Source organism: Marmota monax, unplaced genomic scaffold (genome assembly GCF_021218885.2).
Source record: "Marmota monax isolate L192 unplaced genomic scaffold, Marmota_monax_Labrador192_F-V1.1 WCK01_AAM20220418_F8-fsc00045, whole genome shotgun sequence".
NCBI classification, from domain to species: Eukaryota; Metazoa; Chordata; class Mammalia; order Rodentia; family Sciuridae; genus Marmota; species Marmota monax.
In genome coordinates this window covers 1066723-1643438 of record NW_026692132.1, presented here as the reverse complement: position 1 = coordinate 1643438, position 576716 = coordinate 1066723, and the positions used below count along the sequence as shown (strand labels likewise).

At 42.5% G+C, this 576716-nt stretch overlaps 4 protein-coding genes across 23 annotated transcripts; 3 read left to right on the top strand and 1 right to left on the bottom strand.

Moving 5' to 3' along the window:
* Positions 1–112870: 112870 nt before the first annotated feature.
* Positions 112871–407612, top strand: Ncam1 (neural cell adhesion molecule 1). 18 transcript variants are annotated; one of them, XM_058586222.1, is made up of 21 exons: positions 112871–113190; positions 341772–341846; positions 343965–344183; positions 345202–345345; positions 345717–345854; positions 346941–347058; positions 347496–347665; positions 353885–354027; positions 360246–360275; positions 364394–364544; positions 364910–365094; positions 365477–365573; positions 365894–366064; positions 367722–367853; positions 368978–368992; positions 387252–387376; positions 390517–390697; positions 400173–400380; positions 401413–401529; positions 402440–403252; positions 404367–407612. In XM_058586222.1, the coding sequence occupies exons 1-21, from the start codon at positions 113139–113141 to the stop codon at positions 404485–404487; spliced, it is 3405 nt and encodes a 1134-aa protein (XP_058442205.1). In that variant the 5' UTR covers positions 112871–113138; the 3' UTR covers positions 404488–407612. The 18 variants fall into 18 exon arrangements, with proteins under 18 accessions (XP_058442205.1, XP_058442214.1, XP_058442207.1 ...); XM_058586224.1 differs by having other exon boundaries at positions 112872–113190; positions 390520–390697; XM_058586231.1 differs by lacking the exon at positions 360246–360275.
* Positions 407613–428821: 21209 nt separating this feature from the next.
* On the top strand, positions 428822–475788 carry Ttc12 (tetratricopeptide repeat domain 12). Of its 2 annotated transcripts, none has more exons than XM_046465433.2 (22): positions 428822–428896; positions 430352–430424; positions 438062–438225; positions 438789–438810; positions 439424–439501; positions 440695–440816; positions 445261–445320; positions 450050–450121; positions 454628–454688; positions 455174–455362; positions 456471–456540; positions 457296–457384; positions 459903–460071; positions 466178–466270; positions 467571–467631; positions 468330–468467; positions 468951–469049; positions 469498–469566; positions 471546–471647; positions 472822–472921; positions 473716–473941; positions 475615–475788. In XM_046465433.2, the coding sequence occupies exons 2-22, from the start codon at positions 430367–430369 to the stop codon at positions 475688–475690; spliced, it is 2118 nt and encodes a 705-aa protein (XP_046321389.1). In that variant the 5' UTR covers positions 428822–428896; positions 430352–430366; the 3' UTR covers positions 475691–475788. The 2 variants fall into 2 exon arrangements, with proteins under 2 accessions (XP_046321389.1, XP_046321395.1); XM_046465439.2 differs by lacking the exon at positions 428822–428896 and adding an exon at positions 428956–429225.
* Positions 475789–496784: 20996 nt separating this feature from the next.
* Ankk1 (ankyrin repeat and kinase domain containing 1) lies at positions 496785–506924 on the top strand. The gene is given in 10 exon segments (XM_046466891.1): positions 496785–496969; positions 498012–498036; positions 502021–502113; positions 502116–502183; positions 502424–502473; positions 503102–503170; positions 503173–503256; positions 503867–503985; positions 504659–504695; positions 505618–506924. Coding segments are annotated over 10 exon segments (2037 nt in total).
* Positions 506925–515797: 8873 nt separating this feature from the next.
* Drd2 (dopamine receptor D2) lies at positions 515798–576339 on the bottom strand. 2 transcript variants are annotated; one of them, XM_046467048.2, is made up of 8 exons: positions 576169–576338; positions 528907–529222; positions 524149–524258; positions 523006–523142; positions 521638–521828; positions 520609–520695; positions 518765–519092; positions 515798–517104 (listed from the first exon to the last, which is right to left on the bottom strand). In XM_046467048.2, the coding sequence occupies exons 2-8, from the start codon at positions 529189–529191 to the stop codon at positions 516911–516913; spliced, it is 1332 nt and encodes a 443-aa protein (XP_046323004.1). In that variant the 5' UTR covers positions 529192–529222; positions 576169–576338; the 3' UTR covers positions 515798–516910. The 2 variants fall into 2 exon arrangements, with proteins under 2 accessions (XP_046323004.1, XP_058442198.1); XM_058586215.1 differs by lacking the exon at positions 520609–520695 and having other exon boundaries at positions 576169–576339.
* Between the last annotated feature and the right edge of the window lie 377 nt (positions 576340–576716).

Below are 576716 nucleotides of genomic sequence, written 5' to 3'. Positions count from 1 at the left end.
ACTATACCTACCAGCCCCCAAAAGCCAAAGGAGTGTTAGGAGTTTCCCTGGTATCTTAATTCCTTTGATTTTTTTCTATATTTTTTACATTTGAATAATAGTAACAAAATTTCTCACTTATTGAGTGTTTGTTATATGCTAGAGTGGTGTTTACAAAAATTATAATGTGTAATATTTTGGGAATCAGAATTTCTTATTGTCTTCCTTACAAGGAAACTGAGATTCAATGAATCTAAGTAATTGGACGAAAGTCAAATATCTAGGGAGTGGGAAAGCCAGATTTGAACTATAATATTTCCAAATTAAATGTCCTTAACCTCTATGCTAGACTAGACTCCTTCCTATTTCACAAGTGGGGTAAAACATATTGGAATTGTCACACCAAGAGATGATAGAAGCAGAGACTATAAATGTATTAGGAAGACATTTTTTAAGTTACAGAATTGCTAATGACCAGTACTACCAAGGAGACCCACATATCTGTCCACACACAAGCTGAAAGACCGTGTGCATCAATATCATGAACAATAGCAGCATCCGGCAAGGCATATATAGGCATATAATAAACTTTTATTGAGGGAAGAAAGAAGGGCATGTATCCAGGAGGATAACTATATCTTTTAACAATATGTCCCTGGAGATGTCTATTTCCAGTAGACAGACTTCTGGACTGGGCAAAACCAACATGGTAACTTCAAATTTCCATTGAGGAGAACATTCAAGGTAGAGTGGGGAGACAGAAAAATAAGCAATGACCTTCAAACGCCATGGAAATACAGAAATGGAGATATGAATAGGTATGAAAGCTTCTCGAGGGTATTTAACCCAGCCAGGCTCATCCATGCAGTGGTTGTGGGATGGAACTTCACGTTCCATCTAGGAGGGACAGTGTGAGCACAGGCATGAACATGAGCAAAGGCAGAGGGTATGTGCAGGCAGCTAGGTGTCCCTGAGAATGAAGTATGGCAAGCCGGGTGGGAGGTGAGTGCCGGGGAGTTGGCAGGGGTGGATCTTGAAGGACCTTTTATGCCATGTTAAGCAGCTTGGACTTTATCCAAGTGATTAAAGCAGAGAATAACAGGGTCAGATTCATGTTTTAAAAATAGATTTTCCTGCTCTAAGGAGGATTGATTTAAGGAGGAAAGGCCTAGGGGCAGGGAGACCTATAGGGAATCCAGGCAAGAAATGATGAGGGCCTGAACTGGGACAGAAGTTCTGGGGACGAATGAAAGGAAGAGTTTTGAAAACTATTTAGTAGGTTAAATTGGCAAGATGAGTAATTGACAGTGAACACGGGTGAGGAAAAGGTGTGACAGCTAGGTTTCTGAAGGTTCTGGCGTGGAGTCTGCATGGGCGAGGAAGCCAGTCGCTAAGAGGGGGGAGTAAGGAGGGCATGTTCAAGGAAGAAAAAGACAAGCGCTATTCCATGTGTTGAGGAGCCTGAGACTGGTGGGATGAGATGTCTGGAAGAAAGTTCAGGGGAGAAGCTGGGCTTGAGGTTTCAGATTTGGGAATGACCTGTCAAAAACTTAACGGGTGAGCTCACCACTGTGCAGTAAATAAAGTGAAAGCTCAGGACTGGATTCCAAAGGATATGAGCCTTCCAAGAAGAGAGTGAGGGAAAGGAGCAAAGTGATAATTGCAGAACAGCCAGTGAATCAGAGGCTCACAAACCAAGAGGGATGATGGGGATGGTTTTACAAATGCTGGAGAGACCAACTGGTCCATTGCAGTGGAAAGACCCAGTAAGATGACATCTAAAATGTATTTCTTGGATTCTGCAATTCACCAGTCTCAGAAAATTGTAGAGACTGGTATCCAATAATCAGTGAAGTAGGGGCAAAGGTTAGTATATTAACTAGAGAATAGAGTTCTTCAGAGCCAAAGGAACAGAGGACCATTATCACCTCCCATTAACATTAATGGCTGTGAGGTGCAAGCCATTTGGAAAGTCACAAGTGGCAAATATGAAAATTCTGGTGGCCAGGTGAAAGCTGGGTAAGATGGCAGATGCCTGTAATCCCAGCAGCTTGGGAGGCTGAGGCAGGAGGATCACAAGTTCAAAGCCAGCCTTAGTAAAATGGAGGCACTAAGCAACTCAGTGAGACTCTGTCTCTAAATAAAAAGAGGACTAGGGATGTGGCTCAGTGCCTGAGTGCCTCTGAGCTCAATCCCCACTACCTCCCCCCAACCCTCCCCAAAAGAGTTGTGTGAACAGAAATCAGATTATAAGGGAAATGTGCTGTTGCTCAGAATGCAGAGGCTCCCTGAACTGGCTGGTAATTTGAGAGAGAAAAGTATGAGACAAAAATGAATGAAGGGCATAGGGGGAAGTAGGGACAAGGAGAGGCCTTTCATTTTGGTTGTTTAAACCTTTGTTTCGCTCTGTTTTCTGGTAGGATACCTTGGACATCTTATAGGATGGGAAAAGTGGAGGACAGCAACTGATGAAGCAGGAGCCCAGAAGAGACAAGAGAAGTGAGCCTGAACTCAGCAAAGGAGGTTTAGCCTCACAAGTTGAAGACTTCTTTTAGAGGAAGTGAGCTCACAACAATAGAGATAGGCAAGTCCCAAAGTAGAGAAGAGCCCAGAGAGTGTGGCCTCAGACTTAGTAAAGGAGGTGGAGTCCCCTCCTCTTTAGGGTAGGTGTGTGAATCTGGAGAGCTCAGGTTGGCAGAATGCCCTGGGGGATGCAACTGGGAGCCGAAGAGACACGGTAAAGCATTCGCTAAGCCAGGATAGGGACTCTCTTAAGCTAGTAATAGCATCAAAGGCTATAGAAAGTCAACTGAAATAGGAAATGAGACTTAGTGATTAAGAGACATGGATCAAAATCCCCACACAAAAGAGAAAGTGCAAAAGGTCTATTTGCAAATAATATGAAGAATTTAACTCTTTCCACAGATATCTGACCCTCCTCCCACCTCAAAAACAGTTCAAGGTCTACTGGTGGTGGTAAATTGAGGCCATTTGAGGGAGGAGACTAGAGGAGTCAAATGCTCTGCCCTTCAAACACAAGTCATCCTTGATTGACACTTCTAGCCCCAATACTGAAAAAACCTTGAGCCCCATTGCCCCTAACCCACCCAATCAATTCATTAAACATAGGTGAGCACCTTTAAGGTGTCAGCACTGGCCTCCTTACATTTAGAGATGATGGAGAGAAGAAAACGAATGAAGTGCCCTTTTAGCTTTTCAGTCTGGGGTAGGGACTGGTCATCTAGTGCTCAATCCCCTCCCAGCAGCTAGTTACACCTATAGGCAGCCAACAAACACTAAACCTTCCTCAGGCAATCAGGAACCTGGGAGGGGCTTGTGTTCTCTAGAACTACCTGTAGGACCATCCCATACAAAATGGCCCTTCATTTTACTGGCTGCTTAAAATATCCGAAGATACATTCTATGAAGTAAACGAATCAGCTAATAATAAGGAAATAGCCCTGGCAGGCAGAGATGCTACTAAAAATAAATCAGTGAGTACAACCCAAAGGGTGGCTATGGGGAGACTCAGCCCCACAACCATGGTAAGAGCCCTCTCTAGAAGCTTCCATGTGCCTTGTACACAGGCAAAGAGACTTCCAATTGTTCTGATCACCCAAACCATGTATGTCATTGGTTTTTCTTGTTGTCCAAGAATTTTCACAATTGTCTCACGAAAGAGTGGATCAGATATAAATGTAAATGCAAAACTATGTACGGATTTGTCAGCACTGATATTTAATCACCACATCAGCTTATATTCAAAATGCCTACCGAGGAGGGAGTCTGTCTATGTTAACTTTGGAGGGCTGACTGCATCTTAGCCCCAGTTTTGCCTTCTCTTGCACCTCCAAAGAACAGCTACTATATACTCATTATACCTTGTCTGTCTAAATCCTGCCCTTCCCTCAGAGCCCCCCTTCTTCATGAAGACCCCAAGGACTACATGGCTTTAGCTCACATCAGTGTTATTGGCCAAGCTGCTATAACATGCATATGATTAGTATCTATTTGTATATTGCATATTGTTTATTTTATTTCATTTAAGTGAATTTTAAATCTCAAAACCAATTCAATTTCTGAAAGGCATAAATTATCCCCCCCACGCCTCCAATGATTAGGACTTAATGTTTCTTCTGTGTCACTCATTCATTCAATGTTTTTTGAGCACCAGCTATTTGGGGTCCTGGGAATACAATAACAAACAAAAAAAATCATACTTTTAAGATGCAAATGTGAGTCAAAGACAAGAAAATATACTATCTCAAATAAAATGTGTTAGCTACCAAGATAAGGAAATGCTACTAGGTGCTTGGACACATTGAGAGGTGTCCTCTGGCCAGTCTCAGTCGGTGGGCCAGCAGGAGGGAATGGTGGTGAGCTTCATGTAAGACAGTGGTGACCAGACTGAATTCTAGAAGTGGGATAAGAATTGTCCAAGTCAATGTGTGTGGTGGTGGGTGGGATAGGGATTCCTATGGAAAGGAGAATTTTTAGTGTTTGAAAATCCTGGGTTCCACATGTGGTTCTGAACAAGTAAGCTGTAAGGAGAGTGATGGGCAAGACTTTGAGGAACTCGCCATCTGGTCCAAGAGATGAGACAGACCATGAGCAGGCTGAACGAGCACCTAACCTTGTAAGGGGTTGGGGGCTAGGAGAGGTTTCTCTAGGTGGTGACAGCTCAGGGTAATGTCAAAATGAGTAGAGTTTAACCAGGAAAGAAGACAAGGAAGGACATTCCAGGCAGAGGGAAATACACATTCAAGATCCTAGATTCTCCACAGCCATAGCAGATATCTTATTATCAGCATTATTCTGTTTCTTTCCTCCTCCTCCTCCTCCTCCTCCTCCTCCTCCTCCTCCTCCTCCCTCCTGATACTTTAGAATCCATGGCCCTTCTCTGGCTCTGCTTACCTCAGCTCCATAGTCAAGCCACACTCAGTTATTTTTTTCCCCAACTGGAGAAAGGAAGCAAAATCAGGAAAAAGGAGAAACAAGATTCTCGATTCTCCCTGGAAGGCATGTTGGACACTGAGAGTGGGGTGAGATATCCAGCAGCTATGGAATTTTATTCTCAGATAAAGACTCTTTCTCCAGTATGAGCCTCTGTGGCTTGGTAAGTCATTTTCTGGTATTAGCAGCAGGTACCCACTTAAATCCTGACCTATGAGCTTCTTGAGAAAAAGGACCATGGTTTTTACTTGTATATCCTCAATACCTTGCATAATACCTTGTTATACAGACACCCAATAAGTTCTGAATGACTGATTGACTCTCTGAGTTCCCAGTTCCTAGTGTATTCTATCCGTTACTGAGTATTAGCTTGGATGCCTTTCATCTAAACCAAATACCCCCAAGAGATCTGTTCCCCAAATATTCTTGCTTCTTTCAATCTAAGCCAGCCTCTTGGTAAGTCATGGGTAGAGCCAAATGCTTAATCTTGTTTCTAATGTATTTTGCCAACCAAGATTGCCTGAGTCAGGTAGGACTCAGAGAATGATCATTATTATATGGTTTCCTATTTTTCATCTTCACCAGCATCTATTTATATAACTTTTCTCCCTTCTGATAATTTGAGAGCTGCATATTTTAAATTTTTAGTGATTATCCTTAATTTCAATACCATGTTTAATTACACATTCTTCAACATATCTAATTATTTAATATTTTTACTCTTTACTTAAACATGTTGAGAACAGTAAAATTCATAACTTACTGAACAGCACTTCTCCCTGCTTCTTGCTCTTTAAACCTAGAGCAGGAATAGGCAAAGAAGCATTCCCAGGTCAAATCTGGTTCACTACTAGTTTTATTGAATACACATTAAATTATAAAGGTTTATTGAAACACAGCCATGTCCACTTATTTATGTATTGTCTTGTCTACTTTCAGCCTACAATGGCAGAGTTGAGTAGTTGTGACAGAAACTACAAGTTGAGTATCCCATTTTCAAAATGCTAGGAACCAAAGTATTTTAGATTTCAGATATTGGCATATTTTTAGGTTCATAATAATATATTTGGGAGATTGGGCCAATTCTAAACATGAGATTCATTTGTCTTTTCTTTCTTTCTGTTTTTTTTCCCTGTGATTCAACTGCAGCCCCTCACATCTTATAAGCCTAGCTTTGAGGTAGTTTGTAGTAGTTAGCCTTCTGTCGCTGTAACAGAATACTGATGATAATTAACTTATAAAGAGAAAATCTTTATTTTGGCTCAGTTTTGGAGGTTTTGGTCCATGATCACTTGGTTCCATTGCTTTGGGACTGTGTCAAGGCAGCCCATCATAGTAAGAGCACATGGCCGAGAAAGACCACTCATTTCATGGCCAGGAAGCCAAAGAAGAAGAGAAGGAGGTCAGGGTTCACAATCCCCTTTGAGGGTACACCCTCAATAACGTAATGACCTCCCACTAGGAACCATTCCATTAGAATCTACTACTTTCCAACAGTGTTATCCTAGGGACCAAGTCTTTAATACATAGATCTTGGGGATACATTAAAGATTCAAATGAATTGTGCAGCTATAAACATTGAAGTGGCTGCGTCGCTGTAGTATGCTGTTTTTAAGTCCTTTGGTATAGACGGAGGAGAGGGATGGCTGGGTCAAATGGTGATTTTGATCCAAGTTTTCTAAGGAATCTCCATACCGCTTTCCAGATTAGTTGCACCAATTTGCATTCCCAGCAGCAATGGATGAGTGTGCCTTTCCCCTCACATCCTCGCCAACACTTATTGTTGTTTGTATTCTTGATAACTGCCATTCTGACTGATGTTTAAATTATTAAACGAGAATAAAATTATGTCATTTGCAGGTAAGTGGATGGTGTTGGAGAATACTGTGCTAAGTGAAGTAAGACAATCCCCTCCCCCAAAAAAATCAAAGGCCAAATATTCTCTCTGATAAGTGGATGCTGATCCATTATGGGTATGGGGGGGGGGCGGGGGGAGAATGAAAGAATTTTGATTGGGCCAAGGGGAGGGAGGGAGGGGAGGGGACATGGCAATAGGAAAGATGGTGGAATGAGAGGAAAATCATTACCCTAGGTACATGTCTGATTACACATGTGGTACAACTCTACATGATGTACAACCAGCAAAATGAAAGGTTGTGCTGCATTTGTGTACAATGAATCAAGATGCATTCTGCTGTCATATATACCTAATTAGAATAAATAAATAAATAAATAAATAAAGGATTCAACTGTTAGTAGAACTTTATGCAATATTTTTTAGCATGCTTGTATTTTGACTACAAGGTGCACAAATTTCCACTTGTGGTAGTCATCATGGTGACACTCAAAAAGTTTCAGATTTCAGAATTATTTGGATTTCAGATTTTCAAATGAGAGATGATCAGTTTATTGATGACTATGAACCCTTCATATTTTTTATCTGGTCCTTTACAGAAAAAGGTTACAGACCCCTGATCTAGAGGTTTAATTTTTCCCCTTTTCAGTACCAAACAGGGTGTTAACCATTAGCTACTAACAAAACAGCTAATAGTTGTTAAATTTATTGCTGTATTATTTCTATGCTCACTGTCATTTCTAGTATTCCAGATGCTAGAATTCTCTCTGAATTTTTCTCCTTTTTTCCTTTAATGATTTCTGCATATGACTATGATATTCTCCTGCTTTTTAACTCAGAGAATGACAGTTTAGTAGGATACAAAATATAAGTTAATGGTTAATTTTCCTGAGCACCTTAAAGATATTATTCCTTTATTTTCCTTCCTCTGTTAATTCTTATGGGATAATCTCTGTCAGTTTTTGTTCTGGTACAACAGGATCTTGTTTACTTTAATATTTCTCTTAATCTTTCCTGTTTTGTAGCTTAACTACAAGTCCAAGTATTTATCTTGGTACTCAAGTTGCATTTTCAATTGGAGAATTCATGTCCTTCAATTTTTTCTTCAAATATTGCTTCTCTGTCATTATCTCCATTCTTCATTTATAATGTTCCTAACAAGGTTTTTCAGAGTTTTCCATTCTATTTTAATTTCTGCTTGCTTTATTTCACAATTTTTGTTGGTTTTCAATGGATATTGTTTCTTTGATTTCTGTGAAGTTTCTAAAACACGTTTTAAAAAACCTTTATTAGAGAGAGCCAGATAATTAGTTTCATTTGGAAATAATTTATGTACTGATTGCTTGTTTTATTTGGCTATTTTTTATTATTCAATTTATTTATTTTTTCTTACCCCCGATGGTTTTTGTTTTGTTTTGTTTTGTGGTTCTGGAGATGGAACCCAGGCTCTTGCATATGCTAGGCAAGTGCTGTATCACTGAGCCAAATCTCCAGCCCATTATTAGATTTCTTCTCTGGTTTAGAATTTTGGTTTACAGAGATCATTTTTAGTGGCAGGGTTTTGTGTACTTTTCATTCTCTCCTTCCCTATCTATTATTTCATGTTTGTCTCCACTTGATGTTTTGGCACTAAAGTATAGAACCAAAGCTGAGTGGTAGTGTGGCAGGATCTGTGGTGATACGAAAGATCTTGCCAATCCAGACAGGAAGTAGTAAGTGGCTTGACAAAGTACTTGCTTAAAGGCTATGTCCATCTGCTTCCGACTCCCTGAATCCACAGCTTCCTATTGAACAGTGCCTCTTAAACCATGTTCCTAAAGCAACAGCAGTAGTTTCTGGAAACTTGTTATGAATGTAATTATTGCACTTGGGCCTACTGAATCAGACACTGGGGATGGGGCCCAGTGATCTATGTTTTCACAAGTCCTTCTGGTGATTCTGATGTACACTCAAGTTTGAGAACTGCTGCAATCAGACCCAAGCTACTGGCCAGTGGTTGCTATTTCAGCCTCCTTGCATGAAGGGGACATTGTGCAGGTCAGCTGCATACTTTAAAAGGGAACCTATTCTGGTCTGTCTCATCAGTGTCTCATTTCAGGATAATAATCAGCACCAACCTGCCTATATTGTCTTCTAGTTCTGGTCCACAGAAATTTTTATCTTATTTTTGAATCAACCGACTTCTTGTTGGCTTCCTCTTTTTATAATTTATATGGTATTATTCTGTTGAAAGCAAAGGGAGTGTGCCAAAAGTTGAATTTACAGAAATAGCCATAAGGTCCAAAGCATAATCCACAGTCACCTCTTTATTGTTGCATTAGTCATAACACCACATTCATCATACACTGTCAATTGTATGACCAAAATTAAATACCACACACATTTCACCATGTTTTGTGACCTAGGGCAAGCAGCTCTGCTCTTGTGCACCTTGATTAATTCACCTGTAAAAGGAGAATGGTGATGACTACCTGAGAATTAAGTCTGATAACATGTGAATAATCTAGCATAGTGTCTGGCTCATAATCGGTTCTCAAGGTTGTTAATCATCTCTCTTTATGAATCTAAAACTTGTGCTAAGCTTAATTTTAACATTTTTAAGATTTAGACAACGGCTTTCCAGTTCACTTACCAATTTGCTGCTTATCAAAACTCCTTTCATCACAATCCCCACTCAACAGAACATAATGACATTCTAAAACAGAAATATTAAGAGGTTCTTCCCCAGCGGTAAAGAATGGGTCATCCCCTCAGTCAAGGGCTGCAGGATGGGAGCCACTGGCAGTACTACATTATGTAGCCTCACAGGTGATGCATGCTTATGGTCAGAGTCCCCAAATCAAACCCCCCTCCACATGAATCTACCAGTTAGGCAAAGGCTAGTGATCATAATAATGATAAAGTTAATGCGTGCAGGCACTGTTCTAGGCACTTGACATGTGGGTTTGTTCTTTTGCTTTTTGGTACCAGGGATTTAACCCAGGGGAACTTTTCAACTGAGCCATGTCCCCAATTTTATTTTATTTATTTATTTATTTTTGAGACAGAGTCTCACTAAGTTGCTGAGGGCCTTGTTAAGTTGCCTGGCCAGCCTTGAACTTGCGATCCTCCTGCCTCATCCTCCCATGTGGATGGGATTACAGGCATGAGCCACTGCATCTGGCTGACGTGTGTTTTTTCATTTACTTTTCACAAGAGCCTGTAAGGTAGCTGCTAATATGGTCACCATTTTATAGATGAGGAAATTAGTCACTTGTCCAAGATCACCCTGGTAAAAACTTGCAGAACCAAAATTTGAACCAGGCAGTGTGACCAAGCTGTTAACCTACAGGGGAATCCAAAGAACCGAGGAATAACATCTTCCTTGGTCAGTCATCTGGGCCTAAGTCTCTTTGTTTTGCAGCTCTGATCATTCACAGCCATCAGATCCCATTTTCATTCAGCTTCAGCGATTAGATTCTACCAGAGTTCTGTTTCCATCAAAAAATGGTAGCAGTTCTCCATGATACAGGAAAGAACAGTTCCCTAAGGCGCAATCAGTGGATCCTCAAGACATTTCCCCGGTGCAAATGTGCAGCTGTCTTGATAAATATCTCTCAAAGCCACTGGCTGCCTGTCCAAGAGTATTTTAGGCCTCTTTGTTCCTTTCTCTCTGTAGTGGGTCTGTCTCTGCCTAGTCTTTTCTTCAACCAATTCTGTTTGCATCACTCTCTCTCTCCCTCTCTCTAGCAAAACTGCTTTCACAATGCAGTGACAACTTCCCACCTGCAATGGAACCTATTTTGAAAGAGATGTGCATTTACAGACAAAGTATCTTTTACTTTCCCCAGTTCTTGATTTCCTCCCCTGCAGGCAGTTTTGCTCCGGAGGAATTTTCTGCCTACAATGCTGACAAGGGTAGTTGAGACGTTTCCACCCAACGGGCAGCTGTCTGCTTTGTAGGTTCAGGATTTAGGAAAGCAAGGAAACCGCCAGAGCTGCCCTGGGTCACCTGCATCTCAGGCACCACACCAGATATTAGAGTCTCCAGCTGGGATGATTCCATCTTGCATTGACAAAAAAATTGCTGTGATTTTGATCTATAAACAGTTCAGAGAATGGGTTAAGGAAGAAAAAGAAGAAGCTTTGATTCTAGTGTTTAGAGAAGTTTCAGGCTTCCACACTTGGGAAGAGGCAGGAAAAAATGAAGGAGATCACTCTTCACTCAGCTGATAAATGAAGGCAGCTGATACCCACTGCTAGCTGTAACATCATCCTCTTCTTTTCCAAAGTGTCGATTCATTAAAGCTAATGAGGCTCCTATGCTAAACTGAATGCTGATCAGATTCTGAGCATGCACCTGTCACAACACCAGCTCTCAGTCCCCACCGTGCCGCAGAAAGGTGAGTGGCAGAGGCTCTAGAGCCTCTATGGCAACAGAGAACCTGATCGTGGACTTGACAAGAGCTGGCACCTGCTTTGCATACAATTAAGTGCTGTCCAGTTCAAGTTGAAATGCACAGACAGACTTCCCTCACTCTCTTTCCACCCCAGGCCTTCTTCCTGGTGGGCAGTATTGTCATGTCTACTGAGGAACCACCTGTGAGCACCTTTCCTCTGAGGCACAAATGTGCAGTCACTTGCACTTTCTGTCTGCTCACCAAGTGGGAGGAAGAAGCGTTGCTAGGGAAGAATGGAGTAGGGAGATGATAATTTCTATTTCTTTATCCTCAGTAGAGTATAAATTTTAATCATGACCATGTTTGGAAAAAAGGCATGAGGACAGGTGCAAGGTGAGAAAAGGGCAGGGAGGGAGAAGTGTTGGATGCTCCCTTGTATGGCAGTTTTTCTCCTTCATTCCATTAAGTGTTTATTGAGCACCTACAATGGCCAGGAAATGCTCCGGGCACAGCAGACACGTTGCCAACAATATAGCAGTGTCCTCCTTCTCTTAGAGCTTTTTCTCCTGGGCAAGATAGGTAATTTGAGAAATAAGTTCATATTAAATGAATTACAGAAACGTATTCAGAGTGACTGGGATTGGGCAGTGCATGCAGAGCTGCATCACTTTGGGTGGTCAGGGATAGTTTTTCTGAGAGATGATATTGTAGTCAAGGCTTTTCAACAAGAAGGATGGGTCTGGAGGAGAATTCATGGAGCAGGGGCAAGCCTTTGGGAGAAATGCTCCCCTCCTTTTCAGACCAAGAACTGAAGGGAGGCCACCATGACTGGGGTATAGTGATCAAAGAGGAGGGTACGCAAGAGGCAGGAGTCAGAACAGGTAGGTTTCATTGGCCATGGTATTTATTTTATTTTATTTATTTCTCGTGTGTTATACATGTGAGGATGAGATTTTCTAGCATTCCTGGACATATGCGTATAATATATCTTTCTCTTTGGATGTTCTTAGGTCTACTCTAATACATCACAGTATGGATAAAGCCTACACCTTTCACCTCTGTCCTTTTCTACTGCCATCTGAGTCAGCTCAGCTTCGATCCAGACATAGATCTGACAAACGCCAGGAGAGTGAAGTCCCCTCAACCTCTTGGGTGACTGATGGCAGGCAACACGCTCCAGCACCTGCCTCCGGCTTGAGAGAGAAGTCTCAGCAGCCAGCTCTATGATGAACTGTAGATTCTGAGCCCTGCGTCTCCAGCTCATCTCCCCAGACTTCACACAGACTTTTCTCATAAGGCTTGGGTGTCACCAACCCAAGGTGAAAAGGACACCTAAGGCCCTCTGAAAGTGGTGTCTCCCTGAACTTGTTGGATCAGCAGATATCAAATAAGAAGTTCATGGGGCCACGTCTCTCTGGCTTTGACCATGGCCTGTCCCTTTTCCTCTTCCTCCCACCTCTTCTAATAGCCTAGCTTCATCTGTGACCATACCCTCTCCTTCAACCAGCGCCCAGAAGATTTTGATTCTGTCTCCATAACAACTTGGGTCTCCAACCTTTTTTTTTTTTTTTTTCCCACTCCAGTAGTAATTATCCAGGCCTGGGCTTGACACTTTCCTATTTTCTTAGAGATAAAGATGGCCCTCCCCACCACCAGCCATTAGCCCTTTACACCTGTGCTCCTTCATGCTAACAGACTGCTCTTCCTCAGTCATGGGTCTTCAGTTGCCTGTGGGCTTAGGAAGCCTGGGAAGATATCTCAGGTCTATGCTGCAGGACACAGCTGCAATTCCTTGGCTTGGTTTTCAAATTTGACCCACCACTCACTTGTATTTTCACTTATTCCCACTGTCAGGCCGAGGCTCTTCCTACTTACTCTTTAAGGTCTAGCAGAGTGTGGGTCCTTTGAATTTTGGGTGCCCTAGGAGTAGAACCAGACCCTCTGCATGAAGTGGTGGCTGGGAACCTGTGGTGAAGTTAGACTCGACTCACCCATGGACTTGCTGTGTGACATAGACAAGGAACTGAGCCTCCATAGCTTAGTGTTTCCTTCTCTGTAAAATGGCAAATGATAATTTTCTACTCAGAGGGTGATAATGGAAATTAAAATAAAATTATCCATGTACACCTTGCACATGGTATATGTTTAATAAAAATATTTTTGGTCAACAAATACTCAGTTCCTACTGAGTATTTGAATAAGACAGACAGCATTCCTCAACAAACTTACTGCAGACAAGTAAACCAGTGGTGTGCAGGCACGTATGTGTAAGTCCTGCAATTCTGGAGGCTGAGGCAGGAGGATTGTGGGTTCAAAGCCAGCCGCAGCAACTTATTGAGGCCCTAAGCAACTTAGGGAGACCCTATCTCTAAATAAAATATTTAAAAGAGCTGGGGATGTGGCTAAATGGTTAGATGCCCTGAGATCAATCCCTGGTACTGAAAAAAAAAAAAAAGAAAAGAAATGTCTAAACAAATACTCAATTGGATAAGTTTAAGTACTGACAAGAAAAAATGAAATTAGTCTATATGATAGGTAATGCCTTTAGCTCTTGGGAAAGAAACACTTTATCCTTTGTGGAATAACACTTGAGTTAGTTTTTATCACCTCTATCATACTTCTTTTTAAAATAATTTTAATTGTCCAGGTTGGCGGCACATGCCTGTAATCCCAGTGACTCTGGAGGCTGAGGCAGGAGGATCATGAGTTCAAAACCAGCCTCAGCAACTTAGTGAGACACTTAGCAATTTAGCAAGACCCTGTCTATAAATGAAATATAAAAAGGACCCCTCTTGGCTATGACAGTTTCTCAAACAAATTCCATCCCAGGTACAAAAAAAAATGTTTTTTTTATAATTGTGCAAATTTATAGGGTACAGTGTGATAATCTGATGTATGTATATAATTGTAATGATAAATTGGGATACCTAACATTTTAATTTTCTTAAATTTTTTTTACAACATCTTTCATACCAGGTAATAGTTGTTCATATTTGTGAGGTATCATGTGCTATTTCAGTACCTACATATAATACGTACTGATCAAATTAGGATAATTAATGTTTCCATCTCTTTATTTTTACTGTGTGTTTGGAGATTTTAAACTCCTCCCTTCTAGTTATTCATAAAAAATATGATTGTTTGTTGCAAACAGCAGTTGTCTTGCTATGCTGCAGAACACTAGAACTTTCAACATGATCTGTGTTTTATATTCTTTATCTGCCTTCCCACTGTCCATACACCCATGAGTGAGACTTAAATAATCACTATGATACATTCAGATTGACTTTTTTAAAAATATCCACATGAGAGAAAGCACACAAGTATTGTTATTTTTATGGATAAAAAAAGATATCATTCTTTTTAGGAAGGAATAATATTTTTTGCTTTTTGAGGAACCCCTATACCATTCTCCATTCTCCAGAGTGGCTGTGTTAGTTTTTCATCACTTGACAAAAATACTCGACAAGAACAACTTAGAAGAGGAAAAGTTTATTTGGGCTTGTTGTTTTAGTTTCAGTTCGTGATCAGCCAACCCCATTGCTCAAAGGAAGCAGAACATCATGGCAGCAGGGCATGGTGGAGGAAAGCTGTGCAGCTCATGGTGGGTCAAGAAGCAGAGAGAGAGGGGAAGGGACCACAGAGCATGCTTCCAGTGACCCACCTCCTCCAGCCATGCCCCACCCACCTACAGTCACCACCTGTTTTTTTTAGTCCATTCAAACTAGGAGGAACTTGTTAGGTTACAGCTCTCACAATCCAAACATTTCACCTCTGAACATTCCTGCATTAACACAGGAGCTTTTGGGGGACATTTCATATCCAAACCCTAACAGTGGCTGTTACAAATGATCATAATCAAGACAGCATGGTATTGGCATAAAAAAAGGCAATGTGTTGATGTGGGGCAAATCACCTGCCTGCCTTTGTATTGGAGGTTGTAGAGAGTTCTAGTTGTTCACCTCAGAGCCATTATTCTTCTTTCGTCTGGATGAAAAAGACCCAAATTTTACTGGGAATCTCAGATGAGCACACTTCCTGGCTTGTTGTGTAGACAGGAAAGTCCATGTAATGCAGAAATATGTGGGAGAAAGTTCTAGTTTTTAAGAATTCCAGGAAAGCGCCCTAAAAGAAGAGGAGCAGACACAGCTGTGGTGCCCTTTCACATTTTGGCTTTCTTTTATTCCTACCCAGGACACAGATAGGATGCTAAAGGCTCAGTAGCCAACTTGTGCCCACTTGGCAACAAGCTTATTCTGTTCTGCATGATCATATAGAAAGATTCTGTGTTCCTACAGACATCATACCAGCCTTAGGCTCACTCCTTATATTTTGGAGAAAAATAAAACCCCAGTTTGTCATTTAAAGCAATTCCAAACACCCAGCTCTTTATGCATCAACTGGTTCTCTCAATAACTGGGGCTGCCCAAGGACAGGTCACACTATGCCATAGTTATTTTTGTGGCTTCGCCTTGCCTAACGTGTTGCTTTTCCTGCAGTGTGTATTTAAGAAATGCTCGTTGAATCTTCAGCAATAGGTACTTATGCAGTACCTCTCTGTGCCTGAATGTTCCCATCTTTCAACAAATGATCCCTACCCACACCATACTGGTTGGATGTGTAGGTTAAATAAACTTTTCTCTTTGTTGAAAGTTCCACAGGTAAATTATTATTATTTTTTTTTTTTTTTTTTTTTGCTTTTTATTTTTTTTTTATTTTATTTTTTTTTAATTTTTTTTTATTGGTTGTTCAAAACATTATAAAGCTCTTCACATATCATATTTCATACATTAGATTCAAGTTGGTTATGAACTCCCAATTTTACCCCAAATACAGATTGCAGAATCACATCGGTTACACATCCACATTTTTACATAATGCCCTATTAGTAACTGTTGTATTCTGCTACCTTTCCTATCCTCTACCATCCCCCCTCCCTCCCCTCCCATCTTCTCTCTCTGCCCCATCCACTGTAATTCATATCTCTCCTTGTTTATTTTCCCATTCCCCTCACAACCTCTTATATGTAATTTTGTATAACAATGAGGGTCTCCCTCCATTACCATGCAATTTCCCTTTTCTCTCCCTTTCCATCCCACCTCATGTATCTGTTTAATGTTAATCTTTTCTTCCTGCTCTTCCTCCCTGCTCTGTTCTTAGTTGCTCTCATTATATCAAAGAAGACATTTGGTATTTGTTTTTTAGGGATTGGCTAGCTTCACTAAGCATAATCTGCTCTAGTGCCATCCATTTCCCTGCAAATTCTATGATTTTGTCATTTTTTAGTGCTGCGTAATACTCCATGGTGTATAAATGCCACATTTTTTTTATCCATTCATCTATTGAAGGGCATCTGGGTTGGTTCCACAGTCTAGCAATTGTGAATTGTGCTGCTATGAACATCGATGTAGCAGTATCCCTGTAGTATGCTCTTTTAAGGTCTTCAGGGAAAAGTCCAAGAAGGGCAATAGCTGGGTCAAATGGTGGTTCCATTCCCAGCTTTCCCAGGAGTCTCCATACTGTTTTCCAGATTGGCCGCACCAGTTTGCAGTCCCACCAGCAATGTACAAGTGTACCCTTTTCCCCACATCCTCACCAGCACTTGTTGTTGTTTGACTTCATAATGGCTGCCAATCTTACTGGAGTGAGATGGTATCTTAGGGTGGTTTTGATTTGCATTTCTCTGACTGCTAGAGATGGTGAGCATTTTTTCATGTACTTGTTGATTGATTGTATGTCCTCCTCTGAGAAGTGTCTGTTCAGGTCTTTGGCCCATTTGTTGATTGGGTTATTTGTTTTCTTATTGTTTAATTTTTTGAGTTCTTTGTATACTCTGGATATTAGGGCTCTATCTGAAGTGTGAGGAGTAAAAATTTGTTCCCATGATGTAGGCTCCCTATTTACCTCTTTTATTGTTTCTCTTGCTGAGAGAAAACTTTTCAGTTTAAGTAAGTCCCATTTGTTGATTTTTGTTATCAACTTTTGTGCTATGGGTGTCCTATTAAGGAATTTGGAGCCCGACCCTACAATATGTAGATCGGAGCCAACTTTTTCTTCTATCAGACGCAGAGTCTCTGATTTGATATCTAGCTCCTTGATCCACTTTGAGTTAACTTTTCCACAGGTAAATTAAATACTCAATAGTAAAAATCAAACAAACAAAAAGCAATTGTTAATGTTCCTAGTCTAAAACCTGCTCTTCTCTCCCCAAAGATTTCAGCTTTTTTCTTTCATCCATTTCTTCCCATCCTTGCCACTGGGCCTGCTGGTACACTGTGTCTATTATTGTCTTCATCTTCATCTCACCTTTCTACTAGCTTGTCTTTATATTGCTAAATCATATTTAACTGCAAATAACAAAAATTACAACTACTGCAGCATTAAAATGTAGGGTCTATATGATCTGGTTAATAAGAATCCTGGAAGTAGGTAATCCAGGGCTTATGCAGCCATTTGACAATGCCCCCCAGGGACCCAGGGGATCTCTCTCTCTAGAGAATACTCAGTTCTGCCACCCCAGTGTGTAGATGGATTGCTAGTGGCATCATGGCCACAAGACAGCCTTCCCACCCCTAGACAGAAAAATCGTGTAGTACAGGGTTTCCCCTATTCTCAGGACCCAACTTCCCTAATTACTGGCATTTTACATTGTTACTGTGCATTTGCTACAATAAATGAGCCAATATTAACACATTATTATTAATCAAAGTCCATAGTTCAGTCCGATTTCCTCAGTTTACACCCAATGTACTTCTTCTGTCCCAGGATCACATCTCTTTAGGCCCCTCCTGGCTGTAACAGTTCCTCAAACTTTCCCTTAACAGTTTTAGGGAATGCTAGTTGGACAGTTTGAAGGATGTCCTTGCACTGGGCTTTGTTGAAATTTTCCCCACCACATTGGGATGACAGGTTTAGGGAGGAGACCAGGGAGGTAACCTGCTGCTTTCCTCAAGAGTACATTCTGGCCACGTGACTGATCACAGTGATGTAGCCCCCGCTGCTGAAGGTGTGTGCTCATCCAATCCTCTACACTGATGTGATGCTTTCTCCCTCCTTTCCACACTGTACTCTTCAGAAGGAAGTCACCATGTGTAGCACACAACTGCAGATGGGGGAGACACATTCCTGCTCCTTTAAGGTGAAGTATCCACCTAAATTGATTTGGAATTCTGTGCAGAAGACTCGTCTTTTCTCCCTCATTTATGTAAGTGTGTATGTATGTACTTATCAAATCATTTATTTATGTCAGGATAGATTCATGAATATTTATTTTATGCCTTGGGTAATGATCCAATATTTCTTTATTTTCTTGTTCAAATTCTTCCAGCTTTGGCCATTGGGAACTCTTCCAGTTGGCTCCTATGTTCTTTTGGATACGTTCCCATCATTGAGGGTGGGGGTGTGTGTATGTGAGCACTGCCTTACTTTCTGAAACTATGTGACACGTCCAGCTCATCTTGAATACCTTCTAACACAGTCCTCGAATAGGCCATTTCTCTAAGAAACCCTAGTTCCTTTTAATGGAGAATAACATTAGAAGCCAAGATCTGGGCACTAGATGTGCTCACTGTGGGCAGTTGTCTTTAATTACAGTCTTAAGACTTCCTTCCCCATCTCTCAAATGAATAATTATTTTGCTCCTCTTCCCACCTCCAGTTTCTTTCTCACTATGTCTGCCCACACAGAACTGAGAGCAACAGGAATGCTAGACTCTCAAAAGTTAGGAGTGAATATGAAAAACAAGAGACATGCTTCTGTAAAGACACAGAAATACTTTGGTTGGAAGGGGCTGGATTCAGATTCTGAGAGTAAGAGTAGTACTTAGCCCAGACTTTCCTGTTTCTGAACCCCTAAGTGGTAAAGTGATCCGTCCAGCCAGAAACGTGACACTGATTAGTGGCGGCACCATAATTAGACTAACTCTCTAGAACTTTCTCTGTTGCTCTCTTCCCTAAAACATGATGCGGTGAATTCCGTGGCTTCCTTCACCCCCTTGGCTAGTGCATAACTGGCCATTGCCTCAGTGTGATTCTTATCAAGGACAAATTGTAAGTTTGCTGAGGACAGAACTGGATGTTGACACTCTGTTGTAAATTCTCAGGACTGCATGACAGGAAACAGATGATGTGAGATACCACATTAGCCATGCAGAGAGAAACTTTGTCCTCACTCAAGTTGGAAGGCACATGTGTCTTGCTGGTAATGAGGCACCAACCAACATAGGTGTCTTACCTCAGGGGTCCCCTGGGGTGCCAGCTACCTCTGCTACTCATACTGGAGGGAGAACACCGATTTGGGATGTGAGGCTGTTTGGATGGTGTTGTTTTTCTGATGTAACCCCTGTTGGTTTCCCTACCTCCCTTTTCTCTGCCGCCTTCCCTCCCTCTGGGGAGCAATTTGTGTGTCTCTGGCTCCTTTTAGGCGGGGACAGAGTACTAATTAGCTGTCTGATTCATCTCAGGCCACCTGTCCCAGGGCACTTGGCTGTAAGACCAGACTGGGCGTGGCCAAAGCTCTTCAGAGCAGGGTAAAGTCCCAGAGGTCTGGACAGTCCCAGTGTGACGTGGGCCATGCATCGTGCAGCATGATGAATGAGAAGGAATATTCTGCTCCCGCAAGGCTTGTTCCCCATGCCACAGAGGCAATTGCAGAGAAAGCCGTTCTTGCAGCCTCTGGGAGCTTTTCATTCATTTCTCCCCTCCAAGTGGAATCTACTCCCAGAGGATGCCCAGCCAGCTGACAGGTCTGAGGAGTGGCCACCCTTTCTTCCTTCTCACTGTCACATTTACTGACAAGACTCACTCCCATTCCAGTCCCTGGGGAGAAATCCCAGCAAAGCATCTTGAAAGAATCACCTCTGCTGGTGATGGAGACTTCCTCCCCTCTCTTTCTTCTCCCAGCACCCCAAATCAGGCAACAGCGCCAGCTCCCTGCATGAAACTGGTTCCACTGAGGTCCTGACAACCTCACTGAACAGCATACATTGTCCCCTCCTGGCTTCTCCCTCAGTCACTCTGCAGCTCCCCTTGGCCTCCAGGACACCTGCTTTCCTCCTACCTCACTACTTATTCCTTCTCAGCCTCCTTTGCTCCTGGCCACGAATGTCAGACACCTTCAATTCCTCTTGCTCGGGAAATGAGATTCATCTAGCACCAGGGTTCAATACTGTCTGTAGGCTGAAGACTCCTGAATCTATCTACCATGTCCAAATTCAAATGCCTCTGAGTGTCTCTGCTTGGAGAGCAAGCCACAGTCTGGCATCCCCTAATAAAATTTGTACTATGGCACTAACCATTTTTTAAGCTATTTCAAACATGATCAGGCCCTACGTGGCTTTCTGCTCTTCATAGTATTGGTTTTGCTAACTTTTCACACTGAGGTGAATTATATAATGATAATAACAATGATAAACAGAATAAGAAGAGCAACAAACAATGTTTATTGATTTCTTACTATGTGCCAGGCACCACACCAAACATTCTCTACACATTGTCCCATGTAACTCTCATACAATCCCCTGAGGAAGAGACTTTTATCCCTTTTTTATAGCTAGAGTGTTCAGGCTTTGGGAGATGAAGCCATGTGTTTCAGTCACACCCCCAGAAACAGCAGAGGCAGAATTATAACACTATTTTGCTTGACTCCAGAGCCCCAAATTTCAAAAAACTCACTTTAATAACAGATTCTTCTTGTTAAGTCAGACCACAGGCACAGCCAATTTTGTGCCAATGCTGCTTCAGGACCTCATAGGTGCTGCCTTCCACGTCCTTCGGCCTTCAACTCTCAGTGTGGAATTCCCCATGCACGTCTTATGTATTATAGATGCCAGACATTCTAATAGAATAATGTTTGCTCCTGACTGACTGAGCATGATTTGTGCTGAGAAGGGATAGAGAAGAATCGGGAAAAAGCTTGGGTCCTGAGGGTGCTGAACCCTCATCCACCAGTGAATTGCCAGGAAACTGCTGTCCAGGTCTGCAGCACCAAAGCCACCAAATGTCATCAGATGTCAAAAATCCTTTAAGCTGAGTTAGTGGTGAGACTAGAGAGAGAAGAGGGCTTGGGCTGAGATGGATATCTCATTGATAGGTCTCTCTGGAGAAAGTCTGTCTTTTCTCTTTCTTGGGTATGATTAGAGATTTTATTCAGGCCATATATGAGAACTTCCAGTCCATAAAATGTTATCTTGGTGCATCTCTGGGGAAATGAAAGGGCTTGGCCATTGTGGCAGAAGAAAGGCAGCAAGAATCTTACCCACAGGAAAAGGAGTAGAAGCTGATCTTACATGAAGAGGGAGTAACAGCAATGTCAAGGCAGGTGCGAAAATAGACTGCAGTCCCACAAAATGAACTGTAGTCTCTGGGTAAAGAAGACATAGAGTATGTAATGTTTTTTTGAAAAAAAAATCTACTGAATATCATTAATTGTTTTGTTTTATCCATGTTTTTTTTTTTTTTTTTTTTTTTTTTTTTTTTTTTTTTTTTGTGGGTTGTTCAAAACATTACAAATTTCTTGACATATCATATTCCACACTTTGATTCTAGTGGCTTATGAACTCCCACCTTCACCCCATACACAGATTGCAGATTCACATCAGTTACACATCCATTGATTTACAAATTGCCATACTAGTGTCTGTTGTGCTCCGCTGCCTTTCCCATCATCCACCCTCCCCCCTCCCCACCTCTCCCCTCCCCTCCCCTCCTCTCTCTCTACCCCCTCCACTGTATAACCCTGAGGGTCTCCTTCCATTACCGTGCAATTTACCTTCTCTCTCCCTTTCCCTCCCACCTCTCATCCCTGTTAAATGTTAATCTTCTTCTCCTGTTCTTCGTCCCTACTCTGTTCTTAGTTACTTTCCTTATATCAAAGAAGACATTTGGCATTTGTTTTTTAGGGATTGGCTAGCTTCACTTAGCATAATCTGCTCTAATGCCATCCATTTCCCTGTAAATTCTATGATTTTGTCATTTTTTAATGCAGAGTAATACTCCATTGTGTATAAATGCCACATTTTTTTTATCCATTCGTCTATTGAAGGGCATCTAGGTTGGTTCCACAGTCTTGCTATTGTGAACTGTGCTGCTATGAACATCGATGTAGCAGTGTCCCTGTAGCATGCTCTTTTTAGGTCTTTAGGGAATAGACCAAGAAGGGGAATAGCTGGGTCAAATGGTGGCTCCATTCCCAGCTTTCCAAGAAATCTCCATACTGCTTTCCAAATTGGCTGCACCAATCTGCAGTCCCACCAGCAATGTACAAGTGTACCCTTTTCCCCACATCCTCGCCAGCACTTGTTGTTGTTTGACTTCCTAATGACTGCCAATCTTACTGGAGTGAGATGGTATCTTAGGGTGGTTTTGATTTGCATTTCTCTGACAGCTAGAGATGTTGAGCATTTTTTCATGTACTTGTTGATTGACTATGTCCTCCTCTGTGAAGTGTCTGTTCAGGTCCTTGGCCCATTTGTTGATTGGGTTGTTTGTTCTCTTATTGTCTAATTTTTTGAGTTCTTTGTATACTCTTGATATTAGGGCTCTATCTGAAGTGTGAGGAGTAAAGATTTGTTCCCAGGATGTAGGGTCCCTATTTACCTCTCTTATTGTTTCTTTTGCTGAGAAAAAACTTCTTAGTTTGAGTAAGTCCCATTTGTTGATTCTAGTTATTAACTTTTGTGCTATGGGTGTCCTATTGAGGAATTTGGAGCCCGACCCCACCGACTGTAGATCGTAGCCAACTTTTTCTTCTATCAGACGGCGCGTCTCTGATTTGATATCAAGTTCCTTGATCCATTTTGAATTCACTTTTGTGCATGGCGAGAGAAAGGGATTCAGTTTCATTTTGTTGCATATGGATTTCCAGTTTTCCCAGCACCATTTGTTGAAGATGCTATCCTTCCTCCATTGCATGCTTTTAGCCCCTTTATCAAATATAAGATAGTTGTAGTTTTGTGGATTGGTTTCTGTGTCCTCTATTCTGTACCATTGGTCCACACGCCTGTTTTGGTACCAGTACCATGCTGTTTTTGTTACTATTGCTCTGTAGTATAGTTTGAAGTCTGGTATCGCTATACCGCCTGATTCACACTTCTTGCTTAGCATTGTTTTTGCTATTCTGGGTCTTTTATTTTTCCATATGAATTTCATGATTGCTTTCTCTATTTCTACAAGAAATACCATTGGGATTTTGATTGGCATTGCATTAAACCTATAGAGAACTTTTGGTAATATCGCCATTTTGATGATGTTAGTTCTGCCTATCCATGAACAGGGTATATTTTTCCATCTTCTAAGATCTTCTTCTATTTCTCTCTTTAGGGTTCTGTAGTTTTCATTGTATAAGTCTTTCACCTCTTTTGTTAGGTTGATTCCCAAGTATTTTATTTTTTTGAAGATATTTTGAATGGAGTGGTTGTCCTCATTTCCATTTCAGAGGATTTGTCGCTGATATACAGGAATGCCTTTGATTTATGCGTGTTGATTTTAAATCCTGCCACTTTGCTGAATTCATTTATTAGCTCTAATAGTTTCTTTGTAGAGCCTTTTGGGTCTGCTAGATATAGAATCATATCATCTGCAAATAGTGATAATTTAATTTCTTCTTTTCCTATTTTTATGCCTTTAATTTCTTTCGTCTGTCTAATTGCTCTGGCCAGTGTTTCGAGAACTATGTTGAAGAGAAGTGGAGAGAGAGGGCATCCCTGTCTTGTTCCAGATTTTAGAGGGAATGCCTTCAGTTTTTCTCCATTCAGAATAATGCTAGCCTGAGGCTTAGCATAGATTGCTTTTACAATATTGAGGTATGTTCCTGTTATCCCTAGTTTTTCTAGAGTTTTGAACATAAAGGGATGCTGTACTTTGTCAAATGCTTTTTCCGCATCTATCGAGATGATCATATGGTTCTTATTTTTAAGTCTATTGATGTGGTGAATAACATTTATTGATTTCCGTATATTGAACCAGCCTTGCATCCCAGGGATGAATCCTACTTGATCATGGTGTACAATTTTTGTTATATGTTTTTGTATCCGATTCGCCAGAATTTTATTGAGGATTTTTGCATCTAGGTTCATTAGAGATATTGGTCTGTAGTTTTCTTTCTTTGAAGTGTCTTTGTCTGGTTTAGGTATCAGGGTGATGTTGGCCTCATAGAATGAATTTGGAAGTTCTCCCTCCTTTTCTATTTCCTGAAGTAGCTTGAAAAGTATTGGTATTAGTTCTTCTTTAAAGGTTTTGTAAAATTCTGCTGTATACCCATCGGGACCTGGGCTTTTCTTAGTTGGTAGTCTTTTGATGGTTTCTTCTATCTCCTCAATTGATATTGGTCTGTTTAGGTTTTCTATATCCTCCTGACTCAATCTGGGCAGATCATATGACTTAAGAAATTTATCTATGCCTTCACTATCTTCTAATTTATTGGAGTATAAGGATTCAAAATAGTTTTTGATTATCTTCTGTATTTCTGAAGTGTCTGTTGTGATATTGCCTTTTTCATCCCGTATGCTAGTAATTTGAGTTCTCTCTCTTCTTCTCTTCACTAGCATCGCTAAGGGTCTGTCGATTTTGTTTATTTTTTCAAAGAACCAACTTTTAGTTTTGTCAATTTTTTCAATTGTTTCTTTTGTTTCGATTTCATTAATTTCAGCTCTGATTTTAATTATTTCTTGCCTTCTACTTCTTTTGCTGTTGTTTTGCTCTTCTTTTTCTAGGATTTTGAGATGAAGTATGAGATCATTTATTTGTTGGTTTTTTCTTTTTTTAAGGAATGAACTCCAAGCAATGAATTTTCCTCTTAGAACTGCTTTCAATGTGTCCCATAGATTCCGATATGTTGTGTCTGTGTTTTCATTTATCTCTAAGAATTTTTTAATTTCCTCCTTGATGTCTTCTATAACCCATTGATCATTCAGTAACCTATTGTTCATTCTCCAAGTGATGTATGCTTTTTCCTTCCTTCTTTTATCGTTGATTTTCAGTTTCATTCCATTATGATCAGATAGGATGCATGGTAATATCTCTACTCCTTTATATTGTCTAAGAGTTGCCCTGTGACATAATATATGATCTATTTTTGAGAAGGATCCATGTGCTGCTGAGAAAAAAGTGTAACTGCTTGATGTTGGGTGGTATACTCTATATATGTCAATTAGGTCTAGGTTATTAATAGTGTTATTGAGTTCTATAGTTTCCTTATTCAACTTTTGTTTGGAAGATCTGTCCAGTGGCGAGAGAGGTGTGTTGAAGTCTCCCATGATTATGGTGTGGTGGTCTATTAGACTCTTGAACTTGAGAAGAGTTTGTTTGACGAACATAGCTGCACCATTGTTTGGGGCATAAATATTTATGATTGTTATGTCTTGTTGGTGTATGGTTCCCTTAAGCAGTATGTAGTGTCCCTCTTTATCTCTTTTGATTAACTTTGGCTTGAAATCTATTTTATTTGATATGAGTATGGACACGCCTGCTTGTTTCCGAAGTCCATATGAGTGATATGATTTTTCCCAACCTTTCACCTTCAGCCTATGTATGTCTTTTCCTATCAAATGCGTCTCCTGTAGGCAGCATATTGTTGGGTCTTGTTTTGTGATCCATTCTACTAGCCTGTGTCTCTTAATTGGTGAGTTTAAGCCATTAACATTTAGGGTTATTATTGAGATATGGGTTGTTCTTCCAGCCATATTTGTTTATTTCTGTTACTAAACATTGTTTGTTTTCCTCTTTGATTGTTCCCCCCCCCTTTACTGTCCTACGTCCCACTGTTGGTTTTCATTGTTATTTTCCATTTCCTCTTCCTGTAATACTTTGGCTAGGATGTTTTGAAGAGATGGTTTTCTAGCTGCAAATTCTTTAAACTTTTGTTTATCGTGGAAGGTTTTAATTTCATTCTCCATCCTGAAGCTTAATTTCGCTGGATACACAATTCTTGGTTGGAACCCATTATCTTTCAGTGTTTGAAATATGTTATTCCAGGATCTTCTAGCTTTCAGAGTCTGTGTTGAAAGATCAGCTGTTATCCTGATTGGCTTGCCCCTAAATGTAATCTGCTTCCTTTCTCTTGTAGCTTTTAAAATTCTCTCCTTATTCTGTATGTTGGTCATCTTCATTATAATGTGTCTAGGTGTGGATCTCTTATGATTTTGCACATTCGGCGTCCTGTAGGCTTCTAGGATTTGGGATTCTGTCTCATTCTTCAAGTCTGGGAAGTTTTCTTGTATTATTTCATTGAATAGACTGCTCATTCCTTTGGTTTGGAGCTCTGTACCTTCCTGTATCCCAATGACTCTTAAGTTTGGTCTCTTGATGTTATCCCATATTTCTTGGATGTTCTGCTCATGGTTTCTTAACAGTCTTGCTGAGCTGTCTATGTTCTTTTCCAGTTGAAATACTTTGTCTTCATTGTCTGATGTTCTATCTTCTAAGTGTTCTACTCTGTTGGTAGTATTCTCCATTGAGTTTTTAAGTTGGTTTATTGCTTCCTGCATTTCTAGGATTTCTGATTGCTTGTTTTTTATAACCTCTATCTCCCTGTATAGTTGATCCTTTGCTTCCTGGATTTGTTTGCGTAATTCGTTGTCGAAGTGATCTTTCATTGTCTGATTTTGCTGTTTAATGTCTTCCTTGATACTCCAGATCATCTGAAGCATGTATATCCTGAATTCTTTATCTGACATTCCATCTGCTGCAGCTGTTACCTCTTCTAAAGTTGCGTTGACCTGCATTGCTTGTGGTCCTTTCTTTCCTTGTCTTTTCATACTGCTTGCGTATCTTTCCTCCAGGTGCGGGCGGCGGCTCTGCTCTCTCCTTATTCCAATTGGGGTGTCGTGGCTACCACGCCGGCAGGTCACTGGGCCTGTTCTGGGAGCTGGTGGCGGCTCTGTTCTGCCCCTACTCCAATTGGGGTGACGTGTCTGTCGTACCAGCAGGCCACTGGGTCTGTCCTGCTGGTCGGTCGCAGATCTGCCCACCTTTCGGGCACGAGTGGAGGCTCTGCTTTGCCCCTACTCCAATTGGGGTGTCGTGACTACCCCGCCTGCAGGATGCTGGGTCTGTTCCTGGCAAGGGAGGCGACTCTGCTCTGTCACTACTCCAATTAGGGTGGTGTTTGTACCCCGCCGGCAGGCTCCTGGGCCTGATCCGCCGGTCTGTTGTAGGTCTGCCTACCTTGAAGGCGCGGGCGGCGGATCTGCCCTGCCCCTCCTACCACGCCTGCGGACCCCTGGGCCTGATCTGCAGGTTGATCACTGGTCTGCTCACCCTGCGGGCACGGGTGGCGGTTCCGCTCCACCCCCACTCCAATTGGGGTCACGTGACCACCACACCGGCAGGGCCTGATCCGGGCGTGGGATAAGGATCTGCTCTGCCCCTACTCGAGTTGGGGTGACGTGTGTACCACACTGGCAGGCCACTGGGCCTGACCCGCCAGGCTGTCACAGGTCTGTTTACCTTGCAAGCGCGAAGGGCGGCTCTGCCCTGCCCCTCCTACCACGCCCATGTACTACTGGGTCGTGGGTCTGCCCACCTGGCGGGTGTGGGTGGCGGCTCCGCTCCGCCCCCTCTCCAATTGGGGTCACGCGGTCACCACGCTGGCGAGCCGCTGGGCCTGCTCCGGGGGCTGGCGGCGGCCCGGCTCCTTCCCTCTGGCTCGAGGACAAATTGAGGAGACTCGGGTGACTGAGCCTCACCCCCCTTACCAGGAGACCAACTGCTTATGTCACCGCTGGTATTGATGAAGATCTCTCCTCCACCGCTTTCTGCTGACATCAGATCTCTGCCATGTTGGTATCCTATGCGAATGGCAGCATTTCGTTCCCCTTGCCAGGCAACCCAAGCAATGGGTGAGTCCTGACCTGCCCTCAGCAGGACCCGGACCGAGACACAGTTTCCGCGGGCTCCTAGCCCCGGTCCAGGGAAGTTCCGGGAGCCGGAACTCGGCCGCTCCGTGCTCGGTGTAAGCTCCTATAAGTGTAGGCTCCAAGAAGCAGCCCCCGCGGGCTCAGTTCCGGGAGCTGGAATTCGGCCGCTTGGTGTTTGGTGTATGCTCTGATAGTAGCAGGGTCCAAGAAGCAGCCTCCGCGGGCTCCGCAGCCCTGAGCCAGGGCGGTTCCGGGACGGTTCCGGGAGCCGGAACTCGGCCGCTCTGTGCTCGGTGTAAGCTCCTATAAGTGTAAGCTCCAAGAAGCAGTCCCCGCGGGCTCAGTTCCGGGAGCTGGAATTCGGCTTCTTGGTGTTTCGTGTTTGCTCTGATATTAGCAGGGTCCAAGAAGCAGCCTCCGCAGGCTCCGCAGCCCGGAGCCAGGGCGGTTCCGGGACGGTTCCGGGAGCCGGGACTCGGCCGCCCCGCGCTCCGTGTTCACTCCGATAAGATCAGATTTTAAGAAGCCCCCAGGCGCTGAACCCTAGCAATCTGTCTGCAAGCCGCAGGCGAATTGCAGCCTGAAATTACCTGTTCTATGGCTGAATGAGCTGCGGTCAGTCAAAAACAGGTGTGGTGACGTCAGTTTACCAACATGGTGGCTGCTGGCCTCCTCTGTGGTCTGACCGGTGTGGAGAACCGAGATGGACCGCTTCCTTCCCCGTCTCGAACCCAGAATTCAGCCCTGAGTGCGGTGCTTGCGCGTCTGGCAGAAACTGCAGCGCTGTAACCCTGCGTCTCTATCCCAGCGCGCCTTGCAGACTCTAGCCGCGGGGCGATTTGCTGAATAAGCAGTTTTACCCTCCGTGCGACAAACCTCTCGCGTTTGAGTCCCCGTAGCCGATCCTCATGCGATGGAAATCCTTCCTCCAGGTTCCGGCGCACCCCACTATTGCTGGAAATTCCTAACAAGATATCCTTTAGCCGTCCTGACTTGTCATACTCCCACACAGTGAAGCAGCACACGGGGGTAATGCACTCCCCTCGCCGCCATCTTCCCTCTTTTTATCCATGTTTTTAATGATGCATTATAGTTGTACACAATGGTGAGATTTGTTATTACATATTCATACAGGTGTATGATATAATAATATCATTTGGCCAGTATTACTCCCCCAAAATCCCTCCCAACCCCCCCTTCCCGCCTCCCTCCTCGTGGTCCCTTTATTCTACTCTACTGATCCCCTTTCAATTTTCATGAGATCCCTGCCCTACTTTTCTTTTCTTATTTCCTCTCTAGCTTCTAGATATGAAAGAAAACATAAGACCCTTGACCTTCTGATTTTGGCTTATTTGGCTTAACATGATATTCTCAAGATCTATCCATTTTCCTGCAAATGACATAATTTTTAAAAATGATTACTTTTTTAAGAAGTGATTCTGGTTCCTGAAAGGATAAGTTTCAGCTATGGAGTTAATTTTTATAAATTTTAACAATGATAAATGAGGCATTATAGGACTTACCTTAGTCTCTAGCATCAAGGTAAATTAGAACAAGACTGTTATTTGATAAATCTCAATCATAGAGGAAGATGCCTGGTTTCTTACAGAAGCAAAACCCAGTCCTAGGAACCATCCTGTGGGACCTAGAGAAGGAAAGGAGGACAGGGAGACATCTTACTTTGAAATGGCAGATGGTTTGGTCCTAAGCAAAATGTGATTCATTAGGTTTTATGTATCTTTGGTGAACAGAGTAGGGAAGGTAGGACCAATTATCAAATTGCCTGTTTAATTATTTTTTGAAACTCTTTCTTCCTAGGTCCTGCATGATCGCAACATAGCCTATCACTTGCACACAAGTGTGACATGAAATCCCCTCAGAGCAGAAGCTCCCGGATAATGGTCAGTCTGTGACACCTGCTGAAGGTGTTGAGGTCCCAGTATGTTCTCAGACTTCTTAAGGAGCTGAAACAGAGGCGCCAACACACCAGGACATGGTGCACAAAGAAACCTCATGCTGTCCATGCTCTCCAGGTGGAGGAACCTGATGGCTTCCCTACTGGGTTTTGACTCAGATCTTTCCAAGTTCTCTTGGTTTCTGCTTTTACCAGCTTTCTTATTCCATGTTCTGCTTTCATAAAAGGCCCCTACAGCTCCCACCTCTGGCCAGGGTGTTCTAGTATATGTGCCCATTGCTGGGACTCAGCCGATCATAAGCATCTTCCATAGTGACATCTCTAGGGAATACCAACCTTCTCCCTTGTCCTACCCTTTTCCTTGACTGAGCATCTTCAGACACTTGGTTCCTTTCTGTCAAGGGAAGAGTCATCCAGGGGCTGTGGACTAAGCCCCACACCCCTACAGGGTCCCCAGGCTCCCTGTGAGACTTAACTCACGGAGCAGTTCTCCTATTTGCTCCTGCTGAGGCTCTGCACAGGCCAGCTGCTCCTCTCGGCAGCCACAGCTCTCCTTGGCACTCTCAAATAAAGCCAGATGCATGAAGCCATGTCCAACTCCAAGGGCCCCAGAGGGGGACCTGCACATATCACTGAGTGAATTGCCTAGATTTACAAGGCAGAGTAAGAATGAGAGTGGCACATGGGCCTTCTGACATTCCACCCCCTTCCCTTTGCCCTACACCAGCAATTCTCAGGCTCATTTGTGAGGGATGTCACAAGTAATTTGTTACCCAAAGTAAGTACCAACATCTGCAAATTGCTTACTTTATCATAAATTTCCTTTGAGAATCAGAATAACAAAATCATTTCAAGCAGGCCCTTTGGAGTCCAACAAGGGTCTGAATTTTGGCTCCACTGCTGGTTGTTTTGGTGACCTTGGTCAAGTTTCTCATCTCTTTAAACCTCAGTCTACTTGTTTGTAAAATGGAGTAATCATAACAACTCCCTGCTAAGGTATTCAGATTAAGTAGACAAGATGCCAAGTGCTTAGCACAACATCTGGCAAAGAAGATAACAACAAATGTTGGCTAAAATTATTATTTATACTTAGATTTGTATTTGTATATGGAAATAAATTCAAGAATCTGCTTGTAATAACAGTACCCCCCCCTCCCCCCCGTTTTTATTCTGAGAAGCTTTCTTACAGCCGGAAGAGAAAAAGGTGGAATTGCAGGCTACACATAAGGAATAATATGTAATAATAGCCTATTTTATTTTTTGTCACATCTATAAGTGAGTTATCATCACTGATGTACCAATCATATCTGTGGTGGTTACGACTTACTATAATCCTGCATTTTCCCACAAAACAAATATAAGTATGTGTGAGTGTGTGTGTGTGTGTGTGTGTGTCTTGTTTCCTCCTGGTTTCAGCTACACTCAGCATATTCAAGGAGGAGCCTTGCCTGTCAAGGATATCGGGGCAGACGGAAACTGACAACAGCAGTACCCATGTGGCCTCTGTGGGTCTCCAGAAGACCTGAGCTATGAAGTCCTAAAGGAGACTCTGGACGTGGAACAGGCTCTGAGCACCAGCCAGCCCCGGGGCCTGCTCTCCCTGCCTGCTGCACCAGAGCTCCCCTGGCTGTGGCCGCCTCCCTGATGAATATGGAGGAGCCTCCTCAGCTCTGACTGCAGCCAGGCTTGGTTTCTCTCCACCACTCCCCTGCTCTCTGATCAGATGTCATTCTTTTTATTATTATTATTCCCTCTGTGTTGACAAGTGATTTAAACACTTCACAGGAGTAAGGAAAAGGGGTGGGGGTTGGTGGGGGATCTTTTCTTTGAATCCAGGGTGTTCGCGTTTCAGATTAGCAAATAAATAACTATGGATATATAATTAAAACTAATAGGTTAATAAAAGACATTTAGACCTTTCTAGGAAAAAATAGTGAAAGCCAATGACTGTCTCCTTTTGAGGCAAACTGGGAGTATAATAAATAACCCTGCAGAGAGTTACTCTATTCCTTGCTGCAGAGCTACTCTAGTGGCTGAGTGACAGGGCCAGACATCTTCCACAGACCAGAAGATGACTCTGGAAGCAGAGCCAGGTCTTCCTCTGGGGAGGCAGGACAGCTACTGCAGAATCAGAGTCATCCCTGACCCTCCTTGTGTCTCTGAGTTTCAGCTCTTGCTCTGAGCACACATTAATATTCTTCCTCTCCCTCTCTCTTTCTTTCTCTCTCTCCCCGCTCCCCACCCTGCTTTTCTGCTCAGCTGTGACTATAACTCAGCCTGAGCCAATTTCTCCATTCTCCAGACAATGGGATTTCAGAGTGTCTGTGCCATGACAACTTCTCTGGCAGCAGTATTGGGGTCTGGAGACAGGGAGTGGTGTGAGAGGGAAAGACAGGCAGATAAGTCATGTTCTCTCCTGGAGACTGACCCTCTCTAGCAGGAGAGGCTCTGGCCTGGAGGAGTAGCCCCAATCAGAACTCTTAACTTTTCCCTGCATGGAGTCGAGGCCATGTGGGATGCATGGGGTGGGGTATATGCACAGTGTTTAATCAGACTGGCTGAGGCAGGGCCCAACAAGCTACACAAGACAGAGGGAAACTTGGCTATGATCAGGCTCATTCTTTTTCTGGAAAAAGTGAAGCTTGAGGCATGCACCAGAGCACTGCTGGCTTTAAGTCCTGTTGAGATGGACCATGGAATAGCCCTGATATGGTTGAATTATGTCCCCCCCAAAAGGATGGGGTGAACACAATATCTCGACATGTGACCTTATTTGGAAATAGAGTCCTTACAGATGTTAAGATGAGATGAGGCTATATTGGAGAAGGATGAACCCCTAATCCAATATGACTACTGTCCTTAGAAGAAGAAGGGACAGACTCTGAGATGATGACCACATAACTGTGGAGGCAGGGACTGGAAGAGAAATGTTACCACAAACCAGGAATGCCTGGAGCTCCTGGAAGCTGGAAGACACAAGGAAGGATCCTCCTCTGGAAACTCCAAGGGAGCATGGTCCTTCTGACACCTTAATTCCAGACTTCGGGCTCCAGAATTCTAGGAGAATAAATTTCTGATATATTTAGCCACAGGCTTGTCATAATTTATATGGCAGCTGTAGGAAACTAATAAAAACTATCAGTAGCCACCTTAATCACTAGTAAAGTCTTAATTTTACTAGGAACAAAAATCTCAAATCAAATACTTGGAATAAAATAAGCAGATCTCAGGGGTGATTGTTCAAGCCATTACACTATGGAAGGCTCAGGAGCCAGATCCCTACCCCACCTTCATGAGACATCTCATTGTCCATTTTATTAGTCAGTAGAAGCACAAATCTGACCCCTGCATGAGGGAGGCTATCTCAACAGTTTGGAAGAGACCAGATTAAGTCTTTCTTCTCTCACTATCCCTTTTCTATCACTAACAGTAGAGATAGCAATCATTACTGGAGGGCTTCCCATGTACCAGGCATTGGCTCAAGCACTTTATAAGGATTTTCTCAAATGTGGCTGCCCTTAAGTAAGTTCTGAGGCATGCACCAACCCAACACACCAACACAGAGGAAAATAAGGGTGGAAACCTTTCAAAGTCTTACAAAGGGCCCTGGAATTCATCCTCAGGCATCATTACCTCCCATCACATTTATCCATTTACTCATCCTAGTTCCCATTTTCTACAAAGTAGTTTTTTGCTTATGTTTTTTTTAAGTTGATGCTATTTTCACAAAACTGAAATGAACATACAGAAAAGCTACCTGGCATGAGGAGAGGTCCAGAAAGAACTAAAGAAGTATCAGGAATCCAAGGCATGGTCATACCAGCTCAACTGTTGAAGCTCTATTACAAAATAAATGATGTAAGGACCACTCTCCAGGGACCCCCTATGTAATCAGGGGGACAAAAAGCAGGAATGTCCCTGTAAGAAAACAACAGACAGATGGCCTCACCCTCCCAGCCTCTATAAGAGCAAGCAGCAGCAGAGAGGAGAGGACCCAGGTAGGATGGAAAGCACATCTTGGCTGGTCACCACCCTCACCCTCACCTAGCACAGCTGAGCATGTCACCCACAGGAGCAACTCAGGGAGCAGCCAAGCCTGCTCTGGGAGTGAGCAGGACTAACATTCACTGGAAACTGGGTCAGAAAAGGAGGGTGATGTTGATTTTCCAGTCTGCAGAGTTAAACTTTAGGAATGGCCTCCCTCCTACAAATACACTCCCCCTCATTTACAGTGGTAATACCAGAATACCACTTTCTCATCTAAGGAGTCTGTAAGCCCCCACTTAGGCATCCCTGTGCTATTGGCCAAGCCACTGCTAAGGTTTTTCTTTACCTGAAAAAAATGAAAATTTAAAGAAAAAAAAGTAAATTACAATAAGATTTTGAGGACAAATGAAAAATGTCTATGAAAGTAACATTAAAACGATATGCAGAGGGCTGGGGTTGTGGCTCAGTGGTAGAGCACTTGCCTAGCATGTGTGAGGTATTGTTTCAATTTTCAGCACCATGTATAAATAAATAAATATAGGTCCATTGACAGCTAAAAAAAAAACTTTTTTAAAAACTATATGCAGAATACTTGAACTGTTAGCAGTTTTGATATTTAAATAATAATAATAATTAGTTGTTATTATTATTATTATTATCTCATAAACTTCCAAACATTGCTGGGGCAGTTGAAATAGTAGGGAACATTTCTAGGCTGCTAAGGGTGGAAGAGACACTATATCTGTCAATCCTTCCTGACCTGACAGTTCAGCCTGTAATCTACATTTTTAACTTGCAGAAAAAGGAAAATACAGACATAACCCCAGGAGAGAAAACAAAGAAAGCGGGGGAGCAAAGACTGGGCCTAGAATTTAGGTGATTTGATTTTCTGTCTTCAGTTAAAGGTGTTAAGTCCAGAGAGAAAGAATATCAATAGTTGTTTTGTTTGGCCAACAGAGAAAGATTGTGTTAGACCCCTGCTGACCCACATCTAATCCCCTTCCCTGCAGGACCAGAGCAGGGCTGTTTGCTCAGAGTTGTGAGCAGTTTCTGCACCTTGAGGCTGCAGCAAACAGACTAGATAGAACTAACTCAGCAACAACCAACCCTGCTCACCCAGCCAGAAAGCTAAAAGGAAGTGCCTAAAGGGAAGAAATTCCTTCGCCTCTCTTACTGCTTGGTCACCCAATCACAGGAGCTGCTTCAGACAGACAGCCAATGATGTAGCTTGGCAGGACAGGGACCAATCAATCATCTCCTTTCTCCATCTAGGCCATTGCTTCTCAAACCTCCTCCCTCTGTGGGCTGTTTACCAAGGCTGCCAGTCGCCTGGGAAAGCTGGAGAGGAAGGGAGCTTAGAGCCCCAAGTCAGATCAGCCTACAGAGCAGAAGGACTGGGGCAGAGATACTGATGGAAAATACCCAGGGCAGAGCCCATCTCAATTCATCAAACCCATTAATATTTACTAACTGGCCACCCTCTCTGTACCAGGCATTGGGAATAAAAGCACAATCCCTATCCTTAAAGAGCTCAGAGTCCAGTGGGGAGAAACAGGAGAGTAAACAAACACAGAACTTCCATCAGGGGGTGATGAGAGCCAGGCAGGAACAAGACTCTATGTGAGCAGGTAATGTGGGCACTGCTTATGGGGACAGGTATCAGGAAATCTTCCAAGAGGTGTACAGTCACACTCAGGAGCTTATCATCATCTGAAAAGACCCTGTGCCAGCTTGAGACCCTCCCCACACCATACCCACCTGTGTTCTGCTGCTAGGGCGGCTACAACAAAGCACCACACGCTGGCTATCTTAAACAACAGAAATGTATTGTCTCAAACTTTTGGAACCAAAGTCTGAGATCAAGGTGTGAGTAGGGTTGATTTCTTCTGTGGCCTCTCTCTTAGGCTCATAGATAGATACCTTCTCAATGTATGTTTGTCCAAATTTCTTATAAGGACCCCAGACATACTGGACTAGGGGCCACCCTAATGACCTCATTTTACCTTCTTAAAGAGCCTATCTCTAAATACATTATGAAGACTAGGGTTAGACTTTCATCAAATAAATTTTGAGGGAGACACAATTCAGCCCATAACACCATTATTTTCCATAACTATTGTGAAGTTCCTATTTAGCCACTTCATCCCCCAAAGAACACAGTGACCAGGGACTTTTTGTCCTCTAAATCTTCTGTATTAAGTGCCTGTTGACTCAGACTTGGACCAGCTCCTGTCAGAGGAGAGGGATGTTGAGAGAGGAGGTTTGATGCAGTGGCCTAGATGGGGAAGGGAAATGATTGGTCCCTGTCCTGTCAAGCCACATCGCTGGCTGTCTGTCTGAAGAAGCTGCTGTGATTGGCTCAAAAAGCTTCATGTCAACTTAGCATCTTAGAACGGTCTCTTTTCACTATTCAACAGCCCTGTTCACTGGCCTCATGCCCAAGGTATTTGATAAGTCATTTTATCTGTGATAAGTGCTAGTATTTCTTTTAGGTCTGGCAGGGAGAAAGCAAGTGAAATAGCCATCCATCAACCAGGGCCCACAAGGCCACCCTAGGGAAGGTACTAGGTGCCCTGAGTCTACTGACATGGGTATGAGGAGAGATTCTGCAATCTTTTAGATCATAGGGCAACACAGCAGGACGCCAGGCAGTTTCACTGAAGGTAGGGGAGTCACCTGGTTGGGTGTTTCACAACTCAATATAATAAAGATCATGTAACATCCTCTAGGAGCACTGTGCTAGGAAACAGTGAAGATGAATAGGCCAAAGTCAGGTCCACAAGAAGCTCACAATTTTGAGAAGATTGTACACACAAACCTACATAGGGCTAGGGGTGCGTTACAGCCACAAGGCTCTACAAGGGGCTGATGCCTAAACAGAATTTGGAGAGATTAATGGAATAAATGGAAGCCAATGGGAGGATAACAGGATGGGCCAGGAGGGGTATTGAATGGACAAGAGTACAGATACGTGAAGCATCAGATGCATGGGAAGATCTGCAAGCAGGTCAGTGCTACTAGAGCCTGAAGTGTGAGCAAGAGAATGGCAGGGAGTTGGAGCAGGGGTATGGGGACAAAAAAGATGGCCCTTGGCCAGCTCATGGACCATGCTAAGTGGCATGGACATTCTCACTGAGTTTTCAGGCTGCTTTTGTAAGAGCACTGGGCTCTTCAGTGATACTTAGGATAAGGATCAAGACTGATCAGACAGGACATTCATCAAAGTCTTTGACTCTTACCTCTCATATACTGGAGTTCCATTTGAAACAAAATGTTCTAAAGCTTACGAAATCAACATCTTCCATTGCTAAGGGTAGTCCTGGGATAGTTTTAAGCAGAAAATTACATAGTGGTAGTATAAGATCTAAAACTGAGGAGTGCGTGTCTAGAGGCAGGAATCCCAGTTGGGACATGACTGCAATACTTCAAGAAGAAAAATAGAAAGGAGTTGAGAGATTGAAGGGAGGATTAAAAGGTGAAACTGATGGGACTGGCTGACTAACGATGAACACAGAGAATGAGAGAGATATCTAGAACGAATACAGAATTTATGGCCCAGGTGACTGGGTGCCTGGAACTGGGAATAGAGGGAAGAAGCACATTAGGTTAGACAGTTGAGGAGTAGGGTTGTTCGTGTGGAATCTAATGTGCCTGAGTAAAGGAAGATGTTCATTTTGTGGACTAGAATACTTCCCAATATAGCCCAAGCTCCTAAATACAGTTCCTTGAACATTATATGAAGATAGATGCTAGTAAATATACCCTTTTATTTTAAAATGTATATATCAAGCCTTCAAGGTTCTGTACACTCTCTTTTGGATGGAATTTCTCAATATGGTCTCCTTGTACTTCTAGAAAGATGTAAAATCAGGCTGGCATGCCCTGTCCACAAATTCTCTGCACCCCCACACTTGTATCCCTTTGAAACCTCAGAAATAGATTATGGACATAATTGGTCTATCCCACATGGGATGCGCATAAAATACAGTAACAGGCATGATATAGGATGTGCCCACCAACCCTCCATGTCTGCTGACAACCTCCCCCCATGCCCTCCATCTAATGTGATTCTCCTCTCCAGACCCAGGACTAGTTCCATTTTCTCCATGAATCCTTCTCTGCTTTGCTCCTATATGGAAGATAAACACAGTTTTTGGTTTTTTTTTGTATTTGTTTGTTTTTGAGAACCTTTCTGTGAGTGCTTTAGGGGAAACTTCACTCTCTAGCACTCCTCCTTGTCTAAATGTTATTTTCCCAAAGACCAAGCATCCCGGTCCCACAACATTGGGCGCTATCGCTCATGTTTCTCAAGGAGTGCTGACCCAAGAAAGTCCCCCATCACTACAACAGGTATTCTCAAGAGAGTCAGGAACCCTGTTCAGGAACAATGGCATCTTTCTTACTGAAAAGCTCTGGACCCAAACAGGCTACCAGAAGCCACAGTGGGATCTGTTTCTAACCAATTTAGTGTTTCTTTGCCACATCTTTATGTTTCTGGGTTTCCATCACACACACTGAGCTTGCTTTCCCCTGCCTTATTTTTAGTCCTCCCCTCTCCCGGATGGATTCTAATTCTACAGCCCTAGGCAAATGCTTAGCAACAAAGCCCAGGATCCCAGGGCCACTTTCCAGTTCTCTAAGCAGCACTTTTTTCCTACAGAGTCCTCCCTCTTCAGTGAGTAGCGAACATGGAGCATTACTCCTTAGTTCTGCAACAGTGGTTCTTTTCCATTTCTTCCTAGTTTCTCTGCATTTGAGAGTACCCAGGAAACCCCCAGATAACTCCAGCATGGATAGCCACCTCTTTTGGGGCAATCGGGATGTTCAGTCATATTTTTCCCCAAGCACCATCTTGCATCAGATCAATAGTGATTCTTTCCACCCCTCCCAGATATAGAAAGATTTATATAGCCCACATGGCATACTTGCAAAATACACACGAGGCCTGATAAATTACACAGTATTTATTATGCTACTAAAATGATACCCTTTGCTTAATTAAAGTAGCCATATGCTGCAGTGCAAATCATTCTCATTCATTCAAATCCCAAAGTATGTTTAAAAAGAAAACCAAAGAGGACAGCTCGTAGTAGTTAGGAAGAATACAAACAGATTACAGTTTTGAGGCCATAGCTACACTAGGAAGAGGCTTGATGTTTCACCCTGAAGCACACCAAACATATCTATTCATCCATCCATCCATCCATCCATCCATTCATTCATTTAACAAATTTTTTGAAAATCCTATGTTGTGATAGGCATCTTATTGGTGAGAAGCATAATACCTAGTTATTTACATCAAGAAGGACACAGGCTAGATGACAGACCATGAGCAAACAGGATGTAAATGTGGTCACAGTGAGCAGGTCCTGGTAGCATGTTAGAGACTTGTCTATACTAAGACTAGTGTCAGGAGGACTTCTCAGAGGAGGTGCTATCTGGGTTATAATCTTAAAGGACAATTAGGTCTGGAAAGCATTCCAGGTGGTGGTGGTGGTGGTTTGTCCATTACCTTGTTTATTTGCTTTTGAATACTGGATCACAAATGTGGGATGATCTTTTTCACTTGTTTGTTAAGATGAATATTTTCTGTTTTCCCTTTACCACTACAACCTGGTGGTAGGCTCTACGAGGATACATGCCTGTCCATCTTGTTCAATATTCTTACCCAAGCACATATGATTAAATAGTGAGAACTTAAGAGGGGCTCAAAAAATTTATTGAATAAATGAATGAATACTGACTAATAAATAGCATGTGCAAAAGTCCAGAGCTCCATGCTATATAGGAAGGTGAAAGGTCATCATGACATATCCCAACACCTCTTCTGTCCTCACCCCTCTACCCTCTGTCAAGCCCCCCTAGCCCCTGCCACATGCTCAGCCCACCCACCCTTCCCACAGGAACTGGCATCTTCCCACTGGCCTTAGTAAATAAGCACATTTTTGTCCTGGGAGAGCAGCTGTGTTTCTCCATGACCTCAGAGCTAATGGCCAGTGACTCCTTGGCCATCTGCAGGGAACCGTGGAGAGCACACTCAGCCATGACCACCTGACAGCCTCCTGTTGCCCAGAGCCATCACAGAGGCCCATACTTGCACTTGCTGTTGGGAACCACACTGAAGCCAGATTTGGAAAAAAACTTGATTTAACTCTACCTCACATGGTCCTAGGCAATGTACTGAACATCTTTGAGTCCCTTCTACATCTTTAAAAAGGAGATAAAAATGCCCATTTCATAAAACTTTCAGGAATTCAATTGGTCAATGTATGCAAAGTAGTCAGCATACAGTAAATATTTAATCATGGAATTATTATTGGATGATGATACCTAGACTTTTCCAGTTCTAAATCTTTGCTTCTTGCCACCAACACTCACAAATGAGCAATTTAAAAAAAAAATTATTTGTTTTAATTAGTTATATATGACAGTATAGTGCATTTATGCACTTGATATATCATACATTGATGGGATATAATTTCTCATTTTTCCGAGTATACATGTTGTAGAATCACATTAGTCATGCAGTCACATATATACATAAAGTAATAATGTCTGTTTTATTCTACTATCCTTCCTATCCCCAAATACCCTGCCTTACTCTCCCTTCACTTCCCTCTACCAAATCTAAGGTGACTCCATTCTTCTCTAGTGCCCCCCACCATTGTAAATTAGCATTCTCATATTACAGAAGATGTTCAGCATTTGAGATTGGTTTATTTTGGTTAGCATGATATTCTCCATCCTCATCCATTTACTGGCAAATGCCATAATTTCATTCTTCTTTAAAGCTGATTAATATTCCATTGAATATATATATATATATATATATATATATATATATATATATATATATATATCACATTTTCTTTATCCATTCATCTACTAAAGGACACCTAGGTTGGTTCCAGAGTTTACTATTATAAATTGAGCTGCTATAAACATTGACATGCTGTGTTACTGTAGTATGCTGAGTTTAAGTCCTTTGGGTATAAACTGAGGAGTGGGTCAAATGGTGGTTCCATTCCAAGTTTTCTGAGGAATCGCCATACTGCTTTCCAGAGTAGTTGCATCAATTTGCAGTCCCACCAGCGATGTATGAGTGTACCTTATTCCCTACATCCTCACCAACATTTATTATTGCCTATATTCTTGAGGTTTGCCATTCTGACTGGAATGAGATGAAATCTTAGTATAGTTTCTATTTGCATTTCTTTAATTGCTAGAGATGTTAAACACTTTTTCATATATTTGTTGATAGATTGTATTTCTTCTTCTGTGAAGTGTTTGTTCAGTTCCTTAGCCCACAAATGAGCAATTTTATCCCCATTATTTTATGAAATCACAGCAATTCTATAAGACAGATACTCTTATCTTTATGTGCGCTGAATTGATGAGGCACCTGAGTCTTAGAGAGATGAGAAATTTTTTCAAAGCTCATGTTGGCAAAGCTGGAGCTGAAACCCAAGTCTATCTGAATCTAGGACCCTCTCTCTAATTCACTGCATTGTGAACTAACTTACTGCCTCCCTCCCATCTGTAGGCTCTCCTTGGAGGCATGGGGTATAATGAAAAAAATGTACCTGCTCAGGGTAATTTGCTCCAGGGGCCAATGCATATTGCTAAGGAGAAGAGGATGGGCACACGTGGCCATGATGCCAGGCTCATTGTGTGCTCCATCATACCCTCCCACTCAGGCCATGTTGGTCTCTAGCGCTTTTCATAGGTAGGGAGAATATCAAAGGCTTGGCCACCTTGGCCTGGATGGCCAGCTGAATCAAGGCCCTTTCTGTCAACTTGGATTATTCCCAGGTCCTTGTCATGATAAAGGGGAGATGGAGGAAAGTGTCTATTTATCCTGAACATAATCTGCATTTGAATGTGAAATGTATGTGAAATCCATAAAATGGATTTTAGGAGACTGTATTTTTCAAACATTACCATGGCGATAGTATTAATTCTAGTATTCTTCAAGAAACTTGCCATCCCAAGAAGAAGAGGCATTTTTATCTCTTGATAAAAGGTATCTTGAACCTGGATGAACTATTGGTTTTAACTATGTAGAAAATTCTAGAGTCCATGCCTTTACTATTATGGGAGCAATACTTGGAAAACTTTTTAACAAAGCAATGAGACTTACTGGGGAGAATGGAAATAAGGCTGAAAGAGGGACAGTTCTATGAGGGCTCTGAATGTCATCATTTGGTCACTCACTTACCACCTGGTGTCTTTTGCCACATCCAAGTACCACCTGTACTATAACAATAGGCTTTCTGTGTCCATGGGCTCCACATCTGAGATTCAACCAACCACAGATTGAAACATTTTTTTTATTGTATCTGTACTCAACATGTACAAACATTTTTCATGTCATTATTCCTTAAACAATACAACTATTGACATAGCATTTACATTCTATTAGGTATTGCAAGTAATCTAGAGATGATTTAAAGTATAAGAGAGGATATGCCTAGGCTATATGCAAATACTATGCCATATAAAGGAATTTGAGCATCCTTGGCTTTTGCTCTACAAGGAGGGATCCTGGAACAAATTCCCCATGGATACTGAGCAAGCACTATATTTATATAGTGATTTTTTTAAACATTGAATTTAAAACCACTTACTCTTATAGCAGCCTCATTCTAAGAAATAATCATAAAAGTCATAAATTTTATGTCCCATTTATATAAAAACAAAAATATGTATATAAAAAAATTTTTCAAGATTTTTGTCCTCAAGACCCCCCCCCCAAAAAAAAAAAAAACATAACCTCCTGAACCACTTGGACTTTGGTACCCTGTTTCAGAGTCAGCATAGCAAGCTATCGAGAGCCACCCAACATTCTGAATGCAGACAAGATCTGAGGAAAGTTTGAGGGAAAAATGATCGTTCCATTGGTACATATCAACAAACTCATCCCAAAGACCTGTCAGTGAAGGGCATTGGGAAGGCACAGGTAAAGAGGTAATGATTCACTTTTCTGGGGTATACCTGGGCTCTAAAACATGGAGCTGTATGATGGCATAAGAGGCATAGAAAAATTATGGTGCATCTTCTGTAGTAGAAATTTAAAACCATTGGTAAGTAATTCAAAATATTACAGTTGTATTATAGATATGTTAAGTTTAGTTAGCAAAGATCACAGGAACATTTCATCAAAAACAGGCAAAGTTTTGGAAATTCCATCCAGGATGTAGAATTCGTCCCATGCCCGGAGCAGAAGATCTCAGAGTCCTTCTCCTCCAGCCCATGGTTCTCTATTCTAGTCATACCTAAGGATCATCCAAGCAACTTCAAATATCACCGAGTGTCTTGACAACAGAATGCTAGCCCTGTGTAATTCATAAAGGAGAGAGGGGGTCTGGTTCATAATTCTGGACTCCAGGAAGTTCAGGATCATGGTTCCAGCATCAGCTCAGCTTCCGAAGAGGACCTCATGCTGCTCCAACTCATGTCAAAAAACAGACTCACAAGCAGAAACAGGTGAGAGAAAAGACAAGAGGCTGCCTCTCTCTATCACAACTTACTCTTAACAAGGAGAACCCCACGCCTTTCAAGAAAAGAATTAATCCCTCTTAATAATCTCATCACCTTATAATGGTCCCACCACCTTTCAAGGCTGTTATGAATCAAATTTCAATATGCATTTTGATGGTGGCAAATCACATCCAAATCATAGCAACTGGGTTCAGACTCTACCCAAGAGTTTATCTAGACTACAACCTCTGAGGATGAAGACTAGGAGCCAACAGTTTTGAAGTCTCCACAGTTGATTCCAATGAACATTCAGTATTGAGAACTACTATTTTAGGGGTACTTTGATGGAAAAGTACAAGGAACCCTGAAAGAGAGTATTAAGGAGTTGGAGGTAGTAAGCACAGTATCAAAGGGATGGAGGCTGTTCCACAGTCTAAGGAAGAGTCCACATATTTTCCTTCCTACATGCTGGAATCTCTGCAAATTTATGCTTAGCACACCTACAGCAGAGATATACAGTGGCTAATGCACCTCACTAGTAAGTGCATACACAAGAGCAATGTGAAGCAGCCTTTATCTCTCAAACCTTCAAATCTTGTTTACAAAATCAAGTCAATTCATGTTGCAACTCTGAGGGCAGAGAGAAACTCAAGAACTAGAACCAGGTACTGTAGCACACACTTGTAATCCTAGGAACTCAGGAGGCTGAGACAGAAAGATTTCAAGTTTGGGGCCAGCTTCAATACCTTAGCAAGGCTATAAGCAACCTAGATAGACCCTGTCTCAAAATAAAAAATAAAAAGGGCTGAGGATGTGGCTCAGTGGTTAAGTGCCCTTGGGTTCAATCTCCAGAACAACAACAAAAGAACTAGGCATCTAATATTTAGTTTTATATAAAATTAGGTCAACTTCTAACAAATAAGACATATCGCATTTGGGGTTCTATTTCTACTAATTAATAGGAAAGAAATCACAGAGATAGGAAATATGTTCATTTACCCAGATGTACATACACATATTCCTACATGCACATGTGAGCACATGCGAGTGTGTATGTGTACATACACACACATACATACCAATCAAGTTGGCCTAAGAAATTATAAAAGTTAGCTACCTCAAACTGCCTTGAGGGATCTGTAAACCTTTTGTTACTACTACCTTGAATTCCTCTTCCCCAGAGCCTGAAGGCCAGGGCTCCTATGGCCCCCCACTGGGAGCAGGCCCTCTGTCCTAGATTGGAGGGGCATTTGGCAAGGGACAAAAAGAAATCGCAGTCCAGCTCCCAGGGCAGTACTTTCCTTGCTTCATAGTTCTTGCTCCCTGAACAAGAGGCCACTCAGAAATCAGAATTGTGAAACAAGGTGGCACTGTCCCCTGGACTTGGGCTTTCCAGGCTCGGGTGAGAGCAAGAGATGAGAAGGCTCCCAGGGCCACTGAGGGCTGCAGAGAAGCTGGCACCTGGGGAAGAAACATTTCCCAAGCAGCTGGCCATCCAAATTGATGCAGAGACATGCCCTGCTGTCCTCCTCATGCTCTGAGAGCACCTTCTCTGGAGCTAGCCCTTGCTTCAAAGAATCGTCTCTTTCCACATGGCACTCAACCTAGCCTGTCCTGCTTTACAGCACCTGGAGTAAGTCAAGCTAATCCTGAGGAGTCCGAGAAGGGATCTTAGAGTAGAGCTGCTGCAGCCCCACCCTGAGGTGCCAGCTTCACCTCCCCACAGATCCACTCTCCAGAAAGGAATATCCGACCTGCCTGTCCACAAGGACCACAGGTAGGCATGAAATGCATCTAGGCTCTGAGTATGCCACAGTGAGGCTCCTTACCTTCAGATCCAGCCCCCCACTCAGAATTGGTGGCCTCAGTTACTGAGGACCTTTTGAGAGGATCAGTAATTGTAATCCCAATTCTCACCAAATTTGCCACTGAACATCAGCAAAAGTCCAAGGCTTTGATCTCCAACTTGAACCTAGGTCAAATGGCTTCACCAGCCCCATAGATGTCCTCCATGCAACACATACATCATTGTCATTTGAGTGGATGGTTTCCTGGGGCTCATCATCTCTTCTTCTTCTTTTTTCTAAATAGTGTTCCTCTCATCCCCACCCACCCTTTTCAGTTAAGGTGATTTTTATCTGCATGTTACAAAATATTCTCTTGGAACCAACCAACTTAGAGAAAAAGGAGTTATTGACCCAAGAGACTGAGGAAGGGAAGTATTCAGGCTGGGATCCATTTAGAGGCTCCAGCTCTATTCTCTGCCACTTCCTTTCATGTGTCTCCTCTCTGTGTGTTGACTGTCAGTCTTTACAGTTGCAAAGTGGTTTTAGCAGCCTTGTATATCACAAATATAAGCCCAATACCGAGAAGAGAGAGAGAGATAGTTTCTTCATCTGGAGAATAGGAGAAAACAGAGAGCTCCTTCATTAAGAGGATGCCACTCTTCTGGCAAACTCCAGCCAAACTCCTTTGGAAACCGATGCAGGCTGGCCTCTTCTTATATAACCTTACCCATATGGCTCAAAATAAGTTAATCAGAGAACTATGTCCCATTGGCCACAATGATTGGTCTGTGAATGGGCATATAATTGAAGTTAGGCTAATTTTCTAACTGAAGCTGGGGTCAGAAGACACCTCCCTCTGGTTGTGATACTATATATTAACCTTGGTCTGGCATCCAACAGCCAGACCAAGGAGAAGCCATTTGAGAGAAGGATGCTGGTAATTAGAGAAACCAAATCAAGAGGTGGAGAGAGAGCATCTGATGGAATGGGCTGCCAAAGGTCACTTTCATCTCTGCTCTTCCATTGTTTTGCTGATATCAGACAACAGTTCCCTTCTGAAGCTCCCCCCTTACATCCTGCATGCCCAAGGCTCAGTTTATAAATGGTAAGGGGAAGATCTGGGGATCACTTTCCCTGAGTCACATGGTAGGGGGGGCACAGGATTCTTAACAAATCTGGGATTCTATTACAAAGAAGAATCAGGAAGGGATTGCATGTTGGGTGAGCAAAACATTAGTAACTAAAGGAGCCCCAGCATCAATAGATTATCTGAATTCAGACATTTATCTCTGAGCAATGAAAGGAAGAATTCTGAATGAAGACATCACATCCACTAATTTCCAAAGACAGACAAGTTGGTCATTTCTTTGCAATATACAAGCTGAATGGGGTCATTTACTACTCAGATGTCCTTTGGGGTCCAACGTATCTGAACCAGTGACATCCAAGCAAGCATGTACAGAAAGCCCAGGTGGCAGCCATACTGCCCAGAGCTACCTCATCTTCCTTGTTAAAATGGGGCAGAATTTATCCCAAACCTCTACACCTCCTATGGATCACAAACAGGAAAGGGCAAAGGGTACCCATCTGCAGAGGTTCATCAAAGAAGGCTGTATTTACAGCAGCCTCTGTTTTCTCTTGTTCTGTTTTTATTCATTTATTTAACAAGCACCTTAGGCGCCTCTACCATATTCTTCTAAGAATATTTTGCCTCTACTTTTGTATCTCTCTGCACCTTCGTTTCTCTACTCCTTTGTTAACCTATGGTTCTTTTCTACAGTATTTTCTCCTCTCAATTCCTTTCTCTCCCTTTGATGAATTCCCCCATGTGCTCTGTGTTGTATCTTCCCAATTTACTTGATAAAATTCTTCTGCCCGAGAACCTTGGAACTTCCTCCTAGACAGAGAAGGAAACAAATGCAACAGAAAAGAGAAAGAAACAAGGTGTTATCCTTAGATGCAAGATCCTTGAGAACTGGAAAATTCTGTAATTGGACCCTTGGACAGAGGCTGACTCTGAAGGGACAAGATCAACTGCTGAAGTCCCAAGCTCTCCAGCTGGGAGAAGGGTCTTCCAGAGAAAGTCTATTTCCAGGAACCAGCCATTGATCTGCAAGGAGGCAGAAGATGGTAAAGTGCTGGGGCAGATTGTTACTGTACTGTATGAGAACCAAAAACAACTGATGGAACCACACTAATTTTCCAAAGCTTTAATCAAACTGGAACTATGTCCATGCACCTTGTTTCATTTTTTTAAAGGACTAAATCAAAAACATAGTTTGTCCTTTGCAAGAAAAATCCTCATGAGCCAGTTTAAAGTAGGAAGGAGTTTATATGTCTTCTAAAACTCCACAAAAGTGCTCCAAGTCCAATAGTCATTTCCTAATTACCAAATCCAAGAGCTTCTTTTGAGTCCTCATCCTCCTTGCTTCTATGAAACCTCTTCCCTCCTTCCCTTCTGGCCTCCCTCTCTTTTTCTTTCTTCCTTTCTTTTATTTATTCATTTCTTTCTATTGTTCCTTTCTTCCTTGTCTATTTTCCTCCCCTATGGCCCTCCCTCCCTTTCTGTTTTTGTGAATAGTTTCTTTCTGCATTCTGATCTCCTTGAAATGTCCTCTACCATTGGCTGTCTTTCTGGCTCCCCTATCTCCTCAGTCTGTTTTGCCTCTTGGTCTCCCTGCTGGCTTTTCCTCAACAGCTTTGGTCTCTTAACTATTTCAGTCCTTCCACTTCCTCTTCTACCCTGTTTGCTTCTCATACAACTTCTCCCATATGTTCTCATCACACCATAGTTTTATACCACCCGACGCAGACTCTCTTACAACTTCAAAACACACAATTTTGACTGCCTAAAAGACTTCCTAACAAACATTTCAAACCCGAGTTGTTCCAAACATAACTCATTGCCTTCCTTCCCTAAGCCTTTGCTCACTCTGGCCTCCTCTAACCCTGTAAAGTCTTCTTGTTCAGTCCATCTGGAAAACTTGGAGTCCTCCTGGAGGACTTGGAGTCCATAACCTTCTTCCCCTTCCTCCATGCCTGATCAGCCACTGAGTCCTGTCTCTTCTAAACTCTAATGGAGTCTCACATTTTCATTCTTTTCTCCAATCTAGTATCACTGCCTGTATCCAGTGCAAGGCATCACTCTCTACTCTTAATTATAGTAATAGTTTTTGATTGCCCTTCTTCAAGTCCTGTCTCTACCCAGACCATCCTTAAATAGTACAGGATTATTTTTCTAAAACACAGATCTGATTATGTTACCATTAAGAGCCTCCTGCTCAGATAAAGTTCCATGCCTCTTGCATTCATGCCTTGTGTCCTAGCTCCCATCCCACCAGTCCCCTCCATGTATGTTTTAACAGTTTCTTGAAACAACACCTTCTATTACCTATCCATTTCTCCACCCATGATTTTCCCTTTTCGTGGCATTTCTCTATCCACCAAACATCATCTCATGCTCTGTCTACATGGCCACTACATTCTTTATCTGCCTAACATCTAAAAAATTTAATATCAGTGAGTGAATGAACGGAAGCTTGAAAAAAAAATATTTCTCCTTTAAGACTGACTCTATCATCACTATCCCTGGAAAGACTGCCTGTCTTGCCTTGGTTGGATTAGAGTCCCTCTTATTTGTTTCCATAGTAACATCTATGTTCCTTCTTGTACTTTGTTTCAAAATGTTTTGATGTATTTAATATCTTTTTCCACCATATTCTGAGCTCCTTGAGGACAGGGATAGTGACTTGGTTTCTATGCAACCCCAAAGGCAGACAAAAAATAAAAGTCCTTAAATAAATGTTTGTTGAAATAAAAGGAGATGAACCAAACTAGTGCTTCAAAATATTCTAGAAACGGAATCTTCCCCAGACTGTGTTGTTCAACTCAAGATGCATGGTTTTGGAGTCAAAGTATGTGTGAGATGGCAGGAGGGCGAGCATCTGACTTCAGTGGGGCAGGGCTGAGTTGCTGTTCCCTCTGAGAGAGCAAAGAACAAAAGGGATCCCACTTTGTCGTTCTTAATAACGCGTGGGCAGCCATCAGGGCTTAACAGCAGTAGTTAGAGCAAGTCTTCTTATGTTCTGTGTGCAAACTGGGGAAAATAAGCAAACACAACAGCAGAAACCAATGCAATTGCTCTGTTTTCTATTTAACGGCGCCAGCAAGCAGTCCATTGATGCTAATTGCTTGGGGGGTAGGGGGCCTTCCTGGTACCCAGGGAAAGGTGAAATAGTTTCATAAGAAAAACCTGAGCTACAAGCTTACATGCCAATATTTATACCCTTTCCAGGATAGGCAACAGAGACTTGAAGAGATAGGAAAAGCAGTCCTGTGCCAACCAAGGAAGTTGTCGACCCAGGGTGAGGCAAGAAGAGCAGCCTTTTACCAGGAAAATCCTGTGCCTTGCTGCTGCTCAAAAATATCTGACTTACAAATGCTTATTTGACTCCCATGAAAGGAGGCTGAATTCCCACAGGGCAATCTGGTGTCAGAAAACCCCAACTCATAGGAATACTAGGAAAAGAAGAAGAAGAAGAAGGAGAGGGAAGTAGAGAGTGAGGAGGAAGAAGAGGAGGCAAAGAGGAGGGAGAGGGTAGGGGAGAAGGGATGGCTTTCCTATTTGTTTGCCTTTTAACCTCACCTGGTTGAATTACCAAGAAGGTACACACCAGCTCTGCACAGATTTCTAATGCTGCCAAATAGAAGTGGGGAGAGCCTGTGACATCGGGGAGCAAGCAGTGATATGGAGGTGGGAGGAGAAGATCTGTACTGAGATCCTTTGGGGAGTCTGGGGTCTCACTCAAGAAAATGGCAGGTGTGAAAAGAATAAACTCTGAAAGTGGCACCTGGGAGATTCTCATGTGTTTTCTAGAATTGTTTTGGAGTCATGCACTGGAGGTCTTTTCACTAGCAATGAAGAGGCTTTCAAAGTTGAGCATTCAAAACCCCAAGCAGCAGGTCTTTTCTTTCTCTCATTTATTACATGCACTTCCTTTGGACCACTACTGGAATAATGAGTAATATAGTAGCTATCCATTGGGACGATTATGAGCTTGTTTTTCTCTACAAAGCTTGGCCATAATGTTTACTCTTTCCCTTAGAGTACACCCACACAATGAGCAGATAGGCCATGTGAGGACAGAGAGCTCATGAGATTGCTAGGGTGAGAAAACGGGGCCTAGAGTAGGGGGACCCGAGAGTTAAACGGCACCATGGCAGAAGCCACTGCTGCCACCTGTACATCAAGGTGTCTACCAGCTCTGTTAGCAGAATAAAACCCATCAATCCTGACGTCAACAAACCAGAAATCTCAAACAACCATGTTAATGGGTTTATTAAAAAGATATAAGCCAAGAGGTAAGAAAGCCAACACTGGGGAATCATCCAGAAGACAATCAGTAAACCATCTGAATTTCCTTGTAGAATCTAAGGACACCAAAATGTTTAAAATCAAAGACAGAGTAAATACCAGTATAGAGTTGTATTTTAATTGTTTTAGAACTTGCTTATGTAGCACAATGGTATCTACAAGCTAGTCCAGATAAGCCAAGAACCTCAAATAGAGGGATATTGCTTCCTCCATTGCGCTTGCTGCCTCACACTCCAGATTCCTCCCACTGCATCTTTCTGAGAACCAATCCTCCCTCCATGCAGAGGTTGCCATAGAAACTACCCAGCTAGGGCAATAGTGTCCATCCCCTGGAGGCAGTTGATTAAATGGTGGCAGATAACCAGGCCCAAAATGGACCTGTCAGAGCCCTTTCCTGGATTTCTTCTTCTTTTCTTTCTTTCTTTCTTTTCTTTTTTTTTTTTTTGTTTAACAGCTTTATTGAGGTGTAACTGGTATACAAAAAAAAAAAAAACTGCACACATTTAATATATACAATTTGATGAGTTTGAACATATACATATACCCAAGATATCATCACCACAATGCCAGTTATAAATGTATCCATCACCTCCAAAAGCTTCTTTTGTGTCCCTCTGTTGTGTTTATTTTGGTTTGGCTTTGTGTAGGGTGAGGGTGTGTGTATGTGTGTGTGTGTGTGTGTGTGTGTGATAACACCATAACATGAGATCTACCCTCCTAACAAATTTTGAAGTGAGAAGATATAGTATCTCTATCAGCATATGTTGTAGAGCAGATCTCTAGATCTTATTCATCTTGTATAACTGAAACTTTATACACATTAAATAGCAACTCCCCATTTGCTCCCAATCTCTGCAAACCACCATTTTACTCTATTCTTCTTTGAGTTTGAATATTTTAGAGACCTCATGTAAGTGGTGCATGCAGAATTGGCTTTTCTGTGTCTGGTTTATTTCACTAAGTGTAATGTCCTTCAGGTTCATCCATGCTTTTGTACACGGCACATTTTTAAGGTTGAATAATAATGCTTTGTATATAAAGTGCCACACTTTATCACTTCACGCATCAATAGATTGTTTCTATATCAATAGACTGTTTCTATACCCTGCCTATTATGAAGAATCTGATAAAGGCTTAATATCCAAAATATACAAGGAACTTCTATAGCTCATTAATAAGAAACAAATAATCCAATTTAAAATTGAATAGACAATTTTCCAAAGAAAACATACAAATGGCCAACATGGAGGAAATACAAATGAAAACCACAATGAGATATCATCTCACACCCATTAGGATGACTATTCTAAAAATTAAAAAAAGAAAAGAAAACAACTGTTTGTGAGACTGTGAAGATATTGGAATCCTTATACACTATTGATAGAATTTAAAATGACATAACCACCATGAAAAACAGTATAGAGGTTTCTCAAAAAATTAAAAGTACTTGCCTCCCATGTACAAGGTCCCAGGTTCAATCTCCAGCACCACACACACACACACACACACCAAAAAAAGTAGGAAAACCATGTGATCTAGCAACTCTACTTCTGGGTATTTATCCAAAAGAATCAAAATAAATGACTCAAAGAGATCCCTGCATTCCCAAGTCCACTGCAGCATGGTTCACAGTGACCTTCCTTGGGTTTCTATAGCTGAAACTGGGGAAGAGGAGCCAGTCTTTCTCCTAGTGCAAAGTCAAGAGAATGTGAGCTCCTATATCACTTCCCAAGACATGGAGCTTGAAAAGACAAAAGATTGTATTCCAAGATACTGAGAAGACTCACTTTACCTAAGAAAAGCCAGCTTTATTTCTTGAGGGAAGAATAAAACTCATGAAGTGTTCCAATGGCATGTGACCCAAGTGCATCCCAGCACCCTGCACTGTATGAAATGTTTATTCAAGGGACATCAGTGTGTAGGCACTTTCCCTGGATGAGGCACCCTGCCAACCACTCTGTTCCAAGGAGTGTGGCTGTTGATAAGAGCAGATTTGTCAACATCAGTGATCAATGTGATAATTATAGTCAGTAAAGCTAACCAACATTGTTTAATGGGCATTTGCTCTTGTGACCCTTGGTTTGGCGGCTTCTACCCCATGGAACAACTTACAAAGGAGGCTGAGGAGAATCTTAGGGGCTTCACTTCTAAGTCCTTTCTATAGGAACGGGTACGCATATGCATGACAAGGCCTAGGGGACACCAGAGACATGAGCAGTGATAAAGTACACTAGTGAACATTGGACTTTCCAGCATTTGTAAGGTTGGTTTTATGGTAGACTTGGTATAAAATGTCCCCCAGTCCCCCAAATATTTCTTTCTCTGAGTTTTTGCCCTTGGCAATGTGACTTTGTAGATCTTCCCATAAAGAAGTGGACTGTATCTCCCTACAGTTACTTCTGGGCTGGCTGACTTGTTTTGGCCCTGAGATTAGGACACAGTAATGTCAAGCCTAAGCCTAGGCCTCATTCATGCTTCCACTTTCTCTCTTAGAACTTTAATTCTGCATGGAAACAAAGCCAGGCTACTCTTCTGGAGGATAAAAGACTATGAGGAGAAAAGAAACTTTGTCCCAGTTACAGCCATCTCAAGATTGACTAAGAGCCAACCCCTCACCCCCAAGTATGAGAAAGTATCTAAATTCCCAGATCTGTCTGCCTAACCCACAGATGTGTAAGTGTGGTGAGTCATGTCGACACCTCTAGGTGCATAAGTGAGCCCAAATGAGACCAGACCAGTGCACAGACCTCAGTGCTCTGTACACTCATCAACTGTAATAAATACTTAATAGTTTAAGAGACAGAGTTTAGGGGTTTTGTTACACAGCAATAACTAACTAAGACATCATTTTTTAAAATGTTAGTTAAATAACTAGCTCCATAATGGTGCTTGTTGAACTTAAGTCACAGAAAAGGGGAAGCGGTCTCAACTTCCACAGTAGATGTCACAACTGCACTCATGGATAAGAAGTAAATTCACATCTCCACAGCAGGCCACTGCCCATTCTTCCTCCACTGGGGCCCTTGTCCTGCTCTCCTTTATATAAGTCCTCTAATCACTTCATACCTTGAAGCCTCCTTTCCATCTATATTCTTAGGTATAGGGACCTAAGTAATGTTCTTTCTTCTCTTTGCAGGGGAAAAAAAAGACATATGCAATATGTTATAAGACAATTTCTGTTGCAGTTAGGTAACACAAAGTAGTAATAAAAAGTTTCACTACTAATAAGAGTGAGCTGAAATCCCTGGATAAAGGAGGTGACTTTGAATATCTCCATACAGAGTCTAGCCCTGGGTGTTCTCTCAATTCATGCTAGGTAACGGCAGTCTGAAATCAAGCAACTGAGCACTAACCTACCTATTATGTACTCAGTGGTATACCAGGTGCCATGGGGGAAGGCACAAGAAGTTAACACAAATAGGTATAGTCAACGCGATCAGGAGTTAGGGAGACATCTCTGCCACATTCATTATTAGTTGGGGTCATGCTATCATGTGAGCCAATTTCTGTTTCCAAAATAGTCTATTGACTTCAAAATCTTTCTAAACCACATTGTGGAACAAATAGATGACCTCTCACAACATCATCTGATTTTATAAGCCCACATCTCCATGAAATAGGGACACTGTTTCTAGCTCCCTTAGGTATGTGAAAAGGTAAAATTAAAATTCACTGATTTAAGAAATGGATTTTGTTTCATGAAAAAACACAAACCCTGTCCCTGCACATTCAGAGCAGTATTCCCAAGGGGATTCTCCCTGTGCATTCATTCAATTTTATTTGCTTATCTGTGGTTCAGTTTTCATGGGTTTTATTTACTTTTTTGCAAGTTTCAAAACCTCTCTGAGATATACCTTAATGAAAAGTAGCAAACTACTTATAAGGTTTATAAGATGTTCAGGTCATGAGAATTAGAAGTCATTATCTGTTGTGAAGGCAGCAAATGGTTGTCTGAATGCAGTTGATTTTCGTGATACATATTATAATGGAACAAATTACTAATGAAGTGCTAAATTACTAGAAACATCCTCGTTACTTATTAAACACTTCAGTTAATTAGGATGGGGAAAATAAAGGGTTGAAGCACATTGTAATGCCTCCTTTGAGGCCAGGTGAGAAGTGAACAGATGTGAAAACCTGCAGCCAGCCCAGGCCAAGGACATTGTCTCAGACATGGGGCTTGCAGTAACCCAGAAGAGATGGGCTGGGGAGGAGCTGCCAACCTTCCAAGTTCCAAACAGACCCAAGAGTGTGAACAGATGTCTTTTTGTGTCTAAAATGGGTGGCACTGGCAATCCAGTAACACCAGCTTGTTTTTACTTAGCATAGAAAAAAAAATGCAACTGGAAATGACCTAAAATGGGGTTGGAGAAAAACAATAATGATACACAATACAGGGAGGTATTTAACGTTGTCTGTTTTGGAAATTCCCATTTTTTAGAGATAGCTGAGAAGTACAGATGTTAATAAGTCTTCCCTACTCTCAACCTCCCCCTCCAATTTCCCCCACTTTGTAATCTTGTTCTGATAACTGCATTCCAGTATTGTTATCTGAGCCCAGCTCCTCTCTATTGGTTATATTCTGGCTTATAAAAGTTTAGCAACCAAACTCATGCTGCCCCACCCAGGGGAGGAAAGTCACATTTCAGGCTCCAGCCATCATGTGGTAAGCATGACACAAACCCAGAGTCAGATCCCAGCTGCTCTAGCCCAGGAACTGGCGGTGACAAGCTGTGTGACTGGGGATCCACTTTGCCTCTTTGGACCTCAGTTTGCTTGTTCGCATTCTAAGCATATCTACACAGGATCAGAAATGCAAAAGATAAAAGAGCAAAGCTCATTGCCCTTAAGGAGCTTCTTTTACTGGAGAAACAGTTTTGTAAATAAGTAAATAAATACAAAGTTATAAATAATTATTTTGAAAAGGCATAACCGAGATGTTATGAAAACAATGAGAAAAGAGCATTAACTGTGTCTAGAGGAGCCAGAAAACACTGTACCAGGAGATGTCTGAGCAATCTTCAAGGATGAGTTGGGCTCGCCTGGAAGTCGAGGGCCTCCAAGGAAGAGGAGAGAAGACATACAAAGATGAAGGGGTGAGGACTGCATGGAAGGTGCTGGAACTGAGCATTATTTGGAATGACAGTAAGAGGGTACAGTTGGCCCACAGTAAGGCTGAGAAGTAGACAGGAGCCAAGGAGTAATGGGCCTTTTCTGTTAGGTAGGTCAAGGAGGTTGGGTTGATCCTATAGACAGTGAAGAACCATCAAGGACATGTTAGTCACCTTTTTGTTGCTGTGGCCAAAATACTTGACAGAACAATTTAGAGGAGGGGAGATTTATTTCAGTCACAGTTTCAGAGGTTTCAATCCATGGTTACCTGGGTCCATTGCTTTGGGCCTGAAGTGAGGTAAAACATCATGGCGGAGGGATATGGCTGAGGAAAGCTTCTCAGCCCATGGTAGCCCAAAGCAGAGAGAGAAAGAGGGGATGAGGCTAGGGACAAGTCATAATCCCCAAGAGTATACACCAAGTAACCTACATCATCCAACCACGCCCAGCTACTACAGTTTCCACCACTCCCAGTAGTTCATTTAGCTATCAATGGATTAATCCACTGATAGTCAGTGCCCTCATGATCCAATCAATTCCCTAAATCCCTGCCTGTGAGCACTGCTGCATTGGAGACCAAGCCTTCAACACATGAGCCCTTGGGGGACATGGAGATCCAAACCATAACAGGTCTTTTAAACAGGAGAGTTACCAGACCAGTACATTCAGGATCATTCTTAGATGTGAAGGAATCATGGGACAAGAGGCAGGTAAAAGCCAGAGGTGAAGGAGAAGGGTGTTACCATCGGACAGAACAGAGACAGAAGAAGGCAGTGGCAGTGCAGAAACAGAGTCAGAAGACTCATAGAATGAGTAATTGGAAGAACATGGTGATTAATTTGAGGTGGAGTGTGTGGGAGAAGCAGATGTCAGGTTACCTCATAAAGATTCTGTTTTGGATATATTGATGGAGACACAAGGACTCTTAAGACTGAATAGGGGGAAGATGACACCCGATTTCTGTTTTGGACCAGTCGTGTTTGCAGTGCCCAAGAGGCCATAAGATGAAGTAGGCGGGTAGGCAATAAGAAGCTGAGAAGTCTGAATTAGTGGTTTTGCTCTGAGGGCCACACACAGGGGTAATGGTTGAGGTCACAAGAACTGATGAGGTCACCATGCAGAATACACAGAGTGAAGAGACAGCAAGCAGCAGCTCAGAGCCATGTGGAAGAAATTGTATTTAAAGACCTAGTAAAAGAAGAACCAGGAAGAAACTGTGTGGGGACTGTCAAGGAAGTAGAGAAACCAGAGGAAGGGGTCCCAGAGGTCTGGGGGATCCCTAAGGGAGCAGTGAGAAGTATCGCGTGGAAATATTCAAGTGCTAACTGGGAAAGCCTTCACTAGTTTTTGGCAACTGGAGGGTTATTGATGATTTCATAATGAGCAATTTCTAGGAATGATATGTACAAGATGGATTACAGAACGACAAGGTGGTGTTGGTGAGCGTGGTCTATTTTTCAGTGTATTTGCAATGAAGGGAAGGAGAGGGCTTGGGCATGCTAGAGAATAACACAAAATAGCAGGATATTTTTAATTTAAGGCGGAAGAGATTTTAAGCCCATGCACACAAGGAGATGAGACCAGGTGATCACCAAGATTCCTTCCAATGCTCTTGTCCTTGGATTCTTTTTTTTTTTTTTAATTGGTTGTTCAAAACGTTACAAAGCTCTTGACATATCATATTTCATACATTAGATTCAAGTTGGTTATGAACTCCCAATTTTATCCCAAATACTAAGGACTACATAAGAGCAGAGGGGAACTCTTCTGCTGATGGTAGATTCCCAGTATGATAAGAAATATAAACTGGAAAATGCCAGATTTATTCAACACTGTCACCTGTCTTTCTGCCCCTTTCTCCTTCCCCTTCCAGGATTCTCTGACGGGCTCTGAGGACAGGCAGTCCTAGGGGAGAGCTGACTAGGGCTCCAGGGCAAGGAGACTACCCAGGCTTACAGGGCAGGTCTCACCCCATTGGCCTCTGCTTCCAGCCCATACAGACTGAGGCTCCTTGGCCCTCCAGCACTCAGAGCCCTGCCTGGTATTCATTCCAAGGTCCTGACAGCCTGCAGGCAAATCAGGAGCAGGGCCAAGAGAAAAGCAGGAAGCAGAAGAGCAGACAAGGGAAGGGAAAAGAGCAGGCTCCTTCCCCCTCCCGGAGTGTGCAGGCGATCTTACATTAGTTATCTCCATGGCTTTTTTCCTTGTGTTTGGTTTAATATCCTCAAGGGAATACCAGGCTGAACATGACAACAGAAGACTCGAGCACTCAATCTATTTTAATCCTTTAACAACATATTTCTGAAATAATTTTTAGAAGGTGTTTAGACTTTCAGGAGGAAGAATCTTATCTTCAGTGAATTACTATTTATTGAGGCTTTAATACATATTTGTTTATGGGTTTTTATTTTTTATTTTTTTTCTGGCAGGCTGCTTTTTTGTGGCTCATTAAAGTGAAGATTATCTTTGGGGGAAGAAAAGCGCCAAGTCTGTGGGTAAAGAAGTGTTAGAAACATAAGTAAAAACTTCCACATGATGGGTTTTAACCTCACCTGCTGAGGTGGGTTTTGCTACTTAATGACATATTTGGGGAATGGATTGTAACACCAAAGGTCATCCATAAATAGAGCTCAGAGGAAGGGAATGAAAATCACAAATTAGATTCACTTGCTCTGCTAGATAGGGACACTTCCAATCTTCATGCGATTTGTGACACGGAGAATCAAGCAATGGTTCTGGAATCTGCCTTCTGGGGAGGAGAGGAGGGGGAGGCTCGGTCAGTTTTGTGTTTGCTTGTTTTCTCTGTCCAGTCATGTGAAGAAAGTTGGCTGGGAGGTTTTCTTCTTGATTATTGTTGTCTATGACACAATCACTACATTATACTGGAGCCTTTTGAAAAGCCGGTGTACAGCTCAATTGCCCCCTTCCCATTGTGCCTGAATGGAACACGGTGTAGCCCTAGGGAAGCCCAGGATTCTCTGCAGCAGCATGGGAGAGGGGCTGCTGTCTTCAGAATTTTCAGAGAATATGCCAAAACTTGCAAAGGCAACAGAAAATTCCCAGGGGCCTTTGTACTCTTTTTATGAAAAGAATTAAACTCAGCTCTTGAAAATTCAGCTTTCAAAAGTCACATAAATGGTGATTATAACCTGGGAGATAGAGGCCTGGGAAGTTTGTCCTCCTCTGTGTCTCTGGCCCTATAATGAAGAAGGTAAGGATGGTAGCCCTAAAACAGAGCTCCTCTCAGTCCAAATCTTTTTATTTTTTAGTTGTAGGTGGACACAATACCTTTATTTGTTTGTTTATTTTTATGTGGTGTTGGGAATCAAACCCAGTGCCTCACGCATGCTAGGTAAGCACTCTACTACTGAGCTACAACCCCAGACCTCAGTCTAAATCTTAATACTGTGGACAGAACACAAGCTTCCAAGCCAGAAAGATCTGGATTTCAACCTTACCCGTGACACTGGCTAGCTGTTTAACAGAATTTCACCAGCCCAAACTACTCCTCTGTAAAATGGGTGATAGTAGGGCGTGGCTCACAGAGCAGTGAATAGATAACATAAACAAGTCAAATGAATTCTTAGTAATGAATATTTGTCAAGTGTCTGTTGTGCACCAGGCACTGTCCTGGATACAGAGGATACTGCAGGGAGTAATCTTCACATAGAGAACTTTTACATTCAAAGTGTTGAGCATGGAGCCTGGCCAACTGACAGGTCTGAGACCTGTATCATACTAATTGTTTGCTTGAAGAAAGCCACACCTCAGTCCATTATACATCTCAGAAATCATTACACTCAACCATGGAAATTTATTGAAAGCAGCATAGAACTAAATCATGACTGTAAGGCCTTGTAGCAGTCTCTCACCTTTTCTCCTCCTTTGCAACTGACAGCGGCTGGAACCTAGAGCCATCTGCTGCATGCAGCATGAGTTGCATTGTTGGGCACCCAAGTTGCAGACAATGCCACTCTTGGGCATAATGAATCCAGGGGTTTGGGACTAAATTGTTAAAGGGAGTGGGAAAGAAGTATCCCCAACCATTGCTCAAACAAATTAGGCTCACTCTCCTCAGAACTGTTGAGTCAGGTTTAATATGTGGAATATCCACCTCTGTAACCACCCTATGTAACCTATACATAACAAACATGTATTTATGTTCCCAACCACTGTGCTAGATCTAGGGACACAACAGTCATATAAGTCCAGTTGCCTTTTGATAAGTTTTTGGTCAAGAACCAAGGTCTTAGCAAACTTCCTCTGTAAAGGGCCAGGTATGAATGCATTAAGCTTTGTGAGCCATAGTTTCCATTTGCAGTTACTCAGTTCTGCTTTTGCTGGGAGTGAGGGACAGCAACAGATAATATGCAAATGATTGCTCATAGCTGTCTTCAAATAAATGTTTCTTTACAAAAACAGGTGGCAGGCCAGATTTGGTCCATGGGCTGTAATTTGCTGATCCTTGCCCTCAAGAGAAAGGTAGATATGTAAATAGACAGCACCCTCGAAATGTAAAAAATGAGCTGGGCCGGCGGTGCACAACTGTAGTTGCAGCAGCTCAGGAGGCTGAAGCAGGAAGATAGTAGGTTCGAAGACAGCCTCAACAACTTGGTGGGATTGTAAGCAACCTAATGAGACTTGGTCTCAAAAAACAAAAAGGGCTGGGGATGTGGCTAGAGGGTAAGTAGCCCTGGGTTCAATCCCTGGTTCCAAAAGAGAGAGGGAACTGCGGGAAGTAAGTAAGTAAGTAAGTAAGTTAGTTAGTGGTCATCCTTGCAATGTAGTGAGAACTTTTCTCAAAATAAAATAAAATAGGCTGGAAATCTAACTCAATGGTAGAGCTCCTTAAGTTCAATCCTTAGTACTGCGAGAAAAGAAATGTAAAAAAATGCTTCAATAGGGCTAAGCAGGGGATGAGTACTGATACTGATATTGTCCAAATGTATGTTCCCCCTAAAATTCATTTGTTGGAAGGTGTCTAGGGCATGAGTGGGGTCTGTGCCCTTAAAAAAGAAACTTGAGGGAGGCTGTCTTCCCCTTCTCACCTTCTGCCTTGTGAGGACTCAGCAAGAAGAAGCCATCTAGAAAACAGGGCAGGCTCTCCCCAAACACCAAATATTCTGGTGCCTTAGTCTTGGACTTCCTAGCCTCCAAGGGAAGACTCTAAGTTTGTAAATTTAATTACAATCTAAGGTATTTTGTTATAGCAGCCCAAATGGACTAAGATAGGTAACTAAGATGGACTAAGATAGGTAACCTGGCCTGGGACTTTAGATAAGGTATCCTGTTTAGGAGCTTATACCTGCTACTGAGGGTGGGCACTGGTAATTTCTTTGCCCTTTTTGAAAGAGCAGATCCTCTAAGGACCACTACATTCCAGTTCAGGAGGCTACTGCAAAGGTCCAGGGAGGAGAATAGGAAGATCTGAACTGGAACAGTGATTTTTTGGAATGGAAGGGAGGGGAAGATTTGAGAACCATAAAGCAGGTAAAGTGTACAGGTCATGGCAACAGAAGATGGGGCAGGAGGGAAATGAATGTGCCAAGGATGATTCCCGTATTTCTGACTAGAGTGGTTGGGCAATTATCCACCAAGGTAGGAAATTCAGAAGGAGCAGAATTTGAAGTAAAATAATAAGAATAATGAGGAGGAGGAGGAAGAAGATGTTTTATTTCCTTGCAGGAAATTAAAGTCTAATAAGATCCATCAGATGGTTAAACATACCTGAGCCTTGACTATCGACAGCCACTCCTAACTGGGTTCCCTAGCTGTGGTCTTGCCCCCCCGTCAAATCTGTTCTCACTCAGCTACTTCACTCTCCATCTCAACACCAACCTGATCATGTTCTTATCAGACAGCCTTTTTGTTCTCCATCTGTTTTAGTCAGCTTTTTTGCTGCTGTGACTAAAAGATCTGACCAGAAGAATTTTAGGGGAAAAAAAAGTTTATTTGAGGCTCACAGTTTCAGAGGTCTTAGTCCATAGAAGGCCGGCTCGATTCCTTGGGGCTCAAGGTGAGGCTGAACATTATGGCAGAAGAGTATGGCGGAGGGAAGCAGCTCACATCGCGATCTGCAAGCAGAGAGAGAGAGACTCCACTAGCCAGATACAAAATATACACCCCATAGCCACGCCCCCAAGGAACCACTTCCTCCAGCCACACCCCCCCTGCCTCCAGTTACCACTCAGTTAATCTCATCAGGGATGGATTCACTGATTAGGTTAATGCTGCAGTCTGGCTGGGCACAAAATCACGAGCCACTCAAGCAGGAACAAACTTTATTTTTTGAAACTGCCGCCAATGTCCAGTACGCGCCTGGGAAGATTTTTCGATCCACCCCCGGAACCGCCAGAGAGAGCTCCTCCCCCGGAACTCCCTCCTACTGTACTTCCCCAACCAATGGGAACTCTCCAGGAGTCCCGTAGCAGGCCTAGGTGAACAGCAGGAGTCCAATATCTATATGAATGCAAATCTTAACATAATCATATCATCTCAATGGCTAGCTGGCGTCACCTTTCAACCAAAAATGCCATGCATCATATACTTGGCTCTTAGCAGGTTAAGGCTATGACCTTCTTGCATTGTCTTATGTGAGCTTTTGGGGACATCTCACATCCAAACCATAACACCATCCTTAATAGGATAAAGTTTCAATTCCTTAGCTTGGCATGGAAGATTCTTCCAAGCTGGCCCCTGCCCATCTCTTCAGCTTCATCTGTCACCACTGCCTATCTCCCACCAGTTCCTCCAAAAGTAGTCAGGGCCCAGCCCAGGCCAGGTATTTGAAGGTCCAGTGCAAATCAGGACTACTAAGTCAGTGTCCCTGGGGACTGGGCCTTCCCAACCTGGGCAGCAGAATTAATTCTTGTGGGAGAGGAGGGTAAGAAAGGCTGGATTTGATCAGTGCATGCTATACATGTGGATGGAAATATCACACTGAGCCTCATTAATATATACCATTGCTATAGGTTGATAAAAAATTTTAAAAATAAAGAAATGCTTATTGTTAGTAGTAGCAATAGGATCTCCATTTCAGCCCAGGGGTCCTTAGCAAGACTGCCAACTTCAGCCTGGCAGTTCATCAAACCGGTTATCACTGTCAGGCTATATCTACAACATGCTCTGAATCTTGAACTTTTCCAGAATGTTCAGTGGAAAGGAGAACAGCATCTGTAAGGATGCCTCCTGTCCCATTCTGCTCTGCCATTAGCCATGCCTGGTGATAACTCCAGGCACCTGGGAAATAAAAGCTAGTTCCTCCTCCCACAAACTCTAGGGACCCCATTAAACACAAACTGCCTGGAATCCAATTCACGGCTACTGTAAAAGGAAAAGGGATCGATTTTCCTTGGCTGGGGAGCAGGGGCTGGTGGTTGTACTGAAGTTTACACCCATCAGACATCCCTTCTGAAGCAGATGTGCTTTCTGGGAGGCTCCTGGCATTCAGGGCTGATGTTTAGGTTGTCAAATCAGTGGTGAGCAGAGCAGTATCCTCCTCAAAGATTATAGGTCAAAGAAACAAAAAGAAAAGATTTTGGAAAAGAATTTGCAGGAAGGATGATCACTGACAGGAGACTTGTTCTAGTTGAACAAACACACAGCTGAAGAAAAAAAAAAATTCCTCTGGCGGCCTGTGGAATGTTTCAGCCTTTATTCTGCACGCAGGGAGGATTTGCCTGCTTACCTGGTGCATTGAGTTACCAGCGGTATGTGAGAAGAGTGATTTCAGACCATCTTTCATGGTTCGATAAACTGCAAATCTTTCTCTTGTGGAGTTATGATTTCAAAAAACCTCTGCCTTCCCCATTTGTTCAACACTCAATGACTTTGAGTAATGAGAGCGGTGTCCCCAAGATGAAAGCTGTCAGCCATGCCCCAGCCTGGCACTTTGCCTGGCCCTTCTTCCCCAGTGTGTTCCTCTCCTAAGTGTCTTTGAGCCAGACCTGCAAGGCACCACAGGCCCACATGTCCAGCCCCAGGGGGAACCCACCAGGATCAAAACAGCCCTTCCCCTTTACTCCCAGGCTCAGTTTTGTCCCTTTATAGACAGTTGTGACTTGCTGAAGCTGTATAGGACATTTGATGGGACACTTGCTTTTTTGCATAAGTTGGAATTTTAGAATTCACACACCTAGATTTTTTTCTTCTTGAGGGAGCAAGTAAACATGGTTAAATTCTGTAAATTGCCAGAACAAATAGGTATTGAGGAGTTTGATTGCAGCCTCTGATGTACTGTGGATACCTAACCATTTTAAGGACAGTGAGAAGAAACTAGAATTAGACTCTCAGGCATTTGTCTTCACAACTAATTCAAATCCTATTCTACTCTGTGATGATAGTTCTTCCTCATTATTTCTTCAGTGGCCTTTTCTTGTGCTCTCCTGAGTGTGCAGAGAATTCCAGGCAGTGGGAGCAGGATTTTTGCTGCAGTACGCTGCTAGTGCCATTGCTCGCATCATTAATTGTCGTTGATAGTGAAAACATGGGTTTGGACAATTGGTAAAAAGTAATTATTTACCATCTGTTGTAGGCTCTCACGTGTAATTACTTAACATTGAAAGTAATCATATAGGAAAGGTAATGAGAACAGACAGGTGAACGGTGGACGTTACCAAAAAGGAGATTTCATCCTAGTTACAGCCAATACTGCCTTTCTCTTCTTTCTCTCTTTTCCTTCTTGGCTCCTTTTTCTTTTTTTTCTTTCTCTTTCTATCATCTGTGATTTTCCTTCTCTTTCCTCCCTCCCTCCCTCCTTCCTTCCTTTCTTGATTTCTATCTTCCTTCTTTCCTTCTGCTTCTTTCCTTCCTCCTTGTTCTCCTCTTCTTCCTTCTCCTCAGCCCTCCTTCTTTCCCGACAAAGAGATCAAGTGCACCAGGCGCCCATTGTCAACACCAGCTCCCACCTGGGTGAGCCTTGCTGGGTGCTGTGCTCTTCCCCTGGTCTAGGCTGTCTTGTCGAGACATCCCATTCTTGTCTAGTTGGGCCTGTGTCGTATAATGTCGTAATGATTTGTTTATATGTCTCTTGTACATCCCATTTACACATCTGCTCACTACTTGGCTCACAAGTTCCTGCAGCAAATGGATCTTGTCTCTCCGGGGCTCACTGCCCGTTGTGTAACAGACACTCAGTAATTTTTTTTTTTTTTTTTAACGAATGCATGAATTTCACTCTTAAAGTCAAATAATTTAAAACCCAAATTATGATAATAGTTAAGATTATCATCAATGTGGATGGGAAATTTCATAAGTATAGGAAAGTTTATAAATAAAGGAAAGTTCCTTGTCCTTGGATCATCATAAACCAGATCCTGTGGGTATGATTCCCATTGTCATTTAGGCCCCTTTATTGTAAACAAAAGGCTCCAAGACTAGTTCTCAGTCTCTTGTAAGAGGGCGTCTTGACAAGCCTAATTTCCCTTTACCTGTATTACTAGGTGATGGCCATATAGGGAAAAGAAACCCTCCCAAAACATAATCATCAATTCTTCCATTCATTCGGAGCTTGCTACTTGGGTGCAAACCTCGAACGGTACTAATAAACACATACTTTGGATGTCTGTGTTTCCAATGACTCAGTCTACTAAGGGAAATATCTTTTTAAAGCATGTGAATAATGACACAGCTGCTTAACTTCAACACCTAATAAAGGCACATGGTACTAGGAGAACACAGAGGACTCCCACCCTGGTTAGCTGTATACTAAGCAAGCAGAGCTGCCAAATGGATTTCAGGGTGTCCAGGCTGGACTTGAGAAGCTGAAGGGGGAACCTAGATTATCTGTTTGTAGGTTCTCTGTCAAGGGTATTAGGGCCAGATGGTAGAGAGGCACAGTTGCACACAAGTTCCCTGGACTCCAGGGGACAGAAAGCACAGCTAAGTTGGGCATAGTGCCTGGGATATGTCCTTTACCCCTTATATTCAGAGTATCCGATGATGTGTGGCATGGTCACTAGGGACTAGTGAGGCTTCCAGAAGGTTATGTATGGTCAGCAGACCATCGTGAGCCTCCCGAGCCATTTTGGCCCTCTCTTCTACTTCTCCTCTACCTTCCCTTCCTTAGAAAGGTGCTGGTAATAAGTGTCAGTGTCCCAGACCATAAGTTAACCTGAGTGCTTGATCTTTCCAGTTTTGCTACGCTTCAAATCAAGAAAAGCATTGAGATTTACAACCTCAGCCTTGTGGCACTGCCAGGCCTTTCTTTAGAAGCTGCTTTATATTCCCTCTTGAGTTTAGCATGCCATGTTTTCCTTTGCATATTAAAGGAAGAAAATCGAGGTGATGGACTCGTTCCCTTACTACCAGAGTCAGCTGCCAAGTTTCTGTGGCTGACTTTATCGCCTCCTACAAACATTAGATCGCCAGCATGGTCTTCACAGGGAGAATGTAAAACAAAACAAAACAAAAAAATGTGTTTCCCTCACTTGCTTTCCTAGTGAATCACCTGGGAGGTAACCAGGAAGAAATAAAGTGAAACTCCCACACAAGTGGGTCCGAAGTACTGTAGATTTGATAAGATGTTAATGCTGTGCTAAACGGAGAGGACAAATTGTGTTTTATATTTTACTGCAGCTGGAGACTTTATGCTTAATAGGTTTTTTAATATAGTTTGACCTAGTACTGTCAAGAGAAAAACTATATTTTGTTCCTACCTTACATGCAGGACATGATTTCTGCAGATAAATAATTTGCAATGCAGTTTCTATTACTCAGACGGTGTTTCACACATCTGTTTTATGTTTCATTAATGGTACAACAAATGAAACCATCAACCATTCTGTTTCTCTATATTAATTCAACGTATAAGAAAGATGGGTGATGACTATAGACAGTAAGGCCGATTACTGTGTCAGGGAAATCTACTAGTTTACTTATGGATCTGCAAAGGCTGCCAAAGCACAAATCACCACACTGGCAAATGGCGATCCAATTTACTGTTTAAATCAAGGCCGAGCGCCACAGTCTAATCCACAGTGGAGCAGTTTAGAACCCATTAAGTACTAATTTAACTTAATCTCCAGTACCAAACTGATGGTGAATAAGTCAATTGGAATGGGATGTTCCAGTGGGATAAGGGCACTGTAAAGAAGGTGGTGGACAGGACTTCCCAATCTTCTTTAAAAGGAGGCAATCTTGAGTTGGGCCAAAGAGACTACATTGTTTTCGAGAGTGATTAATACAAGAGGTGTGTGTTACACTATTTACATCTTCCATATTATACCAGTATTATAAAAGTCTTGGATAAGAAGTTCAGTTGGCTTGGGGTATAAAGGAAGGTATAAAGGTTGAGCCAAGAACTTAATTATGAATTTAGTGTGAGCTTGACCATTATCCTCCATATGTAGCAAAGGTGCCTCCAAGGTGCTCTAAAGCATATTTCCTTTGCAACCAAGTTCCAGTAATAATAATGTCTTTGTATTAGGAAGGACACATCCCAGCATGTGGTTCTCTTCTAACCAAAGCATCCACTTGTGGAGGAGTTGGCTAAAACCATGGAATGGGAGTGCCTTGGCTTGGATTGAAGGGATACAGTTCTGCAGAGAACATCTCAAATCCACCCACTTCACTGGTCCTTTTCTCTCCAGCCCCTTGAAAAGTGTCTATTATGATGCTTGCTGCTGATCTCTAACATTCTGAAGGTCTTTATCTGTGGTATTTGCCACCCACTGATATCTAGAGTACTCTTTTATCTTAGAATATGTTATAAGGTCCTTTTGTAATGGAGAAAAGTAAGAATTGGGATTTTTACCTTCTTCCTGCATGCAAAAAATCCATGGCCACGAAGCATGGTATGTGGATGAGGGATGTTGAGAGGACATGGGTGAGTTGAGTGACAACACTGGTGGCAAGATAACAAGAGAAACTAATCCAGATGGGGTGACAAGAGTTGACCTGTCGGAGATATGTATCATAATATAGCAAGGAGCACCAACAGTGGCATCTAATCTAACCAGTCCTGGGGGATTGTGACTGGGAAATGTTTCAAAAAAAATTGATAATTGGCCAAGTAAGAATTAGAAAGGGTGGGAGAGTATCCAGAGGCACAGATGGTGGCCTTACAGAAGCAGTGTGTTAGGGCCAGGGGTACTGGAGTCTAAAGTTCAGTTAGGACCCAGCAAAAGTTGAGGCTGAAGGAGTCCATTTATGTAACACCTTCTATGCCACAGTAAGAAGGCTGCACCTTCTTCAACAGATGTTGGAGTGTATTGAATGGGTTACAGGTTACATTGGGGAGTGGCAGGGCCCATGTGTTTTTGTGTGGGGGGGGGGTTGCAGGGTTTGTTTTGGGTTTTTGGAACCAGGGATTGAACCCAAGGGCACTTAACCACTGAGCCACATCCCCAGCCCTCCTCCCCCACCCTTTTTTTCTTTTTTCTTTTGAAACAGGGTTTTGCTAAATTGCTTAGGGCCTCAGTAAGTTGCTGAGGCTCGCTTTGAATTCGTGATCCTCCTGCCTCAGCCTCTCAAGCCTCTGGAATTACAGGAGTGTGTCACTGTGCCTGATGCCAGTGTACTTTGCTATGGAAAGGATGACACAGAAGGAATAAGCCATGAGACAAAGCGAGTGAGAAGGTATCTGCAGTAGTCTGGGCAGGGGGAGATGAGGGCTCAGGCTAGGGTTATAGGGTTGAGACTGAGCACATAGAATCATGAATCATTTAGGAGGGTTGGGGGTCTCCAAAAGTCCAGGAAGAAAAGTACTTGAGACAGGAAGGAGACATAGGCATAGGGAACTCCCTTTTATAACAAGTCACTGAGAGGACAGAGCTGAGGTTTCAGGGATGACATTAGTCAAGGCGTAGATTAGATCAGCAACAAAGAGGAACTGGAGCCCCTGTGGGAGGCCCTTCCCCACCTCAGCCAGCTCTGTCTTCACTCACTACTGCTGTGAGTGGGTTGGTCTGACCTGGAGAGGAACTGGTGGCCTGAGGGTTGGGAAGTCAGCAGGCCTCTCAGCGGAAAAGGAGTGAGGGCAGAGACTAGAGAAACAGGGTAGGGCAGCAAAACCCAGAAAGTGGCTGCAGATTGCCTGTTGCTTCTACCCTCCAAGAGAGACCCCTACAAAATTGCTACAGTGCATTGCATCTGCCCAGAGCCCCATTTACCTGCGACACTCAAGTTAGGGTCCACACACCCTAACTGCCCACCACAGATATCCTGGGCAAAGAGGGATCACATATGAAGCCAGCAAGTAGCCCAGACCTGATTACTGCTACCCCCAAGTTTCCCAGGGTCATTCACTTATTCTTTCACTCAATAAACACTTTTTGTAGCCCATGAAGTGTCAGTACTGCCGTCAGGCATTATGAGGTGAAGGGGGTTCCATAAAGAAGACTCAGATGTGGTTCCTACCCTTAAGAATACTATAGTGTCATGGGGGAGACAAGATAGGCACAGAAATAGCCATAGAGCCCAGTCCAGGTCCATTGGGGAAACGGAGACACATGTCATAGACATTCCTAAGAGGGAGAGATGAATTTCTTGCTGTGGACATTCCAAAGGTCCTGCAGAGAGGATGGCCTTGAACTGGGCCTGGAGATGTAGTGGGAAATGACCATCCTGGTAGAAGAAATATGTAGAAAAGTTTCAGGAACAGGAAGGCCCAGGAGACATCGAACAGATTGGCATATTTTATAGGAAGGTAGCGAATGAAGACAAAGGGAGTAGGCTGAGTGGGGGGCCCGAAGGACTTGAAATGCCGGAGTTTGGACAAAACTCTGTCAGCCACAGCAAGCCCATGGGTCATTTTGAGCAAGGAACACTATTTTCAGGAGGAATCCTCAGGAAGCTGATTTCTTGCTCCTGACTAGCCCTAAACCTTGAGAAATGTCCCACTCCTTCATTTCCCCCTGCCGCTCTAAATGCCAATACTCCTTTTAAGCTTGCAAAAACCCAATTTTGCTGGGAATGTAGTGAGCTATTGACTGATTTAAGTTTCTCCTTTTTTTTCCCCCACAGAAAATGCCTCTTGTGCCTCTCTGATAAGTCTGAAAGGACACAGGCTCTGCAGGTGCCAAGGCTAAGCCATATTTGGGTTAGGAGAGGATGTGTGAAAATTAGAGCTTAATAATTTAGATGAAGGACTGTTGTGTAACATGCACAAGGAAATATTCATCCCCTTCATGCAGCTTATAGAAATACAACAAAATTTCCTCAGGGACAACCCGAAATGTTGGAGAAATGTTAATGGTACCTTCTGATCTCAGGATGTACTCCTGGGTCTTAAAATAGAACACCCTGAAGGTGACAGTGTTCCTTTGAGAAGGGGCAAAAGGAAAGAACACGAGGCAGGATTCCTCCCACCTGACAGCAAAGGTCAACTTCCAATGGGAGAGAGGCCAGCTGTGGATCTCAGAGCAGATGAGAAGAAGATAAGGACTGCTATTCCTCAAAGATTAGGTCAGGGAAAAAAAGATTATGACTGCAATTTTTCTTATTATTTATTGAATAGGAATTACTATCATTCAGCATTTGGAGTTTCTTATCTTTGTTGCAGATAAGACTCCATTTTAAAAAATTTTTCTTCTATTTATTCTGTCCTTTCTCTGTACTTAGTTGCCTTTGCTTGTAAACTGCACCAGATACCCCAGGGCTTAGTGGTCTATAGGTACAAAAGATGTCCCATTAATCCTAATAGTATAAGAACCCTGTTCACAGAAGCCTACAGCAATAGGGAATGGCATAGATGTCAATGTCAATCTATCCCAGTCCCTGTATTGTCTGAATGTCTACTCTTTCCTATCTTGCACCCCAGCTATAAAAACATTAAACATCAAATACATGAAAAGCTGTTTTTCTAAATTACACACACGTTCATACACACATGCCAACTTCTTCCATATCTTAGTCCATTTTGTGCTGCTATAACAGACTACCTGGGACTAAGTCATTTATACTGAGAAGAAATGTATTGGTCTCATTATAAATGAAACACTGTCTCATGCATTCTGGAAGATGGGAAGTCCAGTATTGAGGCATCAGCATCTAAAGAGGCCCACATCACTGAATCCCAGGGCAAATGTGTGTGTTTATTGGGAGGTGAGAGGAGTACACAACTATGACCCAAATATACCAGTCAAGCTCCACTGCCCAGCACATATAAGATCTAATTTCCAACACATGAACTATTGAGGAATACTTTCGAACAATACTATTCTGTCTTCTCAAAAAAGCACAAAAACTTGTGTACATATTAGCTCATGGAGACAATTAAGGCCTACAATCCTCCGAGCTTCACAGCCAGCCCACTTTAAATTCTACCCAGGATTAGGCCCTCCTGCTATATATTGAACAGATCCTCCCTGCCCCACCTTGTCATGATGCTGGTTTTACATAGTCATTTGTAGCTTAAAATCAGTTTTTACAATTGGCACTCCTCTGGTGTCAACTGTTGAAATCTGTTTGCCAAAACACTGTCTCATGCAAGGCTCCAATTTGTTGCTGAATTGCTGCTCTTTGTCGTGAAAGGACAGTTTACCATTTTGGGCCAAGAATTGGGTTTATAAGTATTTATATAGCAATTTGTAGAATAGCATTTTAAGATGACTTCAGCATAGAGTTGTCAGGACAATATTTGCCTCCAGCAGAAGGATGAAATGGAACAAGCATGAGCTTTACTGTCAGACGTGGGTTTGAATTCCACCTTTGTCATTTATTATCTGTGAGAATTTAACTCCTGTGTCCCAGTTGCACAATATCATCCATAAAATATTGTCATGAGGATTAAAATAGACAACATATGGAAGACTCATGGCTAAAGGGACTCAGTAAATAGTGGCTGCCATTATTTATATTATTATTCAAATAAATTGCATGGCTTAAGGCTACAGAAGAGAAACATTTAAACAATTGGGGGTAAAGCAGTAATGGTCTAGGTAAAGCACTCACACAAGCTCTCTCTGCTTCTATACTCACAGCAGACATCATTAATCAATAACCATAGTCTCCCACTAGGCTACTCTTGGCCTCAGAATCCTCAATGCAGTGTTACAAGCAGCCACTACGGCTATTTAGTTAGTAAACAAAAATGCTGGAGGCCTAGTTACATTTGAATGTCAGATAAACAATGGTTTTTCAGCATAAGTATGTTCCATGTAATAGTTGGGACATACTTATACTTTAAAAAATTGTACTAAAATTATGGTACTAAGAATTTTTCATTATGTATCTGAAATTCAAATGCAACTGAGAATTTTATATTTTACTTTAGTGATCCTTGTATGCAACTGGGAATCTTTTAGAAAGCCTGTTTACATCTAAGTTGTAATTGACTTGCCATACCTGACCTCTATATAAATCACAGTTTTGAGCTACCCAATTATTAAAACTCAGTTCTAACAAGTGTTAAGAGATAAAGATTACCTTTTAGCTTATGTAACTGGGAATCGCATCAGGCACCAATGGATTCAAGAGCTCAAACAATGGGTTCAGTCTCTATCCCTCTCTGTACCCCTTAGGCCTGCTTCCTTGAGGGCCTTTTCAACCCAGTTCTCTCCTGCTGCCAGAAAAGAAGCCTCCCTCAAGGGCAGATTTATCCATCCCCAGTTTAATAACCAGGGACTTTCTCCCAACAGCTATACATCAATCCAGGGCAAGTCTGGTTGACATAACTGCAATCTTTTTTTTTTTTTTCCTGTACCAGAGATTGACCTCAGAGGCACTTAATCACTGAGCCACATCCCCCACACTTTTTAACATTTTTTAATTTGGAGACAAGTTCTTGCTAAGTTGCTGAGGGTCTTGCTGAATTGCTGGGGTTGGCTTTGAACTTGCAGTCCTCCTGCCTCAGCCTTCCAAGCTTGGGATTACAGGCTTGCATCCCCATGCCCAGCCCCTAACTTCAACCTTATGCCTGCCTCTAATCCTTTAACAGTTGCCAACAGGATAAGCCTACCTGGATTATGAGCCTATACCTATGAATTAAGAAATCTTCACAGGAGGTCCACCAGGATCATTTGGCTTCTTCTTCTTCTTCTTCTTTTTTTTCCTACCTAAGAAAGCAGGGTACCAGGCAGGAAAACAAAATAAAACAGAGGTTCATTTTCATTCTGTGCCGTCTAATTCAAGGATTAGAAAAATACTTCAATATAGAGAATGTCAAAATTTGCTATTATATATAATACACTATATAAAACCCAAGGTACTAGAGTACTTGTGAAGGCAAAAAAATAGTGACCTGTCACAACCAAATATCTTGTCATAAGAAAGATGCAAAGGGAGACAGAGAGAAAGAGAGAGAGGGGGAGAGTTCTGTGAATGATTGGCAGAGACAGTAAGAATTGCTGGTAAATGCTCTTAAATGCTCCTCAGGGGAGCATTTTTGACTCAGTATTGGTTTTCAAAACAGTTTTGAAGCACGGAAAAATTCCATGTTTTCCTTGTACGTTTGAAGCATCTGCCAGTCAGAACCCAAAGGGTTGATGGCGAAAATCCTGGAAGAGTTAGTCCCTTTCCAGTGCTCATAGCTGTATGGTGCAGAGTAGAAGCAATGACTATGCAATGAGATAGTTGAAGATTGGACTCCAGCTCTGCCACTTGCTTGCTCATGAACTTAGACACCTTACCTAGTAATTCGGGTCCAGCACTCCTGCATTAGCTGAGTAGTTATTGGGACAAGGGCCCATCCCCAGGATAGTCAGGGTTACCTGGGGCAACAAAGTCCATAAGCAAATGAAGCCCCCAGAGCTGGAAGTTGCGAGCAGAGCAGAAAATAAAACCTGAACAGGCCACCCACATCAGAAAGTAAGCTCACTTTTATCCTCACCCCCATTGCTGTGTGGAATCCTAGAACCCTGTGGGACATATTCCATGCACAATAACTGTAACAAAAGATAAGTGGTTTAAGAAGGGCATATCCAAAATGCTATGCAAAAACAGAGATGGGGAGGTGGATATAGTAAGACCCGAAGACCTTGAAGATGTGTTCACCAAAACAAGGTGAGTTCCAAGTGTGTTTTTGGAGGACAGATGGACCAAATGGAAAAGAAGTAGCAGCCCAAACAGACACAGAGGCGTGAGGATGCCTGGAAGCCAACTTCTTTGACTCTCACACTCTCAGGTTCACTTCCTTCCTACTCTTCTGTTCTGTTTTGAAAGGGACAGATATAGAAACAATTTAATGTATTGATTTAAAAAAAAATAGGAAGCAAAACAGACACCATTTCTTCTTCCAGTGGCATAAATCTCATAATATCGTTGTGGATCCCAGGGGAACCGTTTGGGAGCTTTGGGAGTTGAGATGTGTGGGTAGTGCAGACCAAAGGGATAGATGGAAGCAGAGGGAAGGAATGAGAAAATCTGAAAAAAACGAGAGGAAACTGGGATGCAAAGTCTCATATGCTGTGCAAAGCGTGTGAACTTGATATGATAAAGGAACCACACAAGGTTGTCAAGTGGTGTTGTTAAAGGTCAAGTTACTTTCATAATATGAATAACGTAGCCATGGGAGACAGCTTCTAAAATGGCTCCCAATGAACACCGCTTTCTGTCATTCACGAGTTGGAATGACCCTTTTCCCCTTAAATGTGATTTGTCTCTAAGGAATACACTATAACAAAGATAATGGAATGCCTCCTCTGAGATCAGTTATGGACCAACTGTGTCCTCCGTGTTACTAGCCCTCTCTTGCCTGCTTGCCTACTTACTCTGATGGCAGCCAGCTGCCATCGGAGCCACACCATGGAGAGACCCACATGTCAAGGAACAGCAGACGAACTCCAGCCAGCAACGGGGGCAAACAGGCTTTCATCCAGCAGCCCACAGGAAACTGAATCTTATCAACACATGAGTGAGCTTGGAAGCCGACACACCCTCAGCCAAGCCTTCAGATGAGAAGGCCCCCAGCCAGCACCTCCATTACAGCCTCATCAGAGACCATGAGGCGGAGAGGCAGGTGACTAAGTTATACCCAGATCCCTGGCCCACAGACCCTGTGAGATAATGAGTGTTTGTTGTCTTACGCTGCTATGCTTTGGGATAATTGGTCCCACAGCCATGTACAACTAATACAATAGCTAACACGTCTTTAGCTCACCCTCCTGCTGGGCACTTTGTCAAGCACCGCATATGCGTTAATAATCTCATCCAATGTTCAGGCGGAGCTGTGTGAGGTAGAATCATGATCTCATTTTATAGAGGAGCATCCTGAGGCTTGGCCAAGTTAGGGAACTCTTCCAAGCCCACATAAGTGGCTAATTGAAGATTCTAGTTTTCATTTCTCCTGCCTCAAAATGCGGGTTCTGAATTACTCCATTTCACTCATTTGCAGGAGAGGGCTGAGCGGGTGGGGACCATGAAGAAGCTGAGGAGGTGAGAGAGGCATGGGCTTCTAAAGTACCCCTGAGAAGTCTGCAGAAAATTGGAGGAGAGTCACTAAGAGCTGATAATTTTATTTCAACTTTAAAGGCTATTAAACACAACATACTGTAATGGAATTAGTGACCTTATTAAAACATTTACTCACACATTACTACTTGATAAAATTATGAGTTAATAAATCTCTTTACACCTTTACAAACGATACAACAAACCATTCATCTGAAGGAAAATCATCTGTTTCCATTGACTCTCTGGTTCATTTCAGGAGGTGCTGGAGTCTTTAAAAAAACCAATCAGAGACTTGGGGTAGGAAAGGAGATCCCAAAGACTCGTAGTTCATGGAATCCAGGACACTGCCAGATGCCCCTCATTCCAGCCCCATCTACCCACCCATATCTCTGGCCCACCCTTCATCTGTTCATCTGGCAGAATATTGGAATGCCCTCCTTAGCCAAAAATATTTACACAGTTGCCTGGGAAGAATAGTAGCCTTGATAGGAGGGCAGAAATGGGAGAGGGTAGAAGCAAAGGAAAACTGTCTGCCCTCCAGTCTTGCTGGTCTTCTTTTGGAGAGGACCTGCAAGCCTGGCACAGGAGGGAGAAATCAAGCACCTGGCAGCAGGTGCAGGGGATAGGACAGAGGAAAGAAGGGGTGGGTGTGCCCAAGAAGGCTTCCTGGCCCACAGATTCACATCTTTTCTTCAATGAGGGGTTATGTTATGTTACCACTGCTTCAATCCATTCGTAGTCTTTCCCACACTGTCATCCATCCCTCTTCATCCTTTGACCTAGTTGTCCTTCTTTTCTCTCTATCACCAGCAAAATGGCTACAAGACCATTTCACAGAGACATCCCAGAGTCAGTGGTGCACTGCAAATAGGAGGTTTAAGGAGTTGGTAGAGTGGGATAATGAGAGAGAGGGAGGCATTGGTTAAAACAAAACTCATCAAAGTGCTATACCAATATATGGGAATGTCAAATTTTTAGTGAAAATTGTATCCGACACTTGAGAATACATTTAGTCATCCTCATCAGCAGTCGCCTTCGTGTATAAACATAATGCAATACTACAGGAACACAGAATATGACACAAATTGCTTGAATAAAAAAGTGGCCAAGAATTTCACATTTGTTAAAATAATTAGTCGTGATTACGTTTTTCTTAGCTGAAAACTTCAACTTCTGTTCCTAATATTAAAACTGAAGTCAGATCAGGCAGAGGTGTGGCACCCCTTCATGCTCCTTCCTCTCCACCTCCTCTTAAAGCCAACACCCCCACAGCACTAATACACAGTAGAAATCAACCTTCTGCAGAGCTAGAACTGGCTGCACACCCACTGTACATCAGGTGGCAAAGTAAGACGGTTAAATACATTCTTCCATTGAGTCCTCACAATAACTCCAAGATGATGTCTACATTTCACAAAGAAAACTGAGGCTCAATGAAATTAGATAATTTACCCAGCTAGGAAGTAGTGAAACAGGAAGTGAATTCAGGCTCCCTGACTCCAGCATCTATTCTATTAACCCGAGAGTGGTTCTGCCCTGAGATCTCCTTACTTTTCATTTCTGGGCTGGACCCTTATGTTCTGTCTTACAGGAGCTAGTGGCAGAAGATGGAGCCACACACAACAGGCTACAATTTAGTAGGGATCATTCACCATTGTCTCTCCAAAGCCCAGCTCTGCACCTGGCACTAGGTAAACTACATTTTAGTTGCAATGAATTTCAAACATCTGAATTTATTTTTATTGCTCACAAATACTTCACCAAATTTCTGTTTTATAAATCATAATCTGTAAACATGTAAATATGTTAATTGTCCCTTGAACAGTGCAAAATTAAATGGCCATGTGGAGGCAATATTAGTTGTTGGCCTTATTTTTAAATTGGGTTCCCCCCAGAAAGCAGGTGCTGTATTTTGTTAAATGATTCCAGAAAACAGAAGTGAGAAACTGGGGAGAGACAAACAAGGGAGGAGGGAAAACTGACAGAGGGAATTCTAGAGTTGGGAGCTAGGTACCAAGTGCCTAGAATTGCCCATGAGGAAGACAGAAAAGGAGGGCATTTGCCTGGGGGTTCCAGCCCCACCCCCTGGGGGGAATTACTGTACCTCCACCTCCAGGATGCACATTGTGAATGTCAAGTGGATTTCTAAAGGAATTTCAGGGGTATGGAAATTAAGATGTAAGGATGCCACTAAGGTGAGATGCTAGCAGATGGCACCTGTGGGAAGCAGGTTGCTGAAGCACTGGCTAGGGAAGGAGGCAGGTTGAGAGCATATATGGCTGGACCACCTAAGTGCCCATGCAGGCTGGGCCTGTTGGAGGGGAGACACCCTGGGTTAGATGGTGGACATCTAGGGTCTAGCCTCCCTCTAATTAGAGATCCATTCAAATTAAAACCCCTCCTTTTAAAAATGCAAATAACAGAGAGATCCAAGTTTAATTCCACTGATCATTCAAGCCTACTGTGAAAACATAAATGGGATTGACTTTTTAAAACCCGAAGAGCCCTGCTAGGAAGCAAGAGTTTGGATGGAAGATGATGGGAGAGGGATAAAGAAAGGTAACGTGTGGCTGTAAATGTGAAGCAGGGTCCTTTGTAGGTTCCAACACTGGTTACACAATTTAAAGCTTGTGTAATGTATCAGTGAAACCAGAAGCCACATCACAGAACCAACAATTCTAGGGCAGTCTTAAACCTGCGTTCTTGACCTCTTACAGTAAGTGTAAAAACACACTCAAAAGCAGTGGCAGATGACGATTCTTATAAATTTAGGAATGTTTTAGAATCCTCAGCTGTGTTTGCAATGAGGACTTTTTGTTTCTTGGAAAGCACTGGGCTGTGCTTGTAATTTGGAGTTTATCAAAAACAGTTCCTTGTGTTTTACTAACTTGTTCAAAGTGTGTGTGGTGTGCGAGGTAGGAAAGGAGAAGAAGCAACAGGATCCTTGGCTGATGCTTATCAGAAAGGAATATGCTGGTAGAGGGAACTGTGACCACACACAGAGCAGGCCCAGCGGCCTGCTGAGGGGCAGAGCCACCCCCCACCCCCCGCGCCTGCCAGGTGACCACCGACAGAAAAGGCCCAGTGGCCCGCGGCGGGACAGAGCTTCCAATCATTCCTGCAAGGTAGGCGGGCCTGCGACCCACCGGCAGAAGAGGAGCAGCGGCCTGCTGAGAGGCAGAGCCGCCCCCTCCCCCTGCACCGGCAAGGTAGAGGGAATTGTGACCACCCACAGAACAGGCCCAGCGGCCTGCTGAGGGGCAGAGCCGCCCCCCACCCCCCGCGCCTGTCAGGTAGGCGGAACTGTGACCACTGACAGAAAAGGCCCAGTGGCCCGCAGAGTGGCAGAGCTTCCAATCACTCCTGCAAGGTAGGCGGGCCTGCGACCCACCGGCAGAAGAGGAGTACCGGCCTGCTGAGAGGCAGAGCCGCCCCCTCCCCCTGCACCGGCAAGGTAGAGGGAACTGTGACCACGCACAGAGCAGGCCCAGCGGCCTGCTGAGGGGCAGAGCCACCCTCCACCCCCCGCGCCTGCCAGGTAGGGGAACTGTGACCACGGACAGAAAAGGCCCAGTGGCCCGCGGCGGGACAGAGCGGGACACTCCCCCCCGCGCCTGCAAGGTAGACGGAACTGTGACCACCATCAGAACAGGCCAGACCTGCAACTGAGAGACAGAACAGGCCCAGTGGCCTGAGGAAGGGTAAAGCCGCCCCCCCCCCGCGCCTGCAAGGTAGGCGGACCTGCGACCCACTGGCAGTACAGCCCCAGAGGCCTGCAGAGGGGCAGTGCCGCTGCCTGCGCCTGCAAAGTAGACAGAACTGTGACCACCGACAGAACAAGCCTAGCGGCCCGCAGAGGGACAGAGCCGCCGCCCGCACCTGGGAGGGAGACTTTGCAACTATACAAGACCAATATAAATATATAGGGGGAAAATTCAATAGCACAACAGTTTCACCAAGTAGAAAGGAACGCGAACAGTATGAAGAGACAAGGAAAGAAAGGACCACAAGCATTGCAGGTCAACTCAACGTTAGAAGAGGTAATAGCTGCAGCAGATGGAATGTCAGATAAAGAATTCAGGATATACATGCTTCAGATGATCTGGAGTCTCAAGGAAGACATCAGACAGCAAAATCAGACAATGAAAGATCACTTCAACAATGAATTACATAAACAAATCCAAGAAGCAAAAGATCAACTATACAAGGAAATAGAGGTTATAAAAAACAAACAAACAGAAATCCTAGAAATGCAGGAAGCAATAAGCCAATTTAAAAACTCAATTGAGAATACTACCAGCAGAGTAGAACACTTAGAAGACAGAACATCAGACAATGAAGATAAAGTATTTCAACTTGAAAAGAACATAGACAGCTCAGCAAGACTGTTAAGAAACCATGAGCAGAACATCCAAGAAATATGGGATAACATCAAGAGACCAAATTTAAGAGTCATTGGGATACAGGAAGGGACAGAGTTTCAAACCAAAGGAATGAACAATCTATTCAATGAAATAATACGAGAAAACTTCCCAGACTTGAAGAATGAGACAGAACCCCAAATCCTAGAAGCCTACAGGACGCCGAATGTGCAAAATCATAAGAGACCCACACCTAGACACATTATAATGAAGATGCCCAACATACAGAATAAGGAGAGAATTTTAAAAGCTACAAGAGAAAGGAAGCAGATCACATTTAGGGGTAAGCCAATCAGGATAACAGCTGATCTTTCAACACAGACTCTGAAAGCTAGAAGATCCTGGAATAACATATTTCAAACACTGAAAGAAAATGGGTTCCAACCAAGAATTGTGTATCCAGCGAAATTAAGCTTCAGGATGGAAGACGAAATTAAAACCTTCCACGATAAACAAAAGTTAAAAGAATTTGCAGCTAGAAAACCATCTCTTCAAAACATCCTTGGCAAAACATTACAGGAAGAGGAAATGGAAAATAACAATGAAAACCAACAGTGGGAGGTAGGACACTAAAGGGGGGAAAATAATCAAAGAGGAAAACAAACCATGTTTAGTAACATAAATAAACAAATATGGCTGGAAGAACAACCCATATCTCAATAATAACCCTAAATGTTAATGGCTTAAACTCACCAATCAAGAGACACAGGCTAGTAGAATGGATCACAAAACAAGACCCAACAATATGATGCCTACAGGAGACGCATTTGATAGGAAAAGACATACATAGGCTGAAGGTGAAAGGTTGGGAAAAATCATATCACTCATATGGACTTCGGAAACAAGCAGGAGTATCCATACTCATATCAAATAAAATAGATTTCAAGCCAAAGTTAATCAAAAGGGATAAAGAGGGACACTACATACTGCTCAAGGGAACCATACACCAACAAGACATAACAATCATAAATATATATGCCCCAAACAATGGTGCAGCTATGTTCATCAAACAAACTCTTCTCAAGTTCAAGAGTCTAATAGACCACCATACAATAATCATGGGAGACTTCAACACACCTCTATCACCACTGGACAGATCTTCCAAACAAAAGTTGAATAAGGAAACTATAGAACTCAATAACACAATTAATAACCTAGACTTAATTGACATATATAGAATATACCACCCAACATCAAGCAGTTACACTTTTTTCTCAGCAGCACATGGATCCTTCTCAAAAATAGATCATATATTATGTCACAGGGAAACTCTTAGATAATATAAAGGAGTAGAGATAATACCATGCATCTTATCTGATCATAATGGAATGGAACTGAAAATCAACGATAAAAGAAGGAAGGGAAAAGAATACATCACTTGGAGAATGAACAATAGGTTACTGAATGATCAATGGGTTATAGAAGACATCAAGGAAGAAATTAAAAAATTCTTAGAGATTAATGAAAACACAGACACAACATATCGGAATCTATGGGACACATTGAAAGCAGTTCTAAGAGGAAAATTCATTGCTTGGAGTTCATTCCTTAAAAAAAGAAAAAACCAACAAATAAATGATCTCATACTTCATCTCAAAATCCTAGAAAAAGAAGAGCAAAACAACAGCAAAAGAAGTAGAAGGCAAGAAATAATTAAAATCAGAGCTGAAATTAATGAAATCGAAACAAAAGAAACAATTGAAAAAATTGACAAAACTAAAAGTTGGTTCTTTGAAAAAATAAACAAAATCGACAGACCCTTAGCCATGCTAGTGAAGAGAAGAAGAGAGAGCACTCAAATTACTAACATACGGGATGAAAGAGGCAATATCACAACAGACACTTCAGAAATACAGAAGATAATCAAAAATTATTTTGAATCCTTATACTCCAATACATTAGAAGATAGTGAAGGCATAGATAAATTTCTTAAGTCATATGATCTGCCCAGATTGAGTCAGGAGGATATAGACAACCTAAACAGACCAATATCAATTGAGGAAATGGAAGAAACCATCAAAAGACTACCAACTAAGAAAAGCCCAGGACCGGATGCGTATACAGCAGAGTTTTACAAAACCTTTAAAGAGGAACTAATACCAATACTTTTCAAGCTACTTCGGGAAATAGAAAAAGAGGGAGAACTTCCAAATTCATTCTACGAGGCCAACATCACCCTGATACCTAAACCAGACAAAGACACTTCAAAGAAAGAAAACTACAGACCTATATCTCTAATAAACCTAGATGCAAAAATCCTCAATAAAATTCTGGCCACTCGGATACAAAAACTTATCAAAAAAATTGTGCACCATGATCAAGTAGGATTCATCCCTGGGATGCAAGGCTGGTTCAATATACGGAAATCAATAAATGTTATTCACCACATCAATAGACTTAAAAATAAGAATCATATGATCATCTCGATAGATGCGGAAAAAGCATTTGACAAAGTACAGCATCCCTTTATGTTCAAAACTCTAGAAAAACTAGGGATAACAGGAACATACCTCAATATTGTAAAAGCAATCTATGCTAAGCCTCAGGCTAGCATCATTCTGAATGGAGAAAAACTGAAGGCATTCCCTCTAAAATCTGGAACAAGACAGGGATGCCCTCTCTCTCCACTTCTGTTCAACATAGTTCTCGAAACACTGGCCAGAGCAATTAGACAGACGAAAGAAATTAAAGGCATCAAAATAGGAAAAGAAGAACTTAAATTATCACTATTTGCAGATGACATGATTCTATACCTAGCAGACCCAAAAGGGTCTACAAAGAAACTATTAGAGCTAATAAATGAATTCAGCAAAGTGGCAGGATATAAAATCAACACGCATAAATCAAAGGCATTCCTGTATATCAGCGACAAATCCTCTGAAATGGAAATGAGGACAACCACTCCATTCACAATATCCTCAAAAAAATAAAATACTTGGGAATCAACCTAACAAAAGAGGTGAAAGACTTATACAATGAAAACTACAGAACCCTAAAGAGAGAAATAGAAGAAGATCTTAGAAGATGGAAAAATATACCCTGTTCATGGATAGGCAGAACTAACATCATCAAAATGGCGATATTACCAAAAGTTCTCTATAGGTTTAATGCAATGCCAATCAAAATCCCAACGGCATTTCTTGTAGAAATAGAGAAAGCAATCATGAAATTCATATGGAAAAACAAAAGACCCAGAATAGCAAAAACAATGCTAAGCAGGAAGTGTGAATCAGGCGGTATAGCGATACCAGACTTCAAACTATACTACAGAGCAATAGTAACAAAAACAGCATGGTACTGGTACCAAAACAGGCGGGTGGACCAATGGTACAGAATAGAGGACACAGAAACCAATCCACAAAACTACAACTACCTTATATTTGATAAAGGGGCTAAAAGCATGCAATGGAGGAAGGATAGCATCTTCAACAAATGGTGCTGGGAAAACTGGAAATCCATATGCAACAAAATGAAACTGAATCCCTTTCTCTCGCCATGCACAAAAGTTAATTCAAAATGGATCAAGGAGCTTGATATCAAATCAGAGACACGCCGTCTGATAGAAGAAAAAGTTGGCTACGATCTACATACTGTGGGGTCGGGCTCCAAATTCCTCAATAGGACACCCATAGCACAAAAGTTAATAACTAGAATCAACAAATGGGACTTACTCAAACTAAAAAGTTTTTTCTCAGCAAAAGATACAATAAGAGAGGTAAATAGAGAGCCTACATCCTGGGAACAAATCTTTACTCCTCACACTTCAGATAGAGCCCTAATATCCAGAGTATACAAAGAACTCAAAAAATTAGACAATAAGAGAACAAACAACCCAATCAACAAATGGGCCAAGGACCTGAACAGACACTTCTCAGAGGAGGACATACAATCAATCAACAAGTACATGAAAAAATGCTCACCATCTCTAGCAGTCAGAGAAATGCAAATCAAAACCACCCTAAGATACCATCTCACTCCAGTTAGATTGGCAGCCATTATGAAGTCAAACAACAACAAGTGCTGGCGAGGATGTGGGGAAAAGGGTACACTTGTACATTGCTGGTGGGACTGCAAATTGGTGCAGCCAATTTGGAAAGCAGTATGGAGATTTCTTGGAAAGCTGGGAATGGAGCCACCATTTGACCCAGCTATTCCCCTTCTCGGTCTATTCCCTAAAGACCTAAAAAGAGCATGCTACAGGGACACTGCTACATCGATGTTCATAGCAGCACAATTCACAATAGCTAGACTGTGGAACCAACCTAGATGCCCTTCAATGGATGAATGGATAAAAAAAATGTGGCATTTATACACAATGGAGTATTACTCTGCATTAAAAAATGACAAAATCATAGAATTTACAGGGAAATGGATGGCATTAGAGCAGATTATGCTAAGTGAAGCTAGCCAATCCCTAAAAAACAAATGCCAAATGTCTTCTTTGATATAAGGAGAGTAACTAAGAACAGAGTAGGGTCGAAGAGCATGAGAAGAAGATTAACATTAAACAGGGATGAGAGGTGGGAGGGAAAGGGAGAGAGAAGGGAAAATGCATGGAAATGGAAGGAGACCCTCAGAGTTATACAAAAGTACATACAAGAGGAAGTGAGGGGAAGGGGAAAAATAATATAAGGGGGACAAACGAATGTCAGTAGAGGGAGCAGAGAGAGAAGAGGGGAGGGGAGGGGAGGGGAGGGGAGGGGAGGGGGGATAGTAGAGGATAGGAAAGGCAGCAGAACACAACAGACACTAGTATGGCAATATGTAAATCAATGGATGTGTAACTGATGTGATGCTGCAATCTGTATATGGGGTAAAAATGGGAGCTCATAACCCACTTGAATCAAATTGTGAAATATGATATATCAAGAACTATGTAATGTTTTGAACAGCCAACAATAAAAAATTAAAAAAAAAAAAAAGAAATTAACAGTCTAGTTTGGATCAGAAGTGATCCAATCAGCTGTGGACCACAGCTGCTATATTTGGGATCTAATGCACTCCCAAGGGCCATGTGGCAAAAGATGGATCGATCTCTAGAAAGCTATTAGGACTTGGTAGGCCCTCAAGAGGTGAAAGCTAGTGGGAGGACTTGAGGTCACTGAGGGCATGCTCTTGAAGGGATAATAGGTTCCCAGCCTCTTCTTCCTCTTTCTTTTTTCATTTCCCAGCCATGAAGAGAGTTGGTTTGTTCCACCTATGGAGCCTGCTCTTGCTATTCTCCTGCTATGGAGCCAACTAAAACAATGGGGCCAAACAATCGTGGGCTGAAAGTCCTAAAACTGTGAATCAAAATAAACCTTTTCTCTTTATAAAAAAAAAAAAAGAAAGGAATATGCTGAAAAAGCCCTAATCACTGGCTGTGTTGGGGGGGATAACTGCTCCCCATTAATAATAATCACGGTAGCAAACGCTAACAGTTTTTGCTATTATCTGGCACTCTGCTGGTGCCAGAACTACACTAAGCACTTCATACATAACTAGTTACAAACTAGGTACTATCCTTAAGCATATTTTACAGATAAGGAAACTGAGGTGCAAAGACATCAAGGAACTTGTCCAAAGTTACACGGTGAATAAATGGTGGGTCTGTGACTCAAAGTCAGGCTGCCAGCTCCAGACTCCATCTCTTCAACACATGGAGGTATTTTCAGAAGATCTGTTTGAACCCTTCATGGCTGATAAAAATGAAAGACTATAAGGCAAACACCTGTGCACACATTAAGTCATGGCTACCTGGGATAGGACTGGTGCTGGGGCAAAGCCATGGTGCTCTGGGCATTTTGTTTTTCCAATGGGAGCCTGACAGGGAAGAATGCTGGGTTACAGTCAAGCAAGAATACCTCTGTGACAAATATCTAGGAGTGACACTGCTGAATGCCAGGCATTTCACATATTCTGGATTGGTTAACTATTACCAGTTTGCTTTCCAGAAAGGCAGCCTTGTATGATGCTCTTTTCCTAGGCCTCAAAAATCTTTCCCTAGACTTTAGACATAATTCTGCCTCCCCTTATTCTATGTTTCCTTGCTCCTTCATAAACTTGTTCTGTTTGTCTGTTTACTTGTATTTTGATGGTCCCTCCCTCTAAAATGTCAGCGCTCTGAGGCCAGAGACCTTATTCTCTCATCTGTCTCAGAATCCAGAACAGTACCTGGCACATGATATATACTCAACAAACATTTGCAGAACAAGCAAATAAATGAGTGTGTAATGGAAAAATAACAGTTAAAATGTGCCGTGACAATCCCAGTACTATGAGTACCACAGCACCCTGTCTTTGTTCTGAGAGCTCCTTAAACTCATGGAAGAATTTTCATGTCAGATGAAATAACAACTGGAAAAGATAAGAATTGTCAGCAATCCACATCTAGACAGTGGATTTGGGAGTGAATGTACTTAAGAGGTATGTAAAGTTGTGAAAAAAAAAATGGGAGACATAATCCAGGCTTGTCTGTAGGAACAAGAAGGCTCTTTTGGGGCCACATTTCCTTCTATGAAGCGGTCCTTGCTGTTTCCAATATCAACCATGATACCTTCTATTATTTAAGTCCATTTTCCTTGCCCATTTCTTAGCTTTGTACATTCTCCCCATCACTTCCAATCCACCAGCAGGTGACATTTCCACCTGCTTAGGACAAGTTTCTCTTGCGGATGGTAACTTGGATCTGACCGGCATTTAGCAGTAATAATTGTGCAGAAGAAGGGAACCTAGTTGGGATATTCATGTCATTATTCTTAAATGTCACCTCCCTTGTCCAAATAACTGCAACTTCCAGAGCTATTTTTTAAGCCTCATTTTAATAGCATGACACATCTGGGGTCACATCTCTCTATGTCAAACCCTGAAAAGAAGTTAGCACCCTCTCACCTCAGCTTCCAAGCCTTTGTTTTATTAGTTAGTTCAAAGTCTCCATCTCTGCTCCAAAGTGCCTTCTGGGAGCTGTGGTTGCAGCTGCCCTGTGTAAAGTCCCCACGTGGGCCCTGGATGCTATGTCCACACCCTCAAGTTGATTTCTTTAGCAGAACAACTAAGCCAACATGAAACAAGTAGGCTTTTTCTGATTTCTGGGACAGCTGCCTTACTTAGATTGAATTATATTTAAATAACTTAGGTTTTAAGAGGATCAAATGGGGAATGTTTTCTGAATGGGTTCAAAATGAACTTCCTTGAATCCCTGCTCTGAAACCCTGTTTGCTTGAAGATTTACCTAACAGCTCATCAGTTAACCAGTAAGTTCTAGCCTAGATTTGGCCTCCTTTCAAAATGATTTCACAAGCCCACAGACCCTCACTAGATTTGGGAGGAAAGTCAGGACCCATTTGTTCTTTACTGCATTTTTAAAGTATGCCATTAATGAATTTCAAATAGCAATTACAAAAGGAATTTGGCCCAAGTGTTCCTGTTTCTGTGCATTTTTTTTTTCTTTTCTATTCCCCAGGGGAAAGCTAGACTTCTCTCCAAACCCCAAGGTGTCATTTAAGTTACCATCAAAGAAACAGTGTTCCCTGGGAATGATTCCACTTTTGATCTTTTTCATATGTGTTTAAAGAGGTGCCTGGGTCCTGAAAACCCAACACCTGGCACAAGGAAACACTTAACCAACTCACCATGACCATGCTCAGACATTGCTAGCTTCAAAAAAAGAAGTGTAAGTCACTGCTTTGTTCCAATTTCTGAACATTGGGGAATAAAAATAAAGATAATGATAATGATAAAAGATCTAAAGTGAATTGCGGGCTAGATAAGTGACAGGTTCTATACTATGCTTCATATCATCTCACTGAATAGTCTAACTTCCTTAGTGTGACTCGGCTGAAGCCTGGAGACTTTGTATCCCACAAATTCCCACAGCAGGATATTGGTGGCCAGGATGTGAAGTGGAGTCTGATTCCAAAGCCAGTTCTCTGCCACTCTCTTCCTTTAGCATCCCTGACAAGTCCTTACAAAGGAGACAAGTTTTCTTCCAATCCACCACTGTCCTTCAATGTGTGGGACAACTCTTTGCTCCTCCTAGGAGCTGAGATGTGGGAATGCCAGGCACAGCATAAGGAAAAAACAACCAACAAATAAAACCAATCAGTGCTCTTCCTGGCTGTAAGTGTATTTTTTTTTTCAAATCTTTTAAGTTCCTAAAGAACACTGCAGTGGCTGTAATAAAATGTGTAGAGAGCTAATAATATTGACTCATGCAGAAGTAATCATTTTTATATGAGATGGCATCCAGGGATGAATTTAGTAAATAAAATAACCTCCCTTTTATAAAAGCAGATTTAAGGAAATAATTGCTTGCCAATTGGTAAGCAAAGGGAAAATTTTAAAAATGTCTGTTTCTATTGCAACTGTGTTCTAAGTGCATGACAACTTCCTTCACATGTGAGGAATGAAGCAGAGGACAAAGCAGAAAACCTCATTTTTTCTGCTCACATTTCTTTATTCACTGTAAGTGTTGCTAGGCCATCTACTATGTGCCTGGCATTGTGCCCTAGATCTAAGTTGGGGAACAACACAGCAGGGTCCCTGCTTATGATCCTCCTGGTGTGACTTCACTGTCATAACTCCCAGGCATATTAGCATGAAACTTGTTTCTCTATTATTTAATAACATTTTTCTCAAGCTCTTCTGGAACAATCTGGCCAGTTCCAGAAAAAATTCCACTCCCTCTGGATGAGAATGCATTCTCTTTAGGGTGAAGAATCAGTTCAGGTTTTGCTCCCTCCCTTTTTGACTTTCCAAGGGGGGTATTTAAATGACCCATAGGTCATTTCCAGGGGCTTCTAGGAAAAAATGGGATCCTATCCATGACAGTGCTTTCTTCACTCTGGCCTCTGCTAGGTTGAAACTCACTACATTTGGCCTTCATTCTCAGGTTTAGGACCTCCCTCCTTGGTCTCTGCTGTTACAATGACCTTGGGGCTCTGGGCACAACCACTTTGAGTCAGTCATCCTTGTCCCAAATCCAGGCTGTTTTGATTCAGCCCATGTTCTCTGAGCCATCCTCTCCCCAGGATGGATCTGAGAACTTTTCTCTGCTTTCTCCATTCACTCTGAGAGCCACAGTCCCTTCAGAGGCTTCCCCGAGGCCTACCTACCTGTACCCCACAGCCGGCCCCACTATTCCCTGTGAGCCTTTCCACAGGCTTTCTGCTACTCTGGATTTCCCCTGGGAAATCAGGGTTCCTTTCTGCTTTGGGCTCCTCACCTGCTGACCAAGGCATTGATCACTCACCCTGAGGCTGAGAACAGGAACCCCTTTTCTTTCCTTGATTTTTCCCTCCCAATACCCCAAAACTCCCCTTCAGCCCAGAAAACTTTTAACCTCCTCCTGGGTAGTAAGAAAAATCAACTCTTACATCATCAGAAATCCTTTAAAGAAATATTGTTTGTATATATGCTAGTTTCTTTAGGACTTAAATTCTCAAAACCTATTTTGCAAATAGATGAAATGAACTTTGTGGACACTACAGACCTCTTCTCAAAAGATACTGTTGAGACAATGAACATACAAACCTCAAAGGACTTGTTTCAAAATTTTTAAAAACTTCTACAGTTCAACAATACAAACATTTCAATTTTTAAAATGATCAAAAGGCTTGAACCTACACCGCATTCAAGACATTATAGGAATGACTAATAAACATATGAAAGGATTCTGAACATCTGTGGTTGTCAGGGATATGTAAGTTAAAATCACCATGAGATACCACTTCACATTTATTAGAATGGTTAAAATTTACAAGACTGATAGAGCGAGAGAGTCAAGGAAGTAGAGAACCCGGAATTCATACACTACTAGCGAGTGGAGGTAGAGGTAGAAGTTCTTGTCAAATGTTTTGGCATTTTCTTATAAATTAAAATACACCTATCCTATGACATTAACCAAAGAGAAATGAAAACATATATCACAAAAGTCCTCATACCAGAGTGTTCATAGCAGCTTTATCAACAATAGCTAGAGCCTGGAAAGTTCTATCATCTGTCAGCAGAATGGATAAACAAATGTGCTACATCCAAACAATGGATTGCTGCTCAGCAATAAAAACAAAAACAAACAACAACAACAACAACAACAAAACTACTCCTATGTGTACTAATGTGGGCAAAACTCAAAAAATTATGTTGAATGTAATTAGCCAGACATAAAAATACAATCCCATGGGTATAAAGTCCCAGAGCAGATAAACCAGACAACTCTGATAGAACGAAATTAGGAAAGTGGTTATCCCTGGTTGTAAGGGGTAAAGGGAGTCCTGACTACTCAGGGCCCTGAGGGAACCTACAAGAGCAGGAAATGCTCTCCGTCTTCAGCAGGATGGGTGCCACCCACTTGCACTCATTTTTTAAAACCTAAAATTTGTACATTTTGTTGCATATAATTCCTCTGCCAACTCACACAAAAAGGGAAAATTCTTTTCTCCCACAATCTTAATTTTTACAAATCAAAGCTTTGATTTTTTTTTTCAAGACTTCATGTGTCTCTCCTGAAGTGATTGCTTCAAAACAGCTGTGTGTTGAGGGGTCTGGGGGACTAGTCAGGCTGCGGTTAGGTGTCCATGCGAGCAAGGTAGTGGTGGCACACCACCAATGTGACAGGACAGGGTTGGCACACAGCCTAGCGGGAGAGACAGATAATAAGCAAACAACCAAGTTGTGTATAATTATAACTTCCAAGTGCTATGACTAAGTAAGGAGCAATAATAGAGAATAATTTTAGAGGGAAGATGACTTGAGCAATGTGGTCACTGGAGGCTTCTCTGATGATGTGGTATTGAAACTAAAAAAAATAAAGAGTAGCTAATCAGATGAAGTACTGGGGCCGAGTGTCCTGGGTAGAAAAGGTGACACAGACAACATCCCTCAACAGAGGAGAGCTCAGTGTGGGCAAAGAACCTGCAGGAGATGGTTCCTGTGTGTTGATTCAGAAAACAGTGGAACTAGACACATTAGGAAAAGAACCCATGTAAGCTTTCCTGGTGCCTGTGGAGACTTTATTCTTGGTTCTAAATGTAATACAAAGTTATTTAAAATTTTAAGCAGGCGAGTTTCAACTTAAGTTTTTTTTTTTTTTTTTTAAGAAAATAGCTTCACTAAAATATGAGTGATACATAATAAACTGCACATATTAAAACTATAAACTTTGAAACATTTTGACACATGTATAAAACTGTGAAACCATCAACAGAATCAAGATAGTGAATACGTCCAACATTCCCCACATTCTCCTCTGTAATTATTTCCTACTACCCTGCCTTGTCCCTAACCACATCCCCAGGCAACCACTGATCTACTTTCACTATCAATCAGTTTCATTTTCTGGAATTTGGTGTAAAAGTAATTATACATAATGTTCTCATTTCATATGGCTTCTTTTACTCAGCATAGTTATTTTGAGATTAATTCATGTCAGTGAGCTTATCAATGGATTATTCCTTTTCATTGCTGAATAGTATCCCCTTGTCTGAATAGACCACAATTTGTTCATCATTTACCTTTTGATAGACATTTGAGGGTTTTTTTTTTTTTTTTGATTTGGGGAAAGGCAATAATAAAGAATAATTGTTTCCAATTTTTAGCTATTACAAACAAAACCATCATGAACATTTTTGTACAAATCTTAATACAGACATACATCTTCACTTTTCTTGGGTATATAGGAGTGGAAGATCTGGATCAAATGGTAAATTTATACTTAACATTTTAAAATCCAGAAAACTCCCTCCTCAAATGGCTACCATTTTACATCTATGCCATTAGTGAAGGAGAGTGACAATTACTCCACATTCTGACCAAAATTTGAAATGTTAACTTTTTATAATTTTAAATATTCTATTGTAGTATGAAGTCTTATTTAATAGTGTTTTTAATTTGCATGTTTTCAATGCAGATCAATTCTAATAAGGTGGGTCATCTTTTCATGTTTGTCATCTGTGTATCTTCTTTGATAAAATCATCTGTACAAATCTTTGCTGTCGTGTTGACTTTTTAATTGAGTTTTGAGAGTTTATATGTTATGAGAATAAGTTGTTTATCAGATATATAAATTGCAAATATTTTCTCTTGGTTTGTTTTCTTTCACTTAATGGTATTTTGGAAAAGAAAATGTTTTTAATTTGGTGAAGTCAAATTTACCAATTTATTCTTTCTTGGGTCATGCTTTTGATGTATAAGAAGCCTTTGCATACCACTTGGTCAGGCAGATTTTCTTTTACATTTCCTTCTAGAAATTATATAGATTTAGTTTATACCTTTAGATATATTATCTGTTTTTAACGATTTACATAAGGTGTTAGATGTAAGATGTGAATTAGTCAGTTTTCCATTGCTATGACAGTTTTCCATTGCTATGATCAACTTAAAAGAATAAAATGTTTATTTTGTCTCACCTTTTCAGTTCATGGTCGGCTGGCTATGTTGCTGTCAGACAGAACATCATGGCATGGAATTCACAGTGGAGCAAAGCTGATCATCTCCCAACTATTAGAAAAAAAAAGGGAAAGAGAGGAGAGGATAGAGCCCCAATATTCTCTTCAAAGACGTGTCCTCAGTGACCTAATTTCTTGCCACAGGCTCCAACTCCATCCCCTCCCAATAATGTCATAGATTGGTGACCAAGTTTTCAAACTATAGGCTTTAGGAGGACATTTAAGATGCAAACCATAACAAGGTGTCACTTTTTTTTTTTTTGGTTTTTAAGTATCCAATTTTTCTAGTACCATTTTTAAAAATCTTATCCTTTCTCCATAGAATTGTCAAAAACTAGTAGATCACATATGCGTAGGCTTATTTCTGAACTCTCCATTCTGTTCCCTTCATCTCTTTGTCTAATTTTACAGCAAAGCTACCCTGACATTAATTGCTGTGGGTTAATAGTAGGACTTGAAATATTCTTATAGTAATGGCAATGTAATTTCTCTCTTCTTTCACTTTTAACCTATTTGGGTTTTTATATTTTGAGTGTGTTTCTTGTAGGCAGAGTATAGTTCTTGATTTTTATACTATCTGATAATCTCTGCCTTCTAATTGGTATATTTAGACCATTTGCACTTACTATTTTGTTTACAGATCTTTGGGTTTAAACTATCATCTTCATATCTGATTTTTATTTGTCCTATTTATTTTTAAATACTTTTTCTCTCTTTTCCTTCCTTTTAAGGAAGTTGATTATTTTCATGATTATATTTTATCTCCTTTGTTGGATTATTGGCTGTAATTCTGTTGTGTTACTGTAGTGCTTGCTTTAGGGTTAATAACATAAATCTATACTTAATTAACATCTAGCACGAGTGAGATTAGATCACTTTATGTGTATCAGAATATCCTGACATCTGTATTTTTCTAGTTCTCTTCTCCTTACTTATATGCTAATTTTGTTATACATGTTATAAGTTATAATCTCATGGTACAATTTTATTATTTTTGTTTTAAATATCCAGTTATTCTGAGAAGAGATTTAAATAATTAAATAATATATATTTTTTCATTTACCCAACTTACCTATCTTGTGGTCTGCACTCCTTGGTGTAGATTCAAATTTCCTCTAGTCTCACTTCCTCCTGAAGGATATCCTTAATTTATTTATTAATTTTTTTTTGTATTGCAGAGACATTGGTGGTAAATTCCTGATCCTATGTGATCTCTAATCACTTTTTTCCTATTATTCTTCTCTGGTGTCTTTCCAGCCTTGGCATGAACTGACCAGTGCTTGTTTGAAGACTAACGGGGACATTCTGCAGATCACCAAAGTTGTCTCTTCTCCCATACACTTTTCTCTTCTCCCATAATTGGTCTTAAGAACTCCAGCTGGGTTGGGATTGTGGCTCAGTGGCAGAGCACTTGCCTTGCACATATGAGGCACTGGGTTTGATCTTCAGCACCACATAAAAATAAATAAATAAATAAACGTATTGTGTCCATCTACAACTAAAAAATATATTTAAAAAAAGAACTCCAGCTGCTTTCACTTTCCTTGACTCCCAATTCTTGTCTCATCAACTCAGGAAACCCTTGTACCATGAAGTAGAAAGAAGCAAGAAGCTGGAACAACTGTAGGGCTCATTTCTGTTGCTTCCTCTGTCTCAAGGGTCAGTGTCTTTAATTGCCTAATATCTTTAAATTGTTGTTTCATATATTGTTGTCTAGTTTTTAATTATTTCAGGTGGGAGAACAAACCCAGTCACTGTTGTTACATCTTAGCTGAAAGCGTATAAATTTGTATTTTTAAAGACTTTGATCTGTGAAGAATAAATGGGAAGGTAAGTGAATGTCTCTGAAAGTCAATTGTTCTTGAATTTTTTTAATCAGTAAAATATGGTCATATAGCTAAAATCTATTTCCTAGTGTTATTTTAAAGATTAAATGAGGTAATATGTACAGTGTGCAAAGAGAATCCATTCCACTCTTTCCCCCAGTATACAGATGATAAACAATTTGAAAATATTCATTTTCTATCTCCAGGTACAAACACATATTAAATGTTTGCTGTTGAAAATTCGGTCCCCTTGTCAGATGGCAAAATAATCTAGCTGACAATGGCATCAAGATGTCCAGTTAAACAGAACTAGTTTAAAAACAATGGCAGCAGATGTATACCTACTACCCTAGTAAATTCTTACAGGAGAGTCCTACAATGGATGAGGGAGACCCAGAGAATGGTGAAGGAACTAAGGGGATAAAACTGAGAGGGAACTTTTACAGTTTGCTTTGAGGCTTGAAGGGTATTTGTGGGACAATAAAATGAAGTTGGAACCGCCTCTGATGAACATGTTAGCAGGAATCATGCATGCTTTTTATTTCAGAGCACACAAAAGTCTCTAGAACAAAACTTCCCTAAAAGGAACACATTTCAAGACAGCTGTTAATTGTCCAAACAGGGAGAAAAGATAAAAAAGATCTGATTTTAAAAATCAGAGGCTTGATTTTTATAGTTCTTGAACATATGAGCACAAGTGAATTATCTTCCTTTTTGTATGTGAGAATTAACTCTCACCCCTCAGCCCTCCTGAATAAATGACTTGAAACAATCCACCTTCATGTCCAACTATACTGATGGACATGCTTGCTCTGATCTTAGGTTGTATAACGTCCAATACTGGCAGTCTTGAGCCAACTCTAAGATAAGTGCTTATTATTTTAACAGTTTATCAAGTAATTTCCAAGAGGCTCCCTTATGCTGTTTATGTTGGAAAGTTGTTTTTTGCCTAAGATTATATTTACTCTGAGTAGTGGATGCGGTGAGAGTCCATGCTGATCCAATGCAGTTTACTCCAAATTTCATGTATATGAAAGCTCATTTTTGGGGACATTTTCATTTTTTAAGAAAAATGGCTGATTAGCAAATCCCACAGTGAGGTAAGTCCCCAGCTCAGCCCTTCAAATGTTTACTAGTTACTTTTTGGCTGCTGGAATATTTACCATAACAAGCAAAACCTTAATCAAATCAGCAAAGGTTTTCAATTACAATGTTCATCTTTCCTCATTCTAAATTCATGGCAATGATCTCGGTCAGCATTGATGTCTGGATGCAAAGAACAAGGAAAGGGAATAAAACCTTCTCTTTTTTTTCAGTGAAAGAGGAAGTTACAAATAATGATGAGTTTTTTGCTTTTGAATTCAATAGCTCAGCTAACAAAAATGAACATAGTGTTGTCTCTCAAACCAAAGTGATTTAATTCCCTGAAAATAGTCAATCATATCTGCTGAACTGGTCCCTCTCCCTGCATATTTTCTATTTCGATCCTCACTTTGTTCATGAAACAGCAATGATGATTTAGAGTGGCATGTTGTTGCTATGGAATCTTATTTCTCTCTGCTTTTAGTCTATTGAGGACGTGTGAGCTCTTAAATGTCTTTGCATGAGTTATGGCTCAAACTCACTGATGCACTGATGGGCTGGGCAGCTGTTCAAACCCAAACTCAAACCAGGGATGGTTACAGAGTCAAAGGTTGGGGTGAGAGCTGTGCAGCACATAAAATAAAAACCAGGCAAATGTTTCAGTCATGGCCTGTAACTTTATCTTGAAGGATTTTGATGATTCAAGCACTGCTGCTGTGGTTTGGGATGGTTTTAGCCTCAGCATCCACAGTTCTTACTTATTCCATGTATGAGATTCTGAGATATTTCTCCTGTCTAATTTTCATAAAGAGAAGGGTTCTGCATTGAGGAAAGTTTGTCTCCTTTTGACCTGGCAGCATATATCTCTATACCTTAAAAGAAAGATTCAGCTCAGTTGCCCTGCTATCAAACATTGGCTGTTACCCCACAAAGGAATTTCAGAGCCAATTCACTGGAATGCTCTCTCTGCAAGGACAGAGACATTATTTGCTTTATTTACTGCTTTCTAGCCAGGTCTTTAACTTAGGTGATAATAGGTGATCTATACATATGTGTTTAAAGGGTTGAATAGAATAATAGAAACTTATTACTGGAAAGGAGCTGAGTCCCTCTGATTCTACTTCCTAACCACTTCAGGTATCTCGTCTACAGAATGATGACTACTGGTCTCACACCTTCTGGAATTCTTGCCCTCATGAGACACCCAGCCCCCACTGTATAGAAAGCATTTTGTCCCATCTGCAGAGATCTTTCATTGTTTGAAAGTTTCATCTTACATGGAATCTCCGTCATCTCCTTTGTTTTCCTTTCTTAACGCTTACTCTTTCCTCTAGCATTTCTTTTTTCCTTTCTTTTATCTTCTGACAATGCTTCAGTAGCAAGAGGTGGGTCTCACAAGCCCCATGGAGCCCAATTGGCAGAGTACGCATGGCTGAATGGTGTAACACATAAAACCAGGAAGGTGCTCTCTTACAGAATAGCTCATTTTTAGGACACTGTTCAGACCTACAATTTTAAAGATTTCATGATACTAATAGAGTAATTAGGCTTCATTATAGTGTAGGAGGTTACTGGACCTTAGGGGGAAAAAATATCTCCATTTTAATTTGGCCTGACACAAGGTTTTGAAGAACTAAGATTCTCAAGGAATTATATGTTAATTTTTGATCAGGTCAAATTCTTGGAATTGAAACCTTAATCAGTCATACAGCTCTTTTTTAATAGAGTACCTACTCTGTGCCATCACTTAATTTTCCTATACTGTATTAAGGCTTTATTACTAAACTCTAAAGATTTATTGAGTGGTAGTGCCCTGCAAATGTTATCCCATTGAATTCCCACAATGAACCTATGAAAGAAGGTTTGGATAGTATGCTAACTAATATAAGAGGAGATATAGGTTCAGCAAAGATGAATAACCAATGCTAAGGTCACCAGCAGAATGTCATAGGGTCAGGCTTCAACGTCAGATCTGTCCAGCAACAAAGTGCTCTTGATCTCTAGGCCATCTGTTTCCAATGAGAAATCATTTTCTGCTGGTTCAGTTTGTTTTTGCATACCTCACAGTGCCTTTCCCCAGTCAGGGCTCAATAAATAGATGATGAATAAATGAACACACTTTATGGGTATTGACCTTGGATCAGAGGACGATCCATAGCTTGGAGATTTGTGCCTCAGGTTTCTTGTTGTGTTGGTCCTGTTGTTGTTGTTGTTGTTTCTGTGACCAAAATACCAGACAAGGACAACTTAGAGGAGGAAAAGTTTATTTGGGCTCATGCTTTCAGAGGTTGAGTTCATGGTGAGCTGACTCCACTGCTCTGTGCCCAAGGTGAAGCAGCATGGTGAAGGGGCATGGTGGAAGAGTGGTGCTCCCCTCACGGCAGTCAGGAAGCAGAGAGAGAAAGAGCAGGAGTTACAGGGAAGATGAACCCTTCCTGGGCATGCCCTCAGGGTCCTACCTCCTTCAGCTACCTACACCCTACCTGCCTACACTTATCACACAGTCAGCCCATTCAAACTAGGAATGGACTAAGTAGGTTACAGCTCACATAATCTAATCATTGCACCTCTGAATATTCCTGCATTTTGAGGGGTTTGATATCCAAACCATGACACATGTCTATGACATGAGGAAATCGGGCTGAATCATCTCTAAGTTTCCTCCTGGTCTTAAGAAGGTATGCTGGTAGTCTGGGAATGAGGATGAATTGGAGCTTAATAGCCACAGACAAGAGGGAAGAGCATGATATGGGTGGCAATATGAGCCAATACAGCATTCCTTTGAACAGAATGTTCCCTCTGCCCAAAATACCCTTTCCCCACTTGCTTGCTTGGCAAATGTCCAATGAGCAGCTCAGCTGGCCTCCCCTCTGTGAAACTGTCCTTGACCTCTCCCTCTGAACTCTCCCTGCACATAATTATTTCCTCTTAGGGCCCCCAAGTACACTATGCACAATGTGTGATTATTTGGTTCTGGGCCTGTCTTCCCATCCTGGCACCCAAGACTATAAGAAGCTCCATAACGGCAAGAATGGCATCATAATCCTCCTCAGAGACTTTCTTAGAGCCTGGCATGTAAAGCAAGCCTTCAATAAATGTTTTCACAGTGGTGGAATGAATTATTAGGGCATGCATAGAGGAGTAGAAGGGGGAAAATTTGACCTTAATGGAGAACTTATGCCAGAAAAACGTAAGAAATTAAGTTCGTTAGTAAGATAGGATAAGGGTTGCAGTCCAGAAAGGGGCATTTAGGCCCGGGCCACAGACGATGCAGAACAATAGTACTGTTCTTAGGTGGGGAAGTAACAGTGAGAAGAAAAGTATCAAAAAAATTAGGGTAAACATGATTCTCATTTATAAAATGAATAAAGGTAATGAACTTGCTGCTTTCCTGTACATGCGGTTAATAAATCCACACCCCAATTGCTATATCTGACATTTACATGTATAAAAAAAAATCACAGAATAGTCTGATTTAAAAATGTTTTTCTTATTTTAGGTAAATGAACTTTTAATAAGTTATAAACAGGGTAAACAAATCTATTAACTAGGATAAAGCAAATTTGAAAAAGTCTAGCTGGTTTTTCCTAGCATATGTAGGACCCAGAGCAGTGCCTTACCCATATCAAGTATTTATTTAGTATTTGTTGAATGTCAAATTGGTATTGCATTGTGGCTGACTTCACTCTGGTTATTCACATGAGCAGAGGAAAACAGTAGTCCCCAGATCTAGAAAAACAAAACAAAACAAACAAACAAACAAAAACATCGATTTTGTTGTAGAAGATTACAAGCTTAAAAAGTCAATTAAAGGTTGAAAGGCTTTGGTGTTTATGTTTGGAATATACAGCATATAAGTTTTTTTATCAATATGCTTATCTTTTTAATTCTCTGAAATGAAAAATAATATTAAAATATGTGCATTGTAAAAACACATGTCAAATGACTATGGTAGATAGTATGCTCAGAAATGCATTCCATCACCAGCCAGACAACCCACACCCAGTGGAAGAAAATGAACCTGTGACTTTTCTTTTTTTTTTCTTTTTTTTTTAATTTTTTTATTGTTGGCTGTTCAAAACATTACATAGTTCTTGATATATCATATTTCACAATTTGATTCAAGTGGGTTATGAGCTCCCATTTTTACCCCATATACCGATTGCAGAATCACATCAGTTACACATCCATTGATTTACATATTGCCATACTAGTGTCTGTTGTATTCTGCTGCCTTTCCTATCCTCTACTATCCCCCCTCCCCTCCCCTCCCCTCCCCTCTTCTCTCTCTGCCCCCTCTACTGACATTCGTTTGTCCCCCTTATATTATTTTTCCCCTGTGACTTTTCTTTAAAAGCCCAACAGGCCCCCTTTTTCCTGATGCATTGTGGCAAAGCTGTGCTGGAAAATAGTCTAATTGGTTAGAGCTCATGGATGGAGGAGTCTAGCCCTGTTTTCCCAGATGATAGGCCCTATTACCATGTTGTTGCATTATTTTACAATCTTGGGATTTAAACTCATAGACTGTTTTAGAATAAAGAATATTCTTCCTAACATGAAGAAGAGTTGAAAGATTGTGTGTGTGTGTGTGTGTTAAGTGGGGAGGTCTAGGACAAACCTTCTGGTGTCTGATTTTGAATAATTAAGCCTCTGAGTAACTAAGCACAATGCTATTAGACAAACAATATGTACGGTTACCTGATACAGGGCATAAGGACCTCATTGGGGCCATCTCTGCCTCCACATTTATGCCTAGGAAATGTGCAGTCCTAGATTCTTATAAGGATTTCCATAATTGTATAGCCCTGCTGATGCCTTACTTTTATCTATTTGTGGGCCTATGCAGTTCTCCCAAACTCGTTTTCCTTATTCATATTTATTGTTTTTAAATGTGTAGCTAATTACTAGGATATTATTTCAGACATAAATGGAAATCCCTCTCAGTCTCCTGTATTCTCATCTGTACTGAATATGCAAGGGAAAGAATGGAGGAAAGGTGACAGGCTCTTTCCTTATACTCAGAAAACTTGTCATAATGTAAATTTTAGCTAGAAATTGGCTGTTATATACTAGGTCTTTGAACCAAGTCCTGGTTATTAAAATTCTAAAAGATCTCATGATAGCAAGGTCTCCCTTTTTGTGTATATCCTTATAGGTGCTTGTAAATTTGGTGGATAAATCTGAATCATGTTGAAAGGATCCCATTCCTCACTGATGCTCATGTATATTTCAAAGATAACTTATATTCATTCCTGATTTTGATCTTCCATTGGTAGTGGCTCCTAACTCCCTGGATTTATGTTTCTCTGCCCCCAGCCTCTTTGAAAGTAGTTAATCTTCCCCCCAGTTGTGAGTATAGTGTAGTAGAAAAGAACATAGGCTTTGACGCCTGTGACATTTATTGGGCTGCTCATTAAATATTTCTGATTCTCCCTTCAGGGCACAATTGGTTTTTTCCCTCCCTGCTCCCTTGCAGGAAGAGATGTTCATATGGCTTGTTTTAGTCAAGGAAATTAAAGTGTAAGCTATGTAGCCACTTCCAGGTGGAAAGTTGATGGGCTTACATGTGATTTGCCTTGTTGCTTTCTCCTTTTCTTCTGCTCTATAATCAGAAAGCTTGGAGATGAGACAGAGTCATCCTCATCTGGAATCTCTCTAGTCAGGACAATATAGAACAAAACCCTCAAGTGACTGGATGCAGTGCTGCATGCCTGTAATCCCAGTGGCTTGGGAAGCTGAGGCAGGAGAATCCCGAGTTCAAAGCCAGACTCAGCAAAGATGAGGTGCTAAGCAATTCATTGAGAGTCTCTCCAAATAAAATACAATATAGGGCTGGGGTTGTGGCTTAGTGGTTGAGTGCCCTTGAGTTCAATTGCTGGTATCAAAAAAAACCCCTAAACCTCAATTCACATAAAATAATTTATTATTTTTAAGCCACTGAAACATGAGGATTAGCTGTTATTCCTGCGCAAACCTAGCTTGTTTTGACTGATACAGGGCTACGCATTCCTGGGCTCTGATACTTGAATAACATGTAATTTATCTGGACACCTCAGCGAGTCTTGTGTAGATTAAAGAAAAGTTGGTGAATAGAGTTATTTGCATATATCAATATTCATTTCCTGTCATTCTTCTCCTTTACTTATAAGGAGAAAGAGGGTATCTTATATAACACTTGATTGTGCCTAGAATGAGCCTTGGAATGTAGAAGGTGTTTAAATAAATAAATGGAAATATTTAGATGGTACACTTAGGGAGTAACTTATTTAAAAGACCCTTTAGGCTGGATGCAGAGGCTCAAACCTGTAATCCAAGGTAGGTGGGAAGCTGAGGCAGGAGGATCTCAAGTCTGAGGCAAGCCTGGGTGACTTATCAAGACCTCATGTCAAAATAAAAAATAAAAAGGGCTGGGAATGTAGCTTAGTGGTAGAGTATACCTGGGCTCAATCCCCAGTACCAAAAAAAAAAAAAAGACCCTTTGGGAATTACTTTGCAATATGACCCAGTTGTGTTTTCTATAAGGTATTCCAAGGCATTGTTGGTCAAGGAGACAGCTTGAATGAAGAAAGCAACACAGTGTGCATTGGGATTTTAACTCTTGCTCAGCCAGTAGCCAACCTGAGTGACGCTGAACTGAATGGGCAATTTGTAGTATCCTGAGCTGAGGTGGCATGACCTCACTGGTCTCCACATCAGCCAGACCCTGGAGTGTTGGGTCTGTTCTGAACATCACATTTAAGAAGGATATTAACAAATTGGAATATACACAAGTGGCTGGTGAGGGGGGGCAGGTGCAGAAGGAAGAGCAAGATGCTGAGAAGTTGGGAAGCTGCTGCTTAAGGCTCCACACTTCCTAATGCTGTTGGAAAGTTAATTAAAATAGAAACTATTTGTATTCTCAGTACTTTATGGACAAAGTGAACAAAATGTGGCCAGTGGATGAGCCAGAGTCTATGTCCTGACCTTTTAATAAGAAGAATAACTCCCCATTTACTTGTTTACAAATCACAGGGGAAAGAAAGCAACCTGAAATTGGTAAGCAAATGGAAAGGCATTAAAATGGGGGGTTGTCACCCCATTTTATCATGAGCTGCATTAACAAAGGCAGAAAGGGACTGAGCATTAGACATGAGGAAGAGAAGGCCACAAAAGGAAGAGACGGGGAGTGATGAGCAGGGAGCCAGGACAGATCCCTTCTGCAAAGATCTGGGGGCTCCTATTCCAGAGCTTAGAGGAGGAGCCTAATTCCAAAAGAAGAGGTGGTGGGCATAGTGCCAGGGCACCTGAGCTTCACAGACAATAAATAGAATGGAATTGATATGAAAACAGAAATTCTTGAGTTAAAGGATAGGAGACTCAGAACCAGAAGAGGTTAGTTTCAGAGATTAGTCTGAGATATTGAGACCCCAGACTTTCTGTAAAATGTCTTATGATAAAATTTGGCTTAACTTACTAGATCTGTAGTTGTCACCCCTGTAGATTTTTTTCCCTGAGCAACACTCTAGAAAGGTGGCTTTTTTTTTTTTCAGATCCAAGGCAAGTAGGTCAGGAAGAAGTCATTGACGACATTTTATCCTTCATTCTACAATAAGCATTGAACACATATTATATGCTGGTTAGCATGCTAGGTGGTAATCATTCAGAAATCATAGTCAAAGCCTCTGTCCTGAAGAATGTCACTGACTAGCGGAGGTAACAGAGTTGGAAACAGACAGTTATGGCTTAGATGTGAGGTGTCTCCCAAAATCTCACATGTGAGATAACAGAAGAAGGTTTGGAGTAAAAATGATTGGGTTATGAGAGCCTTAACTTAATCAGTGAATTGATCCTTGATGCGATTTACTGAGGGAGGTGGGGTGTGGTGAAGGAAGTGGTTCATTGGGGGCATGGCTATGGGATATCTATTTTGTATCTAGAAAGTGGAGTCTCTCTGCTTTCTGATCACTGTGTGAGCTGCTTCCCTCTGCCACACTCCTCTTCCATGAGGTTCAGTCTCACCTTAAGCCCTGAGGAATGGAGCCATACTTCTATGGACTGAGAACTATGAAACTGTGAGCCCCCAAATCAACTTTTTCTCCTCTACAATTGGGTATTTTAGTCACAGTGGTGGAAAAGCTGACTAAAATGTAGACTATTAGACTAGAGTGTGTAATGCAAGTGGATTGATGGAGGTAAAATTCTAGAAGCTTCTGGGAAGAGCAACTAAAAGGAAGGAGGTGAGAAGGAAGAGGTGGGAAGGGTTGTAAAGAAATGACTTCATTCATTATCAAGTCTTAGAAGATGGGTGGACATCAACCAGGCCAACAGAAGTCTGCCCATGAGGATGGCATGTGAAGTCACTCCAGTCCATAATGGGGCACAGGAAGAGGCAAGAGGTGAGACTGGGGATTGGGCAGTCCCAATCATGGTGGACTTTCCTGGGCACATACTGCATTCTGAGGGAAATGATGAGCCTTTAAAGGGTTTTATGTAAGAAAGTGACACTTTTTATAGCCATTCTCTTTAAGAAGATGGCTCAGGGGATGGGGGAGGTGGATTTGAAGATCAGAGAATGGAGGTGAGAAAACGAGTCGGGAGGCTGTGGCATCAATTCATGGGGAAGATGATGAAGGCCTGAACAGTTTTCACGGCACTGAGGAGAGATCCTGGGCCCAAGTCCCAAAACAAAGTAACCTTGAGCCCTTTGTTGGTTTGTTTATGGATCTCATTCTTCCAACAAACATTAGAGTGACATTTATGGTGGGGCACTGAGGGGGCAGTGAGGAGCAGCGGGGGCCAGCGGTCTGGTGTTTGTCACATTTTTCCTTCTCAGAGGCTCTCTGAGTGGAATCTTTCCTCTTGATTGCTCCTTTGCTGATGTAAGAATAGATAGTTGTTGGGATTGGAACCTCCCATGCTCATTCCACAGATCTTGCTGATGCAACAGGGAATTTCTCCTCTGGAGTGTGGCTGGAATGAGAGCCATGTCTCCTGGGAGCTCCCAGGAGCTCTCAGACTCTGTGAAAATCGTGGCACCCAAGGGATAAAGGAACAAGGATAAAAATGAGTGCCAGTCTTTGGAAAAGAAAGGATGGGGGTTCATTTGACCCAAACTGACTTTAATTCAGAACTCTTTAGAATCTGTAATAGTGTGGAGCCAGCAACATTATTGTCTTAGACAGTGTTTCTTAGGGATGGCGCTGTAAGAATTCCAAGGCAAATACAGTACAATGGCTGCATCAAAGAGATTTGATTCTTTTTGTAAAAAAACTGGTGATGTTGATGTCAGTGGGTAAATGGAATGAATGACTGTTATCCATAATGAATGTCTGCCATCTTGCTTGCTCCTTTTCTTAATTCTTCTCTCATTCTCTAAGATGCTTGTGCTTAGGAGAGAGGGTGGCACACGCTCTCAATGGGTTTCTGGCCCCAAAGATTCAGATCAACCTGGAGAGATCTATAAGGCCCTTTTCTCTGGTGCTGGGCTTGATGACAGTTGTTTTTGGGTGTGTGACTAAGGAAAGCAGTACAACCACACAAAGGAATGGGGCTGAGATAAATGGACAGGATTACATTGGGGAAGCAAAGGTAGCAGAGAGAGGAAGGAAAATATTTTTTTCCTTCTTATTCTAAGTACAAATCGACTAATTTTTCTAAAAAGTTAGTTGCCCACAACTACTATGATGATCATTCAGAAAGTGTGAGTCCTTAAAATAAGACCAAGCTTCAACTTGTGCATAGCTGATCAACCAGTGCTATACTACTGTCCCCTGATCTCACCACTAATGTCTTTCTATTATCACAGAAGCTCAAAGAAGAAATGATTAGGGAGCCTAGTATTATTATTGTTGCAGCTAACATTTATTAGGCACCCATTTTGAGCCTGAAGTGTTTTTTTTCCCTGTTAAGTTTCCTAACCTAAGGACCCTCCTATTCCCCACTCTTCTTCTCTGTCTGTCCTTCACTCGGTTTCTGGGCAGCACTCAACAGAGCAACACAAACTTCCTTTGCAGAACTTCCCCTTCTCTCCATCCTGAGATACTGCTCTCTCCCAGTTGGTCTCCTGCCTCTCTATCATCACATCTCATTTTTTTGTTGTTGTTGTTCTATCCACATTTTTGGCCAGGTGATCTCATCCTTCCCCCTCAATTTATTCTGTTAATGCTGATGACTCTGAAACACGAATCTCCTGTTAAGACCTCTCCTCAGAATTCCAGGCTCTTTTATCTGACCTGTCACTTGATATCTCTACTTGGATATCTCCCAGGGAGACCCTCCTTATCCAAAATTGAACTATCAATTCTCCTTCAACCAAATCCTTCTTCTGTCTTCCGCATCTTCTCCTTCTCTCTCTTCTTTTGGTCTACTAGCAAGCTTGGTCAATTGGTCACTTCTCTTGCCACCACTTTCCAAGTCTCCCTCATCTCTTTTCTGAATTTCTGCAATGGTTTCTGACTAGCCTCCCTATACCCATTCCTGCTTCTCTAGGAGCTATTGTTCTCCATTCAGCAACTGGAGTGGTTATTAAAATCCCTAAGACAACTCATGTCCCTCTGATGCTGAAAATACCCCAGTGGCTTTCCTTGAACTTTGAACAAAATAAGAACTCTTTACTTTAGCCAACTTCAAGGTGGCTTAAGTGCACTGCTCCGGCCTTATCCTGCCCCTCCCCCACTGGCTCTTTCCATCCAGGTCTCTGGCATTCTATTAGTTTCTATAACCAGGTCTTGCTGAAGGCAAGGGTCCTTTCACATTTCTGGAATGCATCTCGACTTGCTCTCTGCATGGTTGGTTACTTCACATTCTGTAAACTGCAGCTCATCTATCACCTCCTTAGAAAGCCTTCCCTGATCCAAAGGAGACCACTACTGCCACTCATCATCAAGCAATGCTTTTTGTTTCTTACATCCATCTCGTTATAATATAACATTTTAGTTTCTTTGTTTTTTTGTCTTCTTAACAACCCTGCAAAAATGTATTTTCTGTTCATTTTTTTTATTCCTAACTACTAACACAGTGCCTTGAATGTGATAGGTGTTCAACATAGATCCGTGGAATGGAAGAATGACAGGCTTGTGCTATGCCTCCTATGTACATTATTTTTAATGTTCACAAGGAGTCTGAGAGAGAGAGATTACCCTAATCCTACTGTATGGATAAGAAAAGTGAAGTTTACTGCTGTGGGTAATTTTACCAAATCCACAGAAACAATAGATGGAAAAGCTGGGGTTTGACCTTGGGCTGGCAAAGTCTAGGAGCTGACCACATGTGGCAAGCTATGTAAGAGAGAGAAAGTTTTTGTGTCTTTACCATAAGCTTAGCTATACTTTGTGATTTATAATATCTTCATATCTTTATATGGAGATCCTGGCTCCTTTCTCCAGTCTTTTAAATCATCTGTTCCAAAGATTTTATTTTTTTAAGGATAAAACAAAAAGTTAAGGAACTTGGAGTTTAAATTCAATCAGGACCAAGGAAGCATTTAAATCCATATTTTCTCTGTTAGCTTACTGTGACTTCCCATGGTCTGAGTCTCATGATTTGATCCTGTTTCATCCCTTCATATTGACATAGAAAAGAATAGAATTTCCAAATTGGCAGTTTGTGATAGTTCCCCATGACTCAGTTTCCCACAGCTCTATATAATATACTCACCTTTAAGATGTCAGCCTTGCTCCCATATTAGCCCAAATAACAACTTTGGACAGTTTGGAAAAGAGTATGCCTTAATCTCTATCAAAATCCCAATGATGATTTTTATAGAAATAGGGAAATCCATCTTAAAATTCATATGGAATCTGAATGAATAGTCAAATACATTTTTAAAAGTTGGAGACCTCACATTTTCTGATTTAAAAACTTACTACAAAAACAGCAATCAAAGCAGTGTGATACTAGCACAAAAGCACACATATAGACCAATGAAATAGAACAGAGTCCAGAAATAAACACTAGCATACGTGGTCAAATGAATTTTTCAAGGGTGACAAGGCCATTTGATAGGAAAAGGACAGTCATTTTAACAAATGGCATAGGGAAAAGCAGACAGACACACACACACACACAAACAAGTGAAGTTGAACCCTTACCTATACCATACACAAATATTAACTTGAAATGGATCAAAGACCTAAATGTAAGAATTAAAACTATAAACTCTTAGAAGAAAACCTAGGAGAAAAGCTATAGGACATGAATTTGCAATAGTTTCTCGTACATGGCACCAAAAGCACAGGTAACAACAACAACAACAACAGCAGAAACAGATTAGTTGGACTTCATCCAAATGTGAAATTTTTGTATCTAAGTGGATACTGTTAACAAAGTGAAAAATTAAATGAGAAAATATTTGCAAATCATATTCTGATAAGAGATTGATATTTAGTGTATATGAAGAACTCCTACAGCTTAACAACAAAACAAGCAACCTGATTAAAAATGGACAAAACATTTGAATGTCTTTTTCTTAGAAGAAGGTACAGAAATGGCCAAAAATCACATGAAAAGATGCTCAGAATCACTAGACATTATGGAAAAGCAATGATTAGGGAAAAATCAAAACCACAATGAGATACCACTCCATACCCATTAGGATGACTATCCTATAAGAAAAAAGAAAAAGAGGAGAAGGAAAAGCAAGAGAAGGAGGAGGAGAAAGAAAATAACCAGAGTTGGCAAGGATATAGAGAAATTAGAAACAGAGGGGATGTAAAATGGTGTGCAATCTCTGTGGAAAATGGCATGGAAATTCCTCAAAAAAATTAAATATAGAATCTCCACGTCATCCACCAATTACATATCCATGCATATATCAAGCAGACACCCAAACAGATATTAATACACATATTTCACAGCAGCCTTATTCACAATAGCCAAGATGTTGAAGCAATCAACTGTCAATAGGACAGATGAATGTATAAAGAGAACATGGTATTTTGACACATGCTACAGCATAGATGAACCTTGAAAATGTGTTGCTAGGTGAAATAAGCCAATCACAGAAATACAAATGCTGTGTGATTCTTTTTACATAAAGTACCTAGAAGAGTCAAGTTCATAGAGATAGAAAGTAGGATAATGGTTGTCAGGAGTTGGGGTGGGAGAATTGAGAGTTAGTGTTTCATGTGCACAGAGTTTCATTTAGGGAAGAAAGTTCTGGAAATGAATGGTGATGATAGTTGCACAACGATGTACATACGCTTAATGCCAAGAACTATACATATTAAAATGGCAAGTTTTATGTTATGGACATAGTATGTTTTACCATAACAACAACAAAAAAAAGACAGGAAAATAATTTTCCCAAATTTGATTTTTGATTTAGAGCTAAACTCTTGTAGTAGCCTAAGCTAGGCTAAGCTGCTCAGATTCTCCTTTGAAAGGGTCTTTCTCCAGATGGTGGGGCTACACTCAGCTCTCAGTCTTCACTTGCAAGTTGCCCTAGACTGGAGACAGCTTCCTCTTCCAAGGTCAGATCATAATTCTGGGGTGGCTTGAATTTGGTGACTGGTCAATGTGAGCATATTGCAACTAGTTTCAGTGTTCTCCCAAGACTGAGGCCTTGTTGGGCCTTCCTGTGGCTCTCTTTATCTTTCTTTCCAATCTGTTTTTTTCCCCAACAACACTGTTGTTGATCCTGAAAGCACTCCCTAATAAACTTCTTGTACCAAAAAAAAAAAAAGAAAAAGAAAAAAAATCCTTTCTTCCTTGATGCTTTACTTCCATTGATGCCAGAAAAATTGTCATAACAACTCTATTAATATATGAAGAGTGGGATTTGAAAGGCATCCTTTGAAGTTGTGCAGTGCACAACTTGCCACAGAGAAGCAGTGGTTCTGGGTCAACTGTTTCATTCCCCTGCTTTTGGGAGTTCCTAGTATCTTTCAGCTGAATTGACTGTTGAGTGTCCAGGAGTCCTTCGTCAAGACCTGAATCAGCTTTGAATAGGGAGGGAAGCATGTCACTTCAGCCCTACCATGTAGTAAAGCTTAGAAGTAATTTCTGGTATCAACCAGATCCAGAATATAAGAAGCTAGGAATAAGCTCTGAGGACTCCCTAGAGACTTTTACTCTTTAGGTTTGGAGTTTGATTATACCTCCTGGGCCTGATGCTTTCCTGGCTCATGCTCAGTGCTTTGGACACAACACTTTCCAGCTTCTTATAGTCCCAAGTCATCTGCATTGGTCTTAAGCTGCTCTGCTTCCCACAATGCATTTCGCCCATGTCAATAGTGAAATAGAATTCTTAGGTTAGCTGTGAGTTCTGGGATCATACCTGGGGTCCCCCTTAAAAAAAGCAATAGGAGAGAAGCCTTAAATAGGGGCACTTTACTCTAGACCAAGTTCATTTTTCAAAGCCGAGTTAGTGCATAAGATAATGGAGAGTGACCAGGAGTTGATAACAATATTTAATTTATTTTATAGCCTGATAACAAAGTTATTATACTGAAAGAGAAGAAAATCCCCTTTCAAGTCCCCTTCCTTCTTTGCCATTATCCATACTCCTTTATCATCCATTGCTAGGGAGAGTGGTCTACATCCCTGGCTCAGTGACGTCTCCCTTTCCCACTACTCCATGAATGCTCTTGGAGACCACTAAGGACTTGCTAACAATTATATCCAGGAAACTCTTTTAAACCTTCATCTTTCTGGACCATTTCAAGACTTTCTTCTCCTTTAGGTTTTGTGTCACTGTCGTGATGTTTCAATTCCTTTTCTTTCTGATTGCTTTTCTACTATCTCTTTGGTAATTCCTTCTGCCCATATCTTAAACTCTGATGTTTTGTCTTCTATACATCTGTACTTGGATATCCCTCAGACACCTCAAACTTGGTGTTTCTACATCTGACATAACTGTTCCTTTGCCCATTGCCTAGTCTGAATCTCCTCTCCCAGCTACTCCCTGTTTCTATCACCAGCCGTTGTTCAACTGCCCACATTGGAGACTCTGGAGTCATCATTTTTTCTAGATCTTTGTCAAATATCCTCATATTGCTTCCCTGTACAAAATGATAATCCTTCCTCACCCCGGAAGTCCCTACCCCTACCCCTCCTTATTGGTATTTACTGCCATTTATATACTAGATGTCTAATGATTTCTGTCTTCTCCATAAGTATAGAAGGTGAAGAAGGTTAAGACTTGCTTTTGTCCCTCGTGTTTATAGACACTCAGTTGATACTCAAAACATATTTGTCAAGTACATAAAAGGAACGTGGATTTCTTCCTCTGCCTCAGACTCCGATGGAAAGTTCTAAAGTTCTGTTTTGTTCTTGGAGTGTTTCTCAAGTCTGTGATCCTCTTTGCTTCCTTTCCCACTGCCCCACTGCCTTCAATTAGGACGTTCCACACCACCCTGGCCTCCTTGCTGTGGCTGTCTTTTTAGACCATACTCTGATTTACTAACAAACCTCCCTCTCTAACACAGTCTGGGTGTCTTTTTCCTGTTTCCACCCCATGGATGTTTTGCACAGTAGATGCTCATTGATGTGTGTGTGCCTGACAGCTTGGGACTCTCTCTGGGGAGAGAGGTCTGGGGAGGGCAGCAGTTTTGTCCCATTTTAAACTGAGGTTCAGGGAAGAATTGAAATGCAATGCGGTGCAGAGCTGAGGAACTGGAGACAAGTGAGACACTCTGTTAAAAGAACATGGGAGAGATACTCAGTGTGGACTGGAGTAACTGGGGCAGAATTCTAGAATGAGTCATTACAACAGAGATCAACAGCTACATGGGGCAGGGAGGGGCTGGAGAGAGAGAGGGGAAAAAAAAACTCAGTCATGCTGAAGTGAGATAGGATTTCCACACTTGTCTACATTGAAAAGCTAAAAATAGGGACATTTGGGAAGAAAAATAGCGAGGAATCTTTTAATTTTACTGACAAGGGCTAAAAGGAGGGAGGTTTGCAGGAAAGAGTGTGTCTCTCACTATTGGTGGTAATATTAGAAAAAAATTGTTCTGGGTCCTCCAACCTTCTTATTCCTTTAAGCTCTGGCCTATTCACTTTATCTTTCTCTACTATTAGAACCTCTTCTTTAGGAAAAAGTCTGATTTGGTCATATACATATATTTATAAAATTTCATGGGGTAATTTTGCATATTAGCACACTCGCGGACACACACACATATGAAGAGAGAGAGTCAAATTTCTGTTGCTGTGTCAAACACGTTAGACATAAACTTATAAAAAGGAAATTTTTATTTTGGCGCACAGCTTCAGAGTTTTCAGTGCATGGTTGCTTGGCCCTGCTGCTTTTGGGCCTGTGGCAAAGTTGTATATGGTGGTTGTGGGGAGCATGGCGGGGAAACAGCTTATCTCCTCACCTCTGGGAAGTAGAGGAGAGAGAAGAGGGACCAAGTTCCAATTTCTCCTCCAAGGGAACACCCAATGGCTCCCTTCTAGTAGGCTCCACAACCTAAAGTTTCCACCATCTACCAATATGGCCACCCTAGGGACCAAGTCTTTAGCATACGTGCCTTTGGGGGACAATCCAGATACAAACAATAGCATATATGGTTCACTACACCAAGCCACAGTGGTTGTTCAACAAATATTTATTGAAAGGTGTTCAAAAAAGCATTATTTATATTATCAAAATCTGGGAACAATATAAATAGCCAGTGTTGGGGGAACAACTGAAGAATCACCCTTAGGAAGAAATATTAGTTTTAAAAATATTTAGAAAATCTTTTTAATAACTCCATGGAAATGCTTATAATGAAACATTAAGGAAAACAGGCAGACTCCACAGACTCCAAATTGCAACTCTAGTATACCCATTATAAAAATTACATGGATGGATAGAAGATTTATAAAATTTGTGGGTATCTCTGAAATCTGTGGGCCTTGAGATTATTTTCAGAGCCTTCTTTCTACTTTTCTGTATTTTTGAATTGTTTATAATTGATGGAAGATGAATATTACAAGAGTAAATGGGAAGGATTGGTTTAAGGGAGAAAGCACTTTTTAAAAGTCTCTCCAGATCACAGTGTGTTGATGTGGCCTGCTTGGTAGAGGACAGGAGGAGAGGGGGAGGAGATTGGGCCTCTCCAGAGATGAAGGGTGGCGGCTCAGCCAGCAGAAGATGGGTTTCTAAAATGTGCAACAGCAATAGGGAGCCTGCTCTTTAAACAAAATGGCAGTGCTTGGTGATGCTGGCCCATGACATCTTCCTGGATCAGAGGGTTTCACTGGGCAGAGCTACAGGGCAATCCCACTTCTGGACATCCTCCTCTTACATGAAAGCCTTGCTCAGGTGCTGAGACCTGTTTCTTTTCACCTTCACCCCTTCTTTTTAAAACACAGCTGAAGGATTAATTGAAGTCTTTGTGTTTGTATCTCAGTAATATTCTACATTAATATCCTTAAGAATCGATGTTGTGTCCTGATGAAGGAAAATATTATTTAAGGTTGCTCCTATAATACCTACATAAAAGGTATAGGTCATAATACCTACATAAAAGTCTTGTCTGTTTTAAAAATAAGACCACAGATTTAAGTATTGGTAAACAAGAAAAAGGTTTTCTTCAGATTATTTCTAGAAATTTCTTTTAAACATCTGCATTTTCTTCTACTTAAGTTGCTTTCCACCTCCTTCCCCTGGGAGCTGCTGCCTGGTCTTGTGTTGCCTCTCTGTGGAAGAGCAAACTTCAAAGCCAGGATAAAACAAACAAACAATACAAAAAAAAAAAATCCAGCAAGAGTAACCACCATCCCTCTTCAAATTTCTAATTTTCTGCACTTGGGGGAAAAAAAGTAGTCCTGTGTCGCAAGGCTCTTAGGATCTAAATGGAGGGATTCCACAACTTTGAAAAATCTAACCAAATCATCCAAGATTTTGTTTTTGTTTTTACTAGTTATTAAAATATCCAAAATCTTGATTAAGAAAGACATGGTGGCAGGAGGGACCGTGAAAGCTTGAGGGGAAAGTGTGAAAAGAAGAAATCCCAGTTCTGCCAGGGAGACTGCATGTGAAAGAGCCCGGCTCCCTCGGTAGCTCCAGGCCGCGTTTTGCAGGCGGCTGCATCTGCCTCCCCTGTCTCTTTTACCTCCTTGATGTTCGGCACTATTTGTGGCCGGCGTGGTGGAAGGACACAGTGAGGTTCTCACCCCCGCCCCCCGCCCCCCGCTCCCCGCTCCCATCCCCAGTTCCATCAAAGCGAACCCGGGCCAGCGCAAGGATCTCCGAGTTGCGAGTGTGCTGAGGCTGGGACTGTCACTCATTCTCCGATCAGCGCGTGAACGCAGCTCGGCAGCCGCTGGCAGGAAACAATTCTGCAAAAATAATCATACTCAGCCTGGCAATTGTCTGCCCCTAGGTCTGTTGCTCTGCCGCCGTCCACACTCGCTGCAAGGGGGGGCCACAGAATTTATCGCGGCAAGAACATCACTCCCAGCCAGCAGATTACAATGCTGCAAACTAAGGATCTCATCTGGACTTTGTTTTTCCTGGGAACTGCAGGTACATTTTTTTGTTGTTAATTCTCAATCTGATTTGCTAATTGTCCCTTCCACCTACGCCTCCCACGAGGAACACTGTTATTTTGGGTGGCTTTATGTGGAACGCTAAGACGGGTCATTTTCGTTGGGCTGAGAAAGGAGTGCGTCGCCCTTGCTGCCCAGCCGAACCCCGCGCCCTCCCGGGTTGCGCTGGACCGGGGCTGCTTCCCCGCGCCGCGAGCGCTCCGTGCCCCTCCTGCGCGCCCGTCCTTCCCACTTTGTGTGCGGGCGGCGATAGGAGAGGGCTGGTCGGCTCCCGGGGACGCTGCGGCCGCGCTGGCGATGGGCAGCGCTCCTTCCCTGAAGGCGGGCAGCGGGGCGGGGGATGCCGCGGTTCGGGTGGTGCCTCCGTACAGCCTCGCATTCCGCGAGGAAGGGGCTTGTCAGCCCCGGCTCCAGGGAGAGTGAACAATAAGGCCGGGACAGTCACCCCTAATCGTTATTTCCCCGGGTGTAATAAAGTGGGACTCGCTGTCTTCGCCCCACCTCCCTGGGCCGAATAACGGTTTGTAAAATGGGGCGAAATGGGCAGAATCGCAGGGCTGTGTGGCCGTTGTTGCACCCCCGTCCATATGACGTTAGTTTTTCATTTGCCAAATTGCTGGTTAGTTGCAAAGCCTGCCCTCGGCCGGGAGCACGGAGGGATGGGAGGGTCGAGCGCCGCGTTTTGACAGGAGGAAGTGCAGAGGGGCGGAGGGCGAGGAGGGCGTGATCTGGACTGCCTGATGTGTGTGTGCGCGCGTGTGCCTTTACACGCACCGCGAACCCAGTTTTGCACGGTGCCAGAGAAGAATGGCAGGTAGCCGCCCGAAACACCTCGCCCCAGTCTCCTTTCTATGGGCGAGGTTCCTGATCCTGGCAAAGTGCGAACAATAGGGAGCTGGGAGGAAGACTGTAGGGACGTTGCCGCGGGTAGCAGGGGCTGTGCCGCCGCCCAGAGAACCTAAGCAGCCGGGAGGGAGGCGCATTTCATTTTGACTATTTCCATCTCGGCCTCCTTGCAAAATTCTTCTGTGCGTACCCACCCCCCCGTCCAGCTGCTCCCCCACCCCACCCAAGGATTTGCGCTTTGGCGCTGACATACGGGAGGGGACCAAGAAAAGGAGCTGGGGCCGCAGAGGGTTGGGTGGGTTGGGCGGACAGTCGGTGAGGAACGTGTGCTGGAAAGCGCCGGAGGAAAGCCGGGAGGCGGGGGTAGTGCTTCGCAAACACCGCTGCCAGGTGCCGCTGTACCTGCCCTGGAGGGCAGAGCCCCGGTGGAGAAGCGCGCGGGGCGGGCCGGGGAGCACCCAGCGTCCCCCGCCGCAGGCGGCACCGGAGCAGCGGCGGCCGCCGCCTCCAGCCAACTCGGGTCCCTCCCATGGCGACCAATCAGAGCTAGGCTGGCTGGGCGGGAAGCCGCGAGAGGCTTTTATTGCGGCGCGGGTGGCGGCCTGAACTGCCAGGACCGTCTCCGGTGTTCCAGCCTAACGGTTTCGCTAGCCCCCGGCCGGGAGAGACCCCGCCCTGAGGCCGTGCCCCGCCTGCCCGACAATTTCTGAGGAAATAAAATGGAGACTGGGTGGTCACCGGGCGGTCTCAGTCCCGTACGCCGGTGCGCACCCACTCTCGCCTCTTTTACGCCGACTTGGAACATCCTCGCGCTCCCTCCAGCTCACACCCTCTCGCGGTGGTGTCCTGGCCCCAGCGCGACGCCTGGGAGGTCCGCAGGGAGCCGACTAGGAGCTGTGGCCAGGCTCACCAACGCGCGTGCGCTGACCCACTAGTCGCGGGCCGGGGGCTAGACTGGAGGCGAGGCTAGGGACAGGGCAGGGCAGGGCGGGGCGGGGCGGGGCGGAGCAGGGCGGGGCCGAGCCTTGGCTAGGAGCTTGGGCTGGGTCCCTGTGGCCACCGGGCTGGGGCCTCCGGGGGCTTGCCCTACTCGTTTGCGCCGGTGGGTCTCTATGACCAGACCTCTCCAGGTGGGGTGGGGTGTAGATGGGGAGGTGTATGTTTTTGAGATCTCCTCGCCTCTGGGTGGGAACGTGACAATGGAGACCTGATCTTCATTGCGCCTTTTGGGGGATCGCCGGACCATCGTCTTCATCATCGAGATGGGTGTAACCCTCAGTATTTAGATCCCATGGGAGTTACAGGCGGCTAGCTATACGCCCAGGGAATCCACCTCGGGATGTTGGTGGATGCTCAGGCAAGGGTGGCATTCTAACCAATGTTCCCTGAAATGAAAACGTTCTCTTTCCTGGACCATGCGGATGGGAAGAAGGCAGAATGTAAAAAACGTAGGGGGCTGCTTAACAAAAGAAACAAGTTGAATGGTTAGTTTTACGAAGAGAAATGATTTTCCATTGGAGTATTGTTTCTACCATAGTTTTAAAAAATCCAGAAAATTCAAGTCAAAGAGTCAGGGTGAAAACGAAAACAATATAACACACACATGCACACACGCACACACGCACACAAGTATATTCTTTTTCTTATTTGTCCTCAAATGCTGTAGCATCTCCAGAGACAATGGTGATTGTCCATGCATATGACAATTTAGATACAAGGTGTACTAACCTCAGTACATCAAATGAGTCAGGTCACTGTTTCTCATGTTTGATGTCTTCTGCTTGGGAATAAAGTGAAAGGATGTGGAATTATATAGTAAATTTTGTGTCTATTCTAGCAGCACTTTTGGGTGTTGTGTGGAAAAATTGTTTGCTTGAATAACCTGGAATGGCTGAGTCACATGATTACTTGGTAATTTTACAATATGCCAGTTTAACCTGCAAAAGTCAAGGAATGGATAGGACTTTAAAAGAAAAAAAAAACAACAAGATAGCACCAGAGTAAGAACAAAGAGCACCTTTGCTACATTATGAAAGGTGATGTACATATAAAATACATTTAATATCCTTTGTTAAATGAATTAAGATGAATTTCAGCAAAGTTTGCTGGGAGTAGTTACTGAGAGTTGCATTTTTTAATAGATTTAATGTGTTTCTTTGAACAGAACTTAACTGACAATGACAAAACTGTAACAATTCTATCCAAAATCCAAAAAAAAAATCCCTAAACATTATATTCTTAAGATAAATATTGGCATGTTTTAAAATATTGAAATTAGTTTGGAATCCATTTAAAACACAGCAGAGTTAAAAAATGGGGAATAAAAAAAGACATTGTAGAGGGGTGGCCTGTCATTTACTCAAGTTTTATTTACTGTTCCCACTACAAAGAAGATACTACAGAATTCTGGCTAAGGTTTCATTAATGTACTTTTTTTTTTCTTTTTGTTTTCTGAAGATTGAACCCAGGGGCATTTTACCAGTGAGCTAAGTCCCCAGCCCCCTTTTTATTTTTATTTTTTGAGATGGTTACTGCTTAGGGTATCATCAAATTGCTTTGGACCTTCCTTGCTAAGTTGCTGAGGCTGGCCTTGAACTTGTGATTCTCCTGCCTAAGCCTCCCAAATTGCTGGGATTATAGGTGTGCACCACTGTGCCTAGCAGTTTTCGTTAGTCTAATACTTTTGGTACTCCCTTCCTCTCTCCTCAATTGATTGCACTTGATGACTATTTTTTCTGAATACCTTTACTGGGACTTACAAAAAAAATAACATTGGAATAGAACAAAATGACACGACCTATCTTTCTTGCAGTGATAGAACTTCCTCCATTTGTTCTTATGCCAATTAATTAGCCTTGGAGTTTGTTGATTTAATTGGTAACTAGTTCCTTGAGCTTGATAGTTCAAGGATTAAGGGAGTAATTGACACACACACAAAGAAAGCTCATATAAAAAAAAAAAACATGGTGTGGTGTGTTATTTGCAAGGGATGTGGGTGTTTACCTCAGGCAAAAAGCAAGCAGAGGAAGCAGTAAGTCACAGGGAGCCCCCACATCCCAAGAGTTTGCATAGCTTTTCTCTTTGGAACCCTTTGTATCATTAATTAAATTCCTTAGATAGATAGCATGTAATTTAATGTAAAGAGTCTGTATCTGTATTTTTCTGGTCATAGGGAACAATTCTTAATATGTAGGTCTGGGGTTGTGGCTCAATGGTAGAGTGCTGGCCTAGCACACGTGAGGCTCTAGGTTTGATCCTTAGCACCACATAAAAATGAAATAAAGATATTGTGTCCACCTACAACTAAAAAATAAAATATAAATAAATAGCACCATTTTGTCATTTAAAAACTGATCTTTAGACATGACAGAGGATTTTGTTAGCCCCAGAACTCTGTTTCTTAAATTCTAGACAGCATTTTGTAAACTTCACATTGCTTGAAATATGGACTTTGGGATTTCTGGTGCAACCACTTAATTTTTTAAGACAGTCAAACCTCTCTTTAGTATTAGTTTGATGAATTCCCCATATTTACATCATCAGTGTTAAAGACTGTGGCCACTCTCCAGGCTGAAAGTAGCTTCAATGCCACTGGCAGACCTCCAAAGGTATTTTACAATCCTTCCTGACTTCCTGTAAAATGAGTGATTGACTACCTGTTGCTAAAGAACAGTTAGAACTTCCCCTGATGATCTTGGGTTTGTGGTGATGGAGACCAGAACCAATTGGCAGGGAGGGGAGGGCAGGGGCTGCACCTGTCCCCATCTGTCTACTGGGAACAGAGGAGACAAAAACATTTAAAAGGGGCTCTCCTGTGCTTTTGAAAGATGAAATTTTAGAAGTTTCATGGTGTCAAGATAAATATTTTAGTGTAAGTTCTATAAATAATAATTCTTCAAATTAGCAAATATATAGACTAAGGAATGCCTGGAACTTTTAGAAGAAGAAATAGCTGCAATTTACAAATCAAGTTTTGCTTATCTTAAAACTGGGTAACAAATTAAATAAGATTGGAAACACTGGTCAGTTGGCTGTATAAAATAATAGTTGTTTGAGCTTTGAAGCAAAAAGACTAAAATTGAGATATACCTTTGGTTAAAAGGAAGAATTCTGAGTAAAATTCAGCTGAGAATTGTATATGTTTCTTAACTTTTTCAACAGGTCTGTCAGCAATATTGTAAGAGGCAGCCTCTTAGGGAGGGTGAAATGACCAAAGGCCTCTTTGCTTAATGATTCATTTTCTGGAAGGGTCCAGGCTTTTTAATATTTAAACCATTTTAGTAAAATTGTTTTCAATAATCTGAGTAGATATATTTACTACTGTAGGACATTGGAATGTGAAGGTCATAGTCCTGTCACCCTTGGCCCCTTATGTTATTGATTCCTGGTGCCAAACCTTCAAACCATTTGCTGATGTAAAGGGATGTAAATTATCTGGCGTTGGCAGTGGTGCCATTATGCCTTTCATTTCATGTTGTTGAAATACCGTCCCTCGCTGCAGATGCTCATTAGGAACATTACCTTTTGATGTTGGTCTGGGTGCCAAATGGCAGCCTTTCAGGCAGTCTCAATACATTATACTTAAAACACTCTTAGGCCACTGAGTTAACTGATTTTCAGTTAGGTGGACACACTTTCCCTGCCTGCAGTATTAATTTAGCTTCTGAGCAATCAGAAACTAAAAAAGCCCTGCCCCAAAGAATCTCTCTCTATATATGTGTTTTTGCAAAAGAGAAAGTTTTAATGAACCCTATATGTATCCTTTTCCTTCCACATACATGTAATACTTTCTTGCATTCAAAGATTGCATGGCAGATGTGGCTCAGAAGCCTTCTGTATAACCTGTGTTTCACTATGTACTCTGAGTATTTTTGATTTGTAGCCACAAACACAGCAACATCTGGGTTCCCCTTTTTCTGTTGTGTGTCATTCCTGAGATAATGCATAAAAAGCCTTTTGTTACATATCAGTCTCTTCTTTTGGTATCTGATTACCTCATCATTTAGGAATATTCATAGTAATGTCACACTGTTCGAGATTGTGTTACAACATTAGATATTCTCTTAAATAGTTGATCACATATGTTTATTGAGTGCCAGCTTTTAATCATCAGCTCTGTGGGGAGTTACAAAGGAGTGAGATGACATAATTTCTGCTGTCAGGGAACCCTGGGAATAGACAAGCCTGGAGATTAGGAGAGGCATACAATCCTAGAATGAAGCCCCAGCTCTACCCCTCATCCTGGACAAGTTATTCTCCAAGTTTCAGTTTCCTCTTCTGTGCAATGGGAAGATCAGTAATGCCTGCTTGGGAATATTTTTGAGCTCACAAGACTTCAATGCATGTAAGCTATTGTTTATTAGAGAGGAAGAAGGATATATATGGACCAAGAAAATATTTAGACATAGTGCTCTTATTTTAGAATGATTTTAAAAAGGGTATTATGAGACATGATTTATTCAGTGATTAGTACCACATTAAAAAAAAATGATTACTAAATGTGCCTGCACTGTCATGTTGGCTGTAAATACTTTACAGGGAAAAGTGGTTTGATTATAAGATTGAGAGCTAGTAGTAAAAGGATAGATCTAAGTTTATAGGGCCTGAAGTGCATACAATTTTGAGGACCCTCTTTAAGGAAAACACGAAACTCTCTTGCTTGGACAAAAGCATAGAAAACACAGGATCACAAGAGCACATTGCCAGGTTTCCTTCTCAAGAGCCTTGGAAGGAGCCTGCACAATTCAGGACCCTGAGGAGGCCTAGCTCTGCTATAGCCACTGTGCTTTGGTCTTAGATCAACTTGCTTTGAGTTCACATGACTTCAATGCATGTAAGCTATTGTTTATTAGAGAGGAAGAATACCCTTTTAAAAATCATAATAGCCTCTTAAAAATCATTCTAAAATAAAAGCACTATGTCTAAATATTTTTCTTGATCCATATACATATGGCAAATTGTTCCAGTTTGTTAAGCCTGTGCCTCATAATAATTGTGTAATGCTTGGGAGATCATAATCGTATATGGAAATCAAAGTTACTTTTTAAAAGAAGCTTTTTGACCTTTGTTTTTCAGAAAATCTTAAGTGAGATCTGAGGTGTTCTGCTGTGTCTCACTGCTGATATTTTGCAAATGACTAACTGGAATAAAATAGAATAATTGCTATTATTATTCAAATGAGTCAGACACAGTGCCCCACTGGTTGGGCAGGAAGTGGTTTTGCCAACTAAAGGCATGAGATATTAGAGAGGAGAATGAATATTTTGGTTCAGGTATTAGCATCCATCATCCATGTTTTCATGGAACTTTCAGTGGGGAGAAAGACAAACATTCAATAAGTAACATACACATTTATAATTACATGGTCTCAAATCTAAGGAAGGGAACAGTGTGTCCTGAGAGTTTGTGAGGGGGAAATCTACTTTTGATTGGGTTGGGGAGGGAGGGGAGGAGGCGGCATTTAAACCACTGTGTCAAATAGGAAGGACAGATGGTATTCCTGTTTTAAGTCACAATTGACTACTTAATTCAACAAACATTGAATGACAGCAGGCATTCCTAAATTCTTTCATTCAAAAAACCTTCCTGAAGTCTTGAGAAAGTTGAATAGTTTCAAGAATAGTGCTGGTTTTCAGATTATAAAGTCCATGCCTCTAGAGCTTTCCAGGTGGGGAGAGAGACATACTTACAGAGACATGGTTTAAATGCTATTGGATCACAAGGAAGGAAGCAGTTAATTCTACTTGGGACTCCGGTGAGCTGGGTCTGGGGGATGCCTTCACTAGATGGAGCAGGAAGAAGGGGTGATTCATGCAGTGACAACAGCCAGAGCAGAATGTGTGCAGTTTGGTTTGGGGGACAGGATGGGGGTTCTTAGAGAGAAATGATCTGAGATTAGGAGAAGATTCTATTAGGCCCAATATTGTTAGGTCTTGAAGTGGATACAGGCTGAGAAAGGTGAAGTGACACTAGTAGGTGGGGCTGGGACCATAACTGACATTAGTTGGCTATCTTTCATCCTTTTCTAAAGTCAGGGCAACTTGAATAACATCTAGCATCGAAAACATGCCAACAAATGCTTGTTCCTGTGGCCTCTGACCTAACTTGAGTCTGATCTAAACAAGGATGTGACCTGCTGGAGGAATGACACATCCAAGGCTTTGGAGTCCGACAGGTCTGGACTAACCATACAGACATTTGGAAAGCTGGTGAGCTCCTGGGTCAGCTTTCCCTTCTGTGGCCCCCACGTTCCATTGTGGGTTTTGGTGAACTTGAATGAAATCACATATGTAAAGCAGGTAAACAGGTACTCCATAGGTATCTAGTTAAAAAATTCATCTTGAACAAAGATTTTATTTGAAATACTTGTTATAAAGTATACTGTGAATATGATGTGTGAAGTTCTGAGCTTCAGACTGAGGGGTAAACAAAGTAAATTTAAGAACACTGTACTGGTCTTGCAAAACCTTTCAGATGGGAGAAAACATTGTTTCAACAGCTAAGAAATCATGAAAGGTTCTATACCAATAAGGGCCTAAATGAAGAGCAGACAACAATTGTGAGACATGATTATCGAGGCAGAAATTACATGATGCATGACCTTGGTTGGTTTTAATGTCTGAAAAAGGTGTAGAGGAGAGAAATCTTGATCTGGACCTTCAGGCTAAGGAAGACCTGTTTGCCCATAGAAAGAGATGGGTCTGGCTAAAGAATTTCTATCAATTAAATGCTGGTATTGGGGGAAGATTATATTAAAATCATAAATGCTAGGCAAAAGAGAGTGTTGCTGGTAGAGATGTTGAGAAATCACTTTTGAAAATGTTTAAGGGAATAGTTAGTGGTAGCCATTGAACATGTGCTGTGCTACTCTGTCAGGTTAACTGGGAATTAGTAGAGATGGGAATAGGAGCAGTTGGTAGAGATCATTGCTGGGGAATTTTGGCTTTATGAAGCATTCATTATAGTGGCTGGACAGAATAAAGGGTCCGTGAAAAAGGTCTTTTGTTGTATGAAAGATGAAGAAGAGAATGGAGACTTAGAGGCGGAGGCAAAGAAAAGCCAGGTAGAGCTGGCTCAGGGGCCAGCGAGGTCCAAAGAGAATACTTTGCTTTATGTAATAAGAAGACTTGTATGTGGGGAAGGGAAATCGTTGGGCTTAGATGTAAAAGATCTGGGTTTAAAATTTGGCTCTTGTTAGGATTTGGATGTGAGGTGCCCCCTAGAAGCTCATGTACAAGACAATGCAAGAAGGTTTGGAGGAGAAATGATTGGGTTACAGCCTAGCCCTAATCAGTGAATTAATCCCTAGTGGGATTAATTGAGTGGTGAATGGAGGCAGGTGGCTGGAGGAAGTGGTTCATTTGGGTAATGGCCATGGGGTATATATTTGAATCTGGCTAGTGGGGGGGTCTCTCTCTCTTTGCTGCTTGATCTTTACGTAGGTCGACCTATTTCCCTTTGCCACACTCTTCCACCATGACCAGGATGTTCTGCCTCACCTGGAGCCCTAAGGAATGGAGTCAGCCTTCTATGGACTTCTGAAATCTGAGCCCTCAAATAAAGTTTTCCCTCCTCTATAATTGTTCTGGACAGGTCTTTTTGTCATAGCAGTAAAAAAGCTGACTAAAACAGCTCTGCTACTAACTACCTAAATAAACTTATAGAACTTGCAGTAATTTCCTGATTTGAATAGAAGAATGAGATTAGAAAATGTGAGAAATGAATCACAAATGAAAATGTTACAACTCTACCCTTTATCAATAGACATGTACCTGAAGAGTTTGATAAAAATCTAATTTTATATACCAGAAGAGCTTGTTAGAAAGAAACCCAACTGTGATTTGTTTTACAAAGGAGATAATTTTGCAAAGAAACAGTTGTAATGACTTTGGAGAAGGATAAAATGGGCACAGCTGAGATGTTAGAGATGACAAATTAACAAGCAAGAGTGTATGATAGATCCAAAATGGTAGATGACTGAGAAAAGATTTTTTTTTTTTAAGTTGCAAACTTACGGGATTGAAATAATCATGGTTCTATCAATATCCCGGGAAAATTAAGGGAAAAAAAACAGGTTTTAGAAGAAGTTTGGGCATTGGGCATCCTAATATCTTAATTGATGGATTAGTATTTTCCAAACTGTGGGTGGTAAAATCTCTTTACCTGGACTCCATAAAGTTTAAAAAAGAAGAAAGGCATGGAGAGATGAGGGAGGAATGGAATGGAATGGAATGGAACGGAATAGAAAATAAGGTATATCTTACATAGTGAGGGTAAATATGTATTTAGTTCAGGTGTGTGCACGTGTATGTGCAATACGTGACTGGTCTAGAGACTTTCTTCTTTGTCACAGAAGAAAGAGTATAGGCCAGGTAAGAAGATGAAGTAATCTGTTGTAGAGAGAGTGCGTTAGAAGATATAGGGTAGAGACTTAATAGATTTGAGGGAAGGTGAGAAGAAATGATAGTAAATAAACCTCTCAAGCAACCTAGCAGCCTGTTAGCTGCCAGATATAATACTGGGGAATGGTATTGGCTAAATTATGTTTTTATATGATGTGCATGTGTGAATTAGTAATGGTGAATTCCACTACTATGTGAAATTGCAATGCAACAATCAAAAAAGAAGAAGAAGGAGAAGGAGAGAAGAAGGAGAAGGAGAAGAAGGGGAGGAAAAAGAAAGCAAGCAAAACCAATACCAACAATAACAAAATTCAAAAGAATACTCTAAATTTGAAACCTTGACCTCAGAGAGCTTACTGTGCGTTTGGAAAGAAAAAGAGAGCTAGGAATATCGTGTCAACATCTTCAGCAAAATAGGTGGCACCTAAAACTTCTTTGGCAGACTGAAGATTGCCTGGGAAGCAAGAGTGGCTGGAGAACTCCCCACATCTAAATGAGAGCTGGAGAATTTGAAGGAAGGATTCAGATCTGCAAAGAGGAGGGGAGGGTGTGTTGCCAGAGGTGACTGGAGGAAGTCCAGCTAGTGGATCAAGAAGACAATTCTACATTTTTATATTCTTTCACTGGAGAGAAAGCACCATGAATTGTAATTCATACCCAGAAATACTTGTGTTGCAGTTTTTATGTAGCTTCAATATGGCATCTACAATTCAGCAGCTAATACTAAACGAATGGAGGGCACAGAACTTAGTGGTGTGAACACCAAGATTAGAAAACTGTAGTAATGTGAAATGGAAAAAAAAATCTGGGAACAAATACTATATTTAGGTATAACCCCAGTTTTGCTTAGAAACACTTTTCACTTATCCTTCATCAAGATGGGAAGACAATAGGTTACATTTTATGTTGCATGAGTTTCCTATAATGAGAATAAATTGCTTTATATTCAGTTGTACAACAAATAGTGCAGTAAAAAGAGATCAGTAGTACTTCCGTGGTAAAGAGTACAGGGAAGGTGAGCATCAGTGGAAACTCTCCATTAGTTTCAGAGGAGCACAGTGACCTTAAACAGATTTCATTTGTGTTGTGAAATTCAAGTTCTTCAGAGTCAAAGGCTGAGGAAGAGTTGATCCAGGACAAAAAAGGAAGGACAGAAGAGGTTGCTGCATGGGCTGAAATGCTGAGGGCTATCTGGACTTATTTAACTGTGCACCAAGAGAAGAGCCAGAGAGGGGCAAAGTGGCCAGCGGCCTTCAAGGACAACTGGAGGAATTCGTGTGTTAGGAACTTAATAAAGTTAGGATTTTTTTCTGCAGCGATTTCATCTATCATGCAAGAGGGTAATTTTTAGATACAGTTTTCTCTTCTTGCACCAATGCCTCATGATATTCAGACTTTATTTCTATAACTTTAGAAAATCTTTCTGTGTATAACAGTCTTTGGATGCTTATGCTTGTCACAGATTGAATGTATTGTTTTTATGAGGTCAGCAAAGGAGTGGAAAGGGTTCTGATTGACTACTTTTTCTAGTGTTCTTTTATACATATTTCGTTTGGGGGTGTCCACTGTTTGCACGAGGTGCTGCCAATCACTAGTTAAGCTGAAATTGCTCTGTGACAATTGGATTTAGGATGCAACCTGGAAGCCATAAAGATATTATGCCATGGGCACAAGAAGATGTATATCCAATGATTTTGAATTATCTTTCTTAATTTAGTATCTCCTTTTGGCATTACAGGGGCAGTGCATATTGTAGGGTGTATTCTAGGGGCCGTTGGTATCAAAAACCTGCATTCTGGACCATGGCTCCTTTGATTTCCATGTCCTTGAGCCAATTATTTAATCTCTCCAACACTCAGTTTGTTTATCTGTGAAACAGGGATAATAATACCCATTTAATAGAGTTATTGTGAGGTCAAAATGAAGTAATTTATACAATTAACTGACACATAGAGAACTCAGTACTCTTTTCCCATTTCTTTTTTTTTTTTTGTTAAAGTTCACAGTGAAGGGATATACAATTACTGTTGGATTTAAGTATTGACTATAATCAGAATCACATTTCCCCATTTATTTTTCATTTTCTATGAGTTCGGGATCATAATGAGTTACAGTTGAATTAGAAATGTATGGTTGATTGCTTAGTTTTTACCTCCTGTGAAAGCAAAGTCTAGTAGATCTTGATCTTTGAGAAAAGTAGAATTTTAAAAATCAAATTGGGGCTGGGCGTGGTGGTCACACCTGTAATCCCAGGATTATGGAAACTGAGGCAGGAGGATACCAAGTTCAAGGCCAGCCTCAGTGATTTAGTGAGGCCCTAGTCAACTTAGCTAGACCCTGCCTTAAAATAAAAAAATAAAAAGGACTGAGGATGTAGCTCAGTGGTAAAATACCTCTAATTTCAATCTCTAGTACCAAAAAAGAAATTAAATTGGTTTATATAGATTTTACTTTCTTTTTGCATGGGGTTAACATTAAACTTGTCCATTAGCTGCAATGGTGGAGCCACAAAATTTAGGATATTTAAATACAGGTTTGTTGCTAAAGTTCTTATTGGTGATACTTCATTAATCTGAAAATCATTTATCTGGTAACTTTTAATTTGTTGGAACATTAAGAATCAAGAAGTAGGAAAACAAACCTCTGAATAACCAAAAGAGATATCCTAATGTCCGTGCATTGAATTGTATGCACTTGACTCATGTAGAAGCCCTTAAACCTTTATTCAAAAGGAGTCCCTCTAGACTTAATTTCTTATTTTCTGCCACACTTATAAAGACCCTTAGATTTGGATTAGAATCGAGATAACATGCCTGCCAGGTACAGGTACACTGCCAGTAAGGAGGCATAGTAACTTGAATAAAGAAAGGATGGGAAAACTACGAAGAGCAGATTCCAGATTACTAAAAACATTTCAGTCATAGCCATTAGTGTTTGGTTAAGAATGAGGCAGTTTTATGTCACAAAATGCTGAAGGAATGCCTATAGCAGAGTGCAGTATAAATTGTAGGTGTCCACCATTAAGTCTCCTTTGGAAGAACCAACTGTGGCTCATTTCAAGGAGCAGGTAACAGTGACATGGATTCAATTGTTACACATCTGTCTTCTGTGTTCAGTGGTGTGAGGTATCAAAGGAGGAGTGGTATCAATTGATATCAGGGAGTTTCCTCATAGGTGGAGAGATGGAGCAAACACAAACCTAGGTACTGCTGTCTGCACCAACTGCAAGTTGGAGTAAGGAGAGGTAATGCAATTAGTGCTGCTCACTCACCACACATTATAATCCCAGAAGATTTCGGACAAATGGGGTTTTATATTTCATCTTCTAGAGTCATCTTGTTGTCTACAGTTTCTAAGTTTGGTTGGTAGTCCTTAGCTATTTACTTGCCCCTAAGAGCAGGAGAGCCAATTTCTTTCTTCTAAGTTACAGTAAGTATATCTTGAGATTAAAAGTCCTAACTACTCAAGTAATTGGAGTTAGTTGTTATTCTTCCCTTCTTTATTGAATTTGATTTTTATTTTAGCAAAATGATATATCTACGTTGCCTAAAAACTAAGACTCTTAATAAAAATCATTAGTCCCCTGCCCAAACTCTTCTGTCCTTCTTTAACCCTTCTTACTCCTCCACCTCTGATTTTGACTCCTCTGAAGCAACCACTTTCTACTCATTTAGTTGTTCTACATTTTACCTCCATATTTATACTTTATTAATTCTTCATTTTTAGGTATTATTTATTGCCTTTTTTCCCTTATGAAGACAGTGCTTTTATATAACTTCTAAGACCCTCCTACATTTTTTAACCCCTGGCTTCCTAATATAACTATTTTTGGTTAAACCAATATTTAATGTTTATGTTATTATGACCACGTAAATGTTATTCACAGCTGAGCCATCAGCGATTCTATGATTTCACTCCCTTTCCTGTACAACTTTCTGTCTTTCCTGGGGTTTGTAATGGCCTCCATTTTCGTTTGCTTATTTTTCTACATACTGCCACTGATTATCTTCAGGTTTTCAGACTGAAGTATAAATTTCCCCTTAAAATTTTCAAACATGATTGTTTCCTTTTTTCTCCTGGGGATACGTATTCTGGACCTTACGCTTCTTCTTCACTTCATCTACACTGTTGGCTTTGTAGGCTTGTTATAGCTAACTTATATTTGCCTGGCGTATATTTCTCTAGATTGGAAATTATTTTTCCAAAGAATTTTGAAGGCATTGCTGCTCCATACTTTATAGCTTTCTGTTGCAGTGGCCAAGTCCAGTGCCATCCTAATTCCTGATACTCCTGACACTTGTTTAATGACTCCACTGGAATATTTTAAGATATTCTGTCTACGGTGTTCTGAAACTTCTCAGTAATGTGCTTTCATGTCTGTCTGTTTTTATTTATTGGAGTGGATTCTCTGTGGAACATTTTAGTTTGAAAATGTATGTCCTTCAAGTGTTGAGTAACATATATTACTTATTGGGTATTTTTCTACCTTCGTTTTATCCTGTTCTTTCTGGCATTGTCTTTCAGAAGTTGGAGTGACCATCTCATTTTTTTCTTCCCTTCTCATCATATTGTTCATTTCTTTGTTTCCTTCCCCCTGCTTTCTGAGACATGTTCTTAGATTTTTTCTTTTTTTTTTCTGTTGAATTTTCTATTTTGCTAACATTTGAAAATTCTACGGATGCTTTTTTTGTCCTCTGAATGTCTCGTGTAGTAGCCTCATTTCTTTCTTGATGCACTATCTTTTATGTTGCTGAGGATCTTAGAAATTTCCTTTGCTTCTTGTGTTGTCTCTTTCCCCCTCTGAGTTCCTCTTTATTATGTTTTAGTAACTCCTTTCCTGTTTCATACTGTATCATTTTTTTTTTTTAGAAATTTTTGACATTTATTTTTTAGTTTTAGGCGGACACAACATCTTTGTTTGTATGTGGTCCTGAGGATCGAACCCGGGCCACACGCATGCCAGGCGAGCGCGCTACCGCTTGAGCCACATCCCAGCCCCATACTGTATCGTTTTATTGCTCAAATTCTAATGATCCTTGACTGCCTATTAGTGATTAGAGTGAGACTCTGCAAAGTTATAGAAGATCTTTGTGAGTGCGCTTCAACTAGGGTGATTGTGCAGAGTATCTGGAATATTAAGTGGAAAGTGTCCACATCTACTCATTTGTACTTACATTTTCACTTGAGTGGGTCAATTTAAGACAATTCAATATTTTGCAACCTGCAGGGCGTGAAGTTTGACTCTTTTCTCTGAGTGGGAGAAATAAATTGGGTATTTTTTTTTTTCAGTAGTCAGGATTTCATTTACTTCCCCATATTTTCAGCAGAACACATTTGCCTGCCTTCCATATTGCCTGTTGTTTCCTCTGGGTCAAATTCTGTAGTTATTAAAATTCCAGTCTTCTGGGATGGAGGGGAATGGGAAAAGAGGTGATACCTGGCCGTTACCTTCTTATAGCTTGCACTTGTGTGTGTGTGTGTGTGTGTACACTTGTGTGCTTGAAGTTATGGCAAGAGAGGGTGCATTAGCTTTAATTTCAGAGCTAACTGAGAACCCTTTGACAACCTGTCTCTTTCAGGGTTCATAATTGCTACAAGCCAAAGCAGACTTTTTGAAATCTTTTATCTCACACGTTTTAGTATAGAATTGTTGAGATTGAAAGAATCATGCAGAGTTCTTAAAGGAAGAGGTAAAAATACTCTAGGGGTGCATCAAAGGCAAAGATATAACAAGAGGAATGTCAAGGCAACTTCAAGGCATTGACAGTTCAAAGAGTTAAGGCCAGTCATAGATTTTTGAGGAACCTTTTCTGAACTTAAGAGTGCTCAGAAGATTCCAGGGTGGCCTGGGATTCCACACTTTTTGGATATAAAGTCAGGCTTGGCAGTGATGTGAACCAGAAGAAGAGCAATTTCGTGAGCATATTTGCAAATGGCAGTGTCCCAAATTTGTTGGGCAGCAGAAACATTTGCTTAATCCGGTATTCATGGAATACCTCCTGTGTTCCATCTAGTTGGTCTAGGAATTGGAATATCTTTTTTGGGGAAGAAGGTATTGGGGATTGAACTCAGGGGCACTCAACCACTGAGACACATCCCAGCCCTATTTCATATTTTATTTAGAGACAGGGTCTCAGTTGCTTAAAGCCTTACTGTTGCTGTGGCTGGCTTTGAGCTTGCATTTCTCCTGCCTCAGCCTCCTGAGCTGCTGGGATTACAGGTGTATGCCATTGCACCTGGCAAAAGGTGAATATTTTAAAGCAATATCATCCGTAGGTTTGTGAATAATTCTACAGCACATTCTGAACTGTTTTTTTGTTACTTTTGTAATATGTATTCTAGTGGAATGATACCCAAGACAACCTTGAAAAAAATTTAAAAAAGATAACAAAAAATTATTTATTCCTTTCTTCAGATATGTTTTCCTTTGGTGTATGTAGCTTAAAGTTACTCAAAGCATGTTTAAAATTCAAAATTTTCATCAAAGAAAACATCTGTCATAATGAAGCAAGAAGAGACATTATGTGATCTTCTTTGAAGATAAGACATTGAAAAGTAAATCAGTTAACTGCCCTAGATTACAATTTGAGGTCATGTTGAGCTAAATTGGTTTTGGAGTCAGAATTCAAATTGTTGGTCAGACTCAATTAAGATAACTGTACATGAAGGCAGTCTATGTGATAAAAAGATTGGGTTTTTTTGTTTGTATTTCTTTGTAACTAAGTTACATTCTAAGCATTATTTCTTAAGAGATAAACATTTCACATAGTAATTGACTGAGCTTGTTAAGAGTAGTTTTGTATATAAATCAGAAACCTGCATAATCAGTTATTGTTTGATTTTCTATAGATGTTTAGAATAGGTCCTTTTGAAGTCACTGGGAGGTAAATTAATATATTATGTGTTTGCTGTCCTGTGCAATATTAAGAGAATAGCTGTCACAAACAAACCTAAGACATTTAAATTATTTTATATACCCATAGTAATAAATGTATATTTGGAGCTATTTTAAGAAAACAAATTATAAATATGCATAATTATTTTAACAATTGATATATGTGTTCCTAAATAATAAATTATTTGTTTGTGATAAGACTCCATAATTTTAAACCCACTTAACTAGCACAACATGAGAGATTTAAAGTGATGACTTCATTATTAATTTAGTCTTCACTTTCATCTTTTTATTTTGATAGACTAAAACAAAGTAGTATTTTTATTTTTTATTCTAGGTTTCTTTATTTATCATTTAAATATACAAAGAAAGAAAATGACTTAAACTTACAGATGAATTTAGTGGTATTATGCATCTGATGCTATCTGGAGAATCCAGGTACTTTGATTTGTACTAGATGGACGCTGGAACTTCATGAAAGATTTGCTGATGCCCTTGAAATGATGCTAATATCTGTCCTAGAGAAAAGTTAATGGAATACAGATGTTATTGACTGGTAATCATTTGTCCCTTATATGTATATATGTAACATATATTTATGTGTGTGTGTGTGTAAACAGTTTTTTAGGGGGGCATATTGGGGATTGAACTCAGGGGCATTTGGCCACTGAGCCACATCCCCAGGCCAATTTTGAATTTTTTTTTTTTAGAGAAAGGGTCTCCCTGAGTTGTTTAGTACCTCGCTTTTGCTGAGGCTGTCTTTGAACTTGAGCTCCTCCTGCCTCAGCTTCACCAGCTACTGGGATTATAGGCATGCATCACCATGCCTGACTATATATAATATTTTGACTGAAATGCATTTTGAAGTATGTCATCCATATTCATATACAATCTTAGAACTATATCTACAGAGGTTTTGAAAAAAGGACATAAAAATCCAATTTACATTTTGATGTTTAATGCATTGATTTTAAAAAATCCATATCCAAGGCAAAACATTTGAATTGCTGATGATTTTTTTCCCTAAAACATTTAGTGGAAATGTGAGACAATTGTATGATTGGAATTTCTTAATGAGACTTTGTAAGTGGAGACAAGCCAAAAGCTAAAATAATGAGAAATGTGAAATTTTTGTTAACGACAGTCTAACAATCCTACCTGATAGGTTTGTGTTTCTTTTGAAACTTTAGTAGAAATCATCCAGGAAATATGTGATTAGAAATGCTCTTAATGTATGTAATATCTTTTCTTTGTAGCATTGTTTTCTTGAACATATTTTAATTTTCTACCAAAACAACATTGAATTTAATAATACTTTGGAAGTCACAAGTTTGATAAAGGTATAAAGTTAGATGAATTATTAATAAAGTGTAATTTTTTAGCCTTAATTTGGAATTTATAACCAATCTTAAAAATCACACATTTTCCAAAGATCACTTATTATTAAAAATGAATAGGAATTCTTAAAAAGAAAGTGTAACTGAACCTTGTTCCACACAATTGAGTTTCCTAGATTTGGGGAAAAAAGATTAACATATTGGACTCAATCAGTGACCATCAATTTAAATATGGATAAAAGGTTCAAAAATCTAAATTGTCATTGTTTACAAAATATTGGTAAATTAGAGCTAAAGCGCTTGGTGCTATTGTGTAATCTTCTGTTTAAAAATAAACAGTGGAAATAATTGTAGAAACCTCTGGGTTTAGAAAAGCTTGTTGGTGGTTCTTCACATCCTACTAAAAAAGCAGGCTGTCTTTGCATATTAATCACTCTGTGAAAGGAAGCTTGCCTTATTTGCATTGTGTATGCACTAAGAAGTCCAATAGTATGCCTGAGAAAAAAATGGGGGGATTGTAATTGTTGTTCTCAAAAGGGTTTTTATTCCATTCAAGTGGAAAAGCTGAATGCTGGAGAATTAGTGCAGTGTTTTGTGGAAGAAGAGTCCCTTTTGGCCACTGCATTTTGTGTGATGCAGTCCCACTGTGTAAGGAGCCTGAATGTTGGGGTGCAGAGGAGAGTGACTCATCCTTCTGTGATGCAATCTATGTTTTGGTAGATCTCTAGACTTTTGTAAGCATTTTCTCCTTGTTATGCTTGGGAAAAGAGTTAGAATGAAAATCTGACAATATATGCAATATTGGAAATCTCAGGACAGGAATCAAACATGAACCAAAATATCTGAAAGCTATGTAGCTTTTGTTTGAGGGCAGCGGAGCAGAGGTGGAGATAAACAATGTAAAATTAAGTAGATTATGTACAAGTATCATTTTTTTTTAAGAAAATGTGTGATTTGGTTAATGCCTTGCAGATATAATTTGCCCCAAATTGATTTTAAATGATATATTTGAAATTATCTTAATAATGATGGCATCCTTCTCACTTCATTGTGTTCTTAAGACTCATTGGTTGAATGTAAACATTGAGAATAAACAGCAGAAATGTTCTTAATGTTATTGAAGATTTCTTTTAACAAGATCTCAGAAGATGAGCTACTTTTAACGAGTTTCTTTTTCATGATAAAGTGTACCTTCTAAAACTTTCTCCTGGTCTTCCCATTGGAGCTAGTTCTCCTGGTACAGCCATCTTAGTCAAAGTAGCTTCCAGAAGCTCAGCACGTGCCTTAGTTATTTAGGAGTTGGTTTAATCTACTTCACACATTTTTAGCATCTTTTAAAACATTATGCATAGAATATGGCATTTTTCAATTAGATTTAAATTTTACAAGGGGGCAAATGTGCTATTATCAGTGTACACATATTTTGACAAAAAATTGTGTATAATCATAGAGACAGAGTCCATCATACTAAATGATTTTTGTTAAGTACAGTGTTTGCACACAAGTTTCACTCAAAACCACTTGGCTTAGGTATATTTGACTATCAGTGAAGATACTTGTTATCATCCTCTACAATATTGTATGGATTGGTAATTTGACAGTTGAACACAGATCCCTTGATGATACCATTTCTATTTTATTTGAATTGCTTTCTATAATATTCATTTCTATGGAAATTGTGTTTAATTTGGGTTTATATAGAGTATTCCTTAAACTTTTAGTGTGTTTTTGTATTGCTCTTCTGAAAAACAGAAGTTACCAAGAAGTAGTTTATAGAGGTAGTACCACACAAATTTTGACTGGTAGAAGACAAGGAACAATAACAACATGATTTATATCATTCAAAGAAATTATGGTAGGTTTCATAATGTTTCCTTTCAAAATGAATACATTTTGAAAAATTTTATGTCTGTAAAATTTTCCTACAGACATAGAAATAAATTAAAATAAATTTATTTATAGATCTAATTAATTTTATTCTGGACTCGTGAATTGGGGAAACATATTCTACAAAATAAGACTAAACCTCCCCCTGAGCGATTGCAGAACAGTGAGTGGATTTTATAAAGTGGGGAGCAAGAAAACAGAACAATAGAAAAAAAGCTGACTGGTTAACATAAGGTTTGTTCAATTACTTTTTGAGGAGTGTTAAAGTAGAGGGGACTGTATTATTACCCTGACTCAGGTAGACTGAAATCTGTCTTTAGGAGGAACTAGCTGGTTTGGGGATCTATTTCCTTCCTGAAAGTTTTAGTTTGATTATGTGGATTTAGCATGAATTACTTCATTTTGGTTTGGTTTGATCTATTGGGTTCTAGTGCAGGAGATGAGTTCAAAACAGTGTCCTCTCATAATTTTTGTTTTAACAGACATAACTGTTAGAGTTCATAGTTAATGATTTAAATGTGAATGTTTTAATAAAAATGTGGAATGGGGCTAGGAGTATAGCTCAATGGTAGAGTGAGTGCATGGGCGCTGGGTTCAGTCTTTCAGGTACCACCCCAATATGTAATGTGTTATACTTTTTTAGTATTGTTTACATTTGTAAATATGAAAAATATGTACCAATAAAAAGCTGGTATCAAAAGCCATGGTGTCATCTTTATACTCAGAGAAAGCATTTTACAAAATGCAACACAACTTTATAATAAAAACACTCATTAAGCCAGGAATAGAAAGGGCTTTCTAAACTTCATAAAGGACATATATTAAAAATCCAGAGCTAACAAATAAATAACCAATAAGCACCAAAGGGTCAAAAGATGCTCAATGTCATCAGGAGATGTAGGTCAAAGCTTCATTGAGATACTGCACAGTAGCTAGGATAGCAGTACTCAAAAAGAGACAGTAACAGTATTATTAGGGATGCTATGGAAAACTTAGACACCTCAGTAAGCTGCTGGTGGGAAAAAAAATGGTACAGCACCTCTGAAAAAGAGCCTGGCAGTTCTTAAACAGAATTACCACATAAACTAGTGATATCACTCTTCCAAGAGAAATAAAGGCACATATATGTCTGAAAATGTGTACACGAATGTTCATGCAGCATTATTAATGATTTTCAAGAAGTTAAAACAACCCAAATATCCATTAACTAATGAATGGACAAAAATAAACTGTGGTTTAGCTATAAAATGGAATATTTTGGGGAAGTGAAAAGGAATGAAATAAATGATACATACCACAACATGATGATCCTGGTTGTTCATATTCATCCATCATTCTTACTAACTTTTGAAGTCATATGCATTATATCTTTTTGAGGATAGTTATAATAATTTTATTCTGACTTTTTTGAGAAATCTATTGAATATGAGCATGTTAGGAGTACCCCTGGTACAAAGAAAAATACCTAACATCTGGAATCATCTATCTTCTAGGAGAGGAGAGACATTCATATCTTCTCTCTATGTCTTTTGACTGAAGTATACTGTCCTTCATTTTGTGGAGCTGTTACTCAGGATAGCAGAATATAGAGAATCACCCCTTACTATAGCTTGTAACTTAACTGTCCCTGGAAGATGCTTGTGGCAAAGGTTTAATCCCTAGCTTGGTGCTACTGGGAGTGGATGGGAACTTTAAGAGGTGGGGCCTAGTGGGAGGTCTTTGGGTCATTGGGACACACCTTCAAAGGCATTGTGGGACTCTGGTTCTTTCCTTATTCTCTTTTGCTTCCTGACCATGAAATAAGCAGTTTTAGTCTGCCACATGCTCTCACCTGATGTGCGGAAACCCTGCTCTCCCAGAGGCCTAAAAGCAATGGATCTGCCTAATCATGGACTGGAATTCCCCAAATTGCAATTCAGAATAAACCTTTTGTTTTTCTAAGTCGATTATCTCAGGTATTTGTTATAGTGATATCACACCCCCTCCCATTACTTAATAGTTTTATGATAGAACTACAGAACTATCTTATACTGACTGCATGCATTAGTTTTCAGAATTTCCCCCTTGCCTCTGCCAATTTGATATTAAATTTTATCATTCATTTCTTGTGCATAGAGAAAAATGGAATGATGTATTTTTTAGGGTCTTACAATCTTTCATTCATGAATCACAAAAGAAAAACATTCATTCATTTTTAGACCTGTCTGTCCTAAATTGTTACACAATACATACAGTTGCATTTTATAACCAGTCTAAGATGGATTTAAGATATTTTTCTTGGCATGTGAGACTTATTCAGTGATCTTAAATAAAATATTGATTAGATAGTGCTGTGGTGATTAATATGAAAATGGTTAAATGATGTTTAAATGGCATCTGCTCTGCTTGGCAAACACAGCATTGCATTGCTCTTGTGGAACACTGTAGGGATCTGGGGTGGGGCAGCTCTATCACTAAAATCTTCCCTAGTGGTCTTGAGCTAACTGCAAGTGCTCTTGAGTGCACCAGAATGCTTTGTGAAAGGATGTATTGTGCTTCTACCATTCCCAGAATCATTTGAGGAGCCACAAGGAGGAGGTAGTTAACCCCTGAGGATTTAAGGAATTTGAATAATCTGAAAGTTCATCTTATTTAACTTACTTCTTTAAAGCAAAATTTGCAAGCATCTCACATAAGCATCTGTCTTTAAAAATAAGACATCAAATGGAGGTTAAAGATCAAAACTTCCTTGTATTGTAATGAAATTAGCTGACTCCCATCAACTGACTCTCATCTTTTAGAGTGAGCTTAATATTTATTGAAGGAAACAGTCAGGTTTTTATGTGTCTTTTCAGACATACTTAATAGCACAAGTAGCTCCAAGCCTATAATATGATTTCCCTCCCAAGAGTTTCATAACTTATTTTGTTTGGAACTTGATACACATTTTTTTATTAAATGGTATAAGTGGTGGATTGACCATAATGCAAATCTTCAGTTCTTCTACAGTCTCTAGCAGAATGTCTTGCAAATAGGTTCTCTGCAAGTTTCCTACAGACTCAATTTTTATGCATTCTTGTATTCTGTGAGTTTTTATACTTTTGACTGATAGGGAGATTTAAAGGAGGAACAGATTTTGTTCAGTTGAGTTGTAAAAAGGATTCTAGCTGGGAATGTGTGTGCACAGACTTAGAGGCAGTGAATAAGCAAGAACTGAGAAGCAGTGGTCTTGCTTATCAAGTGGGGAAGTTACTAGGCCATTGGAAGCTCTACAACCTTGATGAGAGCATATTTTGGAGTGTTGGATTCATTGCCCTTGTCTTGGAAGTTGGGACAGATTACAGCCTGGACCGGTAGCTGGGAGGAGGGAGGAGCTGCTGCTGCAGAGGCTGTGTGAGGTGATGAGGTTGACTTTGAATTCTGATTGTGAGAATTAAAAGAAGGCATTATGCAAGAGTCCTACAAAGGGAAGATTGATGGACTTTGTGTGACTGATTTGGATAGAGGGGAGGGAAGAATGGAGATGATTTACTTTTCAGTCTTGGGTCAAGGGAAGAATGAATGTCACTGGGGAAGGGGAAGAGGGAGAACTTCTTATTTTTCCAGAAAGTCATAGTTTGGCCCAGGGCAAGATAACCTTGAGGTTGCAGTGAATCGTCTAGAAAGAAAAGCCAAGTAGACAGCTGGAAATAGACTCTTAGAGTTCTTATGAGGGATCAGGTTGGAGCCAGACCTGTAGCTATTTAAACAGAAGATGGCTCTCAGAGGATAAGTCTATTTAAAGCAGCAGAGAGGACCAAAGACAGAGCCTTGCCAAAACTCACTTTCTGAAAATGGGCATATTTTATATGGGATAGTTATTTAAAATGGCTACTGAGTTGTTAAAGAAATCACTCTTTTGTGTATTTCCAAAGAATTAAAACCATAGAGCTGCCATTTTCTTATCATACTCTTGCCTTGAAGTCTCAATCTCTCTTTACATTCATGCACTTTGGCTCTGTTTTAATGAAGACTTTGGCAGTCCATACCAATTTCTTGTTGGAATTTTTATATTTTGGTGCTGGTGGTTAATGACATAGATGATAGATGGGAAAATATATGCCACTAATTGATTTCAAATACTCAGGCATAAACAAAATTTATATTCTGGGATACTGGAAGAATTTATTAAATAAGATTCTTAGAGAGCTACAGAAAATGACCTTGAGAAATCATGGAATGAATAAGAGTCCTATTCTTTTTCCAAATGGAATGAGGATGGATTCTTCCCTGGGAAAGATTGAGAAGTTTTAATGCTCATCCCAAATAAGTTTTAAGAATGGAATATTAAGCTGGTGATAGGAGAATCCAGAGAAGAGAGCCAGGATCTAATGTAGGTTCACTAAGAACAAGTTATATCAGATGATATTTCTCTCTTTGCCAGGATTTCTACATTGAAATGGGGTTTATATTGGTTTATTATGACAGTTGAATGGAGAAATAGAAGCCTGATGCAAGTAATTAGTTGAATGACCATACCTGTTTTCTTCAGCTTTTTCGATGCTGTGACTAAAGGATCTGACTAGCACAACTGTAAGGGAGGAAAAGTTTATTTGAGGGCTCACTGTTTCAGAGGTTTTAGTCCAGAGAAGGCTGGCTCCATTCCTTGGGGTTTGAGGTGAGGCTAAACATCATGGTGAGAGAGGCAAAGTCTTTAGCATTTCCTTAGTGGCATTAATGTCTTTAACAATTGCAACTTCCTTAGCCCCAGTTTTATTCTCACCTTTCAAGTCCAAGTTTTTCAAATCTTTCTCCTCTGCTTTCTGCTCCTGAATATCACAATAAATTTGGCTAAAAGCCTCCAGCAACATCCATGCCACCACCCGAGTGCTATGCTGCCTAGACATTTCTTCGGCTAGATTAAGAAGTTCATCACTTTTAAAATCAGCTTCACCTAAAGTCTCAGGACATGAGCAAAATGCAGAAAACTTCTCAGCCAGAACATAACACAAATGTCTTCTACTTCAAATTCCAATGGAGTCCTTCTTTTCTGAACCCTGGTGAGCCCTCTCTTCACTGTCCACGGTCTGTTTGGCTTTTTGGTCTTCTGAGCTCCCACCAGGATCAGCCAGTAAGCTCCACTTACAACAAACCAAAGCATTTCCAGCTTGCACTGATACACATCTCAAAATTCCTCCCATCAATTCCAAAAAGCTCAAAAAGCTTCTGAACCACATGGTCAGGCTAGTCACAGCAACAACACCACTTCTCAGTACCAATTTCTGTTTTAGTTAGCCTTGTTGTTGCTATGATTAAAAGATGTGACCAGAACAACAACTATATTATTTGAGGGCTCACAGTTTCAGAGATCTTAGTCCAGAGAAGGCAGGCTCCATTCCTCCAGACTCAAGGTGAGGCTGAACCTCATGGCAGGAGAGAGTGGCTGAGGAAAGCAGCTCACATCCTGGTGATCAAGAAACAGAGAGAGAGACTCCAGTTTCAGATAGAAACTGTATACCCCACAACCACACCCCCAATTAACCACTTCCTACAGCCACACCCCATCTGCCTCTAGTTACCACTCAGTTATTCCCATCAGGGATTAATTCATTCATTGGGTTAAGACTCTCACAATCCAATCATTTCTCCTCTGAACCTTCTTGCATTGTCTCACATGTAAACTTTTGGGGGACACTCCATATCCAAATTATAACAATACCCATTCATTCCCATAATTTGGAGTTTTTTTTTTTTCACTTTGCAGGATTTATGTGTATGTGTTTTTATTGAACCTTTCTCCCAATTTATGGGCTTCCTTTTCATCTTGCTGATTGTTTTCCTTAGTTGGTGTAGTTCCATTTGTTTATTTTTGCTTTTGTTGTCTGTGCTTTTTATTTTTTATACAAAACAATCACTGTCAAGACCAGTATCAAGGAACTTTCCCCCTGTGTTTTCTTCCAGGAGTTTTAGGATTTCAGGTGTTACACTTTGGTTTTTAATCCACCTTGAGTTTATTTTTGCACATGGTGTCAGATGAAGATCTATTTCATCTTTGTGCGTGTGGACATCTAGCTTTTGAACAACATTTCATTAAAGATTCTTTGTCCCATTGTGTCTGATTGGTGCCCCTGTTGAAAATTGGTATACCATTTGGGTACAATTCTGAGCTCTTTATTCTGTTCTGTTTGTCTGAATCTCTTTTTATGCCAGCATTATACTGTTTTGATTACTATAGTTTGTAGTAGGTTTTGAAGTTAGATAGTTATGTTGCCTCCAGCTATGTTCTTTTAGGCTCAGAATTATTAGGTTAATCTGTTTGGGATTTTTAATGTAGTTACATACGAATTTTAGAATTGTTTTTCTATTTCTGTGGAAAATGTCATGGAAATTTTAATGAGGATTGCATTGAACTTGTAGATCACCTTGAGTAGCTTGAACATTTTGACAATATTAGTTCTTTCATCTATGAACATGAAGTATCTTCATTTTTGTGTGTGTCTTCTTCAGTTTCTTTCATCACTGTTTTATAGTTCTCTGTGCACAGACATTTCATGCCTTTGGTTAAATTTATTCCTAAATGTTTAAGTTTTTTTTTTAGTACTACTAAAAATGGGATTGTTTCCTGAGTTGTCTTTCAGATAGTTCATTGCTAGTGTATAAAAATGCTATTTATCATGTAAAGAAGTCTAGCTTCTTCCCTTCCAGTTTGGATGCCTCTTATTTCTTTTTCTTATCCAATTGCTATGGCTAGGACTTGCAGGATTATGCTGAACAGAATGTTGAGAGTGGGCATCCTTGTCTTATTCCTGATTTAAGAGAAAAAGGTTTCATATTTTCACTGTTGAGTATAATGATAGTTATGGGATAACATGTATGGCCTTTGTTTTGTTGAGGAGATTCCTTCTGTACCTAATATGTTGAGAGCTTTTATTATGAAAGGATGTTTATTTTGTCAGATGGTTTTTCTGTATGTAAGTAGATGATCATATGAGTTTTGTTCTCCATTGTATTAATGTGGTATATAAATTATTGATTTGCATATTTTAAATCAACCTTCAATTCCAGGGACACATTCCCCTTGATCTTGGTGAATGAGCCTTTAAATGTGTTGTTGAATTAAGTCTGCTAGTACTTTGTGGAGAATTTTTTCATCTTTATTCATCCGGGATAATGGCCTATAATTTTCTTTTCTTTCACTGTTCTTCTCTGGGTTTGGTATCAGGTTAATGTTGACCTCTTAAAATGAATTTGGAAGTATTTTCTCTTCTTCAGTTTTTTGGAAGAGTTCAAGAAGTGGTATTGGTCTTACTTTAAGTATTTGGTAGAATTTAACCCTGAAACTAACTATCAGGTGTTGGACTCTTCTTTGATGGGAGATCTTTAGTTACTGATTCAGTTCCTTATTTGTTATTGGAATGTTCAGATTTTCTATTTCATTATAAGTTAAGCTTAGTAGGTTTTGTGTTTCTAGGAATTTATCCATTTCTTTAGGTTATCCAGATGACATATAATTGTTCATAGTAGTCTCTTCTAATTCTTTATATTTCTGTGATATCACTTGTAATGTCTCTGCTTTCATTTCTGATTTTGAGTCTTTTTTTTTCTTAGACTAAATGTTTTCCAATTTTTATTTTTTTAAAAATACCAATTTTTAGTTTTATTGATCATTTTTAATGCTTTTATGGTTTTTATTTTATGTATTTCTGCTCTGCTTTTTAATTATTTCCTTCCCTTTACTGACTTTGGACTTAGTTTTTTTCATTTTCTTTTGTGTTGCTTGAGGTGTAACATTATTTTTTATTTGAGCTATTTCTTCATTTTTAATGTAAATGTTTATTACTATAAACTCCTCTTTTAGAATTGCTTTTTCTGCATCCCTATATTTTGGTATATTGTGTTTCTGTTTTTGTTTGTTTTCAGACATTTAAAAAATTACTTTGATTTTTATTTTACCCATTGTTTGTCAAATAACATTTTGAATATTTTCCTAAATATTTTTTGATTTTTCAAATTTCTTCCTATTGTTGATTTTTAGTTTCATGTTATTATAGTCAGAGAGAACTTTGATATGATTTCAGTCATCTTAAATTTGTGAAGATTTGTTTTTTGTCATAACATGATCTATCCTAGAGAGTGTTCCATGTGTGCTTGAGGGAAATGTGTATTCTGTTGCTGTTGGATGGAATATTCCATGTTTGTGAAGTTCAGTTGGTCTAAAATATAGTTTATATTGTCCTTTCTTATTGATTTTCTGTCTGAATGATCTATGCCTTGTTGAAATTTCCTACTATTATTATGTTGCTGTTTATCTCTCCCTTTAGTTCTGCTAATATTTGCTTTGAATATTTAGGTGCTCTGATGTTGTGTGCATATATATTTACAATTGTTATAATGTCTTGATGAACTGACCTCTTTATTATTACTTACTGACCTTCTTTATCTCTTTTTACAGTTTCTGATTTAAAGTGTATTTTGTCTGACATGAGTATAGCAACCCCTACTCTATTGATTTCTAATTGTACACAATATCTTTTTCATTCTTCTACTTCCAATTTTTGTAACCATAGAGCTGAAGTGATTCTCTTGTAGACAGTATGTAATTTGGTCTTTGGAAAATTATTATTCAACCATTCTGTGCCTTTTGATTTGAAAGTTTAACCCACTTACATTCAAGATAAGTATTGATAAATAAGAACCTTACTACTCCTATTTTATTATCTTACATTGTTTTGTGCATCCTTTATTCCTTCTCTTCCTGGTGATTTGATAATTTTCTCTAGTGGAGTCCTTTGGTTCCTTTCTCATTATGTTTTATGTGTCTACCATAGGTTTCTGCTTTGTGGTTACCATGAGACTCATATGGTAACTGTAATTGGCTATTTCAAGCTCATAAAGCAACTTACATTTGATCACTTCCAGAAACTTTACTCTCCCCATCCTGCCTTTTAAGTTTTTGATGTTACAATTGACATCTTCCAATATTAAGTATCCTGGCTGTAGCTGTAGCTATTTTTAGCACTTTTGTCTTTTAACCTTTATATTATAGATAGACATGATTTACATACCACTATTATAGTATTAGCATTTTCTGAAATTGACTGTGTATTTACTGTTACTGAGTTTCTTACTCTCACCTGTTTTGTGTTGTTAATATATATCCTCCCCTTTCAACTCCAAGAATCCCCTTTAGCATTTCTTATGATGCAGGTCTAGTGCTGATGTACTCATCTTCTATTTGTTTTGGGAATGTCTTTATCCCTCCTTCATTTCTGGTTATTGATTTTTTAGCTGGAGGCTCTTTCTTTTTTCCCCCAGCACTTTTAATACATTGTCTTACCCACTCTTGTTTTGTAATGTCTCTATTGAGAAGCCTACTACTACCTTCGAGGGAGCCCCCTAATATGTGATGAGTCTCTTATCTCTTGCTTCTTTTCATGATTTGGCTTTAGGATATTTTGGGCTCTATGAATCCTGGTGTCCATATCCCTACCAAGGGTTTGGAGGTTTTCATATATGGTATTGCTTCAAATAAACTTTCCTCCCTTCTCTGTCTCTCTTTTTTATCTGCATCTCCTTTAACTTGAATGTTTATATTCTTGATCTTGTCCTGTAGGTTCTTCTGCTTTCTTCTTGTTTTTCATTCTTTTTTTTTTTCCTTTTTGTTCCTCTAATTGGCCAATTTCAAATGACCTGTCTTTGGGTTTGCTAATTCCCTCTTCTGTCTTCTCAATTCTACTCTTGAAGTTTTCTGTTGAATTATTTCAGACCTGTCTTTGCCATTTTCAGCCTCACGTTACCTGCTTGATTTTTTAAAAAGTAGTTTCTGTTTTTTAATTAAACATCAGTTTTTGCTCATGCATTATTTTCCTAATTTCATTTAGTTGACTACTTGTATTTTGTTGCATCTCATTGAGCTTCGTAAGGTGATTATTTTGAATTATCTTTCAAGAAATCTGTAGGTGTCTGTTTCTTTGGGGTTGGTTGCTATAGCTTTTAAAATCCCCTTTGGGGGCATCATATTTGCCTAATTCTGTGCCATCTAGGTAGCCTTGTGTAGGTGTCTGTGCATTTGATGGAGCAAGCACTTCTTCCAATCTTTACAGACTGGTTTCAGCAGGTTAATGATTCTGTTAGATCTAACAGGCTGATGAAATTGCCTCTAGGTCACAGTTGCTGTATCCTCAATGGCGTCAGTAGTTGATAGGCCTGTTCCTAAAGGATCTAGCAGGCATGGATTCTCTGTAGTCACTAGGTGAAGTGGACTGTCTCCAGGACCTTAGTCCATAGGAAGCTACAGACACTAGACTTGTTGCTAGCTTTGCAGATAGGTGTGACTTCCTTTGGGTCCCTGGGAAGGCTCTTGCTGGGTTACTGGGCGAGTCCCTGGGCATGTACAACTCCCCTCATAAATGGCTGAGAGGGACTGAAACAGAGTCAGAGAGATGCTGTGAGGTCTACAGTGGAGACCTCTGTGGCAGGCCTGTCCAGAGGACTCAGGACAGTGGGCATGTCCCCCTTTGTGTTTTCTGCCATTGGAAGACTAATCTATGTCCACTGCTGAGAGGGACTGGAGCCAAGTCTCAGAGCTCTTTCTGGTCCACAGCCAGGACCAAGGTCAGCAGGTTTGTCATCTTTACCCAGGGCACAAGTGGGCGTGACTCCTCCTAGTTTCTAGGGTGGATTGCTTTGATAATAGGATCAAGGCAAACAGGGCTGTAGCTAAGCAACAGGGAGATGTATGAGCTGATGCAGGGTCTGGAGCCAGGGTCATGGTCCACTGGTCTGTCACTTGGGCACAGTGTCTTCTCAAAAGAACCTCCTAGGTCTTGGGCTGTAGTGGGGTTTCACATCCTCATACTGGGTCCCAAAGCTCCCACAAAGGCACCTTGGTTTGTGCACAGCTGTGGGATTACTGGGCTGTAGGGGGATACTGTCAGGGACATCCTATTTAGCCATTTTACTGATGTCCTCCTGTGTTTTCTTACTCAACTTTTGAATCAGCATTTTAGATGAAAATTTCACATAGGTGACACAGATTGGGAGCGAGAGTTAATATGATAGGTGATAAAATCAGGATGCCATATCTCAGTGCACTGGATTAATGAGCTCAGTTTTACATGATGAAATTTCACAGGAATAAAAGCAAAATTCACACTTAGAGCCTGCAGTGTGTTTCATAATTCTCTTCTCTCTTCCTTACTCTCTTTGCACAGCCATTAGCAGAGTTAATCATTCCTTTCTCTGCATCCTGTTAGCACTGTGAGCTTAATCCTTTCAGAGCTGCTTTTCACATTGAGCTGTTTTCGCCAACTGGTCGGTCGCTGTCCACCCTGCATGGTCAACATTGTCCACATGAAGTTGTTGATAGAACTTTAGAACTGGTCAGACTCTTACCATGGCAGATGTTAATGGTTATGAACAGGTTACATCCACTAATCAATCCATTGCTATTAAAGTTTCACAACAGTAAAAAGTAAGCAAAACAAAACAAAAAATGACTGGAGTGGGCAGATGCAGAGATTATGGAATTATCCAAGCCATTTTATAGATGAAGGGATGAGGTGAAGCAGGGGGTTACCCTGTGTGCTGGGATAGACACAGGACTCCTGACTTAGTTTTATTCTCAGTCTGTGTGTTTTTGTATTTTTATTTATGTGAAAAATATATTTTGGCAATAATTTTAGACACACTTTGTACTGTCATCAATTAGTAATTGTGCATGGTAAGAGATTTTATGATTAGCAATATAGTCTGTAAAAGCTGATACAGTAATTTAAGATTCCATTACTTTTAATGGTGAGTAATGCAATTGTTCACATGTTTGTTTCCTTGTTTATGTAAGTTTTAAAGGAGAAATATTCATTTTAGTTAACTTTTATTAAGTCTTTAGGGCATTGAATATATTTCTTAATGTTGAAGCATTTTTTTTTATTGGAAATTGTTATTTCGAAGTCCTCTTGGGAGGACTAGGGAGAGGGAGCCCTGGAGAGAGTGGGGAGAGGGGCTGTAGGGAGGATTCATTATTGAGTTCGTACTTTGCAACTATTTCCTAAAGGCTTCTTTGCTTAAAGAAGGTACCAGTTCCCTGATTACTACCTCCCATCTGTAGAAGGAGCCAGTTTTATGTCTTCTAATCATTTCTGTAAGTGATTGTCTCCAGATTGCTAAATAATGCATTTTTTTTTGTTTTAAACATATTTAATGTTTTGAAAGGTAACTCACTGACATGGTTGAAAAATTTAAAATATAAAAATATATATGGTGCACACAGAAAAAACTTTCTACCCTTTCATCTTCTAGGAAATTCTTTATATTGATACATCAGCAAATACAAAAATATTTTTCCCACTCCTTATGTAAACGTATACTGCTGTTACTTTATCAATTTGAATGATTATTTATTGGCTTTCCATTAGGATAAAAGACATGTCTGTGTGTCTGTTCCTGTATATCTCTACTTCACTGAACTCTTTTTTCTCTCAAAAGAGGGGCCATAACTAGACCATAATTCTTTGTAGGTTAAATTCTTAACTTTAAGCAGCCTGACAATGGTTTGCTTTTCGCCATTAAATGTGGATGGCATCTCTTGATTCCAACCTTTTTAAGATGACATTGATAGTGTCCTTTTCCTTCCTTCAGCTATCCCCTTTATCTTGCTTCTTCCAATTTGTAACACCTGTCTCTTTATTTGTATTTTTACCATTAGTCATAACAACTGCATTCTGTTCTTTACCCGTAATTAAGCTGTGGGTGATTTCTTTTTAATTTTTTATCTGACAAGTATGTATGTATGTATTAAGGAAATGACACAAATTATTTGCAAATTGGATAAATCCAAGTCACAATGTATCCCTTTATTGCTCTTTTTCCCTCCTCCCCTTTGGATGTTGCATGGTTCATCCAGTTTGGACAAATTCCTAGTTCACAAATGTGTCCCTTAAGCTCAATGTCTAAGCTTTTGCCCAACTGTTCTTTCCACCTACAAGCTTAAATTTTAAAAATTGAAAAAAAAATAAGTTTTTCATTATGATGATCAAATAAATATTGCCAGATATTATATTTTCTTTTTTATACTGATTTTTTTTTTTTGGTACCAAGTGTTGAACCCAGGGGCCCTTAACCCTTTTTATGTTTTATTTTGAGATAGGGTCTTGCTAAGTTGCTTAGATCCTTGATAAATTACTGAGGTTGGCTTTGAACTTGAGATCCTCCTGTCTCAGCCTCCTGAACTGCTGGGTTTATAAGTGTGCACCCCAGTGCCCAGCTATTACTGATTTTTAAAAGATTCTACTAGCCGCCTTCTTCTTTTTTTTCCTTTTTTCTTGTATTGTCTGTTTTTATCACCTTCTTAAGTTTATCTGTGTCTCCAGGACTCAAAGGTACTATCCAGTCTGCAGAGAAATTTTGTGCAGGGAAATCCTTAATTCCCTTTCTGCCTGCAGCTTTCCTCCAGGATGACTGACCTTGGATCAGTTGTACAGCTATCCCCGCAGGATGACCCCTCATTACTTTTCCTGGTTGAATCCAGTTTGGGGAATTTAATGTCTCTTTCTTCTTGGATTGCCATGTAACTTTGAGCAAATATTCAAGTATTTCCTAAGAAGGGGAGTGAAAGGTAAACGTTATGCATACTTAGTTCATGCATTTCTAATAATGTCTTTGTTCTGTTCATGCATGTCCAGTAATGTCTTTATCCTGTCCTGTTGATTACAGGGATGACTAGATATGACTTCTAGACTGAAAGTAATTTCCCCATCATAACTGGCAGGCTCTTCTCATTATCTTTTACCCTCCATAATTCTGATGCAAAGTCTGATGCCCATCTGACTTTTCATTTTCTGTAGATGATTTCATTCTTCTCTCTGGAAGCAAGCTTATAGGATCTTCTCTTCACCCTCTGCACCTTTCAAAATTCACATTCCTGGTTTTTTTTTTTTTTTGGTGGCTGCTTTCAACCAGAAGACTTATATCCTTCATTTTGATAAATATTTTTTTATTAATCTGATTACCTGATAATTTAGCCTTCAGCTGTGGGCTGATGGGGGTGAGAAGGAAGCAGCCTGGTCTATAAGTTTTAATTAGTCTTCATTAACTGCTACACTCTGTTGGTGGCTCTGTGTCTTGCCTGGAGTACCTGGTGTTTCTGCATCCTGAGCCTGTCTGGGTTCCTGCAGGACAGGTCAGCTTCTTCCTTTCTGCTGGGCTTCCTTTACCTGGCCTCTTCAGGCACTATTACCTAGAAATCTGTTTTAATCCTTTTGTATTGATGGTTCTCTTTCCAGTCTCTGCTCTTAGGATTTTATGCTGTCTTTGTCCCTTTATTACAACTGTAATGGGATTTTGTGTGGGAAAAGAAAGAAACTCATTTCTTCTGTCATCCCGAAGTTGGAGGGGCTCAATCACTTCTTGGGCTTGAGAGGGTGCTCCGGCAGCCCTGCCTGTGACTGGAGGGTGGCTCCTGTCTCATTCACCTATTTAGTAGCCTGGAGCTTGATGGTACATTCAACAGGAATGCCTGTTGAATTTCAGTAACTGTGAAAACAGAATTGTTGTATTTAGGAATGATAAAGTAATCTCTTTACATTCAATTTTGATCTGACCTTTATTAATGGAATGAATGTTAAATTGTTGCCTACTTCATCTCTGCTCCTGGAATACATAGGAATTAAAAGGACTTATGAAAAATAACTAGGTTTCATGGTGGACTTGATACCCATCCACCTTACTTTGGATTAAAAGAATTACAGCTTCGGTGACTTTATTTTCCATATCATAGCTGTCTGAGGAGTTCCTCTAAGTGTACTTTTTTTAATTGCCTAGTTTTTCCTTGTAATTAGAAAGCTGCTAGAACTCACTACACTATTTTAATATAAGCTAAGCTGAATTTTAACTAACATAAGGATCTTGTGGTGGCATAAACTAATGTTTACAACAGCATTTTATATAGTGTAAAGTGCTATACATGTTTGAGTTTTTGTTGATATTACAAAGTGGTAACGATCAGAATTGGTTTTTAAGCAGCTTTACTATTTTTAGCTGGGATTAAGGCACTAATTAGCATGCTGCTGTCATCCGGTTTTGCACTTTAAATGGAGAAGGAATTATTTTGTAATAATGGAGCTGTAAACCTCAAATGGCAATTGTAGAGATAAAGCAGCTCTGGATAGTATATAATTATTTTCAGATGTATCTGGCTAATGTAGCTTTAGGGAACTATAGAGGACTGAAATCTTGTCAGATTTTAGGCCATATCTGAAATATAAATGTATTATGGTCCCGCTGTAAAAGCCTGCTGACCCATATCTGGTTCTGTTTGACTGGTTCTGTTGAAGACATCAATCAGCCCTGCCTGACTGGGTGGGAGTGTGATGGAGCCTGACAACCAGAAGGGCTGAGACATTGAGTTATCCTTGAACATGAGAATCTCGCTCTTTGTGCAGGCAGAAGCTGTCTTCTGAAGACCCTTCCCCTCTCTACTCTTTTTTTTTTTTTTTAAGGTCTCATTATACACTGAATCTGTTTGGTAGAAACAAAAGGAATGTAATTAAATTAAATCTGTTTATAACTTTAAATTTGTTTCTGGTCTTTATCTGTGTATTTGTACCCTTTGCCTAGGTGTGGGCAGTGTGCACAACATGATGTTCTGCTTTCCCTACTTAGCATTGTTTTACATGTCATTTGTAAAACTGTGTGCGCACATATGTACTTTTTTGTGGTAGGAACACTTAACACAGGATCTTCAGTGTACAACATTAACTGCAGGCACAGTGTTGCATAATAGATCACTGTGATTCCACCCTCTTCATATCATATGCACTGTTAACAATGACTGAGTACTGATAACCTGAATGTGCCATAATGTACTTTACCCTTCTTTCACTGATAAAAATTGACTTGTTTCTATTTATTATCATAACAGTACTAATGTAGGCATCTTTAGGTAAAATATTTACTTTTGGATTGTTTTCTAGACTATATCCTCAAATAGAACTATCAGGTATAAGGTTCTGTGACTCTGGTTTATGCAGTCCTGCTGGCTTCAGGAATAATAGGGCTGAGTGTTGCTTTAGCCCACGTTTCTTTTTGTGGAAGTCTGGGCATGTTCACCTGTAGCGATTTACCCTTGTGTTTACTGATGGAATGGAGAGCCCATGGTTTGATACTCAGATCTGAATCCGTTAGTTGTATCAGGAAAGTTTGAATATGAGAGAGATCATTGTCTTTGACATAAAAGATCCTCCCTTCCCCATATAGCCTGCTCTTCACATGGTGCTTTTCTAGGGAATAGGTTCCTCCATCTGAAATACAGACATTGTTAGTCCAGTTGTTGGCAGCAAATCCTGTGGCCAGGGTTACCTGTTCAGCTTTCCTCCCAAGAACAGGATCCAGAAGAGGTGCTTGGTGGGGAGTGTGCATGAGAAGCTTGGGTAGGATGTCAGAATGAGAGGTGGGTGCATGAGCGAGGATGAAGGAGGCACTGTTTATAGCTTTCCTGGCTTCCTCCCATTTATGCAAAAGTTAATCCAAAAAAAAGGGTAATTACCCTATTGGGGAGCAAGTATAGAAGAGCACTACCTGAATCCCAGAAATGGTTATTTTGAGAAAATAACTCCACAGAATTAAAAGGCTATTCTATTACCACCAAACTCAAACATAAAAACTAATGGTAATTAAATAGAAGGAACATTAATTAATTACATAGTGTATTAATTCACCACAAGATAGATTTATTTGTGTTGTCATGGCCTTTGTTTCTAGAGGGTGAATTTTCAAAAGAAAGGTTAATGAGACCATGTAAAATGTCATGAAGAATGCTTTTGCATTCTTTGGTAAAATTGTTGCTGGGACATTTCCCATTAATTTTAGTTTTCCTTTTCTAAAGATCCAAATGATAAGTGTTCAGAATTCAGAGCTAGGAAAAGGTTGATTTTTCCCCCCTGAAACGTATAACTTATTTTATTAAGTTGTAAGATATATGCAATTATATGTAAGCTTCTCTCTCTTCTGTCTCCTCTCTCCCTCCCTCCTGCCTGCCCCCCTTTTCTCTTTCTCCTGGTTGAAGGATAAATGGCAAGCAAATGAATGAGTCAAAAGGGAGTTAAGACATAAAGGAATTATTTAGGGCTGCTCGTTCCTGGAATGTCTCTCATAAGAACTATAATTAAATTAAGTAATAAAGAAGTTATCCCCATCAAAGATTATTTTCAAGTCTCAGGGCATATATTTTGGTGGTAGCTAATTGATGATTCCATTTCAGATAGTACAGCATTGCGGATCTTTGTGTCTATTCTTATGAAGGCCCCCGAATACAATATTTTGTGTGTGTGTGTGTGTGTGTGTGCAACTAAGATGCTGCTTCTTTCTAGATCTTTTCCAGTGTTCTGCTAAGAGGTGGGCTGGCCTGCCTAACCTCACAGGGTAAGAAGTGCCAGTTCTGGTGCTCAACAGAGGGCAAACCTGGGGTTAGATTTCAGGTTCAAGTCCTGGAGGCCCTGAATGTTAGAGTTGGAAAGGACTCAGAGAAGAGACCGGAGGCCGAGAGAGGAGACATGCTTCTGCTGCCCTACACAGCCTCTGAGAGGCACAGCTAGAGCTCAGCCTTCACATTCCACATCCAGACTCCGTTCCATCATAAAGCATCTACATTGCAGGGTACTTCTCCCAGCCTCCCTGATTTGCCAAGGCACAGCCTGTAGATCAGAGACCCTGCATGAGGTGCTGTGTCAGGGCCTTTAGAACATTAGACCCTGAAGATTGATGGTGGAAAAATGGGAGTTCCTACTCAGATGGTTTGACTTTTATATCCTTTCATTATTAATAGCAAAAAATTTAACCTTTAGGTTCTGCTAATAAATGATGGTGTATCCCATTTAGGAAAAAAGGGGGAAAATCCTGGGTACAAGTATAGTACCAGATCTCTAATGCTATGAATACATTTGCTCCACCTCCTCCCCCAAGCCCAACTCTGGCCCCATCTGTTCTTCCTGCACTCACTGTGATTTAAAATAGCGGCACTTACTACTTTCCAAACACGCTCCACACTAAGATGCTTTTATTTACTCCCAGCTCAAGTTATCACATTTATCAAAAGCTCAAAACAAGTATCTCCTCTTGCAGTTGATTCTGAATGCCTTTTAAACACACAAAATTTAATTGCATGCGCCCCATCTCTACTCTGCTTTCTCCTCCAGGACTTCACTTTCCAGAAAATGATCTCCCTGCCAAGTCAGTATCTTTTGAACATTTGGATTCTGCCAAATAAACGAAGTAACATGTTTTTGAAAAGAAGTTAAGTATTCTTCTCTGTACTTCAGTGACACATGATCATCACTTTTGTTCCTAGCGGACTGAACCAAAAATAAAAACAAAAACAAACCGTCTGTATTTCAGATCCTAATTGAACTACTGTTGAGGTTCTGTATATTTAACTCCTTCAAAGGGGGGATTTATGGTGGGCCATAAGGTTGGTATGAACCAGGTATTCAAAATGGAAGAGGGGAATAAAAATATAATGTAATTAATGTTATAGGCCTCTTTCTGATGTTTTATTATTATTACATTGGGTTTGTAATTACATCAAAAAGAATCAGTCTAAAACAGTGTAACTCTTCCAAGTGGAAAAACATTGCTACAAATAAAATTTAAGGTCTCTTTATTTTGTAGCTATGCAAGTGGCTCATGTTGGCAATTTTTATTCTATTGTTCCATTGTTCAAAAATGTGGCCAAAATGGAACAGACAGATTAACAAAAGGGTCATGTTTTCTGGAATATTTGCAATATCTGTACACTGTACATTTCTAGAAAATACTGGGGGAAAAACTATTAAAAATATAATCTTATTTTCTCTTTTTTTAACTGTCTGGCTACTTGCTTTCAAATTATGGAGACTTTGAGTCTGTTTACATTTCATATTTAGCAGACAGAGTTTTCTTTTTAAAACAAAAAAATTAGGAGAAAGTGGATAATGCAGATAACCCCAATTAAGAGGAAGCCAGGTCCCATGTGGATAGTGCCTGATTCGTTATAAATTGCAGCTTTAGAATTTAGAAAATTGTGTTATAAATCATGATGTCATTTCCAGGTAATCACGTTCAGGCAATGCCTCCCCTGAGAGAGCCTGCCTGTCACAACAGCTGCATCACCCACCAGGCTTAGGAGAGGTTTGGGCAGATCAGAATTGCAGTGGGACTCTTCTGTTGATCATGCACTTCTTTGTCGTCACCTCTGTCAGGAAGAAGTCAAGGGAGTTTGTTTACGTTTAAACCAAATCACCAGTTTACCCATTAAGAAAATTTATTTAAATTACAACACTGTTTGTCATTATTGCAATTGGCTATCTTGGTATGCTTTCTGTTGTAAAGTAAATTCAAAATCTCAAGTTCCATATAAAGAAGAAGCATCGTCACACAAAGGAGTCTGCACATTGGCACAGTTGCTCTGTCCTGACATTCTGCAGTGAACTAATTAGCTGAGACCTAGTATATTTTACTTTATTTTTTAAATGTCATAGCACTCTCTGCACAATGATTTGCTTATTCGTACAGCCAATATTCTTTGAGTGTCTGCTGTGTGCCAGGCACTTTGCTAGGTCTTGGGAATAAAGTGATGAGTAAAAAAGAAATAGCCCTTGATCTCCTGGAACTGATGGTTTCATGGAAAGCTGGGCATTAAACATATAATCACACTAATGATAAGACTACAGTTAGGATAAATATGATGAGTGGAAGGGATACAGAGCTCAGTACCTAAAGTGGAATAATATTGCTCTTTTTCAAGGCTCTGACACATAAAAAGCACAGTGAATGGTGGGAGTGATGGTTGGAAATATTATTTTTATGAAATCATCCCAATCTAAAGCGTGATCAAGCAGGGACAGACAGTGCAGACAAGTGGGCACAGGCTGGGGGATGAGGTCATGAAGTGGGGTGAACTCCAGCTGAGGAGGGATGAGGCGTGACTGCATGAGTTAAATGCCACCCTCCTGTGTCAGGATGGCACCTTCTATGGTGCAGAGTGACTTTGCCCTGAGGGATCTTTGAGTGTTCCATGGTGAGAGATGAATGGCTGATGGGTCACAATTGCTGCAAGAATGTTGTCTTCTAGAGTTACCTTCCCAAAACTGCTTTTTTGTTAAGCTCTTCACAGTGTTAGAGGACAACACTGCAGAACTCCCTGTACACACCCACACACCCATGCCTTTGTATACATGTGTATGTGTATATGTGTGCAGTTGTTTCTTTATAAGATCTAGGCACTTAGTTCATAATTACAAGAAAGGAGTCTTCCCAGGTCTCCACCCTGAAGTCAGAAATCAGGCTGCCTCAGGTCCAAAACTAGAAAGGCAGGTTCACCCAGAGGTGAGAAACTTTGAGAGCCCTCTGGTTGCTTTCTAGAGAGGCTATGCTGTATGTGAAAATGTGCTTTTTTGGTGTAGCAGGGGGAGAAGAGGAAACAGCATCCCAGATGTGCTCCTGGTCTGGAGTGGCAACTTCATTTACCATAGTGCACATCTACCCCACACAAACACCCCAAAAGCAGGCATGTGGACTCCTGGCTGACCAACAGCAATCTTTCCTGGAGCATAGACATTGTGCTGGGAATGCTCACTCCAGTTCAGGAAAGAGTTGGATGTAAGAGAACTGAATTATCTCCTCAACTGACATGGAATGGCAGGTACAGAATTCAGATATGTTTTCCTTACTAATAAAAGTCGTAGATTATTGGAGATTCAGCTAAGTGATTTTCATCTAGAACCTCCTATAATTCTTTCTTAAGTTTATTTTTTATTGGTGCATTATAATTATACATAATAGTGGAATTCATTATGCCACATTTGTTCATGCATGTTGCATAATTTTATTGATCTCATAATTAGTGCATTACAATCATCTATATATATGTATGTATATATGTACATCTATATGATTCATTGTGGGATACTTGTACATGGACATAACAGAATTTGGTAGATTTTGTTCCCTAGTACTTCCCCATACCCCCATCCTCCCTCTCCATCTCCTTCTCTACTCTATTAGTCTCCCTTCTGTTTTTGTAAGATCCCCCTTTAAGTTTTCTGTCTCCCTCTAGCTTTTGCATATGAGAAAAAACTTCTGACTCTTGATTTCCTGGATCCCTTATTTCACTCAGCATAGAACCTCATGTACTTCCCACATGAGGTAGGCCTAGTTATGACCATTTTATAGATGGGATAGTTGAAAACAACACATCCAATAAATAGCCCAACAAGGTCCCAAACTTTGAGTTTCGGTTGTGAAGCTGGGTTCCTTAACTAAACGCTCTTGTCCTATCTGTTCTCTTGTTGTAGAGCCACACAGATATCCACTTACCTGTCTCATTTGTAACTATAGCCTCAGAGGCTGGTATGGTGCCTGGCCCTGTTCTGGTGGATTAATACTCATGGGGTTACAAGCACATCAGCCTAAGCAAAAAACAGAGTTCGTTGGCTCATATTGATAGAAATCCAATGGTAAGGTACAGTATTTCAGACATGGCGGGAGGCTACAGGCAGATGATGTCATCAAGGCTGCATTTTCTTCTGTCTTTTGACTGTGCTTCCCTATGTTGGCTTCTTTCCCAGAAAGACTCTCCATGGGGAGGCAATTAGAGCAACCAGCAATTCTAGACTACTGAGCCCAGAAATAAGAGGTTGGGTTGCCTCCTTCAAGCTGTTGTAACCAAAGCCCTAGGGGTGACTCTGATTAGCTTGGTTTAGGTCAAATGCCCACTTCTGAAATAATTACTAGGCTAGAGCAATGATGTCCCTAATCCTAGTGTCAGAGGGTGGAAGAGGATTCAGCCCCACCTGAATCCCATGGACTGATAGTGGGGGAGCAGTGGTTCCCTAAAAGATACTGGGCAGGAAGAAGTCTATGTCCATTGCAAAAACTATTATATAAATGTTTGTAGAGTGAAGGAAGGAATTAATAACTGCTCTGTTCTGGAGAACCTTCACAGAGTTCTAAAAACCTCACATAAGATATTAGGGATTAAAGGATATATTAAGCCTGCAGCGCATTTGTGTTGATGAAAATAGGAACAAATGTATAACCCTGTCAGATAAGGTGGAATCTGTTTTGCAGAGGAAGACAGTTAAGTCAGTGCTTCTATTTAGAGGAATGAGGACTTGAAGGGGTGTCCATCAAGTCATTTTAGTTTTGTGCTCCTCTTCTACACCCCTCAGGTACTGGGATAATGGAAAGAGGAAGGGACTGTTAAAGGGAATGCATTTTCCATGCAATGTCCCAACTGAGTTTCCTGCGGTAGAGAAGAGTAAATATAGACACCTGTGGGCTCCTGAGAGGGGAGAGTCAAGTAGAATTTCTTGGAGGTTATATTTTTTATCTTTAAGGTTCATGCAAATTTTGGATTATGCTTTGGGATATTTACATGATCCTTGTAATAAATTAATATTTAAAGGTATTTACCGCTGAGAAAAAAGCAAAGCCAAACTGCAAATACTTCTTGATGGTCTTAGTGGAAAAGGAAGATGCTGTTTAATAGAATCTTATCAATTTTGGAAAATTGGGTTGAATTGAGGAGAGCCAATACTACAGATTAGTTTCATGGTCCAAGTGCTCCCTTTGGTCTTTATATCATTGCTTAGATGAGAAGCTTAGAGTATTACTATAGTAGCTGGGGAGAGGAGTGCTAGTCTTCTATTGAGGGTATCTCCTATCTTGGGAAGTGGCCTCTGGTCCACTGACCTCTGTCAGAGAAATAAGTCCAAAGGATTCTCTGTGTCAGATGAGTTCTGATGATGGTGCTTTCAGTTTTATCACTAATACTTTAATTTTCATCACACATAAATAAATTGAATATCCCAAACAATTCCTAATCTTAGTCCTTGTCATCAGAACTTTTCATCCAACTCGCAAACTTCATTTTTACTGTAACTGGATTATGTGCCAAAAAAAATTTTCAATTTTGTTTTTGTTGTTCTTTGTTACCTTTCAGCAGTTGCTTGAGTGTAAGTGTTCTAAAGTTGGCAACTCTGTGAGCCATTATATCCATAAGATGAACAAAGGATTAATTCAGTATGGAGGTTCCTCAAAAGACTAGACATGGAACTACCATATGACCAGCTAGACTACTCCTCAGTATTTATCCTGAAGAATTAAGAGTCAGCATACTACAGTGATACAGGAATACCCATGTTTATAGCAGCACAATTCACAGCAGCCAAACTATGGAGCCAGCCTAGGTGTTCATCAATGGATAAATGACAAAGAAAATGTGATACATGCACACACACACACACACACAGACACACACACACACACCATGGAATTTTGTTCAGCCATAAAGAATAATGAAATTATGTCATTTACAAGAAAATGGATGGAACTAGAGACCATTATGTTAAATGAAATAAGCTAAACTCAGAAGGTCAAGGGTTGTTGTGTTTTCTCTCATATGTGCAAGCAAGAGAGGAAAAAGGAAGAGGTAGGCAGGGAGGAGGGAAGTGGGGATATCGTGAAAATCAAAGGGAGATCAGTAGAGGAAAGGGACCAGAAAGTGGAAGGTGGGGAGGGAGGAGGGAAGTCTTAGTGAGTGATATTGACCAAATTATAATGTTATTGTTATGTGCATGTATGAATATGTAACAACAAATCCCATCATTATATACAAGTATAAGGTACCAACAAAAAAACATGGGAAAAAAGAATGGATTCATTCAGCTTACCCAGATTTTTTTTTTTGAAACTATTTATTTTGTGATACTGGGCATTGAACTCAGGGCCTTACACATGCTAAGCAAGTATTGTACCCCTTATCTCCATCACAAACCCATTTTTTTTTAACGAATACTTTTTCTCCCATGAGGAAGAATAAACATTAAACCCCATGTTAAAAATTTTTGATTAGGGCTGGGGTTGTGGCTCAGTGGCAGAGTGCTTGCCTCGTACATGTGAGGTACTGGGTTCAAACCTCAGCACCACATAAAAATAAATAAACATAGAGATACTGTGTCCATCTATAATTAAAAGATATTTAAAAAACAAACACAAATTCTGACTAGTGCCTTTTGCTAAGCCAATATAGAAGTCATTTACCTGAGTACCACAGGTTTGCTGTAGAAGAGAAATACTCAGTTTAAAATGCACATAGATTATTTCTGACTGACCTAGGGTCTCTTGATTCAATCTCCCCTGCATGGAGCCGGGAGTAGCTGCTGGGTGGGGATGGAGACTGGAGTGTGCTTGCTGACCTGACAGGCTTTGAGACAGGGTGTCTGCCTTCAATTTCTCCCTGTCACCTCATCTTCCCATTTCTGAGTATTTTCTTACTCTGTTCTTACTCTGCCATTTTGAAAATGGAAGTTAGGTATCTTTCTAGCACATGACAAGGTGTCCTTTACAGTGTCATTCAGGAGGGATGCCCTTCAAATTGGTTATTGTATTCTCTTTTTTCCCTGAACCTGTTTTGACCACTTTAGGGCTTCAATATTTTTTCTCTCAATATGTAAGCTTTCTTTCTATAAAGATCCTATAACTAGTCTTGAAGACAGCTTTGAGCATTCTTTTTATTTGCTTATTTTATGGAGCTGTATGTCGTATTGCTCCTAGCCAGTACTTGTCTCTTTTTGGTTTCAAAAGATGCTGGCAGTGTTTCTTCCAACTTTGCCTGATTGGTTTTTCAAAATGTCATTCTAAGACAAAAAAACTCTGTACCTTTTGCACATATTTTTACATAGAGTCACATCCACCGGAATCTCACTTGCAATTTAAAAAAAAAAAAAAAAAAAAAAAACAGCCTCTGCTCTTTGATTGACTGTTGTTATTCACCATAGGATACATTAATTATGGTCAAGGTAATCCTGCCACAGTCAACTCATTGTGGGAACTCTCTGGGACAATGAGTGTTATGTCTGTCTCAGTCCTCAATGCTTTTAGATTATAATTAATTTCAATCATTCTCTTGCACATGTGCATGCTTTTAAAACCTCAGCCTCTCATTTCCTGTTTTGGTTAACATTCCCAATTATAATATAACATTTATATCATTGGATTTTAAACAGGTAAATAAGTAATTGTTCTGAGAGTCCATTTACCATGATTTTGGTTATTTTTGTGCTATGGTGAATTAGATGTGAGAGTAGTTGTATGCCACTAAACAGAACTTTTGATCAACATCATGTATGCAAAAAATTGAACCAGTGGGCTTTTATGTAATCAAAAGTGAAACAAGAGAAGTAGACAAAATGCTTGATAAGGTTATAAGACAAACATAATTTTTAAAAATTGGCCCTTGGGGTCTGCAGGAGTTCTGAATGGTCCCAGATTCCAGCTGTGGAACAACATTGGCATTGGCCATTTCTTGCACAATATAATCATACTAAATAGTGCACCATTTTCACTTTAAGGGGACTATAGCCATGATATTTAGAGGGTGATGCATTTTCCAGTCTCTTATGACTTTTATGAAAAAACAAAAAGATACAAAACAAATTAGCTGCTCTGAAAGCAGATATTCTGCTAATCTCAATGAGCATGACAGTTTCCATTACAGAAATCCAATGCTTGCTCCCCACACCTCCCTAGTCTCAGAGTAGGACTCTCTGCCTTCATCAAGGCCACTTTCCAAATAATTGTATTTTAGGTTAGGGACTAAAAGGTGGTGCAAATGAAGGGAGCAGGGAATGTAAGACCTATCTGTCTTCTCAAATCATTATCAAATAGTCTAGAAGCATCATGCCAGCATAAGGAATAGACCTGAGTAAGCAAAACAGTGCAAATAAAGTTGTAGAATCTTAAAGCTGTAGGACCCATTCCTGCTTAGCAATTAGCTGATGAAATCCAGGTTAAGGACTTATATAGGGTCACAGAGCCCATGCCCATGTTTCCATTTGCACAATTCTGAAAACAGATGATACTTCTTTGAATGTGTGGTGATGTCTTATAGTTGCTCCCAGCTGTGCAATGGTTGCGACCTAGCTGTAATTGCCTGTGCATGCATGTGAGTATCTGAAGTATCAGCAGCACAGTTTGCAGAATGGGTATTTGCAGCTTGGAAAAAAAAAAACACAAGAGAAAATAATGGAGTTTTTAAATGAAGTACTGCATTATCAGTTCTGTTTATGGCACAAGGTAGTATTATGTGGGAAACCATGAGCTGGGGTTGTTTTGAGTCAGAATGTAATATAAGTTGGTGTTTTGGTTTGGATTTAAGGTATCCCCCAAAGCTCCTGTTAATGCAGAAGCTTCAGAGGTAAATGATTAGACTATGAAAGCTGTAACCTAATCAGTCTATTCTAGTTTGAATGGAGTGACTGCTTGGTAACTGTAGGCAGGTGGGATGTGGCTGGAGGAGTTGGGTCACTAGGGCAGTGCCCTGGGATGGTGCATCTTCTATAAGGCCCCTTTTCTTCCCTCTTTCTGCTTCCTGCTCCACCATGAGCTGAGCAGCTTTCCTCCCCTGGGCCTTACCCCAGGATGTGCTCCCTCACTTGAGCCCAGAACTATGGAGTCAGCTGTTCACGGACTGAGACCTCTGAAACCATGAGCTTCTAATAAACTTTCCTTCTTCTAAGTTGTTTTTGATGGATGTTTCAGTCACAGTGATGAAAAAACTTACTAAAACAGTTGGATTCCAAATGTGAAGAAAGGTTACAAATTCTTAACTAATTTGTTGTTCTGATACTTTGTTTTGTACTTAAGCCCAAAGGTGATATATGGTAAAAATCTGTTTGTAAGAGCACTCCTTTAATAGGTGTAAATAAACATTTGAAATGATAAGGCGTTGTGTCAACGTCAATGACAGCTTTTATCTTTTCCTTAGTATGTAAAATGATGGTGCCTCTTGCAATGTATATAGATTTCAAGTCTGTGAATTATGACAATTAAGAGATGCAGAAATTCCTTCTTCATTTTTTTATTCCAGTATGCTCCACCACTGTGGATTCTGCAGGTAAATAATGACATTTTTCAATGGAGAATCAGTGATTTATCCTGCAAACCAGGCTGTTTACATTAAAATGCTCTAATACTGGCTTTAAGAATAATCATGGATGTGGAGTAATTTCCATGTGGCCATTTCTATGGCTTCTGTCCCTATAAGCAGAGGGATTTCTTCAGAGTACACTCAAAGGCACTGCAGTGGGGTGGGGATTGTGGCCATGATAAATTGAGCTAGGGAGTTTTAAGGCAGGATGAACAATGACACACTTTAGCAGTTGAAAAATTTTACTGGTTCACACATATAATTTTACTTTCTACAAAACTCTCCCCATAAGTTAGTTGTAATCTCTCTCCCTAAATGATTGTTTTGGCCAGTTAATATTGGAGGACTCTTTCCAAAAATTATGATTTTTTTTTTTTATTTTGAAGTATTCAAAGTGAAGCCAGTCTTCCTGGTAATAGTTCCATGAGGACACCAATTGTCTGTTGAAGTAATGCAACTTAAAGCCTTTGTCTGGAGACAACCCCTCTCTCTGTGTTCTGCATTGTGATCTTACATCAGTAGGTTAAAAGTCAACCTGGAAGGGAACCAGGGCATGCCCCTCTTTTATACACTGAAACCTCTGAAACTATAAGCCGAAATAAACCTTTTCTCCTTTAAGTTGTTTTTCTCAGGTATTTTGTCACAGCAGCTGAAAGTTGAATAACACAGGTAGTCTTTTTTAAGGAAAAGAATTTTACAAAGAACATTATTGTACTTTTCTGATCTATTGGTAGATTCTCCTCACTGACCTTCCTGATGATCTGGTTGGTTTTAGACACTGCTGGGTATTACTGGGTCCTGTACACAATGCCAGAGACTCAGGAAAGGTCCCCAGGAACTACACACTGTCCTGTGTTGTTTTGACAGACTGTTCTGAGGCCATCACAGTGGAAGAGCACAGGCTTTGGCTGTTCATGAAAATGTTTAGCCTGAGAAACTGAGCCTTGAACTTTATAAAGGAGGAAGCTCTTTGATGTTGTTTGGTATGAGAGTCATCCTGATTTGTTTTTTCCTTGTAAAATATGACATTCTCATTGCAAGACTACATCCATCGACTTATCAAAAATTGTCACAAACTGAACCTGCTTAGATCTGTCAGACTAGATCTTGACATTTGTGGAGGCAGGAAGTCTTCATTGGGTTCGTTTAATTGGAAGGTCTTAAATTCCCACTGTGTGTGAGAGTAAGCACAACCAGACATGGAAGAATAACAGGAGTCTCCATGAGTGTGTAATTGAGGGTAATGTAATGTTTATTTTCCTCTGAATTCCATTATCAGAATAGAAAGAACTTTTCAAAGACCATGTATCTAGGTTTCAAGGTTGAAAATGAGATTAGGATCCTAAAGATGTTGAGGTTGTGGAAGATGAAAAGATGAACCCTGACCTAGAAGATTGCTTTATTTGTGATCATTCAAAAGGGGCTACAGCAGTGCTTAACTTGTGTATCTGTGAAAATGGCATAGGAATAAAATCAACAAAAGCAGAAGGGAACAAGATGACTTCCCTTAAAGTACAATGAAGCTCTTGCTTACACACAGAATCTGCTGTCTCCGGGGTGAACTGAGGCCAGAATACAGGCTAAGCCATGGATACTTTCTTTGACTTAGGAAATTGAACGACTTTTTGAACTAAAATTGAACTATTAATTCATTTAGAAATGGAAGGAAAAATCACCTAATGAACCAAGGTCATATTTTCTGACAGTATGAAACTGGAATAAAACTGTAATATTAAAGCCTTCTCAGCTTCGATCCTGAACTAAATTAGTTTTCTATTTGATTCATGTCTCTGACTGTGATATGCTAATTATAGACCCTTCTTATATATTTATTAAAATAGGATCTCAACTGAGCAATTCATTCTGATTGGGTTTTAAAAAATAACTCTGAACTCAAAAGAATTGAAATGCATTTCCTCCTAAATCTTCTATAAATCAAACTTTTCTTTTTTAGGCAGATCGGTTTTCAATAAGGTACATATGAATTAGTGAGGCTTGATTCTAATTGCTTCATTTTCCTTATTCTGATGAATAACAGGATCATATAGCCTTTCAATCCAATAGCTGATAATAAAACCATCTTACCTATTATTTATGAGTCATATTCTATTCTCAGGAGTGCATTTGCCTAATGAACAAACATCAGCTATACACCTGAAAGAATAATTGTTCTTATGGAAATAATTACTGATTTATAATTAATGACTTTTCTGAGGTGGAAAGATCTGTTCTTTCTTATTTGTTTTGTGATACACCAAAATTACTTTTTCCAGTTAAACTGGAAAAGCTATTTGGTGAGAATATCAAATATTTAATTGTAGAGTAAGTTACTTAAAATATTAATTTAATTAAATTCTAGTAATATACATAGCAAGTGCATGGTACCAGCTGTAAGAAGGGTTTTAGTCAGATGATGATAAAGTTATTAGATGTCATATGAACACTTGAAATAGTAACTATTACAGAATGCTGGAAGAGGGGGGAAATCAGATGATCTGGATTCATGATGGGTATAGGCCTTAATTTGGGCCTTCAATTTGGGGGAGTGTTACAGTTTGGATCTGTAATGTACCCCAAGGCTCATATGTTGTAAAGCTTGGTCCCCAGCTGGTGGTGCTATTGGGAGGTGGAGGAAACTTCAGGCGGTGGGGCCTCCTTGGAAGAATTTGGTCCCTGGGAACATGTCCTGTAAGGATATATTTTGTCCCTGGCTCCTTCTTGGCTCTCTTTTGCCCTGCTTCCTGCCTGCCATGAGTGAGTAACTGTTCCATCAAGCCCATTCTGTCATGGTGCTCTGCCTCCATGGGCCCATAACAATGGAGTCAACTGACTGAGGATTGGAACCTCTGAAACTGTGAGCCAAAATAAATATTTTCTCCTTTAAGTTTTTTTTCCCCCTCAGGTATTTCGTCATAGCAGCAAAAAGTTGAATAACACAGGTAGTCTTTTTTTAAGGGGTTAGGGGAGGTGTGGAAAAATAGGCTGGTAGTAGTGGTACTATATCTAGCAAGGGCAATGGTAAAAAATATTGACTGTGTTATGGGAATTTTCAGCAATTTACCTGGGTCTACCAAACAACTGGCCTGTACTCATCAAAACCATCAATGTTTTAAAGACAAGGACAGGCTGAAGAACTGATTCAGATAGAAGGAGACTATGACAATGAAATGAAGTATGTGATTCTGGATTGGTGCTTGGCTTGGGGAAAAAATTTTACAAAGAACATTATTGGGAAAATTTATGAAATTTGAATATAGATTGTACTTGAGATACTAATATTTTATCAGTGTTAAATTTCCTGAACTTCATTAATATATTGTGATTATGCATTAGATCCATATAGCATCTATAACAAAATACAGCAAACTGGGGGCTTTAAAACAATAGAATTATACTGTCTTAGGGTACTGGGGGTCAGAAGTCTGAAATCAAGGACTCAGTGGGGCCAAGCTTCCTCTGAAAGTTCCATAGAAGGTTCTCCTTGCTTGCTTGCTCTCAGCTCCTGTGATTGCTGATGATCCTTGCTGTACCTTGGTTTGCATCTGCATCATTCCTTTCTCTGCCTCTGTTATCAGTGACCTTCTCCCTGAGTGCCTGTGTCCTACTAATCCAGCATGACAGCATCTTAACTAATCCCACCTGTAGGACCCTATTCCTAAATATGGTAACATTCTGAGTGCCAGGGGAACAAAATTTTTCGGAGGGGGAGACGCTATTCAACCCAGTGCAGATTAAATATGAAAATGTCTCAGTGTTTAAGAGATAGATGCTGAAGTATTTAGGGGTAAGGATCATGATGTAGGCAACATATTCTGAAATGGTATTGAAATAAAATTGTGAAATTATGTGTATATTTATGGAGGCAACAAAACATATGTTGAATAATGTGAATGATCTATGAATTTCAGTGAAGGATGTATGGGCTTATAATTTTGGCAATATTTTGTATCTGCATCGTTCCTTTCAAAACCATCAGTGTTTTAAAGGACAAGGACAGTATTTCAGAATAAAAGTATTTTTTAAAAAGCAAAAGGAAAATACCTACAAAAAACATACATACACATATTTTCCCCTGGATATTGTCATGTCTGAGATGGTGCTAGAAACTGCTAAATCTGTTGCTGAGCATCTTAAGGAAGCTGCTGACATTGAGAAGGACAGAGCCAAGGGATGGATTTTTGACATAAGCATCCTCAACGAGTCCTGGGATCTGTACTATCTCTGTTCTTATGGGAGACTGTATGTGTATGTACATATACACGTGCACACACACACGCACACACATGCACACCATCTCTCTCTCTCTCTCTCTCTCTCTCTCTCTCTTTTTCCCCCTCTCTATATGTATACATAAATGCCTTAAGCAGGTTTGAGTTGGGATTTTAGTTTCTTGCAGCTGAAAAACCTCTTGCCTCAAATGATACACTATTGTAAGTCTGTGTATTATGTTAGTCAGGTTAGTGTCAATATTAACTGGGTTAATATCAGTATATATCATTTCTTTGAAATGAGAAAAAATGCACCTTGATATTTCCATATTTATAAAGTAGATTAAACTTTCCTCTATTCAAATTCCAAGGCAGTTTTCAAGTTTGCATTTTGCCCGAGGTTTTGATTCATAATAGCTGACCTAATTGTCCCTTTGAATGTCCCAGATTACACATTTCTTAGACACTAGTAAAATGTCTAGATTTCCCCTTATGACTTTTTAGTCATGAAAGAAGTAACTCTCAACAAGAATGTGGGTTTCTTTTTTGAAAGTTCTGGTTTTGTGACTTTAAGTATTAATAATATTGCATATAAATGGTACGCTAAGCAGGCCTGAGGAACATGTCTAAAATGTTTTGGTTTTAGTTGATAATAAGTTTTAGACAGTAAAATGCAACATATTTTGCACTTCTTAAAATAAATAAAATGGAGTCATGTAAAATATAATATGGTGCAGCTTTTTCATAAGAGAAACAACCTAGCTCAGGGCAAGCCATTAGATGGAAATAGCATTCTCTCCAAGCAGATGGGCTGGCTCCACCTAATCCTGCAGAGGACCAAGGGGACTTGTTTGTGCACGGAGTTTGGGTCTAATGGTGGGAGAGCCAGCTTGTAAAGTTATTCTCGTGGGGCTCATTCTCTTCTGCCCAGCATCACCCCTGACATGAACAAAACAGCCACGTGGCTCCTTTATTTAAGATGAATGTATGCTGCCATAAAGAAGGTTTTTATTGGACATTGTGACGTGATGCTGAAAGAATGTAATGAAATACAAAACTGTATGTTCTAAAGAGGGTCATAGAAGTAGTTTGGGCTCCATTTTCTGACATCCACCATATTATGAAATGTTTTGAGGAATCAGTTATTGTAGTAAAAGGCTGGGTCTCCATAGTATTAGAAATGTCTGCTGGATTTCTGTGAGCATCTCTTGGTTGGAAGGATAGATACACTTTCAGGTAAGCACACATCTGGAGGAGTTAAGGGACACAGAGCTGGTGGAAATCTGAGAGTGGGAACCAGAGCACCAGGCCTAGCAGAGCTGGTGGCTGGAAGGGTTATTCTGGACCCAGTGCTGCTGGTCTGGGGTTCTAGAGCAGGTGCTTCTGAATGTGCCCTCCAAAGCTTCAGGTGAGCATAGTCTAGTGACATCTGTCTGCCAGAGCCACTGCCAGCTGGTGTCCTGCTTCTGCTCACTGTTGTGTCACCTTCCAGGCCACACCTCCTCACAGTTTCTCATTTCTTTTAATGTTCCCCATGTACTTCTGGCTCATTAAGGTCCCTCTAGCAACTTTCTTTCATCCTTAAAGTTTTTCTTCTTGCACCTCTCCCTTTCATTCTTTCAGTGTTTTCTAGTTAAGATCCCTAAAGATTATGGCCCAGTTCGTTTTTGTATCCCTGGCGGTGGTCATTGCAGCTGCCATCCCTGCTCTAGGTAGCAGCGGGCAAGCAGAGTAGGGCATAGAAGACATGATTGACAAGTGCTGCAACTAAACATTGCAAAAATCTTTTGTTGTGATCCTCTGATGTCATGGGAACTTTAAGACAGCTGATTTTGGTGACTCTTAATGTATGATGGTGATTCCTAATAGATCTAGACAGGTAACTGGGAGCAAACATTACCCTTAAACTCTAAGTGTTGGAGTCAATGCCTTTACTTTAGGCTTTCTGTCATAGGAGTGTATGCAGAAGAACATTTTCCTTTGGGATAGAGGTGGTAGAATGAGGGAGCTTTGAATCAGGAGCCTGAAGTTATTGGGCATTGAGCTGGCTTCCCATGAGAAAAGCCAGATCAGGATGATGGTGGCATGCCAAGTTTTAAATACTTGATTTAAATTGATTGGAATCTGATAACATCTTTACCTGGAAAAACCCAAGAAAACGTCCATAAATGGTTCACTTTATTAAGCACATTTGTGGTTTTATTTAGGAGGTCAAGTTCATGCAAACAGTAATAGTAATTCTTGGGCCTTTACCATGATAAATCAGACACTGAGCTTACACACTCTTCCTTACACATGTAATCCTCACTACAACCTTTTGAGGCAGTTGTGCTGATTACTTTACAGCTGAGGAAATTAGGCTTTGGAGAGGCTAAGCTACTTTCTCAGGGTCACAGAGGTGGTGTGAATTTGAATTTGGGCCCCTGCTTGTAGACACAAGGGACTTTCTCTGCTGGAGCTGCCCCCATTGCTACTTTCAATAACTCAAGAACTTTTACTTAGTAATGACAATGACATCCAGCCTTTGGGATTCTCTCCAGTGATTTAGGACAGACCTGTATATGATCTTGCAGAATTTGTTGGGAAGAGCTTCCAAGACTGAAGTGAAGGACACTTGGGGACAGACACTTGGGGTGTGTATATTGCTTGTTGAATGGCTACCTCCTGTGAACTTTTGCCAGTGCTTCCTGGTAGCCCTCAGATTTGCAGGCAGCAATCAGTACTCAGCCAGAGGAGGGAGATCATGAGCAGGCTGGAAATGTCCCTTTCACTGGTCCGGAGGGCATGTGATAGTGACAGAAGGAGCAGATAAGCTGTCCAATTTCATAAGGAACTTAGGGAAAACCAATCAGAAAGAAGATGGGGACATGTGTGCAAACAAGCATTTCTAAATGATAAATTATTTCGGCATGAACCAGGCAAATCCTTGGGGCCTGGATTTTGTTGCTTGGATTTCACTGATGAATATTTGTGGCAATGAATCATTGTATTAAAGGAATCTGTTAGGTCTAAGAACAGACCTAGCACTGTTTCCTTCCAATATGGAGCATTAAGTTTGGTCAGCCTGTTTTAGTGACCCATGAATCAGAGGATCTCGATTTGTTACCCTGTTTGCATCTCCCGCAGTCTGCATGGAGGGAGAATAGATGGCTCCATCTCATCTCAGAGGAACTGAGAGGTTCTTACTACAGCTCCAGAGGGCTTTCTTTCTGTCCCTTGGAGCCGGAAAGGGAATGAGGCAGACTGGGAGAAAAAGCAATTATAATAACATATAATAATACCCTTGAATAGAAATGTGATTGTGTTTAGATATATAGGGAGTTTTTGTTTTTTAAAGCAGACATAAAGTTATCATGTTTTTCACCCCTCTAGACTTTATTTTTAAGATTTCTTTTCTCTTAAACCTTTAAATAAGAACAAAACAGAAATTGAGTCTGTTACCTTGACTCCTGGAAAAAAATAATGGTTAGTATTCCCAATGTGTCACAGCCAGCTTATTTAGCAAGTAGGTAATTCCCAGGACTGAGGTGACTTCATCAATGAATCTGACGAACAAACAAAAGCATCCTTCACTTGCGTCTAGAAAAATAAAATAATTATGATACTTTTATGTTGATAGTAAAATCATCCACTGATTTGTGTGTGTGTGTGTGTGTGTGTGTGTGTATGTATCCCCCAAAGCTTTGAACCTGAAGGGGAGAAGAAATATACACAAAGTAAATATGAGGCTTTTTTCCTTTTGATTTGTGACAATGACATACTATATATGTTGTATCTGTATCAGGTGTTTTTCTCTTATCATATTGTACTAGCAATATCTCCTCCTTGAAAATTTTCCAATATTACAAAAATTGAATAGACAGTGGTCTTGGCAAATCTAATGCAAGTGATAGTGTCAAATATAGGTTAAACAGGATTCCTTTGATTTCTCCCAACATACAAGCATTAAAGTATGGAAGTAAAAAAGAAAAAGAGAAAGAAGCCAATATACTCTCAATTTGTCCATTTGCTGCCATTTGTACAAGTTATACTTGAAATAAATTTCCACTGGGTAAAGCATATCTAAATATTCCTGACACTTAGACCTTTTCTTTTTTATGCTGTCCCACTGGCCTGAGTTAGCCAAGCTTATGGAGTGCTATGACATGTTCTGTCTCTAGAAATTAAAATTTTTTTTGAATTGTAGTAAAAAAACACATAGTAAAATTTACCATCTTCATCATTTTGAGTGTGCAATTTAGTACAGTGATAATGCTTCATATTCTCTATCTTTTATGTTTTTTAAAAATCTCTTTTTCTGTGATAAAGAAGTGGGGGAATAAAACGGGACTTGGAAAGTACCTGCATTTCCAAGAGAGTTCATTTCTCAACATATAACCTCTTGAACCATGTAGATGAATCCATTTAGGCAACTTTTGCTTTGGGACAATATTGCTCACGTGTGCTGCGCGATACCAATTCTGCTTCTGATAATTCCCAAGTTGAGGGTCTTAGATAAGGCTACATTCATAGAATTGACAGTTTGCGTAATGCTTGTCATGAAGGTGTAGGCCATGGCCATTCAACACTCAACATGCCTAAGTCAGCCACTACAAAATAAGCTTGGGATATTTGGTTCTGTTAGTGATCGATCCATATAGATAATGGCCCCGGATTGAGTCAGCCATTCAAAATACTGCTTTGGTTGTGTTCAGTTTTTACAATTTTAAGCAGTTTGAATCAGTCTTAGATATCTTATCTTAAAAGATCTGTTTTCATAGAGTCCTTATAAAATTGTTCAGTAGTCTAGTTTTACTGGACTATTATTTTTGGTAGAGCATTTTCACTGTTAAAATTACTATCTTTCCAATGTGGAAGCTTTTCCTTCCACTTTTTATAGGGAGTAGAAGGAAGAGCTTCCACAGATTTATGCAGTGAACAAAGGTAAGAGAATAAGTTTCTAATCTTTTTTTGTGTGCATGGTGCTGGGGATTAACCCCAGGGCCTTGCACATACCAGACACACACCCTGCTACTGAGTGTGGCAGACATACACACTCCCAGCCATGAAGTTTCTAACTTTCAGGAGCAGTAGAAGTTGTTCTTCTCCCTTTCCCATGTTCTGGCCCTGGATTAGAGGAACCTCCATGTGGAATGCCCCTGGATGAAATGTGATATTTTGTCATGGTTAGGGAGAAGTGACACGTCATGTGCCATTATACTGACAGCTGTGCCCTATTTGGTAGGCTGTGGTCCCTACCAAGAACAAACCCTAGCCCAGTTGTGCTGACAAATCTCACAGATATTTTGAGACTCCACTCTACTTTCTACGGTTCTTGGAGGAATTTTTAGTTCTAACAGTTGCCTGATTTCAATAGTTGGTGATGACATTTGTGCAGAGTCTTTCTTCCTCTTTGAAGACTTACTCATTTCCACTTTTATCCTTATTTACTGGAGGTACTGTCTCCTGAATAATTTCTTATTTCTTTCTCCCTTGGCTCCTTTTCTTTGTCCATCTTTAAATGCTGGTATTATCTTAGCCATTGTCTCTTCTTTACACTCTCATTGGGCCATCTCCACCACTCCTGTGGCATCAAATACTAATAACGTGTGTTTATGTGCATGCGTGCATATGTGTGTACCTGCAATAGACAATATCCCTCGAGTTGTGGGCCCCATTTAGTCAACTCTCCTTTAGGGATAACAATCTAAAGTTGCTACAGACACCTAAAATTACGTATGTGCACACTGTTGGGTAGGAATGTGATAGTATAACCATCATGGAAAAGAGTGGAGATTCCTCAAAAAAACTGAACATAGAATTCCATGTGATTTAGCAGTCCCATTCCTGGGTGTATATCCAAGGGAAATGAAATAATTGCATTAAAAAGACATCTGCATGCCCATATTTACTGCAGCACCATTCACAGTAGTCAAGATATGGAATCAGCCAAAATGTCTATTGACAGATGAAGAGTTTAAAAAATGTGGTTTATAACACATGAAATTTATTCAGTCATAAAAAAGGATGAAATCCTTTGATTTGTGGCAACATGAAGGGAACTAGAGGACATTATGTTAAGTGAGATAAACCAGACACAGGAAGATAAATATCACATTTCTCACTCATCTATGGAAGTTTGAAAAATGGATTTTATAGATGTAGAGAGTAGACAGAGTAGAGCAGAGGTCATCAGAAGTGGATAATGAGAGAGTCGATGAGGGACACGAAATCCAGTTAGAGGGGAGGAAGTAGTTCTAATGTTTGGTAACAGAGTAGGGCAACTATAATTCACAACAATTACTGATCCTTTTCAAAATAACAACAGAAGGGTTTGAAGGTTCCCAACACATAGAAATGATAATATTTGAGAAGATCTGAATGCTAATTACCCTGATTTATATATATATATATATATATATATATATATATATATATATATATATATATATATATATACTGAATTATAATACTTTACACCATAAATGTGTACAAATATTATATGTCAAAAAATAAATATATATCTGTATGCAAAAAAACAAGCAAAAATGTCTTAACTCATTTCATATGGAACATATAAAATATGTGTGTGGCACATAGGAGTAAACTATAGTAAATATGAGGTGTTTATATGCAGTTTGAGGAAAACTATAACTCATTACATTTTCATGATATTAATAAAACACAAATAATTTTTAATATTGAAGTTTTGTAAGACCACAAATAAAATATCTGAATTTTAATAAAAACTTGTGAAAAAATGTTTTGATGTTCAATATAGATCTCATCTATTTCCCTCCCTTTAACAAAACTCTATCATGTAAGTTCTTGTCTTGTGTTCTTGATCTCTGTGGAGGCAGAAATATGGAAGCCACCCTGGACTCTCCTACCTCTATTTTCTGTTTGGACATCATGTCTGTTTGGACATCATGGCTAACATTCCTCCTGATATTTCTAGAATTGTTTAATACCACAATATGACACCAGAGGCTCTCTACTACTGAGCTACATACATTCATCCAGACCATTCTACTTTTTTTTAAAATTTGTTCTTTTTAGATATGAACATAGGAAAGTTATGTCTGTTTCATTCTGCTGTCTTTCCTATTCTCATTCTTCCTCCCTTCCCTTCATTCCCCTTTCTACTTTTTATTTTTAGACAGGGTCTTGCCAAGTTACCAAGGCTGACCTTGAACTTGAGATCCTCTGCCTTAACCTCCTGAGTTTCTTGGATTACAGGGGTGCAAAACCACACCTGGCTTGTTTAGTAATTTCTTAATTTGTGGGTCCTACTAGTCAGCAACTGCTAGTTTGTAAGATAAGAAACTTATAGTAATAATAGCAATAATAATGGTACAGTTGAGTATGTATCACATGCCAGTTACTATGATAAGTGCTGTATACATATTTGAGTGTATGAGCTGACTAAATGAATCAGACCATCATTTCAAATGATTATACGTTAGTATGCTATGGTTCATTCTCAATCCAAATTCACAGAATACTCTTATGGGGTATGAAGTGAATAGCCATGGTTGTTAGGATGGCCTATGGAAATGTCTGGCTGGGAGTCCAGGAAGTTAACCATGAATAAAGAAGACTTATTAATGTGCCTGAGGAGATGTTTGGTAGGAAATGGAATTAAGCTATATGATCTTTTGGCTTTTCATTTGGACTTAAGTCTTATAGCAGTTGGTACAGGAAAGTAGTCTTAATATAAACTGGAGTATGTTTTTATCCTTTCTAAACCTCAAGAGACAACCAGCTTTAGGAATTCCTGTGAATTTTTTCTCTGCTTCAGAATTGAGGAAAAGTCTTCCTATTTACATATCATATCAATTAAGGCCCTGAAAATCTCTCTTTTATGCAAAATGCAATTGATAAAGTCATAGTGATTTTCTAATTGTCACGACACTAAATGAATTGGCTTATGCAGGCTTACACAAATTGTCATGGTTATAGTATTGTAAGAACTCTTTGTGGCTTTTAAAAACCTGCTGTAGACTATTTGACTCTGCTTGGCTAGCCTTCCGGATAATAATGCCATTTACTAGACTGTATTAAACCCCCAACATAACAGAGATAGAGAATTAAACTGAGCCACAGCTGCAGCACTGGTTGTTTCTGGCTGTAGGGGGAGATGAGAAGCCTGATAATGTATTGAACAGAATCAGCTCATCGCTGAAATGCTCAAAGTAATCTGTAAAAAAAAAATGTAGTAGGAATTGTATAGTCAATCCAGTGAAATTAACAGACATTCATGAAAGTAGGTCTGGTGTTAGTACATCAAGTCTAAACTTGAATTTAAAACATGCACCAGAACTAAGCATATGTTGGAAGGAATTGGCTTATGCCAACAGGCCTCTGAGTCATTTTGCTTAGGATAAGGCTTCAGTGCACACATGGGCTTGGGGCAGCCAGTATAATTCTCCGGTTCATGGTGTACAGTTCTCAGAGGTACATATTTTGCTAGCTTAGGAGACTAGTGAAGAGAATAGAAGATTTCTGAGCATTATCAGAGTTGATGAGCTCTCTAGGTTGTTCTTTCCATTCTGGATAGGGTAAGTTCTTCTGAGACTGCATAGATAACCTCCAGTACCATCTCAGATAAAGCTGTGTGTGCCATTTAAGCTTATGGGATAAAGCATGTAACCAATGACCTCATATAAACCTACATGATAGAATTTAAAGATCCTATTTTCAGAACTGAGAATAAGTGAGTTTGAGAATAGAATTTGGTAGAGAGATTGACAAGGAAAAACAAGTAGAATGCCATGTCAATTAGGAATAGGTTTGTACATATGTGACCAAAAGCCTAAAACAACCATGGCTTCAACAAGGTAGTTTATTTCTTTATCAGATAAAATAAACCCAATAGTAGGTAAGTAGTCTAGGGTAGGTAGGAAGGTTTCACTATTCTGTCAGGGACCCAAAAATCTTATTATTATTTTTTTAACTCCTAATACTACTAGCCTTCTACCTCATGACCCAATATGGCTGTCAGAACTCCATTCATAGCATCACGTCTATATTTTAGCCAGTTGGAAGTAGAAAGTAACAAAAAGGATAATCTTGGCTTCCTTGTGAGGAAGCTTCTTGGCTATTACCTGTCTCTTTGGCAGAAACTTGGTCATCTGACCATATCCAGTACAGTAGAAGCCAGAGAATGCAGGCAAAAGTTGAGTGGCAGTGTACCTCACTAAATGTGCAGCTCTTATTACCACAGAAAGCAGATGAACAATTATAGGAGAAGTGCATCAGGCTCTGGTGCAACTGCTAGATACTATGCTACACAAAGACTAAAGCTGTAAAAACCATTGACGTGGGTCATCTTTCTCACCATGGAGGAAATCAGAATATTTGCTGAAGAAATTCTTATTAGAAAAGAAATATTCAGTGGTTGATTGAAATTGGACATTTGAACATTGATTCCCTCTTAAGAGTAGCCTGACGTTTCTTGTGCAAGCAACTAGGAATGATGTGGCTCAGGAACAGAGAAACGGAAGTGATTAAACGCCAACTTCGTGACTTTTATAGCAGTTCATTCAGCTGTCTACCCACAAAGCACTTCCCAAGGAAGTTACAGCCAAGAACTCACTTGGCCGGGCTTGTCCATTTTTCATTCATTTCAATGACCATCTCCAGGAAAAAAAACATTCCGAAAGAAGAAAATCCATTGAAGGACTTGGGGAGTATGAACAGAGTTTTCCTTTAATAGAAATTTGTAAAAAGAAATAGCTTAAAACCATCTATGTGTGATTTGGAATTTTAGGATTCTGCTTTCTCTCCGAGTCTGAGTTTGTGCATTTAAGTCAAAACAAGCAAACACACACACACACACACACACACACGTATGTATATATGTAGTCAAGGTCAAATTGATAATCTCACAGACTTAGAACCGTATTTTCTTGTTTTAGTGGCCTTGAATGAAAACAAAATTGGAGATTGTGTGTGTATGTGTGTGTGTGTGTGTTTGTGTGTGTGTTTTACTAGGGATTGAACCCAAGGCCTCACTCTTGCTAGGCAAACACTCTATCACTGAGCTACATCCCTTACTCCTTCTAATTTTTGTTCTGAGACAGTGTCTTTCTAAGTTTCCCAGGCTGGCTTTGAACTTGAGATTCTTCTGTCTCAGTTTCCTGTGTGGCTGGGATTACAGACTTAAATCAACTTGCCCTGTTTGGAGGAAATTCTTTTAAAAGAGCCTTCCCTGCAACAGGAAAGGACTGTTAGCATTCAGTAGATTGCATATTTCTCCTCCAATGGGGATCAGTTCATGTTTATTGCAAGGGACAAGACTGTAGTCTGATCATAGGCCAAAAAAGTGTTTTGTAAACCTCAAACCCAATTTGAAATAACTTCTTGGGCAGATCCCTTGGGCAGTCACTTTCATGTACTGAAGAGTCTGGGCCAGTTCTTCTTCACCAGAGGTGCCCTTTGTCACTTCAGGCATCCATCATTTAGCTTAAGGTAGGTGCAGGGGAGAGGCCAGAACCTTACCTTGGGGAGTCGTCCAAGTCAACAGCCTCTGTCTCTTACAGAGGTATGGCTGGCCCAAGGACCAGTGTGGACACTTCTTGGGGCACCTAGATGACATCCTTAAGTCAGGGCAACTTGTCATCCACTCTTCAGCTTTGAATTTTAGCTGGAACTTGGCACAAACAGGCAAATTCCCATTCTATAGCCATTCATACATGTGGTAAATTTCCTCCCCTAGATATTTTTTGACCCTGTAGTTTTCCTTCTCACCTCTTTTTGTAGTCTCTTCTTAGTTCATCGTTGGCTTCATCCTGTGGTTGTTGAAGAGGTCTACTTGTTAATCTGTATTATCCTCAAAGTCTTGGGTCTGGAAAAGGTTACTATGAGTGGAAGAGTCCCAAGCTTACATATCCTCTAGACATAGTCTAGCCGACGGTTTTTTAAACGTCAACATGTTTTGACAAGTGGTTTGCAAAAATAATATAACAATATATGCATTTGTTTTACCTCATTATGCTTTGTATTTTCAACAATAAAACTGGGATTATAAAACTACAGTCTTATGGTGTGGCGAAAAAAGGAAACAATTGGTGCCTGGGGTTATGTGCTACTTGTGTTTTGCTTAATGGCTACTGGAGAGAATCTGAAATTATTTACTTCTACTTTTTGCCTAAAAATGCACTGCATTGTGAAGGTTATCTTGGAGCTCTTCATGAGCTGCTTTCTAAACAAATGTAAATGAGCTGCTGCTAGGTGGAAGGTGCTTTTAAGAACTGGGAATGGAGCCACCATTTGACCCAGCTATTCCCCTTCTTGGTCTATTCCCTAAAGACCTAAAAAGAGCATGCTACAGGGACACCGCTACATCGATGTTCATAGCAGCACAGTTCACAATAGCAAGACTGTGGAACCAACCTAGATGCCCTTCAATAGACGAATGGATAAAAAAAATGTGGCATTTATACACAATGGAGTATTACTCTGCATTAAAAAATGACAAAATCATAGAATTTACAGGGAAATGGATGGCATTAGAGCAGATTATGCTAAGTGAAGCTAGCCAATCCCTAAAAAACAAATGCCAAATGTCTTCAAATACTCTGTTCTTCTGGATCATCCGTCCATTTGCCATGCATAGACCATTAGGGAAAACTGTTGGAACCAATCTTAAAATAATTTAGAATCTCACTGGAGATAAATGGCCAACATCTTCCAGATTGTTTCATCATTGGTTTCGGGGAAAGCTGTCCTGATTGAAAATGGCTTTGTCATTTAAATGTTTGACAGTTTACTATGCAGATCACTGGAATTAAATGCTTTGCCCAACTAACAGATTCATTTAGATATTTAGATATTTCCCCAAACATTTTTCATCAGGATTTGTTAAGAACATTGAATTGTACTAGACGTTTTAAGAGATAGAAAATAAATGGAAGCAAGCTCTTGCCCATGTGTTGGGTTAGAGTTTGTTAGTTATTATATATAACTTGAGAACAGCTATAACAACAGCTGTATGTATTTATCCCTCTCTTCCACATTATTTGCTGAGCATCTACATATGTGTTATTGCCGGGTTTCTGTTCTCGAGACTAAAAGGCTCAGGGGTCACTCCAGTTAAATTGGGCTAATTGGGCTGCGCAAAATAACCACACAAGAGACCCAAATACCTTTTTCTTTGGGGTCGCTGTGACGGCTCCTCTGACCTTAAGGGTCCACAGGAAGAGAGAGAGCGAGAGCATGTGCTGACCTCTTTTATTGAGGAGAAGCTATTCAAATGAGACAAGGAGTCAGGTTTCAGGGGGCTGAGTCTATCTTCATGATGTCCACTGTCAGCAGGTTGACTGATATCTAGGTAGGCCACATCCAAGGGCACAGTAAGAGAAGGGGACACACACAAGGCACTTCCATGGAAAATTCTATCCTAAACAGGGCAAGGGGTTATATTACAAAGGAACAGGTGAGCATAGCTTCACTCATGGGGCTGTAGCAAGACACACCCATGCACGAGACACCAACCCTCAGACCCAAGAAAGGTAGGGAAATCTCTGCCACATTTCTGTGACTGAGCAACTCAGTACCCAGCCGGGGAGTGTGACCCAGTCACGTGCAAGGTTGGTCTCCCACATGTTATACACCCTTAAAAGTGATGGGACGACAGTGGCAAACTGTAAGTTAGACTGTGTTCTCAAAGAGCTGTCATTCAGATTGGAGAAGAATGAGGTGGAAAGGTACATGAGCGAATGAATCAAGAAATGAATGAATAAATGAATAGGTCTATGAAGAAAATAAAATGCTCTATCCTATAAGGAATAAGTGAGCAGAGGGTTAAGGGTCAGAGAAGGCCCTTTCTGATAATGGAAAGGAGACAAGGATAATAGAAAAGAGCCAGCAATGAGAAGAGAGGGGGAGACGGAGAATGAGTGAGTTGTAGATTAGGATGGGTTGGCTGCTCCTTTAGGGCAACTTTTGTGAGTAGTTCTGTAGCTGTGCCCACACTGCGCGTCTGGTACAGTCTGCATATATTTCCGAGTGGGCCGCCCTCATCAGTTAATGCTTAGTGAACCGTCAGCAAATATTTATGGAGAGCCTGCTGTGCTCAAGAACCCTTATTAGGTGCAGAGCTCTGAATTATGAGCTACAAGGACTTTCAAAAGATAGTATTCTATGCTTTCATGGAAATATTTCAAAAGAATTACAAATTAATTTGAGAAACTCCAGAGCCACCTTAGAGGAGCACTATAATTCCAGGTAGAGAATACAAAGCCACGAGATTAAACCAGATGGGTAGTCATTTTCTTTCTCATTACTCCACTAATAGGAATTGTGAAATGGTCAAAGGCACATGTCTACAGCCTACTGAGACCACAGTGGACCTAGAAAGAAGATAACTTAGGAGTTAATAATGATTTTTATTGACTATTTTGTTCTCCATTTTTCTTGAAACAACTGATGTCTCTGACCTATATAGAGAGGTGCCTACTTTCTTGAGTGCCTTGTGACAATGTAGTTGTGATCATAGAGGGGGACCTGTGGCAACAGGCTTCCTTTCGTGGTAGTGGCACCCTTGAGGATGCAGATGGGTAATAATCAATATGTTATTTTGGAAAAATAAGAAATGAACAGATTTTGTGTAAAGTTTCAACAGTGACCTCGAAAGATGCTGGACACTTTGAAGGTGCTTGTGTGAATGAACACTTTGTATAGGAGAGAGCACAGCTCGGCACCCAGCCAGACAAATGAATAAATGCCTTATCATCTTGTAGCCTGTGTTTACTCATCTTTAAGGTCATCATAGTCATGACGATAACTAGCATTTATTAAGCACCTGATAGGCACTTAGCTTTCAATGTAGCCATGCTAAGTCCCATTTGTATAACTGGAAAAACAGGCTCAGAGTGAGTAGGCAACTTACCCTCATCACTTGTTCAGTAGAGGGCAGAGCTGGTCTCATCTCCACATGGCTCAGCCTCTAAGCCTTGCAGACTTCTTAGAAAGATGAGCACTAATGACTGCCAAATGCTGTCAAGGCTGAAGGGAGCGGCACCCCTGATGGTGTTTTCCTTTTACACCTGTGTACCGAGGTCATCTGGAGATCCTGCATGAACACAGGGAACAATTTGGTATGGCGGAATTTAATTTGGTGCCATACCAAATTAAATATTAAAATTATTGACAGCCTCTTCCACTTTTACTTTACACACACACACACACACACACACCCAATGGAAATGTGTGTTTGTTTTCCAAATGAAGAAAACAAATTTGCAGTCTTAAAGATTATATAAAACATGTCAATGCAACACGTAGGAGGAAATAACTAAAAGGTAACTGAGTAGAACTAGAGGTGTAGGAGTTTAAAATATTCATGTCTCATCTAATAGACATCATCAACAACAACGATGCTTTACAAGCACAGTACCATTCTGACTCCAGGAGTTCCCTTGTAGGAGTGGGAGCTGCTGCTCAATATCACGTTAATTTTGGTCTGCATCATGACCTTGAAGAAGATATCATGGATTTTAATTCTCATAATCATTGTCCCATCTCCAACAAGGACTTGCTGAATGATAAATCAATGGTGTAGGTAAGTCACTGGCATAAAAGTTGATCTCAAACAACTGCTTTTGGCATTTAATTGTTATTGTGGTGAATTTTCACTGTGGTGTAAAAGTTGTCTCACCCCAGACTGTTGAATCTAGGAAATTATTAGACAAGACCTTCTAGATAACCCAACACCTGAATCATATGACTTCAGAGAGCTAACTTTTCTAGGAGCGACTTGAATTTCTTTAATAAGATTACATTTCAATGTAAAGTCATTTGTCTGGTACTTTTGACATTCCTGGTCTTGATACTAATGTAGTTTACCAGAAACTGACTACATAGATTTATGTAGAGTAGAATGGGAGGCCCCTTTCAGTATTGGACTCAGAGGACATGAATCACATGGGTGTGAAAGGCAATTTCCCATAGTGAATAGATGCATCATTTATTCCTAAATCACCAGGAGATGGGGCTTTAATTTGTACCAAACCAAATCTATGAATTAATGTTTCCTACAAAGTTGTCTACAGATAACTTGGATTTCTTGTCAACTCATGTCTACATTTTTCATTTGCTATAGATTATAGTATTCTAATATTGCCTAATAAATCTAGCAAGTGTATATCACATTTTAAGCAATTCACTGTCAACGCTTTATGCTATCTGAGGGTGATGTTTCTTCTCAAAATTATTTGGGCAGTTACTCAAACTGGCCATTTTAGTGTACTTTATGCAAAACTATTAAGAGAAATAAAATAGCATAATAATTGCTTATATTATTTACTTTAAATCAACTTATTTTTTCCTGTCTACTCAGCAACATGTAATATAGTTTCTTTAGCTAATATCTAAAATTATCACTATAGTTCAGAAAATGATACTTCTTAAATATTACTGGCAAACACAAGTTCTAAGCATTATGAGGTGAACTCTTTTTTTTTCTTTTTTCCACATTTTTTTAATTGGTGTGTTTTAGTTGTATATGGATTTGTTGTTACATATTTGTACATGCACATAATACATAATATCAAAATATAATTTGGCCAATATCATTCCTCAATTCTTCTCCCTCCCTCTCGACTTCCCACTCCCTGGTCCCTCTCCTTTGTGATCTCCCTTTGATTTTCATGAGATACTCACCCCCACGTTTCTTGTTTCTTTTCCTTTTTGCTCTCTAGCTTCTACGTGTGAGAAAATATGGGACCCTTGACCTTCTGAACTTGGCTTATTTAGCTTAACATGGTAGTCTCAAGTTCCATCCATTTTCCTGCAAATGACACAATTTCATTTTTCTTTATGGCTAAATAAAACTCCATTGTGTATATATACGACATTTCTTACTCATTCTTCCATTGATGGAAAGCTAGGCTCAATCCATAGTTTGGCTATTGTGAATTGTGCTGCTATGAACATGGGTATGCATGTATCATTGTAGTAAGATGACATTAATTCTTTAGGATAAGTACTGACGAGTGGTATGTCTGGGTTATATGGTGGTTCCATGCCCAATCTTTTGAGGAAATGAGGTGAACTCTTAATCCTAGTGAGTTGAGACATGAGCAGACCTGATGTTGCCCCTTAAGCATAGAAATCCTGAGTGTACCTTTTCTGTGACTAAGGTAAATAAAAAAGGCAGTGTTTTGAGGGTATGAAAAATAAAACTTGTGCCTGTGACAGTAATCACAAGATTGGTTGATAATTAATAACTCCAGGTGCTTGGAACTTATTTGGGGATGTGCTTCAATAAAATGAGGGAGAAAATCAAGAAAGAAGGTGCAGTATTCAGGGAGATGTGTCTGTCTCCAGAGGGTGAACGGAAGTCTTAGGGCAATAGCAGGATGAAAGAGGACCCATTTCAGGTGAGAGTGGAATTCAGGACTCCTGAAAAGTGGTCTGAGGGGAGAAGGGGCCTTTGGTTTATAGAATAGCAGATGCGATTGAAAAACATTAAATTGTAACAGGTGAATAAAGTAAGGTAAAAGATGACAACTAGATCTCTAAAAGCTATGTAAAAACCTATAGCAGAAATGAAATTAATTTTAAAAATTAGTTTAACAATTAAATTTTTAATAATTTTATCATTTAAAAAATAATAATTGTAGTAATCAATTTAAAGTAGTACTTTACTTTGAACAGTACAGCTCTTATGTACTCATAATAGTGTGAGATTTACTAATTTATACAAAAAAAGAATATACCGACGAGATGAGGGTGGTATAAGAAAATGAATCTTTGCCTGTTGTGGCATAAAGTTAAAAGATACTCTCAGAAACTGATAAATTAAGAAATATCCATTTCTTGTTACAGGTGTGGAGATAACTCCAGAAGAGAATTAAACTTGATGATAGGGAATAGGAATGAGACTAACAAGGGACAGGTTAGGGCTCTGCTGCTTTCTAACATACGGCTTCCTGCTGACCTTTTTGATTATTTAAGTACTTTGCATGTATTGATTTAGTGGAACAGTTCATTAAAAACAATGTTGTGGTTTTTAAAATGTCGGATAAACTGAACTGGTGATGCTGATGGAGGAAAAACTTTGCCCACCTTATTAAGGATGTTTGACTCTAGCCTGACTTTCCTGTGGGAAAATTACATGCACTATCTCATGTAATTCTCACAGTGACTCAGGTATTGTAGGAAATATGGGCTGGGGATCCAAAGAGGCTAGCTTTGCAGGTTACTAGCAGGTTACACAGCATGCAGCTGTGTGCCTCACGGACTGGTGTGATTATCTTTATCTGACACTTGTAGGCTCAGAAGCTCTATGACCTTAGGTACATTCTTTAAACTTTCTGTACCTCAATTTCTTACACTGATAGGAGAAGTACCTGACAGAATCTCTTAGTGGAGGCTGTAGCACCATGCCCGGATGGTAAGCTCTTTTAAGTAAACTGTGTGGTGTCAGTCATAATATGACCAGGTGCTTGACTTAATTTCCATCTTCTCTATAAAATGAAAATAATAATTCCAGATTACCCAAGTATACAGTGTTGGGATGTACATCCGAAGTATGCATTGGGAGTTCTCTCACATCTGTGCTCTGAGAAACAAGGAAGGAAGAACATCATGCACAGACCCTCTGAAACATGGTCCCTTCCTGATTAAAATGGTGTCTTTCATTGATGGTTAATACTGAATATCTTATAAGTAAATATAAGGCATTTTGTTCTTTTGTTTGGTTTTTGAGGAAGTTATCAGTCTCACTGGAGGCCAGAGAGATCTGCAGCTATTTGGTTAAGCATTAAATTCAGTTGTACATTGGGTATGTCACTAGGTTTCCAGATCTTGTTAAGGTACAAGGAAATCCCTTTATCCTTTGTTATACAAAGTGGTACTTGAACTCTTGCAATGCATTTTCCACTTGATATTGCAAAAGAGAAAGTTTAGCTAATCCTTATTCAACTAGGGATTTGAGGTACGAAGTAAGAGCAAATGAAATAATTTTATTGGCCCCATTGTGCAGCTGAAATTTGTGAAAAACCTCACCTAGACTTCTAAGGAAGTCATAGCTAGCATTTTTATGCCTCCTTTGCATGAAGCACTTTGACATGCACTGTCTCATGTAATTCTCTTAATCTGCTGTAACAGTCAGTCCTTGTGTGTTTCAATAGTTGGGTCCTGTCAAGTCACCAACACTGACTGAGTCAAGACCACCTCGTCACTCTGGGGAATAACAGTGTTAGATTCCTGTGAACCCTTAGTCACAATATTTATGTCAACTGATCTAACATAATCTTGTTTTATGTGTGTTTCCATTGAAAGACACCTTATTTAACATATTTGTTGATTCATTAATGTTGACCAGCTGGTGACCAACAGCATGACTAATTGGTGACTGAATTAAACTTGTCTAATATGTGTTTTCTTGATAAGGCACATCACAGATTTCTAACACTTAGGAACACTAGAAAGTACTTCAGTACTACCTCGGGGGCCATTTTAGACAGCAGAGTCACTAACAGAAAGCACAGAAATGGGGGTGGGGGGAAAGTAGTATCAAATATATGGTAAAAGGGATGCTTTTAAGGCAGACTTCTTCCTTGTTGACTTTAGCTAGGAACAAGGGCTTTGAGTAGTGCTGTGCATGTGACCAAGTCAGCATCGCAAGTGTTGACTTAGGGTTAAAATGAATTTTAGAGACTAGGCTAATTCATAGATATAGAATCTGCCAATAATGCCTGTATTATCATATTTTATTGTAATAAATTAAAAACCAAATCTTAACCTAAGTGACTTGCCTAACTTCCTTGAAAGTAATAGATGCAAACACTAGTTTCTATACTTTCTGCATTTACTTGGTCCTGGTAGGAATGCAGGAGCGCAGCAGACTCCCTAGTCCTACCTCATTCAGGGATTAACTGCTTTGTCCCCTGCATCTTGTCAGTCTCCCCATAAGAGGGAGAGTGTAGAGGGCCTTTCGGGAAGTTTTAGAGACAAGACCTGGATGTGGTTTACCTCCCTTCCATCCACATTCCTTTGGACCCCCTTAACCACAAGGGAGGCTGGGAAATATTCTTTTCCTACCTGCCAAAGCAGGAAAAGGAGCTGAGTTTGGTGACTATAATAGCATTTTCTTCCTTGCAGGAGGACATGACATTTTTATGCCATTTATGTATCCCTTATGTCATTTTTCTGTATCCATTTAAAAGGTATGAGAAACTTACACAGCTTCTACCTGTTGGGATTCGGTGGAAGAAAACAGGGAAAGTTGAGGTTTTGTTCTCTGTGCAGTAAAAGCTTGCTGTGTGTCAGGGAAAAAGAGCTGGTTATTTTCTTATACTTAGCTGGGTATTTCAACAGAGTGTTTTCCAAAATTAAAAGAGTTTTCCAAATGAAACGACTTGATTTAAAATTAAAATAGATACAGAGATTCATTTCTTTCCCCTTCAGTAAATTTTCTGCAGGCAGGTTTTTGCCTCCCGTAATTGAAGGCAACCATAATAACGAATTTGATTGCGTGGCTTTTTACTATTACTTCTGAGGTAATTGCCAGATTGGCACACACAGTAATTTGTATGTGAGAGGTGATCAGATGTGAACATTTCCATTCAATCATCTCCCCGGAATTCAGACACATCACTGCTTCTGGCTTCAGAATTAGGACCAGTAATTGTAGCTCTGGGATGAGCGGCGCATCTGAAATAGTCTGTTTCATGTGTGATCAGTAACATTCTCGAACTTGCTTTGGGAGGCAGAGCTGAGAAGATTCCTGCCCTACTCTCAGTACCTACTGTAGCAGCAGTAATAGTAACACTAATCACGGTCATAGTCATGGTGTTAGTAATACTAGTAGTAAGAGTATAGTGTGTTCTTGTGGTAGCAGCAGAAGCAGCAGCAGTTGTTATTTTGGAAATTTAGCAGAAAATGTGCAGATGGAGGTGGGGACGGGAGGGCCCCCAGCTTCAGGATGTTTCAAAGATGGCTGAGAGATTAGGATGAAAATTTAGAAGCTTCTCACTTTTGATTTCAACTCTAAATTTGGTACTGTTTAAATTTACCCTTCAGTAGTAGGGGACACATATTTTTCCACACATATTACTCTGTGAAGAGAACAGTGGTTATTCTCTGGATAATGGAAAAGCGCATGTGAATTAAAGGCGACCAAGCCATATGACTATGTGTCTATTCTCCCTTCAGGAGCTGTCTTGATAAAGGGATATGTTTTCCCAGCTTCCTCACGCATCTTGAGAAAGTATGTACTCTGAGAGATCACCACTTTTGTTATTAGCCCTGTAATTTTTTTTAAAAAATTCATGGAATATTAACTACTTAAGATGCCATCCACACTTACCCAGGTTAAAGAATGATCATGATACATTTGACATTTGTAACTTCCTTCTTTCCATTATGAATATGTGTCCTTTGGCCTCTCCTTGTCTCATGGCAGAATCCTCTAGTTTCTAATTGATGAAGATGGAGAAATGGGCTTGTGTTCAATCTGTCCCTGAAATATAATTAGGAAACATGTCTTTGTATTCTTTTTTTTTTTTGTTATTTGAGGGTTTTATCATTATAAAAAGTGCTTCAATCCTCCTGCTTGTACTTAGTTAATGTGCATTTATTGAACATCCTGTGTGTTCACAGCATGTTTTTTCAAATTTTAATTTGTTATATATGACAGCAGAATGCATTTCAATTCATAGTACACATATATAGCACAATTTTTCATATCTCTGATTGTACACAACGTAGTCACACCATTCGTGTCTTCATACATGTACTTAGAGTAATGATGTCCATCTGATTCCTCTGCCTTTTTTACCCCCAAGCCCCCTCCCTTCCCCCTTCTAGAGTTCTTCTATTTCTCCCATGCTTCCCCGCAATCCCCATTATGAATCAGCATTCTTATATCAGAGAAAACATTCTGCATTTGGTTTTTTGAGATTGGCTTACTTCACTTAGCATTATATTCTCCAACTGCATCCATTTACCTGCAAATGCCATGATTTTATTTTCTTTTAATGCTGAGTAATATTCTATTATGTTCACAGCATTGTAACAAGCACTCCTAGTAGGTATTCCAGAAATGGCTCTAAGAAATCAATCCTACGTACATGGTAGGAATAGTTAAGAAGTCTTTTCCTATGGTGGTCCTAGTGTCTCTTATTGTTTTAGACATATTTTGTTGGATATCACTGAACACTCATAGATAGAAAAACTCCTGAAAGTTATAATTTGATTTTGATTAAGTTCTGACTTGCAATTTATTCTGATATCTTTTAGATTTGGCCTAGTTCCTTTGAGGCTTGGGCCTTAGGGCTCTCCTGATTTACATGATGGATAAGCTGTCTTTTATTGTGTGCTATTGACAAGAAAGGAGAATTAACCTCAAAACCAAGGTGATAATCAGACTCCAGTGTAACTCACGCATGTGTTGGGGGTGGGGGGCAGTTTCTTCTGCTGTCTGTTTGCCCAGCTGTGGGCAGGTAACATCATGTGGGTAGCTGGACGAGGAAATCCATCTCTTAGGGATACGACCTAGAGACACAATAGAATTTTCTTTTCCACATTCACTTATGCTTGAAGGCCTGGGGTCTGGTTGTGCAGCTCAGTGGTTGAACATGTGTTTAGTATGTGTGACCCTGGGTTCAATCCCTAGCACAACAAACCAAAGCAAAACAACCCCCAAAGCCTAAAATCCTAAAGGCCTTGTTGTAGCCTAGTGTTCAAGATGTAAAACACATTAATGGACCAGCTGGGGGGAGTCTCAGTACTCACCATGACACTTCAGCTTTATTAAGAATGGAAGTCACTTAATAGTTGTAAGAACTAAGCATCCAGCCGAATTCCAAAAGTAAGATAATTTATGTGTACATATGAATTGCTTGTGAGGTTTTGAGATTCTTTCTTTTCTCCTTCTTGCTCATCTTTTTATTGGCTCTGGTTTCTGTAGACCTGGAAGATGTATGATTGGGTGGTGGTTGCAATCTGTTCACATCTTATGGTGTATGGTGGGAGAGATGATGAAGATAAAATATTGTTTTAATATTCTTTTTTCCTTAGTTGTCAGCAGCTTTAGGGATTTGCAAATAGCTTGTGGTTTATAAATATTAAATAAGGGATTCATTATTGGAAAGCATTGATGGGACTAGCCAAACCCAGGACCCAAGTGATTTAAGCCATCGTGATGCCATTTATGAAGAGAAATTCAGGGCTGAAAAATAGTTTCTGTTTTCTTTAACCATTTAAGAATGCACAGGAAATATTCTGTTATAAGGAAAACGTGTAGGGCCCATGCTAAGAACACCTTGTTGATAATCTTCAATTTCAGGATTCTCCAACCATTTTTATAGTAGAGAAAGCAATGTTAACAATACCACATTTACCTTGGGGTGGTGGTGGTCAGACTTTTTCATTCTCTGAGTTTGCAGAGACAAGAATATGAAACAGTGAGACATGATGAAGATAATCTAATAATATAACTACCAAGGAAATTATACTCTTTACTGTGTAAGAGACTTGGAAACACCCTTAGACCTTCCAGTGGGCATACATCTTGTCTAAGTGCTCAGTCCCCGGGGATGCTTTAGTTTAAAGCCCCTGCACTTCAGTTTGGGAGTCCTCATCTGCCTGGCGTCTACTGCTTCTTGCTTTCTATTCTCCAGCACCTTTCCCTTCTCCTCCCAGCTCAACTGAAGAGCCACCGCTCTCCCTATCCAAGGCTAACTTTGTCTGCCCTCCTTCCTTGTCAGGGCAGCCTCTCATTGTTCTCAGCCAGTCCAACCTGGCAGCTTTCCCTCTGTCTTGCTCATCTGGCTCTATACTCTGCATCTGATGCCCTGAAGCACCACCTTGCACTTCCTCCCCCTTGGCCTCTGCCTGCTTCTTCCTTCTTCCCTTTATCCTTCGCCATCCACCTCTGTCCTCTTTGCTTTAGAGCTGACCTCCCTCCATGGATCCCTTCAGGGTCTCTCAGTCTTCCTGATGTTTTAAGGTTCATCTTTCTTGCCTGCTCACGTTATTTGGAACTTTTAACCACTTATTTCTTCTGGAACCCACTTCCCTTAGGGCTTTGGCTATAATCACAGCCCTCGCTGTCCTTACCACCCTTCTACTTGTTAAGTATCCCCCTAAGCCCTACAAACCTTGGTAGGAAATCGAAACTATACAGAGAGGCCCAGATTTCAGGATCTTTTTGCAGTGTCTCTGTGTACCCCAAGGGTACTTGCATCTAAGATTTTAATAATTGCATCTAAGGTTTTAATAATTTACCCAAAGCCAATTAATGAATAAGCAGTAGAGACCAAACTAGAACCTTGCTGACTCCCAGCCCAGAGTGTTTTAAGATGCTTTGTCAGGACCACATTTCTGGTTTCTATGACTCTTGTCTTCCTCCCAACTATAAATACGGGCTTCATACTATTCTTGCCTTTCCCATGTGCTTTTTCCTTTCCTCCTTTCATGTACTCATGCTTTTACCATCTAATTAATATGACTCCAGGTCTACCTTTATCTTGACCCCACTTCTCATTTGTATATCTCAGTTGTTATCAGGTACCCAGGGCCAAACCAATGCCTTAGAGTCACAACCACTCTCAACAACATTCATGAAGCATCTTGTGATCTCCAAATTGCTCTCCCAAACATTTTGTTTAATTGTCATCTTAATTTGGAGAGGACAGTATTATCAGACCCTGAATTTAAAAATGAGGCAGTTGAAGCTCAGAACAGTTATGTGAATTACTCAGAGTGATACGGGGAGGAAAAGAAGAGCGCTGGCCTTGTGAATTCGAAATCCTTTGCTCACACATGGCTGCCCACGGTGTGCCTCCTCTTATCCTAAGGCTGCATTCTCTATTGCCTTCCTCTCTTCTCCCACAACAGTAATAAAATAGAGAAACCAAAATGCAAACCTATAGTAGCTTCATGCTTGTGCTGGTAGGAAACTTCTCAGCCACAGGGAGCCTGTCTTGGTCATCTCTGAGTCCCTTGCCAGCCCAGTGTCTGTTACAGGGAAGGATTTTATTTAGCAAGTGCTATGGGTTTGGGTTGAATGGTTCAGAGTTCGGTTCTCCCCTCACTCAACCAAATTTAAAACCTTGCAATTGCCTGACCTTGCTCGTTCTGTTCTAACAGTACATTGAACACGTGAATCCTGGGTATCTTTCCTTTACCAATGCCTCAGTTATTTCTACACTGCACTCTATTTCTGCATCAAACACACATGCTCTTTTTGACCTAGCCCTGCAGTGTCTCTGTGGCTTCCTCCCTGGTCCCCAGCCTGCTAGCCTCTGGCTCCTCTAGTGCCAGATAAATTCCCCTAAAACACAGCTCTCTTCCTAGACTCACACGTTTTTTTCTTAGAGTGTGTGGGAATTTTAGAGACTGTCTGGCCCAGCCCACCTCCAAGAAAAGAAAATAGTCAAACATGGTCCAGAGACAGACTCACCCCTGCCAGTGTGGGCACCAGTCACGACTCGGGGCTTCCTGACCTCCACCAGGTCTCCGGGCTCTGCATCACTCCCATCTTGCCATTCCCTCCATGTGAGATCTTCGCTGGTCCTCCTGGGCCTGCCCAGCAGCCCACATTCTTCTTCTCCATGACCCGGTTTCAGTAAGCTGTTCCAATGTTCAAATGATCTTTCCCTAATCCCTCAATCTATGATCTAGCCAAAGTCTGCTGCTTGCCATTCTCTCAACATGCCTCCTGTTTTCCTGCCTCCTTGTCCTTTTGAGGTAATTCTTCTGTACAGAATCCCTTCATTGCCCTTCACTTCTGCTAAAATCTCTCTGTCCTCCTCTAATTGAAAATGAAGGGTCGTCTGTCTAATTGCTCTGGCCAGTGTTTCGAGAACTATATTGAATAGAAGTGGTGAGAGAGGGCATCCCTGGCTTGTTCCAGATTTTAGAGGGAATGCCTTCAGTTTTTCTCCATTTAGGATGATGCTAGCCTGAGGCTTAGCATAGATAGCTTTTACTATGTCGAGGTAAGTTCCTGTTATCCCTAGATTTTCTAATGTTTTGAACATAAAGGGATGCTGTACTTTGTCGAATGCTTTTTCTGCGTCTATCGAGATGATCATATGGTTCTTATCTTTAAGTCTATTGATGTGGTGTATAACATTTATTGATTTCCATATATTGAACCATCCTTGCATCCCAGGGATGAATCCTACTTGATCATGGTGCACAATTTTTTTGATATGTTTTTGTATCTGATTCGCCAGAATTTTATTGAGGATTTTTGCATCTAGGTTCATTAGAGATATTGGTCTGTAGTTTTCTTTCTTTGAAGTGTCTTTGTCTGGTTTAGGTATCAGGGTGATGTTGGCCTCGTAGAATGAATTTGGCAGAGCTCCCTCTTTTTCTGTTTCCTGAAATAACTTGAAAAGTATTGGTAATAATTCTTCTTTAAAGGTTTTGTAAAACTCCGCTGTATATCCATCTGGTCCTGGGCTTTTCTTGGTTGGTAGTCTTTTGATTGCTTCTTCTATTTCATCCATTGTTATAGGTCTGTTTAGGGAAAAGAAGAACTTAAATTATCACTATTTGCAGTTGACATGATTCTATACTTAGAAGACCCAAAAGGGTCTACAAAAAAACTACTAGAACTAATAAATGAATTCAGCAAAGTGGCAGGATATAAAATCAACACGCATAAATCAAAGGCATTTCTGTATATCAGCGACAAAACTTCTGAAACAGAAATGAGGAAAAACACTTCATTCACAATATCCTCAAAAAAAAAATACTTGGGAATCAACCTAACAAAAGAGGTGAAAGATCTATACAATGAAAACTACAGAACCATAAAAAGAGAAGTAGAAGAAGATCTTAGAAGATGGAAAAATATACCCTGTTCATGGATAGGCAGAACTAACATCATCAAAATGGCGATATTACCAAAAGTTCTCTATAGGTTTAATGCAATGCCAATCAAAATCCCAACGGCATTTCTTGTAGAAATAGATAAAGCAATCATGAAATTCATATGGAAAAATAAAAGACCCAGAATAGCAAAAGCAATTCTAAGCAGGAAGTGTGAATCAGGCGGTATAGCGATACCAGATCTCAAACTATATTACAGAGCAATAGTAACAAAAACAGCATGGTACTGGTACCAAAACAGGCGGGTGGACCAATGGTACAGAATAGAGGACACAGAGACTAATCCACAAAGCTACAACTATCTTATATTTGATAAAGGAGCTAAAAGCATGCAATGGAGGAAGGATAGCATCTTCAACAAATGGTGCTGGGAAAACTGGAAATTCATATGCAACAAAATGAAACTGAATCCTCTCCTCTCGCCATGCACAAAAGTTAAATCAAAGTGGATCAAGGAGCTAGATATCAAATCAGAGACTCTGCGTCTGATAGAAGAAAAAGTTGGCTCCGATCTACATATTGTGGGGTCGGGCTCCAAATTCCTTAATAGGACACCCATAGCACAAGAGTTAATAACAAAAATCAACAAATGGGACTTACTTAAACTGAAAAGTTTTTTCTCAGCAAGAGAAACAATAAGAGAGGTAAATAGGGAGCCTACATCATGGGAACAAATTTTTACTCCTCACACTTCAGATAGAGCCCTAATATCCAGAGTATACAAAGAACTCAAAAAATTAGACAATAAGATAACAAATAACCCAGTCAACAAATGGGCCAAGGACCTGAACAGACACTTCTCAGAGGAGGACATACAATCAATCAACAAGTACATGAAAAAATGCTCACCATCTCTAGCAGTCAGAGAAATGCAAATCAAAACCACCCTAAGATACCATCTCACTCCAGTAAGATTGGCAGCCATTATGAAGTCAAACAACAACAAGTGCTGGCGAGGATGTGGCGAAAAGGGTACTCTTGTACATTGCTGGTGGGACTGCAAACTGGTGCGGCCAATTTGGAAAGCAGTATGGAGATTTCTGGGAAAGCTGGGAATGGAACCACCATTTGATCCAGCTATTGCCCTTCTCGGACTATTCCCTGAAGACCTTAAAAGAGCGTACTACAGGGATACTGCCACATCGATGTTCATAGCAGCACAATTCACAATTGCTAGACTGTGGAACCAACCCAGATGCCCTTCAATAGATGAATGGATAAAAAAAAATGTGGCATTTATACACCATGGAGCATTACACAGCACTAAAAAATGACAAAATCATGGAATTTGCAGGGAAATGGATGGCACTAGAGCAGATTATGCTTAGTGAAGCTAGCCAATCCCTAAAAAACAAATACCAAATGTCTTCTTTGATATAATGAGAGCAACTAAGAACAGAGCAGGGAGGAAGAGCAGGAAGAAAAGATTAACATTAAACAGAGACATGAGATGGGAGGGAAAGGGAGAGAAAAGGGAAATTGTATGGAAGTGGAAGGAGACCCTCATTGTTATACAAAATTACATATAAGAGGTTGTGAGGGGAATGGGAAAATAAACAAGGAGAGAAATGAATTACAGTAGATGGGGTAGAGAGAGAAGATGGGAGGGGAGGGGAGGGGGGATAGTTGAGGATAGGAAAGGTAGCAGAATACAACAGTTACTAATAGGGCATTATGTAAAAATGTGGATGTGTAACCGATGTGATTCTGCAATCTGTATTTGGGGTAAAATTGGGAGTTCATAACCAACTTGAATCTAATGCATGAAATATGATATGTCAAGAGCTTTGTAATGTTTTGAACAACCAATAAAAAAAAGAAAATGAAGGGTCTTTCTCATCTCAGAGCTCACAGCCCTTTGCCTCTGTGCTTCAAATTTACTTTGGTCTGCCTGGCCTTGTGTTTATTTCATGCTCATCTTCTCTTCCTGCTAATTCTAAGAATCTTTAGGGCAGGGAAGAGTTGTATCTCATTTACCCCTGCATCCTGCTCCATCCAGCAGAGTGGACTGGCCTGGCTTGGTGACTAGACAGTTGGAAACTTGACAGGAAGACAGTGCTGGGGAAAACTCTAACCAGCTTTATGGGAGCATTGGACTTCAAGTCATTCTCCAAAGAACTATGTATGGGGTTTGGCGTCATTATATGTCATAAAGATGCTGAAGGGGAAAGTGCTCTCTTCTCTGTCATTTCTTACCACCTGCCCCATGGCAGTTGCTGAGTATTTGAGTGATGAGACTGTTTCCTTAAGGGGTGAAAAACCAGTCTTCCTTCAGGCTCATACCTCATGTCTCTGGCTCTGATGTCCTGGAGGGCAGAGGGTATTTATGTCCTGGGATGTGGTGTTAGATTTGACCAGTACTGTGGACCCAGTGAGCTGCATGGCCGTCTCTGGGGTGCAGATTTCCCCTCATTTATGTAAATGCTTGTCAGTTTTTCTGATGGATTTACATGGAAACTCCCTGATTTAAAAAACAAAACAACAAAAAAAAAATACGTTCCATGTCCGTTGACCTTTGGGAGTTAAGTTATATGAGTGGAATATATGTGAGGTGGCAACAATAAATTAGGTTTGATAGGTTGTATTGTTCATATTTGTTTTTGCACTTGGTAAATATGGGCTAACATGAGCTTGATTTTCCTGGAAGAACCGCTTCTGCTGTTCTCTCCTTCTCCCCTTACCTCTTCATATGCTGCAGAGAATGTGCTGGAGATGAAAGCTGACATTGCTCTTATCTGTGTCAAGAGAGATGATGAAAGATATAATTGGCCTTCACCAAAATTTATTGCTCCTCAACAGTTGGATCCCAGCAACTTGCACTGTGTCTGTATATAGCCAATAATTGAACGTTTTCGTTCATTTTCTTCAGTCATCTCAAGGACCAAATTAACCAGAAAAGTTGTATAATTCAATTACTGAGCAAACAAAAAAAGCAGACCAATTACCTATCATTTGCTTTCTGAGCCTTGGGAATATAGTCTAGATGCAGGGTATAAGTTGAAATGTACTGTTTTATAGACAGATCCTGGGAAATGCTAGTTTACAGAGTGTTATTTGTTTTGAGTCTAAACTTTAGGCCACCACTGTCGAGTAGAAATAAAATGTGAGTTTCATATGTATTTAACATTTTTCTACTAGCCATATTAAAAAATAAAAATATAGCTAAAATTAACCTTAGTAATATATTTTCCTTAACCCATCATATCAGAAGTTCTATCATTTTGATTTGAAATCGGCATTTTAAAACTATTGTTGAGATATTTTACTTCTCCATCATCATTACTGAGTCTTTGGAATACTGCGTGTATTTTACATCCGAGTTGAGATTGTCTGCATTTCCAGGGGCACAGGAATCACACAGGTCTGCTGACCACCACAGTGGACAGCACATGTCTAGGCTGGTTGAGATGTGATAGAGAAAGAAAAAAGTACAGGAACAATTGTACCATTACTTGTAAAAAAGGGTCAATGAACTTTTTCAATAATAAATAGTAATCTATTTATAGTATATAAATAGTAAATCTTCAGATTTCAGGGGTCATATGGTCTAGGTTGCTCTGCTGATGTAGCACAAAAGTAGCTACAGACAATGCATAAACAAATGGAAATGGCTGTGTCCCAATAAAACTTTATTTACAAAGGCAGGTGGTGGGTGAATTTGGCTTCTGGTTTGTCTACTCCGTTTTTAACTTTTAAACACATTGCTGTATCATGTAAATCACAATAATTTCTGCTGGGAATTCTTGTTTTTATGTTGGCTAATTCTGTTTGTATTTAGAAACTGTGAATATAGCAAATGATGGGCTCTGTAGTTGATTTCCTTTTTTTTTTTTTATAAAACAATTGGTAATTCTCACTTTGTCATAAGTGTTGTTTGTTGGTTGGTCTAGAAACTGAAAATGTTTTTATATCACTATTGATTGCAACTTTTCTCTCTTTTTCCCACCTCCCACTCCTCATCCCTTCTGGCTGGAATAATATTTCTGGGTGTTTGGCTATCGTGTTCCTACTCATATTATCCTGTTAAAACAGGTAAGATCTTATCTTCCTTTTTGAGTTATGATTCTTTCTAATGTTAAATATTTTTTAAAATACCATGATAAAGGTCTCATACAATTATTTTAAATTATTTCTAGCTACATTGGTATAGACATTAGTATAGAATAAAAGATGGATTTCAATCAACTGGGTATATCCTCTTAAAATATTTTGTAAATCATGGCTTACACTTAAAAAAAATCAAAAAGTAGGTGGATACAGGATTATACTTAGTTTTCTATTTTCAATTTGGATATGAGACTATCATAAACCCTTACATGCTTTTATGTGTATTAATGGGATTATGTTAAAAAACAAAACAAAAAACCCTTTTTGCATCAAGAGTGCTGGAGATGTCTCTCTGTGTCATGGCACTGGGGAGTGTGCCAGCATGTTCTGTGAAGCCGGGAGGGTGATGGGACCATTGATCATTTGGTAATATCATGGCAGAAGCTCTCTTTAGGTATGTTTTGACTCCTTGGTATGAACCAGTTTTAGACCTGCTCATCAGGATGTAATGGGAACATTTAAAGAAGATACAAACGTCTTTAAGTCTCTTCTTGTTATGGCATTTTATTGTGTCTTCGGAAAATAAAGACCCATTTTAAGATTTGCTCTTCCCCATTTAAAACAACATCTCTGGAACCCCTCTGGGGTCGGTTCTGCCTGGTCCCACTGCCCCTCTCCTGGATGGGTGATCTGATGGTGATCTGCTATAGTGATTCAGTGACCCACTGAACACAGGTAGAGACCCTGCGCCCAGGAGGCCCTTGCTACTCTCCACCGCCCTGTGCCTCACCAGGAAGAAAACCCTCAGAAGAACTCCCTCAGCTTTCCTCTCCATCCCCAAGTGGCCCTTTCCCCCAGTACACCTTCCTCTTTCTGATTTCAAGGGGAAACGAGGCCCCTCAGCATCTGAACCTTGCTGTTGTCTCTTGCATCTGCCTCCTCTGGACCTCGTGTCATCTGCTGAGCCTCCTCCTGGAGACCTTCTCTTTGCCAGCAGACGTCTGACTGCAGCCCACATACATCACAGGGCTTCCTGAGCCCTAGAGACAAAGAGCTCTGTCTCCCTTCCTGTCTCCCCTCACTCCTCTTCCTTCTTCTTTACTTCCTTGACTCCTTATTATTTGTTGGTAACTTAGAACATATAGCACCTGACACATATAGTAAGTGCTCAGTTAATGTCAGGTATTTTCTTCCTCTGCTTCTCCATTTTCTTCTGTATTCTTATGTCCTCATTTTGCCATTTTAAAGCCTTCTGTGATCTGGGCCAACCATCTTTTCTACTTTATTTCTGATCAGTGGAACTAAAACAGGAACTGGGGAACTCCAAGTGACTTCTGCAGGTGACTGTAACCCAGGGTGAAAAATGGGAAACTGTAGGAAATGAAACTGGCCAGGGGACACAGGGGACAATCCAGGGAGGGAGATTTTCTTGGGCTTTTGAACTTTATCCTGTAGGTGTTATGAAGGGTTTCAGATAGAGGCATGGTATGCATGTGTGCCAACTAATAAAGACCATCACTCATCTGACTCACACTGTCCCTTCCCCTGTTACTCTTGAAATCCTTGGAAGGTGGATTTGGAGTCCTAGCTTTTCTGCAAAGCCTTCTGTTATCTTCATAGCTCCATTTCCAAGTCTCCATGTTGCCGTGATCACCTTCAACTTCCCATCTTGTGGATGTCTCCTGTGTCCACAGCACAGGTCCCTTTCCAGCCCACAGGGTCCACGTCTAACCCAGGCGTCAGCATGGTGCCATGCATTTAGCAGGTGCTCTGCAGGGGGTTGTAGAGATTTAAATGCGAACTAGATGTTTTTGAGCATTTGCCATGTTGTGAGATTTCACAGCAGGTTTATTCAGTATCACTACTTCTAGTGATATTTTCATTATAATATTTAGTCACACTTAATAAAATCTTTCTAACTAAACAAAACTAGGCTTTGCTGGGTCAATTAGAGACCTACCAAGTCTGAATAGTTTTATTCCCAGGCAAAGAGAAAATTGTCTGATTCCTTCCTTTCTACCTGCTCTTTTCCATGCCTGTCCATCTCAGACTATTATCTGAACAGCTTTGAACTCATAACCTCTTGAGAACATGGTCACACACCAGGTGATACCTACTAACCTTTACTTAACTTTTCAGAAAGAACAAGATTGCAATTCCCTTTTAGTTATTTATTTTATTGTACGGTCCATTGCCAGTTTTTACTACACACACACACACAACACACACACTGTGAAATCTGATTTCTAGACCTGACAATGAAATACCAGCCTGTGAGCTTTTCTCCTTTTATTTTTAAGGCACATAACAGGATGGCCAATCTTTGGGCTAAAACATCCCATTTTAAAAATGTATTCTTCTAAATGTATATGACAAAAAGACCCAAATATTTACATGAGAGAAAGATCATAGTTGGGTTTTGTTGTAAGTATTATCCCAGGAAAAAGTTGCTGGGGCGGGTTGGGGGGAATCATAGCTCTCCTGACTAGGAGGAACACCAGCTGTGGGTGGACTCCCTCTGCTACCACACCCTTCCTGGACAGAGTAGGTGGCTGTTTTCAGGGAATGTCTAAGTCCTTGTGGTGTAGACAGAAACTCTGACCAGATATGGCAGTGGGTCTCAAATAGGTTTAAGCAGCTGGGGAGGTGAGGAAGTGCCTACTGAGAAAAGAAAAGTGGTGCAGAAAGGCCATGCACCCATGAACTCACACACATGGAGCCCTGGGAGAGCCAGTTCCCTCCCCACTTCCTCCCTAAAACAGACACATACACACACACACACACACACATCCAGCCTGTTGTGAAATCACGTATACTCTAACTACCAAAATGTAAGGCAGTAAAACATACTGGAGCATGAATCTGAGGCTCTGAAATGCCATCATGCATTATTTATTCCTCCTGATACAAAAATATATCACAAATGAATTTAAATGAGAGAAATAATCTTTCTTCTTTTCCCCTGATGATAGATTCAGACTGGATAAATTCCTTTATTTTATTTCAACCTGTCTGCTAAAATAGGCCAGTGTGTTATAGAAATATGCTTTTCTCTTTGAGGTGAGTGAAGTGGCACAACTCAAGGAAATTTTTCTTTGAATAAAAGAAATTTTGTTTTTAAATTGGCTTTTTAACTGTGTTGCATTCTCTGGCGATCAGCTCTAGGAATGTTAGAAGTGCTGTCATTTAAAACTCAGAGGAAGATGAATAGAACTACAAAGCCACAGGTGAATTATGAAAAAAAGATGAATTATAGTGTGGTTCTAAAGACTTCTCCATCTCTGTTAATGGCATTTGGGGAAAATGATGTGGGAGAGAGCATGGTTTGATAATTATTTGTCAGAAGAGTGCGTGTTATTCTATACTAATTTGATTGCTATTAAAAAAACCATACATAAATGAACTGTAGAAGGCAGAGTGATAGCATTACTGAGTGCTCAGTAGGTGCCAGGTGCTGCTGAAGTACCTCACTTATTTGACTCACTTAATCCAACCTTAGGCATTGGTATTTATCTACCTCATGTCTCCGTGGAAGATACAGAAGAGCAGAGAGGTTAGGGAACTTGCTTATGAATAAGCACAAGTTATAACAGAAGAGTCTGGTTTTGAACATAGGTGTCAACTGCAGGAGCCCAAACTCTTACCTTATGCTGTCCTGCCTCCTGTACAGTACTGGCAGGACCAGCGTTGTTGGCTTACTACAAAATATATGTAGTTTCAATTTTGTTTTATTTTGCAGTACTGGGAATTGAACCCAGGGCTTCTGGCCCACTAGCAAGTGCTCTACCACTGAGCTACAGCCCCTGCCCCACATTTCATGTTTATATACAACTCTGCTACCTTAAGTTGGAACTTTACTTTTATAACAATAAATTAACAGGAGTTGACTCTTGGAGGGCCAAAGACACTTGGCTGCAAAGACACCTATTCACAGTCTTCAATGTTTTAAAGGCAACAAAGTAGCAGATGATAGATGGATAGAAGACAAAAAGAAAGATAATATAAGATGGATAGATGGACAAAGAAAGAAGGGAGGGGGGAAGGAGCTGATGGGTAGGTAGGTAGGTAGATAGATGGGTGAATAGCTAAGTAAAAGACGGTTCACAGATGTGCAGAGATATTGGCGGTTAGTTTTCTTCTTCAAAGCTTTGTTTCCTAGACTTTCAAGTGACTGATAGAGACAGATGTAGGTCCTCAGATATCTGATGCTGCTGGTACTTTCACTGGAACATGTGAGTTCCTGTAAGGCTGGAAATACAGGAGCTAGCATTTTTACTCTGCTGTATTTTTCCTGAATAGCAACAGACATGCGAAGTGAATTCTAGTTTTTCATTAGATTATGTTATTTAATTAAAGATTTATTTACTTGAGGAAATTCTCATTCTCCATGTAATAAAAATCACTATAAGGGGTAAAAATCATATTAAAAACTGAAATAAAATCACACTTAATTTTTTTAAAAAAATTAAGCATATAACCTTTATATAAAGCAATACTGAAAAATTTTTCAAATTTTTATGGCAAGACATAGAATAATAACATAGTATTCTATTTTCAGGGAAGAGCAGATTGGAGGCACAAATTTAGTTTAAGTAGGGACTCAGCACTACTTCGCTGTCCCACTTGTTCTGTGGCGGTGAGACTCCTTCTGCTTTACTTCTGCCCTCTTTCTCCTAATCCTCCCATGTGCCAGTCTTGGTGGCCGCTGTCCTCCCAGGCTCTAGCTTGCTGCAGTGACTCCTGGTTGCCATTCACCTCTCTGGGCTTCAGATTCCGTGCTGAAATGGGCATTGTAGCAGTGGCCTCTTCAGAGGTGGCTGCTGAGATGTAAGTCAGTGGACATTCTGATGTTAACTTTCCTCTGCTTTTCCTGAGAAAAAGAGACCAAACTTAGAACTTCACAATATTGAGATGGAGAGGAAAGAGCCATTTGTTTGGACTGGCACTGCCATCTGTTTCAAGATCTTCTTTTTGACAGAAACATTGAAAGCTTTTTAAAGATGGGTATTCAGGTGGTTAGAAAGGATTTCTTTTGAACTTTTTACTGAATGACATTACATAAGTGTCTTATGTGCATGTTTATAAATTAGGTTTCCTTTGGGTTCACCGTATAATCTGTGCAGATTTGCTGGGATCACCAGAATGTGGAACCTTTCCTGTGAATTACTGAAACTCACTGTTGGACTCAGATATAAACTCACCCCTGTCATTGGCACCTGTGTCACCCATCCTGATGTGGAAGTGTTGTAAGGTTAAAGTTTTTCTGATTCCCCAGGTTCCCTTTGCTTTTGCAAACTTTGTGAAGAACTGTGCTCTAATATTTCCTCATCTGTGAGACAGTCAGAGGCTATTGTTAAAAACCTGGGCTTTGGGTTATTCTGCCTGGCTCAGGCCTAGCTCTGGACAATTACCAATTCGGTGACCTCAGACAAGTTGCTTCTCTGAGCTTCAGGTGTCCCCGGGAGACACTCAGTGGGATAATGTGCTTGGCACACCTTGTCCTGTGAGTTAGCTAAGGGTAAAGGTGGACAAGGCAGGTACAGCTCCTGCCCTGGTGTTAGGCTAAGCATAGAGCTCTATGAATAGACCACACCACACAGACTTGCTTTTGAGTGCAAGATCCTGTGATTTGGGAGTGACTGCTTAGGGGGTTTGGGTTTTCCTTTTAGGTTGATTCAGTTATTTTGGAACTTGAGAGAGATGGTAATAGTGTGACACTGTGAAAGCAAAAAATGCCACAAAATTGCCATTTAAAAACGATTACTTTAAAAAATCCTATGATCAACTCACCCCAAGTTGTGATTCATCTGGGGCTTGAGTCTTATTGGCCTTAAGATAATTTCTTCCCTGACAGTTCTTTTCCTTTATTTGGAAATGCCTTTGAAACTGATGGGTCGGGGCCAGAGGGTAGCCGTTGACTGTGAATTCTGATATTGCCAACCGTGCTTTTCACAACTCACTGTATCTGATGCTTGAGGTTCTACTTCTGCTCTTTGGTGCAAGGAGATGGTCTCTGGCACAGGGCCTATCTGTTCAATTTCCAATTTAATTTAAAGATAATTTTACATAAATTAATTCTTTTTCCTTTTTGGTAGTAAGAGTTTCTTTTTCCCTAATTCAATTTATTAAGATGTAGCATCATTATATATAAAGTGAGGGGCTGGGTTAAGATTATTTTAATTCTTTTCTAACTGTAACCAACTTTCTTAAAGTTATATATATTTATTGTAGAAATTTGCAAATGTGGACAAACAAAAAAGGAAAATAAAAATTACACATTAAACTACTTTTAAAAATAAATAATATTAACCCTTGAGTCTATCTTTCAGGTCTTTTTTCTATGTGCAAACACATATACTTTATGAATCACAGGTTTTTAAAAAATATTTTGAATATTTTTTTAGTTACTGATGGACCTTTATTTTATTTATTTGTATGTGGTGCTGAGAATCGAACCCAGTGCCTCACACATACTAGGCAAGCACTCTCCCACAGAGCTACAACCCCAGCCCTAAATCACAGTTTTTGTATTATATTACAAACTTAAATAACTTGCTTTGTATTTTTAATTTTTTATGTTTTCTATTCTATTTTCTTTAATATCTGAAGATACCTATAAAATATTTAATTACATAAGATTTTAACCACTTCCTGCCATTGACCATTTTTGCACCCTGGAAACATTACAGTGAACATTCTTGTAGCTTTCTGAACTAATTTTATATACTGGGTATAATTAATTCCTTCAGATGGAGTAGCTGGGTCTAAAGGTATAGACATTTTTGAGACCTTTGATAACTCTATCAAATGGTTGTCTTGAAAGTTCATAGTAACACGGCCACTAGGGCAGAGTTATCTATTGCCTCCTGCCTCTGGGGTCTTGAGATACTGTTCCTGTGGCTTTGGAAACCCACAGCACTCTATAGAAACAAGGTACCCTTCTTGGTGAGAGACTCTCAAGTTTCCCATCTTGGAGGGGTGTTGAATTCAATAACATGGGGATTTCATTTGGGACTGAATCCACGTGGGTGGTAAGTTATTTACCTGACAGTAATCGAATCCAGTCCTTAGCTCAATTGGATGTGCTGGTGGTATCTACCTGAGGGAATTGCTGCAAGTCGAGTCAATAAAGCAATTTCGAATGGAAGAAAACCTGAACTTCCTTTTTAAAGAATAAATAGACAAAGGACCTTTCCTTTGTAACATTGTTAATTAAAATGGAGCTTGAAGAACCCTTGAGCTGTGGAAATCAGATTTGGTTATTTCTCAGAAGTTGTCTTTTATGAAATGTGACTTGAATTTTCATCTTGTGCTTAATCTTCACAAAGCCTTGCACTGGGCCCCCCTCCACCCCTCAAAAGTCAGGTTTTCATGGTGTTCTGGGTACATGGGAAAGCTATGAGTAGATCATCTGGGAAACACCACAGCCTGTCAGTAACAGGAAATTTAATTAGTAAGATTTACTGTAGTATGATAAGAAGCAATTTCTTGCTTCTGGATAACTGAAGGAGTATTTTACCTGTCTCCTGGTTTAAAGAAAAATTTGGGAAGCCTGAACTTATTTTAAAAATTCCAATTTTTTCTAATATAAATAATTATGGTAATGATCCAGCTCTCCCTAACTGTAACTACAAAGACAGCCTCTCTGACAGTGATGATATTATTGGCCCTGGTACCCACCTGCACATCATGTGATTACAACAGAATCCTTTTAGGTACTTGGAGTTCCAAGTACCTAAAAGGGCTTTCTCATGCTCTGTATTAGTCTGTTTTCTGTAACTATAACAAAATACCACTGGTATTTTGTTATAGTTACAAGAAAAAATTATTTCTTGGAGGTCTAGAGCCTGGGAAGTCTAAGAGCATGGTACCAGCATCTGGCCAGGGCCCTCTGCTGGTTCGTAACATAGTGTCAGGGAAAGCAAACATGTGAGAGAAAGAGAAAAGTTGGGCTGAATGCATCGTTTTTATTAGGGACTCACTCTCTCAACAACTAATGACTCCTTGATACTGCCCTTTATCCATTCATGAGGGCAGAACCTCTTGTGAGTTTTGGAAGAGACATTCAATCTATAGCATTCTCACATGTCACTCAGAGTCCATCATAGTAGGCTTTTTTGGTTTTCCCATGCTGGCCTTCTTTTCTTGGGCCCACACCCAAGCCCACAGGTCTAGGCTGGGCATGGATCTGTGCAGCCTCTCCCATGCTGTGCTCAGAATCCATGTCTGCTTCCTACCTGGAGTCAAGGTGGTGAGCCTGGCACTAGGCCACCTTAAGGTAAGTTCATTTGCTTAACCACCGCAGTCATTCATGCTTGGGGATATCTGACAGATCCCCATCCTTAGAGTGGGCTAGGTGTGCTCACACATGTCTGAATTCAGGTTCAGGCTACTAGTCTAATGAATTCACCTTCATGCAAAATGGGCAGTGTTTAGGTGAGAAACTGAGGCTCAGAGAGGTGAAATGATTCACCTAGTAAGCAAGGATTGATTTGGCCCTAAAACAGTTGTCCCATTCCCTTTTTTAAATTTCCTGACACTTAATCAGAGCTCCGTGTCAGCTAATTTAATGCCAGGTTGGGTGGTTTGTAAGTTTAATTTAAAAGCCCTATCCACAACATATTAAACCCTTACCTGCTGCATTAGCTTTCGTCCTTATAACCAGGTGTTGTAACCCTTTGTAACCTGGTTTAAGGATTAAACCAGAGAAAGGATGCTCTTCCACTTGAATCCTCAGAGTGCTATTGACTTTCCCTGGTTAAACCCTGAAAATCTAATTGCAGGTAATGGCTACAAACTCTGACATTACTTGGAGGCTTAAAAGTTTGCTGGAAAATTCTTTTCCATTCTCTGGATTAAAGGAGAGTCCTGGTGGGGGTGTTTTCACTTACAGTCTCCACTTGGACCTCCTTGGCTTTTGGGAGGCCAGGTTGGGCCAGTCTCTAAGTCTTTTAAGATGATTGCTAATAGCTTTATGGTTTTAATGGAAAATCAGAATTTTTTTTCTTTTTCCCTCATGTATCATGTTGCTTTTATGGCATTTGGGGCTTTCTGCATGGCCATGGTGATTAGTCCAGAGTCAAAGGAAAACAAGGGAGCCATTCAAAAGTGAAACACAACATTTATAAGATGGATTGAAGCCCTTAAACGGCAGGCTGTAGGGAGGCCTTGAGACTGAGTTATACCTTGTAGTACTGCTGTCTCACTGGCCATATTCAGGGCTGATCTGTCTGTAGAAGGACAGAGCCAGTCATAACTTAATCACAGGCCACCATGTTTATCAGAGATGGTGCATAGCCCAAAGGAACACGTCTGAAGATTGCTGATGCATTAAGCCTGTTCTTTATGATTTGAAATGTTTTAATATACTTCCTTGACTTGCCTTATTTTCATGAATTCCACTTTCTCTGAGGAAAATTGGAACATCTCTCACTTTCTAAATTTCAGTTTTTATGAGGTTGACATTTTCCTTAGTGTACTGTGGGCTATAAATTATTGAGATACATTAAATAAAACTCCACTTCCTAGGCCCCAAACACCTTGTAACATGGATGAAAAATAAATGATTTGAGAAGATTTTAGCAATCTCAAGAACCAGTTTCAAAAATAATGATGCTAAAAGGAATGTATCAGTAGAAAATGGCCAATATTTTATATTTAGTGTTTGTTTCCAAACCCTGATTCATACATTATGGAAATCTTTATTAATTATAGAATTCTCTAGTAAACTTAAAGTCATTTCCATCATGAAAAAAAAAATATCTTTTAGGATTGTACATGTAGTTTTGCACATAAACATTCTCCTTTTTTATTTAACATGCTTTTCCTATCCTCCAATCAGCCCTTGCTGTGTCAGCTCCACAGTCCTTGGTGAGGACTCTCAAACAGTAGTGTGTTGGATATCATCTCAGAAGGGCTAGGGCCACTCCCCCTGGTGTCCATGACCTTATGGGACCCGTACTCTGGAGTCAGATTGGACTCTAACCTAAAACAGCAGTCTGAGACCCTAAACCAGAAGACCCAGCCTGGCTGTGCTTGGCATATTGACCCACAGAGCCAGATGTGCTCACACATGTCTGAAATCAGGTTCAGGCTTCAGGTTCAGGTTCAGGTTCAGGCTAAGGTACAGATGTGCCTTGTTTTTTCCACTAAGTTGGTTGTAATATTCCCACATGGCAATAGATAACTAATACATTCATATAATCATTTAATAGTCCACTCATTGCAAATTTCTTGACCTTCTATTATAATACTAGGCTTGGTGTTAGGTACTAGAGAAATAAAGAATGAAAAAGTCAATAGCTTCTTTAAATTGCATTAGTGATGAGTGTTGGTTGAGTAAGGTGCTGGAGGTACAGTGATAGAGGTAGTCCAAGTAACTTGAAGGAACAAAGATGTAGAGACTCTAACCTGCAGGTAGGGAAAGATGAAGAGCAATGTGAGGAAGGACTTCTAGCTGCAGGGACACCCAAGCTCTGCAATAATGACTAGGAGACAACCAGGAGGAGTACAGGGGAGAATTTTACTTAGAGGCTAGAATAGATGAACAAGAACCTATTGAAGACTGTATCCCAGGCTCAAAACAGTGTGAGTAAAGTAGAAAAGTTGAGTACTTTTAAGATTAAATTCTTCCTCACTTTAAGTGTTTGTCTTTGGGTTTTCTAGATCTTGGTTGTTGTTCTCACAAAGGCAATTCAGAAACATCTTCAAACACGACACATAATCTGATTGTGATGCAGATTTTTTCTTCTGAATTCATCATTTTTTATGATACTGGTTCCAGGGGACAATTGAGAATCAGTATCTCTTTTTTGACATTCTCTTTGATGAATTATGTTTGGATATATATCTGTTCATTTGTAGCTGTCTTCATTTTAAAGTCTTAATACAGGTCCTTAAGAAACTGTACATTTCTTTAAAAGACTATATGTGTTTCAAAATTGTAAGATTCAGTTTACCAAGAATTCTGGTTTTAAATATTGATTTTAAAAGATTTCCCTGCTCTGTAAACTTGTAAAAAATAATTTAAATTATTCATATTTCTAAAGAGCACTGGATATCTCTTTTGTGGGAGATTCAGAAGGTCTCCTATCCATGGCTTCCTATCATAAATCTGAATTTCAGCTTTTTGGCTGCAAACTTCATATTTTTAAAAAAATCTCTGCTTAAATTTCTACACATGGAAAGAGAGTGCATCCATATCTTCTGCATTTCATTTCCTCAGCGTGCACCGTGACTTCCCCTGCACATACATTTTTCATTGTTGTCATTAGTCACTCTGAATTTTTCCTAGAGCTGTGAAGAGTTCACAAGGCGTTGATAAAGGTGTTGGAAATATATGGAAGAATAAATAAAGAGTGGTGGTTGAGAACATTTAACAAAAGAGCTCCCCTCTTAAGTATGTGAGGTAACGCATATGTTAATTAGCTCAATTTAGACATTCCACAGTGTTTACATATTTCAAAGCATCATGTTGTATGTGATATACACATATAATTTTTATCAATTTAAAAGATAAATTAAGACCTCTGCACTTTTAAATTACATAATATATATTGCCTATAGGCTTTATGCTCATAGTAGTTCACCAGAACTTATTCATTTCGCATAACCTAAAGTCTGCACCCTTTGAACATCTCCTCCCTTAGCCCCTGAAGATCCACCTACCATTCTAGCCTCTGCTTCAGGAGTTTGACTATTTTAGATGGCATACATAAGTGGGATGATACAGTGTTTGTTTTTCTGTGACTGGGTTTTCACTTAGCGTGATGTTCTCGAGGTTCATCCATGTTGCCCTGAATGGCAGGACTTAGTTAAGGCAGATTAGCATGCCACTGTCTGTATAAGAAGGGATTCTCTCTTTTCTTAGTAGGAATGCTTTGTACTTGACTGGAGGATTCCTCGCTTTGTAGTCCAAATCACATTTTACTTGAACAATTCTTTCCAATACCTTCTCACCTTTCCCTTGACCTATGATTTTCTGTAATTTCAAAACTAGGTAAATCATGGAAGTGATACTATAAATAAACAAAACTCTTAGTCAAGCTTCTTTATGATTTATTCCCCCCCCCCCCAGCTTTAAGACTGACAGTCACAAAGGAAGGAAAGAACCCTGGGACAGAGAGATCTCCCATTTCCCATTCCCTTTATGAGCCAACTTGGTTGACTGACGTAGGACAAGTATGTGGAACTCACATATGCCCCTTGTGTGTATAAAATAGATGAATTGCAACAAAGATAATTTCTTCATTTTCTCTTCTGAACAATCATGCAGTTTGTCCTGAGCTCATTTGGCTATGATGGTTAATACCAATTGTGACAATAACAGAAATTAGGTGATTAGGGCCATCCTCTGATTTGACCACTCACATTAAGAGATTTGAACCTGGGGTTCTACATTTGTGTATACTTATAAGCCAAATAGGAATTCAGTTTTTCTTGGATCAGTTAACTTGATAAAAGTATATAGCTCGTCTTGATGGTTCAGTTTTTGAGGACCTAGTCTACTGCTCTCATATCCAGAAGGCATGAAATTTGGCACAAGTCTGAAGAAAAGCACCCTACTATGAAGCTGCCATCTGCCAGGGAGGTGGGTGTGTTTGAGTCAGCTTTCTGTTACTGTGACAAGATACCTGAGATAACCAACTTAAAAAGAGGAAAGGTTTATTGTGGCTCATGGTTTCAGAAGTTTCAGTGCATGGTCCCTTGCCCTGTTGCTCTGGGCCTGTGACAGCACATTAGTACATCATGGTGGGTGTGATAGCAGAGGCAGCCGGTTTATCTCTTGGCAAACAGGATACAAAGAGAGACAGGCAAGAAGAGGCCGGGGTCCCAGTAGCCCCTTCATTTCTCCCATGGCCCAACTTACTTCTGCTCAACCCCACCTCCCAGTAGTGCCACAGGCTGGTGACCAAGCCTTTGAACACCTGGGCCTTTGAGGGATGCTCCAGACCAACTAGAGCAGTGGGAGACGATATGAGCACAGTGCACACATTTGTTCACACACCTGATTTTTCTGTTGTAATCAGAGACTCACAGTTACCATTAGTGGTGCCTGGCACATTGGCAGTGTTTTGAAACTGGCCTCTGCCTCTAGTCCCTGAACATTGCTGTCACTGCGAAAGGTGACCACGTACTCATTAAGTAGTCATTTGTCCTTCTCGTCTTCCCCCAATATCTCGCAGCCAGTAATCTGTGCTCAGTCTCTGTGGATTTGCCCCTTGGGGTCATTTTGTATAAATGGAATCAGTCCATGGAATCTGGGACCTTTTTTTCTGCTTTTCTTTGAGCCTAGTGTTTTCAGCGTGACTGATTTTCACCAAATGTCTGTGACGTGCTATGTGTGGATATACAGTAATAAACAAAATCAATGTGTTCTCTGTCCTTCCACATGAATCTCGTGTCATAGGGGTAGAATCAGACCAAAAAACAATACATAAGAGAACTTTAAACCCTGCTCAGTGCCCAAACAGACAACAAACATGGTGGCTAAGCTAGAGAATAATGAAGGGGTACAAAGGGCTTCTTACCAAAACGAGAGGTCAAAGAACATTTCTTCATGGAGCCACATCTAAATTTTTAAAAATCAAAAGTTTAGAAAGAATCTTGTCTGTGAAAAATGGGAGGAGGGATTTTTCAGAGAGAAGAGACAGCGTGTGCAAAGTCCCTGTGGTCAGAAAGAATCCTGCAGCCTTTGGAAGAAGGCCAGAGTGGCTGAAGTAACTGGAAGAGCTGGAGGGGCAGGGAGGGCTCCAGATTTCACTCTGGAGATAAACAAGATGCCCATGAAGTATTTTAAGTAAAGAAGGAACATGAGGTGCTATGTAGAACATGAGGGCAGGACCGATCAAGGGGCAGTCTCACAGAGGGCAAACAGCCCCAAGATTCATAACATTTATGGCCATGTCCTGCTATATAGCTGTATGTTGTCTGTTGTTCATTCTGAGATAGCTTTCCTATTATTTCATACTATTCTGACTTGACACTTTGGTCTCTGCCTGTAACTAGCCTGGCCCTACGGTCACTGGGATGCCTTGAGCTCAGAAGTCTCCATCCCCAGCAGGAGGCCTTGGCATTCCACCCACCAGCACAGCCAACTCTGGGTCTTGCTCTAGTCTGCCTCTCCTGGAAAACTCTCAGTATCCAGTGTTCCTAAGCTGGACTGGTGATGCTGAACCTTATACTGAACCCTTCAAACAAACAGCTTCATTGCAACATGCCCAGTTCACCGGGTGATAAACAGGCACATAGTAGGCCCACATAGTGGACATGATTTGGAGGGGGTTCCCAGGAACCACTCACATCCAAGCTGTACACCCACATTGCTAGAACTTGAAGCCACTCAATCTATGCTATACAAGCATGACACTTCAGTCCTTTCTGACCCTGACAGGCTACAGCCTTGTAGAAAACAATGCAAAATCATGTTTAAGTGATCTTTCAAAGCCTTCAGAATATTCATGAAGGATGCATCAAGTATTAACTTGAACTCAATTCACAGAAAACAGTCTATACTGTCTATGACTAGTATCTCATTTGGCCTTTTGTGAAGAAATAATGCAGCTGCTTTGCCTAATGTAGTCGTGTTTCTCCTTGTAAAAGATGGAAGACATCTCCAATCATGTTGTTCCAGATTTATATGGACAGATTTGACAAGTATTGAGACAGCTCTAATCAGCTGTAGGAATTGAAATTGTTTTCTGTGGGGACCCTGACTACCTTCCATTAGATGGCATTCCTGGTAGGGAATGATTGACATTCTGATGGAGTGTGGAGATGAGGAAATTGCAGTCCCAGTGTCATTGTGCTCTTCTTCCTCACTGCGAGAACTATTTTTAACCCATTAACATATCTTGAAATGGGTCATGATAGTGTGTTTAGGAAATCAGCTTCTTAGTACTTTCAGGCAAGAGTAGCAGGGCTGGTAAAATTATGATGCTTCATCTTTCAACAGAACATACTTGAAGCAACATTTTACATCTAAGCCAATGCTTAGTTAAATGGTAAAAGTGAGTAATGCAATGAAACACTAAGAAGTCAAGATTTAAAGGTATACTATTATATCTTTTCATTTTGAAACTATTTTCCCTCACTCTATGTATTTATCTATCATTGGAATGTTATTGTGTTTTAGGTTCTATTCAAAAAATTGAAATACATCATCTTATTTAATTCTCTATTCAGCTTTGACAGTTTGTGTTGATTCTTTCCCCATTCCTTAGATGAAACCAAGGCATGCCCACTCCTATCAGATATATCTGAACCTATTCTTGAAGTCTGAATTTGAAATTAGCAAACTCATTGATCACCAGTTTTAGGTGCTATGGGAAATATATTTTTTCATAATTAATTTTTATTGGTGCATTATAATTATATATAATAGTGAAATTTTTTGTGACATATTCATGCATGCACATAATTTGGTCAATTTAATTATCTGGTACTTTCCCTTTCTTTCCCTCCTGACTCCCATGGGAAATTTAAAATGTAAATGACATTTTTCTTTTTTTTTTTTCCTTTGAGGCACTTAGAGTAGAAAACTTTAACATGTCAAAAGTTTTCAAGAGAATAAATAATTATAATGTTTAATATGAATAAAGATGGTTGCATATAGAAGCATTTATGGATACGCCTTATATACACTGTGTAGTATATACATTCATGTGTTTCTTTACTCCGTTACCAGGTGAGAGGTTTTAAAAGATGATACTCCAGTAGCAACAAGCACACCTAGCACCCAGGTTTGATTTCTAATATTATTTTCCAGTAAAAGGAACCAGGGCTCCTTGGATAAATGGCTGATTCTAGGGCTGGAGCAAGAAATGCAGATGAGTCTGCAGCATCCTATGCCAGAAAGAAAGAAGTGCTCAGAAACAAAAATAAAAACAAAAATCCCACAGTGGTTAGGGTGCATTAGAGGGACAAGGGGCCAACTGAAAGGGCTCCCGGTTCCAAAACTGAAGAAATGGGAGCACCAAAATAAATAAAACAGCATTATAACCCAAAGTACAAAGTAATAAGCATCCATGTGTCTACACCAATACAAACAAATGGCCAAATAAATTTAGGTGTGGGAGAAGAAATAAATTTCACATGTGAAAAGAAATTCCAAATAAGTTTGTGGGTGCACTACTCTAAAGGAGTATCGGTGTTACCCCCTCCTCAAGAGTGTGCTGCGCTTAGTGACTTCCTTCCTGCCCTGTGGAAAGAGAAGAGAAGAGATTAACTTGACAGTGGGGAAACCTGGTGTGCACTGCCCACGCCATGGGATCCAGGGCCGCATCAGCAGACTTGAACCCTGTGTGATCTTCCCACAGAACCCATCACCCCAGTCTAACTAGGAGAAAGACCCCAGCCAGGTCCCAGTAGAGGGGCATGCAATAGAGTTCTGACCAGGGTCAGAATAAAGGAAGTCTGGAAAACTGTCAGGGTCCTGAATAAAGTCTGAGAAACTGTCACAGCTACGAGGAGCCTAAGGAGACCTGACAACTAAGTGTCACATGCTATCCTGGATGGGATCCTGCACAGACAATGGACACTAGGTTAAAAAGAGTTTGCGAAAATGTGGCAATGTTGGCTTCATCATTTGTAACAAATGTATCATACTAAAGTGGGACATTAATAATAGGGAAACTCGTCCAGCTGATGGAGTAGATAGAAAGCTGTCTTATTTTCTTAATCTAAAACATTTTTTTAAGTCTTTTAATTTTAAAAAAAAGTGTATGTGAGCATTTTAGTGTGATTCATCCGAGGAGGTCATTTGCTTGCTTTTGTCCTTTTATTTTCATAATGCATCTGTCTCATTTCTCCTGTGCATGTGGGATGTAGGTGTGAATTTATTTAACTGAGGATTGTCAGGTAAGTAATTTTCGTGAAAAGAATTCATGTTGCACCCATTCAACTTAGAAGATGAATAGTTCAGTGGGGGAAAACATCTGTAGGCAAGAAATACTTCTATAATTTAATTTTAATCTTGTAAAAGTCCACATGAAGGTATTAAGATTATTTATGTATAGCAATATATTTATATTCTGTGGTAGTTGTTCTAATGGAACTTAAATGAGCTTTTTGTCTTTTATGTTTTGCTTCGCTAATTACATAAAGCTTTGCTATCAGGTTATATTAATTTATCTTTGCTGCTTCCATGTGGGAGGGAGAAAAAAAGAGGCAGAAAAGCCCCCATGTTTTGCTAAGGTTGCTCAGGAACAAACCAAGCTACAGGTCATCTCGGTGCCTGGGTCCTGTGCTTTGCCAGTCATAAACATGTTGGCTGACTTTCAAACTGCACATCTTTTAATCAGCTTTGCTCTTCTAAAACTAACCTTCATTTTCCTTTAGGATTTTTGAGGACCAGTTTTCTTATAAATGTACTTAGAGGATGAGAAATGCAGAGCCCTCTCTCAGTCTTTCTTCTAGGAAGAATTAGACTGAAAGCACAGGTCCCATCCTGTGCATTTCCTGTAACAGCACTGGATGAAGTCTGTTGTTATGCCTTTGAATGCTGCTTTCTTCCCACCTGACTGTGACATCCCGAGGGAAGAGGCTGTCTTTCTTTCTTAGAAAGAGTGTACAGTTTGACACAGTAGGTGGTCAACAAATGGAAATTCATTAAATAACAGAGAAAGGTGCAGTGGAATTGCCAAGTTCTCCTAACAGAGATACTTCTCCAGCCTTCTTGCTATGTGGTCTCCCAAACTTGTCTGCTTGATTGGAAGACCAGGGTTTCTTTGGGGGATGTGAGTGTCCTAGAAAAGAAGGAAACGTGGCAAGACTGGAAAATAGCACAAGGAGGTACTTACATGACGTCAGACCTCAAAAACCACAGCACCAATTATGCAGCCTTAACCACTCAGCCCGTTTGTTGGATTGTCTTTTTGAAACAGCTTCTTGATTTGAGGACTCAAATCAAGGGCATTGGTGTTTAATGCCATGAATGGAAAACATTTTGCATTTGACTCACGGATATTGTCACCATCATTATGTCACCTGGTATTTGAGATTATGACACAAATGTCACCTGTAACAAATACTGCAATTAGCTGCTTTTTCCTCTCTGGCCTCTGTGGGTTCATAATCCCTTTGGTTATCATCTAAAGCCAAATTGTGTTTTGCAAAACACGTGCCCCCAATATGTTATAAATGACTCCATGAAAAAAGGCTCCTGTAGTCACATAAGCTTGGGGAATCTTGTGTTAAACAAAGGCTCTCATGGCTGGGAGACTTCCAAGTCCTTGTGTTAACACACACTAGGTCCTAGTAGGAATTAGTATGGCAGTGCCCAGAACATGGAATTATTCCTGAGTGTGACAACAGTGGTGAACATCTCAAGCTTTAGAGTCCCATTCATCTGGATGATGGAACCTTGGGAGAGTTCCATAATTAAGTTTTAGTTTTTGCATCTTTAAGGTGAATATGCTTATAATAGATGTCCACAGGCTTATTATGAAAATTAAACAATTGTGTATAAAACACTTGGCACAGTGCCTGGCGCATGGGGCATCCTTAGCAAATGGAGCTCTTGGAGAATCTTGGAGTTCTGCAAAACACAGTTTTGGAAATGCTGATCTGTAATCATATTAGCTGTTCATTTAGTTTTACAGATGAGGCCAAGAATAAGTTCCTGTGATTTATTGCATAGTCTAATCTTTGTTCTGTTCCTAGTATGAATGCCAGTTCTTCCTGACATATTGTGATGGAAGCATTTGACTAAAACAGTCTCATTGTAATACTGGCCCTTGTGGGTTTTAGGCACACTACCACTGGAAGATATAGGGTTTTGATGATTTGGACCTAGAGGTGGTAATTAGTCCAGGTTGTAGTGTTGTTGTGGCCATAGAATGTCATCCAGGGTACATTAAGTTTCATAATACTATACTTTTATAATCTGTCAAGAAGGCATGATACATGGCCTGTGTGGTGGTACATGCGTGTAATCCCAGCTACTCAGTAGGCTGAGGCAGGGGGATTGCAAGTTTGAGGTCAGCTTGGGCAACTTAGTATGACCCCATCTCAAAAATAAGAAGGACTAGGGGTTTAGCTCAGTGGTGGAACACTTGCCGACCACATGCAAGACCCTGGGTTCAACCCCCAGTACTGAAAAAAAAAATTTTTTTTAAAAAAGCATGTGTGGCTCACCAATGGAGAGAAAGAATATCTGGCTAAACTTGATTGTGCTTAATTAATATGTGATTAGTATTTGTGCTATATTAACAGATGTCCTGGCACATAGCACTCTGTTTGTATTCATTAATTAGTTCACTTACTGAGTCACAAATATTTAATGACTGCCTTCTATGTACTGGGTGTGGGGAAAGCAAAGATGAACAAGAAGCTGTTCCTGTCCCCAAGGCTCTGGCGTTGACTTGCAGAAGTGGTCCTTGGTATGAATAATTAGAATATAGTAGAAACTAGAGTCCTAGGAAGGACAGAGAAGTCTTTAGGGAGAAGGTGGCATTTGAACCCAAGCAGAAAAGGGCTTTGGACTTTCAGGTGGTTTGGTAGAAGGCCAATGGCTGTGGGCAGTGGGGAAGGGTCTGAAGTGGAAATGCAGGTAGGTCAAGACCAGAGCATGATGAAGCCTCTATGACGGTTAGGGTAGGGGGTTTCTAGGATCGGTGGCTATGACACACTGATTAGAGTGCCTTTAAGACAGTTGGCAGTACTATGGAGAAGGAGTCAGAAGGAACCAGAGCGGAAGCAGGGAGACTGGATAATGAAGGTGTTTCAAAAAGACAATCCAACAAACGGGCTGAGTGGTTAAGGCTGTGTAATTGGTGCTGTGGTTTTTGAGGTCTGACGTCATGTAAGTACCTCCTTGTGCTATTTTCCAGTCTTGCCACGTTTCCTTCTTTCTAGGCTGGTGCAGGACTAGGTGCATTTCTGGACAGGAAAAGGAGGGATGGGAATGTTTAAGACAAGTAGTATTGTTCTAAGCGGATGAAGAGTCTTAAAGGTAATGACCTTGGAGATGGAGAGGTGAGGAGAAGTTTAAGAAACTCTTAAGACACAGAATTGACAGAGCGAGCTGCACTTTATTGTTGATGTTATTTTAATGGAAAGGAGTGAGGAAGGACATTGAGGATGACTCTGAGGTTGCTGGCTTTGGAAACTTGGGGGAGCAGTGAGACCATGGATGGAGCCAGGGGCTGTGGTGGCCAGAGAGAGAAAAAGTGTGTGTTTGGGGAGGGGGGGGGTCTCTGAAGTCTGAAGCATTTACAGGAAGAAAGGGAGACTTGAGAACAACTAGCTGAAGCATGTAAAGGAAAGAGATGGGAGAGCAGTGCCCCAGCAAGGGCTGGAGTAGGGACCAGGCTGAGCGGCAGCACATCCGGGATTCAGTGAAAGGTGCAGAAGCATTGTCCTTCTGAGACAGTGACTAGAAGAGAAAATGCACAGGTGGCTGGAGGGTTGCAGGGCTGAAGACTTTCTTTTAAAGAAGACTTGAACATGGTGAAGGATTAGAGGGAATCCAGGCCATGGACAGGGAAAGAGAGGACGGAGGAAAGATGGAGGGACAGAATCCCAGGAAGACGAGAGAAGCGGCCTTCAGTAGGAGGTGTGGCTTTCTCTTTGTGGTTGGAGGAACCTGAAGAAGGATTGGCAGGAATACATACTCACTTGGAGGTAGTTGGGAAGAAGGTCTGAAAGCCAGTAAGACCTAGTCCTCTGAGACCTCTATTTTATTTAAAGGAGGAGACAAGACAGGTCTTTTGTGGATAAGAGGGGAGGAAAGGAAGGAGTTAAGTGCTTGAGAAGGTGGCAGCAATTTGGATACATGGGAAAAGGCGCTGACTAGACGGCCTCCCTCACAAAAATATTTTGTAATATGCTGAAACTGTAAGCCACAGATTTCTCCTGGTCCAGTCTGCACCCGTTTATTTTTCTCCTGCAGCACGAAGCAGGCCCCATGCTGGAGGAGCATCTGCAGATGGTTTGGTTGAACCTATTTTGGGAATATGCTGTGTGTGGCAGAGGGGTGGGGCGTGGTGGAGAATTAAGGTGGAAAATGAGTGAACCCTAAGCTTGAAAGTGAAGTCGAAGAGGCTGCTTGGAGGAAAAGGGGCGGAGAGAGGGATATAATCCCAACAGATGGCAGGAGTTGGTGTGGCTGGAACAGAGGAATGAAAAAAGAGTGGGGATGATCATGGATTGCAGTTGGATACGGGAACCTTTGAACTGAAGATTATAAGGTGGAACAATTCCCAGTGGTAACAAAGATCTAGGAGGTAACCATAGGAATTTGCTGCTTAAGTGAAATAAATGAGTATTTGTTGAATGAATCATGTGATATTCTCTGGTGCTTTTCGTTTGAACAACTCCAAGTGTTACTTTGGGATTTGCTGCTGCTGGTAGGAATTGTAGTGAGTGAGAACCTGGATCTTTTCATGACTGGCCTCTTCATAATGCTTTGCTGGCAGGAGGCAAACTGCAAGGCTCATTTTCATTTGTAAAAAAAAGAAAAATCTGTGGGTTGCCAGTTTTTTCCTGCAAAATTTCATCGATAATTGGTAATTATCATTAAAAATGATTTTTGGTCATTAATAACTTTCCTCCAGAAGTTGTCATTAGCTTTGTTGGATTAATGGTTGCATTAATTTTGATGAAGCTTATTAATAAAGGTTACAATCCAAGAATGAATTAGGAGGTAGTCATTTTGGGGAAAGCGCAGGACAGAGTCACATTTAAAATAATGTAATCGATGAAATATTAGTCTCAGGTAAGTGTTTTATAGTGCATTCAACAAATGTTTGCTTTTAAATTATCTAGTTATTCATATTTACATCCCAGACAGTAAAAACAGAACATCTTATAAAGACTTTGCTCTAGTGGCTCTCACAATAAGTGGAGTTAAAAACAAAAAGCCATAGTGGGACCTATTTTCATTGAATTTTTTGTTTGATCATGTAGATTTCTCATGCATTACTAATCATGGGACCTTGACATTTGGGAATCAGCCTCATTTGGTGCATGTTTACTGTACTGTTTTAAATACGATGCGCACTTGGTCTGCGAGTTTGTTGACTCTGTGCCTACTTCAGACACTTCCCACGTTGGTTGCTATGTGGCTGGAGTCATCTCCCCTCTTGCTAAAGTAAACTGTCTTCTGTGGATTTTAGCCCTGTACTTATGGTTTCTTGGTATTTTACATTGCTTCTTGCCGTTTCCCCAGTTTTTGGATGGTGGTAAGACATGGATAACATGAAATTCACCATCTTCCCTGTTTTGGTGAACAGCTCAGTAGCAGGTAGCTTCACAGTGTTGTGTAGCCACTGCCACCATCCATCTCCAAACTCTTCTCATCTTGCAAAAATTGAAAGTCTGCTGCCACTAACAGTTCCCCCTCTGCTCAACCCCTGGCAACCACCATTCCACTTTAATTTATTTTTGGTACCTTGGTAGCGAGGATTGAACCCAGGGGTTCTTTACCACTGAGCCACATCTCCAGCCCTTTTTATTTATTATTTTGAGGCAAGGTCTCATTAAGTTGCTGAGGCTGCCTTTGACCTTGTGATTCTCTTCCCTCAGGCTTCCAAATTGCTGGGATTATAGGTGTGGGTCACCCCATAAATTTGAGTACTCTAGTACCTCAGATAAATGGAACCACAGAATATTTATCTTTTTGTCACTGACATTTCACTTAACATGATACCTTTAAGATTCATCTTCGTTGTAGCATGTGTCCAATTTCCTTTCTTTGCAAGGCTGAGAATATTTCATTCTTGTGTGGATGCCATATTTTTTCTTGCCTTGTTTTTATATTATTTTTATTTTCTCAAATTGAATATGGCTGCATCTCTAGACAGAAAAAAAAATGGGTCCTTTTTGAAAAACAGCTTATTTCCATTGAATTCAATATATATTAATGAAACTAAAGAAAGAGAAAGAAAAGTTGTGCTTAAAAATTTAGTTTGGAAAGCCAGGCATCCCTGAAATCCCAGTGACTCAGGAGGCTGAGACAAGACGATCTCAAGTTCAAAGTCAGCCTCAGCAACTTAGTGAGACCTTGTCTCAAAATAAAAATTAAAAGGATTGGGGATGTTGCTCAGTGGTTAAGTATCCCTGGTTTTAATCCCCAGTCCAATAATAATAATAATAATAATAATAATAATCTTGGAAAGCATTATAAATCACAGGAGTATCTCTAGATGCCTCTGTCTTTACACCTCTCTGGCAGTCGCTCCACCTTCTGGCACTCCAAGGGTATTTTTAGCAAGCCGTTCAACTTCTTGGATGATGCTTTTCAATTTTTTTAATGATAAGGTTATTTTATGTTAATTTTGTTATTTTAAAAAGTTTCACTGACTTTTTTAATGTCCTGGGGCCATATGGAAGCATCTTATTCCAATTTAAGCTAATGAGAAGGGAACCTTTTACAAAACATTTTGATTACGCACAGCACATTTCAAAGCACACCAGTTGGGTGGCGGTGGAGCTGGTGGTGGGAGTGTGTGCTGTGGAGTGAGGGGCACACCTGCCTTGCTTTTCATTTCTGATTATTCATTCGAAACCCTGTGTAAAGAAAGGTGCAGGAGGAAATCCAAAGCCCTCACTTGTAATTTAAATCTCGAAAATGTTCTTTAAAAGATCCACATGTGATATTTATGCATCTCTAAGTGGCAGTGCCTAGCTCTTTTCTGAGTAGGAGTTGATTTCTGCTGTTGTGTAAATAGAAGGTGTTAGAGAAACGTTGTTGAGGAGATTTGGAAGCAGAGACTCTCTTGTGCTGGAAGTAGCATCTATAGGGGAGCACCCTGACCCCACAGGTATTTTAAAGATATTCTTTGATGCCGCTGCTGCGTTGTGTTCTCCAAGTTCCTTTGGAGCTTAGTGTGGTATAGGGTCCTTGTCATTCCTGAATACTGAGGGGACAATAGGCAACCCTTGAGGAGGAAAGCCCACACTTGGATCAGGGTTGTCACAGGCAGCCATGACAGGTAAGCTTTGGAGGACTCTGGGAGACAGCACTTGCTCATTGTGACATGACTAGCACCCTGTACTTGTGTCATCTGGCAGTCCAGCATGTGCTGGGGGTGTATGGTGGGTGGTGGTGCATAGCTGGGGCAGCAATCATTTCTTCAGCTTGCCCTCCCCAGGGGTGTTTTGTACCTACTTGAAGTGACCTGAGTTCTCTCTGCATTATGCTCCCAAATTAAAATCTGAGATCCAACAGTGAAAACAGAAAATCTAAGACAGCCCTACCCAATAGAACTTTCTTCAGTGAGGGCAATGGTCTGTATTTGGGTTGTCTGGTGTGGTAACCACTTGTCAAGTGGGGCTAGTGAGTACTTGAAATGTAGCTAGAGTGGCTGACAAACTGAATTTTAATTTGATTCAGTTGAAATTGAAATGGCTACCTGCAACTCTTGTCTACTGTGCGGGATCACACATATCTAAGAAGAGAGCCCCTTCTTGAATCACTGCCTCCCTCTGAGCTGCAGATGCCACTCTGTCTTTAATAAGTCCTTCTTGCCTAGACTGTCCCCTTGCATACCTAGAGCTAATGTCACTGGCATGAGGGAGCCTGGTGTGCACATGCTGGGGTTAGTGGGTCTGCATGGCATGGCTGGATTGCCCACCCGCCTCCTGTTCAGGCACATTCCTTAGTGATCCTTGGAGCTCGCTGCTGAGTTCCTTGATTGAGACAAGGCTCTCAGCTTTCCTTGACTACTCCTGGGAGTAAGAGTGAATAGGGTTAAATTGGGAGAACTCTTTAAGGCCTGAGGTGAGTGAAGCCAAGTATGATAGGGTCCTGGGGCCAAAAAGTTTATCCACATCCAGTGCCCTCACTAGCATTGGATAAATCACTTAACCTGCATATCTACATACATACAAACCAAGTCTCCTACATACAAGGGGAGGAATAATAACAGGAAGAATTCTGCCTACTTGTAAAGTTGTTTAGAATATACATGAAACAGTGTCAACTGCAAAATACTACTTGAATCCTTGTCATTGTCATTGGCCACTGGTCTGTACCATTCTCTTTACATCTGTCCTCTGTGGCTTCTCATTAAATAGAAAGAAAGCTAAAGTGATGAAAAAACAAAGCACAACAACAAAAGGATTTCATATACTAAATAAATGCCTAAAACAATCAAATTCTTACTATTGACTCAAAGAAGAAGGCCTAATGTCTTTTGGGAAAAGATAGGTTCCTAGTCCTCTTTTGAACTGACTTGTGTCTAGTGAGGCTGGGACTCTGGAATGGCCTGGCTTAGTACAGCATCACCAAGCTCAGTACCTGTGGTCAGAAGGCCACATGCAGAGGGACTCCTGCTCTGGAGGGGGAATTGCTTGCTTAAGGAGATAGAAGGACTATTTCTACTTTCAGTGACCCATGGGGCACAAGCAGCCCTCTACAGATTAGTTCTCCCACTTGCCCTGAAAAAAACACATTTGCATTTGCCCTACCCTCCCTGGGTTCCAGTTTTTATTCTGCAAATGATGAGAATTGCCTGTTCCTTCTCCTATGCAAATGAATAGCCAGGGTCCAAGTAGGTCCCAGTAGGCCTATGGCAACACAGCTTAAACAGCTGTTAGTTCCAAACTTTCTCTCCATCTATATGCAAAATGAAGCAAGAAAGTTGTATGTACATTTTCCTTCTGGAGAAGAGTATAACACATTTGTTTCTAGCATTTCAAAGAATTCTGTTTATCTAATTTAAAATTAAAAAATCATTTCGTTACTTTTTGCTGCATCATGTTCAGGCCACTTGTTTGTGTATTTGCATCAAATACTCTTGATTAGGTACTGAAGGAGGCTGTAACATTAGCATCGAATTAAGTCGAAAAGAAAAAAGTTTCTATTTTGATATGATAATATGATTCAGACTGACTGTGAGCCTGACTACTCTTAAGTATGACCTAAAAATATTTTAACATTTAATTATTATGCATGTGTCAACACAGGATCCTGATTTATGAATAAATAACCTTGGCTCATTTATTGGAGAAACCTATTGAATATTTTTTTGTGTGTGTGCCAGGTACTAGGGACCCTGGGATGTAGGACACATAGCCCTTCCTTTCTAGAAGTCTGTAATGCAGAATTTTCAGCAAATAGTAACAAAGTTTCATGATTATTGCTGTTATAAAGGTATAAGGAAACTGATATAGATATATAGAGGAAGAGATTGCAAATATTTTTCAGGGAGTTGATCAGCAAAGGTTTCACTGAGATGGCATTTGATCCTGACATAAAGGCATTTGCTGGGTGAAGAAGTGAGGAAGAGCAAAGTCCTTCTCTTTAGAAGGCTTTAGTGAATGGTTGATTTATACTGGACTCACTATAGGCATTTGCTTAACTTAATTGTACATACTTGTTCTCTGAGGGATGTACCTGTCCCCAGGAATTTGAACAGAGTACCAGCCTTCTTCATTCTTTTACCTCTGTCACTGGAACCAGGTTTTTCTTGCTTCTGACCATACTCTGTCATGAAGTTGAATTGCAGGCCAGCCATTTTCCAAAAGTGATATGTCAAATCCAACATTTCTCTATCTTAGCCAGTGTCCTGTACCTAGTGTCCTGTTTAGCTCAGAGAATGACCTGTAGTAGGTGCTCAGGAAGTAATTCTTGAGTCGGTAAATACAGTTGCTTATTTTTAGAGTTTGTACTGATTTTGTAGGTCTGTCATAATAATTACCAAAAACTTGGTGGCTTAAAACATTAGAAATGTATTCTGTCCAACTTCTGGAACTCAGGAGTCTGGAGTGAAGGTGTTGGCAGGGCTGCAACTCATCTGAGGCTCTAGTGGAGCATCCTTCCTCGCTTCTTCTCGTGAATCCAAGTGTTCCTTGGCTTGTGGCAGCATTGCTCTAGTCTCTCAGATCTCTCTCTGCCTTTTTATAAGAACCTCTGTCATTGGATTTGGGGTCCATCCTAAATTCAGGATGATCTCGACTTGAGATTCTTAACTTAATTGCATCTACAAAGTCTTTTCATCCAAATAAGGTCTTATACACAGGTTCTGGGGGTTAGAACATACATATATCTTTTAGGGAGATCATTATTCTACCCATTACAGGCTCCTTGCCAAGGTCTAAGGCAGAGTAGGGGATCACAACTATAGAAAGCTTTGGTCAAATGGTTATTTTCATTGCATTGTTGGGTTGGGAGTGGAAGATATTGGTGAGAGAAGATTTTTGAAGATGTCTTGTTATATTTCACTTTTTCTTATTTAATGCAGTTTAAAAAAGTGTCTTTTTTATAACTTTTTTTATTAGTTACACGACAGCACAATGATCTTGAAAATGAAAAAAAAAGTGTCTTTTAGAAGAGCATTTTAGTGACGTATCAAGATCATTCACTGTGGCTGTGCTGCAGCTCCTCTGACAGATACAGCCTTCCCTTAGACCATAATAGCTCACTCCTGGGCACAGTTGACCTGATCTGGGTTGGAGATCTGTCCCAAGGGCACCCATCTTATTACCAAGTTGGGGTGGTCCACTTGAGGTTTAAAACTCAAGAGACAGAGTTAGTTAGTAGTGCTCTCTACAAATGTAAGGTCTCAGGGAGATCCATTCAATGGAGCAGGCCACTGGCCCAGGGCCAGCATGAGTTGTGAGGATCCCAATCCATACAGAAAGCTGACACAGCAACATCGAGAGAGAGGCAGAGGCACCATCATGGGGTAAAGAGTGACCTTGAAAAAGACCAGGCTCTTATTCCATCCTCATTTTATTTTGCCTGAAGCTGTGATTTAGTTTCCTATTCGTGAGCCTCTATGGAAATTAGGCTTATATAATGTCTGTGTATTAAGCACACTCTGTGTATTAAGGATTGAGTATGCATTATTTGATTTGCTCCTCATTTAAGAGAGGCAGAGTGAAAGTTACAAAGGCAAGTGTCTGGTAAGTGGTAGAGCAAGCTTCAAACCCAGGAGATCCAGCTCCAGAGCCCTGCTCTTAACCTCTGTGCTGTCTCTGTATCTAGCTTCTATCCTGGCTTCCTAAACCTTCTTTGTTCTTCCCAGCAGAACTGGGTATATCTGGTTCTTGTGTCCCAGAGACCAGTGCTGAATCCATTAGCCAAATAAGTAATAAACTTTAAAGACATGGGCAAGTTTTTTGATTTACTCTTCGTTGGATTCATGAGAACATGAATGTGATAAACCTCGGTGCTGTAGACTGATTGTGATACACATTTTGGGGAATGTATTCCCATGCTTCATGATAAAATCAGCTGAAATTTAAAAAACATGAGAACAAACCTGTGCTTATAAATGTCATGCTATGATACTTAACATCTTCAACTAAATAGTCCAGGCTGGTTGGTCTGTTTCTTGGTTGGTCATTTCCTTTTGCTGGGAGGACATGGTCACTGTACTATAGCAAATCAGTTTCGAGATTGACACATCAGAGAAGTGAGCTCTTGCTTCAGCCAATTTTTTCTTCTCAAAGAATACTCTTCATGTTGGGGAAGATTTTGTGCACACAAGTACCTCTAAAGGTCTATTAAATACTAATAATATTGCAGTATATGATAATTTAGGTACAGTCTTCAAGGATAATACCAGAGATTTAGATTTTGAAATTCTATAGAGAATAGTCTCAGATATCTGATTGTGTTGTGAAAAGGGAACAGATTTGGGATTGAATAAGGTGTATGGAATTATAGGTTATCTTTTTTTCCTATCATCTGTTTATATAATAATGAAAAGAAAGGCTGGCAGGAGATAATACACCCTATTGAGTCAGTAATAAATGGTGTGATTTTCAAGTGCCCACTACAGAAATGTGCTTTATCTGATAATTTGAAACTGGTCTTTCAGGTAACCGTACAACTTTCCCCAAAGTCTGAAATGCCTCTATGGAAACACAGTTTCCTGATGAAAATTTAGGTTTGCAAAGTAAAAATCCAAAAAAAAAAATCCAAATAAATCACATACTGATTGTCAAATCAGACACATAAAAACCTGAAAATTAAATGCTCTGAAAAGAGTAATTTTTTTTCTAACTTAAAAAAAAAGACCTGTCAGTCAAGTTTGATTCGGGTGGAATTCATATGCAGCATTGCTTTTGTATGTAAGAGCAAGCATCTGTCCAATTGAGCATCTAATTGGTAATCATGGAGTATTAAGTTAATTATTTGAATGGAAGCTATAACTGATATAATTTCTAAAGCTGTAGATCACATAACACTACTTTTATAGTGACAAGAGGGAAAAAGACATGGCTGTGACTGAATTGCCAAAACATTGGATTGTATAGAAGGAAGCACACGGAGAGTCAGATCCATGCTGGCTTTGTTTTCCTAGGTGCTCCAAGGGCTCCCAAGTGCCAAATTATTGTATATTTAGTTGCCAAGGTAAATGTAAGCCATTAAGAGAACAGAGTGGAGTGGCTTCCACTGTGCTGTTTCTCACTGTTTTGCACATTTCTTGGATCCAGAACAAGATGATTGGCAGTTGAGTGAGAGTTAAGTGCTTTACTCATGTTTAGGGGGAAAAAAAGATATTATCTTGCAGTAATAATTCTTACATTTATTTAGCCTTTACTTTGTATAAATTGTTGGCACATATGCCATTTCATTTATTTTTCCCAATGTCAAAAGGTAGAATGATTTTAGTTCCAGAAGATAGTGGGGGTGGGAAGACCCCTGCTACCAGGGGATCTCCATAAGAGGGAAGACTGGCACTTTGTTCCCTTGTCATATAATTGCCAAGCCAAAGGGCTGACCACCCAGTCCCTAGTGCTCCCAGGGCAGGGGAAAGAGTTGAGGCAAGATGGCAGGATGGGGACCTGCAGAACAAAGAGTCCAAGACAGCCTCCTATCCTCCACATAGCCAGGTTCCAGGCTCCAGGAAGTACGGAAGATGGCCCCCACGTGTGCCTGCAGGTCCAGGAGTTCGACTTGAGCCACAGATGTGGGTGGGAACTAAAATCTTGCTGGGATCTTAGGCACGTGGTGGGCAGCGAGCCATTCACTGAAGAATGCTGTGTGATGCCACTGGCTAGGGGTCTGCCTGGGGGTCTGCTGCAACTCACAGGGCCCAGAGACTTTTAAAAACCAAACAAAAGGGGGTTTTGTTTGGTTTTTAATGAGCTGAACCCAATTCCAATAGTGCCTTTATTCTCTGCCTACTAGCAGATATATTCAATTTGCACATAATTTTATGTTTTATATATATATATATATATATATATATACACACACACACACACACACACACACACACACACACATTCTCTTTACATTATAGGCACAGGAACTGAAATCTGCTGGGTTAATATTGTCTTTTATTGTGCATGTTTAATTTCCTCTTTAATCCATAAGGACATCAAGAGCTGTGATTGCCTTTGCTTTTTTTCTCCATCATCTTCCCACTTGGTCCAGTCCTGACTCTATGCTTGGTATATTTGATTAAAAGACCAGTTGGTGTTTCAGCTTGCTAATGACCAGTCATAACTGATAATTGAGGGGAAGTTGTTGGAAGAGAAGACAGACCAAGAGCCATGCAAATTGTTCTTAAGGCTACTTAGTATTTAAATTGGAAAAGCTGGGGTTATAAATTTTTTGTTATGTCCATAGACTTGTGTATGTATCCCTTGAGATGCAGATTAAATTTTGAGAAAATGTTTTGAGCAATAATTTAATATAAAGCTGTGGTAGTCTTATTGTTAAACCACAGGGCTTAGTGGAAATTTTTGTTGTGTCACCATAGATACCAAAATCTAATTTGATTACTCTTGTGAATAGTTGCTAACTCTAATCTGATATTGACTGTTACTTTTCATCAGCTGGAAGTAGTCTGCTAATTGAGCTGGAGGAAAGCCAGAGAAATCTTTCAAAGGAGTAGTTTTACATACAGCAGTTTTAATAAGCAATTCAATGAAACCTTTTATAAAAGCAACAAAGGCAAGAAGGGTCTGGACACAGCGAGAATGCTTTACACATCTAGGAATGAACGCCAGACAATGCTGGATCATGTAGGTCACTCAGACCCAGTTTGGCAAGGTCAAATAAGAATAGCTTAATTTATTCAGCAACCATGAGTATCCTTATTTACTTAACAACTCTGTCAAAAGAAACCCTCTACGTCCCTGGAGTTCAATAAATGAGCAAGGTGGCTCTTGTGTCACCAAATTAGGCATATCTTTCATCCTTCTAGGAAGGCTTTGTTTGCTGCTTGGTTTTTCAACAATTAAAATTATATCAGATACCTTCACTAGCAAGAGAGTTTTTTCAAAGAGAATGATGTCTTTGCCTGTAATCACCCAGGAGTATAGATAGGTGAATAATCCCAAAACACAGTGAGTGGGCTTTTTTGGTTTTTATTTGTTAATTTGTCTGTTTTTTTCTTGAGGAAACTGAAGCACAGGGCAAATTGTTAGGACAGTGATTTGTATTTGTTTAGTTTACTGTGTCTCCACTACTGGCCATGCAGTCTGGTAAAATTGTTCTGTTTGCCCTTCATGTTATCTACTATTGAGGAGTTTACATTCATCACATCATTTTATCCTTATTTTATTGATGAACAGATTCAGAGAATTTAATCCAAGTGCAACAGTTAATACCAGGAAATGCAACGGGCAAGTCTAGGCTGTAGTCTTGACAACTTCCATCTAGGCCTGGGATTCGATGGGAAAGAATGGAAGAGGAGTATGATACTGTGTGTGGGAAAAAGGTTTACAAACTGTTGCCTCTTTGTCCTGAAGTGAATGGTGGGCCTTTTCTACTCGGGTCATTAACATTCAATGGGTCATCATTTACTCCAGGTATATAACTTCTATCCTCTCAGTTTAACTCCTCTATATCTTGAGAATGACACTACCTAGTAGTGTCCATGTGAAAGTGAAATGATTCAATCCACCAAAAAAAATGTCAGAACAGTTTCTGGCACATTATAAACACTCAAAATCATCCGTACTGTTGTTATTGATGACAGTCTCCCTGACTGCATCATCTGAGACCCCTGACAGTGTCTGCACAGAAATTGGACTGAGCAGGTGATCCCCTGTGCGTTGCATAAAGGTAGAACTGTACTGAGAGTCTGTTAAACCCTGAGCAGGATTTCTGGGTGTTCATGTGATTCAGTACTTTCGCTCACTACTGAGGGAATCTGTGGTCCTTCCACCATAAAAGGTAATAAAGGTGTGAATTGACAAAGATTGTTCTTGACCTATACAGGTGTTGGCTTGTTTGCAAACAGGTTTGCAAGTGAAATCCTTGACAGTGCTGTGGTCTTTCATTAGGTGAGACCCATTTTTCTGCCAAGCCTTAGAGTTATGACTAGTTGCCTTGGTTATCATTTGATCAGATGAGACACAATTTACCATGGTGCCTTCCTTTACTCTGCCTCAGTTCCATAATTATCACTCATATTTGTTTCATTATGTTTGCCTAATATAGTCACTTATCTCAAATGTAATGGATGTGGACATTTTCATTCTTCATGCTTACTCTTAAATTTTCCCACCATCTTTTCTTTTCTCCCCTTAGGATCATTATATGATCATAGGTGAATTGGGAATCTGGGTCAAGCCTTTTTTAAATCTCCTCCCATTACTGGGAGGGAAACAATTTCTCCTCCTGAACTCCCAGAGCACTTATAATTGTCTTATGCTATTTCTCACAGGTTGTGTTACCTTAGTTTATATTTTTATTTGCCTTCTCCCCTTTGGGGTATGAAGATCCTTAGAGAAGGAACCTCTTTTTTTATCATCCTGCACCAGCCAGCACTGTACTTCATGGTTCTTAGTAGAAATTCGCTGAGTGGATATCTTTTGGGTTTCCAAGTAGATCCAGGATAGATTACTTCACTGAGTTCATATATCATACATAGATAGAAAATAGCACATCTGAAATTTAAGCCAATTTTTCTAGTTGTCTACGTAATAAAAGTTGGGCAAGCTATTATCCCATATTTTAGCAAATTATATCTAACTTCTATAGGTTGCATGACATCAGTAATAACAATGATGGTACACTTTAATAAATGATAGCATGAATTTAACAAGTTTTGTTTTCCAATACCAGATTCCATACAACAAGCCTCACATTGCACATTGCACTAACACTCAGGGCCAGTGAGTAAGTCTGTTCCGTTGGTAGTGAGATGAGGAGGAGGTACTTTAAGGAATGAGGCCTAGAAGAAAAATGAAGGGAGATTGGGATCCTGTCTGTCATGACTTTAGCTATGAACGAGAAGGAGAAGTTGCTGCAAGACTCTTGGCTGCAGGTCATCTAACCAGTCCCATGAGTGGAATTTTGGTCTTCTAGAATTGGCCAAGTAGGGAACACTGTTGGTGAACATTTTTTGACAAATGTTCCAAAAGGCACCTTAGACTGCCTGCCAATCTTCGAGTAGCATTTACTCAGTTTGTGACTGATCAACCTTCTTAAATACACATTTCATTGATCATTGACATATGCTGGGGAGGGGAGAACAATCTGGTGTTGAAATTTGAATAGCAGTTCTATGGAAAGTGAACTCATAGTTCAATTGCTCAGGGATGTGGTTTATTTCTGAGTCTGTATCAACATCCTCAGAAAGGTGGAGTTAGAAGTTCATTCATTCCTGAGGCACCTCAGTGTCTCTTATTTATTTATCTCTTTCACATCAGAAAGTGTGAGCCACACATTTTGGTTCAGGCTGATACTTCATATCACTTTAAGGCAAAAGGGGCTATTTCTAATTTGGAAAGTTGAAAAGAAGTGTGAACACGGTCATAGATTTGAAAAGCTAGACAAATTTGCTGCTTCTGGCAGAATCTTTATTAGTTAACTTAAAAAAATAAAGAATGGAGTATTATAAATTCTCGGGATACAAATCAAAATACTAAGCAATAACAAAAATAATTGTCAATTTTCATTTTAGATTATTTGAATAACTTCCCTTGAGTTTTCAGTACTGATAAATGGGCATGCTTAAATCCCCTTTGTAACAGTGTGGGGCCTGTGAATGATTGAAACAGTGAGCCTGAAGATTCAGCCCACAGAGGTATTTTTTTGACTGAGACCTTAGAATCTATTTTTCTAAGACTTAGACAAATACAAATTTCAACCACTGTCTAGTTCCAGTCGTTTTTCTTGAGGTGACCCTTCTTTCCAAACAGACCACTAAGTGTTTCCAGGTGAGAAGCAAGTGTGAGAAGCAGAGATCATTCTTCAGAGCCTGGAGGACTTTCGTTCCCCTTTGCAGTGAGAGCTGGCGACAACTGGCGAATGGATTTCCTGTTTCTGGATCTTTCTCTCATCTCACTGTGCTTATAGCATTCATGTCATGGGCGAACAATGAAAGGACAATCCACAGACGACCCAACCTACCTTTTTTTTTTCCTTTTTCTTTCCTTTTTAGTTCACAGTGAACTTTTACATTCATAATTCTCTAATTCCTAGTTGCTACAGATCGTTAAGTACTTTGTTGTTCCGTCCTGCTTTGTGTGTGTCTTTTTCAGTTAACCCACTCATCAGTGGCCCAGGAACACCTTTCCTGATGGGGTACAGGAAGAATGTCAAACTCTTATGTCCAACCTGACAACCTGAAAAGAGGCATGAATAACTCTTAACTTGCTCTTCTTGATCATTTAAAGGTCATCTTCACATAGTTCTCTTTATTTTCAACATAAAAATGGGTTTACTTTAGAATACCTGTGCTTTGCCTTTTGACTTTATAATGGAAAGCCAATTTATTCCGGTTTTAAGGAGCTCAGTGTCTACACCTGCCAATGTAGCAACTTCCAAAAGCAAATTCAAGACTCAGAGTATGGTGCCCCTCCAGAGCCACTCATTTTGTTAAAATAATGGGTTGCAACTTGGGAGGAATCCACTGCTTGCTAAGGTGGCTCAAGGTTAAGTTTTCTTTTCAAATGCTTTAGAAGGCAATCCTCAGACACCTGAAAAGACTATGGAACTGGACAAAGTACTACCTTACTGGCTACAGTGGTGCGGAGGATGACCTGTGATCTCAGCAGCTAATGATAGGATGTGTCCTCTGACCTCCATGACGCTACAGTTGAACAAAATGAGTGGCTCTGGAGGGGCACCATACTCTGGAGAGTCTTGAATTTGCTTTTTGAAGTTGCTACATTAGAAAGGTACAAATAGCTAGGTGCAGTGGTGCAGCTATTCCAGAGACTGAGGCAGGAGGATCACAAGTTTGAGACCAGCATGGACAATTTAGCAAGACCCTGTTCCAAAATTTAAAAAGAGAAAAAAGGTCTGGGGGATTGTAGCTCTATGGCTCATTTGAGTCCCTTAGTTTGATCTTCAGTACTGGGGGAAAAAAAAAAAAGGAAAAAATTGAATAAGTAGATTTAAGGAGAGAGGCTCCATAAGCTTTAAACATAAACACTAAGTAGATTGAAATTTTTGGTTAACTCCTATCATAATGGAATTAGTAACACAAGAGAATGATATCTATTCCTCAGCAGCGGTAGGTGCATTAGAGGAGAGAAACCAGGGATGGTGAGAGCTAATCAATTACATTTTATTATCTTTGGAAGAAACTCCAAAGGTAATTCTGTTATGGTCCTTGTGACAAACCATCCTCCTTCCAGTAGGCTGTGTTGTAGTGCAGGATGGAACCACGTGGTAGAATTAACTTGTCAGTCCAAACACCCCTGCTGTATGATTTTCTCAGTCCTTTGACCTGGCACAGAGATTACCCCAGCTGTTGTTAAAGGACTGCTACCAAGCTTTCCAACTTGTTTTTGCAGTTTGTAGAGCTATACACTTTGTGGGCCTATGTTCTGATGCCCTTATTCGGGCAGTGCTGAGATTAGAATAACAAAAGATAGGTTAGGCATGGTGGCTTGGCACATGCTTGTAATCCCAGCCGCTGGAGGCTGAGGCAAGAGGATTGTGAGTTCAAAGCCAGCCTCAGCAAAAGCAAGGCTCTAAGCAACTCAGTGAGACCCTGTCTCTAAATAAAATACAAAATAGGGCTGGGGATGTGGCTTAGGTGGTTGAGTGCTCCAGAGTTTAATCCTAGGTGGCCCCCCAAAACAGGCTTTTGCAGGCTCTAGAGGTTCATGTGGCAACTATTTGTATAATATATCTCACTCTTTTTTCTCTACATTGCTTTTAAATGTATCATTAACATCCTTATATATTAATGGGCTGCTTTTCAAAACCAGCTCTTAACAATACATAGATTATATCTTTATTGACATGTTTTGCTGGAGTTTATTTGAAGCGTTGGAAGATATAATTTATATTATTTTATTTTTTTGCTTTGGGTTAAGATAGCTGTAATTGGGATCAGTGAGTATTAAAAAATGTGAAATTAGCAAAGCAGTGGAGAAATCACAATGTGCCTGATCTTTGCATTTCATTAAACCCTACAGCTGGCTCAAAATTCAAAAGGCTTTGGCTTCTTTTCTTGAAAATTTAAAAGATAGAGTTGTTTTTAAAAATCTGAAAATAAAAGCCATTAATTAAATTTAAATTTTCTAAATTTGGTATCCATTGCACCAGATAGGATATGCTTAGAATTTCTTGTCTTTCCTGACTTTGGATGGCATAAGTCATCATTCTGCAGAAGAAGTCCATTAGAAAAGTGTTAGAGAAAAAGAAGAGACTGTTTTACAAAGAAGCAACTGGGGAGGCATTTCAAAAAGGAGGAAGATGAAGATATACAGGAATGATAATCATGACACTGAGAAGGATTATTTTTCTAAAGGATGACTATAATCCTTGTTGTTTTCATGAACTGAATCAAGGAAACAAGAATTCTGACTCATTTTTATTCCCAAAAGTAGCTCATGGGATTCTTGTCCATAAGGCTTTATTTTATTATAGGAGCAAGAAATGTGTTTATCAATACATTTAATTCAGTATTATGCAGAGTAAAATACACATATTAGGTTGATGAAAGATCCTTTTCAAAATGGGGGGGTTGTGTATACTGAATAATTGGAGTTTTTCTAGCTATCTATAGACTTCAGTCTTTCCATTGTTTTTGTTCTCTATTCTCAACAAGTAGTTAGGAGAAAATAATTTTTAACTGTCATCTCTGACCTCATTAATATTATATTATGCTATGGACTACTGGTAAACTCAAAGGCTCTGACAGGAAAAAGCGTGTTGGTTGTATGTTTTAGTTAACATTCATGATGATTTTGTCTTGCATGGATTATTACTTAGAGTATTACTGACCCATATTAATGGGATCAAGACCAATACATCTTCTGTAAAGGAGAAGTTTTGCACCACTGAACAATAAAGCAAGACAGCAAGGTTTGTGGAAAAGAAGATTTAGAACTGCATAGCACATTACTTCACTTTCCGCAGCATGCAGAGTATGAACTCTTGAACTTGTAGGGAATGTGTGCAACATCAAGGCAAAAGGAAATAATGGTGGGGGATGATGTTGAATTATTTTGCTCCCCTTTCTCCTAACACAGATGCAGTCCCCAGGTGCCATGGTGCTGTCACATGGTTATATCAGCTGGGAAGATATTTGAGAAGAGTCAAGTTTGCATGTCTTACTTTGAATTACAGTTCACTAAGGCTAAACTCTTAAGTCCCAGTACAATAGAAAGAAAGAGAAAAAGGACATTTTAAATAACTCTGAATTAAAATTGGAAAAAATAAAATGAGAACCTTTGTAGAAATTAAATTATACTCGGAATGTGACTACCAAGAAGTAGCACTTCTAGCCATGTTATGGTTTATGCTTCATTATGACTGTCATTCACTCAGTCATTCAAGAAATGCTCACTGGGACCTACTGTGAACCAGGCATTATTCTAGGCACCTGGGATACATCAGCAAAAGGAATGGCAAAGAACCCTACTTTTAGCTCAGGTGCTGGGAGGAGAATGGACAATAGATAGTAACAGCTGGTTATTACATAGTATATTAGCAAGCCATAAGAGCCAAAGAAAAGAAAGCATAGAACGGAACAGGAGTGATTTGGAGTATGTGAAGCAGGCAGCACATGTGCAGTTGTCATGGATTTGATTTCCTAGAAGAGGAACTGCCCCCCTCCCCCCAGAATAAGTCTATTTTAAGTTAGAAGCTAACTGTTTCTAAAAGAGGTTAAGTCACTTGCCCCAGATCAAACAGCTGGGAAGAGAGAAATCTGCGTATTCTAAAACGTTTTTATCATACCCAGCTGCCTCTCAGCTCCGTGGGTTCACTGCTCCCCAGCTTCCGATGCTTTCTCCTAGGGATACCTTGGCCCAAACGGTTGGTTTCAGGATGCTGTGCTGCAGAGGCTTTATTGGACTTATGCTCTTTCTAGGCCACTCAAAGTTACAGTGCCAGACATAGTTCATTGCCGTAGTTATATCCCTGGGAATAGCAGCTTATAATAACTGGAAATTAGACATGCATGAGAGGGTAGGAAGGCTAGGATGGAAATGTTAAGATGAAGAAAGTAGGTTAGAGGGCTGATCTGTATCAGAGGTGAAGAGAGATAATTACTTAACAAGGAAATTGTGTCCAGGGTTGACAATGAGGACAGTAAATAGGCATGAACCAAAAGAAAGAAAAATCACATGAATAGTTAGTGTGATTGGTTCTTAAAGCTCACATGCAATATCTCATTCGGTCCTTGAACTCTACAGAGTGGGTTTGATATCCCCATTTCATGGGTAAGTAAACTAAGATTTTAAAGGGTTGTGGCTTATGAAACAGTGAAAGGTGTGGGGAGAATTCATACCTGAGTTCTCTGGCTGTGCCTCCTCCTTCTTTGTACTGTACCAGAGAGTAAGATTAAAAGGAAAGAAAAGAAGCAAAAGGAACAAGCACAACAGTGCTTGTTCTCTGGTACCCTTCAATTCTTTCTTGAATATAAACTGTACTAATTGAGTTCTGATTTAAGATAAGGAGGTAGCAAGATTTATTTCCACCCCTGTCTACCAACTTCCTGGAACAAGAGACTATCTCACAATTCTCAGGTTGTGTAGCTTTTAGAGCTATAGCTTTTAGTTTGTAAACAGTGATAACTATTGTTTATTAAGCACTCACCCTCTGCCAGACCATGTTCCAAATTTAATACATTTGAACTTCATTACATACCTGTGTGTGTGGGGGGGTCTGTTATTTTCTATATTTTATAGATGAGGAAACTAAGAGAGAAATGAACTTTCCCACAATTGCACAAGTCAATGGAGGACCTGTGGTTTAAACCCAGTTCGTCTTTAACCTTGAGGCTGTGTTACCTGTCAAAGGAGAGATGAGGAGCTAACATAAACTAGCAGTTCCCAGGGCTTTCATCACAACCACCTTTTGAGGCAGGTGCTGTTATTATGATGATTTCATTTTGTAAGTGGCTAAATGAAGCCTGGGGAGGGGAAGCCAATTTGCCCATGGGCACAGAGCTAACATGTGGTAGAATCAAGACTCAAATCCAGGCAGAAATGAGTCTGTTTTCAATAAAATGGCAATTACAGGCTGTATATCCCTATTTTGAAAATATAAAAGCAGAAATGCTCAATACATCCAGGCCCCCAAACTTCAGATTGTGGAAGAGTTGAGATTTTTAGATGAAGGATGCCCCACTGTGTAAAGTCTCCGTCTTTTTAATGGTCTTTGAATCCTAAAAGATGATCGTATGTCAAAGAGCCTGGAGAGGGTCCGCAGAGTTTGATGGCCTCTTGTCCATCCTGCTTTATGTTAGTGGATGCTACAAAGTCTCAGGGAGTGGCAAGGTGAATGCATAGTGAACGGAGTGCTCGGAAGCTGGTCTGCCCCGGCTGTATTTTGGGGTTCCCAGGGTTGTGATCTCCCTTTGGACTCATAACACTGTCGCCACTTTCTGGTGCTTCTCCAGGAACACTGTGGTGCCCAGGTGTAGAACACGAAGTTGAGCAGCCAGTAGGGAGCAGGGTATGTGTTGGAAAATGGGTTACACGGCCCACATGGCTTTTCTTTCTGGAATCTAGCGTAGTACCAAGAATGCCTACATAGGGCAGCTTTCTTCAGGGGAAAAAAATGCTTTGCTGTTCATTACACGGATTGGATTGGGAGAACATTTTTTTTCTTGTTTTATTCTCGAATTTGTTTTATATCCTGATCTTCCTCCTTCCCCCACCCCATTTTTGTAACAAAGCTCTGTGTGAAGGTTTGACAACCTCTTTAAGGTTTATGGCCCTCTGAAGCACAGCTGGATAGAGTGTCTTTATTCTTAGGACTTCCCTTTGAAAGTCCAGAAACACCCAGCCTCTTTCTCTAGGTGGGACCATTAGGAGCAGACTTCAGTGAAGGGAGGTACCTCAGTATCTAGCAGTGCAATCAGGCACAGGGAAGTCATTCCACTTCTGGCGGGAAGGATTGTTTCTCATTCTTTTACTTAAAAGCAAGTAAGCAGATGGATGGGAGCAAATGAACAATGGTAAAGGGCACACAACAGATTGGCTGTTAGTGCAAAGGAATGCCCTCCCACCCCTGGGGCTGGCCATGAAGTCATTACATTGGACCATGGTCTGCCTTCCCTTCACAGTCTTCCAGACCAGTTGGAAGCAGCAGTGTTGTGCTTCTCTGCAGGAGATCCCCTCTATCCCCTCCCACCACCACCACAAACACCTGCAAGCCCTTCAGTGGCTGCTACCTCTGTGGGGTTTAAGAATAGATAAAACAATCAATAGCAGATAAGTGCTGTCATGCTGTTTCAAACACTGGAAGAAAGAGAAAGTCTCCTTTAGGCAGTTTAAAAAAAAACAACTGCAAAAGACAAAAAGGGATGGTTTGGGGGAAGGGCCAGTCCTACTGCTGTTGACCATTTGGCCAGCAGCAAGTGGTGGACGAACTAGGACACTTGAGCAGGGACAGTATCAAGGAACAAATGGTTAAATGGATTTGGATGTCTAGGTAAGGAAAAAAAATTCTGCCATTTGGCACCATTTTCATCAGACAGAAGTTGGACTTAGATATTCATTAAATCATTCTAAAAATGGTATATTCTGCATTTTGGTATGGTTGCCCTTTGGGTGTTGAGGACATTTTCACAGTTGGCCATTTAATCTTCAGAGCTGGGATGAAATGGTTCTGTCTTCTTTGCTGTCAGACAATGGAGAGGATTTTCATTTGCTTCTGGAATATTAGTACACACGTGAGACACCAGGGCTACCACACTGTTCTGCCTGCCTGTTTTTGTACATCTGTGTCCTCTTCTGGCAGGAGCATCTTTGAGGACTGCACTTGGGCGACATTTCATGTTTCACAAGCATTTGAGCCTGCGATTCCCCTCTGTGGCTGGCCCTCTTGCTCACTGCCCTGTCTGTGCTCTTTGGTCCCCAGGCCTTTGATTAGGCCAGTGCTTCACCAGCCCAAGATGGTTAAGTTGGCTGCAGGTGGGTCAGCAAGGGCTTCTGGGCCTTTCAAACTGGGATTGAGGAGAAGAGATACTTTCTGTTGACTCTGAGACAACTCTGTTAGCTGGGCCTGAACTCTCTTCTAAGTCTCATTGACAGAACATTTCTGGTACCCTTTCTAAATAAAGAGAAACGGAGTCGAGGGAAATGTTTAATATTAAATTATATTTGTTTCACATGCAGACATCCACTGGGGTATTTTTGTATGAGTGCTTTTTATAAATAAGGAAGATAGTATCTGGTTTTGAATTATTCATTATTTTATATTTCTCTTCTTCAGGTTGCTAGATTGCTAACAGTAAATGGAAACTTCAAGGTCCTGCAGTTAAGATTTCCCGATAACCTTGAGCACAGAAAGGGACTAAACTTTGATATTTTGCTTAGGCCTTATCAAAACCCAATAATTTTGTAAAGAGAATGTAACTGGAGAGGAACAGTACAGTTTGATCCATCATAGATTAATATTTACTAAGTGCTCATGAGGGATTTGTACTATGTCATTGATGTTTTTCCCTTCAGACAAAGTTAATCACTATGTCTTCAGCTTTGAACCAACCCCTAATATGGCACTGACACTGCTAACATGGAATCTGCATGTGAGAGTGTGTGTGTATGTGCATGTGTGTGTGAGAGAGAAAGAGTGTGATTGAGCATCTAAGATCAGTTTACCCAGTAAAATAAAATTTAAAAATCAGTTTACCCAGTTCTCAGCACTGCTGAACCATTGAATGGCTGTAGTCAAAGGACTGCTTGATGTAGTTCATTCTGTAAACATGGGGAGCCCATATATAGGCCCAATCAGTGAAACAGTACTAGACCTTCCTGGGATTCCTGAAGCATGTTAAGGAAGCCCAGGAGAAACCACACTGGGCTGAGCATCTCCAAATCCCTTCTCAAGAAGCTGGAAATAATACAATTATTAGTAATAATTGATACTTTTTGAGTTATTATTCCATTTAGTCCTTATAACAGTCTTTCAAGGCAGGTGTTATTAATCCCATTTTAGATGAAGAAACTGGATCTCAGGGAGGCTAAATGTACATCAGGAGTTAGGTAGATCATCCTTGTAGGGGGTGCCAGGTTCCAACACAGACCAGCTGGGATCTGTCAGTGCTGCCTTGCCACGTCCTCCTGACCATGATCTTGAGCAGGTTACTGTTGTCTGCCTATACCTCCATTTCTTCATCTGTAGAATGAATGATGATAACGCCTGTTTCTTTTTTAAAAAAAAATCTATTGTGAGGATCAAATAAAATAATGTAAATGGTTACCTATCATAATGCCTGATGTAGAGTAAACATTCATTATTTTTATTATATTGAATTCTTGCTCTTAGAGCCATAAGAATTCAGATGTGGAACTGTGGAGCTCTGAAGGAGCTCTGGCAAGACCAGTTCTGACTTCAGAAAGTGCACTGGGATAGAGGCCTTGTGTAGGGATAGCAGTTGGCCAGGAGATATGGGCATGACCACAGGATCCCAGGCCTCTACTGTCTCCAGTGATAGGACACAGAGAGGGCAGGGGTGGGCATGAGCTCTCTGTGAAATAGAATCTACAAAATGTGTAATCAATTAAAGTGGGGAATGAGGGGCAGAGAAGAATTGATGGACAGATGTCTCCCCTGAGGAATAGAGGTGGTACCCTTAGCTGAGACACAGAATAGAGGAAGAAGACTGAACAGGGGTGGGTGGAGAGATGGTAGGTCAACGTGTTCCATCTAGTAAATATGCACAGAGGTGCAGGTGTTGTATTCAGGTAAATGTGGAAAATGGGTAACTAGAAAAACCAGCTGTAGCTCAACAAAGAGGTGGGGCCTGGGGCTAAGGGCAGGCTTCTGGGCAGTAATTGAACACATAGGGGAGATGAACAAACCCAGAAAGGTAGAGGATGGTGAGAAGCGGTAAGAGGCTAGGAAGGACCCTAATATTTAAATGAAGTCGGATGAATCAGTGTAGGTGAATGAAATAAGAGAGTAGGGCAGCTTTTGAGGGGGATGATTTGATTTGAGGGTTTATTTTATTTTTTCATTTGTTTATTTGTTTTGTCTCCTGGTAATAAAACTACACGTTTTTTAAACTCATAAGTAGAACAAAGCTATGGACCCATATACCCATCTCTCCAAGTCAGTAGAGAGATTTTGCCCACTTATTTCATCTGCCTTTCTTTATGTGTCTGAAGTATCTTAAAGAAAATTCCAGAGGGCAGGTAGTTTCACCCCTACCTATGTTGGTCAGTTACCCTAAAAATATTGCCATTTCTCTATGCAGCTCCTCTGCCGTTATCACATCAAACACCAACACTATCCCTTAGTGTCTATCATCCAGTCCTGATTCGTCTTTCTCTGTCTGAAAACTTTCTTTTGACAGCTACTTTTTTGTTTTCTTAAATCATGAAGGAATAAGGCTCAGTGTTGTATTAGGTTCTTACATCTCCTAGGCCCCTTGACCCAGAGCGGCCCCCTCTTTTCATCTTCTGTAACATTGATGAGTTGAGCTTCTTTTAGCTGTCCTATAGAAAGCCCCACTTTCTAGGTTGATCTTTTGCTCCCTTATATTGTTACTTAACTTTGAAATATGTTTTTGAAGGCATGGAATTGGTTGGGCACTGGGAGTAGGTGGTGGGGTTAAGTAAGTCTGAAAGTTGACTCAAGGAGTCAGGAGAGGTTGTGCACATTTGGAGAGGGGGAGAGTGGATAAAGAAAGCTTTCCGTGGTCTTCTGCTTCTCTGTCCCAGAGAAAACCATTCTTTGTCACCACAGTATGATATATGTGTATGTGGCTATATATACACAGGTATATGTATGTGTGTATATATATATATATATATATATATATATATATATATATATATATATATATATATATATACACACACACACACACACACACTTTGGGATATTTTGGTAGTACTGGGGGAGAAGTACTAGGATGAGTAAGGAGACTTGGACTGCAGTCTGGACACTGGGAATAACTTGCCCTGGGACCCTGAGCTCATCTCCTATGCACTGTGGTTATCATTTTTCTCATCTGTAATAATGTATCCATTGGAGCAGATCATTGCTCAGGTCCTTCCAACTCTATGCTTTTTCTGATTTCTTAAAAACATTTTGTTTGATTGTCTTATCTGCTTATATTACTCCCCTTTCCAAACTCTTAGTGGATCCCTGTTTAACTTATCTCACAGATGATGGACTTCCTGAGCCCGGGATTCAGAGTCCTCATCCCATGCCTGTATTTTGCCTTCCCTTTTCTGTCTTGTTCCTCCAGCCATCCTAATGTGGCAGACAGAGTGACAGCCTCATCTTTCTTCTCCAGGCTGTGCTCATGATGCTCTCCTTACCTGGAATGCTGTCCACTGGTCCCTTCTGCTCCCTGCAGCCTCCTTCCATTGCTGGACCCTGCTTTCAGAGTTGAGATTCTAGCTTGTCTTACTCCAATCCCAAATCCCAGGGTCTCTCGGACCCTCTGTGCTGCAAACCTCAGAACCCTCCATAACCTGTGCTACAGCTTTTATCCAATATGGTCTTCTGCCTTGGTGGATTCAACATCTCCTGTCTACCAGAATCCTGCAAAATGTTAACTCCTTTGAGGGTAGATTCCATGCCTTACTTAATGTACTCCTTCTGGTACTTAACTGAAAGATGGTGCATCAGGTTGAAGTTCAACAGATGTTTGTTAAGTTCAACTGGAATCCAGCTGCTAATAAAAAATTAGGCGTCAACAAATAAATTACCTTGTTTGCTGAATGCTCTGATTATCTGTCAGATTACTGGAAACTTTTAGTATGTCAATTTGTCATGCATTGAAGCTGATATGGTTATAAATTGAGCCTATTTCCATACTTTGTTCTTAAAGCTGTAGTTGTTTTGTTAGAGCACGATTAATTATATAATTGTTAGTGAAAACAATTAAATGGATCAAAAAGGATAAGAGGTGTTTATATGAAAATAAACTTAATTACGTTTACAGATATTTATTTTAGCATAAGTACCTCAAATCACAGTAGCATCTCTGTGATCATCATGATCAAGATGTATTTTAGTTGAACTTGGACAAGGTTTTGTGCTAAGTGTAAAAGAAAGAAATCTGTAGGAAGACTTCAGTCATCTCCTGTTGTAGGGACAGTGGCACTTTTCAAATATCTGAATATTCCTGAGAGCTGAAGCTAATCCTACTAAGTGTCAAGGTCCTTTATTTTAAACATAATTGATGAAAACATTTCTTAAGCAAACTACAGGAGAGCAAATTTTTCTGAAATTTATGCAACATCATAAATTCATGATATGGAGTTTATTCAGCAAATTAATTTAATAAACACTAGGATATGCTAAGAGCCAGGGTGTGTGGTCTAGATTGCAAAGAGAAGATGTGAATGGAATAAATGCCTGCTCTCATGGACTTCACTCCAGTAGGGAGAACACGTGGTCAGCACATAAGCAAACAAATGGGAAAGGTGACCTGGACACAGTGATATTGGCTACAAAGACTCCACAGCAGGATACTAAGATCAGGAGGGATTTGCTCCGTGGTGGTGGTCAGGGGAATATTGGTGACACAGGGAAGACAGACCTCTTCAATTAGAGGGGTCAGATAAGGCCTCCTTGGGGAGGCACATTCTAAAGCCAGAATGATGCCCTAAGATAAAAGCAGCATGGTGTGTTTCAAGTTGAGTTTGTTTGTTCAGTTCATAGTGCTCATGTCCTTTTCAAGAACATATGCCTGTAGGCAGATGGGTGTGGAACCAAGAGCATGGGAGAATGGTGACTTAGGAGATAAGATTGGATGGTCCTCAGGGTCCTGGAGATGATTAAAGACATGGAGCAGGCCCATTTTGTGGAAGAACTATTGTGGAAGCTTCTTCCCTTCCCGACACATGCACTGAAGACAACATGAAGTCCTGTGGAGCATTATTCTAAGCATGTTACAAATATTAGCTCATTCAGTCCTCAGAACAACCCTAGGAGATAGGAATTGTTATTTTCTATCTTGAGGATGAGGAAACTGAGGCACAGAGATATTAATTTTTCCAAGACCACACTGTGTCATAAGGCAAACCTCAGTATCTTCATCTTGTCAGCCCATGATTTGAAGCACTATGCTCTGCAGAATGTGTCCTCATGGACCGTCTATCCAGATGGGTTAAATGAGACCTTGGAAAAAGCTGAGGGAGAGAATACAGAAAGCCTCATGAGAAGATGGAACAGTATTGAGAAAAATAATTCATTGTCTGCCGGGAAGGGGGGGGGTGCCCAAGTGTGAGTGGTTTCTCTCAAGCTTATCACCACACGGTTGCACATGAACCATATACGTTCTTTGACCTGTAGCCAGAATAATTCTGTTTTTAGTGAACTCTTCAGTTGACTAAAAGAGGAATATGAATGAACAAACAAATAGACAAAACAAAAGGATGGAAGAGCAAAAAAAGTTGTAGGAACAACTGGCCACTCAAACTCACATCTTCAGCAAAGAGCCAGAGCTCTGGGGTCCCCAGGCTTGCTGCAGCTGATTTATATTTTTATAGAACAAACAGGCTCTTTGAAGTCCTGCCCATGGAAGAATCCTGCCTTCTCCTCATGCAGAGCCTACTACCCTATACCGTGCTTGTTGTGTTTGGTAGAAGCCACCCACCACTGTCTTCGTGTGTCATTTCAGTATCTAAACTCATCCTGGAGTTTCTATGACAACTCTAGTATGTCTTTCCCAGGACATCCCTGGACTACCCATTCTGACCCTTTTCATTGCTTTGATGTTGCAGAAGAAAATGTGTTTTAAAAAATATTACTTCCAACTGGGTGTCGTGGTGTGTACCTGGGATTCCAGGTACTTGGGAGGCTGAGGCAGGAGGAACACAAGGTAGAGGCTAGCCTAGGCAACTTAGGCAGACATTGTCTCAAAATCAAATTTAAAAAGGGCCAGGGATATAGCTCAGTGGTAGAGCACTTACCTAGCTTACAGGCTAATCCCCAGCATCATCCTGAGGGTTGGAGGAGGGTAAGGAAGATCACTTACTCATTATTTGTCCTAATTCTCCTTGTTCCAAGAAGAAACCTGATTCTATTCAGATTGGTGGAATGCAGTTTAGGGTGTGCCTGGAGAAGGAAACCCATGTTTCTTGGGAATCTTGGGAGATTGAAAGAAAAATTTAGGTGGTTTGCCTTTGACCTGGAAATACCTCATTATAATTGCTATTTCTCTGCCTTGGTGCCCTTACCCATTTCTAGAGTTTTTTGGTGACCATCCCAGAGTTCCTAAGGCCTCCACCAGTGGCAGTGCCAGGAAGTTTGAATAAATAGAAAAACCTTTAAAATGAGTTATGAAAGAGGCAGCAAATTCTTCTGTAATGGCCTCAATTCCCATGTTAGTTGTTAGCACTACTGAATGTGCGACCTTGTTTTTAAGGGCATCGTTATTTTCCTTCATTACTCTCATACTCTACTTTCCATATTTAACTTTGCTGCTCTATGATCTGCTCTAAATCGTGGTTGCATTGTGTACTGCTCCTTAATTATAAGACCTAGTGTCACACTTTCTTCTATTTGTTTCTGCCTTTCTCTCTGATTACCTGATTTCTTCACTTTGACTGCATTTGTGCTCATTAAACAAACTGTTTTTTTAATCTCTTTAAGAAGAGTCTTTTTAAAGAAAATGCAATTGAAACTGGAATAAGCTTAATTATTAATTAATATAGTTAGCACCTATGAGTGCTCACAATATGCCAGGCACTGCATGTATTAATTCATTGAGTTGCAAAAATTGCTCCTGGAGATTATTTTCCTTTTGGAAAAGTCAGCTCTGCTGTTTCCCAGGATATGCGTCCCAAATGATTTGTATTATTTTATAACATAAGAAAGTTGAATTTTAAAACTGGATATTTCTTCTTTGTTTGCACACACGTTAGCCTATTTACATTGCATTGTTTGTCTTTTCTGCAAATTGATTAATAACACTGGTGTGTTTATTTTGTTTTCCCCAAAGTATAGATTAGTACCTGATAAAACTAAAGGGAAATGTGGTTATTTCCTAATTCTGCAAACTCAGTATTTGTTCAGAAGGTGGTAATAAACTCTACCTTTGTACAATGTCGAGAATAATAATTGGTTTTCAGGCATGTGAAAAAGTTCCTTAGGAGTATTATTCCATCCTTTTAATTTTCCAGGAGAATTTTTTTTTTCATGAACCCACAAAAATTGGAGGCTGTAATCCACTGGAGGGCGCACCTGTGCAAAAATGCACCCCAACACAGTACACATGTGGTCATAGACACCATTGACTTGTAATAGCGTACAGAGGAAGTAGGGCCATTTTAGTCCATATGAAATGAGAAATCAGATTTGCTCAGAGAGTGAAGAGAGGCCTGGGTGTCCTTAGTCAGCATCTTCTCTGGTCCAAACACTAGTCTTACAGTTCCTTTGGCTGGCCTGGAGGCTGTGGAGGTGACACTTGTCTGGCCAAGTCAGATTGGAAACTGCCATTGGGAATGCTGGCTCCCGGACACATTGGTATGCCAGTTGGGCTTCCCATAGATTGCCCAGCCATCTGTACTCCTCTGCAACTTGGTATTGACTTTGATTAAAAAAATAAAAAGGAATTGAAGAATTTAACTTGAGCAAATTCTGATTCAAATTTAGACCCTTGTTCCTCTTTGCACTAAAAAGAACCATTGAGAGCAAACCACAGATTAGCAATTCCATGGGGCATGAGAAGGAGATAGCTAAAAATCTGGGAGCAAAATGCTTAAGATAAAGTCAGCTATTAAAAGTCTCTTAATTGTTATTGTAGAATTTAAAAGTATTTAGAATCCTATCATTATTTTCTTTATTCCTTCATAGAACAAAAACTTATCTACTCAGCTCTTAGACACAAAACAAATAGGGTGACATTTAGGTTATAAAATTTGGTCACAGACATTTTTCTGCAAGTTGTTTGTAAATTAGGCAAGAGACAGCCCATTGCATTCTTTGGTAAGAGCAGGATGGAGTTAAGGAAACATGAGCACACACCCAATTAATGAAACTTCACATCATAACACTTTGGCTATTGTCAGTGAGCTTGCTAGGCTTCCAATTTCTATTCATTAGCTATTCTGTTTCCCTAGTTGCTTCACTCCTCCGCCCTCACACAACAGCAACATTATTAAAGGGTGGATTAAAATGGCGTCCAAATTGATAAGAAGTAGTTATCTAGTGTTCCTGAATGTGTTTGTTATTTGAAAAAAGTTTCAGGCTAAATGGAGTGAAGAAGATTTGAATTGTAAATAGATTCCTTGTCCCTTTTGTAGATAATTGTACTAAATGCTAATTTGTGGGCAACTAATGTGTTCTTGTGTTCACTGATAAGCTGTGTGGCTTGAAACAAATTTATAAAAAGAGACAAATCATTTGTGGGCAAAAACTCTCAGCCTGGTAAACTTGGTTGGTATGTCGAATTGTGTGTGTGCTTTTGTGGCAGGAATCCCATCCAAGTTACCTCTGTACAAATATGGCTCCTCCCTACCCATCCACCTAATGATAATAGGTGGTTAATATGCTGATTTATTTCTTGAAATCCATTTTAGAAATGTAGGATGAAATGTACAGGTTGGCAAAGTTTGGCAAGAATTCCCCCAGTTTTTTCTATAAAGGGTGTGATAACAATTGGTTTGGGGTTTGCAGGCAATATGTTCTCAGCTGTAACTATTCAACTTGGCTTTTGTAGCCCCAAATTAATGTGCACGTGAATGACTAGGGATGTATTCCAATAAACTTTATTTATAGATATTGAAATTAAAATTGTAGATAATTTTCACATATCATGAAATACTATTGTTTTGATATTTTTTTGAACCCAGGGGATTGAACCCAGGGGCACACTATCACTGAATACATCTCCAGTCTTTTTTATTTTTTAATTTTGAAACAGGGTCTCAGTAAGTTGCTGAGATTGGCCTTGAACTTGTTATCTTCTTTTCTTAGCCTTCCAAATTGCTGGGATTTACAGGTGTGTGCCGCCGTGCCTGCCTCTTGTTTTGTTTTTCTTGTAATAATTTAAATAGTTTTTATTTATTTATTTATTGTCACTTGAGGGCCTTATAAAAAGCAGAAACATGGGCTTGGGAACCATGGTTTGCAGATTAGGTTAGGTCTTTATTTTCTTCTGTGCATCCATTTCCCCTTCTGATCTCTTCCTTTTCCCCCAGTTTCTAAACTCAAACCTAGTACTGCTTCTAGTATTTCTTAGGGGTAGATTCTGTGACTTTCTGTGGTAGCCCTGACTGGGATTTGTTTTGTTTTTCCTGTGGAGAATGTCGAGGGGAATGTCAAAGGTTTCTCCTTTGAAAGAGTACAGCAAGGAGAACACCAGTTGTGATTTATCTACCCTACTAAAAGGGTTAACAGTTTAGTCAGAAAGAATTTGATGTTGCTGCTTTTGTGGCTGCCTCCCTCCCATACAAGAAATTCAGATACTATAATTTGCTAAAGGAAAAGATCATGATGATATTTGTGTGAATGAGTATATTGTATTAGTGATCCATCTATTGTGATGTTTTTTTTTGTATTCCTTAAAAAAAAATTGCAATCCAATTGTGAAAAGACAACAGGAGTTGACTGCAGTGTCAGTGGCCATTCAGCTTGGTTGAAGTCCTTTCTAATGAGAATAAAGCCAAATTGGGGGGTCACCCCTCATTGTCCTCAGGCCCTAGTTAGCAAACCACCTCTGGTAATTTGGAGGGCACAAAGCATTCCTTTGTCCTACATAGCCTCGCAATTACTGATCTTTTGAACTTCCAGTTTTGGAATAAATTGAGTCTTATGCACTTGAGTCCTATAATATTATTTTACTTGAGGGTGAAGAAGTTAATGTATAACCTCTTTGGCTACTACTTCAGACACTTGGAAAATGCCTTTGATATTTAATCAACATAGAAACAAAGTCAATTTTAACTGTGTATGTCTTTTTCTGGGAATATTTAATAAAATAGGTTGAGTTATTCTTTTATTAACTGATCTATTTATTTGAATCCACTCTTTTCTTCCGGAGGGGGTGGTATATCACAAAGGAAAGGAACTTTAATAAAAGTCTGCTTTGCCTGTTGACCTGCTTCAGGCATTAGTGAGAATACATTTTGAGGTCATTTGAGAAGAATGTCAAGATTTGGCTTAAACATCTCTTTCCACTGCATAATTCTGGAAATGGTGATGGAGTTTTGGGGTATGTGGGTGGGGTGTGCTGCTAGGGCAGCAGGACTCACTTGGGTTCCCAGTTCTTGCTTATCCACATTGTACCTGGGTTCCTCTTCCCTTACCACTGTTACAGTTAGGACTTTTCCTTCCATTGACATAAGACAACTTATATTTCTCTACTGAAGTTTGCAGTTTTAGTAAAAAATGAGGTGCTTGACATATATCCGTGCGAAAATTTGTATACACTGCTCATAGAAGCATTATTGACAAGAGCCAAAGTAGTAGAAACAAATCAAATGGCTATCAGCAAATAGATGGATAAATAAAATGGATGAACATTGAAAACATTATGTGAAGTTAATAAGCCAGACACAAGAGACCATATAGCATATATGAGCCCATTTGTATGAAATGTCCATAATAAGCTAAGAGAAGAAATAGATTAGTGGCTACCAGGGTCTAGGGACAGAGATTAGGCAGTGACTAGTAATGGGTACAATGGAGGGTCATGAGAATGTTCTAAAATTGGATAGTGGTGATGTTTGTGCAATTCTATGAATATACTAAAAACTACAGATTTTTTAAATGCTGAAATTTTTTGTTATATGCAATATGTCTCAGTAAAGCTGTAATACAAAATGATGAGTTTTAAAAATAGAAATATTATGTTAATGTAGCTTTGTAATCACTGAAGACTAGTTTTACTATAACTAGAGTTTTACAGTTTGTGATATGTATTTTGTTAATTATGTATTTGAGAAATTATTCTAATATTTGCCACAAGGAGAAAAAAATTATCTAAAAAAACCTAATTCCTGACCCATGGATAACAAATTGAGTTTATTATGCTATATAATGTGACTTCTAAATCACATTATATCAATAAATAAATCAAATAGTATTTGGTCCCATTTCACAGATGAGTAGTTCAAAGAAAGAAAATATTTAGTTGGAGATCTGAATTTTCTTTTCCATAACAACAAACATCTTAACTCTCTAAACTTCTGAATGCATGACATTATGGTTCAGATATTGTCAATAGGGTTTGTAGTTTGTACAGATTTGGGCTTTTGGGGAGTCTTAGAGTAGATAACCTAATGCACACAGAGCTGTTCACAGTGGTACCTCAGGCATGAAGGCCTGGTCCTCCATGAGGAAGAGAACTCCCATCTTGGGTTTCTCTGTGTGACAGCTGAAGATAAAAGGTCCTTTAGCCCGAATATTATCAACTGGTTTATCTGCCTTAGGAAAGACAAAACAAAGATCAGGTGGTGCACAAGTCTGAAGCATTTCTTTAGCTAAAATACAAAAAGACATTATGGTCTAAAATAAACTGAACTGTGGTTCTTGGAATGGGAAGAATGCTCTCTAGACCCACGAAGGGATTATTCTAGGAGAAGCCGCAGTTGTCTGTGGCAGGAGAAATTATTCAGAAGATTGCTATTTCTGCAATTCTGGGATGCTCCAGCTGCATAGACTGGAGCTGATAATAGTCAGTAGCCCATCTGTTTCTAAAAAAGCCCAAACAGAAATGTAAAAATGGCTGTCAACCGAGGCAGTGATGTGGTGTGGTCTAAGACGCACAGGCAACAGCTGCTTGGGGCTTCTCCCCCTTGATTTTTCCAAGTGATTGAACTGGAGTCAGAATTCTACCCTTTGTTTTACACAATGATTTCTTAGTTACAATATTTGCCATTCTCCAATTCAGGGTAGTGAGTATTTAATGATGAAGATGAGGATTAAGAAAAAGATTATATTTTTAAAAGCAGCCATCACAAGTATTTGAGCTCAGACAAAAAGAGGGCAGAAACCCCTGGGGGACTGTGTTCATATGGTGTAGTTGAGAAGGCAAGGGTGTTAAAGTTAGAAATGATTGGGATGTTGTTCCAGCTCTTCCTCTTACTAGTACTTGTAGACAAGAAATATTAACATTGTTTCTGCCTGACTTCTGAGGGTCCTCCAGGGATTAAAATACCAATTTCACTAGGTGGTGAGAATTAAATGAAATAATATGCACTAAGCTCCAAGCTTTTTGAGTAAGTATTGCATAAATGCTTTTGAGGTTCAGCTTTCAGGAAGAAGAGACCACTGCTGGAAACCTTAAACACCTCAGGTTGGCCAGTGGCATAAATTCTGGGAGTGGAGTCCTCTGGAGTAATCCTAGGGATAGGACCAGTAGAGGTCCACAAGGGGACTGCAGTTTGTATGTTATTAAACCTATGTTATCCTTTTCTCAGAAATTATGATTGCTGCCAACTCCTAGGTCAAGTGTGAATTTTCTGAAAATTGTATGGTAATTTGGAGATAAGTTCCCCCAAACTCTCTAGCAGTTAGAAAATAGGTTATGTTCATGTGAGTCAATTGAAAATGAATTAATTGGCATTGTCCATAAGTCCCCAGTTTTTAACATTGGACTTGAAAGACATTAACTCATAGGAATTAAGCTCTGGCTTGAGGACTGTTTTCTTGTGGAGCCTATGGTATGCATGACTTTTAATAATATAAGCTTCAATACTTTCAACTGCAAAGTGGGATAAATGGAAATTTACTTTAAATGAGGCTGGGGTGAGCAGAGATCTGCAGAGATCTGCAGAGCCGCACTTCAGGCGGTCAATAAATGTCAGCTGTCTCTGAGCACAGAGCCACGTGTTTCTGATACTTTCAAATTTTTGATACTTTGAAAAAGAAGAGAGATGCCAAATTGGAATGAATATTGTTCAGAGCTCCCTGACTCTCTGGATAACCGCTTTCTCCAATTTGGGGAGGACATTTTCCCTCTACCATGGTACATGATTTGCGCTCTATCTGGACTCATCTCCCATGCAGGTCATTAACGTGATTAAAACCCAGAATCTAGGCGAGATCCCTGAGAAGCTTAGTGTATTAGCGTCTGGACAGAAAGTTCTTTGTTAACCCGAGAGTTATGGGATATAAATCATTTCTTCATGAGCTCATAAATCCCAGCCTAAGCACTTTGTGCTAGCCAGAATCAGTTTCTTCTTAAACCCTCAACATTTAACTTCTTTTTGTTTTACTGGAGTTGGCCCATAGATCCAGGGGACTATCTGATGTGTCCATTGAAGTGTTCAACAGTGTTTTAAGAGAAGCCAGGAATTGTCTGGTGTTGGAAATTAGAATATTGCTAAAGCCATTACTGATTCATATTTTCTGGGCCCTACAGCAATTGCTAACTTATCAGGGAAAAAATTGATGATTATGTTAATGTGGAATAAAATATTTATTTATTTCATTCTGAAAATTTATATTGATACCCACTGTTGTACAAAAAGCTACGCTTGGCTCTGAAGGCAGAGTGAATTTGACAATTATCCATTGCCCTACTCTCAAGAAGTCTTTTGTCTTGTTGTAGGTAAAAACATGTCTATAAATTATGGATCTGAGGGAGAAGAGAGAAAGTTCTTGTTTCTGTTGTAGGGAAAGTGGGAAGGACCTGATGGAGAAGTGGATCTTCCACTGTATCTTGAATGGTGGGTAGATGTGGAGAGACAGAAGCTTTCCAATCAAGGGACCATCTCATCTGTTCCACATCTGGTGGAATGGGCCTGAACTTTGGGGTCATTCATTGATCCCTGAGATTTCTCAATAGTCTGTGGCCCATGAACACTTTGTGCACACATACATGCATTATATACACACAAGTATACACATAGAGACACACACATGAATGCATTTATATGAACTGTAATGTGGTTAAAATTATTTTTTGGCTAAAGTGCACAAAGCCAATTGTTCTGCTTTTAATATGTCTATATATTTGGCCAAAGACAGCAGACATGTTGTTCATTCAATTGCTATTTATTACAAAAAGCCTGGATCAGTTCAGTGAATTATGAATTCATCCCGAGGATGAGAATTAAATGAGATGTTCTATTTCAATCAAAACATTTGGGAACTTCCCAGTGGAGACAGATTTACTCACTTCTTGGCATGTATTACAGACTTGGGAAGATAAAGGTGGATCGTATTTGTTTTTTTATGAGCTCATTCTCACCGAGTCTGACAACTAAAAGCCTTGCCGAGATGAACACCTCCAATGGCTTGGTCTCTGTGCACTGAGCTTGCGTGTTATATTCTTGTTTAGAATCCTGGATTTGTAGTTGGCTACCTGCAATTCCCCTAAATTCATGCCTTACAGTGGGGTGAAGGAAGGTTAGAGGATTGGGGCCATTCACATTGGGGCCATTGGGTGGGAGGAGAGAGTTAAATAAATACAAACGCATATTTCCACTAAAGGATTGCTGGGTTCCAAACAGTGAGAAAACCTGACTTAAAGTTGTAAGGGTGGCTGGTCTTTGCTATCACACTTCTCAAGATCCCTTGAATAATGATCCCTGCCTTTTAAAATTCCAAGAATAGAAGCTATAGAGGTTTGAATTCACTCATAAATTGTAATAAAATCACGAGAACTTTGTTTTGAAGAATCCGAATTTTTATGTTTTCTAAAGTAAAACGTCTAGAGTTTAGTTTCGAGATTTAAAATGAACTTGTCATGTGGTTTCATGACACTGACACCCCTTCCCTCTGTCCCTATTTGCCCTTCCTCTGTCCCTATTTGCCCTTCCATCTTGTGACCCTTCCCTGCACAGCTCTTTGATGAGCCTAGAATGTCCTTTCATATGAGGACACCTGCTGAGGCCTTCATAATAATGACAGTAATAGTAATACAAATAGCCAAATGAATAATAAGCATAATTTTAGTGACAGCAATGCACATACTTGCACGATCCTGTCTTAACTTTATAACTACTTTATGAGATGAGCATTATTGTAATCCCTATTTTAAAAATGATGACATCAAAATGACGACCTGCTCAGTGACACATGATTAGTAGCTGGCATGGCTGATTCCCAAAATGCTTGTCACAATGAGTCTTCTGTTTTTTTTTTCTGAATTGCAAAAGTAATAGTTTATAGTGAGAAGCTAGAAAATAGAGATTATCAGAGTAAAGAAATTATCACAATCTGTAATCCCATATTCTGGAAATAAAAAGGCAGCTTTTTCCCCTAGTAATCAAAAGGCAGCTGACTGGGCGATGGTGTTTGAGTAATATTCTGGAATGGGTGATAATGTAAGGAATGATGACAGACCAGAGTGAGCAGGCGTGGGTGTTGGAGAGGGCTGGTCTACAGGAGAACACAAGGGAACAGTTGAGAGTGATAGAAGTATTTGTATGTTGTTGTAGTGGTGCTTCTATGACCACATACATTTGTCAGAACTCAGGACTGTAAAAAAATATTGAATTTCACTCAACATAAATTATTCCTCGTGAAATGACTGAAAAGATAGCTGGTATTGGCATGTGTAGGACAGCCTTCTATGCATTCTCCTGTGTGTATCCATTACATACATACATCTTTAAAATATATTATGCTCTATTATGTCTCCTAACCTATTATCTCACTCAAAAATGTATCAAAATCAAAATCATCCTTTCTAATCTGTAATCATTCATCTCTGTCATTAAAAATGAGCATGATTATTCAAATAAATTTATGATTTAAGTTAGCTTTTGCTTGAGTTTTCTTGTAGAGACTTTTTCCCCCCTTCTTTTTCTTTTTTAAACCTTACCAGTGCATGTTTACTAGGTGAAAAAGAAAATCTTTCTCCCAGAACACAGTTGCTTTGACTGAAAATAGTGAGACTGGCGAATTGTCTAGACAGCCTCTTTGGGGACATCCTGTTGTCAGACAGACGCTGGTTATCAGGTAGCTAAAGACTTTCCAGTTTTCTGTGACATTGAGTAGGACACACAGCCAGGACAGGAATGGAACCTGTTCTATCTGGATGCCCCGTTCAGGGTGATGTTGGTCTCTCATAACCTGACACTCAAGAACAAATCTTGTTTTTCTTGTGTTGCCAATAGAAATATTTACTCAAAACTGTCTTTTGGGGGAGTATAATGAACACTATTGCTTTTTTAAATGCACAATAAATATTTTCCCTCTGACCTCCAAATGTATATGGCAGAAAATAAAATTGATTGTTTTCCTCATAAATTTAAATAGACACATTACTTCTGTTTCAAAAATGACATCAGCTAGATCACATCCCAGGCGAATGATATTTTTTCCTGCCAGAGAACTTGATTTACCAGCGTTGTGAAGTCACTGGTGCTGTCTCATCTTCCATTCGCTCTGCATGCTTGAAGTACGGTGACACTTAATGCTTCCTATAATGAAAAATAAGAAAAATTCGACAAGGCTCATTGTTTACCATTATGTAGCGAAAGATTTCTCCACACACACAGTGAGCAACTCCACATGGGTCTCTCTGAGGGTGTCTACCATCTCTGACCTCACGAAAGTTAACACATTCTCTGTGTCTGTCACTCCTGAGTGGGTTTCTTTGTTTGTGTTTCTGTTTACATGCACGTTGGTTTCATGGAAAGCTTTCTGGAGGAGCGGGATTAGAACAAGGAGCTGCCTTCTTTATATGCAGGGTTCCCCAACTTTTGAAAAGCCTTTGAGAGTCCAGTAAGTGGGTTCGGTTAGCTTCTGTGTGTCCTCTTGCTGTCCTGTGTTCTAGTGGCAGCTTTGCAGAAAGGGTCTGAGTTTCTGCTTTATTTGCAGAAACGCCCAGGGATGATGAATTAAATAGTCCCTGTGGACTACATTCGATAGACTGGGCAATATACACTGGACCATATGAAAAATCACAGTAGCTATCGTGCCCTGAAGGAACTCATCATTGTTCATTAGAATTTGTTGATTCTGTTTCTCTCTGGAATTATATATAATTTTCTGGTTGCTCTGATCATTACCTTAAAATAAACTTGAAATACTACTATGCTCACCCCTTGGAATATTCTGATCCATGCCAGCTCAGCAGTTAGTTCATGACTGGGCTCCCAGGAATGTCCTAAATTGGGTCTCTCTGGACTGGCAGGTTCCATCTAGTGCTCCATGGGGTGGAGCCACTTAGGCAATGGAGAGTGTCTTATGTTGTCCTTGCTGGTTTCAGCAGCCTTGAAAGGGTAATTTACTCTCCAAGGCTTCATTAAAGCTAAATGAAACTGAAGTCTTGCTCCTTGCTCCAGATCTGTTGGTTTTCAGTGACTATGCAGCTGAGATCTTTTCTTGGATCATCCTTGTTTTTAGATGACATGGGGCTTTGGGATCGCCCTCATTATGGACCTGACCTGTGGTGAATGATCCATGAGGAAAACGAGTCACCCACATCTGTCCTTTCAAATCGCCTTGCCCGTTGCTGTCCACTGCAAAGCCTCCCCTTTCCTTTGGCATGCTATGTCTTAGGAAGGCCTCACAGTCTCATTTTAATTCAGCCGTGCATTTTGATGCCCAGTGCTCCAAGCTCTGCCCTTTTTAGGTTTCAGTTTGCCTGGAGAAGAAAGTGCAGATCTTGCCTCTGAAACTTCCCGTGTTGCCGTGATTAGATGGTGGTTTGGGGAAAATTATTTGTTCTTAGGTAGAATCACAGCCCAGAGTTTGGAATGAAGTCATCATAACCACTTGTGCCAGACCAAAAACAACCCACAGAACGAACTAACTGATCTTTTCCCCAGAGTCAGACACAAATAGAACTGTTTGAGAGCAGGGCAGTGGGGAATTTCAGAGTGGTTTGGCTGTGGCCACTGTCTCTTCTGCTTCTGAGATCAGCTGCACAGTACTGAAGCTAACTCTCATTAGTAACCAGGAGACAGGCCACCGTGGGAGATGCTGCTCCAAGGCACCGGTGGTCCCTCTGCATCACAAGTCCTAGAAATTTAACAAGCAGCCCCCCCCAACAAGGGTTTTGTTTGGGCTTTACCTGGCTACTTCATTAATTATAATGACGCTGCGGTGTCTTCTCCTTCACGTTAGTTTCATTTCAGTTCCTTTTTTCTGGGCTTGGGGACTTGCCATTTTCCCCTTTCAGGCTCCTCTCCTGGTTTTACATCAAGTATCTTCTGTGCTGGGGTGGCGTCCCTGCTCCCCCTGCTGGAAGACTTGAGCCACAGGACTCATTCAGCACCTCAGGTAAGACTGTGCCACAAGGATCCCAGCTGGGGATTGTCAGAGGCTCCTCAGTTTCTGTTTTGAAGCCATTGCCATCCATTCAGTCAGTCCGCAAACAATAGGTAATTTTGGGCTGCTCAAGGATGGGGGATCAACAGAAAACTAAATAAAAGATCTTGCCTCATGAACTTACATTTTAGTGTTGTGTTAAAATGTATCTGTAGTGCAAATATCACACACACACACACAAACCATCAGGACAAGCTCATGTAACACACACACAAAAAGACAAGCTCCTTTTTCCCCCTTAAAAAGTCTTACTCAGTTCTTGAGGAATTGCAATCAAATCACTAATATCTCCTTATAGCAGTCAGGAATTCTGAAATCTAGAAAAGATAGTTACAAATCAGGTTATTTTCAAGAGACATGGGTGATAGACACCTTGAGAGGCAGCCCTTGTATAGCCAGCATCTCCCTGGAGGAGAAGTGTGTGGGGAGAGCTGTGAGGCCAAGCTTTTGGCCTCCTGAGTTTGGGAGTTGCTATTATCTCAGGTTTTTGCTCATTGCCTTCACTACTGAGTTGAAGTGCAGATGAAATTATTTCATCCAGATATCCACCATAAAGCATACAGAACATCTTGGAAATAGGGACTGTGTAAGTAAGCATTATGGTGAAAAAAATATAATCAAAGGCCAAAAGTTGGAGTAATGTATTTTGCTTCCAGATTCCTGGGAAACGTTCAAAATGTGCAAACCCAGAGCTACCAGTGTGAGCAGTTTCATCCCCAACTTAGGATGAATGAAAGGGCTACTGTTAGTTTTAGTTTTTGCTTTTTTATGAGCATCCACAGAGAATATCAAGAAAGAAGATATTCTCCTTCACCCATTGCCAAGGATGCCAGCAATGTCTTAGATTCTGTACAGGAAGTTGTGCCCAGAAAGTCAGGATTAATAGATTCTACCATTTGCCTCCTAACAAGATGAATTTCAAGTTCTTCAAGAAATTAGAGCAGGAAAAAAAATACCAAAAAAACCTGCAACAATGAGACGTGTTTTACACATGCATTCTTAGTTCTGCCATTTTGCCAGAGCTCTGAGGAAGGCTTTTTTTTTTTTTGCATGTGCCATTGGAGAAACAGTTTTTGTTCAAAACAAATAACAAAAGTCTTACCAATCTTTGACTTGGCAAGTCTACCCAGCTGAATGATAGGATCTCCCTCACTCACTCTCCTTCTCTCTCTTGCTTTTTCTTTCTCACTTTGTCATTGTGATGAAAACCACAGAACATAAAATTTACCATGTTGATCATTTTTATGTGTAGACTTTACTATATAGATCTTTTTTGAAGGGGAATTATTCTGGTAAGAGGGTAACAGATGACTTCTTCCCCTCATAAGTTTTAGCTGACTTCTCCAATTGCAGGCATGCATGGTCTGCAGCAAATATAGAATTCTAGATGTGACAAAGTGGAAACTGATTATGCAAAAGTGCATAGGACTGAAGCCGGAATTAGGCAGGCAGTCAGTGTAGATAGGTAAATCGAGTCAGGTCAGGTCAAAGAGGCCAGTTTTGAGTGAGTCTGGGAAGAACCTGCCCCTGCTCCAACCTGTTGCCAAGGTAACTTGTCCCAGGAATTTCCCCTCCCTACAGGGAGTTATAAGGTTGTTAATGTGTCCAGGGCTACTCCACCCTGCCCTTCCCCCTTCACCTATTTCTCACCTTTGGCCATCCCGCCAAGCATTCCTGGGCCTAGTCAAGTATGCAGGAAGCAGAAAGATAAGGGGGAAAGCAGGAGAACAAAGGAATCCTAGGACATATAAAAAGGGCAGAACACCTCGCTTCTTGGGATACCATGATACCAGCTATGGCCCCCTTCTCCCTCATGGGAGAAGTCTATGATACCCCTTTTTAAATAAACTCTGTTTCATATGCTTGCCTCAGCGTGTTTCTCTAATGTTCAAACTTCAAAAGTGGGGAAGCAGGACTCACTGATAACAGGCAGTATCAGGACTAACAAACATGTTCTTGTATGTAGTTGCTGTCAGAACACATCCTCCATCTCTCTAGTTGGTGAGGTTTTGGACAGTTGGGACTGTCGCAAACTAACCTGGTCCTTTGTGGCACTTAGCCCAGCCCTTTAAGGTACTTAAAAGTAATTTGCTGCTTGAGTGTTATGAGTTTTGGCAAATCATCTTTTCTCTTTTCAGCCTTGTACCTTACTTAGACAGGTGGTGGACAGACAGTACCTGGGCTCCAAGGCTGCAACCCTTCCTCAAAGGGCCTTCCCAGCCTTGCAAAGCCACTAGCAGATAGTACAGAACAGCAGATAGGGTGGACTTCCCCAGAGCCAGGCAAGGTCAGTTGGACCCTGTTTTCAAGTGGCTACCAAACAAAGCTTATACCTGCATCAAATAGGAACCATTTTAGGCTTGGAGTTATTTAAACTTATTGACTCAGGGAACAAACAGATTGTGCTTTTCCCTGTGGGTTCAACCTGTCAAGCTTTAGTCTGCTGATTTCAAAGAGCCAGACCAATCGATAATGATATTATTCACGAAGGTACTGGGGAAGCTGACCCAGACTGAGCTGGCAGAGTGTGGCACTTCTTGTCTCTTCTGCTCACTTTCAGTACTGCACAGTGAAATTCTTCATTAGGCTCCCATTATGCATTCCTGGTCTTTTTGAAAAAGGTACCATTGTGTCTGGGGAAATGGGCCAAAAAACAGATTAAAATCTAGTATGATAAATTGGACTTTTTTTTTAACACTGTGAGATTTCATAGAAAAATGTTTATAAAAATGCCTCTTTAGGAATATTAAAGATTCAATTTACTATATTTGGTTGAGTTCAAGTGGGTACACCCTGTAAAACAAACTCCATCTCTTCTGCCTCAAATCCTTTTGAGTATCAGTGGAGTATGTATAAATTACATGTTTCTCTTTGCAAATTGGCCCTCAATAGTTCATGTGCCAAGAACATATTATAGAATTATGGCAGCATTAATATTTTTTTCCCAATGCTCTCTGCACACAGTTTTTTGTGATTCTTTTTTTTTAATCATTATTATTTCAGCTCATCTGCATAAGCCATTTGGTGGCTATGTAAAAACTGCTCTTAGGGAGAAAACTAATAGTTTATTTATTTATTTATTTATTTTTATCTTGGGCAGGACCCAAGATACATTTAGAACTCAGACCTAAACTACTTCCCTTTAGTGTCCTTCCCACTACAAGGGATCCTTCCCACTACAGGGGGTCCTCTGATGGCGCTTTGGGAAACATGGCTTACAAATGATGTTCTGGCTTTACCTAAGTTTATTATGTTTATTGTTCATCAACAGCCCTCCATCAATCATACTGCCCTGGGGACACACAGAATACAAATCTGTACCTTCACTCGCCTACCTTCCTACTCCCAACCCAGACTATCTGCTTATCATATGAAAGGTCTTTGGCACATCTGCCTTGAACACAATCAAAATGACAGCAAAAATTTTGGTGACCCTCCAGAAATTTCTTTCTCTGGATCTCAGGCCTCAGGGATAATGAAAATTATTGATTTGCTTAGAAATTTTGGCCAGCTATATTCAGGGAAAACCAAATTATGCACAGTATAAAAATGTAAGTTGGCAAAACAACCTAAATCCTGGAAAATTTCATACCAGTTACAAAATGGTGAGGTTTCTTAGCTTTTAGTTTATAGCCAGAATAGATATGAAGATACTGACCTACCAAAGTCAAGTAATTATGCATCTTCTTATCATCACAGCAAACTACTTGACATTGCCTAATTTATTTATATATATATATATTGTGTGTGTGTGTGTGTGTGTGGAGGGGAGAAGGAACACAGTTTTAAATAGATAGCTATTATAAATAGACATCTCAGGAATTCATTTGTTCTTCATTGACAAGATTATCCTGGACTGCTTAGACTTAAGAGTGATTAATAGCAACCATTAGAAAATGGTATTTTTTTTTGAAAATGCATTATCATCTGTTATTTTCCATTTCAAGTATCAGGAGATCACATTGACACTTCATTTTAGTCTTTAAATAACCCACTGCAAATAAGACTCTGTCATATTGTTCCACTCTCATCTTGACTTCTGTGAGGTTCCTTTGTATCCTGCTATCTAGGTACTTAGAATCTAAAAATAAGATGTTAAATCTTTCTGCTTTCCTTTTGTGCTCAGGGTGTTAATCTTGTTTCTCAGGCACAGGTTCTTGGGCAGCCTCTGTGTTGGAGGCCGGCCCTGCTTTTGTTTGGTTGTTATTTTAGCTCCATTGGGTGGATGAAAAACCTGAATGAGCCCACATGATTCTCATGTAATTAACAATTATACCTATTAAGTGTCTCAGAAAAGGCCTCTGCCTTTGCTGGAAAAGATGTTCTTGGACTTAAGGAGAAGTTTAAGCCGGGCCAGTTCCGCTCTGTGGTGTCTCATTTACAGCCCTTGGTGCTTTTAAGAGCAAGGAGCTGGGCTTGGGCCAATCTGGGCCCTTTCTTAGGGAAGCTGGGCTGCAGGCTGTGGTGAGGGCTGGGCTTGGAGAGGAAGGACATAGGCAGACAGAGGTGGAGCCTAGTGTATTCCTGGACCTCTTGCCTAGCGTGCACAAGGCCCTGTCCATCCCCAGTGTGGGAAGGGGGTGACAGAAAGATGGAAGGGCAGGGCACATGGGAGATTACATCAGGAACCCATGGAGGTGAATTGTAACTAGGGGGAATAGTGGATTCTCCACAAACCTGTGATTGATTGCATCAGATCACAGGCCAGGAATGGGGTTTACATTGGCATTTCACAAGGCAGACAAACTTTCTTTGCATTTGCTTCCCACCCCACCTATCACCTAAAATTGAGTAGACGCACTGATAGTAGATGAACAGCTGTTAGTTACTATTTACATCTTGTGTTCTTCTCACTCTTCTTAAAGTGTTTTCCTTGTTTTTTTTTTTTTTATAACTTCTTCATCATTGCAGGGTAATATTTGAGGGAACTTGTATACATGGTTCATTATCTTGAATTCATATTAGAGAACTCTAAGGAGACCATGTGGGAGGGGAAAAATACTCCAAACAAAGATGTGCAGGTAGGAAATTGTTACCATATTTGTAGAAACAAGGTGCATCTGTAATTTTACAATCATGTTGATTATATGGCTATAGAACTCTTCAAGTTAATAAAGGCACGTGTTGTCCTGTGGGTTTTTTTTTTTTTTTTTTTTCTCATGAGTGGTCATCATTGGTGGGGAGACTCTAGGCTCTGCATGGTGATGTGTTTTGAAGATGTGAGCAGGAATTTGGTCTTGGAATCCTGACAGAAAGTGCTTGGGATTCAGGAGTGCTGCTGGGTTACCATTCTCCTAGGGTGATGAATAAAGAGAAGTATCTTTAGAATCATGCCATTCCCCTGCTTAGCAGCCTTAAGGGTACTTTACAGTAGCCTTAAGAATAAAATTCAAGTTCTTTAGAAAACTCTTGCAAGTTATGGTCTATGCAGTCTTGTCCTATTTTTCTTTCTCTCTTTTCACTAGATTCCAGTCACATGCATGTTCAAGTTCCTAGAAAATCTTAAGTTCCATCTTGCCTCTGAGTTTTTGTGCTGACTGTTCCCTCCCCTGAAATTCTCTTCCCCAGCCCTTTGCATGGCTGGGGTCTCTGCTTGAAAATGTCTCCCTGGAGAGAGGTCTTCTTGATACCTGCCTTCAACAGGCTCATTCTCCTGCAGTGTGCTGGTTAATTTCTTTGTCTTGCATGTCTTCTCTGATTATTTCATATACTTATTGCTTATCTATGTGTTATCTTACATCTATTTATTGTGTATTCACTCATTGTCTTATTTTAGAAGGGGAGATGATTACTTCATTAAACAATGAATCTCCTGTGCCTGACTGGATTCCTGGCCTCTGTAGCTGTTCAGTAAAAATGTTTTGACGAATGGAATTTAAGAATGAGATAAAAATTGAAATGTTTAACTTGTGAATCTATGAAGGGGAAAGGAATCTGCATAGAAAAGAATCCAGAGGCTTGACTACTTCTAGTATTCATTTGAGGCATAGAGAATGAAAGTGTACCATTAAACGATGGATGAGAGGGGGAAAGGAGGAAGGAAGGAAGGAAGGAAGGGCCTTTACATTTAAAGCAAAACGAGGAGAGCAAGCATTTAAAATACCAAAATATAAAGATTATAAAGCACACACACGCAAAAACAACAACAACTACTACAACAACAAAAAAACAATTTTTGTCTTGTTCCTTTAAAAATGTATTTTTGGAAAAAAATATAAAAATGTTCAAGTGACTGTAAAGAGAAAAACTTTAGAACACTGGACAAGGTTAAGATGTCTGTTTACAGTCACTCTTAGAAGAAGGAAAATGGCAAGGAGAGGGAGACCTGGGAAGTAAATACCCAAAGAAGGATTGAAAAAGGAAGTGGAGGTCCGTCCAGACTGGGAGGAAGGGAGAGAAGATATTCTGGCCACTGTGAGGCTGGAGTGCTCCCAATACCTGAGGAATATTGATTAGTAGAGTGACCACAGGCCCTGAGAGGGAAAACTGCTGTCAGAGCTGTAGAACTTCTGTCTATCTCAATAAGCAACCCCCACCATGGACCAGGTGAAATCAAGCCAGAAGCCAGCCTCAGCCAGGAGAGAAGCTCCAAGCACTACTTCGTAAGCTGCTGGTCTGTGTGATTTGGAAGCCCTCCTGCCATCTGCACAGTGAAGTGGGAAATGGCACCATTTGTGGGGAATTGCCTTGATTTTATTAGAATAGCTGGTAGCACTGTCCTAGATCTCGGGATTGACCCTTGGACCATTGTGGTGGAGTTTTGGATGAGCAAAACTTGCTTTGTTAACACTAATACAGGTTCCAAGCTTGGATAAGGAAATGATATTTAATATCACATAAAACCAAGATGAATTATTCTCCAGGGAGCCGTCTGGTTGGCATTTCTTTTCTATTTTTCTTCCTTCCTGGGCTGGCTCAATTCTATTAAAAATTCTGTTAGCTAAATGTCAATGGGTTCAGCATGTCTCCTCTCTGTGCCACACATTGAGATTTTCCTATAAAATACTATTTTAATATATTAGAGATAAACAATTTTATTAATGTCAGCCCCATAGATCTACACACACCCCAGTACCCTGTCTGGGGTTGCATCTATCAGGGCTGGTTTATTATTATTATTCTCAATACATGATGAGAAAATAGTCAGTTGGAAGACAGAAGAAATGAAAGTGGCTTAGCTACTTAGACTAAATTGCTCCAGGATGAAGATTTGCATTTAGTGCTGTGGCTGTTGGACTTAATTAAGCCCAACAGATTCCTAAAAGAATTGAATCTAGAGTTTTCTCTCAATTGGCTAAAAAGAATTAGCCAGCCTTGACAGTGCTAGTTTGGAAAATTTACTGGTTTATGAAGAAAAGGCAGCTTACAGAAGCCACACTAAAGGATTTTGAGCTAGGTGAGCCTTTGTTAATCCCCCATGATGAGTTAGTGGTTTGTTCTGAGGAGCTTCCCTGGGCCATCAGCACCCTATGGTCTGACTTTGTCCCTGGGTAGTGTGAAGAGTGACCTCATTTGGGAAAGTTGGAAGCTTCCAGGTTGCAGTGTCCTTATCTTTTTTAGTACTCAGCCATTTAAAGGCAAGGACCATCATTTGTGCCACTCTGCTTTATACATAGGCAAGAACCCAGGCTTGAGCAGAGCACTTCTAGGTGTACTCAGATGGCATCATCTGCATTAAGGAAACTTAGAAACACTGGAATCAGGTCTTGTCAGGAGTCCCCCAGGCCTCCTCCCGGCTGCCACAGTCACACTATGCACTGAAGCAGTTCTGTGGAACCCTGAGGAGATGAAGCCGGGCCCAGACTGCTGTGCCTCCCCTTGGATGGAATCCGTGAAGCATGCAAGCACCAGTCTTAGGAGAAAACGGGGCACTCCATGCCAATGCGAAGCTCTAGGGAAGATGGCAGTGACCCCCTTCCAACAGAGAGTGGGAGTAGAGCTTAGTGCAGAATCCAGAGTCAGCCCCCTTTGAGCCCCAGAGGTTCCTTGTTGTCTTGGTTGGGCTTCATGACTTTCATTTTTCTCATGCTTCTCCAGGAAGGTAGAATTCCGTAGGAAATTAGGAAAGGAGAGAAAAGAAAGGTAGGGGAAGAGAAGGAGGTACTGGTACTGGTGGGTTCCTAAAGATTTTTGAGATATCTATAAATATGGACCTATTTAATATATAAATGTCTTCTTTTTTCCTCAAAAGAGGACCTACTTAGAAAACACAGTAGTAACTTGCCCAGGTATAATTTACAGCAGATCTTGAATCCTCATTTTGTCCTTCTAGTCTGTTTTGAGTGCCTCTAGCATCTTTCTAAGCCCATCCTTTCCTGGGGGCCCTGCTGGCCTTTAGATCTCATGCCCTCCTCTTTAATGTCTGGGTGCTGTTGCAGAAGGCAGTGTTTTGCATCAGAGCAAAAGTTTCAGAAGTAATGGCTTAGCCTTTGACAACTGTTGAGACTGTAGCATCAACTACCCGGAAGCTGGTGACTGTTGGTTGGTTTTGTTTTTCTTCACTCACACATTAACTATGCTCTTCTAAATCGCCCTTCTCCATGAGTTGCTGGAAGACTGGGATCTCTGTTTTGTTCTTTGGTGTCTTTGTTGTACAAGTGCCTAAAATAGTGCCTGGCACATGGTGGATCCTCAGAAAAGATTCATTTAATTAAACATCTCTGGAATCCTAATTGTTTTTGTTAATTAAAAATAAACTCCAAAACAAAATAGAAAAAAGAAAAGAAACTCAGGGTCATCTCATTGAAAGCAACAGTCCCACATCCTTTGCAAATCTCATCTTTTGTGCCCTACTCCAGCCCTGGACTGCTTTAGGTGGAAAGGGGACTTGGAGTAGGGGAGGCAGAGCCTACTTTTTCCATCTTCCTCACTGCCTTAGCGAAGGGAAGAGAAAGTTCTCTAGCTCTGGGACACTTTAGACCTTCTTTGGTCTCATTCTCCATCTCTGTCTGTATTTCAGTGTGGGAAGGAAGAGAGGTGTCACTCACCTCACTGGCTCTAGCTGCTGTCCTTTCTCTGGTGGTTTTCCTGGTGCCCCTGACTGGTGATGGGTGCCTGCCTGCCGGCCAGAGACATCCAAACACTGGCCTTCTTGTGATAGCTGAGGGGTGGGTTCTTCAGAATCCCTAAGGGACTTCCTGTCCTGTGGTTCTCAGCTGTGGGAGATCAAATGTCAGCTCCCCTTCACCCAGCCACTGGTCAACTCTGCTCCTGGGCTGCAACCGTAATCCTGACTTCCAGAGTTCCTTGACTTGCAGTCTGTCCTTTGGAATAAGGTCTTGACAGGAAGACTTAGACCCATTTGAGCCGAGGGAAGCTTGCTCATCCTTGCCTTTCTTATGTGGCTGCTGCCTCTTTGCCATGCCCTTTCTCTCCCGTTCACTTTCCACTTGCTCAGACAGGCTCAGGGCTTGTCAGCAAGTCAGCTGACCTAGGGTCATCCCAATAGGGAGCCAGGATGCCAGGTTCCTTTTGAAGCAAATCTCCCAAAATAATTCCAGTGGGAGGGGAAAGAAAAGCTACAGCTACTCTCCCAAGTAGAGGAAGACTGCTCTCTTCTCCTCTGTCTTCTCTAGGCTGGGGAGGAAGAAAGGGGCGAATGGGGAGTGAGGCCTAACAGGATTGTTCTGCCACCTCCCTAAACCTTGCTGGGGGGGTCTCTTCCCAATCATGTGCATTCTCTAGAATGAAAGCACTCGACTCTCTTTTGACCCTAGCATGGCTTCCTTGGTTGCCAGTATGGGGCATTCTGCTGCCCTGTACAGATCTCCACCTCCCATTTTGAGTCGTCTTATCCAGCCAAGCAGGGACTGATGGCACCATGGCCAACTCGCTGTCTGTATAGTAATGAGCTGGTGTGTGTTTTTCAGATTGTAAATTGGAGCATCATAAGATAGGTCAAAAATCACAATTCACTTTTAGTCCTGTAGCACATTACATATGAGAAGCTGTGGTTTATTTCATTCTTTGGTATAGCTCCTGATGCTAAGTTAGTTAGTTAGTTAGTTAATTTACTTATTTATATTTATTTTCGAAGAGTCTGCCTTGAATAGTAACTTACCTCAAGATGAGGTATGATACCTTAAATTTAAAAAAAGAAAAAGAGAAAAAAAATCCTCATTATTTCTGCATGTCCATCTGGCTTTCGCTACAACATTAAAGTCAGCATAAGACACATTTACTGACAGCTGGATTACTTCAGGTCTGGCAAAGAGCATGAATCAACTGTTCTGTTAAATTTCTCAGCAGTACTTTGAATGTATATTTAATGTGTGTCATAAAAGTGTGTGCAGATTGCTTGAGGCCTCTTGTCATTAAGGGCCCAAATGCTTAGCATTAGCCAGCACACTTATAGTACCTCAGATATAATTGAAAAAGGTTTTAGCAATATGTGAGCATATGTAATGTTTGTCATTTCTACTAGTACTCAATAATTAAATCAACCTTCCTCATCAAACAACTTTTATAAAATGTTAAGTAATATGATTAGAACAAAATGGACCACAACCCCGGAAGTCGGAAGCACAGTTGGGTAGTAACTTTCTGCTGATGTGTTGCTGAATGGAAGACTTTGTTCTGGGAGTAGGTAATTGGGCATTTGAATAAGAGGCCTGATAAAGCTGGCTTTCTCTAAGTCTGCTCTGATTCCAGGAAAGCCTGGTTTTCATTGTTATACTTATTAACTAATGGACCACATTTCCTCTATAACCATCATAGTAGTATTTTAGAAATTCCAATCCCTGACACTATTTCCTGCAGAATAATGACAGCATATTGCATCTGTGAAAAAGTGGGGAAATGGTTGTAAACAAATTAAGAAAAATTTCAGTCATCTTTATTAATGGGAGGAATTAAATTGGATTAAATTTTATGTTTCTTACTTCTTAATCATATTAAAATTGCAACAGAGACTTCAACTTGGGGGATGATGGAGGGCCCTTTATACACCATTAGGCTCGAGCAGAAGGAGTTTGTGTATTTCCCCAGTAGCAGCAGCCTACACCATGTTAGTCCAGAAAGTGCTGTTGGAGTCAATGATGGGTGATCTGCTCAGAGCAGCTGGCCAGGTGCAGGATGGCAAGTCACCAGGCTGAACATGGAATGGGGGCCTTCAACTATTTCAAATCACTCCTGGAAATTAAAGTATATATTGAGGTCATCTTCTGTTAAATCTACATTGCAGAATTTAATCTTAGATCTCTCTGAGCCTCTTAGCCCTAAACTACTGTTAGCAACAACAAATAAAATATTAAACACATAAATAGCTGCCGTGTACCCAGTGCCCACTATGTGGCAGGCCCTGTGCTATGGGCTTTGCAATATTAGCTCTAATCTTTATAGCACTCTTAGAAGATCAGGATTGGTAAGTCCATGTGGTTCTCTCAAGGTCTAAGTGCTGAATGCAGGATTAGGGTCCACGGCAGGCCGAGATCTTCATGCTGCCTCTATCCCTGAGCCAAGCTGAAGACAGGGCAGGCACTACCTCACACGCTCATGAAACTGATTCAGATGTGTTTATAGCCATATTCTCCTTATGCTTATCACCCTACTCTTTTATTGCTTAGTCTTTAAGTAACACAAAAAGATCTATTATATCATTACAGTTCATTTTTCTCATAATTGTATTCTCAGCGGATGCAATTGACAAATTATCGAGCTTCTCTTGTCTCCCTGACATTCTTATGTAGTTTTGAAATGCGTTTTAGATTAAAATTTCTCTCATAAAAAGCAATATTGTTACTTTTCAATACAAATCTGCTCAACTCCCCAGCCCCCACTGCAAACACAAGACCAATTTGCCCACAACATGGATAGAAAATAAGCAATCACAGTAGAAAAACTCATCCACCTTATAGGTCAGATTTGGGCAGAACTGCCATAGTTGCCATTTATCCCAGGACATCCACCACATGTCCTAACAGTGTGTCTCCAGATCAGCCAGACAGATCTTGGCACAGAGCACACAGCCTTGTTTAAACCTTCTCTAGAGCAGAATCCTGGATTTCCGTCTGTTTTCTGTGCCTGCCTCCTGCCCACCACAGTGACAGCCTAGAGGCATCTAGTATGCCACTAAATATATTTCTACCAGTGTTAAATTCAGACAAGGTAGTGCTTTTTGCTGATTGCTTGAACTGCACATTGCTCTATCCATTACCTCGTGTGTATTAGGACTGCAGTTCCCAAGCCTGATTCTATAACACACACTCTGGTGCTTGTTAAATACACATTCCAGGGCTCCACACCAAAATCTCCAGGGGTGGGATTTAGGAATCATTTTTACAAGCTCTCTCCAGGTAATTCTATTGTACAGACCCCGCCTTAGAATAACAAATACAATTTGCAATAAACAAGGGCTGTAGCAAAACCTGTGTGCCCCCCGCGCCCCCGAGTCTGCCATGGGGAGCTGCAGGCAGGGCCATGTGCACAGGAAACTGCTTTGGAAGTTACCAGTGTTCTCATCCCTCTCCCTCCAGGAGCCATTTAAAATGAAGTTTATATTTTAGCACTACTGGTTTAATTGCTTCTGCAAAAAAGATTAGAATGAAAAATATAATGGCAGTATCAATGCAGTACCTTTTTTGACAGTAACTGTCTTTGTGGGGATAGTGTATTAAAAACCTCATTGCTATTAGCAAAGCTGGTAATGTAAGTCAAGCAATGAGGAGAGAATAGAATTTTTTTTTAAAAAAAAGCCAGTGATAAAAGTTGCAAGGCATTTGAACTTTGCAATTCAATTTCCACCCAAAGAAAAATGAATTATAGTAATAAAAAGAGTGGTTATGGCTAAAAAAAGAAAAAAAAATCAAGCAGCCGCCCAGTAGTGTCCTTTTACAGACAGGAAGAGAAAGATTTGGGCAGTTGTCAGTTTAAAGATGGGTTGCATTTTAGTTGGTGTTGTGTGTTGATTGTTTGGAATTTAGAACATGTTTACCCTTGGACCCAGAGGAGCTTGGCCGTGTAGTGGTACCACCCACAAAGAGCCAGGTAGAGAAGATGTAGCCATGTCAAGGCTGTTTACCACACTGGGCGTGGCTGAACCCTCCACTTCTGCCACATGGCCCCTGTGGCAGGCCCACTTGGCTGCCTGGTACTGAAGTTGGTCACTCTGTCTCTGGGCTGGTCTTGTGTTTTTTCCCTTGGCTGGTTTCTGCCCTGTGACTTAATTCTGCTCCATTACTCAAAAGAGAGCACCATTCACCCTGGACACCTTTGGCAACCACACTTGCCTTCCAGTGGCATCCAATGCTCACAGCTTTGCTCACTGATCCAGTAACTCTTGATGGCTCAGCTCCTGGGTGTGGAGCTGGGTGTCATAACAGAGAGGTTTGAGAACAGGTAGGGCTAGCATTCCCTGGTCTGTCATGTACTAGCTCTGTGAGTTCCACACTGAGGTTTGTTCTTCTGTCAAATAGGAATAGAGGTGCCTTGTGAATTATCACTCAGTATAGGACAGTCTTTTTCCAGGAGCTACAATATAAGAGTCAGTGATAAATGGATGCTCTCCCAGGTGTCCCCAGTGAGAGATATCTATGTAACAAGAAAAGTTTCAAACAAGGTGATATGGCACATGAGGACAGGGGTGACAAACTGCCCTATTTTTATCACTTCCCATGACAGTGCCCTTTCCCTCTGCCCTCTTCACAGGGCTGCTGCCTCCTTTAGACCATGTTTTAGGGAATAACTCTCTCATTTTTCTGGACCTGTGCTTATAATTGAAAAAGAAGCCTCATATCCCTCTTCGTTAGAAACACCCTTTAGCAGGATCAGCCTAGACTCTGTAGAGGAAGGGATGAGCAGGAAGACAGGAGAAACTGTCCTACTGGTTGCCAATGCTGCCCTTGTCACAGGAGATGGCTTGTGGTTGACACTTTGTGACCAGCAATTAGAGAGTTACCAAAGTCTTTCTCTAAGGTTGTGTGTGCGTGAATGCATGTGCTCCAACATACATACACTCATGAAGCTGGGCATGGTGGCACAGGCTTGTAATCTCAGCAGCTCTGGAGGCTGAGTGAGTTCATGGCCAGCCTCAGCAATTTAGCAAAGCCCTAAGCAACTCAGTAAGATCCTGTTTCTAAATAAAATACAAAAAAGCGCTGGGGTTTTGGCTTAGTGGTTAAGCATCCCTGAGTTCAATCCCTGGTATCAAAAAAAAAAAAAAAAGTTAAACCGTGGAACAAAATTATGTAGAGCAAAAATGAGCAGAAATATGAAGCTGATGCATTGGGATCCATACAGTTTGGGGGTCATCTTTCATTTTTTCATTATTCTAAGTGGCAGAGGGCCTTTGGGAGGAGCCACTACAGAATGGGAACTTTCTCCCATCCAGTCTGCCACCTGGATGGCTCTCATTTCCCAAGGAGTACTCTTTTCCTCTGACAAATGGTGATACTTTCAATAAAAATCTTACTACTAGCTTGGTATCTAAGGGCCAAGTTTTGCTTTTGAAAATTAAACTGTTGTCCTTGCAGATTGGTTCCTGCACAATTTTCCGTGCATGTGAAGCTAGCTTCATACACATCCATTTATCTTCACTGGAATGAGATTCTTTTTTTGGGGGGGGGTGTTTCCTGGGCACTCTGTAGACAAAGATCTGCATTTTTTAAAAAAATGCCAGCCACAGTGGCCAAGATGTTTGAGCATCCATTATCTGCTCTCTGAAACCCCCACTCAATCACAGCTGTGAGATGAACAGTGTCCGAAAGGCAGCCCTGTCTAATTCACCCAGTGATCAAATACAGTGTGATTCTAAGGAACCCCTTGGAACTGATCCTTCCACACACATGCCACAAAGATGCATGTAAAACAAACACCCTAGTACTGAGATTGCTAGGAGAGGGGCAGGAATTTGGGTTTCAAGATTTCTTATGAGACTGCACGTATCCTGAAGATAGAAGATCCATGTCAAGAGGCAAGGGTGAGCAACCTCAATTCATTTTGCCCTGGAGCTTCTTTTCAGCCCCTCGCTAGCTCAGTAAATAAGTTGGTGATTTAGCATAAGATTCTCGTAACTTCAGGCTTTGTTTTACTCTATTATTTTGTAAGTACACTTTATGCAGGTTGCACATTCTTGCCTTTTTTATGTCATTGCCGTATTTTTAATAGCATTGAAAGCTCTAGTGGCCTTCTGGACACATGGGTATCTAAGGGCCACCTTCTTGATTATTCTGTTATTAATTAAAATAATAAGACAGCCATGTGGAACACAGACTAGGCCTGATCCACCTTCTAAATATCAACACATTGTGTTTGACGCTTGAGATCCTCATAAATGGGAGGTCTTTCTTCATATTCCTCTTGGTGAACAAGTTTGAGAGCTCTAGCCATTGTTGACAGAGTGTCTGAAGAAGTTTGGGTGACTCTTGAGGACCTCAAGAACATTTTGGGGAACATGGTGACTGTTAATTTCATTATTTAGAAACTTGGAGTGGTTTTCATTCTGTTTAAAAAAACAAAAAAGACTGGCATCTTCTATGTGCCTAGCACTGAGCTTGGCCCTGGAGTACAACAGAGAAGAAAACCAAAAACCCCTGCCTTAGGAAAGACTAGTAAATACATTAAATGGGTCACTTAGTAGTACGGTATAAAGTGGTACATCCTAATGGGATAGTAAATCAAACAGGGCACCCGGGGTTGAGAGTGCCAGGGAACAGTGGTGTTGGCAAATTAAACAGGTTGGAAAAGTACCTTGGATACCAAAAACAGGCTGAAGTTTGATGTCTGGGCAGTAGATATCTTTATAACATCATTTGTACTCTTTTCATTGTTTTTAAACTTTCCATGCTATGTCCTGCCTCTATTACTTTGTAAGTAACTTGATGGCAATAACTATAAATCATAATTCCTGGCTACACTGTAGATGCTCTATACCTATGTACTAATTGAGTTTATACATCTCCTTCAGCAAGAGACAAGCATGACCTTGGTTGGGCATGGCCGTTTCACCCACCTGTACAGAGTGGTTGGTCTGGAGGTGTGTGTGGTCTCGATTTTTCTCTAAGGTAGAATGGTGGTATTCTGGTACCCAAGGGCTGAATAACTCATAGTAACTTTCTCCTTGTAATATGGGGTGGACTTACGAGGGGAACTACTGGGAAATTCTTCTTCTCTAAAAAAGTTTGCTTGGTTGGTCTAAAAGTCACAGGAGGGATGGTCCAGGAAGGCTTGACATTAGCCAGCTGGCAACAGTTGTCTGTCTACTCATATTTAGCTCTGAAGATCTTCAGGCCTTGTGGTCTGATCCCAGATATTCCAGTTGTTGTCAGGAAATTCTTTTTTATTCTCCTTCTAACTTTAATTTAAGCCCATTTGTCTTTTTTGAGGCAGGCGGTGGTAGAGGCAAATGACCTCGCTGATGTGATTAACAGTGAGCCCTGTCGGGGCCTGTCAGGAGCCCTTCTCTGGATGCTGTCAGCCCTTCTGGGCTGAGCGAGGGGGGACACGAAGCCATCTGCTCCTCCACTGAAGGACAGTTGGCTGCCTCTCTCTGGGCTTCCAGGGTGTTTTCTTCAAGCCCATTTTAGTCAGGTTCATTGGTTGTGAGGAACAACACACGCTCAGTTTAGGGGAAAAGGATTTGTTGGAAGCATACAGAGGCAGCTGATAGAAGAACTGGAAGCGTGTAATTTAGGGGAATTTGGGCCACGGTGACAGGTGAGCACTCAGACCTCAGGGCATGGTGCAGTGGACAGTGATTCTCACCATCATAAACTTCAGTAGCAAGGTGGGGTAGGCTGCGCACAGTCATTCAGGGGCCCAGAATGACAGCTGCGCCATCCTCACCCTGGATGTCAATGCCAATCAGCTGAAGAGAGAGCGGGAGACAGACAGGCAGTTTTGTTGGCCATCCCAGAGGGTAGGGACCACTTCCACCCACAGTCCACTGTGGCCCTGGCTTCTTTCTGGGTGGCCAGGACATGTTCTCCAGGAGGAAGGGAAAGTAGGTATGATAAAGAGTTAGCCATCTCTGCCACAGCCAGAACTCTGGATCCCTCTGGAAGCAGGTTAGCCACTTCCAGTGAACCAACAGAGCTATGTCCCCTTCAGTGCTGTTCAGCTGAGAAGAGGGGTACTTGATGCTTTATTTTTCCTGAGAAGGAAAAATTCATCCTCTCCCTTCTCCAGTGGCTCCCCTGCTGTGTGACACCAGATCAGTTAGCTAGGACAGAAGGCTAGTATTCAGTGGGCCCCTTCCAAGGGTCAAAGGTCAGTCACTTTGTTAGCATATTCTGTGCAGGGCTCACCTCACACAGTTAAGCACAGGCACTGAAATAAGGTCTATAAAATATGTGAGTGAAGATAGTTTTCCCAGAGGAATCTGACCTAAATTTTAAGCCAGGCTGAGAGAATTTGCCTGTTTTTTTTTTTTTTTTTAACAAGAAAAATGTCTTTTTAAAAAGACAAGTTCCCTCAAATCACATCGGTTCAGCTCTATCTAAGCACTAGATAGTATGTGTTCCCCTGGTACTCCACAGAAGGGAGCTTCCCCTTCCCTCCTTTCATGGTTTCTGCACTGTTATCTTCTTCCCAGTAGAGAAGTTGACACAACTTTCTGTTCCTAAGCTTAGCCACACAACTCTAAGGAGTGTGCAGGTGAGCTGGCGATCAGCATGTAGTAGGAAGAGTGTGTGTGTGCATGCACGCATGCACGTGTGGCGCTTGCACTCACATGGATGTAAGAGAGAGGGAGAGGCAGGATGTGTTTAGAAACAGCTGGGGAGTGAATGCCACTGTCCCTTTTAGCATTTCTGATAGCAAGGCTGGCATAACAGGGTGGCTGCTGTCCCACGCCTGAGGCCTCTTACACAAGGGCCATGTGCACTCTTACATGGGTCACCTCTCAAATTGGGGGGAATACAGGGCTGGGGGTGCATCTCAGTGGCAGAGTACTTTTAACATGCATGAGGCTCAGGATTCAATCCCCAGTTCCTCCCTGCTGATGTTGGGTGGAATATAGAAATGTTGATGCCAGTGCATTGGATAAGGTTTAGTGAGTGGAGTTCAGGGGAAGATATTTAAAGGAGAGAAACCAATGGCCTAGCAGCCCTGTCATTCTGCATCATGGAGGGAGGAATTATGTTTCTGAGTTTCTGGTAACAGCATCAACAACAAAGATAAGACAAACTCAGAATGGAAGTCCTTGGGTGGTTGTTGAAGATCTTCTCTTTGTTCTTTGTGCCAGAAGCAATAGGTTTCTAATTACCATAGAAGGAGAAGTGGCGCTTATGAAGTGTGTCGCCGTGTATCAAAATATTTCCACGCTGTTAGTGCTGTGTTCTTCACGCGGTAGATGTTACTTAGGACTAAGCCCTGTCCTTCTTACCAAGGACGTACTCTAACAGTTTTCTCTTTCCTTTTCTTTTTTGCTTCGTTTTCTAACCTGATCGTGTGCTGCTGTGTCCTGTTTCAATGAAATGCCTTCATTTATTTCACATCACAACAAAAAGGTAAGGAACTGTCAATCGTATTAACATGCTGAGCAGCATCAACTTACATAACATCCAAAGGAGACACATTTGGATCACTGGGGAGGTTTTTGTTATTGTTGTTTGCTTTTCTAAGAGAAAAAGTAATTGATTGTGAGGACCTCAATTCTAGTTATCGATGTTTGGCTGATTGATTTCACATCTCCTGCGGCCTGGTGTTGAATGAGGCTCAGGCTTATGAGTGTGCGTGGGTTCTGGGGGAACCCATTTTTGTACCTGAATTTTTGTCAGCAGCTCAAACACAGGAAGCACTTCACAGACATGTCACAGTTAGGCCGTATAGGGTGACAGGAGTGTTAATATCATTCTGTCTCCATACTTTGAAGCAAGTGTAATCTAAATAATAATGAGTCTAATTTGAGATTTTATTAAGTGTGTGCAGTGATAGAGAGATCATGCAGAGGCCCTCCCAAATTGGAAAACTTAAGTTTTGTACCTGCTAGTCACACCCACACATCATACATCCTTCGTTCTTTTTTCTTTGCTTTTTTTCTTTTTTTTTAATTTCTTACATACATGACAATAGTGGAATGCATTACAATCATAACTATCCATTCATAGCAAAATTTTTCGTAACTCTGTATATAAAGTATGTTCACGCCAAATTATGCCATTATATATGAGCTCTCTTATTATTATTATTATTATTATTATTATTATTATTATTTGCATTACAGTTCTTTGCTTTTTTATCTTATGGTGAAAAACACATAAAAAACATAATGCCACGTCAACCATTTTAAAGTGTACAGTTCAGTAGTGTTAAGTATGTTCCCAGTGTTGTGAAAAAGATCTCCAGAACTTTTTCATCTTACAAAATAGAAACTCTTTGCTCCTTAAACAACAGCTGTATGTCTATGTCTGGCTTACTTAGCAACATATTGTCAAGGCTCCTCCATGTTTCAACTTGTAATGAGATTTCCTTCCTTGTTTAAAGCTAATATTCCAGTATGTATATACAGCCCATTTTGTGTATCTACTCACCCATGATAGACACTGGGTTTCTTCTCCTCTTGCCTCTTGTGTGTGATGTTTCTGTGAACACAGGTATGCAAATAGCTCTTCTCCTCTTCTGACTATTAATTCTGTTGGTTTGTGCTTCAATGCTGAAGGTGAAATTTCACTGTCTTTTGTAGGATTTAATTTTCACCACAGCTAAGCCCTCCAGCATTCCGGCTCCTTAGGGCTGAGCATTGGTCTTGAGTTTAATTGCAGGCAGTATCTTATTCCATCTCTGGTAGCTTCCCCTTCAAATTTCAAGCAGAAGGCTGAGGAGGTACAGGCTCCTCTCTCTCCCATCACCCTTACGCTGGATTGACAGTTCATTGTAATATGCAGTTGCAAGTATTTTTGTAATGTTTGTCAAATCCACTCCTGAGACCTCCTCATTCAGGATGATTGGTGTCAGACTCACCTTAAGTCCCCAAGAACATTTAGAGAACTATTTTTCTTACCTATGTTTTTATGTCTATTCTAAATAACATCTACCACATGAAGAACACATTGTCAATAATATGATTTTAGGATTAGTCATGACTTTACATCTTACTGCTTTATTGTTTGGAAGAAGCTTGCTTTATTGCAGTAATCCAAACTAAGAAGAGGAAATCATCAGGTGGATCCCTAGTGACAAATGGCTTCTACCTCTTCCTACCAGTTCACTACTAGGGCACACAGGATCAGGAACTGTGACTTGAGTAGTTTCTATAGGGATTGGAAAAAGACCTTGATAGTTACCTAAAGTTCTGATGGTGAGAAAGGAATGTTTTTTGTCTTTTCATGGGTTCTTGTGGGTGTACAAGAATAGTGGGGAGGCTGGGAACTAAGGAGGTGAGAGGTGGGCAGATTTCAGGGAGACTGTGCTGCAGAATCATCATGGCTTACCTCTAGTCCCATATGTTCTGCAGGAATACCATCAACAGATAGAGGTGAGAGTCATCTTTGCAGACAGGTGGAGAAAAGCATAACCATTTTCTGATTTTTAAAAAATTCTTATCTATAAAAAAGCATCAAAACTTCAAAAATATACTTTATGGGGTTGTGGGCATAGCTCAGTGGTAGGACATGTGGTTAGTATGTGCAAGGCCCTGGGTTCAACTCTCAGCACCAAAACAAAAACAGAAACCCATATTTTTAAACAGCAATATTTCAAGAATGCATCCTCCACTGAATTTGTGAGACAGAGAAGATACTTGTGTCTGGGGCATCTGCAGAGATAGGTATTGGAAGTGCAGTGTCTTGACCCCTCCTGAGCTCCAGGGCAAGGTGAAGAAGCTGCCACTCTTAGAATTCATAAAATACCCCACTGTGTGATGTCTCGGGGGCAGGTGACAAATCCATTCCTTACACCTCCTCAGGTGAGTCCCCAGGAATATTTAGAGAACTATGTTTTTGTGTCTGTTCCCCTGTGCTCTGTGTGGGAAATTGGGGTGTATTGCACCGTGCCGCCTGCTGGGTCCACCTGCAATGCCCAAGAGACAGGTGATTTAACACTTGGGTCCATTTAGTACTCGGGATGTTGGCTGGGAAGCCCAGCACCAGCTCCTCTTTGAAGATTGGTAACGATGAGATTGGAAAGCAGGCTTTCTTGCATATTGTATCCATCTAGGGAGCTCCTCTTTGTATGTGTATCCAAGAATTTGTATAATTGATAGAATACAATGAATCTCCCTTGTGGTTTCATTTATTTTTACATTACTTTGGAACAAAATGAGGTTGGACAGTGGATACTTAACATATTTGGCATTTTTATTTTCTTGTATTTTATTATCTTTAAAAAATTGGTGACTTCTTAATTTTAATTATAAATTGGCAAATTATAGTTGTAAATATAGGGTACAAAGGTAGACTATGATTTATGAATACAATGCAGAATAGTTAAATCTAGTTAATTAACATGTCTGTCACCTCAAACACTTATCCATTTTTGTGGTGAATACATTTGGAGTTTATTAGCAATTTTGAAATATGCAATACATTATTATTTACTATGTTTACCATGCTCTGCAATATATTTAAAAAAACAAAAACAGAAAAACTTTTATTCCTCCTGTGGAAAGCTTTCTTTCTTTTGATCATCATTTTCCCTTTTTCCCATTTGGAAACCTCTATAACTACCATTTGACTTTCTGCTTCCATGATTTTGATTGTTTTAAGTGCTGCATGTAAGTGAGAATATAGGTAGTGTATTTTTTGTGTCTGGTTTAGTCCACGTACCATAATGCCCTCCAATCTGGTTGTATTGATACAAATGACAGAATTTCCTTCTTCTTTAAGGCTTAGTGGTATTCCTTTGTGTATATATACAGCCTTTTCTTCCATTCTTCTGTTGATGGACACTTAGGTTGATTTTGTAACTTGGCTCTGGTGCACAGGTCTGCAGAAAACATGTAAGTGCACCCATCTCTTCCAAAGACTGATGTCAAATCTCCTGGATGAATACCCAGTAGAGGGACAGGTGGATCCCATGGTAGTTCTATTTTTTTTGTGTGTGTGTGGTGGTGGTGGTAGGGATTTACCAGGGATTGAACTCAGGAGCACTTGGTCACTGAGCCACATCCCCAGACCTTTTTATTTTATTTTTTATTTAGAGACAGGGTCTCACTGAGTTGCTTAGCTCCTTGCTTTCGCTGAGGCTGGCCTTGAACTCTCAATCCTCCTGTCTCAGCCTCCAGAGCTACTGGGTTACAAGCGTGCACCACTGCACCTGGCTTTTTCTTTTCTTTCTTTCTTTTTCTTTTTTTTTTTTTTTGAGGAAAACTTCGGATAGCTTTCCATAATGGCTGCAATAATTTATATTCCCCTCATCAGTCTACAAAAATTCTTTTCTCTACATGTTTTAGAGCACTTTGATTGAAGTTGAAAAGTAATACAAAGTAGCACCAGTGGAAGGGATGGGACTGACGAAAGGATACAGTTTGAGACATCATCTCATTTTAGTTGGAGTAAGTGGGATCACCGTGCAGTGGAGAAACAGAAAGAAATGCATGGAGGTTGTGTCAGGGAACTGAGTTTTAGATCAACTAGAGACAAAATCTAGACATTATTCCCATTGGGAATTATAAGTGGGCTGTGGAAGGGAGAAAGGGACTTGTATATGTGAGGTGGGAGTAATATCCCTTAGAGAAAATGCCCAGAGGATGACAAAAGAATAAGAATCCAAGAAGGTTACTTGAAGGAAGTACCAGAAGGGTGAGGATGTGTGGAGGAGGGACACACACCTGAGCCCAGGTTGAGGGTTTTGCCAGGTATGCACATGATCTTCTCCAGAACTGGCCCAACCCTGAAGCATGGTACAGCTAGTTGGGGAGCAATCAAAATATACCCATGAGCTGGGCGCAGTGGCGCATGCCTGTAATCCCAGTGCTCAGGAGGCTGAGGCAGGAGGATTGAGAGTTCAAAGCCAGCTTCAGCAATGGCAGGGCACTAAGCAACTCAGTGAGACCCTGTCTCTAAATAAAATACAAAATAGGGATGGGGATGTGGCTCAGTGGCCGAGTACCCCTGAGTTCAATCTCCAGTGTGTGTGGGAGGGGAAATATATGCTGCAGTCCGGCTGCAGCAAAATAACCGGGGGGTGACAAACAACTTGTGTACATTGATACAGCAGGAGTGGGAGCCGTTTATTGTAGGACAGGAGGGGTATATATACATTACACACAGCTTATCTTAATTAACATAAACTAGATACAGCAGTCAACCAATAAGGAATCTCCACACTTAATGGTTCACTGGAGTTACTTCACAAACCACTCCCTCTGGCAAAATGCCAGGCGCCATCCTGACTTGTTTACAGACCCTAACAAATAATCTCCCAATGTCCTAGCCCCACCTCTAAGCAATTAACTCTACGTATCTTGTTCAGACATTCTATATTTTGAAAACCTTTTAAAATGATCCTTATGTCCACATTACGTTTGGCGCCTAACTGTAGAGCAAGGAGCATGTGATTGAGGAATTTGACAGGAAAGGGAAAGCGAGAGATGGAAAAGTAAGAGGAATAACTGTAGGGTCAGAAAAAGGGTTTTGTTTTTGCTTTAAGAGATAATAACATGCCACAGAAACTGCTCAATAAAGAGTGAGAAAAGGTAATTGTAGAAAGAGGTAACATTATGACCTAGAGTTGATAGGAGAGGGAGGAGAAAGGGGATCTTCTTTATTAGTGAAGAATGGGAAGGGTTTTAGGGGTGGGGAGAGGCAGTAAAGGGGCCCTGGCTGAGGGACACACACACCAGAGGGTTTTCCTCCGTGGTGCAGGAGATAAGCTCTGAGGACATGGGGCTGGTGATCGAGGAGGAAACTAGGAGTTCAAGCAGATGAGGAAACGGGCTGCACTAGTGGCTGCAGAGTCTGGTTTAGTAAGACTAGGAGACGTCTGTGAAGTGCTGACCAGGAGGCATGGAAACTTCTCAAGTGGGCTGTCATTGAATGTGGAAGGAGCCAGCTCTGTAAAGAGACACTGGGTCCAGTGGAAGAGTTGAGTGGACTTGTGAGAGTGGCCCAGGGGAAGGTCAAAGCTGACACTTCCTGGCCCCTCCTGGGGAAGGTGAGAAGTGGGAGGCATGCTTGAAGAGAGGTAGTTTCCAGCTGAGTCCAAGAAAAAAAAGGGAAGTTTGAAAAATAAGTATGGGGTAAGAAATAGCTGAGCAGAAAGGGGCTGTAGGTGGGAACAATTGTTCCTTTAAAGAAAGAGGGCCCTTAAGCAGTGGTGATGGTTTCTTTTCCCTTCAAGACCAGCAAATCAAAAAAAAAAAAAAATATGAGTAAAATATAGAAATAGCTTAAAGTACATGAATATTTTATGTTCCCTGTGTTATCTAGAAACCCAGCTGTTTGCTGACCATTAAAAGACGACAGTTATAGACCTAGTGCTATGTTACTTCAGAATGGAAACTGAAAATATATGCGTTGAAACATGTTTCTTGACTTGAATTCTCCATTATACTTTTGGCCTCCGTGGAAAGAAGGAAATAACATTATGTATAAACGTCGTTAATTACTCATTAATCTGACATTTTCATGGCATTAAGCAACAAATATTAATTTGAGACTCAACACTGTGATTGTCTCTAAGATGTATGACATCTCCAAAATTATGAAAACCTACATTTCAAAATTACATTCTTCAAAGAACGATGGTGGGCAACAGCACATTATGAGAGTCTGTGTACCTTAAAAGCTTTCAATGAAACACTGCAATTTACAGAATTCATTACTGTGCACCACTAATTAGAACTTTAAAGAGAATCACAGTAGGGAATGAGACATTTTCAAGAGTAGTCCTTTAAGCCGAAATGGTCTTTGGGATAAAGGTTGTTTTACAGCAAGCGAGGCCCTTGGATTTTACATATGGATGTAGATGCGAGGAGGCATCAGACTAGTCGCTTTCCGAAATCCTTCTGGTGCTCTTTCAGACAAAAAGAAAAGCAACAAAGGCGAGGAGGAAGGGGGGGGTGGACAAGACAGAAATGCAAATTAGATGTCCATAGCCTACTGCAGAAGCCAACAAAAAACTCAGACATATCTAATTAGTTTCCAAAGCCAGCTTTACCCTCTGGAAAAAAAAAAATCCTCATCTAAGAAAACAGCAGTGGGAGCTGTGTGAGTCCCAGGTGTATGGGTGATTACAGCAGAGAGCCCAGAAAGCCACTGTTGTTCGGCTCAGCTGCCTCTGTGCTACGCAAATGTGTTTACAGAATATAAAATCGACCATGGATAGCTCCCTCCCATTCCCCAAATTGATTAATTTCTCGACGTGCTGGCAGATTTTTACATGGATGGGGAGCGGGTTGGAGAGATGAATGTGTAAATCAACAGCAGGTGGGAAGTTGAATTTGTCTAGCCCAGCTGCTGTAGCCTGCATTTCCTATTCTTTTTGGTTATCACAGTCCAGCATCTGTCATGGAGCGGGACTCTGTCATCTCAGGCCTGGGGAGCCGCAGAGTTGTCTGTGTCTCCTGACAGCCCCAACCCTGGAATAGCAAACAGCAAGACTGATGGCTCTGTCACTGTTGGCAGGAGCTGACAGATTTGAGCAGGGTGCTTCTTGTAATTTGGAGACCTCTCTTTATATAGACAGACGCATACCTTCCACTCTACCTTGAATCTGGATGCGGCATGATCTGGACTGTTTACAGTGCTTCCTCACTTGTATTTATTGCATGAATAGCACTCTTATATCTGCATATGCTTTTCTTCATATTTTAGTCTTGGTGATGGTACGCAGAGATAATATATGACCTGATTTCTTGTCTCTTAGATTAAGTCTTGAAGGAGCAATGTATTTTCCACACACTCCGGAAGACTTTGTAGAATTTAATTATTAAAGGCAGCCCACATTTTCAGCATTTTTTAATGTCATTAGAGTTTTAGTGTTGGGTGTGACCTTCAGAGGTCATCTTCTGTACTCCTCTGCCCCACTTAGCCTCTGCCTGTCATGAGTTTCTGAGGTTTGCCATAATATCCAGACAAATGGTAGATGCCTGTCTTTGAAGCACTTAGCCAGCTGAGACACTGTCCCAGTAAGGCTTAGCCTTCCTTTCTTGAATAATGGTGGGTGTTACTGTTCCTCTAAGGCTTTCTTTGAAGGAGCAGCCAGCCTGGAATCTTAGAGATTTGCTTGGATGGGTCTTATCTTCTCAATAAAATCACAGCTACCGCTGCCACTTAGAAATGTTCTACAGGAAATATTGACGGATTGTTGCTGGCAGAGAGGAAATCATATCTTTGATATTTATTATGAAAGAGATGAATGAAATTGTCATGAGTTTAGCTGTAGCACAAGATATTATATTTTATGCAACTTCAGGATATGATCAGTGACTTATTTAGCTCATGTGGTTTTTTTTTTCCTCCTCTGGGTGCTGGGGATTGAACCCAGGACCTGGTGCATGTGAGGCAAGCACTGTACCATGGGGCTAGATCTCCAGCCCCTCAAGTATTTTTTATATTCATGATCTGGGCAGTGGTTTTCTTCATTTGTTTCCATTTGAAGTCCTTAAAAAAAATCTAATTTCTACTAACAAGCTGAATTGGCTTAAAAAATTATTCTTTTTTATCCTGTCAAGTTTCAAGAACATCAAATATTGACCTTTGCTATTACCAGTCTGATATATGCTTACTTTTTTTCCTTCCTTAAACTTTAGCTAAAATTTTGTCATACTAATTTGTCTTTATATATATTTTTTGTAATTGTTCAGGTAGAGTGAAGTTTTAAAAAAATTACTATTTACAAATTCTTCACAGAATTGACCCTAACAATTTCTGTGTACATTTTGAGAAAAAAAATTATTGTGGGGAGGATATTAAAAAACTTAATAAGGAAAAAATGTCGATCTGAAGAATACCGATATAAATGTGGAATGTTTGGTTAAAAACTCAAATGAGGCACTGGGCTCAATCCTTAGCACCACATAAAAAGGAAACAAATGAAATAGAAGCATGCTGTCCATCTACAACTACAAAAAAAGTTAAAAACTCATAAAGAGGCTTAGCTATCTTTGCTGGTGATGTCTTAATTTATTGAGGAAAGAGTTATATGCAAATAAAATTGAAACATCTAAGAGTTGAAAATTCCTTAGAGATGACACCCCTGCAGCTTCTTCAGGAATAATAAGTCAAAACCTTGATCACGGTTACAGATAACAGACTAGGAGTCAGGCACTGTCCTGGGTGTTGAGTTGCCATAGTGAATAGGTGAAGATTGGTGGAGTTACCATGGAATGGAGTACCTGCCACAAATAACAAGCTAAATGGTTTAAATTCTGCTCCCCACCCTGCCCTTGTGATTTCGTGGGTTCATGGAACTCAGGATCACTTCCAGGCTGCCAGCCGGGGAGTAGGAATCTGCCCTGCAGAAGCCTATATTTGAGTGATGTGCTCTGGATGGGTGCTAGCAGTGCCTGGCTTCTGGTAAAACTGACATCATCCACCTGTGGTCCAGCAGAAGGCGGTGAAACCCTGCATCTGGCCACTAGAGTTCTCCTGAGAGGCAGTTTAGTCTTTTGCTGGCCATGGCACACTGTTACCTGGCATACAGCTGCGTCAGCTGCAAACCCTGGGCCTCTTATAACATGAACCGCTTTGGAGCCAAGTCTCCCACACTCTGTACTTGTTAATTGCGTTTTTTGACCCTGAGGTACCTTGGGTTTTGGGGGTTTTTTTCCCCCTCCATTAATTTTCTTCAAATAAATTGGCCCATGTTCCAGCTTGTGAGTCTTTATTATTTTCTCTAAACATTTTTGATTACTTCATCTGTAAACACCTTTGGAGTCTTCTTCCATGTATGTGTGTTTATTGTTTTATACATTGTGTGCATGTACCTCAAGTCATAATATATACTTATGACCAAGTTCAGATTGTGAATTAAATCCATATTCCAAGCCGGCTGATCAGAACCCGTTAGGTTCTATTTTCACGAGGTTGAGCTAGTGTAGTGCTCGCACTAGGAAGAGCAGGACTGTCTGCTCTGCCACTTTCTGGTTACTTGCTTGTGCTTTCAGTATTAGTTCTATGTTGAATCCACAGTTTCTTTGTGGGAATCTTTTTATTTTTTAAGCCAGCTGTTCATTTTGGGAAGATTGGTTTAGTGAAAACTAGATAATGTATCCATAAATCAACTTAACAGAGCTCAACTCAGTGGATGTGTATGGTCGTACAGCGGAAGAGAACAGAGGAGGGAGGGCCTTTGCTCCTCTGCTGAGAAACCGTGGGCTCTCTGAGTGCCTTATGAGAGCTGCTATCCTCTCAATAGGGTCATCCAGCTGACCATATCCCTGTCAGTCAGTGCTCCTAAAATGTCTGTGCAGCTGAACTTACTTTGTTTTTAAGGTTTAAAAACAAATAGAAATATCTGTAATCTCGCCTTCTCACACCCAAAGGAACCATCTCAATTACCTTGTGGGTGTATGCTCACCCCACTTTGGAGATCTCCTCTTTAGTGCTAAGACTCATCTTGACTTTTTGTCTGTTTCTGTAGCTCACTTCTAGATCATATACAGTGTAAAGGGGGGAGTTATAAATAGGACTAAGATGAGTTCTTGGAACACTAGAGACCTCTCCCTGGGTTGATATGATCCACTTGTTGATGCTTTTCAAGTACCATTTTTAAACTAGATCTGAATAAGCTTAGTTCATTTGAGTGGTGAACCTATCCTCTTGACAGCCTGCCTCTGATTTTTCTTTCTTGGAAAGAAGATTATCAGAGGACTCAGACTTGATGACTTTGAATCTAGATACCCACATGGTGATGATGACTGCCACTTATGGGGGTCCCAACTCTGTGACAGGATCAGTACTAGGCTTCTTATAAATGTTCTTTTATTTGTGTTTCATGGGAAACTTGTGAGGTGAACACTTCATTCCTATGTTACAAATTAAGAAACTGAAGCAAAGAAGGGTAAAGTTGGGGGAAGATCAAGCAAGAAGTAAGCAGGCTTTTCCACTACTCAATTAAGTATCATACATTGCATTTGGCTTTTATATTTCAAGCAGTTGAGATTTTTGATGTTTTGTTGCACAGGAGGTGGGAATAAAAGATCTGGATGATTTTCAAAAAAGAATTTAAAGCCATTGTATATGAATGATGACTTTTCAGATTAAAAAGACTGTTGATCTAGACTGTTTCAGTGGTTTTTCACTAGGTAGTAGTAAATGGTGCCGGATGTGTTAAAGTTGTAAAATATAGAAATATCTGAAGTGTGCACATGGACCACATTTTAACAGAGGCAGTCTGTCATCTGTAAATGTGCATAGGACACTTAGTGCCTTAATGCTGTATGTGTGAAACCATCCCATAAGCAAATAGAGCATCAAGGGTTTTGGCTCAGCTCTGATAATGGATTATAATAGATTGAAATTAAATATGATTTAAGTGACAGGGAAATGGTGCCAGCTAAGTCAATAATTGATTAATCATCCCCTAGTTAAACTGGCAAAGTAAATTGCAAGGCTGGACTTGAATGCTCCTCTCCATGGTTTAGTCCTGGTGGAAACAGTATTCAATGAGCAAGAAAAATCAGAAACTGTTTAGGGAAAGGATCTGTCCATTTCTGCATCTTATTTGCCACAAGAAATCCTGTGTATTAGTTACGCTGTGAAAGTAATGGTAAGAAAATGGGCCCAGGAAGAAGCTAACCTAGAAGGCATAAGCAAGTAGAGATCCATAGTTGTTTGGAAATGAACACATTGAGAAGGCAAGTGATAGCACATCTTCTCTTCTTTGTTTTGCTCCTGTTGTGATAAGTGGGGTCAGTAGGACTTGGATGAATCAGCTTAGCACAGCAAAACTGGTCACCATGTGTGCCTGTCACTGTGTGGCTGTCAGTAGCCTTCGATGACTTTGGTTCCATCACTTAGCCTACCGGTTTTCTGGATCCCCACATCATCTGTAAATAATAGAATCGGACAGGAAGTCTCTGAAATGCCTTGACTCTTCCAAACCAAGATACTAGCAGCTGGAAAACCTCTGTTGAGTAGTGCTGTTTTGCTTCCCAGTGGTCCCTGGTCTTTGTCCTGATGACCCTGCAGTCCCCCACATGTTTCCTGGATCATCAAAACAAAATTCATGTGCACTTAGTTATATGAAACACATCTGATTTTGTTCTACCTCTTAAAGATTAAGTAGTCTTCCCCAGCATATTATTAACTATAATGTTTTATTAATCAAAATAGTCCACTCTGTGACCATGTGGAATAAGAAAAGTTTTACTATAATTAGAAAAAGATTTACATATTTTTAAAAATGAAATAAGCAAGACACATTAGTTTCTGCTTAAAAGCCTTTAATTCACAGTAATGCAGCAACCTTAGTGAAAAAGAGCTGACCCCACTCATTACTCATGGCAATGTTGTGTTGAATTTTAATTATAAAGATCAGTTCAGCATTTCTATTTTCCAGGTCAGCAGAACTTGTCCTGTATAGCTTTTCACAAACTTCTTAGATCTTCAGAGCTATGTTTTTCCATTATAAAATGGGAATGCTTATATCAAAGTGTATTGAGGATGAAAATAAATCACAAGTCCTGTATGTAAAGTGCCTAGTGCATAACAGGTGTTGACAAGTGTTAATGATCACAGACACTGTAGTATCTCTGAGTTCTTGGCAATTTCCTTTAGAGTGCAGGGTCTCTAACCAATCTGCATGATCAAGAACTTATTACATTATGTCAGTCAACTTAATTGGTTCATAACATTGGATTGACCTTGAAGCAATTCACGCTGTAACTTATAACCTAAGAAAAATAGATACCCTCTTAGTTTAATATAAAAAATATGAATACTCTAATTCAAATTACATGACTATTTTGTCTAGAAAAGATTGGCACCCACTAATTAGCTTTTATTGGCCCCAGGAATATCAAATAGCAGCTGCCTTATCTTCAAATGTAAACATACAATGATATGAACAAAGAATGTACAAAACAGACATTTGCTATAAAATGTTATGATTATTCTTTATATTTGAATGTGAGCTTGTTCCAATCATGTCTCTCTAAAACTACAAAAGGCAAAAATGTGGTAAAATTCAGGAATTATACTTAATACAAACATTATTAAAATTTAAGTAATATATTTAATATAATCAATTTATCAAAAAAGCAAAAATAGCAGTCTAAAAGATTGCCAGCCACTAGACTACAAGTGATTTCGAATTTATTTCTGTAACAACTGCAAGAAAAAGAAACATTAGAATCTTCAACTCAATATTTATCTCAGAAACCTGAAAATATCCCTAACTATATTAATGAAGACAGTTCCAATTGTGATAACAGTGACCCCCAACCCCACATCTTACTGGGTCCCTAGCTTTCTTTTTAAAGATCTACTTAGCTATTGTCTTGTTTGTTGCTATACATAGGGAAAAGGTTAGCTTTTAATATTTTCCTGTCTATACAAAGAAATGTTTTGATTTTTGCTCCATGTGGATGTTAGTTGCTTCATGTGGATCTTAGCTTTATCCTGATGTGACAGGGAACACAGAGTGTCCCTCATCAACCTGCCTCCACCTTCTTAGAAACAGAGCTTGAAGTATAAGGTTTGCAATGATTTAGGAACATCTGAGTGTAAATGCAGAAGCCCACAACCCTCTGGAGGTGGTTTCTCCTGGCACCAGCTTTAGTATTTATCTGGACATAAGCATCAGCATAGACATGGTCTCTCACTAGAGATTCTTGCTCCTTTTTGGATTGGAAAATGTCAGTGTCTTTGGTTTTAATCAAAATCGCTCATAATCTGGCTTAATGATGCCATAAAGGCCTTGGTTTACTCTGCCCCAGGTGAATGAAAATATTTGCCATGAAAAATAGGTTATTAGTTTTATAACTTCCGTGCCTCTATCAAGAATATGAGAAAAGGTATTAAATCTCAATTTTTAATAAAATTATTGACATCATTGGGGAGCTTTATAACACTTGACATTTGCTTTCAGCATTGGGGGAAGAAGGAGAAAGTAAATTGATTTCGTATTTATTTCCGAGGTTGGAATACGACAAGTTACTTTAAACATAAAATATGTACGCTGCTTTTGAATGCAATGGGTGGAATGGATTGTTGGTTCTGAAAATGAACATGAATTTTAGAATAAAATGGGTAATGTAGTAATGATAATAATGTAATTTGATTGCTAAATGAAGCTGTTTTATTGTATTCATCATTGGATCCTATTGCCACCTAGACAGCTTTCAAAACTGAAATAAAGTGATGCTTGGACCTGGAAAACAGCTCATGAGTGCACATACAGATCACTTAATGAAAGTTAACTTCTTTCATAGTGTGCTGTCAGTACCACTTTTTTTTTTTTTTTGGCCAGAGTTCATTTTTTTTTTTCCCAGAAAAACATCTTTGAATGTAGACTTACTTGTAGAAAGTACCTGTCCATTTTCCAGTGGAATTTGCTTCTAGGTATTAGTGATATGGAAACCCTAGGGACAGGAGCAATGGTGGAGTTGGTAGCAGTGTTTGCTAGGCACAGGCAGGCCTGGGCCTGAAGAATGCTGTACAAGAGCTTGGCAGGGTGGAGGGAGTCCAAGGGATCCTCTGTCACTAGTTACTGGTCCATCTGCATCTCACAGACTGGCTTAAACTCTAGATAATCAATTCATAGTGTGTGATAAGTGAGTATAAAAATATGTTCATTAAAATGTCAGCTCTTGAGCTCTGTACCTTAAAGAAAATTGCTCAGGAATGGGAGTCCCTTTTAGAATATGTGAGATTTATTTTCTTCAAAAACTATCTCAATCAGCAAGTTCCTTGGTTGGGCCATTAGGCTGCTGCCAGATTCTCTCCTAGAGAAAAAATAAATAAATAAATAAATAAAGCTGGTTTCTGTAACGGCCACTTGCATTTTCAGGAAAAGGCCTACAAGACTTGTGCAGAGGCCAGCTGCAATACAGTTTATTTTATCTACTGTTCTTACACCACGAACAGACTGCCTGAGTTCTTTTTTCTTGCCTTACTAAAGAAGATGCCAGCTTATTTACCCCAGCAGTGTTCTTCATGTAGATAGATGTTAAACTGTGTGATAGATTTTAAAATGAATTTTTAATTACTTTCTGCTATTCTGAGCTCATTGCAATCAGCAGCCATCTTGCTTGAGGATAAAACAAAACAAAAAAATCTGGAAGCTCCTAGGAGGAGCAAAGGCCTTTGCAGAGAGTGGGGACAGAAGCCCATTGTCAGTGGCAGCTGCTGGACGCCTTCCCCAAGCACAGGCTCAACTGCCAGAGGGCTCAGTAGGCTTTGAGTTTTCCACTGATGGTTCCTCTTCTCTAATGAGGTCACCTCTCAGCACAGTAGGTGGGACGACTCTGCTAATGGGAGACTCAGAAATGTAGATTGCAATTACAGTCTTTGTTTCCTGATATCTCCCATAGTTTCCAAACAACCCTGGGAGCTAGAAACAGGGCCAGCCTCTCTGCAAATATGTAACAGAGCTAGACAGGTCACATCCTTTATTGAGCATCACCTAAGCGCTAGGCACTGTGTGGTGCTATCTTTTCTAAAAAGCAGAAACAGAGACAGAAGCAGATATGTACTCAGGAGTGACACTGGCCAGGAGTTCACAGAGCGACAGCTCTGTAACAGTTTAAACTTTGTCATTTACAATTTTTTTTTTGTAGTCACATAGTCACATTATCCACATTATGCCAAAAATAACTATGGTTCAGAGGGTTTAAGTGACCTGTCCCTGGCCTCCACTCTAGGCACCATAGCCTACAAAATGGGAATAATACCATCAAACTTGTGCCAAATGTCAGAATTTTATCAAGTAATGTATGTGAGAACGTCTTGAAAATGGATGCATCCTTTATAAATACAATGCCTCATAACAAATCAGTCCTAAAATACAGATTTCTGTGAATACCACACCAAAAATGGATGCAAATAAACATCTTCCCTCCTCTCCTTTCATTTTTTTATGGAATCTGAAAGAAGCCTGAGCTAGGCTCTTTGGACTGGAGCTAAGGCTACAGAGCCCTGACCCTGAGGGCTGGGGCAGTTCAGGACACAGGGCCATCATTGCAATCTCGGCATCCCCCAGGGCCCAGGATTAGGATGCTGCGTCGCCATGACAACAGGCTGCTGTTCAGCTTCCAACCCACTGGATCAATTTCCTGGGCTGGTATTGGCCTGGTTATGTTTTGTTTGTTGGCTTTTTTTTTGTTTTAAAAATTTACCAGAGCAGAATCTGTATCTTATTTGGATTTTTCTATTATCTTAATTCCTGAATATTTCTTGGATCTGGTTATAAACCAGTAATTCTATTTTCCCTTGATAGGTCCTCTTAGTGAGATAAGATGAAGGGCAGAATACAAAACAAGGTTCTGCTTGAATTCCAGCCCAAAGTTAAGGAAGCAGGCATTCATTCAAGAAAAAATGTTTGCTGAGTTAGGTCAGGATTTGAAGACACTGATCAAAAGCTTTGGTTTATCTCTCTATCTTAAATGTATTGACACATAACCATCTGCATGGATGGATTATCCAACACCACCATAGGCACTTTCAAATATACTCAGGCCTCACAACAGCTTTGGGTAGAGGGCATTATTGCCCCTTTTGCTAAAGCAAGAGTCTTGAAGAAGCTGCTTTGCCCCAAATAAGGGCTCTTTAACTCTACTGTGAGAATTCTGCATGGTCCTATTAAGTGGTGTTCCTCATTCCTCTTAGAGGAGTCAGTGGCAACCAAGATAAGGCAGAAGCCAGTGGGTGCCCATCTCACCTCCCCACTTTTGACTGAGAGTTTCAGCATCCTAGCCCCTTTCTGACAGGATCATATAATAGCCAAGTTGAGACATCACATTTTGGCTTCAATACTAGATCAAGCAGCTAGGGACTTTCAAAAATAAAGATTCCTCATACTCTCTTTTGATCAAGAAACTGAAAAGTCATTTTCCGGTGCCTGAACTATTTTGGATGGGAGCTAATGTCTCCACTGGATCCTGGAAGGGCCCTGACACACCATTGGAGTTCTCCTCCTAGATGGAGATGTACAACCCTATAGCAGCTTGGCTAGGCCTGTGCTTGTCCCACTTGATGGGGCAGGTGGCATGCTGTTGAGCAGAACAATGACCCAATAAAAGAGATGTTGAGAAAGGATTCTTCTGAAGGACATCAGCAAATTGGACATAAAGAAGGAGATTAGAATCAGAGAAACTAACTGGGAAACCATTATAGTATTCCAGGTGAGGAAGGATAATGTCCAGTTGAGGTACAGGGCCAGAGGGAGTAAAATAAAATGGGTAAATGGAAGAGTTAAGAAGGAGGAAGATTCAGAAGGGCTGATAATGAATTGAGGAACTATGTCCAATACCTGTAAGGTTTTAGAACTATGTGGCAGTAAATAAAAGAATCCTTAAAATTCCACAAAATTTCTATCTCTCTATCCTTCTCTAAATGAAAGTGTTTTTCTTCAAATATTAACAACTGGGATAAACTTATTTTTTTACATTCACTTCTTAGTGTTTCATTTAATTACTTATATTGCTACCATATTGCTTTCTGCTACTTTCATTGCAGATGGATTAGTTAAACTTTTGTTTCGCCGCCAGAAAACAAACTGAAAATTACTATTTATAATGCAGTTTCTATGGAAAATGCATTATAAATTTCAAACAGTCTTGCAAATAGAATTTTGGAATACAGAGTTGTGGACTTTATACTGCATTTTATTTGAAAAAGAGATATTCTCCTAGTAGATGTAGGATTGACTCAGAAGAAAGGTGAAGTTGGGAAGTATATATTTGGAAGTCATCTGCATAAAAGAATTTAAAAGGATGGGAATGATTGAAAAGTGGGCAGTGGGAAGAATTGAGGCAGCACTCTAAGCTATTTGGTCATGTAGCTTACTAGCAAAAGGAAAGAGAGGACAAAGGTCTGTTTCATTGAAAATAAAAAATCATCTAGATGGGGTGGTGCATACCTGTAATCCCAGCAACTCGGGAGGCTGAGGTAGGAGAGTCACAAGTTCAAGGCCAGCCTCAGTGACTTAGCAATGTCCTAAGCAACTTAGTTAGATCCTGTCTCAAAATAAAAATATAAATAAATAAGTTAAAAGGGCTGAGGTTGTGGCTCAGTGGTAAAACATGCCTGGGCTCAATCCCTGGTGTTACCAACAAAAATCAGTCCCACAATGGTGAAAATTAATTACAAATATATGAAGATAAATCACCCTTTTAGAAAAAAATCCATTCTTACTAAATCTCTGATTCGTGAAGAATATGAACTAAGACATAAAGCAATGTAAATGTACTTTTAGGAAAGAAAATGGGCTGAATTACACCTACTGGTTTAAGTTGATTTAAAATGAATTCACTTGGCTACAGAAAAGGAAGGGTTGCATGTGTGGCACTGACTAGGTCTAGGAGTCACTGGGGCATTGGTGTACACGCCTCTCTGAGGGGTCTCCTGTTGAGTATCACTTATGACCCAAGTTTCTATATTAGATTCAATTTACACATCATTAGTAGGTCAGTACCAGTATAGGTACTTGGAAGAGTAAAAAGCTTATTGCTCTTTCCCACCAAACGGGAACTTGTAAGTCAGTTGGGGAGGCAAGACAAACATACACAAGTCCAGCTATAGCTGAGTACATAAAAGAATATGTTCTGTCCCCAAATTTGGGACACTTTTTACTGCAGGTACATGGGAATCAGGAGAGACCTCTGATTGGATTCAGAATAAAAGGTCATCACACTGGGAAGCCAGGGACAGATGTGCTGGGTGAGGAGAAAGGGACAATCCAAGCCTGATCCTGAAGTCCGCCAGGCATCATAGAAGAGGAGGACAAGATCTTTGAAGTATGAGCAGATTTTGACGACCTTGAATGTCTGGCTAATATCTGGACTTGATCTACTAAATAACAGGTGCAGGATATGACTCACAAGGCCAAGTGACACTGAACACACAACTGTATAAGTGGGAACAAAGCCCGGTGCTGGTGTTCATGCTTTTTCCTCACAGGACATCACCAGCCATGTGGGTGTTCTGAGATGACGAACCTCAGGGTTATGATTCAGGCATGCCTCTGGCTCTTAAATCAAAGCCTCAAATACTAAATGGACAAGGGGAATGGCTTTAACCTGGAAATGTCAGCTGCAACTAAATTGAAAGAAATAAGATCCCAGATAGAAAAACTCTTGCAAAACAGAGAGTGAAGCTGAGGGACTCTTGTCAATTTGCAAAAGCTACGGCCCAGTCAGGCAGCACATGTGGGAACTCAAGAGAGAAAATATAGCCAAGTCGAATTGACCATCTTTCATGATCCCAAAATCATTCTCTGTAAGTGAAAATGTGCTCACTGCTAGGGAGGAAAGTGACTAGTCAATTGGATATGGTCAGGAGACATTCCCCTGTTGACAAATTTAATGAATTTTTCATTTTTAAGGCAGCTTGGCATTGTGCAGGAAAAGCCATAGAATTACCTGATTGGTGTGCATTTTCTGGGAACTCACACTCTGCACATGGTCGAATAAAGCGAAGATGATAGCAAAAAGGGATTGCTGTGTTTCTCTTTCATCCTGGTTTTCTGCTTGTGTCATCCACATTCATGGAAAGCTCTTCATACAGAGCCAGGATGGCTGGGGTGCCCCACCTTGGTTTGCTGAGCTTCTTCACTCTTGTTGTTAAGTGTCTGTTCTTTTCCCTGGAATGCAATGAGGACATAGTGAGGTCCCATCTGCTCACAGGCCACAGCTTTTCTGGGCTCAGTAGCTGACTTGGGAAGGATGGAAAATGGATGTTGGAGTCAGCAGACCAGAAGGATCCTCAGCAGCACTGCAGGCCTAGGGTGGGAGGAAAAATAGATGGAGGAGATGCAGTGGGCACTTGAGCATCTCTGTCTACACAGAACATTCCAGAAATGCACTGCTTTTCTGTACCAGCTACATCCCAGAACTGGGTCATTTAAGTATAGATTTGGAGTGAGTTCCAGAGGAAACTAAGAAATGGGTGAAAGCCAGAAACTTAAAGAGCCTTTTAATGAGCTCTATGTAGGAAGCCCCTCTCTGGCCTGAGTTTGGGCACAGCAAAGTTGCTACAGAGTTGTCAACTTCAGGGTTCAAGCTCATGTCTCACTCTTTTCACTTGTCCCATGTGTGGAGGTCACAGTTAAGCCCTGCCTTTGCAAACAAAAGCCAGCATAAAAGCTGCAGAAGGCTTGCTGCGGACTGGGTGCATTTCCACCATGCTGCATTTGTGTTTTTCTGCTGTGTGTATTACAGGTTCTATTTCTTTTTTTTTTATAACAAATGGTAACTACAAACTGCCACACATCCACACCATGTCTTCTCTTCTCCAAGCCAACACATGTCTGTGTAATATGTTCTAAAAATATTCGTGTAATGCTGAAAAATGCAGCATGTTCTCCTGCAGCGCACTTTGCCTTGGCAGCAAGCATCACCTTCACATGCTTTTGCTCTTTAGTCTCGGGTCCATCCTTAGCCAAGTTGGTTTTGCTTTTGTTCATGTTCTGTATTAAATTGGCTCAGATATGAGACCACAGAGCATTTTTAAGTGTTCTTATTTATTTAATCAACAAAGCTGTATTGAACAACCATTGTTCCAGGTGCTGAAGATAAAAAGATAAAACATTTTGGACCCTCCTTCAAGGAACTTATCATATAGCAGGGAAATGGGCAAGTATATAGAATAGCCAGGAAATGAATAAGTATATAAATAATTAGAAACCATAATGCATAGTAGGAGCTTGAAGGAAGAAACCAGGGAAGACTTAGTAGAGTGGGTTTCGTGGTATGTATGAGAGCTCATGAGGAAGACTGCAATGAAGAAAGGGGTCTCTTCCAGAAGAAAGCACATGCAGAGGAAGGTGTGACCTGAAGCAGCCCGAGGCAGTTTATCATGCCTAGGGCAGGAGCACATGCAGGGAGTGACTGAAGTGGAGATGGGGACATAGGCAGAACAAAATCATACAGGTCTTTATATCTCATTTTATGAACTTTTACCCAATTATCTCTTTAGCTGGTATAGGAAGCCATTGCAAAGTGTGAAGAAAGTAAGTGATATTGTCATATTTGTGCTTTATACAGATGACCCTGACATGAATTGTAGAGGATTGATCCAGAAGCAAGAAAATCAGGTAGATTCCATTACTGGTTGTCCAGATGAGGTGTGGCAATATCAGTCATTCAAAGAAAAGGATAGATTGATGTCCAAGGAGAATTGACAGAAGGTGGTTACTGAGCGAGTGCTAGTGTGTGTGTGTGTATAGATGTTTCCCAGGTTTCTGGTTTAGACATGTGAGTTGATGATATGATAGAGGCACTTTTAAGAATATGAGTAAGAGAATGGGTTTGAGTGGAAAAGATAATGAGTTTTTTTAGAGGTGATTTTTTTTAGGTGGAAATCTAAAGCGTACAGTTCTCCATATGAATCTGGGGCTAAGAAGAAAGCTCTGGAATAGGCAAGTAAACTTAGGAGCATGTCTTGGGTGCACAGGTGACAGTGAGGATAATAGAGGGGAAGAGCTCAGGGGAAGTGGGAAGAGCAGAGATTTGATGATCGGACCTGGGTGGGAGGCCTGGGTCTACCACAGTGCTAGCCAGGTGACACTGGGAAAGTTATTTCAGCCACATTAGGCCTCACCCTAATCTTTAGTAAATGCAGTTAAGAGCATTTACCTTTAGGCTTTGTTTGGTTATTTTTCAGTTATTAATTAAGCAAATATTGAGTTCCAATTATGTATTTGTTTCTGGGAATGCAGATGTGAGCAAGGTAGACAGACTGCTCTGAGTTAGCCTTCAGCCGTGGGTGGTGGGGCACAGAGTGGGTAACAAACATTAAACACAGGAGAACACAATTACTGTTGGGAAAAATACTGAAAAGAACTGCATAAGACAATGTAAGACCACCGGCACAATTATGTAGAACAGAGCAGGTCCCCAAACAGTTCCAGCAAGAGTAAGGATATTTGTTATCACTTTCAAGGAATGATGCAGATCGACTCCAGTTTCCAGTGGGTCAAGGAGCAAGTGAGAAGGAAGATATTGGCAATACAAACAAAAAATTACTGTTTCAAAGTCTGGTTATTAAACAATGACTGCCAGGACTATATAGAGAAGGTTGAGGAAAGTTTTGGGGTTTTTGAGATGTGAGACTTGTGCATGTTGGCATGCCGAGAGGCAGGAGCTAGTGGAGAGAATGAAATAGAGGAAAGAGGGAGAGAGGCTCTTGGGATATGGGTAGATGCAAAGAAAGGAACCTTTTCTGAGATAGCAACAGAAGCATATGAAGAAGATTAAATGGTATAATGCATTCTAAAATGCAAGGTGTGGCTCATGGTGGGTACTTAAAAAAATTGTGCTGGGCTGAGTAATTGTAAGCATGACTACTGTATTAGGCTTCTGCAGAGAGACAAAATACACATACACACGTACATATATATATATTTTTCTTTAGTACTGGATACACACACACACACACATATGGATGAGCTTATTAGGGGATTGGCAAACATGATTATGACATCTGAAAAGTTCCAAGACAGACCATCTGCAAGCTGGACACCCTAGGATGGTGGTCAAGCCTGAAGGCCTCAGAACCATGGAAGTCAACGGTGTTAACACAGGAGGGGTACTGGTTTAAGTTCTCAAGTCCAAAGGCCAGAGAGCTGGAGTTCCGATGTTCAAGACCACAGAAAAAGAGTTTGTCCCCATTCTCAGAGGATCCATTTTGCTTTCTGGATCTGGCCTGTGTCCCTGTGAATTGCATGGTGCCCACATGGAGGGCAGGTTTTTCCCACTGAGTTTGTTCAGTCTCACATGCTCATCTCCTCTGGAAACTCCCTCTCAGACATACCCAAAATAATGCTTTACCAAGTTTCAAGGTATTCCTTAAACCAGTCAAGCTGTCAGCTAAAATTTACCATTGCAGATATGCACATATGGTTTATCCATATACATGTTCATGTACATATGCATATATCTACCCACACAAAGTGTTAACATATTTAATTGGGATTGAAGGAGGGAAGTTGAAGTTCATACCTGGATGCCTTGTTTCCTTTATAGAGTGATGAGACACTGACTAACACAAATGACCTAGGGGAGGCTCACTAAATGGAGCTGAGGGTCCACTGGAGATAACCTGCTTGTAGACACTTAGGGCTGGAGAATTTCCTCCACAAGCCCCATCTTTCCTCAGTGATGGATTACTACCACCTTTGGGGCTGGCTATGTAGCTCTGGTGTAATAAAAAGCTGGTAAGAATGCAAAGGATGCTACTAGGACAGGAAGTAGGGTGTTGGACCAGATTTCGACTGCATAGGAAAAAATTGGAGCCAGGGGGAACCCAGAATGGATTGCACTAGATAGCTTGGTAATATCCAAAAGCAAGTATGTAAGGCACTGAGGAAGTAGAGCAACTGGAAGAACAGCAAATGGTCAGTAGAAGTTTGTGTATTCGAATTTTAGTTGTCAGAGAGCAATTTTAGAATGTGTTCTAGATAAGGTGTTCCTGAGGTAGTGATGTACACAGGGGCTTAGGTGTTGGTCCTCTATTCTCCACCTACACTAATAAACTGGCATCTCTCTCTGCAAGGGCACAACAGTCTTTGATTGCCCAATTAAATGTTCTTTTCTGCATTCTCAAAATCCTGGCTTCTGTTAGCATGCTTCCCTGTCCGTCACCTCCTTCCTCGTTCTCTCTCCTCTTTGGAGGTCTGGCATCTGAACTCCTGGCTCCCCTCCTCTCCTTCCCATCACTCTCCTGTCTCCTCCCCTGGGTCATCTGGTTGTTGAGACATTTTCTTGTCTCCTCTGAGCTATCTCCATACTCACTTCTGGCAGAGGTGTCCATGAAAGACTGATAGAGGAAAGAAAGAAGCAAGAAGACCAATTACAAAATTGGTTCTGAAGTTCAAGTAAGTGACACATAGGCCTGAAAGAAAGAAGGGTCACTGAGGAAAGGGAGAAGAAGTAGATGTGGACAGCATGGCGTTTCTGTTTGTGATGAAAGTAGACAGAATTTGACAACTGAGAGAAACATGTATATGGGGTGTTAGGGTCTAGATAAGAGGAGTCCTATAAAGGCTTATGTGTGAGACAATGCAAGGAAATTTAGACATGAAGTGATTGGGTTTTGGGAACCTTAACCTGATCAGTACATTAATCCTCTAATAGGGATTAACTGGGTGGAAACTATAGGCCAGTAGAGTATGGCTAGAGGAGGTGGGTGACTGGGGGCATGCCTTTGGGACTAATATTTTGTCTCTGGTGAGCAGAGCTCTCTCTCTGCTTCCTGATTGTCATGTCCTGAACAGCTTTCCTCCACCACACCCGTCTGCCATGATTCGCTACTTTCCCTTGGGCACAGAGCAGTGGAGTTGGTTGTCTATGGACAGAGACCTCTGAAACCATGAGTGCCAAATACACTTCTCCTCCTCTAAAATTATTCTTATCAAGCCTTTTGGTCACAGCAATGAAAAAGCTGGCTAAACAAGGAGGAATGGAAACAGGAGTTTAAAAGGTTATTGGAGTGCTGAGGGCGGCTGAGAGGAAGACATTAACAGACAGAGAGAACATGAGAGATCAGAGACTTGGGAGGGAAGAGAAGGGAGATGAAGGGTTCTGTGTGCAGGCTGGTGGGTTTTGGAGTCCTTGATAGAAGAGGTGGTCATCTCCAGGTGGAAGGCTTGCAGCAGGCGCTCCAGGGAACAGGAAAGGCTGCCAGGCAGATCTGGAGGTGATGATCAAGGAAGAAATGGGACAACCATATGTCCTGATTTGCCCAGGACCGTCCAGATTTATACCTGTCATTCTGGCATTACTGTGTTGTTTGCAGTCCTTGTCACTCTTAATGGACTCAGTCTGGAATATATATTGCAAGGTCACTCTACAGAGAAGCAACGACAACTTAATAAGAGACAAAGGTGATTCCCTAACCCAGAAACAAAATAAAACACAAAATAAGACCCACTTGTGTATTCTGCTTACAAACTTGAGGGATGTGGCACTTTAATTCACATAATTGGGTCCTATAGAGAAAATCTTGGCTTCAAAGGACCAAGCACCTAAAGCATTTCAAATTTGGTTAATTAAAACTTGATTGCTGAGCAGATGCCCACACCCAAATTAAACATGTTCCAAGCTTATTTTCACATCAAACCAAATCCATGACAAGTTTTTTCTTTTTCTTTTTTTTGGTTCATAGTTGTTCTGTTTGTAGCAGTTGCCAGTGTGCTTCGGTCTTCTTTTTCCTGCTTTCTTGGTACCTAATACTCTTACCTGCCAGATACTGGGATTTTGTTTTGGAAGTCTAGTTTGCTTTTGTTTTGTTTTGTTTTATTTTGTTTTCTGTTACTGTCTAGATCATGTTTTGGACTCAGGTTCCTTTATATCTCTAAAAATTACTGAGGACCCCAAAGAGTTTTTGGGGGGTTTGCTTATCTGAATTGATACTTACAGAAAATAAAACTGAGAAAATTTTAATATTTAACTACTCACATAAAAATACCAGTAATTAAACATCATGTTATCACAAATAGTATATTTTATTAAAAATAAATTTTCCAAAACAAAAAATGAGATGCTTTTGCATTTTTGTAACTCTCTTAAATATTTGCTTTAATAAAAGATGGCTGGATTCTCACATCTGCATCAGCATTCAATCTTTTGTGACAGACCATTCTCATAGAAATATCTGAAGAAAGTTCAGCCTCACACAAATATATAGTTTATTAGTCTGTTTTCTGTTGCCAGTAGCATAGTACCACACACTGGATGCATTATAAAGAAAGGAGTTTTATTTGGGTTACAGTTCCGGAGGTGCAAGGTCACATCTGGTGATGGAATTCTTGCTGGCAGAATTTCAAGGTGGCACAGAGCGTGATATGGCAAGAAACAGCAAGTGTGTTGTGTGTGTGTGTGTGTGTGTATGTGTTTTCTGGTCTCTCTCCCTTTTCTTATAAAGCCAATCCTATGGGCTCCACCCTGATGACCTCATCTAAACATAATCACCTCCCAAAGGCCCTACTTGTAAACACCATGGTCAGATTAAGTTTCCACTCTCTTAATACCTCACAGTGGGGATTACATTTCAGTATGTGAACCCTTGGGGGACACGCTTTAAGTCATTTCCAAACTATAGCATGTAGGGTGGCTTATTTTAATAGACTATAAAGATAATTATGGATATTCTTTAACACTATACCAAAAATTGACAATGGCAGTTTCTTAAAAGCTAGTTGCAATGTGGAATCTGAAATCAGATCAGCTTTTTTTTGACTCTGTCAATTTAAAAATCCATATGTGTTTTTTTTGTTTGTTTTTGGTTTTGTTTTGCATTTGAATGTATTATTAACTCATGCATGGTTTTAACATTATCTATTGGTCTTGGAAAATATGGGTTCACTGAATTATGCAAAAGCATTGAAAATACAATATATAGAAAATAATATAATATATATTACTTTAAAATTGTATATATTAGTGGTACCACAGTTTCATCAGAAAAGCCTTTAAGTATTTGAAAGCTGTTAAGCTTGTGTTGATAGAGGATTTCCAAAGTGCTAATTTTTACTTGAAAGCTTAAATTTTATCATCAACCACAAATACCTCAAAGTTGTTTTCTTAAAATGACAAGCTCTCTTCATTCACTTTTGAGAAATATCTTCCAAATATCCAGTTCTGGATATTTGTTTATCAATAGTTATTTCAAGTGAAAATGTTGATCCATGAAAAATGTGGCTAGCTGATCCCACAAGTCAGGAGAAGAGCTTTATTCACCCCGCCTGTTTTGTCACACAGACTATTAAGATGGTCCCACAATTCTACTCTTCTCTCCCCTGGTTCCTATCTTTGTCTCTACTGTGAACATACTACATTATTTTATTTTTAAACCTATCTCTTTTAGTTATGGTTTTACTAGCCAAAATATGGAGCTCTCTAAGGGTACATCTCAAACTCCTTGTTCCTTCTCAGTACTTAGTATATTTTTCTTAAGTATATAGTAGAAACACAATGTAGAGTTGTCAAGTGAACATTGGACGGATGGAATTGAGAGCTTCTTCTATTCATTGAGTAAAGTATGGTCATTTGGGGAATATTTTTGCTAAGTTGAATTATTAAGATAAGCAGCATCACCTGAAACAATAAACATCCTAATGGTTTGAATGGCTTGTGTTTATCTAAAACAGCAAGTTTGGGCTGGGGATGTAGCTCAGATCATTTGCCTAGTATGCATGAAGCCCTGGGTTCAATTCCCAGTAACACACACACACACACACACACACACCCAAAAAAGAATAGCAAGTTTGTATATGGGTATGTTTCTTCAATAATAAATCACAGTACATTATTTCTAATAATAGTTATCTCTAGAGCCCAACACTACCAATGGAAAACTAAATTTAAACTAAATTTAATTTAAACTAAACTAAAACTAAAACTGGAAAATTCAGCATCTCCTTTGATGCAAGGGATTTCATAGCTAGAGCATGCACCCCTATTGAGTAGAGTGATTTATTTAATCTTTCTAAATTATATACAGGTGCCTGCAGGAGTTCTATAAGATTAAGGCTCTAATATAGTCAATGTCTTATTGCAGCTTATTTTTAACATGTGATAAGATCATTTTTAAAAACTCACATTAGAATGATTTCTCAAATCTGATGGTCAGGAATATTGTGGTTCAGAGTTACAGGTTGTAATCTGTGTTTTACTTATTTAAATCTGGTATATTTCTTAAATGTTTGCATGTTTTAGTATTTCTCTTTTCTGTGTAGCCATCTATTAGAAATAAATTAATATTTAATAATTGATTATATACAACTGCAGAAATATGTACAATAGTAAGTCTCTATTTCCAATTTTCCCATTTTCCTCTGTACCATTCTCCTGAGTAGGTACTTCTCATCAGGGTAAAATTTGTTAGATGCTGTGAAGGAAAACATATCTGTGGTATGGCTTTTATAGTTAAGAATTTCAGTATTTTTTCAGGCTTTTTCTGTACATGTAAAACATACATATTAAACAGAATTGTTTCTATTAAGTTCATTTTAAAAGAGAAAAATCCAGTTGAAGCTTTTAATAATGTGATTTTTCAAATATTGTTTAAATGGCCTCTGGCAGCCATGGGTTGTGTTATTCACCACTACGTGCAGCCCACTCCTTCCCACTGTGCTTGAAACTTGTGCCTCCCATGTACCTGCTAATACCATGAGCCAGGAGCACCCCAGGCCTGGGGAGATTGTGGGCGGCAAGAAGGCTCTGGCTTGCAGCTGATGTTATTCCTGTCAGCCCCCGAGGTCACACATGGGGCAGACCCTGCTGAGCTTCCTAAGGCAGTCTTTGAACACTAAGCTTAGGAACGCAGCCTCGGACAGTCTCTCACCACATTGGAGTTGACAGTATGAATGCAATCATGGAGCTAAATGGTGTTTCAGAGAATGAGGTTGTACCTCCTCTTTAGTTCTGCTTCATTCCAGGTTACCAACTGCCCCAGTTTCCATGGGACTGTTCCAACTGCAAGACATGGAGTCTGAGGGCCTCTTTTATATTGCTCAATTTTCCTGGCACTGGTACAAAATCCCAAATCTTGCACAGTGGGAGTGAACTCGGAACTGTAGAGTTTTGCAGGAATTATGAAAGAATCAGACACACCGATGTTTATTGATCTTCCAAAAAAGAGAAACTCCAGAGCATTTCTTTCTCTGAACTGGTTTTACTTTCCACCAACAGCAGCCAGTACAAAGCCTCAAACCCACTTGGCACTCAGCACTTTTTTGCTGGAAACTGCTTGTGTTACTGTGCCAGCGGTTGCCCTAGGTGTTCATCGTGAGCACTTAAAATGATTGCTTTTGCAGTTACAGATGGCTGTACCAGCTCCAAACAAAGAGGGTCATGAGGTTTCTGCTTATATAGTATGGTTTCTGGAAGGAATTCACTTCAGATTGTACAATGAAGCACAAGCACACTGGACTCTGCTGATCCAGGGAATTTTTACAAGGTTAAATCAGCCATAAATTCTCTCTGGGCCTTGTCTGTTCCCTGACAGTTCCTCTGGGGCTTCTTTGAGAGTTTGGGTTAAACTATATCTTCTTTTGCATTAAGATATGCAATTCCCACTTCCCTTTGCATGTATTTGTGTAAGCCCTGAAAACTGTAGGCAGGAAAGCAGGCATGCCCTGCCTTCACACTCACCTCACAGGGAAGGGATAAGAACTCCCTTATCCCCTATCACACTGGATCTTGGTCTACACAGACAGTCTGTCTTAGAATTTATGCTACCAATGAGAAAAGAGGGCAGGGAATGAAAATAGCACCCAAAGAGACAATTACTTTCCTTTTATAAAATGAAAATTATATACTACAGGGAATTTCTAGGTCAATTAAAAAAAACCTTACTTCCAAATTTTATTTCTTGTTTCAGAAAGTTTCATTTCTACTCCATGCATTTTAAAGATGGCATTTTAAACATGATGAATGTCATACCTTGAAGTCAGAATCTTGGGTTTTTTTTTTTTTTTCCTTGTTATTGCTAAACCTGTGTCACTGAAAGAGGTCCAGGTAATTGTAAGAGGCTGCTGGAGTATTCTTACTGCCAAATGTGTAGTTGCTAAGTTACCAAAAATATTTAGGTTTCTTTATCTTGATTCTGTTATCATCCTTGGAGAGCTTATTCCTGAGACTAACTGATCATGTAGTCAGGTTAAATCTTTTTTAAAAAATACATTTAATGCATTTATTATCAATAAATACACATAAAATCCCTCTGCCTATTAAGCGTGGTTAGTACATTATGCTATAAGGAAGGTTACCACCTTTCCTGTTAAGCATAAGGATATAGTAGAAGTAATTCTTATTTGTCTTTTTTGCCCTCCTCCTTTGCCCATTGTTCATTAGAAAGCAGAGTGTTTTCATTTTTGGTGGGGTGCCACAGAACTAAGGGAAAACAGAGAGAGGACAAGCAAGCCTGTGGTTGGGCTCCATCCCATAGGCTACGTTTCCATCGCACCTTCTATGCCAGGGAGCAGCTGGTCAAATTTGTACATCCCCTGTACTGATTTTTTTCCCCAATACCTTGGCTTGGATAGCTTCCTGCAAACAACCTGAAATCTTGTGTGTGTGCCAGGTGAACTGTTGTTTGAGATATTTTCAGAATTTGAGGGTGTTATGCTAGGAAGTCAGGAACATTGAAGTCAAACAAACAAACAAACAGTTGTGGGGTTTTATTTCTGTATAATCTATAATTTTGAGTTGTTCTTTGGGGGAAGGAGCAGCGTAGGATGGTTATGGTGTGTTACAAAGCAATTGCTACAGGAACCAGTCCAGAATCCTACTGTAATTTAGCCTTTGCAAACTGAGCGAAAAATATCAAAACATGGTATTATAGCAACCCCTTTGTCTACTTGGTTTCCAGTCATTCGGAGCATATCCCTTGCCTTGTCATTTATTTGTTTAAAAAAAGGAAGGAAGGAAGTGGAGGAGGGAGGGAGGAAGGAAGAAAGAAAGGAAGGAAGGAAGGAAGAGAGGAAGGGAGGGAGGGAGGAAGGAAAGAAGGGAGGGAGGAAGGAAGGAAGGAAGGAAGAAAAGAAGGAGGAAGGAAGGAAGGGATCAACACACCTGCTGTTATCCTAGAGATTGTTTTCACAGTGCCTTCTCCTGGCTTATAACTACAACTATAGAGGGAAATGGAAGAATCCATTTCTTTTCCCCTGAATTACATGGAAAGCAGCCCATGATGTCACTCTCCTTGAACAAATCACAGTAAAAAAAAATTAAATTAAATTTTTTAAAAAAAAGTGTTTTAATGGCTTTTTGAGATAAATACAAGTTGCTATATAGGAATAGCCATGATTTGATGGAGAAAGAAAAAAATGAACGTGGGACTGTCCGAATGTTTGTCTTCACCAGAAATGCTATTGGATTCTGCCCTGTATGTTCTTTGTCGTTACAGTCACAGGGCATATTCTCAGCGGGAAGCATGCAAGGCGGAGGCAACAGAGACACAATCTCATTAATGATTCAACACGCCACCCTAGTGGCCACTCGAGCACACAGTTCTTGCGTAGATTGGAAATGGGCGTTCAGTTCATTTGCCTTAGCTCTCTGGGAAAGAGGCTCTGGGCTCTGGCTGCTGCTTGTGAAAATCACCCGGGAAGCTTAACACTGACGCCCTCCCCTTCCCTGTCCCTGCACATTCCATTCTGGTGGTTGTCTCAGGCATCCATGCTTTTTAAGCTCCCTGTGTGGTTCTGATTGGCAGCCAGAACCATTACTTTAGGAGAAAGCAGGTGTGGGACCCTCGCATCCCTGCCCACCTTCTCCTGCTCAAGGGAAGACATTTTCTTGCCTCCCAAAAGAATGGCAGAGAAAACCCTTGGGGATTGAAGTCACAGATGTAATTTTCTTAGTTTGTGGCATATCTTTTTCTGTCTGGAAGATAAATACCACAAAAGTGCCAAAAAGTCTGATAAAAAAATCACTCATGCGGCTGTTTGGTATCAGTATGGGCTCTACAACCTGGGCAACCAGGTTGAAAATGTTTTTGTTAAAATTATAACCATTTTCTTCCCCATGAAAATAAGATGTCACTATTATCAATCCCTATGGGCTCAGCTGCTGAACTGATCCTCAGAGCCAGAAAGTTCAGAGCTAGGTCTGAGGTTCTACTCTTGGAAGTTTGTCAAGAGCATCATGAAAAGTAACTTTGTCAGAGACAAGTGTGTCTCCTGTGAGCAATGATATTCTGAAAGGAAGAGGTGTGTTCAGCCCTGTCCTGGGGAGTATCCCTGGCTCTCTTCAGGGAGAAAAGACCACGTGTCAAGCATCCTCTTGTTGTGGGCTTCATCTAGAGAATGAACCTCTGAAATGGAGTTAAGGAAGTTTTACTGGGACCTGGCTAAGATTTAGGGAAGAAAGTGTCAGGGTTCAGTTGTTTTTGAGTCTTAAGTTTCATTAATATCCCAGGAGTTGTGGCAAATGCTGGGGATTGGAAGCTGTGCAAAAGAGAGCTCCTTAATATCTTAGTGTGCACAGTCAAGTGCAGAAAGGAAGAAAAAAAGGGGGAGGGGTTCAAAAGGGAAGTACAGGACATACTGTACTGGACATCCCATTGGTATGTTCCCTTAAGACTACTGAGTAAGATCACCAAGCACCCTACTGCATGCTGCTGACATCATGGACCTGATATTGGATGCTATAGAGTTAGTATGGAAGTAAGCAGAGTGGGTGTGCTTATTTTGCAATGTTGAATGAAGCACTACACATGCCCCACGTGGAGCTATTGTTATAGGTAGACCAGATGCCTCTGCCATGTCTACTCTGCTGTTTACTCTTGGTATTGTATTATGAGTCAGGGTGTAGTCCCCTACAGGGGACTTATACAATAAGAAAAACAAACTGTTTTCTCATGTGATACACTATGTCTTCACATCAGATGTGGGAGGTTTTCCCTACACACAAAGCCATTCTCCAGAAAATGCCGACAGGTTGTGTCCTATATATAATTTAATTTAATTCAGTTCTTATACTATCTTCCTGGTGTTAGAGCCAGATCTCAGTGCTTCAGGGATCAGTTCCACAAAACTTCCTCTGCTTCAGATGCCAGTCACAAATCCTAGTTTGCGACCCTTACTTCTGCCCCACCAGCTATAAATTGGGGTTCCCGTTATCCCCTACTCAGATCACTTGCTAGAATGACTGACAGAACTCAGGGAAATACTATACATTTACCCATTTATTATAGGGGACATTACAAGGATACAGATGAACAGCCTAATGAAGAGATATTTGGGGAAGATTAATGGGAAAGGAGGTAGAACTTCCTCATCACCCTCTAGAGACCTCCCCACATACTCAGAACCCAGAAGCTCTGTGAATCCTCCTGTTCAGGGATTTTCATGGAGGCTTCATCAATTGATTCTTAACATCTAGCCCCTTTCTCCTTCCCAGAGAATGGGAGGTGAGGCTGAAAGTTCCAAGCTTCCAATTATGACTTTGTCCTCATCATGACCTGCCCCTATCTAGGAGCCCACCAAGAGTTCCCTCATGACAACACAAGACACTCCTATCACCCAAGAAATTCCAAAGGATTGGGATTCCTTTGTCAGGAACCAGGATCAAAGACCAGATGTGTATTGTTTATACTGTAGTATCACAGGGACATGTTGCTTACTCATTCCCAAGGGTCAAGAAAGTTTAAGCAAAACCCCATCTGTCCACCTAGATGGAACTGGGTAAGACCAATAGCTTGCAGAAGCACCCGTTCAGAAAAAAATCATTGCTAAAAATCATGTGGTCTCTGAGCTTCTAGTAGATTCATTTGCTCCATTTGATCCAGCCACAGCCTCTACCTGTCTTACAAGCAGTGGAGACTGAAAAGTCCCAAGAATTTCCCCTTCTCAGATAAAGTCATGGCCTATGATTAATCAGGAAAAAAAAAAAAAACAGCTTCCAAACCATGAAGCTAAAATTTCAGAGACATCTAGTCAGAGCTGATATCTGTGCAGCCTTTGTCTCCCACCCCTACTGGACCAGTATTGATGTGTTATGTTTTCCCACATCCTTAAGAGGCTGTCACCCCTCCACACACACACACACACACACACACAGAGTGAAGAGAAGAAGCCTCTGGTGGCTCCCAGTTGGAGGATGCCCCAACTGTCTAAAATCCTCTATGGTGGTTCATCCCCAGCATGAAAACCACCATCAGCTTTCCTAGCTTTTTACTTGCTCCCCTGTTGCTGTTACTCCTAAATACCAAAACTAACCCATATCAGTTCCATGCCCCCCTCCTTGGGAGAGAAGATAATGATCAGATGAACAGCACAAAGGCAGCAATGGAAACAAGGAGAGGACACAGAGGCCAGGATCACAGCCACTTTGTGTGATCCTGTGGCCTGGCTGCTAGGGGTAAGATAGGCGAAACTAATTTGCAAATGAAGGACCTTAATAGCAAGGAAATACAATCCTAGAATAAAAAAACCCACAGGCGGTTACTGCATGTCTTCATCTGGGTAATCCAGCCAAAGGCACTGCTGTACCAGTGCAGATCCAGTGGACTCACTGTGTGACCTTGGGTAGGTCATTTTAAACTTTCTTAGTCTCTGCTTCCTCACCAGTCAAATAGGTGCATTTTACTTAAAGCAAAGATTATTTTAAATATTGACTTGATGTATATTTGATAAGGCATGGCAAAGCACAAGGAATAGTACAGATATCGGTGGAGGTTAATATTGTGCATAAACCTTGCCAGATGACCTATGTTTTTATTAGATAATGAGGGAAACTTTTAGATCCTCAGATTCAGGGCAAATAACTTGTCATAGAAGGGGATCTGGGGCTCTGTCTCAAACAAACACAGGCATCCTTGGGAAAAAAAATACTGACTCTATTTTACTTATGATAAACCAACTTCACCATACCTATTTCTACATGGCCAAAACTGAATTACAAATATAATTATTTTAAGTCCATGAATTCAGCTGGATTAGATCAGATTTCAGATTTTGAAATGGCTTCTTACAGAATCCACTCATTCACTCCTTTATTCAGTCAACAAAAATCTGATTTCTGGCTCTTTGGAATTTAATGTAATAGATTTTGACATGCATTTAAAGGAGACTGCAATGTTGATATACATGTTAAAGAGCAGATGGGGCACACCACCCTCATTACAAGGACTGTGAAGTTCAAAGTCTTGATTCTTCCTTTAGAGCAATCTCATCTCCTGTGATACACAAAGCTCGTGCCCTCTTCTATAATCAGAGGACCTTTCAAGGAACATAGAATCCTGGAGCTTCTGTTAATCAATGGCTTCAGATTTATCTCATTTCTGAAAAAGGCTTAAATGTCCTTTGTATGTATGTGTGAGTGTGTGTGTGTGTGTGTGTGTGTGTGTGTGTATCTTCTGAAGCTTCATCACTTCCATTCTTGGGGGGTGCGGTTCTAAATGGTTTATGAGCAGCATTGTAGAGCCCTCATAGTCTGGGACACTGTGAGGGAAGCCACCTTCCAGGTTCCACTTTTCAGAAGCCTCTCCATGTGCTGTTGGCATAGTGGCTCAGGCCACTTCTCCACAGGCCTCCTGTGAAGTTGGATGCTACTTTACCATGGAGAAGTTGCCCACTGTTTCAGAGTGGAAAAAACATTTTTTAATGAAAAAAATCACCAGACCCTCACTCAGCATTCAGCACCAACTTAAGAGCTTCAGTGCCAAACTTTGCAGAAGCCAGCCCCCTGAGCATGTTGAGGGCTGAGCTAGTGGTGTGCAGCGGTCTGAAGGAAGCTCCCTGTGGGAAGAAGCAAGGTCTATCCCCAGACACATCCTGAGGCGGAAGCCAGTGCTTAGAGCATTCTCCACCAGGAAGTTCACACAACTCAAGCTCAAAAAGTGAGTGGAAGTCAATTTCTGGCACTCTGCTGGGTTATAAGCAGAATTTTCTAGAACAGGTCCAGTGTCACCAGTTTAGTGTGTGTTTGTGTGTGTGTGTGTGTGTGTGTGTTGTTGTTGTGTAACAACCTGATTTTTTTTTTTTCTCTAAAAACTTGAACCAGATCTTTTTGCACCTGTTATGTAACTCCTTTGAAAACTGGAGAGAGAAGTCGGGTGTTGACTGGGCTCTGAAGCCAGAATTTCATAGTACACATTTTTCCATATCTAGAAGGAAATGAAATTGAATTCTAAATTGTATTTAGAATTGAATAGGACAAGCAAGGCTTCTTCCAAGTTTGGCTGGGTAATCAAGTTAATTCAAATGTATTTGAAGGTTTTTCTTTGGAAAATGTTGTCTTTGTGGGAAGGTGCTGTATACACAGTGCACCAGTCTTCATTCTTGAACCAAACTCTTGTGGTCTGGGTCCTATTTGTTTTGGGTCTCTTGTTCTTTTTGCTCAGTTCACTTTTATTGCTTTTGTAAACACAGGTTTGGAATTCCAGCTCAACTGTTATTCTGAGGGTAATGCCGGATGGTCGCTGCCTGGTTGTGGCAACCTCCTTGCTAGCTGGCGGCCTGTGGTGACTAGCTCAGTCCTGAGGTTCAGCACATTCCCACATAGCATGCCTCACGAAAACAGCAGGGACAGCGTGCCCCCTCCAAGATGGGTTTATACCCTGCGTCACTTAAGCATGTGTATTTGCAGTTAGTTGCAGTGTTGATATCCATTGCTTGGTAATTAATGTACTTTCTTCCACTTCTGTTTGAGATGTGTTATTAACTTCTCAGATCTGTCCTGCTGCTCCTGGTTTCAGTCTGTACGCAGTGGGAAGAAATCCTGTTTTTTACCAAAAATTGCAGAGCAATTTGATCCAGTTTCTTTTGTTGAAACACTGAGTTAATTATATTTAACCACGGATGATGGTAAAGTTGCACTAACAGCGTTTTTTAATCAATGGGAAATGTTTAGCTTGTGTGGAGTGGGGGAGGTGGGAATCCAGATTGGTGGGGGAGGCCAGGGAACCAATTCCACATGAAAACGTTAACTGTGTGATTAAGCATAAGCTTTCTAATGGAGTTATTATGGGATACTAAAGAGGCCTTTATTGCATGAACTTGGAGGCAGAATGTAAATGTGCTTGTGTGCCTATTAAAGAGGAGAAAACAAAATCTCTTTCTTACTCTCTCTGTTGGATTTTGCCCATATCCAGATTGCTTTGCAGAAATAGCAGCAAGGCTGAGAAGCCCAGGACGAGATTGACCTAGTTGATACCAACCGTATACTAAAAACAGAAACGGGGGACAGTTGTTTTTGTGGTTTAATGGGCAGCTAGATAGGCCTGTTTACTCACGTTACAATGCTCGCAGATCATTTCAACTTGCTTTATTGGTAGAACAATTAGGATTGAACTCTCCCCAGTGTAAAATCAGAAGTGCACATTGGCTCCACATTAATAATGCAGAGAGGAAGCCGTTTGCTTGGGGAAAAAAAAAATGAGAGCATGTACTATGATTCGCCTTCCGCGTCCCCGTGGCATCTCCTGAAAATTCATTGTTTGCTTTTGACCTCGTGTAGGAGAACAGACAGTCCACGTTTCCACTGGTCATGGGTTTCCTGCTTCTCGTGCAGGCTCTGGCGTGTGAGGTGACTGCTCTGAAGATGTCTGTCCTGGTCATTATGTGTTGCTATTTCAGAGTCATATGGGAGAGATTTTTCACAACCTTGTTTCATTACTAGGTTGGTTTGGTTGTTTTTCCAAGAGGCATGAAATATCACGTCTAGAACCTTTCTCTGATTTCCACATCTTCATTTTCAGGTGTCTCCAATCCTTCACCTTCTTTTGTGGATCAAAAGCTATTTTTTTTTCCTAGCAAATTATATTCATATTTCTGTGGTGGTTTCCGGAGCACTTGAGCATTGCCAGCTTACTGGGAGCTCACGGCAGCCTGAGATGAGGCTGGGCAGATCCCACATTGTGCTTTCATGGTAGAAGAAGCCAAGGTCAGAAAGATGTGTCCAGAGCTTCCTGGCAGATGAGAGTGGGTGCACGCGGACCCAAGCCCCAGCCTCTTCCCAGTGGGAATCATGGCATTTTGCTCCTGATTTTGTCAAACAGTTTTCCCCCACTGTTCAGATTGTGCCCATTGTTCTCCTCTCTGGGTATCCATCCTTTCTGGTTTTCTGTAACAGAAGTATGCAAATGAGACAAGAGCCCAGCAGTGGCCAAAACACAAGGGAAGGTGGGAACACACTGGCCAGATGTTAAGAAGGTATAGAAATGCAGCTCTGTGTTCTTGCTATTTGAAAAAAAAAATCTAAGGGTCAAAATAACATGAAGAATAATTTTGAGGAATTTTTTTTTTAGGAAGGGAAGGGAGAACAGTGAGGAAAGAATAGGATGGTTTTTATTGTTTTGCTTTGGTTTTACTTTTTCATCTTTGGGACGCCTTTCTGGGTCTTATTTTTATTTCTGTCTAACTTGTTTGATAAAACAGAGGGACTAAAAAAGTCAAGGGCAAAAAGAAGACATTTTTCTTTCATGCTACATGGATTTGATGTTGGGAGTCATGAATTAGAGCCCTTTAGGGTGTGGTGGGGGGAATCATTAAGCTAGTCTTCCAACACGGCTAAAAGCTAATTGCATTAAAATAATTATTAATGTTGTAAATAAGGCCCAGGTAGTCCGAGCTGATGTTGATGTTGCAAAGTGTTTGTGTTTATAAAACCTTCAATATTATAATTAAAGAAAAATACAGTGACTTGATTTTCAGGTGTTTTGTTCTTTGTAGGAAGTGCAGGGTTCAGAGGGAACAGGAGGGAGAGACAGAGGAGGTGAATTAATGAGTGCTGGTTGCTCTGTGTGCCATAGGCTGTGATGGTATTTTGTTCATGTGATCTTATGCAATACCCACAACAAAGCTGCCAGTAGCTATTATTGTCTTCAATTTACATAGGAGGAAACATGTTCAGAGAGGTTAAATAGTTGGTCCCAAAGCACACAGCCCTTAACTTGCAGAGTAAACCCAGATGACCCTGGTGCATCCCATCATGTTAGTTTGGCAAAACATGTGGCTTAAAATCCATAACGAAAAGGGATAACTTTCTCTCACAAATTTTGCTCCCCCATAGTTAACAGTAAGTTGGATTTACTGATAACTCACTATAAACTGGATAATTCATCTTTGAATTGTGTCTTTCCAAAATCCGTATGTCAAAAATCCTAATCTCTAGTTTTTCCAAATATGACTTTATTTGCTAATAGGTCATTGCAGAAGTAATTGGTTAAGATGAAGTCATACTGGAATAAGATGGCCCCTTACCCATCATGTCCTTTTAAAAAAGAAATTTGGAGACAGGCACATACACATGAAGAACACAGTATAAAGAAGATTAGAGTTATGCTACCTCAAGCCAAGAACTACCAGAAATTAGGAGAGAGGCCTGGGGAATATCCTTCGCAGGCAGTTTTAGCAGGAGCACGGCCCTGCCCATACCTCCATCGTGACTTCTAGACTGCAGAAGGTAGACAAGGGAGTTCTCGTATTGAAGCCACTCATGTGTTTGTTTCAGAGTCTTCAGTACAGTACATCTCATCCCTCATTTCCTTGAGGTCTTTGGTCTTATCCGCTTGTCTCAAAGCCACCTTGTCTTGTATAATGCACAAAGCTCATCTCTCTGCATTCCAAATAAATGTCCTCACCTATACTCCAAGAACCCCCACTCCTCCCCCAACAGCCTTGTCCTCATTGTGTTCTGGAATTATTGTTTTCTGAGCCACCATGGATTTTGTGATTATTCCTTGGCTGGATGTCAGGATATTATAACTTGAGGATTGATCTCGGTATGTTCTTTTGTCTGGGTCTTTTATTTTGCCTTATATTGTTTATTCACAGATTTTAGAAGATTGCACATTTTGTTTAATTATGTTGGAGACAGACTGGCATTTTAGCTGTTACAGTCTGTGGGAGAGGAGTTGATAGCAAAAATTATGTGGAGTTTAAATTGTGTTCGGTGAAGGAAGTGGAAATGAATAAAGCTGTTTTACCATGAAAAGTAGGTATTTTGCCTTGGATCTTGAAATGGCTTCCCCCCCCCCACTTCTTAGCTGGAAATGTTCTAAGTGCTGCATTGTCTATTTTGTTTGCCTTTTACAAGTATGACTGTTATAAAAAGGAAATTTGTATCCGTATTTGCAAATTTGTACATGGCAGCTGTGTTTTGAAGGTTTAATCTGGGATCGAACTGAGATGCAAATGATGTCGAGTAGTTTTCCATGATGTTTTCAAGTTTTACTTTTTAAAAATACTGCACATGGCACCTCCAGCTTCCACGCAGGGTCTGTTGAGTTTTCAATTTTTAAGTATTAGCAGTCTGACGACGATGTTAACTCAGGAACATGGCTTCTGGTTGTAACCTCCCTCCCTTGCTCACACGTGACTGCTGTGGGAGTGTGGACAGAGCCTCTCCTCTGCTTTTATTACATTAGCCATGTTTTTGATTAATTGGGAGGGAAAAAAAAATCTCTCACGAAACCACAAAGCTTTTTGTCTCCCATGTCTGTCAAAATGTGGCTGATTTAATTTGAATGAAATTTTAATTAGAAAAATTCTGCCAAGATTCAGCCCTGATTTGAATATTTATAGATGTTAAGAATCTCCATATACCTGGGGTCTAATCTGAATTGCTTCCCTGGACCTCAGCCCTCAGAGTACAATAAGAAGGGGACTGCACAATAGCACAAATCACCCACGCAGGGTGGACTGGAATGGAAAGCAGGACGGGGAAGAGGCTGCATGCATGGCCTCCACTGTTTTAATAGCAGCAGTTTGTCCAGACACATTTTTCAGGCTAGTGAGCACTTAGCTGCAGGGGTGGAAAATGTATGACCAGTATTAGCGTGTAACTTGGAACACACGGATTTTAGAGATAATGGGAAATGTTGGAAAAACCATGGGAGCAGTTCTTCATCCAGGTTCATTCTCAACCAATTGGAGGCTTGTGTTTTTGGATTTAACCTTCACAGCCTCAGTGCCTTTATTTCTAGATTAGGAGGAATTAGCATGTAGGTCCTACCAGCAGTAGGTGGGCAACCCTGCAGCACCTACCTAGGTGGTGGGTTGCTGTGGTTCGTGGTGGAGGTGGTAGTTAGTACAAAAGGGTCAGTTTCCGAAATTGGATTTGTATTGTTTTTGTCTAGTTTAATAAATATTAGCTCCCACTTTCCCAAACCATTCTTTATCCCCTATGAATATTCTTGATTTTTTTAAAAAAAATCTTTATGGCATGTTACCTTTGCCATTATGTATTCAGTATAAATTTGTGTGCCCTGTGCAGCAAAATAATGCTTTTAGTTAGACAATGGAATTGTTATTAAAGTCTCCTTCCCTCTAGGAGATTAGAAATGGAAAATCTTAAACATATATAAGGTGAATGTACAATGTAGTTCTGAAGATTGCCTGACAGTCCCACCCTTTTTGACAGAGTCTGAGCCACTGAGAAGACCCTAGCAGGGGATTTAGTTTCCCTATAGTGACTGCAGATTCACATTCCCTTGGCATTTCCCACCTGCCTGGTGGATGGTGTTTAACACTTGTTGACATTGCTTTTTCAGAGCTAAGACTCCATTTCCCCATCAAACACTAAGTAACTTCAACTTCATTTAATAGGTTGGTGCAGAGGAGCACCAATTGTACAGAAAGATTCTTTACATGTTGCAAAATAATGTGTGAGTCTTTAGTTAAAAAAAAAAAAAAAAAAAAAAACCCTGCCACCGTGATTTGTCCTGGTAAATGCTGTCAACAAATAATGGCAGAACTCCTGCAATGCGGGGTCTCAGGTACACACAAGCCAGCCACTCTGTACCTTCGTTCCCCAGCTCTTCCTGAGCCAGAGGCATGGAATGGTTCCACCTTGCTCCTCTAATCACCCTTGGCTGGCACAGATTTTTACTCTATTGCATATTTGAAATGTGAAAAAATTTTTTCCCATGCAGTATGCTTAGTATTTCTTTTCACTTGCATGTGGCAGAGAGAAACCAATCCCCATTATTTTCACAAAGGTAAAGAAATCAAAGGGGTCATGAAGAGAAGGAAGCATCAGAGAAAGCTGATTAGGGTAGGGGAATACCAGTTAGACTCCCTCTGTGTAGAACCCACCAAAGTTGGGAATACATCAAGTATTATGCTCATGTTTTCTCTTTCTCCAGGCCCACCAGCAACTATAAAACCTTTGTGTCTATTGGAGGAAGTTGAATATGTGTGGATATGTTCCATCAATGGAAGGCCAGAAGGCTTCCTTTCTGTAGCCCCTACAAAATAAAAGTCTCCAGAGGTGCCTTGGCAGCTGAGGTTGCTGGGTGATGTCATGCTTTTGTGGGAAATTTGTATTTCTTAAATTGACTGAAGCCTTTGAATACTAACTTTGATGTGCTGTGTTAACCATCTGGAGACATTTTACAGTTGTTGTCAAAAGGTTGACTGAAGTCTCTAATGCAACACGAAGAGTTGATGGAAGCTTAATAGAGTTTACCAGTCGCACTGATTTGTGAATGACAGCCCCACAATAACCCTTGGCCCAAGAGATGGCAACTGTGTGTACTGTTTGAATGCAGGTGGCAAGAAGTAGAATGGAGTCGTGCATTTTGCAACAATTTGGAAAGCACTTGAATTGTGTACATCAACCCTAGTTGGGAAACTTTGCCCTACTGGTCACACATGTGTCATTGATTTATTCACTTTGTAGAAAGCTCTTTTCATTTAGGATTTTTTCACATCAGCCGCATTCCTCAGTAAGAAAAGCAACATATTTCAATATACTATGTAGGTTGAGTTTTAGACCTAGGCCAGGCCTAAGCTCCTAGAGAATTAGCCTGTATACCCCTGGGTTTTGCTGGTGAAGCTGTTCATTACGACACCCCATAGGATGAATCTTGGAGCATAGTTTTTTGTCTTCATGTGGAGAAGTAATAAGACACCTTTGTTTTCATGTTTTTCTTATGATTCGCCATTGTGTAAAAACATGAGTCATACTGTTCCCATGTCTGTACAATGCTCATGTCCCTATGTTTATAAACCTAGCACATTTATGTATATATTTCAGTATGCATATAGAAAAATGAAGGGGAGAGGGAAAGAAGAAAAAGGCAAGAATAATGAAAATGGAAATGCTATTTAAGTCAATTGGAGGCAATGCGGAAGTTGATGAGTGGGTAGAAGAGAAGTGATGAGTGAGTGAAGAAAAGAGATGAGAAGCATGTGGGTGGCTGGTCCAACAACCATCAGATCCTGGTGTTTTTGATAAATTAGAATATGTCTTAGGAAGACAGGGTGCCATCATCAGAGACTAATGGCAAGAACACAGAACTGGGAATCCAGAGATTAGAGTGTGTTCATTCAATTCCCTCCATCAATTGTGGGGAGTCTCAGATGTGGACTAAGAATGGGCCTGGTCTGGGCACACGAAGATCAAAATCAACCATGGCCCTGGGCAGCTTTAGGGAGAGTGCTTAGTAGCCTTTTAAAAGTAAAGGTGTATGGTGAAAATTCCTTATGTTACTCTAAATTCGATTCTGTTTGAATTGTGGTGAAGCAGTAGTACAAGAAAATGGCCCCAAGGTCAGAAAGGATGCTGTTGTTCTAGAGCCCATCGAAGTTGTTTCGACCACAATTGATTGAATTGTATTTTACAAGAGATTAGGTGAAACCCTGTTTGACCACCGTCCAGCAACCAAACATTTTGAAAAAACATCTGGTCTATTCTATGGTCATATCCTCACACCACCTCTGAGAACACCCACTAACCAGGAACAATAAACACAGAACAGTCCCTGGTTTTCAAGGGAGGTGTTATGGATTTTGCAAAAATTAATTTTCTTTCTTAGTTACATCTTAAAATATGAGGCATCTGTAAATACCCCTCATTGTTTGGTTATTTTTATATGTTTAATTTTTGTGGTTTTTCTCTGGTCATTGGGATGGGGCCAGATTTAGCTTAACGAATTCCTAATGGGAGATACAACAAATTCTTTCCAAATGTTTCCATTGTACCATTAAATAAAACATACCACTCCTCTCCCACCCTGTTGAGAAAAGCTAGCCTTGAATGAGACTTACGTCCTCCATGAAAAATTAACATGTGGAGGGACATGAAATTGATATACTATGCTGGGTTTACCAGGAATGATAAACTTGGCTTTGGGAGGTTGAAATTTATAGTCCTGCTTCATCTTCTCCAAATTTCTCAATAGACTTTCTTGTCTGACAATGTTGTAGGGAGGTCAGTGGTACGATCCCAAAATGTTATCTCAAGCACATCCTGGGGTATGTTTTCCAGGCTGCCTGTGACTGTGTATTTAAACATATCTCTGGTTAGAATGTTTAAGGTGCTCATGTGGTTCACATAGAGGTGGCCTTGGTGTCACCCGCTGCCCATGCAGATTGGATTTAAAGACATCAACTCTCTAAGCCTCTGTCTTCCCCTGCGAGGATACGGCTGTCCTACCTTATGTGGCCTGACAGTCCACCAGGAAGTAAGACAAGATACATGGTCCTCAAAAGGCCGGTGTTGAAAGCTACCTGGGAGATGGAGCAGCATGTTTTTCTTAGAGTTGATAGCTGAACACCCCCGAGGCAGGCAGGCCTTGTGCAGGTCAGACCCTGTGTTGGTAGATGAATCTATCAGTGGGTAGATTAGGCCAACCTGGAGAATGCTGAGCCAGGGTACAGAGGCCCAGAGTTTGAAAGGACCCCAGGTTATCACTCCCTTTCTGCTTTTTTACTCTTTCATCTCTCTGATGCTTGTTACCTTCCTATTCTCCCATGGGCTCTGCCTTCACTCTCAAAAAACATGCCTCCAGCAATACTGAGAGAGAAATTCACTAGAGGGGAGTGGGTGGAAAGAAGGCTATTTTAGAAAAGTAACTATATAAATGGGTGATTGAGCTCTAAAAAGAAGTTCTTAAAGACTGTGTGGGATTTAAAATCCAAGAAATGACCACGAGATAGACTCTACAGAAATAAATGCAAATATGGTCCTTCCATTACAAATTCCATTCTTTTTTATTCCCCCAATTCTTCATGTGCCTCTGTCTGGGAGGAGAAAAAAATGGAGGAGGAGTAAAGGAAAGTAAACCCGAGAGGAGAGGAAAGCCAGGGGGACAAAAAAAAAAAGGGGCCAAGTGGGAGAGAAAGACATAGGTGAGGACTTGGGACACGTCACTTTCATGTTGTGCGACATACCCGGTAAATCAGCATGTTGACATAGATGAGACTGCAGGCTTGATCTCCAGTGCAGGGCCTTGCTTTTTGCCCTCAGAAATGATCTGGAATTACAGTGTGTATTTCTCTTGTGGGTGGATGAAACCCCACCTGCCTGGAAATGTGCTCATGCATCCAGGCTGCTCCCAGATGTCCATGGGACTCTCATGCAGCTCCTTTATCCTGGAAGCCAATTAGCAAACCTTTTAATGCTCTTCTATTACATGTTTCTCACAAAGAGCCTAGCTTCTGGCAGATGCAGAATAACCAAAGCAAGTCTGCCTATGGGGGTCAGGAGGAACAGCTCAGTGAAGAGAGATCTGTTTCTTCCTGAGTCAATAGCATTGTCACTCTGACCTCAGGACAGAAAATGTTTGCTGGGTTTCTGAAAAGTGAAGAACCTGGGATTAGAGTCTGAGGAACAATGACTGCATGGGAGGGTACAGTGAGGTCTCAGGGCTGGAAGGTTGACCTTGAGAAGCTGAAGTGCTCCCAGCTAATTGTTTCAGGCACGAACCTGCAGCTCATGCCAGGCTAGAAGAAGCAGGCCCTTGGTGGCCCCCTCTTGCTTTTGTAGCCCAGGACCAGAGCTTGATTGTCAGGCAGGGCAAGACTAGGCTGGAACTGCTCCACTGACTTGTGGAAACCAGTCGTACGTCTCTGCTCCCAGCTCTGCTTTTAGTAACATCATATTGGCAGCTTGAAATTTCATGGTGGATGTATTTATACCACAGAAATTGTGAATAGTACAAAACAGGCCTCTCTGACCACCAAGAGCTTTTAGAAGAACATTTTCCAGCATGCCACTGGGTAGGAGAAAAGCATGAGGAAACTGTATCCTGTTTTTAAATTATAGACATTCCTCAGTATCCTCAGGGGATTGGTTCTAGGACCCCCTGCAGATACCAAAAGCCCAGAATGCCAAGTCACTTCTAGAAAATGGTATATTTTTGCATATAACCTACACAGTACTCTTGTATGCTTGAAGTTGTCTGTAGATTACTTAAAATATCTAATGTGATATTAGATATTTTAGATATCAATGCTATGTTTTGCCAGATTATTTAGGGAATAATGGCCAAAAAAATAGATTGTACCTATTCAGTACAGGTGCAATTTTTTTTCCCAAATATTTTTGATCTGTGGATCTATAGATGCAGAACCCTAAGACACGGAAGGCTGACTGCATTTTTTTCTCAACTATTTTAAAACCTAGTCTTGTTTTCCATCAGAGCATATACTTACGTGTGTACCCCCCACCAACTTGTTGATTCCTAAGTATTCCCTATCCTTTAGCTGAGAAGTAAAATGAGAACACATTTCCATTTTCAGGGTTTGTTTAAGAATTTTGCAACAAGTTGAAGGAAATCATGTCTGCTCAGCTAAGCAATTTGGTGTCTGTTGATAGCCAAACAGCCTGGAAAATTATCTTTGCCTCAGCTCACCCACTGTGCGAGGGAATGCTGCTGACAAGCCGGCAGCTTCCAAACGCCTATTGTGTGGGACTCCACAACACAGTGGTGAGGGAGAGGCAGGTATACGATTTAGCCATCTCTTTGCTCTGCTGGCTTTGCTTAATAAATGAATGCTGCCAGACAGTCTCTGTGTGGCTTTTCTATCAACACTTGGGTCATTTCTCCATTGCCTGGGGTAGTGGGGGAGGGGGCTATGATAAAACATAGAGAATCACCGAAAGGTTTCAGAAAGATCTTCCAACAAACTGCATAAACAATGCTGGAGATGGGAGGATGTCTGAAACCTCCTTCGCATGAAGTGCTGAGATTTCTTTTTCTTTTAAATCATATCTCTGAAAACATAGAACAGTGTGGCTTTTGTAGCAGTGCATCTTTGGGAGGAATTTTGGTTAATAGGAGAAAGTGCATAGGGAAAGATTTAACTTTTTACAGTTCTAGAGTCAAAAATATCAACACCCAATCTCTATGAACATATAAAAGGAGAAGCCGGGGAGCTAGAGTTTTTGTGACTTTCCTTAGGTCAACATGCAGAACTGGACTCCAAATTCCTAAGCAACATGGGGGTAGCAGAAATATCTGCTGCCCTCAACCGCCCTGCTGGTGCTTCCCCTCTCTCTCGATACCCTGTTTTGAGGACCACCGATGAAGGCAGGTGCCATGCTGTGTTAACTATGTGGTATGTTTCTCACTTCATCTGATGAGCATCAAATATCTGCTAGGCACAGGTACAGTTGGGCATGTGGAAGATGCAGAATGATAACACATAACCTTTGTCTGGAAAAAGCAAGCAGTCTCAACCTTCTATCCAATAAGCAGTGTCCCAATAAAGAGTAGGCAAGTGCTGCAGGTCACTGAGAGGCAGGAGACAATGTATTTGATTGAGTTTATCCCTGTCCCCAAGAGTCCTTCTTTGGAAGCATTGACTAAAGGGTGAAAATAAACTTCTAGAGGGAAAGGAAAAGGGAATAAGATGGAGATTTGACACTAAAAGAATTACAAGGTTTTTTTTTTTCTTTTTTTTTGGAATGATCCTTCTTTAAGCCTGAGGTTGGACTCCTGGCCCTGTGCACAGCACATAGGATGGCAACATGGGATTCCTGGGAAGCGTGGTGTGTGCCGCAGTGGGCAGACTTCTGTAGTGTAGTTTGCTTTCTTTCACTCTACCTCTAAGTACACATAGCAAGAACTCGTACTGACAGTAGAAAAAGGTAGAAGAAATCAGTCTCCCCTTCTGAGACCTCAGGAGATATTGGGAGCATCATGGACAAAGAAAGAACATGGACTTTGAGAGTGGAACAAACCCAAGTTCTCAAATCCAGTTCCCCATTAACTAGCTGTATAATGTTAACCACCGCAAGTCTTAGTCTTCTCATCTATATAGGGTACAGGTCAATATGAAGCACAAACGATCAGTGAGTGTGCAGGGACCATGCTGGGTCCCAGAGACAACGTTTATGAAGCAGCATCCCAGCTGGAGTTAAGTGCTTGCTTGTTGATAGGAGTCTTATGTCTAGGATGGGGCCTCATTCATATTTGCAGATTCTCTTTACTCCTCAGTACAGTGTCACACAAGAATAAAAATATCCCTGATCTGGAATAGCAGTGCTGATTCTACTTCTGGGTTTCCTTGTCATTTTCTCAGTTTCATTAATGCCTTAAAGATGAGCGCCTACAGCTGAGATGGGGAGAATACATTTGGAGGAATTTGCCACTGATTAAAAGGGAGGGCTCTGAGATCTGATCTGAGTGTGTGTGGTATGACAGAGTCCTGGGATCCTCTCAGGCACCTTCAGCCTCTGGTTCCACTTGTTACTGCTCAAGCCAGTTTGACTTCCTGAACTTTATTTGGTGGGATGGAAGCCACTTAGCATTGGCAGGAGCAGATTCTCAGAGCCTGAGTACCTGCTTGAGTGGGAGTGGGCTGACAAAAGTATGGGCCATTTTTCTTAGGAAAGGAGTTTAGCATGTGGTTTTCACCCAGGTGGCCTTTCCTCTCCTCACCAGAAGTAGGAAGGTTATATAAAATGGCTTGGTGGCTGCTGTGTTCACATCTGGATCTCAAAAGCACCCAGGGGTCTTGCAATGCCTGATTGGCCCAATCTTTCTGATTCTACATTGATGGTTTAATTTTATCAATAGATAACTACCTGGAATTAGACTAGGCCTCTATACTCCATTTTTTATATACTGGCCTCCATAGTTTAAATATTCTTTGGATGAGACCACATAGCCACTTTAGTTTCAAAAAGTCTTCTTCAAAATAGGCCCCAGGGGTACACCTGAAATACATGTCTAAGTCACTTACGACTGCATAAATCCAAAGGGGAAAAAAGACAAATCAAGACGGTAATTTCTTTCTAGCTCCTTGGTTTTCTTATAGCCTCTTTTGTAATGATGTTATTTGGTAAAACACAACTTACTGTCCTCAGAGTCATTCATATCTCTTCCTTAAAGTCCATAGGGATTGCTTAACACTTGAAGAAACATCAAGCTTTTTGACTATACCCCGAGGGGAGGAAAAGCCTTGGTAGAAGAATCATCTGTCTTGTTCTCTGTTTCTCCAAATCCACTTTCCTACCAGATGGTGATATGTCCAGGGACAACAGGGAGCGCGAGACAGTCACACAAGCCAGGTGCAGTGGCACACACCTGTAATCCCAGCGACTCATGGAGCTGGCGTAGGAGGATTGCAAGTTTGAGGCCAGCCTTAGCAACTGAGTGAAATCCTATCTCAATTTTTAAAAACTAAAAATAAAGAGAACTAGGGATATAGCTCAGTGGTAAAGCACCCTTGGGTTATATCCTCAGTACAAAAGAGAGAAGGAGGGTGTGGGGGGGGTGCACACAGCAGCCAGCTTATAGAATTGTAAGTGCAGGTCAAGCAGGGGTGTGGAAAGTGGGTCTGCAGATTCACTTCATTTATCTCCATCAGCCTGGCCCTGATGCTGCTTTTCTGGGCACTCCAATGTCATGAGCAGCTGTCTGGCACTTGCTTTTTTCCCCCTGCCTTGTATTATGGTTATTAGCAATAATGATGATTACCATTTGTAGCATGCCTACTACGTCCAAGGCCCTTCATGTGTCATTTCCCTTGTTCTTCAACCACCACTCTAGGATGCAGATGGTGTTGCCACTTCTGCTTCACCAAAGAGGAACCAGCAGCCACTGGGGCTGGAGCCACCGCAGCAGGAGCTCAGAGTAGGAGCAGGATTCCCGTCTGTCACACTGGATGGCAGCATGGTATTCTGGGCATTCTGTCTAGTTTAGACCAGAACTTCAGCCAGTAGCAGAGAGTCCAGGGAGCAAAGCCCCACCCCAGGAGGAGCAGGGCAACAAGAGCGCTTCCTAGGTGCTCCAGGACCCCTGGCTTTGCCCAGGAGGGGTCGGCCCTCTGCTGGGCCAAGATCTGCTCCCAAACTAGATGAATCTGTCCTAGCCCCACCTGGCAGGGCTGGGACAAACCAGCCCCAAAAGAAAGATGGGAAATTAGGAGGCCCTTGATAAATTCTCAGTTTGGCCCCAGCCACATGACTATAGAAGCAGAATGGACTTTAACAATCAATGAGTCCAACCCCTCCTTTTCTAAATGAGTAAACTGAGATCTGGTGAGACAAAATAACCCACCTGAACCCCTTTGGGTGTTTTAGAGACAAGGCTAGAGTGAAAATCCTGGTTTTCTGGTTCCTTTTCAACCTGTTTTCCTACTTTGAAACCCTTTGCCTCTGCTTTTATCCTAATTTTCCAAGAAGACATTAGAAAACAGGATCTGGGGTTTCTGCCATGTAAGCACAGTGATCCTCTTTCCATGGGACCTCACCATTTTCTCTTTGGGATTATCCCAGGCATTTCCACTGAAATATGTTATTATTATTTTTTAAAAAGTAATTTAAGAAACAATATTTGCCTCAGGAGAGGAGACATAAATGAAAGGAGGATTGCTGTCAGGCAGTGGAGAGCATTTATTGGAACCTGCTGAGTATAAAATCAAGTATGAGACCCTTTGAAATTACAGAAACAACCTGACTTCACTCTAGGTAGCTTACAGTCTGGCTTCTTGGTGTGGTTCCCTTATTTTCTCTTTTTCTCCAATTTACTACTTGGGTCATCTCTTAAATATTGTTGTCAATTTATCATTTAATAACCAAGAAATTTCAGCTACATATTATTTGACCAGACAGAACATCTCATTTTTGGCTGGAAGCTGTATTAGTCAGCTTTCTGTCCCTATAGCAAAATACCTGACACTGGATATTCATGAAGTAAAGAGAGGTTTATTTTGGCTCACAGTTCTGGAGTTCAGGCCCAAAGTTAGCCATGGGTCTGGGCTTCTGCTGAGGAGAGTACATCATGGCAGGATTACCTATCAGAGTGAGTGCTTACATTATGAGCCAGAAAGCAGAGGGGGAGAGGAAGGAAGAGACTTGGACCCCACAGTTCCTTTTGAGGATCCACCCCAGTGACCTAAAGACCTCTAACTAGGCTCCACTTCCTAAAGGTCCACAGTAACTCCCAACACCATCCTCCTGGGGATCAAACCTCATGACTTTGGGAGACACTACCCATATTCAATCCAGTACAGGGACTTCCCTGTGCTCATGTGCACTAGCTTCTTGGAAAACAAATGAAGTCCCCACTTGGAGCACAGCAGGTCACTTTTGATCCTGTGGACCAGTATCCTCAGGAGGGTGAGTTGTAGTGATAGACACTGCTATATGATTTGAGTTTCTCTTTAATTTAAAATAGGGAAAACAAAAATTAATTTATAGGAAAATCTATGTCTACATTTTCTCCTCTATTTTTATACCTAGGCAATGTGTTGTGGGCATATAATCCAGAGATGTCTACCCTGAATGGCCAGAAAGATCTATAACTCTGGGGGAAAGAGATGTCTGCCCTTGTGCCATGGTTATGAAGTCTCATATCCAAGGAAGAGATAATGAATCACCAAGTGGCTTTTTCTTTTAAAGTGAGGCATTTGTTGTAAGGAGGAGAAAAAAATCAATGAACAAGCATAGAGTTATTAAGAATAAATAATATTCTTTTACATATAAGAGGATCATTTGTCCTTGGGATTCTGCAGCTTTGAAGGCAAGATGAATTCAGCTAGGAATTGTTTGAAACAATTGAAAGTTTTCTTTTATGAGGTTCAGCAGGGGATTGAGAATCCTATTAATGCTCCTGTAGAGGTTTGAAATTCATCAATATAATAGAATAAAAGTAAGAGGCAGGTAGTTCCTTATTCCATAGAACAGAAAGCTTTCTAGACTAAAAAGTCTGCCATTTAGTGTTGGATAGCCTTTTTAACTGCCATTTTGAAGATACTACAGCAGTAACTCATCTTGTTTTATGACTTACAGCTAATTCACATTTTCTGAAGACTTTTAATTTCAGACCCCAAAGTCATTTTAGGAAGAGAGTGTCTGCTTCCTCATGCATCCTCATACCTTTCTTTTTTCTTTAGTAGCAAGAATCTACTCTGACCTTATGGAACATATTTTTCACACTACATCCAACTAGGGGCCTGCAGATTACTCTGTGAGAGCTTAGACATGGCTCACAGGGAACATCTCAGGCTCACCCACTTAGCAGAGCAATCAATTCACACTGATTGAGACCTTCCATTGGTAGCATCCATGTTGTCATCCTGGACTAAGTGAACCAAAAATGTCAAATGAGTGTTAAGGCAGTGGTACCCAATTGTAACTTCCTGTCTTGTATTATTATATCCAGTTTGACTGCAAAATGTATCTACTTTTAGGTGTATTAGTGTGTGTATTAGTATGTGAACCAATAGAAGGTATACATACTCAATATGTATACAAGTTTATGTGTGTGTGCATATATGTATTTATATATACATTCATATGTGTGTACGTATAAGTTTAGTCATATTTATGCATGTGTGTGTATATATGTATTTTACATAAATGTAGAGGTTTACAAATAAGGGGATTTATTATAATGAATTGGTTCAATTAGTTATGGAGATTGGGAAGTTCAAGATCTATAATCAGTAAAGCTGGAGTCCTAGGAGATCTTATGGTGTAGTTCCAGTCTGTATTCAACTCCAAAAGCTAGAAGAGTTGATGGTGTCCAAATCTAAGTTTGAATGAAGAAGACTGATGTCTGAGCTCAAAGACAGGCAGAGAGAGAGAGAGAATTCTCTCTTACTCAGCCTTGTATTCTATGTAGGCCTCAACTGATTGGATGAGGATAACCACATTTGGAAGGGCACTCTGCTTTACTCAGCCCACCACTTTCAATGCCAATCTCCTCTAGAAGCACCCTTACTGACACAGTCATGGTAATGCTTAACCAAATACCTGGGTGCTCTGTGACCCAGGCAAGCTGATAACATAACATGAACCATCATGATTGACTTTGAGTATAGGATTATACTTCCTGAAGTGCTGCTGTGACGATCTTGAAAGCAAACACACAAGACCAGAGTTTCTGCAGAGCTATATCACATTGCTTAATATGATAAATGGCACAATTAGGGCAACATAAACATGATTGTAAAGATGAATAATCTCAGGCAGGGGCTTGAAGAGTTTAACTGGGTCTGATGTTGTTTTCAATTCATTAGTTATCTCAAGTAGATTACTGACTAAGCCAATGATCTCTAACCTGGCTGCATATTGAAACAACCAGCATTTTAAAACCAGAACCACAGGGTCCCTGATGCAGAGGTACTAATTGGAATCTTCAGGGACATGGGGAGGAAACTGACTTTTAACAAGCTCTCCAGTTAATTCTTAAGCAGGTAACTTAAGAATTAAGTCTGAGGCTTGCACCTCTGCATTTGGGAACCTTTAGACTGGTGTGACTCTCAAAACAGTCGTCACAAAATGATCTCAACATTAACTATCTTTTAGGGCCTACTGTATTCCAGGTACTGAAAATGAAAAGACTCCATCTTTACAGAATCCTGTCATTCAAACAGACACCAGTATCTCAAATTACAACACAGAAATTGTTATGGCAGAGGCACATCCTGTTCTATGGAAGCCCCGGGAGGGCGTGATCTTCATGCTGCTTCACCTTCAAGTCCCTTCCTGATACAGGTGCATGGTCTTAGAATCCTTGGCCAGATGGATGGTTAAAGACCAGGAAATACCCCCAGATCAGCCCTTCAGTGGTCTGAGTTGATATTCTGTGGGAGGAAATCCAGAAGTGTGACTTTTTGAAGACCACAAAGGAACATCCCATTTTCCCTTTGGCTGAGTCTGTGCCAGGGCTCCTAGGCAAAGCTGAGATCTTATTTCAGGATCCTCTTAGGCTCAGAGTCCAGATCATACAACAGCAGGGAGGAGGCTCTTCGCACACAGCATGGGCGTGAAGCTGATATCCCAGTTGGTGGTTTCCAGAGAGTGTGAGAAGCAGCAGAACTAGCGTAGTGGGTGGCTTCTTACTGAAGCTCCTTAGAAGCCACAACCCACATTGCACTAATTTGTTATCTGTTAGCGCTGCCTGTTCTTTTTAGTCTAATGAGACTTTCCTCCAGAATGCAGATCTTAGGTCTCTCTTGACCCTTCCCTACCTTTGCAGGTCTTTCTGCTGCAGCTGGTAACTGCAGCTGGAATTCCGGGCTGTGAGATCTCAGAAGTCTCTTCTTTGAGCTGAACAACTAGGCCTTTTGCTAAGAGGCAAGAATAGATCAAATGTCTGTGATTCCAGCAGATTTTGCACTAATCTGACCTCCTGACTTCAAGCTGTGGTCTCTGGGTCTTTCTTCCTGTGAAATTATAAAAGAATGTTGGTCCAAGACAAGGACAAGCTCTAGACTTGAACTCATGTTGGTTCTATGATACCTTTGCCCCAAAGATTTAAGGAAAAAAGTGTAGGACAGAGAGGCTTTTGACTTGACTTTGACTTGACAGTTGTGTTTGTTGTTGTTGTTGTCTGGGGGATTTGACTGTTGATTTTTCAACCTTGTAACTTCCAGGAAATTTTAGGAGGAAACTTGAGTTTTCTTATCTTTCTTTGGCTGGGAACCAGGCACAGAACTCACAGTCCTGTGACTTAGGAAACTGACACTACACAGATTGTAGATCTTAATGTGTGTGTTGATAAAGTCTGTGTAGGTAGCAGGAGCATCACAATACCAGACTTTAAACTATACTACAAAGCTATAGTTAAAAAAAAAAAAAAGCATGGTATTGGCACCAAAATACACATGTAGACCAATATAATAGAAGACATAGAGACAAATCCACATAAATATAGTTATTTCATACTAGACAAAGCACCAAAAATATACATTGGAGAAAAAATAGCCTCTTCAACAAGTGGTTCTGGGAAAACTGGAAATCCATATGCAGCAAAATGAAACTAAACCTCCTATCTCTCACCATGCACAAAAATCAACTCAAAGTGGATCAAGGACCTAGGAATTAGTCCAGAAACTTTGCACCTAATAGAGGAAAAGGTAGGCTCAAATCTTCATCACATCATATTAGGCCCGACTTCCTTAACATGACTCCTAAAGCACAAGAAATAAAATCAAGAATTAATAAATGGGATGGAATCAAACTAACAAGCTTCTTCTCAGCAAAAGAAACAACTAAAGAGGTTAAGAGAGAGCCTACATTTTGGGAGCAAATTTTTGCCCCACGCACATCAGATAGAGCACTAATCTCCAGGATATATAAAGAATTTAAGGGTCTGGGGTTGTGGCCTAGCGATAGAGCACTAGCCTAGCATGTGTGAGAGTCTGGGTTTGATCCTCAGCACCACATAAAAAATAAAGGTACAATACCTAAAAAAATAAAATAAAGAACTCAAAAAACTTAACACCAAAAAGAACCCCCCAAACAACCCAATCAAAAAATGGGCCAAGGAGCTGAACAGATACTTCTCAGAAGAAAATATACACTAGATCAACAAATATATGAAAAAATGTTCAACACCTCTACAAATTAGAGAAATGCAAATCAAAACTAAGATTTCATCTCATGTCAATCAGAATGGCAGTTATCAAGAATGTAGACAACAATAAATGTTGTTGAGTATGTGGGGGAAAAGGCACATTCATGCATTGCTGGTGGGATTGCAAATTAATGCAACCAATCTGGAAAGCAGTATGGAGATTCCTTAGAAAACTTGGTATGGAACCACCATTTGACTTAGCTATCCCACTCACAATAGTTAGATGAATGGATAAAGAAACTGTGGTATATATACACAATGGAATATTACTCAGCATTCAAAGAGAATAAAATTATGGCATTTGCAGGTAAATGGATGGAGATGGAGAATATCATGCTAAGCAAAATAAGCCAATCCTTTGATTGTGCAAAGGGAAGTGAGGCATGGGGAGGGTGTGTGGGGACAGGAAAGATGGTGGAATGAGATAGACAGCATCACCCCTAGGTACATGTATGACTGAACATATGGTGCAACACTATAATGTGTACAACCAGAGAGATGAAAAGTTGTGCTGCAGTTATGTACAATGAATCAAAATGCATTCTGTCATATATACCTAATTAAAATTAATTAATTAATTAATTTTTAAAAAATCCATGTAGGCTATTCAGAATGTGTCAACCAACCTGAGCGGACTCAGTAAGAAACACTTCATGAAACAAAGCTATATGTAAACCCTGTAAAGTAAAACAGGGGTGGGGAGTGAGTAATCATTGTACCTCCAGAGAGCAGATGAGATGCAGAGGCAGATTCGTGGTCCCAGAGGGAATTTCAGGACTGCTGCTGGGATTTTCTGCTCTTTTTTCTCTCACCATTTATTCTAGCAATTCTAGCCCTTTAGTAGTCTCAGTTGTCAGGTTGTTACTGTTTAATAGCTTTCTAGAAGATACTGGCATTGTTAAAGGCCAAATAGTGATGCTGATAGCTGTGACTTGTTTGCAGAAATAAAGGCAGTGGGTCTTGTTATAAAACAAGGATATGTCGTGAATGGGGGATATATTCATATGTATTTGTGCTTTTTATTTTTGGCCAAAGTTCGTTGGTGATTTTGCTTTGGGGTATGAAGGACTTCTGTCTGTCAGTCTTATAGAACAGTCATGCATCACTTAATGGCATGAATACATTCTGGGAAATACATTATTAGCATATTTTGTTGTTGTGCAAGCATTATAGAGTATATTTACACAAACTGAGTTGATATAGGTCAATCATGGGGTGTGGCATCTTGATGCAATCAAGAGACACAGTAAGCATGAGATATATGAGCTCGCTATGCGCATAGCATGGCACATTGTTTTACAATCCATTTTTATATGCAGAAAGGGTATACACTCTAATAATAAAACATACAGCATACCAAGTACATAAGCCAGTCACTTTATTGTTTATTATCAGGCACTATGCACTGTACCTAATTGCATGTACTGTGCATCTGTCCGACTGGCAGCACATGGGTGTGTTTACACAGGCCCCACCACACATGTGTGAGTGATGAGTTGTGCTGCACCACCAGGTGACAGGAACTTTTCAGTTCCATTGTAATCTTAGAGGACATCATCATATATGTAGTCCATAATTACCAAAATGTCATTATGTGGCATATTACTGTACTCAGAATGCAACCCCGGGAATCGGGAAATGTGAGGACAGGTGGCTGAAGGGGAGCAAAAGTAGGAATGCCCTTAGGCAAAAGATAGGCCTGTGGGGAGACTCCAGTCGCCAGGAACTGGCTCCCCACAGCCACAGCTGGAACTGTCCCCACCTCTTAAGATCAGAAACTGAAAACCAGACTTGGGAGGGAGCTATCTAGTCATCCCCACGAGGACTACATAGCCATCCTGGGAGTAGATGGAAGCATTACTGTTTGCAAGACAGCAGAAGTGACCGCAGGGGCTGGCCTAATCATTAGGGATGTTTGTCAGGGAGTTAGTTTGGGGGAGTTTGTCAAGGGGATAGAAGAGAACTGAAATTTAGGCTTCTCAGCATAAAACAGTATCCTGTGTGAGCTCCATCAAGTTAATTAGATTTGGATTGATAATAGCCTTGGGACTTCTTGGTTTTGTTGTTCAGTCCAGTTTGCAATAAAACTAGTTCTCTCACCCCCAAGTTCAGCTACTTGTTGAGGCTGATTCCGTTTTTAAAGAAGGAAATTTCATCGGCTGGGTACCTGGGTTCTTTTTAAGGAACCCAGTTGTGCCTGGTGACTATGACTGAACATCATTTTGAACATTCAGATAATTCGTTTCTATAGGAGAATTTGCTGCTCAGGGAGATGGTGTGAAAAGGGTTGTGTGTGTGTGTGTGTGTGTGTGCGTGCATGTGTCTGTCTAGGTTTGTATGTGTTTGTACATCTGTGTATGTCAGTGTGGGTATCTGTGTGTGTCTGTGTCTGCATGTGTGTTTCTGGTTCCTTCCCTGCATCCCGCACATGTCCCTTACAGGCATAGTGCAGGAACTGCAAGGCCAAGGTCATAGTAGTTTCTGCAAACTCACTTTGCCAGAAAAGGGGTTTTCCTGAACATGAAAGGAAGTTGCACAAACCTCCCCTAAAGAGAGCTTGTCTCTTGGTAGGTTTTTCACTTTGTTTAGATAGCAACAGTGAGGATTCAGGAATAAGCTATTTACTTGGTTTTAAAGTTGCTCATAACTAGAGTTTGTCACCTTGAGGGGTAAGTTAAGAAGCATCACCTCTGTGAAATTCCTCCTAAAAGAAGATTCAGCTGCCATCCGGATAAGTTTGGTTTATGCCTGTTTCTCATGGGTGAGCCTTGTTATTTGTCCCTGACCTTTGAAATGGCTCCTTGGGATCCCCTCAGATTTTAGTCCTTGATCATCAAAGCACATTATGACATGGTGCCACGGGGGCCTGTCTTTAATGTTCCTGCCTTTGATTCCCCAGGCTGGGATTCAAAGGCTCTCCTGCCTGTTCCATGAAGCACAGTGAGTTTGTCAAGGACAGTTTGGTATGGGGTTGGGGGAGGGGAGGTGTCTTAAGTGAATAGTAGAAAAGCTTAATAATGGTTACTTGAATAAAAACTCTCCTGAGAATCAAAACCTAAGGAAAAAAAATTCTGTAATAGATACAAGGCCCTCATTCCATGCTCAGCTTTTAAGGATCTCGTTTCATGCTTGGCTTTTACAACTTACGAGCAGTTCTTTAGGGTAGAAAGAAAGGAAGGAGTGTAATTAGCACATGGGGAAGTCCCAGTGGACAGGACTGTTTGGTTTGTACTTCTGTTTTGGTCAGATTTTTTGCTGCTATGACCAAAAGACCTGATAAGAACAATTTTAAGGAGCAAAAGTTTATTTTAGCTCACATTTTCATAGGTCTCAGTCCAATGACAGCCAGCTCCATTCCTCAGGGTCTGAGATGAGTTAGAACATCATGGCAGAAGTGTGTGGTGGTGGAAGCCAGTTCAAATGTGAGGATCAGGAATGAGAGAGAGAGAGAGAGAGAGAGAGAGAGAGAGAGAGAGAGAGAGTGAGTTCTCCTCACAGACAAAATATAAATCCCAAGGGCACGCGCCCATCAGCTCACCTCCTCCAGCCACACCCTACCTGCCCAGAGTTACCACTCAGTTAATCCCCGTCGGGATTAATGCATGGATTAATTTAAGGCTCTCATAACCCAGTCATTTCACCTCTAGACTTTCTTGCATTGTCTCACACATGGGCTTTTTGGGGATACCTAATATCTACACTATAACACTCTCCCATTTCTTGTCTCTCTTGTGGACAGTTTCCTCAACTCACCCAAAAAACTGGACCTAAACCTTTGATTCCCTATAAGTCAGAAAAGACAAATAGCAATCTCAAGTGCAGCCACAGGCCCTTACTGTTACGAGTCATATAAATCATAAGGTAGAAGTACCCAGAGTAAAGAGCATCAGGAACCAGCCTGTGGCTGTAAGAGTGCTGGGGGGCTCTCTGGATTGTGAAATTACACTGTGTGGAGACAGGAGGACACCCTAAGTGCAGCCAAAGGACTTTAAGCCCAGAATGAAAAAGTAATATTATGATTAGTTCTGTGGATGGATGGCCCCAAATGTAGGCAGATGAAATACCACAGACTTAAAGAATGAGGATGCATTTCAGACGTGCCAGCACCACCCTGCAGCCACTGTCTGCTGTGGCCCCTTCTCCTCTGCCCTCTACACTCCCTGGGCCACACTGAGTTCTCAGTTCCTAGAAGCCATGGTGGTAACTCCATGAATCTTCAATTCTCACCCTGATTACTGATGGGAGTTGTGAGTACTAGGGACGACTTTCTCACAGGTTCCCTAACTCAGGAAAGCTACAGTTATTTCCCAAAGGAACAGAAATGGTATTCAGAGGATTACTGTTTAAATGATTGGGTTTCCTTCTGTTCTTCCTTGGAAATTGTGTATATCCAGCAGGTTGGGCACCATCTGATTGAGGTGATGGTGCTTATGGGGCTGGAGAATGGACTCTCCTCCACCCAGTAGGAAAGAACATGGTCTCCAGCAGGAATTCCTTTCCCATGGGCACTCTACAGATGAATGGCTACTTTGACAGAGCACAAGTTGAGCAGCCGCATGAATAATCCATTTCACGCATGCCCCCTTCAGTAATGGGATGAAGCATTCACAATGTATGTGTCATCAAACAATAATTGGAATGTCTTCATTCTAGTAAGGGAAGAGGTGGCTTATCCAGAACCCTAATTAGGGGATCAGAAGTCCCCCAAAGATGGGGTAAATCCAATTCCTCTGGTCCTGTCCCTGTTTGTAGCTACCTCCAATGCTGAGCGCTGAGCTAAGAGGTGTCGAGGCCAGGCCTCTGGTGGTGGGGATGGTGGGGGTGGAGTCTACAGCTGGGCTTGGGAATTCCAGGAGCCTCAGTTTCTAGCTCCTGCTCAGAACCCAATAAGTCCTAGGGTCTGAGTCAGTGTGCTTCCCAGTCTATGGTGTTTTGTGCCTGTCTGCCAGTTCATCCAGCAGAAAACCAGCCCTTTTTCATCAAAGTTGACTTTAGAGATTGACTCTAGGTAATGACATACTTAACAACAAGGACCTGGATCTGCCTGGGTTCAAATCTTGGCTTTTCTATTTAGTAGGGTTGTGATCTTGCTCTGATTATATTAGGTTCCTTGGTTTCTTCATTCATCAAATAGTTTAATAGCAGTAAGTTATCTTCTGGGATTGCAAGATTAAATGAATTAAATGCTTAGTACAGGACTGGCACATAATAATTGCATGTACATCTTTGAGAGTGCGGAGTTTTTCACTTGATGGAAACCAAATTTAACCTGGTTGTTTGAGAGATTGTATGCTTTGTGTCTTCAATAGCCCAGATGTGCTTAAAGCTATCAACACATAAGGACATTTTGAAAGACACAGGCAATATCAAATTCTCAGGATGAAGTTGCATGCTAGCATTCTCTAAATTTCTATTTTCTGAATGTAAAGAATACAACATCTGCAAACAACAGCTGGACAAATATTGAAAGATATAATTCCAGCTTCTTGCCATGTTAGCAGAAGCTGTTGGGAGGGAGGGAGATGATTCGCCTAGTATCAGTACCTTTTTATGGCTGGAAGAAAAGAACTTCAATGAGTCATTTTGTCAAGGCAAGGTTTTGAGAAAGCGACCTAAGACTGCATTGTCAGGGGCATCCTGGATGCAATCAGATACCAAGCAGCAATTTACCAAGAAGCTCTGGCTTATCAGGGCAGATTGATGGATTGTACTTTGTTTATCTGGAAAACCTTAGCTGAATCTCAAACATCTATATACGTCCTTGCCCTATATTTTAGTAATTCAGCTTCATGCAAAATTCTGGCCCATCATCAGGGTCTAACTGGAAAAAGGAAAGAACTGAAAAGGAGGCCAGAAAAGGGAGTGAGGAGCCTGAACTTCTGTTAAAAAGTACTCCCAAGTGTTGGACCTGCTGGGCTATGTGAATCAGCTTGCCACAGGACTTGAGAACACACCATTTGTGCAGCTTACTTAGCTGAGCTTGGTAGAGGGATTCTCTCCACCTGATGTCTGTGCCCTGTGGGGATGGGGAGTGAGACTAGGGCACACCAAGCAAAGAGAAAGAGCTAATGAGGATACATGAAGAAAATGAGACACAGAAGCAAGAAGCAGCACTGGGTCGAGGTCAGCATGTGAGTCCAACCCCACGGCTTCCAGACTTTGCTGTGGCATGCTCCTGGTTTTCCTGGTAAAACGAAGGAGTTGAAGATGTTACATCCTATCCTTTCCAGCCCCAGCCTTTATAACTAACTGGCTGTCTAATCCTGGCGATGAACTAATATAACAAAAGACTGAGAAGCCATGTGATAAAACAGGTTACATATTCTTGATGCACACTTGCACACTCAGTGGAGTGTTCCTCAGGGTGAGGAGCTGCAAACTATCCCTACCTTCACCTGCTATGGACTGTAGGTGACTGAGCTAGTGCCCATATGGAAAGGCTCTGGCCTGGAAGGTGGCTCTTTTGAGGTTCTATGGCGCTATTTCTGACTTTGTGCTATTTTGGCAAAAAAGAAAGGAAGGAAAGGAGGGAGGGAGGGAGGGAAAACAGTTAAATCTTGAATGCCTCTCCTTTGTTTTTGAGGCAAATAAGCAAATAAATAAATACTCCTTGTCATCAGGAAGACTGAATCCTATCCTGGCCTTAGACTTCAGATGTTGGATCTTGTGTGGCTCATGCTTCTGCTTGGTGTCTCTTAAGTCATTTCTTCTGACTTTCCATTAAAGATACTCCAAAGTGCTCCCAGGAGAAGCCTTGTACCTTCTTTCTGAAAGATGGGTGTTGGTGATGGGAGTGGAACTTGGGTACAGCATGATTGTATTACTTCTGAGCAGATGAACCAACATGTAGATTTTCTTGCTCTATGTGTCAGACCCTATGTGACATAGAAGTAGTCACATTTTCTAGCTGCTGGGTACTTTGTTGGGTAGCAACCATAGTTTTCAGACATTGACTTTTTTTTATAATACTCAACCACCTGATTATTAGAATTGGACCTAGTAAAATAATAGTTTGACCCGATATACTTGGGAGACCAAGAAGGCTGACCCTGTTATCTGGCTTGGCTCTGTGTTCTAATTGGAAGCCAGACCCATGGAACAGAGCCAGCACCTAATGATTCCTGATTCCCAGCAGCTCATGCAAGTTATTATGCTAAAATAATAGAGTCCCTGCCTCTGGCAAGTTGGCTTCTGCTATTTGGCTATCAGAGTTCCATAGGGTAGAGTATTTAGGGTGATGGGCTATCAGATTAATCATGTAAATCCTCAGTTTGCAGTGATAATAGCTTTTTCTTTCTTATAATATTGTAGTATAAATTATAGTAGCAGCTAGGTGTGATAGTACATACCTTCAATCCCAGTTACTTGTTGGGGCTGAGGCAGGAGGATCAGAAGTTTAAGAGCCAGCCTAAGCAACTTAGTGTGATCCTGTCTCAAAATTATATGCAAAAAGGGCTGAGGATGTAGCTCAGTGGCAGAGCTCTTGCCTAGCATGCACAGAGCCCTGGGTTCCATCCCCCTAGCACACACTCGCACAGATAGTAGCATAGTGTGTGGGCTGCTGAAGAGTTCTGAAGCCGTATCAACCTTCTTGATATTCTGCCTCATCACTCTGGAAGAATTATGGGATCTGGAGAGGTTAAAGGAGACTGTACCAGGACTTATCACTGCCTGACTTTGTACATGGGACAAGGCCAGTTTGGGTGGCTTTATTAAAATGATATATTTTGAAAATCTGCTTCATATGTGAATGTAAAGAACTCTGTGATGCTTCCAAGTGAATTTGATTTAGGGATATCTGTGTTCTATCTGTCTGTATAGCTTGTCTATAGCCTAGGACAAGCTCTAGGTTCTCCATTCAAGTGGCATAAAACATGATTCCAACACCACCACCAAGAGTCATCTATCCCTCCTCCTCTAGCTTCAAACTCTGCTCTTTCACATTAGTTATGGGCTAGTGTTCACAAACAGGAAAGACCCCAGATTTTATGGCATTTTCCTTCTCTCTCTAGCTTGTCTTACATTTTATGGGAAGTATAGGGGTCCACAGTACTGTGAGGACTTCACACAGAGGACTTCCCAGAGGTTTGATTATAAACTTACCTCCATTGAACCTGACACCTGGCTAGATTACTTCTGAGTATTCAAGTTTAAATGGGGATTAGGAAGAATTCTCTGGATTTAGATAGACGGCCAAAGAAGTGGAAGCACTAAGTGTGGCTTCTAAATGATTCCATTTGCTGCTGGAGCCAGCATTAAGCAATGACGATACTCCCAGTGGCCATTAGAATATGGTATGCCACATTGGTGCCATTTTACAGATCTTGAAGCCACAGTCTGTAAGAACATATATTTTATAGTCCCTTTAAAGTGGCATCTAACTTTTGGGTTAATCCTTACAAGTTAAAAGTTTACCTCATTTTCTTCTACCCAGCTGCTGCCAATAGTAGTTCAAGCCAGAATTGTAAGACTCACATGTCAAGTATGGGTGAGACATTTCTGTGATTCCTAATAATTTATTCATCTTTCTTCCTCCAAATGAGATATTTACTTATATTCAGCTACTTCATACAACAGTGTCACTCTGACAAGTTGTGTTATTCTATTAATACCTATGCTCACATTTGCATAGCTCTCAGTATATGTGTATACAGATATGTTTATTTACAGGTAGATATGAATCCACTCAGATACTATAATAGATTTTGGACAGGTTGACTCTAGTAGTATACAGGAAGTTTCTATTATCTCATTCCTACTGCTACAAGCATTCCTGGGGATTTTGTTTGAGATATGTATATATCCATAAGTTCAAAGTACTACCAGTTCTGTCATTAAAAAAGAAAACAAAAAGCCAGCTTGACCTTGTGTTTGGCACTCCATCTGTTACCTTTCTAAATCACGTCAACATCCCTATGAGATCCCTGGGTCATTATGTTCACTGACAGATGCAGAATTCAGGCTTTGAGATTCACCTGATAACTCAGTTACCAAGTGTCAGGGCTGGAATTTGGAGCCAGGTCTCCCTGATTCCTGATTCTGAGTTTTTAACCACGTTCTTTCCTAACTGTTTAATTCTTGTCATGATCCAACAGGATGAGTTCAGTTTTATCATCATCCTCATTTTATAGACAAGAACACTGAGGCCCAGGGGAAAGGATGTGTCTAGAGCACTAGCATTGGTTAGTGCTCCCATTATTGTTTTTTTTTTTTTTTTTGGTTCAGATTTAATTCAGCACTTTATATAGGTAAAGTTCTGACCAACAAATAAAATATCTTAAATTAATGGAGAGAGTAGAAATAGCCACCTGACTATAAATTGGATCAGAAAGGTTATTTTATTTTAGAGCATAAAGGAAAACATTCCCTCCCTCAGAAATAACAATGGAAATGATTTCTTTAGGAAAAGTTGTTACTGTAGGGTAAGGATAAAAATACACAACAGGTAGTAAGTACTTCTTATGTGCTTTACATATATTAATTCATTTAATCTTTCCAAAACCCTATGAGGATGATTCTGTTTTCCCTGTTTTGCAAAAGAGACAGTAAGAGGTTAAATAACTTGGCTAAGATCACACAGTTAATCCATGGCAACAAGCTGAGATTCAAACTCAAACCATCAGACCCAGAGTCCTAGGCCTTGACCACCCCGCAGAACTGCCCCATTAGCTTCTGTTTTACATTCATAGAGTTCAGTAGGCTTAGCAGTGAAGGGGCCTTTTATTCTTCCCCAAATACTTTGCTAATCTTAAAAGCAAAGTATTACAGGCCAGTGGGGGTATCTAGTTCTTTGTGCCCCCAGGCTACACATCTGGATTTCTTACAGTATAGTCAAGTTAAAGCAACTCAGCACTTAGTTATACTTTGAAAAATAAAGCCACACAGCTCCATTAACCTGGTTATGTATGCTGATATACAATTTGATCCCTTTTTTTTAAAAGCCCAGGTTCTAGAAATTTCCCTCATTTCATGCATGTCACTAAGCCAACCCATGCTCTATGGTTTACCCATCTCTAAAACTGGTGACCAGGGCACCTTCTTCAGGTGTGCCAACCTGGGCCCTGGTCCCCCAGGGCACCTGCAGTGTGTCTTCCTGGCTAGTGTCTTTATAACTTCAACATGAAAGTGTTTCCAATCGGCCTGGGAAAGACCTCAGTGTACTTTCTTCTCTCAGCTCCTACCGCCTCAAGCACATTAGAATCTGAAAAGAAAACCAGTAAAATTAAACTGCTACAAGAAGTTGCAGGTTTAAGTGACATCTATGAATTATTTTTTGAAATCAGAATAATAATTCTCTGTTGCCTTAACAAGATTCCACCTCTCCTGATAAGCACCTTGGCATCTTTTATGAACTCAAATTTCAATTCACTCTTCTTTAGCAACTAAGACTTTATAGCCTACTTCTGCTAGGGAGTCGGGAGTTATAAAACTTCTGCTTACACCTGAAGCTGTTTGCTGAAAAAGACGGCATTTCTTTCAGAACATTTATCAATTTAAAAAAAGACATTTAATCTGAAAACCCATTTTAAAAGCTATCAGTCTCCCACAGGGTTATTTTTTTAAAGTGAGATGAGGAGAGGGAAATCGTTAAGTTCTCCTAAGACATACCTTTTTTTTCCTGTGTGTTTCTAAGGATTTAGAATAGTGTGGAAGAAGTGCCTGGGGCTTTTTACTCTGCTCAACCTGAGTTTGAATTTGACCATTACATAGGCATTGAGCCTCCACTTCCCCACCTGTAAAATGGAGTTATAGTGCTCTCACTATCTTTGAGTAAAGAGGTAGTTACAATTAATCAGGAGAGAAATGATGATAGGAATTTGGTTATAAGATTTTTGTACAAAGACTCTGCTCTTCATAGCCCATGATTTGGAAAGAGAACAAATGACAACTAACAGGTTATAATAAACCCATTCAGAAGTTGCAAAAATCCAACACTGGTAGTAGTTGGAGAGCATGGGAGATGGGCTGGAGCATTAGAATAGATTTTCACTCTTGTCTGTGTAGTATATTAGCTGAGGAACCTTCTGCAAGTTATGTTCATTTCGCTGAGCCTTGACTTCCTCTTTTGTAAAAGAAAACACTGTTCTATCATTCTTTTTATCTCTCAGAACTGTTGTGAGATCAGATGCAATAAAAAGAGTGTCTTGTCCACCAGAGAGTAGATGCTGCTGCAGGTGAGCTTGGGGGCTAAGCACAAACTAGGTGATGTGGTCACAGCTGGGTGTTTTAGTCAGCTTTTTCCACTGGTGTGACTAAAAGACCCAACCAGAATAATTGTAGAGGAGGAAAAGATTATTTGGGGGCTCAAGGTTTCAGAGGTTTCAGTCTATAGAAGGCTGGCTCCATTCTTCAGGACTCCAGATGAGACTGAACATCATGGCAGAAGAGTGTGGCAGAGGGAAGCAGCTCAGATGGTGATCAAGAAGCAGAGAGAGAGAGAGAGAGAGAGAGAGAGGTCTCCACTTGCCAGATCCAAAATAATGTATCCCAAAGACATGTCCCAAATGACCCACCTCCTCCAGCCACCCCCTACCCACCCTCTGTTCCTATCCAGTTAATCCAATCAAAGGTATTGATTCATTGATTAAATTAAGACTCTCATAACCTGATTTTCTCCTCTAAACCTTCTTACATTGTCTCACACATGAGCCTTTAGGGGACACTTCACATCTAAACCATAACTCTGGGTAATGTCAGATCTGACCTGAGACGACCCAGGATCTTTGGATACAGCTAAGATGACATTTTACACAGACAATGTTAATGGAAAGCAAGAGATGAGATAGTCTGTTTGGGAGAAATGTTTTCATAGTTTCTTTAAAGATATGTATTATGCCTGGTTAGGAAATTTCACTTCCGTGTACAACAAAGAAAGTTGAAACTTGAGGTAGGCTTTTTTTTTTTTTTTTTAAATTGAAAACCATGAAAGTTGTCATAGAGAAGTGAAAAGAAGAAGCAAGAAGTGAAGGGAAGGAGTTTTGAGTTCAGATCAGGATTTCCATCTCTCACTATTAAACCTAATATTTCAAAGCTTAGCATTTGCAGAAGAATAATCAGCCATTGTGCTACAATCGAAAACATCCAGGCATTGATTTGCAGAGGGTCTGAGGCTCCTCTGGTCCAGCCCTGTCTGGTGCTTTGAGGGAAGAATCACTCTTTTCCATGTGTGCAAAAGCCCAGGAGTGTCAGTGGAAGACCTCTTCTTTTTCAAAACTTCTGTGGTGATAAATGTGTAAGTGGGATCCCGTTAAGCTGGGAATTCCTTTGAAATGCTTGATTCTCATTTCTCCCTGTGGCCCAGAGATAGATCCTGGCCACATTTGGGTATGAAAACTTTTCGGCTTGGCTGCCCCTGGAGAGTCATGTTCTTTTTGAAAAGAGCTTTAAGAAATTGAAGTCTGCTTTTTCACTCAGGATAAGAATATCCTTCTCAAAGCAGGGAGGCTCCACTGCAGTAACAGGATCCATGTGTTGAAGCTGGCTGTTAATGTTCAGCATATGGGCCAGGGATCGTTCCAGGCAGAAATATGCCTCTAATTCTTTAAAGAATGCCCCTTTAAACTCCAGAAAGGAGCATTACTCAGGCGAGGGATGGGGTACTCACAGCTTCTGAGCTTCCTAAGGCCTATGGTTCCTGTGGAATGTGAGCCATGGAAAGCAATAGAAGAGATCCTGGCTGGCCTTAGCATGAGTGGTACTGTTCTGCAGCCCTCTCTTTAAGGCCCTGGGCTCCTCCAAATACCATAGGGCCTTATTAATGCTGGTCTTGCTCTGCATCTTAAGGTATAATGAAGTTGAAGGTTGTTACTCAGGATCCCAGATTGGTTGTTACACTGAATGCAAACCTCTCACCCTTTGCCCAGAAGCAGCACTGCATACTCAGGACCCTTACCTGGAAGCCAGGAGGCCTGGGCTCCAGGGTACTTCAGTCCTGACTAGAAATGACTGTAGGGAAGTCACTTCATCTCTCTTTCTCATCTGGAATGTAAGGAGGCAGGACAAGATATCTGAGACTCTTTCTGGATCTCCTCTTGTAGAACTGAGTGGCACCTCACTCCAGGGCCAGTCTCGCTTCCACCTGCGGACATTACAGCTCTGGGTAGCATTACGTTCCAGGACAACCCTGGGCACTAGGACACTACAGTCAGGAAAGATGGGGGAAGGCCTTTCATTGTTGCAAAGTAAGAATTTTAGTCCTGATCCCCAACTGGGTCATCAGCAACAGAATGAATGAGGGTGAGACTAGCCGGCCCCAGATCCCTGTAGTATTTCTTTCCAGTAGAGCACTTAGAAGGGCCTGAGCACCCCCCACTTGCCCTGATCATCCTCTCCCTGCCTCTTGCCGTGCCCCATTCCCTATCGTATCCCTGTCTCCTTCCCTTCTTCAGATCCTGGCTCTGCCACATCATCCCTTTCTTTCTACAGCTTCAGCTCTGGGTGTGTGTTCTCGTTACCTGCTTTGTTTGTTAGTGGGATGGTTAGGAAGGCTACAAATCCTCTGCTGCCCCCACACACTCCCTTCCCACCCCAAACAGACCCTTTGATCTCTGTATTCTGCTGAGCACAACTGTAGTCTCTTCAAATGAGTGCAGACCCAGAGCCGCAGCAGCCCTGCCTGCAAGTCAGTCGCCATGGCAACAAGCTTTGCCTCCATTCGACTGTGAACAGAAAATGGCTGTTGGAAGGAAGGGCTCACTGAGTCTCTATGATCCAGCCTGTTTTTGCTCAGACCCCTCCCTCAGATTGGCTTTGAGGAGCTCCATACATTGAACCAAATGTCTGTTAGCTTTTGGCTTTCACATTTGCTTAGGAGGAGGAGAGGCAGAGGGAAGTTGAATTCAAATGAAAAAAAAAAATCATTTCTCCTATCCTATAACTGTATTTTCATGAGGAACATTTATCTGCTCTGAGCAGATAAATGAGGAGCAGACTGAATACAGGAATCAGTAAGATCTGGTGCAGTGTATTTTCTTATCAGAGCAGGAGAATGACAGAACATACAGATATTCAAATAAAAATTCAGGGAAAAGCTGTTAGGGGATACAGGGAATTCCACAGGGCATAGACTACAGGATTTCAGAATTGTGTCTGACTAATTGTGGTGATGATGTTTGATGTTGTTTCCTGTTACGGAAATAGACATATTGGTCCTATTTTCTTGACTTAAGGTGGGCATCTGTTTGCATCCCCTGCTTCAGAACCAGTTTGAATCTTCACATTGACCCTCTCTTCACAGTGATTAAAGATGGTGGCCTGGGGAATTTGCAAGAAACTCCTGGGTATAGTTCTGGTGTGGTGAGCTTTCTGCTCTTGGTACAGCTATGGGGACACTTCAGATTGACATCCAAAAGGGTTTGGTTGGGCTGCTGTTTCTGAGTCCAGAGTGTTGCTATTTGGAATAGGACCATAAGCCTCCTCAAGGGTCAAAAATATTTAGGCAGAGGTCACCCCAGGTCTCCCAAGGGACCTTGCATTATCTCATAGGACATAGCAGTTCCAGATGTGAATGATCAGGGCTGTGTCCACTCCTGGCTGCAGTGTGAGGGTACTTTGGTGGTGACAAGTTCTCAAAATCCACACAACCTCTACCTTTCACACTTCCTTAAACCTGGGTTTTGAATGAAAGCTCTGAGTTTAATTCTCAAAATTTCAAATGTTTGTCTGAACTGGACTTTTTCTTTTTCAGTTTCTCTGCAGGTGGATATTGTTCCCAGCCAAGGGGAAATCAGCGTTGGAGAATCCAAATTCTTCTTATGCCAAGGCAAGTGCCCTCCTGTGTCCTGTTATATTTCAGAGCTTGCCTCAGAAATCCATGAGACATCCCAGCAGCTCAGGAGGCTGAGGCAGGAGGATCGCCAGTTCAAAGTCAGCTTTAGCAAAAGCAAGGCACTAAGCAACTCAGTGAGACCCTGTCTTTCAATAAAAAACAAAAATAGGGCTGGGGATGTGGCTCAGTGGTCTAGTTCCCCCGAGTTCAATTCCCGGTACCCCTTAGCCCCCTACCAAAATAAACACCCATGAGGCAGAGCAGAAGCTCATGAGTGCAAAACCAGTGGCGCCCACACCTAGAATTCTGGGTATGGCTCTGCTCCAAGGTCAGTAGTGTGACCCTTCAAGATCCAGGAGGGCTCTCAGACCCCCTTTCTTCCTCTCAAAGGCTGCCCTCGTGTGGTGCTATACCTCACCTGGAGTTCTGCTTGATGACTGAAGGAAACCCAAGAGTTTTGGAGGGAGATAATCAGTACAACTCTCAGACAGCAAGTTATCTCAGATGTCCTGTCCTGTCCTCACCCAGTAAACAACACCAGATAACAGTACTGACTTAGAAATAATGCTTCACTGGGTCCGTTTAAGTCTCATTTCTTAGAATCTGAGACCTTGAAAATCCAAGAAGGTCCACACTTTTCTTGAAAGTAGATTGAACACTGATATCTCTCTAGGTTTGAGTATATCTATCTTGGGTTTTCCAGGTCTATTGTGAATGCTGATACTCTGTCCCATAACCCCCACCAGAGCCCTGGGATATATTAGAAGTAGTGTCCTTGTTGTTTGTTTAGGAAATATCTCCCATTTCCAACAATTCCATTATTCCCATTCCCAGTGATTATCAGGAATCATCCCGTGGAGGGAAGAATATCAAATTAGGTCTCAGATACTACTGGGATCCGGAACATGGCAGACCAGAAGGAGTTGAGCTAGGTGTAAACTGTGACATTTAGCGAGCAGCTTTCAGCAGGGAGAGACCTTTAACTGCTAGCATGATCTGCACTGGATGAGGTGGCTGTGGCTGCCGGATGCATTCCCTCCAGCTTTGCCTTCATTACAGCAATTTCAATGATCTGGAGATGCAGCCGTGGAGCCCACAGCACATCTTGCAAATAGCGATATTTATTGAAAACATGATGGGCTCTGAAAGGAAGACTTCATTTCCATGCTAAGCATCTGCACAGGGCTGGGTGATGCGGGCTGTGCAGGAACAGGGCAAAGCTGCGACCAGTGGGGCCTAGAGCCCTTCACCCTGCTCCAGCCCAGCATCCATCTCCCCCTCTTAGGGAAAGGAGGCATGGGTGATTCTGACTAGCTTCTTTGCAGCATTTAAGATGAATTTGTCTGGCTGAGGCAGGAGATGCTGAAAGGGCCACCATGTCAGTGGGTACAATAGCTGTTAGACTCAAAGTGATTTGAATCTGCACTCCTAGACCAGACAATGTGTCTCATCCTTGTTTCATAATTGAATCCCTCAAAAATAAGCTGATTACCAGGTACCAAGGTGCACACCTGTAATCCCAGCAGCTTGGGAGGCAGAGGCAGGAGGATCACAACTTTAAAGCCAGCCTCAGCAACTTAGGAAGGCCCTAAGTAACTTAGTAAGACTCTGTCTCAAAAAATAAAAAGGGCTAGGGATGTAGCTCACTGATTAAGCACCTCTGGCTTCATTTCCTGGCGCCAAAAGGGGGTGGGGGCACAGGCTGATCAACTGGTTCAGATTAACTCAGATCTTAGATATACCAACTAATTTACTTCCCATTCTTTGAGGCATGTAAGTTCCTAGCTTAGCGACCAGCTCATCATAGGTTCTCAGCAAATTTGTCTTCCCTCACTAAGGATAGGAGGATAGGACCACTATAAAGCAATATGAGAGCAAGTAATTGTTGAGCTTTCCAAATACTTTAAGAAGTTTTATGTATATAATAATTAAGCACAGAAGCCAGAGGAGATCTGAGCCATGTTTTGACATAAATGGTCGTCGCTGCCTGGCTATGCAACCTTGATTGTTTGGTTGGTTATTCAGTGGCTATTACTGTGTTGCCACTGTCACTCTGAAGGGAACTTAGTCTTTCTTATTTCAGTGGTTTGAATATAATCTCTTCCTGCTCAGTGGCAGGAGATGCCAAAGATAAGGACATCTCCTGGTTCTCCCCCAACGGAGAAAAGCTCAGCCCAAACCAGCAGCGGATCTCGGTGGTGTGGAACGACGATTCCTCCTCCACCCTCACCATCTACAACGCCAATATCGATGATGCCGGCATTTACAAGTGTGTGGTCACTGGTGAGGATGGCAGCGAGTCCGAGGCCACCGTCAACGTGAAGATCTTCCGTAAGGGCCTTTCTCTTCTGTGTTCTCTGTCCTTTCTTTGGTCAGCAAGACACATGAATGGGTAGTAGAAAGCATGAGATGGCCATAACGCGACCAGTGAGGGCCTGACACCATGATTTTTCTCTTCCTGAGTCTTTTCTGGCCTCACTCAGAGTTCCAGTACATTCTCAGATGGTCCTTGGCCAACCCACAACCCTGATTCCCACTGGTCACAGCTACCCTCTACTGACTTCTGTTTTCTGAATTCAAATTACACATTTTCCAGAGAGCTATTATGGACTCTTCTGTGCTTCCCCCAGTGTTGACCGAAGGGTGAACAGTTCAGGCTTTCCCTTCTTATTCCACTTTTCCCTGCTAATTATAGAGCCCAAAAGCCCAAGTAGGTGTGGGATCATTATTGGAACATTGGATGCCATTCAGTGCACACCATTCCCACTGCCGCTAAAACCCTGTCGGGAGGTGGCATCTCATTACCTTGTTATCATACTTCTGTCCCGTAAGCCAAAGTCACTGTGGGTGACAGCTAATGGAACAATATTGATTGCCACAGTATTTATTGCCATTAAGTGTGCTCTCCTTCTGTTCTTCAGAATTCTTTCTGCTGTAGGGAAGATGGAGTGGGGCTGGGAGTAGGCACAAGAATAAGAGACAAAGAAAAGACTGGTGTCACCTCTCATTGTAGAATATGCATTACCCTTCATTAGCATCATCCCACATGGAAAAAAATCCTTGGTGAAGGCACTGCTTACATAGAACCTTTTCTGAACAAACTAAAAAATTCAGCCCTCAGTAGATATTGGTTGCTAAACAATGGTGACATCCCCCCCTCCATTACCACCTTTGGGCTAGCTGCTCTACTTCATATCTGTGACCAAGTACTGAGTGGGACACCCTCCTGTACAACAGTATATATGGGCAGAATCTTGCCTGGGACTCAAGTCCAGACAGCATGGCTCTAGTGGGAAGGGATCTTGTGGGAGAACCTGCTGTCCTCCTCACTCTCCTACTCATTTTCCAGAGAAGCTCATGTTCAAGAATGCACCAACCCCACAGGAGTTCAGGGAGGGGGAAGATGCCGTGATCGTGTGTGATGTGGTCAGCTCCCTCCCCCCAACCATCATCTGGAAACACAAAGGCCGAGATGTCATCCTGAAAAAAGATGGTGAGACTTCAATTTCCTGGTAGTTGCCTTTCCCTTGGCTACCAAGTTATCTAGGTTTCCACCTCTACCAGTCCCTGAAGGATTCTCATCCAAACTCAGATTTGATGTCCCCAAACCCACACGCAGCTTCCTGGTGTATCCCTAGCTGGTATACTCAGGCACCCGATTTTCTCCCCAGAACAAATATACATTTCCAATACACTTTTGCTCTCTGTTATATTTCACACCTACAAACACATTTTTTTATTTGAGCCTAAAGACCTACCTTATAATGCGAAGTTAGGAAATAAGAAAGAGGCTCAGCTCCCTGCCTGAAGATTCCAGAGTTCTCTGACTGATCCTTGGATGAACCTGCCTCTTGTCTCTTCTAGTCCGATTCATAGTCCTGTCCAACAACTACCTGCAGATCCGGGGAATCAAGAAAACAGATGAGGGCACTTATCGCTGTGAGGGCAGAATCCTGGCACGGGGGGAGATCAACTTCAAGGACATTCAGGTCATTGTGAATGGTGAGGAGATCTGTTCTTCCTGTTCTCTCCATGGCTACAACCTTGGTTCCCCAAATCTTCTAACTTCCTCTTTGTTCTATAAAATAAGTTCTGTCCTGACTCAACCATCCATCTTTCCTGAATGCTTTCCCTAGCATAATTTGTAGGGCCTTTTTATTTTTCATTTTTAATATACTTGCCTTTTGGGTCTCCCCTCATTTATGGGGGTGCTCAGTGCAGTTATTGAATGCCTTTCATTGCCTTACAGCACTGGAAACTTTCTCATGCTTACTAATAAGTTCATATTCATCCTCATTGTCCTTGATGTTACAGTAATTGTGAAGTTAGTCCCCTTGGTTCAATGTGAAGAGAAAATATTACAATCAATTCAGGTCTCAGAATAGTCAGAATCATGGTCCATGGGCTTATTAATCTTAATTTGCAGAGTCAAATAAACACACCCGTGGAATCGATCTGACATTTACAAGATGTTTACAGGAAATTATAATGTCAGTACTAAGAAAATAAGTAAATCATGTCTGAATTGTTCTGGCTATTGATATGCATTTTTTGCCAAACTCTCCCCCTCTCATTCCTTTGGTAAAAACAGTTTGTGCACAAAGTTGTTTATGACAAGTCCAAAGAAATGTCACTCTTTGGTTTTGAGCTGGTGCGCTTCAAAATGGTAGTAGACTTATAACCACCAGGAATAGTAGTTTTCAGTTTTTTCCAGTATTGAGAATCCTTCTTCACATAAATTCTACTGACTGTGGTAGTTACTTAGTGTGCATTGACTAAGAACATATATAATGACAAATAATTACTATAAATCGAATATCACGTTAACATGAGTAAAATGTGATATTATAGCTTCTAAACTCTTGAAAAAAACAATAACGCATGTTTGTGGATAAACTGTTTATTCCATTTACATTAATTATTTGATGCATTAAATTTTGATCCTTTACATTAATTCTGCAGCCACCCAGGACTCTCTTGATCCACAGGCAGAAACTCCCTGACCTGGGAACCCCTGAAGTGTCTCTTCTCCAGCCATTAGTTCTCCCAAGTTTTCACAACCATGCCTAACATCTTTCTTTCCTTTAGTGCCACCCACCGTCCAGGCCAGGCAGACCATTGTGAATGCCACCGCCAACCTGGGCCAGTCTGTCACCTTGGTGTGTGATGCTGAAGGCTTCCCAGAGCCCACCATGAGCTGGACAAAGTAAGAAACTGGCTGGTGTGTTGGGTCATGGGCTAGAAGAGAAGGGGCATCATAGGGCCCACTCCATGTTGGCATTTCAGTGACCTGCATACGGACTTCTTGGGAATATCATCTCCAAGAAGAATAGATTCTTTTCTGTAAGGTCCTCTTGCCTTGAGCATTGGATTATTGCCTCATTTTCAGTCTTAAAGGGGCAGGTCCAGAAGGAGGCCTCTTTGAAGCCTTTGTGAGTACAGTTTACAGCCATTGGGCAGAGTCAGAGGATCAGTGGAGGAATCAAAGGTATATGTGGAAGTAGACATTGGTGTCCTCCCTTCTTGTGAAAACTGGCCCTTTCCCATTGGCTCAATCTGCATTTTATGGAAACTAATTAAAAATAAACATCTTAACTCTCTCTGTGGTAAAAATCATAGTCCTTTGCATTTCTGTTTCTGTAGGGATGGGGAACAGGTAGAGAATGAGGAAGACGATGAGAAGTACATCTTCAGTGATGACAGCTCTGAGCTGACCATCAGGAAGGTGGACAAGAACGATGAAGCCGAGTACGTCTGCATTGCTGAGAACAAGGCCGGCGAGCAGGATGCATCTATACACCTCAAAGTCTTTGGTAAGCACAGTGGGGGTCAAGATCACTGCTCTGCTGCAGTTCTTCTTACCCTGTCCACTCTAGTTGGATTATATCCCAAAGGCAGCCTTTTCTTACCAGCCCCATCATCCAAGCCCTAGTCCAAGCCACCATCAAGCTCACCCCACCAGCTCAATAGCCTCATAGCCGTCTCCCTACCTCTCCCCCTTAGACCCCTTCAGTTTCTTTCCCTCGTGGCAGCCAGCATGGCCTAAGTGCCACTGCACTTTTCAAAATCCTTCAGAATAAAATCCACAATGTATCCAGAATAAAATCCACACTGCTCCACCTACCAAGCATTTGCCTTTTCTCTCCACCCTCATCTTTTCTTTGCTCCCTACAGGAAACTCTCCATCCACACCAGCCTTCTTTCTGTCCCTCAAATACACCGGGCTTGCTCCCCATTTCTGGGACATTGCATTTGATGTTCTTCTGCTTAGAATATCATTCCCTGGGAGCTGCTCAAAGCTGTCTTCTCCTCCTCATTATTCAGCTATCAGTGCCAACACACCTTCTCCATGAGTACTTCCTTCACTGCCTTGGCTACTACGGCTCCCCGGTCCCTGCTGCCCCCTGATTTACCCCAAAAATCTTTTTCATCACTTAATTATGACTGTTTCAAGCACTTATCAATACCTGAACTCATCTCATTTATGTATTTGTCTTGGGATTTGTTAATATCCCAGCCCCACTAGCACTTTTACTCCAAGATGGCAGAGCGCTGCCTGTTTTACACAGACTTCGTCCCTGGTGCCCTAAGCAGCACCAGACTCTTAACAGACCTTTGGTAAATGTCAGTGAATGACGGGCTGCCCGCCTCACCTTTTTGGCTGCCTTCACTGTTCTGTGTGAAACTGTTACAGTCAGAAAAAGAGCCCTCACTTTGTCTTTATAAACTCAGCAAACCTCCATGCACTTCAGAACTGAAATACATTTTGACCTGACCTTGAAAAATGAATTTGTTGCAATGAGATGTTTACCTTGATAGGTCTCAATTTTGTCTGCTTATCTGTTTAAAAAATACCGATAAGCTGGTTTACTGTAGATGGTGCTGCTGGGGTACAGGTGCCTGAGGGGCAGCTCTGGGACCTGTCCCTCCCAGGTAGTTGAGATGTGTATCTGGGAACCAGCCTTGGGACTGCTTATTTAACCTGATCAAGAGAACTGTGTAATATGTAAACATGCAGTTGAGAATCAAGTGTTTATATGCAAATAGTCCTGCATAATCATAGATGAATTTTATTTATTCATCTCTGATGGTTGGGTTTAGAAATAACTTTTGGTTTGTTCAAGGTACCTGTATGTACTTGAGAGTGAAAGTTAAATTTCATAAAAAAACATTCTGGGAAATTTTTTCTGTAATTCAGACTAATCTTCCCCAGTCACTCTGATCTTATTAAGTTTTTCCATATTGTAGGAAAAGACAGATGCATTTGTTTTTCTTTCTTTTAACAAATATTTATTGAACACCAATGCTGCTAGACAAAGGAGCTACAGAGATGAGTAGAATTTGACTCTGAGAAGCACAAAGGAGAAAAACATACAAGCTTCTAAATGATAATAGATAGTGTCAGTCCAGGTGACTGCTGTGGGCCCAGCCAAAGTTGCAAAGATGAATGACAGGGACTCTGTTCTCATCAGTAGGTTCACGGGATAGTGTAGATGACCAATGCAGAAATTTTAAATAACAACCCTTATATTGATTTCATAATACCAATATGTGCAATGTTTTTTAGGGGAAAAAAATGATCTCTGATCTCATGTGATAAAAATGAGAGAAGTCATTGAAACAATGTGTTGTTTTGTAGGTGGGAATTACAGGTGAAGGAGGGCAGGGCAAGCATTTCAGGACTCATGTGCAGCTGCAGAGGCAGAAAAAGCAGCATGGTGTTGCATGACAGCTACTTGTGGACAGGGGCTGTGTCTGTTTTGCTCACAGATATGTCCCCAGCACCTAAGACAGTAGCTAGCATACAGAAGGCACTAGCATTTGAATAAGTCAAAGACAAGGCATTAATCCATGGGAATGAAGCATAACTTATGTGGCAAGAAGATGAGCCTGAAATCATGTCATCATCACTTGTCTTTAGGAAATGCTTTGGGACATTACTCTTCTAAAGTAATAATAATAATACCCAACACAAATAAGCATTTATACTGTGCCAAGCACCATGAAGCACTATCAATAAATTAGCTCTTTTAATCCTCATCACAACCCTATGAGGTAGATTTTATTATTATCCCCATTTTACAAGTGAGCACAGACAAATCAAATGCCCCTTCCAAGGATCCAGGATTCAAACCAAGGCATTTGGCTTGTAAATCCATTCCCTGAACTAACTAATGGCAGTTACTACTGCCCAATTCCATATGCCAGTGGCAATCACACCATCTGAATTGCCTAGGGTATGCTGAGTAACATGAGGATGAGGTGCTCTCTTCACCACCATGCTCCTCATAGACTATCTACACACTGAGCTCTAATGTGGCTGGTGGAGAACAGCTCTTGGCTCCTCCCCCAGGTCTTCTGGTGACAGCAGCTGCCCCAGGAAGGAAAGATGGGAGGTGAGTAAGGGGTCATGGTAGAATGAAGAATCAGAGCAAGGAAAACACAATGGGCAAGGAGGCCAAATAAGATTTGTCTTCCTTACCATCCTGTATCCTCAATCCTCGATGCCTATACCCCTCTGCAACATGCGCGTGTGCACGCACACACACACACACACACACACACACACACACACACACAGAGTTAGTTTCCAAAGACTGAAACTGGGAGAGTGGAGATTAGGCAGACCAAAGCAACCAGAAAAAAGGTGGCTTGGCTCCTAAAAAGGCAGGTAAGGAGATCATGGACCTGTGTTGAATCCAAAATGAGAATCCTCTATAATATCCCAAGGAAGTTCATACAGCCTCCTTGAAGTAAATGGTGCCTCATATACACCTCCCTTTCTACCCCCTTTCACCTTCTTAACTTCCCTTCCTTTCTTCTCCCCCATTGATATGGAGCAAGGGAACCAGGAGGGGAGGAGCCAGCTGATTAGGGCACCATCTTTCTTGACTCTTTTTTTTCTCTTTCCTTCTCCTTAAGGGTTGCCATCAGGGGCCACTACTGGGGAGAAGTAGGCCAGTTCCTCATCAGTAGTGGAATCTAATGAGGAGGAAGAAGAAAGAACACCTGTAGCTTAGATAGTAAGGATGAAGTCAGTAATCTTGTAGCTTCAGGAGGGGATGGAAATCAGAAATAAGGGACCTAACTAAATTAGACACTGCTGCAATCATGTCCAAATGACATCTTTTTTTTTTCCATAAGAAAATAATCTTTTCTAACATGCATTGCCTCATTATCAGCTAGAAGCTGCTTTTACCTTCCTTTAATTTTATCATCCTGTAAATCTGGCAGTGAGTTTCCATTGCTCCTCTCTCATGGGCCCTTATGAAGAAGTATTTTTGTCTCTGCAGATTATTATGCTCATGCTAATGCTCTTGAGTTCTCATGCTGCCATGGACTGAGCCAAGTTCACTGGTGGGCAGCAGCCTTGCTTAGCTGATTCCCCTCATGACTAAAGCAGCACTTGTGGGTGAAAGAAGAGGACCAGCAATGGCCTAAAGGAAGATGCACCTGGTCACACCTCCCCAGAAGCCTGTTCAAGTCTCTTCAAAGAAAGCAGGGGCCTCAGGTCTCCCCAGGGTCCTTCTTGGGCTAGGGTTGCCAGAGCCTGGACTGGAGTTGGAGTGGACAAGGCTGACTCTTAGCAGCAGACTGCAGAGTCATGGACATGCTTGTAAAACTCACAGGATGGCAGTATTCCTAGGAGGGCCCGCAAGGAGAGATGCAGTGGAACAGCCTGAGACACCGAGTCTAAGGAGGCAGTTGGACAACACAGGAGGATCCAAAAGCCAAGGACCCACAACAGAAGCTAATTAAGATGCAGCAAGGACCATTGGAAGATAAAACTGGGAGAGAAGTTCTCTCAGTGCTGGAATCCCGGGGAAGGGATTCTAAGCAGGGTGAACCTACATCTGTTCCTGTTTGCCCATTGTCCCAGTACAAATATTGAGAGCATCCCTGTTACTCCCAAACAGTATTCCAAACTCTCTGTGTTGACAGTGGCCCTGATTCTGAACTAAGAGGGGATTAAGCAACCAGTGTTGCGTCCTTCCAACAGTCCTCGGTAGACTACACAAAATTAGCCTTTGTTAACAATGTTTTTAATAAGAATATAGTTCGTCTTTTTCTGAGGTCTTGCACAATGGACCCTTTGTAACCATCTGGTAAATGGAGCCACCAAGACCAAATATTAATAGAGGTCAACTGACCTTTGTCTGCCTTCTGTTAACCTTTTGCTGCCAGGACAAAGTGCTCTGGGTCAGGGGAAGGTCAGCAAACACTATCTAGATCTCAAAATCTGCGTTTCAAGAGGCCAGAAATTTAGCCATCCTAGGACTATCTCCAGGCCCAAATAGCTGTTCAGTTTAGAGAATTCAGTTGTTTGGCCACATTTTATTTTGTTTTTCTTTTACTTTTTAGGGTGCTTTTGACAGTATAGGACAGTCAATTTTATTTTACTTGCCTCTTTACTTTTGTGTTTATTTTATTTTACCATTATTTTGCTTTGTTTTCTCTCACCCTCTAAAACCTCCTATTCGGCAGCACTTAGCACCTACTCTTTCCAAGTTGTAACCTCCTGCAAATTCGTATTTATCAAGATAGACACAAAATCTTCCTCCTGGAAGACTTCATTCACCTGCGCTCCATCAACTCAAATTTGTGATCATTTGGCCACATTGGATTAAGATGTCCTTATGTTCCAGCTAGCCAAAAAGAATTTTCTAAGCAAGCTGTCAGTACAGATTAACTTCAGGAGGATATTTGAGCTATATAGATTTTATATGGAAGCAGGCATTTGCTCCAAACAAACAAAAAAAATATAGCTCTGTCGTTGTCTTCTGTTTATCAAAACATCAAGGACCTCAGCTTGGAGGGTAAACACAGGCAGTAGTCAATTATTCTACTTGTAGTTCCTGCATGAATTTAAATATAAAGAAAATGTAGTTATTTCAAAAATTATTTATAATTCTGATTTTGCTGCTATTGTCATTCATCTCTCTAGCCCGGCCTTTGTCTCTATTAGTGAAATAAGTTACAATTGTGCAGTATTATATCTTTTTTTCTTCTACGGAAGGTTCAGCAATTTCAGAGTATGATTGTTTTTAAGTGGGAAAATTCAATTTTCTCTAATGTTTTAACGTTTAACTCAGCTTTTGGAATGCTCGTGTTTCTTGCATTACCCAAACATTTGGAAAATGAACTCATCTCAACTCCTCCTTCCCATCCTCAGCCCTCCATACTTACTCGCCTAGCATTCTTACTTGGGTTAATGCTAACACCTCCTAGTCATTAAGAACTGAGCCATTTAGCCTCCTTGTCATTCCTTCCTTTAATTCTCTCCATCCCTGCTTGCCCTGTATCTGTTCATTTCCACTTCCTCTGAAACTTCCTTCCCCATCTCTCAAAGCTGCCCTTTGGTCTCCATTCCCTCTAAATCTACCAGGTTCAGGACTCAGTGTTACCTCACATCTGTGTCATTGCCAGAGCTTCCAAATTGGTTTCCCTACATCAAGGTTTTCTCCATTCTAAACCACCTTGAATTTTCCTTGGATTAACCTTAAAGTATAAATGATCTTGGCACTGCCCTGATTGAACACTGCCCATGGGCCTCCACCGGCCAAAATGGGAAATTCCAACAATATAGCCTTGCCTCTCTCTGCTGCTGCAGGCTGCACTCCTCTCTTCCCAGCCCTCTCGTCACATGTCCTTGCTCTCATTTTAAGTCAAGCAGTTTTTTACATTTGGAATGACTCCATCTTTACCCCATAGGCATTAGCTGAAAAATCTCATGACCCAGCCCCAAAGCTGACTCTTAAGGCTTAGACCAGGGCCACCATCTTCTTCTGTTCCATGGTCCCTGCTGCTGTTGCCCTATCTCACTACACAGGATATGTTTTTATTACTATGATCTGTGTCTTGTCTTAGGCCTCTTTTGTTGAACCCTTTAGGAATCTATTCTGTGTTTTCTACAATACCCAGAATGGGTTCTTACATTTAATAAATAGATAACCTTTGTTGAAGGGTTACACATCATCATTTAAACCCAGTAAATAATCATATAAACTCATAGAAATGTTTTGTCTTTTCAGCAAAACCTAAAATAACCTATGTAGAGAATCAGACAGCCATGGAACTGGAGGAGCAGGTCACTCTTACCTGTGAAGCCTCAGGAGACCCCATTCCTTCCATCACTTGGAGAACTTCCACCCGAAACATCAGCAGCGAAGAAAAGGTATACTGTTGCCCAAGAGTTTCAGGGCCATGGAACACAGACTTGATGCACATTGAGTCTGCCCTGCCCAGTTCTTTTCGGTGAGCCAGAAGGGGGGGTATATGGTCACCAGAGGCCACAGTCAGGTCCTGCAACCTCCCTCCCCCAGCCTGTCCAGACATGGCCTGCTCAACATCCCTTTTAGTGGAAAGGGCACAATTCCTTGTATAGATGGGCAGGGGTGCTATGGTAGTGGGCATGGTTAAGTTAGGTGTTCTGGAAAGGAGGCGATAGTGATGTTCAAACCCAGGGTTGTGGATCTTTGAGGAACAAGGAGAAGCAAGATCCCTGTATACCAGGTAATATTATCATCTGGGGAGTACCCAAGGAAATGTCTCCTGAAAGTAACAGGGACCAAAATGAGCCTATTTTTTCCCTCATGTTTTGTACACTCATGCTGAATATGCACATATGCACAAAAGCTTGGCTGCCTTTGTGTCTGCCTGTATTCTTGGTCACATTTGGATTTCATTTTGTTCTAAAGGCAAAAATAATTAGCAGTTTCTAAACGATGATGTTGGTACCTGGGTTCTGCAATTTATTCACCAAGGGTTTAAGAACATCATAGTAAACTTCCTCGGAAATTTAAATGACTAAAAATGTAGCTTTAAAGCACATGGATTTATAGGCCACCGGAAAGCTCTCTTTATTATTGACAATATATAAAAATTAAGGTGACCTTCCCCCATTATGCAGCCCTTCGCTATTGAGTGGGCTGAAACCAGAAGGAGGAAAAAGCCTGGTTTTGAAGCAACTTCAATCCTCTTATGGCACTTGTCCAACCTGCTCTCGTATATCCTGTAGTAATGGGCTTCATTTTAGTTGACCAAAGCTTTGTTACCTGTTCGGGAGTAATGGCCTTAGCCTTAAAGAACATTTAAAATGGATTGCTTATTGACCAGAATGTCAAAAACGATAGATCTCTTCACTCTTCTGCCTGCTGAAAGGAAATCCCTAAACAGGATAAACTCAGCTACAGCCCAAAAAGAGGAGTGTGAAATACCAGAGCTAAATTTGGAATTTGCATTTGAGGAACTGATTTCTGTCTCGATAATAGAAAACAAAGCTAAATCAAAAGGATCAGGGATTGCTGTTCCAAATAGCCCCCCCCCTTTTTTTTTTTTTTGCAATTTTTCATCCAGAATTGAATTCAATGTAACAAAAACTCAACTGAAGAACTGCTAAATATTTTTGAAACTCACATATGCTGTTTGATATGCAAAAACCAGCTAGATGAAGAAATGTGGTGTTTACTTGAATACTTTCTTTATCAACAATGGAATTGAACCCTTAGCTAAGATTTCAGCTCCCATTGTGTATTATGTGGATTGAATATACATTTCGGAGTTTGATCAATAGGATGGATACTTGGCAGGTCTTTTTGCACCCAGCTTAACAGTGGACTTGTTCAGAGTGAGCCAGTCTATATCTTTGTCCTACAGTGAAAGACAGAAATATCTCTCTTAGTTGTAGGCTTTTAAATTCTCTATCTTTTCTAGGAATAGCTCAACATCCAAATCAGACCAGAAGGACTATTAAGATTTGTGCCTATCTCAGGTTCTTTAATAGGTTGGCAGGTCTGGCTTGAACCTATGATTTTATTTTTATATAATGAGAAAAGATAGAAACTAATACACACTCACATTTACTAAATATTGAGACTGAAAGAATCCAACAAAGGCCCTCTCAAGCCTAGCAGGTACCAGGCTTGCACTATTCAGTTTTAAGTATAGACCAACAGTCTTAGTCTGAGATAATCACTCATGCCCAGCCACATGCTCTGTGTTGTGGTTTCCTTTGCTGGTGACTATCTGCAAATTTACTTGAAGTGACATTACTGGAGCTCAAATCAGTCAGTGTCTAGAACAAGTCCTCCAGATCAGCCTATGATGTAACACACCAGATTAATATGAATTGTCCTAAATGAAATCCTCTATAATAAAATTTGCCATTTCTATCCATTAAATAGTGACATAAAAGAGGCATGCTATCCACCTTACAGAATACTTAGTTGCTTATTAAAAAAATAAATATGGTCATCCATGAGCAGGTCAGATTCCCGAAAATAAATTTTACTTTTATTTTGGCAGTCTCTTCATGTTCTCCAACTAAAGTTGCATTGTATTTGAGATTACTAGACTCCCTGACTTGTAGGAGTGGGAGAAAGCAATTTTCTTTTTAAAATCAGGATGATACACAAGACAGGTCAGAATAGTCAGTCGTATCTAATGGTAGAGTAAAAGCCTGAGATTCAGATTACATGGCATGCAAAACCGTGGATGTTCAGAAGGCACCTTTTCACGTCCTGAAATCTCACCAGCCCCGTCTTCTAGCATCCCTGCTAGAAAAGTCACCCTGGACCCTGTCTAAAATGGTGACACTGTCAGTCCTCCATAGGACAATTGGTCAACGCTGATGATCAGGAAGGACTTCTTCCTTGTCTCTTCCTGTACCCAGTGTTCCCCACCTCTGCCACTCAGACCTTCATCTGAGTCACTGAAATAGCACTTGAACTTTCCTCAAGTTGGTCTGATCTTCTTCCCTTAACACACCCAGCCATTTTCACTGTTTCTTCTGTCATGGCTTTCACATCCTTCACCCTTCTAGTTGTCCTGTACTAGGTGGCTTCAATTCACTAGTCCCATGCCCAGTGTGACCTATGCAGACTTCAGTAGGACCGTTGCCTTCTGGATCTGGACACCATTATGCAGTTAAAGTTGCATTAGCCCTTGAGCAGTGTCCTCATTCTGTTGCCTCATATTGAGATTGTGGTCAACTAACATGCTCAAGTCTTTTTTTATATGAACTTCACTTAAGCCATATATCCCCTATCCTGTTCTCATGCAACTGATTGCTTAACCAACAATGCAGAATTTTATACTTATTTCTGTTAAAAATTTGTATATACATGTTGTAGCCCAGTCTTACTCAGTAGGGTCATTTATGGCAATTTAGGAGACCCTTCCTTCACTGGGACTGTCCTATGCAATGTAAGATGGTTAGCATCACTGGCATTCTCCCCCTTAAATGTCAGGAGCCACTTCTAATCATTACTAAATTGTCAAATATCCCCTGGCTTGAGAATGTCTGTTCCTCACAGTCTTTCCAACCAGACAGATCTGACTTTCATCAGAAGTGTCCTTAGAAGTCTGAGAGTCAGAGCATCTCAGTGCATGTGGACCCCCCTATTTTATATGTGTATATTAAAAGTAATGAGGCAAGAGCTGTCATTGGTGACCCCAGCCCTAATCATAAGTCCAAGGGCAGCTAATTCAGTAGCCTTCCCAATGCAGCTGTCATCTAATGTTGGTAGTAGCTAGTGCTTCCCAGTTAGTGTGAACACTTAGTTGAAACATCTTTGTCCAAGTCACTGATAAAAATGTTTAATGGGACAAGGTCAAGTTCAGAGCCCTTAGAGTGCCTCCATGGCATGGCTACCCTCTCTGTAGGTAGCTTAGAAGGTGAAGTAACTGGTGCCACGAAGTCACAGGGCTCTCTTGTGATTCTGATGACTTTCTTGGAAGCCTCAATGATTCCTATAATATAGTACATAAGCAAATTAAAGCTATTCTGTGTTTTTGCATCACTGTTTCAGTCTGATATTTCCTTTCCTATGAGAAGAGGCAGGTGAGAGAAGTCTTTATGCATCACCCATACACACTTAGTAACTTGCTAATGGAATATCAATGTTCTTCACTAAAAAAAGAAGGAATGGACTTTGGCAGAATGCATTTCCATACATTGAACATAAAGTTCAAAAGAAGAAGAAGGAGGAGGAGGAGGAGGAGGAGAAGGAGGAGGAGAAGGAGGAGGAGGAGGAAGAGGAAGAGGAATGGGGCAAGCAAAACCTAGTGCAATTAATGTCACACCCTATCTTTGATCATATCTCTGAATTGAGTTTGATCACTGACTTGAGAATGATAATTATTAAGATTTAGCCAGTTGAGTTGGTTGAGTTCAACAATAATAGCTAGACTGTGTCTAATTGTTTGGATCATTCAGATCATTAAGGTAGATCAATTGTCTGACAGTTGGTCCATTACTTAGTGGTCACTGTAATCTTGAACAAAAAAGTGAACTTCATAATGGGCCAATTGGATGATGTATGTGAAGCTTTTTGTGATTGATATTTCAGAAAGTTTTTGTGCATCTGCATCATTTCATTACTCATCCTACACAGATTTATCTTCAACATTGCCTGCCAGGTATTTGAATGAGTGTTACTAAATTCCAGGCACCATTTATACATTGTATGAAACACAGGGATGATTATTTTCATACTCTATCCTGGCAGGAAAAAAATCTATCATTTGCCTATGTGAACACCTCTATGCCTTGAAATGATTATAAAGAAAGGTGTATGAAGCCTTCTTGATTAAGTAATGGAGAGAGGTGAAGTGTTGAGATGAAAAAAAGAGAGAAAAAAAATGAAGGGCCTTTTGTGAGCCTTGAATCTTATGCTGATAGAGTATGTCACAAATGAGACCTTTTGAAATTCTGGATTCTTTGGAAGCTGAAGCTTTTCTTTTCTCCAGGAAGAATTTCTCATTCGGTACAAGCCCAGAGCCTACTTTTAACTACTGAAAATAGTGACAACATAAAGCAGTCAGAGTCTGGTTTATCTCGGGTGTGGGCAAATGTACAATAAGGAATGCTTAGGATAATTAGAAAGATGCTTCACTTTAGTTTGTATACATATTCCTGCAAGCTTCTTGGGCATAAGACAAAAAATGTAAATAATATTAAAACAACCTAGGACTAACAATTTCTGGAGTATTACTAATAGTACCCTAACTTAGTTCCTCAGTATGTATATTTGCATATCAGAGTGTCTTGATATGGGCCACACCTTCACCAAATTATTAGGTCCAAGACATTTATGTCATTCCACTGTCACACAGGTAAGAGTTAGGCTACTAGAAGCATGGTGTCACTAGCAACCACTTATTCTAAAAGCCACAGAACCATAATGACTTGGGAGAAACACACAGAATAATCACATTTGAAAACAAACAACTCCATATGATACAGCCCTGGCATGTTTCAAACAAGCTTTTTAGTGATGTGGAATTGGCAACTATATCTGACGTGTTGGCCCACTGTTACTTTGGTCTATGCGTGTTCCTCTGTTCTCACTTCCTTCTTCATTCCAACATCATGTGACATAACCCAGTATTTCCATCCTCATTTCTCACAAAGCTCCTTGTATGTAGTAGACTCTTACTGTTTGCTAACTCATTTGCATTCCCTGATTGCATTGCTGTGTTTCTAGCATCTTCTATATCTTTTTTTCCATCTGAACATCAGGGATAATCAGGCAACCACACCACCTAATAAAAAGAACAATGCAGCTATGATGTCTTTGACTCCTAATATGAAAACAGAAAAAGCAGACTATATGCTCAAGTGCTAGATACATAAAAATAGCTAGATGAGAACGGAAAATGCCCCAAACCTCTATGCTGCGAGTTGGGTTACTTTCTTGTGAATGCCATATTGGATGAAGATGGTCCATACTTGAGCCCATGTGCCAACTGGGCATTCTCTGCCTTTAAGGACTAGAGCCCTACCACAGCTTCCTAGCATCCTTAAGCTTCCTTACCCACAGTCTCAAAAGACTTCATAACTCTCATTCCTAATGTGCCTCTCCTCTCCTTTATTTGTTCCCTTTTTTTAAAAAAAAATTCACTTTTAATAGAATGCATGCAAAGAATTATAAAGTGCATGAGCATAAAATGGCATTAGTGTATCTGTGATATGCTGTCTAATAAAACTCAGAGGAGGAAACCTTACTCTCTTAAGTATTTCTAGATGATGTGGTTAGAATCAGTAGTGTCATCCAGTACTATGAAGAATATTTAAGATGTTTTGCAACATAAGCAGTCTAATATGTCTGCTGGTATATGTATGTATGTCTACCAAAGATTAGGAATGCCTTTACGATTGAATTATACAAACATATAATTTTAACGTACTAAGGGGGAAAAAGCTGAACATAGGCTAAATCCTAAATTAAATTGGGTAATAAACACACCATTGAAAGTGGGCCTTGGAAAAAGTTCTGAATTAAGAGGAAACTGCATGTGCACGGAATGCAGTGTGGTACATCAATTCTCTAAAGCAACATGTTGTAAAATTTTACTGCTTTCTTGTTGTGTTTTATATCTTGTTCTCTCCAGGCTTCGTGGACTCGACCAGAGAAGCAAGAGGTATAGCTTACCTGACCACTAGCCAGTCTTTAGTTTTGAAAGCATTGCAGTTTAACTTACCATTACAGTTTAATAACCAGGCACGCTAAACTAATTAGTACTTTAGTTAGAGTAAAGAATAGGTCAATAGTGGTAGAAATTACTTAGCAATAGTGTCATTTTAGGATGAGCAAGCAAGCTGTGTTGGGAGTGGATGAACAAATCCTTATTATTTTCTAAAACTGGATCTTATTCTCTTGCTGGTGCTGGTAAATCACATCCAGGTAATTATACTGATAGAAATAAATTGCCCCAATGCCCAGGCCAGGCATTTTGAAACAATGAATTTTTTGTTTTTATTCTCACATGGTAGATGTGGCTTTGGACCATAAAGTCACAGAGTTAGTAATCTAAAACCTGCTCAGCCCTTTCCTTTCCAGCTCAACTCATCTTGTTGCTCACTTATTTTATAATGATCGGTCTTGGTAGATTATCACATCACATTTCATCTCAAAAGCTACACAAATGACATCTCTCATTGGTTTTTCCAAATTGCTAAACATGTCTGTTACTTTTATAGAGCATTAAATTTATGAGATTGAAATGATTTGGTACAAATGGGTTTATGTTTTGTAAAGTCAGTAGCATTTAGCCTTTGAAATTTCTTTGCTTACTTTCTTTGGTTTAGGTAATGTAGGACTTAGTTTGAAAACTGAAGCTAAACATTAACCTTTAGATTTTAATTGCTACACTCCCAGGCCCTATCTATGATCACTTCTGTCATTTTTTTTAAACCTGATTTGTGATTAAGTGACCAAAATAGTAAAATAAAAACCTATCTATTTTAGATGACATTCAAGGATCAAATTTATAAATACATTTTATTAAAATAGCTTTTGCCTTCTTTCTCCAAATGAGTCTAAGATTCTATAAGAATATAAACACAGAAGAGCCTATAGATTCGGTATTTTAATTTGGTAAACCTATCCTCTTAGTCTTTCAGGAATGATAATTATTCAGAGCACATGGCTCATGTGTTCAGGTCATGGTTATCAATATTTAATGCTGCTAAATATTTAAAAGTTGACTGCCTATCCCCAGGCACTGATATTAGTTTCTGCACATGAACATGCTGCCATTGTCAAATCCAGTTCATTATTAGCTCTCTTTGTGTCCTACCTTCCCCGATGGCGTAGGGACTGTGGTTCAGTACATGTCCACACTGAAATGCTTCACTCCTGAGGCACCAGAATCTTTTAGTGCCGTCACAGGCTGGGTGTTTTATTGCCCAGAAGTCGTCGACCCATTGGGATTGGGGAAGGAAGAGAAGAAGGGTTAATTATCAGCCAGTCTTAAGTAGATGCAGATCTCATTCTGCTTTGCCTTGTACATCTTCCTCCTGTCATTCTGACCTAGACCTGGTAAGAGGAGGAGCTAAAATTTATCAGAGAGCCCCAAGGAGCTGTTAAGAGATTTTTTTTCCCCCTTCTTGTGGATTGGGAAGAGAATTCTTATTGTAAGTGAAAATAATAGATTTACTCCCAAGAAAGCAGACACTGGATTCTGTTTTCCAAAAGTGTCTTTATCAGAAATGTCGCACTTTGGACATAATTGACTTCTAAGTGAATGCCACCCGTGGGGCTCAGAAGTTTCATTCTCTCCTATTTATCTCATTCAAAGATGAAAACCATAAGCCCAGATGAGAGCAAAAGAAGGTTTGGGTTATGGCCACTTTCATTCTAATAAGCTCTGAAAAGCCTTAGCACTTTTACCTGTAAGAAGAGAGACAAAAATGCTTTGATGGGAAGAAAAATTATAATCACCCTTCATGGATTTTTTTAAGGGCATCTTTTTTCCATAATGATCTTTTAACTCTTGCCCAGAGTTCATCTGCTTCCTCTGGGGCAGCCAAGACAGTCAGCCTGGCTTTTGGTCTGGATGGCTTATAGGTGGCACTCTGGGGCTTTATCCTGATGCCAGAATAAAACAATTTAGAGAGAGAGAGAGGCCAATCACACTGGAGTCTTATCTGCATATCCTCAAAGGGACAACTGGGCATCTGGCAAATAATCCCACCATCACACCTGCAGTGAGCCCCTACAAAATAAGAATTCTCTATAGAGGATTGCCTTCTGGTCTGTTGACATCATTAAACAAGAGAAATTTCCATATAGAGAAGCCTGGGAAAAGAGACCATATCGAAAGGGGAAAAACAAGTACAGCTGTCCCTATAACCGTTTTCTAAGCTGCTTTTTAAATGTTTTCTAGATTATTCTAAGTAAAGACTGCTCATCCCCCTACTTTGTTGCTATCACTGTCCCATTCTTACCTATATGACTTTCTTTCCCTATCTTTCACATGGAATTGTTCTCTTGGCTTCCTGGGGATTATGGCATAGGGCATAATGACAAGTCCAGTATGGGTCCAAAGAATCATAGTTCATCTCACGGTTGAGATCACTGAGATGACCAGAAAAGCCAGGGATGGGCCTCAGGTCCCCTATATCTGCTGGGTATAGGGGGAAATATGAGTGAGAGGCAGATCAGGTCAGCCTTTAGAGGTCCCTGCAGGAATGGCTTCATGCCTCCATGGCCCTAATGCAGACTGACAGGTAAAGATTTTTGTTTGGCATTTAAAAATAGCCACTGGGTTGGATCAGTAAGCACTGGCAGCCCACAAGAAAAGGAGTCCCGGGATCCAGAATCTCCAACAAATTGATTATCTAGGAAGTGCCCTACACCTGTCTGCTGGCATCTCTTATTAGTGTGTGCCATCTCTTGGGATGCAGCTTCTCAATCAAGCATCTTCCTACCTTCGCTGGCCCAAAGGGAACACCAGGGCATTGGTCTCAGGAAGGGGACATGCTCATAGCAGGAGGCAGTGATGATTTTGCTTGGCCCTTCTTCCTCTTACCGGCAACATGCTGTAGCTTCCAGATATGACATGTGATGGGGCTTAGATGACTGAAAAGGACTAGTTCTGTTAATGCTAGTGTAAGGAACTTCTTGTGCTAGATCTACTGAGCAAGGCCAGTGGTGCCTGGCTTTTGGGCTTCCCAGGCTGCCATAAGACACTACATCTCTGGACTTCAGGTTTGCAAACCAGCATATTAAAAGAATCTGAAGCCAGGTGGTCTTTCATTCTCTAAAGACAAGCCCATCAGATGCCAGATGCAGAGTACTGTCCTGTCCTTTTCTACAGAATATCATACACTGAAATGAGGGTGACCCAGCCTTCAAGGAGTCTGACCCCTTCATCAGATTACCAGCTTTCTGGAGGATCTGGACTTGGGCCATATGCCTACACCCATTCAGAGACAGCAACCATTTTACTTAGAATGTCACAAGTTAAAAACCCTTGGAGATATCCCAGTATTCATTGCATTAGGATCATATGCTATTCTCTTGACTGATCACTGTCATTCCAGTAACTCAGGAAGCCAATAGCAGAATTAAGAACTAGAAAATGGAGACTATGGTGTCAAGGATCCCAGATCTGCCTGGGGCTCTCTTTATCACTCTTCTTAGAGAGGGGATCCTGTTACCCTCAATTCTGTCTCGGCAGATCCTGAGCTTTGAATTGTTTGACTTTTTTTAATGGATAATTTCAGCTTTTAAGTATCCAGGAAATAGAGACATCTGCAGAGAATGGCTTTCTTGCATAGTTTCTTTCAGTGAGCACATTTGAAGTTCCTATCTCATGAGCATGCACATAGGGCTGGAGGTGGGAAAACTGGAAGGAAAGATCAGGGATGCATATTTCCAGGATCTCCCAAGGCAAGGCCATTGCTGCTGAGACCTATGCTGGCCAGGGCCTTTGCCTCTATTTCACTCATCCCAAAGTAGTATTGTGGGACCTAGTCTGTCCTTGCCCCAAACCAATCTTGGCACACAGTTCAGGTCATTTGACATAATCAAGTCCCATTTCCTATTTTGGATACACCAAAGTTCCCATGGTGCTCACGGAACATCCCCCATTAGGTAATACCTAAAGTCAGACTTAAATGTTGGCCCAGAGAGGAGAGAGGATGTGAGATTCATCATAGATAGGTGATGAACTAGTCTCCTATAGCTATAGCTATAGCTGCATGGCCCTCTGCCTTGTCTCGGACTCTGATGCTCCCCTTTCCCTCCTGGCAGACTCTGGACGGGCACATGGTGGTTCGCAGCCATGCCCGCGTGTCATCCCTGACCCTGAAGAGCATCCAGTACACAGATGCTGGAGAGTACATCTGCACTGCCAGCAACACCATCGGCCAGGACTCCCAGTCCATGTACCTTGAAGTGCAATGTGAGGAATAACTGGGGAAAGACTTGGGGGCGGGGAAGAGCCCTTCAGGGTCAGGATGAGAGAGGGAAATAGTACCCAGGACCTAAGCTTACCCCGTGAGCTCTGCTATGTTCCCTGGCCCCTTTCAGAGTTCTGTCCTAAAGCCACCTGCCACACACCATCCCTAGACTTCTTACAAGCCTTCTGTGTGCTCTGAGGCTTCCTATGCAGTGCATGTGCACAGGAATACTGACGTGATCCTGACCTATCCTATACCATGTGCTAGGTCTGCTTCAAAGCATGCCTATCTTCCTAGTACCAGGAGACAGAATGGGGGGCTCCAAGATAGTGGTGGTCACCCTGATAGTCATTGTCATTTATTGCAGATTCCCCCAAGCTACAGGGCCCTGTGGCTGTGTACACTTGGGAGGGGAACCAGGTGAATATCACCTGTGAGGTTTTTGCCTACCCCAGTGCTACAATCTCCTGGTTCCGAGATGGCCAGTTACTGCCAAGCTCCAACTTTAGCAATATCAAGATCTACAACACTCCCTCTGCCAGCTATCTGGAGGTAAGTAGGAAGGGGCAAAGGGTTGTATAGACTAGGCTGTTTGATGATGGGTAGGCTTTTGGATGCAACTCACGTTTTCTATCTCACTTCTCTGGCACATCCTGAACTGGAGAGCCATTGGCTGGAGAAGAAATAGCCTCACCCCTGGTCACCTTTCTCGACTGCACCTGTGTGCTCCATGTAGCTAGACTGGGACTGGGGCCTGGAAAAAAAAACCTCTCCCATGATCCATGGGCTCTTCTCCTGTCTTATTCAAGGGTGGGCTGGTACTAATGATTTGTGCTTTACTAGTTCTATTCTTGTCTAATTCAGTAAGTAAAGATCTGCATCTGTGGCCATTTCATGGTACCCTTGTAACCCTAAAGGCTCCTTCCTTCTAAAGGTGACCCCAGACTCTGAAAATGATTTTGGAAATTACAACTGTACTGCAGTGAACCGCATCGGACAAGAGTCCTTGGAATTCATCCTTGTTCAAGCAGGTAAGTGCCTCTCGTGGTGGCTTCCACACTGCCCATACCCTTATCAGGGTAACCAGGATACTTCAAGAATACCAGTCTAGTGGGGTAAAGAAAGCCAAGGCCAACAAAGCCAGATGATCAGGAAGCAATTGGAGGTGTAAGGATCTAAATATGAGATGTACAGAGAGAGAATCATAGATGAAGGGGGTCCAGAGGACAGAAAACAGGTGACAGGATTCCTAAGAGTGAGCAGAAATAAGAGAGACATGCTTTGAAATTGGAAGTTGTGGTCCTGGGCCCAACTGGGCTCACCTGGGTCTCCATATGTGTCCTCTCCACAGATACCCCATCTTCACCATCCATCGACCAGGTGGAGCCATACTCCAGCACAGCACAGGTGCAGTTTGATGAGCCAGAGGCCACAGGTGGAGTGCCCATCCTCAAATACAAGGCTGAATGGAGAGCACTGGGAGAAGAAGCATGGCATGTCAAGTGGTATGATGCCAAAGAAGGTGAGTCAGAGCCGTAGCTTCTCCTGTAGAGTTGTATGGCCCCTGCTACTCCATCCGGGGGCACACACTTGCCCCCAGCATTCTCCAAGTCCTGCCTTGCCTGCCCATTTGAGTCAGTGGCACGCCACTCTTACCTACTGAAGCATGCCAGATGTCACCACCTGCCGTCCCATCTGGGGTCCTGCGGAATTAGGAACTGTCCCGCCCAGAATGAGGTCATGGTCATATCTCAATAGAGAATTGCTGGCCCTCAGAGCTTAGTTCTCATGACCCTGCCAGGACAAATGAGGTCATCTTGGTGGCATTCCAGGCAGAAACCCTGCGTGGGTGCTGAGCACAACCACATGAGTGCACTGCACTCCTGCTCTGCTTATGGACTTCAGGGTCTCTACCTGACACTGGCCAGTCCTATGTGGGTGTCTGTACCTAGGGAGTGTCATGTAATTATGATAATAACCAAATAAGCAGAGCCAGGGAGACAAATGTGCTCCAAAATCAATTCTATGGTATCTTTCCAAGCTAAAGATGAAGAAAATGACGCCCGGGCTACTGCAATTTAAAGGTCTGAGCCCATCCATTTGAAGATGGAATATATTTACATCTCAGTCCCCCTTTTGGGATTGAATTGAGAGAGCTCAGTGAAATCTCTTGTGTTTCTGTAGGAATGTGTAGTCCTAGTCTGGTGTGTGGAAACTGGTGTGGAAATGGGAATGGACTGGCATATCAAGTGTCACAGCCTTTCAGAGATGAGGCCCATTGCACTTTTACTGAGATTAGTTCCGCCATGAAGCTCCATCACACTGTCAGCCTGTGGGGATGGTGGGGGTGGGGTGGGGGGACTGAGAGGAATTACTGTGTAACCAGGATTGGAGAAGAAAACAGTCCTTTTAGCTTCCTAACTTCACTCTGAAATCTTATATACTGCCTCTGTGGCAGTTTGGTCCCATGTTACAATGGATGCCAGGCTTTTTAAAAATGTCTTTCTTTTAGACATCAGTTCTAGGTTTTTGACTTATTATGGTAGAATATACATAATGTAAATTTACATTTGACCATTTTTAAGTGTATATAATTCAGTAGCATGAAGTCTTCTCCACTGTCCATCTTCAGACCTTTCTGTCATTCCAAACTGAAACTCTTTACCCAGTGAACACTACCTCCCCTTTACCCCTCCTCCCTCCAGTCCCTGATGGCCACCCTTCTACTTTCCCTCTCTGGGTAGCTGATTATCTTCATTACCTTGTAGAAGTGGAATCATACAATATTTGTCCCTTCTCATGTCTCCGTATCTCATTTAACATGATATGAGATTCACCCACGTTATGCCATGTCTCAGATTTTCATCCCTTTTTTAAAGCTGAACAACATCCTATTATCCATCTTTACCACATTTCATTTATCCAATCATCCATCTGTGACCGGTCATTGGGGTTGTTTTCTAAGCTTTGGCTGTTGTGAGGACTGCTGCTGTGAACATGGGTGTGCAGGTATCTATTTGAGTCCCTGATTTCATAAATGTATCCGCCCAGAAGCTGAACTGCTGAATCAAGTGACAGTTCTGTTCACCTTTGTGATGACCTGCCAGACTGTTCTCCATAGCTTCATGTCACCAGGAGGCTTCTACTCTTTGGTGATCCATACCTTCTTCTCACAACAGCCAACATGGAGGGCATCGTCACCATCGTGGGCCTGAAGCCTGAGACGACATATGAGGTGCGGCTGGCGGCCCTCAATGGCAAGGGGCTGGGAGAGATCAGCGCAGCCTCCGGGTTCAAGACACAGCCAGTCCGTAAGTAAAGCCAGCTGCCCTGCCTCTTCCCCATGCCCACCTTCTTCTTGGGGACCCTGAGCTGGCCTGGTTTACAAGACAGCCTTTATCTTTCAGATCCCTCTGCTCATGGAGGCCCCAAATCTTAGTTCTCTAGCTCTCAGTGATGGCTGACACACTCCTTTCATCCTCTTTCTCAAAGGGGCTGGGGACACTTCCCTAGTAGTTGGTCCAGCTTGATAGAATAATAGCCAGGCATGGTGAGAGTGGGAGGGGGGTACCACGGACATGGTAATGGACGAGAGTGGGGAGAATACCGGCAGTATGTGTGGAGGAATTTGGGAGATCTGCTTTTTGACACAGGGCCAAAGAGCCCCTAAGCACCCTGTGACTTTAAAGAAGGAGATAGAGTGACAGTTCATATAATCCTTGGTGGGATTTTTGATGCAGTAGAGATATTAAATCACATGTAGGACATGTGAGCAGGAGCCAAATCCCAGCTATGCAGAAGGGGAGAGGACGGCCATGACCCTGACTCTTCTGCTCTTCGCCCTCCCCCTCCCTCCCCTATCCAGAGCATTCCTCGTGGTCTCCCTCCTCACAGGCCCTTTCCAGAGAGCTGCTTCTCCTGGTTCTGTGCAGGGCATCTCTGTATCCTGCCATCATTCCCTCTTTCCTTAAATCATGCCTGCCAGCTTTGCCCTCACTTCCCATAGCAGCCAGACTCTGGTCAAGCCCTGCTCTGGCACACTCTGCTACAGACCAGAGCTGCTGCCCTGCAGGGCTCCTGAGTCTGTCCAGCTGAAGAAGAAGCTGTAGAACCTGATTCCTGAGTGGCCACAGAGCTCTCTGGGCTCTCCCTGGCCCCTAGATTCAAAATGCACGTGGCAGAATCCTTTGCTTCTGCCTTGGAAGCCATGGGCCTGCAAAGGGACCCCCTCGCCTCTTCCCAGAAGTAGAAAAGGCTGTCTCATTCCTTCTGCAGGGATTGCTTCTTTCTGCATTTTGAAATAATTTGATAATTTGAGTTTCCAGCTCCATGTGCTCTGCGGATTCTGTTCATTTCTTTTACATCTTATTTTTTTTTCCTTGGGTCTGTCTCTTGGCTTTTCTTTTCGTCTGTGTTCCATCCATGGGAAATGCAGATAGCCCTCCTCCACGTAAGTGCCTCTTCATACCTCATTACCTGTTTCCATAGTGTTAACATCTGCTAGTCTTAGTTCTTAATTTAGTTCTGGTCCCTTTTTTGTCCCCTAGAGGCTGAAGTAGATGATACTGTCTGGGCCTTAACCACACTGACCTTAGTCTAGTTGTACCTTTGTTAACGTCTGTAGGTGACTCCAAGAGGCTAACACTCTTCCTGTTTTAGAGCATGCAACTTCTGTGTCTTTTGAAATTGTATATATTTATTAATTTTTGTGTGTGATGATCACCCTGTGGCAAAGATAATGTTTGCTGAGCCAAGCATGGCGAAAGTCTGCAGATGGTCCCTGAACAACACATAGTAGCACCACCTCGCCTGTAGCCAGGATTCCAGAAAAGTGACCACAGTCTCATCAGACCACTACTCGAAAATCCCTTCAAGGGATTTGGAAAGAATTTTCACACCCTAATCATGGAAGCCATGAACATAGGACACAGGGAGCAGAGTAACAGAGAGCTAGTCTGCTGCAGTGGGGAGTGGAACTGTGCTCTGACCCGCTTGGCCTGCGTAGACACCCTCACACGTCACTTCATTAAGGCTTGGATCTTTTTTCCTAGACTGATCTCTCAGAGCAATGGTGAGAAGTTGTATCAGAAAGACCCAGAAAGAAAGGTATTCAGGAAGTGGCATACTCTTTTCGTAAAAAGCTGTTGGCTCCTGAAAGGCACTCAGGGAAACATATCTTTTTAAATGTATTCAGAAATATTGCAGCAACAGCAAAAACTAAGTAGCTCAGTGTGGGTGTTAGATTTTTGAGCAAGTGCTAAATCTCCTATCTCAGCCAAGTTGATGTCTGAATGCACCAGCTGGGGGTGGGGAGGGAAGCATCAGAGTGGGAAATGAAGTTGTCAGGTAGGTCTCGCAGCTGTATGCCCTGGGCTGGCAGCTATGCCCGAAACGAGTTCAGAAGGGGCAGCTCTGGGTGGGAGAGCTCCTTTCTCCTGGATCCCTAAATTGGCCCTCCATTGGTCTTTCAAATGCACCTTTGCATTGCTTCTCCTCTGTGTGTGATGAATTAATGAGTGCCAGCTTTGTTACATTGAAGAGGGGAAGGCTGGGATGAGGCCTGCTGATGAATTTCTCACCAATAACTGGAGTCTCAGTACTGAATTAAGAGTAATTGTGTTTTGGACTTCAAAAGCCACAGTGGTTTTCATTCATTATCACCTCAGACCTTCTAAACACTAATTTTTAAATAGCGGAGGCTATTTCTAAAGTCAGTAGGAAAAGGTAAAGGTTTAACTAAAATTTTTAGTTTTCTTTCTTAATTTTTTTTAAAGGAGCTCTCTCAGCCTCATCATTTGTTGTCTGGTAGTATGAAAATGGATAATTAATCAAGACTCCAAGAATCCCTTTGGAGGATGGTGGCATCATCTCGCCATTCTAAGTAAATGGTGGACAATACCCCAGCACTGGCACAGAAGTCGTTGTTCTCAATCAGATGAAGTTATGGTTTAGAGAATTAAAAAGCAAACTTCTTTTGGATAATTAGAAGCAGGCATAGCCTTACAAGTTGAGGGTGCCTTTCTTCAAGACATTTAGCAGGGTGAGGTGATGAACATGTGGGAACATCACACTCTCACTGCAGAGACTTTTCTATAGTCTTTCCTTGCACCCCCTTTCCCTGCTAAGATCCCCAGAGGTATTGTTGTGAAAGCTTAGCCCCAGGCCTGTCCTGAGAAAGAATACCATCCTGAAAGAATGATACCACCGCTGTGATAAACTCCTTTTTTAGGAACTAGGAAGGACCTTCTCTGAATTCTGATTCCCACTCCAAGGAAGGTTGCCTGAAAGTATTCAAACAGAATCACCAACCTTTTAGTTGTGTGCTTGCATGGAACCTAAAAACTAATGGCTTTGGTTTCTGATGCTGGCTCATCTCAATCACTAACAGTGCACCCCTATCTTGTAAGACTGTAAGGGTACAGGGGAACCCCATGACTTTGAAGTTGGGCCTTGAGTGCACCCTCAGCCCCAAAGAAGAGAAAGCACAAAGCCAATAGGGGCTGGCATGCTGGCAGATGTGTTGGCTGCCAGACCCCTGGGTTGGGAGGTGTAGTTGGGGTCAATGTTCAGCATTAACTCATTACTTGAAGTTCATTGAGATATCTCAATAATGGGGTTGCCTTCTTGGCTCCTTAATAGACTTGTCCACATTCAGGGCCATGGACATATCAAAGCGAGGGAAGAGCAGGTCAAGCTAGCAAAAGTCATAAATACATGAAGGCCTCCTGCTTCCAAGCTGCTAGATAGAAAGCATGGCTTACCAGTTTGGAGGTTTCTTTGTATGCAGTTCAGAAATGTGTATGAAGGTAGTGAGGAAGCTACACATAAAACTCTAACCTGGGAAAATGTTCCCATTTCACATATTTTTAAGCCAAATGTCTGTATCGTGTCAAGAGACTCAGATGGAAAGCTTATAACCACTGTTTGCCTTGGGAGACGCTGCTTTCCTGTCAGAACTACCTAGAAATTATTATGAATCATTTTCTCCATGACTGAACAACACATTTGGAGAATTTCATTGCCTGAATGTTACCTCTTAATTGGCCTGTGGACCATGAAGCAAGATAGACTATTTCTTTCAGGGTATAGAGACTGCATAGGAGTCTCTACTTTTTAAAAGAGGCATCTCAAGATGCCTTTTGTTTTCTTGTGTTGTCCCCAAGTTGGCACATGCAAATATACATGAAATGCATTGTACTATATGTGATTGAAGCAGGTAAAATGCCATTCCTTTACCAGAATAATACTAACAATTATACAAATGAGATTATATATATATATATATATATATATATATATATATATAGAGAGAGAGAGAGAGAGAGAGAGAGAGAGAGAGAGAGAGAGAGAGAATTAGAGATATATTTTTGCCTGAATGAACCAATGAACCAGATCATTCAGTCATGACAGGTTAGCAGCCTGCCTTGCTCTGATCCCAGTGGTACTGTACTCTCTTGGTTTAATCTGGTGTCCATCTGAAAGGTAAACTATGGGCATTCCGGCAATGTTGCTGATGTGTTGATGCTTTTCCAAAATTCCATCTAGCTCTCAAAGGGAACTTTGTCTTGAGACAAATTCTGACTATTTGCCAGTGAAAAACTAAAGACCCATTCAGTGTCCCCATATCTTGGATGCACAACTGCTAACCATCCTTCATGCAAAAAGTTGGTTAGTATTACTCGTTTAGCCCAGTCTCAACCTTCCCTTTCTCTGGATTGCAAGAAAAACACTGAACATTATTGTCATCACTTTCTATTGCGATATCAAAATAGTCACATTCTATAGGGAGTTTTCTGGAGGAGAGTGGTGTTTTTAGTATCATCTATATGAACTTCAACCAGTCATTAAGTAGAACAAGCATCTCCATTCATTTAGTTATTAAAATTAGAGAGTGAGGCATGTAGGTTTTACTCTAAGTATGTGCCATATAGATAAATATGTACCCATGTATAAACCCATGTAGAATGTGACTTTAAAAACTGGAGTCTTTGTCTCCTCTAAATGTTTACCTTAAGCTGAGGTCCAGGTTCAACTTTCCTGCTGTCCCTCTGATCCCGTGGAGGCAGCTGGTCCTGCTGAATTGGCTATTCATTTTCAGCCTGGATTTGAGGTCTGCGGCTGCTCCTGGCTCCCTTACCTGAACAGCAAGTTTGGCAGGCGCTCAGGTTCATGGTTTGAAGTTAGGGAGCACCCTGCTCTGCTGGTCTGCTGGCCACCTGTTCCAAGCATGGTGTTTTCCTTCCCAACTTTAATTTGCTTCAGTTCCTCATACTGACACCCCAGGATTGCCTCTTCCGGTTTTCACTCATTGTCTATGTACCTCCATGATCTGTTTTCCCCTTTTTTGTTTGTTTTTTTATTCACCATTATTTTTCTTTCTTTAGCGGCTCCAGCTAGCTCTTCTACCCTTGTTCCATTGTCTTCACCAGCTAGTGAGTATTGTTTTCTTCATCCATCTCTCTGCATGTTGCTTTCTACCAGCCTCCACCCTCTGCTTACTGTTGTGTTTTTGACCAGGTGATAATTCAACTCTGTTGGCAAAAGGCCTCATCAGGTTATAAGGAAGCAAATAGAAAGAGAAACAGACACAGGGTCTCTCTTACCTCCCAAAGGGGAGAACATTGCTCTGGACAGGAAACTCTGCAGACAGACTCCCTAAGGCTGCCACAGCCAGACCTCTCCTCCAGAATTCCCAGTGGGCCAGACAAAAGCTGGTATTTTGGAGAAGCCAAAAGAATTTACAGAGAAAAATATCTGCTCTGCAGGGTCATACAAAATTCTTTGAGGTGCTGTGTTTTACCTTTTATTTTAATTGGCATAGTTGGACTCAAACATTGAAATTAGATAGTGAAGCCTACAGCTTTTGCTTTATCCATAAATGCATATATTTCTCATAAATATTTGTTGGAAAATAAACAGTGTTTGCATGCAGGTGTGACTGGCAGTAGGTGATTAGGCAAATTATTTAACCCTTTGCAAGTGAGTCTTGATTTTCTCCCTCTCTAAAATGTAATTTTTTGTGGTCAGCCTCCATCCATCCCCCTAAAGTAAGCAGCAAACATCAAAGCATTCATCAATCTCTGCTTTGCCCACCTGATCAGTACCACTGGCCCAGCAAGAATAGCAACTGGTCAGCCTCAGGCTGTGCCACTGGCTGAGTCTGACTCATGTCCAGGCATGTCATTTTGCTTCTCTGATCTTTTGTTCCTTTGGATCCCCACGAGTAGAGAGAGCTCTGGGCCTCCTACTCTGGAGTTTTGAGCCTAGTTGGGGGGGGGGAGGGGGCAGAGGAAAGTGAGACACCAGCTGAGCAAGTACAGGGTGGGATGCCAGCATGGACTTAGAGCAGCACACAGCAGCAGGTACACAGGCAGGGTGGCCCTGCCCAGCTGGCTTTCTTCTCCCTGGTACAGCAGAAGCCACTGACGTTTGGGCTCAGCCTCAAAAGGTGGCTCAAGCTCCAAGCTCAGATGCCCTCTGTTCTCTTTTTGACTCAGAAACATGCGCGGTGCCATCCCAGGCAGTGTGCTATAGCAGAAGGAGTGCAGGCCTTGGAAACACAAATCCCAATCTGCTCTTTCTGCCTACAGCTCCACAACTTCTGATAAGTCACTCAAACTCCCCAAATCTCAGGATTGTCATCTCTAAAATGAAGGGAAGAGTCCACTTACCTTTCAGGTGTTTGTGTAAATTAAAGAAAAATGTAAAACATACAAAACTGAGTATCCAACTTGTAGCAGCTGAAATTGATAGTAAGAATAAATGGGGACCAGGCACAGTGGTGCACTCCTGTAATCCCAGCAGTTTGGGAGGATGAGAGGTAGGAGGATTGCAGGTTCAAAGCCAGCCTCAGCAATTTAGCAAGGCTATAAGCAACCTAGTAAGACTCTATCTCAAAATAAAAAGGGCTGGGGATGTGGCTCAGTGGTTGAGCACCCTTGGGTTTAATCCTGGCACCAAAATAATAATAATAATAATAATAATAATAATAATAATAATAATTATTATTATTATTATTATTAAGAATAAATAAAAGGGGGTGTATTTTTTCCTTCTGTGAGTCCTTTGTCAGCAAAATTTTGGAGAATCTTTTAAAAATATTTACATTAGTATTGATAAATTAGGGAAGAAGGGAGTGAAAGAATATCCCTTCATCATTTCTGTCTTTTCTTTATGATACCCATATATAAAATATATGTAGCCATTTACAGTGGTGCACACTGTAATCCCAGCCCTTGGGAGGCTGAAGCAGGAGGATCATGGGTTCAAAGCCAGCGGTTAGCAATATAGTGAGGCCCTAAGCAACTTGGTGAAACCCTGTCTCAAAATAAATATATAAAAAGGGCTGGGGATGATGTGGCTTAGTGATTATGTGACCCTAGATTCAATCCCTGGTACCCCAAAAAAGAAGTTAAATTAAATTTTTAAAAATACATGTACACATACATGTGTATACATGTAGACTTAAGATTTTATCTCCCTTCTCCCTTCACCTTTCTGTTACCCTCTCTGTCCTTCACATTTCATAGCAACCTGGCCTCTTCCTGCCCTTACATCCTCAGTACTGTCTAGTGAGTACAGAGCTGAGCTGAGCTCAGCTGCACCTCTGATTGCTGCTTGTTGGAGAGCCAGCTTCTGGGTTGCCATACTGCTTGGTTTTTTTTCCTTTTATTAAAAGCAATAGTTGTCAATGCATGGAGGCTTCTTGCCTAGAATGGTTTCCTAAGCATGCTATCTGCTTGGCCTCGGGAGCAAACCAAGCACCTTCAAAAGAACAGGGTGATTATTTGTAGAATGCTCTGTGCCTGAGGAGGCCTTTGCAAATTGACTTTCACATTAAAAATAGAAAAGGATTAGGGAAACTCTGAGCAGACAAAGAACGCCAACTCCTTACTAGCTTTTGTTGCCCACTCTGAAATACATACACATGCGCATGCACACAAGCGCACACTAATGTAGAAATCCCAAACGACTGAGAGAGGAAAGAAATAGGAGGAAGCAGCTGCTTAGAGGAAGGTGGAGAGTGGTGCAGAGAAGGAAGGAGTCGCCTCTGACAGCATGGCTGCCTTTGTCTCACTGTGCAGAGTACACTCTGAGGAAGTGAGCCAGAGCGCCTTCCTTCTGTCTCTTGCAGGCTTCCTCTGCAGTTCTAGAAAATGAAGGACCTGGACCGAAGAAACCTAACCCAGGCTCCCTCTGGGTTGAAAATCCAGATGAAAGTGCTGCAATTCAACCCTTGACAGTAGAGTTAAGAGCCTGACCATATGTTTTTTTTCCCATTGTGTAAAGATGACACTGATCACCACTGTACAAGTTCCAAGCTGGCCTTTAGGTGCTCTAAAATGAAGCCGGATATGTTGAAGACCTACATCCTCTGGCTAGGCTACAGGAGTGTATGCGCTTGTTTGTAGTGTTTAAACACCGAAGCTAAATGGAGGTTTCAAGTTTTACAATATTTCTGGGTGTGTGTGTGCGCGCGCGCACACACACACACACACAAAGATACATCCCATTCAGCCCGAGTCAGAGGGAAAGGGCAGAAAGCAGGTATGCACAGTACAGCTCCTGCTCCCTGGGCCAAGGCTTCTGAGACATTGAACAGAGAAGAAAAGGGTTTCCTGGTTCTGTGTGATGCATGAAATGGTTCTTTTTTCTACTGCAGAACACAGCTAAGAGTCTGCTTTCTTGGTGTTCCCTTCGTGTGTGTGTTGTGATGAATTTTAATTCCTGATGCTTTTGAGGTTTCATTTTGTCAGCAGAGCAGAGTGGGTGACAATGAGCTGTGGGTTTAATTCGGATGATGAGGTTTCTTTGTTGGTGGTTGTTTTCTTTTTGCGTTTGGTAAAGGAATGCAGCTAATAGCACCCTTTCTTCTACAGTGTCCCTCCTGGCCTTTTGCAGTCTGGTGCAGTATGTGTCCCTATTCCTCCCCTTACACACAGTAGGAGAAAGCTGTGTGTGATGTATTTGCACACCTGTGTCATAGTTAACGCATCTCCCTGTTGCTTGGTCTTCTCTATCAGTGAAATGCAACCTTGATTCCAGACTCTTCCTAAAGAAGGAATGAAGTGTTTCTCCCCTGTCATGTTTAGTTTTTAAACAACCATTGCCGCCCACAGACAAAATGCTTAGTTGTGACATTCAAAGGCAGAAAGTTTGAATCTGTTTTATTTTGGACCACTTGTCTACTGACCCAAATCATAGGTTCCAGTGGATCCTGAGATAAAGTAGAGGCAGCCACAATTGGGCGGTGGCCTATATTTAGCATGGACAGACTCCTCCCCAGCAAGACAAAATGTAGCGCCTGTGACTTGCAGTGGAACTAACAGCAAAGTAGCTATAAGCAGGCAAAACTCCATCCATCATCAATCAGTAAGGGTGAAAATAAAAAACATCTCCTATTTTTGCATGTGTGTGTAGATTCACTTATAATTATGAGTGAATAAAAGTATCCTAAATAAAATTCAAAGAGAAACTTTGGGCACCTGTAGGACACCATCGGTGGAAACCAAGGACAATAAGAAGTGCACATTCTGGTAGTTTACATTGGCAGGCCATACAGAACTTGGTTAAATAATTTCTCTCTGATTATTTCTAACCAGCTGTGTACCTCTTGCAAAAAGGTATAGATCTCCCTCTTCCCCCTTAGCTTCAACTTGCAGTAACCAAATCTTCCCCAAGCCTGTGAAAGTTGAGATGGGAAACCCAAAATGCCTTTTCAGAGGTCAAGATCCTTCGGTCCCAAATTGGAATGGAGGACACAACACAGAACTGAAAGGAAGAGAGATGAATCCAAATGAAAAGACTATTGTTTATTTGACAGTAGAATATTTTTTGACATATTATTATACACACATGGACATATTATACATACACCTTCCCATTCTTCTGGTTGTATATGATGTGGAATTACATTGGTTGTATATTCGTATATGAACATAGGGAAGTATTTTTTTTACATTGTGAATATCACATTCACTTTCTATCAGTGCAGCCTAATGTCTGGAGATATAACTTCATCCACATGCTGTGAGGCATTTGTTTAATGCCAGGTTCTCAGCTCACTGAGCCAGAGGTTCAATTCCTCCAGGTTAGTGTTGACAGAGCCATTCCCTGATGGCTGCCAGAAGGAAATCCATTCCCTGATATGCTCTGGCCTTTTCCTTTATATGTGTCTTGACCTTGGGGAGTCTTAGCAGAGGTCAGGAAATTGTGGGTATGCAGGTAGGGAAGCCAGACCAGACCCTCAAAGCCAGCACCTCTGGGCTGTATCCACCCAGCCCCATTCAGCCTTTGTTCCCTCCCCCTGTTAACAAGTGGAAACCTGAAATGACCTCTCTTAATTTAATGCGATCTTTTGTTCTTCCAGGGCTTAGAGTCTTCACCTTAAGAATCTCAGGACTTTACCTTGATGGCCCTTGGCTTATTTCATCACCTTTGTTTCCCAAGGATGCTGAGACATTTCTGGAGTCTGTGAATAATGACTTGATTTTATTCTTTTCCTTTAACAGTCTCCTGGATTGACTTTTACATCTGGGTCCTGACAGAAACACCTCCCCATTTCAGAACAAGTGTTCATGTTCCTTAGTGTGTATTAATATGCAGTGTTACAGCTGTATCTAATGCTTATTGGTGTTGTTAACCAAATGCTCTTTATGATTTATTATTTTCCTATTTCTGGGCAGTTTTACTGTCCTCCCAATGTTTCTTAAATATGCTGCTAATTTAATTTGATTTCTCCTTTTATTTAGTCTGTGATTTTGTTGTTGATTTTTCTCCCTACCCATTGTTTACATCAGTTTTTAATTTTTTTGTATTTTCCATGTGACCTCCTCCACTTTCCTTTCAACCAATCATGTGCGTGCGTATCATGTGACTTTGTCATGTGGCTTGCATGGTGCTGATGATGTCGTCCACGCTGGTGAACAGAAGGTAAAACTCTTTATTCTGATTAGTGAAATAAATCTGGGACCACAGCCTGGCACCAAGGGTCCACTCATTTCTTTCCACTTCAGATATCCTAAAAGAAGCCACTTGAGAGCTTTCCTCTTGTTCTCAATTCACACCCAGAATTCATCATTCCTTACAATTGTCCAAAGCGGCAATTAGATAACGTGACTGTCTTTGGTTTAATATTTTGCTTCAAGACATTTGGTCACACCAGCTGCTCTCTAAGGAAAGCCACGTTAGCCACAGTACAGTTTGCAAACTTGAATTTTTACCAGAGAGTTCATAAAAAATATTTTCCAGAAACATGTTTGTAATTAGCCCTATAGCATTGTTATTTAACTTTATATCCAGAAGTTCTATACCCCACCATTGTTCTAAAATTAATCACAATCCCATGAAAATGTTTGCAATCTTAAAGTGAGGCAGAGAGAAATACTCCATTGCAAAGGTTATATTTGTTCAGAACCAGTGAGAGTGCTTCATACAATTCATGCAAATTGAGTACTTTCTGAAATAGGAATTTGCATTAGAGCAGTTTGGCTGTGATTACTGAGGTGTCACTTTTCAAGAGTGGCCCTCCCCCAGGCAGGGGGGACAAATCAAGCAAAAGTCACTTGGCAATTACCATGACTGGAGATCTCCGTGTAATCAAGAAGCACATGATTGACCCTTGCAGCAAAGGAAATAAAATTATAGCCTAATTAAGCACATAGCGGTGACAAAATAATTAGTTAATATTGTGCCTGTCACAACCTCGTTAAAAACATTTCTCACTTACCATAAAGAGAGAAGAAGGAAGCCTCTGCTCACAGCTTCCCTAACTAAAATTGAACGCCTGTTCAGAACCTGCCCTGGGAGTCAAATGCATCCCCCTCTCCTAACTGAACATTTTTACTTCACATCACGCCCTGAGATACATACAGGCTGCATTGATCACAAAAGCAAAACTAACACCAATAACCACCCAGTGTGCCTGTGCATGCAAGGGGTTCTCCCGTTGGACCTCACTTCTCTGAGAACTGATTGGGCGACATCCACACAGTCAAAACCATCAACAGCTCGTCTCGCATGTTTTTTGTTCCCTGTCTCTTCTATGTCATGCTCCCCACATGTGTTAGCCCTATGTATTTTCCCTCTCCTTCATCCTACATCTACTATCTACCATCTCTGAGGACTTCTGCTTTGTAGGTATGGCAGCTTAGCCCTGCTCTAGTCCCATTTACAACCAGGCTCCTGAACTTGCACAGAAGCCACCCTTGTTTCCAAAAAGAACCGTTTGATATTTACATCATAGGAAATATGGTGGGAACATCCCCAGAAGGACACCTGATGCTGTACACAGTAAGATTTGACCTACCTTCAAAAATTATCTTGATCTGACAGTCATAGGGCAGAGAATATTGGAAACTTAAGATTTTCTAAACTCAAGTTCCACCCAAAATACTATAGTTTTAGTACTTCCCTAAAGTTGGCAACCAGCAGGAGCAGAATTCTTTCAAACTTGTGGTGACTGCTCAGTGACTGATTATATTACTCAGCTTTTCATTGCTGTGATCAGAATATTCAATAAGAACCACTTAGCAAAGGAAAAGATTATTTTGACTCATGGTTTCAGAGGTTTAGTCTATGGTCGGCCAAATGCATTGCTCTTGGCCCAAGATAAAGCAGAACATCATGGCAGAAGATCATGGAGGAAGAAAGCTGCTCATCTCATGGCTGCCAGGAAGCAGAGATCACAGGGAAGAACCCCCTCGAGGCATACCCCAGTGACCCACCTTCTCCAACTGCTCCCCACCTGCCTACAATTACTCCCAGTCAGTCCATTCAAACAAAGATGGACTGACTAGGTTACAGCTTTCATAATCTAGTCATTTCACCTCCAAAAATTTCTGCATTAGTGTGGGAGTTTTGGGGGGACACCTCATATCCAAACCATACATTGATGCTCTGGAAAAAGATCTGGCCTTCCCCCTGAGATGCTAATTGTGAGCAGATGCTGGATATTGGCTTTGGGACTCCTTCGCTTATGTTTTAAAACAGGTTTAGTCATTTCTGTGAAATGCTATAATTCAGAATGAAGCAAAGCACAACATTAAAATAGAAACTTATTTACTCCTCCAAAGAGAGAACTCTTTTAAACATTTAAACAAAACAAGAAATATTAGAAGATGTTTTCTATAGTTGTCCTAGATGCATGCCTTAGCAGTGATCTTGGCCATCAGTAAAAACTGTGATCAGTACTAAAAAAAAAAAATCACTGAGAGCCTTATGGGATCCTAAAGCTATCATTACCCCTCATCAAACTATGTTCCCATCCATGACCGATCCTCTCCTGCCATCTGCAAGGGTCAGGAATTTCTCAGGAGAGCCACCAGCAACAGTAGGAAGTAGCCTTTAATAATAAAGTTTAAGGGAATACAGAGATCAGGACAATTAAAATTTACAGAGGAGATAAATAAACCCTTGTGAAGGACAGTTATCACTTCCTTTCCCTGAAATTTACTAAGCACTGAAGATGAATTAGACCTGAATTCAAAAATTTTGAGCTGGAGGTTTTTCTCACATCAGGGAGTTATATACCCAACAATGGATGAAATCCAGGGTTCTCTATCCACCCTCTCTCCATACCCACATAAAGAACTTGCCTAGGATGCACTTATTATATGCTGCATGCTCCATCCACCTTTAAGTTCAATTGGACAGTGTTTATGGAGTCCAGCAGCACTGAATGAATAAGGTAGGTAAAACAGGGACTGTCCACCATCCTCCATGGTTAGGTGGCTCCTGAGCCTTCAGGGCTTGGGTGTGGAGGCTTATGACAGATAAAGCATGGGCAACTGTAATAGGATGGCAGAAGTCAGTTTTCAATGTTCCACGGAGAAGTTTATTCTGCCATCATTGCCTCATGTAACTACAGGACTTCCAGTGACTCCCAGAGCCATGATTCTGTCCATCAGTTGCTGAGGACTGGATGTAACTGGGACTCCCCTGCCTTCCCCAGCCAGCATGTGTGCGATGCAAAGCCTCCTGCACCCCTTCTGTCATGTACTGCATGTTGAGCATGGCTCCCTCCCCATCCATTCATAATGATCTTTTTTTTTTCTTTAGCTACTGACACTGACTTGGAAATGCTGATTCTGATGAACTAAACTCTTTTAACACCTACTCTTCCTTCTTAGATTGAAAACATCACTAACCATCCCTTCCACACCCTCCTTTATTTTTTTACAGCTGTGTGTCTGGATGGCCACGGTCTCTGGCAGGTGGACACAGACTTTTCACCAGGGTTTCTGTTCTAATTGCCTTTATTTCTAAGGATTCCCCACACTGGTGGCTCCCAGGGTAGAGAGTTAGTGGGAACAGTCTGAAGGAGGAGGCAGCAATGTATCAGCTCAAATCCTGTGGGCAGAGACTGAGGCCAGGGCTGGCTTTGGCAGCCAGTTCCCCTAGGATTACCAGCATGAGGGTGGGAACATTATCAAGAAGGTTCGTTCTTCTTAATAACCCATCTAATGTCCATGAGATGCTGTTGAAAATGTGCACCAACTCCCCACACCACCCTGCGGCCGCGGAGGCAGGAGCCAAGTTAATTGTTGGTGATAGTTATTTCTGTCGTAACTTCCTCAGCCTGGATCAGCCCCATAACCACAAGCCATACCTTCATGGTCATATTTTCTTTTTAGGATGATGAAAAAAAGGTAATTGATCAATTAATCTGTTGGTGTTTTCATAACACCCACGAGAAGGGAATTGGTATTTTTGTGGTTCTGTCTGTCAGAGCTCATTTGTCGATGCTTGGCTTGTACTTTGTGCTGCCATGCGCCACCCCACCTCCAGCACATTCACCATTCCTAAGAAAACCAGAGCTGAAAAGGATTTATGGGCCAGGTGCCTCCATGAGCTCAGTCCCGGAGAACTAAGCATCCTTTCTCTGTAGAACCTGGGGAACTGGCCACGTCGGTACCCATATATTCTGTATCCTGGCCTCCCCTGGAACCAGGAGCTAGGATGACAGAGTCAGGTCACTTAGCACAAGCCTATCCTTAATCCTGGAGAGGAGATAGGACACCTGACCCCAGAGGCCAGATTTGGGGGGAACAATGCTGAAGGCAAATGGATACCTATCCTTAGCATGGTCAGTCTGCTCTTTCGGACTGTCAGAAAACCAGGTAGGTTACCAAGAGAGACATCAGAGAGAATCATGTGGACCCAAGAACGTGTGCAACTTGGATCTCACATTCATCTGCATTATATCTACAACTAAGAGCTGTTTTCAGGAAAGACAATTGGTGGTCTAATAAATCTAAATCCCAGTTCCCCAAAGTAATTTGCTCATCTCTTAAGGACCTATCAATAACTGCTTGATGAAATTGTAATGTTTCTGAGTTGGAAAAAATGGAATAGACTTAGGCTTCATATCTGAATAGCTAAATCATACATTTTGGGCTTTTTAAAAGCAAATAATAAAAACAGTTTTACACAAGTTGCAAATTGCTTATAAGAAAGAACCAACCAAAGGAGACAGGAGTCAGGATAAACAAAATGAACATTATTTTTAATGTATGACAATGTTGTTTGATGGTAACAATAAGAGATTTTAATGCAAGCTCTACATCCATCACTGGTTTAACACTCAAACCGGGAAACTTTGTTTGGGTCCCTAGGGGAGAGAAAATAAAGTGGACGAGTAGAGAACAGATCAAGCCTTCTGGAAGATAGCTGTTTGGCACCTCGGCATTTAATGCAAAATGTATAGCTCTTGGTGCTTCAGCTTCTTTGAGTCAAAAACAGAATAGTGTTTCATTTTAAATTTAACAAAAGCTTCTCAACACCCTATACTATGTATCATCTATGCTGTGGGATTCATAAATCCAGCAGTAGTTCCTAACCCCATGGCTCCTGCTAATAGGAAGAAGGGCCTGAAGCAGACTCAGATTTAAGAGCAGAGAAGCCCAGTAATTACAAAGGAGGAACCTACAATCTGCATGGCCAGAAATATACATTTCAATTATGGTTTCTAGAGGGAATTTCATAAAACTGCCTATGATATATCTGATAGTGTGTGCTTCTATGGCACATTCTTTTTTTTCTTGAGCTGGTTATTCACATCCTGCTAGAAAATACTAGAACTGCCCAGTATTTCATATTTGCTATCGTCAAGGTTTATTTTTAGGGTACTGCTACTTTCGTCTTTGCATAAAATATTTGGGGGGAAATTTTGAGTCATAGCTGAAGCTAAATTCAAAGGATATAATTAACCCCAGGGGTCTTGTCAGAACAACCTGCCTATTGCTGCTGAATTGCAAACCAACATTTACAAATAATTGCCATATTGGTTTTGCTGAAATTGCCCATAATGATTTCAATCACAGCAGCCACCCTAGAACCTTAGGACCCTTTAAATCATTTCTTCTGCTAATGTATTCAGTTAAGCAATGAGTCTCCTGAATGCTGGGTTCTCACTGCTTCTGCAGTGACTCCTTCCCTGTCAAGCCTGGCTTTGTGCAGATTGCTTAGGAAAGGCTTTTTAACCCCATTTCTAACCTTTAAGAAATGTGGATGGTGGTAAACATTTGAAGATGAATTGGACAACTGAGTAAACAATTGCTTTATCCAAATTTTACTGTACTTACAGCAAGTTATAGAGCCACAAAGTCTATCAAAATCTCGATGATGTTAGTTGAAAATGATCTTCCTGTAGGAATACTGTCAGAGGAAGGGTTATGTTTAAGTCCAAGAGTCTCATGATTTTTTTAAAAGATCATAACTATGTTCTTTCATTTACCTAGCAAAAGCATATCTTATCTTTAAGACTTCATTGCCAGACAGTCTACCTGGTATCTAGTAGACACACAGTACATATTTGGTGAATAAATTGTGTGGGAAAATCACTCTAAATAATACACCTAAAAATTATACGATAGAAAATTCTTAAAATTCTATGAGAAAACAATACACATCTGACTAACATGGTAGTCACTCAGATAAAATGGTAGCAAATTACAGTGTTCTAACTATAGTAAATGTTAGAACTTTAACTGTGGCACAGTTTTTAGGGGCTTTTCTTGTGATTCCAATAATATTTTTTTTTTCTGAAACAAATCCAGACATGAGAGAGTTTCTTCTTGTGGGCCATTGGATTCTGCAAGCATTCCTTGGAGAGATTTTTTTTGTTCATGTATCTTTAAAGAGGCTTGGGATTCTCTTTTCAAAGATAGAACATTTTTGAGAAAAGTTTTCAAAAATTGTACAGCAAAAGTTGACAACTTTGTGCCTTAGAAATATAGAATTGTCAATCTTAGGGTATATCTCCCTAAAATTGGCTGAAGGCATATATCATAGGTTCATTTTTTCATGGTGTTGTAAGTAATAGCAGAGGCGTAGTTGGGAGATCACTCTAGTGCGGTGACCCTGTCACAGTGTCACCACATGGCAGAGCTGGAAGGAACCCTAGTATTCCATCCAGTGGCCACATGCTGCAGACATGCAAAAAGCGGTAACCTGGCTATGACATCACAGCTCCCGGGAAGCAGAGTTCAGAGAAGGCATCTCATGGTATTGACTCAGCCTTGAAAACCCACACTACTCCATTCCATGAGGAAAGAGTGAGATGCATCAGGCAAAGCAGCCCCCAGAAACTCATTTTTGAGTGGTCCCAAGGAGTCCCTGGGGGAGCATGTGGTCCTTGCCTAGTTGATGTGTTAGAAGGGTCACTGACACTGCCTGATAGAAATCACCTCCTTCCTAAAGGCAGATACACATCCAACACACAGCATGTTGCAATTAAGGTACATTTCCCATCAGTCAGGGTCACCATCCGTCCTAGCTTGCCTGGGCCTGAGGGGTTTCCTGGGATGTCAAACTTGCAGTGGTAAAACCTGGAATGTTCCAGTCTAACTGTGATAAGAAGGTTACCCTAATTAAGTCAGAGAAAGGAATCTACCAAGTTCTACGGTGTCTCCTCCTTTCATTGGTTCAACATTGTAGAATCTACACAGAGCTCCTGCCTACTCTAAAACAGACTCTACTTTGAGCTTCTTTTGACACTGGACACTTACAATGATGTAGACATACCTAAATTAGCATCTAAGATTTAGAAAAGTCTACATACCTTGATTTACCTAAACTAAATGTCTACATATTTTCCACTGAGTAGTTTGAGTGGTAGATAGTGGCTGAAAATCAGGATAATTTTTGCTTGAAGCCCATTTATTTCGGTAATCCTGTCTTCATTTTCCTTTAATTCCTTCTTGTGGAAAACAAATAATAAACACAACTTTTCCTAAACATCCCTAGACATCAAGACTGTATATCCTTCCTGCTGCAGGTGTTATTTGTCCCTGTCACTGTCGTTGCTCAAACCTAACCGTGCACCCAAGTCACCAAATGAGAGTCTGCATTTCTAACAAGTTCCAGGTGATATGTGCGCTGCTGGCCTGATGTGCTAAATAGCGAGGCTTTATGTTAGCTCTCTACAGCTCCTCCTTGTATCAAAGGGAGGAGGCTCACAAAGTAACTGGGCAAGGAGGCCAAGCTAAACACTGCCTCTGCCAGCAGCCTGCTCCCACAGGGCCAGTGGTGCAGAGTGGATTGATGAGGTCCACAGCCTAGTGACAGCCTTTTCCTGGCTCTTCTATCATGTTTGTGATTGTTTTCCTGGCCAGACAGAGGGACTCACCCATAAGGTTACTATTGCATAGCTTCCCCCCAAGCCTCCTCTCTGAGCTCAAGAGATAATAATGGAGGTGGCTCCTCCCAGTAAGTGCAGGATTCCCAAGTGTGTTGAATCTTAATTGTTACTCTTGATATCAGATAATCTCTCACCTGTTGCTTTCAGCATACACTAACAAAATAGTTTCTCTCAAAGTAAATCTGCGTCTTAGAGAAGAGCCATCCTAGCCCTGGTAGTTTTTCACATTCAAGTTCATCTTTCTTCTCAAACTCGGATTCATAGCGCCTCAGTCTGAGCAAGCATATACTACACATAAAGAAAAACATTGACTTTTTTCCTTTTCTGTTGAGCAGTGCTAAAACCAATTTCTTTCTCTCCCCTCTCACAAAGAGAAAGTACTTTAATGACTGTTTCTTTAATACATTGAAGTGCTGAGGATTATCACTCACTCAGTTGAGCCATAAATGCCGTAGAGTTACAGGAAACTTGCCTGTGGCAGTTTGTGCTTTATTTAATCATAACTGGAAACTTATTTTTCTAAATGATTCTAAACAATAAAATTTAATTCATGAAAAGCTAGTCACAAGAATGTAACAGCATTCAATCCCTTTGGATCAAACCCTTGGGCCTTTGGGGTGAGTGATGTACCCGAGGGAAAAACTGGACTGTTTTGAAAAATAATTCTATGGGTGTAACTTTTCTGCTCAAACACTTACATTTTCCCATATTTCAGGCTGTCCGTCAAGATGTGCCAGGCTCATAAAAATTATATCTGCAGTGTGAGAGCAGCTGAAAGGAAATGAAAGTAGCAGTGAGAGAGACAGGAAAACCCTGTTAGTAAAACAGAGTGCTGGTAGGGAGAGTGTTACCCAGAACATTTACAAAAGACACACTCCCTTTGAGCTACAACTGAGTGATGCAACTAAGTGGAACTTGGAGGTTTTGTATTATTGTGTTTTAATCATTCAATTTGTGAAAAAGCAAGAAAAGTGCCCAGCCTTCCCCTCCCATCCCTATATCCCATTCTGATGGATCTGATTATCATTCTGTGGACCAAAATTTCATGTGAATTCACTGGCTGTTTCAGGGGAGCCCAGTGCACCTAAACTCGAAGGGCAGATGGGAGAGGATGGGAACTCTATTAAGGTGAACTTGATCAAGCAGGACGACGGCGGCTCCCCCATCAGACACTATCTGGTCAAGTACCGAGCGGTGAGTAGACTTCTACCCCAGACTCTACCCCATCCCTGCATCACTGACACCTGCCTTGTCCTTTGAAGGGACAACCATATGAAGCCCAGGTAGGCTGGAGTGAGACAGTTCTTGTACTGTGTCCTATGGCTGACTCATGGGCACTTGAGGATTTAAAACTCACAGGGTTTTAAATCCTAAGACCATCTGGAACTGTTAGACCATCGGACCATTTGAAAACACTTAAAATGATTGTGGTGTTGACAGACCCACACCATGATTGGTTTTCCTGGTTCTTAAATTTTTCTATAAAGTTATGTAAAGGCGTGTTCTCTGCACAAACACCCTGTGAAGCGGGACTTGAAATTTTCCTCACTGTACAGGTGAAGTAACCAGAGCTGCATCAAAAGCTGGAGGTCTTACCCAGCTGGGTGAGCTGGAATTTGAATTCAGGCTCAAGTAACTGATGAGCCTGGGCTCTTACCGCTGCCTGAAGCTGCCTTAAGATCCTAAGCCTGCACCGTTCCCTTCCCCTGCTCTTTGGCTCTAAGCCTCTTCTTTTGTCTTGCTCATCACTCATCTAAGATGTCCAGCATTCCACCTTTCACCCCCAACCTCTCCAAATCCAACGATGCTTGTTCATCATCAACCACAAGAGTTGCTAAGAGATGTTAAGACAGTCTCTGGGCATTGGGAACAGCCTGTTGCTAGAGTTTCTTAGCAATAGAAAATAATGAGCCAGAGAGCAGCTTCCTTTCTTCAAGTTTCCCAAGTAAGGCTTTTTCCAGGAAGTTGGCTTCCTCTCTCCGTCGTGTGATCAGCCCCTGAGGTGGAAGTGACATTTGGGTCATTAGCTAGTTAGGCTTCTAGAGAGTTGGTCCAGCACAGAGCCTTCCAGGCACTCCTCTCAGCCAGTGGGCAGGCTGTCAATGCAGCCCAGCTTCCCACTTAATTTCTAAGTCATGCCAGGGTGATCTGATATAGCAGGGGAAAACTCAGTTGACCTTTTAAGGCCCAGCCCAGAGGGACCACAGAATGAGAGGTCTGTATGCTTCCTCAGGGCAGAGAAGGATGCCAAGACCAGGCAGGTCTTTGCACACTCCACTGGAAGCAGATGGACTGGTAGGATGGACTGCCTCTGGCCATTGTTAAGCTAATGTGGCCCAGTAGACAGAGCATGGGTTTTAGAGCCAGACAGGCAAGGCATCCAGTTTCCGCTTTACTATGTACCAGCATAAGACCTGACTAGGTCACCCAATCTTCCAAAACCTCCATTAGTTCACCTGCAAAATGGGGATAGAATAACTTACCAAGTTGTAAAGATTCACAATATTGTCTACAAAGAATCTGAAGTATGTGTGGCACTTGGAAGCCTCTATAAATGGTAACTGCAGTTTCTGCTAAGATGCAGGCTCCAGCTAGAAGTCTCTCCCACAAGAGGCCACCTCCAGGGCCAGCCATCATAACTGTGTTAGAAAGACAACCAACCGGAGTAAAACTCCCGAGCTATTTTAGATTTCAGTAATGTTAACCACCCTCTCCCTTTCACTTCAAAACTTATTGTTTGCTAACTATTATCATGTATTATTAATATGTATTATATAACATAATGTTTGCTTTATTGAATATTTGCTTTGTAGTCGGGTTGTCTCTTCTGTAATGATGTTTGCTGAGGAAGACAGAGAAAGAAGAGTACAGACAGACGGCTCAATTTTTTTGTTTTAAATGAAAACAGAACCCCATAGTGGCAGACACAAAGCTAACTTACAGCACAGCCCAGGCATCCTGCTTAGGTGCTAGGAAATCAGAACTTTTTCTAGCATTTCCCCATAATAGTCTCAGGCCCTGGCATGGGCACTATCACATTCTTAAAGGTGTCTTTTTGACTGATCCAAATGCTTTTGCCTGGTAAGACCTCTTTTGCTGTAAGATGACTCCCATCAGCCCTGGGCCTGTGGGGCTCTGGACCACCTTCCATTGTTGCCATGTTCTGCTCTCGGAAGAGCAGCCTGTCTTTCAGTAAGCATTTGTCAGACCTTCCTGTGTGTCCAGCATGTATCTCAGGGCACAGGCCTCGAGAAAGGGCCGGAGGTTGTGATCAGAACCACATGAAGATTTCTCAGAGGCCTCTGCATCTTTTCCCACAACTGTTTTGTTAAGGAGGCGCTTGCTTAACAAAGGCTTTGTAAACTCCTATCCAGTGCAAATTCATTGGCAAAGGTGAAGGCAATAACCAGAGAATGCTGGCTGAGAAAAAAAGACACACCCAGAATCCTAGCCTTCAAGCTTGTCATTTTGCCCTAGGCAATGCTGTGTGGGGCCCTCCTTGTGGGGTGCTCCTCATGGCCCCTCTGAGGATCTCTGGGTCAGGCCTGACGGCAGAACCTCATCCCTTCAGCTACAGTGCTGGAGACCAAGTCACATTGTGTAGAATAAATAATAATATTGAAATTCATTTCAATAGATGTATGCCGAGCTCCCTACTATGAAAGCACCCTACACAGCTTTGGGCCCAGAGGGATTTAGCTCCAACCTTGACTACAGAGTGACTTTGGGAATTTACGTACCCTCCCTCTCACATCCCCATCATCAGGTTTGGTAAGAGCCTGAGAAAAACCTCCTGTAGACTTATTGTAGAGACACAATGAGAAAATGTGTAGATAGCCTTTAGGTCAGTGCCTGGCACAAAGTGGGTGCTCAATAAATGAGTGTTGATAGTGAAATTGGAGTCTATGCAGTGCTCACAGGTCAGAAAGGTGAATCACACACCTGAGTGTGAGCAGAATTCTGAAATAGGACAAGAAGCGTATTCATTTAACTACACTTCTAAAAAGCCCTCATGTCTGTGTGCCCAGCATTCCAGAATGTAGACTGGACCAAAGGGGAATGTGCTTGAGCCCCTGCATGCCCTGAAAGTGTTGAGACAGTGAGGGTGTTGGCCCTGTGCACACTGGCACTTGCAAACCTTCAAGGTTGACCTCCCCATCTGTGCATTTTTCAGGCTCATAAAGAACAAGGACCATGTTCTTTTATTGCTTCCTGTTTTTGCAATTTGACACCTGTAGTTTTAGACTCCCTAAGTTTTGCCTTTTAGCAGGTCTCACCAGCATTTTTATTAAAACTTTCTGGTGTCTGGTATCTTTCCTGCCGATTTCTCCCAGAAGATGTCCTCCGAGTGGAAACCAGAGATCAGGCTCCCGTCTGGTAGTGACCATGTCATGCTCAAGTCCCTGGACTGGAATGCTGAGTACGAGGTGTATGTGGTGGCTGAGAACCAGCAAGGGAAGTCCAAGGCAGCTCATTTTGTGTTCAAGACCTCGGCCCAGCCCACAGCCATCCCAGGTATGACTGCCTCCGCTTTCTAGTAGTTTTCCGCTTTGAATTAATGCACAAGTGCTGCTCCTCCTAATGCGCCTGAACAACCCTGACAACTTGCTTGCTTACAGCCATCCTCACGACTGGTTGCCCAGCCAAGCTTAGTTTTGCCTTGTACCTATCTGCGCAGTGGGTTGAGATGTACTGGACCCCCAGGAAGGCTTGGCCAAGCATCCTGGGGAAAAGGTCCTGTCTCATTCGGCCTTGAAGGACCGATGCTAACCAGTCCATGAACCCCTCAGATGGGAAATGCCCAGCTCCTGCCTTGCCTTGGATGCTGGTTGAGTAAGGATTCTTTATGAGACCTTATCTGCCATCTACCATTCCATAATAGAACACATAACTGTTTTATGCACTTTCTATATGATGCTGGCTTTCTCTGCATGACCATGGTCCAAATCTCTTCTCTATGGTGACCCCAAGAGAAGGAAGAGATGGTGCCCAGTTAGTGACAAATCCTATCTGCCAAGGGCCTCTCCCCTGAAATGGAAATTAAATTGAACCTCTTAAAATGGAACAAGTGGAGAAGACAGATGCTGGAAAGCACCATCCATGAAAGGCAGGCAGTCTGCTAGAGATTGTATAGGTGGCAGAGCTCCTAGGAGATGCAGATCTGTCTCTAGGGATCCAGGATGGACTCAAGTGTGGGAATAAAGTGATAGTTCTGCTTTCTGGCCTAGCTACCTTGCCACTGATGACCAGTCCTCTCATGGGCCAAATCCCTCAAAGAAAAAGTTCTTCAGCTATCACTTTGCTTTTCCAGACCAGACAAATGCCAACCATAGGCAGGAGAAGAGACATAGATCTTACAGCTGCAAGCTGTTGGAGGGGACCCCATATACTCTGCCATGTTCAGGTGTGGTAGGAAGACAGTCTTGGGCAGCCCCCATTATGCCTGTCCCATCTGTAGAGATTGCCAGTTCCTTGGCTCAGTTGTCGTGATTGCTCCTTCCAGGGGGAGACAGGCCACAAGGGGTGTGGGCTGCTTGAAATCCAGGGCTGGGTGTGCAAAAGTGATATAGTCAGGCAGCAACAAAACAAGAGGTCGGTGAGTGATTCTGGATGGTTGCTTGTGTGTGAATGGATATGTCTGGGAGACACGTGGGGCCTCCAGCAAGTTGGCAGGTGAGTTTTAAGCTGTAGATCGAAGCGTGGACGGGAAGGTTCCCTGTCTCGGGCTGGGGTGGGCGTGTCCCTACAGGTGCAGAAGTCAAGGCACTTGGTGAGGAATGTTCTCATTGCTGCTTATTAGGATGCCCAAATCTGGGTGGACTTGCTTTTCCTCGCCCCTTCTTTCCTGTGTTATTTGGTCAGTTTTTCTTTGAAACTGACATAGGATGTGAGGTCCAGATCTGTCCTGCCTTTGCAGTCACTTAGAAGGTTGGAGAATGTGAGGCTTGAGTAAATTCTTTGCAGCAAGACAGATTCCTTAAGGCAGTTGTTCCCTGGGGTGAGCCCCCATAAGCAGTCACTTAGGCAGGCTGTGTTCCCGTGCTGGATACTACCAGCAACATCAACTTCTGGAATTTGGGAGTCAGACACAAAAATATTAGGGAGACCTTGTCCTCCAGAATCCTTGTGAATCATCCAAGTGCCCACTAAGCCGGAGAGGGTTGCTCACCTTATCCATGATGGCTGTGCAGGTCTACTGTGCAGGACTTAGAAGGAGGTGGCTCTGCTTGGTTGGAAGTTCCTGGACATTGTATTATTGTCCAAGAATAAAACCTCTTTGCATCACAAGACACATTTGTGGTTGAATGCTGTGGTCAGCAGGGTGGTGGAGGTGAGGTGCACAGGACTCTAACAGCAGCACAATGGCGGTGTTTGTGCAGTAGGAAGACAGGTCTGCTTCAGCGCTACCAAAGCAGCCCCCACCTCATGCACAGTTTGCTGATCTAGCGCAGACATCCAATGCATCTATATCGCTTCAGGCAAAATCACTAGCGACTAGAAGACCATACACTTGCTGGCTGCAACTGAGGCTTCACCTTAGTAAGAGGTAACACTGCCCTAATCAGACCCTGGGATTTCACTGTGGAGGCTCCTGTTCTCTCACTTTAATTTCATTTGCTCGCTGGACCCTGACCTCCCCCAATTAACCCTGCTGTGCTGCTTCTGGCCTTGCTGAGCTTCTGACCTGGCCTGTGGTATTGATACCGCACTGAACTCTTCCTTAACCTTTGTCAGTTTAATTTACTAAGTTAAATTAACCTTGAATTCTTGTGTTTTCTATATTTGACCTAATTGTTTTTCTTTTTATCTATTTTTTTTTCTCTGTTTCTGTCTCTGCCTTCTCTTTCCTTCTCTCCCCCTCCCTCCCCTTCCTGTGTCTGTCGTTACACTTGTCACCTTGGACGTCACTGGGACATCCCCACTGCCACATTTATTTTTAAACAACCACATTCTCTCTGGGGACCCATTGCTTAATACTGCAGCTACCTTGGGAGGCAATTCTGCATCCTACACCTTTGTCTCATTGCTTTTCTCTGCAGTGACTCTTCTTTTGCTCTGTTAGGAACTTGAACACAAAAACTAAATTTGCTTAAAAGCCCGGTTCCTATGAAAGCGATGAGTGCCCCTTTGGAAGAACCTGTCAGGACTACCTTGGCCCCACCACGGCCACTGAGCTGAGCGAGCAGTGTGTGTGGAAGAGGAAGGCTTTGCAATTGGGAAAAGCTTTACCTCCTGATTTTGGCCATTCACAAATATTTGTGCCACTTCATAAGGAGTTTGCCCCCTTTTTAATGGCAGTAAAAAGAATCTGAGAGCTCTTTCTTTAAATACTATGTTTTGAAAGAAGCATCGGGCTAGGTTCCCCCCGCAAAGTTCCTGCGTCTCTGCTACCTATTGCAATTTTTTTGTTCATACCTAAAATGTAGCAGAGGAAGAATTGGGGTTCTACAGCTCTCCTCAGATTGCCGAAATCGCCACATGCCCCCTCTCATTCTAACTCTGTGCCCCTCCTGTGCCCTTCAATTAATAGCTGGCTTGGCTTGCATTTAAGTATTTAAGTGCCCCAGTTTAAAGAGCCAGATTTGGTGATTCACCTGAGCACTCTGCTGACATGATGGGCAAATTAACCCCCCTGTTGCCTATGAAGTGGAAAAAGCTGAATCGATTAGGATATTTTCTGAGGCTGATGAATGTTCTGGGAGGTACTTTGGTCCTGGTATTATAACCAGTATCTTCTGCAGTTTCTGTGAACAGGGCCAAGACACAATGTGCCCAACACCTGCTGGCTTTGAAAGGTGCTTGTCTCCCAGCAGGGGTAATTCTCCTGTTGCTTAGCAGCATATCGCAGATCAGCACAGACCTCTGTGTCTTGGGGGTTGTGGTCTAGCTGTGACCCACATTGTTACCATAATCACCTGTACACCAGGCAGGTTGGAAGCTTCCACTGTGAACCAGTCCCAACTCCCGCCTTCACTGTTATACTCAGAAGTGAAAAGGGGGTGGAACAGGCCACTCCCAGACCACTCAGCCCCACTAAAGTGTCACTAAATCAGGGATGGCTCAGCCTGTCAGCTCTACCAGAATGCCCTAGCTTCCCTATTGGTCAATTGATTCAGTGACACTTTGAAAACCCTCATGAAAAGCCAGGTGCTCCTGTCAGCTGTTGGGGAGTTCACCCGGGAGAAGAGGTGGATGTTTTTTTCTGAGGTTGGACATTTGGAGATGCAGGGCTGAATCCCACCCAGTAGTGTGAGCTTGTATGCTCGGGGGTGGACTTTCTACCAAATAAAGACTCCCTCCCCACTTGTGGTCACCCATCATTCTACCTATCTCATCTCTGAACATCTCCACAGAAGTTTGATTTTTGTTCTTTTTGGTTCTTTTTTTTTTCAGTTGTGTTTTAATGTTCAAAGACTAGCCTTTCCCTTTGGGAATTCAAATGACCCTGAGCTATGGTCTGTGGGCAAAGCTACCTGTGTTGGCACCCACCAATGTCCCCAGTATTCAGTGTTAAAGCTCCACGTGGCTTAACTCAGGCAGGCATCACCCTTGCCCAGCCACAAACCTCTCTCCTGGAGCCCAGACCCCTCTTCCCACCAGGCAGTGAAGCAGGATGGTTCTTGGGCACAGGGAAAAGCACTGGGGAGAGGAACATGGTACCCTAGGGCTGACATGAGAATCACAGGTCAGTTAGGGAGAGCTGTGGGGAGGGAGAAGAGATTCCCCTCCATAATTCTCCTGTTCTTCTGGTCACCCTGGGTAGAAGTCACACATATTTACCCTATGGGGGCCAGCTCTGGGGTCAGACTCAGTCTGGTCCCAGGCCACCCAGAGGAAAGGGACAGCATTAGTATATCTGATATAACTCTAAATATTGAGAGGCCTGACTGTTGCTGTGCCCTCAGCACATCCCTCAGCTCATCCCAGGGCTGGACAACCCTCAGATAGAAAAACTTTGGGGTCTTGCAAACAGAGCTGTGGTTTATAATAGTTTGCCTTCAAAAGACAGAGATAGTGTGCATCCCTCCACCCACCTAACACTTGAGTTCCCAAGGAAGGCTGCCACCCCCAGCCCTGCCAGGGATCCTTAAGAAAGCGGCCCTCAGAGAGCCCCACAGGAACGCACACTCCTGCTTTGCCCAGCCACCCTACTTTTGCTGCCCTGCGCTAGTGCTGTCCACATGCCACATGACATGGGGTTTCTCTGCTCATTTTTGGAATATTTATACAGCAGGTTTGGATCACATTTTTTACTAATAAGAATGCTAACATTGTTGTGTAGATAATCAGCGAGGCCTTTATGAAGTTTACACCTTTGCATTATTAAAGGATATAACAGTTCATGTGAATTCTCCAGCGTGTTTCAATTTTATTTAATGTTGTGTGTCCAACAAAGTGTCAAAAGCCCTTTCCCTCCATCTCCCATGATAACTGATTACCTAGAGAGACATTTAAATTGGACCTCACATTCATAGCCTGATCTCATGGAGCTGTAGCCAAAGGAGTTTCTTTCCTCCCACATGTGGAACACTGTTTTTATCAGCTATCCTAAGAAATCCATTTCTGCCTTAGAATCCTCAGCAGGCAGAGGAGGGGAAAGTGCCTTTGCAGAACTTGGAAGGTGGTTGCTCTGAGGACAGAGGCACATTCTGAGTCATTAGATGCATAGCTCTGAAACAAGGTCTTCCAATTACACAACAACCTTTACTCCTAACAGAGGCTACAAGGGGATCTTGAGATAGAAATGAAAGAAGGTCCTCTTTGGCCAACTATGTTCTGTTTGTTATCATCCTTCGATACCTCTCAAAGGCCCCTGAGACCAGCCATCTGTGTAACAAGTTCCAGGAAGGAGCAAATAGACATGTGGGGTTTTATGAGTGAATCAGACTCCAGCTCAATTGTTCTGAGAATCTGACAGTCATGTGGAGGGTTAAGGGACAAAGAGGGAACTTCTACACCCATATCTCATGGCACAATGACTCTGGCTCACCTGGGCAGCTGTAAGGCATGAGAACCATGTTCCCAATTTAAGGCACAAGAAAGTAAGTGTCCGGGCTGGGGTTGTGGCTCAGTGGTAGAGCGCTCGCCTAGCACGTGCAGGGCACTAGATTCGATCCTCAGCACCACATAAAAATAAAATAAAGGTATTGTGTGCAACTAAAACAAAATATTTAAAAAAAGAAAGAAAGAATATAAGTATCTATGGGCCTCTGTCTTGGGGCAAGTGAGTTCCCACTTAAGTACCACCCTCTCCCAAACCAGGAACCACAGAAGACAGACAGCCCCAGCCTTGCAGTCTCACTGCCCAGTCTGTGAGGAGGCTGCTTCCAAGAAGCTGTCTTAGCATGCAGGGACACAGGTGAGTTAGTCAAGGAGGTCAGGGGACAATGGTGGCAAAGATAGACACCCAAAGGTTTTTTACTTTTCCTTTCATGAAATGTTACATATGAGATGCAGGAGATGACACTTGTCCCTCTAGCTTTCCTGAACTGAAAACTCCTGTGACATCCACCAAGAGGGAATGAGTTCTGACTTGTCTCGAATAACCTTTCATCTGTCCTGTGGCCTATCCCTTATTGTAAATGAGGCCAGCACTCTCTCTTCAACCTGAGGAGCACCTCACTTGCTCTAGAAGTCTTAGTTCTTAGCAGTGGTGGCCTGAGGGACTCCTTGGTTTTAGGGACAAGTCTGCTTTTTCTCAATCTATCCAGTACATCAGGCCACCTCTGTTTTGTCAAAATATCAGGGCAAGCAGCCCATCTCCTACTTGATGATGGATCATAGGATCGGCTTTAATTCGGTATGATTTAGGGAAAGGAAGACCTGAGACTATCCCCAGTGATTCTGATTTCAAAGACTTAAGGAGCCCCAGCTTCTCAGTTTTTAACAGGAACCCCAGGAATTCCACTGCATGTGGAGAATCATTGAGTTAAAAGGTGTTTATTTTTCATGGAAAAATAAAATCACAAGGGTCAATGATCAAAGATGGGATTTTATTGAGCATTTTAGCCTTCCGGAAAAAGTCCTCGGTGGACATTATGGAGAGTAGCATGAGGGAACCTGTATCATGTGCTGGGCACTGTAGAATGTCTGACCTGGAATGACAGGCTCTTGTGGTTGAAGAGGACTTGCAGACATCCTCTATCGAGGAACCTCATCCACACCATTACAACATCCCTGCCAAGAGATTGTCTCGCCTCTGCTTAAAAGCCTCCAGCCACAGGGAGCTCCCCTACCAAGGAAGCTCTCACTGTGTTGGACTAGCTATTTCATGTGGAACTGCAATCTGGCCCCACCCTCATAATTAATATCACTGGTGCCATACAGAGAAAGGCTATCTTTCCCTTCTCATGACAAAGCTTTATTATTTGGAAGCAGTGTTCTCATCTCCAGGTCAAACACTCGCTAGTTCATGTGACAAATATGTTGTGCAGGGAACATTTTCTGTGAGTCAGGGTCATCCCAGGTGCTGAGGAAACAGAAGAGAGAGAGGGCATCTGCTAGGTTTTTTGAGAAGAGTTAGCCAGTGATGATGAAAATGTAAATGAATAGAAAAAGGCAAGGAGACTATGACAGGGTAATGTAGTAGGCCCTGAGTACAGGAGCCTCGCTAGGTAAAAAAATCAGGTGAGCCCTTTCTGAGAAGGTGACCTGAGGCCTGAGGCCAGCACCACAATTAGGGTCTTTTAGGCTGGGAGAAGGCTTTGAATTTTATATCAAATGAAAGGAGAGACTACTGCCCTTTTTGTTTATTCCATAGTGCAGAGTATTTTTGCTGAACCCTCCCCCCAACACCTTCTCTCAAATGTGCTCAGAATCAGTGCAGCCAACAGCTGGATCTGATGAACCCAGAGCAGAAACTGCTCAGCTGCTGCCCTGTCCTGCACACAGAGCAGCTTTTCAGTAAGATGTAAGCAGTCTCAGAAGACAATATTTATAAGCCTCAGAACATAGAATTAATGCCATTGAGTAAAAAAATACAGACATAGCCTCTCACACCAAAAAAAAAAAAAAAAACTTACAACTCCTCCTTCAGAAAATGGGCACTTGCTACCTACCGGGTGTTGCTTCCAGGATGTTGCAGTGGCTTCAAGCCCAGTGTCATGGAATAGAGAGAAAACTCCTGGCTATAGTGACTTCCCCAACAGCTTGGGGTGCTAAAGAACAGGAAGGCCTGCATCTTTCTTTGCTTTGGGGGTAGAATGTAGATGGATGGGGAAGTAGAGAGATGGTTTTGTTCTCATTCAACCAATCAGAAGTGCCTCTGCATTAGCTGACTGCTGAGAAAATGACCCACTCTAGCTGACAGCTGGGGCCAGCAGCTAATTTCCTGCTGCCAAAGCCCAGACATAGGTAGCCAGAATCTTGCTAGTCTTGGGACTTCCTGGGAGATGGGATGAAATCCTCAGAGCAGTGTTGGAAGGGATCAGCCAGAGAGCCAAGGAGGAAAGGCTGGGAAGCAAGCCAATGACCCAAGGGGGCCAAAAACATTTGCCAGCTAGAGATTCTCCTTCAGCTCAGGTCCCATGTATTATACCTTGAAGAGGTTGTAAGTGGTCCTCTGGCATGCTGGGCTGGTAGCAGAGTGGCACTGCTGTTGGGGAAGCGCTTCAGCGCCTGGGTAAGGACCCATAGAACAGACAGAATAATTCCTCCCAGAACACATGCTGCATGAGAAAAGAAGATTGGGGCCCATCTATGGGTTACATATCCTCCCATTAACTGGCATGGTATATGATTGGCAGGCTACTGTGCCTAACCTGGCACCTAATAAAAATGAATCAGGAGTGCCCATATTTCAGTTTAGGGTCATTATTTCTACACTGACTTATAGGCAGAGCTCTGTGTGAGTTCTTGCTTCCCACATCCCCATTGCCTCCCAGACACTGACCGGAACCACCAAGAGGTCAGTAGTTCCATCCAAAGCAACTAACATGGCCAGTCACGGCCATGCAAGGAACAGAGTATGGGGGCTTTTGTGATAGCATCAATGAGCCCAGGGGACCGTAGACGAACACCAGGGAGCTAGACAGAGGGCCTGAGTCTTTCAGAGTGAGTCCAGCCAGAAATGGAACCAGGGTCCAGGTGCTGCTGGGATGTGAGAATGTGTCCATCTGTGGGTGTCTGTCCTGCATGTGAGCGTGCCTGGGTGTGTGAGTGTGCAGCTCTGGGTGAGCCTGCTGATTTTCCTGAAGTCTGATCCAAGCATGCCAGGCTCCCAGATGGTGAGTATTCCCAGACCCTTCACTTAAAAAAAAAAAAAAAAAACAGGCCCAGGAGTCTTCCATGCCTCCAGAGTCACATGAGCTCCATTTGTCCTCCTGGGATACAGAACAAAAGCGTGAACCATAAGCCCAGTGTACTACAGTGTTGGGCTCTTTGGAGTTATTCCTAAAGGGGGGAGGGAGTGTATCCACATGCCATTGGGCCTGAACCACCCCCTTCACCAGCCCCATGGAAGCCCAGGGAACCCTGACCCTCACTATTCCCAGAGCCACAGCCCATCCTGAAACCCAGCAGTCACTCTCTGCCTACAGTGCAAAGCCTTTTGCCCTGGTCTAGGGGGGACACACAGTAGTGCCCTCCACCATGTCTTTATCCAGGCTCCTCAGACACTGCCTGTGGCTGGGCTCCGTCTGCTCCCAGGACTCACCAGGAGGCCAGCTTGTGCATGGGTACAGGGGAGGCTCAGAAGTCAAGGGCTGGATTGGAGATTCATCTTCAGGCCCCACTCTCATCTTGACTTGAAGGAGCTCCATGCTCCTGTCCCCTTGATAAGATGGAGCTATCATCCCTCCATCTGGAAGACAGAGACAGCCTGTTGCCTCAATACCAGGGTATAGAAGGGCCCCAAGGAAGGAGTCACTCTGGGCGTGAATGCCATGGCTTTGAACTCTAAGCCCTACCCGACCCCCAGGGGCTGTTGCTTGTAGGGTCAACGGGCTCCATCTCAGTCTGTTAACCACCGGCCGTCTTTCTCCCACTTAAGCCAATGGCAGCCCCACCTCAGGACTGAGCACCGGGGCCATCGTGGGCATCCTCATTGTCATCTTCGTGCTGCTCCTGGTGGTCGTGGACATCACCTGCTACTTCCTGAACAAGTGTGGCCTGCTTATGTGCATCGCCGTCAATCTGTGTGGAAAAGCTGGGCCTGGAGCCAAGGGCAAGGACATGGAGGAGGGCAAGGCGGCCTTCTCGTGAGTGCAGACCTGCCGCCCTGCCAAGGTCTGGGATCTGCCCTAGCCCAGGAGCCCAGCAGTGGTGCCACCCCCAAGCCATCCGCTGAGCCCTGTAGTGACCTCTCCCTCAGCTTCACCTTCTCCACTTGGAAACACTGAGGGGCAAAAAGCATCAGAGAAAAGCCCCTGCAAACACAGTCTTGGGTCAGGCTTGGGAGCCATCTTTTTGAAAAGCAGACTCTTGGGCCCAACCCACATCCAGCATATTAGAATCTCATGAAAGTTAGGAAATCCCTGAGATACTCCAAGCAGGGGCCTTGTCAGAGTAAAGGACCTGGAAAGGAGCTATGGCAGAGGGATCAGCACTTGGGGACACACTCACCTTGCTCCCATTTATTCATTCATTCATTCATCACTAAGCAAATATTTACAAAGCAGCTAGTTCAAGGCACTGTTCCCAGGCTCTAGGTTACAACAGGGTATGAAACAGATAAAATTTCTATCCTCATTTAGCTGATGATCCAGATAGTGTTCCTCCAACAGCATCTGTGCAGAAACAGATACTGAGCCAGTTAGTGAGAACATTTGAAGATGGTCATCCAGTGGGGCACAGCTTGGGCAGGCTAAGAAAGGAGGGAGCAAGAAAATAATTTCTTTAATCCCATTTCATGCCAGGCACCATATACATGTGTACACATGTGCACATACATCTACCTACTTACAAGTGTATCCATATGTGTATATGTGTGTCTGTTTGAGCACTTTTCTACAAGATATTGTGCTAAACACTTCACATGCATTATCACATTTAATTTTCATAACTAGTGAGGTATATGCGATTATTTGCCCCAAGTTACTGGGTGATTACATCAGATACTGAAGGTCCCACAGCTATCAAGGGTCAGTCTGAGACACAGATGCTTGTATCTGGCTCTAGATGCCCACCTGGCCAGCTTGGACTAGGTAGGCCTAGGTACCCTGAGTCATAGCTGCTTCCCTTGGGAATACCCACAATGGCCCCTGATCTCACCAGCTGAACTCTGTCCACAGGAAAGATGAATCTAAGGAGCCCATCGTGGAGGTTCGAACTGAGGAAGAACGGACCCCAAACCATGACGGAGGGAAACACACAGAACCCAATGAGACCACGCCGCTGACAGAGCCCGAGTATGTGGGCAGAGAGGGGCTGACACCTCCTAAGTAGAGTGCACAACCCACCTCGCCACCCTACCCCCACTTGCCATGCTTCCCACTCAGTTCCCAGCCAAACATGGCAGGCCAAGGTTTTGGAGCCCTTGGCCAGAAGACCTACTTGGCTAGGAAATGCCTGGTCCCTCCCACTTTCATCAGAGGGCATTCTTGGTTCTATTTGGGGTGACTGGGTGCCCTTACAGAACCCCTTGTGCCACAGAAGTCGGGGACCTACCTGGTAAAGTTTCCTGGCCCTCGTCCACTCCGAAGCCTCAGGATCCTCCAGAGGCCCTGACCAGCTGTGCCTGCCTGCCCACCTGCCTGTCTATCAACCATCTTAAGGGTTTAAGGGAACAGAGTTTCACAGGTCCATAAAATCCATGGCTGGAAGAACCCACGGCTCTTAGGAGCCATTGGAACACTTGTCATCTGCTTATTCCTGACTTTCCCCATCACTGGCCTGGGAAGCCCTGCAGGATAGCGGGGCCCTGGTGCTCTGGGGCCCTGGAAGCCGATAGCAGGGAGACACTGCACTGAAGCTGCCTCTCCTGAAGTGGAAATCTAGGGCAGGCATGAGAAAGCCCCAGACAGGTCTGTAGGTGACCGGAGCCCTGCGCAGAGAGCTGGAGGGCCATCAGCAGGGAGGAAAGGCTAGCAGGTCCCTTTGAGACTGCCATGTTCTTTGTCGTCTCCTGTGTCCTCTGATGCCCACCTGGGCTGTACTTCCTCTCAGCGTGCTCGTTTCTCTGTGGGCCTTTGTTCCTGCCCGTGCGTGACTGCATGCCTACCCATGGCCCCTCTCCTTGGCTTCAGCCCTCCTGCCCAGCTTCTCTGTCACGTCTCAGCTTCATTGTCTATTCTCTTCTACTTTCTGTCCTTCCCACAGGCTGCCTGCCGACACCACAGCCACTGTCGAGGACATGCTGCCTTCTGTCACCACTGTCACCACTAACTCTGACACTATCACCGAAACCTTTGCCACTGCACAGAACAGCCCCACCAGTGAGACCACCACCCTGACTTCCAGTATTGCCCCGCCGGCCACGGCCGCGCCGGACTCAAATTCTGTGCCCGCTGGGCAGGCCACCCCTTCCAAGGGGCCCAGCGTTGCTGCCTCCTCCCCGCCCCCAGCTTCAGCCCCTAAGGTTGCGCCCCTTGTTGACCTGAGTGATACCCCGACCTCAGCTCCTGCCAGCAATTTGTCTTCTAGTGTCCTGGCCAATCAAGGAGCTGTCCTCAGCCCAAGCACCCCAGCCAGTGTGGGGGAGGCCTCTAAGGCCCCTGCGGCCAGCAAGCCGACCCCCGCACCAACCCCCACCCCCGCTGGAGCAGCCAGTCCCCTAGCAGCAGCAGCCGCCCCTGCCACAGAAGCCCCCCAGGCCAAGCAGGAGGCTCCCAGCACCAAAGGCCCGGACCCGGAGCCCACCCAGCCCGGCGCTGCGAAGAGCCCACCTGAGGCAGCCACAGCCCCCGCTAGCCCGAAGAGCGAGGCTGCCTCCGTCAGCGCCACAAACCCTTCCCAGGGCGAGGACTTTAAAATGGACGAAGGGAACTTCAAGACCCCAGATATTGACCTTGCAAAGGATGTTTTTGCAGCCCTGGGCTCTCCTGCTCCCGCCGCTGGGGCCAGTGGACAAGCCCCTGAGCTTGCTCCTTCCACTGCAGACAGCTCTGTTTCGCCAGCACCAGCAAAGACCGAGTACGGCCTCTCTCTGTCTGCTGTCGTCAGGTTGTGTCCTGTGGTGGTGTGCGTTTGTGCTGTGCTGTGTCCTCCTTGTTAGATGTGTCCTCAGCCTCACCCAGGGCTTCTCGCAGCCAACTGTCAACCAAGGGGCTGGGATGAGGCAGTAACAGGGGCAGGCAGCAGGGCTCCCTGAACGGAACAGCTTCCTGCTCTCTAATTAGGCCATGTTAATTATGTTTTATCCTTATCATCCTAGCAGTGCTTCTGTTTTCCCTGGGGGTGCTTTGCAGTGGGCCACTGATGAGCACAGCTTGGGAAGGTGCTAGGAGGCCAAGGTGCCCTTATCTGCCACCCCGGGGCCCAGTCAGTGTCACCCAGAACCAGGCTAAGTCCCTCCCTCCGAAAGGCACCATTATGCAAAAAGAAGAAAGTAGCCCCCCACCCCCCCCAGGCCGATGCACAGGGAGAATGCTGTCAGCAGCTTCATCACACACTGGCTGAGCTGCCCACCCCCCACCACCATTCACTCAGGTTTCTGCTGCCCTTAGAGTATCTGGGAAGACTAGGAATTCCCGAATACCAAATGCCTCTGTAACAGTATTTTCTCACCCAACCCAGGTCACCATACAGGTATCATCCTTAAACAGCACGGAGTGGGGGTAGGGGAGGGACAAGCCAAAGAGGTGGTGGCGGAGGTGGGTGAGGGGCAGAGGAGGACCTGGAACCACTATGGGGAACCCAGTGCAGCACACATTACTTAGAGCAAGTTGAGGGGCTCTAAGCAGCTTGTCAAGGTGAAGAACAGTCTGCCTTAACCACCCTATTCCCCTGCCCCAGGTCAAAACAGCCCCAACATCAAGGTAGGCTGCTCTAGCAGGAAGGACTCGGGCTTCTGAGCTTAGGCTGCAGATTAGAATCACCTGGGGTGCTTTCAGAAGTCACTGTGTCCAGGATTTTCAGGGACACAGCCCAGGCATCAGTGATTCTTAGAGCTCCCAAGTCATTCCAACATGCCTCCAGGGTTGGAGACAAGGGCTGGAACTGCCCCCCCCCAACCAGGGCCTGGCAGAAGTGGGGAGATGTCTGCAAACCAGGGTCTCAGCCTTGCTGTTTTCCTGATTCTCTGCAGGAAGGGCCCTGTAGAAGCAAAGTCGGAGTCCCAGGAGTCAGAAACAAAGCCAGCGCCAGCCGAAGTCAAGACGGTCCCCAACGACGCCACACAAACAAAGGAGAATGAGAGCAAAGCATGATGGGTGATGAGCAACGAGCAGAAATCAAAATAAAAAGTGACACAGCAGCTTCACCAGAGCATTTCCAATACCACACACGCGCGCGCGCACACACACACACACACACAGTCTCATTCCTCTAGTGTCTTTTGCCTTTAAAAAAAAAAACTAAACAGATAAACATGGGATCTCCTTTTTGTAGGTTTATAGAAAGGGCTCCTTTGTTGCACACTCACTTGTAAGAAAATGAGACAAAAAGGTTAAACCCACAGCCAAACTAGGACACTCCGTTCCCTGAAACCATTTAAAAATCAAACAAAAGGACCCCAAATTAAGAATCTAGGAAGCTAAGGGAAAAAAAAAAATCTAGGTTCAGAAAGACCACACTTGGTGTTACCGATTGGCACAGACCAGTTTCAGAGAAATACTTTCAGGCACTAAGACTAACCGAATGAACAAAGTCCACAGTTTATTTTTATACTTTCAGTCGAGTTCGAACTCTGTAAAACCTCATAAATAAGTTATCATTTCTGTTCACTTTGTATTTGTTCAGTATGCAAAGTGTGTCACCTTTCTAGCTGAATTCAGTTCCCACGTAGACTCTTGTTTTGTAGGAAAAATGCCAAATTGCAGCTTCTGGGGGTAGATCTCAATTTGCAGTATTCGGACTTCTTTTGCTTTCTTTTCCTTTGGCTGTTGTTTTGTTGTTTGTGTTGGTTTCCTCCCTTCCTTTCTGCCAACTTTGTTTTCCAGTGTTTACAGGTTGACAAATGTTTGACTTCGGTTGTGTTTAAATGTCCATGTAAAATAGCTGCTTTTTGTTGTTGTTGTTGTTGTTGTTGTTGTTTTTGTTTTTCTCTTCTTTTTTAGAGTTACAAATACCGCCTAGAGGTAGGTAGGATCCTCGTGGGCTTGCTTTAGCACAGGGTGACTTTACAAAAGATGATTGTTTACAGTGGTTCTACCCCCTTTTCTGATTTGCAGTTTTTGCCTGTGTTCAGCTCAGGTGAAAATCCATCTCATTGGAATGGTTTTGCCTTTCTATTTTCAGTTCTTTTTGTGTTTTCTTTGGGGGTTAGACCACTTTCTGATTAGCTGCCACCTGCCTGTATCTGTGACAAAGGATCTGCCTCCCAGGCGTTCTCGCCCTTCCTTTTGAAGGACTCCTTAGGCTTTGTTGAATGAAGCAGAGAAGATTGTATAGTTGGGGCTGGTCTTGGTGAACACACATTTATACCCCAAACATCCCCTTTTTGTAGAAAGCCAAATAAAATATATACATCCCATTTCCTTTTGAGCCCAGAATCTAGATTTGAGCGGAAGAGCATGTGTGCTTCAGGGAATTAGTGTCTTTTTTTGGAAATCTGTTGAAGTCAAGTAACATCGGCCTTCTGTTCATTTTAGGCAGCATTTGTAGAAACAAAGAAAAAAAAAACTACTGTCTGGAGTCATAACACAACTTTCCTGGATTGGAAACCAAGTGGGGGAAAAATACAGAAACTTTAAGGGGGATGGGAGGGGGGAGAAGGGAAAAGCCAGCCCTTTGTATAGAAATTTTGCTTTTGTTTCTCATTCTACTTTAGAACTGCAAGCTTGTGCACTGTGGATGCGTGAATATTTTAGTGTGAAACGTGTTTTTGTCATAGTATTGAAATAAAACTTCAACATAGTTTGGTTGTGGAAGGTATAGCAGATAGTTCAGAAAAACATTCAGGAAACAAAAATAACTCTTAAAAGGAATCGAAGCCTTTAAACAAAGAAAATAAAATAAAGATGATGATGATGGTCATGAAGAGGATGCTAAGTCAACAGAAATTGGTCCTCTTCCGGCATGCGTTCCTTTCCCAAGGTACAAGCAGTGTGAGGCCCGGGGTGGCAAGGCTGCCTCCGCATCCGCCCTGTGGGCCACTCCCCCCAAGGTTCTGACACTTCTGCAGTCTGATCAGTGGCAATGCTAGATTATAATTTCAAACTGTGAAAAATAATGGTCTTGTCATTTGCTAAATGTGGGGTTATTTTGCATTTTCTCAGCTCCTGGGGATGGAAATGGAGGATCCCAGAATACACAGTCCTGGCCCCTTTGATTCTAGGGTCTGCACAGATCTAGAGTTCAAATGCACAGGCCTTCAGGACCAAGTAGCATGGAGACAGCTCTTAGCGTGCACTGGGCAGAATGGGAGAGGTGGGCGCCTGAGGCAGGGAGGGCCTGGTGGGGAGGGGCCAGCTCTTGGGTTGCCAGGCTGTTCAGTAGAATCGATTCCTTATTTTGTGATTTTAATGCCTTGACCTCCTAGGTCCAGGCCATATGATACTTCCTGGAGACCCGGAGACACCATGTATTTCACTCTAAGTGGGTGTGGTTAGGCAAACTAATTTTGGTTCTGTTGGTGAGGAAGAGACAGAAGTACAGTCAGCCCTCAGATAACCTGGCCCAGGGCAGCTGACCCCCCAGAACCCTGGCCCACCACGAGCTGGAACCCAAGACTGCCCACACTTCCGTCTGCCGCTCTTGCTTTTACACATATGTTTGTCTCCGCATGCATGAGCCTTCCTTATCTTTTTCTTTTCTTTTTTATTTTTAAAGAGCAATGCTTCCTCTAAAATCAAAGAGGGAGTCACTTTATTCTCAAGATCTTCTATCTTTTATGTTAAGAGATAAAAGCTTATAATTTTTCTTTTTTAATTTTTGGAAGGAGGGATCAACTCCACCAGTTTCCGTGTCGATGTGTCTATATGTGTATGTGCCATACATATGTATTCACATGAAGACCGGCTTGGCCAAGTTCTGCGGGAGGCACTCAGGTGCCACGGACAGGTCTCCAATCCTGAAGGGCCGCAGTGTATATAGAGCAGCTTTGACGTGGAACTCTATTTTCACACTTTTCTATGGAACCTCCCACATCCCAGGTTTTCATCCTAGGCTGTCTGTCTGGATGGCGGTTTTCAAACCTCCATTAACATCCCTACCCAGCATTCTGTACTTCGGGGGCCTTCTCTCTTGTTATAAAACTTTTTACCAAGTGAAACATCAGCACCACCTTTGTTTCCATTCTCACTGGTGTAAATACTGAGTACTAACTGAGAATTTTGACTTTGCATTCTGTCAGAATACTTGTGTTCAATAAAAATTGAAAGAAAAAAAAGCAGTTATGATCTAACTGAGCTTTCTTTTGACAAAATGAGAGTTTCTATACGTCAAATGTAGACATGTCAGTGGTGGGGGGGGGTGGCTTTGGTTGTTTTTGTTGTTTTTGTTTTGTTTTGTTTTCTGTTTTGAATCCTGTTAGCAAGGTCAGTTCACCCCAATGTGTTGAGCTTATGTTGCCTGAATGATGGTGTTTTGTTTTGGTTTTCTCACAGGTGGATAGAGGACTCCTGGTTTAGAAGGGCCAGACATTAGATTCAGAAAGAAACTGTGTTTAAATCATGGTTCTACCACTTCCTGATTGAACTTGGAAGAGTTACCTAATTTCTCTGAGACTCTGCTCTTTAATGGACAGGAAGTGCCTAGAGAACAGACTTGGTTATGTACTGGTTGATAGACAAGGCAATATTACAAAGGCCTAGGGTAATGCTTTCTTGGCTCATAGCAGCTACTCAGTAAATGGGCGTAAGTACTGTTGGTATCCCAGGCATGTGATATCATCAAACCCATACCTGAGCTTTGAGATCACAACAGTGAAGCAGATGCAGGAGATGTATTCTAGAATAAGCCATGCCTCCCTCCTATTGCTTCACTGTGCCCATCAGCATTTAGAGCTATAACTCAGCCCCTAGAGTTTATCAAAGTCTCTGAACTAAACAAAGAGGGAGGAAAACTGTGTGGGCTCATAATTCTATATATGCTGCTGTCTGGCTGTGTTTGGAAGAAGCAATCACTATAGTTAGAATTATTTATTAAATGATGGAGTTGGGATTTCCTGGAGGAGACCTCACTGAGGAGCCAGGACTAGCAAGGCTCCCAGGGCACCAAAATGTAAACAGGTGCCCACTCTCAGGACTGACTTTGCATGTACATGAATCTGAGAATGATGCCTCCTTCATCTTATATCCCAGGTGCCTCTCTCCCCTATTCTAACGACACAGAGCTACATGCATCTATGGGATTTCCTTTGCCACCAAATTCCAGGTGCATATATCAGGGTGTGAGGGGTGGTGAGAAATAAAAACATTGCTTATCAAAAGTTGGACAAAACATGAAATGATGACCTCTCCATCCTTGCATCCGTGAGGGCTTGCTTCCAGAACTTTCCTCCTTCAGGTTAGTTTCCTCCCTGATCAACTCAGTATGTATTAAGCATCTATGAGGTGCTTGGGATACAGCAGTGAGCAAAACAGCTCTCTGGTGGAAGCTACATTTAAACACAGGAGTGAGGCAGATGATAAACACCTAACATGTTGTGGTAGTCATTAGGACTGTTCACAAATACTCCTGCTCTCCTTTTCCTCCATCCAGGCACATAGTAGAATTGCACTTCTCTACTCATTTAAAGGCAGGCATGACTATGTGACTTAATGAGCAGAAGTGGTGTGAGTCATTTCCAGATAGAACCTTTGTTATGACCCTCTCCCCACCAACACAACAGTCAGCAATGCTTCAGGTACTGGAAGTACCATTACCTGGGCCCAAAGGAAGGGACGTGGACAGAAGACGCATGGTGGACACGAAGTGTACGTGAATGATAAATCCAGAGTTATTGAGTGGTGGGCTGGTAAATGCTTGACGGCAGGCTCTCCAAGGGAAGAAGGGGGCAGCACAAACTTTATTGATAATAAAAGATGCAATTTACAAGTAATAAAATGCACAGTACTCTGTTGAAATTGCATATCCCCCATTGATATTCACAGAATGTTTTGGTACATTTTTGCTGAGGTCTTGTGTCCATATTCAGCCTATAGTTCCAGCTCACAAATGAGTGTAGTTCCAATCTGAATGTTGGTTGATACGTTCAGTTGAAACAATGAAGATCTATGTCAGAACTTGACTGTTTTGAATCCAACTGAAGTTTTGAATCTGGTGTAAATTGCTGAATGCTACAAGAGTACTGTCTCGTATGTGTGTGTGTGTGTGTGTGTATGCATGCTGCTCACATTGCATTTTAATCAGCATCATAAATATTTACCCCATCACTTTCTTAAGCACTAAAATAAATAATTCATGGATAAATCAATCAAACCCTGATTTGTAGCTGTGATCAATTTCAGCAGTGTAGAAATATTTGCAAGATGGCTGACTCCAATCTGGCACCCCCCAAGTGAAGAGTTAGGTAGAGACGCACAGTAATATGTCATTATACAGTATTCCCACCATGCAGACACACTGGACATAAATGCCTTCAAGGGCATAGATCACAGTAATATGTAATAAAAATATTATTATTTTAACAAAGGTAAAATGTAATGAAATAATTAAGAGGTACATAGCTAATTGTAAGTTTATATAATTTGACTTGTAAAAGTGGCTGTGTATAATAACTGGCTCACAAACATCCTGAAAATTTAATGATTGGCTCTCTGAACCAGGTAAAAGCTGGGTAACCTTACATTTTAAGCCACTTAATTTGGGGGTTTGTTACCATGGCATTATTTAACCTGCCATGGCTAAATCAGGAAATAGGGAGTGCTGTAACTACAGATCCAGGAATTAAGGAATTTGGGAGTGTTATTATTTTATAAGGCAGGTAGAGTAGTCCTCTGAAAGATGACATTGAGCAGCCGCCCGAAAGAAGTGAACCTTGCAAATATCTGAAGGAAGACAGGGGAACAGCAAATGCAGAAGATCCTGAAGGGAGGACTTGGTCGTATCTTTGAGGAAAGGCAAGGAGGCCAGGGTGGTGGAGAAGAAAGCAAATGATGGAGCAGGGCAAAGAATAAAGAGGTAGGAGGTAAGTCAGAGGCATTTGTGAGAGAGGGCACACAGGATCTTCATAGCCTTGTTGGAATTTTTCCTTTTTCTTCAAGTGAGATGGAAAGCCAACTCTGATGTAACCCAAGTTTTAAGGTGATCACTCTGGCTGCTGTGTGGGTAATAGACCCTGGGAGGGCAAGCGAGGAAGTAAGGACAGCAATTTGGAGGCAGTGAACCAGATAGGACAAGATGGAAGCAAGCTGGTTCCAGTGGAGGGGTGGGCAGTGGCCAGATTCTGGGCATATACTGAAGGTAAAGCCAGGCAGACTGGACAGGGGAGTGGATGTGAGGTTTGAGAGAGGTATGGAGTCTGCCTTCAGACTTGAGGTCTAACCAACTGAAAGGATGGAGTTCCATGTATATTCTACAGAAATAAAGGAGAAACCTCTTAGGGGGATGCAGGGTTTGGGCACCTCAAGTCCAAGATACCTGTGAATACCCTGGTGGAGTTTTTGAGGTTCATGTTAGACAGTCACGGAGGAACTGTCAGCATATAACTTGTATTCAAAGCCCTCAATATAGATTGAGAAGACACTAGAAAGGACCACAGAACCAAAAAGAAAACTCACAGGCTGCCGTGGGCAGCTACTCCTTGGTCCCTCAACACACAAGTTCTTGAACTTGCATCCACTGTCCTGCTGGCTGGTATGCATGCAAGATTTTAAATTTGTAGTTAAAAAAAAAAAATTTCCTGCAAACCTTGTTACTCTGGGCATTTCTGTACCCACCTCCACACTACTGAGTGCCCCCATCAGGCACTCAGCATTGGATGACATTTGAAAACACTCCAGGGAGATCATCTGTGAGGTCCATCCTTGTAGGAGGAGCCCCAGCCCCGTCCCTGGTGCTCCTGGGGTGCTCCTGAGCAGGGTGCCTCTGAATGACGGAAGTCACTCCAACAGAGCCAGTGAGAGCAAGGCTCCTTCAGATCCCTCCAGGTAAGGTCTCCTGTGAGCTGTGCTTGGATGGCAGAAGCTAGATAATGAGGGAGTCCCCACCGGATTTCATTTAGTAGCCTCCAATCCATAACTCACTCTGCACCTACGCAGAATGGGAATCTCATCATGCTACTACCCCGACCCCTCCTGCCATCGAGATCTTCAGTGGCTCACAGCTTCCCTCAGTAGAAAGGCAAATTCCTCAAGAAGATTGACACAGCCCATCTTGGTCAGGCCTTGCTTAATGCTCATTCTTCGTGTTCCTCCAGCTTGTCCCTGCTCAACTATTCGTGTGTCCTAAATGATCCACATCCTCTTCCACCTCCCAGAACTCATACGAATCATGTTTCATTTCCCTTCCATGTCTGAAACTGTTAAATACTTTTGGACTATATTTTGAAGATGAATACACAGCTTATGGTCACTTTAATAAGAGTTTTCCAAGTTCAGCTCATTTGCCTGGGTCAGCATGCCCAGGGTACAGAATACTTGGGGTTCAGGATGCCCAGGCATTCTCTCTGACCATAGAGCCCCAGAAGAGGAAGGAATCTCTCTGACATTCCCTATATAATTTTATGGGCCTGTATCTAATGTCAGCTCAAAGGAGCAAGAAAGGTGGCTTACCAGAGCACTGGGATTCTGGGGAAAGAGGTTACATGGTCATTTGGGAGTGGGATGATTATGATGGGGCCAGTAGAAAGAGCAGAGACTTTTAGGGAGTCCAGGCTAAAATCTAAACACCAGTCAGGAAAATACTCTCCAAGGAGAGGCAGCACATAGTTCAGTACTTTAAGTTCTTGATTCAGCTAACTTTCCAGAAATCTTGCTTGCAGAAGTTCTGTGGCATGGTGGTGGTCACCTGGGTGCTGGGGCAACCTTCATGGGGTAGGTGGTATGCAGAACTATGAATTAGAGTTTATTTCTCTTTGCCATCTCCCTACAAGTCTGACTTAATATCAGATGACAAGGAAAGAAAGGAAGGGCAAGAATATGGCTGTCTTCCTATTAGACGTGGCCGTGGAATAATGAAGAGTGATTACAAACATGGACAACTGCAGAGACAGAACTGGGAAGAGAAGACACTCAGATAATACTTCTCTCCCCCCTCCTACACTCCTCAGGTGAGTTCTGTGATTTCCCTAAGACAACCAGCAAACCTGCCTCCACTTTCACCTCTGCCATCATTGAGTGTCTCACTGCTGTCCTTACCTGGTTCTCCCTGGAGACACTGATTGCTGGAGACTGCTAATTATTCTGCACCCTGAGTGTCCTAGTGTCTAGGGTTAGGGGCCAGGCCTTTTCTGCTCCTGATTGTCACTCCCAGATAATAATTCTCTCTTACCTGGTAAACATCAGGTCCCCCAGGCTGCCACTGCTGTGTGCAGGCTCCTGACTCTGCCCCTTACTCTGATGACCTGGTCTTTTGCCTCTGGACCCCCTCTCTCCTCAAGTTTCACCATAGCTCTGGGTGACTTCAGTACCATATGTGGCCACCCCTCCAGCACTTGACTTTGCCGTCTACAGCAACCTCCTTCACTCCACTTAAGTCATCCCATCTCCTGGCCAAACCCTGGGCCTGACCCTTTCCCCAGTGATCCAGCTGAAACAGAAATTCAGATTCTCTGCTGCTGTCCAACTCTCCCTTTGGTCCAGCCAGCTCACTCAGCTGCCACCACACATGAGTCCTTTGTCCCCGCTCAGTCCTTTACCAATATTCTGACTTCCAGCTTCAACTCCCTGGTACAGCATGTCAACTGCTCACTCGCCGATAGCAGAAACTCACTTACCTCAACAGGCTCATGTTACATCTCTCTTATAAAATTCTAGCTCTGGAAAAATCACCTGACTACCAAGTCTTTACTTACTCCTGGTCAGTTGGGTGCCATTTCACCAAAAGCCACATCATCAGGCACATTCCCATCAACAACCAAGGTGGTTCTCAACAAGGCTGTCACCACCACCTGAAAATCCTACTAATGTTCTCAAATTCTCCTCTACAAAAATGTCATTACTTTCCCCAAACCAGGCACCCCTTTCATTTTGGTTAGTGATCTTCTTCTAAAGGAAAAGAGAAGCAGTCAGGAAGGAACACCCTCAACTCCCCACACCAAACCTGTAAACGCACCGGCACCCACTGTCTCCTTTCTTTCTCCTCCTCCTTCTCTTTAGTGGCAACAGTAGCATTTCCCCTTTCCAAAGCCAGTCTCTTTCCCTGGGTCCTGGCCTTTGTCTTCTACCTTTAAGAGGGCCTTATCCATTCAGTGTCCATCCAACAAGTGGTTACTGAACATCTACCAAGGCCAGGAATGTTCTAGATCCTGGGGAACCAAAGAGCCACCCCACAGAGCTTGTGTTCTGAATATTTCAATCAAGGATAACAAGCACCATGATGAGACATGCCATATGTGAGATCAGGGGCCAGCAAGCCACAAGACAGGAGCTGCTGTTTGACACAGGTCAATCAGTGCTTTCTCCAGAGAGGTGGTGTTTAAGTAGAGACCTGAAAAGGAGAGGGAGTTTGCATTCCTCAGTGCAGAAGTATCCCCTTATCCACGTGTTCATTTTCCTTGGTTTCAGTCACCTGTGGCCAACTGTGGTCTAAAAATATTAAATGGAAAATTCCAGATAGAAGCAATACATGAGTTTTAAACTGCATGCCATTCTGGGTGGTGGGATGAAAGTCTTTTATTACAGTATATTGTTATAACTAGTTATCATTGTTAATCTCTTACTGTGCTAATAAATAAATTAAATTTCATTGTCATTATGTATGTATAGGAAAAAACATAGTATTACACATATCCACATATTCAGTGCTAACCAGTGAGGGTCTCCAAATATATCCCTTTAAGAGAGGGGATGCTTCAGTACTGGGAGCCCTACTCTGCTAGCTCCCTCCCTCAGGCTTGTGTGGTGGTAAGATTCTCAAGTGAATATAAAATGCATTTTTTAATGTTGAACTTATTTTCTCCTTCAATCTGCCACCTCTTGGGGTGGTCAAAGTTTAATCTCCATCAAATTAGGGTCCCACTTCTCAACCATCTTAATATTGCTGATGAGACCCCCAGTTACCTCTCCAGCCCACCTCATATTGTTCTTCCTCCACACTCGGTGTGCCAGAAATAGGATGGTATTTCCTTGACTTGGGCCTGCTCTTTCTCCCCTCCAGGGCCCCTTATGCCCAAGTGCTTCTTGTTTTCTGAGATGTTCTCTCTCACCAACGCCCCCACCAGTCCTTGACTCTTATTCATCCCCAGGTCTCAGTTTAGGTATCTTTTGATCAGGTAAGTCTTCTGTCACCTGATCTAGGCTGCATCCAACTGTTTTGCATTCTGTCCAGGGCAAGTATACAGCTGGCATTCGCGAGTTTGGTGGTATCAGATTGTTAAAAGATACTTCTTTGCGGTTGTACATAGCTGCTGTCACCCCAGCCCCCTCCATAGGAATCTCCAGGTGGCTCATGACCCCGCAACTCCAGTCAGGTAACACCTGGCCCAGAGACGGATCTGCTACTTTGACTGGTATCCATGGAATAGTTGGTGAAATATCTTTGACACATGACTTGGTTTATAGCCTAAGACCCCATGCTTCACTTAATCTTTGTTTCATGTTTTCCTTTCCCACCAAATTCTAAAATCCCCTAGGTAAGTCCAATGTCTGTCTTATTGACCACTTTATGCAGCACCTCATGCTGCACCTGCCACAAAGCAGGGACTTGATATTTGTCAGCCTCATGAGTGACTGCAGGAATGAACTCAGGAGTGAAGCCATAGTATATAATGGACACCAGCCACCTGCTGGGTTCATCTCTGTGTGTGTGTGCGCGCGTGCATGCATGTGAGTGCGCACGCTCATGCACATGCATAGGGCTCTACACCTGGCTAGGGAAGACAGTTTTGAGTTACAGCCATGTAGCAATGCCCACTATGCAGCACTCTGGAGGAAGTCCACACCTGGGGAAGGAATGAGGTCAGGTCTCAGGACTCACATGTGGCTGGAGAGGGACTCTTCCTGCCACAGCTCCTGGTCAGGGGTCACCACTTTCTTCCTGCCCCAGGCTAATGAACATGACCAGCCAGCAAGTGGCTCATCTCTGATGAGGGCAGAGCTGGGAAGATTTAGATGAGGGGACCCTGGAAGGCAGGAGCATCTGATGAGTCAACCTGTGTCTGTTTCAAAGCCAAGGTTATCAGAGTGACGAGGTTGACAAGCAAAGCTGGAGACTACTTCCTTGGAGTTGCTCTCTAAAGGGGACCTCTCTGGGCTGGGAGGCTGGGAAAGGACAAACAAGAGACTGGGTGTGGTCAGGAAGGGTCTGCCAGTCTCCAGGTCTTGGTGTCAGTGGTCAGGGACAGCACGGTGGTTTCCTCTCCCTGAGCAGGGAGCCAGGGAGAGTGGCTGTCAACTCCAGCTGAGAACAAGATAAGCCACAGGGTCCATCTGTCAGCTGCTTCTCCTGATGATGGTCATCTAGAGTCCCTTGGGAAGTGGGCAGAGAGTGTGAGGGACAAAGCTGGGCCCATCTCTCAGGCTGACGGTTGATGAATCTTCCCAAGATAGTCACAGTGTGGAGCCTGGGGATCTAACTCACAAATCCTGCCACACCCTTGCCACGTGTCCTCATGCTGACGAGGAAAGAAAGTGGGTCTTCTGAGACAAGGACAGGGATGCTCACAGACAGCCAGCTCTGAACCCCACGGCCCAGGCTTGAAGATAGTGGCAGCTTTCTTCCCCAGATGCCCTAGGCCACGCTCCTCCACGGTCCCCTACACCAGCCCCTTGAGTCTCCTAAGGCATTTGTTTAAATTGCACATTCCTGGACTCAGTCCCAGAGATCCTGATGCTCCGGGTCTGCGGGGATGAGATTCTATTGGAGGTGAGCCTGGATGGCACGCAGGGAAACGCAAGCAGACAGGCAGCTGGGGAATGTCTCAGCTTTGGAGACACCTGGCTGAGGTCCTGACCCCGTCCAGCCAACAGCTGGGGAAATGCTTCTTCTGGAGGCTCTGGAGCCCCACACAGACAACAGGAAGTGCTGCTGACACACCCTGGAGTCTGGACGTGAGCTGCACATGTGCAGAGGCACAGCGCCCTTCACCATGCACACCAAAGGCAGAGCTCGCCTCCCAAATGGGCCATTTGAGGAAAGAGAAGCTGAAATGGTGTCATGTCACAGGGGCAGATGTAACTTGAAAATCCAAAGCTCCTCCTGGCAGCGAGGGGGCTCAGCAGCAGAGTGTATTTTAAACAGAAAAACCAAAAGGGCTATGGGATTTCAATTGGCTCTAAATGCAATATGAGTGGTGATGCAGTGTAGACACTCAAAAATACTTGTGGTTTTGACATTGACAGTTTGATTTTTATGTAACACTTCTATAACACTACATCTGGGACTGCTTCAGCACTTTAAAAACATTTACTCATTTGGTCCTTAGAACAATTCAAGTGGTAAGCACTAGTATTAACCCCATTTTATAGACGAGAAAACTGCAGCACAGAAAGGTTAGGTCATACATCCAAGGTCACGCAGCTAGTAAGAAACAGAGCCAGGATTTGAGCCTTGTCTAAGGTATTCACAGTGAGGAATGTGCAAACCACCTCCCTGGCCTGTCCTGGTCAGACCCTACTGTGGAGCAAGGTGGTAGGGTGGCAAGGGCAAAATGCAGACTTAAGTTGCTGTCTTACCAGGCCATCATTGAGAAAAGGGAGTGGACCAAGTATAAATTAGACTCAAGAGAGCCTTGATGACAGGAACACTATTTCATACACACAGAGGGTGGGCAGCCACTCTTTCTGGCTTGTGGGGAGACCAACCCATCATAGAACAGATGACTTTGTTTAGATCCAGATTCCTTAGATGGCAATGAACTTGAACTCCCACTGTAGCTGGGAGCACTGGATACGGGGGGAGCAAACTGCCCGCATAACTATAACAATTGCTCGAGTTCACCTTCCAAGGAGAGGCAGTTGGCTAAGTTCCAGGTCAGAATGCTCAGAGGGGCTGGGTCAAGCTGAAAATGGGATGCCGAGTAAGAGGGGGGCTCTTTAGAGAAAAGTGAAATTTCCCACATGAAACCCTCACCTGCCATATTACTCAAGGCTTACTCCCAAAGAAGCCCCAACACACTGCAAGAAAACAGTGTGGTATTTTCACTTACTCATTAATTCATTGCAGGTTAAGTATTTATTGAGCACCTGCTATAAGCTGGCACTGTGTGGGATCATGGGGGTACTCTGATGAATATTATAGATAATGTCCCTGCCCTGATGGAACTCAGAGTCCAGCTTGTTCAAATGATCACAAGCTCCAGAGAGCAACACACCTTGCGTAGGAATCTTGACTTTGGTACTTTTCCAAACTGTGTGACCAGGGGCAATGTACCCCACTGAATATGTTTGCTTCATTTATAAATCCACCCTCATAGAATTGCTTAAGACTGAAAGAAGCTCAGTGTTTGACATAGGATCCATCAGCATTAGTACTTATATTAGCCATGATTCTAAGCTGCAAGCAACCAAAGTGGATTCTGGCTGATTAAACTAAACAAGCTACTGGGTGGTCACAGAATTGTGGCAAGCCTGGAAAACAGGGCTCATGCCATGCTTCCAAAAGCAATGTCCATACCAGTACTGCACAATTGCCCACTCTCCCCCCAGGCAATGCCATCTCTGGGTCAAGAAATTGATCATCCAGCTATAATCAACTGCACAAAAGAGCAGGGATGTTCCACAAGTGCTGGGCAGTCAGAACATGACAAATGTCCTCTGGAGTCTCTCTCCCAGACTGTTCACTAGATATACATCCAACCTCTTGCCAGTCCTGTGAACTCCTGGTAGACTTGCCCCAGACTTGTAAAACTTCCCTGTAACCCTGACACACCACTCAAGTCCTTCGTACACATCTACATATGTGTGAGGTACCCCCATACCCAGGATCAAGTGGAATCTCCCGCTGGCAGGAAATGTAAGAGGGATCTCTAAGAGGCAGGCTCCTGGGCTGGCGTCTGGCCCAGAAGAGCACAAAATGGGCTAAGGCTGCCACCAAGTGGCCATCCTATGAATCACAGAAAGACCTGGCCTTTCTTCCAATCTGACCACCCAGGCAGAAAGCAAAGGCCTCCTGAGGGGCCTGGGAAAATAGCTCTCCTCCTCCTGCTGAATTGCTCCTGAATTGAGCTGTCTACAGCCGCTGAACTCCAAAGGAGGTAATGGTACCCAGCACTGATCTGGCACCCTACAGTGTATAAAATGCTTTCACGGAGTAGGAATAATTACATGATGATATTAATTCTTGTTACTCCGTTCCTGACACTTTAAAATGCCATCTCGTAAACCCCTCAGCAAATCTGTAGTGGACACCTGTATCTACACAGCTGGTATCTATTTTCCTTTCTTCTCTTAACTGCACTTTGATTTTTCTTTGGGAATGTTCCACCCACTGCTAGGACTCACCAAAACTACCATCAGGAAAGAAGCTCTATTTGAACCCATAAGATGTCTTGAGCTTCCAGGTGCCAGTCCAAGGGAAAGGTTGTCTGTCTGGGATTCTAACCAACACACAGGAAACACAACAAACCTTTCCCTGTAGCCCCAAGGGTTGGCCATGCTGGAAAAGTCTCTGTACTTTTCAATTTCTATGAACCAATAAATAGTCTTCCCCTATTCAGAGGTCAATTTGAGTGTTGTTTTTTTAAAAACTTGAAGCCAAAAGAATAGTATTCATTCTTATTTAATAAAATAATGTCATAATAGGTCCAAAAATGAACTGTCAATGCCAAAGTAGCAGGCAACGTTCATTCAATATCAGGTACTACTCCCCATTTTGCTAGAGACTGAATGTCTTTGTCCTAAAATTCCTAATCCCCAAGATGAAGTGTTATGGGGCAGAGTCTTTAGGCTGTGGTTTGTTAATGAGTGTGGAGCCCTGTTTAGTGCTTTTATAAAAGAGACCCTGAGAAGCTCCCTCCTACTGTCTATGATATGAGGAGGCAGGGGGACTCAGATATCTATGAAGCAAGAAGCAAGTCCTCATCTGCCAGGGCCTTGATCATGGACTTCCAGCCTCCAGAACTGTGAGAAATAGATTTTTGTTGTTTATATTATCAGCCACACAGCTTCTGTTTGTTTGGGTCATAGCAGCCTGAACTAAGACACTGTTTTAGGAGCTGGCGATACAGGAGGCACCAAAGCAGACATGACCCATGTTCTCCTGAAATAATGTTATTGTGGCGATGCCCCAATAAACAATTCAGAACACACAGCTTTGCAGAGAATTAAAGAGAAGGACGTAATTAAAGAGAAGGACATGATAAAGCATGACCACGTGGCTTCTTCAGAGTGGGTGTCAGTGGGTGAGGTGATGAAAATGTGCTGTCAGTTTGGTTCATGGAGAACTACTTTTCCCAGAACCCTCTTCTTTCCTCTCCACTCTGCCGCAGTACCAGGCAAACTCCTCTCTCCCCTCTCCTATGCTTGTGTTGTGTACTGTGCAAATCTCCACTAAAGCATTCACGGGATTACATCACAATGGCAGCTCTCGCAGGTTTGCATAGAATATCTTAAACTCCTTGAAGACTCTTCACACCCTTGTCCATTTCCCAGGCCGCCAATGAGCTACTCAATATGTTTGTTAAAAGGTTGAAAGGATGAATGAATTAACTAGAAACTTAAAGAAGAGGCTGGTTTAGAACAGCAAGTTTGGGGTTTTACTTTCAGGCTTTTAATTTGGAATAATATTAGATTTACAAAAGTTCCAATGCTAGAACAGAGAGTTCCTGTATACCCTTCACCTATGTTCCTGTAATGTTAATATCTTATGTAACCAGGGGAAGTTGATCAAAACCAAAGAACTGCATTGCTGTAGTACTACCAGCTGAACTACAGACCTGATGAAAATTTCATCACTTTTTATTTTCTACCACGTCCATCTGTGTCAGGACTGAATCAAGGGAACCATGTTGTATTAATACCCATGTCTCCTCAGATCTTCTCCAATTTGTGGTAGCTTCTCATTTTCCCTTGTTTTTCATGACCTTGACACTTTTGGAAATAGTGGTTAGATTTTTGTAGAATGTTCTTCAATTTGCATTTGTCTGATATTCCCTCACAATTAGACTAGGGTTATAGATTCTAAGGAAGAATGCCCCAGATATGAAAAGCCCTTCTTGTAACATCATTTCAGGGATTATGATATCTACGTGACTTATTCCTAGTGATGTTGACGTTGGTCACTTGCAAAGGTGGTGTCTGACGGGTGTCTTCCCTGTAAAGATACTATTTTGCCTTTCCATATCTTGCTCTTTTACAAGTGAATTGCTGAAACTCAGCATAGTGGCATATGCCTGAAATCCCAGAGACTCAGGAGGCTGAGGCAGGAGGATTGCAAGTTTGAGGCCAGTCTTGGCAATTATCAAAACCCTGTCTCAAATAAATAATAAAAAGGACTAGAGAGTACTATGGTTTGGATATTAGATGTCTCCCCAAAAGCTCCTGTTAATGCAGTAATATTCAGAGGTAAACAATCAGATTACTAGAGCTGTAACCTAATCAAGTCCATCCTAGTTTGAATGGACAGGTGGTTACTGTAGGCAGATGGGGTATGGCTGGAGAATGTGGATTCCTGGGGATGAGCCTTAGAAGGGTGAAGCTTCCCTGAAGCCCTTTCTCCATCTCCTCATGCCACGAGCAGAGCAGTGCTCTTCAGCCATCTCCTTCAGCCATGATGTTCTGCTTCACCTTGCATCCAAAGCGATGGAATCAGCCAACCACGGACTGAATCTCTAAAACTATGAGCCAAATTTCCTCCTCTAAGTTGTTCTTGTAAGTTGTTTTTTGTAGGTCACAATGATGTAAAGCTGATTAACACAGGGATGTAGTTCAGTGGTAGTTGAAGAAGGAGAAGGAGAAGAAGGAGGAGGAGGAGGAGGAATAAGGAGAAGAGGAAGAAGAGGAAGGAAGAGGAGAAATAATAATAATAATCAATGCAGAGTCTAGTGATTGAACTAAGGGGAAAGGAATTGATCTCCATCCCCTAGAGAGGGCAGTACCTACATATCTTATTGGAATTCTTCTGTAAATAGAAGAATAAAGTTTTAAACTTTATTTTTGCCATGACTCATTGATAGTCTAGTGAAGTCTATGGACCTCTTCTCAGAAAGATATTTTAAAATTGAGTATATTTGTTTTGAAAAAATAAAATATATGAGATTAAAAAGGAAAACGATTGTATTAATATACAGTTATCAAAATATTTTTAAAAGAACTTCATGGTATGGTAACGTGTTTATTAGCAAATCAAAACACAGGTTCTTGCAGTATATCTAGATGTCAAAGGTTGTGTGCAGTGACATCACAGCTGTCACTGCAACAGTAGGTTGTTGCCTGCATGAACAATGAAATGAGTGCTAAATTTCAGTGACATATTTGTAAAAATAAACTTATAATTTTCCCCAATCAAGTAAACACAGACCCCATGAATTCTATCCATTGACCCTTGGGAGGGTCCCCAGTCCTAGATTAAAAACCCCTAGTTTAAGAATCCTGGATGGAAGAGGTGTTTAGGACTCTGAAAAAGGAGATGCAATTGAGGAAGGAAGAGTCACATAAGACAAGAGGCTGTTCTTCACTGTGGTTCTAGAAGAGTTGGAATGTACCAGAAAGGGAAAGAGAATTAGACAGAGTTCCAGTTTCTCTGACAGTGAATAGAATGAAAAAACAGAATGCAAAAAAAAAATGTATCACAGGTGCATTTATCAAACCATTTATCACATTTTGTATTTGAAAAAAAAAATTGAATAGTGCTGGTGACAATATTGGATGTGGCAACCATGCACACTATTGGCTATCATGCAAATTTTTGCAAACCTATTAAGAAGCAATTTGGAAATATTAACATCCATAAAGATCAAAATCTTAACTAAGAAGCTCACTCATGAAAAGCTACCTTAATAATCCAACATACATAAAAAGTTATACTTAAAGATACTTATTGCAGCAAAATTTACAGGAACAAAACATATTGAATGAAACTAAAGATCTAAAGTTGGTAACAAGTAGTCAAATGACACAGAGTACACAAATAAAGGAATTGTCATGCAGATATTAAATAACAGTATCAAAAACAATGCAGGTACAGGCAAAAATAATGGTATGGACTTTGAGAGGCAAGACCTGTAGGCATCCCCGCTGAGCCTCCAACTACCTTCTCTGTTAAAAGGAGGATAAAAACACCACCTCCTGAGCTTGTGATGTGGCATCATGAGATCCATTTAAAGTCCCTAGGAAAAGGGTCAGGACAAAATATGTCAGTAGACCCTATGATTATGATATTGTGCTATACCAATAAATCATTTTTTGCAATGTTAGGGCATTGCAAAAATATGCATAGAAATGTCTGAAAAGGCAATACATCGAAATATTAATAGCAGTGTGCAGGTAAAGCAACCGTGATGATTTTCTTTTTTTCTCTATTTTCTAAATTTCTATAATATGTTTTTAATAGAGTATTAAACTGTTGATATAAAAAGATGCAAAGGTATTTGTTAAAAATATACTATCTACAAACTTTCCCAGCAATCGAGATGAGGCTCATATCAGGACAGTAAGTAACTATAGAGCCTTGAAATTCCCTGTATGCCTTTTGTCTCCCAAACATTGGAGGCAAGGAAATCCCTACTGTACAAAGCTACTGTGTCTTTACAATAATTTCGGAGTAGTATACATCACTCTTAGATGAATAAGTACCCCAGTAAATGATGAGTCAATGTTAAACATTTCTAGAGGCCAAACTGTTGATGTTATTTAATTCACTATCCAGAAAAGCAGTCTCAGCAGCAGTAGCAGCCATAGAAAGAGGCTTGCCAAGTACATGGCACCTAGTAGTAACTGAAGCACAGCTGACTGCTGACAGTATCCTGGACTTTCCCTGCTACGGTGGCTGCAGAGGCAGAACCATTCAGTCCACATGGGGGCAGTGCTGCTCCACTCTAGGCAGAGCAGGGAGGCACTGTGTGCACCTGGCACTGAAGCAGCCACTTCCCTTCCTTTTCAGACATTAATCTCACAATTCACAGAAAGTCTCTAAAGATGGAGGTGGTTGGATTTACCCTGCTTTCTTAATGGAGTGGGAGATATGCTACAGGAAAGATGTATCCATCACTTCTGGAAGGTAGACCAGCCTGTGAAGCACACAGCATCCTGTGCAAGGTTTATGCATCAACAAGGCCGAGCTAGGGCTGAGACTCCTGGGTGACCAGTGGCCTCAGGTGTTTGCAACAGGGCTTTTCCAGGAAGGGAGTGTATGGGAGGTGGTGCACTGAGCTGGGGTGGCATGAGCTTCAAGGGGACAGACCAGGGCTCATATCTTGGCTCAGCCTCTAACAAGTCACTTAACCTCCCTGGCTGCATTTTCTTGACAATGAAATGGGAATAAGACCTTGTAGGGGCTATTGGGAGATTTACATCAAATAACACATGAACAGGATTGAGCGTAATTCTTGGCATGCAGCAGTGCAGTGAGAGTTAGTTACTTTCATGACTACTACTATGACTATGGCTAATAATCATTCTGAAGTCTGAAGGAAGACTCTTCCCTCTATAGACACACTCACTCACTGTGTGTGACTTAGTCTTGAAATTATTCCTTCACATACTATAAGGGGAGAATGGAAAGAGCAAAGTGAGAGTCTAAGAGGCAAGGATTTTAACTACCTTTTTTTTTTAATGAAAGGACATATGTTTAGGGGAATCAAACATAATTTTTGAATTCTCTTTAGGGCAGAAAGAGACAGGGTTGAACTCCTTTGGCTCCCTCCCTCCCTCCCTAAGATTTGAAGCCAAAGTTATCAACTGAATTTCAGTCCCGGAAGCCATAATGAGGGGATCTGTCTGAGGGGACATCTTGGTCATCTGGCTCCCAGAGTCAGGTGGACCTTGTCTATACTCTCAACTGGCATAAATAGGGGAACTTTATTCGTCATGCATTTGTTCTTGGGGAAACAAAATTTTAAAATTCCTGTTCTTAGCTTATCAAATACAGTTGATGAGAAAAAGTAAAGAGTTAGAATTGTTTACAAAAGAGAGAGCAGACTAAGAGAAATGGCTTATAATAACCAACATGTCTCAGAGTTACTATAGAGTGGAAGGTGACCAAGTTTCCAATTCTTATTGAGGACAGAAAGAAAAAGCAAAACTTAGGTACACACAATGGACTTAGATTTGGTGGAAGTTAGATGTTGTAAAATTATGATTCATTAGAGTTTCCCTAGAAGAAATGTATTTGAAACACAAGTCATCAACACTTAAAAGTTCATTTCCCTCTACATGTTTGAACATAGATGAAAACACACAGACATTGACACTTAAAAGGGAAATAACAATGATCATCATCTACACAGACTCATGAACAAGGACACTAGATATTTCATCATTGTAGCAACTGAAGGGCAGGTGGTCAGAGCAGCAGTATTAGACATGATGGGCTGTGTTATGCTGCAATAACAAATGAGCCCAACATTTTTATGTATAATAACAATAAAGGTTCATTGCTCACTCATTCTACACATCCATGAAAGCATACCCAACACTTCACGTATCCTTTCTCAGAGACTGAGGCCTCTACCATCTTCTGGTCAGCAGGAAGGGACACATAAGGCTAAGTCAGACTCTGGTCCTAAAGGCTTCTGCCCGCTTCACTTTGTTGTACACTGCATTGACCAAAGCAAGTCACAAGGCCACAGAGATCTTACCATGTAACTGAAAAAGGGCCAAAAGAGACAGGGCTGAACTCCTTTGGCTCCCTCCCTCCCTCCCTAAGATTTGAAGCCAAAGTTATTAACTGAATTTCAGTTGATAAGGAAAATTAGATTCTTTGTGGACAGCTTCGTCACTGTCCTAGATTTACTAGAACTTTCTACATTTTTAAGTGATCTGTAAAGTGCAAGATTTATCCCTAAAAGTGTTTTGTGATTGTAACAGTGCTTGTCCTCCAAGATGGACCACCCTGGGAAGCTTGAGGCTGAGAAACTGCCAACACTCTTATTCCTTTTCCATCTAGAATAGCTTATACTTGAGCTTCCTCTAAGTGTCAAGAGCTAAACATACAAAGACAAAATAAAGTAAAATCTCTACTTTTAAGAAACTGATAATCTGGTTTCCCATGGGGTTCAGGGTCTGAAGTAGGGTGTGGATTGGATAGATTCATGCAGAAGTTATGAGACGGAAGGGACTTTGAAGAAGCCACAGGCCCAGGGATCTGGTGGTATTCCAGCTGGACCTAGGAGCACACACTTTGGCCCCTTCTTTTGCATGCCTCCTGTCCATGTAACACGTGTCATCCCTCTTGTCTTGTCACATTCTGGTGCATCAGCCTTCCTATGATGACCCTCCTTGATACTTCTGCTGTTTCCCTAATCTCTGGTTCATCTCTCATCATGCCTGCCTTAAACTTTTCTGTTTTCTCACATATCACATTTCCTGTCTCTAAACTCCCCTCTGCCTGGCATCCTCCCCTCTCTCCCAGCCTCTATGTTAACCATGAAAATTCCTCTTCCGAAGGGGCCTTGCCCAACACTATTTCCTCTCCCTTCCCTAGGCACTCGGCCATTTCCACCCTCCTGGCACAGTTCTGCAGTAACTCATTGGTGCATCTGTCTTCCTCTTTGGACTGTGAGCCCCCTGGTCCTGTGAGGGCCTCTGAAATCCACATGAAGGTTTTGGGTCTTTATCCTGACTGCCATGGGCAGCCTTGGAAAAAGGAGAACCAGGTTTGGGAAAAGATGAGTTCAGATTCACCATATTCAGTTCCAAATGCCTGTGAGTTATCTAAGTATAGAGGTTGAGTAAACTGATAATTGTCCTTTAATATTTTTTCTCCTCTTGTTCAGATCCACCCACTTTTAGCAAGGCACAAGGTACCTGGAATAAACTGTATTCTCCAGTTTTTCTTATGCATCACTAAGTTGTGGCCATTAGATATAAATGAAACTGGTGGTACTACTTTTGGGAAGTATGCTAGAAGAGTATTTTCTTTTTTTGTGTGATTTTCCTTTTCCTGCTGGTTGGAATGTGGACACAATGGTAAGAGCTAGACCAGCCATTTGGGGCTGTATGTTGAAGAGAGAAAGCCACAGGCTAGGAGCCTGGGTTCTCATGATCATGGAGTTGTCTTGCTGGCCTTGGACTGCCTGGCCTGTTCCTGCTTTGGCTTGCATCACTTGTCTCTTAACTTCTTGAGCAGCGGCCTCTGTGGGTTCTTTGTCCATGCCAGGCTCCCTCCTGACTGCCTGTGCTGTTCTCACTGCTTCCATCTCCTCTTGGACTGCCCAGAGCCCACTCACCTCTCCAGGCATCATCAAAGACTTCCAAGGTTTCAGAATAAACTTTCCTAACATCCTTTGCTACTTTCACTTTCTACTCCTCTTATAATGCTAATCACAATGAGAATTTAAGTGATTGTTTGTTGACCTTTAACCCCCTTGGTTGATAATTCTGGTGACTAAGTAGCACTTGTGCTCTACCACATTCCCAACTTTTAACAAACTCTCTGCACTTGCTTCTCAGCATGGCCCACAGTCCACAGAGGGCTATCACTGCAGAATCTCAGTCCCCAGGCCTGTAGACTCAGACTGCATGCTAACAAGATCCCCAGACAACTCCTACACACAACCAAGATTCAGAGGCACCAGTCTACTGCATACTAACCATAGTAGTAGTAGTGATAGTAATGTTTACTGGGTTTTGATAATGCTCTGGGGGTTGTTCTAAGCACATTACCTGCATTAACTCTTGTATCTCTCACAACAATCCTATGAGATGGTTATAACAACCCCATTTTACAGGTAGAGAAACAAAGGCACAGAGATTAAAGAACTTAACAAAGGTCACATGCCTAGTAGTGGTAGTAGTAGTAGTACAGTAAAAGAGAAGCAAAAAAAAACCATCTACTACCTGGAACAATCAAAGGCACATGGCATATACTTAACATTTTAAATAAATGCTAATAAGTTGAGAGATGAGATTTGAACCCAAGCAGACTGGTTTCAAAGTCCCTGCTCTTAACCACTCAGTATGTGATGATTTTTGTCAAGTGCACCCTACGAAATTCCCTGATATTGACATACTGTAGACATCCACATTTGATGAATGATTATGGCTGAATAGGTTGTATGGTATAATCAGAGTGGGCTGGTCCCTCTGGAACCCAGGTAAAGAGTTTGATGTAAAGAGCATCAAAAAAGGAAGAAAGTGGTTTGGAACTATTAGCTCCATAGTGACAAGAAACACCTTGAAGTTGGAGACTATGCTTTTGTGCACTCAAAGCCTCACAAGCCTGAGAGGAAGATGGATTACTATAAATAGTAATAACCAAAATGTCACTGGTTCTTGTCTCCATCAATTACCACATGCTCTAAGCATCTCGTATCTTTCTGGAATTACCCAGAGTATATCTGACCAGTGCTTACCAATGACTTTGTTCCTGGCAAGCATTGCCACTCTCTGTTACTTAAGAGGCACATTGGTCTCTTGGAGCAGCTGTGCTGTGGATAACCAGTCCCATTATCTCCAGCTGCAGCTGATGTGCTAAAGACCACTGTGTAGTCAAAAAAGAATACCTCGGCCCTTCATGCCATATACCATTGGGAGGTACTCCAGCTGGACTGCATGTGTACAAATGCTTTGCCAGACTTCAAAAAGTCCTTCTGATCTCCATAGTGTTCAGGTACGCATGCTATGGAACCTAGGCTATAAGCCAGTCTTGCTTGGGACCAGTGTTGGATAGGATCTAACCAACCATGTCTGAGCTCCTCTGTCCTAGCAACTTCCACCCTACAGACTCCTAATCCCTATCAAACTGATTTTTGTATTGTCAGGAAGTCCCAAGTGATTCTAAGCATCAAACCTAAATTTCCCCCAAACCTGCTTTTCTACCATAGTAACCTTATATGTTGAATTTTTGTTTCAACAATACACTCTGGAATGTATGTGTCCATTATCTCTTTCTACATCTTAAGCCTATGATTCCCTGGATGTTCATTACCACTAATTCCTTAGCATGAGGCTCCAGCTCTTTAGCTATAAACGTTATGAGAAAGTGTCATTTCTCCATTTTATAGATGAAAAAACTGAGGATCAAAGAGATTACACAACTATCTGAAGGTCATATGATGCCCAGGATGGAACCCAGTACCTCACATGTATGAGGCAAATGCTTTACCACTGAGCCAAAACCCCATACATTTATCAATAAACAAAATTTATTCATACCCAAGACAAGTCTCTCCCAAGAACACTGTAGACTTAAACCCTGTGGGTCAACCAATGGGATTGAGACCCCTGTCCTCATAAGGAAACAAGGCGAGGACCTGGCGCAACTTTAGAGACTAGCCCTTTGCTCCTTTCTCCTACTCGCGCGAGAGTTTCCTTCACCGAGCCCCCAACTTGGCTTTGAACTAGGCAGCCGGCTAGGAACTTGAGCGCCGGTCCAAGCCCCGCCCTTGACCCCGCCCCTGGCCACTCCTCGCCGCCGTCGAGGACAGTCCATATCCGCCAGTAACCGCCATTTCCTGTCCAACTCTGGGCGCCGCAGGTCAGTGCAGTGGGGTGGGCTCGGGGTCTCTCCTGGCACCGGGGCTGGCTTGGCTCTCAGAGCCGAGTGGAGGCAGCCAGATTGGGCCTCAGCGGCTAGGACGGCAACAGCCGCGGCTGGGACCTCCGTGGAGGGCACAGCGTCGGTGAACGCTGGGGAACGGTTGCCAGGCAACGGGACGCGAGCGCGGGAGCGCAGGCCCAGTTGGTTGATGCAGGAGCGCGCAACGCTTTTACCGTCGCCCTGTGCTCATCCTGGGGAAGGTGGAAAGGGCCAGACAGCGTGCGTCTTTGGACCCTTGCGCCGGATCCGAGGGGTTGGTGCACGAGGTGCCGAGCCTGTCTTCTGACCTTTTACCCTTGGGCAGGTTAATTCACGTCGCACTTCCTCCGTTCTGATAGAGTTAAATATTTGAGCTGGGAAGAACAGATAAGGGCCTCACACTTGTCACCCATTGTGCATCTGGTGCTATACTAATCCCCAAGATGACCCCCAGATTTATACTACTGTCTGTAGCTCAGAGGAGGACTCTGAGGCTCTGAGGAGTTGTGGCATTAGCCAAGATTATACAACTTGTAACTTGTGGAGATAAGGACTTGGACTCAGAGCAAATAACACAGCTTGTTCTTGGCAAAGTCCTAATTTGCAATTGTAGGTTTCTTACACTACTACCGCACTAAACCTGTGAATCAAAATTAACTACCTGGAGTGTATTTAAAGTACCTGGGCCCTATTCCAGGTTTACTGACTGAGAATCTCTGTGGTTAATTCTGAGGAATCTACAAGCTTCAGAAGATTTTTATAGGTGTGCAGATGAACCTTTGGTTACCACTGAGCACACCGTGCTGCCTTCCCACTCAAAACCAAAGGTGGGGTAGTAAATCTAAAGTACCTTGGAGAGGATTTGAGAAGAGATGCTGGTGCAATGTGGCATCAGGTTCGAATCCTGCAGGCAAGGATTCACTCCCTGAAAAAAGCTTCATTCCCGGAAAAAGCCAGAATCATTAAGTGTGGACATTGAAATGCACATTGTCCCATCTCTGGTTACCTGTTACACCACTAGGTCCAAGCTTCTGACTCTGGGTCTTTTCTGACCAAAAGCAGGAATTAGTGCCCTCTATCCCTGGTGTCCTATTACCTGCTCTCCTGATCTCCTTCTCCCCAGGTCCCTCAATCACAGTGGTTGCTGTTGGCTTTAGAGTAATTATTTGCAGAGCAGTTTTTCTAGCAAAGGCAGCTGGCAGCTTTCTGAAGTATTGTCACAAATGAGTATCCCTTGGACTTAAACAGCAGTCAGAGTGAAATGGATCACCCTGCTGTTATTCATGACATTTATTTATAAACACAAATATGTCCTAAACAATAATCACTTGGCTCTTGGTTTTAGAAGGCTAATAAACCTGACAGTTCTGTTTAGTGTTTTATTAATTTCATCATTTATCCTGCCTCCCTTAGGGATTCTGGTCTACAATGGCTGATGATCAAGAGAAAGATTTGCAGAAATTTCTAAAAAATGTGGATGAAATCAGTAAGTAACAGTAAATCATATACAAATTAAATTTTGCTTTGGAGAGGTGGTGTGGCTAAAGAGAAATGATTATGTTAGTTCCTGGGTTGTCTGACAGATTTATGATTTAAAGAAAAAAAATGTAATTGAAGTTAAACAGAAAAAATATTGAGAAATTTATATTATAGCCTCAAGCGGTATTTTCTGCTGTTAATTGGTAGCATAGAAGCTGTTAACCTTCCGATTAGAATTCAGGCTGACAGCTCTCCTCCATATTTTGTTCCCTTTCGTCAAGAGGAGCTGCTCTTTTCTCATCACCAGTGAGCCTGGCTGTCCCTTCAAGGAGACCATTGATCAGTCTGGGAGCCCTTCTGTTTTAGAGTAGAGCCATTTCTGCTCTTGAGCTGCAGATGCAAAATGAAAGGCTTTCCCTCAGAGTCCATCAAAGGACCTGGATGACTTATGATCATTATCCTCTTCTCTTCCCCTCTTGGCAAGAAGACCCTTCTGCAACATGAAGAAGGGACCTCAAAAAAAGCGTACTCTGATCCCACACGTTGCATTCAATATTCTAAGCCAGACAGTTCCTCTTGAGATTTCAGGGAACTTGTTCCATGCTAGAAACAAACAAGCCAACAAGAAAACAACCTGACATAGTAAATAGAAATACTATAAAGTGCTGTTTCCAGTGGATTGTATGGGTACAAAGAATAAAATGTTTTTAAAGTAGTTTGGGTAATCTCAAACTGATACATACTGGTATGTTCTTTATGTCCTCATGGACTGCTCCTCTGCTCATCCTTGAACACTGGTCCATGAGTTCTGGCCCTGGCCCAGTGCTCACCTGCCTCTTCACATGGATTTAACTCCACCTGCTTGCTGGTGACTCCTGCATCTAAATTGCTACCCAGGCTTCTTTTCAGAGCCTGGACTTCTATGGTCAACTGCCACATCCACTGTGTCCCCAAAATACCCCAGCCTTAATGTGTCCAGAATTGAATCATCATCCCTTTTATCCTCTGCTCTCTTCCTTCCCAATAAACCCTGCCTTTCTTAACTCCCCCTCCCCCTAGAAATCTAACCCTCTCAACTCACCTCCAATCAGCCTTGACCTTTGGTTTCTCTGCCCAGCACCATCCTCTCCAGCCCTCTCTTTGTGCCATTCCTCTCAGCAGACTTTCAACAACTCCCTAATTGTTGTTTCTGCCATCAGCTTACTTCCCACAGAGTAATGTATCTAAAATGCAAATGTGGGCCAGACACTTCTCTGCTTGGATTCCTTTGCAGTCAAAATAAATTCCAAACTCCCATCAGGACCTCAGTCCTCACATGACCTTTTCTTACCTCTCTCATCTCTTCCTACCTCACACTTAAGCAGCAGCATTTCCTCTGCTTTCCCTTCCTTTTTTACCTGTCTTAACTTTTATTCGTACTGAGAATTCATTCGGGAATCATTTATACTAGTATCATTCACTAGAACTTTCTATGATGATAGAAACGTCTGATAATCTGCGCTTTCCACTGTGGTAAACAAACTAGCCACATGTGACTAGTGAAGATCTGAAATGTGGCTAATATGACTGATGAACTGAATTTCTCATTTTATTTCATTTAGAACAAATTTAAACATAGAGCTACAAGTACAGATTCTATACATTTATTTCTTGGGCTTCCACTATGTTGAGTATTGCTAAACACTATAGGGTACAGTAAAAAATTATTTTCCTTTTTTATATCTATAGTTCAGTGAGAAAAACAGTAAGAAATTTTGAGATGATATATGACAAAAAGAAAGGCATGCAAAGTACAAGAGAGAGAGGATCACAATTTGGGGGATCACGTTAGTTTTCTAGGGCTGTTGTAAGAAAGTACATAGACAGCATGGCTTATACAACAGAATTATATTTTTTTTTTTTTTCACTGTTCTGGAAACTGGAACTCCAAGAACAAAATGTTAGCAGGTTGGTCTCTCCTGAGTCCTCTTTCTTTGGCTTGTGGACAGCTTTACTTGCTGGGATTTGCATAATTATCTCTTTGTGCATGTTCTTACAACGACAACAGTCATATTGGATAATGGCCCTACCTTTTAACCTAATTGAATCACATCTTTAAGCCCTTTGTCCAAATATAGTTACATCCGGATTTAGGGCCTCATCATAATTTTTTTGGGAGGGTGGGCTTGGGGAGGAAGACACAATTCAGTCCATAGCAGTGGTAAAATAAGGTTTGCCTGAAGAAGTGAAATAACTGAAGAACAAGTTGGAGTTGGCCATTGGGGAGAGGACAAGAGTCTTCCAGATGGGAAATAAGAAGGCAGGGAAGCTGGGAGCTGCAGACAGAGTGTGGTGCTTCTTAGAAAGGGAAGGAATGGAAAGTCCCATGTGACCAGAGAGAAGAGAGCCAGATAAGGAAGTGAGGAGATGCCAGATAAGGAAGAACTTGAAAGTTGTTATAAGGAATTTGTGTTTACCAAAAGCAATGGGCAGCCTTTAAAGGGGTTGCTTAGAACCGAAGCATGATCAGATTTATGCCTTAGAAAATGCTCTTCAGCCGTGGTGTGGAATGTGAACTGGAGTGGAGAAGGAAACATACGAGAGATGTGAGGAGGCCATTACAGTACTGTAGGAGAAGAGATAATGGCTGCCCTGGGAGTGATGGCAGTAGGAATGGACATAATAGACAAATTTGAGACATATTCAGAAGTTATATTCAAACAAGCTTTGGCGTCCAATGGCTTTTGGGGTAAGGGAGAACGAAGACTCAGAGGTGAGTTCAGAGACTTGAATGGCAGGTGGAGATTGGGCTATTTGCCGAGATAGGGGCATTTGAACAGACTTATGAGGAAAGAAGATGGACATATTAGGTTTGATGAGTAAGATCTCTTAGGAAAGATGTTCAGAGAACAATTGGCTCTTTTTTCTTCTGAGCCTGGGAGAGGCATGTCTGAACTTAAGAACACAGAAAAGTTAAACCTTGAGAATTGGAAAGTGCTATTCAAAATAGATGTTGAATATTAATATCAGACAAAAGACTTTAAAGCCAAGGCCATACTTAATTTTTTTCAGTTTTATATAAGGATTAAATAACAAAATTATTTATTTTTATGATGTACAGTATGGTGTTTTTTAAAATTTTTTAATTCTAACTTGTTATATATGACAGCAGAATGTATTACAATTCATATTACACATATAGAGCACAATTTTTCATATCTCTGGTTGTACACAAAGTATATTCGAACCATTCGTGTTTTCATACATGTACTTAGGGTAATGATGTTCATCTCACTCCACCATCATTTCTAACTCCATGCCTCCTCCTTTCCCCTCCCACCCCTTTTTTGATGTATGCATATGTTGTAAAGTGATTAAGGCAAGCTAATTTAACCTATTCATCACTTCATATACTTACTATTTTTTCTCGGTGAGAGCACCAAAGAACTATTCCCTTAGCAGTTTTAAGATATATAGTATATTGTTATCAACCATAGTAGGCACGCTGAACGGTAGAGCTGCAAAACATTCTCCTGTCTGACTGAAATTTTGTACCATTTGACCAATATCTTCCTGTTCTTTCCACCCCCAGCCTCTGACAAACACCATTTTAAAAAAAATCTTTATTTTATTTTTATGTGGTGCTGAGGATCGAACCCAGCACCCTGCACATGCCAGGCGAGCGTGCTACCACTTGAGCCACATCCCCAACCCAACACCATTTTACTCTGCTTCTGAATTCAACTTTTTTGGATCCTACATATAAGTAAGATCATACAGTTCTTGACTTTCTGTGTCAGCTTACTTCCTTTAACATTGTGATTTCAGTTCTAACCATGTTGTCCTAAATTACAAGATTCTTCCTTTTTAAGGCTTAATAGTATACACAGACCTACACTTCACATTTTCTGTTTATCTGTTGGTGGACAGTTGGAGTGATTCTATATCTTGGCTACTGGGAACAATACAGCAATGAATATGGAATGTAGATTCCCAACATACTAATTTTAATTCTTTTGGATACATTTCCAAAAATAAGATTTATGGATCATATACTAGTTCTATTTTTAAATTTTTGGTTTCAAGCAAGACTTTAGTTCTAATGCCAAAATAAACCTATCAAAATATATGCAAGGTCTCTGTGGAGAAAATTACAAAATTACAAAATTTAATTGCAACAGATCCCGGTGGTAAAAGCTAGAACAATTTGAGTAACAAAATCAACATTGTATTTGGTTATCATCCAAAGTATAAAATAAATTCCATGAGTTCATACTGGTATATATAATTGAATAAATAAATAAGTAAACAAGTAAGACAAATCTTTCATTCTGATGAATTCCAAATAATTTATGTAGATATCCTTCTTTAATGAGGTGGAGCAAGACTTCCCACCTCATACATACAAATGAGATACATTAAGTGGCTTGCTTCTAAAGAACACAGTCTGACAAGGAATATGGAAAAATAACTTTACAATGGAAAAGAGCTGATAAGCAAACAGTATTAAATAAGTAATCCAGGTTAACATGATAAATCATGTTAATAGCATGTACCCTTGATATGGTGTGCTTTGGTCTTCCTTCCCACAACTGTAATCCTAGACTACCCATGAGAAACATGTCAGATAAACCCAAATTGATGACACTGTACAAAATGCCTGGTTAGCACTTCTGAAACTATCAAGGTCATCAAGAACAAGGAAAGTTTGAGAAATTGTGATGGCCCCGAGAAGCTGAATGACTGAATGTAGTATGGTATGTGGATGAGATCCTGAAACTGAAAAAGACAGTAAAGAGAAACCAATGAAATTAGAATAAAATGTGGAGTTTAGTTAATAAAAATTTTAAGTAAAAGACAAAATAATATCCATATAAATGGAGACTTTTTAAAATCATGAATGGGAAGATCCATTTGGTTCTCAAATTATTTCATCTAGTCAATACAATTGAGAACATCCCTAAAGTGGTTTGTGCTAAAATTCAATAAGGTGATTCCACAGTTCATATGGAAGAATAAAGATCAAGAAAAATTAAGAAATTTCTATAGGACAAAAAAGAGGGAGAACTCTTCCTAGCCAAAATTCAAGATTATTATAAAACTACAGTAATTATAGCATGGAGGTTTAGGGTTGGAAAAACAAGCAGTCCAGTGGAAAGGAATGAAGAGCCTAGAGCAGATTGACAGCAGGCTGACAAGGACAAGACACAATCAGTGGAGAGAACAGGAGCCTCCACAGATGCTCCCATGTTACACAGAAATCAACTCCAGGTGGATCACAAACATTAACCGGAAAAATAAGCCTTTAGAAAGAAGAGACCACATTTGTAACCTTAATGGCACAAAAGGCATAAATCACAAAAGATTGGTGTATATAACATTAAAATTAAAAGGAAATCTCTTTGACAAAAGTTTCAAACAAACAAATGAAAACACAGTTCATACTAAAGGAGACAATGTTTACAAATCCATGGTAACCAGTTTAGAAGATATCAAGGAATCATATAAAGACATACAAAAGGGATAAATGACCAGTAAAAAAAATTGGCCAAAGACAAGAACAGATACTTCACAGAAGCTGCTGTCCAAATGGTCTGCAAATCAATAAGAGACTTAATCCCAGTCATATTCAGCAAAATGCAAATTAATGAGATACCTTTCCCATCCACCGGAGTGACAACAATGTGAATGTTTGATATTAGCAAGCTTTGACAAAAATGTGGAGGAATGGGAAGACTTTTTTGTACATTGCTGTAGGAATAAAAATTGGTGTAGCTATATCTTAATCTATAACATGTGCACAAGGTAATGTATGCATACAGGTATGCTGTATTTATTTGCTGTAGCAAAAAGTAACCTGGATATGTTAATAAGAGTGGATCAAGTATGGTACATACAATGATTAAAGTGAATTACCTGGAGCCAAATGCACCAAGAACAAATCTCTAAAGCATATTAAGAGATAAAGTAGGTAGCAGAAGAATGCACATTCTATAAAGTTGTTTATTAAAAAGTATAAACACACACATATCAGATCCTCTGATGGATTGGGGAAATGGTCATGAATTCTCTTCTTCCTATCAAGGGTGGAGTCCTGGATTGGCCATGTGACTTGTTTAGCCAAAGTGATGTTTACAAACATGACACAAACAGAAACCTAAAAGCACAAACATTGGGGCTTGCTTTCTTGGCTACCCCTGCTGGGATGAGATACCCTTTCCCTAAATGTTCCTATTGCTCCAGCCAAAGCCAGACAACTTTCCCAAGCAGAGCAACTTAGATGACTGATAACTGAAACGTGAGCCCAGCTGAAACTCGGAGAACTAGCAGCTAAGTCCAATTCAAATGACTGACCCAGAGAATTGGAAACTAAATAAAGCTAGACAAATGGTGTTTTTCAGTCAGTAAATTTCAGGATGGTCTGTTATACAGCAAAAACTCAATGGTACAAATATTAGACAGTAAAACATGCTGGAGAAAGGATATATATGAACTGATAGATGGTATGGAAAAAAGTACCTCATTTTATGAATATTTAAAGTATTTTACAACTAAAATTTGAAGTAACTTTCCTTGGAAAGTTAGTGGGAAATGAAGAAATGGTAATGAGAAAATACCTTTAAGAAATTATTCATGTACAGAGGAGACAGGGGGGTTGGGGGAGTTAAAGTGTGTAAAACATCTTTAGGGGGAAGCTGATTGACTGGGTTGGAAATATTGACGAGATGGAATAATTAATTGGTGATGCAGGGTTCCTGTTTATGTTAAACAGGATGGAATGGGATCAGGATGGTGGGATCCTGAGCACAAGATGAGTGATAAACCTCACTGGGGAGGAGGGACACCTTTTACTTGTGGTAGGAAGAATGGATGGGTGTAGATGTAGGCAGTTTTATAGTTTTGATGACAGGAAGTTGTTGAAAGAGTTTCTTTCTGATGTCAGCCCTTCCCTCTCTGAGTAAATTAGTAGGATCATCTGTTTGGGATAGTGGTGTTTTAATTGCAAAAAGCTTGAAAGTCCTTGGGGAATAGTAGAATGCCTTGCTAGTAGGATTGATGGCCATCACTGAAGGTCCAATGGAGTTAAGACCAGTTTTCCCAGGCATTTCTTTCTCTATAAGTACCCAGCATCCCGAATAAAGGCTGAGAAAGGTGGATCCTTGGATTCATCTAGAGTTGGAACTTTGTGTGGCTTAAGTGAGATGGGAGGGCAGGATGGCTGCCAAGGGGCGGACTGTGGAATCTGAGTTTGGAGGCAGTACTATGAAAATTGTTTTGTGATCTCAGAGCTGCCTGTACCTTACTCCCACACAAGATTATAAGTTCTTTTAAAACAGGATATTTTTATTTATCATAGTTATCTGCAGCATTCAGCACAATATCTAACTCTGAATAAGCTCTCCAAAAATTATTGTTGAATTCACTAACGGCTTAAAACTATTCCTTGAAGCCCAGAGTTAAATTCTTTTGTAGCCTTTTCCATGCAAAACAAATCCTGTTCTGAATTGTTTCATATTGGTTCTAATTGCTCTGTTTTGTTTCTCATTGCCTTATTTTCCTTCTTTAAGTTCCCCCCCATTAATTTTATACACTGTCCTTCTAATGAATGGAGTCTTTCCTTTTGAAGACCTCTTTTGATTGATTCACATCTGATTTCTCCTCTAGCCACTTTAATTCAGGAGATGAATTCTGATGACCCAGTTGTTCAACAGAAAGCTGTCCTCGAGACAGAGAAGAGACTACTGCTCCTGGAGGAACACCAAGAGGAGGACGGGTGCAAGACCACCTTGAACAAGACGACGATCAGTCCTCCACAAGCTCCTGCAGAGGTTTCTTTTTCTATTGCAGACTTATATAAGTAGGTACAGCAGGAAGACCTGCATTGAGGCAGTCATTTAATTTCAAGCTATCTGGTGAAGCTGAAATACTCTCTTATTCCTTAGATTCACCAGACTCATTTTCCATAAGGAAGTATAAACTCTTGATATTTTGCCCCCTTCATCTTTCTGGATCATCTATAAACAACCTTTGTGTTTGTTGTAATGAGAGTTTGGCCTCTACCCCCTGAGCATGTATGCCATATTTAAGCTGTACTGTTAAAGTAATAAATTCTACTAATTCATATTTCTAACTCATGCAGCCACAGATGGAGTCCCTTAACCTGGATACCCTTGCTTTTCCAAACTCAACCCCATAACAACTGCACCCACAACCAGATCTCCTAATTTAAAGCAAGCTCCCTAAATTTTGGACCTTTCCATATTAGTGGTTAAAGGAAATGACTTGTCTCCTCATTTATAATCTATTTGCCTTCTTGGTTTGTATACCTATAAATCAGAGAGTGGTTTTTGAAATTTGTTTCTTTGTTTTTATGAACGCCTGTGTCTTACAGAATGCAGATGAATTAAGCCCAGGTAAGAACAGCATCTCTTTTCCCAATGAGTATTATTTGTTTAGGATCATTTTTTTTATTGATTATAACTTCTAGACCTTTAAATTATAGCTTTTAGGCTTACAAATAACCAATGAACAAAATCCACTGATCACACAATTCTGGTACTAGTGGTCAGAGGGAAAAGTGCTCAGACGCTTTTCTGTATTTTCTCCTGACCAGTCTTCTGTAAACTGACTTCAGTTATTATACATCATCCAATTTACTCTTAGGGAATTCAGATATTTTCTGTCTTGCTCAGCTCCACAGCTCATTATGCTAAATGGAACAAAAAAAAATGTCTCTCTTCAAAGAAAAAAATCTTTTAAAAGACATAATTCAAATTTGAAGCATAGTCATAGCCATCATGTATAATAATACATCACGCAGATTACCATTTAATGTCAAATTAAGAAAAATGTCATTTTAGCTGCCTCAGAACCGTATGTGTGCATGTGTGTGCCTGTGCCTACGTGTGTGTGCATGAGAAGTGTGGCTGTAAAACTCTAAAGTAACTCTTTTTGGCATTTGAGTTAAAGAACTGATTATACTATTTGGGTTTTTCTTTTGGCTGTTTGAAATTACTCTGCCATCAGAGGCCTTCTTGGCATCTGTGGAGAAGGATGCGAAGAAGCGAGCCAAGAGAAGAAGGGAAAACAAAGTCTTAGCAGATGGTAATTATCAGTCTTTACTTTTCATTGCTGAACGATTCATGCTGTAAAGAGCATGCGAGAGTCTGTTATGATGTTTGAGGATATTAAAAGTCCCAGGCAGTGGGTTCATCATGGGCCTGTGGCAGTGGGATCTGTCCAGGCGGAAGTCATTGGGGGTCTGTTCTCTGCTCCTGCATCAAGGCACAACTAGTAGGACACAGCCTTAGTCGCCCTCCGCAGTCAGCCCACCTCCTAAAGCATATGGGCTTAGGGGATCAGATTCCTGAAGAGTGCTTGGAAAGTAGGGAGGGAAGGGAGTGGCTCCACCAGTAGCCTGAGATGTGTATTATGTATGAGGTGTAGACGAAGAAGTCAGAAAGAAAAATGAAATGAGAAAACAGAATTGTGAGAAAGGAAGGGAGAAATAAAGGATAAGAAAGACACATGTCATGTGTTGGGGGTGAGAGACCTATGCCAACAGGTGCTTTCAGTTTTGCTGAGAGCCATAGCCAAGTAGGAATGACGCATGGCATTTTTGGGTTGAAAGGTGACCCTGCTCAGGGATTAAGGTGGCTCCGGGTTTAGGGTAGATCCTGCTGGAATAGGGCAGCTCCAGGTTTAGGGTGGATCCTGCTGGGATTAGGGCGTATCCTGCTGTCTCAGGCACCCGCTTTTTGGAGTTCCCGTTGAGTTCTTCCGGGGTTCTGAGAAAATTGGTATGCAGAGCCCGGTGGAGGGAGTGTATTTTCCCAGAATGTGCGTGCAGAGTATCGGTGAGAGTTCGGGAATAAAGAGTTGCTCTTTGAATCTACAAGGCTGTGTGGTGGCTCAGTTATTTGGTGCCCAGCCAGACTGCGGCACAGTTTCTTATGTCGCCAGTGGTCTGTGTGCTGCGGATCTGCATGAGTCCATATTTGTTAGAACACTAACTATGGGACCCCGTTTATGAGACATTGGTCTCTGTGACAGTATTGGAGTGGTTCTGAGCCTTGATGCAAAAAGAGTCACTTTCTTTAAGAAGCTACTTAAAAGTCTTACAAAAAAAAAAAAAGAAAGAAAACAAAGAAGATAGTCCTGAAATACATGCAGAGAGAAAAGAGTTAATTGCCATTTGGGTCAATGGCAGCTAAGATCTTCAAGTGGAATTGGAAAAATCAGGGAAGAATTTTCTAATGTACAGTGAGAGCTCAGTTGTATGACTGTTATTTTCATAGCCCTGAAAGAAGAGGGGAATGAAGCCTTTGTCAAAGGTGACTATGAGACGGCAATCCTGCACTACAGCCAGGGCTTGGAGAAGCTGAAGGACATGAAAGTGCTGTACACCAACCGAGCCCAGGTCAGTGAGCTGCGGATTTACCCAGGGTTCTTAGAGAATGGTTGTCCCTGAACTTGAAAAACAAGTTGAAGACAAAACTAGATATTTTTTAGGCTTTACCAGCCTAACAGGTAAACCAACTGTTTACCAGCTGGCCCTTGATTTGTATGTGGAGTGTACCAGTTTCCACAGTATTCACACCACAATCTACTTTTAAGTTCCTGATGGGAGGTCACTGGAGGAGGAGGACTGGGAGGAACTATATAGCATCATGGCATCAGCTCCTTCCACAGAGTACATCCTCCCCAGCACATCCCTGAGGATGACCAGGCGCTTTCCTATGTGGATAAAGGAGAAAACCAGTAGAATGTAATAACCTGTGAGACCTTGTCATTCTGCCACCACTCAATTCCACTGGCCTCCTGTTTTGGTGATAATCTTAACTCCTAAAAGCTACTCCTTTGTGACTGTCTTATTCATCATATCCATCCCTCTTTAAGATTGAAATCCTGTGACTGAAGTAAACTAGGTAGCTGATGGAAATAGAGCCAGTTTTTCAGAAATTTGGATTTTCTAAAATCCCTTTCATCTCAGATTTGTATCATAGGGGTTCACAGTCACTTGGAACACCAGGTAAAAACCATCACAGGTGTTCATTTCCTGCTACTTAATTACAGGACAAAGCTGATAGCTCTTAGTTGAAACAAGAATGTCACCTGTGACCCCATCATTGAAAAGTAGTTGAGTTTTTATGGGGTAGAGGTCTCCTTGGTCAGGCCTGAAAAACTGGCAGATTCATGGCATGATTGTCTGATTGTTAGGACCTGTCAGCAAGGACCTGTGTGAGGTGAACTGGATACCACATCTTTCTCCAGAGGAAGAGTGTGCAGCAGAGTCCCTGTCATTGACAATCTCTGTAACTCAAGATTAAATGTCTGGTTGGGGTGTATTGAGGAAGAGTATGGAAAGCAAGAAACAGGACATTGGGAAGCCAGAGTCTAGGGAGTGACGATGTAACCTCATTAGTTTAGCGGTTTGAATACATCGCACTAGAGTTGAGGTGTCATTTATCTACCTCCATTTGTGGAGAAAACTTGTTAAAGGAAGTGAACTGATAAATAAGGTAGCCTGAAGCCGATTTGGCAGTTTACATTTTATCACCCTATCACCCTAACTAGACTATAAATGTGAATCTTTTGAGGGCAAAAACTGCTATATCTTTCCCCACAGTGCTCTATTTATAATGGACATTCCCTAAATTCTGATTGAGTTACATAACATTGGAAGCATAATAAGACCATTTAAGGAATTAAGCTTCTGTTGATGATTCAGAAGAATCATTTAAATGTAAGCAATTAGTATAATAATTACATTTCCTTCTTGTTTATCACCAATTTGGCCCCTAAAAACATCTACCTACTGGTGCTTGTTCAGTCTTGTTGCTCTGAAGTGATTCAAAAGCAATAAAATTGAATTGTTTTTAAAATGTTATATAATTCAGACTTATGTCTAATCGGATTTCCCTAATTCATCTAAATTAGTTACATTTTTTTACTGTACTCAGTTTTAAACAGTTTTTTGATTAATTCTGAAGAATCACATTAGGAGTGAATGTGGATAAATTTAAGTAAATGCAATGAAAAGCTTTGGGAAAGTAATTTCTCCCAGCTTTCCCGAAGAGAAAGCTTATTCAGAGACAAACACAAAATGTGTTGCCTAGTGTTAGGCATCATTTGAACCATTGACTATTTTTAAAATTCCTCCCCTGTTTGCATGCAGGGCTAGAAAACACTTAATAAGGACCCTGTGAATTGAATGTTGCTTGCTAAAGAAAAAAAACCTACCCTTTTATCTCTTTATTTTTCTCCTGAAGCAAATGTTATGATCAATAGATTGCTGGGGTAATTTAGATAAATCTAGAGTTTAATTGCCATTTGGCAAAAGTAGTTCTTCTTAAATGTGGAAAAGCAAAAGAGAATGGAAAAGTTACAGGGTGTTGAATCCAAGCCTTAAAAAAAAAGAAAAGAAAAAAGGACAAAAAGTAAAAAGCTGTGTGGTAAAATTGTTGAAGCCCTGGAAGACTTTTTCAGGGTCTGCATGTATCCTTAATCAGTGTCATAGAGTCATGGCTACAGTTGTCTAGAAGGATGCTAAGTTCTTCCTCACATCCTCTGGCTTTCAAATGCAACCTAAGACCCAGAGGAAAGGATGGTGTTTTATAGAGCAGGCAGCTTAAAGGGTTGTCTTCTTCAGTTAGTACAGAGCCCGAGATAATGAAGGAACAGCACTGCAGCTTCTGTTTTGTGGCAGGGAGCCACACTGCAGAGATTCATTAACTGACTGTTCCCTGCTCCTTCCTCACTTTGGCTGAGAGCTTAGATTCACCCATGAGTTCCAGCACTGACCCTGTAATTGGCCTGTTCATGTAACTATCTCATCTTATTGTTAAGAATGTTGCGGTGCCTTGGCACAGTTTTGATCATGAAGAAGCCTACTTGTGTTGGCTCTATTACTGGTGACTGATGGGACCCTAGAAAATCTACTTATCCTCCAGATGCTTAGTTTTCCTTTCTTACATGAGGTGATCATTGTTACTTCTTGGGGAACTCTAATCTTTGTAGTGCTTCTCAGTAAGAATTTATTGGCCACTTACTGTGTCCAGTAATTAGTAGAGAGCTTATAGTAGTCATTATGCTTATCTTTAAACAGTCTTTCATTTTTTTATTTGCCCCTAGTTCTGGAAACTTTAACTGATTTAAATCCTCAAGTTGGTTTAGTTTAAGTTCATTCAAATTCTAAGTTAATTCTTGAATGTCAAGATTTTCTCCAATTTCAGAAAATTCCAAAAGAGTTTCCAGACACTTCTACTGAGGGTTCATGGTACTGGGCTATTAAATATCAGCCTGTTTCCTATATTTCTTCCTTTTGGATAGGTTCATAAGGACAGAGCAGAATGTTTTCCTTATTAATTTTTGGTAACAGCATTACTGAGATATAATTCACATACCACATAATTCATCCATTTGAAGTGTACAGTTACTGGCTTTTAGTATAAACACAGAGTTGTGCAATCAATGCTTAAACATTTTCGTATCTTCAGAAGAAATTCCACTCTCTTTAGCTGTCACTCTCTACTCTTCCCAATCTCCTCCTGGTCCCCAGCCCTAGGCAACCACTAATCTACTTTCTATCTCTGTACATTTGCCTACTCTGGATATTTCATATAAATGGAATCATATGTTTATCCTTTTGTGACTGCTTTCCCTTAATAAAAAATTCTCAGAGTTCATTCACATTGTAGTATGTATCAGTTCTTTTTTTTTTTTTGGTGAGGGAGAAGTACCAGGGATTGCACTCAGGGGCACTCAACCACTGAGACATATCCCCAGTCCTATTTTGTATTTTATTTAGAGACAGGGTCTCACTGAGTTGCTTAGCACCTCACTTTTGCTGAGCCTGGCTTTGGACTTGTGATACTCTTGCCTCAGCCTCCCAAGCCATTGGGTATATCAGTTCTTTATTCTTTTCCATTGCTGAATTATTTTTCCATTGTATATTTTTCTACAATATTTTTGTTTATCCATAAGTTCATAAACATTTGGACTCTTTGTACTTTTTGACTATTACCAATTGTTCTGCTATGAGCATTTGAGTACAAGTTTTTATGTGGATTTATGTTTACAGTCTTCTTATAATCTAATTACAGGTGAAATTGCAAAATCATTTGGTAACTTTACAGTTAACCACCTGAGGAACTGCCACACTTTTCCAAAGTGACTGCAGCATTTTACATTCCTCCAAGCTGTTCCAGTTTTTTCATGTCATTTCCAACACTTGTTATGTTCTGCCTTTTTGATTCCCTTTATTATTTGGTGTCTTTCTGGAACATTCACAAACAGGGTAGCCTCCAGAATCTAGCTCTTCCTTTGCAGCTGTGGTTATTGTGCTGGACATTTTCTGTTTGTGCCTCTCCATCCTTCTCTGCTCTGCTCTGTGACATGGGGGTTGGCCCACGTAGACTGGTACCTTGGCTTCCCAGCCCTTTTGTTTCCATTTAGATTCAACCAGTGAGATCAGAAGGAAGGAGGAGAGTGAGACTGGGATACTTATTCTGGCTTTTAGCTCCAGCAAAGGTCTCGGCTCACGTCAGGCACTTCGTTTCACACGGATGTTCTCTCCTGTTTTCCACATCGCTCCCTCTTTCTGCCTCCCCAGTTCCAGCTGTGGTGATGGCTGCTCACTGCTAGCCCAGGTTCTGTAACATCCCTTGCCGGTTCCCCTGAGCCCTGCCCTCGCCTTGCAGTTAGTCCTTGTAACAAACTCCTTGCTTGCCCAGTGTTTTCTGATGGGATCTTCCTGATTCAGGGGACAGCAATCACTCCTCACCACCCTTCTCCTTCTATGTTGACTAAAGACTGTGTAATGCAGAGTTGTGTGTGAGTGTCAGCTCTTTGTTTCATTACAGGCTTATATAAAACTTGGAGATTACCAGAAGGCACTGGGGGATTGTGACTGGGCTCTGAAGGTAAGAGAATATTTCCATTCCCCTGTGATAGTGTCAGGCTTGCTGGGCCAGATGTCTTAGTCCTGAAATGGGTAGAAGGGAGCTGCCAGTGTATGATGCTGGGAAAGGCTCTGCAGACAAAGCCTCAGTTTCCTGACCTATCAGGTGGGATAGAATAGAATTGTTGCCAGGGTCCTGATAATGCACGTGAAGTACCTGGTTCCTATTAAGCACTCCAGAGAAGCCACATCGTTATTGGTTTTTTAAGGTTTTATACTGTGGCAGCTCTTTCTTTCCTATTGTGTCATCAGATGCTTTGCCCCATGCCTTGGTGGCAATGACACCTCTCTGGAGCCCTGAAGCTTGTTTCTGCAGTATTGCCATTCTTCCTCATCAGCTTGTGCATTTCCCCTCCAGCCCTAATAATTTAGAACTATAGCATGCTGTCTTTGTAGAGGAATAATCAGAAGAATACTTATTGTTTAACTTCAGTCAAGCCTCAGGCTGTACATGGTGTTCCCTCTGAAATCTGCCAAAATAATCAAAGGTACAGAGAAGTAAGGAATGTTCTGTTTGATTCCCTTTGATTCCCTAAAACCGCATGATCATTTCTTGGACAAGTTATTTTAGATGACTAAATATTTAAATAGCCCCTTATCTATATTCCTGTTACTCTGTCACAGGTGGCTTTAATTAAATAACCAAACTAGCACTTTTCAAATTTATGCACAGAAGTTCTAAAACAGAGGAGAATGAACTTGAGCCCCTGGAGGGTCTACAAACAAGAAACATGGAATTTCTTTTTCATCCTTGGGAATTTTGCATGGCACTCCATAAAAATTTTCTTTTTGTTTTAATATAACAGTATTATTTTAAACAACTTAGAATCAAGGAAAATTGAGGAGGTGGGAGAATATACCAGGTATATCCCATAGAATTTAACTCCTTGGAACAGTACACCGAGCCTAGTCTAATGATCATGGCCTATACCATGAGTACAGTCCATAGCAACCTACTGGCTCCATCTATTTATTTTTTATTGAGGGGGAAGCGAGAGAAACAGGGATGAGCTAGAAATTCACCTTTGCCTATGATAGTTCATAAAACATGCAGGATCTCCTCCAAAATCGACATCTGGAGAATCTGGTTTCTTTATCTCTTAGGAGATATAGTGTATGGTAAGCATTGCCCTGTTGCATTGTGGAGGTTCTTTAAGGTGTGAGGGTTGGTTGCCCAAAGCTGAATAATAATATCAAGTAATAATATCAAATCTTTGCACATCTAGCATAGATCCTCTAACCTACTTTGTCACCTTGATTGATCATGATTTCTTTTTTTTAACCACCATTCTGTAAGGGAAGAGAAAGGCAGGGATGTTTTGCTTGGTTGTTGCAACAATAACAGCAAAACCTGTGATTTGCTGCATTCTCACAACATCCTGTCCTGTTCTGTTCAATACCACTATTTTCCCTATTTTTCTGACAAGGAAGCTTAGCCTTGGAGATGAATTAAGTAACTTAAGCAGGATCACAGAGCTAGTAGGGGTCTTACTGTAAGTCCATGCTCATAACCATCTATTGTAAATGGTCTTTCTCCTGAAACTTTAAGCCCCTTAATCCCTGGGTGTAGATCTCATTTCCCTTCTGTGGAAGAAACAATATCTCCTTGAGGGCCTCCAGGAATCTCTTTTCTTATCTGCAAGGACTAAAAAGGTAAACATACCCTCATGCTGACTCAGGAGAACACACTGGCCTGCTCCCAAATGTTAGCTGAAGCACAGTGTAATTAATGGTGAAACCAAGGCAAAGTAGGCCCAATGGAGCTGACATTAAAAAACGCTGACACTCAGCAGCCAGTCTTGTTAAATGCCCAGCAAGGCTCCCACTTGAAGAGGTTTCGTAAACACTTGGAGGTATGGGAAAAGATGCACACGAAATTCTAAAAACTAGTGACAGTTCTTATGAAACCATGAGATCAAAAAAAGTTTCACTTTCTTTGAAAGTCTTTAAAATATCAGTAGCAATCATCACTGGCACTCCATTATTAATAGGACTAGTGCTTTCATGCCAATTTAATATTTTTTGGTATCTTTGAGTTGGTAGAGATAAGCTCATGTGATCTTTGAGGACTGATGTCCCTTGTGGAGGAAGATAAAGCCGTGAAGTTTGGTTCAATTAGTAAGAATTGTTCCTTTCTTGGTAGAGCACTTCCTGCATAAATGAAATGTGTCTTCCTCTGATGGCAGGATTCCTTTAAAGGGAAGCTGAGATTTACTCAAGAAACTCCTAGCAAGGGCTGACACACCATCAAAGGAGAAAGGCCCAGTAGTAAGAAAGTCAGTGGCCCTTTGCATGGGTATCAGAGTTGGCAAGGTCATAACTACACGCACTTCTTGGTGACTCAGGATAAGGCCAGGGCCCTGAGCTTGGGGCTCACTTGCTTCCTCTGTGTAACCCCAGTGCTCTACCAGGGAATGTGCTGAGCATTCATGTCTCATGAGCTTCAGTGCTGGATTTCCCATTTTTCCTTTGCATGTTTCTTTCCTGCATCCTCAGTTTTGCCCTTCAAGAATTTTAAGTTCATGGCTCTGCTCTTTGCCTTTCTAAACTCATCTCCTCTTATGAGTACAGCTATTATCTCTGCCAATGGCTCTCTGGCCTCCTTAACCATTCTCTCCCTGACCCCCAGCCCCAGGGCTGCTTAGAGGCACCTTCTACAAGTGTCCATTCAGTTGTCTTGGCATCATTGAAATCTAGAAGCCAGCCTTCCCTCTACCTTCCCTCAGTGACCTCCTGCTCAGGATATATCATGTTCTCCAGGCAGCCACACACCGAATTTTGACTTTACATCCTCCTTTAGCTTTACCATTTAGAGTTAGTTGGTGCTGGTGTTTCTTTGACATAGCTCTGGTTTCTGCACTTCCTTCCACTCCCATTGTCACCATGACTTCAGACATTAGCCCTCATTCCATGTGATTGTCTGGTATCCTCACTCATCTCCCTGCCTTTCCCTCCTTTGGTCAGTTCTGCATGCTGCCTCCATCAGTGACTCACCCTTCTCTGGCTTGGCACTCAAGGCCTCCATATGGAATCATGTCTGGCTCACCTTCAAGCCCCATCTTCCCTCCACCCAGCACCTTCCCCTCAGTCTCAGCTGGACTATCCACAGAAGTCCTCTGGACTCTCCCACCTCCAGACCTTGCTCAACCCCTTCTTTCTGTCTCCTCTCTTCACTTCTCCAGTCACTCAAGATCTGCTTTAAATCCCACCTCCTTTCAGACCCTGTTTATACTACATCTCTTTAGACCAGACTTTCTTTGACTGAACTTTTTCAATAGCATTTCTATAGCATCTATATGCTTTTATCTATAGCACACTTATAAAGGAGATCTGATATACTTTTTAAGCCCTTCTTGGGTCTCAAGTTTATAAATGGTCATATTTCAGATTCCAGCTGTTCACTTACTATCCAGGTCATGAAGCTCTCCACCCTCATTTTCTCATCTGTAGAATGAAGATAGAACTGTGCATGCTTCACTGAGGTATTAAAGGGCTTATATGAGATCACAAGAACTATCAATTCAGTGCCTAGAACATGGAGTGGACTGAGAAGTCCCATGTGCTCTTGTCATCGTTACTCCCATTCCCTTACCTGTGAGTCGGGAAATGACAGACATGAAAATGCAGCTCTACAGGCCTCTTCAGCCATTCTTGTTCCCTCTCTTACTACTGTTCTCCTTTTCTTTAAATCTTCTCTTTTGCTCTGAAATGAATTGCTGTTGTTGTAACCACAGCAACAGCAGCTAACCAGACCAATCAAAGTGTTTTACATGATTCTTCCTCATTACAACCTGTGCATTAAGAGAAAGATACTATTATTCTCTTCACTTTCCAATGTGGAAAATAAGTGTCCAAAAAGGCAGGTGACCTGGTCAATAGCCCACTTCTACAGTGAATGGGAGAACAAGGATTTACCCAGAACACTTTAGACTTCTGAGGTGGACCCCGAACCTCATTAAATCTAAACCCTAAGGAGCACCTGATCTGGCACAATGCCTTGCACCTAAATGGGGGTCAATAAAGGTTAACTAACTGGATATTTTAAATTTTAGTTCATGTCTGTGCCAAATTATTCCTTGCAGAATTATAACAATCAATGACATATTCTTAGCCATAAATTTCAATCCTACCTCTTTAATAGGGCAGCCCTTTGGATCTGAAATGATATGAAGGTGGGTTCCCAATTTATCTGGGGATAGTTCCTTCCCGGGGCCACTAAGATCTACTGATAACCCCAGTTGTTTTCCAAAAATCAATTCTCTCTATTCTAATAAACTAGTAGTTCTCAAGTTTGATTGCACAGTTACATTACCTAAAGAACTTAAAAAATTATTTATGTCTGGGCTCCATCCCAGAGAATAATCTAATTGGCGTGGGGTGCAGCCTGATTAGGAATTCTAATGTTTACTTAGTGTCAAGAGCTCTTCTAAGCTAAGACTTTCTGGTTTGTTTCATGAGTAGGACTCATTAAATGGAAATGAAAACTGGCAGGTATCATTAATTTGATAGAGAGCTTACTTGTGCACCCAGGCTCCTTGCAGGCATCAGATGCCTAGAAAAGTTTTAATGTCAACTCGGATAGCTGTCCTGAGAACCAAGCTCTGCCTCACTCTATTAGCTTGGCAGGGAGGGAAGTGGCTAATGATTTTAAATCTTTTGAAATATCTGATCAGTCATTCTCTTTTATGCAGTGTGATGAAAAATGCACAAAGGCATATTTTCACATGGGAAAAGCTCACCTGGCCCTGAAGAACTATAGTGCGGTAAGTTCTGAGAGGAATGTAAGTGGCATGTTTCATCACAAGAATGTTGCTCTGGATTGTCCCACAGAAGGACCATGGTTCTCCACGTTGGTTGGTTAGGTATTAGTCCAGCCGTTAGTGTTTTCCAAGGTAAATCTCAGGATCTTATAGGTGAGGAGGATGTTGGGTGTCAGCTAATGCAACCCCACCAGATGTGGGAATCTCCTTGGCAACATTTTTTTTTTACCAGTGTTCATTCAACTTCTGAGGAGAAAATACATAGCAAAAAGAGAAAACAAAATTTATTTTAATCTCATCCCCCAAAGCCAGTCTGTCTATCTTATATACACATATGTGTGCTAAGATACATGTTCTTAATAGCAGCTTTATTGAGATATAATTCTTATACCATACCATTTACCTATAGAAGGTATACAATTGATGGGTTTTAGTACTTTCAAAGAATTGGGCAACCATCACCACAGTCAATTTTCAGACATTTTTTTCACCTCTAACCTGTACCCAATAGCAGTTACTCTCCTCAACATCCCCACCTCAACCTTGGGCAACTTCTAATCTTTTTGCCTGTTCTAGACATTTCATATAAAATAGAATCATACAATATGTTGTTTTTGTGATGGATGTTTTTTATTTAATAAATGTTTAGTATACATCAGTTTTTCATTCCTTTTTTTTTGGGGGGGGTTATCAGGGATTGAACCCACTTATGCTTTACCATTGAGCCACATCCCCAGCCCTTTAAATATATATATATATATATATCTCAAAAAATATATATATACATTTTGAGACAGGGTCTTGCTAGGTTACTTAGAGCTCCACTCATTTGCTGAGGCTGGCTTTGTATTTGCAATCCTCCTGCCTCAGTTCCTTTTTATTGCCCAGTAACGCTCCATTATATGGGTATATTATTATGGTTAGGATGTGAGGCATCTCCCAAAAGCTCTGTGTGAAACAATGTGAGAAGGTTCAGAGGAGAAATGATTAGATTTGGAGAGTCTTAACCCAACAGTGAATTAATCCCTGTGGGATTAACTGAGTGGTAACTAGAGGCAGGTGGGGTGTGGCTGGAGGAAGTGGTTAATTGGAGGCATGGCTGTGGGGTATATATTTTGTATCTGGAGCTGGAGTTTCTCTGCTTCCTGAAGTGAGCTGCTTCCCTCTGCCACACTCTCCCATCATAAAGTTCAGCCTTACCTTGAGCCCTGAGGAATGGAGCTCACCCTCTGTGGACTAAGACTCTGAAACCATGAGCCCTCAAATAAACTTTTCCTCCTCTATAGTTGTTCTGGTCGATCCTTTAGTCACAGCAGCGAGAAAGCTGACCAAAACATATACCATATTTTATTTATCCATTTTGATGAATGTTTGGGTGTTTTCCATTTTTCGGAGTACTTTGAATAATGCGGCTGTGAACATTCATGTACAAGATTTTCATGTTTACGATCCTTTTAGGTATATGTATCTATGGGTAGAGTTGCTGGGTTAACTTTTTGGAAAACTGCCAAACTGTCTTCCAAAGTGGCTACAGCATGCTGCATTCCTACCTGCCTTGTATGAGTGTCCCAATCACTTCACATCCTCTTTGGTACTTGTTATTGTCTTTCTTCTCTATTATATCTATTCTAGTGGGTGTGAAGTGATTTCATCATGGTGTTAATTTGCATTTCCCAAATGACTAATAATGTTGAGATCTTTTCATGTATTGGCCATTTGTTTATCTTTTTTTTTTTTTTTTTGAAAAATGTTCTTTTCAGATCCTTTGCCCATTTTAAAAGTAGTTTTTACCTTTTTATCAATGAGTTTGTAAGAATTCTTCATATATTCTGAATACACATTGCTTATCAGATATATTGATTTATAGATGTTTTCTTCCATTCTATGTATTGCCTTTTACCTTCTTGATGGTGTTCTTTATAGCAAAAAAAAAATTAATTTGGATGAAGTCTTAATTACCTATTTTTTCTTTGGTTGCTTGTGCTTTTGGTGTCATGTCTAATCCAAGGTAATGAGAATTTACACCTGTTTTCTAAGAGTTTGATGGCTCTGATCCATTTTTTTTAATATGGAGTGAAGTATGGGTTCAATTTCATTCTTTTGCATGTGGATATCTGATTATTCCTAATACCATTTATTGAAGACCATTCTTTCCCCATTTGAATGATTTAAATCAGTTAATCATAAATAGATGAGTTTCTTTCTGTACTTTGAATTTTATCTACAAGGGTATGCTTGTGCCAGTACCACACACTGCCTTAATTTCTGTAACTTCAAAGTAAGTTTTGAAATTGAGAACTATGAATCCTCCCACTGTGCTCTTTTTTTTTTTCAAGACAGTTTTAGTTATTCTGGTTCTCTTGAATTTTCATGTGAACTTCAGGATCATCTTGTCAATTTCTACAAAGAAAACACATAGAATTTTGATGGATAGTACATGAATTTGTAAATTAATTCAGGGAATATTACCATTTGAAAAATATTGTTTTCTAATCCATGAATATAGGAGATCTTTCCATCTGTAAGATATTATATATTTAAAGGAAATGGCTTCATATTGTACATTTTTTTAAAGTTACTTTGTGGGATTGAACCGTAAAACTAATACGGGTTTATTACTATGAAGTTGAATAAAAATATGTGAATAAAGAAATTATTAGTCTTTCTCCACCAAAGTTTATTTACTCATTCAGTTTAATCAATTCATTCAGCAGATATTTATTGCCTGCTTCCTGTGTGTCAGGCACTGTCAGTGCAGGAAAGAAGAACACAGCAGCAAACAAGACAAGTCCTCGATGTCATGGAACATACATTTGTGGCATGGGGACAGTTGGGAGACAGAAACCAAATAAGTAGAGGTGTGTAGCATGTTAGAGGTAGTAGGTTTAATGTTAGGTAGGAATGAGTACTACTGAGAAAAATAAATCTGGAAGCAGTGAATGTGAGATTGGAAAGGCCTCTCTGAAGGAAGGCAGAGAGTGGAGTGAGCAAACCATGGGATACAAAAAACAGGAGGACTCCAGGCAGTAGAGGCTAGAATGAGGACAAGGGGGAGAGGAAGAGAAGGTTAGAGAGCCCACAGGGCAGGGCACAAGCTGGTCCTGTAGAGTTTTCCAGGCATTTCAGCAGAGGGCCTTGCACTTTGAATAATCTACAAGCCATTTCAGCAAAGAGTGGCATGATCTAACTTGTATTTTGAAGGATTACTCTGACTTCTTTATGAGAATAAATTTTGCCATGGTGCTGAGTGCCATGTGGTACATCTGTAATCCCAGTGGCTCAGGAGGCTGAGTCAGGAGGGTTACGAGTTCAAAGCCAGCCTCAGCAACAATGAGGCACTAAGCAACTTAGTGAGATCCTGTCTCTAAATAAAATACAAAATAGAGCTGGGGATGTGGCTCAGTGGCTTAGTGCCCCTGAGTTCAATTCTTAGTACCCTGCCCCCATCTCCCCCCAAAATAATTGGCATGGCAAGATGCTAATAAGAACAGAGGTAAGATAAAATAAGAACAGAGAACCAAGTAGAAAAGAGTCTATATAATAGGAAATAAGCATCCAAACAAGAGGTAATGGTGACCTGAACTAGATGGTGATGATGGAGGTGGTAAGAAATGATTGGATTATGGATACATACTGATGGCAAAGCCAACAAAAATTGCTGACAGATTGAATCTGGGGTTGAAGAGACGTTGGATTCAATGTATATGCTTTTATCCGGTGACACTACTATGTTATTTTAATGTTGATGTGTTTTCTCTAATTCAGTTATCTTAGTCTTCTAGATAAACCTTGAACCTTCAAGATATCTCAGAACTGGTTTTTTTCCTCAGTATTTTTCTCTTGGTAACTGGTTGGATTATCCTCTGGGCATTTCTTACATCCCTATAGATCATATTGCCTTAGCCCAGAAATCCCCATGATGTGGAATCTTTCTTGTTCCAGAAATTTCTTATCCAACAGTTTTCTCAATGGGAGCCCCTCCCTGGTTTCTGGCTGAGTTAGCTGCAGCCAGTGAGTGGGCCCCTGTCCAGCTCTCTGAGCAGTCTGTATGTTTCACGAGCAGCCCTCTTTTCCTATTCCTGAGTCTGTCAACACTGTCTCCAGCTTTATTTATTTGCTAACTCCCCATGGGCATATCTGTCGGGTAGACTCCTATTTTTTTCTCAGAGCAAATATCATATCTAAGTTTTACATTTACCTTATGATTATTCCTGTCCCAGACAGACATTATCCACAAAAGTATAAGACTGGATATTTTTCATCACCGTCTATATCTGACAACACAACTTTTTTAAATGAATTTTGAAATAATACCTGGTACCATACAGATCCAGAGAAGCCTAAACAACACGTCAAGTGCACACTGTGTTTTTCATGCCTGCTTCCTGCATTGGGAGCAGGAGGAGGCCAGGAGGAAATAATGAAGAAGCCAAGCCCTGTAATGCCCTGTATCCTTATAATCACAGCTACCCGCTAACCACTCTTCAAGGTCTTGTGTCTGTTTTCCAGTCTAGAGAGTGTTACCAGAAGATCTTAGAAATAAACCCCAAGCTTCAGACACAGATGAAAGGTGAGAATGCTCCTGCTGATACCCTTCCTTCTGATCTCATTTCCCTCTGTGCTCCTCCCAAGGGTGCCTTCCTACCGTCCCTGCCCTTGGCCATAAGGCCACAGCCTGGCCTTTTCTGTACTCCAGCCCTGTGTTAATAGGTCTGCTCTGCTCCTCTTCCTTCTGTTTGCTTGCCCCAATTTTTGCTTCCTTTTTTTCCTATGCTTTCCTCCTGTAGAGACTTCTAATCTTCTAAGTCCCCAAGATGAAATGTTTAAGATTCTTGGTGTAGACTTTACATTGTTATTAAAATTCTCTTGCTGAAGAAAAGTTTCAGTTATTTTCATGTGTTTGTGCTTCTCAGCCTCCCATATGGATGGAGGAAAAGAAGGAAAGGGAAGGAGGGAGGAAGAGATAGGGAGAGGAAGGAAAGGTGACTTCTTATGTGGTGTTGTTGATTGTTGGGGTTTTGTTTGAGTTTGGGTTTCTCCTGCTTGTTTTGCTAGAGCACCTGAACCAAGTACATCTTCAGGAGAAGGCAGACCTTCAAGAGCAGGAAGCCCATGAATTACTGGATTCAGGAAAGGACACAGCTGTGACAACCAAAAAACTCCTGGAATCCCTTTCCAAACCTGACCAGATGCCCTTGTTCTATGCAGGGGGGATGGAGATCCTGACGGAAATGATGAAGGACTGTAAGCCAGAGATGTGTTCTTTCTCATGCGTACTGTCAGTGTGAAGGGATAGGTTTTGGAGGTATGGCTTTATAAGGCAAAGAATCCCTCCGTCCCTTAAACAAATATTGATTGAAGATGTACTCTAATGTATGTACTAAAGGGGGTGCACAAAAAAACCCCACCCCTCTTCCATCCTCTCTTCAGACCATGCATATCCTCAGCACACAGACAGTAACCACCACACACAACAAAACATAAAACACATGCTTGACACGCACTCATTCCATTTGTATTTATATTATGTTCTCACACCGTACACACACACACACTCCACACATGTACACACACCATAAGTACTGGTATCAGTGTACATATTCTACACACAGCTAGTCCTCACATGTGTTCCACACACCCCACACATTCCTATGCCCACCCTAGACATTCTTTATGCACACAACCTCCTCCCTGTAGAGAAAGAAAAGGTAGAAGTTTGTAGGATAAACTGCCCCGTTCGCACCAGATACACTTAATGACTGCTTAGAATGTGAAGAGAGTTTCAGAGGAAGCATTGGCACTCCTTCTACTAATGAGAGCTGTGCTACTTCCTTTTACCAGCTCTTGTAAACATTGATGCCAGGGCTTAAACAATTTTTGTTACTTGTACAGAATGTTGCTTGCACAAATGGATGGCCATCCCTGGCTTGCCTTTGTGTACAATTCAGAGCACTCAAATACCCGCTCCAGCAGTTTTTTGGAGATTACAGGTTCCTCTCTAGAGCCAGGAAATCACTTCAGAATAAATATTTAAGAACAGATGGGAGTGCCAGTCCTTTACTGTGGTTAAGCAGCTCCCGGAGGCTCTCTCTAAGGATTGCAACCTGGTGAATTGTGCTGCTTACGCATGATGCCACCCCAGTTCCTTCTCTAGGTAGTCCCTCTGACTGCAGCACTGAGTGGCTGATGACAGTTACATTTTCGAAGTGTCGAGGTATTTGTTGCTGCCAAACTGTCGATTTGGTAACCTGGACCTGCCATATTAGGAGTTAGTGATCAGCTTGCTGTGCTGTGCTGGACACCAGATGGACAGTTCAGGAGCCTGATTGGGTTTCCTGTGAATTTGTCTCAGGCACAGAGCGAACTTTATTCAGAATACACGGTGGATTCCGCATCATCAGTGACAATGAAGTCATAAGAAGGTAGGGATGTTTGGGAAGATAACCCAGCATCAAAGCAAGGAAAGAACCATTTCTTGGGAATGACTACACATACAGTGATGGTACTGTGTCCCTGTCCTTCGTTCAGCAGTGGTGGCCCCTCCAGGATCCCAGAGCTCCCACACTAACACCCTTGAGGTTGGAACCTTAGGTCACTTGAGTCATGCTGCAGCTAGCAGTCGGAGAGGAGGAAGAGTAGAAGAGCTAGGGCTCCTCCAGGCACTTCAAAGTCAGAGAAAAGACCATTCTTGCTGGTTTCTCACCACTTTCTGCAAGATTGGTATCTGTTCTTTTCCTCTTTTAGAATTTACTAATCACATCAAGAAGTAGAATCAGCTGGGTCTTGGCCATCCATTTAGAATTTCATCAGAATAAATTACCAACTGGTAGGGGGTGATTTGCTGAACTTATTTGCATTTAACATTTCAGCTATTCTGGTATAATTCCTGAGGCTTAGGACCCTGACATGGGCTTGAGTTGCCAGCATGTGCCAGTATATTCAGACATCCCCACAGCCCCTGGCTTACCACCCACCCCCTGGGCAACCCTAACCTCCTCAGCCTATGTCCATGATCTGGATCATTGATGGCCAGTCCTTGATCCTGGTGACTTGTGGCACTGGATTTTACAAATTTTCTAAATTTGCATTTGGCAAATCTGGGAATGAAATAAAATCAAGTGAAAAGAAAATCAGGACTGATTTCTAAATTCTGTGTTGCTCTCTCTGTCCATTGTAGGTGCTTTTCCATGACAGGGAAAGATGTGGTTGAAGAGACGATCTGTGTGTCTGTTCTGAAGCTCTGGCAAGCAGTGTGCAGTGAGAATGGTAAGCCCAGATCACCATCGCTAATCACCGGCTCACCGCTGGTGATGTGCAAGTTGCAGGTTTGGCAGGATTGTCCCCCAGCTCCAGAAGGCCAGGCCTAAGAGAATTGGTGTAGACCTTCACACACACCCCTCCCCACAAAATCATGTGGATCAGAAGCAGGGTCTGCTTTGCAGCTTTGTCTGTAGCATCCTGCCTGCACACTCCTCCCAACCTTGGGAGAGCTGCGCAAAGGATGGTGGGCCAGGTCACTGTCTGCATAAGGAGTGGTCACCTCACCTGGCTCCCTCTCCCCTCTTTGCAAGCCATGACTACTTCTCATGTGCTGTCCATGGGATGGACAGTGTTTCCTTTCTTGTCTGCCTAAAAATGTTATTTCATTTTGCTGCCATCGTACCACTTTCAGTATCTTGAGATGTACCATGTGGACCGGCCAGCATCTGCACACACTGATAGTGTTGAATACTGAGACAATAAAATGGTGTGGACATTTTACTTTCCAAGTCAGCTCTTACCTTTCTTCATGCTAGTATCTTCTGGAGTTCATTAAGTTCATATATAATCTTTCTTAATTACCTTTCTAACTTCAATGTCAATAAAGGTTTTAAATATTTCCCTCATTTTTAAGAAGTGTTTCATGGAAGAAGGTATGACCTTGGACATGAAACAGTAAAAATGGGGATAATGATAGTTGCATCTCCTTTTCTCAGTGCTATTTGGTGAGCCATTAATAGATCTTATGAGTGCAGAATATCCTATAAATGCTGACTGTGGGATAATATATTTCCTCCTTGAGTTAATAGAGTGGACTCTTCACAAGAACTTAAGAAAAAAAATTCTAGTAAACTAGACAATCAGGGAAACTAGTTCCTAAAACACTTTCTACCCAGAGGAATCATCTAGGTGCCTTGCTCTTCTGCGTTAAGACCCCACTTGGCTTAGGGTTGTGTGTTTGCAAAGGCACCTGCAGGGGTGTGAGCAAGGCAGGGCTTGGTGCTGGTGTATTCTCTGTGTGAATCTGAAATAGCAACACTTTTACTTTGGTATCTGTGAACCTTGGAGCTACATTTTTTAACATCTGAAAAATATTGTCAGACACAGCCTCAGATGAACATGTAAGTATCTCAGATCCATGAAATATTGATAAATCTAACCCAATAAATACAGAGAAATTTTTAAAATGGGAAATGAAACACTTAAAAATGAGAACATGAAAATATGTTGGTGACATATTGTTGAGTGGGGAAGAGAAGCCAACTACAGATAGGATGCGTAGTATTTTTTAAAAATATTTATTTTTGTAGTTGTAATTGAACACAATAACTATTTATTTATATGTGGTGCTGAGGATCGAACCCAGGACCTTGCACTTGCGAGGTGAGGGCTCTACCGCTGAGCCATAACCCCAGCCCCAATGAGTAATATTTTTAACATTATTCTTGTGAGAGTGAATAATAGCTCCTTATAAAATAGGCTTACCTGAAGGGGGCACTGAGGAAAGGGACTTTCATTTTCAGCTTTATACTACTTCTGTGTTCTTTAAATGACTTACAACAAGCTACTTTTCCAGTATAAGAAAAAAAAAATTGTAAACTAAACAAACCAATAGAATCTTTCCATTTTGAAGATCAGTAGATCCTATTTTACATAGACAGGTGAACTGTAGGATTAAAATTTAATGTTTGAACGAAAACATGGTAGCTTGATGGGTAGGCTGAAAGTCAGATCCTATGCTTCTGCATCTGGCTCTTTTAGACCCTGAAGAGCCCTGGTGTGTCCTCTTCTTGAATGCTGTGTGCCACGTATAAATGGGCAGTTAACACGGTAGGGAGGAGAGCCCAGGTTAATGAGGCATAGCAATGGGTCTCATCCTGCTGAGATCCAATTTGCTGTGCCCTGTTTTGTACCTCAGTCTCATACTCCTGTCTGTTCCTCTCTGTACTCAGACAAATTCAAATACCTGGTCAAGCGTAAGGAGCTAAATCTATGCCACTACTCTGAAATAGCTCATAGTCTAGGAGGAGGGCATGCTTTATTAATTAACTTATGTGACATTCCAGTTTCTGAGAGAGAACTCAAATGTTTACTCTGGCTGTTATATGAAGATTGATGATCTAATGATATTCCACAGTTAAGCATGTGTCTTACCTGTGCCTCCCATTTCCAGATACTATATACCAAGGAACCTTTTGACAATAATGGTAGCCATTGAGTGTGTGCCATTCTGGCCTGATCAGATATTGACTCATTAAATCCTACTAACAGCTCTAGGAGGCAAGTCATTGCCCTCATCTTATCAATAAGGAAACTGAGGGACATAGGAGTTGACAGTTGGCTAAGGTTGCTCCCTGTTCGTTCAGACCCAGCAGTCTGGCTCTTGAGGCTTGTTCTGACACATCATTATCCTGCCTCTCAAATGAATAGATAAGAATTGATTTCCCATTGGGAGGGTAGGAGATAAAACAGGCTTACCTGCCATCATGGCATGAACCAAGCAGATAACCCCTATGTTTTGCAGATGAAAACCAGCGTCTGCTTATGATGCACCCAGATTGGGCCAGGCTGGTGCCCTCCCTCTTGGCATCCAGAGTCCTTGCCATCCAACAGGAGAGCCTGGCACTACTGGTACAGCTTGCCCAGACAGACAATGGACGGAGCCTGGTCATCAGCCACCTTGACCTGACCCGGTAAGACTCTGCTAAGGGGTCTTGATGGTGGCATCTCAGGTCACCACTCACTAGACAAATGGAGAGGGGCCTGCCTCAGCTCCTTACGCTGCTGTTGTGTATGGACTGCTGTCAGGCTTCCTGAAGGGTCAGTAGCAGAAAGAGCCTTTGAAAGTAATGCTGTGTCCCAAACAGCTCTGGGATAAGTTCCTGTCTGAATTCAGTACTGTTTTAGTCAGCTCTTTCACCCCTGAGACCAAAAGACCCAACGAGAACAATTAGAGGATGTAAAGTATTTGGTGCTCATAGTCACAGAAGTCTTAGTCCATAGATGGCCGGCTCCTTAGCTCTGCATCCAAGGTGAGGCAGAACATCATGATGGAAGAGTGTAAAGAAGGAAGGCAACCCAGGATAGAGCCACCAGGAAGCAGAGAGAGACTGCTCCCCTTACCATGGACAAGCTAAATGTAAACCCCCCAGGGCACACCCCCAGTGACCCACCTCCTCTAGCCACACCCTACCTGCCTACAGTTACCACTCAGTTAATTCCTATTGGGGAATTAATATACTGATTAGATTAAGGCTCTGTAACCCAATCATTCCACCTTTAAACTTTCCTGCATTGTCATATACATGAGCTTCTGGAGACACTTCTTATCTAAACCATAACAGTTCACTGTCCCCACACAACTGAAGTGTCTCCATCTCACAGATATTGTAGATGATGTCAGTGGTGGCACTTCTAAAGCCAAATCTGGAGCTCTGCTTTGAAAAGGGTCACTTGGTTCTGCTCTTTTAACCTCAGGCCTGGCCCTATCCTGTTCTTGCCCTTACCTTTTCTCTTTCTTTCCTGTTTGAAGCAATGCCACCTCATTTTGTACCCCTTTCTGAAAAGAAGGTAGAGTATAAATTAATAAAACAAATGCTTTTCCAAGAAAAGCTTTTAAGGTTGAATCACATAAGAATAGAATGTCCCTCTTTTCCAAGACTTCCCTAAAAAATTACCTGAACCACAGTGACTGTGCTCAGTACTTTTCAGTTTTCTTTAATCATTTTGTTTATTTTATTAGAGTATTTATTTTTTATTAATTTTCAGTTTATTTATCTTTAGGTTGTTGATTCAAACATAGGAAATTGCCATTTTTTTATATCAGAAAGGATGCATGTCAGCCATATCATGTGGCTCAGCCTAAGGGAAAGAGTAGCAATGACTACAGCCTGCTCTGTAAGCATTTCAGATATAACCTAAAACTAGTAGTTAGCCTTCCAGTTTTCTCACTAGTATTTCTTTTTATCTCTCCTGTCCTGAGATGCAGGCAACAGTGTTATTAATCCATTTCACAGATGGAGCAGGAAAAGCTACAGCAAGTGCCAAGGGAAACTTACCCTCCTCTCTTCCACATGTTGTTCCTTGGCACCTGGTTTCTGCCCTTTGGTCCCAATTGGAAGAAAAAAGGAGCCAAATCTGCAGCCCTGTTGGCACCTGTCCCATCCTGAGGAGGTTCATTGTGTGCTAAGGACAGGGTGGTCAGTAAACCCCAGCTGTGGCCCTCTCTGTCTCCCCATCATCATCTAGTTGCTGCCACAGTGCCCCCCAGCATGTCTTTGGTGGCCCCTAAAAGCTCAGTCCATCTGGTGGGTGGACTGTCAGTGGAATTAAATTCTCCAAAAGCACATTTTATTTTTCAAATGAATCTGCGGTTATTTTCTTGGTACCCTCATCGTGTTTTTTTTTTTTTTTTCCATTTGGTTTTTGTCTCTTTGAGTAAATATAGCTATAGTTATCATAAATGTTTCTCCCTCAAGCTATCTTTGAATTGCTTGAGTCTCAATTTGCATTTTTCCAGTGTCTTGGAGAGTGGCATTTACAATCACCTCATGCAGTTCTGCCCACACTCTTTAGACTGAGAAAGCTCAGCTTATTACTTTTTTGCCCACTAGTCTTGCTAATGTCCATCTTCAATTAAACCAGAAGGAGATACAATGGATTCTCCACCATGAAATTAAGTGGGCAGAAGCAGGACAGGGCAGCACACAGTCCCACGACTCTCACCGAGGCACACATAATTACATTCCTCCCAAAATGCTTCCCCTCATACGTGAGACTGAGGGAGTCAATGTTCACTGATGAGAACTGGCCAAGGGTCATTGTCACTTTGTAGACAGGGCTGGGTTTTTAGACTCAAGCAGTTCCGAGCTTAAATCTTCTGCTTGTCTCTTTCTAATTATATGACCAGAGAAGTTACTCAGCCCTGATGGGCCAGAGCATCTCATCTGCAACTGAAACTTACAATAACATTTAAGAGGGATGATATATCTGTGTTGGTTAAAGTTTTTTTCTGCAGCATCGAAGGAATGCTCAACCAAAAAGAGCTTCAACAAAATAGAGCCTTGCTTACTTTTTTCCTCACAAAACAAGGAAAGACTAAGCATAGTAACCTATGACTTAAAATATGACTTAAAGATGTTGAAGTCCAAGTCTCTGTGCTCTAACCTTTCCCCCTGGGCACTCCCCACTTGCTGTAGCCTGTCTTCCTTTTCTAAAACAGATCAGCCAGATCCATTCTTTTTATTAAGAAAAGCACTGTTTATTTATGTATGTTCGAACAAAATTCTGTCACATGCCACCCCTGGTAGGGAAAATGGCCCCAGCTTCTATGTTGGGTCAGGCAGAGCGGCAGGGAGTGGGACTGTGAGGCGTTAGGAGCAAACAGCCTTTAGCATCATGCCTGGACTTGGCGTGGATGCAGCTTACTTCTGTCATCATTTTTTTTTTCTCTTCAGGGTCCTAAACTGAGGTGGTAGTGCCTTTACAGGTTGCTTGAGACCTTTCTCTGACCTGTGTGGTGCGTCCACAGGGACAGCTGCCTATCAACAGAGCAGAAAATCTGCCTCTGAGCGAGAGGGGATGAGAGGAGCTAGAAGGGGACACATTGTCTTCTCTAGTAATGACTGCACTCAGCATGAGTACTCTGTCACATGGTGAGGGCGCCAACTTGTGTATATCTCCCAAGACAAAACCAAAATGATCTTAGACTGTTGTCTCATCCTCTCTGCTGTTCAGGTTCATCAGCATTCATCTTTAAGACCAAGAAAACAGATTTAAATTGGTGGAGAAGGAATCTGACCTAACTTTAAAACAAATCATCTGACAGCAGGAACACTGGAGTAGACTCCTGAGGAAGTGAGGAATTTGCAGAAGCTTGGCATTCCCTTGACCTTGGTGACAAACCAACCTGACCTGCCCAGCCTAGATGTCCCTCTGTGGCATCCCAGCACACCTGTGCATGATCCCCAGGGAAGAGCCAGCATTTTCAGTTGATTGAGATGGGAACTAACACAGCTAACAGACTGCAAGTCTTTCCCCATCTAGTGAGGACGTGGAGCTCACCTCCCAGGGCAGCCTGTCCACTTCCAACCTAGGTCTAGAAGTCATTCCCTTACACCGAACACAAACTGCTGCCCCGTAGCATTCTGGGCTGAAGCCAAGTCCAGACTCGGAAGGCCTAGAGAAGGCTTCAGATCCTTCTGCTTTCCAGTGCCTTAGGTGTAGGAAGACACCAGCCTTTTATAGGTTAAGCACCCTGGCTTCCTCATGTGATTTGGCTTCCATGCCTCTCCTGGAAGATCTCCTAGGTAGGCAGATCTCATACCCTAAGAGTGAGTGACTAGATGCCACATCCCCAACTGCCCATTCTCATGGGCTCTTTCCTGTCTTTCCCTCACTTGGCTGCCCTGTGCCATCGGATCCTCTTGACCCTACCCTTCTCGAAACTCCACAACCACTACTGTCAGGACATCCCCCTTCCTGGCCCACCTGCTCACTCCTGGATTCACCTCCTTGTCTTCTTTCATCAGTCCCTTTATGCTCTCCCTTCTAAGTCGGAGACTCCAGAATCCTACCCATGGTCCTCATTTCAACTGTGGCCTTGATTAAGAGACAGTCTGAGTCCCTCTCTCAAGTACTGGATAACAACACCCTTCTACCACTGGATATCTCTAATTCAGTGCCCATGAGTGCCATAAACTTAATAAATCAAAGTGTGGTTCTTCAGTCCAGACCTCTGCCTGAACTTCCTGTCTTTGCAGAGGACCTTCTATCCATCCAGTTGCCTAAACCAGAATCCTGGAGGTGACTGGATCCCCCTTTACCACATCCATAAGACAGTATGTTTCCATTCTTGCTCCTGTTTTCATTCTATTTCTCCTCCATCTCTTAGTCATTCCTTCTCAGTCTTTACAAGTACCTCCTTTTTGATGGTACCGCTTCCCCTGTAGCTGCGACAGTTGGTCTCTTCACTTTTATTATCTGGACAATCAGTTTTCCCTGGTTAGATTCCCTGCTTCCCATCCCACATGCTCTAATCTGGCTTCTGCCCTGTCAACAAAAGGATTATTTTAAAAAACATACACATCAGGCTGAGTGGGTGGTGTACACCGATAATCCCAGCAGGAGGCTGAGGCAGGAGGATTGCGAGTTCAAAGCCAACCTCAGCAATTCAGCAAGTCCCTAAGCAACTCAGTGAGACCCTGTCTCTAAATAAAATACAAAAAGGGATAGTGATATGGCTTAGTGGTTAAGTTCCCCCTGGGTTCCATTCCCGTTACCAAAAACAAAACAACAACAACAAAAAAAACACACATCTGTCCTGTTATTTTCCTACTTAAAATGCTGCAAAATGACTCTCTGTTGCCTATATGACTGTTTCTTCAACTCCCAAGATACAGTGATTGTGAGTCACCTGAGTACTTGATTAAAAATGCAGCATCCTGGAGTCTTCTCCCACACAGAGGCTGAGAGTGGCCTGGGAATCCTTGCTACTCCTCTGTGACCACACTAAGCATGTCTTCCAACTCTACTTTGGAGAACACAGGCCTCTAGAGTTGTGAAAACTTTCCAGCAGACCACAGAGGGCCGCCATGATCTGGGTCTGTCTAGCTCTCTTGCCTCACTGTCCCTGTCTTCCCCTCCTACTCTAAGCACTAATTATAAGAAGCTTCTACTAGTACCCAAACTTGCCTCAGGGTACTTTGCCTGACATGCTGTTTTCTTGTCCCCATATGCCCAGTGCTGGCCTGCAAGCTCCCTGGACACTGTCTAGGGCTGAGCCAGGTCACAGTCTTGTTTTATTGTTATGGCCCCAGAACCTGCCACATTGCCTGATATGGTCAGTGCTCATTCAGTGTTGTTGACTGAATGGATTAAGGAATGAATAGGTAATGCTACTCTCTCAAGAGACACTGAAATGTCATCTGCTGTTGAGGCCCTCCTCATTGCCATCATCCACGCCTCCTGCCAGGTAGACTCTTGAGTCTTCAACATGTGTCTGTTTCTAACACACCATCTAACACACAACTTCTCTTCCTTATTTATTTGCATGTGTTTCACTGTGGGGAACCGGAGGTCAGTGCTGAGCACAGTACTAAGCACAGTGTAGATGCCCAGTACAGGTTTGCACCATTATTCTGGTGCCAGTACATCCATTTGGACAGTGTGAGAATTCAGTAGCATTTTTGGCAGCTGCTCCAGACTGCTTGGCCAGACTGTGTTTGTAGTAGACTAAAATCCCTTAGCCCTTTTCTGTGTGAACCAGTTATAATGCAGGTCTCCCAATGCTGTTACTACACAGAATCTCCAGCTCTCAGTAGAGGAGTCTGAGCTTAATCCTATCAAATTTTATCTGATGTGTTCAGCAGCCTGTCAAGATCTTGTTAAATCCTTATTCCATCATCTGCCTTATTAGGGGGCCTCCCACGTTAGTCATCAGCATATTAGTAAGCGTGCCATTTAGATGTCATCTAAGTTAATGAACTTGACTGAGCCAGAATCACAGAGCAGAGCCCCAGAGACTCCTTCCCAAGCTGGTGTCTGGTGATCTGTAAACTTTAGGTAACACTATTCAACCCCAGGGAATTCATTTTAAGTGGTAGAGCCATGGAAGGACAGTGTCTGTCTCTCTGAGGCAGGTCTGGAGCTGGGCGTCCTGGCGAGGCATGGCTAGGCCACCCTTTCAGCTTCTCTCACCAGGCTCCCAACTCCTTCCTGAACTCCTTGCCCGGTCACCTTGTTGGGGAGGCTGGTAGTTGGAGGACAGCCCCCTCTGAGGCTTTTTATGGGTTTTTGCAGATTATTGGAAGCCCTGCTGTCATTTCTTGATTTCTTAGATAAGAAGGCCTACACTGCCATGGGACTGCTCACAGACTTGGCTCTGGATGAAAGGTAACTTTTTTAGTTCCAGAAACTGATAATTCTTCTGCCTGTGTTGAACTGTCATTTTCTTGCCATGTGCAGTATACAGATAGGCTAGCCATGTCTGACCGAGCATCACAAGGTTTGCTGAATAGGAGGGCCAGTGCCTTCCAGAGGCTGTGGTTTTTCACTCCCATCTCAGTCTCTCTTCAGGGAAGGTCAGTATTCAGTGGGTTTGGGTGCAGTAAGTAACATGCAGTTGGCCCTTGATACCTGTGAGTTCTACATCTGTAGATTCAATGAACCAGAGATCAGAAATGTTGGAAAACATGTGTCTGTACTGAACATATACATATTTTCTTCTTGTCATTCCCTAAACAATAGAGTATAACAACTATTTATACAGCATTCACATTGTATGAGGTGCTGTAAGCTAAAGATGATTTGAGGAATACAAGAGAATATGTGTAGGTTATATGCTACATTTTATATAAGGGACTTGAGCATCTTTGAATTTTGATATACACGTGGGTCCTGGTACCAATCTCTCACAGATATAGGAGGGTGGCTGCTTAGAACAGTGCCTGTCACAGTAAGTGCACCTGCAAAGTGTCAGGGAAGCTTCTTCCCCTTAGTGCCTGGTGCACAGTAACTGCCCAGCACATCTGTATGGAATGAACATGAATGAGCAAGCAGGCAAGAATGAGTGTAAGGTGCAGCCTCCCCTTGGGTTGCCAGTGATGTTATGAGTAAACTCTTCCTTCTGCCTGTTTTTTGTATTTTTCTTTTGATTAGCACTTGGAGTGAATAATAGTAAAAATCTTATTTTTCTCATTCTTAAGATTTTTTTTTAAAAAATCACTGATCTTGCCTAGAAATGGTCATGTGATTGAGAACTGCTGGTGCTTATAGACAAGCCAGGCATCTGGCCCAAGCCTGGAGTGTGGTGTGCTCTAGCACATAGACACATGTATGCATCTGGGCCCCTCCCGGTGGCTGTGACAAGTCAATGTGCTTACATTGTATTTCCCATCTGCACAGCACACATATGACCTATAGACTCAGGGTGCAGAGTCAACTCGCCAGAGGCCCGGGAATTCTACTCAGAAGATCTGCCATCTGAAGTCTGGTGTTTGACGTCAAAGACAATTCTCTAGACTTAGAAAAACTAAAGCCATATTTCATACTCAATGACCTTTTTGGGGGCCAAGGCTCAGAGTGAATTCTTCATGCATGCTATAAATCACAGGAGCCCAGTGGATAACCCAAAATGTTGTATTTTATAGCTTGTGCCATGTAGAAGTAATGCTGGCTGCTATTCTCTCAACAGATTCCAAGTCCGGTTCCAGGCCAACCTTCCAGGTGCTCTTCCGGCACTCATAGGTGTTCTGGTGAGCAAACCCTCATTTCTAGCCTCCATGGCAGGCACCCAGGAGTTGAACAGAGCTGTTTAAACACAGTTTGTACCCTGGAACCACTCTGTCTCTCAGATTGATTAAACATTATTCCCAGCTGCAATTTATACAGAAGTGTCAGTTATTAAAACAACTTCAGACTGGACAGGTAGAGGTGGCATGTGATCAGGGTCGGTCACAGAGGAGAAAAAACTGCAAGTGGACTGCAGCTTAGGTAACAATGGTGGTGGGGGGTGTCAGTCTTCATCAGTCCCCTCCTGGCATAAAGTCTTATCTTCAGGAAAACCTGCACCTGTCCCCTGAAAGGAAATCATCTCTTTCAGGAGGACAAGGTAACAGTTGGAGCTGATCAGGCAGAGGACAGTAAGGGTCCACCATGGAGAGCAAGTTGTACCCAGATAGTCATGAAGCTTCAGGGTCCTCCAGGGGTGTAATCCTACCCCAGAGTTTTTCAGCTGTGGGAATGGAGAAGCGGAGGGATTTGCCCAGGTCCTCCCAGCTGGTTCATGGGAGGGACAAAGCCCTCCTAGGCTTCACTGTGTTGCCAGGGTGACCCCAATTGATGTCCCCGTGTGGCATTAAGCTCTGAGTCCCAGCCTTTTGCTGAGTGAGGGCTGCTCCTAGCAGACATTTGCCTGCTCTCTGAGGCCTCGCTTTCTCTTGCTTTACTTTAGAAGAGGGATCCCAAGGTAACTAATGCCTCAGCTCTCTGCCAATGCATTGCCATCATGGGGAACCTCAGTGCTGAGCCTGCCACCCGGAAGCACATGGCAGCCTGTGAAGACTTTGGGGATGCCTGCTTGGGATTCCTGGTATTTTGGCTTTTCTATTCAAAGCTGGAAGTTTATCTTTTTAGATGAGCATTATCTCCTTTTTAATTATCTTTCAAAAATTCTGTTTCTCAAGGTGTAGGAGCCACTAGTTATTAGTCCCTCTGTAACCATAGATTTTATGGACTGCTAGACTTAAAGGCCTCTCCAGATCAAGTCTCAGCCACCCTGTCAATATTTATAGGATTTCCTGGTAGAACCGACTTGATCATTCATTTCAGCAGTCACTCTTCATTTTAAACCTAGGGACAGGCCCAGCCAGAGAGCCTTGACAGAGGACCAGAGACACCTTCCACAGCTCCTGGATTAATGTGAACTCACAGAACTGGTCTCTGGGCTTCCACCATCACTTAAATTCATGACATTGACAATTTCAAGTATCTTTGAGACTCTGTCTAAGGGAAGAGATGACCATGAAAAGCTGTCAAGCAGCAAGGTCATTGTTTACCTTGTTTTGTTTCCAAGGCCAGGTGTGAGGAGGACCTGGACCTATTCAGAGAGATCACATACACACTCTTGGGACTCATCATGAACCTGTGTCTTCAGGTCCCATTTGTCTCAGAGGTATGGCCTTCTTATCTCCCTCCCTGGGCCCTGGAACAGCCTAAACTCATCCTGTTGCATAGAACCATTCACATTTTCAAAGACAACCAAGGCATACAGACTTGAATGCTAGTAGTGGGAATGTGGAGGGCTGGAGGGAAGCTGTCACGCTCCTCTGCTGAGGGCAAGATAAGTTGCTCAGTTACACGTTCATTCAGAAAGCTTCTTGTGTGCCCAGGGTGCAGAGAAGAATACAAATTCAAATAAAGTATGGCCCCTGTTGTCAAATCATTGCCCAGAGTTAAGGAAGGAAGAAGAGCAATGAAAGACATTATGGGGGACATCTGCACAGCATGTGGTGGCGGGGAGAAGGGAGTCATTTCTGTTTGATTGCTCAGAAGCAACTCTACAGAGGATTCCAATGATCAGGGTGTTCAACTCTCCTTCTCCCCTCTCACCGTGCTTGTAGGTTTGGGCTATGGAGGTGAGCAGAAGGTGCCTGACTCTACTGAATTGCCAGGATGGAGGAATCCTAACAGTAAGTTCTCCAGGGAGTCCAGAAGCGGCTTCCTTGCTCTTGTTCTTGTTCTACTTTGCTGTCAGTGCATCTCAACCTTCTTGCCGTCACCACCTTTGAGAATTTGGTTCCTCTCTGAGGTATGGAGTAGATGTGCACCTCTGAATGATACCCACAAACACACAAATGCTGAATTTTGCCTACAGTTTGGGATATTTGGTGACCTGCTTTCAGAGTGCATCTGTAGACCCCCTGTAGTCCATGAACCAAAAATAAGAATACATTTTCTGTATATTCTGGAATCTAACCAGATAATATATATAATCTTACCCTGTTTATCATATTTCAAGAGATCATGTGCAGACCAGACAGGCCCAAAGGATTTTATTTACAATCCCTTTCTTCCATCATTGAGAAAAACATGTTTGAAGCCACAGATCTTAGAGTTTGTTTATGCTTAATGGTTTGGACCCTTTGGGAACACATGCTAGAAAGGCTTTCTGTGTCCTGCCATTTGGCCAAGATGGAGAAGGCTTATGTTAGCACAGGGCATCAGGAGAAGAATATTAAGAGGTGATTTAAGAGGTACTCGCCATCATCCTAGAGCATGTTCTTCTCTTACGTTAGAAAGATTCAGCCCTGTTTTCCTACCTGTTAGGGCAGGACCTAAAACTTAGAGCAAAAGTCAGGTTCATACTCAAGGCAAGTCTGGGAAACTAGCCCTTCAAGGATTGTAGGCTGGTGAATGGCTCCAGGGTTTAAAAATGGTTCTCCTACAAAGATCCAACCTACTTTGTTTAGGGCAAGTACTCGCAGCAACCTGAACTCCATGAAAGTGTGGTGGGTCTTCAGGTTCCCTGGACCCTGGGAAATTGTGTAGATTCCAAGTGTATGTGCATTTTTATAAGAGGGACATACATTTTATAAGAGGGGCCTCAGAAGAGGCCCATGACCCGCCTCAAAGTGGTCAGTACCACTATTCTCAAGTGCCTGGGGCTTTTCTGTGTGATTCAGACCTAAAACTGGGTCTGTGTCCTCAGGGAAGCTCTTGGGTCAGATTTTCCTATAATTCATGCATGTCCCAGTTGGGTGCTTCCCAGCTTGCTGCTCAGGGCAGCAGCTTCATCCTGGGAATCTGGTCCTTGGATAGTGCATATTGTCCACTGTTTTAAGCCTTAGAACTTAAGTCTTGTACTTTTTTCTCTAATAAATTGGAAGTCCAGTGAAAACTGAGGTCTTTGTAGTATTGAAGGGTGCCCTGTCTCTGCCTTCCTGTCAACAAACTTCTCATGAACACAGCACGCCCACACACACCTTTATTGCTTTTTTTCATAAATGTGATTGGGCATCTAAGGTCATCAGACATTTTAGGAAAAGCACACACAAATAGAAAAACAAAGATAAACAGAAAAAAATGACCCCAGAGAAAGAAAGATATATAGGAAATAGAAGAAAATAGCAGTGACTATCAGTTTCATCCTGAGAAAGATTTAAGGTGGTTATACCCATAAGACAATAACTACTTGATATTATTTTTAAAAAGCCACGCGAGCTGGGAAATGAAGTAAATTAAATCTCCCAGAAAGTAGGACAAAAAGACAAAGATTCAGAAAGATAAGGATAAATGAAAACTCAAAAGAGAGGATCGATCCAGAAAGCAGAACCTCTCCTAATGAGGGCCCTGCTGGTGTGGAGCTCTGGGAGGGACCAGGGAGGGCTTTCCTTCTCAGAGTTGAGCTGGTCCATCCTGGGTAAAGCTGAAGTCAGCGGGGCCTCTGTGGTCCAGGGGGCAGTGTTTGAACTGCCTACCTCGCAGCTTCATTAACAATAACCATGCTTGCCACGCGTGACTTGGCCATTACATTGTTTAAAACTCCAGGTGCGTGTTCTGCTTCTGATACTAATGATTGCTTTTGCCTTGCCAAACTTCTTGTTAACTTTTAAAGGTCGTCAGCATTTCTGAAACAGACATTTAATCATTCTCTTTCTGTTTCACACAGAGAGCTGCTGGTGTTCTAAGCCGGACCCTTTCTTCCTCTCTGAACATCATCGAGGAGGCTGTGAGAACAGGAGTGGTGAAGAAAATGATTAAATTCCTGAAGGTAAAATGGCCTCACGGTCACAACCTCTAAGATTTCCAGGCGTGTTATTTTACTCAGGGAGCAGAATGAAGGTGGGCTTTGTTCAGTAATGTGCCCCTGTGCCATCCCTGCTAGATTTTAAACTTCCAGAATGGGGATTCTCTTCAGCTTGTCCACCCAGACAATGCTCTGAACATCAGCAAAAGAATAAGTAAATTGCTCTTCAGAGGCATCCAGAAAAAAACTGCTTACCCTTCAAGCCTAACTTCAAATTGTGTGGCCTCTGTCCTTTAATGAGACAACTTGAATGGCTTTTTGTAAGGTTTTCAGGCCAATTATTTTATTCATGGGCTCATGATGCTTTAAATAGTTATCTGGAGATTGCTGGATGTAACTCCATTTATGAGACATGGAGGCTGTAGAGTCACCATGTGACCAGAGGATGTGGGAATTTCCCTCTGAAATGAGTGCAGTGGAGCCAAACAAGCAACTGGTTCACCTGAAAGGGCAAAGTGCATTATTAGGCTGCTGTGTCTGGATCCCACCTGCACGTGTCCAGTGAGGCCCAGGCACGTTAGCACAGCAACACTAAACTCCAGGCTGAGGGGGCAGGAGGTATGGAGAGGGCAGGATGGTGGGTCTCAGTTGTGGCTGCCCCTTGGACGATGATGTCATTCCCTCTAAACAACCTCTGTAGCCCGGCAGAGGCTGCAGATCCCAAGTTCACACAGCAAATTGTACGTGCACACATGCATTTTAAAAACCCTGCCTTAGGTAGTTTTAAGGGTTATGATTTGATATTTGTCACCTCTTACGATGATCCAAGTTCATGATGTTCTCTACAACGAATGTCAGCTTCATTCTCAAAAGGTGAAAGGACACAGGAGGGCCTTTACCTCTCCTTCTTGGTAGATCTGCCTATCAACTGTATCATTCTCCTCTCAGCCACTTGCTCAAAGCCTTCTAGAGCTGTCAGGTATACGTGACAGGCCTACGTTCTTGCCTGAAGTATGGGCTATTAGAAGGGTATGTGAGTGACAGTCTCTCCCCGCTCACCAAGAAGCACATGTATTCTCAGTGGAATTTCTCTTAGAAGCTCAGGAGGCCACTAGCTCTACTGTGACTTCTTCCTGTGCTTTCTGGTCAAGAATTATCATAGATTGATTTTACTTTTTAATTTCATCCTGAAATCTAGACAGGAGGCCAGACTGCATCACATCATGCTATAAAGACACTGGCTATCTGCACAAATAGTTATCACGAAGCGCGGAAAGAAGTGATAAGACTCGATAAAAGTAAGTGAGGATTTCATCAAGGCACCCATATCCCAGAGGTTCCTCCACCTTGAGGCTGTAGAGGGAACTGTGGCCATCTGCAATATTGGCATAACAAGATGTCAGTTCACCTCCAAATAGGAAAGAATTTCATTAGCCTCTTGGCTGTGCACAGGTAGAGTGCCCAGGGAGGAGGCCCAGCTGAAAGACCACTCCAAGGTAACAGGGTGGATTCTGGGAAACCTTCTCCTCTGCCCAAGTTAAACTGAAATGGTTTCTAAGTCTGCTTAAACTGACCCAGCACCAGCTTTCTTCCTTCACAGAGGGAGGGGAAATGAAAACAAACCATTTTCAACCTTTATTGATGAAGGGAAGTAACAGAGTCTGAGCCTAACACCACAGGTGACTGATGAAGGGATGGGAACCCAGAGGGAAGATACAGGAGGTGGGCACATTGCCTCCCGCTCAGGCTGCCAAGTGGGACTGTCACGGTTATGGGGCGTGGAGGGACTTTGGAGAAAGCATACCTGCCTGGCATACTCAGCTCATTCACACAGCAACTGTGTTGTGCTGGGTGCTGTTCTAGGCACCTGACATACCACAGGGACACCAGGAGGAGTTGAGGAGGTTGTAGCACTCAGTGGACATTTTCTGAGTGTGAGGGAGCCCATTCTTCCCAGGGTTTCTGGGGAAGCTCAGCATCCACCATTGCCTCCCTGCCCCTCCCCCCCCCCCCGCATGTTCCATTGCCAGGCTCCTTTTAGGGGATCCAGAGGAACTTGTTCCTTGTTACTTGTTCTCATCTTTCCCTGTAGAGTTCAGCATTCTGATGAAGCTGCTCAGCTCGGACGACGAGATTCTGGTGGGCAATGCTGCCCTCTGCCTTGGCAACTGCATGGAGGTACCCAAGGTTGCGTCTTCTCTGCTGAAGACAGACCTGGTGCTGGTCCTATTAAAGCTGGCTGGTAGCGACTCGCAGAATTCAGCGGTGCAGCTGAATGCAGGCATTGCTCTGGGGAAGCTGTGTACAGCTGAGCCCAGGTACACTATGGCCACCACCGAGCCAGGCCATCCCAAATGCTGGTGACATTTCAGAAAGAGTGGGCCAAGCCAAGCACTGTTTTGCAAGGGACCACATGCCATATGGAGTTCTGTTGGGAACCCTCATGCCTTCTGCCTGGGCCTCTGTGGGGCCTGGCAGTTTCTTCCCTGCAGGAAGTCTTCCTCAAAGGAACTGGGGAACACTCAGCTTCCAACTCAAGAGGCATTGGTCCCACAGACTTATAGCCATTGTCTTTTTGCCCCTCATTCTCTCCATCCTTCTCTCCTTTACTTGCCCCCATTCTTCCTCTCTTTCTCACACCATCTCTCCTCCTCTCTCACTCTCTATAAGTCAGCTTTTCATCACAGTGACAAAATACCTGAGAAAATCAACTTAAAAGGAGTAAAGATTTGTTTGGCTCACAATTTCAGAGGTTTCAGTTCTTGCTCACTTGGCCCTGTGGCTTTGGGCCCATGGTGGCACAGTATATCATAGTGGGAACATTTGGCAGAGAAGGACTGTTTACCTCATGGTGGCGAGGAAGCAAAGATAGACAGGATGGGACTGGAGTCCCAATGTCACCTTCAAGGGCATCCTCATAGTGACCTAACTTCCTTCCATTAGCTCCACTTTCTAAAGATTCCACCACCTCCAGTAGCACCAGACTGGAACCAAGCCTCTTAGAACATGGGCCTTTGGGGGACATATCAGGTCCAAGCTGTAGGACTAAGGATGCTCTTCAATTGGTAGAGCACTTTCCCAGCCTGCATAAGGCTCTGGTTTAATCTCCAGCACACACACACACACACACACACACACACACACATACACACACACACAAAATCCAAACTTTAGCAACTTCCTTTCTTTTTCTTTACTTTTCTGGAACAGGTTCCTACTTGGTTGGTTGGTTGGTTGGTTGGTTGGTTGATTGATTGCCTGGGTCTAAACAAACAAAGGAATATCCAGTAAGGGTGGCATTTTTCCACTGGAGGAAATAGAATGGAGAAGCAGATATTCAGAACTCATGTCTGAGGTCACCCAGCAAGCCAGCTCAGGAAATCTTGGCTTTAACTCTGTGCATTGCTTCTTTTTGCTGAGGTTCCTGCTCTGCTCTGCTCTTGTTCTGATGTGCTTAAACATCCTGGGGTGTGTGTGTGTGTGTGTGTGTGTGTGTCTGTCTGTCTGGAGGGTGTTCCCCTAGCATAGAAGCAGGGAGCCTTTGGGGCTGAGGGGAGGTAGGCTCCTTACAGCTACACACCTCTAATGCCTCTGTAGAATGAGAGGGCTGGCTTCGATAACATCTGAGGTCCTTTCAAGTTCTGTCTGGTTGATCAAATGGAAGGAACAGATAAAATCTTTCTTCTACAGAAAGCAGGGCACATTAGCTAAGAGAAGCTCAAAGTGGCAACATGCTGGGGAGTCCCCGAGAACATGGTCCCATCTGATCAGCCTGTCACACCTGCCACTCACAGCAAGAGTGTTTTCAGCATTCTGTGGTCTCCCTGTGAGCTTTCCCTTTGATCTCTTGGGCTCAGCTCACCAGTGCCACAGCCACTTCTCTTTCCACTCAGAGAGATGGGCTAATGTTCCCAGCCAGCTGCCACATGAGGTAGGGATGGCTTGGAAATGTGACATTTCTGACGTGGATTTTGTGTTCTGATTACAACAGGTTTACTGCTCAACTGAGAGAGCTTCATGGGATGGAAATTCTCAACTCTACAGTGAAATACATCCAGGATTCTTGAGAGAGGTGGTGTCTGTGCTATTTTGTAAACACACACCATATGTTCTGGGGTGATGATATGCTAATAAAGTTCTCTTAGATATCCACTCTAGAACTGAATGTTTATTTTCAGTGTGTTTGTCTGGTGTGTTTTCACTGGTAAGAAGAGAGTGGGCATTGGTGGTGACTGTAGTGGAAACTGCTTCAGCGAGCTCAACTCCATCGTACCCGCCTCTGAATCTTCCCTCCCATTCTGTGTAGTCTGGAACCCAGCCAACACAAAGCCACATTTTCCAGACCCCTTACAACAACACTTGTAGATGGGAACCAGATCCTGCCAGTTTAAGACCACTTCCTGCCCCATTTGCCGTCTTTTGCTGGCAACATGCTAGAAATGCCAGGTTTCTTGGCAGTGACATTTTGGCATCTGCTTTCCAGCTCTGAGTGCCTTGAGATAGACAAAGTGGCAGTAGTGGTGGCAGCTTTCTGAAACCCAGCACAGCTATGGCACGTGCTCTTGAACTCAGTGGGCCCAGTGGTCAGAGTGGCTGGCTGTCAGGACAGCTCTGTGCAGTCTTGGGAGTCATTTCCAGATGCCATGCCTGGCACCGTGCAGCCCATCCAGTGGTGTCTATGTACCCATGCTGTGTGTTAGATTGTTCTCTACTTAAAATGCCAGAACAGGGCTTCTATTTATGCACTGAACCCTGACTTTTGCATACATTGATTCCTCTATCCTACTTTACGCTTCTATCCCATTCTCAAAGGCACTGCTCCCCTTTCATTGACCCCTGTCCATAAAACCTTAGACCATAGCCACCTGTAGACTCCAAGTCCCTAAGTGAAAAGTCTAGTGAGACTACTCTGGCTTTTTAGTTCAATCACTTGGTCATTTTAGAGTAGGAGACAGGATCTACTTTTGTTATAGTTTAAATATGAGGACATCCTCCAAAAGCTCATGTGTGAGATAATGCAAGAATGTTCAGAGGTGAAAAGATTGGGTTATGAAAGCCTTTGCCTAATTAATTTCCTGCCAGAGATTAACTGGGTGATAACCCTAGGCAGGCAGGATGTGGCTAGAGGAGGTGGGTCATTGGGTATGCCTTTGGGGTATATATTTTGTCTCTGGAAAGTGGCGCTGTGTCCCTCTGCTTCCTGGTGTGATGTCCTCAGCTGCTTTCCTCTGCCTCACCCTTCTGTCTTGATGTTCTGCCTCATCTCAAGCACCTAGGAATGGAGCCAGCTATCTTATGAACTGAATCCTCTGATATCATGAGCGCCAAGTAAACTTTTCCTCCTTAAAATTGTTTTTGTGAGGTCTTTTGGTCACAGCAATGAAAACTAAAACAACACTGCACAGTGAATTGTGACAAGAGTCCCATACCAAAGTTCCAAAGAATGGTATACCCTGCTATCTCCCAGTTATGTGATTGGGTAGGTTGCCTCATCTCCCAGACTGCTGTATCTGGGAAAACTGGAATGGCACCTGGCCAGCCTACCTCTCATGTTGCTGTGAAGGTTAAATTAGGGCTTGGAGGTATATAGCTTGGATCTGAAGTGTCCCCCAAAGACCCATGTGTTAAAGGCTTGGTCCCCAGCTTGGCACTCTTGGGAGGTGGTGGAAATTCTAAGAGGTGGGAGAGCTTTGGGTTACAAGGTCGTGCTCTTAGAGGGGGTTAAAGGGACCTTGGTCATCTTCTTTCTTTTGCTTCCCACCAAGAAGTGAACAGTGTGCTCTGCAGCCATGTGCCTGCCTTATGCTGGCCAACCTCCAGAGGCCTAAAAACAGCGGGTCCACCCAATTTTGGACTAAACCTCCAAAACGTGAGCCAAAATAAACACGGTCTCTTTATAAGCTAATCATCTCGTATTTGTACAGTGACAACACTTACTGACATCAGACATGAAGGCATGTTAGGGAATTACAGCACTACACAAATATCACCAAGCATTTCCATCTTGAGGGGTGTGTATTGGGGGGGGGGCTACTATGATGTCAGTGGATTTAGGTTTGAGGGTTTGGGAATGGGTAATTTTATGTCCTTTAAGGAATCAAAGCTGGATGTTTTCTGAAACACTTAGGAAAAGAAACCTCCAGAGAGATCTTACTCAACACACACAAAGAGACGATTCTTCCTAGGAGAGGCAGTCATTGGCTTAAATGGTGTTTGGTATTTGGTGGTGGGGGGTGGGACTGGTTGGAAGAATCACTAACCCAGAGGCCCTCACTCTGGGGTTGGGGTACCACATGGGGCTGGTGTGAGCTCCCAGGAGTACACTGTGCTGGTGCCATAGTACTGTCCCTGAGTGGCAGGCAGGAGACAGGCCTCAGAGAAGCTGGGACCTGCCCACTCAATACTGTCATGCAAACAAACACCCTTCAAGAGGCTACTGAATTGCAAAGGGAGAATGGCTTGATGCTAAACAGCAAGAAGAGAAAATTAGAGGCTGCAAAATGTGCTTTTTCAGTGAGAATTCAGTGGAGCTTTGAAAATGGAAAGAGCTGCCTCTGTGCACACCCGACAGGCTTGTCTGATTCAGCTCAGGCCCTCCTTCTCCTGCTCTTTGGCTGCACTCCTCCTTCCTGGCTCTTAAACATGGCTATTATAGGTGTAATCTTATCGCTGAAAAGTGGGGAATGTCAAATTTTATTATTTGTGCTTCAGAGCACCTATGAGAGCAGTAATCTTTCTCACTTTGGAGGAGGGTCTGCTGCACCTGAGGCATGCTTTCCTCTCACAGATGGGAAGGGATGTCTTATAAACAGGTGCTACTTCAAGGTGAGCTACCCTTCCCCATCTTGTTACCTAATGCACATTTCTATGCAAGGGATCCAGGCAGCATTTAAAATAAAAAACCTACGGCAGGTCCTGTGGGCCAGCAGCCACTGGCACCAACCATACCACCTCAAGGTATGGACTATTCAGGGAAAGTAGAGTCTGATGTTTCCTTGGACAAAGGAGCTGGGATCATCCTAAAGAGGATGTGACCAAGATGGAGCTCAATCTCTGTGCTGAAACCCAACAAAGGTACTAGATAACAGACTAAACAGCTGTCCCCTGCCTTCAGAGATGATGTGACATCAGCAGTTGTACTGGGCAGCCAAGTGACACTGAAATTAAATAACAGGAGGAAATAGCAGGAGGGGCACAAGGTGATGCCACAGCTAGGGGACTGCTATTGGAAGTATTTTTATGAGGCCTGACTACAGCAAGAGCCTCTTGGCTTGGAGAATTTAGAGGAAGGACAGAAGATGTGGCTTAGAGAATTTGGAGGAAGGACAGAAGATGTTTAGTCCTATATGATTTTTTTTTAAAGAGAGAGAGAGAGAGAGAATTTTAATATTTATTTTTTAGTTCTCGGTGGACACAACATCTTTGTTTGTATGTGGTGCTGAGGATCGACCCGGGCCGCACGCATGCCGGGCGAGCGCACTACCGCTTGAGCCACATCCCCAGCCCTAATTTTTTTTTTTTGCAATAGATCTCATTTTCTTTCTTTTCATTTTTGTATCCCAGGGGCATTTAATCCCTGAGCCACATCCCAAGCCCTTTTTTTAAATTTTTTTTTTTTTTTTTTGAGACAGGTTCTCACTCAGTTGCTTAGAACTTTGCTAAGTTGCTAGAGCTGGCTTTGAATTTGGGATCCTCTTGCCTCAGCCTCCCAAGCCTCTGGGATAACAGGCATGTACCACCATACCTGGCATAGATCACTTTTTCTGTCTTGAAATCACAGGCTCTCCTCCAGGCCCAGTAAGAGGAGGAAATAATTGGAGGTGAAGAAAACACATTCAGAATGACTCCCTCTCCCAGTGTGAGAGGGCCTTTGCCTTCGTGGGCTGGTGTCCTGTAGCTCTGCACAGAGAGAAAATAGACCCCGCCAGTGCATTGAGCACCTGCTCTGCACCCAGGGTAAACTTCACAAGGACCTGGTGAGGCAGGGTTTTTTGTTTTGTTTTGTTTAGTTCTCATTTTAGGAGTACAGAATCTCAGAGAGAATAGATACTTCCTTACCTAGGGTCCCATAGCCAGTAAGTAGGGGAGTCAGAATTTGACCCCATGTTGTTTTAACTCTTTTTGTAGAAAACATTTTGCTACTTACTAAATGCGGCCTGCAGAAGTCATTATCCTTCTCTAGCCTCGGTTTCCTCTCTGTAAAATAAGAGCAACAACCCCTACCTCACATTCTTTGGTTGGATATAATATTCATGAGGTACCTAGGACAGGTGACTAGCAAGTAGAAGACTTTTGTTTCATGGTGAATATTACTTTTCTTTTTCTTCTATTTTCTTTTTAAGAATTGAACTTTTATTTTATTTATTTGTTTTTATGGGGTGCTGAGGATCGAAACCAGTGCCTCACCTGTGCTAGGCAAGCGCTCTACCACTGAGCTACAGCCCCTGCCCGGAATATTACTTTTCTATCAGAAATGACCACAAGGCACTCTTTTATGCTCACAGATCTGCTTATCTCCAGTTCACTGGAGGCAAGCATGTTTACCTTTCTCTTTATGCCTGGAGAAGCATATATGAGGATCCCTCCAAGCTCAGCTGCCAGCCTGATTTCTTATATTACATCCAAACAGCAAGTTCTGAGAACTCTAGTCCCGGCTAGGATAGTGTTCTAAGCATATTCTGAGCCCAGGAACAGTGCTTCTCTCCAGGAACCAAATGACTGGGCCCTGCCAGGACCTGGGGCTGGGCTGCATTTCTATTAGCAGGACACCATGTGTGGCAAAAGGTATTAGAATCAGTGCCTCAAATCCCCCTCTCCAAACAGATGCCCCTCTGTTTCTTGCTAATTTTCCTCAGTTTAGAATCAAGAAAATGGTAGATTCCATCAACTATCACTCCAACCGCACATCCATCAGGTTATTGTTAGTTCTTTTCTCCTCAAGTCCCACAGCTGCATGCCCCACCCACAGGCCAAATCACTGAGAACAGGGAAGCCAAGCCCAGAGGAACCATCACCTAGTCCCCTGCTCCATGTCCTGCAGTGGTTGGTTGACAGCCAAACACTGGGCTTTCAGAATCTGAAACTGGTGGGTTGATTAGTTTCTTTTTAACAAGATCTCTAATTTGTCCTCGATTTCAAAAAGGGAAAATGAAGAATGAGTTCTCCCTGGAGACATTCTGTCCTATGGTCTGAATCTGCCCTGAGGCTAGCTCAGGCTTCTCTGGAAGACAGGGAGCACTGTGCTGCCACCGAGCATCTCAAACACCCCCAGTTCTGGAGCCAGACTCTTGTCATGGCCAGTTTAAGGAAGCTGCTGTGTGTGACGGTGGCTGTCTGCCAGATGTGCCTGTCCACCTCAGCCTGAGCATCACTCCATTGTCACAAGTCCATCTCCAGCCTCACTTTTACACTTTCAATTTCTAGCAGCTCCATCTGCTCATTTAGATCCTTCATCTCCCCTCCAGCCACAGGTCGCGTGTACGCATGCCCACGCAGAGTTCATCTCTCCGCAGCCAGGAGATGAATTTTCACATGAAAACGGGTAAGCTGGTGTTCAGTAGGGATTTAGGTTGGATCACAGGCATGGCAAGATAGAATTGTTGGAATATGTGGTGAGAAAAAAGGCTCTTAGAATGTCTAAGCTAAAAATTATTCAGGGATCACATATCCAATATCAGCTTTATTGGAATCCATCTGATTTCATTTGCTTAATACAATTCACTGACTCAAAATATCCAGCCCAAATGTCCTCATTTTACAAAACAGAAAGCTGGGACTCAGAAAGACCAGGTGAGCAATTCTCCTTGTTCCAGGACCCTTGACCTAAGGGTTTATAGCAGGGCAGGATTCCAGACCCAGAAACCCTGGGAGGTAGCCTATTCCAGCAGGTTGCAGGTACAAAGCTGAGCACCACTCTTTACAATTTCATAAGCTCAGTGAGTTGCTTGCCCCTTGATTGCCTTGTCTTTAAGAGAGGGGGACATGCCCAGTGCAGTGGTTCATGCCTATAATCCCAGCAATTCGGGAGGCTGAGGCAGGAGGATCACATGTTCCAGGTCAGCCTCAACAACTTAGTAAGACCCTGTCTCAAAAAATAAATAAATTTAAAAAAGGGTTGGGGATGTACTTCAGTGGTAAAATGCCGCTGGGTTCAATCCCCAGTACAAAAAAAAATAGATGGGGTGAGAAATATGATTCCTACTTCATGGGGTTGATTTTGTGAACTTCGCATTGTGCTTGGCACAAAGTAAGCCCTGAGGAAGGGGAGGGTACTACTGCCATTATACTGGCCTCCCTGCTTTCCCAGAGGCCCCTGCCTGGCCATCTCTGTGTGCTCTTTTCCGGAGCTCTTAAACATAAGGGTTGTAATCAGGGTCAGGAGCATTCCTACATAATCCTATTCCAAAGGTAGGGTAAAGAGGAGTGGACTTCCAGGTTCAATGTTATCGAGATTTAGATGGGCCTGCAGAATTGGAGAGCTGGGCTGGTGAGGAGAGTTGGTAGGAATGCAGGTAGAGTGAAGGGCAGGCCCAGGGAGAGAAGGAAGGATTGAAATGAGCATTCAGTGGTATTAGATGTAGCTGAACACTGCACCACATTGTCAACATCAGGGGAAAGTAAGAAAGACAGGCATTGGATTTGGTTCACTTGAATGATTGCAATAGCCTGCTTACTGATCTCCCTACCTCACCCAGATTAAAGCCACCTTGCACACTGCAGCCAGAATAATCCTCTTTTTTATTTTATTAATTATTGGTGCATTACGGTTATACATAATAGTAGGATTCATTGTGACACATTCGTATATGTACATAACATAATTTGATCAATTTCATTCCCCAGCACCTCCCTTTCCCTCCCCTCAACCCTCTCCTGAGCTCCTTCCTCTCAGAGTAATCCTCTTAAACACTATTTCAGTATGTTGCACCTCTTCTCAGCCACCTTTATACAATTGTCTAGAAGATAAAGGGCAGGGCTGCTGATATAGCCCAGTTGGTAGAGTGCTTGCCTTGCATGCATAAGGCCCTGGATTCAATCCGAAGCACCACACACACACACACACACACACACACACACACAAAAGGCAAATATCCTCACTGTATATGAGTGTGTATGAGAGAGAGAGAGAGAGAGAGTGTGTGTGTGTGTGTGTGTGAGAGAGAGAGAGAGAGAGAGAGAGAGAGAGACTACAGAACTATTCTAATTTCCCAAGATTTTACTGATAAAGCACTCATATTATTTTACCTACACTACTATATGATGTATATGCGGTCTTTACACTACACATGAGTAAAAGCTGATTCATAAGTTTTAGATATAATTTAAAATAAACAACATATCTATTATTAATCCTCAAATTACTTTTTCTCACAAATAATAGCTATAAAATTTTACATGACTTTTGCACATAACCCACCCAGTAGAACCTTGCTGAACCATAAAGTAATCTTGGTCTTAGGGTCATGTTCTCTGGTTCCCATCTAGGCCATCAAGCCTGGGTCCCATGTCTTTGTGGTTCCGTGTGGTGTTCCGGCATCCCGTGGAAGCCTGAGTAATGTGCTAAGTGACAGCCCCCACTGTGCCTTTCTCTTCTTTTGCACTGGCTCCCTAGTATTGGTCTGCATGTGTCCCCATGCTTTCTGCACCTGCTGTTCCCCCCACATAAGAAGTCCTTTTTCCTTTCCTCTCTAAATTCTACACATTCACAAAGCCCCAGCATAATCAAAGTGACAAGTACCTTTTGTTAAATATTTAGTAGGTTTCAGATTCTGTCTAATGAGGTGGATAGTATTATTATTCTCCCCCTTACTGATGAGGAAACTGAGGCACAGAGAAATTAAATACTGGCTCTGTATCTAGTCCCTCCAGGCACTCCTCTCTCCACATGAAGCCCTCTCCAGCCCACACTGGTTTCCCTGTCTCTGAATTTCTGCAGTATGTTGCACTTTTAAATATTCATTGTTACGAAATTCTCTTCTGTGTTTTTATTTTTTCTCTCCAACTAGAATTTAAATTTATTAAGGAAGTCTTACAGATAAGAATACAAGAAATAAGCATAGACTGATTTTATTAAACTTACTTACTCTAAGGCCATCCTATTCTGGAGGGCAGGGTCTTGAGTCTGTGCTTGGCACTGCCCTTGACCCTGCCCTCAAGAGCATGTGAAGGAGTTGCCAGTGGAGAGAGCGGCTTCCCTTTCCAGCATGAGCCCATCTCCTTTGACTCTCCAAACCAGGGTCACACACCCAGTTACCCGGACTCCTCAGAGGCATATGTGGCTGCCACCTCCATTCTCTCTCACAATATCCACATGACCCTGAACTAGATGGTCCCCTTTGTGCTGCTTCTGAGCAAACAGAGGGCAAAGGCCAGCCCTCAAAGGCCTCAGAGAATCTTGGCACTTCAGGACAAGACTCGGCCTTGCAGTGCGTCTCCTTTTTGTGATAATAGCCTCGCACAGGGAAGTGCTTTTAACATCTTCAAAAGGCCTTTCATGTCAGTGATCTCATTTCATCTGCACAATGTCCCTGTCAGGCAGGTACTAGTATTTCCCATTTGAAGCTAAGGGGAGAGAGGCCCAGGGAGTTAATGTCTTGTCCACAATCTCCCTAGGAAATAATGGCTACACCAGTGCCAGCCTCCAGCCTTCACCTTGAACCTCAATGCCCACTGTCTGGCCCTGCCCCTCCTCTCATCAGTTTTCCATCCTAAATTTCCACGTGGTCAACTAGCCTGATCTTTTCCCATATTCCCTGAGCGTGAAGGGGAAAATGAAACTCTAACCCTTTAAGGTTTTATCAGAAAGCCTTGCTAATCCATCAGCAGTCTGGTAGATAACAGCTTAACCCTCCCTATTGCAAAGGATTACTTTCACATCTGGTGGGGCCCAGCATGCCAGAGGAGGTGTTGAGTGGTTTTAAGTCTGTGGAGGTCACAGCACTTTCTCTGTGAAAATGGAGATGCTCAGATTTCCAGGCATTGCTGTTCTCCTACAGGGGCGTTCAGCATCTGCGGGTGCATCAACCTCTGCCCAGGTTACTTAAATGACAGCATATTCCCAAGAGGCTCTGCATTCATTCACTCACTAAATATTCAGCAGGCACCCACCATGTCCAACATCACTTTGGGCAAAAAGAATCCTATTTTCTCACCCACTGCTACTGTAGCTATAGTGAGGCAGTGTTAAAGTGAAAACAAATTAGACACAAGCAATCAGAAGCTCCCTGTGGTGCTCCCAAGGCCTGAGTCCCCTATTCATGCAACCCATGTCAAGTATTACAGAAACATCCCATGAGAGGGAGGCCTGGAAGGTTCTCTAAACCCAGCCCTTGGATGGCAGGGCCATTACTCCAAAGCCCAGGTGCAGGTGGGTGCCTGGAGTCCTTCAAGCAAAGGAAACTTTTTAAGTCTTCAGAATTCTATTTATCTGCTCTCAGTATTATAGCAGCTCATAAATGAAAGGATCTTGGCTGATGATATAAATTTTTCCCATGTGAAGGTGAGGACTTGTAAGAGGTCATTCAGTCACTGGAGCTATGACCTTGGAAGAGATTAGTGCAGTTCTCATGGAACTCCAGTCTCTCTCTCTGATTTTATCCGGCTATGTGATTGTCTCACAGGTGCTCCTACCATTGTGATGCCATTTACCATGAGGTCCTCCCCAGAACTGAGCCAACCCATGTCTTGCCCTTGAACCTCCAGAACTGGGAGCTAAGGAACTGTTTTCTGTAGAAAGTACTCTATCTCAGGTATTCTATGATAGTAATAGAAAACTAACACAGGGAGGTTGGAAAGACATCAGAAGAAATTTGACCTGCTGTATTTACCCACTCAAGAGAAAAGGAACCACCTTGAATATCAATGGATAACCTCTGACAACTAGAGCTACAGAGACCTGGTCTCATCTTTCTTTAGAGGTTGACTCAGGCACACTCTTCCACTGAGTTCTAACGTTTAGGGACCCTGTCCCATAGTCCTTTGCAAATGTATAGGCCACACATCTGAGGCTCTCGATCATTAAAAGATCAACAAAGGAAATAGGTGGTTTTGTTGTTGTTGTTTTGTCTTGTTTTTCAGAACTAGTGGAATCATACAAAATTCTCGTCAGGCATTGAAGTAGGGATGGTATCTTTGAAATATAGACACTTCAAATAACTGGACTGTTTGTTGCTATCATGGAACTCATTGAGAAAGAAAATCACTCTCCGCAGGGGTGGCAGGAAATGCTTACTCCACAGCAGGAAGCTAGGAAAGGTAGCCCTCTGTGGGCCACCATCTTTTCTGAAGATACTCTGGAACGAGCATGAACCAAAAGTCAGAGGCCCCAATTTGACCTCACTGGGCTCGTCAATATGATTAGCTCTCTGACTTGGGTATTTGCTTGTCTAGTCTGTGAGGGAATTCCTCCTGTTCCAGGAATGTTGCTGTGACTTTTTTCTTGAGGAATCATGTCTCCCTCATGTTTAGACCACAGAATCCAGGTGAAGCTGATGGTCTTAGTCCCCTGTTGCTAGAGTCTAATACCACAGACCACGTATTTATAAAGGATAGATATTGTCAGTTTGTCATCACTGTGACCAAAAGACCCGACAAGAACAACTTAGAGGAAGAAAATTTTATTTTGGCTCATGGTGTCAAAGGTTCAGTCCACGGTCAGCTGACTCCATTCCTCTGGGCTGAAGGTGAGGCAGAACATCACAGCAGAAGAGCACAGCAGAGGAAAGCAGCTCAGAACATGGCAGCCAGGAAGCAGAGAGAGTTCTGCTCACCAGGTACAAAATATAAACCATGAAGTCAGTCCGTCAGTGACCTACTTCCTCCATCCATACCCTACCTGCCTGCAATTACCACCCAATTAGTCCACATCAGTAGATTAACCCAATGATGAGGTTATAATTCCCATAATCTAATCCTTTCACCTCTGGCCATTCTTGCATTGGCTCACCCATGAGATTTGGGGACACCAAATATTTAAATCATAACAGGGACAGATTTTAGGTCATGGTTCTGGAAACTAGAAGTCCAAGACTGGGAAGCAGCATTTGCTGAGGGCCTCAGGCTGTGTCATAGCATGGTAGAAAACTGGAAGGGCAAGCAAGCACATGCAGAGGGGGCCAAACGCAAGTGGCATCCCTGTGTTACAATAACCCCTCCTGAGGTATTGCTCCATGAGAGCAAGAATTCACTCATTCCTGCAAGAGTGAATTACCAGATTTACCCAGATCCACGAGAGTCACATTAATCCCTCTTAACAACCTGATCACTCTCAAAGGGCCCACTTCTCAACATCACCACAAAGGCAATTAGATTTCATCCTGAGTTTCAGAGGAAATGAACTGTATTCAAACCATAGCATTCCACACAGAAACTCATGTCCTGCAACACAAAATGGGATCATTCCATCCCACTAACCCTAAAGTCTTATCTTGCTCCAATACCAACATGGAAGTCCAAAGTCAACTATGAGCTTGTAAAATCAAAGTTATTTACTTCAGAAGTACAATTGCAGAACAGGCATAAAGTAGACATTCCAATTGCAAAAGGGAGAAATAGGTCAGAAAAAAACGGGTAATAGTCACCAAGCAAGTTCAGAACCCAGTGGCAGACATTAAGTCTTAAAGCTATAGAATAATCTTTCACTCCCTGTATTGCCCATCAGACACACTGCGGGGCAGGATTGGGCACCAGGGATCTCAGATAGTCCTGCTCCTATGTTTTTTTTGGGGGGATTAGTCCATACTTTAGCTCCCTTAGCCTGGGGTCTCAAGATTATAACTCCCTTAGACTGTTGTTTCATGCTGGTATCTCTGTGGTTGTGGGTACCAAGGCAGCCTCACCCTGCAACTCCACTAGGCATTGCTCTGGTGAGTACTCCTCTTTGTGGCAGCTCCAACTCCCCATTTCCACTCAGTGTTGTCCTAGTAAGGGTTCTTAGCAACTCCACCCATGTGACATGTATTCTTGAAATCTAGGCAGAGGAAGCCTCCACAGTGCTTCTGTTCTGTGTGACTGCAGAATGTTATCAAGGCATTCACCATGTGCATGTATCAAGGCAAATGGCTTGCATCTCTGGAGCTGTGGCAAGAACTGCACTAGGTGCTGCTTGAACCATGGCTGGAGAGGTCAAGGAAGCAGAGTTCAAGGTGGCCCTGGGCAGCAAGCCCTTTCTTGCTTTAAGGCTCTGACATTATGAGCCCAGGACAGCCTGGAAGAACTCTGAAATGCCATCAGGCTCCTTCCCGGTTGTCCTAATGACGCACCTGAATCCCTTCTTTCCAGGCTAATCTCTTAGTAAGTGGTTGTTTGGCTGTACCCTCGCACACCTTTTCACTCTTTGCAAGGCCAGGCTTTGGCTTTTTCATATTTTAATGCTCTGCTTCCATTTTAATTATAAATTCTGCCTTTAGGTCATTCCCTTGTTCTCACATAGCACCCTATGAGGTCACGGGTAGCCAGGAAGCAGTATGAATGCTTTGCTGTTTAGATTTTTTTCTGCCTGATATCCTAGTTCATCACTCTTCAGTTTGACCCTCTACAAAGTCCTGGGACATGGACAGAACTCAGCCAAACTCTTTGTCAATTAAAAAAAAAAAAAAAAGGATGGCTTTCTTTTTAATTTCCAATAAGATCTTCTTTCCATGTAAGACCTCATCACCAGTGGCCTTTACTGTACACATCTCTATCAGCTTTCTGGCCATCACTGTTCTAGAGGTTTCAGACCTTATCTAGTCCTCCTGTCTTCTGAGCCCTCACCAGAATTGCCCTTGAGCCAGCCATTGGCTCCTTTCTCTCCTAGATCATCTTTTGAACTCCTTAAGGAGAGAGAATGAAATCCAGAGGGCACTCTTATCCCAGCCTGAAACACCATCTGTGTCAAGTTTCCACACCCAGGTGCAAATTTATCATCACTTAGGTAGTTTCCATCTTACTGGTAAAGACCACTTTTGGCAGTCCTAGGGGCTGACTCTTTGTTTCTGGCCACAACAGGAGGAAAAACAAGAGGCATTTCTGCTGAAGTCTCTCCATAAGTCAAATGTGATTGAGCTAATATTGACCTTTTCATGCCAAAGGTTTCAAAGATATCTTTTGACAAAGTCCGGATGAGCATAATATTAGTCAAAGCTCCACCTGTTCAGAATCAGCTCACCATCCTCTCAGTCAAAACTCTTTCCCTTCTTTCCAGGCTGAAGGAGAAAGGGGAGTGTCATTAATCTCCACTGACGACATAGGGCCTAAAATGACCTATTGCTCAGGCCTAGCCGGGAGGTGTACAACCCACCATTGCCCTGAATGAGCCTCATAGAGAAGTCATATTCAATTTGATCAAGATTGTTCCAGCCATATGTTAAGAGCATGTGACTTGGCCAGAGGCAAGCCAGTTGCAAGTGCTGTGGTCAGGTATTGGGTAATTAGGCTTCTCTAGACTTGTAGAAATGGCAGTGATAGTAGACCCTATGTCAGGGGTTGTTGAGAGGACTAAATGAAGTGGAGCACTGTGAATGGACTCCAGCACAAAGTCAAGGCTCACTGCACAGCAAGCCCTATTATTCAATGCTTTGGTCCCTCAAGCCTCACCAGCAATTTCTTATTCATCAGAATTGTCCTTTGCTTGGGAAACTATTATGTGAACATGCACAAACCATCGTCAGTGTTCATAAGGAATCTGACTGGAGGAGGGTAATGGTGATGGGAATCCCTGAGGATCTCTCCAGGCTCTGGGGTGCAGGCAGGAGAAAACCAAAGGAAAATCTGCCCAGCTACAGTATAACCCAGAAACCCCTCTATAGAATCTTTCTAGAGGAGTCTCATAAAAGGCCAAGAGTCAGCCTCTGTCCCCTGAGTTTCACCTTTTGCTCATTCCTTCCTTCAGGGAGAGTGAAGGAGCTCCCTCTCTCACACACAGAGCACTGAGAAAGCAGCAGTGAGCGAGATCCTGCCAGTTTATGTTCCTCGAGTCCATTTAACTTTTAGGAATTGTATTCTTCACACACACCTATGCCAAATGGTGAACAAACAAAAACTTTAAAAAAGTGTATTTGACTAACTCTCCATCTCTAAAAAAGAAAGAGGAAGGAAGAACTGCACTAAAAAGAAAGTACAAAAAGCACATTAGTCCCATTTGAGAAGTCCCTGTCCTTTCCTGCAGAGCCAGCAGGCACTCAGAGCTTCCTGCAGCACAATCCATAGAAACCAACTCTTGGGATTCAGGTCCCTCCCTAGTTCCAGCTCTTCCTGGTCCATGCCCATCCCACCAGGGCCCAGTGGAGGGAGGATGACACATTTCTCTCCAGATAAACAGTGGACATAGGACAGCATTTTCCCTGTAGGGTTCCCTCTAATGGGAAAGTCAAGTCTATTTTCTTGGGTCTCCCTGCCTGACTGGTTATTAAATTTAAAACGGTTATATTTTAAATTCACAGTCTCTTTGAAAGTCCTGGAGAAAGTGCTGACCATGACCTCCTGGAGGTGCTGAGACAAGGCCCAGTGTTAGACTGATGCCACTCAAGCCCCAGCCATAGCCAAGCATATCTTCTAGCTGCATGGGGTGGCAGGATTCTTGGGATATTTGTTACTTATGTTTGCCTGGACCCAACCCAGAGTCATAAGCATCCAGGACCATGAAGAACCTGTGGCCAAACTGGACAGAAGTGGGGTTCCTGAAACTTAGGGCTTCAGTTTTTGGATTCTGGACACTTAAGATAGCTTTTATCAAAAGGCCTTTTAAGGGGAGACTGGTTGCCATATTGGAAAGGAAAAAAATTATATTCTGACAACTCCAGAAATGTTCCTACCACGTTCTTGGTTTCCTCCATTCTCATTCCTGTGTTCATACTCCACCTTGACTCTGAGAAGCACCACTTTTTTGAAGGATTCAGTAACAAGTCCATCTGCTTGAGTCAAAATAATGTCAGCAGATCTCTGGGCCAGCAGACCAGGCAGCCACTGTTAGGCTGCATCCAGTGGGCTGCAGGCTCTGTGGGGACAGTGAGAGTCCCAAGGCTCTCTACCAGGGCACCTTCCTAATGCCCTTGGCCTTGGAGCACAGCCTGCATCTGCACCCACACATGTCAACCACTAGCACACAGCTTCAGTGAGCACAGCAAACAGACAGGGCCCTGAAATAATTTGGACAGCAAACTGTTGACTTTTTTTTAATGACTTTTTCTGAATGACTACAGTTAGCCCTCTGGGCTGTGGGTTCTGCATCCACTGATTCAACCTGCTTCAAATTGAAAATATTTTCTAATTGCATCTGTGCTAAACATGTGCAGATATTTTTTTGTGTGTTGCTGTTCTCTAAATGATACAGTATACCAACTATTTACTTAGCATTTACATTATATTAGATTTTATTTATTTGTTGTAGGTTTTTTTTTTTGTTTTTTTTTTGTACTGGGGATTAAACCCAGGGATGCCTAACTACTAAGTCAAATCCCCAGCCCTTTTTATTTATTTATTTGTTTAAATATATTTTTAGTTGTAGAAGGACACAATACCTTTATTTTATTTCTTTATTTTTATGTGGTACTGAGGATCAAACCTGGTACCTCACACATACTAGGCAAGTGCTCTACCACTGAGCCACAATTCCAGCCCCCCAGCCCTTTTTATATTTTATTTAGAGACAAGGTCTTACAGAGTTGCTTAGGGCCTCATTAAGTTGCTGAGGCTGGCTTTGAACTCTTGATTCTCCTGCTTCAGCCTCCTGTGCTGCTGGGATTACAAGCGTGTACCACTGCGCCTAGAGTATTAAATATTATAAATAATCAAGAGATGATTTGAAGTACACGGGAGGATGTACATAAGTTCTATGTAAATACTATGGCACTTTATATAAGGGAATTAGGCACCCACAGATTTTGGTATCTGTAGGGAGTCCTGTTAAATCCCCTGTAGATATCAAGGGATAACTATTTCAAATAAGTTAATCAGATGTAACTTTGGCTTTGCCGATAGGTATAGCTCACCTGACCATATGCCCTGGGTGAGACAGTTGCATCCTAGAGGGAGTTAATTTGCTTCCTCTCCATCCTTCTTGTCTCAGACATCTTAACCCAGCGACTTTTTGCTCTCTCTCAAGGGTTTCTACCTGTCCACAGGGACCAGGTGTTCTCCTTAAGGCTTTCTGTGATCTAAGTTGCATTACTCCTTTCACCTATTATGGAAATACTTTGCTTCCAAGAATGTGACATTACCTGGTAATAAGAACAAGAAGTAGAAGGGGGAGGAGGAGGAGGAGGCAGGCTTTATATGAATTTTTTAAAACTTCTATTTTGAGATAATCATAGAATAAACATGCAAGTTTTAGAAGTAAAGCAGAGATCTCTTATGCATTTAACCCCATTTTCCCCAAAGGTAACATCTCCTATAACTATAGCACCACATCACAACTGGGAAATGGACAGTGACACAATCTACAGACCTTAGATTTTATCATTTTATGCATATTCACGTGTGTGTGCACATTCACGTGTGTTTGCACACACACACACGTGTGTGTTTAGCTTGGTGCAGTTTAATCACATATGTAAATTCATGTGCCCATCCTCATACTGAAAATATGGAGCAGTTTCATCACGAGGATCCCTGGCCCCATCCATTTATGGCTACACCCACCTCCCCACCACCACCTCTGACAACCACTAATCTCTAGCTCTACAATTTTGTCATTTCAAGAATGTAATATAAATGGAATTATACAGCATGTAACCTTTGAGATGTTTTTTTTTACTCAATGCAATTCCCTGGAGACTCACCTAAGCTGCTGTGTGCATCAATAGCTGCTGAGCAGCGTTCCACAGTATGTACATGTCACGGTTTGTTTAACCATGCACCTGTGGATGGTCATCGGGTTGTTTTCTTATTTTAGTTATGACAAATAAAGCTGCAATGAGCATTCATACACAGGTTTTTGTGTGAACATAAGTTTTCATTTCTCTGGGATTGATTCCCCAGAGTGCAATTGCTGGGTGGTATGAAATTGTATGTATAGTCTTATCAGAAACTGCCAAACTGCTTTCTAAAGTGGCTGAACCATTGTACATCTCCGCCTACAAAGCAGGAGTGGTCCAGTGTCTCTGCCTTCTTGAAGGCATTCACTGTTACCACTATATTTTTTATTTTTATTTTTAGCCATTCTGGTATATATGTAATGATATCTCATTGTGGATTCCATTTGCATTTGCTTCATGGCTAATGATACTGAGCATCTCTTCCTAGGTACTTGCCATCTGCATGTCCTCTTCAGTAAGTAGAATGTCTGTTTCTGTCATTTCTCCATTTTCTAATTGGATCCTGTGTGAGGTTTTTTGTTGGTTTGTTGGTTTGTTTGTTTTCTATTAATTCTGAAGCCTTCTTTTTATACTCTAGAAATGAGCACTTTATCAAATATGTGGTTTGCACATACTTCTTTTTTCTGTCTGTAGTTTATCTTTTCACCACCCTCACAGGGTTGTTCACAGATGAAGTTTTTTATTTTGACAAGTTCAAAACATCGGTTTCTTATTTTATGAATTGTGTTTTTGCCTTACCCAGAGCAAGAATATTTTCTTCTACAATTTTCATAATTTTACTTTTTATATTTAAATGCATGCCCCTTTTGGAATTTATTTGGGGATCAGACATGAGGCTTCAGTTGGTTCACTTTTGGCCTACAGGCATTTGTTGAGGTGCGTTTTAAAAGGTTATAATCCTTATAGCAACCTTTTGGAATGGGAATTACTAACATCATCCCATTTTCTAGATGAAGAAACCCAGAGAGATCTGGGAATATGGCCAAGCCCAACAACTGCTGAGTAGAGTGCCCCACAGGGTCCTTAACCCCTGCTCCTGTTGCCCCATTCCACTCCTTTCTTGCTGAAGAATCTGCTTCCTGGGCAGATGTTCCAGCTTCATGCACACTCCTTTATCCTGACTAACATTCTCTCACCTCAGCACACAGGCTATGAGAGGTTGGAGCCTGCCAGTGCATGCCCTGGTGTCCCCTGTGACATGTCTGTAGGACTGAGAAAGGGGACAGATCTGGGAACTTCCCGGTATGCAAATAGCTTGCCATTCTGGTTAGGGGAGAGGCTGGCCTCTGTTTTCAACATCTCCCACAGAATTGCAGAAAGGCTCCACCAGCTCACTGGTCTGGGAGTGGCAGCCTGAAAATTTAGGTTCCCAAAAGAGAATCACACACTCGCATATACAATTCACTTAATAATTCCAAGTCCAGAAAATTTCCATTCTCAATCTTTCAAAATAAAATGCATTGATAACAGTTGCTAGGAAGGCCTCAGGAGCCTCTTAAGGCAAACCTCCCATGGCTAGAGCATGTCTTCAGTCCTTTCTGGTGTGTGTGGGTCATAGCTAGGCCACAAGCATCTCATTATCCACGCCTGCTCTGGAGTAGGCATGCGCAATTGAAGGTGCTGCATTCCCGCAGCCGGCTTCTCCCTACCCACTGGCTGTGGACTTCCCAAACTGGCAGGACCCAGCCACTTCAGCAGTCCTACCACTGGAAAGAAGTTGGCAGTCTCTGAGTTGACCTTGCTCCTTACCAAGTCCCTCAACCTCACCCCACTTAATCTTCAGGGACCCAGTAATTCTTTGCCTCTGTGACCTTACACTCCTGGAGCTTATTGAAAGACCACTAGGCTTTGTCCTGGCCCATTTTAGAAGATGGAAGATAGGAGGAGGAGCACCCACCCAGTCTCACAGGCCCAGCTGCTGTAGGTAAATGCTTTGATATATCTATTTTTTCTGATTCCTCAGAGGCCCCAGGAGTGCTGGAACCCACTGTCTGGCTGTTCCAACTGGGGTGAGGGACAGCAGAACACTCTGGCTTCTACATGATCCTGCCCCTCCACCCTGTGAGGAACTCATGGAGGGACCATGGCAGCCTGCCTGGAGTCCTGCATGTCTCCTTCTCCAGGGACAATGCTCCTTCCTTCAATGTTCCTGTGACAGTCCCTGCACACAGCGGCTGGTAGTTCCGTGTTCTGTCTCTTCCTGGAGAGCTGCTACAGGTGTAGCTGGGCCAAGGGGAACTGCTGAATGGAGGCAGATTGTTCACCTGCTATTTCCTCTAGGGCCTAAGTGGATCTTGCTGATGTCAGAGATGAGAGGCCTGAGTCAGACTCCCTCAGGGCCAGGTAGCTGTCTTCCTCTCCAGTCTCCACATTTACCTACTCAGCAAGAGGCAAAAGGCCTCACCTTGACCTCCTGCTCTCCCTAACATTGATGTCCTCTATTGTCTCCCAAGCTCCATGGACTCCTCACGGACAGGCAGGGCTGCTCCAGTGGCAGTAAGTTTTTTCATGCTTTGCCTTGCTCCAGCTAAAGCAAGCTGGGGACTTCCCTCTGACAATGTCTCTGGGATATGTCCTGCTCTGGATTCCGATTGCACCACCTCCACACTCTTCCAAGGGAGCATGACTCCCCTCCACCGCCACCACTTTCCCCCATATTCCTAAAATTCTGCCCTCCCACCCTGTCTCCTCCTATACCAGACCATTTCCACAGGAACCAAGAGAACTATGTTTGAGTATCAACTACCCCTTCCTAATTATGTGACCATTGACAACTGAAGGCCCTCCAGCCTATTTGTCTCATTTGTAAATAGGGAGATGTTGACCTCAGAACATTGTTGTAGATTTCAATATGTCTATAAACCACTTGCAGTAAGTTGCTACTGATCCCAGAATGAAGTTCATGCTGAGTTAATAGTGGACATCATTGGTCTCCATGACAACTGTCTCCAGGCCCAATCTTCAGTCTTTGATCTGCTTTCTAGAATTCTTCCTGGAGGTGGCTCATAAGATGTTATCAAAAGAACGAGTTCTCTAGTTTCCACCAGGAGTCTCTGTTCACTTGTCATGCCCTTGCTGTTCCTGGGACTCTGGTGGTTTTGTGGCATGCATGAGGGACCCTACAGGTTTGGGTTTAAGGCCAGACATTTCCTCCTCTGGTAATATGCTCCAAAAACTTGAACTTGGTAGACTTCAGTCCACCTGTCCCGCTGGAGGTGGGAGGTAGCTAACCTTGCCATGCCCTGCCATAGTTCCCCCAGCAGCAACTGCCTCTGGGCAAGGATTCACTCTGTCACTGCCCCTGGGGAGACCCATCTGTAGAAGCACATCTAATTGGCTCTGCTCTGAGGGTTTCTGAGATGAGAGCCATTTCCTGGTCTCCAGACCCACTTGGCAGCACCAGGAAACTCTCTTCCCCTTCAACTTGCATCCCCAGGGTGGACCTCCTTCTCTGTAAGTTTCCACTTACAAAGGAGGCCAGGACAGAGGGAGGAAGCACACAGTTGAAAGAAAGAAAGGAGCCCATCATAATGTGTTACTACTGCTTCCCTGGGCTGCCTCCATATCCTATTACCTTAACCCACCAGGATGGCTTCCTATCCGTCCAGCACCCAAGTCTGGACTCTACAGGGACTTTTTCCTCCCCTCCCTCCCAAGTCTCTGCTCTGAGCTCTCAGGCCAGATTCTCAACAGCTCAACACTGCTCTGAAGTCCTCCTTCCAGAAGAGGGCCTGGCCGTGTTCCAGCTGCTATCCACCCCTGATAATGGGGCCAAGGAGCCCACCTCCCCCATGGTGGCCCCAGGCCAGGGGTCTGATTCCTGTGAGGTCAGGGTCAAGAGCATCACCCAGAAGGGAAGCTCCCAGCAGAGCAGTTCCACCCCATACCCACACCCTTCCTGCTGACCCTCCTTGGTGACCTTTAACATGCCAAACAAACAAACAAAACCCAACAGTAACAAAAGAAGCATCAAAGCAGCCGACAAACAGATTCAGACCTTTAAGTTTTTGCACTCCATACTTGCTGAGGAGGGGTGGGGTCTAAGTTCCATGCTCCGCAACGAGACTCCTAGCACAGTCCTGAACCCTTCAAAGACCTTCTACATCTGAGTTACGGGAAGACGTAAACCAATCTCCACTCAGCACTAATCTAAATAAAATGGGGCCAACTTCTCTGGCTGTACTTTTGCTTCTAGCTTCAGGATGCCGTCCTTGCCCTGCACCCCTCCCTAGCTCTGGGGTTGAGAGCTGGGGAAAATCAGTGGATGGTTGAGACTGAGGAAGGGTGCCTCCTGGCTCCTTCAGCCACCCAGGCTGCCAGGAGTGTGCAGTATGGGGAAGGGCCAGGGTGGTCCAGCCCGACTGACCTGATGACCGCCAGCCCCCTGGAGCAGCAGCTGGGCAGGCTCACCATCTTCACCCAAGATGACTTCGAGGACGACTGGCATCGAGTAGCCAGCGGTGGCTTTGGTCACGTGTTCCAAGCTTGACACAAGCACTGGAGAACCCAGTATGCCATCAAGTGCTCCCCTTGCCTACAGCATGAGGCCACCAGGTACCTGCCACCCCGCCCCTCTCCTTCTCCTTTCACAGAGGAGAAACTGAGGCCAGGCCAGCTTCCGGCCCAGGAAACATTGAGAGAGGGATGGGCTGGGGTTGAGGCTGGGGTTGTCCCCAGTGTTTCTAAGTTCTACCTGGTACCTGAGCTTCCCAGGCCCAGCCATGGCTCTCTTTGCCCCTGAAATAAGAAGGTACCTGATGCCTGTCTGTGGAATCCGCAGAGATCAGAGGCAAGCAGGAACTACCCTCCAAAGCCTTTATCTCACCTGACTTCTCAAACTTGTCCTGCCTCCTCCCCCTGGGGCGTGATGCCTGCTCTTGGCAACCCCTGGCACCCTCCACCCAACCCACACTCTCAGGGCTAGACTGGGCTTCTTGAGAGGTGTAGCACATTCTTTCCCCATAGCCATCTGGGTTGGGTCCTGCCCAGCTGCATGGGACTGGGGAAACTTGGGGGCTGGAGACTGCTCAGTCTGCTGGTCTGGCTCTCATTCAGGTCCTGCTGGAAGGTCAAGTCTGGAGTGCTAGGATCTCTGTCCATTTTTTTTCCCCTGGCTTTTGTCACATGCACCACTGCTACACTCTGCATTCCTCCCTTACCATCTCTTTCCCACTGTGTGTTCCCACTGGGTTCACGTGCACAAGCTGTGTGCCTCCACCCCGTCACCACTCAGGAGGCACTTACAGTGTTAAGTCTCAGCACAAAAGCCATGTCCTCTTCCCAGAGGTCCAGGGACATCAATAGATGCCTGGAGGGCTCTTACTTGAGTACTATTATTATGTTCTGTATGGTCACCAAGCAAACTCTCCAGACACACTTTCCTAATTTGCAGACCCTCAGCCACCCCGTGGAGAATGGGAGTGAGACCATCTCCCTTCCACCTCCACCTGTTGGTTTCTGGATAGGGTGAGATGGTTCTAGGATTTGTCCAAATCATTTATAACCTTTGAAATAAAGAACAAAAGGAAATGGATGGCTTCGACCTGACAACACAGTTATACAACGATGATACCTCCAGCTGTGTTTTTCCCCCAAGTTCCAAGGATTCCCAGTGGAAAGGGGTAAGGACCAGTGGTGACTAATGGCTGCTGACTGTGACATGCTCCACTGGAATCGTAGCATTGCTGTGCTGGTTCCTTCTTCCATCCGGTCAAACAGTTTGCAAACGCTTATTGCTCTCCGCTTATTGACTACGTTTCAGACACTGTAAAGGACCCCAGGAGGTAGTTATGACTGTGACAAATATGACCCTGCTCTCTAGAGCTCACAGGCTGGAGGGAGAAGGACAGCCACCTGGTAACCCCATGTGTACATGTAAATTGCGACTGTGAGACGTTTTGCCACCCTCAGATACACTGACAGAATGTTTGACTGAGCTCAGAGGAAGCTAATATCCCTCCCAAGGATGTCACCCTATCTGAAATGTGAAGAATGAGTAAGAGGCAAGCAGGCGAGGAGGTTTTCCAAGAACAGGCCCCAGAGTACAAGGGACCTGGGCAGGAGGGTCCTGTAAGATCAAGGATGGGAACAAGGTTGTTGTGGCTGGTGTGGGGACGAAGGAGCTTTCCCCCAGGAGGGGCGGTGGCTGGGGAATCAACCAGGCCTCTGAGTGGAGAACGGGTGGAGCGAGGCTGGCCCAGATAGGAGACTGTTGTCCTCCTTCAGGCAAGAGGTGATGGGGCCCAAACAGGAGCACTGGTGACAGAGATGGGGAAAGGAGTGGACTAAGCAATATGTAGGAGGTAAGACCATCCCTGCGTGGTGCTGGATGGGCTGTGGGGGGCACCTTGAGGAAGAGGGTTGTCAGGTGCATGTGATGTTCGACTTGCCAAGGGAGCAGAGGTCCCCAGGACCACCAACTCTGTGACGCGGGGGTGGGGTCGCCTGTCTTTGGTCCACTGCTCCACCCCTGGGGTCTGCCACATCATTAATGTTCAGTAAATATTTACTGAGCAGTGTCATTGGCAAAAAGGAAACATGAAAAGAGGCCCAGGTAGGGAAGGAGGTCCCCAAGTCCAGCGTTATACTTGATGAACATAAAGCCACTTTAAAGAGCCAAGAAGAGTCACCAAGTAAGCTTCAGAGAAAAGATGGCAGCTACAATACTAAGGTTTGTTTTTGGTGGAGACCGAAGCTGGGGCAGGGATGAGATTCATTCATTCGCGGCACTAAGTGGACAAAACCAAGTCCTTGCCCTGTGGAGTTTATAATCTAATGGAGGAAGACAACAAACAAACAAGACCAAAACAATAAACATATAAAATGTTTATCTATAGCACTTTGGACCATTTTCTTGATTAAAATATCTAAAGAGAGTCGAGTGGTCTGATCTTCTAAGAATACATTCAGTTTAGAAATATTAATTTAGAGACCAGCTATGTATGAAGGGATTGGGGCATTTTATATAGACTTGCTATTTTATATAGACTTGTTTGTGAAATATTTACTAGTCGGGTGCCATTTGAGTAGATATTTGAAGCAGATGAAGGAGTAATCACGTGGTAGAGGTAAGTGTTCTAGGCAGAGGAAAGGGCACATGCAAAGGTCCCGGGGTGGGAACATGCTTGACATGAGGGCAGGACAGCAGAAGGCCCATGTGGCAGGAGCAGAGTGAGAAAAGGAGTGCTTAGGAGATGATGTCAGTGATGTAAGACTGGAGAATGGGGCAGATCATGGAGGGCTTTGTCAATTGTAAGAACTTAGGCTTTTACTGTGAAAGAGAAGAGAGCCATTGGAGAGCCCTTATCAAGGTCGTGACATGCTACCCTGTAAACTGTAATGGGGAAGAGGGAAAAGCAGGAAGCTTGAGCCAAGATGCAAATGGGAAGAGGTGGTGAGGAGCAGTCAGACTTTTGCTGAATTTGGAAAACAGAGCTGAGAAGACTTGCCAAGGGCCCAGGCATGGGAGTGAGAGAAGAGTCCAGAAGCAGCCAGGGGCTTCGCAGAGAATCAGAGGTTGGAGACCCTGTTCACTGAGATGAGGAAGGCCGAGGGAAGGGCAGGTTTTAGGGAGAATCAGGAGTTCAGCTCTAGACACACTCAGTATAGTATGTCCCATCAGAGATGTCAAGGTCAAGGTCGACTGGAGAAACTACAGTGAGAAGAGAAGAATGTCTAAACTCCAGTTCAGTGGCCAAGTCCTCTGAGCCTGCAAAGGAAACAGAGGGAGGGACCAGAATAAGAGGGAGAAACCCAGGAGGAGGTGGACCCATGGCTGAGGGGAGAGAGTTTTAAAAAAGGGCAAGACATCTGAACAGTCAACCGAGAGCTAGAAATCTGTCAGTACGTGAGGTGGCATGTGTTCACTGAAGTACGGACACCAGAGGTGAGATAGCAGCAGCTCTTTCAAGAGGTCTGGGCATGAATGGGAATTGTGCAAGGCCGGATTTATTCCCATTTTATAGTTTAGAAACTGAGGCTCCGAGAATTCACTTCCCCAAGGTCAGGCAGATCTAACTAGTGGTGAAGCTGGGATTTTGGAGTCAGGAGAGTGGAACCCCCAGATCCCACACTTCACCACAAATGTCATTCTAGTTCCTGTGAATCCAAGAGGAAGAGAAGAGACAGCAAAAATATCACAGATCTGGGGAAGAGATAGCTGGAAGAGTAGGGGGAAGTAAGGACGAGAACAGGAGAAACCCAGTAGCCAGCCTGCTCAGGTGCCGGGAGAGTTCTCCTGGAGGTCAGGCTCACGCTGGCTTCCCAGGGAGGCCCTGTGAGCACATCTCCAGCAGCGTCTGATTGCAGTGCCATCAAGTTTTGCAAATACTGTGCTTTTAAAAAAGCCATTTCTCCTTAATCCCTATCCCCACAAGCCCCAAACAGCCTGTAACAATTTGCATATTTACTGTTCCGCGGGTGCATACAGTGAGAGGAAGGAGAGGGTTTGCAGATGCTTATTTTGTGAGGCCTTCCCTTAAGTCTTGACTTCAGTTTGCTTCAACAAAGATGTATTGTGTGATGCATGGCAATGTGTTGTGGGGAGCACAAGGAGGAATAATTATAGTTCGTCCATAAAATGGAATTCTGCACAACCATTAAAAAGCATCCTTCAGGAGAATAAAAACACAGGAAGTGCTCGGGCTTCATGTGCCATCTGATGGTGAGAGAGAGGGGAGGAAGAGGGAGCAGGAGGGGAGAAAGGGAAAGAAACACCCACCCTGGAAATGTGTTATAAAATACTAAAAGATTTACAGAGGCCAAGTCTGCATGGTTGAGTTACTGGTGATGTATTTTCTTTCTTCTAGCTCTCTGTATTCCCAAGGTTTCTTATAAGGTATATATATTACTTTCATATTCAAAATGGCAATAGATGATATTTTGAAACAGAAGCATGAGGCATAATATCAATCCTCCAGAGGCTCAAAATCTTCTGGGGAAGATAAACATACAAAAAAAGAAAAAGCACCCAGAGTAAATGGGAGGCTTTGATACGCGCTTTCTGTGGTCTTTCCTGTAGAACGGGCTGCCTCCTCAGCCTGCAAACTCCTCTGCTTCCTGACTTGTTGCTGCTGGCCAACAGAGCTTTCATTTATGCTGCCTGCTGGACCTCACTTCATGAGTGTGTGGAGGGGTATCTCAGGTTCTCTTCTGATTGAATCTCAATGAATGGACAATCTGTGAGTGAAAGACCCCATGGTGGGGAGCAAAGGGGATCAACATTCGTGGCCTAAGTGTTTCAGGGCCATGATGGACAGAAGATCACTAAAGGTGGTGACCATAAATTGTCCCTCTGGAAAATGGCAGGACCTGCCAAGAGCTCCTGATATGCTCTGAGTGCTTTTGCATACAAGCAAATTTAATCCTGTACCAGCCCTCTGAGTTAAGAATTCAGATTATTTCCATTTTACCGATGAGGAAACGGAGGCTCTGAGAAGATAAGTAACCTGTCCAAGACCATCCTGGTGGTAGTGGTAGAGCAGGGAGACAGTGTAGGAGAGGACCTATTCTGGAACAGGAAGCTAGTAGGAGGATGAGAAACCAAAGCCAGCTCCTAGAGACATGGCTCTATCACGACCCATCCCTGCCACCTGACTTTCTCCCAGATTTCAGACTTTGGTCAGTCCAAGTGGATGGAACGGTCGACCCAGATGCAGTGCATCGAGAGGTCGGCTCTGTGGGGCATGCTCAGCTATATCCCCCCCCTGAGATGTTCCTGGACAGTAACAAGGCTGTGGGGCCCAAGTACGAATGTGTATAGGTGAGTGGGTGACTGGGCTCCTCGTCACATACCCAGGAGGCAGCTTTTTGCCACCACCCCACCTGGTCCTCATAGCCGATGGATAGGGTGGGATAGGGATGAGTCTGGGGCCTCCCTGCCCTGGTGGAAGGGGAGGGTTGGGAGGACCCTGGCTGGAGAGGCCTTATTTGGGATTGTGGGGTCCATGGGTCCTGGCTGGGGTGATGGTGGTTTTCCCAGTCTCTCAGGGAACATTTTCCTCATCACAGCTTTGGGATTGTCATCTGGGAGCTCCTCACTCAGAAGAAACCATATTCAGGTAGAGATGGCTGTGGCTTTGTGTCTGGGGCAGAGGCTGTCCCCTCAGCTGGGGTCCTGGAAGGGGCTGTGGGAGGTCTGAGGTTAGTGAGGGCAGAATAAGCCACAGGTTTGTGTTGGGAAACCAAATGTTCTTCAAGGATTCCCACCTCGCTCTCCTTCCTTCTGCCCCCTTGTATCTAGAGCTCACATGATAGTAAAAGTGAGCCCAGGGCTTGTTTGGTGGCCCCAAGTCCCTTGTCCCCAAGGTGCTCTTGCTGGCCATTCCCCCACCCCTGCCACCCAGATGCAAGTGAGAGCTTGTGAGGCAACATGGACAGCCTTGCCAGATGGAGAGCCAAAGCCTTCAGCCTGGCCTGTGCGTCCTCCCTGCTGCCTTTGGACGGCAGAAGCCTGCAGTTGGTGTCATGTCCAGTCTTCACCTGGAAGGGGGCTAGAGCTAGACCAGAGACTGAGATGCTCAAGTCAGAGACTCAAGTAGGTCCCAAATCTAGCTGTTTACTCACTGAGCATTTATAGAGCCCCTCCTGAGTGCACACTGTGTTGGGGTCCTCTTAGCCCCCACACTCCTGCCAGACCCCTCTGCCCCTGCATCCTAGCACCTGCTCAGCCTGGGACTCCTCTCACAGGACTCAACATGATGACTGTCATCATCAGAGTGGCTGCGGGTATGCAGCCCTCCCTGCAGCCTGTCTCTGATGATGGCCAGGCGAGGCCCAGCAGATGGTGGACCTGATGAGGGGCTGCTGGGACCAGGACCCCAAGAAGAGGCCATGCTTTCTAGGTGTTCCTGTAGCTTTCCCTGTCTAGGGCCTAGGGGAGGTCGAGGGTGGGAAGAGGAGGGTGGACGACTGGGCCCCAGCCCATTCCTGAGAGCGGTGCAGATACCCATGGGACTAGTGCCTGGAGAGATTTCTGAGGCAGAAGCTGCATCACAGGACCAGGACAGCTGAGGACGGAGGTCTGTTCAGTGGGTGTTCAGGTGTATAACTACAGAAGGTGGCAGAAGCTGCAACCTGTGAACCTGGCCTGCTGCTGGGCCCTCCAGCCAGTCCTGGGTCCTTTCAGGGGTACAGCATCCTTGAAAACATCCCATAACATGAGGTCACTGGCCTGGAAGGGACAATGAAATTATCTAGTCCATGTGTGAGCACCTTAGAGATCACCTGGGCCTGCCCCCTACTTTAATGGAAAAGGATTGATCCCCAAGGTCAGTGACCTGCCAAATGTGTCCTTGCCAAGCCATACTGGGACCCTGCCTCCTTGTGTGCATATGTGGACATACATGAGCCCAGGGATGGGCTTTTGGGGACGCAGGAAACATCAGAGTATGTAAAATGGGACAGGACTGCTGGCTAACGTTGCCTCCTTTCTCTCTCTCCCTTGCGGAGCAGACATCACAATCGAGACAGACATGCTACTGTCCCTGCTCCAGACCTCTGTGACAGACCCCAAGAGTGAGACCCTGGCCAGGAAGGTGTCCTGTAAGCCATCACTGCACCAGCCCCAAGAGGTGGGTGCACACACTGTGAAAGCCCACTCCTGTGCTGCCTGGAGCCCACTGTGGACCTCCAGGGTCTCTGGCAGGGCATGTGTGCAGAGGCTGTGTCCTTCACAAGGTCACCTGGCTGGATGGGAAAGTGGAGACTAAAAGCCAACCCCACTCTGCTCACCAGGCCATGAGCCCAGCTGGGGGCTGCCTATATCCAGAGGGAACAACATTTTCTAATTTGCATGAAGGCGCTGCAAGGGCTAGTGGTGCCATGGCTCAGAACCCTTGGGAAGGACACAACCCCTCTCACATGTAGAGGGTTTACAGACGGAGGGCACTGATCTCCTAAGGTGTCGCACTATGGGCATCTGCATCATCTCTCTGCTCTCTTGGTCCTCTCTGAGAGCTAGCAGGGGACTCCTTGCTGAACCCACAGAGCTATCCTGTAGTTCATGTGGCCCCAAGGGAATGACAGACCCTGGGCCTCCTGTTTCTGGGCAGATCTCCTCTACGTAGTGTTTGCTTCTGGGCACAGCTGGGGGAGTAATAGCTTAGAAGGAGAGTCACCCAGATCATGGTGGGATGTGCATGCTGGATGATGACAGGGAGCACTGGAGAGAGGGAAGGAGGGAGGATGACACAGTGAGAACTGCCCTGCTCACCCGCCCTGTATCTGCCGGTTCTGCCTCCCCAGGTCCACAAGGAGGTCAGCCAGGAGCTAACAGATAGCGGTGAGTCAGGGTGCTATGGTGGGAGCAGAATTCAGAGAGAGGAGAAAGTGGAATCCAATCAGACCCTTTCCCACCCTCCCTAATGCCCTCACCCCAGGCCTGTCACATATCCAGGGTGGAAGGGCCCTCTCCAGATCCTAGCTGCACGGTGGAGAAACACACATGCCCTGGGATTCCTGGCTTTGCTTCCCCTTCAGGTCTGAGTCTTGGCAAGACCAGATTCCCCCATTCCTGACCCAAGAGATAGAGCACTGGTTCTCAGCATGGGCTGCAGAATTACTTGGGAGATTGAAAAAATTATAGATAACTCCAGATCCATGGTGTCCACCCAGACAAATGAGAGGTTTGGGCCTGGGCAGTGATCATGGTTGTTCTTGATTGTAATAGGCCACTAGGTAGAGCAGGAGGAAGTGAGGCCTGAAGACCTCAGAGGGGCTTTAGATCATACAGGTCCAACCACAGATATATTTCTAATTGGATGGACTTACCTCCTGCAAGCCCATTCCCTGCCAGTTCTTATGTCCCTAACTTGTCCTCATACTGTAGAATGAGCTGAGCATTCTTCATCACTGAACCAAACACAGAGGCTTTCAAAGAGGCAGAGAACAGGCTGAGGTCGGGAGATGTTAAGGGATGGAGTGAGGGTTTGCACCCAGGCCTCCCCAGCTCTGGCTCTCTGAACTCCTCTATGCAAGGGGAGAACTGCAGGCTCAGCTCTTCAAGACAAAAAGTGAAAACAAAACAAAACCTGGAAATCTAACAGTGAGTGACAGGGAAGAATGCAGAGGTCCTTGATACCAGGAAGAGATAGCCCTCACCTCTCTACTCTGCTCCCAGATAGTACCTCCAAGAGGCAGGGGGATGGCCAAGATGACTTCTGGACAGATCAAAGACCTCTTTTTTCAATATCTTCTTCCAACAGACTCAGGAGACTACTTGAAGAGGGTCCTGCAACTCTCTGACAGCGAGAGTTTGGATCCAACGGATGAGGAACTGCTGCCCATCTATGAGAACAAGGTCACTCCCCTCCACTTCCTGGTGGCCCAGGGAAGTGTGGAGCAGGTGAGGCTGCTCCTGGCACTCGAGGTTGATGTGGACTGCCAGACAGCCTCTGGCTACCCACCTCTCCTCATTGCCGCCCAGGACCAGCAGCCTGACCTCTGTGCTCTGCTCCTGGCACATGGTGCTGATGCCAACCTGGTGGATGATGATGGCTGGGCCCCACTGCACTTTGCAGCCCAGGATGGGGATGACCGCACTGCCCATCTGCTCCTGGACCATGGGGCTCTCATGGATGCTCAGGAGCATGAGGGCTGGACCCCACTCCACCTGGCCACACAGAACAATTTTGAGAATGTGGCACGGATTTTGGTCTCCCGTCAAGCTGACTCCAACCTACGTGAGGTTGAGGGCAGGACTCCCCTGCATGTGGCTGCCTACGTTGGCCATGTCGGTCTGGTCAAGCTGTTGACAGGACAGGGGGCTGAGCTGGATGCTCAGCAGAGAAACCTGCAGACAGCCCTGCACCTGGCAGTAGAGCAGGGCAAACTGAGGGCCATCCAACACCTGCTGAAGAGTGGGGTGGCCCCTGACGCCCTTGACGAAAATGGCTATGGCCCACTGCATATTGCTGCCACCAGGGGCAAGTACCTCATCTGCAAGATGCTGCTCAGGTATGGGGCCAGCCTTGAGCTTCCCACCCACCAGGGCTGGACACCCCTGCATCTAGCCACCTACAAGGGCCACCTGGAGATCATCCACCTGCTGGCTGAGAACCATGCAAACTTGGGTGCTCTTGGAGGTATGAACTGGACACCCCTGCACCTGGCTGCCTGCTACAGGGAGGAGGTAGTGGTGTTAGCACTGCTGCAGTGCGGGGCTGACCCCAGTGCTACTGAGCAGTTGGGCTGGACACCCCTCCACCTGGTGGTCCAGAGGGGTGCCTTCCTGGGCGTCATCAACCTCCTGGAGCATCATGCAGATGTCTGTGCCCACAATAAGGTGGGATGGACACCTGCCCACCTGGCTGCTCTCCAAGGTAACACAGCCATCCTCAAAGTTCTGGTCAAGGCTGGTGCCCAGCTGGATGTCCAGGATGGAGTAGGCTGCACACCCCTACAGCTGGCCCTCAGGAGCCAAAATCAGGGCACCATGGCCTTCCTAGAGGGCAAGGAGCCTCCACTGGCTATTCTGGGAGGTGCTGAGCTGGGAACCCCAACAGAAGTTTAGACAAACTGGGGTCCCCTCACCTGGAAGGGGAGGAGTTGGTGGAAATGAAACTTGGCCTCCAGAAGGATCCCTTCCCACCTGCCTGTTTGACCTTGAGAGGAAACAGGAACCTGACGTCCTGGGGGATGGAAGGAAGGGGAGAGGTACCACTGAAGCTGTAGCCCTGGCTTGGACAGCTGCTTCCAGTACCTCCTCCAAGTCATCTCCAGCAGACCCCTGGCCTCTTCCTCCTCCTTTATAGAGACTCAAGCTCCCCAGGTATGCTCCCTTTCTAGCAACAAGATGGCTGCCACCTCCCTCTGAGTTCATGGGGCCCCTTGCATTCTAGGAAACCCCTCTGAAGACAAAGGGAGCCTAAGAGTGAGGGGAGTGGTGCCAACTAGCTCCCATCTTGTGTCCTTGTCCTCACCTCAGGCTATGGTAAGACAGCCAGACTCACCTGCTTCACAGGGAGCAGGGGCTCAGAGTTCAGAGGAAATGCCTGCTCACCATGTAGGGCTTCAGTCAGGCCCCCATGCCTGTCTCCTACATGGTGTCTTGGAGGTGAAGGAAATGTGTCTCAGCTGTAGTTGAGTGGTCCTATGTGGGACACCTATTTCCCGGCCCCTGGCCCCATCCTTCTTTGTGTCCAGTTACACGGACAGGTTTCAAACCCTGGAGACAATTAAACTATGAATCTGAGTCTCTCTGTTGAAAATGCATTGAGCTGTGGGACCAGGGCATACACAGGGGCCAGCAGCATTAGCATAGGGTGTGTGTGCGCATGCATACGTGTGTGTGTGTGTGCCGTGTGTATATTACACATGTGTGAGCTCACATGGGAGGGAGGTGGGGGTAGCTGAGGAGAGTTGGAGGATGTGTGTGTGTGATTTGTCTTGTGTGCTGTGTGAGTGTGTAATATGTGTGAGTTCATGTGGAGGGAGGAGGCAGGGGCAGCTGAGGGGTGGGTCATCTGGACTGGATGTGGAGTTGGCTGGGCATGGACTTTCCTCCCTAGCAGCCACTCTGAGAGCCAGCTCTCCCATGACCGTACCCTGTCCACCCGTCCGCTGTCCTGGCCCGGCCTGTTGGTCGGGGGCAGGTGGGGGTGAGTTAGAGCTTCTGACACTAATTTTGTGTGATGGAGGCCCTGGCTTAGTGGCCAGGGGACTTCCAGGAGAGCAGCCAGCCTGTGGGAAGGAGTAGGACAAGATGGGTCTTATACTGCTCTCTCCACCTTTCCACACTGCACAGTGAAGGCGGCCATCCAGCCCAAGGATGTTTTGCAACTCTCAGAGAAAGCTGCCCCATCTTCAGCTAGTTTCAACTGCTGAGCCAGTTGGCAGGCCCACCCCTGTGTGCCACACTATCTGGCTGGGCATAGGGTCCCCAGTCAGCAGCCTAGTATTAGCATAGGTTGAGAAGGGCAGGGCGGAGGAAACCTGCTGCCTCAGGTACAGCCCTACTGAGTTCATTGGTCCATTTTAGCAGAGCTGATACATCACATCCTCTCTTCTGTGGTCTCTAGACTGTGTCCAGCCCAAGGAGCTGCATGGAGCTGGCTTGTATCCTCGAGCAGAAGCTAGAAGTCAACCCTGCATGGTAGTCTGCAGGTGAGGGGATTTTAAAATATACCAATACCCCATCCCACCCTCAGCCAATTTAACCAGAAACTCCATGGTAGGATCCTACTGTGAGCATGGTGAACAATTTCCAGGTGATTCTGAAGAACAACCAAGGCTGAGAACCACCACCAGGGGGCATCCCGTATTTTCTCTCTGCGCCCTTCTTTGGTACAACCACAGAGGCAGTCACTGGCCAGCTGCCCTTGGGCTGGGGAAGGCTTTCTTCTCCTGGGTGGCCAAGTAGGGGAGATGGGCCACACAGCAGACTGTCTCCTCCTCTCGCTTTTTGCTGGCCACCCACGAGATCCCTTGGTTCTCCTGGACACTAAGCCTTAGGTAAAACAAGAAGTTAAAAATGCCCCTGGAAGTTCTGTCCTTCCCAGAACAATCAGAGCAGGAGGAGGAGGAGAGGTGGGTGCTCAGGGCTGTTTTCATCTTCTTGCACCCTGAAGTCTGAAAGAGCTTCAAGTTCAGGATTCATTAGAGCCAGAGGACAGAGTCAGGGCTGCATGTTCACACAAGTTGGGTGCAGCTACATCAATAGGAACGGCAAGGACAGAGCCACAGGGAAGGATGGTGCCTGGCTTATCCGATTGGGAAGAGTTTGAGGAGAGACCAGTGAGGTCCCATGGCTATGTGGACAGAACTGTGCCTGGGAATCATTGCTGCTTGGAAGACTCTGAGTCTAGGCTGAGGTATGTAGACCTCTGCTTCCTTGACAGAGGCAATAGCAGTAATAGGTTCGAGCCAGCCTGGCCAAAGTGACCCTTTCACTGTCCGTGAGCACCCCTTTCTCCTTTCCCAAGCCACCTTCACCAGACTCGACACAAACACACAGCATGACATCTCAACACAGCAGTCTTCTGGAGGTTCTCAGGGACTTTACAGTTGGATTTTAGGGAGACCACTGAAATTCCCAATAAGAGTGTCTCTAGTGGAATTTCAAGCCCTATTTGGGAAAATTAGGGGTGGGGGATACTAGAAACTGGTTGCTCCAGTTTCTTACTGGACATCTCCACTTGAATCCTTAAACTTTCCCAAACTGAACATTTCTTCCCCCTCCAGAGGCCTTCTCTTTACTTTATCCCCTGTTCTAGTTGAAATTATTCAAACTTGGAACCTTGGAGTCATTCTGGACCTTCACTATTCAACAGGACAATGAGGGAACAATTCTAGATCTGCACTGCTCAATAGGACACAGGCGGTACTGAGCACCTGAAGTGTGTCTACTAAGATTGAAAAAAAATTAATATCAATAAATTTAAGTAGCCTCAGGTGTAGATTGGGCAGCACAATCACACCCTGACCTTCCCTCTCCCCTCCTAAAGTCAGCTTCTAAGCAGAGCGTGGGTGATCAGAAAGGGCTCTAGGGGAGATGTGAATGTTGAAGAAGACAAGGATGGAGCAGAGTAGGGGTGAAGCCTGGGCTGGGAGAGAGACCCAGAGGCTGGAGAATGTGGAAGAGACACAGCTGCTTGTGGGGGAGGACAGGCCTATGTGGAGAGGCCTGGGGGTGGACCCTCAACAGGGATACCTTGAGGCACATCCTGACTCGGGAGCTTGGACTCAATGTGAGGTGCAGAGGAGAGCTTCTGTCATGTTCCAAGCAGAGAGTGGATGTAGTCAGGACGCTCCCTGCCTTCCTAAGCCCCTGCAGCTGTGTGTGGGGTAAGGAAGTGGGGTCCTACGGTAGGAGATGGGCAAAGGACTTAGAACTGGCCAGCCAGACCTGGGTTGGGGTCTCGATTCTGCCCCTTCCTACCTGGGGGTTTTCCTAGACTTTCTGGGCTTCGGCCTCTCCATATTTGTAACTGATTTACTGTGAGGATTCTCAGCCCAGCACTCATAAGCCTCACGGTTCCCCTGTCTCTCTTCTATCTTTCTGCTCTTTCTTCCTTGACATTCCTCTGATTACCCCTTCGTTCCTTACCCTCTATCCAGAAAAGGGTCTCCTTTCCCATTCTAAACCCTGCTTGAACCAATCCAGCCCTCCCAAGGACATCCCTGGGCCTGGGAGATGACATCACCTAGCCTGCCTGTCCCCAGTCAGGAAAATAGCCCAGGCCATTCTCCCTGGGTAGCTGCCTGTGCTGGGAGCAGGAATCTGTTGGTGGAACCCTGCCAGCTATGAAGCGGGAAAACCCAAAAGAACAAGGCAGTTTAGCCAGTTAAATTCAGGGTAGAAGTCCACACGGGCATCTATGTCCCCCTCAGGAGGAGCAGGCTTACAGAAAACTCTTGAGGGCTGGAAAGGCCTATGGATGCACCCAAGAAGCATTGAGCAAATGAAGAGACTGCGGAGACCATGGCTCCCTTTGGTGCTCCAGCTGGGGAATGAGGAGGGGAGAGGATGAAGAGGGAGGAAGCAGGTCTTCACGCTGTGACAAGGAGGGCAGTCAGTAGGGCAGGGCTCCCAGAATACGAGGATGGCAGCTCTGGTCATTTCTGTTCAGGATCATTCCTTCTCTGCCCACCCCTGTGGAACACACCTCTCCAACTTGTTCGGGCCTCCAGTCAGGGCTCCAGACCTTCTGAGACCCGTATTCCTCTTCCTATGGCTTCTCTTGCCATTGTGATCACCAGTCCCTGGTTCCTCGTGGTATTGCTCTGAGTTCCCTTCTCCCACCAGTGCCTGCTTGGATCTTATTTAACCCTCAAAATGCAAATCACCCATCTCTGTCCATAAAACCTTCTCTGCTTGCACTCTAGGAGATGACCACCCCCCTCAAGGACACTGTACCCGAACTCTCTGAGTGCAGTGCAGAGGCTGCTCTCTGGTCTACTTTCTTTGCTAGATGCCAAATGCCACGCCACTGTGTTCTGCTGGTTTTTCATCCCACCCTGTCCACTCTCTGTGTTCCACCTCTGCTTACTGAATAAGATTATAAGCAGCAGATGCTTTGCTGCAATATAGTGAAAGATAGGGAGAGTAGGAACAAGGCTGGCCTGAGGCAGAGGAAGGAAGCTATGGAAGGTTGGGTTCAGTGGGCCCAGGCAGGCAGACCTGGGTGCAAATCCTGGCTGAGCCATCCACTAGACACATGACCTCAGGTTTCTGAAACTCCCTTAGCCTTGGTCATATCATTTAACAGTGATGATGCTTAGATCCCTGGGTTGTTGTAATGGTTAAATTAACATGCTGGTCCAAGGGCAAGGCTATTAAGCTCCCAACACTTAATCAGAGGGATATTGCTCTTGGAATAGGGCACAGACCATCCAGCTTTGGGGAAGCTTTGAAGGAGGATGCTCAAGGAGCAGCTGCCTGGTTTCCTTTGCCAATGCATCTGGGAAGGCAGCAGAGACTCTCCTTTGGTGCCTTGGAGTGGGCTGTGACCCTCGATATACCTAAAATAGTGTTGTGTCAGCTACAGGGCAAGGACAAGCCTGCTGGTCATTCATGCCTGCTGAGGTCCTGTGGCGAGGGTGATCTACAGATTGCCTGACTGGGAGCCCCAAACACTCAATGGGGGTTCAGTGTGAGCAAAACAAAGGTGCACATTTGCATCCACCAGGAGAAGGTAGGATAACACAGATGAACTGTTTTGTTGGACCCTACTCTGCCTTCAAATGGGTAAAGGGTTTGTATGCACACAAAATGGGGCAGGCAGCTGAATAGAGTAACTTAAGGAAGAGGATGAGAAGGTGGGTGGAACCTGAGGTTTGGCAGGAAAGAGGGCTTGGGGACAGGTCCTGCTTTCAGCTTTTCTGGCTCTGGACCCTATAGTAGCACCTGCTCTTGGGGGTTATGGAACTTGTCTCCTCCAGGGCAATTTCCTTCTTCCCCACCCTATCCTTTCTCTGAACTGCCCTGGATGCAATTCAGACCCTGATTTCCAAATGTCTCTTCTCTCATGCTGTGCACTCCTGGGGGCCACAGGTCGGAGTGTTTGGACATGGTCAGGAAAATCCAGGAGAATTGAATGTTCTGGCTTTGTTTCCCCATGGTCCACCGCTCCACACCTAGCCCCACTCAGCCCCCCAATAGTACTGCCTCCTTCCTCACCTGTCACCCTCCACTTCACCTTCAGCACCTGATTCCCACTGCCCCAGGTTCTGGGGAGACTGGCTCCCTGTCTCTGGCCTCAACACAGCTCAAGGTCTCAGGAAAGAAGCCGAGTGTGTGCACAAGGGAGGAAGCCCCAAACCAGCGCAGTGGTCATGAGGCATTTCCATGATCTTGGGGCTGCCTATGGATTCAAGTGAGAGTGAAAGGTTGCTCTAGATGGGCCAAGGTTCTTCCCAGCAGCTCTTGCCTTGCTCCCTCTTCTGGGATAACCCTGGGTAGAATCACCATGGGAGCAGGAATAGGAAGTGGTTCTCATCAGCTACCGTCTTCCCCCTTCTCCCTTAATCTCACAGAGCCGGGGTGATCTCTCTGCTCCAAAGATGCCCTGTTGTCTCCTCACCAGTTTCCTGCTTCATCACCAGGACCTGAGTGTAGCAACGCTGAGTGCCTGGTTGGCAGGAGAGAACCCTCAGGAGCATAGATGCCCAGACTCTAGCCCTTTTGCCGCTAATAACTATGCCCCAGCTCTGCTCTCAGCACCTACTTGGTTGCTGAGGCAGCCGAATACTATTTGCATGGACCCCTAGGGTATCACCCTAAATCTCAGGTCCCAAACAGTTTTTCCCTCTGTGTTTCTCAAAACACCTTCTGACCATCAAAAACTCATCCCACTACATATTCAGGGCTGAGCAGGAAGCAGGAGGAAATTGGATGACGTAAGAAGTTTCAGGAGATCTGGGTGTCATGGCCATCCCTGCCAGCCGGGCAAACCACCCTCTTGGTATGAAAGGCTTTTCTGTGAGTGGAGAGCATGGGAATGCCCTCCAAGGGCAAAAGGGGAGCCCACAGCAGTTCCTTCACAGGTAAGAGATTAAGTTACCAACACAGCCTGGGTCCTGGCCCCCAGGAGGATGGTGAGCCAGTGGGCAGGCATAGGGAAGGCTGAGCAGCAACAGGTAACAGAAGCCATGCAGTCTTTGGGGACAGGGATGGTTTAAGGAAAGGATGCCACAGGCGAGGACACCACCCCCCCAGACAGGCCAGTCCTCAATGCTCCTATGCAAGAACCTGGCTGTTCCTGTCCTAGACCACCTGGGAAGCAAGAGCTGCAGTTGCTTCTTCCAGGGCCCCCTTCCCCCAGCCACCCAGGAAGTTCTGTGTCTAGTCTTCTTGCCTTTGCCAACTCCCCACATGCTTGTTCAAGGCCAAGGTGTTCTGGGGCTGTTGCCTCACACAGAAAAATTGTGGCCTAGAGCTGTGCGGCCCATATACCTGTGCTGTGCTGTCCTCCCCAAGATCCTGGCAGTGGTCTCCACACCTTGTCTGAGCTCAGCTCCAGGGGAAATGGATTGTTCATACGATAGTGTGAGTACTGGGTTAATACCTGTCCCATCAGACTGTGAACCCCCAAAGGCAGACCACCTTCTTTACTGCTCTATCCCAACAACTTACCAAGGACCTGGAGCACAGTAATTACTCAATAAATACTCATTAAGACAACGAGTGGGTGGGTGGATGGATAAAATGATGCAATTTCTCAGGCTGCTGGACCACTCGCTTTCAAGTCCCCAGGGCCTCTCCCTAGCAAGTGGCCACCTGGGGCTCCTCCAAATGCACCTGGGGAAGAATAAGAGCCTGAAGCCTGAAGACTGGCAGTCATAGCTGGATCCTCTGTAATTCTGTAACTCTGTTTCCCACTCAGGAACCATAAAGTACCCAGCGGGTCTGGCCCTTTGGTGGTGACCCTTGCTGTGTCCTAGGGAAGGGTGGGGCAGGGGTGCACAGACTCTGCCTGCTGTAAAGGCAAGTAAGTGCTCCCTGGATTCAGAGGCACTCCACGGAGACACAGAGTGCAGAGAAAGGTAGTGAGGAGGGAAAACTTGGAGGGCTTCCTTCCCACCCCCACTACAACCACGTTGAGAAAGGGGCCAGGGCCAGGGCCAGGGTCAGGGTCTCTTTGGAGAGAGCCAGAGTTTGGGCCACGCCCTTCCACCCTTTGTGTCCCCAGGTCCCATTCCACCCATTCCCTTGCCCCTGAAGAGCTGAGGGGAGAAGGGGTGGAGCCCAGCCCTCCCCCTGCCCACTCTAGCTGTCAATCTGCTGTCTGGATGAAAGATGTGAAGCCTCGTGACAACTGTGGGCAACTTTCTCCTGCCCCGCCTCCCGCCCCTGCCCTGCCCTCTTCCCCTCTTCTCTCTGACAGGGCTCTCCTCAGATTGCTCTAGGGCTCCTTCCCCTCCCTCTCTCAGTCCTTCCTTCCCCTCCTTCTATCTTTCTGCCTCCCTTTGTCACCTCTTCAGTTCTCTCAGCAAAGAAACTTGTGTGTCCTCATAAGACTGCTAGCGATGAGACAGACTTTAAGCTCCCATCCAGGTCAAGATCATCCATAGACGTGGGGTGCGTATGCACGTGTGCTTGTGTGTGTCTTGGCTGGTCGTGGGGTGGGTGTCAACAGCTGAGAGGTTCTGAGGGTTTCTATAATCCCTGGGGTCTGCTGCCCTCCCCAGGAGGCAGTCACTAGGTTATTGGCCATCCTGAGCTACACCTGCTTTGCCCACCTTCTGGAATGAGGAACTTTGCCACCTTCGGGGAGAGGAACTTCTCACAAGGTTTAGTGCTACATTCGGGTTCAGTGAGAAGATCAAAGTCCATAATTAAGTGTTCAGGGCAAGTTAAGTGCTCCCAACTTTGGTGCTAAAAATATTGTATTTAGCATGCAAATTATGCCCTGACAGCTCCCCAGAGCCTGAGCCCGTGGGTGCCACCACCTTGTTTGTCATCATGGCTGTTATTCTCAAGGTGGTAGGAACATTCTTTTTTCACTGGGTTGATTTATATTTCACTTCTAAAGAGCCAAATTCCTGTTGTCAGGGCAGTGCCAAACTGTGGCCCCAGAAGGCATGGAGCTGAGGGCTGGCCCCAAGGCCAAGAGCAGGGAGAGCGGTTCGGGTATAGCACTCAGCCTCACCTTCCTTCTGCAACGTGCTCCCTAAATGGAGAGCCTGATGTGAGTCAGGCAGGACAAGCGACAAAGACACCGCAAAGCCACATTTCAAAGGTCACCTTTTACGTGGAGCCTTCTCTGCCCTATGGGGTGAGCAGAGCAAAGGCTTGGCCCTTAGGAGATTCCAGGTTCTGGAGGAGTGGGGACACCTGGCTTTCCTCTGAAGGACCCTGCCAGACACAAGGATTTGGGTTACACCTGAATCTTAAACTTGGTGTTAGTGGCGTCCCGGGGCCACCAAAGGGCCCCTGAAAGTGACTCTTGTCAAAGTTTTATTAGTTTGGTGCATGTATAGTGATGTTACAGAGTCTGGGACCCAGGGGTTCCCCACAAGCTGCAGCTCCCCTCTTCCCTTAGGCCAGGGCCAGGCCAGGTCAAATGGTATTGAGCAGCCTCTCGGACATGGGCTCCTCTAAGGCAGAGGCACTGGAAGGGAAAAGGAGAGAGGGTAGAGGCCAGAAGGAATAGTAAAGGGAAGAGGCTTTGTGTCAGAGTATGGCAGGAGGCAGCCCCTTAAAGAACCTCAGATGACCCCAAACTCGGGCCCAGAGTTTGTGTCCAAATCCTAACTCCCCAGGCTGGCCAGCATTTGCAATGGGAGGTATACGTCTGAGGGCTGTCAGGAGTGGCAGAGGGGGCTGGTGGGTGTTTCTGTCCCCACAGGCCCTCTCAGGACCCTTGGAGATTAGGCCTCTTCTCCCCAAGGCTGTGGAAGGCTCTTGGAGAGCTGTAACTGGAGGGACACTTCACGTCCACTGCTGTGGGGAGGGGAGGCTCATATCAGGGCCTGGGAGGGAGCTAAGAGTTCTGTCTTGGGCTTCTCCGGGGTCTGTTGTTCCATCTGGTATTTACATATCTCCCAGAGCTGAAGCCGCCTGGGGCTTTGGCCAGAGCCCCTGCTTTCCCCTTGTGGGCCTTGAGGAGTATGAACTGTTACTCCTTCCCACTGCCTGTCCTAGCACAGGCCAGTGACAACCAGGTCATGCCCAACAAACAGGGTGCACTCAGCCTCTTAGCCTTGACTCGCCCCCCTAACCCCAGAGACCCGGTGCCCCAGAGAAAGGTCAAGGAAGGCGGCTGTATCTTTGGTGCCAAGGAGAGGGGCCTAGAGGTGGGCAGGGCCTCTGTGAGCTGCCCCTGAGCCATGGGTCCAGCCCCAGGACTGATACCACGCCCGGCTCCCTTGCCCTACCCTGGCAGAGTGAGGGTGCGTGGGCAGAGGGGGTTGCAGAGCCAAGCTAACACGGCAGGGCCTGCGGGGTGAAGAGAAGGCCCAGCCCACCAGGCCTTTCTGCCCACATCTTGCAGGGAGGAAGCCCGGCCGGCCTGGACAGGGGCGGGAAGCAGGCTGCTGTGCAGGCAGGAGGCAGAGTCAGCAGTGTAGGATCTTCATGAAGGCCTTGCGGAACTCAATGTTGAAGGTGGTGTAGATGATGGGGTTCACGGCGCTGTTGACGTAGCCCAGCCACGTGAAGGCGCTGTACAGGACTGGCGGGATGTTGCAGTCACAGTGTATGTTCAGGATGTGTGTGATGAAGAAGGGCAGCCAGCAGATGATGAACACGCCTGGGGAGAGCGCAGGGTCAGGCAGAGGCCAGCGGCACACCCTGCTCTACTGCAGGGGGTTGGGGGGCACCAAGGCTGGGCCCTAGCTCCAGTAGCACTGCACGAGGAGTCCCGGTCTTGGATTCAGACCTGCCTGACACTTGACTTCAGAGAAAGTTTCCTTCACTCACCTCAGCCTCATTGCCCTCATCTGTCAAAAGGATGTAACAATACCTGTCTCTGAGGGAAGGGGAAGCAGCTTGTGAACAAATCTGAAATGTTGGCATTCTGACCCAAGTCAGCTGTGGCAATGGAGATACCCACTCAGCTTCCCAGTCACCTTTGAGAACAACGTCTCCCTCAGGCTGGCAGTGGGGGAAATATGTTCAAGGCAGTGTGGGACACAGAGTTTGGGAAAAGGGAGTACTAAATGACCATCTCACTCAGTTCTCATATTGTCTCCCATGAAGTTGACAGGAAACTGAGGCTGTGATGGCTTTGAGGGGTACCCAAGGCCACTCTGCTCTTGAGCGGCACCACTAGGGTCTGAATGCCAGTCTATTTAGGCTCCCACATGGCCAGGCTCTTGCTCCAGCCCTCCATCTTCCCCCTGGGGACACATCCTTGCTGGACACGCCTGAAGACTGTGCCTCTAGGTGATCTCTTGCCTGCTCTGCTGTCTGACTCGGGTGCTTTCTCCAGCACCACCAGCTCCAGTGGGGCAAATGGTGTCTAGGAAGAACAGGGCCCTAGAGCATAGTCCCTTGGACTGCAGAGAGGGCTCAGGTCCAACTCCACCCTGCCATGTCCCAGCCACAGGATCATGGGCAGCCCCTTAACTTGTTGTGATCACAAGTTCCCATTCCTAAAAGGAGGATAGCAGGTCTTGTCCACTCGCATCCCAGGATTGTTGGGCTATCAAAGGGGATTGCAGGTGCTACACAGATGGCAGGGTCATATCAGTCCCTTCCCCCAATTACCCCTACTAGTCTATAACTTGGATTCTGACTTTTATTATATGGTTTTCTAGGAAAACTTTATTTAAAAGCTTTGTGTAGTGGGCAGGGCCACTCCTTTATTTAGACCAGTGGCCATGTCTTAAGGTCCTCTTTTATCTTTTCAGAGCTCTGGTTCCACATGGTCTTCACTGAACACAAAGGTGAATTTCCTAATTCCTTAAAAATAGCAGTAATAACAAAAACATAGTAATAATGCTTATATATGTAAGTATACTGCTTTGCAGCTTATAAAATGCTTTCACCATCCCTATGCCTTCTGACCACACAAACCTGAAAGTAACCTACTCTACAGATGGGAGACCAGAAAGAAAGTGGCCTATCCAGAGACATGAGGTTCTGGAGCATTGCGGTCTGCTGTTGGAATTCACAGACTCTGGAGTAGATTGCCTGAGTTCAAACCTGGGTCTTCCTTGGTCAAAATCTCAGTAACCATGCTAAGCCTCCGTCTGCCCATCTGCAAAGGGAGCAGAACTAGACAATCTACCGTGGCTGTCTGTAAGTCACTGGGAGTGGTCTGTTTTTCAAAAAATACCCAACCTATGACCCTCCAGCCATGGTCAGGAAGGGTATGGCAGGGTCAAGGATCTGGGCACTTTCCCCAGTCAGGGCTGGGGTGGGACAGGGAAGGGCAGGGCTATGACTGGCATCCAGAGCCCACTCACCAAGAACAATAGCGAGCATCTGCGTGGCTTTCTTCTCCTTCTGCTGGGAGAGCTTCCTACGGCTCATGGTCTTGAGCGAGGTCCGGGTTTTGCCATTGGGCATGGACTGTATCTCAAAGATCTTGGCAATCTTGGGGTGGTCTTTGGCATGCCCATTCTTCTCTGGTTTGGCGGGGCTGTCGGGGGTGCTATGGAGGCCGTGATGGGATGGGTCAGGGAGAGTCAGCTGGTGGTGGCTGGGGGGGATGGGGCTGTACCGGGTCCTCTCTGGCGGGCTGGTGCTGGACAGCATCTCCATCTCCAGCTCCTGGGCTCGCCGGGCAGCCTCCTGTACCAGAGGCAGAGAGCTCTGGGTGAAGCCAGGCGGGTTCTTGGGCACTGGGTACCCAATCTCCCCTGGGCCACCTGCCCTACCCGTCTCCTTTCCCCCTCTGAAGAGTCTCGTGGACACCAGAGTCACCCTGCCAGATAGGCCAGGAGGATGATCACTGGGAGGTAGGGATTGTCTAGGTACAGAACTCAGGATCATGACAGTCTTTGCTTGCAGGGCCATCCCTGGGCCCTTCCAGCACAAACCCTATGCACCCCCAATACCCCACCACCACTCTCTGGGGTCTTAGTAGCTAGGTACTCCTCTTTTCTTACCCAAGCAACACCTGCTGAGTGCAAGCTAAGTGCCAGGTGCCATGAAGACTGCTAGGGATAATAGTTCTGGAATGATGTTTAGTCCTGCCTCTAAGAACTCAGGTGCTAACTGCCTGGAGGGCACCACCCCTGTTCTTCCTGCCAGGCTGAAACCCTGGCCCAGTGCTCCTGCACCAGCACACACACACATGGGGTGACTAGACTAATTCAGGAACTAAAGGGTGGACTCCTGAGGGCCCACATCCTCCCTGCCAGGCTGGCCTGGCATAGGTCCACTCATGGCCTTCTCGTTCTCCCCTAGACTCTCCTGTCAGAGGCCTTGGAGGTCTTATCCCCAGCTTCTGAAATGTAGCCTGGCTATGTGCCCAGGTGCTCTAACTAGGTGGCTGCCTTGACCCCATTCTGAGTTCTGGTTTTGGCACCTGCCTCATAAAAGTCCCGCCCTTACAGTGCAGGTGAATGCTGTGTATCTGCTTCCCAAGGCCAACTGACCTGAACTGGATGTGTGGCCCTCTACGGGTTCTCTGCCCATCTTTGGAATGAAACACCTTCAGCTTGGGCCTTGCTGCTACTCTCTCTGGGCAGAGCCTGGAGCTGCTGTGGTTCTGCACCTCTAGGTTCGACTTCCAGGATGCACTTCACCAGCCCCCAGTGGCTACTCTGCTTCAGCCTCCCCACATCCAACCCCAGAACCAGCCTGTCTGTAAGAAGCAGCATATGCTGGTTGAAAGAATATGGGCATGGATTTAGAAGTCACACAAGTTCAAATATACACTCTGTCACTAACTGTTTAGGCTTGGGTGAGTTACTTAAACTCTCTGAGCCTCTGTTTCCTCTTCTGTGAACTATAGATCAATAAGATCAATCAGACTTACCTCCCAGGGTTGTGGTGAGGATGTGATGAGATACTAGGAACATGGTAGGTGTTTTAAGAAGTGGCGAGAACCATTATCACTGTTTTTAACATATCGTTATAGCCAAGTCCCTTCTCCCAACAATTTTCTACATATCTGTGCCTTGCAGAATTGAGGTGCCTTGCTCTGCACCTGCTTGGAAGGGTGCATAGTGAGTCTGCCCACAGCTGAGGCAGAATGGGGCATGCCGGGATGTGCTTCTCCCTGTGGCCAGCAGGTGAGGCCTCAGAATCACAGCCAGTGGGCAGCAAGACTTGTCTCTGGGTCCTCGACCTGAACACTTACCAATCTCCGCCTGTTCACTGGGAAACTCCCATTAGACTTCATGATAACGGTGCAGAGTTTCATGTCCTCGGGGTGAGTACAGTTGCCCTGTGGAGCGAGCCAGCACACGGGTCATACAAAACAGTGAGGGCGCACGGTAGCAAAGGGACAGAAACTCAAGGCAGGGCATTCCTTGTGGAATTCAGGCTTAGAATAGTAGCTCAGAGAGCAGGGACCATAGGAGACAGCCAGGCAAAGGTGAAGATCAGTACTGCGATGAGAAGTGAGCAGGATGAGGGACAAAAGGACCCTGATTTTTGTGGAACTCCTAATCAGGGTCTGGCACCATGCTAGGCACACACTCACAGCCCTTCTCACATCAAATCTTCAAGACCACTCTGTGAAGTCCACACTGTGGTTCCTAGTTAACAGATGAGGAAAACGAGGCTCCCAGAAGTTAAGCAACTTGCCCAAGATCCCTCAACCCAATGTGGTGGTGCCAGGATTTGAACCTGATATGTCTAACCCTAAAGCTCTCGTTCTTTCCAAGCTCCCACAACGTCTTCCTCAGGGAAGGCTGAGTGGAGGGGAGAATTCACAAGACAGAGTGGAGAGATGAGAGAGGAGCAGAGAAAGGTTATGAGGAAGAAGGAGGTGTGCACAGAGACAGGACAGAGAATGTAGCAGGTAAAGAAAATAGGATGAAGAAGACAGAGGGAAGGAAAGGGAGACTGAGGCCAGAGTAGGAAAAGAGAAGTTAAGCAGAAGATGAGAGGAGCCAGGAAGGTATCAAGCAAGATCTGCAGAGCTCATTCATGAAACTCTCCAAGCAGACTTCTCCTTCCTCCTGGTGCCCACCACAAATTCGGCCTCCCTCTCCTGGACATTCAAGTCACTCCACTGAGATCCATGCCCTAGTCCAGCTCCCGGGAGCTCCTTCAGCCTGGACCTCCATCTGGCTGTGGTGTCCCAGGGTCCCACGGGAGCATGGGACAAGCCCCCTTGGTAATGGTTAAAGGGGCGCCTGGAGGGGAGGAGGGGTCTCTGGACCTTGAGTGGGGCCTTCAGGTTGGCCCTGAAAGCTCGGCTGCTGCGCTTGGTGTTGACCCGCTTGCGGCGCTTGCGGAGGACGATGTAGATCTTGATGTAGACCAGCAGGGTAACGATGAAGGGCACGTAGAAGGAGACAATGGAGGAGTAGACCACGAAGGCAGGGTTGGCGATGATGCACTCGTTCTGGTCTGGGGAAGGAGAGCCCAGGGAAGCGGGGGTCGGGGATCAGCTGGCCCTGGGGCCACAGCACCACCAGGGCACAGTTCCCTCCTCATGAGAACGAGGAGCAATCTTACCAAGAATATAACTGGATGTTTAAGGTTGCCTAGAAACCCTAGATGCAAATAAATATGCAATATAAATCACAGATAAAACCACAACTGAGCAAAAAGCTAGGTTGGGATTGATTGCTTCTAACTTTTCTTATTACCATTTCCTGCCACTTGATTATTAGTCTTGTCGTCTCTGAGTACACAAATAATGCCAGGATATTCAGAAGAAATGACATATGAAAATCATTTTCAGAATAGTCAACCATTTTTGTAGCCTTTCCTGTGGAGGTCTACCACCTTCTAACTTTAGGAACAACATAATGTGGTCTTGTCAGCTGGACTCACTTTATTCCAGTGTGTTTTATATGCTTCCAGGTCTACCAGATGTCTATCCTCTGTCTCAAGCACACTTAGCCCTATTGGCATGTCTTTCTGTGACACTTAGATTTCAGACCACACATTTTCAGGGCTTCACTATGGCCTGTCTTGCTGTGATCTCCCTAGAGGCACCTTCATGGCTCCCTGGCAAGAAATAGCTCCATACTGGCAGGGGTCCTGTGCTGCTTCTGTCTAGATGCTCCTGACTCTGTTTCCCACAGGAAGGGGCTCAAGCTTGGCTCACCTCCTGTTTCTTTCTTACTTGCTCCAAGTGGCTCGGGCCTAGCCTGGCTTCAGCTGACCTACAAGGCTGCAGCCTCATCACAAAACTACCATTGTTGGGAATGGATGGAGGTCCAGTATCTCCCGCCATATGCCGGAGCATGCACATACACACACTCATGTGTAGTCTGTGAGTCTGCTGAGCTTTAATTTAATAAACAAAGTTGAAGATAGCCAAACATCCTCCTCAACCATCTTCACAACTCCTCCTTCAACTCCATGTATTTCAGGCCATTGTTTTCTCTCTAGCTCATCCTGGAGCACCTCTGAGTTTAGCTGGGCCTAGTACATCCAGCCTGACCTCTGTCCAGGATGGCAAATGGGCCTCCGCTGGACCTCCATCCTTAACTGTGCCAGGAATTCAGCTCCCTCAGGGTCCTGCACAGGAGCAGGGACCCAGAGCAGAATCACAGGCAGAAAAATCAAGACTCACCTGTGTTGTTGAGTCCAAAGAGTAGCGGGCAGGAGATGGTGAAGGACAGGACCCAGACAATGGCAATCATGACCGTCACTCGGCGTTTGGAGCTATAGCGTGTGTTGTACAGCATAGGCATGGCCACAGCTGTGTATCTGCAAGGGCAGGGTGGGGGCTGAGTCTGGGATGCAGGTCCAGGAACCCCTCACTCTGTAGAACCCATTGATCCCTGGGGCTGGACAGTTGACCAGCTCCATTATACTCTCATTCAACTTTCCTTCCTGTGCCCACACTAAGTGAGGAGAATTGGCAATGCCCAGTCAAGCACTTCATGAGCAGGCAGGTACTGTGTCCTCCTGGGCTATGGCTGTTGCTCCAATGGCCCCAGCCAGATTTGAAGCTTTTTGAGGGGCCATGACCTGGGTCATTGCACATTTGAAACTACACTTACTGCACTTGATCTAGGCCCACAGAAGGTGGAAGCATTTGTTGATGAGGCAACTTTAGGCCCCATTTAGCAGGAAATAATAGCAATGGTACTATTTATAATCCTCCCTCACATTCCTCTACCTAGCATTTCTCACTCATTAACTTATTTCATCCTCTAAGAATCCTGTGAGGGGAGTAGGGACAGAGCTTCTGGGCATGTGTGTGACACATATTTGTGCAAAGTAGTGAAAAACTCTAAGCTTAAACTTGTAAATGGGCACAGCTTGGGCCCCCTTGACCACACCACCTGTGCTGGAATAAAATACAAAACCAAACACCTCAGACAGGGGCAGGTGTCATTATCACCAGGATCTAGAAAATGAAACCAGAAGTTCTGAGAGCTTCTACAATCTGCCCAAGGTCACATAAGTAGGAGGTCATACAGCTGGGGCTTCAGTGGGAATCAGCTCACTTTTAAACCAGTCACTCACTATCTGGTATTCTTGGTGGCCTCACTGTCCATAGATGACCTTTCTTTGTGGAATCTGTACTAGCCTAGCCACACAGACACACACAGACATGTATGCATGCACACCTGCACACACAAACACATGGACTCACATGTACACAGCCAGCCACATAGCACCATAGACAGAACCTGAGCCTGAGGAGAGGTGGAGCACCCAGAAAGGCGAACGGCAGAGTCACCGCTCCCACCCTGGCTGGGCTCACCTGTCGATGCTGATGGCACACAGGTTCAGGATGCTTGCTGTGCACATCATGACATCCAGAGTGACGAAGATGTCACAGTGAATCCTGCTGAATTTCCACTCACCCACCACCTAGAGACAAAGAAACATAATGGGTGGACAGGAGGAGTGGGGAGATTAGCTTAGGTCCTGTGACTTGACCATCCTGGGGCAGGGCAGGCCATGGGCTCAGAGGACAGTTGTGGGAGGTTTGTAGGTCTCCAGCTGGGGCCTGGGGGAGAGAGGACAGCAATGGGAAGTAGCACCTGCAGGGCCTTGGGGCCTGTGCCCCTGGCCTCTTTTCACCAACACTCAAATCTACTTTGTGCCAAGAACTGTGCTAGAAGAAAAGCAGCCCACTTACATGGAGGGCCTCAACTTTGACCCTTAATCTGTGAAACATTTATGTGACCATCATGAGTTTTCTTAGAGTCTCTGTTTGTCTCCTTGGCATCCATTCATTATAGAAACAACTATATTAACTATATTTTCTTTTGTTCTATGTTCCTGATGCTCTGCTATTTGGGAGTTTTACAGACCCAGGGAGATGGTGCCCCTCCCCAGGCTAGTTAGTTCCTAAACATAGTGACCAACTTACTTGGGAACATACCACCTCAAACACCAGCCAACCATTCCCTTTACGCTGTCACACAGCAAGCCAATATTTTCCTGTCTTAAATTATCCCAGGGCAGGTACAAGTTATCTAGGAGCTACTCCATAGCCCAAAGCTGCTAGTAGTAGTCAAACTAGACAATCCTTAACTGCTTACTCTGTCCTGCCTTGCATACACCATGAAAACCTCAATAAAGCCTATGTCCTGGGCCCTCCCCTCACCCCTGCTTCAGCCTCCTGACCCAAGCCTGTTGCTCTTTCTCTGGAGGCCCTGCATGGCCTGCTGCACCCGATTCCTAGCAGAACTGTAAGTAGCAGTTGTTTTTCTTTTTTTCAATGACATGGATCAATCAGTCATACCTCTGTAAATTAAATTCTGGGTATGATAATGAACACCCATTTTACCAATGAGAAAATTGAGCCACAGAAAAGTACAGTGACTTGCCGATAGCCTTTGGCTCAGCTTTCAATCCTGTTCTGGCCTGGGTTCTGAGTGAACCATGCAAGCCTCTCCACACAAAGTCAGGGCCTCAAGTATATGTTAAGAGATCTCTATGAAACAGGGGAGAAATGCCTGCTTCCTTGTTATATTTGGAGAATGAAAGAAGGGAATTCTGGGCCAGAACTTTAGGAGCACCAGGATGAGCTGGGACGGGACTGCTGGAGTGACCTGTCCTTGGTCTAATGGAAAATGAGGGGTCCAGCTCCTGGCAGGACCCTGCTGCATCCTCACCCACCACACACACACCCTCCCATCCACATATCCACACATCCCTATGCCTCTGTCCACATACACAAACGTGCACCCTCACATAGCAGGCAGGCCATCACAGCCCTGGGAGTCTAGAGAAGCCCCAATTCCTGAGGATACCTTTAGCTTCTTACCCAGAGGAGAGAGAGAAGCTAGAAAGCCCCTCTCGTAACTGGAGCAGGTCAGCATGCACAGAATGTCCCACTGAGCATCACAGCAGGCTAATATAACCCTGTTCATGCTCACGACTGCCCTCTCTTCTGCTCTCACGCATAAAACCAAACATCTGCAATTAAACTCAGCAATGAGTAATGAAGCTGCTGACATCTCACAGGTGGTGACAAAAAGACAGAAGTTCCCCAAAAGACAGGCCTTTCCTGCAGCACTGCCTTCTCAGGGCTCAAGTAGGGCCCTATCCCAAGGTCTCTCCTGGCCCCCAACAGCTGGATGTCAACTGGGGGGTGGGTGTAGGGGGCACAGAAGGGGCTTCCCTGACATAAACAAGTCTACCTTCAAGGTCCCACAAGGCAGAATCCCAAGCTCCTCTGGCTATCACCCACCTGGAAGTGCCCCCAGGAATGGGACCAGGGAGCTGCCTGCATGTCCCTAGGGAACCAGGTCTCAGCTACTAGCATCCTCCTCCTCATCTTCCCTCTTCCCTGCTGTCCTTTCTACAAAATTATTGGGCAACTTAGTATGTGCCAGATTCTAGCCTAGTCTCCTGGACACAGTTGCGAACAATTCAGACTGTCTCTACATTAAGGGGAACTCTCAAACCACTCTCCCATGGCCCCAGGAAGCAACTGAGCAGTTAGGAGCAGTGTGACTCCAAGACCCAAGAAAAGGCATCAGCGGCTGTTTTATAGAACATCTCCGGTGGGCACTGTACTTTATCTCTATTACAAGAATGGACTGTTAATTCTCATTCATAGATGAGAGAATCAAAGATTAAAGAGGCCACAGAGCATGGCCAAGTTCATCCAGCAAGTGATCACTGAGTGGGGCTGGAGTGGGAGGCAAGTTCTTTGCACTTCCCTTGCTCCCTCCTAAGATGTCTTGGAAGTGGCAATCTAGCTTGTCAAAGAGGAGATCGTATGTCAAAAGTACTCAGTAGACAAAAAGCATGACAAGAGAGATTATCGCTTCCAAGTGGTATGGTCCCACTTGGGGTCACAGAGGAAATCAGACTTGCCCAGTGTCTCCTGTAGATTTAGTAGCAGGGGAAGGACTGGCTTGGGTTTTCTAGCGACACCAAGGCCTCTTTCCTCTGCACTTCTGGGCATCTCTTATTGACATCTGGCTCATGTGAAGCTGCCACATGAATGACAGGCTCTGAGTTGGCTCCACCAAATCTTCATTTTAACTATAATAATACTCAGCATTGAGTCAGGCACTGTTTCAGACACAGCATGTTCACATTTATGGAACAAAGGCAGTAAAGCTTGAAGACAAGGGCCGTGGCTGCCTCTCTCAAAACATCCAGGCTGTGTGGCTCTGCCCTTCTCTCTCCCCTGAATACTTCTTCCTGAAGCATTCCTTCTTCCTGCAAGCCAACACCTCTGATGGGGCATGTGTCCCCCATGGACCCCCATCTTCCGTGGTGACGGCACTGTACTGGCCCCACAGGCTTCTTCTTTCACAGCAGGACAATACCACAGACTTCAGCACTAAGGGTGGGTAGGACAAAGTGCTCCATCACTATTGACTGAGTGAATAAATAACTCTGAGACCTTTGCTCGTCTTTTCAATCTCTTCTCTTCTGGAAAATGCACAGAGTAAACCTCACCCCAAAGGGTTGTGAGGCCTTACTGGAGGTATACACGGGTGAGTGGTTCCTGGCTGCCTCCTCTCAGGGACTTCTCCCACCACTACCCAGGTAGAAAATGTGAATTCAGATTTGAAGTGGGTTCTTTCATTCCAAAATCAGCACACTTTCCACCTACTGAGCAGAATAGTCCTGAGACAGGCTCTGGTGTGGCAGGAGATTGGAGACTTTTAAAATTACTAGATATACAACAGGATGGTAAATTCTGGACAAGAGGGGTAGCTTTGGGAGAGGGTAAACTATGTGGTTAAAAGAGCACCTTGACAGAATGTTGGGTGGGACTCCAGTTGGTATATTCTCTAGTCCTTTAAGCAGAGCTCGCTGCCCAGTTCTTGCTTTAATGGGAAGAGTTTGAGTACAGCCCCGTGAGAATACCCTTCTGCCCCCTCAAACACTCAGCTTCACTTCTAAAATAATGGTAACTATGATTAAAACATCTGCTTGAAGAACTTAGATTCTAGGAACCCCAATACACCCTGTGTATAGACCTGTTTCCACCTGCAGAGTTTGGTAGGTAGAAACAGAGGCTTATCTGATTCTCAAACAGTCCTACAAGTAGTATCATTATCGTCCCCATCCTCTAGATAGGGAAACAGAAGTTGGTTCTCCCATTTTCCCCTTTATTCCTCTCTGATGGCCTGAGGTCTGGGACCCCTCCATGGAAGGAATCAAGAATGGATCAAGCCTAGGAACAAAGCAAGAGCTCCTCAGGACAAAGCCCCAGGCAGGAAATGCAGTCCCAGACCTCAGACCCTGCTAAGAGATGAATCTGATTCCCTTGTCTGCAGGGCCTGGTTAAAGACAGCTTCTCAAATCTCCATTCTCTATTCTGTAAAGTGAGGAGAGCAGCATCAAGTATTTGTTGATTAGCATCTGCAACACACCTGACACAGTGGGCCACAGCAGAGGCCACCTATTCCCCATTTCAAGGCACAGAGCTAGGTTCTGTCCTGGGTGACACATGGGTGACACGTTGCATCTTAAAGAAAGTGGGTGCACCACAGTTTACAGTAGCCTCTACCTGGAGGTCCTGGACATGGTGCCAGAATAAACTGGAGAGGAGAGGGGATACTGAGAGCTTAGAGCAGCAGCCCCACTTCTGACTTGGGGAAAGAGGGATAAAGCCTGGGAGCAGGAACATGTTCCCTCCTTGGGGATCCTCACCAGCTACTTCCATTTCCAGTATGGCCTAATGAACCAACTTTAGGGACAGACAGTTTTAGCTTAGAGAGACCAGCTGTGTGATGCTGGAGAAATTACCATCTTCTCTGATCATCATTATGACCATTATCTGCAAAGTGGTGATGCAAGCCTCTCAGAGCCGCTGTGAGAATACGTAAGAAAATGATGTGCATAAATTACTTAATATGAGGCCCAGCACTTAGTAACACTCTCTAAATGCTAATGGTGATTATTAAGGAGACAAAGTACCCACTTCATAAAGAGAAAAACATCCCAGAGTGGAGGAAGAGGCAACGGGTTGGTGAAACCAGTGGGGAAACTGGGGCTGTCTTAGAGCAGGTACTAGAGCAATGCTGGGACCCAGACCTACCTCCAGGTAGACAACCCAGGGCATGACCAGCGTGGCGACGAGGAGGTCGGCCACAGCAAGGCTGACGATCAGGTAGTTCGTGGTAGTCTGCAGTGCCTTCTCCCGGGACACGGCCATGCACACCAGCACATTCCCAAAGACGATGACGAAGATGAGCAGGGTGAGCAGCATGGCATAGTAGTTGTAGTGGGGCCTGTCCGCCTTTCCTTCAGACCCGTTGAAGGGCCGGCTCCAGTTCTGCCTCTCCAGGTCATCATCGTACCAGGACAGATTCAGTGGATCCATGGGGGCAGCGGAGCCACTGGGTGGCAAGGCTCTGGCCAGGAAAAATGGACACAGGGAGTGAGCAGGACAGCATTGGAGGCATGCTGCCTCCCAGAGGGCTCCAGGGGAAAACAACCCCCGTGGGTAAAACATCAGGAGTTTAACTGTCACATCCAACAATCTTCTTACAGTATCTGGGCCTGCTGCCATTCTTCTGCTAGCAGATGGTGGAAGAAATGGGAAAGTATACTTTTTTTTTCAATATAAGAATATAAATGAACTTAAAATGAGCAGATCATTCTTTCATTTTATTCAACTCCTTATAAGCACCATCCATGCAAAACACACTTTAAGGTAAGTTAGCTAGGAGTCCCAACTTCTAGTGTCAGAAAAGAAACAGGCATTCATTCCTTCTTGATCCTACAAATTTATTAAGCATTATTATATATGGTGCCAGAAAACACAGGCAGGAACAAAATATGCATGGTTCTGCAGCTCATTTTCTAGAGGAAACAGTGGTCAATTGACCAATCAATTAAATCTGTGGGTGGAAGGGACTAGGAAACAGGACAGAGAGCAATGCATAACCAAGTGCAGGTATACAAAGAAGGCTTTCCGTTGGCAGTGATACATCCAACAGACACCTGAGGGGTGCCTAGGAATTAGGTAAAGAGGTGGGGTCGAGGGAAGGATCAAGACATAAGAAGCAGCATATGCAAAGCAGATAGACAGGGTGGAGGACTTGAAAGAGATTGGATATTTGAAGCCTAGAGGGTCTTAGCATGACGTGACTCCAGGCAGGTTGCATAGGTGGGATCACAGAGGGCCTTAATAGTCAGGCCAGGAGTTTGACTTGATTTGAAAGGCAGCAGGAACCACATGATCAGATCTGCCTGACAAAGGGAGAATTCTGAAGGCAGAGGAGAGAATGGATGGAAGCAGCCCAGGGCAGAAGCAATAGGAACGGAATGCCTGGGAGAGGATGCTGCAGGAATCCATTAAGAAATGATGACATTTGGTAGGAAACATCCAATGACAGCCCTGAGGAACAGTAATCTCATCCCAGGGGGAAAAGACTTCTGGAAGCAGGTGTCATCTGAGATGGAAGAGGAGGAGGAGGAGGAGGAGGAGTTGACACACCTGAGTGGGGAGATGTTCCAGCCAGGAAGAACACAACAGGATCCCAATGGTAAATAATTGGCTAAAAATGTAAGGCATGACAGTGGTGTTGGGGACAATTAAATTGGAGGGACATTCATAAGCCACATTGGGTCTTGTCATTTGGGGACCCCTGAAGGGTTTGGTACAGAGAAGCCATCTGATTTGATTAGTGTTCTAGCAATGCCAATGGCTGCTGTGGTGCAGGAGGGCAGAGAGTGGAGTGAGGTGGCTCACCTCACTTCAGATAGGAGACAGTGGTCATTGAATTAAGGGAGTAGGAATGAAGATGGAGAAACGTATTCAGAATCAGGAGCCACTTAGAAGTCAATCTCATGGAACTGGGTCACTGGATAGATGTAGGTGGGAAAGGGAAAGAGGATGAGCATGGAGAGAAGGAGTTGAGGATAAATCTGGGATTTCTGCCTTGGACTCTGTTATCCTGCAGGTGGTGTGCTCATGGGAGAAAAGGAGCAGAGGGGCTCAGGAGCAAACTTGGGAGGCATCAGACATCCATAAACTTGACAGCCTATGTTTTGGTTGTGATTGAAACATAATGCACATATAATACAGTTTTCCTGCTAACAAAAGTGTTCCTATTTCATACAGTGGAGTTAAATTTATCAGCATTGCAAAGCATTCTGCACAAAGCACCATAACTTCCAGGTGTTTGCTGCTCAAATGGACATGAAACCCACCAGTTTATGCCTTTCTGGATGAACACAGTACCACATCCAAATCGAAGTGGGACACACTCACTACAGTGGGTCAGAAGGAACTTTGGAGAAGGCTCTGCCCCCCGCTGCTTGCTCATCCTTGTCTGGCATATCCACTCTGCCAGCAAGCGGAGGAGTATGGATGGTATCCTCTCCAGCACCGCCATTGGGATAGAACACCTCAATTCTTTAGAATACCTAAAGCAAGATGCCTGATTCCAAGTGTGGTGACACGGAATGCCAGAAATTTTTCCATTGCTCAGGCAGTGAAGCAATGTGTCATATTGATGCTATTCAGCAAAGCCAACTGGTCCCTCTTCCTATTTGGAACACACAGCAGGAGACCTGTGTGTACATATCGATCAGGCAGCCAGAGCTGCTTCTGACATTCATTTATTCAATCAGCATCTATTGAACGCCATAGGCATAAAGCACTGTGCCGAGCACTGTCAGGGGCCTGAAAACATGTGAGGCACACTCACTCCCACCCCCATTTCTGACCATCCCACCCTGTTCCTCTCCCCCTTCTCAGTCCCACTCCTGGTCTGGCCAGTGGTATCTGCCAGGCTTCTCAGCTCCCTGCCTCTCCCACTCCCACCCTTCTCGCACCCAACCAGACGTCTGTTTCTGTAGCACAATGCTGAGACTGCCTAAGATGCTAATACCATATACTTGTAAAGGGTTTGAGAGTTTGCCAAGTTATTTTGGATATATACCATCTCATTTATCCTCAAAACAACTCTGTGAGGCTTTTAATGATTATTCTCACTTTACAAATGAGGAAAGAATCTAGAAAACTCTACTCAGCCCCTATCCATCCATCCAAGAAAACCTGGCTCAGAATCCTTCTGCTCTGGAATCCAACCACATCCTCCTGTAGAGACCATCTGCACCCTCCTCTGGGATCCCAAAGCACTATTCTGACCTAGAACACGCCCCATTCGGGGTCTGCCTTGTCACTGAGTTGTACCCTGTGTTGCTCATGCCTCATCTTCCTCAAGGAATAAACAAATCTGGAAGTGCCCAATCTTGCTGATTCCTTCCTCTGTGAGTTTATAGGCAGTAAATGTTCAACAGATGTCTGCTGAACTGAATCAAAGATTCTATTAATGTAATTGGGAAGAAACCCCTCTAGACTGGAAATGTTCCTGCTAACATAGGCCACAAGATACACAAGTGCTACAGAGAAAGGCAGCCCAAGGCACGATGAGAGTTGACTGTTGAGTCCTATCGTGGGATGAACTGTGCTCCTCACTCTCTCACTCACAGACTCCTATGTTAAAGCCCTCAATCCCAGCATCCCAGAATGTGACTATGTTTGTAGACACAGACTTTAAGGAGGAAATCAAGTTCACACAAGGTCTTGAGGATCAGCCCTAAGCCAGTGTGATTTGCATCCTTTAAGAAAATGAAATTTGGACACAAAAAAGATGCCAGGATGTGCACACAGAAGAAAGACCATGTGAAGGGAAAAGGGTTCCAAGAGGCAGAAAAGCCTGTCCCTGAGCCCTTGCTGCAGGACACACCTAATCACCCCTCAGAATGAGATGGCAGCTAGCCTGGAGGATCCAGCTGTCCCAGGCCACCCGCTGGAGCCAGTGACTGTGACGCTCCTCACCACATTTCATTGCTCAAACAGAAAATGGAATGTGAGATGAATCATTGTTTTTGTACCATGAGGGAAAAAAAGAATGCTATCAAACTCCAAGACCACTCTAAGATGTCACTGGTCACAAAATGCAATCTGATTTCAGAGGTCTTGAAATGGGCAGGGGGCTGTGCATCCAAGAACGGATTAAAAAAACATGCTTTCCTGGCATTTCTCTGCCAGCCTGAGAAACTTCTACTAGCTCCAGGCTCCACCTTCCCCCCCCACCTGCCCCCCCATTCCTTCATCTTTTCTTTCTGCCTCTGGGGTACATGCATTGTTGGGCTCCAAGGGGAATCCTGTGAGAAGGCACAAAGAGGAGCAAGCTGTAGTTTTGTTTAGTCCACGGGCACCTGGAGGACCTCAACCCTCCACCTAGGTCCTTGCCCTACCCCTCAAGCTTCTCCGTTCTGGCCAGAGCTTATATCTATGGGTGGGATGGAGGGGAGCTTCTTCCTGAGGCTGCCTAGGGCCATTCCAGGTATTCTGGCCTTGTCCCAATTCCAAAGCCAAGTGAGTTCAATGTCTACTCTGGGACTTGTGTAGGGGAACTACCAAGTCACTCAGTACCTGGTACTCTGTATTTTTCAAGACAGTCCAAATTTTTTGTTCTTTTTATTTTTTAATACATTTTTTAGTTGTTCATGGGTTTTTATTTTGTTTATTTATATGTAGTGCTGAGAATCGAACCCAGTTCCTCACACACACTAGACAAAGTGCTCTACCACTGAGCTACATACAACCCCAGCCCCTTTTTTATTCTTTTTTAGAAAGATCACCTGAATGCATAACCCAAGATGAATTATTCTTCCAGTCATAAAGGTTTTTTTTTTAGATAAATAAGATCACATATTTTAAAAAATCTGTTTTCAGAACCAGCAGTTTGATTTAGGGTTTCAAAAATACAATAAACTTACTCACCACCCTCCAAATGCCACCTCCATCTTCCTCATAGGTGGCTCCTGCCTCGTGCATAAAAGCTTACAAAAGCTCCAAATCATAGTCCCAAATAAACGAGCATTTAATAACCACCAAATACATGCACATCACCATAATTTCTTAGCTCTTACAGGTGTAGCTACTTGGCCGTGTCTCCTGGGAGAGGGCTGGATGATCTAACCCTGCAGAAGTCAGGTCCCACTCAAGGTGTGGCTGCCTCCTACCAAGGTACCCTCTTCATCTCCCTCTGTAGCCAAGGGTGGCAATTACAGTTTCCCCCACCCCAACCCCACCAGGCAGCTGCCTGCAGACAGTTTCCCCTGAGTCCTCTGGGTCCTCCTAGGTTTTCCTTTCTCTGCTGCTCTGGTAGAAGCTAGGAAGAAGGGGAAAGCCATTTGTGTGGGTGGCCTGCTAGCCTCAGGTCATCAAAGTAGCGGTAATCATCTGCCCCTCATCTGTCTCCAATACTCACTGTTCTGTCCTAGTTCAGAAAGGCAAATATCTACGAAAGAGCTTCCAGAATTATCCTTTTTGGTGCTCAGTATCCCTCCCCATCAAGTCCCCACTAATATCCAGCCTAGCTCCAGCCTGATTTAAGAATGGCTCTCTTTAGCAGTAGAGCTTCCTCACAAGATGTCTGGAATGAGTCAAGGTGTATGGAAATATCAAGCCAAGGATAATGTGGGGCTGGATATTTTTATCCTCAATAGCTTTGGCCATTTTCCCAATGTGCCTTATAAATGTTCCCATTTTATACATGTGCCCTCATTGGAAATTTAGCTAGCTCTCTAATGTAGAAGTGCTGAGGGACATGGAACTGAGCTGGCCCCTCAGGCAGCCCCAGGCAGGTCCCTTGTCGACACCAGCCATTGCCCTGCACTGGGAACACGGGGGGGGGGGGGGGGGGGGGGGGGAGGGGGGAGAGAAGCAGGCAGGCCTTCCTGGAGTAGAGGTTGTAGCAGGGAAGGGTGGAGGAGGCCACTCTCCTAGTCACACCCCAGGGCCAAGCAGAGACAGCCCAGCTGTAAAAAGAAACAGCTTCTCCTGAGTATGTTGGAAGAAAAACAGCCGCTTTAAGGCTCTACAGTTCAAGGTTAACTCCAAACCTGAAGTCTTCTCTCAGAAAGATCTTGAGGGGTATGATCACTCAGCTCCTGAACTGGTGGGGTGGGGTCAAAAGGTCAATCTGTTGGGGCAGCTTGGTACCCAGAGAAAGCTGGCTGATCCACGGAGGACAGGAGTCTACTCTCTGTCCCTTTCTCTGTCCACCTACCAGTCTGTCCCTCTATTTTTCTCTTTGGTTTCTATTCCATTTGGGGCACAGAGCCAAAGAGGTAGGGGCTGAGAAGGCTGTGGTGCAGTGGCAGAAAGCTAAGAAACCTGTTTCCTGGGCTTCAGTCTCAGCCTCAGTCTTGCTGCTGCCTCCTCGGAAAGTTTGGCACTTGAAGGAATCTAATTGTCTAATTAAAATGTAACAATCCCTTATCAGGCTCCATGGCGGGTGAGACATTGCTGTCTTAAACACATCATTTTTTTTTCTTCTTTTCTGAGACTTGAAGCATTTCAATGAAAAGGTAGAGGGGGAAGAGCATTTTACATTTGCATCTCAAAAGCAGCTTGTTGGAGTGACTTGGACTGGATGAGAATTGGGAATAGGTAAGGGGCTTCTCTCCAGAGCTCCTGCAACCCAGGCCACTATCACTTCCTCCCCAGGCAAAGGACCTGGCTGTGACTTAGGGATGAACCTTTCCCCAGAATGTCTCAAAATTCTAGGAAGGCAGAGTGAAACAGAAGATGGAAGGCACCCCCAGTCCTGCTCCTATGAGAAAAGGAAAAGAGTCACAGAATAATGCCCTTGCATAATTTGGCCCTGAAGGTACCTCAGCAGCAAGCACAAGAGACATACTTCATTCCTAGAGCCATAGGACAGGCACCCACCACAGAGGCCTTTTGGTACTAGACCTTGGGAAATTGGAATGGATGGAGGGAGGGGCACCATCACAGAATGTCTATCCCCTGGGCTAAGTGGGTGGGACAGAGCAGAATGTTGGGATAGAGGACGTGGGGATGGGAAGGTGGATGCTGTCAGCCTCCAAGGCTCACCTCCTTACCCCCAAACATCTTCCCTAGAATCCAGGGCCCAAGTGTACAAGGTGGCTGGGTGGTGAGGCTGTAGGTCTGGTCCAGATGTCAGCAGACACTTTTGAGGGAAGAAGAGCTGATGGCTTCTTACCAACTGGGGACTGTGGTATGGTTTGGATCTGGAATGTTCCCCAAAAGTCCATATGTTAAAGGCTTGGTCCCCAGCCTGGTGCAATTGAGAGGTGGTGGAACCTTTAAGAGGTGGGTCCTAATGGGCAGTCTCAGGCCATTAGAGTGTGCCCCTGAAGGGAATGTTGGGCCCCTGAAGGGAATGTTGGGACCCTGGTCCTTCCTTTTCCTCTCCTTGCTTCCTGGATGCCCTGCGGTGAGCAGCTTCCTCTACCATGTGTCCCTGACAGAATGTGCTGCCTCCCCACAGGCCCCAAAACAATGGGCTAAACAACCATGAATGTTTCCTTTTTAAGTTGATCATCTTAGGCATTTGTGACAATAATGGAAAGGAGAATGACACAGGTGCTCCTTCTCCTGGGTTCCTAGATTCCCTCCCCACCTGCAGCCTTAACACTGCCATGGATGAGGAGGTCTGTACCACTTTAGTGACCTAGGCTAGTGGGGAAACCCCGCCTGTGTTCTGGCCTAACACTGGGATGGCTGAGGCTTCGGCAAGAGGTCACAGACTAATGCCTCCCCCTAGTGTGCTCCCCTCCAGGGATGGTGAGTCCACCCTGGAATTCTGCAGAGGCAGCAGGGAGCAGGGCAAGGCGCTGCAGTAGCTCAGCAGCAGAGCTCAGACACATCATCTGTGGAGGACATTATCAAGGTTTCCTCAGAAAGTGTGAGGCAACCTAGACATCTCTTGATCACTTGCTTTCTGGCTGGGTCTGCACAACCAGAGCCAGGAAGGTGGGTACCATCTTGGGGGTCTTCAGAGGCTCAACCTGAGCTTGGCAGATCAGTCACCTGCTCAGTCTCTCCCCCTGCACCCTGAAATTAAACTCTTCCTGGCAGCATCTGGCCTTGTCTCCCACCTCACAGCAAAAAGAAAAGCCATCCATGGACACATACCCAACTTCCTATTCCTACCAATACATGCAGCTACCTTCTCACCTTTAGGTTACAGCATCCCAACCTACCAGGCCCTTGGGCCCCAGATCCCATCATCCTGATGGGCTTCCTCTCCCCTCCTCCTCCTTTCCTCCCTCTCTTCACCCTTCAGGACTGTTTTCCCAGCTCTTTCCCCAGGGAAGACTTCCTAATGCTTTCAGAACACACGTGCTCCTGGGTGACACCTATCACAGGTATAATTAAGTCATTATTTGTCTAATTATTTGTTTAGTGTCTGTGCTTCTTGCCAAACTGTGAACCACCCCAGTGTAAAAATCACATTTTCCTAGTCTTTTATGGTCCTCTCTCCTCCGGGCACAGTACCTGGCAATAGCAGGTTGGATAAATGTTGGCAAGACAACGTTGGAGCTAGAATCTCATTCAAGGCTTACACTCAACCCAGTATAAGTCAAGCCCTGGGTCTTTTTCTAGCCTGAAGTCATTTCTCCTACTTGATTCTTCTCAAGGTGGGCCAGGAACCTCCTCTAAGATCTCCCCTTGGCTTTCTGGGTCCCATCACGGTGGAGGCTGGGATCGAATACCCAGCTGGTGTGGGTCCATCCAGGTGTTTCCCAGGAGGGCTTTCATGACAGCACTCAGAGTTATACAGCATTGAAAGGAAAAGAGAAGGCATGCATGTGGAGTTGAGTGGGGGAAGGTGGGAGGTAGGGATATATCACAGATCCACATGCATTCTATGGAATGTGGAGCACAGACTGGTGGGGGTGGCTTCTGGGCTGCTGGGAGGCTTGAAGGGCCCAGAGTTGGGCACCTTGTTGTGAGAATGAAGTTGTAGCAGCCAAGGTGGCCCAGTAGCTGTCTTCTCACATCAGCACCAACCAGTAACTCTGAAGCATTCACAGTGAGAATACCAGTGATGCTGAGGCACAGCTCATCTGCAGAGTGTCAAGGAGTGGGGGCCCCAGGGAGAGGCTGGAGCACACACAGTTCCTCGCCCAGCTAGGGCCTGTGCGTAAGAATCTACTAGGAGCAGGAAAGAGAAGGGCTGAGCATGTCTGGGTCCTCCCTGCCTCTGGGGCTCTCATCCCTGATACCCCCTGTTCATGTGCTTCTTCCAAGGTGACCAGATGTCACTGGTATTCCCAGGTGCTCTATAGTGGAGCACCCAGAGAGGCCTGGACAGTGGCAGATATCAGGGCTTCCCAGCCTCGTCTGGTTGCAGGCCTCTGGGGTCTGCAGTAGGGTAAGGCAGGGTCTGGAGACACAGTAGATGCAAGAAGGGGTGTCTGCCTGACAGCCCCATCCCTGTGGATTTTGATGGCTCCGTAAAAATGTCTCCTCACAAACTGTCAAAGTGTCACACATTAATTAACTGTTAGCTGGAGTGACTCAGTGTGGGGAGGGATGGGGAGAATGGCTCCAGTGATGCTAAGCGGGGTGCTGTTCTCTGCGTGCACTGCCTTTTGATTAAAAATCCTCAGCGCACCAACACTGCGAGGGAAGGGGCCGATTGCTGGGGCCGCTCACGTGCACAGCAGAAAACCACGGGTGGGAAGCAGGTGGAGGGGGTGGGGCCCGGGGCCTCCTCCCTGGGAAAGGGAACAAGGTGGGGAGAATGAAGCCTCTAGAAGTTGCTCAGAGGATCTAAATTCAGAACGGAGCCCACAGACTGCACTGTTTTCTTTTTTCTTCTCTATCCCTTTCTCTCCCTCCTCAATTCCATCCTGCCCCCCCCCCTGAAAAAAAAGGAACTGGGAAGGTGAGCTTGGTTTACCCTGGGGGCGAAGCAGGTCACCAGAGCCCACAAAGGTAGCAGCTCACTTAGCTGCTGATCTGTCACTGGCAGGAGCCAGGAGGAGAAGGAGAGCTGGGTCTCAGACCAGCCTCCTTGACCTTTACTTTAATTTCAGGAAAGAATTGAGAAAACAAGCTCTTGAAAGTCAAGAGGGAGACAAATCCTGAACCTTATTGCTCTAGAAGGAGGGAAAACAATCCTGGCTATTTGGCAGAAAATTGCTCTGCTTTATGAAAAGACATTCCTGTTCATAAACAGAGATGGGGTCCAGTCCACATAATGGCATCATCCCTGACACGCAGTTGAGGACCCTCAGGAAGACTCCAGCCCCACATCTCCCATTCTTTGCCTCCAGCAGGCGAGGGGCAGGGACACTCCTTTCCCAGTTGACAAAGGAGAAAGAAGCCCCTCCTGCCGTGGGAGATAGGAGGCCAGTGAGATTGAACTTCATGAACTTCATTGCACTTCCCGTGCAAATGCCAATTTGGTGTTGGGACCCCTCCAAGACAAACTGATAGTGACACTTCACCACAGGAATGCAATCAGAAAAATCCAGATTGCAGAAAAGGCTGCAGAACCAGTGGTCTGCTTTCTTCCAAAAATAAATTACAAGGAAACAAAAAAGAGATGGAGGGGCCCCCTCTAGAATAAAAAGAGCTTCAGGGCTGGTTCGGTTAACCAATTGCAACGTGTGAGCCTTATTTGGATCTTGATTCAAAGAAACCAGCTGTTAAAAATTGGTGACATTTCTTAGACAATTAAGAATCCGAACAGGAGGTTTTTGATATTGGGAACTACTAATAACAACTTCTAGGTGTGGCAGGGGCATTTTTCCTTATCTTTCAAAGATGAAATGTTTACAAATGATGAAATTATATGTTCTCTGGGTTTATTTGAAAATAATATGGGGGAGGGGATACAGTTGGAAAAAAAATTGGCCATAAATTGTGACTGAAACTAGGTGATATATGCACTGAGGTTCATAATACTGTTCTTTCTACTTTTGCCTATGTTTGAACTTTTCTATAACAAAGTTCAAAAAAAAAAAAAAAAAAGCAAACCTGCTCTTAGCCATCACCCCACTGCCTCCCAACAAAAGGATGGGTACAAGCCAGTCTTCAAGCCATCTTTGCAAGCCAATCCTTTGTTATAAAAGCAGTCTTCCTTTCCTTCCAGTCTGGTCTGACAGAAGTCATTCTGTTGACCCTGTCCAGTACAGATGGATCCCCCAGATAAAAGGAGCCGTGGCAGCACTCTCTATGGCCTGGGACCCCTCCTCAAAGATAGGTCAGTCTTGGCCTAATGGGTCATGTCCTCCTTCAACAGAAGACAGTGGCTTGGCCAGTAGGGACAGGAGGTGGGGTATAACAGCCACTTTAGTGATAAATATAACAGTTACTAAGCTCTCATTACATCCAGCACTGCATTTACTCCATGCAACAGCCCTGTGAAATTAGGTATGATCCCCATGATGCAGGTAGAGAAGCAGGCACAGAGAGGGCGAGTGTGGACAAGTACTTAACCAGTGGACTTTGTTAAGAACCCATGTCCATTTTCATCCAGAGCCCTAACTCTTTCCTATCCAGGGTAGGAGGGAGAAAGATCTTGTAGGCCCCAGGTCCAAGGTGCTACAGAGATGGATGACTTTAATGAATGACAAACACCCTTGTTTCATGGGTGTGTCTAGGGCCTAACTCCACAGAATTGGTTGATAACCACAAGGCCCAAAAGGAATCCTCACAGCTTGCCAAAAGAGAAGTTGAAGTCCAGGACATATACAAATTTTGAGATATTTACCAAAACATGATATGCTTAGGGTTTCCAGGACACCAGCAGGCTGCTCTGATAAGTAAGCTGGACATGCTAGACATGTCCCCTGGACATGCTGGATTCCAGGAGGAACTGAGGCATTTGGGCAAGAGCTGAGGTCATGCTTACCCTCTCTCAGTGCCAGGGCAGGCTCTGGGCTCTTCCTTCAGGCCAGTTCTTTCTTCCGGTCCCTGGAGCGTGGCTGTACCACTACCCCACGCTCTGAGCCTGATTCTCTCACCCAGCCTGGGCTCCTGGCTCTTCACACAGAGGAGGGCAATATGCACATAGTGCAGAAAGGAACAGGGGAGCAGTGGCCCTGTCCCACCAAAGGCTACAGGCACAGACAGAGCCCACTACTTCCCCCTCCAAGTTCCCAATATTTGAGGATTTTGTAAGCAGCGATGTCTAGAATATAGAGGACTAGCTTCCTTCTATCCCAGAAATTGAAACCTTGACAGTGCAATTGCTCTGGGCCTCAGTTTCTTATCTATAGATGGGGACAATAACCTCTTCCTCACTGGAGAAGCTATGAAAATAACAACTTTAGGTGACTGAAGGGGCCAGGTAGCTGATGCTCCATAAATGGCCACTCATCATTAAAAGGGATGCGACAATGCCAGAAAGATGGAGCTGGGCTGTGTGAGGGTTCCAGGCAAAAACACAGATGGGATGAGGGGTGCTCTGTTTCTCTGTGACTCCTCCCCATCTTCCACCCACTCCAGAGACTCCATCTGTGAAGCCCCATAATTCCTACCAACCATCCCTGAGCTAAAAGCTCTGAGATGTTGGAGCACTTGGTAAGTGACCTGGGTGTGTGCCTTCACCCTTCCCTTTAAATCTTTGACCAAAAGGATCCTTTCCTGGAGTCCTCCTGGTGAATTCTAAGGACACAGGAGCTATGAGACATCTCTGCCCCTGAGGGCAGAGGTAGGGCAGGCAGAAAATATGCTAACGCCTGATATACTCCAAGGGAGCAGGCATCATCAGCTCTGGATTAGTTTGTCTAACTGTGGGAATGTTTGACATGCACAAGGATAATCCCATTCCCTTGCCTGAGCTGACTCCCTAATTCTCAGTTGGCTAATTAATTGTCAATAATAAATTAATAATAGGAGCTCTCATCCTAATTTCAGAGAGCAGTAGAAGAATGGTATATTTCAAAATATCTTGCAAACTCCAAAGACCTGTAGAAAATGTAGTATGGTATTATCATCCCAGCTCAGACCCCTCTTTGGCCATCTACAAATCATCATACCAAAATTCTCACTAAGGAGCCATGTGCTTGGTACCATTCACTTGCTGTCCTCATTTGTTCTTGATATGCTGGGTCTCTTTTTCTCTCAGATACATCTCTAAGTCCTGAGAGAGGCTTATCTCTAACCACTGTTTACCCTGGCATCTACCAAGAAGAGTACAAATTTGATAAGAGCTTAATGAATGTTGTTGGTGCTGGTGGGATCGCATACCAATAGCACTTGTCCAAAAGGACAGGTCTAAAAAAGGATGAGATCACCTTCCTGATGGGGTTCGTGTGAACCACCAAAATGAGATACAGCAGGTTCTTAGCACAGTCTTTGGGCAAGAAGAGACACCCGATTGCCCCATTCTCTTGGTTGATGATGTCAAAAAATATAAAATATTATATTTTATTACTGGAAGAAATCTTAGGAATATCTTATCTAGCCTCTTCATTTAACAGATTGAAAAGTCAAGAACAGAAAAGTGAAAGGACTCACCCAAGTTCACAGATTAAGGAGCCTCCATAACCAGGACTGCAGTTAGGTCTCTAGACAGGTCCTCTGCTTTATCCCACAGGGTTCCAGGCAAAAACACAAGCAGGGCAAATAATCCAAATCCTGGACTGCTCCATTAGATGGAAAGATGAAAGGGAATCCCCAGACAGGAGTGCTCCTCAGCCACAGGGCTCTCTGTCTGGCTCAGAGAATAGGGCTCAGTAAATGGCAGGTGTTAGCCAGCGCCCTGGTCATTAGCTTTATCATCATCCTCTGCATCTTTAAATAACTTAAGTCAGCTAAAGGAAAACAATCCTGGAGGCTCCACAAGTGTCTCTCTGAGTCTACCCTAAATTCATCCACTGTTGTGCGTGTTCCTCTCTCAGACCTGTCCTCCAGGGAGATGGGCAGCAGCTGGCATTTGGGAACACTGCATACATAAACGATCTGCACCTGGCCCCTTCATTGAATGGCTTTTCCTTTTAACCTTTTCTTAACCCTTTTCTCTTAACCTTTTCTTTATAAGGGCTGCTTCCCAAGCCTGACACTCTCCCCTCTTTGTGTCCTCTGGACATTGGTGAAGGGATCAGCCCCAGCTTATGTGCTCATGAGCAACCCCCAGAACAACCCCTAGGTCGTCGCGGTGCCACGAACCCTGGGATGTTGCTTTATGGAATGCTGCTTCTTGAAACCATTTCTTTTAGGGGCTTTCTGTCCTATTCTTCCCCAGGAGCTTGGGGAAAGGGCTAAACCTCTGGATTTGTTGCTCAGCAGCCTAATGTGAGCAATGACGGAACAACAGCAGAGGCCTGGACTGCTCCATTAGATGGAAAGATGAAATAATCCAAATCCTGGACTGCTCCATTAGGTGGAAAGATGAAAGGGAATCCCCAGGCAGGAGAGCCTCTTAGCCACAGACGCAATGGGTGGGATCAGGGACCCTGCTTCTATCAACACACTGTACAAATCAACAGACTCTACCCCAGAGACCCACTTAGGGTGGTGTCAGGGAGGAAGAGAAATGGAGAAGATGCCCCTCTCGAACACCCCAGGCTAGAGCTACCACTCTGGCTTCTGATCTGAGGATTTCTGAGGCAGAACATAAACACTTCGGTCTTATCTTGAGCTCCTGGGACACAGATGAGCTAAGTTTTCTGAGCCCGTCATGGCAAACAACATAATGTTGCTAATCAAACTTCCTGTGCGCCCACCCAATTTTATAAATCAGCCTTTTGAGGCACTAAGTGAAGATGAATTAGCAGTAATGAGGCTGTGACAGCTCCCTGAGGCACAGACTGATGAGAGCTTTGATGGCTGTGGCAAGAAGGAGGGGAAGCTCCGTGCAGGCATCGGTTCGAGCTGCCAAGTTTGTGCAAATAACCCTCCAATGCCAAGGCACCTCGGCTTTGCCTGAGAATCATGCACCTCACGCACAAAGTCACCATCCAAGAACTTGAAACCTTTGCGCATCTGAGAAACAGTTTGCAATTGTCCTACAATGAGCCACATGCCGTAAGATCCAGAAGTAGCAACTTTGGGCAGACCATAACACAGAATCAATACACCGTGTTTCAAGGGGAAAAGGAGACTGGTAACGGGAGGCTGGTAAAATCCTTCTGTGTGCAAGGCTGCCTACTACATAGTTATGGACCAACTGGCCATAGAGACCAACCCGGCCACAGAGACTCACCACCATTAGCTAATCCTGTTACAAACCTGTAGCCTATGGACATTGACTTACCAATATGTTTTGTGGGTTCACATGGCATTGTGGGAAAACTGGAATTTATTGTCAATATTTAAAATTGGAGATTTCACATTATAATACAGACCTCTAGCTTCTTTTATAGAAAACTATCATAAATTTTAGAATCACTGGGTCAGCATTCTTGCATGGCAATATGAGCTGCGGTTGGACAGGAGCAAGCTCCCTTTCCACAAGGTTCAGATGGACAAGTGTGAGGAAGGGGCTGTCCGCATCCCAAAGATGTAGGAAGGGGAAGGAGCTGCATCTCAACTCTATGCCCCACCTGCCATGTTCTCCCCAGTTGCCCCAGCTTGAAAGAGGCAAGACCCCAGGGCTTCCCAAGATGTCCCTCTCCTGTAACTACAACCAGTCCCATCAGGCTGGAACACAAGCTCTCAAGTTTACCACGGTCCCCATCAAGTCTTATAGCCCTATATCCAACTGGCTTCACTTCGTTTATGTTTATTGCCAGGTCCCAGAAGGTATTTAAGTCTGTGTCCCTTGTTTCATAACAGGAATAACTGAGCTATAATTATGTTGCTGAACTACAAAAGCAGTGTGTGAATGAGTCCCTGGGACCCTCTCACTGGGTCCTTGCCATCCTGGAGTGGCAGGAGGAGGATGAGCTTGCATGGGATTAGGGAGGACTGAGGAAACTCCATGTCTTCTGAACACAGTGGTGATATTCTATGCTGCCCCAGCCCTGCCCAGAGACTCCAGCCCTCCCCTGGGGTGGGGGGATTTGGGAGGGGCTGTCCTGCTGTTTCTGAAACACTGGCTTTCCCTTCCTGCTGATATTCAAAGTAACACCATAAAAAATTCTCTCCCTAAAGGTTATATTTGCTTCAGACTGTCTATGATTGATCATCTAATTACATTTGTCTCCAAGGAAGTGATAATCTCTTCCACAACTGGGGCGTACACCACAGCAGGTTGAAACAAAACACTGCATCTTCCTGGTTAGAGATAAACTGAGAGCTGGCTGTGTGTACCAGCTTGATGGGCAGGGCTGCTGGTGACCTGGATGGTGGTGGGGGAGTGCCTACCTGTTGTCTTTGCTGCCATCTTTACTTTGTGCACTCTGAGCCCCTGAGTGAAGGCTGGCCTCTCACTCCACTTCCTTTCTTATCTGTAACTCTAACAAATATGCTGGTTTGTCACATAGTGCAGGGTCCCAAGGATTCTGCTCCTCTCCGGGATGGATGCCAGTGGCAGAAGCAAGTGGACCCAGCTGTGGCTGGCGTTGTTAACTTCCATGTCAAAGAACAACACCTCCTGAGAGGGCTTTGTATCCTACTCGTGTTTAGCTCCTAGTTCATGCTGACAGTAGTAGAGGCTCAGCAAGGACAACCAAATTGAGATGAAATCCCACACACATTAGAAGCTCTCCAGGGAACTGAGTTATTGGCACATTGTATTAACAACTACTGTCCAATCATTGCTTCAGGAAAGGGTGCTGACCAATGCCCATGGCACGTGGCATGTTCCCTAGGAGGATTCACGACTCTGCTCATCCTCTCAGACACCCAGAGAGCCATCTGCTGACTAGCTGGTTAGGTCTGACCCAAACCCGCACATATTAGTTGTTCTTGTAACTGCCTTGATTAGTTTGCTATTTCATAAACAGTGAAATATGAGTACCGAGAAAATGAAGTGGAATGCATTGGGGAAATGTTTTGATAAAGAAAAATTGCAAGTAAAATTTTTGTTAATTGAAGACACAGTGTAAAAAAGATTTAAAAGAACAATAATAAAAAAGAAAAATTGCTAAAACCAAAAACTCCTGACTAGTTATATGGAATGAGATAACTAAAAATTCTTTTTTAAAAAATCAAAGCTCCTACACTTATATTGTGTTCTTTTAAATTTAAGTCTTTGCTTTAAAAAAAAAAAAGCTGTAAGTTGCAGAAAAGCATTATGAGGATACTTATGCAAATAAGATGAGGCAAAACTCCAAACAATGGATCCACAATCAAAGAATTGACCCAGGAAATACAAACAAAAAATTTGAAAAATGAATGTACATGAATGTTCTAAGGTAAAATAAAATGTGTAAAATATTGTTTGTTAATGAACCCCTCTTTAAAGACTTTTTTCAATTGTTCAATTAACCATATAGCATAAGAGGGCTTCTACTGCACTATCTGGCCTGTACATTAGCTTTTTCTGTCTGATTTTGGTGTCCCTAACAGGTCTATCTATTCCTTGAAAAAAATGACAGGCATTATACTTTTGTAAACTGCTTGCCTGTTTCTTACACTTTGTGGACCATCTATAAATGGTGGCTAATGATGATGTGATCGCTCATTTATGTGGCACAAGCCATTGATCCCCTATTACGCAGCAGTTATGAGGAACTGAGGCTACAACACTGAACAAGAGAGGCAATCCCCCTTGTCCTTAGTCACCATTTAGATAGAGTGACTGTGAGCATGGCTGGACAGTGTCAGTGGGAAAGAGAACCCACATTTTACAGAGGGGAGGCAGCATGGCTAGTGCAACACACCAAACTTTAACTTGCTGACACTTTTGGGGCTGCATAGAATCTTTCTGTCTAGGGGACAGATTTTTGACAGAAGCAAAGGCTCTGGGAGGAGAGACACATAAGAAAATGGACAAGTATTAAAGCGAGACTACAAAACTCAGTGTGGCTCACTCTATCACAAATGCTTAAACCAAGTGTTACATTCTGCAAATGCCTGACCCTCAAAAGTCCAAGGTCCTGAAAGACCAGGAAAGACTGAGAAGCTGTCCCAGACTGGAAAAGACTAAGGAGATATGATAGCAAAATGCCATGTGGGAACCTGGATTGGATCCTTGACCAGGAAAAGTGCAGTAGTGGAACCAAGGCACAGTGCCCGTAAAACCTAACTTCACTATGATTAGGTAAATGTTAATATTAGGGGAAGCTGGGTGAAGGATATTCAGGAGTGCTCTGAGCTGTTTTGTATTTTGTGTTCTTTGTAAGTCTAAAATTATCTTGAATAAAAAAATATAGGCATCTTGGAATGGTCAGGTAGGAGGCACCTCTGATACCCAGGTGCCTGTGTGAAGGAGCTGAGCCAGTGTCCTTGACTCTCCAGGCCTTCCTGAGGCATCATGTCCTCCTCCCATAAGTGGGCAAGGTTGTAGGGCTTCTCCTAGGCAAAGGAGAGGAGGTTCCTTTCCCAGCCATCCATGAATGTAACAAACACACGTCAAGTGTATGTCAGGCACCAGTAATTTTAAGCATTGACTATCTTCTGGGCCCAGACACTTCTAATCTAGGTACTCTCCATTTTTTTCAGAAGACTTCAACAATTTATCCACAGTCCTTTGTCTAGTGGCAGCACCAGGACTCTAACAATGTTGTCCTGTCCCACAGCCAGTGCTGGTTGCAGAGATTCTGGGAGAGGCGTGGCCTTAGAGGCACCTTAGCCACTGCTCTGGAGCTTTGTCTAGGCCTGAGTCTGTGAGCCCCAGTGAGTTGCCCGTGGCCCAACACAGAAAGTCTTTCTCTCTGCCTGATCTACACTTGTGGCTTTCCACCAGACTTCAGTAGCTCCCTTTGGGACACAAGGGCTCCTTTGCATGTGTGTGAAGTGAGTGGAGGGTCTTCAGCTCTAGCTACCCACTCATCCCTCCCAGAGTCTCTGATGATAGATACGATGCAGCCCACAGAGCTGCTCCCTCAACCCAAGATCCATGGATCCCACCCTTAAATTACCAGGACCCTCATCATCCGAGTGCTCCTTATAGTCATTGCTGCTAAGAAGGCCAGTCCCTACTGCCTCCATTTAGGGTCAGACATGGGACTGCCACCACCAGTACTAGAGCACACAGACTCTTATTCACCAAGATGGCAACACTAATGATGTTTGTTGTCTGTTAATCATGTACTAGAGGCTGTGTCACATATTTTACATACCTTTTTTTTTCTAATTCTGAAAACAACTTTTAACAGTTAATATTACTAACCCTTTTAATATAGGTGAGGGAGTGAGGCCAAAGGTTCAGAGACCTGGTACCCCTGGCAAGAGGCAGAGGAGAGCTGATGCCGGGGTTTGTCTAGTTGCAAAGCCCCATTTCCCCTGTGCTTTAGGCCCCTGCCAATGTAGTAGGAGTGCAAGACAGGTTCTTTGGTAATATTTTAATCTATTACTGCTAATCCTCACAATAATCCTACAAAGTCAGTATGATGACCTATTTTGGAATGTAAGTTGGTACAAGTAGTTGTGAAAAAAGGAAAAGAAGCCCTTAGCGTTTGGCTATGCTAATGTAGGAATTCATGATACTGACACAGCCACTCCTGGAATGAGGTGCTGCTTCCTCCCGCCTGTCAGCCCCCTGAGAAACTGAATAACCACACAGCCAGTAAATGGCAGAACCGGGATTCAGACCCAGGCTCCTCTGGCTCTAATACCCGTGTGCCTTCTGTCACTATCAGAGCCAGGTCCCACCAGCCTTGACCTTCTGGCAATGTACAAACAGAGAGAAGCCCTATTAAGGTATGCTGTCATAATGGCACCATTTAGGTACCAGGTGTCTGTGGCAAGTGAAGATGACGCGGTCACCCACACTGAGGCAGAAGTCTCCATGTTTCTAAAGTGCGAGAGGTTTGCAAGGAACTGCACTTTCCTTCCCATCTGCCTGCCTGGCTGCCCCACATGCTGATGGGCTGGCATAACATAGTCCCTAACTGGTTGCCACCAGCCTCATCTGTGGCTTTGACCCAAAAGCAGGGTTAGCACATGGCCAAGAAGAGGGCTGTAAAAATGCTGAGCAAATATAGATCTGAGCAGAAGACCCCAGGGCACTGGGGAACGAACCCTGTAGCACATCACAGCCCTTCCCAACCTGCTCCATATCTGCTCCAACCTCCACATACCCCAGGCCTGAACTGAGAAAGGAAAGGTGCGAGCAAGAGACACTGTGCCAGGCAGCCATATCCTGTTCCGTCGTGCCCACAGCCACCCCTACTGTGGCTACACTGGCAATTCTTCAGGCTCCATGGAGCTGTTTTTAAGTCACAAAATCCTCACCCTTCCTGAACCTTTCTTGGGCCTGCTTTCTCTGGTTTCCCACTGAATTTTTTATTTCTGGCACAATCTTATGTCACAGGATGCCTGGTATGAGTGGATGGAAGTAGCTGTGAGAACCAGAACAAGAAACTTCACCATTATTCAAGGCTTCCATACCACATCCTAGAAAATAAGAGAAATGAAGGTGCTGCTTCTTCCGGCACTCACAGAGGACGTGAGTCAGCCAGCCAGCCAGCTCCCTACTCACCTCGCATACAAATAGGCAGGCACAGACTCAGTGGGTAATGTGGATGAAGGCAGAGCCCTGAGACACAGAGGCATTCAACACAGAGAGATCAGAGAGACACAAGAGCAGAGGTATGTGGGGAAAGAGCCTCCAGCCAGCAGCCAGTGCCCAATCGTAGCCCCAGCTCTGCCCACCTTCTCAGCTATGTGGCCTCGAGCAAGTCACTCCACTCCTCTGGTCCTCAGTTCCCTTTTCATTAGCAAACACATATGACTTCATTAGAGGACCTGCAAGGCTTTGTCCTCCCAGTCCTAGATCCAATCCTGCCATGAGGTGATCTCCAGTCTTATCCATGCTCAGGGCCCAGTGGTCAAAGGAGGAGGAGGCCCTCCTGACCTGTCACTCAGGGAACACTTGTCTGCTGTGTTCTGCTGTGGTTATACACCTGTAAAGCAAGCGCCTGTGTCCATGATGGGTATATGGCATGATGAAAGGAGCACGATGACCTAGCAGCAGAGAATGTGACCAGAGGAACATCAGGCTAGAAAGTCATATCATTTTGTCAGATGCAGCCAAGAAACAGGGAGCTAGTGAGTCACCAGGAATAGCAAGCTTGGAAAGAGACAGGAAGATGCAGAAGTCTCACGACACTCTTCCAGTAGTAATGAGATCCCTAGTCCATGGGCCACTAGAGCATCCAAGCCCAGAGGGAGCATGGGCAAGAGGGTGTAGCCTGGGCTGGGGGTAGCCTGGCCTTGAAAGCACCCAGCTAGTGACTGTTTCCAGTATCTCAGCACAGACAAGCTATGGCTGCAAATGCCCCAAACGCTGGGCAACTCCCTGGATATTCTGGGAACACAGAGGCTGCTGGCTCCCTCTCGGATCTGCTCCCCACTCTAATGAGCCTAAGAGTTACTGCCACCATATTTTCCTCTCTGAGAGAGGGGACATCTCAGTGATTGTGACAGTCTCCCTTGCCAGCAGCATCAATCCATTCCACCCGGTCCTCTCTCCATCCCAGCCCCAGCCAAGGGAGAAAGAACTGGAGGAAGGCAGAACTGAAGGGGTCTGGTGTTACCAAACATCCTTGTCCAAGGGCAGGGGCAAAGCAGTCTTCTCTGTCCCTTCCTCAAGTCTGTTCTTATTTCCAGGGCCAGACAGCCTTTGGGTTCTCCCAAGGTAGAAAGGATGGACAAAGAACAGGGTAGTTCTCGGGCTGTGCCACACTTGGCCTGTGCAGATGAAACCAGGCCCAGAGTCTGGGTGGGAGAGATGGGAGGAGTCAGGAGGACGCTGGAATCTGGAGTCTCTGCTCCCACTCCTTTACTTTTATCCTGTATCCTTACTTCCTGGCCATTCTGCACATGGCTCCCAAGTCTACCTCCCGAAGCTATGGCTTTAGGCTCCTGTCAGCACCTTGCTCAAAATACACTGAAGAACAAAGTCCAGAGTCTTTAGCTCTGTACCTTCTACTTTCTAAAATTAAACCTGCTGCTTTCCCCCTATGGAAAGGCACGGCCCAGGCTGAAGTTGGTCCTTTTGGGGGCTTTTCCTACTTCCACGCCTTGCCTTATCTTCCCATCCCCTCAACTTTGAAAGTCACCATTTTTCCATCTGATCCCGTTCCCAGCTGTATAAATCCACCAGCCCTTCAAGGGGCAAAGCCCACCTCCTAAAGATCTTCTCTTCCTTCTACAGTCCAGTTCCCCCAGGGAGGCTCAGGTGAGAAGACATGGAAAAGCTAAGAAACATCTGCAATCTTGGTGGGGTGAGGAGGGAACCTGAGATGTTAGCAGAGTGACAGGCTGCTCCTCTCAAGATCATGGCTGCCATGGGAGAACTACTGCAGGACTAGGCCAAGATTTGAAGCCGGAGTAATAGTTGAAGAAAGAATAGAAATGGCTTTTACATCTGGCGAGTGAATATACTCTGAAAAACAAGATAGATCTTTTGAGAATTGGAATCAGAGAGACTACTAGAGAAGGGAAAAGTCACCCCAAAGTCAAAGCAAGATGGCTGGAAGCCCAGGAAGGAATCTGGGGGTGGTGTATGTCAAGCTAAGACTCATTCCTGTCAAGGGGAGAACTGATTCCTTCCTGAGCTCCAGTTCAGACAGGACTAGTCCTGCTTGCTGCACATGTCTTCACAGTTACCATCTCTTCACATTTCATACACATCTATCCAGCAATGCCCCCAGCCCTCGGGTGGTCCTTTGAGGGTGAAGTAGCAGGGTGGAGGGCTAGTATACTGGACAAAACAAGAATCTTAGTTGATTATTGCCACATGAGAGTAGGCTAGAACTTCCAACATTTCAAAAGAAAACATAAGGTTGTGCTTTTATTCAAAATCCCCTTATTTTTAAATGCTAGCAACTAACTCATCCCACTGTACATGCCAAAGCAGTTCCATGGGTCAAGTCCAGCTTGCACCCTCCACTCACACCATCTAAAACACCAATCCCAAACAGCCACAGCTAAAGATGTCACTTACTTTTCAAAGTCCTCACAACAGCTTTTTAACCAAGCAAAGCAAAAGCCCTTTTTTAAGGGCTGAGAAAGCTGGCCCAGAAAGGCTTATTAATGTTGCCTAAGGTCACGCAGCTAATTCATAGCAAGCGTAGGATCAGAATTCACATCTCAATACTCTTGATTATAGGTTCTTTCCCCACATTGTCTCCAGGCTGTAAGCAGAGCCAGAGCAGTTGTGAGAATAGTCTGAGACCTGTGACGTTGGCTAGTTGATCATGGTCCTTAAAAGAGAAGTGATGTGGAAGCTGAGGCAGGAGGATCATAAGTTCAAAGCTAGCCTCAGCAACTTTGTGAGGCCCTGAGCAACTCAGCGAGATCCTGTCTCAAAACAACAAAAATAATTAAAATGGCTACATGTGACTCAGTGGTTGAGTTCCCTTGGGTTCAATCTGAGGAGGAGGAGGGGGAGGAGGAGGCGGAGGAGGAGGAGGAGGAGGAGGAAGAGAAGGAAGGTAGATGGGTTGTCTTCTGAATTCTCGCTTAATCTCTACAGACAGAAGAGTTCTAGAACAAATGAATAGAACTATAACCTGAATCACTACAGAGTCACAAACCTCTAACAATTTATAGGTTTGAGCCAATTTATGGATATAGAACCCCTGAATGAGGAGAGGCTAGGTTCTCTTGAAAAAGAACTTGGCTACACTACCAAAATTGATAATATTAGTCTTCCTCCCAGCCTTCCCCAAAGTCACCAGGGTGACAGGGCACTGCAAAAAGGAAATAATCAGATTTGGGGGATTAATAGACAATAGCTCTGAAAGACACTAATTCCAGGGGACTCAAAACATCACTGTGGTCTACCGGTTGGAGTTGGGACTTATGGAAGTCAGGCAATCATAATGTTTTAGCTCAGGTCCTTGTCACAGTGGGTCCAGCGGGCCCCTCAGCCCTTCTGGGCTTATTTCTCCAGTTCCAGAATATGACATTGGAATGGACACACTCAGCAATTTGCATAATTCCCCACAGCACAGGACCAGCTGGATTCCTTTGAGCTGGTTGAGAAAATGGATCTATAACTTGGAAATAGAGCAGCAAGCCCAGCTATGGATCACCTGACTGGAGAGGATGCACTTTGCTTATTTACAGTTTGCCCTTCCAAAATTTTGTCCTATAAGATAGATGGTTCAACAGGTAGAAAACTTGATAGCATGCCAATTATTTCTATCCATCAGAGATGATCCCAAACTTAATAATTTTGTTGCTCCATAAGACATTAAGCTACTTGGTAACTAATTTAGCAGTCTTATTCCACCTTTCTTCCATATGTGATTGTGTGTGTGTGTGTGTGTGTGTGTGTGTGTATTACTTGTGTCCTTTTTTGAGCCCAGCTTTGTCATCTTACTGGTTCCCCTACTTATGAGTTAAAGAAATCTTTGACATGTAATCGTTGGATAAATAGGTTTTTAACCTTTTGAAAAGTATTTCTTTCATAGTTTACAAGACTCAAAAAATGAACACACATAGGAAAATTCAGCATCTGGGGATGGATGAGAAACCAAGTGGGCCCAAGAGTCTATTTATTTTCCCCTCGACCTGCCCATCAGCAGCCTGGGAGGCCTTTAGGATAACCTGCACATGTTCTCCTCACATGGGGCCTTGTGGCTTCAGGCTTTGCCGCTGTGGCTACTGTGCTGCCAACACGGTGACTCCAGGTAGCATGTAGGATGTAGGCACTACCAGAAATTGGAAGCATGGCCTCCTCTCTAGGAGTCAGAGATGAAAATCTTGAGAAAGGCCAATGTTGGGCAGCTGAGAGGCAGGTGGATCCTCTGGGTACCTGGCCTGGAAAATAAACACACAGGAAAGGCAGCAGCTGCCAGCACTTCTCCTGTGATTTCCACAAGATATGTGAGCTTATCCAAAGCTTATTCCTCACTCTCTAGGATGAGGGGCAAGAAGTAGGGCCACTGACAGAGGTGGATGAGGGATGTGAATGTGCCTTGTGGGTGGGAGAGAACACACTGATCCTGGTCAACCCTCATCTTCCCAGGGTCCAACAAAGCAAACTGAATTGCACACAGGCAATTCACATTCTGACCACTTGACGTCCAGCAGTGTCCTTCTCCTAACTAGCCCTGGCTGTCTGTATACCTCACATCATACTTTGCAAGAAGCTAGTTATTTTATTAGGAATTAGAAGGCCCAGATCTTCAACCTGGCTCTGCATCTTGTTAGCTGTGTGGCTTTAGGCAAGTCACTTCATCTCTCTCTCCCTCCCTGAGCCCCTGTGGTTTTGCCTACCAAATGAGATAACGGCCACTTTCTCTACTCCATGGGTTAGTAAGCAAGCATCAAGTCTTAGGTTTACATCCTGTTCTATAGATATAATATCAACAATAAAAAATTATGGGTAATGTTTAATTGCTGCTGTTCATGTAACTCACATGTGAAAGGGAGATAATGATAACAATACTTACACCACTGGGCTAGTTGTTCAAATTGAGTTGCTGTAAAAATTAAACAGATACATTGTAATGCATGTTGAGTGATTACTTTGATACCTGGTCTATCATAAAAACTCAATAAACATTAACTGTCTTAACTGAAGATATTTTGAAACAGTAGGATTCCTACCAAATGAGAAGTTTTGCAATCATGATTGCCTATTTTCTCCTATTAATCTGTTTCAGATGTGTTAGGTTTGCCACTTCAGGTATATTTCAAACTTATGAAATCATTTAAAAATGATTTCTTGAATACCTTAAAAATGCTGGAAGTGTGGATACCAAAATAAAGGAGACCTATCTTTTGTATTCAAGAAGACCAGAGCTCAGGAGGAGAAACCAGCACACAGGCAATTCACATGTTACGTGATAGAGATGGAGCATGCAGGAGGGTCACCTCACCAAGCTGGGGTCTCTGAAGGTAAAGGTGGGTCACATGGTTTTTTAAAAGTTCCCTCCCTAATCCTCCACACCTTCATCCTCTGCTCCTCAGACAGGGTTTTGTACATAAGAGAAGGTCAATGTATATTTGCTGAATAAACATGGAGAACTGAGTAACCTTTCTTGTGATCTAGGTCACCCAGAATCCCTCTAGTAGGGGGAAGCAAGGAAGGGAACCAATATTAGCAGAGACCCTGACACATCCCAAGTACTGGGACAGGTATTTTACATAAGGACCAGGATTCTGAGCTGCAGATTATGCTGATGTCTTTCCAACTTTGCATTCAAAGTAGCTGGGATGGCAGCTTGGAGAGAGCAGGATTTACACAATGAAATTGGCAAATGTTATAAAGCAGAGCATTTTTTTTTCTTGGAAAGCTGTTTGTTAAAGTGTTAACCATGCACAACTATATAGATCTCTTGAAATAATCTTTTTTATAGATGAGGAAATTTGCTGTAGATCACAGAGACCACAGAAGAAAGATAAAGGGTTTGAGCTTCTCTGACTCCAACTCTGGCTTTTCTCTTTGTAACTTGTGGCCCATCCATCATCCCCCAGTGAACATCATCAGTAGTAGATTAACGCATTCTCTGTACCTCGTCCTAGCTGAAGGGGAGAGAAGAATCGCTTCATCTTTACTTAGTCTCCTTGTAAAAACTGGTGCTCTCTGGACCCAGGCTAAGGTCATGGGAACCCCATATTATCTGCCTCTTTATTATCTACTCTGGATCTCCTTGTTCAAGTCCACCGAGAGTGAATAAATCTATGACAAGGTGCTCAGACTCGCTAATCACTTTGGAAATGGCAATGGAAATTACGAGATATCACCTCCTTCCATTAGGATGGCCATTACAGAAAATGAGAAAGTAACAAATGTTGACAAGGATGTAGAGAAATTAGAAACCTCAAGCAGTGTGGGTGGGGTTGTGTAACGGTGCAACTGCTATGAAAAACAGTATGGAAGTTCCTCAAAACACTAAAAATGAAATTATGACAAGAAATCTCACTTCTAAGGGTATCTCTTAAAATAATTGAAAAAATAATGCACCCATGTTTCATAATAGCAGAGGGAGTAGCAACTTCAGCATTCATTGACAGATGGGTGAATAAAGAAAATGTGGTGTATATGTGTGTGTGTGTGTGTGTACATACACTCTGCCTTTTCCCTTTGTAACTTGTGGCCCATCCATCATCCCCCAGTGGACATCTTCAGGAGTAGATTAATACATTCTCTGTACCTCGTCCTAGCTGAAGAGAAGATAAAAAAGCTCCATCTCTACTTAGTCTCCTTGTAAAAACTGGTGCTCTCTGGACCCAGGCTAAGGTCATGGGAACCGCATATTATCTGCCTCTTTATTATCTACTCTGGAGCTCCTTGTACAAGTCCACCAAGAATGAATAAATCTATGACAAAATGTTCAGCCTCATTAATCATTTTGGAAATGGCAATGGAGATTACAATGAGACACCACCTCCTTCTAACAGGATGACCATTACGGAAAATGAGAAAGTAACAAATGTTGGCAAAGATGTAGAGAAATTAGAAACCTCAAGCTATTCCCTCTGCTATTATGAAACATGGGTGCATTTTTCTTTCAATTATTTTAAGAGAGAGAGAGAGAGAGAGAGAGAGAGAGAGAGAGAGAGACAGAGAGATTATTCAGCCTTTAAAAAGAAGGAAATCCCAATGGAATAAGACAAATAGTCCAGAATCAACCCTATACATCTATAGGCAATTGGTTTTGAACAAATAGGTCAGAAACACACAATGGGGAAAGAACAATCTCTTTAAAATGGTGCTGGGAAAACCAGTTATCCACATGCAAAAGAGTGAAATTGGGCCTTATTTCACCCTTTACACAAGAATTAACACACAATGGATAAAGATTTAAGTGTAAAACTATAAAACTACTAGAAAAAAGCTATAAGACATTGATTTAGGTAATGAATTCTTGCATATGTCCTCAACAAAGGCAATAGAAGCAAAACCAGGCAAACAGAATTGCAACAAACTAAAAAGGTTTTGCAAAGCAAAGGAAGCATTTAATGGAATTAAGGGACAACTCACAAATTGGGACAAAATATTTATAAGTCATGTATCATCTAAGGTGCCCATCTCTAAAATATAAGAAACTCAAACTACTCAAAAGTAGGAAAACAAATAACCCTATTAAAAGTGAGCAAAAGACCTGAATAGATATTTCTCAAAAGCAGACATACAGAGCTGGGGGTACAGCTCAGAGGTAGAGAGCTCACCTAGCACCTGTAAGACCCTGTATTCAATTCCTAGCAGTGCAAAAATAAATAAATCAATTAAATAAAAGGCCCTAAGATTATGAAAAAATGTTCAACATCACTAATAATCAGAAAATGCAAGTCAAAATCACAAAATAATATTATTACCTCACATTGTTAGAATAATTATTTTCAGAAAGTTGAAAAATAACAAGTATTGTCAAGGTATGGAGAAAAGGGAACCTGGTACAGCGTTGGCAAATTAGCACAGCCATTTTGGAAAATAGTATGGAGATTCCTCAAAAAACTAAAAATAGAATTGCCATATGATCCAATGATGTCACCTCTGAGTATTTATTCAAAGGAATTGAAATCAGTATGTGAAAGAATGTCTGTAGTTCCATGTTCAATGCAGCACTATCCTCAATACCCAAAATTTGGAAACAACCTAAATGCACATCAACAAATGGATAAATTTTAAACTGTGTTATTTATACACAGTGGCATACTATTCAGCCATAAAAAAGAATGAAATTCTGTCATTTTCAATGATATGGGTCAATCTACATGCATTATTCTAAGTGAAATAAACTAGGCTTGGAAACACAAATATTACATGATCTTACTTACATGTAAAAATCTAAAAATCTGAATGCAGATTTTTAGAGGAGAAATGTTGTCTAACAGGTTCATAGTTTCAGTTAAGCAGGAAGAATAAGCTATGGCTATTTATTGCACAGCAAGGTGACTATAGTTAATAATAACGTGTGTATAGTTCAAAATTTTTATAAGAATAGATCTTAATTGTTCTCACCACAAGTAAAGAACAGGTGTGTGAAGTGACAGATATATTAAATGGCCTGGTTTTCTGATTCTGCAACACACACACACATATATATAGAGAGAAGCATCACATTGTACCCTATAAATACATACAATTACTACTCTTCAATAAAAGTGTTTAGAAAAATAAAATATTGTCACGTGTTATAACTTGGATGAACCTTGAGGACATTATGCTAAAGCAGGCAAAAAAGACAAAAATGCCATATGATCCACTTAATGTGAGGTGTCTAGAATAGTCAAATTCATAGAATCAGAAACCATGTGGGTAGCCAGGGAATAGGGGGCCACGGAAATAGAAAACTAGTGTTTAATGGTATTGAGTTTCAGCACTGGAAGATGAAAATGTTCTGGAAATCTGCTGCATAGCACTTTAAATATATTTACCACCACTGAACTATACACTTACAAGTGGCCAAGATAGTAAGCTTCATGTTATTTATTTTTTTTTACCACAATAAAACAAGAAAAAAATGTGATTCTAAATGAAATTTGTATCCTACCTAACCCCCTAGGAAAAAAATGAATAAATGAATGGATTACTGGGCTGACTGGAGGCCAAATGTGCATCATCCAAAGGGCTGCCACCACCAAAGGAGCCACTGGGCTAGGAGACTGAGCTTAGATTACCCAACCAGCTCCACAAGTAAGTTCTGAAAATGCACCTGTGTATTTTACTTAGCAATTAGGCACCTGTGCCTATTGTATGCAAATCATTTTGCTAAAATGGTGCTTCTTCTGAAAGCAATAGCCCAGTGGAAGAGGCAGATGAGTCTATTGGCAGCTCCTGGAAAGACAGGGCTGCATGTGAATCCTGACTGTGCCACTTCCTTGGATGAGTGACTCAATCTCAGTGAGCCACATCAGATGGTATTTCTTCCCTCAGTGGGTCTGGATGATCAAAGCATATATGCTTAGTACAGAGTGTGTGGCTTTGTTCAATGAGTATACTATATTCATTTGCTACAGAAAGCTACAAGTAAACAGAAAGAAGGGCATGCTAAGCAATAAAATACAATGTACTTGTTCTCTTGTACAGTGCTTCCTGGACTGAACATCCTGAGTACTTATATGGAGGGAACTTGAGGATGAATCTACAGGGTTTGTAGTACTTCTGAGTTGAAAGAATGCAACAGGATGGACTCTATGCCAGATTGGCCTTACTTGCTCCAACACTTCCTGCTACTCCTCTAGACTCCAAAGTTGGGTACACCAAGACTGGGGCTTTGGAATCACCCATCACCACTATCACCCCTAGAACCAGCACTAAAGCATCCAAGGACTTTCCTGGAGCAAAAAGCTCCTTTGCATCTAAAAAGAAAGGGGGAAAGAGAAGGCTAGGGCCCTGTTGACTATGAATGAAATCACTTTTTATGTAAGATTTCCATTTGTCTGCTTTGGCAGCTTCTGCCAGAGCTGCCTCTGAGCTCTGTCTGTGCCATAAAATCCAGGCCTCAGAGGCATCTAATTTGTAAATTATGGGCTGTCTGAGTGGCAGCTGTCCAGGTCACTGGCTTGATGCTAATCCTGGTCCCTTTGCAGGTAGCAGTTCCAAACAGTCATGGGCTCTGTCATCTTGGCCCTGCTTATTAGAGCCAGTGGCAATTACTCCCCAACCCTGGAAGCTGAGACTAACAGCAACATCTCTGGTTCCTAGAGCTGCCCCCAGGGGATGGCACAAGACAGGACAGCTGGTCTGGGGACGGCCACCAAAGACCTGTGTCTTCCTGGACAGTGGGAAGGCCAGACTGTCTTTAAAAAAAAAAAAAAATTAAAAGGGCAGAAGAAGAATTTCTTAGCTTCCCTCAGGCTCCCAGCTAGCTGGTGACACAGCCAAGACCTACAATTAGAAAAAACAACTGCCTGAGGCGAGAGCTCAGCTGGTTAAATGGTGTCTAACCTGGGCATTCAGCAATTTTCATACATAAACATACATATCCCTATAAGATACATCTAGTGTAAGAGGTTTTTTTCAATCATAAAAATCACTTCCCAGGCATTACCTTTTATTAAATGCTTTCTCAGTATTTTCTTCACTCAAGGCTTTGACTCTCCTTGCTTCAGTCCACATGGGTGATGTGGAGTACCAGGTATGGGCCTACAGATCTCACAAGGAAAACACATGAGAGGAAAGGTTGTGTCCACTGCTTCTCAGTGTTTCCTACGGGAGAAACAGCCCTTTACGGTTTTTGATGGTGAGACTGCAGGGTTCACCCTTGCTCTGGCATGTGGATTTACTACTTCCGGCCAATGTGTCAGCCAAGATTACAGCACTAATTTATTTAAAAGGACTGATGTGAGTTGTGTGAGTCCAAAGCACTTGGTGGCCTACCACAATTTATACTGCATATATCCCCCCACAAGCTAGCAGTGGCCATCTGTGTAGGAATGTGTGGTGTGTGGTATGTGAGTGTGAATTGTCATGTATTAAATGTCCACTCTTGTACAGAGCACTGCCAGTTACACTTATGTATTTAAAAACAGTCTCTAACTTACCCAAGTTGCAAAATTTGGGGATGTGTGTATTCATTTATTCCTGTGTTTGCTTCGGAAATGTTCGGGGTCTACTGTGCAATAAACAAGGGCAAAAACATTCCCTTATTGACCTCACATGCTGGGGGCAGTGATGCCGGAAGGAGAAAGAGGCAAATCATTACCATACATGTGATATATATTTCTTCATGAAAGTGAAGAAAATAAACATAACACATTGCAGAACTTAATATCTCTCAGGGATGGGATGGGGGTATTGGATCAGACTGAATGGGTCTCAAACACAAGTTTCGGTTCTCACCATCTGTGTGGTCTTGAGTTCAGTTACTTAATATCTCTGAGTCTCAATGTTCTCATCTGTAGGATAGAAATAATAATTCCTATTCTTTACAGCTGTCACAAGAATTACAGATAATGTATATAAGGCAGATAACAATTGAAATTGTGTGTGTGGGGGGGGGGGGGTTAGGGACTGACCCCAGGAGTACTTTATCACTGAGCTACATCCCCAGGCCTCTTTTTTTTTCTTTCTTTCTTTATATTTTGGGACAGGCTCTTGTTATATTGCTGAGAGTCTCATTAAATTGCTGAGATTAGCCTTGAACTCATGATCCCCTGGCCTTAGCCTCCTGAGTCGCTGGGATTATAGGTGTGTACCACTGAGCCTGGTTAGTCAGTATTTTTAAATGGTAGATAGTGTTCACTTGGGTAAATTGAATACTACTACAAACAAGAAAGCATCTAACTGTAAAATTAACATGTGAAAAGGGTATATGTTTTATATCAAGATTTATGACCCTCAAATGCAACTCCAAGTAGAGGGAGCTGGCACAAGGGCAGCTGTTTGTAGTCATAGTCTATTGACAATCAAATACCTTCACTTTAGAAATAAGGAATCCGAGCACAAGAAATTTCAATATACCTAGGCCACCAACTAAGATAGAAAACCTGAAACCAGAACCAAAAACGCTGACTCTAGAGACCCTAATGGAGGCATTTGTGAGTCCAGTTTGCATAAAAAGAAAGCCTAGCAAATTAGCATATTGACAAGAATAGCAGCACAGTTCTGGAAGACGTACACTGGATTCCAGCTCTGCTTTTCATTTGTTTGCTTTCTGTGCCCGCTCTATTAGGTCTTCCTGGCCTTTGTGTCTGGGGGTTAAACCTAGAGGCCATGGTTAGATGTAATGTCAAATTTACTGTCTTCAGATGGTACCATTGTTACATTTCACCTGATCACCTGGTCACCTAGTCAGGCTGCTCCCAGGGCCAAAGTAGCCAATAGCTATTTCAGAGGACCCTGCACTAGTTTCCTGCCCTCCTCAGCCAGCCCCCAGAAGAGCTTGAGAGCTGCCACAGGCAGACAGAACTGGGATGGGTAGGAAAAAACTGTGGGGACCCCAGGTGGCTAGACTTTCCTGGGCCACAAAGAGCCTGAACTGACTGTGATTCCTTCCTATGTAAATACCAATCTGCCAGCCTCCAAAATCCCCCTGGGGACAGAGATTCCACCTGTTACTCAAGAACTCCCAGGCTCTTTTTCCATCCAAAGAATGTCCTAAAGATCCCTCAGTCTTGGGCCCAGCCTTGCTGCCAGCCTTTGGTGTGGGCTCCCTCCCTGGCTTGATGGAGCTTCACTGCTCAGAAGAGGCACATGAACGCTGCTAGCCACATGCATTTTCCTTTCTCCCTTACCAGGATCATGGCCTCCTATGACTGTGACATTACCATGGAGTCAAGGTGTGGGTCAATTCCACAGAGGGCAGGTAGCTGCTCAGCAATGAAGAAGATTGAAACAAGAGAATCAGGGGGAATCCAACATCCTTTGTGCTTAGGGGACCAGTGTAGGCCTCCAAACAAGTCCCAGATGAAGCCTCTAAGGCCTCAAGTCCCAAAGCTAAGCTGAAGACAGCTCCTTAGAAATCCCCTGTACCTCCTTTCTTGATACCCTCCCTGACAGTCACTGTGAGGGGATTCACTTTTCAGACTCACTCAAGTTATTCAACAAGTAATTACTAAGCATCTTCTATGGACGAGGTTGTCACAAAGCAGCATTCAGGCTGTGATGGCCCAGCCCACTTGGGAGACACTACAGTCAGCTCCAAATGTTGACATGCAGTTGCTAAGGTAGGACCACAGAAAAAATGTACAGTGTCCATAAAATCCTCCCAGCATGACCAACAGTCCTATGTCCTTGCACACTAGCAAGCTGGATGAACTTAATGACGCATCGCTCTTGGGATCCAGGGTTTGTTTGGGGAAGTGAGTCTTTGCTAGCCTCTCTGTGAAGTCCTCTCTCTTCTCCTTCTCCACAGGGAATGCACATCCCACAATGTCCCTCCTTCACCCCCAGCAAAGCTGAACTCAACCCGGAAGCCTTCCTCACTTCTGCCTCCACTCCAACCCCCTTGCCACCAGACAGCAACAGCAACAGCAAAATGACTTCAGGAAATTCATTCTGTGCATGGTCCGGCTCTGCTCAGATGCAGACTGTTACTATTATGACTATCACCTGGTAGAGATCTGCAATCCCCATGGCAGATGGGAGCATATGGGGAAAAGCATTCTTTGTATTAGATACATTGAGAGTTAGAGGACTCTGATTTCAGAACTTGGGTAATTTGTTTTGCCTACTGGAGCCTCGGGGTTTGCATCTGTGAAATGAAAGCATTAGACTGAGAACCTGACTCATAGAAGGCATTTAATAAGTGCTCGTAGAATGAATGTTGAATGAACAACTCCAAATCTCTTCTTTACAACTACATAAAATTCTTTACATTTGCACCCAACCACCACACTCACTGGGCCTGAGCCCAAGTGCCCCAGGAGTTCAAGTTTCCATGGGCCTCCCACTTCTGGAACATTTAAGAGACCCCCTTTCTTTCCCTTGTCTACCTCCACACTCCTCTTACTTTCCCTTTTTACTAACCATTGTACCGGCAGGTCAGTGAATCCCTTTTAATCCTGAACTCTCAGTCATACTAATTGCTTTCTTTCTCGTCCTTATTTGCCTTCTAACTTGGGAGGTGAGGATTCAGTTAGATACGTGGGCAGCTGTTCCCAATCAGGTGACTGAGAGGAAAATGGTCCCGCCTTGGTAGAGGCAAAAGATGAGGATCTGTGAGGCAGAAAGCTCCCTGTCCTGGGTTGAATGACACCCCCACCCCATTTACATCTACCTGGAATAAGATTAGAATGAGACCTTATGTGAAAATAAGGTCTTTGCCGAAGTAATTAGTTAAGGGTCAAGATGTGATTATATTGAATTAGAGGGGTTCATGGCTTTGAGTGACTGGGATGAAAAGCTACCAGCATTCCCATTTTATCCCAAGGAAGCAGATGGGCAAGTTGGTGTTTAGTGTATTAAATGACATGCAAAAGCTCTTTGGATGCTGTATTATTGTCATTCATAATAACACCATAATTATGATTACTTCCATATCATTAGTCATATCTTAGGGACTAGGCAGCAAGATGGGACAAGAGAAGGATGCCCTAATTTGATTCCTGGTATTCTAATAAGAAGAGGAGAGGAGACTGAGATACAGGGAGAAGAGGGAGGTAGATCAGTGTGATGCTGCCATAGGCCACATAATACCAGGAGCCTTAAGAAGCTGGAAAAGACAAAGAAGCATGCTTTTCTGGAGTCTTCAGCAGGTGCAAGACCCTACTGGCACCTTGATCTCACACTTCCAGTCTCCAGAACCATAAGAGAGTAAGTCTCTTTTGTTTTAAGTGCCCAGTTTGGGATACTTTGTTACAGAAGCCACATGAAACTAATACCTTCCCCAAGTTTACGTGGCCCTATAATATTTCAGATTCATGACTGTGAGCTGTTCAGAGGTTTTCCCACCTGCCTTCTCCTCCAGAAGATCTTCTTAAGATGCCCTGGGCTCAGAGAAACCACAGAGATTTGTAGCCATCATGCTCCATATGCTTTTGAGCAAATCTCAGCTTGCTCTGCAAGAAGGCAGCATTCATCAATTCATGCATTCAACAAGCATGTATTGACATCCTACGACCTTTAAAGCATGTCCTAGGCTCAGGGTACAGGAACTACTCCTTCTTCTGTCCCACTTTTTTGTCCGTAAGATCTAACTGACATGGGAGTAATCAGTGTACCTTATGAATGTTATTATAAATGACAATAACATCACATCCAAAGAACTTCTGTTTATCATTTGATCCACTGAGCACCAATTTGCTCACGTCTGCTTCCTTGGAATAAAATGGGAACATTGGTGGCTCTCCAGTTCTATCACTCAAAGACATGGACCTCTCAAAATATAGAACTAACCTGGCCCTACTTTACACTTCACTTCTCTGTGTTTCCCTGGCAAAAGAGTAGAGCTGAATATTAAGGGACACCAAATCAGTAATTTTGGATCCATAAACAAGAAGAAAAAACAAGAAGATGTATTTTAAAACTGGTTAAATTGGAAAAAAATTGGATGAAGTTACCTGATGCCAGGCAGTGTGGGGAACACTATTTCTGGTTACTGGGCTCAGGGCAGGGCCGATTTGGTATGGTGGGAAGAAAGCCAGGAGGCTGACTCACCCAGGGTCAAGGTCTGCTCTAATGCTAAGCCACCATGAGACTCTGACACATCACTTCCCCCTCTGAGTAGTTTTTTCTTTCACACATTCAGAGTTAGTTTTGGTTTCTAAGACTCTTTAAAGCTTTGATATTCTGGAATCTCTCCAGTTTAAATCACTAGCTGGAGAAATTTCCTAGTCTGCCTTAATGATGTGAAGGATTTCAAGAATGAACAGAAGACAACAGTGTGTGCTGCTGTCTGATTTTTGAATGTATGTGTTGGGAGATGGGTGACCACAGTCCCACCATGGGCAGTACCTCGTGGACTAGTACCTAGGCCTAGAGAAATAAAAACTCCATTCTTACCTTCAAGGAATTTATCATCCAGCAGGGAAAACAGACAAGTAAATAGGCAATTACAATGCAATTGCACCCATTCCTACAGGGAGTGCTACAGAAATATAGAGGTAGAGACCTCACCCCAGGCAGGTGGGATACTAGAAAGGAAAACCAGGGAAGAGTCCCTGGAAGAGGTGATGCCTCTGCCCAGTTTTAAAGACTGAGAAGGAGTTTGCTTTTAAGGTGAAAGGTGAGAGCGTCCAGGTAAAGAAAACAGCATATAAAAGATTAGCTATAGCACATTGGGTGCAGAGGAACAGCAAATGACAACAGATCCATTTTCTTTCCTTCCCTCTAACCTCCACCCTTTTCATCTCTCTTATCCACATCTTGACACCCACTCACCACCCAATTTTCTCCTTTCTTCTCCTCCTTAGCTCCCACCCTCTGTGCATACAGAGAGGAAAGTGATCTAGTGAGGGAGCAGAAGAGGAACACAATATGACAAGATACGGAGGGGAGGTGTGAACCACAGCACAGCAGCAGTCCCTGTCTTCCTGCCCTCAACGGGGGTGCCCCCAGGAGACTGCTCACCCTAGCTCTGGGCCTCCTTACTACCTCCTCTGCCCACTCATAAATAATCTGTTGTTTTTTTGTGGGGGGGGGGGGAGGGGGGTGCCACCCACCCATGGCCCCTTCATCTTTCTTTGTCACTGTCGTCCTTAGATGCCTGGTCACATTCCCATTTCACTGAAGCGTTTGGCACCTAACTCACTGAATTCCACTCCAGCCCAAGTCCTACCACTGATTGGGATGGAATCTATTTGGAACACTATGGCTTCTCAGCTCTTTGGCCTCCTTAACTCAAAGTACACGCTCCACTTCAATCACCGATCCCCAAGATGGCATCTGGGCTCTGTCACCACCCATTCTATTATCCCACTCTGTGACCATAATTGCCTCTGCATTCAGCTCAATCACTTAATTACGTCAGATATACCAGTTCTCTGACCGCACCAATACCATCGGTCCACGGATTCTTTTTCTTCTTGCTAATGTCCACTGCCTATTTTTTTTTACTTTTCTTTCTACCTGGTTCACATTTTCAGCCCAATATTCAGATACTTTAATCAATGACCTTAATTCCCTTGTTTCATTGTCCTAAAATCATCCTTGGCTTCTGTCTTCCCCCTCATTCTCCACAGCCCATCAACCACCAAGTCCTGATAAATTTTAACATCTTTTCAGATCTTTCATGGCTTCCTAGCTCCACTGCCTGACCTTCATCAACCCAGCATCACTCTCTTGGACAACTGTAAACTCTCCTAGTTATTCTTCTTCTAGTCTTGCTTCCTCTATAATCAGTTCCCTCACTTCTATAATCAGTTCCCTCAGCTTCTGCAAATTTTTCAAAAAATGCAGATCAAGTCAATAAAATTATTCTACCAAAAAACAACCATTCAAAATAGCCTCTCAATTCCTCAGGATGGAGACCAGTGTTCCTCATAAGACTTCAAGGTTCTATGATGTCTCTGGCCTCACCTTAGGCCATCTCCACCCCAAAATCCACTGAGTTCCTTGGATACTCCATGCCCTATCTGGAGGATGTGGACAGCAGGGGTTGGAGGAAAGGCCCAGGGGCAGAATTGAGATCTTTTCCTTTATTGTCACTGAGAACTTGCAAGGATAACATTCTATGAGTCAAATACTACCTTTTACAGTTGTCCCATCTGCAATAATGTCTCTCTTCCTTCAATAAGAGAGAAGATAAAATTTGGAGCACAGATTGGAAAGCCCCCTGATAATTATGACAAGAATAATAAAAGAGAATGTTTACGGAGAGCTTGCCACATGCCAGGTCCTGAACCAAACACTCCACACAAATCATTTACTGCACCTAAAACCCTATCAAGTACATATCATGGTCATTCCTCTTTTATAGAGGAAAACAAAAGCCCTGCATCTCGAAAAAAATTATAGTAACTTGATTGAGGTCATACAACTTGTTAGTGGCAGAACAAAGATTGGAGCCTCCATCACTCCAGCTTTCAAGTTCATCCTCTGAATCACTTGTTCAATGGAATAACTCAGATGGGCAGATGGTACACATCCCACTTTTTGAAAGTGCTCTTGGAAAATATAGGTTCAAACTGTTACTTCTTTTGGAGGGTCTTGGGTAGAATGACACTTATTGTAACTTTTAAACTGAGGATCAACCCAGCTTCCCAAACTCTTTAGGTCCCAGCTTCAAAATGTAGAAACCACCCAGAGCACTTAAGATAAACCCCAGCAACTATACTATCCTGTGCATCTTCAGGTCTCCAGAATAACCTAAATCAAAACATCTCCTTCTGTTTCCCTGACAGCTAACCCCTTATCTTTATCTTTACACGTGTGTCTGATTGGAGGAAGCTCCGACTATTCAATATCCTCCACTTTCATGTCCTACAGAAACTGAGAAGTTTCCAGCCAACCTACACTATTCATGAAGACAGCCAGGTAGCTGAAGGGGATGAGAGAGGTATGAAGCATCTTGCTGACCCAATAGACCTGAGGGACGCCTTAGACACTGCCAGATACTTGTTGGGCTTCAAGTGAGTAGAGAGAGAGTGAGGCTGTGGGGAAGTAAGCTGTCACTCACCAACCCATCACTCACCCACTCACTCACTCAACAATTTAAGTGACTACCAAATACTTAGCATCATTTTAGGTTATAACAGGTTCTTAAGCATGAGGCAGATTCTCTAATTCAAGAACCTCAGAGTCTAGTGGGGAAAACAAGAAATGAAGAACTGGAAGGTTAGCATTAAGATGGTAATATAAGAAGGGAGTGCAAAAGATGTCATAGGCCACGGCTCTGGAACTTGCTAGCTCTGACTCCAAGCAAGTTTCACTTAACCTCTCCAAGATCAGTGGCCACATCTGCAAAGTGAAAGTTATAACAGCTATGGATACTCCATGGTTGTTGTAAAGATTAATAGGAATATGTGTGCTTTATATTTTATTTATTTTTGCTTTATGGGTTTAGAAAATTAAAAGTGAGTTCCAAATGCAGAGTGTTAGAACTATTGTTGCATAAGGAGTAAGACAATTATTTAAAATGTTTAAAAGTGCACATAGACTAGACAATCCCCTGCCTTTCCTTTATGTCTGCATGGCTCACTTCCCCATTTGATGTAGGTCTTTTCTTAAATATCCTTTCCTCCATGAGGTCCATCTTAGCCACCCTATTTAATAATGTGGGTTCCCTCTGGTTCCACCTCTCAGCATTCTAGATTCTAACCTATTTTATCTTTTTCTGAGTACTTATTACCCTCTAACATATGCAGTACTTTATATTTTATATATATATATATATATATATATATATATATATATATATATATATATATATATCACTTACCATTTCTCTCTTTCCACTAGAATACAAGTTCCAGGAAGGCAGAGATCTTTGTTTTGGTCACCGACATGTTTGCAATCAAGATGAGTACCTAGCACAGAGCAGATGCTTGATATTATTTGTTCAATGAAAGAATAAGAAACAAAACACACGTTGAATGGCTTCTGCTGCAAAAGACAGTCAGGGAAGAGTGAGCACAGGAAGAGAAGGTAGAACTCCCAGCTGCTGATCTGGAAAGATGACAGCTAAGAGGGCTCAAGGCCATGGTGAGTAAGACATGAGTACCCTCAAGTCTCAGAATAACATAAGCAGAAGGCACCCTGGAGGCTCACCAGAAGCAGTTTTAGTTCAGAAATAGCAATTAATTTTTATACAGTTGATAGTGAAGAGACTCCATGCCATTTCAGAATATAAGTTGGTATGACATCAGGAGAATAATTTCTCCATGCATGTGCATTGGTTATCTATTGTTGCATAATAAATTACCCCAAAATTTAGCAACTGAAAATGTTTTGTCAATAGCTTCTGTGGGTTAGGAAGTTATTTGGGAAGTTCTGGTCCAGGCTTGCTTAAAAGGTTTCAGTTAAGACCTTGGCTATCATCTCTTGATGGCACATCTAAGGAGGAAAGCCCTCCTTTCAAGACAGTTTGCTCCCACAGCTGTTGGCTAGAGGTTTCAGATCTTCACCATGCAGACCTTTTAGGGCTGCTGGAATGTTCTCATGACATGGCAGCTGATGCTCCCCAGAAAGTGTGATCCAAGAGAGAACAAGATGAACATTATGATATCTTTTAAAGACACACCCTCAGAAGTGGCATGCTCTCATTTAGGCATTATCTTACTGGTCCACAGGTGTGCCCTATTTAACATAGGAGGTGATTACACAAGATCATGAACACCAGGAGGTGGGACTGTGGGAGCCATCTTGGCTAACTACCACAGAATGTAACTAAGGAAGCATCCAGGATATTCTTAGGGCATCGTGTATCTATGGAGAAAAATGACCACCTCCCAACCCTTCCCTCCAGCTCCCCAGAGAAGACTTTGTGCCATTAGTTATCCAGAGTGATCCAAGACCTTCAGTTATACACAGTCCTCAAGGAAAGATATACAAACATGTATACAGACATGGACCACTTTGGAGACCTTTACATACTCTTCTTGGGATTCTGGATGCTAGTTTCTGCTTGTCAATACACTTTTCTTTTTGACTCCACCATAAATGAATGAAAGAGCTGAGGGAGCTCAGAATCTAAAAAAATGGAAAGATCTGAGAAAGATGACCTAGGAACAGAATATTTGTCATGCCCTCTGAAATGTCTTAGCATCACCAAGCAGCAGGCATTTGTAACTGCCCAGAAGCAGATACATCTTTTATAAGAACCCATCCCAAGGAAAGATTCTTAGACAAAGGAAAAGCCCAAAAGAAGGAGTAGCATTCTGGATTGGAGAGTACCAGATTCAAAAGCTATTGTGTTCTATCCTCCTTTCTCAGGCAAGATCGTACGTCATGCAAATACAAAGATGGCATTTGCCTTTTCCACTAATGTCCCCAGAAGATAGAAAGCACATGTTTCTGCCAGCTTTAGTGATATGCTCAGTGTGAAGTGCTTCAATCCTCTCAATCTGGGAAGATGAGAAAGTCTTGTCCCTATGCACTGGTTTATCACCTTATTTTTTTGTTTGTTTGTTTTTAATAAAAAGTAGACTTTGCCAGAGTGCCTCACATTACATGGCATGTGAAAGTAGAGGAACATAATTTCCAGACATGAATTAGTGCAAAAGGGCAATAGCTGAAAATGTTCCTCCTTAAGCTCCTTAATTAACAATAACAACCATTAGAGTTAACATCTGTAGGTCAATTACTTTTTCCAGGGACTTACTTTTTCAAATGGCTTATATCTGTTATCTGAAATAATCACTACAACCAAATGAGGTTAGTATTGACATCCAATTGTAGATGAGAAGCCCAAGGTGATAGAGGTAATCAACTTGCAAGTAAATATTAAGAGTCAGGATTCAAATTCTGGGAGTCTACAGGCCTAAATACCACACTAATCATACCAAGGTGTTTTTATAGGGCTTAAGTAAGAAAACAAATATTGGTACATATCGTTCATGAAACTCAAAATGAAGTTCAACAACAGGTGGAAGCCTGCTAGCTGATCACAAGATGAACATTATTATATATTATCTTAATGGAGACTTTGGTGACATTGAACCTTAGGAATTCTGATTTATTAGGCAGCATATAGTTCACTTATGATGTACCTGAAGAAACTAATACATGGGCAGGGACACCCAGGCCTTTCCTGTCTGCCCACCAGAAAAGTGCTGATCAGCTGGTCCTTAAAGACAACTCTCATGAGTCACTCCTGTATCTGCACAGGATCTCAGTCCATCCCATCTGCACCTCTCTGTTTAATCAAGAAGCTTAGTATTAGAGACTAATGAATATTAAACCATGATCATAAGAAAGCAACAAAAAGGCTAAAGGTTGGCAGAAGTCTGGTTTTCATCCTTCGGACAGTTTAGCGCCCTCAAAGAGACATGAGACAGAAGGTGCTCCCACCATGCAGCTGGAAGACTTAAGTGACCTGCCTCCCTTCCCTCTACACCTACTGCTTGCTGAGGTGCATAATCATTGCATTCCAACCAAAGGAGCCCCAGTCCAGGCATAAAATAAGAATTCTTAACTGGTCCCCAAATTTAAGAATCCCAAAGAGTTATTTTATCCATCTTCTCCCTCTGCTATCTCCCCTCCTCACTTTCCTGGTATTATCTGCAAAATTCACTGTCACTTCAGTTTATTAAAGAAAATAAATTCTTCTCCCTGTTCTTCTCCCTTTCTTATTATTTATTCCACTTACATAAGTCATAAACAGCTATTATTTAAGCATTAGACACTCTGGCTTTGACTCTCCACCCCACACATTAGCCATGTAACTTCATGCAAGCCACTGACCTCTCTCTAAGCCCATGCTTCTTCCTCTGCAAAATGGGGATACTAAGAATGCATATTTCATAGAGTTGTTGTAGGATTAGGAATTGAAATAAAAAACCCATGTCAAATACTGAACAGAGTGTCCTGCACACAGCAAGTGCATGATAAATGTTGGATGTTATAATGATGAGGCCAGCAATGCAAGGACCAGTGAGCAGGACAACTTTTCAAAAACAGCCGTTCTAAGGAAACCTGTGAGTAAGCCACTTTCCCAGACCAAGGGTTCCCGGGGAATTGCTAGTGATGTTGCTGCCTGGGGTAACAGGAAGGAACAGAGGCAATTATACAGCGTGCAACAAAAATAATTTCATTTCTAATGCCTTTCCCCTGCTGGGCCACTCAGAACCCAAACAATAACAACAGGCAGGGGTGGAAACGAGAAGGGCAGGCACATTCTGAAGGGGCCCAATGACAAACAGACAAGCCCCAGGACTCACTTTGTCTCCCAGACATCTGTAGGGGAGAGTCCTTGGGACTGCAGCTGCAATACTGTGCTGAGTGGCAGCTCCCTGGAAGGCAGGATTGCCCAGGGGCCTGTTGATGGGGCCTCTTGGGGCTGAGTCAGCCTGACTTCACTTTTCATCCTCTGTCTGGGAGCAGGCTGACATCACTCAGAGGGCTCCAGGGAAAGTCAGGGGTCCTCCCTTCCTCCTTTACTGTTCCTGCAGACAGCAAAGACTTCCCACATCTCCTCCCGGGAAAAGTAAAAAATTTTGCAGTTACTAGCAGATTATAACAAAAATTACCCAATGTGCATTAAGTTGGTGGTTGTATTCAGTGCATATTTAACATCAGCCTATGTTGGCAGCCCCTGTGAGCACTTCTTCACTCCCACCTTTATGTACTGCCCCATACTCTTCCAATTGTCCCCAGCAGCCTCTAGGTATCTGAATTCCAGCAATATAGCAGCACAGCCTCTCTAACCAGGGGAGGAGGGAGTCCCCAGGCCCCAGTGAGTCATCTCTGCTCTTCTCTGTGTACTGGAGCCAGCAGGGCCCTTGACTCCTCTGCAGAGAAACATTCCCATGTCTCCCAGGGAGAGAAGAGAGTGCACTCTCCCAGGGGCATCCTGGCTCCTGAGAGTGTTGGTTTAACCCATTTATCAGATTGAGGTAAAAGGGAGAAGATGAAAGACAGAAAATATGTAGTCCAGAGGACAAGTTTCTCTACTTTCTGTGGACCAAACAGAAGCAACCCAAGTGGTTGAGTCTTATAGTTGCAATTCTCCTCTAGCCCATCTACTGATACTATAAGCAAACTATTTTCCAAGCCTATGCATTTAGATAATATGATTCTATTGTTTAAAAAAATAAGAATTTCATTGGTAATGGGGACAGGTGAGAGACAGGGGTATATTAACATTGGGATTCTAACAGTATTAAATGAACTAAAAAGGATAGAGATAATATCAGCCCACCACCCAGAATTGGTAAATAAGCAATTGGTACATGCTTTGTGGCTCCATTATGTATCATGAAGAGCTGAAGGATACATAAGCCCAAAGTCAACCTGATGTCCTCCCACTACCACAAATGACTTCCTGTGGGTGGGAGGAGGGAAAATGGTGCTGGAGTTCAACTAAGTAAAAGGCCATATAGAAGAGGCTACCTGCTGAGAAGCTGAGCCAAGCTGTGCCCTTTCTATTGCCTGTGGTTTTCAAGCATTTCCTATATACAGGATGTTCCCCTGCTAAGCAAAGTGCCTGGGAGGATGGAGAAGCTTTGGTTGCTGAGTCCAATCCTAGAACCCAGGAACTAGAAACTTGGCACCACTCTATTTTGAGAGAACTTCAATAGCAAGAGAGACTAAGTATTTCTGGGCAGCTGCCCTGCTTGTAGCAGGGGCATCCAGGATGGATCTCTGGGGAGCCCAAATAATCTAAGGATCTAAAGCCTTCTAAACAATGTCTTAGAGAAAATGCAAATAATAGAACCACCATTCTGAGTTCTTTTCAAGACTTCATATCTTAGGTTACTGAGACCTGCTGATTCTGGGAGATACTGCAAATATGGTATGGGGTCCTGGCATTATAAAATCTCAACTTTGATTCTTCACTCCCATCCTAGGTACTGAAACACCTTCACAGCTGGAAATTCATAGACATTAAGCTACAAAAGGAAGGAAAACCAGAGGGTGACAGGACAGAAAGAATGAGCTACTGGAAAGGCAGACTTGGCTCAAGGAGTTCTCATAAGCCCACCACATCACGCCCACCACATGTGGTTTGTGGGTACTTATTTACCCAGAGAATGGTGACATCAGACAAGTCTGGCTTCTGCAGATCAATCTCGGGAGTATCTGAAGTCCTATTTCTGATGAGACCCTGAATTTCTCTACTTTCCTTGGTAAAAGAGGAGAAACAGAGGATTTCTTTCATTTTCAGGTTCTTCTACATTGTTCTCAAGATTACAATTGCATATTTTGGACAAAAATAATCCAACTTTCCAGGTGAAGATAGAAGACTGACTAGCTCATAAACATCATCACCAGCTGATTCACCCCTACATGCCTCTTAGTATATGGAACACAAAAATCAAATCAATACAGTCAATATGTCACTGCTAGGAGGGCATCAGCGGCTACCAGCCTTGGGGAGCATGAAGAGCTACTTCGTTGAAATAATCACTCCTTGGCATTTCAGGAGCACTTGTGTTAGCAGAGCACAGTGCATGCATAGTGAAAGACCATAACTCACCCAGGAGGGAAGGAAAGCAGGGCCAACACATGGAGTTGGCCCCCGGAGAGGGGGAGTTAGTATTTATGAAAGCCCACTTGATGCCATATTGGGGATCCCTAAAGAGGCCCAAAATCAGTTTTTGTAGGAAGAAAAGTCTGGCAGGATCCTGTGAGAGAGGAAATTGTCATACCCTTTGTTGCAGCAAAGAGATTTTTTTGTTTTGTTTGTTGGTGGATGATATACTTCCACCAACAGTCACATGCTTGAAAAATTTAACATGTATAATTTCAGAAGACAATGAGATAAATTAGAGGTCTTAATTTAAAAATGTCCACAATCTCCTTGTAAGGAGTCTGAACTTTCATGAGGAGTGATTTCCCAATGTACATAGGAATTATCCAGATATATTGCTTAAATATAAGCTCCAGGACCTTTAATAGAGATTCTTGTTCAGCATTTCTTTGAGAAAGAAGCAAAGATACGCTTTTTAAATCAGATTCTCCCATGATGATTCAGATACAGAGAGTTCATTCCTAACACCCCCTCCTCCCCCATGAATTGCTGCACTGACCTCTACAACAGATCAGCATCTCTCCATTTTTCAGGCATCTTTCAATCTCGGGTTGTACAAGGAAAGTGGAAGAAGCTCAGAACACTCTTTTAAAAACCAATACTGGGATTTCAAAATGGTCCTCATTTGGCTCTAGGGCTAACCCTCCCAAACCTCTTCCCTGTCAGATGTCTGAGTTCGGAGATAGTATCAAAACCCCTGAGAAACAAATGTGCTGTTAATTTTGAAAACTAAGCAGGGACCTTCAAGACAGAGGCTGGGACCCAGCAAACCAGCTTGCTGCTTCTCTTGAAATTGATCCCATTCAACAAGGTCTCTGTCTCTGCCTACCCTCATTAAACAGCAGCACACAGGGAAAGATGAAAAGAATGCTTCTTTTTCAAGTGGTCCTAATGCTGCAAAATGAATCAGGGATAAGCACAAATATTTGCATCTGAAAGAGGGGGGAATCTCTGAGCATCTAGTTCCCTGGAGAGAAGCAAGGATTAGCCTGAAAGGTTTGTAACCTGGTCAATATCCAGAAATAGATGGATCTGCAGAAGCTGAAGAGTGATCCACAAAGTGCCTTTTGCCTCACCCAACCTCAGAAACCCCAGGACAAAAAGTAGCGTGGTGCCATATGGGCCAAAAGTGACTTGCTCACACAGCTTCCCTGTGGCGGAGAGAAAGAGCCTGTCCCTGCGGAGCTGCAATGCTGTGACTTGTGTCCATGGTGAAGAAGCCTGTAATGTGGATGCACAGGCACCCTCTTACCTCTGTTCCTCAACAGAAACCGCTCACAGGCTGCCCGCTGCAGACAGGGATGGGGATGTGCTCTGTCTGGCGTTTAAAGCTGACTCCTACCTCGTACACAGTCCTAAAGGGGCTCTCAGTTCTTTTCAGAGTTGGACAGTAACCCTTCGTCACTGTCCTCACCATCACCCACATTCCCAAATCGAGATGGGTCTGGAATCCCAGTCTTCTCACCCGAATCTCAAACGGAGAAAAGGCAAATAAGAATGAAAATACAGAACCACGGACAGCGGCAAACCTAGGAGTGGTATAACTGAAACCCGCCTCTCCCTCAGTTTCTGCCCTTTGAAACTGAAGTCTCAGGTTGCACCAATACCAAGTTGCCAAAAACAATCCTTCCTCCTCTGGGGGCCGTGGGAAACTGGCTACGTGCCCTGGGGCCGGAGTTCTGGTGCCAGGAAAAAAAAGTCCCCTCCCAAGACGCTCTCGGAGGGGCTCACTCTGGTAGCACCCGCGAGTGCCCAGGGGCACGCATTCTCGCCCGGGCGGCGCAAAGGATACCAAGAAAGGGGGAGAGGGGATGGCAGCCGCCGGGTTCCGGACCTACACCAAGCAAGCTGTCCGACGGAGACTGTGGATAACCCGACCTAGGCTGGCGGCTCCAGGTAGTCAGCGCCAGAGTGGCCAAACTTCTAGTCCGGACCGCGCAGCTCACGGAGCTCCCTCTCCTCTCCCTTCGCCCTGCCTCGACCCCGGTCGTCAGTCGCTCCATCTAAATGGGCTTACCTTCAAGCCATAGGGCGCCCGGGGGCAGAGACTGCACCGGCTGCTCGAGGCTTCCAGCTCCCGCCGCATCCACGCACGGCCGCCCCTCCCGCAGCAGCCGTCCGGGGCCGCCGCTCTGCTCGGCGGCCCCTTGGTCCCGGCCCCGCCGCGCCGTTCAGAGCCCCTGCGGGCAGCCGCTCGGTCGGCTCTAGCCCACGAGAAGCAGTGGACCGGCCGCGGCGGGGCGGGGCGGGGTGGGACGGGGCCGGCAGCGGGGCGGGTGGGCAGGATCGCTGCTCTCGGCCGAGGCGCGGAGGCGGCCAGCTCTGGCACTGAGGCTGGACAGCTCCGCGGCGCCGGAGCCCCGGGAGTGCGGGAGGGGAGGGGGTGGGGCCGCCCTGGCCACGAGGCGCCCCAGGGCCCCGCCCCTGGGACAGGCCCCACCCCACAGCCCCGCAAGCGTAGGTGCCTGTTCCGCGCACCAGAGCTTCAGGTACCAGAGAGTACTTGCGGGATTCCGCAAAGCCTGGCTTTGAGGCGGGAACTGAGCTCTCTGGGTTGGAGCCGAG

What these genes read in the sequence shown, in the direction of transcription:
- Ncam1 (XM_058586222.1), top strand. Translation starts at nt 113,139, where the DNA reads ATGCTGCAAACTAAGGATCTCATCTGGACTTTGTTTTTCCTGGGAACT. An exon ending in CATTCAGGTCATTGTGAATG is followed by an intron (nt 345,855 to 346,940) that starts GTGAGGAGATCT and finishes TCTTTCCTTTAG; the next exon opens with TGCCACCCACCGTCCAGGCC. An exon ending in ACGCCGCTGACAGAGCCCGA is followed by an intron (nt 401,530 to 402,439) that starts GTATGTGGGCAG and finishes TCCTTCCCACAG; the next exon opens with GCTGCCTGCCGACACCACAG.
- Ttc12 (XM_046465433.2), top strand. Translation starts at nt 430,367, where the DNA reads ATGGCTGATGATCAAGAGAAAGATTTGCAGAAATTTCTAAAAAATGTG. An exon ending in TGTACACCAACCGAGCCCAG is followed by an intron (nt 440,817 to 445,260) that starts GTCAGTGAGCTG and finishes GTTTCATTACAG; the next exon opens with GCTTATATAAAACTTGGAGA. An exon ending in AGCAGTGTGCAGTGAGAATG is followed by an intron (nt 457,385 to 459,902) that starts GTAAGCCCAGAT and finishes TATGTTTTGCAG; the next exon opens with ATGAAAACCAGCGTCTGCTT.
- Drd2 (XM_046467048.2), bottom strand. Translation starts at nt 529,191, where the DNA reads ATGGATCCACTGAATCTGTCCTGGTACGATGATGACCTGGAGAGGCAG. An exon ending in CCTGGGTTGTCTACCTGGAG is followed by an intron (nt 524,259 to 528,906) that starts GTAGGTCTGGGT and finishes CTTTGTCTCTAG; the next exon opens with GTGGTGGGTGAGTGGAAATT. An exon ending in CTTTGGACTCAACAACACAG is followed by an intron (nt 521,829 to 523,005) that starts GTGAGTCTTGAT and finishes CTCCTTCCCCAG; the next exon opens with ACCAGAACGAGTGCATCATC.